This window comes from Pristiophorus japonicus, chromosome 2 (genome assembly GCF_044704955.1).
Source record: "Pristiophorus japonicus isolate sPriJap1 chromosome 2, sPriJap1.hap1, whole genome shotgun sequence".
NCBI lineage: Eukaryota > Metazoa > Chordata > Chondrichthyes > Pristiophoridae > Pristiophorus > Pristiophorus japonicus.
The window spans coordinates 310,062,898-310,592,668 of NC_091978.1; the positions used below are offsets into that span (position 1 = coordinate 310,062,898).

Consider the following 529,771-nt stretch of genomic DNA (forward strand, 5'->3'; position numbering starts at 1 on the left):
ATTTAGCTTTTTTTAGTCCCGAGACCCATCCTTAACCCTTTAATTATAGAAGAGCTCGAAAGCCCCACTTCAAAAGTGGACATGGTCAATGATGTACAGCAGGCCAAATCGCATTTCCCAAGTATTATACAACATGTCTGATAATCAGCTCTACTGAATTCAATGGAGCTGAATATTGTGCGGAGATTATGACAGGCGGCCGATGCATTAGAAACTGTTTTGCATCCTGATGGATGTCCAATTTCACCGCCCAAATATCCTACCAAAAAGAGTGATGAAGCAAAATGTAATGGGAGATAAAATTGCTACTTTACATCAAGTATAAGACTGTGGGTCATGAGAACTTGTGTACAAAAGTCGTGAAGTGTGCAACAATCCTCCAAGGATTTTACCAGCAGTTTACTTCTGAGCAAAGTCTCAGTGTTACGGGTGCAAGTGGAATCCTGAGAAGCTCAGCTCGATGTTCAAGAAACAACTATTTACTCGAGTGCAGTTCATGGATATCAAAATGTTATAATGTAGTCATCTCAATGCTGGGTTTATTTTTCACGTCAAGGATTGGTGCAAGGGGAACGAGATTAGTGGAGTGGGAAAGGGACCAAGGGCAATGCTGCAAGCACATCAAACAGTACAGCGCTGTTTAAGGTTTTATATATTTTAACATATTTTACAAAACCCTTTGATGATGTATAAGGCAGAGGAAAGGAATGGCCGGTGAAGAATCTGGATTCCATTAGTAGCTTTTGGTTTTTTTCCCCCCTGATTTATTTCCAAGAAACGGGTCTACTGCGCATGTAGCAAGTGCACACAGCGCTCCTCCATCTTGAGAAACAGTATCACCCACAAAATACATTTTCACAAAATAATAAGAGCAGCCGAATGTGTGAGTAGTGCGGCGGGTTGTGGGTGCAGGGGGAGGATTGGCGGGCGGTGAGGCTGCGGCTGTCCAGTCCTGTCCGAGGTGCCCGTGCTGCCAAAGCCCAGCGCTGAATCGGGGATGGATCTCACGCACAAGGCACACGCTGGGGCTTTCCACACATCTCTGCAGGGTTAAATTTCGCACCGACATTGACGGTGAGTAGGAACCATCAGAAATGATGTTTAAAAGCACCCCGGACAGTGTGAGGGGAGCCGTGCAGGCAGCCATGGCCCTTGGTGTTGTTTGGTGTTGGGCTGGTCGCGGTCCTCACTCACTCACTCACTCTCTCTCTCCCTCCCGCCCTCTGGCCGGATGCGGCTCGGTGTCCTGGCGCTGTTTTGTTCACGAATCTGTGTGAAAAGGATGCAACGAGCTGCAGCCGCAGTACAGCTGTAATGGGCTTGTTTTGAAGACCTGCTATGTAATATTATTCATGTGTACGTACTCCATAACAAAGAGAAAAAAATCCAATGTGTGAGGCATGCATCGTTCGGATTACTTCATGATTTTTAAGAAACCCGTCGCGTTTATATTTCTTTTAAAATCTTTCGAAATTCGAACAGAAATGTCAGAACAAAGATCTTCAAAAAGCTGGACGGGTTTTTAGTATCTATGAGACGTAACAATACAAACGAGACAGACGGGTTTTAATAGTGAATACGGTCTTGTATTGCAAATCAGATCCAAGAGTGGTTAGAAAGGGGACGGGTGGCAGCAATATAATTTTGCCGTCTGGTGATCAATATGGGCTCTAGAGTTGGGCCATCAATCTGACACACATACACACATGTTTAAATCTGTTTAGTGTTTCTCTATTTTTTCATTTGCAAAATGGAGTTCCTGGAAACGTTTAACATTTGCTGACATTTTTCCTGTTCCAGATTAGCATTGTGCTGGACCAAGCAACTTCAGAATGGAGCTGATCAAGGCATCTCTTCTCCTTGTCATCTTCTGCTTTTCGATTGAACAAGGCTCGTCCAGTGATAAGTTTTCAAAGAAATCAAAGAAGAAGCAGTATCCGTGTCCATCGTATGTTGTCTTTCTTTCATCACATTCTGTATTAAAATTCGCATTTGTGTTTTTTAAGTATCTTTTTCCCAAGTAATGATAGACAGTGGTTTCAGTTCCTTTGAACTCTTTCCAAATACCTTACAGCTTTACCACATAGAGAAGAATATAGACACTGCTGGATTATGACCATTTTAAAGAGCCTCTGTCTTCACAAAAATATACACACAAACCTCTTTATATTTGAGGAGTGAGAACAACCAGAAAAGTTCATAGAATCCGAAAAATTTACGGCACAGAAAGAAGCCATTTGGCCCATAGTGTCTGTGCCGGCTGAAAAAGAGCGATCCAGCCTAATCCCACTGTCCACCTCTAGGTCCGTAGCCTTGTAGCCACAGCAAGTGCATAATCCAACTACTTTTTAAATGTGATGAGGGTTTCTGCCTCTACCACCCTTTCAGGCAGTGAGTTCCAGACCCCCATCACCCCCTGAATGAAAAAGGTTCTCCTCAACTCTCCTCTAATCCTTCTACTAATTACTTTAAGTCTATGCTCCCTGGTTATTGACATCTCTGCTAAGGAAAATAGGTCCTTCCTTTCCACTTTATCTAGGCTTCTTATAATATTATACAACTCAATTAAATCTCCCCTCAGCCTCCTCTGTTCCAAAGAAAATAACCCCAGCCTATCCACTCTTTCCTCTTAGATACAACATCCTCAAATTTCCTCCATACTCAAGTGCAATTACATCTTTCCCGTAATGTGGTGCCCAGAACTGTACGCAGTATTCTGGCTGTGGCCTAGCTAGTGTTTTATACAGTTCTAGCATGTTCTCCCTGCTTTTGTATTCTATGCCTCGGGTACCTAAAGGAAAGCATCCGGTATGCCTTCTTAACCCCCTTATTAACCTGTCCTTCTACCTTCAGGGATCTGTGGACACATACACTCCAAAGTCCCCCTGTACCTTTACACTTTTCAGTATCCGACCATTTATTGTGTATTCCCTTGCCTTTTTAGCATTCCTGAAATACATTAGCTCACACTTCTCTGCATTTGCCCTTTTCTGCCCTCCTGAACAATCCATTGATATCTTCCTGCAGTCTACAGCTTTCTTCCTCACTGCCAACTACAAAGCCAATTTTTGTATCTGCAAACGTTTTAATGTCGCCTACGTTGAAGTCTAAATCATTGATGTATACCATATAAAAAGCAAGGGACCTAGTACCGAGCCCTGCAGAACAACACTGGAAACAGCCTTCCAGTCACAAAAACACCTGTCGACCATCACCCTTTGCTTCCTGCCACTGAGCCAATTTTTAATCCAACTTGCCATTTTCTCTTGGATCCCATGGGCTTTTACTTTTCTGACCAGTCTGACATGTGAGACCTTGCCAAATGCCTTGCTAAAATCCATGTAGAATACATCAAACACACTACCTTCATGGACCCTCCTTGTTACCACCACAAAAAATCAAGTTAGTCAGACATGATCTTCCCTTAACAAATCCATGCCAACTGTCCTTGATTAATCCATGCCTTTCTAAATGACGACTAATACTGTTCCTCAGAATTTTTTCCAGTAATTTACCCACCACTGAGGTTAGGTTGACTGCCCTGTAATTAATCGGTTTATCCCTTTCTCACTTTTTAAACGTTAGCAGTCCTCCAGTCCTCTGGCACCACACCTGTAGCCAGAGAGGAATGGAAACTGATGGTCAGAGCCTCCACTATTTCTTCCCTTGCTTCTCTTAACAGCCTGGGATACATTTCATCTGGGCCTGGTGATTTATCTACTTTCCACAGATGTAAACCCCTTAATATATCTAATATTTCACACTCTTCCTCCTCAACTACAATGTCTGCATCGTCCCTCTCTTTTGCGAAGACAAACGCAGAGTATTCATGAAGAACCATACCCACATCTTCCACCTCCACACATAGGTTTCCTTTTTGGACTCTAGTAGGCCCTATTCTTTCCTTAGTTATTCTCTTTCTTTTTATGTATTTATAAAACATCTTTGGGATTTCCTTGATTTTATTGCCAATATTTTTTCATGTCCTCTCTTTGCTTTCCTAATTTCCTTTTTAATTTCACCCTTGCACTTTCTATACTCCTCTTGGCTTTCTGCAGTATTTAGCTCTTGGTATCTGACAAAAGCTTCCCTTTTTTTCCTTATCCTACCTTTATGCTCATTGACATCCAGGGGGCTCTAGATTTGCGAATCCCACCCGTTTCCTTTGTGGGAACATATTTACTCTGAACCCTCACTATCTCCTCCTTGAATTCCTCCCATTGCGAGACACTGATTTAACTTCAAGTAGCTGTTTTCAGTTAGCGCAGCTCTCCCGCTCTCACTGAGCTCTCGGCCTCTGACGCTCCTTTTATCCCCACTGTGCTATTGGGCCTCCGCCGTTGTGTCATTTTCATCATGATGATGTCATGGAGAAATGCTGTCAGCATGATGTATGTCACTTGTTGTGTACTTGTTTATAAATAGGAGAAAAGATTTTCCAAACTTTCACAAAGCCAGTTTCTCTTTAAAAAGAGATGCGAATGTGGTTGGTAAAAAAGCCCCACAATTGTACCCATGTGAAAGATCACATTTCTTCGGTATCCTCCAGAGGATGATTGAATAAAAATAGAATTTTGTAGCCTGAGGCTACACTAAAATTTTGATCCAATGATGACAAAGGAATGGCGATATATTTCCAAGATAGGATGGTGACTTGGAGGGGAACTTGGAGGTGGTGGTGCTCCCATGCGCCTGCTTCCCTTGTCCGTCTAGGTGGTAGAAGCCACGGGTTTGGGAGGTGATGTCGAGGAAGCCTTGGTGCAGTGCATCTTGTAGATGGTACACACTGTAGCCACGGTGTGGCCGGTGGTGAAGGGAGTGAATATTTGTTTAAGGTGGTGGAAGGGGTACCAAATTAAGCGAGCTGTTTTGTCCTGGATGGTGTCCATCTTCTTGAATGTTGTTGGAGCTGCACTCATCCAAGCAAATGGAGAGTAATCCATCACACTACTAACTTGTGCCTTGTAGATGGTAGAAAAGCTTTGGGGAGTCAGAAGGTGAGACATTCGCCTCAGAATACCCAGCCTCTGACCTGCTCTTGTAACCACAGTATCTACGTGGCTAGTCCAGTGCTTCCTGGAGTCCTCCGAACGGGCGCAGATTGCTAGCGCCTCTCGATCCCCTGCGACTGTTTTCAGGGGGTGGGGGCAAATAAATTTTTAGGCCATGGGCTCTTAACAAGTTTCCATGTGGTAAGTTCCGAATTACGAAGAAACAGAGCAGAGAATAGACACTTCACCCCTAGGGAGGGAGTGCGAATGTGAGGAACAATCTCCTATGCTCTAACTGACCCTTTAGAGCCAGTTATAAACCAACGTTGATAGAAGCCTGGAAGTGGAGATCCAGTCCGTTTTGCTATGATGCACACCTCATGCAGAACTGCAGAAAAGAGATGCAGAGGTATTCATAAATTCCTTTTTATAAAAAAAAATAACAAAGTCTTGAATAATTTGATCATTTTTGTAATGGGCATAAGATATAAGAAAATGGCATTCTGTTAATACAAGTACAGTGGGATATGACTTTTGTAATTTAACAAAAAGCAAAATAGTTCTGAACATCATTTTTCCACTCTAATATTAAATAACTTTTCTCAGTTTAAAATATATGAAAAACAGGCATCTGAGTTCATTTGATATAAAAAACATGGATCTCATCTTGAAACATTGCATTTGGGCCTGGAGCAGTTGCTCTAATACTGTGTTTTCATTATAGCTATGAAGAAAATGTGTTTATTTCCAGGCTAGGTTTCTTGCTGTTTGGACAGGGACAAGTGTGCACCTGTTTTACCTACCAGTAAGTGATTGGTATGCTTATGCACCAATCGTACAATTTTTGCAATGTAGTGTAGAATGTTCGATTGGCTACGCCCGACAATCAGATGTAAAGTAGGTTTAATCAGTTATGATGGCACGGCTTTACTTTGCCTTGGTTCCATGGATGCAGAACAGTATTCGAAATATGTAATCCAGGCTTTATAAATGCACAGCAGTATGTAAGATATTTTACATAATGAAGAAAACTGTACTTTTTTGTATAATCACATTTTAAAATTTGTTATGAGTACTCTTCTCTGCAATGGTGTGATGCAGTAAAAAAATTATTAGTATGAAATTAACAAGTCTTAATTGAGTCTATAGAGGTAATTTTATGAAATGGCAATCCTGGCATGGACTGTCACCCTCTGGGAGCACATACTGGGAGTTTGGCCACTCACTGGCCATTATTTTCAGCCCAGAAGTGTGCAGTAATACATTTTGGAAGGAAGATTGAGAATAGGCAATATGAACGATAGAGTAATTTTTTAAAATGGGCTGCAGGAACAGGGTTATATGTATGTAAATCTTTGAAGATGGCAGGACAAGTTGAGAAGGCTGTTAAAAAGCATGGGATCCTTGATTTTATTAAAAGCAAGGAAGTTATGTTAAACCTTTATAAACACTGGTTAGGCCTCAGCTGGTGTATTGTGTTGAATTCTGGCACCATGCTTTCGGAAGGATGTCAAGGCCTAGAGACGGTGCAGGAGAGGTCTTCTAGAATGATAGCAGGGATGAGGGACTTCAGAATGTGGAGATACTGGCACATCTGGGGTGGTTCTCCTTAGAGCAGAAGAAGGTTAAGAGGAGATTTGATACAGATGTTCAAAATCATGAAGAGTTTTGATTATAGTTACTGTTTCTGTCATGTATTCAACCAGCATTGTAACCCATGTATAATCTGACCTAAGTTGTACACTGTGAGAACAATGACCACTAGGTGGGAGACACTCCTAACCTGGACCTTCAGGTATAAAAGGGGAAGCTCCACCCACCTAGATCACTTAAGTGCGAAGGAATAAAGGAAAAGTCACAGACTGACCTTCTCTCAAGCATGGGCCTCGTGTGCATTTCTACTGTATAGTAAGGACATATCAATGGCGACGAGAAACTGGGATTTAAACCATGCGAGCATGGCCACTAGCAGAACAGACGAGAGGTACTATGTTAAGGAATGGTTGTGACAGAGATTCAACATTTTTAAAGCAGCACACAGTTCTCCAGGCAGACATGGGCAATCGGGCATGCCCCAACATGTAGTCGAACCCAGAGGGGGAGTTCGACAGAGACAATGGCAAGTTAAACGGCGATTCACGCCATTGCAAGGGACAATGCGGCAATTAATGGGGCCATCAACACCTGTTAATGGCGCATTCAAGGACAGTCACAGGGGCAGTCAGGGACGATCGACTGGCAAGGGACCTTTTGTTTCCAACAACAGCTTATGTTGGACGTGTGGAGGCACACGCTCAGCCAGAGTTTGCAGAGATGAGCAAAATACCTGCAGAAATTGCAGAAATGAACGCTGGGGGAAATCGCTGGAAGCTGAAGTTCAGCGAGTTCATGTGGAGCACGTATACAGTTCATACACCAGGACGCCATCGATAATGATGAAAGTGCTCCTCAATGGCATCCCAGTATCAATGGAGCTAGACACGGAGGCCAGCCAGTCCCTGATGGGTATCAAACAGTTCGAAAAGTTGTGGGCGTCCAAGGCCAGGAGGCCAAAATTATCGCCGATTGACGCACAGCTACGGACTTACACAAAGCAGATCATTCCGGTGCTAGGCAGCGCCACGGTAGTCGTGACCCACAAAGATTCGGAGAACAGGTTGCCACTCTGGATTGTCCCAGGGGATGGTCCAGCACTACTGGGGAGGAGTTGGCTGGCTGTCATGAACTGGAAAAGGGGCAATGTCAATGCAATTTCCTTTGTGGAACGAGTATCATGCTCACAGATCTGGACAAATTTGACTCATTATTTCAACCCGGCATCGGCACTTTCATGGGGGCCAAGGTAGTGATTCACATAAACCCGGACGCCAGGCCAGTACACCACAAGGCCAGAGCGGTGCCGTACGTGATGCGGGAAAAGATAGAAGGCGAATTGAACCGCCTGCTGAGGGAAGGCATCATCTCGCCAGTCGAATTCAGTGACTGGGCGTGCCCGATCGTGCCGGTGCTCAAGGCGGATGGGTCAGTCAGGATATGTGGTGATTACAAGGCCACCATCAATCGGGTGTCACTCCAAGACCAGTACCCGCTACCGAGAGCGGAGGACCTCTTTGCGACGCTATCCGGTGGCAAACGTTTTTCAAAATTGGACCTGACCTCAGCTTACATGACCCAGGAGCTGGCGAGTGAGTTGAAGAAGCTGACCACCATCACGACACACAAGGGGTTGTTTGAGTACAACAGATGTCCATTCGGGATTCGCTCGGCCGCCGTGATCTTCCAACAAAATATGGAAAGCCTCCTCAAGTCGATTCCAGGGACGGTGATTTTTCAGGACGACATCCTCATCATGGGTTACGATACTGAAGAACACCTCCACAACCTGGAGGAGGTGCTACGCAGACTGGACCGGGTAGGGCTGCGACTGAAAAAGGCGAAGTGCATCTTCCTAGCTCCAGATGTAGAATTCCTGGGGTTGAGGGTAGCAGCAGATGGGATCAGCCTTACTGCATCCAAGACGGAAGCACCCAGACCCCGTAACACGACGGAGCTGCCTTCGTTCCTGGGGCTCCTGAACTATTTTCGTAACTTTCTTCCCAAATTGAGCACGCTGCTAGAGCCGCTACACGTGCTCCTATGCAAAGGTCGCAAATGGGTCTGGGGGGACAGCCAGGAAAGGGCTTTTAATAGAGCACGCAATTTGTTATGTTCCAACACTCTGTTAACACTATACGACCCATGTAAGAAACTTGTGTTTACGTGCGATGCGTCGTCCTATGGTGTTGGGTGTGTGTTGCAGCATGTCAATGTCGAGGGTTAGTTACAGCCGGTAGCTTATGCCTGCACGAATCTGTCCCAGGCACAAAGGGGTTACGGAATGGTAGAAAAGGAGGCGCTTGCATGTGTATATGCTGTAAAGAAAATGCACCAGTACCTGTTTGGCAGGAAATTTGAGCTGGAGACAGATCACAAACCCATTTTGGCTGACAACAAGGCCATAAATGCAAACGCATCGGCCCGCATACAGAGGTGGGCACTCATGTTAGCCACCTACGACTATACAATTCGGCACAGACCGGGCACCGAAAACTGCGCCGATGCACTCAGCAGGCTCCCACTCGCCACCACTGAGGGGGCTACCGAGCATGCTGCTGAGATGGTCATGGCTGTTGAAGCTTTCGGAAGCGAAGGCTCACCCGTGACAGCCCGTCACTGGACAAAGAGACCCGCTATTGTCTCTAGTCAAGAAATGTGTCCTGAATGGGTACTGGGCAGCCACGTACAGTGCATGCCCTGAGAAATTTAAACCATTTCACAGGCGCAGGGATGAACTCTCGATTCAGGCCGATTGCCTACTGTGGGGAAACCGCGTAGTCATGCCCCAGATGGGCAGAGAGGTGTTCATCAGAGAACTCCACAATGAGCACCCGGGCATTGTCACGATGAAGGCAATTGCCAGGTCACACGTTTGGTGGCCAGGGATAGACGCAGATCTGGAACTTTGTGTTCGCAGGTGCAACACGTGTGCCCAGCTGGGCAATGCACCCAGGGAAGCCCCCCTTAGCCCCTGGCCATGGCCTGCCAAGCCTTGGTCACGCATCCATTTGGACTACGCAGGTCCTTTCATGGGAAAAATGTTTTTGGTTGTAGTAGACGCCTACTCCAAATGGATCGAGTGTGACATTTTAAATTAAAGCACATCCTCTGCCACGGTAGAAAGTCTATGGGCACTGTTCGCCGCCCACGGTCTACTGGAAGTCTTGGTCAGCGACAATGGCCCGTGCTTCACAAGCACTGAATTCCAGGACTTCATGCCAGGCAATGGAATTAACTATGTCAGAACGGCACCGTTCAAGCCGGCCTCAAACGGCCAGGCAGAACGAGAAGTGCAGATAATCAAACAGGGTATGCTCAGAATCCAAGTGGGTTCCCTACAAAGCCGCTTATCACGCTTCCTGTTGGCCTACAGATCCCGACCACACTCGCTCACCCGCAGAGCTGCTAATGAAAAGGACGCTCAAAACCCGGCTATCCCTTATCCACCCCACCATGAAAGAAATTGTCGAGAGCAGGCGCCAGCCACAATATGACTACCATGACAGGAATGCGAGGGCGCGATGTATTGATGTAAATTATCCTGTTTTTGTCCTCAACAACACTGCAGGGCCCAAATGACCCGCAGGCACTGTGATTGCCAAAGAGGGAAATAGGATTCTGGTAGTTAAACTTACCAATGGCCAAATCTGCCGCAAACACGTGGATCAAACAAAAGGAGGTTCAGCAACCCCATAGAAGAAGCAGAGGAAGAACACTATGTAGCGTTCACTCCACCACAGGTGACCGCACACCGGAACCAAAGGGAGGAGAGCCCAATCACTGTGGGCAGTTTGGATAGGCCTGAGGCACCGCAAACAGCAGACACTCAGGCCAGCGCCCAACAACTGGAGCCCCAACTCAGGCGCTTTACAAGAGAGCGTAAACCGCCAGAGAGACTCAACCTGTGATCCCATTAAGACTTTGCGGGGGAGGTGATGTCATGTATTCAACCAGCATTGTAACCCATGTATAATCTGACCTAAGTTGTACACTGTGAGAACAATGACCACTAGGTGGGAGACACTCCTAACTTGGACCTTCAGGTATAAAAGGGGAAGCTCCACCCACCTAGATCACTAAGGAATAAAGGACAGGTCACAGACTGACCTCTCAAGCATGGGCCTCGTGTGCATTTATACTGTATAGTAAGGACTTATCCGTTTCCAGTGGCAGAAGGGTCATTAACCAGTGGACACAGATTTAAGGTGATTGGCAAAAGAACCAGAAATGACTTGAAGAATTTTTTTTTACACAGCCAGTTGTTGTGATCTGGAATACACTGCCTGAAAAGGGGGGTGGGAGGAGCAGATTCATTAATAACATTCAGAAGAGAGTTGGAAAAGTACTTAAAGGGGAAAAAATTACATGGGTTTTGGGAAAGAGTCGGGGAGTGAGATTAATTGGATAGCTTTACCGAAGAGCTGACACAGGCACAATGGGTCGAATTTGTCTTCTGTGCTCTATCATTTTATGATTCTATGATTTTCCATCCGAAGGACAGAAATTCATGGGCACCTGAATTCCTAATATGTACTCGTGATCGGTGAAGTTCCCTGCTGGGAGAGCAATTTCAAAAAATTACTCCTTAATGGTTTGACGAAATGTTTTTCACAAAGCAGAAGGTGAGTAATAAATTTTAAACAAAAAGTTTTGACTGCAGCACCGATTAACACCTTTTAAGAACGAGCTGGATTTTGCTTCTGGATAAATATCTGATGAACAGGATTGATACTAATAAGGATAAGTAGAATTGGAAATAATTAAATACTTAGCAAACTTATTATCCTGAGCTTGCTAGATATGGATGTGCACCAGGGAAAGCAACTCGCAACCGTGGATAATGTGGGATGCAAGATGAGATAGCTATTCTAGAGTTATACATAGTTTAATTTTGGGGGTACAAGATGACATTTGTATAAACTTCCTTCTAAGATTAATGAGTTGGTAGAGTTTGTGATCGAACAGATTGTACATCATCTGAAGAAAGATAGCCTTGATTGCTTGAAAGACCTTTCTTGTTTCATGCTTCTTATTCAAGTGATGTGAAGCTAAAAATGTTGCAACCTCAAAAAACAATGGCACATCAGTTACAGGTTTTCTTTTATTGTATGTTGTGTGATCTATAACCCATGCCCAAGTTAGTAATAACAATCAGTTATATATCATTGAATTGACAATTAGCAAGACATCATTCTCTGAAGCAGCTGTTTTATTTGCCCCATATTTTGTAGTATCAGAAGTAGTTTTCCATACGTTAACTGTACAAGAATGTACAAGATCAAAGAGTGTAGAATGCACCAACTATTGCACCAACTAATAAAGAACTAAAAGATTGAGTGCGTTTACTCACTAAGTAGTTAGAACATAAGAAATAGGTGCAGGAATAGGCTATTTGGCCCCTTGAGCCTGCTCCGCCATTCAGTATCATGGCTGATCTGATCTTGGCCTCAAATCCACTTTTCTGCCCGCTCTTCATAACCCTTGACTCCCTTATAGTTCAAAAATCTGTCTATCTCCACCTTAAATATATTCAATGACCTAGCCTCCACAGCTCTATGGGGTCGAGAATTGCAAAGATCCAAGACCCTCCTGAGAGTAGAAATTCCTCCTCATCTTCATTTTAAATGGGCGACCCCTTATTCTGAAACCATGCCCCCTAGTTCTAGATTCTCCTAGGAGGGGAAACATCCTCTCTGCATCTACCCTGTCAAGCCCCCTCAGATTCATATGTTTCAATAAGATCACCTCTCATTCTTCTAAACGCCAATGACTATAGGCCCAACCTGCTCAACTTTTCTTCATAAGGCAACCCCTTCATCTCGGGAATCAACCTTCTCTGAACTGCCTCCAATGCAAGTATATCCCTTCTTAAATAAAAAGACCAAAACTGTATGCACCAACACCCTGGTAGCAAGTCTTACATAATTTTATACTCCACCCCCCCTTGCAATAAAAGCCAACATTCCATTTGTCGTCCTAATTACTTGCTGTACCTGCATGCTAACTTTTCGTGTTTCACGTACAAGGACCCCCAGATCCCTCTGTACTGCAGCATTTTGTAGTCTCTCCATTTAAATAATAATGAGCTTTTTTATTCTTCCTATCAAAGTGGATAACCACGTTATACTACATCTGCCAAATTTTTGTCCACTCCCTTAACCTATCTATATCCCTTCGCAGATTCTTTGTCTCCTCCTCACAACTTGCTTTCCCACCTATCTTTAAAATCATCAGCAAATTTGGCTACAGTACAGTCGGTCCCTTCATCCAAATCATTAATATGGATTATAAATAATTGAAGCCCCAGCACTGATCCCTGTGCTCCCTGCTAGTTACCGTTTGCTAACCTGAAAATGACCCATTTATCATGACTTTGTTTTCTGTTAGCCAATCCTCTATCCATGCTAATATATTGCCCCCAACCCCATGGGCTCTTGTCTTGTGCAGTAACCTTTTATTTGGCACCTTATCGAATGCCTTCTGGAAATCCAAATACACTACATCTACTGGTTCCCCTTTATCCACCCTGCTTGTTACATCCTCAAAAAACTCTAGCAAAACTCTAGCAAACACGATTTCCCTTTCATAAAACCATGCTGACTCTGTTTGATTGTATCATGATTTTCTAAATGTCCTGCTATTACTTTTTTAATATTGGACTGCAGCATTTTCCCAATGACAGATGTTAGGCTAACTGGTCTATAATTTCCTGCCTTCTGTCTCCCTCCTTTCTTGAATAGGGGCGTTAGATTTGCAGTTTTCCAATCTGTTGGGACTTCTCCAGAAAACAGGAAATTTTGGTAGATTACAACCATTACCTCTGCAGCCACTTGTTTTAAGACCCGAGGATGCATGCCATGAGGTCCAGGGGACTTGTCCACCTTTAGGGCCCAAATTTCCCCAGCCGCCTAGAGTGGTGTAGTTAAGGGTGGGACGCTGAGGTTTTGGGGCAAAAAAAGTGGCAAAAATGTACCTCGTAAATTTGGTCGCTCCCTCGTCCTCTGGATCCATTGGCGTGGCGCTGCAGAGCCGGAGGGGGGGAGGGAGCTTAAGCGTGGCCAGCAGGGGTGTGGGGCTTGGGGCCTGGGGCCAGCGACTTGGGGGATGCATGTCCGTTTCAGCGTGCGCACATGCGCAGTGCAACAGGAAGCTTGGCAATCGGCCAATTAAAGGGAGAGCGTCCTCATTGGTAATGGAGCATATCTAAAGGTAAGGATTAAATATTGATTTTTGTGTGGCTGAGGGAATGGAAAGGAGTGCTGGATAGCTGGAAGAAAGGTGAGAAGTGTGATCTTTGAACATTACCTGAGTGTGAGTCCAATAGATGAATGGTGCAAGAGTGTGCAAGACGAACAAAGAATTTCCTCCATGAGGAAGTGGAGAAACTAGTGACTGTAATTGAGGAGAAATGGCTGGATCTGGATATCAGCAAGAGTGGTCCATCAAAAGTTTCACCCAACGAAATGAGAAGAAGATGGAACCTCGTTGCCAAAGAATACTCCGCAGGGATCAATACTGCAAGTTCTAGAAGCCAGTGCAAGAAGAACTGGCAGGACGTTGGTCAAGTAGTGAGTGTAAGCAATATATGTATCTTTAAATTGAATTGCAATTGAAAATGTGACCATCCGTATGTGTCCCACCCATCAGAAGCGCAACATGTATAAAAATTAATATTTTCATCTTTGCAGAAGAAATTGGCCCACAACAAAAGGGAAAGACTTAGAACAGGAGGAGGTCCGCCAAATCTGCACCACTGTCACCCCTTGCTGAGTTGCACCAGTAGAAAAAGAATCAGCTCTGCACAAGCTGGACCCACATGCGAGGGTGAGGGTGAGTCATTAAAATGCATAGTCGCCCTTCAAATCAACCTGCTGACTGGCCTGCTACGCGTCAGACTACTCAAGCCAACCATCCTGCTCCCTCCTGTGCTGCTAACCATTTGACTGTTCTGTTGTATTTTGCAGAAGAAGAAGAAGACACTCCAACATCCTGAAGATCCACCAGAGGATCCTGATGTGTGCGCTCCAGATCAAGGCGGGTGGGGGGAGGTGGGGTCCATGGAAATGTGTGCACGGGAGAATGCTGACCGCGATATGGATCAGGCCATAGTATAGGGCATCACACTGCCTGAAATCTCCATGAGCTCCTCGGCAACATTCCATGGGTTCACACCTTCCGAGGTCGCGGGTCCCAGTGGCAGTCATGAAATGCAACTTGGGACACCCAGTCCTTCACCATCCCAGCATGCGCCTCACACTGGAGGGGTGCCACTAGGCAGACCCACGGCGAGGGGAAGGAGAAGTCGACTAGTCTCTCCTGAGATGCAGAGGTTAATCAGGTTATATCATTGGGTGAGGAGAGCAATGCCCTCACAAGATCACTTGTGGTGGCCGTCAGTGGGGTGCGTGATGGGGTAGCGACACTGTCGGGTGAAATCTCAGCACTGAGACAGGAAGTGAGGGCGGACATTTCAGAGGGTGTGCAAACGATGGCAGATGCCATGAGGGAGCTAGCTTCTGCAATAAGGGCACAAAGTCCAGATACTCAAATGCCACTCCCAGTTCAATCCACGCACCAGCCACTGGTGAGACCTAAGCTGGACCCCCCCCCCCCACCACCATCACCGACCCTATGAGGAAGTGCACTTTCTCCGAGATGCGGGTGAAGGATAGGTGAAGAATTTCTTTGCTGTTGTTGTTGTCGTTGAAGTGCACTGTAAAATATCCAATAAAAAATATTTTGCATTAAAACTGAATCATGCTCCATTAGGACCACGCAACATTTAGGGACAACTATAAAAAGTAAAAATCCCTCACTCCTACAGTCGTGCATACCTGCCACCCCGAGCCCTGGTGGAAGGGCTAGCCGGTGCGTTCTGCAGTTGGCAAGGTAGGACTGCTCTATTTTCTGTAGCTGATTTATCTTTAATTTATTTTTGATGATGTTGTGCAGCTGTTGTGCTGAAGATGTTGTAATGTTGTGCTGATGTCGTGAAAGTCTTTAGTGCTTTAGCATTCTCTAACTCACCTTCCGCCGCGCCCCCCATCTCTGGCTACCTGCGCTGATTTCTTAAATGTAGGTAAGGTTTTTCTGTGCCTACAAAAGTGGCCACATACACTGGCTTAAGTTAGTTTGGAGTAATTTTCAGCTGGCCAAATTTGCTTCTATGGCCAGAAGAGGCGTAAGTGGCTTGTCACGCCCCCTTTTGGAGAAAACAAACTAAACTAGAAAAAAACCGAACTAACTGACTTACACTGGAGCAAGTTAAATGGGGAAATTTGCGATTTTTAAGTTACTCCAAAAAAAGCTACTTCCTCCAAAAAAAACAGGGCAGCTCTTGGGGAAATTTGAGCCCTATCTCCCGTTAGTTTGCCAAGTACTTTTTCTCTAGTGCTTGTGATTGTTTTAAGTTCCTCCCTCCTGAAAGACTCTTGATTATCGATTATAATTGGGATGCTTTTAGTGTCTTCTACCATGAAGACGGATACACAATATTTATTCAAAGTCTCTGCCATTTCCCTGTTTCCCATTATTAATTCCCCAGTCACATCCTCTAAGGGACCACCGTTTACTTTAGCTACTCTCTTCCATTTTATATGTGGCAAGGAGGTCCAAGATGATTGGAGACCAGGCACTTATGCTTAACATCCATAAGACAAAGGTCCTCCACCAGCCTGTCCTCGCCGCACAGCACTGCTCCCTAGTCATCAAGATTCACGACGTGGCCCTTGACAATGTGGAACATTTCCCATATCTCGGGAGCCTCTTATCAACAAAGGCAGACATTGATGTGGAGATTCAACATCGCCTCCAGTGCGCCAGCGCAGCCTTTGTCCGCCTGAAGAAAAGAGTGTTCGAAGACCAGGCCCTCAAACCTACCACCAACCTCATGGTCTACAGGGCTGTAGTAATACCCAACTTCCTGTATGGCTCAGAGACATGGATGATGTACAGTAGACATGTACTTGACTCCGCAAGATCCTACAAATCCCCTGGGAGGACAGACGCACCAACATTAGTGTCCTCGACCAGGCCAACATCCCCAGCATTGAAGCACTGATCACACATGATCAGCTCCGCTGGGCAGGCCACATTGTCCGCATGCCAGACACGAGACTCCCAAAGCAAGCGCTCTACTCGGAACTCCTTCATGGCAAACGAGCCAAAGGTGGACTTTGGAAACATTACAAGGACACCCTCAAAGCCTCCCTGATAAAGTGCAACATTCCCACCTACACCTGGGAGTCCCTGGCCAAAGTGGAGGAAGTGCATCCGGGAGGGCGCTGAGCGCCTTGAGTCTCATCGCCAAGTGCATGCAGAAAACAAGTGCAGGCAGCGGAAAGAACGTGTGGCAAACCTGTTCCACCATCCCTTACCCTTAATGACTGTCTGTCCCACCAGTGGCAGGTACTGTGGCTCTTGTATTGGACTGTTCAGCCACCTCAGGACTCATTCTAAGAGTGGAAGCAAGTCTTCCTCGATTCCGAGGGACTGCCTATGATGATAAATCCCCAGGGCCTGATGGACTGCATCCCAGAGTACTTAAGGAGGTGGCCTTGGAAATAGCGGATGCATTGACAGTCATTTTCCAACATTCCATTGACTCTGGATCAGTTCCTATCGAGTGGAGGGTAGCCAATGTAACCCCACTTTTTAAAAAAGGAGGGAGAGAGAAAGCAGGGAATTATAGACCGGTCAGCCTGACCTCAGTAGTGGGTAAAATGATGGAATCAATTATTAAGGATGTCATAGCAGCGCATTTGGAAAATGGTGACATGATAGGTCCAAGTCAGCATGGATTTGTGAAAGGGAGATCATGCTTGACAAATCTTCTGGAATTTTTTGAGGATGTTTCAAGTAAAGTGGACAAAGGAGAACCAGTTGATGTGGTATATTTGGACTTTCAGAAAGCTTTCGACAAGGTCCCACACAGGAGATTAATGTGCAAAGTTAAAGCACATGGGATTGGGGGTAGTGTGCTGACGTGGATTGAGAACTGGTTGTCAGACAGGAAGCAAAGAGTAGGAGTAAATGGGTACTTTTCAGAATGGCAGGCAGTGACTAGTGGGGTACCGCAAGGTTCTGTGCTGGGGCCCCAGCTGTTTACATTGTACATTAATGATTTAGACGAGGGGATTAAATGTAGTATCTCCAAATTTGCGGATGACACTAAGTTGGGTGGCAGTGTGAGCTGCGAGGAGGATGCTCTGAGGCTGCAGAGTGACTTGGATAGGTTAGGTGAGTGGGCAAATGCGTGGCAGATGAAGTATAATGTGGATAAATGTGAGGTTATCCACTTTGGTCGTAAAAACAGAGAGACAGACTATTATCTGAATGGTGACAGATTAGGAAGGGGGAAGGTGCAGCGAGATCTGGGTGTCATGGTACATCAGTCATTGAAGGTTGGCATGCAGGTACAGCAGGCGGTTAAGAAAGCAAATGGCATGTTGGCCTTCATAGCGAGGGGATTTGAGTACAGGGGCAGGGAGGTATTGCTACAGTTGTATAGGGCCTTGGTGAGGCCACACCTGGAGTATTGTGTACAGTTTTGGTCTCCTAACTTGAGGAAGGACGTTCTTGCTATTGAGGGAGTGCAGCGAAGATTCACCAGACTGATTCCCGGGATGGTGGGACTGACCTATCAAGAAAGACTGGATCAACTGGGCTTGTATTCACTGGAGTTCAGAAGAGTGAGAGGGGACCTCATAGAAACGTTTAAAATTCTGACGGGTTTGGACAGGTTGGATGCAGGAAGAATGTTCCCAATGTTGGGGAAGTCCAGAACCAAGTGTCACAGTCTAAGGATAAGGAGTAAGCCATTTAGGACCGAGATGAGGAGAAACTTCTTCACCCAGAGAGTGGTGAACCTGTGGAATTCTCTACCACAGAAAGTAGTTGAGGCCAATTCACTAATATATTCAAAAGGGAGTTAGATGAAGTCCTTACTACTCAGGGGATCAAGGGGTATGGCGAGAAAGCAGGAAGCGGGTACTGAAGTTTCATGTTCAGCCATGAACTCATTGAATGGAGGTGCAGGCTAGAAGGGCTGAATGGCCTGCTCCTGCACCTATTTTCTATGTTTCTATGATGATTTTTAGATACCTGGAGAAGCTCTTACTGTCTGTCTTTATATTTCTTGCTAGTTTACTCTCATAATCTATCTTCTCCCTCTTTATTCTTTTTTTAGTCATCCGTTGCTGGTTTCTAAAAATTTCCCAATCCTCTGACCTACCACTAATCTTGAGAACATTGTATGTCTTTGTTTTCAATTTGATACCATCCTAACTTCCTTAGTTAGCCACAGATGGTTCATCCGTCTCTTAGAATCTTTCTTTCTGAGAATGATGAAATATCTCCTTAAATGTCTGTCACTGCTTATCTACCATCTTACACTTTAATCTATTTTCTCAGTCCACTTTAGCCAACTCTGATTTCATACCTTTACTTAAGTTCAGGACACTAATTTGAGACCCAAGTTTCTCACCCTCAAACTAAATTTGATCCCTCTTCTCAAGAGGATCCTTTGCTGTGAGATAATTAATTAATCCTATCTCATTACACATTACCAGATCTAAAATAGCCTGCTCCCTCGATGGTTCCACAATGTATTGTTCAAAGAAACCATCCCAAATACACTCTATGAACTCTCCTCTAGGCTACGTTTGCCAATTTGAGTTGTCACCATTCTATATGGAGAGTAAAATTGCCCATGATTATTGCTGTAACTTTCTTACAAACCCCCATTATTTCTTGATGTATACTCGGTGTCCTGCAGTTTGCCTACTGTTATGGGACCTATAGGCTACTCCCACCAGCGATCTCGCGACTTCTTTCCTTTATTATTTCTTATCTCCACCCAATCTGATTCTACATCTTGATCTTCTGAGCCAATATCATTTCTCACTACTGCACTGATCTCATCCTTTATTAATGGAGCTACCCCACCTCGTTTTCCTTTCTGCATATCCTTCCGAAATGTCAAATACCCCTAAATATTCAGTTCCCAGCCTTGGTCACTTTGCAACCACATCTCTGTAATGCTATCAGACCGTACTTATTTATTTTTATTTGTGCCGTCAACTCAACTATCTTGTTATGAATGCTGCGTGCTTTCAGATGACGAGCTTTTAAATTTGTCTTTTTACCATTTTTCCCTACTTTGACTCTACTTTCTGGTGCATTCTTACATTTGTTCACTCTGCCCCTTCCTGGTTATCATTACCTCTATTGCTACCCTGCACTATTGCCTTCTCCTTTCTCTTTGACTTTTTAAATTTCCCCTCACCTGAACCCTCGCCCCCACTATTTAGTTTAAAGCCCTTTCTACAGCCCTAGTTATTCGATTCGCCAAGTCACTGGTCAAAGCCTGATTCAAGTGAAGCTCCCTCTTTCCCCAGTACTGGTGCCAGTGCCTCATGAATTGAAACCCATTTCTCACACACCAATTTTTGAGCCACGCATTCATCTCTCTGATCTTATTAACTCTGTGCCAATTTGCTCGTGGCTCAGATATTAATCCAGAGATTATTACCTTTTGGTTCTGCTTTTTAACTTAGCCCCTAGCTGCTCATACTCCCTCAGCAGAACTATCTATGTCGTTGGTACCTATGTAGACCACAACAACTGGATCTTTCTCCTCCCACTCCCAAGTTCCTCTCCAGCCCAGAGGAGATGTCCTTAACGCTGGCACTGGGCAGGCAGCACGGCCTTCGGGAGTCACGCTCTCAGTTGCAGAGAACAGTATCTATCCTCCGAACTATACTGTCCCCTAGCACTACTACATTTACTATATTTCTTTTAACCAATGAAGTGTGACTGCCTCCTGGAACAAAGTGTCGAGGTAACTCTTCCAACGCCGCACCCCCCCCCCCCCGATGTATCGCAGTGTCCGAAGCTTGGACTCCAGCTCGTCAACTCTGAGCTGATGTTCCTTGAGCTGCCAACACTTACTGAAGATGTAGTCGCCATGGATCACACTGGTGTCCACCAGCTCCCATATGCTACAGCTGCTACACATCACCTGCCCTGCCATCTCTATTGTATTTTATTTAACTAATTAGGTTTTCAATTTTTGAAATATCAATTATCTATGTAAAGTTTTTAATCAGTAATCACTGTTCTTAATTTAAACCAATGTACAAGTTTAATTAAAAAAAAAGTTGAGACACGCAGATCAGAAAGATCCAGGCCCCCAAAATTCTGCAGCCCTTCCAGTGCACTCCTGCGGTAATTTCGGAAGAAGTCCGTTGGAATGGCCAGCAATGAGGTTGGCACTAGGAGACGCTGGAGCTTGAGCTTCCGGCTGCCTTGTTGGGAATGGAGCCTACACTCACCCCATCTTAATACAATATAGGCAGAGCCAGGGGGTGGAGAACTCTCTTCGTGAGGAGTTCCCCCTTTCTGGCCCTTAAATTGTCAGCAACCAGGTGTACTAGGCTGGCCAATGACATGTGTGGGGATCACCTGGATGTCCAGGCCAGGATCCTGGCTGTGAAGAAAACTCAGCATTTTTAAACATTTTTTAATTGTGACCCGAGATGCACCTAGTGAACAGACTTTCCCTTGACCCCAGAAAGTCTGCCAAGGTCAGCGGTGGAGGTTCTTGCTGGGCGCATCTCGCCCATTATGCAAGAATGCATCCCATTGAACATATTTGGGCACCAGTACTTATTCTCTGCCTGTGCTAAATCAGCTGATCTGCCCGCAACCAAAAGAATTATGAGCACATAAAGCTAGGCTGATACTCCAGCGCAGTACTGATGGAGTACTGCACTGTTGGGGGTGCCATCTTTTGGATGAGACATTAAACTGAGGCCCCATCTGCCCTCTTAGGTTGACATAAAAGATCCCATGGTACTATTTTGAAGGGGAGTTATCTCTGGTGACCTGGCCAATATTTATTTCTCAATCCACACCACTAAAACATTATCTAGTTGTTATCACTTTGCAGTTTGTGGGAGTTTGCTGTTTGTGGGAGTTTGCTGTTTGTGGTAGCTTGCTGTGCACAAAATGGCTGTGCATTTCCTACATTACAACACTTCAAAAGTATTTCATTGGTTGTAAAGTGTGTTGGGATGTCCTGAGATCTTGAAAGGCGCTATATAAGTGCAAGTCTTTTCTTTGTCTCTCTTTCTTTGGCTCTTTACTTGTGGGTCTGCATAAAATATCATTTGTAGGTCTACTCCAGCAATTCATATCTTCTTTTAAAATCTCAAATTTCATACTCACTCAGTCATCTGTTTTCCAAAAGGAATCAATTTAATTTTCTGAGCCAATCTTTATAGCTCAATGATCTAACATCTGGAATCCTCTTTCATGCCTCTCTTTTGTGCCCTATTTTCTATGGGCACAATGCTTTATGTTTGATCTCAGCAGTGCTCTTTATGGTATTACCTGTAGTATCACTTCTTTGAACAGATAGGAATACATTTTGCAGACCCTTTGACAGTGATTTTCTGTCCATTGAAGTCAATCCAGTAAAAAAGCAGAGTGCTGTGATTTTGCAATTCCCATCGGCTGCATGTGAGGCCCTGCCACCGGCATGGGGTCTCGCAAAACATACCCTAAATTATAGGACACTGATATACAAAACCAACATATTATGAAGCTATGATATCATTGGCACCAGGGGGCCTGATTTAATAATAGCACAGGTTGGGCAAACATACCGGGTACAAATAGATAAGACAAATTGGGAGGAGACATAGTTTTTTATGTGAAAGAGAACTTGAGTATAATGGAGATTGCTGTAAGCTCCAGAACCAGCAGATATGGGCTCAAGCTTAGAAATGGAAAGGTGTATGAACAGTTTTGATTTAACCACTTTATTGCAGAGGATGGTAAGTTTTGAATGGAAGGAGGTAAATAGTGTGGGAAAAAAATGAAGGCAGAATTGGATGGAATTCTGAGGGGGTGGGTGATTGAAAGGTATTGGTTTTGGGACTGGCCAGAGGGACCAGTCTTTTTTGGTCTTGTACTTTTCCTATGTACCACTTTATTTGCTTTTGCAACTGGTGTCTGCAAAAGAGTTGGTGTTCGATCAGCTGAATCATTTTTCTGATTCACTTTATTTAGTATTATGCTATTCATTTTATAATTCCATCTGTTGTCTTTAGGACTAATGTGTTACCTTGCACTTCCAAATGATAATGAACAATAATTCTGTGTGAATTGTCATGCATGTTCCAAAGGAAGATATCTGAACATTAACGAGTCTATCTCCAAGAGGACAAACAACCCCTTGTGTGTCATGATCAAACAAAACATGATCCACATGTTTTATTTGAACATGTGGATTAAACAAAAAGGAGGTTCAGCAACCCCATAGAAGAAGCAGAGGAAGAACACGATGTAGAGTTCACTCCACCACAGGTGACCGAACACAGGAACCAAAGGGAGGAGAGCCCAGTCACTGTGGGCAGTCCGGACAGGCCTGAGGCACCGCAAACAGCAGACACTCAGGCCAGCGCCCAACAACCGGAGCCCCAACTCAGGCGCTCTACAAGGGAGCGTAAACCACCAGAGAGACTCAACCTGTGATCCCAATAAGACTTTGGGGGGAGGGGAGGTGATGTCATGTATTCAACCAGCATTGTAACCCATGTATAATCTGACCTAAGTTGTACACTGTGAGAACACTGACCACTAGGTGGTGAACTTGTGGGAGACACTCCTAACCTAGACCTTCAGATATAAAAGGGGAAGCTCCACCCACTTCCATCACTTGAGTGCTATGAAATAAAGGACAGGTCACAGACTAACCTTCTCTCAAGCATGGGCCTCGTGTGCATTTATACTGTATAGTAAGGACGTATCATGGGCCTTATGCTAAACATCCGTAAGACAAAGGTCCTCCACCAGCCGGTCCTCGCCGCACAGCACTGCACCCCAGTCAACAAGATCCACGGCGCGGCCCTAGACAACGTGTACCATTTCCCATACCTCGGGAGCCACCATTGCGCCAGTGCAGCCTTCGGCCGCTTGAGGAAAAGAGTGTTCGAAGACCAGGCCCTCAAATCTACCACCAAGCTCATGGTTTACAGGGCTGTAGTAATGCACGCCCTCCTGTATGGCTCAGAGGCATGGACAACGTACAGAAGAAGGCACCTCAAGTCGCTGGAGATATATCACCAATGATGTCTCCGCAAGATCCTGCAAATCCCCTGGCTGGACAAGCGTACCAACATCAGTGTCCTCGTCCAGGCTAACATCCCCAGTATTGAAGCGCTAACCACACTCGATCAGCTTCGCTGGGCAGACCATATAGTTCGCATGCCAGACACGAGACACCCAAAGCAAGTGCTCTATGTGGAACTCCTTCACGGCAAACGAGCCAAAGGTGAGCAGCAGAAACGTTACAAGGGCACCCTCAAAGCCTCCCTGATAAAATGCGACATCACCACTGACACCTGGGAGTCCCTGGCCAAAGATCATCCTAAGTGGAGAAAGTGCATCCGGGATTCAGCCTCTGAATGTGCACAGATGTAGGCATCGTCCGCGTACTACAGCTCAAGGACAGAAGTTGGGGTGATCTTGGACCTAGCCTGGAGGCGGCATAGGTTAAACAGCTTCTCACTGGTTCTGTAGTTTAGTTCCACTCCAGCTGGGAGCTTGTTGACTGTGAGGTGGAGCATGGCAGCGAGGAAGATTGTGAAGAGGGTTGGAGCGATGACGCAGCCCTATTTGACCCCGGTCCGGATGTAGATTGGGTCTGTAATGGATCCGTTGGTAAGGATCACAGCCTGCATGTTGTCGTGGAGCAGGCGAAGGATGTTGACAAACTTTTGGGGGCATCCGAAACGGAGGAGGACGCTCCATATACCCTCGCGGTTGACAGTGTCAAAGGCCTTTGTGAGACATTAAACTGAGTTTGCCCCATCTGCCCTCTCAAGTGGATGTAAAAGATCTCATGGCACGACTTCATGAAAGAGTAGGGGAGTTCTCCCTGGTGTCCTGGGCAATATTTATCCCCCAATCAACAACTTGAATTTATATAGCACCTTTACAGTGCTTTACAGTAGCATTATCAAACAACATTTGACTCCAAGCCACATAAGGAGAAATTAGGGCAAATGGCCAAAAACTTGGTCAAAGAGCTAGGTTTTATATGGCGTCTTAAAGGAGTAAAGAGAGATGGAGAGACTGAGAAGTTTAGGAAAGGAATTCCAGAGCTTAGGGCCTTGTCGATTGATGGCACGTCCATCAATGGTCGAGCGATTAAAATCTGAGAAGAGCAAGAGACCAGAATTGGAGGAGCGCAGATACCTCTGAGGGTTGTAGGGCAGAAGATAGTTACAGAATTGAGGGGTGAGCCCATGGAGGGATTTGGAAAAGGATGAGAATTTTAAAATTGAGGTGTTGCTTGATCTCACTCAAACAAATTGGGGCTGAAATTTAGTCCCACCGGAAAGCTGGCGCTCTTACCTTTTTAAAAAAGTTTTCACCGCCGTTTTGGAAGAGGTTCCTTCTTTCGCAAAATTCACCTTTTTGTCTTTTTTTGAATTGGCCAGGAAGTTGGTCATAAAGGGGGTGGAAGTGCAGCGGTGAGAGGCAGGACGGGACAGATTCTCCACCGCTGTCACTCAGCAGCAGAGCAGCGGTGACATCATTGTGCTTCTGCGTGTCACCACGTATCTTGCCTCTGTTAAAGGGGAGAGAATCGGCCATCAGTCGCGATTGGACACTGGACCATCAGGGAGTGTTTTGGTCGGGCCAGCGGCCTGTTGGCGGCCCAGCTGAACCCGGGGGCACAATAGTCTGGCCGACATGGAAGTCAGCCAGCAAAAAAAATAAAATGGCAGCCGTGGCATTGGGCCCTCGCCTTTAATTGCCGCCGCACAGCCAGGGCAGAGAGCGAGCATACAAGGTGCACGGACAGAAAAAGCTGTCGGGGGCACCGCTCGGCGGCAAGAAGATTTTGTTCGCTAAATTTTGCGGGAGGTGTGGGATCCCACGGTGTGCGCACTGATGACGCACACACGGCCGGTCGGCAATGGCGAGGTGGAAGTGGGGACTGCCAGAAAACCCCCCAAGCTGAATTTAGCTTATGGCGGCCATTGGACCAGAAATTGGCAGCCGCTCAACACCGCCGCAAACGGGCAGTATCGGACCTTACTGGGGAGCTAAATTTCAGCTCCCTTATCTGGTCACTATCACATTGCTGTTTGTGGAATCTAGCTGTGTGTAAATTGATGACTGTGTTTTATACATTACAATGGTGACTACACCTCAAAAGTACTTCAATGGCCGCAAAGCGCTTGAGATGTCCTGTGGCTCAGTTGGTTGCACCATCGCCTCTGAGTCAGAAGGTTGTGGGTTCAAGTTCTGCTCCAGAGACTTGGGCACCAAAATCTTGGCTGACATTCCAGTGCAGCACTGTCGGAGGGGCCGTCTTTCAGATGAGACGTTAAACCGAGGCCCCATCTGTCCTCTCAGGTGGATGTAAAAGATTCCATGGCACTATTTCAAAGAAGAGCAGGGGTGTTATCCCCGGTGTCCTGGTAAATATTTATCCCTCAACCTGGTCATTATCACATTGCTGTTTGTGGGAGCTAGCTGTGCGCAAATTGGCTGCCGTGATTTCTACATTACATCAGCGACTACATTTAAAAATGTATTTAATTGGCTGTAAAGAGCTTTGGGATGTTGGGTGGTCATGAAAAATGCCATAAAAATGCAATTCATTCCTTCCTTCCTTTCTCCCCTCCCTCCCTCCCTATTTCAACTTAATCCAGAGGATGCTGGAGTCAATAAGTTGTGGTTTCAATCTAGGGTTTGTGCTCATAAACTAGGCTCTACTAGTGTATAGTATGTGTATTCTGTTGTTGAAGGTGCCATCCTTTGGATGAGATGTTAAGCTGAAGGCCCATCTGATGTACATTAAATATCATATGTTACTATTTAAGGAAGAACCAGGGAGGTATCCTGGTCAATATTCATCTCGGAACCACTACAACCATTATATTGCACACCAAAAAGCAGTTACTTATGCAAAGGACTTTTGACCTATTTCTGTGAAAAGTCATAAGGACCTATACACTTTAAAATCTTAAAAGTACTTTTTAATCAAGGGTTGCTCTTCTGATATACAAGGAAACCATGAAACAGCTCAACTTAAAGATTGAACGTGCTGTTTTATCATAAGAACTTTTCATCGTTTTCTTGGGCTATTCTTTGCATAATTTCTGTTCTCTTAAATTGCACAATGGAGGGATCAGCAGAAGCTCCTGATGGTGAGATATTAAAGCAGTCGCTACAGAGAGCTATATATTTTCTGAGACGATCCCAAAGGAAATGCGACGAGGACATTAGCGACAGGCTACTGGCCTGAGTTCCATCCTCCTGTCTCTGCAATGCCATATTCGTACCAATGATGATGAACATCTTTTCACGGCTTTACATACACAGGATTACATAGGATATATGGTAAAGAAACAGGCCATTCGGCCCAACCGGTCCATGCCGGCGTTTATGCTCCACTCGAACTTCCTCCAGTCTTTCCTCATCTAACTCTATCCACATACCCCTCTATTCCCTTCTCCCTCATATGCTTGTCTAGCCTCCCCTTAAATGCATCTATACCATTTGCTTCAACCACTCCCTGTGGTAGCGAGTTCCACATTCTCACTACTCTTTTTGGGTAAAGAAGTTTCTGCTGAATTCCCTATTGGATGTCTTGATGACTATCTTATATTGATGGCCTCTAGTTATGCTTTTCCCCACAAGTGGAAACATTCTCTGTATCTACTCTATCAAAACCTTTCATAATTTTAAAGACCTCTATTAGGTCACACCTCAGCCTTTTTTAAAGAGAAAAGAGATCCAGCCAGTTCATCCTTTCCATATATATGTATACCCTCGCATTTCTGGTATCATCCTTATAAATCTTCTCTGCGCCCTCTCCAGTGCCTCTATATCCTTTTTATGATATGGCAACCAGAACTGTACATAGTACTGTAAGTGTGGCCGAACCAAGGTTCGATACAGGTTAAGCATAACTTCCCTACTTTTCAATTCTATACCTCCAGAAATAAACCCTAGTGCTTTGTTTGCTTTTTTTATGGCCTTATTAACCTATGTTGCAACTTTTAGCGATTTGAATACTTGTACTCCAAGATCCCTTTGTTCCTCCCACGTAGACTCTCACCCTCCAAGTAATAAGTGACCTCCATATTCTTCCTACCAAAATGTAATACTTTGCATTTATCTGCGTTGAAGTTAATTTGCCAATTATATGCACATTCTGTAAGTTTATTAATGTCCTCCTGTAATTTGTTGCAGGCCTCCTTAGTATTGACTATCGCCCCCAATTTGGTGTCATCTGTAAATTCAAAAATTGTGCTTTTGATTCCAAAGTCTAAATCGTTAATATAAATTGTGAACAACAGTGATCTTGGCACTGATCCTTGTAGAACACCACTGCCCAACTTCTGTCACTGTGAATAGTAGTTACCTTTTACTCCTACTCTCTGCTTTCTGTCTTGAAGCCAGCTAGCTATCCATTGTGCTACTTGTCCCCTGATTCTGCATTCTCTGACCTTGTTCTTCAGTCTATTATGGGGTACCTTATCGAAGGCCTTTTGGAAATCTAGATAAATTACATCTATTGCATTATCATTGTCTATTCTCTCTGTTACCTCTTCAAAACATTCAGTGAGGTTGGTCAAGCAAGGCTTCCACTGATCTGTCTAAGAACAAAACAACATGTAGCCATAAGGTGGATAAAACCCTCCTTTATGATTAGCTATGTTCTTTCATTTAAAATTATATAGCATTGACTAACGACTTTCTTGGATATTAGACTCCATGTCAGACATGGCATGAGTCAGAGCATTATGCAACAATGTTCTTATCACTCTGTATCTGAGGCAACACATTTCCCATCACAGCCTACCACTAATTCAGCATGTTATGTGCAAGAGATGCAGTTATTCATCTCAAAAATACAGATATTTATTGGGAGGTAGATACTTCTGAGCTCATGCCTTCATCCTGAACAGCCTCTCTTCTATCATAGTCTGTTTATGGCCATAACATTTGGTGATGCTGCACAACCATCAGCTTCAAGGTAGGCTTACTACTATCCATACCCCCTCTCTCCCTCACCTGGAGTGTCAAACCTAGGATTTGTGTAGCCCCTTATTAACGTCTCCACACCTCCATTATACAAATGGAGCTTCTGCCTTCCATGTGTGTAGTGAGTGCCCTGCTTATGATTGAATAAGTTGTAGAATTGCAGGGAATTCTATTTCAATGTTGGTGTTTGGTACAGTAGTAATGGTGGTGTGAGTCTCAGGTGTGTGATACAGAGCACTGCAGTCCAGGCAGTGCAAGCTTGTCTGTGGCGAAAGCACAGCGGGTTAAAAATATGGGGATAGCCGCCGCTCTTTTGCCAGTTGCCGGTGGGTCCTGTGGTGGTCTCCCATTTTCCCAGGCAGGGCAACACTGCTGGTAAGATTCATCGCCCTGCAAATTGAAATGAGAGAGATGACGACACGCTGACTTAACGTCACCATGGCGAATCATCGAAATTTACAGCACAGAAGAAGGCCATTGTGTCTGCCGGCCAAAAAAGATATATTCAGCCTAATTTCATCTTCCAGCTCTTGTAGGTTACAGCACTTCAAGTGCATATGCAAATACTTTTTAAATGAGATTAGGGTTTCTGCCTCTACCAGACTTTCAGGTTAGGTGAATGGGCAAATGCATGGCAGATGCAGTATAAGGGGAGTGTTTGCCTGTGCTGTTGGGGAGGGCTTAAACTAATATGGCAGGGGGATGGGAACCTATGCAGGGAGACAGCGGGAAGTAGAATGGGGGCAGAAGCAAAAGATAGAAGAAAAGTAAAAGTGGCGGGCAGGGAAACCCAATGCAAAAATCAAAAAGGGCCACATTACAGCAAAATTGTAAAGGGGCAAAGTGTGTTAAAAAGACAAGCCTGAAGGCTCTGTGCCTCAGTGCGAGGTGTATTCGTAATAAGGTGGACGAATTAACTGGACAGGCAGCAATTAACGAATATGATATAATTGGCATCACGGAGACATGGCTCCAGGGTGACCAAGGCTGGGAACTCAACATCCAGGGGTATTCAACATTTAAGAAGGATGGACGGAAAGGAAAAGGAGGTGGTGTGGCGTTGCTGGTTAAAGAGGAAATTAACGCAATAGTAAGGAAGGACATTAGCTTGGATGATGTGGAATCTGTATGGGTGGAGCTGCAGAATACCAAAGGGCAGAAAACGCTAGTGGGTGTTGTGTACAGACCACCAAACAGTAGTAGTGAGATTGGGGCCAGCATCAAACAAGAAACTAGGGATGCATGCAATAAAGGTACAGCAGTTATCATGGGCGACTTTAATCTACATATAGATTGGGCTAACCAAACTGCTAGCAATACGGTGGAGGAGGATTTCCTGGAGCGTATTGGGGATGACTTTCTAGACCAATATGTCGAGGAACCAACTAGAGGGCTGGCCATCCTAGACTGGGTGATGTGTAATGAGAAAGGACTAATTAGCAATGTTGTAGTGCGAGGCCCCTTGGGAAAGAGTGACCATAATATGGTAGAATTCTTTATTAAGATGGAGAGTGACACAGTTAATTCAGAGACTCGGGTCCTTAACTTAAGGAAAGATAACTTCGATGGTATGAGACGTGAATTGGCTAGAATAGACTGGCGAATGATACTTAAAGCGTTGACGGTGGATAGGCAATGGCAGACATTTAAAGATCACATGGATGAACTTCAACAATTGTGCATCCCTGTCTGGAGTAAAAATAAAACAGGAAGGTGGCTCAACCGTGGCTAACAAGGGAAATTAAGGATAGTGTTAAATCCAAGCAAGAGGCAAATAAATTGGCCAGAAAAAGCAGCAAACCTGAGGACTGGGAGAAATTTAGAATTCAGCAGAGGAGGACAAAGTGTTTAATTAGGAGGGGGGAAATAGAGTATAAGAGGAAGCTTGCTGGGAACATAAAAACTGACTGCAAAAGCTTCTATAGATATGTGAAGAGAAAAAGATTAGTGAAGACAAACATAGGTCTCTTGCAGTCAGATTCAGGTGAATTAATAATGGGGAACAAAGAAATGGCAGACCAATTGAACAAATACTTTGGTTCTGTCTTCACGAAGGAAGACACAAATAATCTTCCGGAAATACTAGGGGACCGAGGGTCTAGTGAGAAGGAGGAATTGAAGGAAATCCTTATTAGGCGGGAAATTGTGTTAGGGAAATTGATGGGATTGAAGGCCAATAAATCCCCAGGGCCTGATAGTCTGCATCCCAGAGTACTTAAGGAAGTTGCCCTAGAAATAGTGGATGGTGATCATTTTCCAACATTCTATTGACTCTGGACCAGTTCCTATGGACTGGAGAGTAGCTAATGTAAAAGCGTTTTTTAAAAAAGGAGGGAGAGAGAAAACAGGTAATTATAGACTGGTTAGCCTGACATCAATAGTGGGGAAAATGTTGGAATGTTGGAATCAATTATTAAAGATGAAATAGCAGCACATTTGGAAAGCAGTGACATGATCGGTCCAAGTCAGCATGGATTTATGAAAGGAAAATCATGCTTGACAAATCTTATAGAATTTTTTGAGGATGTGCTGGGACCACAACTGTTTACAATATACATAGATGACCTGGAAGAGGGGACAGAGTGTAGTGTAACAAAATTTGCAGATGACCCCAAGATTAGTGGGAAAGCGGGTTGTGTAGAGGACACAGAGAGGCTGCAAAGAGATTTGGATAGGTTAAGCGAATGGGCTAAGGTTTGGCAGATGGAATACAATGTCGGAAAGTGTGAGGTCATCCACCTTGGGAAAAAAAACAGTAAATGGGAATATTATTTGAACGGGGAGAAATTACAAATGCTGCGGTGCAGAGGGACCTGGGGGTCCTTGTGCATGAAACTCTTTTGAGTTTACCTGAAAATAACCATAAACATTAAAACCATGCCACCCGCCTGGGTGACACAGCAGACATTTTCAAGGCCCCTTTTTTTTTTTCTTCCTTTTGGTTTGGTTTTTTTTTGGGGCGCTAAAATCAAATTTTTCCAGTGCCCCCTATAAAAGGGGAGGGGGACACTAAAAGCACCGACAATGAAAACAAATTAAACTTTAAAACGTAAAATCAAATTAAAATTTGGTTGCCGGGCGTGATGATGCACTCCAGTCCCTCCGGTGCCCACCTCTCGCGGAAGGCCGCGAGCGTACCGGTGGACACCGCGTGCTCCATCTCCAAGGACACCCTGGACCGGATGTAAGAGCGGAAGAGAGGCAGGCAGTCAGGTTGAACGACCCCCTCGACCGCCCGCTGCCTGGACCGGCTGATGGCACCCTTGGCCGTGCCCAGGAGCAGTCCTACGAGGAGGCCTTCGGACCTACCCGCTCACCTCCGCACAGGGTGCCCAAAGATCAGGAGAGTGGGTCTGAAGTGCAGCCAGAATTTCAGGAGCAGCCCCTTCAAATAATGGAACAGGGGCTGCAACCTCGTGCACTCGATAAAAACATGGAACACGGACTCCTCCAGACCGCAGAAATTGCAGGCGGCCTGGGAGTCCGTGAACCGGCTTAAAAATTTATTGCACGGCACTGCTCCGTGCACCACCCTCCAGGCCAAGTCCCCGATGAATAGTGGGAGGACCCCTGCGTAGAGTGCCCTCCATCGGGGACCCCCGCCTCCTCCGGACGGCAAGATGGTACGCCATGGCGTGTCCGGACGGCCGGCGAGGATGGCAAAGTTGAGAGTGTGCAGGAGCAGCCCGTACAGGAAACCCCTCCGCGCGGAACTGAAAGGCACGGAGGGGATTTCCCCGAGGCGGCTCAAGTTGTGAGGCGCCGGCCCCCGAGGGAGGTTCCGGGGTTTGGCGCCGATGAGGAATTCCGTCCGGACGGGGGTCAGTTCGGACGGGATCTCCCCACGTGCTTGAGCCTCCTCGATGCACCTAACGGAGTCAGGGCCCAGAGCTGTTTTTAGCGACTCGATGGCATCGGCCGCGTGGCGGACGTTGGCGGAGTTTAGGCGCCGCGCCAGCGTGTCTGGCGCCATCCAGCCCGCTCCTCCGCCATCGAGCAGGTCCCTGACCCTGGTTCCTTGTGCATGAATCCCAAAAAAATGTTAGTTTGCAGGTGCAGCAGGTAATCAGGAAGGCAAATGGAATGTTGGCCTTCATTGCGAGAGGGATGGAGTACAAAAGCAGGGAGTTCCTGCTGCAACTGTATAGGGTATTGGTAAGGCCGCACCTGGAGTACTGCGTGCAGTTTTGGTCACCTTAAGGAAGGATATACTGCCTTTGGAGGGGGTACAGAGACGATTCACTAGGCTGATTCCGGAAATGAGGGGGTTACCTTATGATGATAGATTGAGTAGACTGGGTCTTTACTCGTTGGAGTTCAGAAGGATGAGGGGTGATCTTATAGAAACATTTAAAATCATGAAAGGGATAGACAAGATAGAGGCAGAGAGGTTGTTTCCACTGGTGGGGGAGACTAGAACTAGGGGGCACAGCCTCAAAATACGGGGGAGCCAATTTAAAACCGAGTTGAGAAGGAATTTCTTCTCCCAGAGGGTTGTGAATCTGTGGAATTCTCTGCCCAAGGAAGCAGTTGAGGCTAGCTCATCGAATGTATTCAAATCACAGATAGATAGATTTTTAACCAATAAGGGAATTAAGGGTTATGGGGAGCGGGCAGGTAAGTCGAGCTGAGTCCACGGCCAGATCAGCCATGATCTTATTGAATGGCGGAGCAGGCTCGAGGGTCTAGATGGCCTTCTCCTGTTCCTAATTCTTATGTTCTTATGTTATGTTCTTATGTAACTAGTAGAGTGGACAAGGGTGAACCAGTGGATGTGGTGTATTTGGACTTTCAAAAGGCTTTTGACAAGGTCCCACACAAGAGATTGGTGTGCAAAATTAAAGCACATGGTATTGGGGGTAATGTATTGACGTGGATAAAGAATTGGTTGGCAGACAGGAAGCTGAGAGTAGGGATAAACGGGTCCTTCTCAGAATGGCAGGCAGTGACTAGTGGGGTACCGCTGGGCTCAGTGCTGGGACCCCAGCTATTTACAATGTACTTTAATGATTTAGACGAAGGAATTGAATGTAATATCTCCAAATTTGCAGATGACACTAAGCTGTGTGGCGGTGTGAGCTGTGAGGCGGATGCTAAGAGGCTGCAGGGTGATTTGGACAGGTTAGGTGAGTGGGCAAATGCATGGCAGACGCAGTATAATGTGGATAAATGTGAGGTTATTCACCTTGGTGGCAAAAAGACGAAGGCAGAATATTATCTGAATGGCGGCAGATTAGGAAAAGGGGAGGTGCAACGAGACCTGGGTGTCAAGCTACATCAGTCATTGAAAGTTGACATGTAGGTACAGTCGGCGGTGAAGAAGGCAAATGGTATGTTGGCCTTCATAGCTAGGGGATTTGAGTGTAACAACAGCGAGGTCTTACTGCAGTTGTACAGGGCCTTGGTGAGACCATACCTTGAGTATTGTGTGCAGTTTTGATTTCCTAATCTGAGGAAGGACATGCTTGCTATTGAGGGAGTGCAGTGAAGATTCACCAGACTGATTCCCGCGATGGCAGGACTGACCTATGAGGAAAGACTGGATCGACTCGGCTTATATTCCTTGGAATTTAGATCTCATAGAAACGTATAAAATTCTGATGGGACTGGACAGGTTAGATGCAGATAGAATGTTCCCGATGTTGGGGGAAGTCCAGAACCAGGGGTCACAGTCTAAAGATAAGGGGTAAGCCATATAGGACTGAGATGAGGAGAAACTTTTTCACCCAGAGAGTTGTGAACCTGTGGAATTCTCTGCCACAGAAGTTTGTTGAGTCCAGTTCGTTGGACATATTCAAAAGGGAGTTCGATGTGTCCCTTACGGCTAAAGGGATCAGGGTGTATGGAGAGAAGGTAGGGGTGGGGTATTGAGGTTGCATGATCAGCCATGATCATATTGAATGGTGGTGCAGGCTCAAAGGGCCGAATGGCCTGCACCTGCACCTATTTTCTATGTTTCTATGAGTTCCAGACCCCCACCACCCTCTGGGTGAAAAGGTTTTCCTCAACTCCCCTCTAATCCTTCCACCAATTACTTTAAATGTATGACCTTTGGTTATTGACCTCTCTGGTAAGGGAAGTATGTCCTTTCTATCCAGGCCCTTCATAATATTATGCACCTCAATTAAGCCTTCCCTGAGCCTCCTCTGTTCCAAAGAAAACAATCTCAGCCTGTCCAATCTTTCCTCATGCTAAAATTCTCCAGTCCTGGCAACATCCTTGTACATCTCCTCTCTACCCTCTCTAGTGCAATCACATCTTTCCTATAATGTGGTGACCAAAACTGCATGCAGTACTCTAGCTGTGGCCTAACTAGCATTTTAGACAGTTCAAGGATAACCTCCCTGCTCTTATATTCTATCCCTCGGCTAATAAATGAAAGTATCCGGTTTGCCTTCTTAGCACCTTAGCTACCTGTCCTGCTACCTTCAGGGATCTGTGGACATGCACTCCAAGGTCTCTCTCTTCCTCTACATTGCTCAGTATCCTACCATTTATTGTGCACGCTCTTGCCTTGTTAGTCCTCCCCAAGTGCATTACCTCACACTTCTCCGGATTGAATTCCATTTGCTACTTTTCTGCCCACCTGACCAGTCCATTGATATCTTCCTGCAGTCTACATCTTTCTTCATCACTATCAACCACATGCCCATTTTTGTATCTTCTGCAAACTTATTAATCATGCCCCTACATTGATATCTAAATCATTGATGTGTACCACAAAAAGCAAGGGACCTAGGACTGAGTCCTGCAGAACCCGACTGGACTCTTACCCTTTGCTCCTTGCCACAGAGATAATTTTGAATCCAACATGCCATTTTGCCTTGGATCCCGTGGGCTTTAACTTTTCTTACCAGTTTGCCATGTGGGACCTTGTCAAAAGCCTTGCTAAAATCCATGTAGGGTACATCAAATGCACTACCCTCATGAACCCTCCTTGTTACCTCCTCAAAAAAATTCAATCAAGTTAGTCAAACACGGACCTTCCCTTAACAATTCCATGCTAAATTTCCTTGATTAATCCACGCCTTTCTAAATGACAATTAATACTGTCCCTCAGAATTTTTTCCAGTAATTTACCACCATCAAAGTTGGGCTGACTGGCCTATAAGTTACTCAGTCTATCCCTTACTCACTTTTTAAACAATGGTACAACACGAGCAGTCCTCCAGTTCTCCGGCACCACACCTGTAGCCAGAGAGGATTGGAAAATGATGGTCAGAGCCTCCACTATTTCCTCCCTTGCTTCTCTTAACAGCCTGGGATACATTTCATCTGGGCCTGGTGATTTATCTACTTTCAGAGATGCTAAACCCCTTAATACTTGCTCTCTCACTTTGTTTATCCCTTCATTTTCAGCGGCCATTAACCCAAGACTGGCATCAGCAACTCTTGTGGCAGCCATGAATTTTTAGCCCAAAGTTAAAGGGTGATCATGTGATTTGATAACGTGAAGTACGGTTCATAAGTGCCTATTTCAGGGTAGATAATATTCATAAAGTAGTGATTCTGTAACATTAATACATGTCTTATCTAGCAAAATGCATAGGAAAGCATGAAATTGGAGGAAAGACACCTGCAGGGACACTGGCAGATACATCGTGGTCGATTTTAACGTGTGGCATGTTTGTAACAGGTGAGGCAGGAGGGATGCCCACACAGAGTTCAGCGTGCAGCCTGGAACATTGTTAGTCCTGGGTCTCATTTGAATAGTGCAACACTGTGTCCTGCCCAAAACTGGCGGGAATTACATTAGGACTGATGGGGACCTTCGATAGAACCCTCAAAGTTAAATTAAACTACTTTTCTTGGCCTCTTCTGGCCACTCTACTGACTCTTGCCATGATCTGGATGTTTGTACTTGGACCCAGCAGCCCTCCTGATTTCCAAAGTTGAAATTGTGTTGCAGTGCCAATGACATCATCAGGTCGCGTGTAGTAGTAGGCCCACACCCGCGACCCTCCCATGCCTGTTTTCAGCTGTTGCAATGCAGGCGGGGTGAATACATCAGTAGCACAATGCGAACCCCCCATCCACCATGTTAATGACCCCCTTGCTCTTTTCGTGCCAGACAGGCTGGGTTAAAATCTACTTCATCAAATTCAGCTTTGCCATCTCCTCAGATTTTCCAGGCTACACAATTCCGCCACGTCATTTTGTTGTGTCAAGTTTCATTTTCTGTGGCCACCACTCGTGGTCTTATGTGACATTTAGTTGAAAGTAAGCTTGCTTTTTTTGAAGTCAAGGAATTTTGTTTTGACCTCTTGCCACATTTTATGGTTGGTGGACATGGCATTCACCCAACTGGCAACATCTTCCCTGGATTGCTTCTTTGCATGTGGATCTGGGATATATTTTCCAAAGTTGAATGTTGCAGTCCTCCTGGCAAGGACTCTTGCAAAATCAATTGCATACCTGCTTTGGTGAAACAACTTTCTGGTTGATTTTTCAGACATGGTTGGTAAGTTTCTGATGAGCACATGGGTAGTGTTGAAGTTTGCTTCCTGCTTGTTGATGTGTTAAACAAAGATATTAGTTGTAAAAACAGAAATTGCTTCAGATTTCCAGCATCCGCAGTATTTTGCTTTTGTAATGATATTTGTTCATCCTATTAAAGAAAGATTTGCATTTATATAGCGCCTTTCACAACCACCAGACATCTAAAAGCACTTTACAGCCAATGAAGTACTTTTGGAGTGTAGTCACTGTTGTAATGTAGGAAATGTGGAAGCCAATTTATGCACAGCAAGCTCCCACAAACAGCAATGTGATAATGCCAGATAATCTGTTTTTGTTATGTTGATTGAGGGATAAATATTGGCCAGAACACCAGGGATATCTCCCCTGTTCTTCTTCGAAGTAGTGCCTTGGGATCTTTTATGTCCACTTGAGAGAGCAGACAGGGCCTCGGTTTAACATCTCATCTGAAAGACAACACCTCTGACAGTGCAGCACTCCCTCAGCACTGCACTGGAGTGTCAGCCTAGATTTTTGTCCTCAGATTGCTGGAGTGGGACTTGAACCCACAACCTTCTGACTCAGGGGTGAGAGTGCTACCCACTGAGCCACAGTTGACAAATTTAAATCTCTTTACTTAATTCAATGAACAAATGGTGCCATATAGATGCTGGGAGACCTACTATTGCATCCCCACCCCAAACTAAATTGTTCTCGTCTCACCTGTACAGGGAAAGTCATTGGCCACTCCTTCACTGCCTCACCGCTGATTAAAAATGATGGGGCCCAGGAACCTAACTGAAATCCATTCTTTCCACCACTGATCTCACTGTCCCCCAGGGACTGCTAGGAGAAGGGCGGTGGTGGTGCTTGCAGCAGTGGAAAATTTCTGGCTCCCGACCCCAAGTAGCCGACCCCTTCTGATCCGTACCTGTTGGGACGACATCCAGATCAGACTCCATGAAATTTTGTTACTCATTTCTTCAATCTGGCTGCCATTCTTCTAGCCCAGATTTCCTGCTTCCTCCAATGCTGCCTTTGCATCTTTAAGCAGCAGCAGATTTTATATTCTGTTGCTGCTGCACTAGATCTCTGCCTTACCTTCAGCTATTCACCCACACAAGCCAATCATTCAAGGCCTCCTTGACACTTAGCTCCAGCTTCTGCTAGAGTTTTCTACTCCCCACCTAGTATTTCTGTAGAGTCGCAAGATGGATTTACGCAGCTTGCACACCTCTCCACATTCTCATCATCTGATGCTATAGGGCTGAAATTCACGGTCCAGATAAAACCCATTACTGCCGTTTTGCGGCGGCCATGCGGCGGAATCTAATGGCCGCCAATTTCTGGTCGAATGGCTGCCGCAAGCAAAATTAGGAAGGGCTTTTTTCTGGCAGTCCCCACTTCTGCCCTGCCCCGCCGCTACCGAGTGGCCGTAAGTGCATCATCAGTGCGCACACCGCCGGGACCAACCACCTCCGTCCATATTCAGCCCGAAAAATCGAATCCCCGCCGAGTATTGCCCCAGCCAGCTTTTTCTGTCGGTGCGCCTTCTCTTCTCACTGCGAGCCCTGCTGCTCAGCGGCCATTAAAGGCAAGGGCACACTGCTGCGGCCGCCATTTTTTTTTGTCGGCCGACTTTTGTTGGCTGGACTATTGTGCCCCCGGGTTCGACCAGACCACCAACAGGCAGCCTGGCACCCCATCTTGGGTGCCAGCACACTGGCCCGACCCAAACTCTCCCTGGTGGCCCAGTGGCCGATCCTAAATATTTGCCGATTATCTCCCCTTTAAAGCAGGGGAGATACATGGTGACGCAGACGCGCAGTGACGTCACCACTGAAGCGGCGGAGAATCCGTCCCGCCCCCATTTCCGTCCCTCACCAGCATTAATTGCCGCACTTCCGTCCCCGTTATGACCGGCTTCTAGTCCGCTCTGAAAAAAAGGACAATCAGATGAAAATCAATCGAGAGCCTGCCACATCGGACCCGAATGGTAAAAACTTAAAAAAAATGGAATGTGCGCCAGCTTTCTGCCGGGCATGAATTTCGGCACCTATAACACATAGTAGGGTCAGCACCAGAACATCCCGGCGGGCAGATATTCCACACCACATTACTTCCAGTGGCCCAACGGCATTGTGTTTTATGCTATATAATCCGAAATGTAATAGAATGGCCACTTGTTTTTTTTTCCTGCATTTTCACACTCTTTTTCATTGGAGAATAGTGCGAAGTAGTGGGAGTGTTCACAGGCTGATTAACAGTCTGATAGGCCGGGGCATGAATGCCCCATTCATGTCCAGAACTATCTTGATACCAGCCGATCGGGTGGTTCGTCCTATACGATGGGAGGGTTTTATGAACTCCCACTGCCCTTACGAAGAGTGGGGGCGGGTAGCCCTCGCACTCACTGGACATGAGTATCTCGCTGGTTCTCAACCCAGAATTCAAAACTGGACGTACGTTCTGCACTCACTGGGACTGTCTGGTATGAGATTCAAACCTCACAGCTGAGAATGCTAACAAAGGCTCGCTTCCACAAAGGTTACTGATTTAAGGTGATGGAATAATTAATTTAGTTAACTATAATTTCTATTGGAAAATATTAGGTTCTGAGGAAGTTCCTAGTGGCACTTACTGTGCTTCTACTATCTTTGTGAAAGGTCAGTAAGCTTTAAGAACTTAAAGCTGGTTGCTGGATAATGATTAGAAATGTAATAATAGTATGGAATGTAATAATCCAGTGATTGCTGAAAAATGAGGCAGATGCCTCCTGGCAAAAAAAATCAAGTCAGCGGTACACATATGTGATAAAAGGTTGAAAATAAATAATGAATAGCATGACAGGAATCAAGTGACAGTCGCAGCATGGTGGGAAAACAGGACAGGAAGTGCGCACAGACAGCACTTTAATAAATTAAAGATAGTTTTGTTTCCAGCATGTAGAATTTTTGCTCCCATACCCAAATGTTTTATATTTTTGTATTTTAAAACCTTAAAACTGCTGGTAATTGGTAGGAGAGGGGACATTTTATGTAGAATGAGCTCTTCGTATATATCCTAGGGCTTCATTGGAATGATATTAGGGACAATATGCATTTGGCAGTACTTTGAATTTATGATACTTTTAAAGAGGGAAATATGCACAAAATGACTCCTCCCAGCAGTTTTAACACAAGTTCAATAACAAAGGAGGACTGAAAGTCTTAAAAGTACACAGATATATCCCTTTATTTTGCTTAGGCTTATGTGACAATTGAACAACAACAACAACTTGCATTGGTATAACACCTTTAACGTAGTAAAACATCCTGAAGCACTTCACAGGAATGTTATCGGAAAAAATATGACAACGAGCCAAAGAAGGAAACATAGGACTGGTGCAGTGTGGAGAGGTTTAGGGAGGGAATTCCAGAGCTTGGGGCTTATACAGCTGAAGGCACGGCCGCCAATTATGGGGCGAAGGAAGTGGGAGAAGCTCAAGAGGCCAGAGTTGGAGGAACGCAGAGTTGTCGAAGGGTTGTAGGGCTGGAAGAGGTGACAGGGATCGGGAGGAGCGAGAACATGGAAGGATTTGAACACGAGGATGAAAATGTTAAAATCGAGGCATTGCTGGGAGCCAGTGTAGGTCAGTGAGCACAGGAATTTGGTGCAAGTTCGGATAGAAAACATTACCGGTTAAAATGCAATTTTTGATGCGTACGCTCAGTTGCCTTTTTATTGGAAATGGATTAATGCCTCTTTAAAATAGTTGACAATTCCATCTCATTTGAGTTTTATCTCTTTCATTTGTTTATCTCTAAAATTTGCTATTACGTACAGACCAAATATTATAATACCTTAATTAAAATTGTTTATACTATTGTGAACAGATCCCTGGATTGACCCCGATCACATTTATCCAATGAAAATTACGACCACTGATCAATAACAATGCCATTATTCCCAATCATTTAGTTAATTTGTTCTGCAATTAACAATAATTTAATTTATACAGAAAACTTTCATCTTAGTCACTGGTCTCGTGAGGAATTTTATTAAATACCTTCTAAATACACTGATGTATAAGGGTCACATCCCCAAAATATTTCGAGTAGGAAAGATGCATTTGAAGCCCAAGATAGTGGGCAGCAACAATATAGCTCAAATTTTCCAACCAGAGCTCTCTGGGAGGGCAGGTTCACAGAAATACCCCCAAATCGTTGACTATGTTATCATGCATAAATTCTATTGCATCAACTAATTCAAAAAAATGTCTGCCTTCCTTAAACCCTTGTTTACTTGGTACAATTCATTTTCATTGCTGTTTGTATGTTCTTGCTGTGTAGAGAATGGCATTTGTCTACAAAAAACATAATTGATTATATGTGACGTGCTTTGAGATACATGGTAAGATTCCAGACAATTACAAACGTGTTAAAACTGATTGGGGTCAAGTTTCCACTCGTTTACACCAATAATATTAATGCAATTTGGGCAAAATCGGCCGACTTAGTGCAGAAGATCGGGCAATTTTAAACGTAAGTGAGTTATGCCATTAAGCACTTATGTTTGTGTTTTCTGTGATCTTTCAATTCGCTCGGATCAGGCCCGTCCACAAAATTTCCAGGTTGAAATTTTGAGATTCTGATGATTGCACTGATTATAGAAGGATTTTCCATCAGCGCTCATTTTCTTAAGTTCATAAGCACGTATTAAAAGCTTTTACATATCAAAAAATATTTAATTTACTAAGAAACTGACTAGTGTACACCAACAAAAGTATTAAATTGTTCAGTATAACTTTTTTTTTAAAGTAATTTTCAGTGATTTTAAATCAGGTTACTGACAGGTGGAGGACTGGTTATTTTTGGTGATAAACCCATTTTCAGCTGTATTAATGACACTGTGCCAGGTTACCACACTTAAATACACCAAGGAATACTTATTAATGGAAAGGAAATAAAAAAAACAATTACGTTCTATTGCGTTGCCCGTTTGTGCTGGGTCATGGAAGATTTTACATTTGTGATCCTGCAAATGAATTTTTATCAGAAATGTAAACTGTGTAACCTATCTAGTGCAATTTTGAGTGCATAAATTGCGCACAAAGTGGAAACTTTACTCTATTGAATTTGCATCCTTCACAATGAACTCCAATGCTTTTCCTATTTTTGATACGAAGTTGCTTTTCCTAGTAGCATACTTCTGACCTTATTTTTAATATTTTGGAATAAGAGTAGCTATTTTCCTGTAATGTAATACTATAAACCGAGAAATTCTGAAACAAAAATAGTTCAAGTTGAATGTAATTCTGGCGGGGGGTGGGGGCGGAAATTGAATTTGCCAGGCTTCCGCCCTTGTTCCCAACAAATTGTATTCAAAAGAGGGATGCTTGCCCCATTACAATGTGGGAGGATTATAGGGACACTCCGAGGCTACTCTGGGAAAGCCGTCAGAAGCACTCCTATGGGCCGAGTGGGATACACATCTGCTGAGTCGACCATAGGTTTGGCAGGCCAAAATTCCAACCTGTGGTTTTTCTATGGGCACAGAGCCCCATGGAATTTGAACCCTGGTCTATAAATCTGTAGCTAATGAACTGGAAAAGGTTTTAGGCTAAGCCACCACCTCCATCTAATCTCATTTCCTAAGTACTCATAGATATATTTCATTTTGTGCCTTTGACTCAAATATTCCATGGGTTAGACATCGACTATGATCAAGAGGGATGATGGAGCAACCGTTTACCGAATCAGTACTATTCACTAGAATGAATCTAAGAACAGTTAAGTAATGATTCCCGCGCCTAGTTTTCTTCCTCCACTGGGAGGAAACATTAATCTCTGCTCACTGATCCAATTATTTGTTAAAATAATTTGACATTAATTTTCTCTTTGCACTCATGGTCTTTGCAATTCCTAGTTATTAATATAACCCCATTTCATACATTTCCACCCATACTAATTTAGATCTCTCGTGATCCAAATCTAAAATGCCTCTCTTAATAACTTTAGAACCACTCTTACGAGCAATACTACAGCTCCCCCAGTATGTTTTTTTGACCTTTCTATAAAGTCTACTTCATTCAATTCAAAGTTGCTTAATTAAAATGATCTGATAATTCAATTTTGTTTGCACTAAATTCCCTTTGCGTTATTTATGTTGCTTAATAAAAATTATTGGATAATATAATTTTTTTTAATGCAAAAAATGACTGAATTATATGGAGTAGAATATGGCTGGGAATTTCTTCAGAGCTGCTCCTGCTCCACTGCTGTAACTTCGCTGGAAGTGTGGCAAAAACCCTATTGACTCATGTAGTGGCAGAGAGGGAGCAGCTCCAAGGAAATTCCTGACCTGTATATTTTTTGATGATTTTGTTTGGGCGGTGAATTTATACAATTTGTGGGGGCGGGCGAGGAGTTTCCTCAGGGCCCACAGTGAGATAGTTGCATAAATTTCACTCACTGGTCCAAACATACAGTGACCCAGGTCTGCTTTCCAGGGTAGGGGTTCAGTTAATATGCAAGATCAACTCCCAACAGTATCTTCACTCTGTATTGGGATTCCTCTGCTTGGGGGAGTGAACTTTTGCACTGCTGTAGCACAGCAATGTAAAGGGAGGAGCCACAAACTGCTGACAAAAGGGTTCCTACTGCAGAGGAACAGAATTAATCTGAAGCCCTGCTGCAATTAATCTTTGTGGGGAGGGTGGGGGGAATCAGTTGGGGAGCACAAGAGAGAAAAACCTGCTGGCCTCATCATTAGTGCTATCATTGAAGACCTTATAACAGCTCATCCATACAGGCATTGTTTTGGAGCAGTGGAGCCAAGGCAGCGAACAAGGAAAATCCATCTCCAGACAGACTCTTCTTCCCACCACCACTTACGTATAGTAGGGCGGGCAAGCTGTGACAGATGGAGGAAAATCTGAGGTAGCTTTTTGAAGAGGTGGTTCGGAAGCAGGTTTCCCCCATCCCATTTTGTTTCCTTTAATGTTCCGGAATCACCCATAAATGGGTGGAATCTTAGAGGAAAAACAACTCATCAAGAGGAGGAATGTGAGTGTCAGGTAATGGAATACTTATTCCAATTGCCCATCAGTAACAAAATCTTGTGCTCTCACATCACGAACACAAGCCAGAGAGGACATGTTGGACCTTCATCCTGGTATATCACACTCTATATTGTATCAATATGAATTTTTAACTTCTCACGAGCAATTCTTATGGCCCCTTTGAGATTGCCAATTTAGGGGCGCAACTGGTGCTGCACACTCCTGTTATGCACTAAGGGCGCAGAGTGCAGTCCCAACCTGCAATTTCCCATCCGTTAAAGATAATCGATAGATAATCACAAGCTGGGAGTACACAATTTTCTGATGTGTTCCGAATGAGCACTGGGAACGGCGCATCAGAATTTTCGCCCTAGTGTTATGCATGCTGAATTGTTGTCCATGTTATGCTGTAGACGCATTTTCATTAGAAACTAGGTTAAACTTTCCAATATCATTTCATGGAGGGTGCTTGTAGTTTTTAGAAAGTGGGGAATTTCTGCCTAAATTCAAATCTGGATTACAGGATAACTTATTGCATCATGTAGCCTATCCTCTGTACTTTATAAATGTAAAGGGCTTGAAGTTCATATAATCTCTGTCACTCTGTAGCGCCATGAAATGGTAATAAAATGTCGGCAGCCGCTCTTTCACCAGCTGGTGGCAGGTTAACCTGGCGTGCAAGCAGACTGACAGTGGCGATGTTTGCAGCTCTTAAAGGGACATGCACATCATTCAGGTAAGTTTTAATTTAAGGGTTTGGACTGAGTTTTTTTGATATTGAATGCAATTGGTGGCTTGCTTCAATAGATGTGAAAACTTTTTAAAAGTTTGTAGGGAGTGCTGTTGGACACTTGCAAGGGCTTGGATGGTAAATGAAGGCCTTTGAGAAGACAGAACATGCTGCGAATACTCAGCAGGTCATACAACATCCTTGGAGAGAAAAACAGAGTTCACGCCTCAGGTTATTTCCAGCATTTTATGCTGTAATTTCACATTTACAGCACCGACTTGTAGAGAAAGAAAGACTTGCATTTATATGGTGCCTTTTTGACCACCAGATGTCTCAAAGTGTTTTACAGCCAGTGAAGTACTTTTGGAGTGTAGTCACTGTTGTAATGTGGGAAACGTGGCAGCCAATTTGCGCTCAGCAAACTCCAACAAACAGCAATGTGATAATGACCAGATAATCTGTTTTTGTTATGTTGATTGAGGGATAAATATTGGCCAGGACATTGGGGATAACTCCCGACTCCTCTTCGAAATATTGCCATGGGAGCTTTTACGTCCACCTGAGAGCAGATAGGGCCATGGTTTAACATCTCGTCCGAAAGACGGCACCTTCAACAGTGCAGAACTCCCTCAGCACTGCACTGGAGTGTCAGCCTAAATTTTTCTGCTCAAATTCTTGGAGTGGGACTTGAACGCATAACCTTCTGACTCAGAGGTGAGTGTGCTACCCACTGAGCCACAGCTGACACTTGAGGGAAAAGGACGACACAGAAGAGGAGGAAACAGATGAGGAGTAATCAGACGGAAGGATGCAACCCAGACAGCCCCTTTGTGGTTGAGATATCCAGGACGGAATCATCTGCCTGCGGTCCCACTGGCTTGGCAGACTCCATTTCTTGGGTGTGTGAAATGAGGAAGGCATAAAGGTGGAATTGTGCTGGCAGGATGATGGGAAAGCAAGAGGTTCATGTCAGGAGGCTAACGTACAAGGATACCTGCATATTGTATCCTTTCAACCCCGCCACTGGCCAAGGGCTCAGCCATGCCCCTGCCAAGAAATGGCCTGCATGTATCCTCAAATGGCATGAGGTGAGGCTAGGAATGGGAGATGTGCCTCATCATTGGTGCAGATTGTTGGTAGGTGAGTGATTAGGGGTTGTGCTTTGAACAGTGTGTGAGGTTAGTGATGCAGTTGGTAGTAGATAGCTTTTGAAGATGCATTCACTGACCTTGACCAGTGGTCTGAGGTCATGAAGCTTCTTTGAGCACTGAGTGGTGGGGGCGACACTGCTGGCAGTTATGACCTTAGTGATGTACTCTCACATCTTTTTTCCTGGATGGTCTCCTCGTCTCTGTGCTCTTGCAGTGTTAGCATCCTGCACAACGCTGGAGTGCTTCGTGTGAGACCCTCGGTGCAACCTCTCTGACTTGCTGAGTCATTTGTGTTGTGCAGAGGCAGTTTTCCCATTTGTTGAGATTAGAAAGGTAATTCAACTTTGACAGCTGACTTCACATTTGGAACTGTTTTGAAATATTGAATATTTCTTAAAAGGCAGAAAGGGATGAAAAATGTATTGAGTCATTGCATTTTATTTTGATTTGCTTCAGTGTGCATGGCCCCTTTAATTCTTACACCTCTTCATTACCTGCCATTCACTGCGAGTTCCACAGTTTCGCTCACAGAGGCTATGGGATGCTGCAGTGCCGGAACTGGACAGGAACTTTGTTCCTGATCCCTTGCATGGAAGGTGAGCGCTGCGTCACCTATCTCCATGACCCCCAGACCAATTTCACTCGGTTAGCATTGCGGCCGTTAACTGCAGTTTCCTCCTTTAAAGTCAGGCAATATGAAACGTTTCACGTAAATTTATTCTAGGCCTCTATTAGGCCTTAGTATTTTTGATTACTGCAGGAACTGAAGGGCCATATAAACTTCTGAATATGTACTTTTTATGTTTAAGCACTGTTTAAGCAAGAAGCTTCACCTTTGCAACCCTGAAAAGATGTTCATTTAACCTGTTAATTTATATTATTTTCCATTTTCTACTTACATTCTCTGCCAGAAAAAGTGTGAAAAGAAACTGAAATGGCTGGAAATACACAGTAGGTCCGTCAGCATCCGTAAAAAGAACGGAAGGAAAATCTGATGGTTTCTGTCACCAGTGTGTGATCCTTCCTGCAGATGTTCATTTCTGCGCTTCACCCAGGTGTTGCGAGAAGAAGGAGAAACAAAACCAGCTCAGACTCTTCAAATGTGACCCTTGCTTAGAATATACAGCTGCTCGTTTTTTTGAGGGATATTGTTAGTGAATCGCAGGAAAAATTTGGATGGATAGGAGAATATTTGCTTCAGCAATATAATGGTAACTAAGAGGATTAATCCCATCACAGGGTTACCACTGAATTTGATATCAGTGCTATTAAAATAAATACGTTAATTTTCAATTCATAAAAAAAGTTTTCTAGTCTTTTTGCAGTCTGACCTAACTGAGGAAACCTGAGAGAATCATATCGAACAGGAGGAGGCCATTCGGCCAATCGTTTTTATGCTGGCTCTTTGAAAGAGTTATCCAATTAGTCCCACACCCCTGCTTTTTTTCCCATTTCCCTGTAAATTTTCCTTTTCAAGTATTTATCCAATTCCCTTTTGAAAATTACTATTGAATCTGCTTCCACCACTCTTTCAGCTAGTGAATTTCAGATCATAATTTGCGTTTAAAAGAATTCTCATTTCCTCCTCGATTTTTTGCCAATTAACTTAAATCTGTGTCCTCTGATTAATGACCCTTCTGTCACTGGAAACAGTTTCTCCCTATGTATATCAAAACCCCATATTATTTTGAACACCTCTATCAAATCTCCCCTTAACCTTCTCTGCTCTAAGGAGAACAATCTCCGCTTCTCCAGTTCTCCACATCACTGAATTCACTCATCGCTGGTACCATTCCAGTAAATTACCTCTGCACCCTCTCCAGCCTTCACATCCTTCCTGAAGTGTGTGGTACCCAGATTTGGACAAAATAGTTGAGGTCTAACCAGTGATTTATACATGACTTCCTTGCTTATATGCCTCTATTTACAAAGCCAAGGATTCCATATGCTTTTTTAACTTAGTTCTCAACTTATCCACATGGTACCTTCAAAGATTTGTACGTAAACCTTAAAATGTAACCATTTAATTTATATTGCCTCATTTGACATACTACTGTGCAGATAGAATTGTGGGGAGGTGGGGAGGGAGTGGGTGCGCGTCTGAATGGCCAAGAAATTCTTAGAATTTTAAAATTGTGTGTCCTGCCAGGCAGTTGGCCAGATTGAGCGTGAGGAAAGCTGGTGATACAAGACAGCAGCTGGGGACCGCTGGATATGGTCCCCGGCAATCGAGAAGATCGTGGGTGGGTGAGGGATGGGTGGGGGCTTGGAATGCGGTGGTGAGGAGGAAAGGAGAGCAGGAGAGACTGTGGACCAGGGGCAAGATCCCAGGGGGAGATATCAGTCACGGCAGGGGTGGTGGGATTGGATCACTGGGAGAGATTGTGGGTGGGAGAGATTAGAGATCGTGAAGTGGGAGAGTTTACGGGCAGTTAAGAGATTGCGAAGAGGGGTGGTCGGAAGATCATGAGGCTGAGATCACAGGGGGTCGGAAGATCGCAAGGGAAGAGATTGCAGAGGAGGAGCGATCAGATCATGGGGAGGGAGGCAGATTCACGGGAGGTTTGCTTGAGGGGCTGGTGGGGTGGGGGGTGGGGGTGGAAGTAATCCTGCTCCTCTTTGCCCACTAGCATTGCTGGAATGGCACTTGCCTGCTGTATCTAGCAGTTCCTGCCTCCCTTTAGCTGCTGTGATTTCTGCTTCCTTGCTGGAGGTGTGAATTCCAAATCGCTGCCAAATCTGAGGCATGGAGCCTCATTTAAATATTATAATTACCAACCTGCCTCTCGAGCAGGTTCTTGGCTGACCCTGAACCCGCCCTGTTCAAACTGGAAGTAGGTGTGTTTGCGGCGGGTTGGGGTCGTGTTTCCCTTTTTTAACAATTTAGCCCCCGCTCCCTCCCAACACTATCCCGTCCATCCTAGAGGGGTCAAAATGTGAAGAGGAAGTGATGCCAAATGCAATATATTCATTCCCAATTACCAGGTGAGAGAAAATCCCAGTCGCAGCTGTACAATGACTTGCATTTATATAGCACCTTAATGTAGTAAAATGTCCCTCGCCGCTTCACCAGAGCGTTATCAATAACATTTGAGACCTAGTCACATAAGGAGATATTGGGACACATGGCCAAAAGCTTGGTCAAAGAGGAAGGTTTCAGAGAGTGTTTTAAAGGAGAAGAAAAGTAGAGAGGCGGAGAGGTTTAGAGAGGGAATTCCAGACATTTCAGGAAATAAGCAGCATATTGCATGGGTGGAGTGATTAAAATCGGGGATGTGTAAGAGGCCAGAATTGGAGGAGTGCAGAGATCTTGGAGGGTTTGTTGGGCTGGAGGAGGTTACAGAGATGGGGAGGAATGAGGGCATGATGGAGTTGGTGGCGGAGATGTAAGACAATGGCATCGGTCTTCCCAATATTTAGTTGGAGGAAATTTCTTATCCAATACCCTGTACTAGGTAAACGAAATTAGGAATTTGACATCATGTTATTGATCAAATGTTTTCAAAAAGACTCACTGGAGAGGGTACAGAGAAGATTTACAAGGATGATACCAGAAATGCTAGGGTATACATATCAGGAAAGGATGAACAGGCTGGGTCACTTTTCTCGAAAAAAGAAGGCTAAGGAGTGACCTAATAGAGATCTTTAAAATTATGAAAGGTTTTGATAGGGTGGATACAAAGAGAATGTTTTCACTTGTGGGGAAGAGCATAACTAGAGGCCATCAATATAAGAAATCCAGTCGGGAATTCAGAAGAAACTTCTTTACCCAAAGAATGGTGAGAATGTGGAACTCACTGCCACAGGGAGTGGTTGAAGCGAATAGTATAGATGCATTTAAGGGGAGGCTAGACAAGCATATGAGGGGGAAGGGAATAGAGGGTTATACTGATAGAGTTAGATGAAGAAAGACTGGAGGAGACTCGAGTGGAGCATAAACACGGGCATGGACTGGTTGGGCCGAATGGCCTGTTCTGTGCCGTATATCCTATGTAATCCTGTGTAAATTCATCAGTACAATGTTGGAATGGATGTTGACACAGGAGCATCTTAGAACAAACAAATTGATAATCAGATTGACCTGGAATTGAACATTCAAAATGTATTTATTTTTTGTTGCAGTGAACAGTCAGCTGAAGAACTTGGACGAGTACCTGCAAATTCCACCAGCAACATCCTCAATAGGTTACTTGTCTCATATGACCCAAGAATACGACCAAATTTCAAAGGTTTGTGGCACTTCACATGCAAGAATAATACCAGACTTTCTCTCTAAGGCTGTTATAACAAGGATTATATCTTACATAGGGTGTCTTAAGCCATAAGCATGCCATGAAGGGTCATTCCACAGTCCGATTGTTCCAATGGGAGTGCATTTTGGGAAATGCTAAATGTTTATTCCTATCATTTCATCCATTAAAATTAGTGGATGGAAGATCATAGGCTGCCTGCATGTGCTGCTCCATGCTGGGAACACTGCACCATGGGATCACAGTTTGATTATGTCAGATTTATAGTGAGGGATAGCTCTTTATAAGTTTCTGCATTGGAGCCAATGCTTGCTATTGTGAGGATCTTTATTATGAAAGCACGTAATTGACAGTACATTTATTTGCATTCTAAGTATGGCCATGAATAATTTGAGAAGTTGGCATCTGAGAAAACCTTACAATATGTAAATATCTTGCATGCCCTTGAGAAACTGAACACCAAATGGATGTCCATTTTGTTCTGTTGTTATTTCCATGAATGACACCTATCATATAAACCACATATGTTACAATCACAAGGTGCTCTGGCTAGTATCAACAGGAACATACATAACACCACAATTACAATAACATTATTTAGTGCCTATGCATCAACAGCAACAACAAATTGCATTTATATAGCACCTTTAGTGTAGTAAAACATCGCAAGGTGCTTCACAGGAGCGCTATCAAATACATTTTAACACCGAGCCACATAAGGAGATATTATGGCAGGGGACTGTTTGGTCAAAGAGGTAGGTTTTAAGGAATGTCTTAAAGAAGGTAGAGAAGTGGAGAGGTTTAGGGAGGGAATTTCAGTACTTAGGACTTCGGCAGCTGGAGGCACGGCTGTCAGTGGTGGATTATTTAAAATTGGGGATGCACAAGAGGCCAGAATTGGGGGAGCACAGATACCTCGGAGGGTTGTATGGCTGGAGGCGATTACAGAGATGGGGAGGGCGAGGACATGGAGGGATTTGAAAACAAGGATGAGAATTTTAAAATTGAGGCATTGTTTAACCGGGGACCAAAGTAGGTCAGCAACGACATGGGTGATAGACTTGGTGTGAGTTAGGATATGGGCAGCAGAGTTTTGGATGAGTTTAAGTTTATGGGAGGCCAGCCAGAAATGCATTGGACTAGTCAAGTTTAGAGGAAACAAAGGCATGGATGAGAGATTTAGCAGCAGATGAGCTAAGGCGGAGGTGGAAATTGGCAGCCTTAGTGATGGCACAGAAATCTGGTCGGACGCTCATCTCGGGGTCAAATACGACACCAAGGTTGCAAACAGTCTGGTTCAGTCTCAGACAGTTGCCACGGAGAGGGATGGAGTTGGTGGCTAGGGAACGGAGTTTGTGGCAGGGACCAAAGACAATGTCTGATTTTCCCAATATTTAGTTGGTGGAAATCTCTGCTCATCCAGTACTGAATGAGCAGAGATTTGTCTGACAATTTAAAGACAGTGGAGAGGCCGAGAGAGGTTGTGATAAGCTAGAGCTGGGTGTCGTCAATCTACATGTGGAACATGATGTCATGTTTTTGGATGATGTTGCTGAGGGGCCGCATGTAAATGAGAAATAAGAGGGGCCAATGATAGATCCTTGGGGGACACCAGAGATAATGGTGCGGGAGCAGGAAGCAAAGCCATTGCAGGTGATTCTCTGGCTACAAATGGATAGATAAGAATGGAATCCAGCAAATGCAGTCTCACTCAGCTGGATGACGGAGGAGAGGCGTTAGAGAAGGATGGTGTGGTCAAACATGTCAAAGGCTGCAGACAGGCCGAGAAAGGATAGTTTACCAAGGTCACAGTCACATTGGATGTCATTTGTGACTTTAAAAAGAGCCGTTTTGGAGTTCTGGGAAAGGTGGACATGGATTTGGGAGGCGGCAGCACGTTCAAGGACTTTGGAGAGGAAAAGAAGTTTGGGGATGGGGTGGAAGTTTGCAAGGACAGTGAGGTCAAGGGTTGGTTTTTTGAAGATGACGGCAGATTTGAAGGGGTGGGGACAGTTCCTGAGGAGAGAACTGTTTAAAAATATCAGCCAACATGGGGGCTAAGAAGGGAGGTTGGGTGGTCAGCAGTTTAGTGGGAATAGGGTCGGGGAAGTAGAAAGTGGGTCTCATGGAGCTCGGAGAGGCATGAGGGCAGATAGGAGAGAAACTAATGAAAGATGTGAGTTTAGGGCTAGAGCGGGGAGAACCTTGGGGGAAGTTTGGCCCATGGGTGAGGGGAAGGGAGTTAAATGGCAGAGGCAGTTGAATGGATGGTCTCCATCTTGGTGACAAATATTTGAGCTCCTCGCACTTGTTGGAGGTGAGAGTGGAGGTGGCAGCGGAGAGGGTTTTAAGAAGACTGTTTGAAGTAGAGAAACGAAGCTGGGTCATTGCATTCCGGGAGGACCCTGGAATAGTGAGCAGTTTTGGCAGTGGAGAGGAGATGGTGCTTTAAGTTGTCCAGCCAGATCTGGCAATGAAGGGCTAACTAGTTGTTCACCATAACCATTCAAATCTACGTCCCTTGGATGTAAGGGAGCGGAGATGAGAGAGTAATATTTTTAATGGAGACTAGGGCATCAAAGGTGGAGGTAAGGGTGCAGTTGAGCAGATCGATAGCTGCAAAAATGTTGTGGTGAATGGAGGGCCAAAGGCTAGACAGTTGGGAATTTGAAACGGCAGTTGTAAGTGAATTGAGAGAGTGTTTTTTCCAGGGAAGGACACAGAAGGAAATAGGGATGGGAAGGGGGATTTGGGTGGAGATCGACACAAGGAAGTGATCAGAAATGGCTTTATCTGTGATTGACACAATGGGAGTAATGAGACCACGTGAGATGGAAAGGTCAAGGGGGTGGCTGTGAAAATGGGTAGGGGAGTTTATATGGAAGGAGAGATTAGGGAAGATAGGAAGGCAGTGAACTCAGAGGAGAGAGGGCATAATGAGTTGAGATGGAGGTTGAAATCACCGAGGATGACGTCGCTTAGTGCAGAGGCTCAGGGATGAAAACCGTGAAGATATCTCAGTGAGAAATTTTGCGCTGTACTTGGATGGCAGAGAACGAAGAACTTAAATGAGAGTTGAGTGGGGTGGAACAAGGTGAGATGCTCAAAGGAGAAAGTGGTTCCGGAGGAGTAGGGGGACACACCAAGGTGTGATTTTGTGATAAAAGCCACACCACCACCACAGTGTTTGGGTGGGGCAAGTGGTGGAAGGTATAACCAGGTGGGGAGACTTCATTTAAGGGGAAGGTGTAAGCACCACTCAGCCAGGTTTCCATCAAGACCATGATGTCGATGCAATCATCCACAATAAAGTCATGGATGGCAAGGGCCTTGTTCACAAATGGACAGATGGTCTGGATGGAGATGCTTAGAGGGGGCAGTGATAGCTTATCCAGTGACAGAGTCCATAGGAGCATTTGGAGGGGTGAACGGAATAGGAAGGCGGTAGGAAAGATTTGCCCCTGGCAAATGAGCTGGGCAGGAAGGTCGGCGAGAGAGTAGGATGGTTGCTGCTCGTAAGGAGGCAGCAACGAGTGCCTCGATGGGCCCTTCGCAGGATCCCAAGAGAGGCACAGAGGGAAGCTGTAGGCTTATCTAAGAGGGAGTCAAGCCTGCAATGGTAGCAGGAGAGTAGGAAGGTTGAGCAGTGCTGAAGGGTTGGGGTTGGGATTTGGGAGGGCAAAGGCCTGAGGGGAGTGGAGGGGGGGGGTTGTAATGAAAGGAGGCGTTGTGACAGGAGAGAGAGGCCTAGGAGGGGTAAAGAAAAAAGGTGGGAGGTGGGTGAGAGGAGAGAAAAAAGTGGAAATAGAAGTGATGGGCTCAGTGCCGATGTCTGCTGAATTGAAGTTGTTGGGAGCAAACATTTTCAAGATTTTCACTTTCTGTAGAAGATTTCGGAGGTCCTACATTAAAATCATAGGGGCTGAATTTCTGCGGGGTTTCTCCCCATGTTTGCCGTAATATCAGCAAAAGAGCTGCAGAAACCATAGCAAAATGGCATTAAGCCTTTTTACACTATTTTTCTTGGGACTTTGCAGCTCTTCGGCTGAAGTTACAGCGGCCGAGCAGGAAGACGCCCATAATCACAGACATTCAAAATCTTTTTTTTTTACACCTGCTCTATACGTAATTTTATATCAAGCAGACAGTTTAATTTTGTTTGAGAATGGATATACCACATGAATATTGTCAAAATTACAAAATAATAAAAGTAATAGGGAAATCAGGTCAAAGACAAGTGCTTTATTTTGCACTGCATTCGAGTTTATTCAGAACTGTTCACTGGGAAATGAAAAGAGTTGAGGTTTGTTATTCTCGTAAGTGATAGGGCCAAAGAAGAAAAGAAAGAACATTCTCATAAATCAACAGATAGCAACAACTTGCATTTATATAATGCTCCAGACATGCAAAGATATATCTCGGAGTGCTTTACAATAAGGAGGAAAAGGATATAGTGAACACCGAGTATGGGAAATGGAGAGACTAGGGGCCCAAGTTTCCACATGATTTGCGCCTGATTTTTAGGAGCAACTGGTGGAGAACGGACTATCTTAGAAATCGCAATTCTCCACACTTTTTTTTCTGCAGTTCTCGTGAGGTAGAACAGTTCTACTTTAGAACAGAATTTTTTCTTCAAAAGGGGGCGTGTCCGGCCACTGACGCCTGATTTGAAAGTTTCCACAGTGAAAATGTACTCCAAACTAAAGTAGAATGGAGCAAGTGAAGATTTTTGTAGAACTGAAAAAACCTGTTCTACACATTAAAAAATCAGGCGCAGGTTACAAATTAGGCGTCCAGAACGAGGGGGGGGGGGGGAGGGAACTCATTAAATTCGACAATAAATCCTTATTTATACTTCTACAAATATTAGACAAATAAATCCAACCTGAATAAACATTTATAAGCAAAGAAAAGATTAAATAAACCATCTTCATACCTGTGTGAAAGTGCTTCAGCCATCGTGAGAAGGAAACCGCCGTTTGTTGCCGCGCAGAGGAGGGGAGGGAGGGGAAGGAGACAGCGGCTTGTTGCCGCGCAGAGGAGGGGAGGGAGGGGAAGGACACAGCGGCTTGTTGCCGCGCAGAGGAGGGGAGGGAGGGGAAGGAGACAGCGGCTTGTTGCCGCGCAGAGGAGGGGAGGGAGGGGAAGGACACAGCGGCTTGTTGCCGCGCAGAGGAGGGGAGGGAGGGGAAGGAGACAGCGGCTTGTTGCCGTGGAGGGAGGGGAGGGAGGGGAAGGAGACCGCGGCTTGTTGCCGCGCAGAGGAGGGGAGGGAGGGGAAGGAGACAGCGGCTTGTTGCCGCGCAGAGGAGGGGAGGGAGGGGAAGGAGACAGCGGCTTGTTGCCGCGCAGAGGAGGGGAGGGAGGGGAAGGAGACAGCGGCTTGTTGCCGCGCAGAGGAGGGGAGGGAGGGGAAGGAGACAGCGGCTTGTTGCCGCGCAGAGGAGGGGAGGGAGGGGAAGGAGACAGCGGCTTGTTGCCGTGGAGGGAGGGGAGGGAGGGGAAGGAGACAGCGGCTTGTTGCCGTGAGAGAGGGGAGGGAGGGGAAGGAGACAGCGGCTTGTTGCCGTGGAGAGAGGGGAGGGAGGGGAAGGAGACAGCGGCTTGTTGACGTGGAGGGAGAGGAGAGAGGGGAAGGAGACAGCCGTTTGTTGCCGCGGAGGGGAGGGAGGGGAGGGAGGGGAAGGAGACAGTGAGAAGGGAAGCCTCAGTGCTGATGTGCTGATGGCAATGTGATTTTATTAAAAAATGTTCAAAAATTAAACAGCTGCAAAGAACTACAAAAATGGCCGAGTGCCAATGTTTTTTTCACACTGAGCATGCGCGAACGCTCCAACGCGCACGCGCAGCGTTGCCGGCAGGAAAAAAACTAATTTAAATAGTACCCGCCCCCTCCCACTTACAAAATCGGCGCGAGTGTAGGCTCCGTCCCCCTGGGCACCGCGCCAAACAGACAAGGAGCTGCAAAGCGCTCGAGAATAGTGCGTTTTTTTTCTGGTGCCGTTTTAGGCGCGAAAAACGGGCGCCCAGCTCGGAGGGGCTCCCGTTTTTTATCCTGTGGAAACTTGGGCCCTAGGATAGGGAACTGAAGTCAAAGAGGAGCAGTTTAAGGCAATCTTGAAAGCAAGGAGGGTGATGGCAAGACAGAGAACTGGGTTGTGAGTTCTAGAGGACAGAATCATATTGGCTGAATGAATGTTACAAGATCTGAGATTCCTGGAGAGATGTAAGGCAGGAGGAAATCACTAAGGGGAAAGATATGGAGAGAAATTCATGCATTTTACCGCCACTTCGGAGCATCATAAAATGGCGGACGCTGGTGGTGGGTCTTGCCGCCGCCAGATTTCTCTCTCCCTTTGCGCTGCTGGTAACTGGCAGATTCCTGGAAAAAAATGGCAACTGACTAACGTCACCAACGCGAACTTCGACCCTTCGCGTTTAATTCAGCTGACAATGGCGATGTCTGCAGGTCTCAAAGGGACAAATACATCATTCAGGTAAGTTTTAATTTAAGGGTTTGGACTGTGTTTTATTTTATTGAAGTGGTGGCTTGCTCCAATAGATGTGAAAAGTGTTTTAAGTGTGTAGGGAGTGCTGCTGGACACTTGCCAGGGCTCGGATGGTAAATGAATACCTTTGAGAAGACAGAACATGCAGCAAATACTCAGCAAGTTACGAAACATCCGTGGAGAGAAAAACAGAGTTCATGTCTCGGGTCAACTGAGTATTTCCAGCATTTTATGCTGTTGTTTCGCATTCACAGCATTCGCTTACAGTAGGAAGAGGAAGACGCAGAAGAGGAGGGTTAAGAGGAGGAGTCAGACGGAAGTGTGCATTCAGTCAGCTTTTTGGCCAGGATATCTGGAATTGAATCATCTGCCTGTGATCCCACTGGCTGGGTAGACTGCCTCTTGTTGAATCACTTGGCTGGGCAGGCTGCATTTCTTGGTTGTGTGAAATGAGGAAGGCACAAGGGTGGAGTTGTGCTTACGGGATTGCAGGAAAGCAAGAGGTGCATACTTGTATCCTTTCATCCCCGCCACTGGCCATGCACCCTGCCAAGAATGGCCTGCACCGTCTCCTCCAAGGGGATGAGGTGAGGCTTGGAATGAGAAATGTGCCTCGTCATTGGTGCAGATTGTTGGTAGGTGAGTGGGAGTTGTGGATTGTACATTGAGGCTAGTGGTGTAATTGGTAGGAGATGGCTTTTGAAGATGCATTCACTGACCTTGACCAGTGGTCTGAGGTAATGAAGGTTAATTGGGCACTGGAGCCAGGTGGTGGGAGTGACCTGCTGGCAGTGATAGCCTTATTCATGTACCACATTGTTCTTTCTGGAGGACTTCCTAGCCCCTGTGGGTAGAGGACTGCTCTTGCAATGTTGACATCCTACAAAATGCTGGAATGCTGCATGTGAGACCCTCAGTGTCCCTTACCTGGGTTGCTGAACATTTGTGTTAGCGCTGAGGCAGTTTTCCCATTTGTTGAGGTTAGGCAGGTAATTCAGCTTTGACAGCTAAATATTCCCTTTTGGAACAACTTTTAAATATTGAATATTTCTTAAAAGGCAGAAAGGATTGAAAAATGTATTGATTCACCGAATTTTATTTTGTATTGCGTCCCTGTGCATAGTCCCATTAATTTTTAGATCTCTTCATTGCCCACAATTCCCTGCGAGCTCCACAGAGGCTGTGGGAAGCTGCAACATCGGACCTGGACAGAATCTTTGTTCCAGATCCCTCCAGCAATGCCACCAGGACGGCATTACATGGTAGGTGATTGCTGCACCACCTATCTCCAAACCAATTTCACTCGGTTAGCATTGCGGCCATTTCCAGTGGCTGTTGACTGCATTTGTCGGTGACACTGGCAACTTTGCTGGCGAACATGAATTTTTCCACCATTGAAAATAAGGATGAGAGTTTAGAAATCAACTCACTAAGGTACAGGAAGCCGGTTGACCTTCGAGATGAGACGAGGGGTATGTGGAGATTTGATGGCAGTGTGGGACTTACTGCAGGTGAGGAGGCTGGCTGCGGCATTTTGGATGAATTGAAGCTTGTTGATAGATGATGCAGGGAGGCCAGTTTTGAGATACTGAATGGAATGGCCTAGGGTTTTGGCAACAGAAGAGGAGAATACACAAAAAGCAGTAATAAGAGGGAGACTTTTGTGGGACCAGCATAAGACACCATAGATCAGACACCATAGTTTAGAGATAATTGTGAATCTGATCAATCAGGACTTCAAAAACATGCATGTAGCATCAGATGCTTCCGTAAACAGAGAGTGTTATTGCAAGGGATTAATGAGCTTTGCACTGTATTCATACACTCCATTCCAGAAAACTAGCAAAAGCTAACCAACAGCTCCAAAAAAAAAAGCTGGCACAATTTCAGAAAAATTGAAAAGCTGGAAAACAGCTATGACATATAATTAAATTAAAAATGCAGTGCAGCACAAGTTCATCATAATTTAAACTGCAGGTACTACAGGTAGAACGTCCAAAATCCTTAGTACTAAAAACCGGAATTGTCCGAAAAGCGGATATTGTGCAGAATGCAAGAGTCGTTGTCCGAAATTTGAAAATATTTCCCGAAAACCGGACTTTTAAGCTGTACATACCTTTTTCAAACATAATCCAAAAAAATGCCCGTCCCAGCCTGGCCTTGAGGTTGCTGGATTCGGGCCGTCAGATTTAATGCTCTGAAATCCGGAAATACACGCAAGTTGGCTCAAGGGTTTCCGGATTCGGGACGTCGGATTGTCTCCGAAATCCGGAAATACCCGAAAATCATCCACGAAGTTGCCAGATTCGGGTTGTCGGATTTTCTTCTCCGAAATGCCCGAAAGCCGGAATGGCCTCGGTCCCGAGGTTTCCGGTTTCGGGACGTTGTACCTGTATTAAGGAAAATGATGGTACTTATTGCTGGCACTCATCCTGTTGCATTCAATTCAATCTGACACCCTTCCACCCTTTGATCATGCTAACACTCTTTCCCACACTCATTTCATGCTGGCACCCTTCTCCCCATCTCCCAGCTCATACCTGCTACTACTCTGGAAAGGTAGGAATCTATAAACTCATACAGCTATTGTGAGAATTCTCGGTCACAGTGTGCAGCAGAGCTGTATTCCCATCGGCAGCAGGAACATCAGGTAGGAGCCAGAAGCATTGGTGTGGGACGGGGCTGAAAGTGATGGTAGTGCAACGGAGTAAGATCAGTGCTCACCTTCATCTACAAATGCAGATAAGCGGATTCTAATTTCAAAACATTCATTCTTTATGCAAAATGTGGAGGTTTGGGATATATGTAAATTCAACATTGATTGTAGAAACTACAGATTGCAGAACTCATATCCTCTTAAATATTTGTGTTTGTGAGACCATTAATATATTGTTTGAATGTAATAATCTATCTGATCGGCCAGGAAATAAAGCATTAATGTATGTTAGAAGCTAATATTCCTACAACCAGTTTAGCAACTCATATGTGGAATTGCAAGCATTCTTATAGTGCCACCATTGATTAATGTATGCTGATAACTATTTGCCTAATATTTCAAATTAAAATTCCACCTTGCATTTCATTAGGCTAGATTGAAAATTGATCAAGTTACTCAGTAGCTAAGCCTCGTGCCTTAGTCAGCTCTCTGTCCCCTGCTCGACTATAAAACACATCTGACTACTCACTGTAATTTAGTAAAAGTGCTATTAAAACCCAAGATAAAAGAGGCGGTGAAATTCTAGAAGATAAATTAGTTGAAATATCAAATGAATACATTCTAAAATATTCATCAGGATAATGCTGTCTATCCAATTTCAATAATATACCCACATTGAAGTTGGCAGGGAAGAGATATTGATAAGTTAGGAGGAGTTGAGATGAATAGATCCTAAGGCCAGATGGCACATATCCCAGGATGCTAAAGGATTCCTGGGAATTACTATTTTGTGCACTAAATGAAAATTTGAGTTGCTGCAGTTGAATGAGACCAAAAGATGACAAGAGGTACTTGGGGGGAATTGTCATGTATCGCGTAAATCATGGGCAGGGCAAGCACTTTGCCTGCCTGAAGGAATTGATGTGGGGCCCATGCCAATTTTGGGCCTGTGCACTAATTTAAATGGAATCAATTTGCTGCCAGTGCTAATCACGCTTGCCGTGATTGGAAGGATGGGAAATCCAGCAGGGTAGCCGCTAATTGAGGGCAGTCAGAATCCCGTTAAGAGTTCAGAATGTTCTGCAGCTACTACAAGTACTCTGGAAATTGTCTCAAGTATCAAAAAAACTAATGGAGTACAAGAAAAAATTCTCCCCAAACTTTCCAATGTTTTACCTGAGAGCAGCTGAGGATCCCTTTCAATATCACTTGAAATGGCTGCTTCCTGACTTTGTACTGTCTATGGCTTGTAGGTGGGATCAGGAACTGATGGTGGCAACACAGGCAGCGACAAGAATAGCATTGAAGGTCCTGACTGCGTCATCTGACCCTGATTAACATTTGGGCTCAAATTTTTTTTATTTGGGTGGGTCAGGTGCGGGCAGTCGGTATGATGGGTCACAACCCCCTTCTTGCTTCCATCCCGCTGCAGAAATCGACTTTTCATTATTAAGTCAGCCCTGCCCTATTAAATGGAGCGGGTCTGATGATTTCATCAATGATGGCGTTTTCAGCCAGGATATTTAAAGGAGCCATGTCCACATTGCATTTGAAGGAGTGTTGGAAGATCAGGCCCTCAAATCTGGCACCAAACTTATGGTCTACAGGGCTGTAGTGATACCCGCCCTCCTATATGGCTGGAAGACATGGACCATGTACAGTAGACACCTCAAATCGTTAGAGAAATACAACCAGCGATGCCTCTGCAAGATCTTGCAAAACCCCTGGGAGAACAGACGCATCAACATCAGTGTTCTCGATCAGGCCAACATCCTCAGCATTGAAGCACTGACCACACTCGACCAGCTCCATTGGACGGGCCACATTGTTCGCATGCCTGACATGAGAAATCCCAAAGCAAGCGCTCTACTCGGGACTCCTACACGTCAAGCGAGCCCCAGGTAGGCAGAGGAAATATTTCAAGGACACCCTCAAAGCCTTCTTGATAATGTGCAACATCCTCACCGACACCTGGGAGTCCCTGGCCAAAGACCGCCCTAAGTGGAGGAAGAGCATCCGGGAGAGCGCTGAGCACCTCAAGTCTTGTCACCGAGAGCATGTAGAAAACAAGCACAGGCAGCAGAAGGAGCGTTTCTTCCAACGATTGTCTGTCCCACCTGCGACAAGAGACTGTAATTCCCGTATTGGACTGTTCAGTCACCTGAGAACTCACTTTTGGAGTGGAAGCAAGTCTTCTATGATTTCGAGGGACTGCCTATGATGATGATAGCATTTGAATGTTCATCTATGAATGTGCAGTCACTGCACTGGAGGCTTTGATTGCTCCAAACAGTTGGAGACATAACTGCACGGAGGCAGAGGGCTGCACCCAGGTTCTCCAATGACGCCCTTCTACCTGTCCTCCCCATGCCATGGGATCATGTTGGAGGGAGTTCCTACGTTACCCCAGGAATACCACGTTTGTGCACTTAAAAGGTCACAGTAGAGCTCTTGCCAGCTGAGGCTGGCATGTGTATCTTTGAGATCTTTTGAATGGCCCCATAATCTTACCTAAGCTAATGTGATCATAGCTGGAGGTAAAATGGCTCCTTCTTGAGCCCCAAACTGCCATAACTACTTTACTTTCTCAGGCTGGAAAGACTTGGAGGCATTTCAATTACTCCACCTCATAATGCCAGATCAGGCTGGGTGCCACTTCAATGCCTTTGAAGTTGCTGGCAGCCCACATTAACCATACAAATGATCCCATCCCTTAGGACAGGGTGATCAGCCAAGCATATGGGCAGAGTAGGTGGCTCTGATCCATCACTCACCCACTGGCGAAGCTGCCACTAATATGTTTCTGGCCTTAAAAGAATGCTGGGATTATAGAGCCAGAATAGCACTGTACAAATCTCCAGAAGTTGTGCAAAGTTTTGCACTGGTTGCACCACACATGTAACACTATATTCAGTTTGATCACCATCCAGAAAAAAGATATACATGTATTAAAATTGGCACAGAGCAAGACTGATCTCAAGTGTAAAGAGGATTAATTTGAGGGAAGATCAGAGAAGCTTAAGCTTTACAAACCAGAAAGAAGGTGGTTAAGGGGGAACAAATTATATAACATAAATAATAAACCGAGCTTATTGTCATGTATTCAACCAGCATTGTATCCCATGTATCATCTGACCTAAGTTGTACACTGTGAGAACAATGACCACTAGGTGGGAGACACTCCTAACCTGGGCCTTCAGGTACAAAAGGGGAAGCTCCACCCACCTTCATCAATTGGAGTGTTAAGGAATAAAGGACAGGTCACAGACTGACCTCTCAAGCATGGGCCTCGTGTGCATTTATACTGTATAGTAAGGACCTATCAATGGCGACGAGAAACTGGGATTTAAACCACATGAGCATGGCCACTAGCAAAACAGACAAGAGGTACTGTGTTAAGGAATGGTTGGGACAGAGATTCAACATTGTTAAAGCAGCAGACAGTTCTCCAGGCAGACAGGGGCAATCGGGCATGCCCCAACATGTAGTCGAACCCAGAGGGGGAGTTCGACAGAGACAATGGCAAGCTGAATGGCGATTCACGCTATTGCAAGGGACAATGCGGCCAGTAATGGGGCCATCAACACCTGTTAATGGCGCACTTAAGGACAATAACAGGGTTGGTCAGGGACGATCAACTGGCAAGGGACCTTTTGTTTCCAACAACAGCTCATGTTGGAGGCGTGGAGGCACACACTGAGCCGGAGTTTGCAGAGATGAGCAAAATACCTGCAGAAATTGCAGAAATGAACGCTGGGGGAAATCGCTGGAAGCTGAAGTTCAGCGAGTTCATGAGGAGCATGTATACAGTTCATACACCAGGATGCCACCGATAATGATGAAAGTGCTCCTCCATGGTATCCCAGTATCAATGGAGCTAGACACGGCGGCCAGCCAGTCTCTGATGGGTATCAAACAGTTCGAAAAGTTGTGGGCGTCCAAGACCAGGAGGCGAAAATTATCGCCGATTGACGCACAGCTACGGACTTACACAAAGCAGATCATTCTGGTGCTAGGCAGCGCCACGGTAGTCGTGACCCACAAAGATTCGGAGAACAGGTTGCCACTCTGGATTGTCCCAGGGGACGGTCCCACACTACTGGGGAGGAGTTGGCTTGCTGTCATGAACTGGAAATGGGGCGATGTCAATGCAATTTCCTCTGTGGAGCGAGTATCATGCTCACAGATCCTGGACAAATTTAACTCACTATTTCAACCCGGCATCGGCACTTTCATAGAAACATAGAAACATAGAAAATAGGTGCAGGAGCAGGCCATTCAGCCCTTCTAGCCTGCACCGCCATTCATTGAGTTCATGGCTGAACACGAAACTTCAGTACCCCCTTCCTGCTTTCACGCCATACCCCTTGATCCCCCGAGTAGTAAGGACTTCATCTAACTCCTTTTTGAATATATTTAGTGAATTGGCCTCAACTACTTTCTGTGGTAGAGAATTCCACAGGTTCATCACTCTCTGGGTGAAGAAGTTTCTCCTCATCTCGGTCCTAAATGGCTTACCCCTTATCCTTAGACTGTGACCCCTGGTTCTGGACTTCCCCAGCATTGGGAACATTCTTCCTGCATCCAACCTGTCCAAACCCGTCAGAATTTTAAACGTTTCTATGAGGTCCCCTCTCACTCTTCTGAACTCCAGTGAATACAAGCCCAGTTGATCCAGTCTCTCTTGATAGGTCAGTCCCACCATCCCGGGAATCAGTCTGGTGAATCTTCGCTGCACTCCCTCAATAGCAAGAATGTCCTTCCTCAAGTTAGGAGAACAAAACTGTACACAATACTCATGGGGCCAAGGTAGTGATTCACATAAACCTTATGCCTCCAGGAGTCTGTCCCAGGCAGAAAGGGGTTACGGGATGGTAGAAAAGGAGGCGCTCGCATGTGTATATGTTGTAAAGAAAATGCACCAGTACCTGTTTGGCAGGAAATTTGAGCTGGAGACAGATCACAAACCCCTAACTTCCCTTTTGGCCGACAACAAGGCCATAAATGCAAACGCATTGGCCCGCATACAGAGGTGGGCACTCACGTTAGCCGCCTATGACTATACAATTCGGCACAGACCGGGCACCGAAAACTGCGCCGATGCACTCAGCAGACTCCCACTAGTCACCACTGAAGGGGCTACCGAGCATGCTGCTGAGATGGTCATGGCTGTTGAAGCTTTCAGAAGCGAAGGCTCACCCGTGACAGCCCGTCCGATTAAAGTCTGGACAAATAGAGACCCGCTATTGTCTCTAGTCAAGAAATGTGTCCTGAATGGGGACAGGGCAGCCACGTACAGGGCATGCCCTGAGGAATTTAAACCATTTCACAGGCGCGGGGATGAATTCTCGATTCAGGCCGAATGCCTACTGTGGGGAAACCACATAGTCATGCCCCAGATGGGCATAGAGGTGTTCATCAGAGAACTCCACAATGAGCACCCGGGCATTGTCATGATGAAGGCAATTGCCAGGTCACACGTTTAGTGGCCAGGGATAGACGCAGATCTGGAACTTTGTGTTTGCAGGTGCATCACGTGTGCCCAGCTGGGCAATGTGCCCAGGGAAGCCCCCCTTAGCCCCTGGCCATGGCCCGCCAAGCCTTGGTCACGCATCCATGTGGACTACGTAGATCCTATCATGGGAAAAATGTTTTTGGTTGTCGTAGACACCTACTCCAAATGGATAGAGTGTGACATTTTAAATTAAAGCACATCCTCTGCCACGGTAGAAAGTCTACGGGCAATGTTCGCCGCCCACAGTCTACCGGACGTCTTGGACAGCGACAATGGCCCGTGCTTCACGAGCACTGAATTCCAGGACTTCATGGCAGCCAATGGAATTAACCATGTCAGAACAGCACCGTTCAAGCCGGCCTAAAACGGCCAGGCAGAACGAGCAGTGCAGATAATCAAACAGGGGATGCTCAGAATCCAAGTGGCTTCCCTACAAAGACGCTTATCACGCCTCCTGTTGGCTTATAGATCCCGACCACACTCGCTCACAGGTGTTCCACCCGCAGAACTGCTAATGAAAAGGACGCTCAAAACCCGGTTATCCCTTATACACCCCACCATGAAAGAAATTGTCGAGAGCAGGCGCCAGCCACAATATGACTACCATGACAGGAATGTGAGGGCACGATGTATTGATATAAATGATCCTGTTTTTGTCCTCAACTACGCTGCAGGGCCCAAATTGCTTGCAGGCACTGTGATTGCCAAAGAGGGAAATAGGATTCTGTTAGTTAAACTTACCAATGGACAAATCTGCCGCAAACACGTGGATCAAACAAAAAGGAGATTCAGCAACCCCATAGAAGAAGCAGAGGAAGAACACGATGTAGAGTTCACTCCACCACAGGTGACCGAACACCGGAACCAAAGGGAGGAGAGCCCAATCACTGTGGGCAGTCTGGATAGGCCTGAGGCACCGCAAGCAGCAGACACTCAAGCCAGCGCCCAACAACCGGAGCCCCAACTCGGGCGCTCTACAAGGGAGCGTAAACCACCAGAGAGACTCAACTTGTGATCCCAATAAGACTTTTGGAGGGGAGGTGATGTCATGTATTCAACCAGCATTGTAACCCATGTATAATCTGACCTAAGTTGTACACTGTGAGAACAATGACCACTAGGTGGCAGACACTCCTAACCTGGACCTTCAGGTACAAAAGGGGAAGGTCCACCCACCTTCATCACTTGGAGTGCTGAGGAATAAAGGACAGGTCACAGACTGACCTTCTCTCAAGCATGGGCTTCGTGTGCATTTATACTGTATATAAGAACCTATCACTTATTAGTTCACATTAAGCCAAGAATGCAGGATCATAGCATACAAGTGAAAATTTAACAGAAGGTAAATTTAAAAGTTATCAGGAATAAATTATTTACTCAAAAAATGATACCTGTTTGGAATAATCAGCCAAGCAAAAACATTGAGGTTGTTCAAAATACAGTTGAATGCTTTGGCAGGAGAGTTGGGGTGCAAGAAGAGTAAACATCAGAGTGCTAAATGTTCTTTTCTTTTCTCTAACTATCTTGTGTTCTTGTAAATGTAATATTTATTCTGTGAGATTAACAATTCTTCTGGTTTTTTTCTAGGTATTCCAGTTGACGTACAAATAAATATTTTCATTAACAGCTTTGGCTCAATACACGAAACAACTATGGTAAGCTCACTTTTTATTAACTTAAGAATAGAGACCTGCTTGTTGAAAATTGAACATCCTATTTAAATAGTGTGTAAAAAAAATTAAAGCACAAATTATTTCAATTTCTGAAAAGACATGTAATAAGCAGAGAGGTAAAAGGAAATGCTATAGATGATTGTATTGGTGTTGCAGGAATAATGGGGCCACATTTCCTGGAGAGGTTTTTGGGGGAGTGAATCTGGGACAGGGTGGAACATCACTCCTTCAAAGGTAGGTGTTCAGCTGTAAATGGAGGGAGAGGAGGCCTTTGCTGGGTACCCTCTCTCTCCATCAGAAGACTTTGAGCCCTTTACCATCACCACCATAGGCCTATTGCAACCTTTAATTAGGCAGTCCCAGGGATCAATGTTAACAGGGGCAAATGGGATGGGAACATAAATCAATCCCTCCCTCCTGACCTCACTGGCATTTACATGGTACATGCAGTGGGCACGGAAGAAGTGCTCAATGCGGGTGAAAATCCAGGTCAGCGCAGGGAGGTGTTGGTCGGTACCACCGCTGCATTTTCCTGCCATTTCTGCCGCAATCTCGCCCAATTCTGGGCAGGATCATGGAGGAAAATCCAGCCCCCAGTATCCTCATAAGACTGGTAAAGTGTATAGCAGTTTGCAACATTTTCCTGTAGACCTTTCACCACATAACCACTCTGACGTACACCAGAGCACACCTTAAAAAGAGAGGAGCAGGTGAACCTGAGAGGAATGAAAGAAAGAAGTAACTTGTATTTATATAGCACCTTTCACAACCTGAGGACAATCAAATGCACTTTACAGCCAATGAAATATTTTTGAAGTGTTGTCACTGTTGTAATGTAGGAAACGCAGCAGCCAATTTGTGTACAGCAAGGTCACACAAATAGGAATGAGATGAAGGCCAAATAATTTGTTTTAGTGATGTTAGCTGAGGAATAAATATTGGCTGGGACACTGGGGAGAACTCCCATGCCCTTCTTCAAAATAGTGCCATGGGATCTTTTCCATCCACCTGAAAGGGCAGACAGGGCCTCGGTTTAATGTCTCATCCAAAAGATGGCACTTCCAACAGTGCATTACTCCCTAAGTACTGCACTGGAGTGTCGGCCGAGATTTTGTGCTCAAGTCTCTGAAGTGGGGCTTGAACTAACATAGAAACTTAGAAAATAGGTGCAGGAGTAGGCCATTCGGCCCTTCAAGCCTGCATCACCATTCAATATCATGGCTGATCATTCACCTCAGTACCCCTTTCCTGCTTTCTCTCCATACCCCTTGATTCCTTTAGCCGTAAGGGCCATATCTAACTCCCTCTTGAATATATCCAATGAACTGGCATCAACAACTCTGCGGTAGAGAAATCCACGGGTTAACAACTTTGAGTGAAGAAGTTTCTCCTCAACTCAGTCCTAAATGGCTTACCCCTTATCCTTAGACTGTGTCCCCTGGTTCTGGACTTCCCCAACATTGGGAACATTCTTCCTGCATCGAACCTGTCCAGTCCCGTCAGAATTTTTTATGTTTCTGAGATCCCCTCTCATCCTTTTAAACTCCAGTGAATAAAGGCCGAGTCGATCCAGTCTCTCCTCATGTCAGTCCTGCCATCCCGGGAATCAGTCTGGTGAACCTTGGCTGCACTCCCTCAATAGCAAGAACGTCCTTCCTCAGATTAGGAGACCAAAATTGAACACAATATTCCAGGTGAGGCCTCAGCAAGACCCTGTACAACTGCAGTAAGACTTCCCTGCTCCTATACTCAATCCCCTAGCTATGAAGACCAACATACCATTTGCCTTCTTCACCCCCTGCTGTACCTGCATGCCAACTTTCAATGACTGATATACCATGACACCCAGTTCTCGTTGCACCTCCCCTTTTCCTAATCTGTCGCCATTCAGATAATATTCTGCCTTCGTGTTTTTACCACCAAAGTGGATAACCTCACATTTATCCACATTATACTGCATCTGCCATGCATTTGCCCACTCACCTAAGCTGTCCAATTCACCCTGCAGCCTCTTAGCGTCCTCCTCACAGCTCACACCGCCAACCAGCTTAGTGTCATCTGCAAACTTGGAGATATTACACTCAATTCCTTCATCTAAATCATTAATGTATATTGTAAATAGTTTGGGTCCCAGCACTGAGCCCTGTGGCACCCCACTAGTCATTGCCTGCCATTCTGAAAAGGACCCATTTATCCTAACTCTCTGCTTCCTGTCTGCCAACCAGTTTTCTATCCATGTCAGTACATTACCCCCAATACCATGTGCTTTAATTTTGCACGCTAATCTCTTGTGTGGGACCTTGTCAAAAGCCTTTTGAAAGTCCAAATACACCACATCCACTAGTTCTCCCTTGTCCACTCTACTAGTTATATCCTCAAAAAATTCCAGAAGGTTTGTCAAGCATGATTTCCTTTTCATAAATCCATCCTGTCACTGCTTTCCATATGTGCTGCTATTTCATCTTTAATAATTGATACCAACATTTTCCCCACTACTGATGTCAGGCTAACTGGTTTCTAATTACCTGTTTGCTCTCTCCCTCCTTTTTTAAAAAGTGGTGTTACATTAGCTACCCGCCAGTCCATAGGAACTGATCCCAAGTTGATAGACTGTTGGAAAATGATCACCAATGCATCCACTATTTCTAGGGTCACTTCCTTAAGTACTCTGGGATGCAGACTATCAGGCCCCGGGGATTTATCGGCCTTCAATCCCATCAATTTCCTAACACAATTTCCTGCCTAATAAGTATTTCCTTCAGTTCCTCCTTCTCACTAGACCCTCGGTCCCAAGTATTTCCGGAAGGTTATTTGTGTCTTCCTTCGTGAAGACAGAACCAAAGTATTTATTCAACTGGCCTGCCATTTCTTTGTTCCCCATTATTAATTCACCTGAATCTGACTTCAAGGGACCTATGTTTGTCTTTAGTAATCTTTTTCTCTTCACATATCTATAGAAGCTTTTACAGTCAGTTTTTATGTTCCCAGCAAGCTTCCTCTCACACTCTCTTTTCTCCCTCCTATTTAAACCCTTTGTCCTCCTCTACTGAATTCTAAATTTCTCCCAGTCCTCAGGTTTGCTGCTTTTTCTGGCCAATTTATTTGCCTCTTCCTTGGATTTAACACGATCCTTAATTTCCCTTGTTAGCCACGGTTGAGCCACCTTCCCCATTTTATTTTTACTCAAGACAGGGATGTACAATTGTTGCAGTTCATCCATGTGACCTTTAAATGTTTGCCATTGCCTATTCACTGTCAACACTTTAAGTACCATTCGCCAGTCTATTTTAGCCAATTCATGTCTCATACTATCGAAGTTACCTTTCATTAAGTTAAGGACCCTAGTCTCTGAATTAACTGTGTCACTCTCCATCTTAATAAAGAATTCTACGGTATTATGGCCACTCTTCCCTAAGGGGCCTTGCACTACAAGATTGCTAACATCACCCAGTCTAGGTTGACCAGCCCTCTAGTTGGTTCCTCGACATACTGGTCTAGAAAACCATCCCTAATACACTCCAGGAAATCCTCCTCCACCATATTTCTACCAGTTTGGTTAGCCCAATCTATATGTAGATTAAAGTCGCCCATGATAACCGCTGTATCTTTATTGCATGCATCCCTAATTTCTTGTTTGATGCTGTCCACAACCTCACTACTACTGTTCGGTGGTCTGTACACAACTCCCACTAACGTTTTCTTCCCTTTGGTATTCCGCAGCTCCACCCATACAGATTCCACATCATCCAAGCTAATGTCCTTCCTTACTATTGTGTTAATTTCCTCTTTAAACAGCAACGACACCCCATCTCCTTTTCCTTTCCGTCTATCCTTCTTGAATGTTGAATACCCCCGGATGTTGAGTTCCCAGCCTTGGTCACCCTGGAGCCACGTCTCCGTGATGCCAATTATATAATATTCGTTAATAGCTACCTGCGCCGTTAATTTGGCCACCTTATTACAAAAACTCATCGCATTGAGGTGCAGAGCCTTCAGGCTCGTCTTTCTCACACACTTTGCCCCTTTAGAATTTTTCTGTAATGTGGCCCTTTTTGATTTTTGCCTTGGGTTTCCCTGCCCTCCACTTTTACTTTTCTTCTTTCTATCTTTTGCTTCTGCCCCCATTCTACTTCCCTCTGTCTCCCTGCATAGGTTCCCATCCCCCTGCCATATTAATTTAACCCCTCCCCAACAGCATTAGCAAACACTCCCCCTAGGACATTAGTTCCGATCCTGCCCAGGTGCAGACCATCCGGTTTGTAATGGTCCACCTCCCCCAGAACCGGTTCCAATGTCCCAGGAATTTGAATCACTCCCTGCTGCACCACTCCTCAAGCCACGTATTCTTCTGCACTTTCCTGCAATTCCTACTCTGACTAGCACGTGGCACTGGTAGCAATTCTGACATTACTACCTTTTGAGGTCCTACTTTTTAATTTAACTCCTAGCTCCCTAAATTCAGCTTGTCGGACCTCATCCCGTTTTGTACATATATGCATCACAAGAACTGGCTGTTCACCCTCCCCCTCCAAAATGTCCTGCAGCCTCTCCGAGACATCCTTGACCCTTGCACCAGGGAGGCAACATACCATCCCGGAGTCTCAATTGTGGCTGCAGAAACGTCTATCTATTCCCCTTAAATAGAATCCCCTACCACTATAGCTCTCCCACTCTTTTTCCTGCCTTCCTGTGCAGCAGAACCACCCACGGTAACATGAACTTGGCTGCTGCTGCCCTCCTCTGATGAGTCATCCCCTACAACATTACCCAAAACGGTGTATCTGTTTTGGAGGAGGATGACCGTAGGGAACCCCTGTACTACCTTTCTTCCACTGCTCTTCCTGCTGGTCACCCATTCCCTATCTGTCTGTGTAACCTTTACCTGCAGTATGACCAACTCACTAAACGTGCTATTCACGGCATCCTCAGCATCGCGGATGCTCCAGAGTGAATCCATCCGCAGCTCCAGTGCCACAGTGCGGTCTGTCAGGAGCTGCAGCAGGATACACTTCCTGCACATGTAGTCGTCAGGGACACTTCTGACACCCAATTGGATTATATCCCCATTGACTACAGGTGTCATAAAAACAGTGATATAATGCAATGGCACTCACAAATGCTGTATGGTAGGCCCTGTGCATTACTCTTCAGATACCTTCCCATCCCTGAGTTGCCACCAGCAACAAAACACACTGTTCCTCAGAGCGTCCCTGGTGGGTTATGTTGGTAGCGGGTCCTGACTCCGTTGCTGGCTCCATCCCACCCTGTGAAATGAATTTGTCTTGATATGGCTTGTTCAGCCCACACAGCATGTTTGCTGGCCAATTAGAGGAAGTGGGTCGAGTGACGTCATTTGATGATGCGTCATCAGCCAATTTCCAAAAAGGGACCATGTCCAAATTTATTTTGGCAGTTGTGTTGTCAGTGTTCTCCAGCATTGAGGTGCTGCAAACATTGACAAGCACTGCACAGAGATGCAGTGCTGCGACAGGCTCTCGCATTACTCGCTCCATCTGCTCATGGAGGGAGCCATAGCACACAGGGAGGACCTCTTCCCTTCCAATTGGTGGAAGAGACCTCCCCAGAATATCAACGCAGCCTGGTTGCACATTGCAGAGGAGGGCACGTTGGTCAGGAGGGCCTGGGTGCAGTGCCACAAATGTTTCAATTGTCTCAGTAGATCAGAAAATGCTAGTACAAAGGCACACTCAACCCCATCCTGCTGTGCCTCTCATCACATTCCCATCATTTTGCCTTCCCTACTCTACTGCACAACCTCACTCACACCAAATTACCCTGCACCTTCATCCATCTCTCTCTATCTACATTTTCACATCCCCATCTAACTAGCTACCCCACACACTCATCCTAGTACAATCGTACCAACTAACAACATACAAGGGTAGCCACTGTTCGTGTAAAGTTTCTGTTAATGTGCTGTCAAACATTGAAACCTTTATTTTCAACACTTGGGGCTGGATTTTCGACTTGTTTGCACCTTCTGTTAGCGCCCCAGAGGGTTTCTAGGCGTTATGGTGGGTGTTCAGCTTCTACTGCCTGGACAGCAAATTCGGCTCATGGTTTACGGCGGCGCAAAAAGTTACTGCTCTGCCCTCTAGTTTCACTGAGATCATGACGTCAATAATTGTGCAACGTTCCACTACCACCCGGATGCAAATTTAGGCCCTAATGGCTCATTAAACACCCGAGCCAAAAAATGTCTGAAAAAACAGGCGTTGCCAGGGTGCAGCAGGCGGTATTGGCAGCATATTTAAATAGAGGGATGAGGATCCTACATTGCAGGTCACATTGACTGCAACAGCTGGACACAGCACGCTGCGTGAAGCTCCGACTTGAAAGCGGCAGTTTTATCTGCCATTACAGTGTCCTTACAACGTCCATGATAAAATTTAATCTGGGCATTACTAGTTTGCCAGCATATCATGCTGCATGCTATTGCCAGGCGGCATCAAGCTAGAAGAAGGGCTCTTGGCCATGTCGGCCCATGGATAAGGGGAGGCCGAAGATGTCTGGGGAGGAGTGCTTACCCCCACGGATTTACAGATACATACCGCCAGCTCTCTGAGGAGCAGTGTGTGAGAAGGCTGCATTTCCGAAAGGAAGCGCTGACAGAGATATGCCATCTCCTACAGACAGACCTACAGCCTACCAGCAACAATTGGACTGTGCTACCCATTGCAGTGAGGGTGACCGTGGCGTTGGCCTTCTATGTCTCCGGCTCCTTCCAGGTTACAGCAGGGGACAAAGGCAGTATCTTTCAATATGCTATACATCGCTGCATTTGGCACGTTACAAAGGCTCTGGACTTCATAAAGTTCCCAATGAGCAGGGACATCCAGAGTGAGCGGGCATTTGGCAGGCTTCCCAAGGGTTCACTGAGCCATTGAATTCACACATTGGCCTTGTGAGCACCATTCCACAACGCATGGGTATTCAGAAACCGAACGTGATACCACTCCCTAAATGTCCAGCTAGTGTGTAACCACACTCAGCACATTCTCTCAGTGAATGCCCACTATCCAGGGAGCTCATGTGATGCTTTCATCTTGCATGAGAGCAGTGTCTCACGGATGTTTCAGTGACAAAGGGAAGGGCACAGCTAGCTGCTCGGGGACAAAGGATACGCCTAGCTACCTGGCTTAGGACCCTCCTCCACAACCACACCACAGAAGCCGAGGTGCGCTACAATGAGAGCCATGCAGCCACCCGCAACATCATCGAACAGACAATTGGGGTGCTCAAACAGCGCTTCCGATGCCTGGACCGCTCTGGAGGCAGTCTTCAATACTCCCCTCAACAGGTCTCTGAATTCATTGTCATGTGCTGTGTGCTGCATGCTGCACAAATTGGCCATCGTGAGTGGTTAGGCATTGCCGGTGGGGATTGCAGGCCCATCTCAGGAGGAGGAGGAGGATGATGAAGAGGAGCTTGGTGAGGTCCCGATTGCACAACCACCCCATCCATGGGGGAGGCCGCATCCAGATGCTGCCAAACCAAGAGCCACATGTCGCTAGCTCATAATGGACCGCTTTGCTTGAATGGAGGAAGCTGGGGGATGCAGCTAAAACTGGCCACGCTCTGTGCAACCATAAAGGCACATTTCCGGTGAACTTTGGAAGGATACACACGACACCAATGGCAAACGGTCAAAGTGAAAATTGACTCCCACAAAGTAACAAACAGTTCTCTTTCCTCCGCCCCCTCCCCCGCCAGCACAATGAAACAGTTCAATAAACAGCCTTCTGCTGCAAGGCACTCAAGAACAATGCATCTGATTACTTCAACTGAACTATTTATAAGCATCATCACAATACATGAGGGCATCTACACAATGTTCTCAGACCCCTTAAAGGGACTTGCCCTGAGTTTTACTACCCCTTCCCTTCATCCCCCTCCCACGCCTGCTGCTCCTCCTCAATGAGGCCTCAGTGGCTGCAGCAAGGTTGCTTGAGGGCTATTGTATTGGTGGGCCAGACAGTGCAGACAGCCTAGGATGATGATCTGGGCCTGGAATGCCCGGCTACGGACTGCAGGGCCTCAACATCGGCGGAAGCAGTCTCTGATGGCGCAGGTGTGGAACGCAGAAGGTGCATGGTGGGAGAGTCAGTGGTGCGAACCGGAATGCTGTCATCCTGAGGAAGGACAGCATCTTTCATTTCTTGGGAACCAATGACATTCAGATGGGGCTGGGCCTCAGCATCGAGAGCCCAATGTGTCACCACAACTTGCTGGCCTGCTTCGGCACCATCACTTCCCCTTTGGACAGTGGGGAAGACAGTGATCCTCCCTGGACATTGCAGCAATTCCAGGTCTATGTCTGCCTGCTCTTCAGCAGGACTACTATGCCAACTCACCCTCCAGGGAGCTGGCCTCTGAGCTTCCCCTCCAGCTCGGCTTTGCAGTAGGCCATTGGTGCCAGGAGCCTCAGAGTCCTCAAACCCCAGGAAATCACCTTCGTCTCCAGATGTTGTGTCTGTGAGACTGTAAATTTCAGGCAGCACATTTTCATCATCTCCCTCATCGTCTTCCCCCCCCTCATGGCCAGATGTAGATGTCTCATGGGAAGGCTGGCGTGCTCGTGGCTGGTCATCTGTAAACAGAAAGCAACAGACGTGTGGTTAGCAGCAGGGGAGGGGGACAGGGTGATACCAGAAAGGTGGCATTGGACATTTATATGTAAAGGGGCTAGGCCACTTCATATTAGGAGTCAAGGAAGTCAAATCAGTCGCAAGTTCTATTTACATACCCTCACTACCCGAAGGGGGCTCGGCATTGCCCCCGGCCACTGCACGAACTGGGGTGCCTATGAGGGCCGAGACACTCTGCTCCACCTCGGTGAGCTCCAGAACTCCGGCTGTCCGCCTCCTGTTCGTCGTTGTTCCCATCTGTTATGGGAGAGCTTGGCCTGCAATAAGAGCAAGAAGAAGGGTTCAATAAGGGTCCAATAAGGGTACCTCCTGTTGTGTCACATGTGCCTTCCATAGTTCAATAGCTGGAACTTTGTGGATGTGCAAATGTCTTCAGTTCAATCCATGTGGCTGGTGAATAAGGTTTTTCAAAGATTGGGAGGAGGTGAGAGGCAGGTAGCATAGCGGCTCAGAGTGATGTTTGGAAAACACATATCAACAGTGGGAGTCCATGGAGTGTGAGGAGGGTTGACAATGATTAAGGACCAAGAGGCAATAGCTGAAGAAGTGAGCCTCCAGCTTTCTGCTGCATTCTACAGCCCACACTAGAGCCTGCAACACATTGAGAAGGAGGCAGCTCCGTCAAAGACTTAGCAGTGTGTGAGACATTGATCTTGCAAGCATGGCAGACCGACATAAATGTGAAGGGTACTCACCCTGACTAACCTTATGAGGTCGTTAAATTTCTTACGGCATTGTGTACCAGTTCTGGCCACTGTGTCTGCCGCTGACACCTTCTGTGCAATCTTCCTCCAGATTATGCTGGGCAACAGCCTCTCTCCCCCAGCCAGATGGAGTGCAGACCACCTCCTTTCAGTGGCCAGCACTAAGGCCTCAGCAGCCGCTGGAGAGAATCGTCTGGCATGCTGCCTGCCCTCTTGCTGCGCCATCTCTCACGCTGTGTCTGAAGTGGACCGGGTTTTCTGTGCATGCGCGCAGGAAAGCCCCGTGGCCTAAAGTTCCGCCTGCACCTAGGAAAATTGAAAGGCCTCTGCGCATGCGTGAAATGTCGAACTTTTTTAACGCTGTGATTTTCGACTGGGGTGCAAAGACTTCCTTGTGCAATGTGCGATTTTGCACCCCGATCATGGAACCTTATTTTTGGGCAAAATTTGCAGATGTGGGCACAAACTTTTTCCAGGCGGTATCAGGACTGCCCCGAAATCACACATGTTGAAAATCTTGCCCCATGAGTTCTTGGACAGACCTGTGTGAACCTTTAGAAGTGGCTTAGTGAGTTGCAGTGAATGGTGAGATGTAATGGTACCCCCGGCAATGCTCATGAGTGTGAAAGGAATGGCTTGGGCATTGTAGGGATGCTTTACAGTGCCGGTGTGGAATGGTGCATCATGTGGCAGCCAGGGTGTACAGTGTCAAGTGAAGTAAATCTGGCCATGGTGAGGCCATCTCTGGCCTCCCGGGCAGCAACAGGTGCTGATGCCCTGTGTGCTGTGCAGCATCACGTGATTGCGGAGAAGGTTGATGTTGTTGTTGGTGCTGCTAGTGTTGCGGCTGATCGTGGTGGGATTCTGAGGACCAAGGTGAGACAGTATAGACGGCACCCATGCTGATGGAATAGCTGGCAGGTGAAGTAGAGATGACGAGCAATCTGTCAATGGTGAGAGAGGTAATGAAGTCAGACTGGATGGAGACTTGTGTAAAGACTTGCAGCATGCTTAATCTGTTGCGGATATGCAGCTTATAGATAAGGGAAGATATCTCTGTCAGATGGGAACTTTTACTTTACATTTGAAACTGTCAACTCATCAGCTGATTCGATGGCCACTGAACTCTTGCTTCAGCTGGACAGATGTGGCCCACGACCAGCATGGACCCCATGGGCAAGCTGTCAAATGCAAAAGGTGAGCTTAAAAACATTTTTAATTGGCTCTAAACAACCCACTAATTGTCTGAATTGGGTTGCCCGCCACGGTCTGACGGGTCTGCTCAGCGCTGACAGACCCGTCATCGGGAAAGGCGCTTGGGAACGAGTTGACAGCGGGTTCCAGACCCACTGTCAAAAGTATCAAATTTCCCACCCGACCTGCCACCAATCCCGCCTGCTGATCTGCCGGAAACCTGATTCAAAAGTGTTGAATACTTTGCTTTACCAGTGCATATAAGCAGACCAACACTCATAAGGACAGAAAGTGTGAGGTTCCACTTACACTATAGACCTTTACTGGACGTGACGTGAGGCACAGAAACGGAAATCTGTCTCATCTATTAAAACACTGAGGTCGCAGCAGATCGTACAATTTCAAGCAGCAATGATTTAAAAGCTGTGCAGTTCATTCCTCTTAGCTGTGTATCTAATTTTTCACACTTTTATCCTTATTCAGATTATATGTATTAGAGGGGGTAATTTTACGTGTCCAGTCAGCTGACGGAAACTCTACCTACTGGCAGTGGAAGGTGGAAATTTAGGCGTGCACTAACTGATTTCTGACCATCGGAAAATCGTGGGCTATGTGCACCCAAATTTCTGATTTGTATTGCTGGTAGGCGAGACTTCTTGCCAACAGTGTAAACACGTAAAATTACACTAGGAGTTCAGTAGAAAATGAACTCCAATGTTTATTTCTTTACTAAAAAAATGTTATAAGTATATAAAAAAAGAATTGAAAGAAAATCATAATGAAATATCCTGTTTATGACAAGTTAGCACAAGTGTTGTCTAGTGCCTTAAAAGATACATAATTTTAATGTTTTAAGTTACTTCTCAACTGTATCAGAACTAACTTTATTGATTTCTGCAAGTTCTATACTGCAGCATAGCTCTGAAAAACACTAATATACAGTAACATAATGGGCTCAATTTTCCCCAATGCCCTTTTTTGGTGTACTTGAAGAGTTATGCCCCTTTTTTTTGGGGCCCAACTACGCCAAAAAAAAATCCTGTGTGAATTGTTGATTTTGGCTCCAAGCAGCCTGTCCTTTAGCTTTGGGGGTGGAGCCTAAGATCTGCGCCAAAAAGATTGGGTTGCCAGGGTAACGAGGGACACACGAAGGTTTGAGTCTGGAAAGTGAAACATACAGGACATTCTGGCCTGTTCACAGCAACCAACACAAGCACCTTGCACATTGCAGCAGCTTACCAGCATGAAATTATTGAAGAGTTTATGCCAAAAATCTATCCCCCCCCACCCCTCCCTCCTCCCACAGTGCTGCTACTAACCCTGGCCGAAAGGCCTCCCTCTCCCTTTCTCCAGAAGCCGGTGCCGCTCCTAACCCTGGCCGAAAGGACTCCCTCCCTTGCTGGTGCTGGGTGCCGCTCATAACCCTGGCCAAAAGGCCTCCCTCCCGGTGCCTGGTGCCGCTCATAGCCTTGGCCAAAAAGGCCCCCCTCCCTGCCGGTGCAGCTCCTAACCCTTGTTGAAAGGCCTCCCTCCCTCCCCCACTCCCTCCCTCCCTTGCCGCTGCTGCAGTCCCGACTGTGGAACTGGATCTTCTTTGCTGATTCTCTTATCTGCGCTGATTTTATTAATTGTCCAGAAGGTTTTTCCACCTTAAGAAAAATTGGAGTTGGCCAGAATTGGCGCGGGTGGCAGGCTATGAGGTAAAAAAATCGTAGGCTAAAAGAAATCCTACCTAAGTGAATTACGCTGGTGCAGAAACTTTGGGGAAACTTGGAGATTATAATTTACTACAAAAAAAAGAGTGCATGCCAAAATAACGGTGCAGATAATAGGGAAAAATTGAGTCTATAGAGCTGATCTCCCGTCTTCCACTACATTTCGGTAGCAGCCTTTTCGTTCTTTGAAGATAAGAATGAAGGAGTTGTAGTTAGTAAGTAACCGAGATGCTTGAATATTCTATAATCTAATATACTCATATCATGTACAGTTAATTTGACAAATTCTGTCCTCGATACACAATAGTTGGCAAACTCCAGCCTTAACACAATTGACTATTTGTGAAATTTATGACACGTGGGAATGCTGACATTGCTGAAACCCTGACGGAAATACAAGAATGCATGAAAAAGGAACAAGAAAAGAGCATTCAGCCCATCTAGGCTATCGACTTAGATCCTTCTACAGAGCCTGCTCAAACCATATTGATAATCTTCTTGCCTTGATGCCCAGAATTCCTGCAGTCATTGTTGAATCTGAAATCTGTCCATGTTCCTTTTTTGAGTTTTTCAATTGAGCTCTCATTCACTGCCCATGAAGGGAGTCTATTCCATAAGTTAACAAGAACAGAAAACACTAGAAACACTCAACAGGAGAGTCAACATCTGTTGAGAAAACACAAATCAATGTTTTGGGTCCATCCTCAGAACTGGAAGATGTTGAACAGCATTTAAAGGAACAGAGCAAGGGAAAGGAAGAGGACAAAAAGCACACAATGATCACACACCTAGGGAAAGAAATAGAATGACCTGTAAAGTGCTTAGGAGGGGAACAGAGATGGTTAAATTACAGAAGTGATAGACACATGGATTTTAGCAAGGCTTTTGACCAAGGTCACATATGGCAGACTGGTCAGAAAACTAAAAGCCCATAGGATCCAAGGGAAAGTGGCAAGTTGGATCCAGAATTAGCTCAGTGACAGGAAGCAAAGGATAATGGTTGACAGGTGTTTTTGTGACTGGATGGCTGTTTCCAGTGGGGTTCTGTAGGGCTTGGTACTCGATCCCTTGCTTTTTGTGGTATATATCAAAGATTTATGGGTTGAAATTCGGTACCACTGTTTTTGAGGCGGTGTCACCACCTGAGCATTGATTTTAGCACCAGGCGTTAGGCGCACCCTCCAAGTCCTAAGTTCAGTTTTTACGCCCAAAGATGAGAGAGCAATGCTTAAGAAGTGGCGTTGCACATTCATCCTTGGGCAGGAGCTCAAGAGGCCTACTGAATTTCCCGACGGGAGGCTGACGCCATGCAAGAAAATAATGGGAATAAAAAAAGAACTAAAACTCTCCAATCCACACACACACTGCCCCACTCTTAAAACTAACGAAAACATGCATAAATAAATAAACTTACCTTCCTTTCTGGGTGATATCGCCTGAGATCCACTCTTTTACGACAATTGTTTCCTGCCTGTTTGTACGACAGCTTACAAAGCAAATGTCGTGACCGAGGTGTCAAAGAGGCGTTGTACACTGAATGACGTCACCACGCGGGTAACATTAGCCGGCACAGCCTTGCCTTTTGGCGCCTCTACCAAAGAGCTGACTGAATTTAGGTCGAGGCGTTGACGCCGCATACCAACGATGGTAGGCATTTGGCACCTGTTAGCTGCCTCTCGCGTGCAATAACAGGCAACGTCCATAACCAAATTTCGACCCCTTAGATTTCAATGTAGGAGACATGAAAAATTGGTTGATAGTGAGGACGAAAACTATAAACTGCAGGAAGATATCAATGGACTGATCAGGTGGGCTGAAAAGTGACAAATAGAATTCACTCTGGAGAAGTGTGAGGTAATGCATTTGGAGAGGGCTAACAAGGCAAGGGAATACACAATACATGATAGGATACTGAGAAGTGTAGAGGAACAGAGGTATCTTGGAGTAAATGTCCACAGATCCCTGAAGGTAGCAGAACAGGTAGATAAGATGGCTAAGAAGGCAGACAGGATACATTCCTTTATTAGCCGAGGCATAGAATATAAGAGCTGGGTGGTTGAATACTGTGTACAGTTTTGGTCACCACATTACAGGAAAGATGTGATTTTATGAGGGAGGGTACAGAGGAGATTTATGAGAACACTGCCAGGACTGGAGAATTTTAGCTATGAGGAAAGATTGGATAGCTGGGGTTATTTTCTTTGGAACAGAGGAGGCTGAAGTGAGACTTATTTGAGGTGTACAACATTAGAGTGGATAGGAACCACCTATTTCCTTTAGCAGAGAAGTCAATAACCAAGGGTCATAGATTTAAAGTAATTGGTAGGATTAGAGGGAAGTTGAGGAGAACTTTTTTTACCCAGAGGGTAATGGGAGTCCGTAACTCACTGCCTGAAAGGGTGGTAGAGGCAGAAACTCTCATCACATTTTAAAAGGTACTTTAAGTGCTGTAACCTACAAGGCTACGGACCAAAAACTAGAAAGCGGGATTAGGCTGGACAGCGCTTTTTTGGCCGGCACGGACACGATGGGCCAAATGGCCTCCTGTGCCATAAATTTCTATTATTCTATGATTTTATTCTATGCAGCAAAAGGAGACATATTGAGGGAATCAAAGAAATAAAAGACACAATAGTTAAAGGGAGATAGATAGTGCGATGTGTGTGTTTTTTTTCTCTACCCCCTATTCTCTGTTCTGGTCCTTTTTAAATGCTGTCCAGTTCTGAGGAAGTGTTCAACACTCAAAACATTGACTTGTGCTCTTTCAATGATACTGCCTGTCCTGCTGATTACCTCCAGCATTTTCTGCTTTTCTTTCAGATTTCTAGTACCTGTATCTGTAGCATTTTACCTTTTGTTGATATGTTGACAACTTTGATTGTTAAGTCATGAGAATGAGTATTCAGTTATATTTATTATCCAGATTGACCATTTAGACACGCTGAATGTTGGCTTTTCAAAATAAACCTAAATACTGAATTCGAATTAATCAAATTCACATGAAAGCACAGATTAGAAACAATATAATGTGCATGACGGACATGGGAGTAAGAAGGTCAATTTACGGGGCTGATTTCCCTGACCCTTTTCCCCAGTGACTGCTTATTCCTCTGATGCAAAGGTCAGGAAAAACGAGTAGAAAACTGTTACGTCGATCTCAATCATTTTATTTTGTCCCTGGATTTCTACAGCTTTCCCTGGAGAGTAGTGCCATGTATGTATGCTTGGGGTTACTAGCCACCAGATGGCACCACTGTTGGAGGTCATTGGGCTGTACGCACGTGTGTGGCGCCCAGGTAGAAAAGGCAAGCCATCATGTAATGTAATCACTTTGGGTCCTGATAAAGCAGGGCCAGGTTTGCACCTGTGTTAGTTTACAGTATTCAGTCTATCGATTTATTACATAGAAACATAGAAAATAGGTGCAGGAGTAGGGCATCCGGCCCTTCGAGTTCAATAAGATCATGGCTGATCATTCCTTCAGTACCCCGTTCCTGCTTTCTCTCCATACCCCTTGATCCCTTTAGCCGCAAGGGCCATATCTAATTCCCTCTTGAATATATCCAATGAACTGGCATCAACAACTCTCTGCGGTAGGGAATTCCATAGGTTAACAACTCTCTGAGTGAAGAAGTTTCTCCTCATCTCAGTCCTAACTGGCTTACTCCTTATCCTAAGACTATATCCCCTGGTCCTGGACTTCCCCAACATCGGGAACATTCTTCCCGCATCTAACCTGTCCAGTCCCGTCAGAATTTTATATGTTTCTATGAGATCCCCTCTCATCCGTCTAAACTCCAGTGAATACAGGCCCAGTCGATCCAGTCTCTCCTCATATGTCAGTCTTGCCATCCCAGGAATCAGTCTGGTGAACCTTCGCTGCATACACAACATTTGGTGACAAGGTAACTTAAGAACCTTTGCATGCAAAAATGAGCACAATTGGAATTCTGGAGAGATTTGTGGAGGGAGAGGACTGGGCAGATTTTATAGCACGCCTCGACCAGTACTTCGTGGCCAACAAAATGGAGGAAGCCACTGACTCAGTTAGGCGCAGGGCGATTTTCCTCACGGTTTGCGGTCCGAAAATCTATGGATTCATAAAGAATATTCTCTCGCCTGCAAGTCCAATGGACAAGGACTATGAGGAATTGTGTGCTCTGGTACATGACCATCTCAAACCAGAAGAAGGCATCATCATCTCACAATATCAATTATACACGCATGCACGTTCGTTCTGAGGGCCAGGATGTGTCGAAATTCGATGCCGACCTAAGACGTCTAGCTGGACCGGGTAAGTTCGAAAACACATTGGAAAACATGCTGCGGGACTTCTATGTAATCGGCATCAACCACTTGGTGATCCTGCGTAAGCTACTGGCGGCGAAGACGCTGGATTTGAGCAAGGCCATCACGCTTGCCCAGGCATGCATGACGACGGGCAAAAACTTAAAGCAGATATCATCGAAAAATCGGAACTCGGCAAGTACTGTAAACAAGATTGTATCGTCGTTTGGCAGAGCTGCCTATGGCAGGGCCTACTTGACTGCGTATGCGAAACCTGTGGCTGCCCAAAGTCCGCTGACGGGAATGAATCCGATTTCACTGTGTTGGCATTGTGGGGGCAATCATAGGCCTCATCAGTGTCGGTTTAAACAGTACATTTGTAAAGCCTGTTCAAGACTGGGGTATCTCCAGCGCAGGTGTCTGCAACTGAGCAAGCGTGCTGCGACACACCACGTGGAGGATGATGACCGGTATAGCATGGATCCGGATATGCAATCCGAGATACCAGAGGAGGAAGTGTGTGGACTCTATTCGTTCCTAACAAAGAGACAACCGATAATGATTAATGTGAAATTTTAATGGTGTGCCGGTACCGATGGAATTGGACACGAGTGCGAGTCAGGTGAAGGGTCCACAGCCAGATAGGGAATGGAAGGCCAGCAGGAAGAGCACTGCAAGGAAGGTGGTGCAGGGGTCCCCTGCGGTCACCCCCCTGCAAAACAGATACACCACTTTGAGTACTGTTTAGGGGGATGACTCATCAGGGGAGGGCAGCAGCAGCCAAATTCATGGCACCGTGGCTGGCTCTGCTGCACAGGAGGGCAGGAAAAAGAGTGGGAGAACGATAGTGATAGGGGATTCAATTTTAAGGGGAATAGATAGGCGTTTCTGTGGCCGCAACCGAGACTCCAGGATGGTATGTTGCCTCCCTGGTGCAAGGGTCAAGGATGTCCCGGAGCGGGTGCAGGACATTCTGGATGGGGAGGGTGAACAGCCAGTTGTCGTGGTGCACATTGGTACCAATGATATAGGTAAAAAAAGGGATGAGTTCCTACGAGAAGAATTTAAGGAGCTAGGAGCTAAATTAAAAAGTAGGACCTCAAAAGTAGTAATCTCGGGATTGCTACCAGTGCTAGTCAGAGTAGGAATCGCAGGATAGCTCAGATGAATACGTGGCTTGAGCAGTGGTGCAGCAGGGAGGGATTCAAATTCCTGGGGCATTGGAACCGGTTCTGGGGGAGGTGGGACCAGTACAAACCGGATGGTCTGCACCTGGGCAGGACCGGAACCAATGCCCGAGGGGGAGTGTTTGCTAGTGCTGTTGGGGAGGAGTTAAGCTAATATGGCAGGTGGATGAGAACCTATGCAGGTAGACAGAGGGAAACAAAATGGAGACAGAAGCAAAAGACAGAAAGGAGATGAGTAAAAGTGGAGGGCAGATAAACCCAAGGCAAAAAAAAAAGGGCCACTGTACAGCAAACTTCTAAAGGGTCAAAGTGTAATAAAAAGGCAAGCATGAAAGCTTGATGCCTCAATACGAGGAGTATTCGGAACCCAGGAGAGGTCTCTGAGCTAGTTAGAGTGGGTGAGAGCTCAGATGAACAGGACCCCAAGAAAGAATGCAAAAGGCAGGAGGCAACAGAGCAGAGTAGCACTGGGGTAAGTGTAAACCATAAGGTGATAGGAAGGGACAATATGTATGAATATAAAGGGGCTGCAGGAGGGGTCAAAACTAAAAATCATGGTTTAAAAACTAGTATTAAAACACTCTACCTAAACTCACGCAGCATTCGAAATAAAGTAATTGAGTTGACAGCACAAATCATTACAAATGGGTATGATTTGGTGGCCATTACAGAAACGTGGTTGCAGGGTGGCCAAGACTGGGAATTAAACACACAGGGGTATCTGACAATTTGCAAAGATAGACAAGAAGGGAAAGGAGGTGGTGTAGCTCTGTAAATAAAGGATGATATCAGGGCAGTTGTGAGAGATGATATTGGCTCTAATGAACAAAATGTTGAATCATTGTGGGTGGAGATTAGAGATAGTAAGGGGAAAAAGTTACTGGTGGGCGTAGTTTATAGGCCCCCAAACAATAACTTCACGGTGGGGCGGACAATAATCAAGGGAATAATGGAGGCATGTGAAAAAGGAACGGCAGTAATCATGGGGGATTTTAACCTACATATCGATTGGTCAAATCAAATCGCACGGGGTAGCCTTGAGGAGGAATTAATAGAATGCATATGGTATTGTTTCTTAGAACAGTATGTTACAGAACCTACAAGGGAGCAAGCTATCTTGGATCTGGTCCTGTGTAATGAGACAGGAATAATAAACGATCTCCTAGTAAAAGATCCTCTTGGAATGAGTGATCACAGTATGGTTGAATTTGTAACACAGATTGAGGGTGAGGAAGTAGTGTCTCAAATGAGCGTATTATGCTTAAACAAAGGGGACTACAGTGGGATGAGGGCAAAGTTGGCTAAAGTAGACTGGAAACACAGACTAAACGGTGGCACAATTGAGGAACAGTGGAGGACTTTTAAGGAGCTCTTTCATAGTGTTCAACAAAAATATATTCCAGTGAAAAAGAAGGGCGTTAAGAGAAGGGATAATCAGCCGTGGATAACCAAGGAAATAAAGGAGAGTATCAAATCAAAGACCAATTAAGGTGGCCAAGATTAGTGGGAAACTAGAATATTGGGAAAATTTTAAATGACAGCAAAGAATGACTAAGAAAGCAATAAAGAAAGGAAAGAAAGAATACGAAAGTAAACTTGCGCAAAACATAAAAACAGATAGTAAAAGCTTTTACCGATCTATAAAACGGAAAAGAGTGACTAAAGTAAATGTTGGTCTCTTAGAGTATGAGAAGGGGGATTTAATAATGGGAAATGTGGAAATGGCTGAGACCTTAAACAATTATTTTGCTTCGGTCTTCACAGTGGAAGACACAAAAACCATGCCAAAAATTGCTGGTCACGGGAATGTGGGAAGGGAGGACCTTGAGATGATCAGTATCACTAGGGGGGTAGTGCTGGACAGGCTAATGGGACTCAAGGTAGACAAGTCCCCTGGTCCTGATGAAATGCATTCCAGGGTATTAAAAGAGATGGCAGAAGTTATAGCAGATGCATTCGTTATAATCTACCAAAATTCTCTGGACTCTGGGGAGGTACCAGCAGAAAGCAGCTAATGTAACACCTCTGTTTAAAAAAGGGGGCCGACAAAAGGCAGGTAACTATAGGCCAGTTAGTTTAACATCTGTAGTGGGGAAAATGCTTGACGCTATCATTAAGGAAGAGATAGCGGGACATCTAGATAGGAATAGTGCAATCAAGCAGGCGCAACATGGATTCATGAATGGGAAATCATGTTCAACTAATTTACTGGAATTCTTTGAGGACATAACGAGCATGGTGGATAGAGGTGTACCGATGGATGTGGTGTATTTAGATTTCCAAAAGGCATTCGATAAGGTGCCACACAAAAGGTTACTGCAGAAGATAAAGGTACGCGGAGTCGGGGGAAATGTATTAGCATGGATCAAGAATTGGCTGGCTAACAGAAAGCAGAGAGTCAGGATAAATGGGTCCTTTTCGGGTTGGAAATCGGTGGTTAGTGGTGTGCCACAGGGATCGGTGCTGGGACCACAACTGTTTACAATATGCATAGATGACCTGGAAGAGGGGACAGAGTGTAGTGTAACAAAATTTTCAGATGACACAAAGATTAGTGGGAAAGCGGGTTGTGTAGAGGACACAGAGAGGCTGCAAAGAGATTTAGATAGGTGAAGCGAATGGGCTAAGATTTGGCAGATGGAATCCAATGTCGGAAAATGTGTGGTCATCCACCTTGGAAAAAAAAACAGTAAAAGGGAATATTATTTGAATGGGGAGAAATTACAACATGCTGCGGTGCAGAGGGACCTGGGGGTCCTTGTGCATGAAACTCTTTTGAGTTTATCTGCGAAAACATAAAACATTAAAGAGTGCCACCCGACCTGGGTGACACTCCAGACATTTACAAGGCCCTTTTTTTCCCCCCTTTTTTCTTTTTTTGTTTTTTTTTTGGGCACTAAAATCACAATTTTTCCCCAGTGCCCCCTATAAAAGGGAAGGGGACACTAAAAGCACCGGCAATTAAAACAAATTAACTTTAAAACGTAAAATCAAATTAAAATTTGGTTGCCGGGCGTGATGATGCACTCCAGTCCCTCCGGTGCCCACCTCTCGCGGAAGGCCGCGAGCGTACCGGTGGACACCGCGTGCTCCATCTCCAAGGACACCCTGGACCGGATGTAAGAGCGGAAGAGAGGCAGGCAGTCAGGTTGAACGACCCCCTCGACCGCCCGCTGCCTGGACCGGCTGATGGCACCCTTGGCCGTGCCCAGGAGCAGTCCTACGAGGAGGCCTTCGGACCTACCCGCTCCCCTCCGCACAGGGTGCCCAAAGATCAGGAGAGTGGGACTGAAGTGCAGCCAGAATTTCAGGAGCAGCCCCTTCAAATAATGGAACAGGGGCTGCAACCTTGTGCACTCAATAAAAACATGGAACACGGACTCCTCCAGACCGCAGAAATTGCAGGCGGCCTGGGAGTCCGTGAACCGGCTTAAAAATTTGTTGCACGGCACTGCTCCGTGCACCACCCTCCAGGCCAAGTCCCCGATGAATAGTGGGAGGACCCCTGCGTAGAGTGCCCTCCATCGGGGACCCCCGCCTCCTCCGGACGGCAAGATGGTACGCCATGGCGTGTCCGGACGGCCGGCGAGGATGGCAAAGTTGAGGGTGTGCAGGAGCAGCCCGTACAGGAAACCCCTCCGCGCGGAACTGAAAGGCACGGAGGGGATTTCCCCGAGGCGGCTCAAGTTGTGAGGCGCCGGTCCCCGAGGGAGGTTCCGGGGTTTGGCGCCGATGAGGAATTCCGTCCGGACGGGGGTCAGTTCGGACGGGATCTCCCCACGTGCTTGAGCCTCCTCGATACACCTAACGGAGTCAGGGCCCAGAGCTGTTTTTAGCGACTCGATGGCATCGGCCGCGCGGCGGACGTTGGCAGAATTTAGGCGCCGCGCCAGCGTGACTGGCGCCATCCAGCCCGCTCCTCCGCCATCGAGCAGGTCCCTGACCCTGGTCACCTCACCAGCCACAGCCCTCTCTTCCGACCGCCACATGAAGCCTCGGCCGTGGAGGTACGGATTCCCGAGCAGCGGTTCCTGCAGGACGGCCGCCACTCCAGCCGGCGGAGAGCTGCGCTTGGTGGAGACTTTGTTCCAGACCCTGATGAGTTCCCTGTAAAAGACAGGCAGCTCCCGGAGGGCGGTCCTGGCACCCCCCAAGTTCACAAACAGGAGCTGCGTGTCATAATTGAGGTCGAGCTGCTGGCGGAAGAAATACCTCGCCAGAGCACACCACCTAGGAGGGGGCTCGACGTAAAGGTATCTCTGCAGGGTCTGAAGACGGAAAGTCGCGAGCTGGGCGCTGACGCACACCAACGACTGACCGCCCTCCTCAAGCGGGAGACTCAAGACCGCGACAGAGACCCAGTGCTTCCTGTTGTTCCAGAAGAAGTCCACCAGCTTCTTCTGTATCTTGGCGACAAACGCAGGGGGAGGGGTCAAAGTGACCAGCCGGTACCACAGCATTGCGGCCACCAGCTGGTTTATGACTAGCGCTCGACCCCTGTAGGACAGCACTCGGAGCAGTCCTGTCCAGCGCCCTAGGCGAGCGGCGACCTTGGCCTCCAGCTCCTGCCAGTTCGCCGGCCAGGCTTCCTCGTCGGGGCTAAGGTAGACTCCCAGATAGAGGAGATGGGTCGTGCTCCAGGCAAAGGGCCTGAGCTCCTCCGGCAGGGAGTCCACCCGCCACTGACCCACCAGGAGTCCGGAACATTTCTCCCAGTTGATCCTGGCGGAGGACGCGGCCGAGTAAATCTCCTGGCACTCACGCATCCTCCGCAGGTCAGCGGGATCCTCTACCGCGAGGAGCACGTCATCGGCGTAAGCCGAGAGGACGACCTCCACGCCCGGCCCTTGCAGAGCCAGTCCCGTCAACCTCGTCCGCAAGAGGCGCAGGAAAGGCTCCACGCAAACGGCGTATAACTGGCCGGACATGGGGCATCCCTGGCGCACCCCTCTCCTAAAGCGAAGGGGCGCCGTCAAGGACCCGTTAACCTTAATCAGACACTCCGCGGCGGCGTACAAAAGTCGGATCCGGGCGACGAAATGCGTCCCGAACCCGAAAACGCGCAGAGTTCCGAGCAGATAGTCGTGATCCACCCTGTCGAACGCCTTCTCTTGGTCGAGGGATAGGAAGGCGACCGACAGACCAGCCTCCTGGGAGCAATGGATGAGGTCCCGGACCAGATGGATGTTGTCGTGGATCGTCCGGCCCGGGACCGTGTATGACTGGTCGGGGTGAATCATGTGGTCCAGCACGGCACCAAGGCGAGCAGACATCGCCCTGGCGAAGATTTTGTAGTCCGTGCTGAGGAGGGAGACCGGGCGCCAGTTCTTAAGGAGGCGGAGATCGCCCTTCTTAGGCAGCAGGACGATGACTGCCCTGCGCCAAGAGAGGGGCATCTCCCCGGTCGCCAGACTTTCCCCCAGGACCCGCGCGTAGTCGCTCCCCAGGACGTCCCAGAACGCTCTGTGGAACTCCACGGTCAGCCCGTCCAGCCCCGGGGATTTTCCCCTCGAGAGCCGGGCGAGGGCACCGGTCAGCTCCGCCAGGCTTAGCGGAGCTTCCAGATTTTCGGCGCCCTCCGGGCTGACCTTCGGCAGGTCCTCCCACAAAACTCTACGCGCTTCCTCGCTGGACGGATCCGGAGAGAACAGAGCCCCGTAATATTCACGGACCCTGTTGTTGACGCCCTCCGGATCCGAGACGAGAGAGCCGTCGTCGGCCAGCAGCGTCAAGAGCTGCTTACGGACACTCTGCCTTTTTTCCAGCGAGTAGAAGAAGGGGGAGCCGCGGTCCAGATCCCGCAGGAACCGGATCCGCGACCTCACGAACGCGCCTCGGGACCCGACGAGCTGCAGGTCCTTCAGCGCGGCCTTCTTCGCTTCGTACACCGTCCGCAGGGCCGGGTCCTGGACGACTTGACCGAGACGGGCTTCCAGGTCGAGCACCTCTTTTTCTAGGCGCCCGACTCTGGCCGCCCGCCTCTTGGTCGACCCCCTCGCGTACTCTTGACAGAAGACGCGGACGTGAGCCTTGCCCACGTCCCACCATAGCCTCAAGGAGGGGAAGCCCCCCTGCTTCCTTCTCCAGTCGGACCAGAATCGACGGAACGAGTCCTGGAACCGCACGTCCTCCAGCAGCCGGTTGTTAAAGTGCCAGTACGCGGACCCCGTCCTCGCGCGGAGCGAAGCGAGCTCCGCCCACACCAGGTGGTGGTCCGAACACGGCACCGGCCGCATGGAGGCCGCCGGGACGCAGGAAACGTACGCCCGAGACACGTAAAGGCGGTCGACTCTAGACCATCCAACTCCAGGCCTCACCCAAGTAAAGGCGCTGGAGTCGGGGTGGAGATTTCGCCAGACGTCCACCAAGTCGAAGGACCCGACCAGGTCCCTCAACTTCTCCATCGCCGTCATGCACTGCGGGGCACCGGAGCGGTCCCTCGCCTCGAGGGTGCAGTTAAAATCCCCCCCGAGGACAATGCAGTCGCCGACGTCGACGGAGCCAAGAAGAGCGGACACCTCTTCAAAGAAGCGCGTTTGCTGCGGGCCGGGATGAGGGGCGTACACGTTCACGAGATGGAGCGGCACGTCCCCCAGGCGAACCGTTACGTGCAGCAAGCGGCCTGGCACGGGCTCCTCGACCCCCAAGATCTCCGGCTGAAAATGCGGGCCCAGCAAGATGGCCACCCCACTAGAAATGGCGGTGAGGTGGCTCATGCGGACCTCTCCTTGCCATTCCAGGAGCCACGTGGCTTCGTCTCCCGGAACGGTGTGGGTTTCTTGCAGGAAGCACACCGCATATTTCCCCTCCCGCAGGAGCGAAAAATTGTCAAATCTACGGCGTGCCCCTCTGCCGCCGTTGATGTTGAGGCTGGCTATGGTTATCTTCATGACAAAAGCATAGTGCAACCTCTACCTTAACCTATTGTGGGGGAGGGAGCGGAGTCTTTTGTTGAACTCTGCTCCCTCCGCAGCCCAGCGAGGAGTCCCTCGAGCTCGCGCAGCTCAAGGTGCTGCTCCTTTGTCAAGGGCCCGCCCGCGGCCAAGGTTTTAACGGCGGCGCGGACGGACCCCTTGATCAGCTCCGGCTCGGACCATTTTTCCAGGGCCAGTCGGGCTTGGTCGCGGCGACCCCGGCTCTGGGCCAAAAAGTCCCGGAGTTCCTTTGCAGGAACGAGGAGGGCCTCAGCGGCGGCCGCGAGCAGATCCACCGCCTCCCTGGCGGTGGTCTCTAGGTCTTCACCCGCGTCCCCCACCGAGTCCCCGTCCTCCTCCGGGAGGTGGCCGCCAGCAGCCGGCCCATCGACCGCACAAGGTACGGCAAATGAACCGGCCGCTCCAACCGGCCCTGGCACTGCCCCGATCCCACCCCCAGGATCGTCGGCAGAGGAGTCCCCACTGGGCTCTTTTAAAAATGGTGCTGGGTCGGGAAATGACAGCGGAAGGGGTTCCCCCTCCGCCCCAGGAACCGGAGAACAAGGAGAGACCCGGCCATAGGAAATCCCCAGGCCCTCCAAGTGCTCCAGCTCCAAAGTAAGGGGCGAGGGTGGGTGTTCCTCCCCCTCCCCGCTGCCACCCCCCGGCCCAGCATCTACAGTGTCATAATTATTTGTTTCATTCTCTGCCGGGTCGAGCAAATCCCGGGGGAAGTTGGGTAATAGCTGGGCGGGCTCAGGTTCGGCCTTTTCGGCCTCGCCCGCCTCAGTCCCCGGGACGCCCGGCCCGGCGGCTACGCATTCCTCCGCGGTCCCCACGCCCCCCACGACAGGCAGATCTTCCACTCCATCCCCGGGAGGCAGAGGCTGGGCAGCCTCAACTGTCTTACCCTCCCCGGGGAAAGACTCCTCGCGCCTGCAGCGCAATTTGGGGGCGCTGGTGGGGGACGCGGGACACGCGGCGGGCACCGCCTCCTCCGCGGAGGGATGTTGTTCCCCCTCCGCCTCATTGGGGCGGTGCCTCTTTTTGTTCCTGGGGGCGCGCGGAGTCAGGGAGACCTCCATGTCTGCCGAGGCCTCCCGCTCCGCCCCCCCCTTTTCCTTTTCTTGCCCGCGCCTGGGCCCCTCTGTGGTGGTATTCAAGGGCCCGGGCACGGGCTCGGGGCACCCCGCGCTCGCCGGTGACTGGGTTGGGCTGAGCGCGGTGGTCAGACTTTCCGGCGCACCGAGGGGACCCGCCTCGAGATGTTTCGCCTTCTTCCGCGCCTTCTTTCCGGTCGAACGCTCTCCCTCCCCCCCGCCGGAGGCCCTGAAAACAAAGGCCTCCGACGATGCCCGCGCACCCATGGCTCCCGGCACGCGGACGCAACTAGGGGGAGGGGTGGCGGCGGTGCCAGCCTTGGCCGCCTTCGGTGGTTTGGCGGCCTTGGAGGCGGGGCAGTTCTTACGAACATGCCCCACCTCCCTACAGGCATGGCACCGCACGCCGTCCGACGTCCAGAAGACGCGGTAGGCAGTCCCCTCGTGCACCACATTAAAGTTCCCCTCCGTCGTCTCCTCCCGCGCCAGCCGGACAAAGAGCTGGCGGCGGAAGGAGAACACGTGGCGCAGGCTGTTCTCCCTGAGGCCGAGCGGTATGGGGTTGATCCCCGACCTTACCTCCCCCAGTTGGTGTAGGTGAGGGAGGAGGAGCTCAGCGGGAACAAAGGGCGGGACGTTTGAAATGATGACCCTCTGCGCGGTGGCCTCGAGAGGGTCCACCGGCAGGAACGTCCCGCCCACCGTGAGCCCCTTTTCAAGGGCCAGGGACACCGCCCGCTCCGACCCCAGGAAGAACACGGCCTTCCCAGACATCTTGGAGGCTGCGACAATGGCCGAGGGGCCGACTACCCCAGCCATCGCCCGCACGCACTCCTCGATGCTCATTGTGGGGTGAGTGTAGCTCTTGACCCCGTGTTTTTTTGTTATTAGTCTGAAAGGTGGCAGGGCAGCGGGTGGCGCAGGAGGTGCCGTGGATGTGGACACCGCCTGCGCATACGACCTTGCTGGCCCTGCCACCGGCGTGGATGGGGTCGCCATCACGGGGTCCCTTTAAGGGCTACACCCACCCCAAAGTCACAGGCCTTAATGGTCTTTAATGGCCTCGTATGTTAACTGAGCAGAGGAGCCCTTAACGAGGCACCTCTCCCCTCGTTGACAATTGGGGAGAGGCCTTGCTCCCTCTGCTCAGTTGTCTTAATTGGTTTTTTTTTGCAAATTTGGAAGGAAGAGGCCTCAGAGAGAGAGGGGAGAAACAGAGTAGCAGAGAAAGAGAGAGGGGGGTGGGAAGGGGGGGGGGGACTGCGAGGGCAGGTCTCCCCTCGCAGCTGTGGGTGGGTGCACTCCCCAGATGGCAAAAACACAAAAGTCCTTGGGGTGGTCTTCAGGTGGGGGGAGAAGATGTCTTCACCTGGGGTAGCTGGAGCCACCAGGCACACACTACCAACGATCCTTAATTGGGTGATTTAAGAAAACAATCTTCAGCCTGGTAGCTCCAGCTATCCCAGGCTAGGCAATTGGGGGTTCCAATTGTGGGGGGGGCCCAGTTGTAAGCACGGCCCCCACACACACTACCACACACACACACACCCCCCGCGATGTTCCGGCCCTCAGTGGTCTTCTTTCCTCCCCCCACCGATACAACAAAGTCTGTTTGGGGAAATGCACCCACACCCACCTGTAGAATGTAGAGTCTCCCTCCTTCCACACTGACTGGATGTTGTTGGTCTTTTCCCCCTCTCTCCAACTCCTTGCAGAATGGTAATAAAGATGTTCAAAGTTTTCTGCTTTTTCCTCCTCTCCCTCTGGGTAAAGTTGAAGGTAAAGCCCCTTCCTTCCTTCTTTTCCTGGGCTGGTCTCAGGGCTCTCCAGGCAGGAGCTCAAGTTGATAGCAGCTCCACTCACTGCTCACAGTTCCTACTGAGCAGGACACGCCTCCACAGCTCTCCAATTGGTCCTTGTGCTTGAAACTCTTTTGAGTTTATCTGTGAAAACATAAAACATTAAACGGTGCCACCCGACCTGGGTGACACTCCAGACATTTACAAGGCCCATTTTTTTTTTTTCCCCCTTTTTTGTTTTTTTGTTTTTTTTGTGTTTTTTCTTTTTTTTTTGTTTTTTTTTTTTTTGTTTTTTTTTTGGGCACTAAAATCACAATTTTTCCCCAGTGCCCCCTATAAAAGGGAAGGGGACACTAAAAGCACCGGCAATTAAAACAAATTAACTTTAAAACGTAAAATCAAATTAAAATTTGGTTGCCGGGCGTGATGATGCACTCCAGTCCCTCCGGTGCCCACCTCTCGCGGAAGGCCGCGAGCGTACCGGTGGACACCGCGTGCTCCATCTCCAAGGACACCCTGGACCGGATGTAAGAGCGGAAGAGAGGCAGGCAGTCAGGTTGAACGACCCCCTCGACCGCCCGCTGCCTGGACCGGCTGATGGCACCCTTGGCCGTGCCCAGGAGCAGTCCTACGAGGAGGCCTTCGGACCTACCCGCTCCCCTCCGCACAGGGTGCCCAAAGATCAGGAGAGTGGGACTGAAGTGCAGCCAGAATTTCAGGAGCAGCCCCTTCAAATAATGGAACAGGGGCTGCAACCTTGTGCACTCAATAAAAACATGGAACACGGACTCCTCCAGACCGCAGAAATTGCAGGCGGCCTGGGAGTCCGTGAACCGGCTTAAAAATTTGTTGCACGGCACTGCTCCGTGCACCACCCTCCAGGCCAAGTCCCCGATGAATAGTGGGAGGACCCCTGCGTAGAGTGCCCTCCATCGGGGACCCCCGCCTCCTCCGGACGGCAAGATGGTACGCCATGGCGTGTCCGGACGGCCGGCGAGGATGGCAAAGTTGAGGGTGTGCAGGAGCAGCCCGTACAGGAAACCCCTCCGCGCGGAACTGAAAGGCACGGAGGGGATTTCCCCGAGGCGGCTCAAGTTGTGAGGCGCCGGTCCCCGAGGGAGGTTCCGGGGTTTGGCGCCGATGAGGAATTCCGTCCGGACGGGGGTCAGTTCGGACGGGATCTCCCCACGTGCTTGAGCCTCCTCGATACACCTAACGGAGTCAGGGCCCAGAGCTGTTTTTAGCGACTCGATGGCATCGGCCGCGCGGCGGACGTTGGCAGAATTTAGGCGCCGCGCCAGCGTGACTGGCGCCATCCAGCCCGCTCCTCCGCCATCGAGCAGGTCCCTGACCCTGGTCACCTCACCAGCCACAGCCCTCTCTTCCGACCGCCACATGAAGCCTCGGCCGTGGAGGTACGGATTCCCGAGCAGCGGTTCCTGCAGGACGGCCGCCACTCCAGCCGGCGGAGAGCTGCGCTTGGTGGAGACTTTGTTCCAGACCCTGATGAGTTCCCTGTAAAAGACAGGCAGCTCCCGGAGGGCGGTCCTGGCACCCCCCAAGTTCACAAACAGGAGCTGCGTGTCATAATTGAGGTCGAGCTGCTGGCGGAAGAAATACCTCGCCAGAGCACACCACCTAGGAGGGGGCTCGACGTAAAGGTATCTCTGCAGGGTCTGAAGACGGAAAGTCGCGAGCTGGGCGCTGACGCACACCAACGACTGACCGCCCTCCTCAAGCGGGAGACTCAAGACCGCGACAGAGACCCAGTGCTTCCTGTTGTTCCAGAAGAAGTCCACCAGCTTCTTCTGTATCTTGGCGACAAACGCAGGGGGAGGGGTCAAAGTGACCAGCCGGTACCACAGCATTGCGGCCACCAGCTGGTTTATGACTAGCGCTCGACCCCTGTAGGACAGCACTCGGAGCAGTCCTGTCCAGCGCCCTAGGCGAGCGGCGACCTTGGCCTCCAGCTCCTGCCAGTTCGCCGGCCAGGCTTCCTCGTCGGGGCTAAGGTAGACTCCCAGATAGAGGAGATGGGTCGTGCTCCAGGCAAAGGGCCTGAGCTCCTCCGGCAGGGAGTCCACCCGCCACTGACCCACCAGGAGTCCGGAACATTTCTCCCAGTTGATCCTGGCGGAGGACGCGGCCGAGTAAATCTCCTGGCACTCACGCATCCTCCGCAGGTCAGCGGGATCCTCTACCGCGAGGAGCACGTCATCGGCGTAAGCCGAGAGGACGACCTCCACGCCCGGCCCTTGCAGAGCCAGTCCCGTCAACCTCGTCCGCAAGAGGCGCAGGAAAGGCTCCACGCAAACGGCGTATAACTGGCCGGACATGGGGCATCCCTGGCGCACCCCTCTCCTAAAGCGAAGGGGCGCCGTCAAGGACCCGTTAACCTTAATCAGACACTCCGCGGCGGCGTACAAAAGTCGGATCCGGGCGACGAAATGCGTCCCGAACCCGAAAACGCGCAGAGTTCCGAGCAGATAGTCGTGATCCACCCTGTCGAACGCCTTCTCTTGGTCGAGGGATAGGAAGGCGACCGACAGACCAGCCTCCTGGGAGCAATGGATGAGGTCCCGGACCAGATGGATGTTGTCGTGGATCGTCCGGCCCGGGACCGTGTATGACTGGTCGGGGTGAATCATGTGGTCCAGCACGGCACCAAGGCGAGCAGACATCGCCCTGGCGAAGATTTTGTAGTCCGTGCTGAGGAGGGAGACCGGGCGCCAGTTCTTAAGGAGGCGGAGATCGCCCTTCTTAGGCAGCAGGACGATGACTGCCCTGCGCCAAGAGAGGGGCATCTCCCCGGTCGCCAGACTTTCCCCCAGGACCCGCGCGTAGTCGCTCCCCAGGACGTCCCAGAACGCTCTGTGGAACTCCACGGTCAGCCCGTCCAGCCCCGGGGATTTTCCCCTCGAGAGCCGGGCGAGGGCACCGGTCAGCTCCGCCAGGCTTAGCGGAGCTTCCAGATTTTCGGCGCCCTCCGGGCTGACCTTCGGCAGGTCCTCCCACAAAACTCTACGCGCTTCCTCGCTGGACGGATCCGGAGAGAACAGAGCCCCGTAATATTCACGGACCCTGTTGTTGACGCCCTCCGGATCCGAGACGAGAGAGCCGTCGTCGGCCAGCAGCGTCAAGAGCTGCTTACGGACACTCTGCCTTTTTTCCAGCGAGTAGAAGAAGGGGGAGCCGCGGTCCAGATCCCGCAGGAACCGGATCCGCGACCTCACGAACGCGCCTCGGGACCCGACGAGCTGCAGGTCCTTCAGCGCGGCCTTCTTCGCTTCGTACACCGTCCGCAGGGCCGGGTCCTGGACGACTTGACCGAGACGGGCTTCCAGGTCGAGCACCTCTTTTTCTAGGCGCCCGACTCTGGCCGCCCGCCTCTTGGTCGACCCCCTCGCGTACTCTTGACAGAAGACGCGGACGTGAGCCTTGCCCACGTCCCACCATAGCCTCAAGGAGGGGAAGCCCCCCTGCTTCCTTCTCCAGTCGGACCAGAATCGACGGAACGAGTCCTGGAACCGCACGTCCTCCAGCAGCCGGTTGTTAAAGTGCCAGTACGCGGACCCCGTCCTCGCGCGGAGCGAAGCGAGCTCCGCCCACACCAGGTGGTGGTCCGAACACGGCACCGGCCGCATGGAGGCCGCCGGGACGCAGGAAACGTACGCCCGAGACACGTAAAGGCGGTCGACTCTAGACCATCCAACTCCAGGCCTCACCCAAGTAAAGGCGCTGGAGTCGGGGTGGAGATTTCGCCAGACGTCCACCAAGTCGAAGGACCCGACCAGGTCCCTCAACTTCTCCATCGCCGTCATGCACTGCGGGGCACCGGAGCGGTCCCTCGCCTCGAGGGTGCAGTTAAAATCCCCCCCGAGGACAATGCAGTCGCCGACGTCGACGGAGCCAAGAAGAGCGGACACCTCTTCAAAGAAGCGCGTTTGCTGCGGGCCGGGATGAGGGGCGTACACGTTCACGAGATGGAGCGGCACGTCCCCCAGGCGAACCGTTACGTGCAGCAAGCGGCCTGGCACGGGCTCCTCGACCCCCAAGATCTCCGGCTGAAAATGCGGGCCCAGCAAGATGGCCACCCCACTAGAAATGGCGGTGAGGTGGCTCATGCGGACCTCTCCTTGCCATTCCAGGAGCCACGTGGCTTCGTCTCCCGGAACGGTGTGGGTTTCTTGCAGGAAGCACACCGCATATTTCCCCTCCCGCAGGAGCGAAAAATTGTCAAATCTACGGCGTGCCCCTCTGCCGCCGTTGATGTTGAGGCTGGCTATGGTTATCTTCATGACAAAAGCATAGTGCAACCTCTACCTTAACCTATTGTGGGGGAGGGAGCGGAGTCTTTTGTTGAACTCTGCTCCCTCCGCAGCCCAGCGAGGAGTCCCTCGAGCTCGCGCAGCTCAAGGTGCTGCTCCTTTGTCAAGGGCCCGCCCGCGGCCAAGGTTTTAACGGCGGCGCGGACGGACCCCTTGATCAGCTCCGGCTCGGACCATTTTTCCAGGGCCAGTCGGGCTTGGTCGCGGCGACCCCGGCTCTGGGCCAAAAAGTCCCGGAGTTCCTTTGCAGGAACGAGGAGGGCCTCAGCGGCGGCCGCGAGCAGATCCACCGCCTCCCTGGCGGTGGTCTCTAGGTCTTCACCCGCGTCCCCCACCGAGTCCCCGTCCTCCTCCGGGAGGTGGCCGCCAGCAGCCGGCCCATCGACCGCACAAGGTACGGCAAATGAACCGGCCGCTCCAACCGGCCCTGGCACTGCCCCGATCCCACCCCCAGGATCGTCGGCAGAGGAGTCCCCACTGGGCTCTTTTAAAAATGGTGCTGGGTCGGGAAATGACAGCGGAAGGGGTTCCCCCTCCGCCCCAGGAACCGGAGAACAAGGAGAGACCCGGCCATAGGAAATCCCCAGGCCCTCCAAGTGCTCCAGCTCCAAAGTAAGGGGCGAGGGTGGGTGTTCCTCCCCCTCCCCGCTGCCACCCCCCGGCCCAGCATCTACAGTGTCATAATTATTTGTTTCATTCTCTGCCGGGTCGAGCAAATCCCGGGGGAAGTTGGGTAATAGCTGGGCGGGCTCAGGTTCGGCCTTTTCGGCCTCGCCCGCCTCAGTCCCCGGGACGCCCGGCCCGGCGGCTACGCATTCCTCCGCGGTCCCCACGCCCCCCACGACAGGCAGATCTTCCACTCCATCCCCGGGAGGCAGAGGCTGGGCAGCCTCAACTGTCTTACCCTCCCCGGGGAAAGACTCCTCGCGCCTGCAGCGCAATTTGGGGGCGCTGGTGGGGGACGCGGGACACGCGGCGGGCACCGCCTCCTCCGCGGAGGGATGTTGTTCCCCTTCCGCCTCATTGGGGCGGTGCCTCTTTTTGTTCCTGGGGGCGCGCGGAGTCAGGGAGACCTCCATGTCTGCCGAGGCCTCCCGCTCCGCCCCCCCCTTTTCCTTTTCTTGCCCGCGCCTGGGCCCCTCTGTGGTGGTATTCAAGGGCCCGGGCACGGGCTCGGGGCACCCCGCGCTCGCCGGTGACTGGGTTGGGCTGAGCGCGGTGGTCAGACTTTCCGGCGCACCGAGGGGACCCGCCTCGAGATGTTTCGCCTTCTTCCGCGCCTTCTTTCCGGTCGAACGCTCTCCCTCCCCCCCGCCGGAGGCCCTGAAAACAAAGGCCTCCGACGATGCCCGCGCACCCATGGCTCCCGGCACGCGGACGCAACTAGGGGGAGGGGTGGCGGCGGTGCCAGCCTTGGCCGCCTTCGGTGGTTTGGCGGCCTTGGAGGCGGGGCAGTTCTTACGAACATGCCCCACCTCCCTACAGGCATGGCACCGCACGCCGTCCGACGTCCAGAAGACGCGGTAGGCAGTCCCCTCGTGCACCACATTAAAGTTCCCCTCCGTCGTCTCCTCCCGCGCCAGCCGGACAAAGAGCTGGCGGCGGAAGGAGAACACGTGGCGCAGGCTGTTCTCCCTGAGGCCGAGCGGTATGGGGTTGATCCCCGACCTTACCTCCCCCAGTTGGTGTAGGTGAGGGAGGAGGAGCTCAGCGGGAACAAAGGGCGGGACGTTTGAAATGATGACCCTCTGCGCGGTGGCCTCGAGAGGGTCCACCGGCAGGAACGTCCCGCCCACCGTGAGCCCCTTTTCAAGGGCCAGGGACACCGCCCGCTCCGACCCCAGGAAGAACACGGCCTTCCCAGACATCTTGGAGGCTGCGACAATGGCCGAGGGGCCGACTACCCCAGCCATCGCCCGCACGCACTCCTCGATGCTCATTGTGGGGTGAGTGTAGCTCTTGACCCCGTGTTTTTTTGTTATTAGTCTGAAAGGTGGCAGGGCAGCGGGTGGCGCAGGAGGTGCCGTGGATGTGGACACCGCCTGCGCATACGACCTTGCTGGCCCTGCCACCGGCGTGGATGGGGTCGCCATCACGGGGTCCCTTTAAGGGCTACACCCACCCCAAAGTCACAGGCCTTAATGGTCTTTAATGGCCTCGTATGTTAACTGAGCAGAGGAGCCCTTAACGAGGCACCTCTCCCCTCGTTGACAATTGGGGAGAGGCCTTGCTCCCTCTGCTCAGTTGTCTTAATTGGTTTTTTTTTGCAAATTTGGAAGGAAGAGGCCTCAGAGAGAGAGGGGAGAAACAGAGTAGCAGAGAAAGAGAGAGGGGGGTGGGAAGGGGGGGGGGGACTGCGAGGGCAGGTCTCCCCTCGCAGCTGTGGGTGGGTGCACTCCCCAGATGGCAAAAACACAAAAGTCCTTGGGGTGGTCTTCAGGTGGGGGGAGAAGATGTCTTCACCTGGGGTAGCTGGAGCCACCAGGCACACACTACCAACGATCCTTAATTGGGTGATTTAAGAAAACAATCTTCAGCCTGGTAGCTCCAGCTATCCCAGGCTAGGCAATTGGGGGTTCCAATTGTGGGGGGGGCCCAGTTGTAAGCACGGCCCCCACACACACTACCACACACACACACACCCCCCGCGATGTTCCGGCCCTCAGTGGTCTTCTTTCCTCCCCCCACCGATACAACAAAGTCTGTTTGGGGAAATGCACCCACACCCACCTGTAGAATGTAGAGTCTCCCTCCTTCCACACTGACTGGATGTTGTTGGTCTTTTCCCCCTCTCTCCAACTCCTTGCAGAATGGTAATAAAGATGTTCAAAGTTTTCTGCTTTTTCCTCCTCTCCCTCTGGGTAAAGTTGAAGGTAAAGCCCCTTCCTTCCTTCTTTTCCTGGGCTGGTCTCAGGGCTCTCCAGGCAGGAGCTCAAGTTGATAGCAGCTCCACTCACTGCTCACAGTTCCTACTGAGCAGGACACGCCTCCACAGCTCTCCAATTGGTCCTTGTGCTTGAATGACAGAAGGATAGTTTACAGGTGAAGCAAGTGATCAGGAAGGCGAATGGAATGTTGGCCTTCATTGTGAGAGGGATGGAGTATAAAAGCAGGGAGGTCCTGCTGAAACTGTACAGGGTATTGGTGAGGCCGCACCTGGAGTACTGCGTGCAGTTTTGGTCACCTTACTTCAGGAAGGATATACTAGCTTTGGAGGGGGTATGGAGATGATTCACTAGGCTGATTCTGGAGATGAGGGGGTTACCTTATGATGATAGATTGAGTAGACTGGGTCTTTACTCGTTGGAGTTCGGAAGGATGAAGGGTGATCTTATAGAAACATTTAAAATCATGAAAGGGATAGACAAGATAGAGGCAGAGAGGTTGTTTCCACTGGTAGGGGAGACTAGAACTAGGGGGCACAGCCTCAAAATATGGGGGAGCCAATTTAAAATCGAGTTGAGAAGGAATTTCTTCTCCCAGAGGGTTGTGAATCTGTGGAATTCTCTGCCCAAGGAAGCAGTTGAGGCGAGCTCATTGAATGTATTCAAATCACAGATAGATAGATATTTAACCAATAAGGGAATTAAGGGTTATGGGGAGCGGGCGGGTAAGTGGAGCTGAGTCCACGGCCAGACCAGCCATGATCTTGTTGAATGGCGGAGCAGGCTCGAGGGGCTAGATGGCCTACTCCTGTTCCTAATTCTTATGTTCTTATGTAATAATGAGCCAGAGGACTTTCGACAAGCTGTGGGATACTAAAGCTGTGAGGCCTAAGCTGAGTCCAGTCAATGCCAAGTTGTGTACGTACACTAAAGAGCTCATAATGGTGATTGGCAGTGCAGTAGTCATGGTGTCGTATGATGGTGCGGTTAATGATTTACCGTTATGGATTGTTCCAGGCAGGAATTGGCTAGAAAAACTCAAATGGAATTGGAACGATATCAAAGTTTTGTCGTCGGAGGATGATACTCCATGTGCTCAAGTGCTGAGCAAGTTCCCTTCGCTGTTTGAACCAGGCATCGGCAGTTTCACAGGAGCCAAGGTGCAGATCCACGTGGATTCGGATGTAAGACCCGTCCATCATAAAGCTCGGGTGGTTCCGTACATGATGAGGGAGAAGGTCGAAATCGAACTGGACTCCAGCGTGAAGGGGTCATATCACCAGTCGAATTTAACGAATGGGCCAACCCCATTGTTCCTGTGTTGAAGAGTGATGGCAATGTCAGGATTTGTGGAGACTACAAGGTTCCAATCAACGGAGTTTCGAAACAGGATCAATACCCGTTACTGAAGGCTGATGACCTGTTTGCAACGCTAGCTGGGGGGAAGTCATTCACTAAACTGGATCTGACACAGGATCTGGTCGAGATGTCGAAGAAACTTGCATGTATCAACACTCATAAAGGACTGTTTATCTACAACAGGTGTCCTTTCGGAATTCGCTCGGCTGCAGCCATATTTCAGAGCAACATGGAGAGTCCCTAGAACCGTTGTGTTCCAAGATGACGTCCTGGTCACAGGTCGTGACACCGCCAAACATCTGAACAACCTGGAAGAGATGAAGAGATTGTACATCGTCTGGACAAAGTGGGACTCAGACTGAAACATTCGAAGTGCGTCTTCATGGCACCGGAAGTCGAATTCCTGAGGAGGAAAATTGCTGCTGACGGCATCAGACCTATGGACTCGAAAACCAAGGCTATTAAAAATGTACCCACGCCTCAGAATGAGACGGAGCTTCGTTCGTTCCTTGGTCTACTCAACTACTTCGGCAATTTCCTATCGAGATTGAGCACTTCATTAGAGCCACTGCACATGCTGCTAAGAAAAGGCGACAATTGGGTTTGGGGTGTGTCTCAAGATAGAGCTTTTGAGAAAGCTACTAATCTGCTTTGCGCTGATAACCTACTGATATATTATGATCCGTGTAAGCGTCAAGTATTGGCCTGTGATGCTTTGTCATATGGAGTTGGTTGCGTGCTCCAACAAGTGAACTTCAACCTGTTGCGTATGCTTCTAAAGGTTTGACAAAGGCCTACAGCATGGTAGAAAAAGAAGCATTAGTCTGTGTGTATGGGGTTAAAAAGATGCATCAGTATCTGTTTGGTCTTCGGTGTGAACTGGAAACAGATCACAAGCCACTCATTTCATTGTTTTCGGAAAATAAAGGTATCAATGCATCGTCCCACATCCAGAGGTGGGCACTGACATTATCTGCCTATGATTATTGTCATTCGCCATAGACCTGGCACCGAGAATTGTGCCAATGCACTGAGCCGTCTGCCGTTGCCCACACCGGAGGTGGAGATGCCACAACCTGCAGACCTACTGTTAGTCATGGATGCTTTTGAAAGTGAAGGAACCCCTGTCACAGCCCAACAAGTTAAGACCTGGACCAGCCAGGACCAGATATAATCGGTTGTGAAATGTTGTGTCCTTGGTGATGATTGGTTTGCCATACCCAATCAAATGGGTGATGAGACCAAACCTTACATCCGTCGCAAAGATGAACTATCCATTCAGTCAGATTGTTTACTGTGGGGTAATCATGTTGTTATGCCTAAGAAAGGCAGAGAGAAATTTGTACATGATCTACATAGCACTCATCCTAGTATTGTCATGATGAAAGCCATTGCCAGGTCTTGTGTATGGTGACCTGGAATTTACTCTGATCTGGAATCATGTGTGCATCAGTGCAACACTTGCATGCAGCTAAGTAAAGTCGTTGATTCTGTGGTCGTTCCCAACTAAACCATGGTCCAGGGTCCACATCGACTTTGCAGGTCCCTTCCTGGAAAAGATGTTTGTATTTGTGGTGGATGCATATTCCAAGTGGATAGAGTGTATAATCATGTCATCCAGTACATCCACAGCTACCATTGAGAACCTTCGTGTTATGTTTGTCACTCGTGGTCTGCCCGACATCATTGTAAGCAACAATGGATCTTGCTTCATTAGCCTGGAGTTTCAAGAGTTCATGAAACTCAATGGTATCAAACATGTGAGGTCAGCACCATTCAAACTCACATCTAATGGTCAAGCAGAGTGTGCTGTCAAAACCATCAAGCAGAGTATGAAACGTGTAACTTAAGGTTCACTGCAGACTTGCTTGTCATGCATATTGCTTAGTTACAGGACAAGACCCCATATGCTTACCGTGGTCTTCCTTGCTGAACTGTTGATGAAGAGAGGTCTCAAGACCAAGCGCTCTCTTGTCCACCCTGAATTGAACGATCATGTTGAATACAGACATCAAAGTCAGCAGTGGTATCACGATCGCGCTGCTGTGTCACGCGACATTTCTGTTCATGATCCTGTGTAAGTACTAAATTATGGTCAAGTCCCAAGTGGATTGCCGGTACTGTTGCAGCCAAGGAGGGTAACGGAGTGTTTATCGTCAAGCTCAAGAATGGGCAAACATGCAGGAAACATGTTGATCAGATAAAGCTGCAGCACACTGATGAACCGGAACAGTCTGAGGTATACACAGTTAGTGACCAACCAACCTACCCTCGGTCATCAGAGGACTCCGCTGTCATCAATGAATATGGACTTTCAATCCATGACATGGTCATTGCCACTCCCATCAGATCGGCTACCCAGCCCCCAGTCATAACAGACTCGGAACGCTGGCCCAAGGCTGGAGTTGAATTGAGACGATCAACTCTGGAGCGGAAAGCCCCGCACTGTCTCAATTTGTAAAAGGACTGATACTAATATCTGAAAAGGGGATATTGTCATGTATGTATGATTGGGATTACTAGCCACCAGGTGGCGCCACTGTCGGAGGTCATTTGGCTCTACGCACGTGTGCGCGGCCAGGTATAAAAAGCAAGCTATCATGTAATGTAATCCTTTTCGGCCCTAATAAAGCAGAGCCAGGTTTGTACCTGTGTTAGTTTACAGTATTCAGTCTATTGAGTTATTACATACACAACAAATAGAGCTATGCCTTCACCTGCAAAAGGCTCAACAATATCTTGATAATGAGGCAGGAGGAGGTATTTCCAGCCTCCGTCCTCTTTTTGTGATAGTAATGGCCATGGGACTCTCAGAGCAGAGTCGTCCTGGCATTGGGCTTGTGTCTGCAACCCCCTTCAGATAAGAGGGTCTGAGGGGCATGGTGGAAAGTTGAGGAGGATCCTAAAAGGTAAGATTTTAAATAAATTCTACTTACCAAGTAGATTTTTGCGGCTCTCCCAAGAAAAGTCAGAAGGCATTATGGCCAGCATTCAGGAGTGGCTCGAAGGAATGCCCTTGAGCCATGCGAATGACTGGAAATTCTGGCACATCTGTTCTTGGACAGGTGTAGCTCATTTTGGGCACGCTCTGATTGTCCAGCACTGTGACCGAGAAGGCCCAAGAAAATCAGCTCCATAATTGTCAAGAATGAAAGCTCAAAACTATAAATCATTTGCTTTAGTTCTAGTCACAAGAGAAGTGATGCCAAACAAATATTTGTGTTCTGTTTGATTGTGAACATTTACATTTCTGTAACACGATTAAATGAACAAACATAGAAACATAGAAATCTACAGCACAGAAGGAAGCCATTTCGGCCCATCGTGTCCATGCCGGCCGACAAAGAGCCGCACAGCCCTTGGTCAGCAGCCCTAAAGGTTACATATAAACCTATGAACAATGACGGAAAGGCAAATAGCACCCAGCCTAACCAGTCCGCCTCACACAACTGCGACACCCCTTATACTGAAACATTCTACACTCCACCCCAACTGAAGCCATGTGATCTCCTGGGAGGGGCAAAAACCAGATCAAAAACCCAGGCCAATTTAGGGAGAAAAAATCTGGGAATATTCCTCTCTGACCCATCCAGGCGATCGAAACTAGTCCAGGAGATCACCCTGGTCTTATTCGATTCCCTACAAGCCCTGATAAAAGGGCGCGGAGTTTGGGAGGAGGAGCAGCAGTTCGGGAGATCGAGGCTGAAGGTAAAACAAAGAAGTAAAAAGAAATCGAAGTGTGACGTCACAGCCAAGCTGGTAAGTGATTGGCTGGTGGATTGGTGAGTATTTAATCTTTTTTTCTTCTTTTTATTTCCTTATCAGTAGGTAACCTTTGACATTGTTGCCAAATTAAGTTAATCTAAGGGTTAAGTCATGGCAGGAGAGACCTGATCTGTTTCTGCTCCTCCTGTGCTATGTGGGAGGCCAGGGACACTGGGAGCGTGTCCCTGACCTCCCATATAGCACAGGAGGAGCAGAATGTGCATCCAGCTGCAGCTCCTGACAGACCGCATTGCAGTACTGGAGCTGCGCATGGATTCACTCTGGAACATCCGCGATGCTTGAGGATGTCGTGAATAGCACGTTTAGTGAGTTGGTCACATCGCAAGTAAAGGTTACTCAGGCAGATAGGGAATAGGTGACCATCAGGCAGAGCAGTAGAAGGAATGTAGTGCAGGGTCATCCGCCTCTAACACCGATACACCACCTTGGGGGCTGTTGGGGGGGATGACTCATCAGGGGAGGGCAGCAGCAGCCAAGTTCATGGCACCATGCACAGGAGGGCAGGACAAAGAGTGGGAGAGCTATAGTTGTAGGGGATTCTATTGTAAGGGGAATAGATAGGCGTTTCTGCGGCCGCAATCGAGACTCCAGGATGGTATGTTGCCTCCCTGGTGCAAGGATCAAGGATGTCTCGGAGTGACTGCAGCGCATTCTGGATGAGGAGGGTGAACAGCCAGTTGTCGTGGTGCATATAGGTACCAATGATATAGGTAAAAAGCGGGATGAGGTCCTACAAGCTGAATTTAGGGAGCCAGGAGTTAAATTAAAAAACAGGACGCAAAGGTAGTAATCTCAGGATTGCCACCAGTGCCACGTGCTAGTCAGAGTAGAAATAGTAGGATAGCTACGATGAATACGTGGCTTGAAGAGTGGTGCACGAGGGAGGGATTCAAATTCCTGGGACATTGGAACCGATTCTAGGGTAGGTGGGACCAGTACAAACCGGACGGTCTGCACCTGAGCAGGATCGGAACCAATGTCCGAGGGGGAGTGTTTGCTAGTGCTGTTGGGGAGGGGTTATACTATTATAGCAGGGGATGGGAACCTATGCAGGGAGACAGAGGGAAGTAGAATGGGGGCAGAAGCAAAAGATAGAAAGAAGAAAAGTAGAATCCCAAGGCAAAAATCAAAAAGGGCCACATTACAGCAAAATTCTAAAGGAACAGAGTGTGTTAAAAAGACAAGCCTGAAGGCTCTGTGCCTCAATGCGAGGAGTATTCGTAATAAGGTGGACGAATTAATTGCGCAGGCAACTATTAACGAATATGGTATAATTGGGATTACGGAGAATTGGCTCCAGGGTGACCAAGGCTGGGAACTCAACATCCAGAGGTATTCAGCATTCAGAAAGGATAGACAGAAAGGAAAAGGAGGTGGGGTAGTGTTGATGGTTAAAGAGAAAATTAACGCAATAGTAAGGAAGGACATTAGCTTGGATGATGTAGAATCTGTATGGGTAGAGCTGCGGAATACCAAAGGGCAGAAAATGCTAGCGGGAGTTGCGTACAGACCACCAAACAGTAGTAGTGAGGTTGGGGACAGCATCAAACAAGAAATCAGGGATGCATGCAGTCATGGGCGACTTTAATCTACATATAGATTGGGCTAACCAAACTGGTAGCAATACGGTGGAGGAGGATTTCCTGGAGTGTATTAAGGATTTCTAGACCAATATGTCGAGGAACCAACTAGAGGGCTGGCCATCCTAGAGTGGGTGATGTGTAATGAGAAATAACTAAATAGCAGTTTTGTTGTGCGAGGCCCCTTGGGGAAGAATAACCATAATATGGTAGAATTCTTTATTAAGATAAAGAGTGACGCAGTTAATTCAGAGACTCAGGTCCTGAAGTTAAGGAAAGATATCTTCGATGGTATGAGATGTGAATTGGCTAGAATAGACTGGCAAATGATATTTAAAGGGTTGACGGTGGATAGGCAATGGCAAATATTTAAAGATCACATGGATGAACTTCAACAATTGTACATCCCTGTCTGGAGTAAAAATAAAACAGGAAGGTGGCTCAACCGTGGCTAACAAGGGAAATTAAGGATAGTGTTAAACCCAAGGAAGAGGCATATAAATTGGCCAGAAAAAGCAGCAAACCTGAGGACTGGGAGAAATTTAGAATTCAGCAGAGGAGGACAAAGGTTTCAATTAGGAGGGGAAAAATAGAGTATGCGAGGAAGCTTGCTGGGAACATAAAAACTGACTGCAAAAGCTTCTCTAGATATGTGAAGAGAAAAACATTCGTCAAGACAAACATAGATCCCTTGCAGTCAGAATCATTGAATTTATAATAGGAAACAAAGAAATGGCAGACCAATTGAACAACTACTTTGGTTCTGTCTTCACGAAGGAAGACACAAATAACCTTCCGGATATATTAGGGGACCGAGGGACTAGCGAGAAGGAGGAACTGAAGGAAATCCTTATTAGTCAGGAAATTGTGTTAGGGAAATTGATGGGATTGAAGGCTGATCAATCCCCAGGGCCTGATAATCTGCATCCCAGAGTACTTAAGGAAGGGGCCCTAGAAATAGTGGATGCATTGGTGATCATTTTCCAACAGTCTATCGACTCTGGATCAGTTCCTATGGACTGGAGGGTAGCTAATGTAACACCACTTTTTAAAAAAGGAGGGAGAGAGAAAGCGGGGAATTATCGACTGGTTAGCCTGACATCGGTAGTGGGGAAAATGTTGGAATCAATTATTAAAGATGAAATAGCAGCGCATTTGGAAAGCAGTGACAGGATCAATCCAAATCAGCATTGATTTATGAAAGGGAAACCATGCTTGACAAATCTTCTAGAATGTTTTGAGGATGTAACTAGTAGAGTGGACAAGGGAGAACCAGTGGATGTGGTGTATGTGGTTCACCAAACTGATTCCCGGGATGGCAGGACTGACATATGAGGAGAGACTGGATTGACAGGGCCTGTATTCACTGGAGTTTAGAAGAATGAGAGGGGAATTTTATGAAAAATATAAAATTCTGACAGTTACTGGACATGTTAGATGCAGGAAGAATGTTCCTAATGTTGGTGAAGTCCAGAACCAGAGGTCATAGTCTAAGGATAAGGGATAAGCCATTTAGGACCGAGATGAGGAGAAACGTATTCACTCAGAGAGTTGTTAACCTGTGGAATTCTCTACCTCAGAGTTGTTGATGCCAGTTCGTTAGATATATTCAAGAGGGAGTTAGATGTGGCCCTTACGGCTAAAGGGATCAAGGGGTATGGAGAGAAAGCAGGAAAGGGGTACTGAGGTGAATGATCAACCATGATCTTATTGAAGGATGGTGCAGGCTCGAAGGGCCGAATGGCCTGCTCCTGCACCTATTTTCTATGTTTCTATGTTTGCCATTATATCTGTGCCATCCAACAAAATGTCATCCAGTCTAATTCCAATTACCAGCTCTAGGTCCGTAACCTTGCACGTTACGGCACTTTAAGTGTTCATCCAACCATCTCTTAAAAATGGTGAGGGTTTTTGCATCCACCACTCTTCCAGGCAGCGAGTTCCAGATACCCACAACCCTCTGCATAAAGAAGCCCTCCCCCTCAAATCCCCTCTAAACCTTCCACTACCCAACTTAACACTATGCCCCCTTGTAATAGACCGTTCCACCAATGGAAATAGGCCCTTACCATCCACTATGTCCAGGCCCCTCAATATTTTGTACACCTCAGTATGTTCTCCTCTCCACCTCCTCTGTTCCAATGAGAACAAACCCAGCCTATCCAATCCGTCCTCATAACTAAGATTCTCCATTCCAGGCAGCATCCTAGTAAATCTCTGCACCCTCTCGAGTGCAATCACGTTCTTCCTATAATACAGCGAGCAAAACTGCATGCAGTACTCCAGCTGTGGCCTTACCAAAGTATTATACACTTTAAGCATAACCTCCCTGCCTCGGCAAATAAAGGAAAGCATTCCGTAGGCCGCTTTAACTACCTTATCCACCTGGCCTGCAACTTTCAGGAATCTGTAGACAAGCACTCCAAGGTCCCAAACGGCAGTAGGCTTTTGTAATTTAAAATACATGTATCTGTAGATTAGATTTTATCGCTGTTCTGTGCTAGGCTGTTCTGCGATTGGCTCTTGTGAATAGCTTTGATAAATAAGGAATATATTTTGAAAAGGTGAGATTCGAGGTCATTGATTTACTACTTGTGAGTATGAACTTTAATCTATACTTAATTGGACATTAGCCTAATTTTATATGCTTAACAAAATAATTTGCCAAAAAATAAATGAGGGGTTTAGGTTTTTAAAATCTACACACTACAGTAAAATACCTCCTGAAAAGCAATAAATTTAAATGAAATGAGCTGAACATTTATTTTACAAATTTTTTTGAGAATAAGTATTGACTGATTTATGAAGCCAGTGACCTACAACAGTCCCACTTGAAATCAGTTCTAATCCCATTTTAACCAGCATTTAATGTGACTGGGCAGATTTTCCCATTTTTTTGCTGGACTGTTCAGTTGTGTTTTGCAGAGCAAAGTATCCATCTCGGGAAGGAAGAAATATTTCAATGGAGCAAACACATCTGAAGAATATTTGTCAGTAGCCGTGATAAAATATACCCTTTAGATTACAGCAGGGAGCAGTGGTGATAATGAAAATAAGAATACTGCTGCAGAGTGCTAGTTGAAGCATGTAATGTGGTGCAACATTTTGGGGATGATCAAACTTGCATTTGAACTTAACTGAAACATCGTGCAGCCAATTGTTTAAGATTTCTTGATCTTCAGTTTCACAATGGCCCTTTTGGCCTGTATGCAGAATATCTGAATCGAGTCATGCTGTGATAAAATTATGGTATGAGTGGGGACAGGGGCTTACATGTCTCCTATAGTTACCCTCCTGGGTAACTATTTAACAAACTAATTAACCATTTAACGAAGAACCAATTCTGCTCAGTTTGATTTAGTTTTGGTGTCATGAATCATGAGAGAAAATTCAGAAATTACAATTTGGGGCCATAAATTAATTCACGATATGTAGCCAGATAACAGCATAGTTATGGTGAAATGTCCAATTCAGAGCTGCCATTTGGGGAAGAATCTATGGCTTGGAAATTGGTTTGTGCTGGCTGCGGGTACAAACTGGGCTCAGGGAACATTCCCTGCGCCAGAACAGGTAGGCCCCAGGCCCACCTGATAATGGGCCTCGGGCCGCGTTTACATCAGACTAGTGAGCTGCAGATGCTTGCTGGACACCCCAGGCACCTCGCCGGTGAAGAAATTTCAATTTCGGACCGCTGCGTCTAGGTCTTGGGATGGGGGGGGCGGTGCGGGTGGGTAGCGATTGTTGGGGAGGGATGCGACAAGGGATGGAAGTGATTGGGAGAGGGAAGGAGGCAGCAATCAGGAATTAGTTGCTGCCTCCTTCTGAGAGGGAGTATGGCAATTATCAGGAAAGAGTAAGGGCAGCAATCAGGAGAGAGAAAAGGAGGCAATCCGAAGGCAGCTGCCCATGGTTTTAGTGTGGAGCCAGAAGGATCAAATGTCTGTCTGATCTACTGAAATTTAGCCTTTTAATAAATATTTACATAGTAAAACAACAACAGGAGACAGTTATGTTTCTTGAACTGTATAATTTTCAACAAATGGATAGAGAATGCACAGTCAGCTGAAACTGATAGTCACTTTGACTAAAGAAGAGACATGGAGGTTAATTTCCAACCCCAAAGATGGTAGTATGATGAAAATAACAGTGCAGCATTTACTCCCCTGTTTCCACTGACGTTCGTTTCTCCGCCATTTTGGTTGGGGTCTTGAAATGGGTACCCCAGGCACCTGCGGGAAATGGGTAGGGGCCTTATTAGCTCATGCAAATCATGATCCTATAATGTCAATAGGACCCAGATGCAATTTTGAAGTACTAATGGGAGAAATGTGTGCTACGAATGTTCTGCCCATAGGTACCTGGCATTCAGTGGCTTAACCAGTGGTCATTCAAGGCACCACTGCAGGCTGCTCAAAAGAAGTCTAAAAACAGGTTTGTAAACTTTTTGTGTGTGATTTAGATGACCATTAAATTTTCTCCTGGCCGAACAAAAATCAACCCCTGTGATGCCTGGTTCTACATGGTCCTTCCCTGGGACCGCGTCTCCCCCGCCACCCCCCCCCCCCGACTTATCTGGACAAGCTGGGCTCCACAGTAGACCTGCCAGATGGTTGGCTCCCTCTGATTAGCGAAGCATTCCAAATATGTAAGCATACGAACATACGAATTTGATGGGCAGGAAAAGATCAGTTGGTCCATTCAGCCTGCGTCACACGCATGATGGCTGGAGTATCATGACTAGGCACATCCCTCCACGGCATGTAATCTGGGGCACAGTCAAAAAAAAAAGGAAAAAACCCAGGGCCAATAATATATACTCTGGAAAATTATTAGCAAACCCTTTAGGCGATTGAAAGCAGTTCAGGCAATCACATAGAGCAAATGTTATTTATAAAGCCAGCAGGGTTGATTTTCCCCGGATACTTTAGGTGCTAAAGAGCCTCCGAGGTGGCCAAGATGGGGTCATGAGCTGCCTTTAGCACAAGTCACCACCTTGGTAAAGGAGTTGAAGCATGTGCTAGGAATGGTCGTCCGAGGATCGTCAAGGCTCTGATTGACAATTAAGTTGCCTGCTCACACTCATTAAAGAGGTTGCATGCTATTTTGCTGGCTAGTGCTTCAATTAATGACCTCTCCTAATATCAACCAACTGAACAGTAAAGAAGTAATTGCTGAGGATTTCTAGCGTTACTTAAAGCCATACCCAGCTTTCACTGTTCACTGACCAGACTGCGTTTGAAGAAGACTTCTGAGACACATCGGGAGACTTTCTGGGATATTTGGTCAAGACTTCACTAACACACTGTCAACATTTTCCCCACAAATTCTCTGACGACTTCCCTAAAAAGCATGAGGGCTGTGCTACTTTACTTTATTGGAGACCTTATAGGAGTCACCAGGCGAAAAGGAGTGGTTATGGGAGTTCTTGGGGGTCTCCCTTGATCTGGGATGGGAGGAGGAGACAAGGTCAGGCGGAGCATCACCAGCTTCTGTAGGAGAGAGAGAGGGAGACAGGGCGAGGTGAGCTCCAGATTCATTCTGACTTGTTGCATGCTCTACAATTTGCCGATCATGAGAGACCAGCCGTTACCACCAGCAATTGTACTAAAGGGACACGCAGGAGCCACAAGAGGGTTCCAGGTAGAAGGCCTGCATCTGGGAGGGATGTTTGCCATCATCTATTTGAAGACTGCTTTTGAGAGACGTGCTCCACCATCAAGCTCTGGAGCACTGTTGCCACATGATGTACCTTCCACGACTGGGGATCCATCAAGAAGTCCACCATCTGCGCTCAATCCTTTCAACGCCCTTCCCCATGAAAAGCACAAAAAATTCCACCAATTCCAACACTACACAATGACCATATTCACTATTTATTTAGAACATACGCAAACAATGAAACCATGACAACCAACATCACTTATAAATATATTGCTATTCACCCTGGTGCTTACCCTTAGTGGCTATCATTTAAGTGCTCTTGCCGACTCTGGTGCTTCTATGGTGTTCCCAGTGGCAGCAGCACACGAGGTCGATGGCTGCTGAGCTACTGAAGAAGGCAGTTCTGATGTCCTCTTGGGATGCCCGCGAGAGGTTGTGTTCCGTGATGTCTCCGCCTCAGGTGGCACCATCTCAGAATGGGCTTCAGCTGTCTGGGCCACCTGGCTGACGGGCAAGGGCACTGGTGGAGTGCGAAGGAAGGAGCAGGAATGCTGCAATCCAGAGAGAGGCCAGTAGGTTCCTGCTCCATGATTCCCACGCCACGATTTCAAGGTGTCTGTTCAGCCAGCCTAGTGATCTACTGGAGAACAGGTCTGTGGGCAGATGAGATACTCTGCAAGCCCCTTTCTACAGAGGAGCCCACAACCACCATGGCAGCTGCTTGAGCTTCCATTGCAGCACTTTGCCGTTCCATGTCAGCAGCATTGACTGCAGTGGAAACGGCGACCTCAGTCATCAGATGTTGCATGATGTTGGGCTCTGCAAGTCGCTGGATGGAATTGGCCAGCCTCTCCACGCTGGAGAGGATGAGTTGCAGGCTCTGTGTCAAGCCACGGGCCAGGCTGGAAGTGGACTCCTCCATTCCCCTAGCTGCAACCTGTAAGCATTCAGGCAGACTCTCTAATGCACCAGGCTTTTGGTTTGTTAAACCCATCATCTTTTGAACATCTCAGCGAGTCCGGCAGCATCTGTGGAGAGAAAACCAGATTTAACGTTTCGGGTCGACCCGCTGGGATTTCCAGCATTTTCTGTTTTTATTTCATATTCCAGCATCCGCAGTATTTTGCTTTTGTATCTTTCTTTTGAAGGTTGGCTCTGTAAAGTTCTCATTTGACTCCTGTACAGCACAACAGGTATCCGACCTTGCCTCTCTGGCACCTGTGCTGTCCTTTCCACCCAACATGGCTGCTTCCATCCCACTGTGAGGATCTGTGTTCTAACCTAGCCTCCAAGTTACATATGGGGCCTGAAATTCTGCTAAAGGTCTTCCCGTGGGCAAACTAAAGAAAAAAGATTAAAAAACTATGCACTTACCTGTTGCTGCTGCGCCCGCTCGAACTTCCAAGCCTGAGGCCTTCAATCCTATGCATTGGAGCGCATGCACGTTGGGACGTGCGCAGGGCTGGAGCTGTAGTCACATGGCTCTGGGCAGCCAATCAAGGTAAAGTATTTTGTCATTCATAATAATGGGAACTCCGTAAGTTGGAGTTCCCATTATTATGAATGAGAACCACCTGCCCCCCCTCCACCCAAACACACAAAAAATCAATAAAAAATAGAAAAATACACAACATATTTAAAAACCATTTAAATTAAAGTTCTTATAAAAAAAGAATATTTTCCTGACTTTTTTTAAACATGCCTTAAAATAATCTTACAGTAGTGGGGGAGGGTTTTTAACAATAAAGTATGTTTTCATATGTGTTTATTTAATTTTAATGTGTTCATGTATTTTTAAACACCTGTGCCTGTAAAAGTAGGCTGTACGCCTGCTTTTTCAGGCGTAGGATTTTTGAGGACATTTGTAAATATCGTAAATCTTGCCCTGCAAGTGTCCTTGCTCACGATCTGAGGATGATCTGTCAAGCCAGAAACTTGACAGATCGGAAAAGCCGGTTTTCAGCGCATGCGCATTGCGCGCTGAAACCCGGCTTTTCCGATGCCTTCCTCGGTCCGTAGGAACTTCGTACGGACCCGAGACATCGAAATTTCAGGGCCAAGGTGTCGGTCTCTGAACTGGTGCCTGCGAGAGTGGTGGCGATTCATGCAGTGCCTTCTTCCTCACTCTCTTCCTCTGCGTGGGTGGGGGGTGGGGGGGTGGGGGGGGATGAAGTGGCTCTTGCTCATCTTCCACTTCCTCCTGGTTGTGAGGTGGATCTTGCTCCTAGGAGCCTGCAATGATAAAGGTGTTAGGGTGCAGCGTGTGTGACCACTATAGGAGGATGTATTTGATGAGACCATATGGAGCTGTGAGTGAGGATAGATTTTGGGGGGGGCGGTTAGGGATCAGGAATAGTTGTGGATATGTAAGGAAATTGGAGTTTCCTGTCGGCGATCTGCCCCCTACTCTGCCTGTGGCCACAGTGTCTACCGCTCCCCTCCCGATCACCGCTAGCACTGTCACCTCCAGGGGAGTGAAGATATGCTTCCTCTCCCCTGGTAAGGTCCTGTTGCACCTGTTATGTGCTATCTTGTCCTGGAAGACAAAGAGTGGTGATTGTGAATGAGTGTATTGACATGTGTGTGTGTGTGTGTGTGAGATGCCTCATATGGTTGAAGAGCTATGAGATGTGTGAGGTTTGAGTAGTGCCTGTGAAGGATGAAATAGTTTTGGTTGTGTTAATGTCAGTGTAAAGTTAGACGGTGGATGCAGTGTGTTGAGGTTGTGATGCTGGTGGTGGTGCAGGTATTGAGCATAATGTTGTCAGATGGGATCTTACGTTGACTACTTGTGTCAAGTCATTAAATATCACACTGGAGACACGTCCTGGGGGCAGGGCTCGTGGCTGTTACTGCCTGGGCGATCTCTTCCCACATCTGCCGCATTAGCTGCCTCTGTGGCTTCCTTTCTCCCTGCGGATAAAGGACATCCCTCCTCTGGACCTCCTTAACCAGGACCTCTACAGCCATTTGTGCATGCTCTCCCTCAGTCCTTGAGCCATCCTGAAACATTCTGTTGTGTGTCAGGCAGTGCACACCACAATTCAGTGGAAGTGGTTGCGTGGAGGCTACATGTACTGCTCCAGGAAAATTGCTTATAATCACCTTCACCTAGGTGGGCTGCATCCAATGACTAAAGAGCCACACTTACCCCTTACAATTTGGTGGGGGGTCCCCTGCACCCATTAAACCCAATGGTGTAAATCCAATATTCCATGCCGGCGCACTGCTCACTGGGGCTGTCTGGAGTGCCGACAAGAACACAACCGCTTTGTCTCAGAGGCGGGAATACTTCCACTGAGCTAGTGGTCACTCCATCTGGACGGGAGTATCCTACTGGATGTCAACTCAGTATTTGGAGACCATGGTGTGGATTTCTCCCCAGCATGATATCAGTGTGGCTGGTGGACACGCCTGCTGACTATCCTGTAGTTCTGGTTAATTTTGATTACCGGGATTTACTTGCTTTTGGCCAAAGGGCTACGGACCGAAACCGAGCATGCCAGAGCAACCCACCAACTCCCGGCTGCTGTAAAATTGTGTGGCCTGGTTGTCCTCCAGGCTGGAGGGGGGAGTGGGTGGCGATCTCTGGGTGGGGGAACCAGAGCAGTAGTAGCCTAGGCTAGATTTGGGGGCCGGGAGGAAAACTCCTGCACAAAATGAAGAGGTTCTCGCCCTTCGACCATATCGCCACCATCTACTGATCAGAGTTTGCACAACCCACCGTTTGATTATGGGGACCCACTCAAAACAGGCTCAGTGAACATTGCTGCAATCATAATGGTAGCAGCAGGTCATTGTCCCCCATTTACAGAGCATTAGTGCTCCATTTCTAAGATGCAGAAGGGGAAAAAATTCAACCTCATATTCCAGTCTCCATTTACCTGGGCTGTTTGGAGCGGGGCTCGAACCCTTCTCACTCAGAGGCAGGAATGGTACCACTAAATCCAAGGCTCACTTCATAAAATAATCATTGAGCAGGACTTTTATATTAAGAGCATTCAGTTTACACAGATTAACATTGAATGTCAACAGAATTCAGTGCTAGACATTTGTCATTCTGATGCAGCCAGTGGATACCATTCATCTGTAAGATTATCATCAAAATGGATGCAAGTATAAATCTCTAGAAATAAAAACAGTTAACATTTCTGATTAGTACCAATGAGAGCTCCTACATTAACCTATCCTTCTCTTTCAGATGCTGATAAATCTGCTGTGTATTTCCAGTATTTTGGTTTTATTTGATTTAGAGCTTCACAGCTTTTCTTTTTAAATTCTCTATAATTAATTGTTAAATTTTTCTCTCAAAACTAACCTGACTTTCAACTTCTGTTTTGATAGGACTATAGGGTCAATATTTTCCTCAGACAAAAATGGAACGATCCTCGACTCAAACTGCCAACTGATTTTAAAGCCTCAGATGCGCTGACTGTGGACCCATCACTGTTTAACTGCTTATGGAAACCGGATTTATTTTTTGCAAATGAAAAGAATGCAAATTTCCACGATGTAACGCAAGAGAACATCCTGATCTTCATATTCCGGAACGGCGATGTGCTGCTCAGCATGAGGTGAGATTAAAAACTTAGGACTACTCAAGAAGACACTGAATACATTTGCTAAAAGCTCTGTTTTTATAACAATCAAAAGTGGGTAATGTTTTCCCTTCTCTTTCATATTTCAGGTTGTCAATAACTCTTTCATGCCCACTTGATTTGATTCTGTTTCCCATGGACACGCAACGTTGCAAGATTCAACTCGAAAGCTGTATGTTTCATGAATATTTACACGAAGATAGATGCATAGACAGATAGGTGTTGTTGAGATTGTTAATTTACAAGCAGTTGCTGTTTGTACAAAGTTTAGCTGAATTACTTATTTGATACAACACTTTTTTTTTTAATACTTTTCGTGGCTCAGGGAAGGGGAAATTTCAGCCAGGAGGGACAATTTTCACTCTCAGCATGGGCAGTAAACTGGCAACCATGGATTGGTCGCCTTCAATGGAACTGAAAATTGGTCTGGGCATAAAAGTGGTGGAGGATCTGCTTGTGCCGAAAACTGAAAATTACCCCAGAGTTCCTGATTCTGATCAGTTTAGTGATCCCTGCTGGAAAAGATGCATATGTGAATGTCAGATGAGGTCCGAATTAGGCTTAGCACTGGTTATCCTGCCAGAAGGCACCATTTAGACACATGTAAAGAATGATCACTGGGACAAGATAGCGGAGAGCTCCAAGCACCCTTGGAATTGTATCCCAGCAAGCTTTACTTCCTTCGAAAAAGGGAAATTTGGGAGAATTTTTTTTGTTGAGAATCTCAACTAGAACATAAGAACATAATGTAGCAATAGGAGCAGGTGTAGGTCATTCGGCCCCTTGAAGCCTACTCCACCATTCAATAAGACCATGGCTGATCTTCTACCTCAATTCCACCTTCCCACACTATTCCCATATCCCTTGATTCCATGATTTTCTGAAAATCTATTGAACTCTATCTTGAATATATTCAACAAGTGAGCATCCACAGCCCTCTGGGGTAGAGAATTCCAAAGATTCACAAATCTTTGCATGAAGAAATTTCTTCTCATCTCAGTCCTAAATGGCTGACCCCTTATTCTGAGACTGTGACCCCTAGTTCTAGGCTCCCCAGCCAGGGGAAACATCCTCCCTGCATCTGCCCTGTAAGAATTTGATATGTAAAAACCGATAGCAAGAGTTTCTATAGGTATATAAAAAAGAAAAGAGTGGCTAGAGTAAATGTTGGTCCCTTAGAGGACGAGACTGGGGAATTAGTAATGGGGAACATGGAGATGGCAGAAACTCTGAACAAATATTTTGTATCAATATTTATGGTAGAGGACACTAATAATATTCCAACAGTGGATAGTCAAGGGGCTATGGGGGGGAGGAACTTAACACAATCACAATCACGAAGGAAGTGATACTCAGTAAGATAATGGGATTAAAGGCAGATAAATCCCCTGGACCTGATGGCTTGCATCCTCGGGTCTTAAGAGAAGTAGCGGCAGGAATAGTGGATGCATTGGTTGTAATTTACCAAAATTCCCTGGATTCTGGGGTGGTCCCAGCAGATTGGAAAACTGCAAATGTAACGCCCCTATTTAAAAAAGGAGGCTGATTAAAAAGCAGGAAACTATAGACCAGTTAGCCTAACATCTATGGTTGGGAAAATGTTGGAGTCCATTATTAAAGAAGCAGTAGCAGGACATTTGGAAAAGCAAAATTCATTCAGGCAGAGTCGGCATGGATTTATGAAGGGGAAGCCATGTTTGACAAATTTGTTAGAATTCTTTGAGGATGCAACAAACAGGGTGGATAAAGGGGAACCAGTGGATGTGGTGTATTTGGACTTCCAGAAGGCATTTGACAAGGTGCCACATAAAAGGTTATTGCACAAGATAAAAGTTCACAGTATTGGGGGTAATATATTAGCATGGATAGCTAATGAACAGAAAACAGAGAGTAGGGATAAATGGTTCATTCTCGGGTTGGCAATCCGTAACCAGTGGGGTGCCACAGGGATCAGTGCTGGGACCCCAACTATTTACAATCTATATTAACGACTTGGAGGAAAGGACTGAGTGTAACATAGCCAAATTTGCCGATGATACAAAGATGGGAGGAAAAGGAGTGTGTGAAGAGAACACACACAATCTGCAAAAGGACAGACCGGCTCAGAGTGGGCAAAAATTTGACAGATGGAGTATAATGTTGGAAAGTGTGAGGTAATGCACTTTGGCAGAAAAAAATCAAAGTGCAAGTTATTATTTAAAAGTAGAAAGATTGCAAAGTGCTGCAGTACAGCGGGACCTGGGGGTCCTGGTGCATGAAACATAAAAGGTTAGTATGCAGGTACAGCAAGTGATGAGGAAGGCCAATAGAATCTTGGCCTTTATTGCAAAGGGGATGGAATAGAAAAGCAGGGAAGTCTTGCTACAGTTGTACAGGGTATTGGTGAGGCCACACCTGGAATACTGCGTGCAGTTTTGGTTTCCATATTTACGAAAGGATATACTTGCTTTGGAGGCAGTTCAGAGAAAGTTCACAAGGTTGATTCCAGAAATGAGGGGTTGACTGATAAGGAAAGGTTGTGTAGGTTGGGCCTCTACTCGTTGGAATTCAGAAGAATGAGAGGTGATCTTATCGAAATGTATAAGATTATGAGGGGGCTTGACAAGGTGGATGCAGAGAGGATGCTTCCACTGATAGGGGTGACTAGAACTAGAGGGCATAATCTTAGAATAAGGGGCCGCCCATTTAAAACTGAGATGAGGAGAAATTTCTTCTCTGAGAGTTGTGGATCTGTGGAATTCGCTGCCTCTGAGAGCTGTGGAAGCAGGGACATTGAATAAATTTAAGACAGAAATAGACAGTTTCTTAAACGATAAGGGAATAAGGGGTTATGGAGAGTGGGCAGGGAAGTGGACCTGAGTCCATGATCGGATCAGCCATGATCGTATTAAATGGTGGAGCAAGCTTGAGGGACCGTATGGCCTACTCCTGCTCCTATTTCTTATGTTCTTATGAGTTCACCTCAAATTCTTCTAAATTCTAGGGAATATAGGCCTCGTCTTCTCAATCTCTCCACATAGAACAATCACCCCCATCCCAGATCAGTCTGGTGAATCTTCTAAGGCAAGTGTATCCTTCATTAGGTAAGGAGACCAAGACTGTACAGAGTACTTCAGGTGTAATCTCAACAAGGCCCTATATGATTGCAGTAAGCCTTCTTTATTCTTATACTCCAATCCTTTTGTAATAAAGGCTAACATACCATTTGCTTTCCTTATTGCTTGCTCTACCTGCAGGTTAACTTTCAGTGATTCGTGTACAAGGAGACCCACGTCTCTGAATACTAACATTTCCCAGTTTCTCACCATTAAAAAATATTCTGCATTTCCATTTTTCCAAGAGTGGATAATTCCAAATTTCTCCACATTATAGCCCATCTGCTATGTTCTTTCCCACTCGCTTAACCTGTCTATATCCTTTTGCAGTTTCTGTGCATCATCTTCACAACTGACTTTCCCACCGAGCTTTATATCGTCAGCAAACCTGGATACATTTTACTCAGTCCTCATCTAAGTCATTGATATAAATTCTAAATAGCTGAGGCCCAAGCACAGTTACAGCCTGCCAATGACTGGTTTTCCCTACTCTCTGTTTATTAAGCAATCCTCTGTCCATGCTAATATATTACCCCTAACCCCATGAGCCCTTACATAAGAACATAAGACATAGGAGCAGGAATAGGCCATTTAGCCCCCTGAGCCTGCTCCGCCATTCAATAAGATCATGGCTGATCTGATCCTGATCTCAACATCACTTCCCCGCCCGTTCCCCATAACCCTTGACTCCCTTTTCATTCAAAAATCTGTCTAGCTCCACCCTAAATATATTCAAAGACCCAGCCTGCACAGCTCTCTGGGATAGAGAATTCCACAGATTAACAACCCTCAGAGAAGAAATTCCTCCTCATTTCTGTTTTAAATAGACGACCCCTTATTTTGAAATTGTGCCCCTAGTTCTAGATTCCCCCATGAGGGAAAGCATCCTCTCTGCATCTACTCTGTCAAGCTCCCTCAGAATCTTGCGTAGCAACCTTTTATGTGGCACCTTATTGAATGCCTTTTGGAAATCCAAATATACTATATCCACTGGTTCCCCTTTAGCTTCTCTGCTAGTTACATCCTAAAAAACCCTAATAAATCTGTTAAACACAATTTCCCTTTCCTAAAATTATGACTTTTTAAGTGCCCTTTTCTGCAGCCAACTCTTTTTGAACCCTAGGATGTAGGTCATCAGGTCCAGGGGAATTGCTGGCTTTTAGTCCCATTATTTTCTCCAGTACTTTTTCTCTACTGATATTAATTACTTTAAGTTCCTCATTCTTACTAGCCCCTTGGTTCCACACTATTTTTGGTATGCTTTTTGTGTCTTCTGTGAAGCCGGGGTGAAGTATTTGTTTAATGTTTCTGCCACTCCCTTATCCCCATCATACTTTCTCTGTCCCAGCCTGTAAGGGACCCACATTTACTTTCGCTAATCTCTTCCTTTTTACATACCTATAGAAGCTTTTACACTCTGTGTTTATGTCTCTTGGTAGTTTACTCTCATTCTATTTACTCTCTCTTGATCAATTTCTTGGTTCCTCCTTTGCTGAATTCTAAATTCCTCCCAGTCCTCAGGTTTATTACTCTTTTTGGCAACATTATAAACCTCCTCCCTTAACTTCTCTTGTTAGACATGGTCGGACTATTTTTCCTCTGATTGTTTTTATTCCTTAAGAGAATGTATATTCGTTGTGAATTATGAATTGTTTATTTAAATGTTTGCCATTGCTTAAACACCATCATATCTGATAATCTAGTTTCCCAACATATCTTAGCCAACTCACCTCTCATACCGACCAAGTTTGCTTTATTCAGATTTAAGACCCTATTTTCAGACTTAGCTAAATCACTCTCAAACTCAATATAAAAATCAATCATATTATGATCACTGCACTCCAGAGGCTCCTTTACTACAAGGTAATTAATTAACCTTAATACAAAAGCAAAATACTGCGGATGCTGCGAATCTGAAATGAAAAATGCAGGATATACTCAGCAGGTTGGGCAGCATTTGAGGAGAGCGAAACAGAGTTAACATTTCAGGTCGATCACCTTTTGTCAGATCTGAAATTATTGTCTCATTGCACAATACTAGTTCTAAAATAGCATGTTCCCTAGTTGGTTCCTCAACATACGATCTAGAAAACTGCCTTCAATGCATTCCATGAACTTTTCCTCTGTTCTATTATTGCAAATTTGTTGTATCCTTGTTACATGCACTTCTAATTTCCTGATTTTAAACTGTGCCCAATACTACAACTTCTGTTAGGGGGCCTATAAACTACTATCACCAGCCTTTTCTGCCCCATGTTGTTTCTTGGCTCCACCCAGCGTGATTAGCAACTTGCTTTATCTCATTCTTTATCATCAGGGCTTTCCAACCCCTCCTTTTTCATTCTTAAAAGTCAAATATTCTGGAATATTTAGTTCCCAACCTTGGTCACTCTTAAACCACTTCTCCATAATGGCTATTAAATTAAATGCATTTACTTCTATCTGTGCTATTAAGTAATTATTTTGTTGTGAATGCTTTGTGCATTCAGAAATAGTGCCATTGGGCTGGACTTTTGGCTTGTTGCCAGCTCTGTTTTCACCTCGGAGAGGCGGCAATGGCGGTAAGCTCTTCCGGGCAGGCAGCCAGCTTCCAGTGCCCTGCCAGGATTTTCATGGCTGGTTTTGGCAGGGCGTGGAGCATTGCCGCCCGGAAGAGGCGAGCTCCTGTGCAACCCCACTGGTTGCGACACCGGCTCGATTTTAGCTCTCGCCCGATCTGTAGAGCGCCGTGCTGGGACCGCCTGTGAAAGCGGGCGATATGAGCTGCAGCAGCTGCAAAGCTGTCAGTAATGGCGACCTCAGGTAAATGTGATTGTTGTTTTACATTTTTTTGCAATTTATGTTGTGGTGGTGTGAGTTATTTATTGGAAATGTTTTTGGTGTTTTTTTATTTATTTTTTTCTCCCCAGGCCTCTCTTAGAATGCTCAGAGGCCAGCTGTTTAGTTCGCGATTTTTGCATGCTCAGCCGGCCTAGTGCCCAAAGAGAGGTGTGCAACGCCTCCCTTAGTGCACCGACCCACACTCAGGGCTGCCGAATTTTGCTGACTGAGGCGCAAACTGTTCCCGGGAGCAAACTTTAACCCCCCTGCCCCCATTACCGCCCCGAAATGAGCAAAGTCGAAAATCCAGCCCATAACCTTTTGACTCTTTTTCTGTTTTTCCATGCTGTTACGTTAGTCATTCTTGCCCTATTACGTTTGTTAAGCTCTCTGTCCCTTTCTGACCCACTCTGCTTATTTTTACCCAAATCACTGCTCTGCTCTATAGCCTTGACAATTCTCTTGCTGCTTTTGAATTTACTCTTTCCTGAATCCTCCCCCACCCGCTTCATTAGTTTAAAGCACTATCTACCACACTAGTTATTCGATTCACCAGGACACTGATTCCAGCCTAGTTCCTCTTTCCCCAGTACTGGTGCCAGTTACGAACAGGGCACTTAGCAAAGCATACTATGATTAGGCAGAGTCAACATGCAGTTTCTGTTAACTGTTGACAACAGTTCATTTTACAGTTTTTAAAGTTTTAAGTTAAATTCAAAACATTAAACTAAATTTCAGTTTTTACACCTAGTACTCACTCAGCACTTACCAGAGATTTCCACTCTCTCCAAATTCCCAACTTTCCAACTTTTACACTTTGGTTAAGTGCACTCCATTTGTCCTCTCTGTGTAGACCATTCTGTAGATAAAAAAATATTTTTTTGATGGAGCTCTGACTATTAATTCAATTAGAAATTACTGATGGTTACTTTAACAGATGAACACAATGTGTTACTTTTATGGAGGCGTTAACCTATTCAAAATAAACTAATTGTAAAAATAGTAGACAAAGGAATCTCGTGAGAATAAGAACATAAGAAATAGAAGCATGAGTAGGCCATACGCCCCTCGAGCCTGCTCCGCCATTTAATACGCTCATGGCTGATCCAGTCATAGACTCAGGTCCACTACCCTGCCTGCTCTCCATAACCCATTAATCCTTTATCGGTTAAGAAACTGTCTATCTCTGTCTTAAATTTATTCAATGTCCCGACTTCCACAGCTCTCTGAGGCAGCGAATTCCACAGATTTACAACCCTCTGAGGGAAGAAATTCCTCCTCATCTCCGTTTTAATTAGGCGGCCCCTTATTCTACCTTGTCTAAGATTATGCCCCCTCGTTCTAGTCTTCCCTGTCAGTGGAAACATCCTCTCTGCATCCACCTTGTCAAGCCCCTCATAATCTTATACATTTTGATAAGATCACCTCTCATTCTTCTGAATTCCAATGAGTAGAGGCCCAACCTACACAACCCCTCATTTCTAGAATCAACCTAGTGAACCTTCTCTGAACTGCCTCCAAAGCAAGTATATCCTTTTGTAAATATGGAAACCAAAACTGTATGCAGTATTCCAGGTGTGGCCTCACCAATACCTTGTATAACTGTAGCAAGACTTCCCTGCTTTTATACTCTATCCCCTTTGCAATAAAGGCCAAGATTCTATTGGCCTTCCTCATCACTTGCTGTACCTGCATACTAACCTTTTCTGTTTCATGCACAAGTACCCCCAGGTCCCGCTGTACTGCAACACTTTGCAATCTTTCTCCATTTAAATAATAACTTGTTCTTTGATTTTTTTTCTGCCAAAGTGCATGGCTCACACTTTCCAACACTATACTCCATCTGCCAAATTTTTGCTCACTCACTTAGCCTGTCTATGTCCTTTTGAAGATTTTTTGTGTCCTCCTCACACATTGCTTTTCCTCTCATCTTTGTATCGTCAGCAAACTTGGCTACGTTACGCTCGGTCCTTTCTTCCAAGTCGTTAATATAGATTGTAAATAGTTGGGGTCCCAGCACTGATCCCTGCGGCACCCCACTAGTTACTGATTGCCAACCTGAGAATGAACCATTTATCCCGACTCTCTGTTTTCTGTTAGTTAGCCAATCCTCTATCCATGCTAATATATTAACCCAACCCCGTGAACTTTTATCTTGTGCAGTAACCTTTTATGTGGCACCTTGTCAAATGCCTTCTGGAAGTCCAAATACACCACATCCACTGGTTCCCCTTTATCCACCCTATTTGTTACATCCTCAAAGAATTCCAGCAAATTTGTCAAATGTGACTTCCCCTTCATAAATCTAATTATTATCAGTGACATTAACTTTTAGCCCATAGCACCCAAACTAGTAATGGAATTAACTTGGTTAGCAGTATATTTTTTTTCTGATTATTACTCTAAAAAGTGACTTATGATATTAGATGTCAATGAAACACTTAGAAAATGGAGGCAAACAGTTTGCCACTTGGTATGAGAAGATATTTGAACAGATTTAATATTAACTCAGAGTAATAAAGAGAGATCTTTTGGGCCTGCGCGCACCGAATATCAGAAAATCAAATGGATGGGAATGCAGGTTTGTAAAAGAACCTGCCCTATTTATGGAGGATAATTGATGGGTTCCTTTATTGTTTGCATTCTGATTTGATGAATCTTCAAATATCACAGGCCCAGGAAAATCTCCCCAGTGCTGTTTTATATATAGACCAAAGATTCAACACTTTGAAGTAACAGAGGTTTTAGTATTTGCACAACATTGCGATTGACTAGTAAATGCATTGATTGCTGTAATTTGCTGGGTTTGTTCAGTAAATTAGTAGGCTCACTGAGACAGAATCATAGAATTGAAGAGCATGGCAATTGGTATATAATGAGGAGAAATGTTAAGTTGTCCACTTTGGTCAGAAAAATAGAAAAGCAGAGTATTTTTTAAACGGTGAGAGATTGGGAAATGTTGGTTTTCAGAGGGACCTGGGTGTCCTTGTACATGAATGATTGAAAGTTAACATGCAGCAGCAGCAAGCAATTAAGAAAGCAAATAGTATGTTGACCTTCAGTACAAGAGGATTTGAGTATGAGTAAAGGGGTTCGAAATTGCCCCCCGACTGAAAGGGCGGTGCACCCACCACTTTTTAAGATTTTTCACCGCCCCAATCCATGGGGCATAGAGTGAGAGAAATTGACCTCTTTACATTTTTCTTCTCTCCCAGGCGATATCGGCATGGAGTGGTGCGGACTTCGGTCAGTGTAATCAGCGCCGAGCTGATGATGTCAGCGCTGATGCATAGCAACATCCCTCCCCTTCAGTTAAAGGGGAGGCTGCTGCGAACTCTGCAGCCACATTAGTGGCACCCACTGGGCCACCGTGGAGGGTTTCGGCCGGACCAGTGGTCCGGCACCCAAGAGAGGGTTCTGGGCTGCCTATTGGCGGCCCAGCCGAATCTGTGGCTGCCATTGTTGGGCTTGCCTCTAGTCGGCCAGCAATTAAAATAAAATGGCGGCCCCAGCAATGCGCCCTCTCCTTTAAAGGCGGACACGCCGCCAGCCACATGTAGCTTCCCATTGTGGAAAGCTGTCAAGGGCACCATGCGGCGGCTGATCCGCTCCCGCGGGACAATTTCCCACAGGACAATTTCCCATGGGGCAATTTCCCACACGGAACTGAAAGGGGGTCACCAAGGGGCGATGGGGCTGGAACACCAGTGGGGCGGGAATGTGCACCGCCCCTAAAATAAATGAGGGCAATATCGCAATTGCAGTGCTGTTTGAGCGGGGAGTGCTTTCCGTGAGATGGTGACGGCTCATAAAAAAAGGCAATTTCGGCTCTAAGATGGTCTTACTGCACTTATATCATCATCATAGGCAGTCCCTCGGAATCGAGGAAGACTTACTTCCATTCTTAACATGAGTTCTTAGGTGACCTTACAGTCCAATACAAGAACCATAGTCTCTGTCACAGGTGGGACAAATAGTCATTGAGGGAAGGGGTGGGTGGGACAGGTTTGCCGCATGCTCTTTCTGCTGTCTGTGCTTGATTTCAGCATGCTCTCAGCGACGAGACTCGAGGAGCTCAGCGCCTGCCCGGATGCACTTCCTCCACTTAGGGCGTTCTTTGGCCAGGGACACCCAGGTGTCAGTGGGGATGTTGTACTTTATCAGGGAAGCTTTGAGGGTTTTCTTGTAATGTTTCCACTGCCCACCTTTGGCTCGTTTGCCATGAAGGAGTTCCGAGTAGAATGCTTGCTTTGGGAGTCTCATGTCTGGCATGCAAACAATGTGGCCTGCCCAGCGGAGCTGATCGAGTGTGGTCAGTGCTTCAATGCTGGGGATGTTGGCCTGGATGAGGACGCTAACATTGGTACGTCTGTTCTCCCAGGGGATTTGTAGGATCTTGCGGAGACATCGTTGGTAGTATTTCTCCAGCGACTTGAGATGTCTGCTGTACATGGTCCATGTTTCTGAGCCATACAGGCGGGCTGGTATTACTACAGCCCTATAGACCATGAGCTTGGTGACAGTTTTGAGGGCGTGATCTTCAAATACCCTTTTCGTCAGGCGGCCGAAGGCTGCACTGGCGCACTGGAGGCGTTATTGGACCTCGTCGTCAATGCCTGCTCTTGTTGATAGAAGGCTCCCGAGAGAAGGGAAGTGGTCCACGGTGTCCAGGGCCGCGCCGTGGATCTTGATGACTTGGTGGCAGTGCTGTGCGGCGAGGACAGGCTGGTGGAGGACCTTTGTCTTACTGATGTTTAGCGTCAGGCCCATGCTTTTGTACGCCTCAGTAAATACGCCGACTACACAATTCTATTGGGCCCTGATGAGACCACACCTGGAGTATTGCATACAGTTTTGGTCTCCTTCCCTAAGGAAGGATATAGTTGCTGTTATATATGTGGACTTGTATTTACTCTGTACAGTCACCAGAGGGCTCATCCCCTGAAGTCCCACGGGATCCCACAATCCCTTGGGAGCACAGGTATTTAAGGCGGCATCACAAGTTGGAGAGGCACTCTGGAGACCTACAATAAAAGACTAAGGTCACACTTTACTTTGAGCTCACCGTGTTCAGTCTGACTCTTTCTCCATACACAACAACTAGCGACAGGATACAGATAGCAAACGTAAATATGCAGAGAACAGTGGGCATCCTGCAGAAATTTTCAGAAGGAGATGATTGGGAAACTTTTGTGGAGCGACTCGACCAATACTTTGTGGCCAACGAATGAGATGGGGAAGAGAGCACTGCCAAATGAAGGGCGATCCTCCTCACCGTGTGTGGGGCACCAATGTATGGCCTCGTGAAGAATCTGCTCACTCCAGCGAAACACACAGAGAAATCCTACGATGATTTGTGCGTACTGGTCCAAGAGCATTTGAACATGAAGGAATGCGTTCTGCTGGCGAGGTATCGGTTCTACACCTACAAAAGGTCTGAAGTCCAGGAAGTGGCGAGTTATGTTGTCGAGCTAAGACGCCTTGTATGACATTGCGAATTTGAAGGACATTTGGAGCACATGCTCAGAGACATTTTCGTACTTGGCATTGGCCACGAAACCATATTTCGCAAACTTTTGACTGTAGAAACCCCAACCTTGAGTAAGGCCATAGCGATAGCCCAGGCCTTCATTGCCTCCAGTGACAATACGAAGCAAATCTCTCAGCACACAAGTGCTGCTTCAAGTACTATGAACAAAGTTATGTTGCTTTCGAATCGTAACATATAGGGCAGGTCACACATACCTGCAGTTGCACGTCCGCCGATGTCTGAGTCCACCATCAAGGGTGATGAATGCAAGGCCATTAACACCTTGCTGGCGCTGCGGCAGTGATCATCATTTCCATTCATGCCGATTCAAAGAGTACATTTGCAAGGGCCGTGGAACAATGGGACACCTCCAATGAGTGTGCAGGTGAGCTGCAAAGTCTGTTAAACCTGCAAACCACTATGTTGCAGAGAAGGACAGATCCACGGAGGATCACAACAAACCAGAGACTCAGATTGAGGAGGCAGAGGTACATGGGATGCACACATTCACCATGAATTGTCCCCCAATAATGCTGAATGCTGAACTAAATGGACTCCCGGTGTCAATGGAGCTGGACACGGGTGCGAGCCAGTCCATCAATGCAAAAAGACTTTCGAAAGGTTGTGGTGCAACAAGGCCTCAAGGCCAATCTTAACTCCAGTTCGCATGAAACTAAGAACTTAAACAAAAGAACTGATTCCTGTAATCGGCAGTACTACTGTAAAGGTCTCCTACAATAGAGTGGTGCACAAACTGCCACTCTGGGTGGTACCGCGCGATGGTCCCACACTGCTCGGCAGGAGCTGGCTGGGAAAGATACGCTGAAACTGGGACAACGTCCGAGCGCTATCGCCTGCTAACAATACTTTGTGTGCTCAGGTCTTAAACAAATTTCCTTCGCTGTTTGAACCAGGCATCGGGAAATTCCAAGGAGCAAAAGTGCAGATCCACCTAATTCCGGGGGTGCGACCCATCCATCACAAGGCGAGAGCAGTACCGTACATGATGAGAGAAAGGCTAGAGATCGAGCTAGACCGGCTGCAAAGAGAGGGCATCATTTCACCGATCGAGTTCAGCGAGTGTGCCAGTCCTATTGTCCCAGTCCTCAAGGGAGACGGCACCGTCAGAATCTGTGGCGATTGCAAAGTAACTATCAATCGTTTCTCCCTGCAGGACCAATACCCACGACCTCTTTGCAATGCTGGTGGGAGGAAAGACGTTCACGAAGCTGGATCTGACTTCAGCCTACATGACGCAGGAACTGGAGGAAGCAACGAAGGCCCTCGCCTGCATCAACACACAAAAAGGTCTTTTTGTTTATAACAGATGCCCGTTTGAATCTGATCAGCGGCGGCGATATTCCGGAGAAACATGGAAAGTTTACTGAAGTCAGTCCCGCGCACCGTGGTCTTCCAGGATGACATCTTGGTCACAGGTCGGAACACAGTCGAGCACCTGCAGAGTTGGAGGAGGTTCTTAGTCGACTCAACCGCGTGGGGCTCAGGTTAAAACGCTTGGAAGTGCGTTTTCCTGGCGCCTAAATTGGAGTTCTTGGGAAGGAGGATTGCTGCAGACGACATCAGGCCCACCAAGGCGAAGATAGAGGCAATCGAGAACGCATCGAGGCCACAGAACGTGACGGAGCTGCGGTCGTTTCTGGGACTCTTAAACTATTTGGTAACTTCTTACCAGGTCTCAGCACCCTGCTAGAAACACTACATGTCTAACTACGAAAAGGGGGTGAATGGGTTTGGGGCAAAAGCCAAGAAAATGCCTTTGTAAAAGTGAGAAAATTGTTATGATCAAACAAATTGCTTGTGTTGCATGATCCATGTAAGCATTTGGTACTAGCATGTGATGCATCGTTATATGGTGTCGGGTGTGTATTGCAACAAGCTAATGATTTCGGGAAACTGCAACCGGTTGCTTATGCATCCAGGAGTCTGTCTAAGGCTGAGAGAGCCTACAGCATGATTGAGGAAGAAGCGTTAGCGTGTGTCTATGGGGTAAAGAAAATGCATCATTACCTGTTTGGGCTAAAATTCGAATTGGAAACTGACCATAAGCCACTTATATCCCTGTTTTCCGAGAGTAAAGGGATAAATACCAAAGCATCGGCCTGTATCCAGAGATGGGTGCTCACGTTGTTCGCATACAACTAGGCCATCCGCCACAGGCCAGGTACAGAAAACTGTGCCGGTGCTCTCAGTAGACTGCCATTGTCCACCATGGACCATGGGGGTGGAACTGGCACAGCCCGCAGATCTAGCCGTGGTTATGGAAGCATTTGAGAGTGAGCAATCACCCGTCACTGCCTGGCAGATCAAAACCTGGACAAGCCAGGACCCCTTATTATCTCTAGTCAAAAGCTGTGTGCTTCACGGGAGCTGGTCCAGTGTCCCAGTGGAAATGCAGGAAGAGATAAAGCCGTTCCAGCGGCGCAAAGATGAAATGTCTATAAAGGCAGACTGCCTTCTGTGGGGCAATCGAGTAGTGGTCCCCAAGAAGGGCAGAGACACCTTCGCCAATGACCTCCACAGTACCCACCCAGGCATCGTAATGATGAAAGCGATAGCCAGATCCCACGTGTGGTGGCCCGGTATTGATGCGGACTTAGAATCCTACGTTCACACATGCAATACATGCTCGCAATTAAGCAATGTACCCAGGGAGGCGCCACTAAGTTTATGGTCTTGGCCCTCCAAACTGTGGTCTAGGGTACACGTTGACTATGCAGGCCCGTTCTTGGGTAAAATGTTCCTTGTGCTTGTAGACACGTACTCCAAGTGGATTGAATGTGAGATAATGTCGGCTAGCACGTCCGCTGCCACTACTGAAAGTCTGTGGCCCATTTTTGCCACACACGGCTTACCCGATGTCCTGGTGAGCGACAACGGGCCATGTTTTACCAGTGCTGAGTACAAAGAATTCATGACAGTAACGGGATCAAACTTGTCACATCTGGCCCATTTAAACCAGCGTCCAATGGTCAGGCAGAGAGAGCAGTGCAAACCATCAAGCAAGGCTTGAAGAGGGTAACTGAAGGCTCACTGCAGACTCGCCTATCCCGAGTTCTACTTAGCTACCGCATAAGACCCCACTCACTCACTGGGATCCCACCTGCTGAACTGCTCATGAAAAGAGCACTAAAGACAAGGCTCTCGTTAGTTCACCCTGATCTACATGAACAGGTAGAGAGCAGGCGGCTTCAACAAAGTGCTTACCATGATAGCACAAATGTGTCATGCGAGATTGAAATCAATGATCCTGTGTTTGTATTAAATTATGGACAACGTCCCAAGTGGCTTCCGGCACTGTCGTGGCCAAAGAGGGGAGCAGGGTGTTTTGGGCCAAACTTTCAAATGGACTCATTCACCGGAAACACTTGGACCAAATCAAACTCAGATTCATGGACTATCCTGAGCAACCCACCTTGGACCCTAACTTTTTTGATCCCACAACATACACACCAGTGGCAACCGGCACCACGGTTGACCACGAAGCAGAACCCATCATCCACAGCAACCCTGCAGGGCCCAACACACCAGGTAGCCCAGCAAGGCCAGCTGCACAGCAGTCCAGCGAGGACCCAACAAGTGATTCAACAACACCAGCTTTCACACCAAGATGATCAACATTGTAAATAGTTACACAATTGACTTTGAGGGGGGAGTGATGTTATATATGTGGGCTTGTATTTACTCTGTGCAGCCACCAGAGAGCTCATCCCCTGAAGTCCCAAGGATCCCATAATCCCTTGGGAGCACAGGTACTTAAGGAGGCCTCACAGGTTTGAGTGGCACTCTGGAGACCTGTAATAAAAGTCTAAGATCACACTTTACTTTGAGCTCAGTGTTCAGTCTGACTCTTTCTCCATACACAACAGTTGCCATAGAGAGAGTGCAACAAATGTTCACCAGACTGATTGCTGGGATGGGCGGGGGGACGGGGGATTGTTCTATGAAGAAAGATTGAGTAGACTAGGCCTATATTCTCTAGAGTTTAGAAGAATAAGGTGATCTAATTGAAACATACAAAATTCTTACAGGGCTTGACAAGGTAGATGCAGGGAGGCTGTTTCCTCTGGCTGGGGAGTCTAGAACCAGGGCTCACAGTCTCAGAATAAGTGGTCGGCCATTTAGGACTGAGATGAGGAGAAATTTCTGCAGCCAGAGGGTGGTGAATCTTTGGAATTCTCTACCCCAGAGGGCTATGGATGCTCAGTCATTGAGTATATTCAAAACTGAGATCGACAGATTTTTGGATATTATGGGAATCTTGGGATATGGGCATTGTGCAGGAAAGTGGAGTTGAGGTAGAAGATTAGCCATGATCTTATTGAATGGCAGAGCAGGCTCGAGGGGCCGAATGGCCTATACCTGCTCCAATTTCTTATGTTCTTATGAATGGTTACACCACAGACGGAGACCATTTGGCTTGTCAATTCTGTGCCGGCTCTCTGCAAGAGCATTCATCTAGTCCTGCTCCCCGCCCTTTCACTCTATTCCTGCAAATTCTTTCCCCTCAAGTATTTGTCTAATTCCCATTGAAAGCCATTATTGAATCTGCTTCCATCACACTCTCAGGCAGTGCATTCCTGATCCTATCCACTCGCTGCCTAAAAACATTTTTCCTCATGTCACCTGTGGTTCTTCTGCCAATCATCTTTAATCTGTGTCCTCTGGTTCTCGAGCTTTCCGCCAATGGGAACAGTTTATCTACTCTGTCTCGATCTCTCATGATTTTGAACACCTCTATCAAATCTCCTCTCAACCTTCTCTGTTCTAAGGAGACAAACCCCAGCTTCTCCAGTCCATCCACGTAACTGAAGTCCCTCATCCCTGGAACCATTCTTGTAAATCTTTTCTGCACCCTCTCTAAGGCCTTCACATCCTTCCTAATGTGTGGTGCCCAGAATGGGACACAATACTCTAGTTGAGGTCAAACAAGCATTTTATAAAGGTTCATCATAACTTTCTTGCTTTTGTGCTCTGTACCTTTATTTTTGAAGCTCAGGATACCGTATACTTTTTTAACCACTTTCTCAACCTTCCTTGCCACCTTCAATGATTTGTGCACATATAGCATGAATAGTCTCTCTATTCATGCACCCTCTTTAGAATTGTACTCTTTAGTTTATATTTGAAAAAAAATCAGGAAATACTGAAAATACAAAGCAGATCTGTCAGCGTTGTTAAAGAGAAAATATAGATTAGTATTTGGATGCCGACCCTTTGTCAGAACTCAGTTTACTAGCCTTTTGTGTATTTTCTACATTAACTGGCTTCAGTAAACAATAATACCTTTAGCAGGCAGGGAACGAAAATGGGGTGAGAAGCTGTTTTGTTAGCTGCCCACCACTTGATACCAATGGAAGTCATGTTAGACATTTAATACGTTCAACCAACTCTGGGCCAACATCTTACAATTTATTTTTCATCATTTGTGTTCTGGGAAAAGCTGGGTGTCAGCAACATCTGTGTTGCACGTGTCCAGTGTTTCTATGACCATTTGCGGGGCGGCGTGAGGGTCCAATTTAAATGAGTGGTTTGTCAGTGCAGTTGATTTCAGAGTGATCTATTAACATTAGGGAAAGTCCAAATTTAGAAAATTGACATTTTTGATGCGTTCAGCCAGCAAGTGTTGCAGCAATTTCCCTTGCCCCATTTGGCTCGGGTGGTGTAGAGGTGCTGTAAAAGGCCCTGGTTCCCACCCTGATTATGTTATGTAATCAACTTGACTTCAGGAAATGGGCTAGGATCAGGGTTGCAGGCAAGGGGTGAGCAGGAGTCCCATCCTTCCCTTGCGCCCAACAAGAAAATCAGGGCTACTGGTTTTGCGTCAGATTTCCAGTATTTGCATCGATTTCTTTAATTGTGTGTACCAGTATTTTCTTTCCTTTACAGTTGGTTATACCACAGATGACCTTCGATTCATCTGGCAGTCTAAAAACCCTGTTCAGATGGAGAAAATTTCATTACCACAATTTGATGTTAAAGAGGAGGATACTGAGTATGGAAACTGCACAAAGTATTATAAGGGCACTGGTGAGGATTTTTCGTATTAATCTTACAAATTTGTTTTGGTACAACATTTTGATGGCAAAGGCTTTGGACAGAGACTACATTGCAAGTGTCTCAGTTTGGATGCTCCATTTGGTTTCAACATATAAGATATGGATTGTTCCCAAATCAGAGCAGCTGCAGTTAAAATCCAAACATTAGAATAAACATACTATCAGTTTAAAGTTTGTTGGGACTGTTTTTTTAAAAAAAATACAAAGGTTTGTTTTTTGTTCAAATTCCAGCCGGGTTTGATGCTCAGTCCTGTTCAGAAATTCCAAATATATACATAAAGACCTCAAACACCATGAAATCATCCAGTGAAACCTGTTTGCGTCCTATTCCTTTGACTGCTAATTTACTTGAGACATTAAAGTAAACAGGTTAATGACGCCATTAAAATAATAGCCAAAGGAATTATATAAAAATATGCTGAGCACTTGCATGATAATATGTGCACAGCATAATTTCAAAGCTGCAGTATTTTTAAAAGGAGAGATCCTTTTTCCGAACTAAACTGTCTTGTCATGAGATGAAATTAATTTCCATTTTATTCTCAGTAAGACGTACAATGATCCTTCAAATGTATTCTCATGTTTTGTCACCTGCAGTATCTTCCCTACAGTGTGCCCTGTCCAGTTTTACAATCCAAATAGGTTTATGTAAGTAACCAGGGATCTTCTGGAGCATCCTATATATGCATTAATGACCTAAGCATATCTCCAGCCACTAATGCTTTGAATCCCCAGAAACCATCAAAGTAGATAGTGTAGATCATTGACAAATTAGGGGAACTGTTCACTGAAGTCTATAATGTTCTGCATAAATTCACATTGTGTTCTTATTTAATTTTACAAAATGTTACTTTTCACCTGACTGCCTTTTTTTCCAAAGAAGGACAGAAACATTGGCCAGATTTTGCTGTCTAGCAAAATGACGGCGCTCACCGCTGACAAAGAAAGTTGCCCACATATATCTACCAATCTCTGTGGCGTAAATTTCACTTTTCCCGACGTTAATTTCATTCTTCTACCTCAACTCCACCTTCCCGCATTATCCCCCTATCGCTTGAATCCATTAATATCTGAAAATCTATTGATCTCTATCTTGCATATACTCAACAACTGAGCATTCTCAGCCCTCTGGAGTAGAGAATTCCAAAGACTCATAAATCTTTTGAGTGAAGAAATGTTGTCTCATCTCAGTCCTAAATGGCTGACCCCTTATTCTCAGCGGAGTGATTATCTGCACGAACATTAGTGTGTCCTTCTGCACATGCGCGCCGTGGATTCCGCCCTTTTTTGCGCAAGCCCGCTCAATCCCGCTGCGCATGCTCAGTACGATATATGAGGAAGCCAGAGTTGGGGCTGAACCATGAATCACGTAGAACTGCAGCTACTGCTGGAGCTTTTGGGTTATCTCCAGGACCCTTGCCAAGAATATCACTGTGATTATCTACTCAAATATTCGCGACCTTCTGAGAGAGAGCGGAAATTGGAGGTGGGAGAGAGGGCGGGGGAGGGGTTAGAGGGGGAGGGTTAGCGGGGGGGAGAGAGAGAGAATGAGAGAGAGACTGGGGGGGAGAGAGAGAGAGACTGGGCGAGAGAGAGACTGGGCGAGAAAGAGAAAGAGACTGGGGGTGGGGGAGAGAGAGACTGGGCGAGAGAGAGCAAGGGAAACTGCATGAGAGAGACTGGGCGAGAGAGAGAGAGCAAGAGAAACTGTGGGGGGAGAGAGAGACTGGGGGGTGGTGGAGAGAGAGAGAGACTGGGGGATGGGGGGAGAGAGAGAGAGAGAGAGACTGGGGGGTAGAGACTTGGCGAGAGAGAGAGAGAGAGAGAGAGACTGGGCAAGAGAGAGAGCAAGAGAAACTGGGGGGGGCGGGGGGAGAGACTGGGGGTTGGGGAGAGGAGAAAGAGAGAGAGACAGAGAGACCAGGGGAGAGAGACCAGGGGAGAGCCAGAGAGACTGGAGGGGAGAGAGAGCCAGAGAGACTGCGGGCGGAGGAGAGAGACTTGGGGGGTGGGGGGAAAGAGAGAGAGACTGGGAAAGGAGAGCGAAGGCCTGGGGAGAGAGGGAGAGAGTTGGGGAAGAGGGAGACTCTGTAGAGAAAGAGAGAGACTGGGGGAGAGAGAGAGGGGATGGGGAAGAGGGGAAAGAGAGAGAGGGAACTCAGAGATGAGGTCAGGAACTCGGTGGAGGGGGGGGGGGGGAAGAGCACGGAGAGCATAGTGGGGACTGGGAAAGAATGTAATCCAGGTCTGAAATGGGGGGTTGAGAGCGAGAACGTGATCACGTTCTTCCAACCCCACCCTATTTACACCAGCACCACGTTTTCCCTCTCCTCCCGCTTGATTTCTTGGAAAGCACAGTACGGGTGTGCCAAGTGACATCATTAGACTGGACGAAATCCGGAAGTCATGACACTGTTACTATTCACTTCATACCCAATAAACCTGTTAGCAATCTGTGACCCCCACACAATGCCCCATCTATGGCAGGGGTAGGGGGGGTGTTACTTCAGGAACTTGTTGGGAGAAGTTCATGAATTCATGGGGTGGGGGGGAATTTGGGCCGGGGGAAAAGGTCAGGAACTCGAGCAGGGGGAAACAAACTTGGGTGGGGGTCGAGATCAGGTACTTAGGCAGGGGAAGGAGGTCAGAAACTTGGGCAGTGGAGGATATGGGCAGGAACTTGTTTGGCGGGGGAGGGTTGGACGAAGGTCTTAACCCATGAGCTCTGTTCTGTCCAGAGTCAGCAGTCAGAATGGCTCAAATTACACTTTGCAAAGTCACTGATTACGTTGGCAGGACGGTTCTAATTACTGCTGGGTGTGTCTTATCCTCCAAGGGGACGAATCAGCAATCAGGTCTTGTAATCAAGGGGGTGAGACTGAGACATATTTCTTGCTAGCTTACTCATATTCTATTTCCCTTTTTATCAACCTTTTAGTCAATTCTTTAATTAGCCATGGATGGCTCACTTTTTTTGTGGCTCACTTTATTTCTCAATCGAATGTATATTCGTTGATAATTTTGAAATATTTCTTTAAATGTTTTCAGCTGCTGATCTACCATCATATCTTTTAATCTAATTTCCTAATCTGCATTAGCCAACTTGCCCCTCATACCAATATAGTTGGCTTTATTTAAGTTTATTCTCGTTTACGACTCTCAAACTCAATGTGAAATTTTATGATGATATAATCATTCTTCCCCAGAGGATCCTTTACTATGAGATTATTAATTAACCCTGTCTCATTACACAATACAAGATCTAAGATAGCCCGTCCTCTGGTTGGTTCCATGACTTATTGCTCCAGGAATTTATCGTGAATGCATTCTATGAACTTGTCCTCCAGACTACCTTTGTCAATTTGATTTGCCCAGTCTATATGAAGATTAAAGTCCCCCATGATTATTGTATTATCTTTGTTGCAAACTCCTATTTTTTGTTGATTAATACTCTGTCCAACAGTATAGCTACTGTTTGGAGGCCTATAAACTACTCCCACCAATGTTTTCTGCCCCTTGTTTTTCTTATCTCTGCAGATACTGATTCTACTTCCTGATCTTCTGAGTCAAGATCCTTTCTCACTACTGTCCTTTTGTCATCCTTTATTATCATGGCTATCCCCACTACCCCTGCTTCTTTTCCATTTTACCTGTTTTTTTAAAACATCAATTATCTAGAATATTTAGTTCCCAACCTTTGTCACCTTGCAACTACGTCACTGTAATGACTATTAGATCAAAGCCATTTATCTCTGTGCCACTAATTCATCTATCTTTTTACGAATACTTCATGCATTCAGATAAAGAGCCTTCAATTTGAACTTTTTAACCATTATTCCTTGCTTTCACCTTATTTGCTGATGCCCTTTCACCGTTAAACTCCCTGTCCCTTCCTGTCACAGAATCATAGAATCATAGAAATTTACAGCATAGAAGGAGGCCATTTTGGTCCATCGTGTCCGCGGCAGCCGACCAAGAGCTATCCGGCCTAATCCCACTTTCCAGCTCTTGGTCCATAGCCCTGTAGGTTATGGCACTTTAAGTGCACATCCAAGTATTTTTTAAATGTGGTGAGTCGTTCTGCCTCTACCACACTTTTAGGCAGTGAGTTCCAGACCCCCACCACTCTCTGGGTAAAGACATTTCCCCTCATAACTCCTCTATACCTCCCCCCAATTACTTTAAACCTATGCCCGCTGGTTGTTGATCCCGCTGCCAAAGGAAACAGGTCCTTCCTATCCACTCTATCCAGGCCCCTCATAATTTTATACACCTCAATCAGGTCTCCCCTTGGCCTCCTCTGTTCTAAAGAAAACAGACCCAGCATCTCTAATCTTTCCTCATAGCCAAAATTCTTCAGTCCAGGCAACATTCTTGTAATTCTCCTCTGCACCCTTTCTCGTGCAATCACATATTTCCTGTAATGTGGTGACCAGAACTGCACACAGTACTCCAGCTGCGGCCTAACCAGTGTTTTATACAGTTCAAGCATAACATCCTTGCTCTTGTATTCCATGCCTCGACTAATAAAGGCAAGTATTCCACATGCCTTCTAACCACCTTTACTACCTGGCCTGCTACCTTCAGAGATCTATGGACCTGCCCTCCAAGGTCCCTTTGTTCCTCTACACTTTTCAGTGTCGTACCATTTCATGTATATTCCCTTGCATTGTTAGACCTCCCCAAATGCATTATCTCACACTTATCTGGATTGAATTCCATTTGCCACTGTTTTGCCCACCTGACCAGTACATTGATATCTTCCTGCAGTCCGCAGCTTTCTTCTTCTTCATTATCAACCACAAAGCCTATTGTAGTGTAATCTGCAAACTTATTAATCATAGCCCCAACATTCAAGTCCAAGTCATTGATATATACCACAAAAAGCAAGTGACCCAGCTCTGAGCCCTGCCGAACCCCATTGGATACAACCTTCCATCAACCATTCACACTCTGCTTATTTTTACCCAAGCCACTACACTGCTCCTTTGCCTTGACTTTTCTCTTTAGGTTTCTGAATTTCCCCTCATCTGAGCCTCCCCCCCCCCCCGCCCCCCACCTTTTTAGTTTAAAGCCTTATCTACAGCCCTTGTTATTTAATTCACCAGGACGCTGGTCCCAACCCGATTTAAGTGGAGACCATCCCAATGAAACAGCTTCTTCTTTCCCGAGTACTGGTGCCAGTGCCCCATGAATTGAAACCCCTTCCTCCCACACCACTCTTTGAGCCATGCATTTAACTCTCTGATCTGCTTGTCCCTATGCCAATTTGCATGTGGCGCAGGTAACAAACCAAAGATTATTACCTTTGAAGTCCTATTTTTTAATTTGGACCCTAGCTCCTCAAACTCTCTCATCAGAACGTCATTTCTACTTCTACCTATGTCATTGATTCTTACGTGGACCACAACTGGATCCTCCCCCTTCCACTCCAAATTCTTCTCCAGCCTTGAGGACATATCCTGAACCCTGGCACTGGGCAGGAAACGCAGCCTTCAGAACTCCCAGTTGCTGCTGCAGAGAATGGTATCCCCCTCATTATATTGTCCCCTACCACTGCAATCTTCCTTTTCACTCCTCACATTTCAATGGCCTCCTGTACCACGGCGCCATAGTCAGTTTTCTCATCCACCCTGCAGACTTTGATTTTATCCACACAGGCAGCAAGAATCTCATCACACCTGTTGGATAAGGCCAAAGGCTGCGGTTCCTCCAGCACTGCACCTGGGGTCCCCTTACTTGCCTGAGTTTCAGTCACACCCTCCTCTCACTGACCACTAACCAGATCTGTATCACTACCTAACCCAAGAGGTGTGACTGTCTCCTGAATCAATGTGTCCAGATAACTTATCCCCCTCACTGATTCATTTCCTTTCAAGGCCGAAGTATCCAAATTTTTCTAGCCTATTTTCATAACTCCGTTTTTTCATGCTGGGAGGTCTATTTTAACCCCCAGTGGGTTTTGAGGCAGACGGAGGGTGGGCTGGGTAAAAACACACTGCTTGGCCTAAGTTTGAGGCTCCGGGTATTTTAGCTCCCAGGCCTCATCTACGTGGCTGCCTGCCCGAGTAAGTGGGAGCTGGCCAGGAGATAAACAGTTTAGTTGTAGCTCCAAATTTTTTTTATTCATTCACCTTATGTGGATGTCGCTGGCAAGGCCAGCATTTATTGCCCATCCCTAATTGCCCTTGAGAAGATGGTGGTAAGCCATCTTCTTGAACTGCTGCAATCTGTGTGGTGAAGGTACTCCAAAAATGCCAAATCCAGTGCCTAGGTCGATTCCAGGTAGTCCATCCAGTTTTATTCTTACTGTTTTTCATAGCGGTTTTGATATAATTGAGTGACTTGCAAGGTCATTTCAGAAGGCAGTTAAGAATCAACCACATCGTTGTGGGTCTGGAGTCACATATAGGCCAGACCAGGTATGGATGGCAAATTTCCTTCCCTGAAAGAACATTAATGAACCAGGAGGATTTTTATAACAATCCGGTAGTTTCATCGGTCACCATTACTGATACTAGTTTTTATTCCAGATTTATTCAATTAATTAAATTAATTTGTATTCCACAGTTGTCATGGTGGGATTTGAACTCCTGTCACCAGATTATTAGTCCAGGCCTCTGGATTACTGGTCCAGTAACATAACCATGAGAGGAGCATGGATATAGAATATTTTCCATGTGATTCCATAACTAAATGAATCAGCAAGTAGATTAAGTACAAAGATTGCTTGCACACTGCTTCTACATTATGAAGCAATGTTTTAAAAAATACCGGGGTAGATTTTCAATTTTTCACCCGGATGTAAAACTGGCATTGTTGTTGACTGCCATTATACAACAGAAACATTCCAATTTTTGTTTCTATTAATTTCAGTGGAAATTACAATTGGGTGGTTTCAATAATGGAAGAATGATCCACAATGCCATTTATACATCAGAGCAGCAGGTTGAAAATCTATCCCATTGTATTTTACACACAAGACAGTTGTCTTTCTCCTCAGAACATTGAAATGGTTGTCAATCATGAAATCAAACTAGCTAAGACTTTTTTGATCACTGCTAGATTAATCTAATCCTCTAAACTTTGTAATATTCCAATCGCTTGCTTATACCCTTTTGTTTTGGGAAAAAACACATTTGAGCCAATAAGTCACCTTTATGCCCGATGAGGTTTCTTTTGACAAGAATAAACAATTGGGGAGTTATTTTGGCCAAAGGATGTAAGCAGGTGCTAAATGGGTGCTATGCTAATAAGCTGTTTGAAAGTCTGGATTTAGTGCACAATTAGGGTCCTTATTGCTGAACACCATAATTTGAACTTGCCCGGAGATGCTAAACCAGAAATCTGCAGTTTTAGCATTCAAGTGCTGATGAGACACAATTTCATGGAACAGTATAGGTGGGCTCCTCGCATCCACTCCAACTGAAGGTGTGGTACATACCGGCTGGCACATAACGGCACCTTGCAGGATGGCTCAGGGACTGAAGGAGCGGGCGCACAGGTTCTCCAAAGCAGCATTGGTGGTCCTGGTAGAGGAGGAATGTCCTTTACCCGCAGGGGGACAGGACACAACCTCGTCCTCATCGGCCTCCTGTCCCTCTCTCCTGCAGGAGCTGGTGTTCCTCTACCTAGCCTCATCTCCTCCAATTCCTCAAGACCAAGGGGGACCCCGAGCAAAATGCCCATGACCAAGCACTCCCTTTCTCCTGGTGACTCCTAAAAGGTGTCCAATAAGGTGGAGTAGCTCATAACTTACCATTTTTAGGTGAAATGCTCAGAGAATTTGCGTAAAGACGTTGCCTGAGTGTTAGTGAAGTCTTGACAAAGTGTCCCAGAAAGTCTCCCGGTACGTTTTAAGGGTCTTCTTCACAGCTCCAGCAGCAAGTGAACATTTAATGGTGAGTATCCCTTTAAATAGCGCTTGAAATCCACATCAATGCCTTGTTTACTCCCAAATTGCTGGTCGCTGTTAGGAGAGGGCATTAGGACGACGCTAGCCGCCAAAATGCCATGGAGCCTCCTTAATGAATGCTAGCAGGCATTTTAAGTGGCAATCAGCCCCTTAACGAGCCTCCGGGTGGCCGCTTCTAGCGCATGGTTTATATCCTGCGCTAAATACAGGCTAAAGAGGTGTTCCAGCTCAGGGCACCACCTTGGCTATATTGGAGGCTCTTTAGTGCATGAACGAGCTGCTGAAAATCACTCCCTTCAGGTTCTGAAACTTGCTTTTGCATTCTTACATTAACTTCCATTTCCTGTCCTTTCTTGTTACCAGTGGAGAACATCAGATTTGTTATTAGAAGTCAAGTATCTAAGCAAAATAATTTACTCGGTCAAAGAAATGATAGTAAATTCATTTTGGTCAGTTTTTGGGCCTGAAATAGGTGGCACACTGGGAGTATGAGCCAAAAACCCGAGACTCACCTGAAATTGGGCATTGGGCCTCATCAGCATATTACCAGTTCTACGAACATGAAATTGGGTTAACTGCCTCCCCGGCAGCAGCCGTCTGGTAGGTTCAGTATGAGAGAATGTAGGAGAATGGGAGGGTGGAGTTGAGTGGTTATAGGCTGGCAGCAGCCTTAAGGATTGCTGTGGAGTTGGAAGACACTTCTGCTTCCCCACCGGCTTCACTTAAAGTCAGGTTTTTAAAAAATGATTTGCCTTGAGGCCGCATGAAGAACTAAAAAAGTAAGCACAACACTCAATGGCTGCTCCGCTCCGTGCCAATCAATTTAAATGAAAGGTTCTTAACAGACATTAGGTACCTCATTAATATCTTGAGTGGACCTAATTCCCATTGAAGGCCGCTGCCAGGACGCCTGAAAATCGTCTGAGGCCTATATGGCGTTGGGCATATTTCAGCTGTTCATGGGACACAGGCCCAGCGAAATGGGTCATTTTTGCCTGTTTTCTGCAAACTGAGAGCCAATTTGTATCCTATGGTATTTTATCATTGCAACTAAATTTAAGCTTTCCTAACTATTGGTGGATAATTTTAACTAATTAATTTAACTGTTGGAAATGAAGTATAGTACTGTTTTCATGTTACACTAAACCACAGTTTTATATAATCACCATATTTTTGAAGAATGTAACTAACTTTGGGATTATTTGTATATGAAAGACCCTGACCAGCTTGTTACAAAAATGTTGAAACTATAAAGGCAGGATTCCCATTCAATTGAATTATCCTTTCTGCTTTGAAAATGGATTGTCTTAGTATGCTAATTGCAAAATGTATTGTAGAAAATGGATTTATTAATTTACTTTGTTTTTGTTAAAGGATATTACACCTGTGTGGAAGTGATATTTACATTAAGAAGACAAGTTGGATATTACATGATGGGTGTTTATGCCCCAACTCTTCTAATCGTTGTCCTTTCATGGCTGTCCTTTTGGATAAACCCTGATGCAAGTGCCGCAAGAGTACCTTTAGGTAAACTGAGTTCGCACTGACACTCCTACAAAGGATCACCTCCTCCACTGTTACTTCGGAAAGTAATTCCACATTTCCACAAAAGTTACTGACTGATGTGCCATTGTATATCTGATCGCATAGCAAATTTCCTGAGTGTCGTTTTGATAAATTAGAGGTTTCAAAGAAGTAAAGTAAGGATAATGTAAAATTACTATTTTAAATGTTTGCTATTTAAAAAAAAAACAAATATCCTATTGTATAAGCATTGCAAATTCAAACTCAGTTGGAAATAAGCATGATTGAGGATCTGCACCTTAAATGCTAACAATAGGGTGCCCATCATTCTCCTTCTATGGGGTTTCATTAATTGCATTGAGATATCTCCTGTACTGTTTGAAATGGACAATGATTCTTGGAGAAGATTAGAATATAAAGGTAGTGGCATTAATATTAGCAGAAACTGTACTTGAATACGTAGAAAGGACTCTCCCTCTTCCATAATGGCTATTTTAAAGGCCCATCTTGTGATCTTGCCCGACCTATATGTAATTTCCAGGTAAAATACAGGCATTTATTGATTATTACTTAAAAAAAGAATTCAAGAAAACAGAGAATCCACATATTCTTACCATGTAATGGCATAATGAAGTTTTTACTTATTTCCCACTGTTTTCATCCTTTTGTTCTGTAAAAAGTAAAAAAAAACAAATAGGAAGGCAAAGAGAAACTACGAAATTAAATTAACAAGACAAAAATAGTATTCTGCAGACACATAAATAACAAAAGAAACATCAGGATAGGAATAGGGCCACTAAGAAAGACATATAATTACTTTCCCTCAGTATTTACCATGGAGACTAATATGGTGGACATGGCATTAGAAGAAAACATCAAAAAAGATATAATAACATATAAGATAGAAAAAGAGAAGATAATTGATAAACTAATCAAACTTAGAGATTATAAAACTTTTTTTTTATTCGTTCATGGGATGTGGGCATCGCTGGCAAGGCCAGCATTTATTGCTCATCCCTAATTTTCCTCGAGAAGGTGGTTATGAGTCTCCTTCTTGAACTGTTGCAGTCCGTGTGGTGAAGGTACTGCCGCATGCTGGTAGAGAGGGAGTTCTGGGATTTTGACCCAGTGACCATGATGAGATATTATAGATTATGGGCTAGACTCTCCCTAAAGCCCCCCACTGCCGGATTGCCACCCAAAAAGACCGCTAAGATTCTTCAAATAACACTGGCGAAAAATTACATAAAGGGAAAAATACCGCCCAGCGAGAAGTTGGATCTTACACGTAGTTTCTTGGTGGTTAAACGCGAAACTTGGCAAAATGGGCAGTTCTTACCAGAATGGACGGTAAGTACTCAAAATGTAGACCGAGGCTGCGGTTGGACCTTGGGAGGGGGGAAAACTCTCAATATTTTTTCACTGAAACAAAAAATAAAAATTTAGAAAACATTCTCAAACCCTTTTTAACTTAATCGTCGTGAAAGATTTAAAATAATTATAATTATAAAAAAACCTTTAACTTACCTTTCTTTGCAGTTTTTCGTAGGCATTTTTTTCGATCTTACATATGGGTCACCTTTGAGGCAAAACTTGGACTGTGGCGGTTTTCTTGGCAGTGCACACAGATGCACGTGGGCGGTCTACTCCCCAGCGGCATTTTGAAAATGTCGGCGAAACTCTTTAAAAAATGAAGAGGAAACTTGCCTGGTGGATTTCTGCCGAAAAAGAGCTGTGCCGCCGAGAAAACTGCAGAAAATGAAGAGGAAAGTCTAGCCCATAATCACTAGAAAAGAGAATAGTGCGAGCGGACAGCGAATGTGATTCCTATATCTAAAAAGGGAGATAGAACAAGTGCAAAAAACAATAGATCATTGGTGATAGGAAAGATAATGAAATCTTTATTCAAAAGATGCAATAGAAAATATCTGGAAACTGAAAATATAATAGAGTAGTCAGCATGGGTTTCAGAAGGGGACATCAAACTTGACCAAACTTAGTGAATACTTTGAGGAAGTAACAAAGGGTAGTTGAGGGTAATGCTGCAGATGTAATATATTTGGATTTCCAGAGGCCTTTGATAACGTACTGCATAGGAAGTTCATGACTAAGGTCAGAACATGTGGAGTCAGAGGACAAGTGGCAGAATGAATAGCAAGCTGGTTACAAAACAGCGGGCAGAGAGCAGAGAAGTTACTCAGACTGGCAACGGGTGGGAAGTGGTGTTCCACAAGGTTCAGTGCAGGAACCACTGTGTTCACCATTTACATGAACGATTTGGACTCTGGAATCGGAAGTACAATTTCAAAATTTGTGGGTGACACCAAATTGGTGGTGTAATTAATTGAGGAAGACTGCAACAAAATACAGGAAGACATTAATAAACTTATAGGGCCCAAGTTTCTACATGTGCCTAGAACGGCGCAGTCCTGACCTGGACGCCCGTTTTTCGCGCCACAAAGTGCGCCTAAAAAAATCCTCGGTATTCTCCACCTACTTGCAGGTCCTCTGGCTCTCGGCGCAGTCAGCACGAGCTGTGGGGGGGCGGAGCCAGGTCCCTGCGCTGAAAACAGTGCCGGGACCTCTGCACATGCGCGCTACAGTGGGCACGCAAGTGCAGTAGCTCCAGGCGCCGAACTGTGTGGGAGGGGCCCGAAGCCCCTAGCCCTGGCTGAATGGCCTCACTGGGGCTGCGTGAATAAGGCTCCTCCCACGGCCAGCTCCTACTCCCCCCCCCCGACCAGACCCGACACCCGCTCCCCCCCACCCCCCCGCCTCCGGACCAGACCCGACACCCGCTCCCCCCCCCCTGCCTCCGGACCAGACCCGACACCCGCTCCCCGCCCCCGCCCCCGCCCTGCCTCCGGACCAGACCACCCGCTCCCCGCCCCCGCCCCCGCCCTGCCTCCGGACCAGACCCGACACCCGCTCCCCCCACTGCCTCCGGACCAGACCCGACACCCGCTCCCCCCCCCTGCCTCCGGACCAGACCTGACACCCGCTCCCCCCCCCCCCGCCTCCGGACCAGACCCGACACCCGCTCCCCGCCCCCCCCGCCTCCGGACCAGACCCGACACCCGCTCCCCCCCCTGCCTCCGGACCAGACCCGACACCCGCTCCCCCCCCCCCGCCTCCGGACCAGACCCGACACCCGCTCCCCCCCCCCGACTCCGGACCAGACCCGACACCCGCTCCCCGCCCCCGCCCCCCCCCCGCCTCCGGACCAGACCCGACACCCGCTCCCCCCGCCCCTGCCTCCGGACCAGACCCGACACCCGCTCCCCCCCCCCGCCTCCGGACCAGACCCGACACCCGCTCCCCCCCCCCTGCCTCCGGACCAGACCCAACACCCGCTCCCCCCCCCCTGCCTCCGGACCAGACCCAACACCCGCTCCCCCCCCCCTGCCTCCGGACCAGACTCGACACCCGCTCCCCCCCCCCTGCCTCCGGACCAGACCCGACACCCGCTCCCCCCCCCCCCGCCTCCGGACCAGACCCGACACCCGCTCCCCCCCCCCCGCCTCCGGACCAGACCCGACACCCGCTCCCCCCCCCCTGCCTCCGGACCAGACCCAACACCCGCTCCCCGCCCCCCCCCCCCCTGCCTCCGGACCAGACCCGACACCCGCTCCCCCCCCCCTGCCTCCGGACCAGACCCAACACCCGCTCCCCCCCCCCCGCCTCCGGACCAGACCAGACACCCGCTCCCCGCCACCCCCCCCGCCTCCGGACCAGACCCGACACCCGCTCCCCGCCCCCCCCCCGCCTCCGGACCAGACCCGACACCCGCGCGCCCCCTCCCCCCCCCCCCCCCCCCCCCGACTGACCCGACCCGACCCACGCTCCCGCCCCCTGACCTGACCCCCCCCCCCCCCCCACTGGACCCGACCCGACTCACGCTCCCGGACTGGATGCGACCTGACCTCCCCCCCCCCCTCTCTCTCTCTCTCCCTCTCTCTCTCCCCCCCTCTCTCTCTCCCCCCCTCTCTCTCCCTTCCTCTCTCTCCCTTCCCCCCCCCCCACCCCCCCGACCCCCGACCCGACACGACCCAACCCAACCCAACGCCACCTACCTGTAAATCTGGTGCTGGGGACGGGCCGGCAGCTTTCGGTCCCGAAAGGCCTGCCTGAAGCACTTTCACACAGGTAGGAAGATGGTTTATTTAATCTTTTCTTTGCTTATAAATGTTTATTCAGGTTGGATTTATTTGTATAATAATTGTATAAGTATAAATAAGGATTTATTATAGAATTTAATGACTTCCCCTCCCCCCCCCCCCCACCTCGTTCTGGACGCCTAATTTGTAACCTGCGCCTGATTTTTTAATGTGTAGAACAGGTTTTTTCAGTTCTACAAAAATCTTCACTTGCTCCATTCTACTTTAGTTTGGAGTACGTTTTCACTGTGGAAACTTTCAAATCAGGCGTCAGTGGCCGGACACGCCCCCTTTTGAAGAAAAAATTCTGTTCCAAAGTAGAACTGTTCTACCTGACTAGAACTGCAGAAAAAAAAATGTGGAGAATTGCGATTTCTAAGATAGTCCGTTCTCCACCAGTTGCTCCTAAAAATCAGGCGCAAATCATGTGGAAACTTGGGCCCATAGAATGGGAATGTAATTAGCAAATGAACTTCAATATAGATAAGTGTGAAGTGGTACACTTTGTAAAAAGCATAAGGAGGCCACATACTCGTTGGAAAATAAGTATCTAAATGGGGTAGAGGAACTGAGGGATCTGGGGGTACAGATACACAAATTGCTAAAAGTAGCAACTCAGGCTAATAAAGCCGAAAAAAAGCAGACAAAGCACGAGAGTTATATAAGAACAAAGGAAATAGGAGCAAGAGTAGGCTTTATGCTCCCTTTATGCTCCACCATTCAATAAGATTGTGGCTTTCTACTCCGCTTTCCCACCCTATCCCTTGATTCCTTTAATGTCCAAATATCTATTGATCTGAGTCTTGAATATTCTCAACGACTGAGTATCCACAGCCCTCTGGGGTAGAGAATTCCAAAGATTCACAATGAGTGAAGAAATTTATCCTCATCTCAACCCCCTCAGGGGGAATAGTCTAAAAATTAGAGCTAGCCCTTTGGAAACATTTCTACCACAAAGACCGTGATTTCGCCGACTGAGGCAGGCTCGGTGCGGCCGAGGTAGGTAGCGGTTTGTGATATAAAAACAGAAAATGCTGGAAATCTCAGTGGGTCAGGTAGCATCTGGAGAGAGAAAGCAAAGTTAATGTTTCAGGTCGCCCACCCTTAGTCAGAACTGGAGAGTGTTTGGAAGCACTGAAAGGGGGAGGGGAAGAAAGAACAAAAGGGAAGGTCTGTGGTAGGTGGAAGGCAGTAGATTTCTTAAATTGGTTAACTCACTATGGACCAATATTTTTACCTAGAATTCTGCTGGTCTATGTTGCCGAATACCACATGCAGTAACTGCATTTATCCACATAGTAAATAACAAATCACAAAAATTCATAAATTTTACAAAGTACAGTGTTTTTCATGATTCTTGCTTTAATGACATCTGTAGTGGATAAAAATTGAAATCAACAATAAATGCTGAGGTTCACAAATACAATGTTATCTAAAAACAAGTGAATCTGTGTAAACACTTTCTTTTAATGCATTTGAAGGGCCAATTTTGCACAACTGACTTTTTTTAGTTTATTGCACTTAAGTTATAATTTTTCCACTTTGTTTTTTAACATTCCTCCCCTCTCAACAGCTTGCTTTGTCAAATGTCCTCCTCCAGTTGTGAAATAGAAAGGAGGAAGGAACTTGCATCTAGATAGTTTCGTTCACATCCTGAGAATGTCCCAAGCGCTTCATCGTCATTGAATTATTTTAAAAGTGTAGTCACTGTTGTTTTGTTGGAGGCCCTGAGCTGCATGAGAACACCAGCGGCAGGTCGGGGTCATAAAAGGGGCAGCGTGGAGGCCTCTGAAGCGGCATGGAGGCATACTGCTTCAGGGAGCAGCGCAAGCTGTGCAGGAGGGCGACGGCAGTGAAGAGTGACGTCATCAAGGTCCAGATCGATGATTGGAGCGTGGGCAGACACAGCAGGAGTGGCAAGGTTGGGACGAAGGAGCAGCAAGACAAGGTAGAGGGACGTGATCGGGGCCCAGGAGAGACGTGAGTTCGGGGCCCGGGGCAGCACGGGCCAGCCCACACTGCGATATGTGTGCGCACTAGGTCCATGCAGCAGAGCAGGTCTCCAGTCGTCTTGAATAACCCCTGCCACTGGACAAGACCTAGCTCTGTCAAGCCTGTAAGGTGGCTGGCGTGCAACAGCCACCACATGTTAAAAAAATCCATGCACAGGCATCTTCCACCCTTTAGGATGCAGTTCGGGACCTGGAATATTAGGTCATTCATTGAAACACCTGTGAACTCATCCTTTTTTGGTGTGAAAGCAAGTCATCCTCGTTTCGAGGGACTGCCTATGATGATGATGATTATGTTGGAAAGGAGGATGGTTTGGACCTCAGATGTTTCCATTTTCACTGTCTACTCATCCACGATTGGCCGGGATGAGATGCACTTCCATCTGGTATAGCTACTAATTTTTCTTACCCCGAGGTGAACTGTATCATTGTTTTTCTAATGGCTTGATAAAGAATTGCTAAACTTAACTATTGAAGCTGATGAGTTCAAGCATCAATGCTAGCATTCAACCCTAAACCATCTGGTTCATTAATGTTACTTTTCTAAAGATATGTATGAAATATATAAAAGTTTACATAGAAATGAATGAAGTTACATCTACGAAATCAGCCATAGGTTTATTAATTTCACTGTGTAGTATTTTATTGATTTATTTCATATCTTTAAAAGTTAACACTAATAACTTCCCCTTCCATATATCATAGAATAGAATCAAAGAACACTCTCATTTTTACTTTAGCTGACTTATTCCAAAATTAATTCATAAGCAGAAAGGACAGAATGGCCAGTAACCCATCATCACTCGCCTGTAATAGAGTTCATTTAACATTTCTCAACAGCAACTTGCATTTATATAGTGCCTCTAACATAGTAAAACATCCCAAGGTGCTAAAGACAGCTAAATTGTATGTAACTTACATAAATGGCAAATACATCATTTACAGACCAGGATATATAGGTCTAAGTGATAGCTTAACCAAAAATGCAGTGTCTCCACCTAATTTTAGCAGGCAGTCCCAACTTGATCTCACCTTTGCTGGCAGCTCTGAACTAAACTGCCACTTTCTGGTAGCCCCGACCCAATTTTTGTCAACAATCCCAATCTGACCCAAGTCTCACTGATAAAACATATATTGAAAAGAATTAAGTTGCTGCATTATTGCTGGTGAATGATGATTGGTCATTGGCCATTCTGTCTTTCCTGCTTATGAATTAATTTTGGAATAAGCCAGCTGAAGTAAAAATTAGTGTCCACCATTTTGATTCATGTCCACTAAACATGATTAAAAATAATTAATTGTTTTTGAGTATTAGAAAGAAATATTCCCATTTATGAATTTTGTACATGGCATTCTATTATTATCAAATAAGACATCTGAAATTTTGCAGGGGTTCTACTGGTCTTCAGACATAACTTCGCTGGGAGACCGCTGAACCCCCAGAGAAATGGAGCAGACCATTAAAAGTGGCCATTTATGCATTTTGCTAATGGTTGTGTTAGTCTCCCACCAGTAGGAGACTGAAAGTACCCCAGAGAATTTCAGGGCCAAGATATTTAGGACAATGTTTTTCTCTTTGGGTTAACTTGTACAAAAAAATAGATGTGAGTAAAGAGGAGAACAAAACCAGAAGAAAGCAACAATGGACATTTCCATCTTCACTGCCTGGCCGGTAATCTGGTGGCGCGCATCACCTGCCCTGTCTTGAAACGATCTGATTTTCATTCCCTTTGTCTGTTTTTACCACTAAAATATATACATGAAAATTAGCCCCAAAATGTTGCTGCTTGAGGTCTATTACAGTCCTGTTACTGGCCAGCAAGAGAAACTTGTGCAGAATTGCACAGAGTGGAATAAAAGCAAAACTTCAATTTGTTACTGTCAGACCTGTAAGTAATCTGTACAAAGAAATAGGATGATTTCAAAGTTTCAACAGGCAAAAGAATAGTACAAAAGTCTTTCAACCCACAACAGAGTGCAGCAGCAATGCCGGGAACATAAAGGACATCAGAATTATATAATTCCGTTTGGCTCCAACTGGAACTGTGGGGCCTGTGATAATATTTTAAAGGGTACAGGAAAAGGGCATGTCAAAATATCGATGTGGATAGCTGTTTCAGAGGCCCCAATATTTACTGGGAGGCAGGGAGTGTGCCGGGCAGCCCGAGAGTGGGTGAGAAATTGGGTAATATTTGAATAATTTCGGGCAGGCTTCTGCGTGACAGCCGGCCAGATTAACTGCCTGGGCCATGATCGGGGGAAGCAGGGGATCAGGGTGGCAATCAGGGCTAGAGAGGCCGAAACCTTCCTTGTGACGCCTGGGAGGAGCACTCCTGCACCTCCTGGCCCACGGAGTTCTTAAAAAAGCTGAACTTAATTAGCATAGTATTTACATTTCAATACATCTATGTAAGCAAGTATTTAAAAATATTCCTGTTTGTTTCTCACAGGCATCTTCTCAGTGCTCAACTTGTCATCTGAGTGCATGGTGCTTGCTGCAGAACTGCCTAAAGTCTCCTATGTGAAAGCCTTGGATATCTGGTTGATTGCTTGCCTCCTCTTTGGGTTTGCATCACTTGTACAATATGCTGTTGTGCAGATTATGTTGAACAGCCCACAGAAAATTGAAGCTGAAAGGGCTCGAATCCAAATAAAAATGAAGGCCAAGGAGCAGGCCATTGCAGCTGAAGGGAAAGCATGTGGAAGCTGGATCAAACCATCCTCTAAGAATACTGTTAATGGAACAGGCACCCCTGTTCATATTAGCACTTTACAGGTAAGAAACTATCTGACTTGCTTTTAAGTGTAGTCCGTTTACACTTCCTCACATTTTATGATTTCCACCATATTTTGTCTTAAGCATTATGCAAGAGGGGATTGCGATGTCGTCATTATTATAGCTGGATTTAAACATTTCTATGTGGGGGGCCCACTGCAAATATTTATATGATTCTGGGAACTCTGCGAGCTTCTGAAAGATAGCTGTAGCAACCCAAAGCAAAACAGTGCTATAATATGATTATTATATTGATGTACATCAGAAACAATGTGCCAACATGCTAATAAATACAGAAAACATAAAGCATACACAATTCTCAGGACATGGGTTGTATTGTCCGGCCTGAGGTAGTTAGAAAGCTGATAACCTTGTTAATCCCGCTGTGCTTCATAGACCTCTGTTTGAAAATTGATGCGGAGTATCTCTTAAATTCATGCTTTCAGCAAGGAGCTTGACCTGTCAGAATCACATATTTGAAATTCAGATTCACACTTAAGTTCCAGTATGTACTCCCAGTGAGTGAGGCTCCCTGGAAGCAGAAAGGTGGAAAATTACTCTGATGGTTTAAAAGTAGCTGAACAACCCAATAGTCAAGGCTTGAAATTATGATTGATTAAAACCAATGGCTGGAAACCAAGCATGCTGCAAATTGGGCAGATTGACCTCTGCAAATTTCTCTCATTAATCCCGTCAAATGTGACTCGAGAGTCTTGTGGTCTTGGGGCTGTAAGAGCACAAGGACATAAGAAATAGGAGCCGGGGTAGGCCATTTGGCCCCAAGAGCATGCTCCGTCATTCAGTAAGATCATGGCTGAACTTTGACATCAGTGAGCTGCGGGAGTTCGTGGTCGGAGGCGGGAGTTCGGGAGGCAAGCGGCCTACAAGAGGCCCGTCAGTGAGCAGCGGGAGTTCGTGGTCGGAGGCGGGAGTTCGGGAGGCGAGCGGCCTACAAGAGGCCAGCCGGTGCAGCTGCAGCAGGGAGGCAAAAAAGAAGTAGAAAGAAATCGAAAGGTGACGTCACAGCCAAGGAGGTAAGTGATTGGTAAGTAGTTTTTCTTTTTCTTTTTATCAGTAAGTAACCTTTAGCATTGTTGTTGCCAAATTAAGTTAATCTAAGGGTTAAGCCATGGCAGGAGAGCTTGGACGCGTGTTATGCTCCTCCTGTACTATGTGGGAAGTCAGGGACGCTTCCGGTGTCCCTGACGACTACATGTGCGGGAAGTGCATCCACGTGCAGCTCCTGACGGACCGCATTGCGGCACTGGAGCTGCGGGTGGATGAACTCTGGAGCATACACGCTGCTGAGAATGACGTGAATAGCATGTTTAGTGAGTTGGTCTTACCGCAGGTAAAGGGTACAAGCCAGATAGGGGATGGGTGACCAACAGGAAGAGCAGTGCAAGGAAGGTGCAGGGGTCCCCTGCGGTTATCCCCCTGCAAAACAGATACACTGCTTTGGATACTGTTGGGGAGGATGACTCATCAGGGGAGGGCAGCAGCAGCCAAGTTCATGGCACCGTGGGTGGCTCTGCTGCACAGGAGGGCAGGAAAAAGAGTGGGAGAGCTATAGTGATAGGGGATTCAATTTTAAGGGGAATAGATAGGCGTTTCTGTGGCCGCAACCGAGGCTCCAGGATGGTATGTTGCCTCCCTAGTGCAAGGGTAAAGGATGTCTCAGAGCAGGTGCAGGACATTTTGAAAAGGGAGGGTGAACAGCCAGTTGTCATGGTGCATATAGGTACCAAAGATATAGGTAAAAAACGGGATGAGGTCCTGCAAGACGAATTTAGGGAGCTAGGAACTAAATTAAAAAGAAGGACCTCAAAAGTAATCTCAAGATTGCTACCAATGCCACGAGCTAGTCAGAGTAGGAATCACAGGCTAGCTCAGATGAATACATGGCTTGAGGATTGGAGCAGAGGGGAGGGATTCAAATTCCTGGGATATTGGAACCGGTTCTGGGGGAGGTGGGACCAGTACAAATCGGACAGTCTTCACCTGGGCAGGACCGAAACCAATGACCTAGGGGGAGTGTTTGCTAGTGCTGTTGGGAGGAGTTAAACTAATATGGCAGGGGGATGGGAACCTATGCAGGGAGACAGAGGGAAGTAGAATGGGGGCAGAAGCAAAAGATAGAAAGAAGAAAAGTAAAAGTGGAGGGCAGGGAAACCCAAGGCAAAAAACACAAAGGGCCACATTACAGCAAAATTCTAAAGGGGCAAAGTGTGTTAGAAAGACGAGCCTGAAGGCTCTATGCCTCAATGCGAGGAGTATTCGGAATAAGGTGTATGAATTAACTGCGCAGATAGCAGTTAATGGATATGATGTAATTGGCATCACGGAGATATGGCTCCAGGGTGACCAAGGCTGGGAACTCAATATCCAGGGGTATTCAACATTTAGGAAGGATAACCAGAAAGGAAAAGGAGGTGGGGTGGCGTTGCTGGTTAAAGAGGAAATTAATGCAATAGTAAGAAAGGACATTAGCTTGGATGATGTAGAATCGGTATAGGTGGAGCTACAGAATACCAAGGGGCAGAAAACGCTAGTGGGAGTTGTGTACAGACCACCAAACAGTAGTAGTAAGGTTGGGGACAGCATCAAACAAGAAATTAGGAATGCATGCAATAAAGATACAGCAGTTATCATGGGTGATTTTAATCTACATATTGATTGGGCTAACCAAACTGGTAGCATTGTGGTGGAGGAGGTGTGTTAGGGATGGTTTTCTCGACCAATATGTCGAGGAACCAACTAGGGAGCTGGCCATCCTAGACTGGGTGATGTGTAATGAGAAAGGACTAATTAGCAATCTTGTTGTGCGAGACCCCTTGGGGAAGAGTGACCATAACATGGTAGAATTCTTTATTAAGATGGAGAGTGACACAGTTAATTCAGAAACAAGGGTCCTGAACTTAAGGAAAGATAACTTCGATGGTTTGAGATGTGAATTGTCTAGGATCGACTGGCAAATGATATTTAAAGGGTTGACGGTGGATAGGTAGTGGCAAACATTTAAAGATCACATGGATGAACTTCAGCAATTGAACATCCCTGTCTGGAGTAAAAATAAAACTGGGAAGGTGGCTCAACCGTGGCTAACAAGGGAAATTAAGGATAGTATTAAATCCAAGGAAGAGGCCGATAAATTGGCCAGAAAAAGCAGCAAACCTGAGGACTGGGAGAACTGGGACCGTCTATCGACTCTGGATCAGTTCCTATGGACTGGAGGGTAGCTAATGTAACACCACTTTTTAAAAAAGGAGGGAGAGAGAAAGCAGCTAATTATAGACTGGTTAGCCTGACATCAGTAGTGGGGAAAATGTTGGAATCAATTATTAAGGATGAAATAGCAGCGCATTTGGAAAGCAGTGACAGGATCGGTCCAAATCAGCATGGATTTATGAAGGGGAAATCATGCTTGACAAATCTTCTGGAGTTTTTTGATGATGTAACTAGTAGAGTGGACAAGGGAGAACCAGTGGATGTGGTGTATTTGGACTTTGAAAAGGCTTTTGACAAAGTCCCACATAACAGATTTGTTGTGTATCTGTAAACCATGCACTCCCATGTTCTGCCACCAGGGAGCTCATCCCCTGAAGTCCCAAGGGATCCCAGCATCCCTTGGGAGCACTGTATATAAGCCGCCCCTAAGGCCTGTTCCTCACTCTGGAGTGTCTTATTGAAGACTGAGGTCACTGTTACTTTAACCTCCCTATGTGCAGCCTCATCTGTGTTAGGAACACAATAAGATTGTAAAATCAAAGCACATGTTATTGGGGGTAATATACTGATGTGGATAGAAAACTGGTCGGCAGACAGGAAGCAGAGAGTCGGGATAAACGCGTCCTTTTCAGAATGGCAGGCAGTGACTCGTGGAGTGCCGCAGGGTTCAGTGCTGGGACCCCAGCTCTTTACAATATACATCAATGATTTAGATGAAGGAATTGAGTGTAATATCTCCAAGTTTGCAGATGACACTAAACTGGGTGGCAGTGTGAGCCGTGAGGGGGACGCTAAGAGGCTGCAGGGTGACTTGGACAGGTTAGCTGAGTGGGCAAATGCATAGCAAATGCAGTATAATGTGGATAAATGTGAGGTTATCCACTTTGGGGGCAAAAACGCGAAGACAGAATATTATCTGAATGGCGGCAGATTAGGATAAGGGGAGGTGCAATGAGATCTGGGTGTCGCGGTTCATCAGTCATTGAAAGTCGGCATACAGGTACAGCAGACGGTGAAGAAGGCAAATGGTATGTTGACCTTCATAGCTAGGGGATTTGAGTATAGGAGCAGGGAGGTCTTACTGCAGTTATACAGGGCTTTGGTGAGGCCTCACCTGGAATATTGTGTTCAGTTTTGGTCTCCTAAGCTGAGGAAGGACGTTGTTGCTATTGAGGGAGTGCAGCGAAGGTTCACCAGACTGATTCCCGGGAGGCTGGACTGACATATGAGAAGAGACAGGATCAACTGGGCCTTTATACACTGGAGTTTAGAAGGATGAGAAACATACAAGATTCTGATGGGACGGGACAGGTTAGATGCAGGTAGAATGTTCCCGATGTTGGGCAAGTCCAGAACCAAGGGACACAGTCTTAGGATAAGGGGTAGGCCATTTAGGACTGAGATGAGGAGAAACTTCTTCACTCAGAGAGTTGTTAACCTGTGGAATTCCCTGCAGCAGAGAGTTGTTGATGCCAGTTCATTGGATATATTCAAGAAGGAGTTAGATATGGCCCTTACGGCTAAGGAGATCAAGGGATATGGAGAGAAAGCAGGAAAGGGGTACTGAGGGAATGATCAGCCATGATCTTATTGAACGGTGGTGCAGGCTCGAAGGACCGAATGGCCTACTCCTGCACCTATTTATTTTCTATGTTTCTAACTCCACTTTCCCGTCCTATCTCCATATCCCTGTATTCCCTTAGCACCCAAAAATCTATCGATCTCAGTCTTGAATATACTCAAAAACTGAGCATCCATAGCCGTCTGGGTAGAGAATTCCAAAGATTCACAACTCTCTGAGTGAAGAAATTTCACCTCATCTCAGTCCAAAAATGCCGATCCTTTATCCTGAGACTATGCGCCCTAGTTCTAGACTTTCCAGGCAGGGGAAACAGCTTCTCAGCATCTACTCTGTCATGCCTGCTAAGAATGTTATACATTTCAATGAGATCACTCCTCATTCTTCTAAACTCCACAGAAAATAGGCCTATTTTATTCAATCTCTCCTCATAGGACAGCCCTCTTATCCCAGAAATCAATCTAGTGAACCTTCGTTCCACCCCCTCTAAGGCAAGTATATCCTTCCTTAGATAAGGAGACCAAAACTGTTTCACCAAAACCCTACTTTACTCTTATGCTGCAACCCCCTTGCAATAAAGGCTAACATACCATTTGCCTTCCTCATTGCTTGCTGTACCTGCATGTTAACTTTCTGTGATTCGTGTACATGGGCACCCCAATCCCTCTGAATCCCAACATTTAATAGTAGTCTTGCGCTTAAAAAAAAAAGTTCTGCTTTTCCATTCTTTCTTTCAAAGTGAATAATTTCACACTTCCCCACATTATACTCCAACTGTCACCTTCTTGCCCAATCACTTAACTGGTCTATATCTCTTTGCAACCTCTTTATGAACTCTTTACAGCTTAATTTCCCACCTAGTTTTGTATTGTCAGAAAACTTGGATATATTATACTCGGTCCCCTCATCTAAAACATTGATGGAGATTGCAAATAGCTTCAGCCCAAGCACTCCCCAAATTATAGCCTGCCAACCTGAAAAATAAACAGTTTATTCCTACTGTGTTTTCTGTCCATTAACCAATCCTCAATACTTTCTAATATATTACCCCCAATCCTATGAGTCCTAATCTTCTGTAGCAATCTATTTTGTGGCACCTTATCGAATGCCTTCTGAAAATCCAAATATACTACATTCACCGGTTACACCCTCAAAAATCTCTAATAGATTTGTCAAACACCATTTCACTTTCATAAATCTGTGTTAACTTTACTTAATCATTGTAATGTTCCAAGTGCCCTGTTACCACTTCCTTAATAATAGATTCTAGCATTTTCCCTATTTCTGGCGTCAGGCTAACTGGCCTTTATTTCCCCGATTTCTCACTCCCTCCTTTCTTGAACAGTGGAGTTACATTTACTACCTTCCAAACCACAGGGACTGTTCTAGAGACTAGGGCCCCAAGTTTCGATATGATTTGCTCCTGATTTTTAGGAGCAACTGGTGTAGAACGGAGTATCTTAGAAATCGGAATTCTCGACATTTAGTTTGCTCCAGTTCTAGTCAGTTAGAACAATTTCACTTTGGAACATAATTTTTTTTTCAAAAGGGGGCGTGTCCGGCCACTTACGCCTGTTTTCAAAGTTTCGTCAGTGAAAACTTACTCCAAACTAACTTAGAATGGAGTAAGTGAAGATTTTTGTATGCTCGAAAAAACCTTGTCTACACTTTAGAAAATCAGGCGTAGGTTACAAATTAGGCGTAGGGAATGAGGTGGGGGGGGGGGAAGGGGGGAAGGGAAGTCATTAAATTCTACAATCAATCCTTAGTTATACTTATACAAATATTATACAAATAAATCCAACCTGAATAAAAATTTATAAGCAAAGAAAAGATTAAATAAACCATGTTCCTACCTGTGTGAAAGTGCTTCAGGCAGGCCTTTCATGTTGGAGACAGGCAGGGGTGTGGCGTCAGTGTCTCGACGGCAGCGGCAGCAAGCTTCGAGCTGAGCTGCAGTGCTTGAGGCAGGCCTTCATTCTCTTCGTGGCTGGCCGCGAAGAAGCAGCACCGGACGGAACCGAGGCCATTCGGCCATGAGATATCAGCGGCATCAGTGGCTGGCCGGCAGCCGAAGAATCAGCAGCGGACCGACATGAGGTCATTCGGCCATAGGATATCAGCGGCGTCAGTGGCTGGCCGGCAGCCGAAGAATCAACACCTGACACACGCAGCTCTTTATGGTGCTTGAGGCCATTCGGCCACGCTTTAGGGCCGGCGTCAGTGGCTCGACGGCAGCCGAAGATACAGCAGCAGCCTTCGAGCTGTGAGGGGGACTGAGGCCATTTGGACAGGGAGAGGCAGCCACATCGACAGTTTTATATTTAAATTTGCAGAATGGGTGCTGCATTGTCAACACCACGTTATTATGCAATGGTTTGCCATCAATTCACTGCATAGGAGAGAATTGATTAGAGCTCACTGCACCAGGAACGTCGTAGCCCGTAGGTTGATGGGCAGGAGACCTTACCCACGTCGACAATATCGAACCAGGCGCTCGTACCCGGACATGAGCGAGGCTGATTGTGTGAAAAGGCTGCGTTTTCGCAGAGAAGTTGTCACTGAGATCTGTGATATGGTGAGAGCAGATTTGCAGCCCAGAAGCAGAAGGACAACTGCCTTGTCTGTTGAAGTGAAGGTAACAGCTGCACTTTCTTTCTATGCCTCGGGATCGTTTCAGGCTACAACTGGAGATGTGTGTGCCATCACTCAACGTGCAATACATGCCTGTGTTTACCAGATCTCGGCTGCACTTTATGCGCGAAGGAATGACTTCATCAATTTCCCAATGACCGCACAAGCGATCCATGAGAGGGCTGTGGGTTTCTTCAGGATTGCCGGCTTCCTAAAGGTACAGGGCTGCATTGATTGTACCCACATAGCCTTGCAAGCACCTGTGGAGGAATCTGAGCAGTACTGAAATAGGAAAGGTTTCCACTCCATCAATGTGCAGCTCGTGTGTGACGACAAGCAACGCATCATGTCAGTCGATGCGAGATACCCTGGCAGCACCCACGATGCGTTCATCCTACGCGACAGCGTTCTATCTGACATGTTTGAGCAGCAGCCAGAAGGGCAGAGCTGGCTACTGGGAGACAAAGGGTACGGCCTGACCACCTGGCTCATGACGCCCATACGCGTGACACGGACAGAAGCTGACTGTCAAAACAACATGGCGCACATTGCGACGCGCAGCATCATTGAGAGGACCATTGGCATATTGAAACAGCGATTCCGATGCCTGGACCATTCCGGAGGACAGTTGCTATACTCTCCTCAGATTGTCGGTCACTTCACTGTTGTGTGCTGCATGCTTCATAATTTAGCCATCATGAGGCAGCAGGAGCTGGTAGTGGAACCCGAAGACCTACGTGAGGGTCCAGTGCATGATGATAGTAATACGGAAGACCAGGATGTGGATGATAACGACAATCAGGAAAGCATGCAAGTGCCTGATGCCGAAGCACGAGTCGGAGGAGGGCCATCCATCGTGCCCCTTTAACGATTGCTCGAGACTTGCGCCAGCAGCTCATCCGTGAACGCTTCAACTACTGATGTTTGAGAGCTCTGCGACCACTTTTGCATATGGACATGTTTATTCTTTGCAGTTGTTCCTACGTTGTGTTGTGTTAATGGAACATGAAACAGTTTTAATGAAAAAATACTTTATTGAAAAGTTAACGTCACTCTAATAAAATATTTGTTGTATCAAACTATACTTTTTAATATGACTCTTGAAGATCACTTAAAAACTTTAAGATCACTTATAAACTTGTAAAGTTACAAAAGTTACAAAACACTTTCTATGTGAAACATTTTACACTCTAAGATCACTTGCACTTCAAGATCACTTTTTAGATGCAAAATTAAATAAGATACAAAAAAATGTGAGAGCATTTACACTTTAAGATCACTTGAAAACCCTGAGATCACTTATATGTTGTAAAGTTACAAAACTTACAAAACAGTTTCATTGTGAAAAATCTTACACTCTGAAGAACACTTAAACTTCAGGATCACTTTTTAGGTGCAAAATTAAATAAGATACAAAAAAATGTGAGAGCATTTACACTATAAGATCACTTAAAAACCATAAGATCCCTTATAAGTTGTAAAGTTACAAAACTTACAAAACAATTTCAATTTGAAAAACGCTACTACAGCTACATCAAGAACAAGAACAAAATCAGCAAAGAAAGGCTGCAACCATGTCTCATCCATATCTCAGTGAATGTTCACTTCCTCATGGGGTGTCATTTGATTGGCTGGGCTGTGTGCCCATATTGCAGCAGCTACCTCAACCAGGCCCTCCCTGACGGCCTGTGCCGTCGATTGCACTCCCTCGGACATTCCCTACCTAAGTTCCCGTGTCATTACTGCTATTTCTCCCGTCAGGACCGTCAACTCTTCACCTACTGCACTGACGCCACCGATGAATGATCGGGTAAGCTCATTGGTCTCCATACCCAATGCCACAACCCGAGTCGCATCTGTTGCACGCTGCATCTCAGGAGAGCATGTCTCCAATCTCCTTCTCCTCTGCCTGGGTCTGCCTCGCGGCACCACTACACTGGGAGGCGCGGGCACGGACGGTGGGACGCTCTGTGTTCCAGACAGCAGTACTAGAGAGAGAGGCTCGGGCTGGGACGGTGGGGTGCTCGGTGTTCCAGACGACAGCACTCGAATGCGAGCCGTGGGCTGGGATGTTGGAAGAATTGGTGTAAACTGCTCCATGATATCAGCAGCAACCCGAATCGTCGGAATCAAAACCATAGTAGGTGGAAGCAGAACCTATGCGAGAGGGAGGCGCAGGCTGGGACGGTAGTGCACTGACTGTAGAATGCTGCATTACACCAGCAGCACCACTGGGACCCGCAACATCGGAAGCGAAACCATGGAAGGTAGAACCAAGACCTATGCTAGGGGTTGAAACTCTGATGCCCCTTGATGGGGGCTCATAAACATTAAATTGGAAGCTCTCCCCTGAAGACGTTTCACTCATCACTGCCATCATCCAGTCTGGATTGTCCGCAGCTGGTTGTACTGGTTCTTGTTCTGTACCCTCAGGATCCTCAGGGTTGGCAGCAGCAGCATCGTCATCATCGTCATCATCATCATGTTCTGCAAAATACATCAGAACAGTCAAATGTTTAACAGCAAGGGAGGGGGCCGGATGGGTGGCATGAGTACTCTCACACATAGCAGGCCAGGCAGCAGGTTGATTCAGGACTTACCCTCTTCCTCGCGTGCGGGCCCAGCTTGTGCTGTACCGATTGCTTTTCTCCATGTACGACTCATCATAGCAGCTACCCTTTGTTCCAAGGGTGTCAGTGGATGCAGATTGGGCATGCCTCCTCCTGTCTGACTTGCCTCCCTTTTGTTGTGGGCCAATTTCTTCTGCAAAGAGTAAAATATAACTTTTTACAGAGTGTGTCAGTCTACAAGGTGGGACATACAGATAGTCAGGTTACAATTACGATTAAATTAAAAATGGGAAATATTACTTACACTAACTACTTGACCAAGGTCGTGCCATTTCTTTTTACACTGACTTCCAGATCTCCTGGTATACACCACGGCGCAGTAATCTTCTGCAACTTGGTTCCAGCGTTTCTTAATTTCTTTTGGTGGCACTTTTATGCGACCTCTGTTGCTGGTATCTAGCTCCTGCCATCTCTGCTCAATTACGTTGACTAATATCTCCACTTCCTCATGCAAGAAATTATTTGTTCTTGGTGGACGTTGATCCATTGCAAAGTTGAATTGGCACTCTTATTTCTCCAAACACACAGTCCTTAATTTGCATGCACCAATGCAGCACCGGTTCTGCAAGTTTAGCAGTGAAAAGCTGAACTCACTGATTTCAGCAGGTGATTTATTCAGCAGTACTGCTAAAAGCACTTCCTCACACACAGAAATATCAAAAAAAATTAAACTACAAACCTTTGCAGGGGTCCAAGAAACAAATCTTCACCTTTTCTGTAGTCCTTTTAAAAATGGCCGAGTGCCAATGTTTGTGTGAGACTGCGCGTGCGCGCACGCTGCAATGCGCATGCGCAGGGTTGCCGGCACCACGAAGGCTAATTTAAATTGTACCCGCCCCCTTCCAATTAGAAAATCAGCGCGAGTGTTAGGCTCCGCCCCCTGCTGCGAAGAGTGCGCCGCGCCAAGCAGACATCGAGCTCCAAGGAGCTCGAGAATATCGGACTTTTTTTTAAGCGCAATTTTCGGCGCGAAAAACAGGCGCCCAGCTCGGAGGTGCGCCGTTTTTGCCGCGGGACAAAACTTGGGGCCTAGAATTCTGGAAGATCAGAAACAATGCATCCACTATCTCTGCAACCTCCTCTTTTACAATCCTAGGATTTAGGCCTTCAGGTCCAGGGGATTTGTTGACTTTTAGTTCCATTAATTTGTCCAGTGCTTTCTCTTTACTAATATTAATTACTTTAAGTTTCTCAATCACATTAGATCCTTGGTTCCCTACAATTTCCGATATGTTCTTTGTGTCTTCTACTGTGAAGACAGACACACTATATTTGTTTAACTTCTTTGCCATTTCTATATTCCGCCTCTCAAGGACCTACGTTTACTTTCGCCAATCTCTTTTTTACATAGTTGTAAAAGCTCTTACAGTCTGTTTTTATATTTCTTGCTAGTTTATTCTCATATTCTACTTACTCCCTCTTTATCACTTTCTTGGTCATTCTTTGAGTTTTAAAACCCTCCCAATCCTCAGGCTTACTACTCTTTTTGGCAACATTGTAAGCCCGGGACCGAGGCCATTCCGGTTTTTGGGTTTTTCCGGATTTCGGAACAGAAACCCGACGTTCCGAATCCGGAAATCCCTGGGCCGAGTTTTGGGTATTTCCGGATTTCAGATTCAGGGACAGCGGCTGCAGGGGTGATTCAAAAGAAATGTTTTTATTATGCTTAACCTTGTTTTGGATTACGATTGCTCTGTACGGGCACCTGGTGTGATCCGGCAGGACTGACATCAGATCAGACACGTGCGGGCTAAAAATTCGTCAACCTTGCGCCCCTTTTTTGCGATATTTTGCCGTTTTTGGCGAAAAACAGCGAACCGGGAATATCGGAGAAGTCTTGCGCCGGCGGTTTATAAGTACCACTGGGGAGCGGACCGCCGCCGTGCAAGACTCAAAATAGCGCTTTCGCCAAAAATTTGGCTCACAGCGCACCCGTAGTTAGGACGAAAAAAAACCCCGGGAAAAATTTGCGTTGCAGCCCTTGAAACAGCAGTAGGTATGAAGACCTGTAGAAAAGGTAAGTTAAAGTTTTTATTTTTAATTCTTTTGCAGCGATTCAATAGTTAAATGTCTTGTGAATGTTTTGTGATTTTTAAATTTTTTTATTTTTGAATTTTTTTTGGCGGGGGGATTATTTACAGAATACTGATCAATATACCAAATATAATTTCTGAAATTTTAGTACTTTCATTTTATGCCGTTTATATCACTGATGTGAAAAAAATCTCCAATTTTCGAAACAGATTTCCGGATTCCGGACGTCGACTCGTGCGATCTGCATTCCGGTTTTTGGAACTCTGGATTTCGGACGCTCTACCTGTACTATCCTTAACTTCTCTAGTTAGCCACAGTTGTACAACTTTACCAGTGGAGTTTTATTCCTCAACGGAATGTATATTCATTGAGAATTACATAGGATATACCACACATAAACAGGCCAGTTGGCCCAACCATGCTGGCGTTATGCTCCACTCGAGCCTCCTCCCGTCTTTCTTCATTTAAATCTATCAGCATAACTCTCTATTCTCTTCTCCCTCATATGCTTCTCTAGCCTCCCCTTAAATGCATCTATACTATTTGCTTCCACATTCTCACCACTCTTTGGTTAAAGAAGTTTCTTCTGAATTCCTTCCCTATTGGATTTCGTCGCCTCAAGGCTGGATCCAAGCTCGTCCCATCCTATGTCATCGAACTACAGTACGCGGACAACGCTTGCGTCTGCGCACATTCAGAGCCTGAACGCTAAGCCATCGTCAGCATCTTCACTGAGGGCGTACGAAAGCATGGGCCTTACACTAAACATCTGTAAGACAAAGGTCCTCCACCAACCTGGTGACTATCTTATATTGACGGCCTCTAGTTATGCTCTTCCACACAAGTGAAAACATTCTCTCTGTATCCACTCTATCAAAACCTTTCATAATTTTAAAGACCTCTACTAGGTCACCCCTCAACCTTTTTTCAAGAGAAAAGAGACCCAGCCTGTTCATCTTTCCTGATATGTATACCTTTGCATTTATGGTATCATCCTTGTAAATCTTCTCTGCACCGTCTCCAGTGCCTCTATATCCTTTTTATAATATGGTGACCAAAACTGTATGCAGTACTATAAGTAGTAGTCTAGCCAAGGTTCGATACAGGTTTAACATAACTTTCTTACTTTTCAATTCTATACCTCTAGAAATAAACCCATATGCTTGGTTTGCTTTTTTTATGGCCTTGTTGACCTGTGTTGCAACTTTTAGTGATTTGTTTATTTGTATTGTGAGATTCTTTTGTTCCTCTACACCACCCAGACTCGCACCCTCCAATTAATAAGTGACCTCTCTATTCTTCCTACCAAAATGTAATACTGTACATCACATTTATCTGTGTTGAACTTTATTTAGAAGTATATGCCGATCCTGCAAGTTCATTAATGTCCTCCTGTAATTTCTTGCAGTCTTCCTCAGTTTTGACTCGACCCCAATTTGGTGTCATCCGCAAATTTAGAAATTGTGTTTTTGATTCCAAAGTCTAAATCGTTAATATAAATTGTGAACAGCAGTGGTCCCAGCATTGATCCTTGTGAAACACCACTGCCACTGTGAATAGCTACCTTTTATCCTACTCTGCTTTCTGTCTTGAAGCCAGCTAGCTATCCATTCTGCTACTTGTCCCCTGAGTCCGCATTCTCTGACCTAGTTCATCAGTCTATTAAGGGGTACTTTATCGAAGGTCTTTTGAAAATCTAGATAAATTACATCTGCTGCATTATCATTGTCTACTCTTTCTGCTACCTCTTCAAAAAATTCAATAAGGTTGGTCAAGCAAGACTTTCCCTTTTGAAATCCATGCTGACTGTTAATTATTATATTTTTGGTATCTAGGTGTTCTTCAATTTTCTCGTTTGGTAGGAATTGCATTATTTTTCCTATCACCAATATTAAGCTGACTGGTCTATAATTCCCCCTTCTTAAATATAGGTATTACTTCAGCAATCCTCTGGTAATTATGAATTGTTGACCGATAATTTGGCTGATATCTATAATACAGCACTACTGCTTGATACTCTTCAATGCATTAAATAGAATTTTCATTTGATTAACACTTTACCACATATGTTGAGTTATTTTGAAGTACCAACACTATTGTTTTGTAGAAAACTGTGATAACCATTTTGCACAGATAAATTGCAATGAGATGAATGCCTAGTAATTTTTTTTTGATAATGTTGGTTGAGGGAAGAGTGTTGGCCAGGTCACCTCCCTGCTTTGCTTTAAGTAGTACCATTGGACCTTGGCTTACTGTCTCATCCAACAATGCAGCACTCTCTTAACATGGCACTGGAGTGTCAGCCTAAATTATGTCCTGGAGTTCAGATTGAATCCACGGCCTTCTGACTCTGAAGTGAAAGTGCCACCAACTGAGCCCAGCTGACACTTGTTACAATTAATGTCCTCAATTTTAAGCTCCACCCCCATGTCCAATGGGCAGCAAGGAGTCAGGCAACGGATTAAAATGCTAAAAATTGAGAGCCTGCCTCCACCCCTGCTACCACAATATTTATGGTGGAATCTCAGGTCCTGGAAGAGGCTCCCACTAAAAGCAGGCAGAGCCTTCAAAGATTCAAAAGTCACGGCCCCTGATGACATCGGTGCCATGACTTAAAGTTAATGGCTTTAATCCTCGCAAGGAGAGTCCTGTGGGTAGCAGCAACAAGGTAGGAGGAGCTGATTGGCTGAAGAGGCACAGGTAAATTTGTAAACTGTGCCTTTCTTTGAACTCGTAGCCCAGGAGGAGATGAGTGCTGCCTGTTAACCCCTCAGAGTTCTTGGGCCTTCCCAGACCCAGAATTCCCCACAATCATCGAGGAATCCACAGCACGGCTTCCCTATGATCCTTGGGGATTCCCCAGCACCTGCCTGTCCTGATTGATCACTGGAAAAAAAACAGCCACCCCATTGATCAGTGGAACAAAAACCCTACCTCTCCCTCCCACTGCGATTTTAAGGAATTCCCTTTAGCCACTGACCGTGCAAGTGTTCCTATGGGAACCGTCAATGATCAAATTAAACACCCGCTGGCCAGGTGTCGGTCGGCACTCTGGAAATAATTACTCAAATGAGACCCTGCCGATCATCTCCACATCCCTGACCTTGCCAGGTTGATTGCCCGCTACTGGGCTTCCCCCACACCCTGCCCGTTCTCCTCTAAAAATTGAGGCCAATGTTTCTGCTAAACAAAATCATTTTTATCAGAAAATCATGAAGCTGACATTTTGCTTGCAGCAATTCACTTGGAATTTCCACGGGGGTTTTCTGCCGGGAAATTAGCAGATTCCCCAGAGAAATGGCCGAAAGATCGAGAAATGGTAATGTTCTCCAAGAGGCCTACTTGCCTTCGCTGAAGTTACAGCAGGAGATTGGGAGAACCCTTTGGAAATTCAGAGCCATTATTTTTTGGCATAAAGGTAGTTTATACATAGAAACATAGAAAATAGGTGCAGGAGTAGGCCATTCGGCCCTTCGAGCCTGCGCCACCATTCAATAAGATCATGGCTAAAAATTTATTATTTTTATGCAAGGAGTTAAACCCACTGATAAGCAACGGTAAGGACAACCCATAGAAAGGCGTGTTGCTCTTGGGGTAATAAGATTTAGCTCTTTTGAAAGATAAACGGTATCTTACATAATTCTTAATTGACTCTTTGTCAGTAGTTAACGGGGCCGAAATTCAAGGTCCAGGTAAGGCCCGTTACCACCGGTTTGCGGCGGCCATGTGGCGGAATCGAGTGGCTGCCGCGTTGCAGTCGATTGGCCGCCACGATCCAAATTCACTTCTGCCCTGCTGCTGCTGACCGCTCCAAGCATGTCATCAAAGAGCGCACGCCGATCTCCTGCACCCCCAACCCACTCCGCGAGAAATTTACCCCCAAAAATCCACGATCTGCCGCATGGTGCCTCCGACAGTTTTTTCTGTCGGTGCACCTTGTTTTTTGTGCGTGAGCCACGGCAGCAGGGCAGCCCATCAAGGGGAGGACGCACTACTGCAGCTGCCATGTTTTTTTCTTTGCCAGCAGACTTCCCGATCGGCCAGACAATTATGGCCCCGGGTTCAGCCGGGCCACCAGCAGGCAGCCGAGCACCCCCTCTTGGGCGCCAGGCCACTGGCCCAGCCGAAACTCTCCCTGGTGGCCCAGTGGCCGAACCTAAAAAATTGCTGCTTTTCTCCCCTTCAAATGAGGAGAGAGATGTGGTGACGCACTGAGTGACAGCGGCGGAGACTCCGTTCCGCCCCCACTTGCCCCTCACCAGCACTGACTGCCGCACTTCCGTCCCCGTTATGATCAGCTTCCGGTCCGCTCCAAAAAAATTGCCAAAGAGGTGAAAATGGATCAAGAATCTGCCTCGTCGGACCCGACGGTTAAAAACATCTAGAAAAAGGTAGGTGCGCCAGCTGTCTGGTGGGCTGAATTTCAGCCACAATGTCTTTTTAATTAGATATTTCCAAATCGTTCCAGTAACTGCATCTTATTTTCTGCTCATTGTCAGGAAGGGCACCTGAATAGACATTTTTTTTGAAGATAACAGATACTGGCAAATGCGTTATTTTCTCAACACTGCATTTCAAGGAAGGAATGATTGATTAGTTCTTTACCAACCGATATCTTTGAATTGGCCATGGCTGTAGAGGTCATAAAATGGTATTTTGATTCAATAGAACCGAGCAAATCTAATATAGAGCAGGCCCTAGATATACCTCCTCTATTTTAACTAATATGTTGAAGAATTACTGCAGTCTAGTGAGAAGATTTAGAACCAGTTCTTAATGGCCCAGTGGCATTATTTCATGAAGTTCCTGATTGTCTATGAGAGAACACCACCGCAGGTGGAGAGTATAAAGAACTGGAGTGCCGGGCCTTGGAACATCGTGGCCCCCCGACCTGCGAGAGAACACCGCGGCTAGTCGGGAAGTATAAGAGCTTGGAGCATGCCACTGCAGCTTCCAGCACGAGCCGCTCCAAGTGTGCGACGGCTTCGAGGCGACGTCATCAGGACCCAGGTCGTCGTTTGGAGTGTGGGCAGGAGCATCGGCTGGGCCCTGGTAAAGCAGAGGAGCGGGAAGGTCGTGGCGGACTTGTGACGAGTGATCGGGGTGGAGGAGTGATAAGGGATCGTGGCTGAGATTTGGTGGGTGATCGTGATGGAGATTCGGCGAATGTTTGGTGTGGAAGTGCGGCGGGAGATTGTGGCAGAGGTGCAGCGAGTGCTTTTGTGGCGGAGAAGCAGTGAGGGATCGTGGCAGAGGTGCGGCGAATGTTGTTGCGGAGGAGCAGTGAATGAGGGTACGGGGCCCAGAAGACCCGAGGGCCCAGGGGCAGCACGGGCCTGCCCACACTGTGATGTGTGTGTGCACTAGGTCCGTGCAGCAGAGCAGGTCTCCAGGTTAACCCTTGCCACTGGATAAAGGCCTAGCTCTTGTTGAGCCCGTGTGGTGGCTGATGTGCAACCGTCACCACATGTTTAAAAATCCACGCACAGGCGTCTTCCACCCCCTCAATTGGGGGTTCAGGACTGGAACATCAGCTCCTTCATTAAAACATCTGTGAACTCTTGTGGAAGCAAGTCATCCTCATTCGTGGGACCGCCGATGATGATGATAATTGTCTATGGAAACCCATTAGTCTTTATTGCCGCATTTGCTTTTTGGACCTTCTGAATATGTCTAAATGCTCCTCCTTAAGGAGAAACTTATCTCGTAAAATCATAAAAACAAAATGTTGATTTAAATCTAACCAATTCTGTAACAATCACACATTTAATACTTCCAAAATGTATCTAAAAGTAATGCATTCAGTAGTCAGACAAGCTGTGAACTTGCCCTCAGCCAGAGTTTTTACGTTCTTATTTAGATTATACTAATTGAATTAAATTAAATTGTATTACATTATTTGCTTCAGATGTTTGTGTTTTCATTTAGTTAGAGGTCATGTATTTCATGTCACATGATGTTTTAGAGTAAGTGTAAGTTTCACTTTAAAAAAATCATATAATAAGGCATTATTATAACAAATCCAAATGTGCTTTAGATGATTCAATTAAATATTTATTTTTTCTTCAGGCAAGATCATTTCAGGATATCACTGGTAAAAGCATTTCCATGTTTCGTATCACTCATTAATGTTTTTGCTTATCTATTATGGAAGCTCACAGTAATTCCTAGGAAAAGCTTGTAGAGAATATAAATAATCAATTCCAAGACTATTAACAGTAAAAACTCTTTACTTTGTTCAAACTCTTACCTCTTGGCCTCGTGCCTATTTTCACTACAATGGGCCCATTTTAACTTATTTCATTGTTCTCTTATGCATGAAGTTCCAAGTGCCTGTTATATTCAGTCTTGTTAAAGGAATGTTATTCTTGTACATGCTGTACTTCGCCCATTTTTTTCTGTGTACATTTTACAGAGGACTTGCATATTCTGATCTCTGATCCTGCTAAAGTAGATTGAATCTGATACAGAGGCATCTATTGTATTATAAAGAGATCCTTCAGCACCCTGCAGTCTGTTTGGAAAGAAGTTTTATGCAGCCATCTGTTATCATTAATGTATGAGCATCTGTAACCAATAGAAACATTTTGCTTTGATGTTTTGATGATATCATCAAATGAGTGTACTAAAGTTCCCTTTTAAAGGGAGTGTTCAGACTACTGAAGTTAGTGTTTGATGAAGATAGCCTGTAGTAACAGAGTAGTCTGGTTCTTAGCAGAATGTTGAATTATGATGCTATCCAACGATAGGTGTATCATTTGACTGTTTCAATGTGACTTCTTCCTTGTGAAAATTATATCATTCTATCTTTATTGAGATGTAAAGAATTTTGTTTTATATAATCATAAATATGGTCTTGAGGAGTGCTGTTTTATATCTAGTGATCGTTGCTGCATTAAAATTATTTTGTTTGTTCTGGCACCGGCTGCCCACTGTTGCAGCACATTTTCTCCATCATTGCTCACCAGACCACAACACTTGCTAGTTTTATGTACCTCTTACACAGGCCCCCTGAAGTGGCACAGTTGCTAATATCTGACCTCCTATCACAGTCTTACAGTTTCAACCATGCAATAAAATCTCAAAAATGACACTGTCCCAGCCCCTATATTATGTTCCCAGCTAATGCTGAATCTGCAGCTTTGTATTCATTGCACAAGCACACAAAGTTCACAGATCTAAAATATAATTGTAAAGGTTAAAAGAGAAGATTATATAAAGAAGTAGTAATTAGGTGATTCTAAGTTTGGGTTTTAAAAGGCTGAAGATTGTAGGGGAATAGGAGACTGAAGGTGGTCAGGAGTTTCTCTGAGAAAGAATGAGTTAGAATAGGAGACAATCCATTTGTGGAGGGGAGTCTCGCTGAACTGCAGTACAGATGGAAGAATCGAGCACGGAGATCTGTATATCGAGAGTATCATTTGGAGGAAATGCATCTCAGGAATGAGCAGGCACACAGTCTGTGATTTTCAGACCATTGAAATTAATTATTAATGAGCAGAAAATTTGAGTGAGGCACACTGATCTCTGCTCAGTCCTCATTCCCATAGCCTAAGAGCAGAGTTTCGGGCCGGCATTTTGTTCACCTCGGCGCATCCGGGACAGGCAATGTTGGTGCTGGGTTGTGGCTCCGCTGCTGGCTCCATCCCGCCGCCTAAAATTAATTTACGTTGATGGGGCTTGTTAAGCCCACCCAGCGCATTTCCCGGGCCAATTAGAAGAAGCGGGTTTGGTGATGTCATTTATGACGCGCCATCAGCCGGTTTCCTGAAAGGAACCATGGCCAACTTTCTTTTGACATTTGTGCTGTCAGTGTTCTACAGCATTGAGGTGCTGCAAACATTGACAATGACTGCATAGATGCAGAGGGCTGCACACAGGTTCTCCCATGACTCCCTCCACCTCCATATACTTATGGAGGGAGTCAGAGCACGCAGGGAGGTCGTCTTCCCTTCCAGTGGGTGGAAGAGATCTCCCCAGGAGACCAACACAGACAGGTTGAACATTGCTCAGGAAGACGAAAGCAGGGATGTCGTCAGGAGGACCTCATTGCAGTGGAGCAAACTATTCAATGATCTCATTCGATCAGGAAATGTTAGTACAAAGCCACACTCAACCTCATCCTACTCCTGCACATTTTTACTCACACCAACTTAACTTGCACATCAACCCATCCCTTTCTAGCTACATTATTACATCCCCATCTCACAAGCCACCCCTCACACATCCTCATCCTCATGCAGTCATTCAAAGTAACAACACACAAGGGTAGACACTTGGGTGTTTTATCTAATGCTTATGTAAAGTTTCTATTAATGTGCTGTCAAACATTGAAATCTTTATTTTCATCACTTTCTGTTTTTGGACAGATTTGTGTGCACCTTTGGAAGTGGCTTCGTGAGTTTCAGTGAATGGTGAGATATAACGGCATACCCTGCAATGGCGATGAGTGTGAAAGGAATGGCTTGGATATTGTAGGGATGCTTTATAATATTGGTGTGGGGTGGTGCCACCTGGCACATCATGTGATAGCCAGGGTGTACAGCATCAAGTGAAGTAAATCTGGCCATGATGAGGCCATCCCTGGCCTCCCAGGCAGCAATGTGCTCTGATGCTGATGTCCTGGTTCCTGTGCAGCATCAGATGATTCTGGAGAAAGTTGATACTGCTGGTGTTGGTGCTCATCGTGGTCCAATTCTGAGGACCAAGGTGAGACAGTATAAATGGCACCTATGCTGATGGAATAGATGACAGAAGCGATCTGTCAATGGTGAGAAAGGTAATGAAGTGAGACTGAATGGAGACTTGTGTAAAGACTTTCAGCATGCTGACTCTGTTGTGTAAATGCAGTGAAGAAGAGTTTGTGGCTGAGGTGGGAGCTTTTATTGTGCATTTGAAGCTGTCAAGTAATCAGCTGGAGCAATGGCCACTGAACTCCTGCCTCAGGTTGACATACGGTCACTGAACAGCGTCGCTCCCACGGCCATGAATTTAAAGTTAAAAAGTAAGGTAAGTCAGCCTGCTAAGGGTCTGGCAAGTATATTATAATTAGTTTAATTGGGTCGCTCACCGCTGCTTGTCGGGTCTGCTCAGCCAATGACAGACCCGACATTGGGAAAGGCATGTTGCGGCATGCGGGTTCCTATATAAAAAAAATATATATACTTTCCCTTACTACCTGCCCGCTGACACCCTGGAAAATTCCAGCCTCTGAAAAAGTATCCAAGCATAAGGAGTGTCGATTTTAATATTGTGAAGTTTTAGGAAGCAGTGAGAATACAAAATGATGTATTTAGAGTTCAGAAAAGCAATGATTATAGCAGTATTCATTAAAATAAATAGGAATAAAAGAAGGTTGTGACATAGAGGTTGGAGTCGAGAAATACTTTAAGTGCCTGCAACATCCAATGACAGTGTTCCTTGCCTTAATCACTGTAGTTGGTTCATATTGTTTCAGTCATTTCTTCTGATCCCCAGCAAAAATAAAGGTCTTTGAAGGTTCTCCATCATGATCACATTGTATATGATTCCTGTTCATATAATATAATAACAAAAGTCCCCATTTTAAGAAATTGAAAATGATGTAAACCAACAATACTAGTCCAGAATGCTTTGTTAAAAATGTAGGTTCTCACAAGTCAGACTTCAGGAGAAATGTTATTAAAGCACTGAATCCTTTCTTTCTCCTGTATTTGACGAACATTTTAGGCTTAATGCCGGATGCTCACTCTTGGTTATCATTTCATATAATGGCAATAAATTATAGTTTTAGAAAAGTGTATTACTAGCCTGAAAATCTAAGATGTTAAATCTCTACTTCTGTCTATGGTCTGCACAATTTTGGGGCTGTAATTGGATTGGGGATTGACAGTAGATTGGGTCGTGAGTCTTTTTGCCAATTCGACGCAGACTGATTTTCCACTGTCATTTCCAGCAACAGTGGAAGTGCCCAGCACCGATCTGCAAGAAAGCAGATCTAATGGTTCCAATGAGATCAGCAAAAGCCTGTATGATGCTTGTTTGTGACTGGTCACTAAGCCTATTCAAACCAAAAAAGATTTCTCCAGTCAGGTACCTGTGGCAGCAATCTGAGCATCTATGCAGAAAACAAAGACTGCCCTTAGAGCATCTGCCATGAAAGCCTCCAATGAATATGTCCCTGGAGTTGCAACATGCTCAGTGGTAGACTGTAATCCTCTAGTGTGCTGCTCATGTAGCTAGTGGACTTCTCCAGCTGAACTGCCAACTGCAGCATACTGTCCCAGACAACACCCGATGCTTGCAGCAACATTTGATGCTCTGAAAGCATAATTTTTTTTAAATGCAAGACCCTTGAGATGCTCATTCCAAGACTTATTAGCTGCGATCTAAGGTCTCCTCCACTCCAGCTAGTAATGTCTTTCTCCTCCTGCGTCACTACCAGTTCTTGCTCAATCATGCCCTGGATGTTGCCCAGTGCACTCGCCTGTTCCTCCCCTCGGGTGGCTATCGCTCAGCTGGTGCTGAGGAGTCATAGGCTGGATTTTCATGGGGAAGACGGATAATGGGTGGGGGAGCTCCAATGCGGGCAGGAAACCAGGAGAACTAGTTTCCCGCAGGCCCTGCCGACTTTAATGGCAGGGCTTGATTTGCATTTGAAGTCTCTGTTTCCCATCCACAGCCAGCCAGATGGAGAGGCTGGCTCACAGCGGGCGGGTAGGCCTGCGGCACTAGGCCACACACAGGAGGGAAGGATCGGGGGTGGGGGCAGGGAAGAGAAGAGAAGATCAGGACCAGCCATCGTGGCCGGCCTTCGGATCATCGGTGGGGTTAGAGGGGTGTCCAGGAAGGCGATCAAAGACCTCGTGAGGGGGTCTCTAATTGCGGAGGATGTGCTAGGCAGGGACCCTGGATCCAGAAGGTAGGTGTAAAGGCACTTATCTCCTGGATGCAGCAGTCGTCGCCTTGCTGTAACTGCTGGGTTTTACAACGTGTGTAAAATCCGACAAGCTAGCTAAAGCCACAATGTAGGCTAAATAAGAGGCTTCTAGCCTCAATCATAATATTTAAATTGTCGTCTTGCCTCCTGGCAGCAGATTGGTTGCCCACCTCCCCCCCGATCCACCTCTGTTAAAATCAGAAGTGGGCGGGTTGAAGGTGGGTTCGGGTTGAGATTCCGATTTTTAACAATTTAACTACCTCTGCGATCCAAACCCACTTGTTTTTTAGGCTAAAATCCCCCCCAGTAGAATGAGTGAGGGTGTGCTGCATTGTTGAATAATGGGGGACCTCTGTCTTCCTGTTACTGCAGCACATCTAGAGGATCTGGGGGAAGAGGGAGGTTGGAATGGTCTTGAGTGCAGAGCTCACAAGTCAGTTTCAGTAGCAGTAACATGATTGTCATTGACTACTAATCAAGAATACAATAGAAGTAGAATGTCCTGATGAATTCTCAGCTGACACTTCCCTTCCTGCTTCCCCATCTCCAACACCCTCGATGGCCTTGCTTCCAAGTATCTGTAAAAGCTTCTTCCTCATCAGCGGTTGAAGTCTCCTGTTTGGGAGTCCACTGTTAATCTCTCTTGACCGTTGAATGTCTTCTCCTTTAATGCAAAAAATTAGAACTACCTTTGGATATGATGAGATGCAATGAAAGTGAGCTATCAGTATGCAGCTGTTCTTAACATTCTGGTGAAGCTTTTCCACATCCATGTCAACAAATTTTGGACTCCGTAACCTGCCGCAAACCTTTAAGACATTGTGGGGGGAAAATTGGGCTCAGTGTCCGTTTTTTGGGTGCTACGAGCCCCATTAAGTTACAAAATGGTGTCCACGGCACTCACGCACACTTCTGATGCGAAGTGCGGCGGACACCATATTGCTAAAGGGGTTATCATTTCTCTTGTAGTTGCCGCGCGGTGAAGATCATGTCCGTTGTACCCCTCAGTGGACGGAATCCGCATTGTGACTGGGAGGATTCTTGCGATGACTTTCCCAGTGGCCAACAGCAGAGAGATTCCTCTATAGTTGCCGCAGTTGGACTTCTCCCCATTTTTGAAGATGGTCACGGAATGCAGGGAACAGCACCAACCTGTTAACCTGTCCTTCTTTGACTTCCACAAAGGTCTTTGACACTGTCAACCGTCAACCGTGAGGGACTATGGAGCATCCTCCTCCATTTCGACTGCCCCCAAAAGTTTGTCACCATCCCCCGCCTGCTCCATGATGACATGCAAGCCATGAACCTGAATAACGGATCCACCACAGACCCAATTCATTTCCGGACCGGGGTCAAGCAGGGCTGCGTCATCGCACCAACACTCTTTTCGATATTCCTTGGGCTGCAGTGCTCCATCTCACTATCAACAAGGTCCCCGCTGGAGTGGAATTAAACGATAGAACCAATGGAAACCTGTTCAACCGACGTCGCCTCCAGGCTAGATCCAAGGTCGTCCCATCCTTGGTCATCGAACTACAGTACAGGGATGAAGCTTGTGTTTGCGCACACTGAGGCCAAACTCCAAGCCATCGTCAACTCTTTCACCGAGGCATACAAAAGCACGGGCCTTACGCTAAACATCTGTAAGACAAAGGTCCTCCACCAACCTGACCCCGCCACACAGCATTGTCCCCCAGTCATCAAATTCCACGGCTCGATCTTGGACAACATGGACCATTTTCCATACCTCAGGAGCCTACTATCAGCAAGGGCAGGCATCAATGATGAGGTCCAACACTGCCTCCAGTGTTCCAGCGCAGCCTTTGGTCACCTGAGGAAGACAGTGTTTCAAGACCAGGACCTCAAATCTGGCACCGAGTTTATGTTCTACAGGGCAGTTGTGATACCTGCACTCCTATATGGCTCAGAGATGTGGACTATATACAGCAGATACCTCAAAGCACTGAAGAAGTAACACCAGCGCTGCCTCCGCAAGATCCTGCAAATCCATTGGGAGGATAGACACATCAATGTCGGTGTTCTCACTCAAGCCAACATCCCCAGCATCGAAGCACTGACCACACTCGACCAGCTTCGTTGGGCGGGCCACATCGTCCGCATGCCTGACACGAGACTCCCTAAGCAAGTGCTCTACTCAGAACTCCTACACAGCAAGCGAGCCCCAAGTGGGCAGAGGTAATGCTTCAAGGGCACCCTCAAAGTCTCCTTGTTAAAGTGTAACATCCCCACAGGCACCTGGGAATCCCTGGCCCAAGACCACCCAAAGTGTAGGAAGAGCATCCGGGAGGGTGCTGAGCACCTCGAGTCTCAGCGCCGAGAGCATGCAGAAACCAAGCGCAGAAAGCGGAATGAGCGTGCGGCAAACCAGGCTCCCCTCCCTCCCTTTCCTTCAACCACTGTCTGCCCCACCTGTGACAGAGATTGTAATTCCCGCATTGGACTGTACAGCCTCCTGAGAACTCAGTTTTAGAGTGGAAGCCAGTCTTCCTCGATTTCGAGGGACTGCCTATGATGATGATGAAAGGGGTTGGCATACATGCACCTAATGTCCACCGGCAATATGCAGAGCAGGCAGCTCATGACGTCAGTTACCGTGCAACGCTGATTGTAACTGCACTTTCCAGCTTATGCCCCCCTCTTAATCTCATGCAGCTGAACATGACATTAAGCAGCATGAAGGACCCCCAGGGGGCACGATTTAATGTTGTTTATTGTTTACTCCAAAAGAGTTGAAGGACCCCCACCAGTGCTATTTAAAGAGATCATCAACTACTTACAGGTTAGTTGCTGGTTTATATGTTCAGGCTGTTGCTGCAATTCTACACATTTTGGGAGCTTCCTATAGTTGTTTAAAGTTTTAATAGTTCTACAGGGAGTGGTCGGGCAGGTGCTGAAGTACTTTAGTGCTTACTTCAAGGCTTCTGCACAAACCAGTTGCTTCCACACATAGGTGGATGAGTAAGCCTTTCTCTTGGCATTGAGCATTACTGGGAGAATGAACAGAGGCCATGCAGAGCAGGACAAGCTGCTGGAAGAGAGGAGGAGGAGGCAGAGGATAAAGGGCTCTTAAAAGGAGGCCTTCTCCACAGAGGGTATTTAAGGAACAATTCTTGAATTTGAACTTCAATGATGATCAATGTTTGAGTCATCTGCGCTTCATTAAGGAGGTCATCACTGAAATCTGACAACTGCTGCAGCCACCACTCCAACCTGAGAGAAAGGTTAGGATCGTCTTGCCAGCGCCTGGGAATTAACTTTTATGTGTCAGGCTCCTTCCAGGCTGCTGCTGGGGATATTAGCAACATCTCCCAGTTTGCAGTGCACTGCTGCATAAGAGAGGTCACTGAGGCTCACTATGCAAAGAGAGTCAGCTTTAACACATTCTCTCTTACCAGCAAGAAGCAGGCGGAGTGAGCACTGGGGTTTGCAAGGATTGCAGGCTTTCCCAAGGTGCAGAGTGCCATTCACTGCATGCACTTCATGTGAACTCTGCCATGTACCTGAACCTAAAGGGATTCCACTCCCTCAACGTGCAGCTGGTGTACGACCAAAGGCAGGGCATCATGCAGGTTAATGCCCAGTACCGTGGCATAGTTCACAAAATGTTCATTCTGTATTTCAACCATCATGGCAAATCAAGTGGTGGCTACTGGAGAAAACAGCTATTCGCTGACGATATGGCTCATGACTCCGGTCCGCAACCCACATAAACACGTGTGCAGCTGGCACACAACGAGAGCCATGCTGCCACAAGAAATCTGAAAAAGCAGATCATTGCTATCCTGAACCAACAATTCCTTTGCCTGGACTGGTCTGGAGGAGCACTGCAGTACTCGGCAGTGAGGATCTCAAGATTTGTGGTAGTTTGCTGCATGCTGCACAACCTTGTCACCATGAGGAAACAACCCTTGCAACCATCTATCAGGTGAGAAGCTAAGGAAGAAGTGGAAAGATGACTGCAATCTAGGCAGCCCCTTTCTGCCCGTGCTGTACATGAACAAAAAATGAGCGATACCAGTTGCCTCAACCCATTCACCAACAGTCCCACACTCCTTACCTTTTCTCCGTCACTGACCATCACATTGTCCTCTTGCCCATAATGCAAAAATGAAAGCCAACACGAAATAAATGTTGCAATCAAAATTTATAAATTAAATAATGCCATATTTCAGACAAAAATTAATCGCCCTTGTGCATTCCCTTATTGCCTATCTTCCATGTGCCTTTGCCTATCCTAGTGCTCCTACGAGGTGCTACTCCAGTGGCTGCAGCATGGCTGATGGAATGCTGCTGGCTTTTAGCAGAAGAGACTGCAAATGGTCTTGGAGGATGACGTCGAGCAACTCTGGGCCTAGTAGTCCCAGCTTCAGACTGCAGCATCCCAACATCGACAGGCTGGTACAAAAACAGCAGACTGGGCTGGTTGACTGGCACACAACAGCAAGGGCAATGGCGATGTGGCAGAGGTGCGTGAGGAATACTGTCGTCCTGAGAGAGGACAGCAAGTTTGCTTCATGGAGCCACTGCCAATTTTCTGGAGCGGTGCCTCAACAATCCCAAGTAATCTGAACTCCTGTATGACTGGTAAACTATCCCTTCTCATCCTTCTCGACCTGTTTGCAGCCTTTGACACTGTTGATCACTCCATCCTCCTCCTTCTCCTCTGTTGTCCAGCTGGGTGGGCCTGCCCTCGCCTGGTTCCATTCCTATCTATCCAGTCATAGCTAGAAAATCACGTATAGTGGCTTCTCTTCCTGCAATCACACTGTTACCTCTGTAGTCCCCCAAGGATCTATTTTTAGTCCCCTCCTATTTCTAGTCCCCTCCTATTTCTCATTTACATGCTGCCCTTTGGCAACATCATCAGAAAATTTAACGTCAGGTTCCACATGTATGCTGAGCAGATTGGAGAAGAGATTGCTGGGGTGTCCTTGAAGCCCCTTTGAACACTGGTCTGCAGAGCCATGATGGCAGGAGTTTGAACTTCCGCTGCAGTACTCAGACGTTGGGTGGCTGCTGCTTGTGCTGCAATGGAAGTGGCCATCAGACACTGCACCATGGTTGGCTCCACAAGTGTGTTGCTGGAGGTGGCCACCTGTTCCATGCTGGAAAGGATGGGCTCCAAGCTCTGCGCAAACAGGAAAGGATGGGCTCCAAGCTCTGCACAAACACTTGTGCCAAGTTGGTGCTGGACTCCTCCATGCTCCTTGGCATTGAATGCAGGCTTTCTGGCAGGCTTCCCAATACACCAATTATTAGGGTGTGTACACCCATCAGCTTTCTTCTGTAGCCTGGCCTATCAAAATCCTCACCTGAGTCCTCTGCAGCAGGACTAGTGTGCCACCTAGTCCTCCGGCAAAGTGGCACCTGTGCTCTCCTTTCCTCTCACCCTGCCGGGTATCTCACCACATGCAGATCCTGCCTCAATACTATTCTCTAAATTACGCCTAGTGTCTATATCTGCACTGTCTTCCTGCTGTTCTACTGCTGCCTGGGTATATTGCAGTTCTTGGGTCTCGGAAATGAAAAAGGTACAAGGGTATTGTGGTAAGGGGCGAGGAGAAAGTAAAAGTGCATTCTTACACCATCTGCAGCATGTACGTCAGAAGAAATTGAGGGATGAGGGAGAAGTAGGATCTGGGAAGGAGAATTAGGTTGGAGGATACTGTTATCTTCAATGGCTGACCCCTTATCCTGAGACTATGTCCCCTAGTTCTAGAGTTTCCAGCTGGAGGAAACAACTTCTCAGCATCTACCCTATTAATCCCTGTCAGAATCTTGTATGTTTCAATGAAATCAACTCTCATTCTTCTAAACTCTATCGAGAGTATAAGCCCAATCTACTCAATCTTTCCTCATAGGCCAACCTTCTCATCTCAGGAATCAATCTAGTGAACCTTTGTTCTACCGCCTCTAAGGCAAGTATATCTTTCCTCAGATAAGGAGACCAAAACTGTGTACAGTACTCCAGGTGTGGTCTCACCAAAGCCCTGTACAATTGTAGCAAGACTTCCTGGGGCCAAAATTCAGCCACGCAATAAAGCCTGTTGCCGCCAGAAAGCGGCGGCCGTACGGTGGTGTCAAATGGCTGCTGATTTTTGGTTGAATAGCCGCCGCTCGTGAAATTCTTCTCAGTTTTTCTGGTGGTCCCCACCTCCGCTCCGCTACTGCCGAACCTTCCTAAGTGTGTCATCAAAGCATGCACTGTCGATCTCCCACCCCGCAAGCAAAATTCACGTTAAAAATATCTTATGCTGGCCACGCGGTGCCCCCGACAGTTTTTCTGTTGGTGTACTGTATTTGCAGTGTGTGCAAAATGGTGGTGCCGCGGCCATTAAAGGGGAGGGCGCACTGCCACGGCCGGCATCTTATATCTTTTGCCAGCCGACTGTCAAATCCGCCTGACAATTATGCCCCCAAGTTCGGTTGGGCCGCCAACAGGCAGCCTGGCACCCCCTCTTGAAACCCTCCCTGGTGGCCCATTGGACCTAACTAAAATAATTGCAGAGCTCGCAGCGGCTCTCCCCTTTAAGTGAAGGGGAGAGACGTGGTGAGGCGCCAGAGTGATGACATCATCAGCGCTATGCTGATGACTGACAATGGCGGACACTCCGCCCGCCCCAACCTCCACCCCTCTTATGACCGATCTTCTGCTCTCTGCCCCCATTATGACCGACTTCTGCTCCACTCGAAAAAAGACAAAGAGCTGAATTTGGTGCAAGAGGCCATCGCATCCACCGCGACAATGAAAACACAGGAAAAATGGTAGCTGTAATTTGTTTCCGGCAGAGGTGAATTTCCCCTTATTCTTGTTTTCCAATCCCCTTGCAATAAAGGCCAACATGCCATTTGCCTTCCTAATTGCTTGCTGTACCTGCATGCTAACTTTCTGTGATTCCTGTACAAGGACACCTTAATATCTCTGAACACCAACATTTAATAGTTTCTCACCATTTAAAAAATATTGGGGCCAAAATTGATGGCAGCAAAGATCTGCCGGCCTTCCTCTCCGGGTTGCACCCAGTGCCAGTTTGCACTTGGGCTGGAGGGGAGAACCGCCGGGAACCGCCCGCTGACATCGGCGGACGGCCAAGTGATGCAAGTGACCTCCCACATGCCGAGATACCAGATTGGTGCGTGCGGGAATCGTCACCAGCAGGGGGAAGGACCTACGCGAGGAGGCTGGTCTAATCCCCAAGGTAAGTTTTTTTTAAAATTTATAAACTGAAAAAATAGGTTAGTGGACTTTTTAATTTTTTTTTCACACGACTTACCTTAATGGGTTCCCCTGAAGGCCTTCTGGGTAATTTTTGTTTTCCAATCATTTTTATAGAAATTATGCAGATTGTGACATCAGTGAGTGTGCAACACTCACTTGATGCCCAATCTGCAATTTTCAAGTTCCTCACTCCACTTACCAGCTGTCTTAATTGTGACCAGCTGAGCAAGTGTTGACAAGCAGGAAAGAGGCTCCAGCTGCATTATTTAAAGGGATCATCAGCAACAACTTGCAGCTGACATTTTTCTTCAGTTTACTGGATGTGTGGAGCTTTCAGCAGCTTTATAAACTTATTTTAAGGTCCTATGGTAATAGGGAGTGTTGCTGCAAGTGGTGCATACCTTAATTTTTATTTAAAAGCTTCTGCTCACAACACTTCTGCACAGCCATGGCAGCTCTACAGGCAATACCTCTTTCACTGGTGTATCTTAGGGAGAGGGAGCGGAGGCAGTGAAGAAGCGGTAAAGATATTTGAAGAGGGAGAAGGAACAGGGCCAGGAGTGCTCTCAACATGAGGCCTTATCCATCTAGGGTCTTCAGACTGCACTTCTCTTGTATCCATTTTAGCGAGGAGCAGTGCATTAGGAGGCTCCATTTCAGCAAGGAGGTGATCACAGAACTCTGCCACCTCCTGTAGCCAGAGCAGGGCAACCACGGCTCTCCCAGTGGCCCTCAATTCCTTTGCCAGCGGATCCTTCCAATATGCAGGAGACGACATAGCTAACATCTCCCAGTTTGCCGTCCATTGCTGCATCTAGGAGGTCACTGAGGCTCTACACCAAGAGAATGGGCTATATTTTTGACTGAGCTGAGAGAAGCAGGACAAGCATGCATGTGGCTTTGCCAGGATAGCGGGATAGTTAGAACATAAGGAATAGGAGCTGGAGTAGGCCATTTGGTCTTCAAGCCTGCTCTGCCATTCAACAAGACCATGGCTAATCTTCTCCCTCAACTCCAACCTACCATATTATCCCCATATCCCTTAATTCCCTTACTTCCCAAAAATGTAATCGACCTCTGTCTTGAATATACTCAACAATGGAGCATCCACGGCTCTCTGGGGTAGACAATCCCAAATATTCACAGTGAAATATTTGAGTGAAGAAACTTCTCCTCATCTCAGTCCTAAATGTCCATCCCCATATTAAGACTGACCCCGTGTTCTAAATTCCCGAGCCAGGGGAAACATTTTCTCAGCATTAACCCTGTCAAGCCCCTTAAGAATTTTATATGCTTCAATTAGATCACCTTTCAATTTTCTAAACTCTAGGAATATAGGGCCCTATTTTCACCATCATTCTGCGCTGTTTTTTTGGTGTCTGCTGTTTTTTTTGGAGCAAACTAAAATCTGCAAGTTTCGCCAAGATTTCTGTGCCATCGTAAACTACTTCCGGTCGATTTTTTTAGTTCCCAATTTTTTGACGTCACTGGGTGTGCCAGCTGCCGGCAGCACCATTTCTGGCCATTTAAGTGAGTTTGGCCAACTAGGATTTTTTCAAAAACAGCACAGTGCACCGTTCTTAAAAAACCTTACTGTGACTAAAGAAAATTGGCACAGAAGATAGAGTTCCACGGCTGGGACAGCGGGGGGCCCTTTTGGCCCGGGATAGGAGCGGCACCGGAGGTGAGGGGCCATTCGGCCCGTGATAGCAGTGGCACCGGGTGGGGGGCCATTCGGCCCAGGATAGGAGCGGCACTGTGGGCGAGAGGCCATTCGGCCCGGGATAGCAGTGGCACCGGGTGGGGGGCCATTCGGCCCAGGATAGGAGCGGCACTGTGGGCGAGAGGCCATTCGGCCCGGGATAGCAGTGGCACGGGGGCAGGGGGCCATTCGGCCCAGGATAGGAGCGGCACTGTGGGCGAGAGGCCATTCGGCCCGGGATAGCAGTGGCACGGGGGCAGGGGGCCATTCGGCCCAGGATAGGAGCGGCACTGTGGGCGAGAGGCTATTCGGCCCGGGATAGCAATGGCACCGGGTGGGGGGCCATTCGGCCCAGGATAGGAGCGGCATCCGGGCTCGACAATTGCTTATGTCTTACTGCATCTTGTATGTTTCACTTTGCAGCCTCAGCCCCTCAGTGTGCCCTTTGTTACCCTGGCAACCTCAGTTTTTAGGCGCAGGCCTTAAGCTCCATCCACGGAGCTTAAGGACAAGCTGCGTCGCTCCAAAATAAAAGTTTATTATGGCAAAATTTTCACATTCTTTTTGGTGCAGTCGGCCACTTAAAAAATAAAACGTACCTCTACAACTGTGGCAAAAATCGGTAATGTAGAAAATTGACTCCATAGGCCTAGTCTACTCAGTCACTGCTCTTGGGGAAATCCCTCATCCCAGAAATAAGTCTCGTGAACCTTTGTTGCACTCCCTCCAAGCAAATATGTCTTTACTTTAAGTAGACCAGAACTGTAAACAGTACTCCAGGTGTCGCCTCTCTTATGCCCTGTATAATTGTAATAAGACTTCTTTACTCTTGTACTCTAATCCCTTTGTAACAAAAGCTAACATGTAGTTTGCTTTATTAATTGCTTGCTATACCTGCATGTTAACTTTCCCAGTCTCTCACCATCCAACAAATATTTGACATGTTTGTTTTTCCTACCAAAGTGGATGGGCTAAAAATTGCATCTTGTCCTGTTTGGGTATCACCGGGCAGTAAAGATTTGATTGTGCTGGGAGGTTCTGACTTCGCACTCCAAGAGGGCAGTGAATAATACTAGATCCAAAATAGCCTGTTCCCTAGTTGGTTCCTCAACATACTGACATACTGATCTAGAAAACTATCTTGTATAAATTCCATTAACTCGTCTGCCACATTATTACTGGGAACTTTGGTTTGCCCAGCCTATATGTAGATTAAAGTCCCCCATGATTACTGTAGTATCCTTGTTACATGCACCTCTAATTTCTAATGTAGATCCTTTACAGTAAGAAACGGGAGAATTTATAATGGGGAACAAGGAAATGGCAGAACAATTAAATAAATACTTCGGTTCTGTCTTCATGGAAGAGGACACAAATAACATCCCAGAAATGCTAGGGACCCAAGGGTCGAATGAGCAAGAGGAATTAAAGGAAATGATTATTAGTAAGAAAATAGTGCTGGAGAAACTAATGGCACTGAAAGCCGATAAATCCCCAGGGCTTGATAATCTGCATTCCAGAGTACTAAAAGAGGTAGCCATGGAAATAGTGAATGCATTGGTTGTCATGTTCCAAAAGTCTACAGATTATGGAACAGTTTCTGCAGATTGGAGGTGGCAAATGTAACCCCACTATTTAAAAAAGGAGGGAGAGAGAAAACAGGGAACTACAGACCAGTTAGCCTGACATCAGTAGTAGGGAAAATGTTAGAGTCTATTATAAAGGATGTGATAACAGGACACACAGATAATATCAATGGGATTAGACAAAGTCAACATGGATTTATGAAAGGAAAATCATGTTTGACAAACCTAGTAAGAGTTTTTTTGAGGATGTAACTGATAGAATAGATAAGGGAGAACTAGTGGATGTAGTAGGTTGGGCTTATACTCATTGGACTTCAGAAGAATGTGAGGTGATCTTGTTGAAACATATAAGAATATGAGGGGGCTCGACAAGGTAGATGCAGAGAGGATGTTTCCACTCATGGGGGAATCTAGAATTGGGGGGAATAGTTTCAGAATAAGGGGTCTCCCATTTAAAACTGAGATGAGGAATTTCTTCTCTGAGGGTGGTAAATCTGGAATTTTGTATCCCAGAGAGCTGTGAAGGCTGGATCATTGAATATATTTAAGATGGACATGGACAGGTTTTTGAGCAATAAGGGTTATGGGGAGTGGGCAGGGAAGTGGAGCTGAGCCGATGATCAGATCAGCCATGATCTTATTGAATGGCGGAGCAAGCTCGAGAGGCCAAATGGCCTACTCCTGCTCCTATTTCTTATGTTCTTTTGTTCTTGTTTTGTGGAATGAATTATTTTAATTGGAAATTCTGTTAGCCTTTTCAAAAAAACTTGAATTAGTGTCAGTCTATTGATGATAAAGCTTCGTCCAAATATGACTTACAGTGCCAGTTTAAGATGATATTTTAAACTGGCACTGTGAGTTAAGTTAATTGTGTAAGCCTCAGTAATTAGCTTGATTTAAGTTTTTAGTTTATCAGTGTAAACATTTACTGCGACATAAATCTACATAGAAGAAATGAAGTGGCATTAATGATTCTAAAGATAGCATTAACTCTATACCAACAATTAGCACATGGTAGTACCTCAGCATAAAAGTTACCAACAGTGCAAAATTGTCCCTAAAACGTCAGGACATACAGCAATTCTCCTTGCTATCTTGGTCTAGCATCAGTTAATGGAACACAGGGAAAAACTCTCCAATTCTTAGATAATTGCATTCATCAATCATTAAATTGGCCACGTGGTTTAACAAGGCTCAAAGCTGTAATTAGCTAGAACATTTAAATGCATAACTAAAGCTACTTTTTATTAGTATAGCTATTAATATTCTTTGCAACCGCATTGCAGTTGCTTTAACACACAGTAAATTGTTACTTAATATATATTTTATATTCAAATGATGCTTGATCATATAAAATGTCCATTAAATATGATGGTTAATTATTGAGCGATGAGATTGGACATTAATTTCTTATAAACTGTTTCAGATAATTACAATAATTTTTGTAGTTAGTTTGTAATGACTAGAAACCTCTTGGGGAAGATTTTGTCAGTGCATTATGGCAGTTTTTCATCTGTTGGGAGCTGTTACTGGGAATTCAGGTGCATGTTTCTGCATATCCTATATAACTGTGATCATGGTAAACTATCCTTCCTCATCCTTCTTGACCTGTCTGCAGCCTTTGACATGGTTGATCGCGGGGTGAGGGGGGAAAAATGGGGGATCGCAGGGGTGGGGGTTGGGGATCGCAGGGGGGAGCGGAGGATTGGGGGGGAGGCAGAAAATTGTGGCCGGCCTCATCATTCTTTGGGAGGTGGGGGGGGGGGGTGGCGGCCTGGGAATACAATCTGAGCCTTTGTGAGGGGGGTCTTCGATCGCGAGGGGTGGTTATGGTCGGGACCCTTGATCCAGGAGGCAGGTATAAATCCACTTACCTCCTGGATACAGCAGTCCCCGTCTCTGTTTAAATGCTGGGTTTCACGAATTGTGTGAAACCCGTCTACAGGCAGTTAAAAACAAAGTAGAGGGAAAAATAGAGGTTTCCAGTCTCATTACAATATTTAAATTACGATAACATCCCCTGGGAGTGGGTTCGGCGTTCGGCATCCGCACCACCCCACCCGCCTCTGGGAAAACTGGAAGTGGGCGGGTTGGAGGTAGGATCAGGTTGGGATTCACATTTTTTAACAATTTAACGACCCCCAGGCTCCAAATCCACCCGTTTGTTTATGGGAAAATTCCGGCCATTGTTTTTGATCCTCTGTTCTCCAGCCACTAACTCCATCCCTCTCTCTGACCATTGACTGAGGCTGAACCAGACTGTTTTAAACCTTCCTACATTACAACAGTGTCTGCACTTCAAAAAAACTTCATTGGCTGTAAAGCGTTTTGGGACATCCGGTGGTTGTGAAAGGCAGTATATAAATGCAAGTCTTTGTTGTTTGCAAATCAGGGATGCATAAGAGACGAGAAGTTATTTAAATTTTGCCAATTGTTGGTGCTGATAATCCTTGTATGAGAGCATCTTTATATACCTATCTGTTGATGGACTTGTTTTAATTAAACATAATTGAACTCTAGCATGCAATTTAGTGAACTTACACCAAAAGAAACCAATTGGGAACATTAATGGATCTCTTATATGATATATGCATGCAACAATAACTGCTTGGACATTATAATATTAAATGTTGTATTAGTAAACTCCACAGAAGAATTTTTTTTTTAAAGAATGTTAACCAATTGTCTTTGCTCACCCTGGTAAATCTCTGATGACCTGCTTGGTAAATTTCTAGTTTCTTCAGTTTTTCTATGGAGGAAAGATTCTTAAACTCAATCGGGCTGCGCCGAATACTAGCTATGCCTGAGATTAATGCTTGCAGCGTTTCTAGGGACCCATTCCCTAATTAATTATTCCCACTTGTGTGTATTTTCCAACATTTTGATGTAGACATTCTAATATTTGTGAACAGTTTTTGTGTGTGTGTGTACTTCATATGACTTAACTCAGTATTGAGAGCGTCGTAAAAATGAATCGTGTATCCATAATCTATTCTTCGAAGTTGTTCCTTGCTGATCTTTTGCTCCAGGTTATATATATTTTTCTCCCATATGTATATAATTTGCTTTAGTTATCAATGACTGACTTCCCTTTCTCCTCGCCACCCAAACCAAAGCAAAATTGAGCAATGTTATTTCATAATTACCTTAATATGCAGAATTGCCCTTTTTATATACTCTAATTGTCTGGCAATCAACTTTAATAAGTGGATACATTCTTTTTAAATCCTCATAGGAGGATATCAGACACTACTGAGGCTTTTCAATCCAGTTTCTTCGCTCTTTCTCTCCATCACTCCCACCCACCCACCCTTGCCACCCTGCATTTAACGATCAAATTCAGTCGTTTATAGACATAAGTTCCTTCTTGATATCACAATGCATGAAGCATTGTACATTGTTAATCAGACAGGAAGGGGGCAAACATGTGTCAAGTAACAGGAAGCAATGCATCATTAGGGTGAATGGGAGCAATCGATCAAGATTTAGGAAGCTTTTTCATGCTGTTCGCTGCACCCCAATGTTTGAGGGTCATTGCTAGAGTAATGCCTGTTTATAGTACTAAAAAGGAATCACTTAAAGTTCTTTTTAACCAGAATGATTCAACTTGTTGTGCTTTAGGCATTTTGAATCATTATTTCCACTTCATGATGATAAGGGATGAAAGTTTGCGATCTAGGGGATGAAAGTTTGGGTTCTACTATTTTTATCCCCAAGATATATTTCCTGTCAAGAGTCTCTCAACCAGACATGAATGTTGAATTGGCCAGTAATCTTGGTATTGTACTGTTCAAGCTTCTATTAGGGGTTTTTGAAGAGATAACAGAGAGAGTTGGCAATGGTAATGCAGTAGATATAATTTATCTAGATTTTCAAAAGGCCTTCGATAATGTACGCCATAATAGACTTATGAACAAGATCAGAGAATGCGGAGTCAGGGGACAAGTAGCAGAATGGATAGCTAGCTGGCTTGAAGACAGAAAGCAGAGTAGGGGTAAATGGTAGCTATTCACAGTGGTAGAAGGTGGGTAGTGGTGTTCCACAAGGATCAGTGCAGCGACCACTGTTGTTCAAAATTTATATTAATGATTTAGACTTTGGAATCAAAAACACAGTTTCTAAATTTGCGGATGACACTAAATTGGGGGCAATAGTCAATACTGAGGAGGACTGCAACAAATTACAGGAGGACATTAATAAACCTGCAGAATGGCATATAATTGGCAAATGAAATTCAACACTGATAAATGTGAGGTATTACGTTTTGATAGGAAGATTAGGGAGGCCACTTATTACTTGGACGGTACGAGTCTAAGTTGGAACAAAGGGATCGTTAAATACAAATCACTAAAAGTTGCGACACAGGTTAACAAGGCCATAAAAAAGCAAACCAACACTAGGGTTTATTTCTAGAGGTATAGAATTGAAAATTAGGGAAGCTATGATAAACCTGTATCGAACAGGTGGGGAGTTTGACTGGGGCGGTACACCTGTCACACTGTAACGCAGGTGTCCTAAGACGAGCTCAGGGAGGACAGAAACCTCCTATGGAGCAGAAGGGCAAAAGCTCGCTTGATCTTGATTTTCAGTATAGTTCTGGTCACCATATTATAAAAAGGATATAGAGGCACTGGAAAGGGTACAGAGAAGATTTACAAGAATGATACCAGAAATACGAGGGTATACATATCAGGAAAGGATGTTCAGGCTGGGACTCTTTTCTTTTGAAAAAAGAAGGCTAAAGGGTGACCTAATAGAGGTCTTTAAAATTATGAAAGACTTTGATAGAGTGGATACAGAGAGAATGTTTCCACTTGTGGGGAAGAGCATAACTAGAGGCCATCAATATAAGATAGTCACCAAGAAATCCAATAGGGAATTCAGAAGAAACGTCTTTACCCAGAGAGTGGTGAGAATGTGGAACTCGCTACCACAGGAAGTGGTTGGTAGCGAATAGTATAGCTGCATTTAAGGGGAGGCTAGATAAGCATATGAGGGAGAAGGGAACAGAGGGTTATGCTGATAAATTTAGATGAGAAAAGATACGAAGCGACTCGAGTGGAGCATAAACGCTAGCATAGACTGGTTGGGCTGAATGGTCTGTTTCTGTGCCATATATCCTATGTAATCCTATGTCAAGAATTGGAGGAGCGCAGGGATCGAGGAGGGTTGTGGCTGGAGAAGATTACAGAGATTGGGAAGGGTGAGGCTATGAAGGAATTTGAAAACAAGGATGAGAATTTTAAAATTGAAGTGTTTCGGGAAATGCAGTCAAAATAGGTCAGTGAGCAGAGGGGTGATCTCCGCAAGTCGGGGCTATAAAAAGAACAGGAGCATGTCACTGCAGCTTCCAGCGTGAGCTGATACAAATGTCTGCCCACAGGAAGCCTCCGACAGCAATTTTCGGGGCAATAAATACTGAACAGCATTATGACATTTTACAATAATATATTTTGGGGTCTGTTAACACTGGTCAGGAAAGCAAACTTCAAACAGTACCATGGGTGAGAGTTTAATAAAGAAGAGCTTTGTAACACGTTGCTGAAAATTTTTATTGCAACATATGGTGTATAGTTTTAAAATGTGATGATAAAATAAAGCCCATATCTACATCAATTATTTTGACAACTAAACACACTCCACATGAAATGCCTGCCCTCCTATGCTTTCTCATTCATTCTGAATAAGTAAGGCCCACAGATGCACATGGTAAGTAAGTTGTTTGTAATCTTTTCAATTACATTTTGTGATAAAGGCCCCAAGTTTCCACATGATTTGCTCCTGATTTTTAGGAGCAACTGGTGTAGAACGGAGTATCTTAGAAATCGGAATTCTCGTCATTTAGTTTGCTCCAGTTCTAGTCAGTTAGAACAGTTTCACTTTGGAACAGAATTTATTTTTCAAAAGGCGGCGTGTCCGGCCACTTACGCCTGATTTCAAAGTTTTGTGAGTGAAAACTTACTCCAAACTAACTTAGAATGGAGTAAGTGAAGATTTTTGTACACTCGAAAAAACCTTGTCTACACTTTAGAAAATCAGGCATAGGTTACAAATTAGACGTAGGGAACGAGGTGGGGGAGGGGGGGGGAAGGGAAGTCATTAAATTCTACAATCAATCCTTAGTTATACTTATACAAATATTATACAAATAAATCCAACCTGAATAAAAATTTATAAGCAAAGAAAAGATTAAATAAACCATGTTCCTACCTGTGTGAAAGTGCTTCAGGCAGGCCTTTCATGTTGGAGACAGGCAGGGGTGTGGCGTCAGTGTCTCGACGGCAGCGGCAGCAAGCTTCGAGCTGAGCTGCAGTGCTTGAGGCAGGCCTTCATTCTCTTCGTGGCTGGCCGCGAAGAAGCAGCACCGGACGGACCCGAGGCCATTCGGCCATGAGATATCAGCGGCGTCAGTGGCTGGCTGGCAGCCAAAGAATCAGCAGCGGACCGACGTGAGGCCATTCGGCCATAGGATATCAGCGGCATCAGTGGCTGGCCGGCAGCCGAAGAATCAACACCTGACACACGCAGCTCTTTATGGTGCTTGAGGCCATTCGGCCACGCTTTAGGGGCGGCGTCAGTGGCTCGACGGCAGCCGAAGATACAGCAGCAGCCTTCGACCTGTGAGGGGGACTGAGGCCATTTGGACAGGGAGAGGCAGCCACATAGACAGTTTTATATTTAAATTTGCAGAATGGGTGCTGCATTGTCAACACCACGTATTATGCAATGGTTTGCCATCTTTGTTCTTGGTGGACGTTGATCCATTGCAAAGTTGAATTGGCACTCTTATTTCTCCAAACACACAGTCCTTAATTTGCATGCACCAATGCAGCACCGGTTCTGCAAGTTTAGCAGTGAAAAGCTGAACTCACTGATTTCAGCAGGTGATTTATTCAGCAGTGCTGCTAAAATCACTCCCTCACACACAGAAATATCAAAAAAAATTAAATTACAAGCCTTTGCAGGGGTCCAAGAAACAAATCTTCACTTTTTCTGCAGTATTTTTAAAAATGGCCGAGTGCCAATGTTTGTGTGAGACTGCACGTGCGCGCATGCTCTAACGCGCACGCGCAGGGTTGCCAGCACCACGAAGGCTAATTTAAATTGTACCCGCCCCCTGCTACTTAGAAAATCAGCGCGAGTGTTAGGCTCCGCCCCCTGCTGCGAAGAGCGCGCCGCGCCAAGCAGACATAATATCGGACTTTTTTTTAGGCTCAGTTTTCGGCGCGAAAAACAGGCGCCCAGCTCGGAGGTGCGCCGTTTTTGCCGCGGGACGAAACTTGGGGCCAATATGTTGTATTGTACGGCTCAGCTTTCAAGTGCAGGGTTAATGCTAACTTCAATAGATTTAACCAGATTTTCCACAAACATGTCCATTTGACTTCTAATTTACTGCTTTAGAAAATATTTAGTTAATATTATTTATCTATTAGGTATGTTTTTTTTGAATGATTTGTAGTTTTTTTATAAAAAGAGGTCATGAAATCGTTTGGTCATTGCAGTGAACTCCTGCCATAAATTTGGACGGGACCTAGATATACCGGTTCTTGGCCTTAAGGATAGCTTTGTGGGAGCACAGCCCTATAATGTAACTGTTGTAAGGAGGGGTAGAGCTGAGGCAGAGCTCCCTCGGGTTGATTTTTGTCTTCAAGGTCTGTGCAGTCTCTTCAGGATAGTGCCAATGGGAACATTATTGTCCACCTGAATAGGCAGATGAAGACTGGGTTTAACATCTCTTTTAAAGGACAGAGCTTCCAACATTGCACCATCTCTTCAGTATTGCGCTTGAGTATTAACTCAAGATTATGTGCTCATGTCCTAGAATGGGGCTTCAATCTGCATCCTTCTGAATTAGAAGTGAAAGTGCCGAGTTGAATTTAGGTGAACTTAGCTTTCATACAAGTTATTGAGGAGAAAAGTAATATTGGCGTGGAGGAGAAAACCTTGTGAGAGTTGCATTTAAGACCGAACGCAATAGTGCCAAGACTATCAAGCTACAGATGAAGATTCCGTGAAAGGTGTTTTAGTAGCTTATGGTGAAGTTGAAAGAGATGTGGGGTTTTGGCAGATTCAGTGCTCAACGTGTCTAATCACTAAGGTAAAACAGAATGTTTGCCGAGAAGCAAAATCCTGCGAATGTTGGAAAACAAAAACAGAAAACACTGGAAACTCTCAGCAGATCATGCTTTTCTCACGAACTCATTTAGAAAGCATTAAGAATAGCACTGGTACAGTCCCAGGAGCCAAGAAACCATAGTATCTTTGCTGTACATAAGTACATAAGAAAATAAGAACATAAGAATCAATAACAGGAGTAGACCATATGGCCCCTCGATCCTTCGCCGTCATTCAATAAGATCATGGCTGATCTTTGACTTCGTCCAGTTTTCCCATATCTTTAATTCCTCTGGAATCTCAAAATCCATCTTTCTCAGCCTTGAATATACTCAATGGGGTCGATTTTGATGGCCTTACCGCCCACTGCCGCTGACATTCCTCTGCTCGAACCGCCCAGTACCACTCACTTTCGACGTGGGCGGGAGGGGAGAGCCGCCGGGATCCGCCCGCCAATGTCAGCGGACGGTCGATGCACATAAGTAGACTCCCACCCACCGAGATGCCAGATTGGTGTAGGCTGGAGTCGACGGCAGGATGGCAGTGGACCACTGCGTGAAGGCTGGTCTGTCCTGAATGGTGTCAAGATCCTGTAAAAAAAAAAGTAAATGGAATGTTTTTAAATTATTTCTTTACAGGTACTTACCTGGATGGGGTCCCCTCAAAGTCCTTAGATGTTTTTTTTTGGTGATGATTTTTATTTTTACCTCTTTGACCCTCCGTGGGCCTGACTCCATCCTCGGCGGCACTTGGGCGGCAAACGCCTCTGCCGCCGAGAATGAGACCTCCAGCCCGCTGCCGTCCAGATTGGCGGTGGACATCGTTGATTTGCTGCCCGCCAACCTTCGAGGAACCTTGGCGATAAAAACCCCGCCGATTGGCACTTGGGCCGGCGGAGGCCTTGACCAAATTCGGCCTCAATGACTGAGCATCCACAGCACTTTGGGCCAGAGAATTCCAAAGATTCACAACAAGTGAAGAAATTCCTCCTCATCTCAGCCTAAAAAGGTCGGCCCCTTATCCTGAGACTATACTCCTTAGTTCTAGACTCTCCAGTCAGAGGAAACAATCTCTCAGCATCTACCCTGTCAATCCCCCTCAGAATCTTACATGTTTCAATGACAGCATCTCTCATTCTTCTCAACTCCAGAGAGTAAAGGCCGAACCTACTAACAATCTTTTCTCATAGGACAAACCTTTCATCGTAGAGATCAATCTAGTGAACCTTCATTGCACTGCCTCTAAAACATATCTTTCCTTAAATAAGGAGACCAAAACTGTGCACAGTACTCCAGGTGTGGTCTCAGCAGAGCCCTTTACAAATGTAGCAAGACTTCATTACTCTTGTACTCCAACTCTCTAATAATAAAGGCCAAAATGCCATTTGCTTTGCTAATTGTTTGCTGTACCTGCATGCTAACTTTGAGTTTGTGGTACTAGGACACCCAAATCTCTCCGAACACCAATATTTAATGGATTCTCACGATTTAAAAATATTATTTTTTTCCATTCTTCTGACCAAAGTGAATAACCTCACATTGCCCCACATTTAACTCCATCTGCCGCCTTATTGCCCACTCACTTAACATAGAAACATAGAAAATAGGTGCAGGAGCAGGCCATTTGGCCCTTCAAGCCTGCACCGTCATTCAATATGATCATGGCTGATCATGCAACCACATGCAACCTTCTCTTCATACCCCCTGATCCCTTTAGCCGTAAGGGCCACATCTAACTCCCTTCTGAATATGTCCAACGAACTGGACTCAACAACTTTCTGTGGCAGAGAATTCCACAGGTTCACAACTCTCTGGGTGAAAAAGTTTCTCCTCATCTCGGTACTATATGGCTTACCCCTTATCTTTAGACTGTGACCCCTGGTTCTGGACTTCCCCAACATCGGGAACATTCTTCTTGCATCTAATCTGTCCAGTCCTGTCATAATTTTATAAGTTTCTATGAGATCCCCTCTCATTCTTCTAAATTCCAGTGAGTATACGCAGAGTCGATCCAGTCTTTCCTCATATGTCAGTCCTGCCATCCCGGGAATCAGTCTGGTGAATCTTTGCTGCACTCCCTCAATAGCAAGCACGTCCTTCCTCAGATTAGGAGACCAAAACTGCACACAATACTCAAGGTGTGGTCTCACCAAGGCCCTGTACAACTGCAGTAGGACCTCCCTGCTCCTATACTCAAATCCCCTCACTATGAAGACCAGCATGCCATTTGCTTTCTTTACTGCCTCCTGTACCTGCATGCCTACCTTCAATGACTGATGTACCATGACACCCAGGTCTTGTTGCACCTCCCCTTTTACTAATCTGTCACCATTCAGATAATAATCTGCCTTCCTGTTTTTGCCACCAAAGCGGATAACCTCATATTTATCCACATTATACTGCATCTGCCATGCATTTGCCCATTCACCTAACTTGTCCAAGTTCCCCTGCAGCCTCTTAGCATCCTCCTCGCAGCTCACACCGCCACCCAGCTTAGTGTCATCTGCAAACTTGGAGATATTACATTCAATTCCTTTGTCTAAATCATTAATGTGTATTGTAAATAGCTGGGGTCCCAGCACCGAACTCTGCAGCACCCCACTAGTCACTGCCTGCCATTCCGAAAAGGACCCATTTATTCCCACTCTTTGCTTCCTGTCTGCCAACCAGTTCTCTATCCACGTCAAAACATTACCCCCAATATTATGTGCCTTAATTTTGCACACTAATCTCTTGTGTGGGATCTTGTCAGAAGCCTTCTGAAAGTCCAAATACACCACATCCACTGGTTCTCCCTTATCCACTCTACTAGTTACATCCTCAAAAAACTCTAGATTTGTCAAGCATAATTTTCCTTTCAAAAATCCATACTGACTTGGACCGATCCTGTCACTGCTTTCCAAATGCGCTGCTATTACATCTTTAATAATTGATTCCAGCATTTTCCCCACCACCGATGTCAAGCTAACCGGTCTATAATTCCCTGTTTTCTATCTCCCTCCTTTTTTAAAAAAGTGGGGTTACATTAGCTACCCTCCAATCCATAGGAACTTAACCTATCTATATCCCTTTGCAGGCTCTTTGCGTCTTCCTCATATCTTTCTTTACTGCCTAGCTTTGTACCATCAGCAAACTTGGATACATTGCACTTGGTCCTTTCATCTAAGTTAATATAGATTGTAAATAGCGGAGGCCCAAGCACTGAATCTTGTGGTACCCCGCTAGTTACAGCTTGCCATTCTGAAAATTACCCGTTTATCCCTACTCTCTGTTTTCTAGTCTGTTAACTAGTCCTCTCCATGCTAATACATTAACCCCAACTCCATGAGCCCTTACCTTGCTTAATAACCTTTTATGTGGCACCTTATCGAATGCCTTTTGGAAATCCAAACATGCAACATCCACTGGTTCCCCATTATCTACCCTGCTAGCTACATCCTCAAAAAACTCTAATTAAATTTGTCAAACATGATTTCCCTTTCATGAAATGATGTTGACTCTGCCTAATCATTTTATTATTTTCTAAGCATCCTGTTAGCACTTCCATAATAATGGATTCCAGCATTTTCCCAACGACTGATATCAGACTAATTGGCCTGTATTTCCCAGTTTTCTCTCTCCATCCTTTCTTGAATAGCAAGGTTATATTTCCAACCTTCCAATCGCCAGGAGCGTCTTAAAGGAGGAGAGGTGGAGCAGTTTAGGAAGGGAGTTTGGATCTTCCAAAATTCCCTAGATTAAATTCCTAAATCTAGGGATATTTTGGAAGATCCAAATCAATGCATCCACTTTCTTTGCAGGCACCTCTTTTAGAACCCGAGGATGTAGGATTTGTCGGCATTTAGTCCCATTAGCTTCATAAGTACTTTTTCTCTACTGATATTAATAACCAAAAAAACTGTAAATTAAATACAACATTTTCGAGCAACATTAACAAATTAAACAAAAATGTTATCCCGGTTGTGACAATGCACTCCAGTACCTCTGGTGCCACTGGTCGCGGAAGTCCTCGAGTGTGCAGGTGACACTATGTGCTCCATCTCCAAGGACACCCGGGGACAAAAGTTAGCCGCGGAAGAGAGGCAGGCAGTTGGGCTGAATGACCCCCTCGACCACCCGCTGCCTGGACCTGTTGATGGCCACCTTGGCCAGGCTTAGGAGTTGTCCTACAAGGAGGTCCCCCAATCTAACCGATTTCCCCCCCCCCCCCCGCTCCTGCACCGGGTGACCGAAGATCAGGAGCATGGGACTGAAATGCAGTCAAAAATCGATGAGCCCCTTCAAGTAGTGGAAGAGAGGTTGCAACCTCAAGTTGCAAGTGTTGCCTTAACTCCTGCTCACAGTAATTAACACCTATTCAAATCAAACACGTACAGCTGATTGACCGTTAACTGCAGGCAGTTTCATTAATTACAGATTTTAAAGTTCGAAGTTAAGTTCAAAGTGTTACCAGCAGTGATGTCTCCGCAAGATCCTGCAAATCCCTTGGGAGGACAGACGCATAAACATTAGCGTCCTTGTCCAGGCCAACATCCCCAGCATTGAAGCACTGACCACACTTGATCAGCTCCGCTGGGCAGGCCACATAATCTGCATGCCAGACACGAGACTCCCAAAGCAAGTGCTCTACTCGGAACTCGTACACGGCAAACGAGCCAAAGGTGGGCAGAGGAAACGTTACAAGGACACCCTCAAAGTCTCCCTGATAAAGTGCGACATACCCACTGACATCTGGACGTCCTTGGCCATAGACCGCCCAAAGTGGAGGAAGTGCATTCGGGAGGGCGCTGAGCTTCTCGAGTATCATCGCCGAGAGCATGCAGAAATCAAGCGCAGGCAGCGGAAGGAGCGTGCGGCAAACCAGGCTCCCTGCCCACTCTTTCCCTCAATGACTATCTGTCCGACCTGTGACAGAGACTGTGGTTCTTGTATTGGACTGTACAGCCACCTAAGAACTCATGCTAAGAGTGGAATCACATCTTCCTCGATTCCGAGGGACTACCTATGATGATGATGACACTAAATTTAACTTTTTACAGCTAATACTTACCTAGAACTTACCAGAGACTTCCACTCTCGCCAAATTCACAAGTTTTAACACTCTGGTTAAGTGCACTCTCTAAGACACTCTGGGGTTGAAATTGCCCCTTTTTGCGGCGACCTGCCAGTAGCGCCCCGGGCCACTGCGCAACCTGTGGTGACATCATCGCCATGCGCGGTGACTCCTTAGCACCGCATACCAACCCCTTTCCGCCTTGTGGCGGACATTGCCCTGCCATGAGCGGTGTCAGCGCCAGACTCGCGGGTTGTGAACCGTGCTGACATCCGCTCGCGAGACGGATGTTAAAGGGGAGATTGGGTGCACCCCATGCCACCATTTTGGCAGTTTTGCCAACTCACCGGTCGGCCCGACTGTTTCGGCCCTTGCGTGGTCCGGGCCGCCATCGCATGGCCCGGCACTTGATTTTGGGTGCCGGGCTGCAGCCTAGGCACCACACTGCCCTGATGGCCATCAGAGACTGCAGAGTGCGCAGCAACCCTCCTCTTTAAATGAAGGAGAGCGGCATTGAACCCATGTAGCGTTGCCGATCGTACCACCGCATCACCCTGGGAACCGCGATTTTGCGGCCGGGGTGGGACAGGAAGTACCATCCCAATCTGGTTACCGCCCCCAATCGGGGCGCTGGGAAATTTCTCCCCCTCTGTGCTAACCACTTTCTGGCCACTGTAGTTGAGGATTCATAATTTGGCTCATTTTCCAGTAGCTCAGGGATTTCCTCGACTCTCTCCCACCACATGGAATGGATTTATAGGGAGGCTGGTGGAGGCAAAAATCCTGGAATCGTTTTAAGAAACAGATGAGTGCTGTGAAGGGAAGGATATTTCTGCATGGATGAACTACAATGAGCTGAATGGCTTCCTTCATCTGTTACTTAGCATGAATTCATCAAAGATGTGAGCCCCAATTTTAACTCCGAGTGATTCTTGACCTGATAGTTAGAGACATGAATTAGAAACTCATCTGTTGCTCCGGAAATGAGGCACAGGCTATTAAAATTTTGGGCCTCATTTAAACCTTGCTGCCTGAATTCTCACCCAGAATGGGAATCGGTGGAAAATCGCACGCTCCAGAGACTGCCTACCGACATAACATAAGAAAGTCGAAAAAATCTTTCTGATTGGACTTCTTCTGGCCCAGGCTCTTTTTCCTGATGTCTTCATCTAGTGGAAAGCCACAGTGGGTTCCTTGCTCAGGGCACCAATTAAAATTGCAGTTGGGTCCTGAAATGTCATTCCCGCTGGTCTGCTCAGTAAAGCAGATTAAAATTTGCAACGATGGGTTACTGATGGCTTTCTGAGGGGTCTTTAACCAAGCTTTTGGTCATCTGCTGTAATTTCTTCTTATTTGACTCTGTATCACATGTATCTGTTTTGTCTTATCATTGTTAAGCTCATAATAAAGGATACAACTGAGTACTGTATGCGATGAGTAAGTGTGACCTTAGCTCATTTAATTAAACTCCAGAGTGCTGGTACAGCGTGGGAGGCCTGCTTATATACAGTGCTCCCAAGGGATGCTGGGATCCCTTGGGACTCCAATGGGTAGGCCCTCTGGTGATGGTGTGATGCAGGTTGCCAACATCACTCCCTCCCAAAGTCAATAGTACACTTATTTACAGGGTGAGATGATCTGGGGCTTTTCGCTCCCTTGTCGATCGTCTCGGTACAAATGCAGGTGTGGATGAGTTGGTTGGTTCCTCGCTGGGCTGCTAAGCAGCTGGCCTTGCCGGGCTGCTGGGGTTGGTGAGTTGGGCTTCGTGATCACCCGCGATGTCATTTGCCACTTGCGTGTGTGTTGGAGGATCGAAGTTGGTGGTGTCCTCTTCGGGTTACTCGTGGCTGTTTGTGAACCGCAATTTGGTTTGGTCCAAATGCTTTCTGCACAATAGTCCATTGGCCAATTTGACCTGAAGCACCCTACTCCTTTCTTTGGCTATGACCGTGCCAGCAAGCCATTTGGAACCATGTCTATAGTTGAGTACAAATACAGGGTCATTGACTTCAATATCGCGTGACAAGTTTGCGCAATCATGGTACATGCTTTGTTGATGCCGCCTGCCCTCGACGTGATCATGGAGATCAGGGTGGACAAGAGAGAGCCTTGTTTTGAGAACCCTTTTCATGAGCAGCTCGGCTGAAGAAAGCCTGGTGAGCGAATGGGGTCTGGTGCGGTAGCTGAGCAGGATTCTGGACAGTCGGGTCTGCAGGGAGCCTTCCGACACATGTTTCAAGCTTTGCTTGATGGTTTGAACTGCCCGTTCTGTCTGGCAGTTGGATGTGGGCTTAAACGGGGCAGATGTGATGTGTTTGATCCCATTGCGGGTCATGAATTCCTTGAATACAGCACTGGTGAAACACGGCCCATTATCGCTGACAAGGACATCCAGTAGGCCGTGTGTGGCAAACATGGCTCGTAAGCTTTCGACGGTGGCGGTGGACGAGCTTACAGACATTATTACACATTCAATCCATTTTGAATAAGCATCCACAACAACCAAGAACATTTTGCCTAGAAATGGGCCCGCAAAGTCAACGTGGATCCTAGGCCACGGTTTGGAGGGCCATGACCACAAACTTAGCGGTGCCTCTCTGCGTGCATTGCTCAGTTGAGAGCAAGTGTTGCATTGGCGCATGCATGACTCTACATCTGAGTTGATGCCGAGCATTACACATGGGATCTGGCTATGGCTTTCATCATTACTATGCCTGGGTGGGTACTGTGTAGGTCGCGTATGAACATTTCCCTGCCTTTCTTAGGCAAGACCACGCGATTACTCCACAAAAGACAGTTCGCCTATAAGGAAATTTCGACTTTGCATCTCTGGAATGGCTTGATCTCTTCCTGCATCTCTGCTGGGACACTGGACCAACTCCCATGGAGGACACAGTTTTTCACAAGGGACAGTAAAGGATCCTGGCTGGCTCAGGTCCTGATCTGGCGGGCGTAACAGTTGACTTTTCATTTTCAAATGCATCCATCACCAAGAGCAAGTCTGCAGGCTGTACCATTTCCCCCCCGGTGGTGGTAGCCGACTGTGAGCATCAGCGCAGTTCTCTGTGGCGGATTACATAGTTGTATGCCGACAGCATGAGTGCCCATCATTGGATGCGGGCAGAGGCATTGGTATTAATCCCTTTGCTCTCTGAGAATAGCGATATGAGCGGCTTATAGTCAGTTTCTAGCTCAAACTTAAGACCAAACAGATACTGGTGCATTTTTTTCACCCCGTAAACGTACGTCAGAGCTTTTACAATCATGCTCTAAGCCCTTTCGGCCTTGGATAGACTCCTGGATGCATAGGCGACCGGTTGCAATGTTCCCGATTCGTTAACTTGTTGTAACACACACCCGACCCCGTATGACGACGCATCGCAAGCTAGCACTAATCATTTACATGGATTGTACAGAACAAGCAGTTTGTTGGATCATAACAGATTTCTGGCTTTCTCAAAAGCAGCCTCTTATAATTTTCCCCCATACCCAGTCATCTCCCTTGCGCAGTATCACATGTCGGGGTTCTAGCAAGGTTCTTAACCCGGGTAGGAAATTACTGAAATAGTTGAGGAGTTCCAGGAACGACCGCAGCTCCGTCATGTTCTGTGGTCTCGGCGCGTTCTTGATGTCCTCCCTCTTGGTGTCAGTGGGTCTGATGCCGTCTGCTGCGATTCTTCTTTCTAAGAACTCGACCTCTGGCACCAGGAAAACCCACTTCGAGAGTTTCAACCTGAGTCCCACATGATCTAGCCGACTTAGAGCCTCTTCCAGATTTTTCAAGTGTTCGATGGTGTCCCGACCTGTGACCAGTATTTCGTCCTGGAAAACCACAATGCGTGGAATCGACTTTAGCAGGCTCTCCATGTTCCGTTGGAAAATTGCCGCGGCCGAACGAATCCCAACGGGCATCTGTTATAGATGAACAGACCTTTGTGCGTGTTGATGCAGGTGAGGTCTTTCAAAGATTCCTCCAGCTCCTGCGTCATGTCGGCCGAGGCCAGGTCCAACTTGGTGAACGTATTTCCTCCAACCAGGGTCGCAAATAGGTCGTCTGCCTTGGGTAGCAGGTATCGGTCCTGTAGCGAAAAACGGTTAATCATTACTTTATAGTCCCCACAAATTCTGACTGTGCCGTCGCCTTTGAGAACCGGAACAATCGGACTAGCCCACTTGTTGAACTTCACCAGCGCGATGATGCCTTCTCGCTGCAATCTGTCCAGCTCAATTTCCACTTTCTCTCGCATCACATATGGTACCGCCCGTGGCTTATGGTGGATGGGCCGTGTACTGGGAACCAACTGGATCTGCACCTTCGCCCCCGAGAAACTTCCAATGTCTGGCTCAAACAACGACGGGAATCTGCTCAGAACCTGGGCACATGAGGCGTCATCGATGGACGAAAGCGCTCGGATGTCGTCCCAGTTCCAGCGTATTTTCCCCAGCCAGCTTCTGCCGAACAGTGTGGGGCCATCCTCTGGCACAATCCATCGTTCGTGCACTGCTCCATCGTAGGAGACTTTTACGTCTGCGCTGCCAATAACAGGGATCAGCTCTTTGGTGTAAGTTCTTAGCTTGGTGTGAATGGGGCTAAGCTTGGACCTGTGTGCCTTGTTGCACCACAGCCTGTCAAAACCTTTTTGTTCATTATCGACTGACTTGCACCCGTGTCCAGATCCATGGATACTGGAATTCCTTTCAGTTTAACTTTTAACATGATCGGTTGGCATTTCATGGTGAAGGTGTGTACCCCGTACACTTCTGCCTCCTCGGTTCGAATCCCTAGTTCAGCCTGATCCACCATGGATCGATCTTCCTCTGCAACGTGGTGGTTTGCAGCTCGTCTGCACATTCGCTGGAGGTGTCCCATTGTTCTACAGCCTTTGCACGCATAGTGTTTGAAGCGGCATTGATGGGCCTGATGATCACCTCCGCAGCGCCAACAAGGTGTTAACTGCCTCGCACTAACGATTGATGACGGACTCTGGGTCATCTGAGGTCGTGCAGCTGCCGGCATGTACGTTCTGCCATATACATTCCTGTTTGAAAAAGACGTTACTTTGTGTACAGTACTAACCAAAACCTCTTTTTATGCTGTGAAATTTGTTTGGAGTTATCGCTGGTGGACATAAATGCCTGGGCTATCGTTATGGCTTTGCTCAGATTCGATATTTTTAACAGCCAATAGTTTGCGAAGGATAACCTCATGGTCAGTGCCAAGCACAAAGAAATCTCTTAGCATTTGCTCAAGGAATCCATCGAATTCGCAATGTCCTGCAAAGCGCCTTAGTTCGGCGACGTAGCTCGCCACTTCATGGCCTTCCGACCATTGACATCTGTAGAACCGATACCTCACCATCAAAGCGCTTTCCTTCGGTAAGAGGTGCTCCCGGACCAGCGTACACAATTCTTCATTGGATTTGGTTGTTGGTTTCACCGGAGCTAGGAGATTCTTCATGAGGCCATAGATTGTTGCCCCACAGAAGGTAAGGAGGATCGCCCTTCATTTGGCAGCGTTCTCTTCCCCTTCCAGCTCATTGGCAATTGAAGAATTGGTCGAGTCGCTCCACGAAGGCCTCCCAATCGTCCCCTTCTGAGAATTTCTCCAGGATATCAACAGTTCTTTGCATTTTCGCGTGGTTGTTCGTTACCTCGTCGCCAATTATTATGCTATTAATAAAGGATACAACTGAGTACTGTATGCAATGAGTACGTGTGACCTTAGCTCCTTTAATTAAACTCAAGAGTGCTGGTCCAGGGTGGGAGGCCTGCTTATATGCAGTGCTCCCAAGGGATGTTGGGATCCTTTGGGACTCCAACAGGTAGGCCCTCTGGTGGTGGTGTGATGCAGGTTGCCAAGGGTTACATAAGTAACAATCAGCATCATAGGCAGTCCCTTGAACGAGAATGACTTGCTTCCACGGCAAAAGTGACGAGTTCACAGATGTTTCAATGAAGGGCACGATATTGCAGTCCTGAACTCCGATCAAAGGGGTGGAAGATGCCTGTGCGGGATTTTTTTAACGTGTGATGACCATTGCACATCAGCCACCACATGGGCTTGACAGAGCTAGGCCTTTATCCAGTGGCAAGGGTTAACCAGGACGACTGGAGATCTGCTCTGTTGCACGGACCTACTGCGCACACATATCGCAGCGTGGGCTGGCCCGTGCTGACCCTGGGCCCTCGGCTCTTCTGGGCCCCGTATCCTCATTCATCGCACCTCCGCCACAATCTCTCACCATTCCTCCACCACAAAGCATTTGGCGAACCTCCGCCATGATCACCCACCGAATCTCAGCCATGATCCCTCATCGCTCCTCCACCACGATGACTCACCACACTTCCGCCACGACCTTCCCACTCCTCTGCTGCACCTGGGCCCCGCCGATACTCCTGCACACGCTCCAAACGGCAACCTGGGTCCTGATGACGCCACCTGGTCGCCCACCTTGAAATCGTCGCACACTTGAAGCAGCTCGTGCTGGAAGTTGTAGTGGTATGCTGCTCCAGCTCTCTTTATAGCCCGACCTGCGGAGGTGTTCTCTCACAGGTCGGGTGGGGTGGGGCCATGATGTTCCAAGCCCGCTACTCCAGCTCTTTTATGGCCCAAACTGCGGAGGTGTTCTCTCGCAGGTCAGGGTGCCACGATGCACCTTAGGACATTTTATTACGTTAAATGTGCTATATAAATAAAAGTTGTTGTTGATTGCGACCTGAATGAAGTTCATGAATGTAGAATGGAATTTGTAGCAAAAGAGTGTTGGTAGATTCAATGATAAGGGGAGATCATTGAAAAGAAGTGGAAGAAAGTTGGGGAAATCCCTGAGCTACTGGGAATTGATCCAACACTATGAGCCATAAATTACAGCACAGATTGACTGGTTTCCTGGTTTTCAGAGCTCTATCATGCTTTTTTTTAATGTTGCTAACTTGGATGTATATGCGAGAAGCCCAGGGTGAATCTCGTGCCAATTTTCCATCTTTGGGAAAACACCTAGTGAAGTACCTCATTTGTAATTAAAAATCTGTTTACAAAATTGCATTTTCAGAAATTACACATTTCAAAGGTGCATATGCCCACAATTTTGTGATTGAATAAAAACAGGAAAATCCATTTCTTCTAAGAGGAATTTCACCTTCACTGTTCTTCAATTGACACCACCGCCTGACAGCACAGATGGGATCAGGAATCATGGGCTAGAAATTCGCCAGCCTGTCGATATTTGTTTTTTAATGTCATTTTTGTGAAAAAATAATAAAAATACCGCCATTTTTTAACGGGGTAAATTTGGCCCAAAAATACGCCTGTCGAGATAAATCGGGGTTGCTGGAAGATTCACGTTGAAAACTGCTGTCCTCGCTGACTTTACCGCGAGGCCGATATCGCCAGAAAACACACACAAAAATTTGCAAAAATATAAAAATAAAAAATCAGAAAACATTAACAATACCCTTAAGTAATCAATCGCTGACATTTTTTTTTTTAAACTTCAACTTACCTTTTTTGTAGCTCTTCCTACTTACCGGCGTTTCTGAAGCTGCAAAGCCTGCTTTTCTCATGCGTTGTTTTTTCATCTGAGTACCGTTTCACCGAATGGCCAAATTTAAGCCGTTCTATTATTTACGTATGGCGATCCGCTTTTTGGCGAAATTTCGAAACCGCCATTCTTAACCTTTGGCCAATTTTGTTAGGCTTCTTTTATCAACAAAAAATACTTTTAACACAAAAAGAATTGCATAAAAACGTGCCTTCGCTGGCTAATTTCTAGCTCCATATCTGTGGGGAATCATTGCCACAGACTTGCATTCTACTACACTATTGTACAATGCAATGGAACAGCAAAGTAGCATGTCACTATGATGGCCATACTATAATTTTCAAGTTGGTATATTACTTTGTGGGGAAAAGTGAAAAGTACATAAAAACACAAGAAATAGGAGCAAGAGTAGACCATTTGGCCCTTCAAGTCTGCTCCACCTTTCAGTAATATCGTGGCTTATCTTCTACCGCAACTGCATTTTCCCCCCGCCCCCCACACCCTATCTCCATATCCCTTGATTCACTTAGTATCCAAAAATCTATTGATCTCAGTCTCAGTCTCGAATATATTCAACGACTGAGCCCTCTAAGGTAGAGAATTCCAAAGATGTATAACCATCTAAGTGAAGAAATTTCACCTCATTTCAGTCTGAAATGGCCAACCCCTTATCCTGAGACTGTGACCCCTAGATCTAGACTCTCCAACCAGAGGAAACATCCTCCCAGCAGTTACCCTGTCAAGCCTCTTAAATATTTTATATGTTTCAATGAGATCATCTCTCATTCTTCTAAACTCGAGGGAATATAAGCAGAGTCTACTCAATCTCTCCTCATAGGACAATCCCCACATCCCAGGAATCAGTCTAGTGAACCTTCATTACACTTCCTCTAAGACAAGAATATCCTTCCATAAGTAAGGAGGCCAGAATTGTGCACAGTATTCCAGGTGTGATCTCACCAAGGCCCTATATAATTCCAGTAAGACTTCTTTACTCTTATACGTAATAAAGGCTAACATACCATTTGCTTTCTATTGCTATACCTACATGTTAACTTTCTGTGATTTGTATACAAGAATACCCAGGTCCCTCTAAATACCAACATTTCCCAGTCTATCATCCTTTAAAAAATACTCTGCTTTTCTATTTTCCTACCAAACTGTATAACTTCATACTTCTCCACCTTAGATTCCATCTGCCATCTTGCCCACTCACTTAACTTGTCTATATCCCTTTGCAACCTCTTTGCATTCTTCTCACAGCTTACTTCCCCACCTAGCTTTGTACTATCAGCAAACATGGGTACATTACAATTAGTCCCCTCATTTAAATCATTGATAGAGATTGTAAATAGCTGAGGCCCAAGCACTAATCTTTGTTGTACCCCATTATTTACATTTATTCCTTCTCTATTTTTCCATTAACCAATCTTCAATCAATGCTAATATATTACCACCAGTCATCTGAACCCTAGTTTAGTGGCACCTTATCAGATGCTTTCTGAAAATCCAAATACACTACATCCACTGGATTCCGCATTTCTCTACCCTGCTAGTTACAACCTCAAAAAACCTGTAACAAATTTGTTCAACATGATGGGGCTGAAATTGCCCCTTTTTTTAAGAGCTGTTACTGCCTCAAAGAGCAGAAAGCACTCACCGCTCAGTCGGCGGGAGTTGTCTACATCTTAAAGCGGGGGTGCACTGCCGCGGCCGCCATTTTATTTTAATTGTCCGAGGTCGGCTGGACAGTGGTGGCCACGGGTTCAGCCAGTCCGTCAATAGGCAGCCCGGCATTCCCTCTTGGGTACCAGGTCGCTGGCCTGGCCGAAACCCTCCCAGTGGGTGCCACTAACATGGCTGCAGAATTCGCAGTGGCCCTCCCCTTTAACTGAAAAGGAGAGATGTTGTGATGCGTGAGCGCGGCGCTGATTACACCGCCCAATTTTCACCCCGCTCCCGACCCACTACCGCCCTTCAGCCACCCCAAACACCATCTGGAGGGAAACAAACGTTCAAAGAGCTAAATTTCAATCTTCTCTCCACCCCAATCCAAAAATGTTTCAAAACGGTAGGTGCGCCCCCTCTCAGTCAGGGGCAATTTCAGCTCCGATTTCTCTGGGCAGAGTCAACACAGATTTATGACAATCATATTATGATTTTCTAAGTGCCCTGTTATCCCTAATAATAGATTGTAGCATTTTCCCTACAACTGATTTCAGGCTAATTGGCTTATCATTCCCTGTTTCCTCTCTCCCTTTTTTGAGTAGTGGGGTTACGGTTGCTACCTTTCCACAGGGACCATTCTAAAATCTAAGAAATTTTGGAAGATCAAAACTAATGCACCCACTATCTCTGTAGCCACCTCTTTTAAAACCCTAGGACGTAAGCCATCCCGCATAAACCTGCTATTCAAAAAAGGAGGGTAGAGGAAACATCACCCCACAAACCTCCAGGGGAATTTCCTCGGAGACCCCTCCCCCGGATGAAAATACCATTAGTGCCCCTTGGGGGCGCTATTGGGGCTATTAAAATGGGGCAATTTTGGCCCCTAGGGCTTTCACATGTGGAAAAGGTAAATCAGAAATAAATATGACCAAACCTTTTAAAAATATAATTTTAGTTAAAGTTTTTATTAAAAATTGTAATTTTTATTAAAATCGAGAAATTTGACACTCCACAAAAATAAAATTATTTGTTCAGGGCCATACATTTGTTTAGCAGTCAATACGCTATTAAACCCCCAATTATACCTAATCCAACAAGTTTAACTTTTAATGGGGTATTAAACAGCGATATTACTACGGAAAAGCCTACATTTTCTTTAGTTTCACTGATTTCCCTGATCACACTGATTGCCAGCTATGGGGTGGGGGGAAGATGGGGGCAAGGAATCCACCGGGCAAACCGTGTCGGAGCAGTGAATGACTGACTGCAGCTTCTGGATTTCCGCATTGGGATGCGCATGCTCTAAGACCTGAAGTTGCAGTCAATTTCAAAGGGTTAATAATAACTAACGGTGTTTGTTTGATGCTTAAGTTCTGGGCCATCAATTAAAGTTCCTCATTCTGACTGAATCCCTGGTTCCCCACTATTTCCGGAATGTTTTTTGTGTCGTCTGCCATGAAGTCAGATACATGACTACATAGAATAGGAATTTTTGCAGCTCAAGTTGGCATACAGGTGAAATACTTGACATGCAGTTTCATCCACAGAACTGACTGCAATGTTTTTACAGTGTAGATATAATCTGAGTCCAGCATATAGGGAATTCTGAGGTGCGCAGTGCATGATTTCCGATAAACATTGTCGATTGGCAAGACTCCTTCCCGTTAGCAGAAAGTCAGAAAATTGATCCTCACATTTTCTATTTCGAATGTACCTGAGCATCTTCCTCCTCAACAGTACCAATAACTTTGGGGGAGAAATTGGGCTCTGTCGTGCCCATTTTTTAGGCGCTACACGGCCTCCTAACACTTGAAAATGATGTCCATTGTGCACGTGCACACTTCCGATGGGAAATGCGCCGGATGCCATCTTGGTAAAGTGGTTTGTGCGCAACCAACAACTGCCAGCAGCATGCAGAGCAGGCAGATTATGACGTCAATCAGTGCACAATGCTGATTTGCCATTTTCAGATGCCAAGCTGCAGCCTACGCCGTGTCTTAACCTCGCAAAGCTGAACATGACGTTAAATGGCAGGGAGGATGTCCAACCACCATCAGAGGGGAGGAAGCCATGGGCTGGGACTTTCAGGCTGGGAGCTTCTTCAACCCCGGCTTAGTAACACAGTGGTGGGCCACAATGCTGAATGAGAGCCTGCTGATCAGCATATGTGGGACCCACCTGGGAGTGCAGGCATCGGTCATGACCTGAATCCATTTCTTGATCCCTTTAAAAATGGGATATATAGGCACACAAGGGAGAGGAGCGATGCCTGGCACCTCATCACTGCCACCCCACAGAGCAGGCACCCAGCGTTACATTTTCCAATGGCTCTACTGTAGCTGGTGCCTGAAATGTACCCCTTGTGGCATGGGCATCAGCATTATTTTAATAGAGTGCCCTCCCCCGATCCTATATATTTTGGCGGGGTCACCGCTGAAGGTCACAGGCAGTGTATCATGGCACTTACATTGAAGGTTGTACTCATGGGTTTTATAGCCCAGTATGTCTAATTTTAACTCAAAGGAATGTGCATTGTATTTTATTTTGGATCATTTAAAGTGCATGCAGGTATATTTCAAATCTGAACCCTAACCCCCAACCTGTCTCCAACCCATCTACTTCCGGGTTTCATGGAGGCGGGACAAGGGGCGGGCAGCTAATCTGCTCCCAGGGTGGTCATTTCAATATTTATTCAGGCTGGCAGCCACTGATTTAACTTGATATGCAGGTTTTACAGTGGACAGCTGGGTTTCCCAGGCCTCTGAGGACATGGCAGCTGAAGTGAGGCGAGGGTAGTTTTAGAGAGAAGGTAAGTGCCTTCACAGCTCTGCTTTTGGGCCAGGGTGAATAAGAATGCTTCCCCCCCGGCCCCCAAAGCTCCTACCCATCAGACTTCTCAGCCATACAAAAATACACCACCTCCCGCCAGGATCGGACCTCCCCCCCCGGGATCAGAAACCCACCTGGTCCTGTTAAACAAGCTGACTTCCGCGAGTAGCCTGTCAGAGCCAAAAGACAGACTCCAAAACACGCCCCCCGCCCCCCCCTCCCCCTCCCCCAACATAATCCGCTTTTGTTAATATCCAGGCCTTATCTTGTTGAGCCGCTCCTGCCTCCCATTCATTGCCAGATTTTCCAGCCCCTGGGAAACCCGCACAGCAACTGTGCATTTTAAATCAGTCTCCCAATTGCACTGTGGGAGCCTGATTTACATATATTTAATGAAGTGTTCTGCCTCTCCATGGCTGGACACTCAGTTACTCCGATATCCATTCTCTTTTTAAAAAAAGGTGATGGACGCATGTTGGGGCGCAGTCCCCCTATTTAAGTCTTTTAACTCCCTTACCCCGACCCACTCTTGCCCATCATTGATGTGGGGGAGGTTAACATCAAAGCCAATGAGTGGGTTATCCTGATTGCAAATGACGAGACAGTGTGCAGAATAAGGACATTTTAGACGAGTTTTCATGAAAATAATATCCACTCTGTTGTCTTTATTATCGACTATGATAGTGTCAAGACTTCTACTGATGGAAAGATAAGGTATCCAAGCAAAGTTTATCTGCAAAAATTGGCAGTAACTCATGCTTGCCACTTGCAGATAACTTGTTTATCTTCTATTCATAGGCGGGACAGAATAGAAAATGGCACTGAGTCCAGACCCTTGGGATAAATCTAAGTTTCCAGTTATTTTACTAAAGGTACTCACTCATTACACGGTTTACAAAGTGTAAATTTTAATTTCTAGGCAAAAAGCCAAGTGCGAGAAGCAACAGAGGTGGTTAGTGCAAGGCAGCCCAAAAAAAATTTTTAAACTTACCAACTCATAATAACACCAAAAGGTGGTGTAGAATGTACAAAAATGTTCTATCCCCTGGCAGGGAGACATGCTTGCCAGCTCCCAATACGCCGCGGGTCAGGAAACCCAAGATAAATATTCATTTATTCCCACATGTATTGTATTGTATTGGTTTGTATTGATGCCCCAGGACACAGTGGGGCCAATAATCAGGGGTCTTTCATGTGCACTGCCGCCTTTGGTCCAGTGGGAATGTGGCAAAAGTGGGAATTAGGCTGGACATAGATACGCTGGGCCCAAGACAGCCGCCGCCAGTTTCCACGGGGCCTCATTTGCGGCAGATACTTCATCTTCCCAACCAGAGACTCTGGCATCAGTGGAGTGTGCCTCGGGGAGGGGACTCCCGGGCCAGGTGTTTCCTTGTCGCTGGCCTGGCAAACTATTGACGGTCTGATATGACACATACCAGCCTACCAACTGGCAGATGTGGGGCTCCACATGGAAATCCAGGCCTGACACTTAGTCCAGACCTCTGAAGAATTTTTTAAATGTTAATGTTTTTTTCCCCCCTTTATAAAGGGGGCCAATGGAGCACAAAGGGGCGATTTCCAGGGGGCACTCTTACTCTCGAAACAGCCATCTATCACAGCATTTTGTAGCCTCTCCTGTCTGGCAGCACCTGTGATGTGCCCCCAGTAACATGGTGCTCGCCCAGCATATTTAAATGAGATGACTTCATTCTGATTCAACATATTTTGACAGGGTTGATACCAGAGCTCACAGGCTGGTGCATCCCAGCACTTACATCAGGCTGTCAAGCAAGCAGATTTTCATCCCCAGTGCCCTGAATATATTGATTTTACTTACTCATTTCCTATGGTGTGAGTGTGGCTGAAGACCAACAGCCTTAAAAATAGAGCTTCTTTTTGTAATCAAATATATTTATTATTAGAATATGGCAAATTATTGCAATCACTGAACTCAATGGCCTAGAAATTAGATGGTTTATCACAACCCATAAATTTGGCAAAAAAATGGTGGCTGCTGCTCTGCCGTCAGCTGGCGGCGGGTCCCGCGGCGGCCGCCATTTTAGGGTGGCCGGCAGTGCTGCCAATAGTTGTGATCGCAAAAATCATTGAAATGAAGCAGGTCATGACGTCAGTGAATGCACAATTGACGCCCGATCTGCTAGTTTGGACTTCACCGCTCCATGCTTTAACTATAACGAGCTGAGCAAGTGAAGAAGGCTCCAGCAGCGGCATTTAAGGGGATCATCATCAATCACTTGCACGTGACATGTTTCTGCAGTTTGCTGGCTCTGTGCAACTTTCTGCAACGACACCAGCTTTATAAACCTCTTTCAAGATTCTATGGTAACAGGACATTTTGTTGCAAGTAGAGAATGCCTTTATTATTATTTAAAGGCTTCTGCTCACAACATTTTGCTCACATTCATGGGGGGCTGTGCTGGCAGTGCTCGAGGATCTTCGGCAGAGGGAGCGGGGGCAGCGAAGAAGGCGAGAATATGCGCACAGAGGAAGAAGGAAGGTCAGGAGGCTCTCAACATAAGGACTTACCCACCTCGGGTCTTCCGAGAGCACTTCTCGTATCCATTTAAGCGAGGAGGCTCCGTTTCACCAAGGAGGTGGTCACAGAACTCTGCCATTTCCTGCAACCAGACCTGCAGCCTGAGAGCAGGGCAACCACGGCTCTTGTAATGGGAGTCAAGGTCACCGTGACATCTCAGTTTCTTCACCAGTGGATCCTTCCAGTCTGCAACAGCAGACATAGCTAACATTTCCCAGTTTGCCGTCCATCGCTGCATCCGGGAGGTCATTGAAGCTCTCTACACTGGGAGAAGGGACTACGTTGTCATCTCTCTGGGCATAGAGAAGCAGGACAAGCGTGCATGTGGCTTTGCCAGGACCTCAGGCTTCCCCATGGTGCAGGGTGCCATCGACTGCACACACTTGGCTATGCGGATGCCGTATAACATTCCTGTGATCTTCCGTAACCGCAAATGCTACCACTCACTTAATGTGCAGTTGATGTGCGACCAAGCCCAGAGATTCCTGATGGTCAATGCCTGCTCTCCTGGCAGCAGTCATAGAACCTTCATCCTGCATCAGTCCGGTGTGCCAGGAATCTTTCTGTCACCACAGCAAACTTGAGGATGGCTGCTCAGAGATGAGGGCAGTCCACTCTCCACCTGGCTCATGACACCCCTCCGTAACCACAACACTCGTGCTCAGCACTCATATAATGAGAACCAAGGTTCCATTAAGAACATCATCAAGCAGACTATTGGGATACTGAAGCAATGGTTCCGCAGTCTTTATCACTCGGGAAGAACCCTCAAGTAAATGTGGAATGGGTATTCCAAGAAAGAAGAGGACAAGTTGCAAGACAAAGAGGATGAGGAGGGAGGGAGGAGGCAGGCAGCCAATCCCCCTTCCAGACGGGCTGTCCGTGAACGGCTCATCAGACCCCTGATTCCAATGAATGAAACCCTAGGTCCCCGTTGCTCACCGCATCCCCAACCACATCCGCATCATGCCAATCCTCTATCATGGAATTTCACCCGCCCTCCAGAGCACAAAGCTGAAATGAGAGACACCACAAAAGTTTCCAAACGAAATGAATAAATTTATCAAAAATCGCAACACAGATCGACAGCAAAAATGTGAACTAATGACTCCTGCTTTAGTGCCTATCATTTGTGTGCCGTTTCCTACTCCAGTGCTCCTATGAAGTGCTCCCCCAGCGGCTGCGGCATGGCTGGTGGAAGGCTCCTGGGTTTGTGCGCGGGTGACTACAAATGGCCTTGGAGAATGACCTCGAGCAGCTGTGGCCTGGCTGTGGACTGCACTACCGTGGCATGGGCGGCAGCAGTCTGGGTTGGCTGGCTGACGGGCAGCGACAAGGACAATGGTGGAGTGGCAGTGGTGGGAACAGGAATGCTGTTATCCTGAGAGAGGACAGCAGAGCACTGACCCACTGCCACTCCACCGCGGCTGCGCCTCAGCATCCCTAGCAATCTGTTGGAGCACAGATTGCTGGGCTGCTGTGACACCTTGCAAGCCCTGGTTGACAGTGGCAAACTCAGCCACGATGGCAGCAATCTGAGCTTGGGTGGCATCAAGCTGAGACTGCATGAGAGCATGTAAATCCTGGGCTCCAAGCTCTGCATGAAGTCCCATGCAATGTTGGAGATGGACTCCTCCATGCTCCTTAACATTGTCACAATGCTCTCTAGCAGGCTTGCCATTGCACTTATCAATTCGGGGTGCATGCCCATCACCCTTCTGAAGGCTGCCCCATCGAGGTCCTCATCTAAATCCTGTGCATCAGAACTCACCCGGGGAGCTGACCCCCAAGCTACTCTTTCCCCCTGGCATTGGTGCAGCCCACTTGTGCCCGGTGCCTCACCCTGTGCAGATCCCGCATCTACACTAGCCTCTAAAGTACACGTAGTACCAGTTTCTGAGCGAGTGTCTGCGAGTGACAAGTGCAGTGATGCAGTGTCTTCTTCCTCTTCTCCTCCCTTGCTCTCTTGCATCACTTTGCTTCTTGTTGATTATCTGAAAGCTGAAAGGCACAAGAATTGGGTTATGGTGAAGGCAGGGGGTGGTATGCGGGGGTGGGGGCTATGGGGCAAATAGCCATGCATACAGCATCAGCATCTTGGAAGTGAGAAGGGATTGTGGGCTGAGCGGGAAGTGGGAAGTAACAAGAAAGATTAGCATGACCATACCGTTGAAGTCCCCAAGTGGTTCAACCTTGCCCGTTGCCACGGCATCTACGATGTGCCACCCAGTGATCTGCAGAACTCTTTCCTCAAGCTGGCTGAGGACCTGCATGCCAGCCTGCGCCCCCCCCCCACCCCCGTCTCCTCCACCCACCCATCACTGCCTGTCAGCTACTGCGCCCTCCAGTTGTGAGCCACCTTGGCCTGCAAGAGAAAGTGTGTGTGAAAGAGAAGTGTGTGAGTGATTGTGGTGCAAAGTGTTTAGGTGATGTGCCTGCTATGGTTGAATAGCTGACATTGTGCGTGAGATGTGGTTTGAGTGTTGCATTTCCCATACCTCGGCAGCCTCTTATCAACAAAAGCAGACATTGATGAAGAGATTCAACACCGCCTCCATTGCGCCAATGCAGCCTTCGGCCGCCTGAGGAAAAGAGTATTCGAAGACCAGGCCCTCAAACCTACCACCAACCTCATGGTCTAGAGGGCTGTAGTAATACCCGCCCTCCTGTATGGCTCAGAGGCATGGACTATGTACAGCAGACACCTCAAGTCGCTGGAGATATATCACCAACGATGTCTCCGCAAGATGCTACAAATTCCCTGGGAGGACAGGTGCACCAACATCAGCGTTCTCGTCCAGGCTAACATCCCCAGCATTGAAGCACTGACCACACTCGATCAGCTCCGCTGGGCAGGCCACATAGTTTGCATGCCAGACACGAGACTCCCAAACCAAGTGCTCTATGCGGAGCTCCTTCACGGCAAACGAGCCAAAGGTGGGCAACGGAAACATTATAAGGACACCCTCAAAGCCTCCCTGATAAAGTGCGACATCCCCACTGACACTTGGGAGTCCCTGGCTAAAGACCGCCCTAAGTGGAGAAAGTGCATCCGGGAGGGCGCTGAGCACTTCAAGTCTCAACGCCAAGAGCGTGCAGAAATCAAGCACAGGCAGCGGAAACAGCGTGCGGCAAACCACTCCCACCGACCCCTTCCCTCAACGACTCTGTGGCCTGGCTGTGGACTGCACTACCGTGGCATGGGCAGCAGCAGTCTGGGTTGGCTGGCTGATGGGCAGCAGCAAGGGCAATGGTGGAGTGGCAGTGGTGGGAACAGAAATGCTGTTATCCTGAAAGAGGACAGAGTCTGTGGCTCTTGTATTGGACTGTTCAGTCATCAAAGAACTCACTTCAGGAGTGGAAGCAAGTCTTCCTTGATTCCGAGGGACTGCCGATGATGATGATGATGATGAATGTTGCAGCAGTGGTAAGGTTGTGAGGGTGAAGTGAAGCCATGATTGTGAGGTCGGAGTGGTGATAGAGATTGTTGGTAGTGAATGCTGGGGGTGTGGTATATTGAGCAGTGTGTGAGGCTTGTGGTGCAGATGGTTGGATATGGCATTTGCAGAAGCCTTCACTCACCTTGACTACCCGTGTGAGGTCATTAAACTTCTTTCAGCACTGCATGGCCAACCTTGGCATCACAATGTTCGCCGTCACATGTGTGGCTGCCTCTTGCCACAAAATCGTTCGGGAAGTATAAGGTGAGGGCTTCCTGCCAGTTTGGGGGAGGAGTACAGCCCATCTCCTCTCCATGGCCACAGCCAGTGCCTCGAGAGCTGCGTCTGGAAACTTCCTGGCTCTCTCCCAATTAGGACGCTCTGCTATTGCTTTGGAGCTCCTATGCTTTCTTCTTCTTTCGCTTCTTGTTGTTGTGGCAGCTACAATTTGAACTGCCTTGACAATGAGGTGTTATAGCCTCAATGCACCTCCCCTTTAAGTAGTGGAAAAAACCTGTGATACACATGACTGGGAATTAAACTGGCCTGAATATTGGTCCACTTGTTGAGCATTAAGCTAATAAGCAGCAGTTTTAGCGCTGAAATCACGATTATAATCGTGTTAATGAGGAGTGAACACGAATTTTGCATGCTACCTAGACCATTTTGAGGTGACGCAGCTTTCCATTGTTCGGCCTTACCACTGCCCGTTTCATGGCTCTATCCAATTTCTAGGCCTATTGATGCAATAACATGAAAGTAGCTGGATTCTAAATACTTTACTACTGCTTGTGAATAAAGCTGATTTCAACCTCCTGTCAACCTCAGCTTCAAGATTGAGGCTCATGCGGTTGCGGGTAATATATTAGTATGGATAGAGGATTAGTTAACGGACAGAATACAGAGAGTGGGAATAAATGGTTCATTTTCGGGATAACAGGGTGTAACAGTGGGGTACCGCAAGGATCAGTGCTTGGGCCTAAACTATTTACAATCTATATCAATGACTTAGATGAAGGCGCCGAGTGTAATATATCTCAGTTTGCTGACGAAACAAAGCTGGGAAAGTAGGCTGCTATGAGGATGCAAAAAGGCTGAAAATGGATATAGACCGATTAAGTGATTAGGCAAGAAGGTGGCGGATGGCATATACTGTGGGAAAGTGTGAAATTATCCATTTTGGCAGGAACAATGGAAAAGTAGAATATATTTTAAAGATGGGAGACAAGTAAATGTTGTTATTTAAAAGGAGTTGGGTGTCCTTGTACACATCATAGAAAGTTAACATGCAGGTACAGTAAACGATTAAGAAGGCAAATGGTATATTAATTTTAATACAAGAGGGTTGGAGTACAAGAGTAAGGAAGTCTTGCTACAATTGTACAGGGTTTTGGTGAGACCACACCTGGAGTACTGTGCAGTCTTCGTCTCCTTATCTAAGGAAGGATATACTTGCCTTAGAGGGGGTGGAACGAAGGTTCACTAGATTGATTCCTGGGATGAGAGGGCTGTCCTATGAGGTGAGATTGAGTAGAATGGGGCTCATTGAAACGTATAAAGTTCTTAGAGGGCTTGACAGGGTAAATGCTGAAATGCTATTTCCTCTAGTTGGAAAGTCGAGATCAAGGTGTCATAGGCTCAGGATAAGGGGTTGGCCATTTAGGACTGAGATAAGAAGAAATTTCTTCACTCAGAGGGTTGAGAAGCTTTGGCATTCTCTACCCTAGATGCTCAGTCGATGAGTATATTCAAGGCTGAGATTGATAGACTTTTGGGAACTAAGAGAATCAAAGGATATGGAGATAGAGCAGGAAAGTGGAGTTGGTGTAGAAGACCAATCATGACCTTATTGAATGGCTCGAGGGTCTGGATGGCCTACTCCTGCTCCTAATTCTTATGTTCTTATGTCATAACATGGTCACATTACTTTGCAAAATGCAAAAACAACTGCATAAAAGGCTTTATGGTTTAATTAGATTAATCATAAACAAAGCAAATAAATTGAACTCAAAACAATTGGCACTACATAGGAGCAACAATACTATGGAGAAAGAGAGGAGAGGCAGCAAGGATAAATATGGTTATCTGTCAGAAAAGTTAATTGAAAGTGAAATATTGCAAATTTGGCTTATAGGCAACCAGTGGGTCAAAAGAATCCTGAATGTATACACTATAGTTGTGCTGATTTTGTATGGACCATGACCATATTAAAATGGTTTTATTGGACATGCTTAAAGATGTTTTTACAATTACATTTGATTTATTAAAATCATGATCAAAAGAGGAAAAACATTTTTGAGAAAGTAAAGAAATGTGTTAAATGATATTGTGCCTCACATTTTTCTGGAAATCCTAATTTCCATTGAAATCCATTGTAACCTCATTTGCTCTATTTCAAATAAATCATTTTATAATATTTTAGAATTGATCTAAATATATATTTACAATCTTCACAGTTCCGTTTACATTATGAAGAGCTCAGAAAATGACAGCAAACAAAAAATGTTTGTGACATTTTTGTAGTGTTTCATAATTTTTAGAAACTTACCTTTATAAGGCAATCATTATAGTGTTTGGATAAATAGTGTTGAGTCTTAGTTCAATATTTATGCCGCCAGTCAGAAGTGCTGATCAAAAAAATTCATAATAAATATTAAATAAACAGTAACTATTGTTTTCTAGCATATCGTTCCACATAAACACCGATGGGTGAGCATTAGTGACATCCAGTAAGACCACCCAGGAGTCATTTATTGTTAGCGAGTCTGTAATTTTTTTGTTATCTTAGAAATATGACAGCAACCCATTTCAGTCACCACTGGTCTCTCAGCCAACCTGCACAGAACCATGAAATTAAAGCATTCATTTCTGGTCTATCAGCAACTGAAGTTAGAAAAAAATAGATGATACTTTGGGTGTAGACCCTTTGTCCGAACTGGAAACTTGGAAGATAAGCAAGACAGTTCCTAGTATTAAATTAAACAAGGGGGAGAGAAGGCTGAAGCACATCACATGCAAGTGGAGAGTTAGGAATGCTGACTCCTGTCAGAGAGAGGCAGATTTAATAGTCTGGAAACAGATTTTTTTGAAAATAAACAGGAAAAACTGCAAATACTGAAAGTACTTAGTGGATCAGTCAGCATCCATATATAGCAACGGCAGATTATGAGGTTTTGGATAGGTACCCTTCACCAGATACAAGTTTGAGGAGGGAAGGATTGGAAGGCCTCGGGAGGAGGGCCAGGGAGATTGGGGGGAGGGGGGAGAACGGAAGGGTGGCCGTCGGGGGGGAGATCGGAAGCGTTGGGGGACTTGTCTGATCGTGAGGGGTCAGTAAAGCATTTAAACTGGATGCAGTAGGTAAGTGAAAAAGCAATGCTTGTTTCCCTTAAGTCAACGGGTTTCCTGAGGCCCAGGAAACCTGGTCAGCCAGGGTTAAATTTAAAATGATGGTTAGTTCTGAGGCAGGCAGCCTCATTACAATATTTAAATGAACAACCCGCCTCCTGTGAGCGGATTGGTTGTCCCCCATTAAAACGGAATGGGCGGGTCGGGAATCATGTTTCCGATTTTTTTTTAACTGCCACCTGACCCACCCATTTATGCAGGTTAAAATTTCCCCTTTGTATTTATGTCGTACCATTTTCTGGCCACAGGATGGGCCATAGTGACTTACAGCCAATGAAGTACTTTTGAAGTAAAAACAAAAAATGCTGGAAATGCTGGATGATGGTGCAAAGCAAAAGGGGGTGGTAATGGAACAATAAAAGAAGATTTGAAGTGTAGTCACTTATTTATTAGACTATTCTCATACAGCTACTCCTCAAGTTTTCCCCTGATTACAAACAAAGGTTACGAACAATGAAGGACAGGTAAAGACCATCTGGTCCATTGAGCCTGTCCCACACAATTGTGACACCTTGTGTATCACAACATATACACTCCACCCCACCCCAAACCATGTGATCATCTGGGAGAAGCAAAAAAAACAAATAAAAAAAAACAAGCCAATTTAGGGAAACAATCTGGGAAATTCCTCTCTGACCCATCTACACGATCGAAGCTAGTCCAGGAGATCACTGTGGCCATTAAATTCCCTGCAGCACGTACTTAATTCATTAGTTAAGAGTTAATCTCCGCCACAGCCAGAAACAAATCCAACTTTTGCTTGAAGGAGTTCAGTGAATCTGCATCCACCACGAGAGGACAGCTTGTTCCAGAGATCTACTACTCTCTGCGAAAAGGACCACCTCCTGACATCGAACCTAGATCTAGCCTGATACAACTTAAATTTGTGTCCCTTGGTCCTGCCTAACCTATTTAGTTGAAATAAACGGTCACCTGGAACACTGTCTATTCCATTTATTATCTTATAAAGCTCAATAAGGTGGATGAATTAACTGCGCAGGCAGCTATTAACGATTATGATATAATTGGGATTACGGAGACATGACTCCAGGGTGACCAAGGCTGGGAACTCAACATCCAGGGGTATTCAACATTGAGGAAGGAGAGACAGAAAGGAAAAGGAGGTGGGGTAGCGTTGCTGGTTAAAGAGGAAATTATTGCAATAGTAAGAAAGGACATTAGCTTGGATGATATGGAATCTGTATGGGTAGAGCTGCGGAATACCAAAGGGCAGAAAACGCTAGTGGGAGTTGTGTACAAACCACCAAACAGTAGTGGTGAGGTTCGGGATGGCATCAAACAGGAAATTAGGGATGCGTGCAATAAAGGTACATTAGATATCATGGGCGACTTTAATCTACATATAGATTGGGCTAACCAAGCTAGTAGCAATGCATTGGAGGAGGATTTCCTGGAGTGTATTCGGGATGGCTTTCTAGACCAATATGTCGAGGAACCAAATAGAGAGCTGGCCATCCTAGACTGGGTGTTGTGTAATGAGAGAGGATAATTAGCAATCTTGTTGTGCGAGGCCCCTGGGGAAGAGTGACTATAAAATGGTAGAATTCTTTATTAAGATGAAGAGTTACAGTGTTAATTCAGAGACTAGGGTCCTGAACTTAAGGAAAGGTAACTTCGATGGTATGAGACGTGAATTGGCTAGGATAGATGGGAAAATGATACTTAAAGGGTTGACAGTGGATAGGCAAGGGCAGACATTTATAGATTAGAAACATAGAAAATAGGTGCAGGAGTAGGCCATTCGGCCCTTCGAGCCTGAACCACCATTCAATAAGATCATGGCTGATCATTCCCTCAGTACCCTTTTCCTGCTTTCTCTCCATACCCCTTGATCCCCTTAGCCGTAAGGGCCATATCTAACTCCCTCTTGAATATATCCAATGAACTGGCATCAACAACTCTCTGCGGCAGGGAATTCCACAGGTTAACAGCTCTCTGAATGAAGAGAATTGTTCTTACATGGATGAACTTCAACAATTGTACATCCCGGTCTGGAGTAAAAATAATACAGGGAAGGTAGCTCAACCGTGGATAATAAGGGAAATTAAGGATAGTGTTAAATCCAAGGAAGAGGCATATAAATTGGCCAGAAAAAGCAGCAAACCTGAGGATTTATGAAAGGGAAATCATGCTTGACAAATCTAGAATTTTTTGAGGATGTAACAACTAGAGTGGACAAGGGAGAACCAGTGGATGTGGTGTATTTGGACTTTCAGAAGGCTTTTGACAAGGTCCCACACAAGAGATTAGTGTGCAAAATTAAAGCACATGGTATTGGGGGTAATGTACTGACGTGGATAGAGAACTGGTTGGCAGACAGGAAGCAGAGTCGGAATAAATGGATCCTTTTCAGAATGGCAGGCAGTGACCAGTGGGGTGCCGCAGTGTTCAGTGCTGGGACCCCAGCTATTTACAATATGCATCAATGATTTAGATGAAGAAATTGAATGTAATATCTCCAAGTTTGCAGATGACACTAAGCTGGGTGGCGGTGTGAGCTGTGAGGAAGATGCTAAGAGGCTGCCGGGAGACTTGGGCAGGTTACGTGAGTGGGCAAATGCATGGCGGATGCAGTATAATGTGGATAAATGTGAGGTTATCCACTTTGGTGCCAAAAACAGGAAGACAGAATATTATCTAAATGGTGCTGGATTAGGAAAAGGGGAGGTGCAACGAGACCTGGGTGTCATGGTACATCAGTCATTGAAGTTTGGAATGCAGGCACAGCAGGCGGTGAAGAAGGCAAATGGCATGTTGGCCTTCATAGCTAGAGGATTTGAGTATAGGAGCAGGGAGGTCTTGCTGCAGTTGTACAGAGCCTTGGTGAGGCCACACCTTGAATATTGTGTTCAGTTTTGGTCTCCTAATCTGAGGAAGGACGTTCTTGCTATTGAGGGAGTACAGCGAAGGTTCACCAGATTGATTCCTGGGATGGCAGGACTGACATATGAGGAGAGACTGGATCAACTGGGCTTGTATCCACTGGAGTTGAGAAGGAAAGGATGAGAGGGGATCTCATAGAAACATATAAAGTTCTGACGGGATTGGACAGGTTAGAGGCAGGAAGAATGTTCCCGTTGCTGGGGAGTTCCAGAACCAGGGGTCACAGTCTAAGAATAAGAGGTAAGCCATTTAGGACCGAGATGAGGAGAAATTTCTTCACTCAGAGAGTGGTTAACCTGTGGAATTCTCTACCGCAGAAAGTTGTTGAGGCCAGTTCGTTAGATATATTCAAAAGGGAGTTAGATATGGCCCTTACGGCCAAAGGGATCAAGGGGTATGGAGAAAAAGCAGGAAAGGGGTACTGAGGTTGAATGATGAGCCATGATCTTATTGAATGACGGTGCAGGCATGAAGGGCTGAATGGCCTGCTCCTGCACCTAATTTCTATGTTTCTATGTTTCTATGTTTCAATCATATCCCCCTTGAGTCTACTTTGCTCTAAGGTAAAGAGTCCCAACTCTTTTCACCTATCTTGATAACTAAAATGCTTTAGACTTGGAATTAGTCTCATGGCCCCCTTCTTTCCAGAGCCTCAATATCACCCACTATGTGAGGAGATCAAAACTGGGCATAATATTCCAAGTGCGGCCTGACTAAAGTCTTGTACAAGGTCAAAACAGTATGCCTCATCTAAGACTCAATTGTCCGATGGATACACCCCAATACCCTATTTGCTCAAACTATCGCTGCACAGCATTGCTTGTGCACCTTTAAGGATGTATGCACTAGAATGCCCAAATCTCTTTCTATCTCCACCATCTTTAATACCTTTCCCTGGAGGGTGTACGAATGTTGAGCATTTGCCCTGCCCACATGCATAATACTGCACTTATCCAAGTTATACATCATTTTCCAGTCATGAGCCCAGTCTCCCAACACATTAAGATCTACCTGAATTAGACGAGCTTCTTTGACAGTTCTAGCACTCGCACAGATCTTGGTATCATTTGCAAATTGTGCCGCCAAACTCTGAATCCAGATCATTAATAAAAATAGTAAAAAGGAATCGCCCCAACACTGATCTCTGCGGGACACCACTGGTGACCGGTTTCCAAACAGATCCAAATCCATCTATAACTACTCTTTGCCTGCGTCCTGCCAGCCAATTCTGTATCCAGCTCAGTATATTTCCACTAATACTTGAGGCACCAATCTTATAGAGAAGGCTCTTAGGCAGTACCTTTACAAAAGCTTTTTGGAAATCTAAGTAGACAATGTCTACTGGGCTTCTCTCATCCACCAACTTTGTAACTTCTTCAAAAAATACAATTAGATTTGTGAGACATGACCTCTTTTTTATGAAGCTGTGTTGGGTATCCCAAATGTATCCCACCCCATCCAAATATTCGTATATTGCATCCTTTGTGATTCTTTCAAGCACCTTCCCTATTACTGATGTTAAACTGATGGGCCTATAGTTACCCGGGTCTGCCTTGTCATCTTTATTAAAAATGGGGACTACTTTAGCCTCCTTCCAATCTGCAGGAACAATTCCAGAGTGCAGTGAGCTATTAAACATACAGGCCAGGGGCTCGCACAGCACATGTGCCATTTCCCAGAGGACCCTGGAGTGCATATCGTCAGGCCCTGCTGTTCTATGTATAATTGATTCTATTGTTTTACCAGATATCGATGATAGATTAATGGGTCTGTAGTTCTTCAAATTAAATTTTCCAACTTTCATTTTTAGCGCTTCATTAATCTCATCCTGAATCACTTTTAATACTCTCGGATAAATAGCAACCATCCCTGATGATTTATTCGTATTGAGCCCTTGTTGCCTGTTTAGAACCTGCATCTTGTCAAATTTCTGAAGTCTAGTGTTTCTATATAGTTTCAATCATCCTACTTAGATTCTGTCACCATCTAGATTAGCTATGGGGCAATGTGATTGATCTCTACATCTCTAGGGTATGAAGGGGCGAATCAGGCAGGACATCTGCTATCCAGTAACCAATGGTGAAAAAGTGTGCGTGAATTTTGGGTTCAACTGTGATACCACACAGTTGAAGAGTCTGCCAGTGGACATCAGATTCACACATCTGAAGGGTGGCCAGTGCCAGTGGAATTATGCCCCATCACGAGTTGACTCCGAGAGAAGAGATAATGTGAAAAGAAAATAGTAAATGCAAAAAAAATGTTGAATTCAAAAAATCAGATTGGGAAATGTTTCCCTTAGAGAAAAATGATAGCATCAGCCTCAAGGGTGCTGAATCTATTCAATGTGCTGGTGTTTAGATAGAATCTGCATTTCTTGCTGCTGATTAAAGTTGTGAAATGGAGGTACTGTCAATGATGGAAAATGAACACCAGCATTACTAGATCACAAAACCAAAATACTGCAGACTTTTGAAATCTGAAATAAAAACAAAATGCTGGAAATACTCAGCAGGTCAGGCAGCATCTGTGGAGAGAGAAACAGAGTTAATGTTTCACATCAATGACCTTTCATCAGACCATCTGATAATATTTCTTGAAACTAATGTATTCTTTAATCTACCTCTCACTAGAGGAAGTTTTCCTGGTTCTGCAACCAGCTGCACTAGATCAGCTTGCTGAATATTGCAAAATGAACAAGTCAGAGTATATACCTGCAGAGTGATCGCCCAATTTATGTCTATTAACTTAAGTTATTGAGTTAGCTCCGTGGCCAATATTTATCCTTCAATAAACAGATTATCTGGTCATTATCACATTGCTGTTTGTGGGAGCTTGCTGTGTGCAAATTGGCTGCCGCGTTTCCTGCATTACAACAGTGACTACACTCCAAAATTACTTCATTGGCTGTAAAGGGGTGAGCCATCCAGTGATTGTGAAAGGTGCTATGTAAATGCAAGTCTTTCTTTCTAAGTGGAAGAAAGATTGGGTGGTTCCTTTGCAGGAATACACTCTGACACACCCGATACTTTGAGATCTGTTACATTATAGCAATCCGGTGTACAGAATCAGAAACATTTACCCTATGGCTTCTCGAGAGAGCCAGACCTATTGCACTAGCTATTGTGCAAGTTGTGTAACGATGAACAAGAGATGGAAGAAAATAGAATAAGAAAAGTAGAGTAATAATGAAGTATGAATATAGAAGAGGAATTGTAAAGCAAGAGTTGAAGCGAGAAACACAAATGACTTGATTGCATACACATGAGACTGCGGAGGCAACAATAGGCTTCATGACTCCCTGCTGAATCAGCATTTACTGTACTGGGCAGCACTCTATTGCTTCTTACCTTCTTTATAATACACTTTGGGTGCTGGGACTGGGGCCAGATCAGTGCCGTGCCACAATTTTCATCTTATCAGCCCCAATAAGGCAGCATAAGGGGTTGGTGGCAACCTGACCTTAACTTCAGTGACATCAGCAATAAAGCTCCCCTAGAGAATATCTTCTAATGGCTTTTCTTTCTTCAGCTAGAGTGTAACCATAGCTGGCAAAATGCCCTGCCTTTATTTGATTTTTCTAAAAATAGCATGCTGCCACTTCTACAGACAATCTTTTTTTCTCCTGATTAAAAAGAGCTCAATAAAAGAGTCCAGTAATTTCTTCATTTTGATTAAGCATGTGTGGAATTCTGAAACCTCTCCACCCTCGCTCTCATAGCATTAGTCAGTATAATTGGACAGTTGCTCCACATACGACTATACAATTGCCATTAATAATATAATGGCCCATTTATGGGGTACGATAGTGTAGCGGTTATGTTTAGCAACCTGGACTAATAATCTAGAGAATGTGAATTCAAGTCCGACCATGGCAGTTTGAGAATTTAAATCCAGTTTAAAAATAATCTGGAAATGAAAAGTCATGTTCCTTCATATTCACTACGAATACAAAAACAAGGAAGTCATGCTAAACCTTTACAACTCACTGGTTAGGCCTCAACTGGTGTATTGTGTACAATTCTGGGCATCACTTTAGGAAGGATGTCAAGGCCTTGGAAAGGATACAGAAGAGATTTACTGGGATAACACCAGGAATGAGGGACATCATTTATGTGGAGAGATTGGAGAAGCTGGGATTGTTCTCCTTAGAGCAGAGAAGGTTAAGGGAAGAGCTAATAGAGGTATTCAAAATGATGAGGGGCTTCGACATAGCAAGTAGGAAGAAACTGTTTCCTCTGGCAAGTGAGTTGGTAACCAGAGGTTATAGATTCAAAATCATTGGCAAAAGAACAAGAGGGGAAATGAGGAAAAAATTATTTCTGACAGAAGGTTGTTAAGATCTGAGATACGAAATTCAGTGCCGCTGGAAAGCTGGTGCTCCCTTTGTGGCCATTAGCGCCAAAATTAGACCATCCATATTCAAGCTCCAAAAGTGAACAAGTGGGTTCCAACGCTAATGAACCCTTCCAAAGTGGATTTTTCAGCAGTGTGCTGTCTTAATTTGAGTGTTATCACCACTGGGAAATTCAGCATGCAGGGAAGGGTTTCTAATGAACCAGTTGCTCAAGGCCAGGGTTTGCAGCAAGGCCCCGAAGGTGGAAGGATGGTTGGTTTAAGAATTGCAAGGAGAGCTAACAGGTTCACTGATATGGAGCTGGAGACACTGATGGACGGTATGGAGGACAGAAGAAGAATACTGTTTCCTGACATGGGGAGACCTGGCAGACAAGGCAGTACACAATGCATGGAGGGAGATTGCAGGGGAGGTGTCAGGTACCTCCATATGTGTGAGGACGCATCCTCCCAGGAGGGTGCTGTCCATCTGCACCCGGCTCTTCCAGGGTGGCGATGGGTCGACGCTTCCTAGCTCTGGTGCAACAGCCTCTTCCTCCTCCTCCTGCACCTGCTCCTCCTCCTCAGGTGGTAGTGCTGGCTCGACATCTAGCGGCTGTCCCCTCATGATGGCCTGGTTGTGCAGCATGCAGCAGACCATGACGATGATGGAGACCCATTGAGAGTACTGCAAGGTGCCACCAGAGTGGTCCAGGCATCGGAATCTCTGCTTAAGGATGCCTATGCATGCTCGATGATGCACCTGGTGTCACAATGAGCATCATTGCATGCATGCTCTGGCGCTGTCCTGGGGTTCCGCAGAGGAGTTAGCAGCAAAGTGTGCAGGGGATATCCCTTGTCCCCAAGCAGCCAACCGCAATCCTGATTCAGGCCAGTGAAGATGGCGAGCGCACTGGTCTGGTGCAGAATGAATGAATCATGGCTGCTGCCTTCCTTGCCCGCTGCCTGTCTGCACAGTGCTGATGGCGATGCCTTCTCCTGCGTGCCGTCCTGCTTCTGAGCAGGTGTACCAGATGTTTCCCTCCCAACACTCCTCCCATCCTCAGGGTGAATCCTGACAAGCAGGTCTCTGCAGCCCATAGGACTCCATTAAAGAGTCAGACCTGAAAGTTGTATAAGAGCATGTGCAAACCTCTGAGCAGCACTCAGGAGGATGAATGGCGCCAAAACAATTAATAAACTATTAAAAGATAAATACAGTGGATACTGTAATCTTAACTAAAAATACTAAAACTAATAAAACTATTTCTCTGCGAAAGGGCCCCGATCGCGGCAACACTCCAGCGGTGTCCCGTTCGAGCACCGACTCGGATACCTCGTGGGGGCACTGCTGGGAAAAGGCTGACCTTTCTGCAATTGAAATCCCTGTCCTTGCCACTTTCCAGTGGCCTGCACGCTGCAGAGCTCACCGCTGGAATGTCACCTTTACAGCGGCTTCACCGCGCCGTTTCCGGCGGAAGTGCACACCGCTCAAATCCCCCCCTGAGCTGAATATGGCTGCGGCGGCCGATCGATTTTATCATTAGCCCGCCCAAGCTCCACGGTAGCCATTCCTTCAGGGATGGTAAATTTCGGCCTCCTGGTATTTACTTGAAAAAGTGCTGGAATCAGATTCCATAGGAACTTTCAAAAGGCAATTTGACAAGTATTTGAAGAGAACTATTTGCAAGGTTATGGGGAAAAAGCTGGGATGTCGGTCTAAATTGGACAGCCCTTTCAAAGAGGTAGTGCAGGCACTCTGGGCTGAATGGTCCTCTTCTGTGCTGTAAGATTTTATGAATGCTTGCTGACTTCCTTAATGGCTCCCTTTGCCGAGCAACATTCTAATTACCCACAGGAGATGTCTCTAGGTCAGCCAGTCTTACACCAGGTGACAGAAGATCTATTTTACCATGCAAACACCTACAATGTTCTGTTATCCCCTCTCTGATGACTTCAACTTATTAGTGAACTGCATGGTTTTAATTTGAAAACAATATGTGAAATAAATGAAGTCAACATAATGTGCTTCAGCCTTGCGGTAAGTGAGCTAATGTGACACAGTGTCCTTGCAACTTTCAATTTCACGTGGTTCAGAGGGCTCTGTATCTGTGTCAAGAATGTCTTGTGCTGCACTCGTTGCATGGGTTTCCTGCTTTCAGGGGTAACACCTGTCACTTATGCAGACACCTAGGATTGTCCCTGATTGGAGAGCCAACGCCCACCCTGTTCTAGTGCTGCTGCATGTACACCACTGCTGTATGCCAAGTTCTCACATCGGCCACTGACCTCTGAAAACACAGACTGCTGGCCTTCTATGGGCTAGAACCTCCACTTTTGTGCTTATCGTCCAAAAATGGGCGTTAAAAAAGGGTTTTCTGATTGCCGGCTTCGCGCCCATTCCCAAAACACCTAGTTTCCATTTTTGAAAATGGCTATTATCGCGAGTGATATCAAATGACCTTCTGCCGTAAAGTGTGGCCGTCCTTAGCAACAGCATGGCAACACTCGATTCCCGCGATTCAGGAGGTCAAGGGTCATCATGACATGCGCAGCAGAGGAGACAGAGAGAGAGGGATCTCAGAAGCACTGAAAGCGTGTGTGGCTGTGGTGTGTGCTTGTCTGGCTGTTGTGGGAGGCATGACGGAAATTCACCAGTCGCAAAAAGTCTACTAAGCACCAAGAACATAGTTGGCACCGAGTATTCGTCCAACAAGATATAACATGGAAGGGTTGGAGGAGGCCCTGGAGCTGGTAACCAGGAACACTGGTGGTAGAGGGCTCCCAGTGGTCGTGGAGCGCCGCACTGCACCCCAAGGTGACGCACCCCCATTGCCAATGACATGAGAGCCAGCAGCAACATCTTCTGGCTCGGAGCACGTTCCCACATCGGGACCGTCCACTCCCGTATCCGTCCAAGCAGCGGTTCGGCTATCACCCCTCCCGCCGCCCCCCCCCCCCCCCCCCCCCGAATGAAGCATCGCCTGAGGACCTCCTCGGACAGGTGGCTTGGAGTTAGCAGGGGAAGGGGAAGGAGGAGAGGTGGGGGGGAGGGTTGGTTTGTACAGAAATACTGATGATTTCAGACTAATGTTCGGTTTAAATGTTTTTTATCTAACAAAACCTAGTAGCACATTGGCTCTGTTGGCTATACCATTACACGCTGGTGAATCCTTAACATCAAAGAGTATAATCACACTTAACTTCAATCAACTTAAACTTTAACTGTCACCATTGATGTATGACCTGCACACACAGCCTTGTGTCAGCCTTGTAAATAACACCAACATTCTTTCAGGCAAAGCGCTCATTGATGAGCTCCTGACTTAAGGCTCTTGCAGCTATCATGCCACCATGGGCCTGTTCATGCGGTCTACAGGGGGGGAGCGGGGGTATGGTTTCAGCGTCAGCCTGATTGTCTGGGCCGAGTCAGCGTCCGCCTCCTCGTCCACCTCTTCCTCTCTCTGGTGAGGTGGACTGTCAGACTCAAAAGGCAATTCTTATCCCCTCCTGATAGCCAAGTTATGCAGCATGGAGCACACCACCACAAATTGAGCTACCTGCTCAGGGTGGTATTGGAGCGCGCCTCCTGAGTGGTCCAGTCATCTAAAGTGCTGCTTCAGCACTCCAATGGTTTTCTCCACGATATTGCAAGTTGCTCTGTGGTTCTTGTTGTATCACCTCTCGGCCTCGGTGTGGGTATCACGCAGGGGGGGTCATCAGTCAGGTGGCGAGGTCATATCCCTTGCCACCAAGCATCCAGCATTGACTTTGCGGCTCATTGTTAAACAAATGAAATACAGTGTTCTCACGCAGGAAGTGAGCATCATGGATACTGCCCGGAAATTGATCATTCACTGCCAGTATAATTTGCTGGTGGTCGACAACGAGTTGGACATTCAGGGAGTGGAATCCTTTGCGGTTCCTGAAAACCTCAGCACCCTGAAAAGGTGCCCGCATCGCGATCTGCATACAATCTATTGCTGCCTGCACCTTGGGGAAGTTTGCAATTCTGGAGAATCCTAGAGCCCTCTCACTCTGTGGCTCCCTGGTCATAGGGAAGCTGATCCAGTCCCTCCTGCGCCCGTACAGGGCTTCAGTGACCTGTCTAAAGCAGCGATGTGTGGCATGCTGAGAAAGTCCGCAAATGTCGCCAGCTGTGGCCTGAAAAGAACCCGATGTGTAGAACGACAGTGCCTCGGTGACTTTGACCTCGACGGACAGTGCAGTACTGATGGTGCTGGCAAGCTGCAAATCTGCCCTTATCAGCTGGCATACCTCAGTGATAACCTCTTTGTGGAAGCGCAGTCTCTGAAGGCAGGTGGTGTAAGGCAAGTCAAGGTAAGAATGCTTCTCCTTGTACTTGCGGGGGGGGGGGGGGTGTAACGTCTGGTCCACCTTGTTGTGTATATGTAAAGCATGCACTCTCATGTTCCGCCACCAGGGAGCTCATCCCCTGAAGTCCCAAGGGACCCCAGCATCCCTTGGGAGCACTGTATATAAGCTGGCCCCTAGGGCCTGTTCCTCAGTCTGGAGTGTCTTATTAAAGACTGAGGTCACTGTTACTTTAACCTCCCTGTGTGCAGCCTCATCTGTGTTAGGAACACAATAACTGGCGACGAGAATATGAATCCAACGCAAAGATGCAGCAAACTGTGGGCATCCTGGAGAAGTTCTCGGAGGGTGAGGACTGGGAAGTCTATGTCGAACGGCTCGACCAGTACTTTGTAGCCAATGAGCTGGACGGAGAAGGAAGCGCTGCAAAAAAGAGAGCGATCCTCCTCACAGTCTGCAGGGCACCGACCTACAGCCTCATGAAGAATCTTCTGGCTCCGGCGAAACCCACAGATAAGTCATATGAGGAGCTGTGTACACCTGAGGGAAGGCGTACTGATGTCAAGGTATCAGTGCTACACGTGCCAGCGAACTGAAGGTCAGGAAGTGACGAGCTACGTCGCCGAGCTAAGGCGACTTGCAGGACAATGTGAGTTTGATGGCTACATGGAGCAAATGCTCAGAGACTTTTTTGTACTGGGCATTGGCCACGAGACCATCCTACGAAAACTTTTGCCTCTAGAGACACCGACCCTCAGTAAGGCCATTGCGATAGCACAGACATTTATGTCCACCAGTGATAATACCAAACAAATCTCTCAGCACACAAGTGCTAGCAATGATCATAAATTAACTGGAATTGTGTTTGCGGGCAAAAATGTACAGGGCAGAACCCACGAGTCTGCAACTGCCAGCAGGCCTCAGGTGACCCAGATGACTCAGAGTACCCAACAAAGGATGAATGCAAGGCAATTCACACCTTGTTAGCATTGTGGAGGCTTCCATTCAGCCTATTCATGCTGCTTCAAAGGGTATGTTTGCAAGAGCTGTGGAATAATGGGGCACCTCCAATGAGCTTGCAAACGAGCTGCAAGCTCTGCAAAACCTGCTAACCACCACTTGGCAGAGGAAGATCGGTCCATGGTGGATCAAAGCAATTTCGAGCCTCAGAAAGAGGAGGCAGATGTTGGAAGTACACGGGGTGCACACATTTTTGACGAAATGTCCACCCATAATGCTAAGCGTAAAATTGAATGGCTTACCCGTAGCCATGGAACTGGACACTGGCACTAGCCAATCCATCATGAGTAAAAAGATGTTTGAGAGACTGTGGTGCAACAAGGCATTCAGACCAGCGCTGAGCCCCATCCACACAAAACTGAGAACGTACATCAAAGAGCTTATCACTGTCCTGGACAGTGCCATAGTCAAGGTTACCTACGAGGGCACGGTACACGAACTGCCACTCTGGATTGTCCCGGGCGATGGCCCACCACTGCTTGGAAGGAGCTGGCTGGGCAAAATCCGCTGTAACTGGGATGACATCCGAGCGCTATCACATGTCGATGAGGCCTCATGTACCCAGGTTCCTAACAAATTTCCTTCCCTTTTTGAACCAGGCCTTGGAAACTTTTCCGGGACAAAGGTGCGGATCCACTTGGTCCCAGAGGCACGACCCATTCACCACAAGGCGCAAGTGGCACCTCACATGATGAGGGAGAGAGTGGAAATCGAGCTGGACAGGCTGCAACGCGAGGGCATCATCTCCCCAGTGGAATTCAGCGAGTGGGCCAGCCCGATTGTTCCAGTACTCAAAAGTGATGGCACGGTCAGGATTTGCGGCGATTATAAAGTAACTATTAATCGTTTCTCGCTACAGGACCAATACCCGCTACCTAAGGCAGACGACCTATTTGCGACGCTGGCAGGAGGCAAGACGTTCACCAAGCTCGGCCTGACTTCGGCCTACATGACGCAGGAGCTGGAGGAGTCTTCGAAGGGCCTTACCTGCATCAACACGCACAAGGGACTGTTCATCTACAACAGATGCCCATTTGGAATTCATTCGGCTGCAGCGATCTTCCAGAGAAACATGGAGAGCCTACTCAAGTCGGTTCCATACACGGTGGTCTTTCAGGATGACATATTGGTCACGGGTCGGGATACCGTTGAGCACCTACAAAACCTGGAGGAGGTCCTCCAGTGACTGGATCGCGTAGGGCTGCGGCTGAAGAGGTCGAAATGCGTCTTCATAGCAACAGAAGTAGAGTTTTTGGGGAGAAAGATCGCGGCGGACGGCATTTGGCCCACAGACGCCAAGACAGAGGTTATCAGGAATGCGCCCAGGCCACAGAACGTCATGGAGCTGCGGTCGTTCCTGGGACTCCTCAACTATTGTGGTAACTTCCTACCGGGGTTAAGCACCCTTTTAGAGCCCCTACATGTGTTATTGCGCAAAGGTGAGAACTGGGTATGGGGAAAAAAACAAGTAATTGCTTTTGAGAAAGCCAGAAGCATTTTATGCTCCATCAAGCTGCTTGTATTGTATAACCCGTGTAAAAGACTTGTGCTAGCATGTGACGCGTCGTCATACGGAGTCGGGTGTGTATTACAACAAGCTAACGTTGCGGGGAAGTTGCAACCTGTCGCCTATGCTTCCAGGAGCTTGTCTAAGGCCAAGAGGGCTTACAGCATGATTGAGAAAGCGGCATTAGCGTGTGTGTTCGGGGTGAAGAAAATGCATCAATACCTGTTGGGCCTTAAATTTGAGCTGGAAACCGATCACAAGCCCCTCACATCCCTGTTCGCTGAAAACAAGGGGATCAATACTAATGCCTCAGCCCGCATACAAAGTTGGCACTCGCGCTATCAGCGTATAACTATACCATCCGCCACAGGCCGGGCACCGAGAACTGTGCGGATGCTCTCAGTCGGCTACCATTGCCCACCGCTGGTGTGGAAATGGTGCACCCGGCAAACGTGTTGATGGTGGCGCAGCCCGCAGACTTGTTGATGGTCATGGAAGCTTTTGAAAATGATAAATGTCACGGCCCACCAGATTAGGACTTGGACCAGCCAAGATCCTCTGCTGTCCCTAGTAAAAAACTGTGTACTGGCTGGGAGCTGGGCCAGCATCCCCGTTGAAATGCAAGAGCCAATCAAGCCGATCTAGCGGCGAAAGGACGAGCTGTCCATTCAGGCAGACTGCCTGTTGTGGGGTAACCGCGTAGTGCTACCAAAAAAGGGCGGGGAGACATTCATCTCGGATCTCCACAGCACACACCCGGGTATAGTAATGAGGAAGGCAAGAGCCAGATCCCACGTGTGGTGGCCCGGTATCGACTCTGACTTAGAGTCCTGTGTACGGCAATGCAGCGTGTGTGCTCAGTTGAGCAATGCACCCAGAGAGGCACTACTAAGTTTGTGGTCCTGGCCCTCCAGACCATGGTCAAGGAGCCATGTCGACTATGCGGGCCCGTTTCTCAGTAAAATGTTTCTGGTGGTGATGGATGCTTTTTCAAAATGGATTGAATGTGAAATAATGTTGGGAAGCACCGCCACCGCCACCATTGAAAGCCTGAGGGCCATGTTTGCCACCCACGGTCTGCTTAACATACTGGTCAGTGACAACGGGCCATGTTTCACCAGTGCCGAATTTAAAGAACTCATGACCCGCAATGGGATCAAACATGTCACCTCGGCCACATTTAAACCAGCCTCCAATGGGCTGGCAGAGCGGGCAGTACAAACTATCAAACAGAGCCTTAAACGAGTCACAGAAGGCTCACTCCAAACCCGCCTGTCTCGAGTACTGCTCAGCTACCGCACGAGACCCCACTCACTCACAGGGGTGCCCCCAGCTGAGCTACTCATGAAAAGGACAGTTAAAACCAGACTTTCGCTGGTTCACCCCAACCTGCATGATCAGGTAGAGAGCAGGCGGCAGCAACAAAATGTAAACGATGGTCACGCCACTGTGTCACGGGAAATTGATCTGAATGACCCTGTGTATGTGCTAATCTATGGACATGGTCCCAAGTGGATCGTGCTAGCTAAAGGAGGGAATAGGGTGTATGTAGTCAAACTAGACAATGGACAAATTTGCAGAAAGCACCTGGACCAAACGAGGCTGAGGTTCACAGATTGCCCTGAACAACACCAACTTTTTCGAGCCCACAACACACACCCAAAGGATCAACGACACCGTGCCGGACCAGGAAATCGAACCCATCACACCCAACAGCCCAGCAAGGCCAGGCTCACCTAGCAGCCCTGCAGGTCCAACAACACTCCAGCCCAGCGAGGGCACAGCCAATACACCAGAACAGACATTTGTACCGAGGCGGTCCACCAGGGAAAGAAAGGCTCCCGACCGCCTCACCTTGTGAATAGTTTTCACTTTGACTTTGGAATGATGTTGTGTATATGTAAAGCATGCACTCCCATATTCCGCCACCAGGGAGCTCATCCCCTGAAGTCCTAAGGGATCCCAGCATCCCTTGGGAGTACTGTATATAAGCCGGCTCCTACGGCCTGTTCCTCACTCTGGAGTGTCTTATTAAAGACTGAGGTCACTGTTACTTTAACCTCCCTGTGTACAGCCTCATCTGTGTTCGGCACTCCTCATCTGTCTATCACTTCTCACATTGGGCACATAATGCAGGGAGCGTTTCTTTGGCGATGTCGAGTCTGCTGCATGTATTTGGTCACCAAGAGAAAGGACAGGCCCCATTGCGGTAGTTCTCTGTTTTCCACCGATTGGTCACAAACAAGGAATATCCCGACGAAGACACCTCTTCAATTCCAATCGGTCATAGTTTGGTTAAAGATATTTTTACAGATGTTCATATTAACTACAACGACCTGCAGAGTTGAAGCACAGCAGCCTTTTAAAGGACGTGACATGTGATCTAGAACATGGCGTCCATAATGCTGTGATTCGTTCCAGTTAGTACCACTTTTTCTGGGCGTTTTTTTGGCCGAACGATATTGTGGGCGATATGTGTGCGAGGTGGCGAATTTGACGATGGGCGATCTCCATGGCCGCTAGTTTGGGTAAGTATGCTCTTTACGACAAAAAACATTGGGCAGGCTTTAATATTGAATCTCGGCGTTAATTCTGTGTGGAAAGCAATGCTGGGCGATATTATGGGCGTTGAATTCGCCCATCCTGCTGATTCCGCCCAAATAAAGTGGGTGTGTGGTAATAGTTTTTCTTGCCGTTAAGCACATGGGCAAAGTAACACTCGGTGATAAGTTTCCGAAAAATGCCCGCCAATTTCCATTTTGTGCCAAAATGGGCGCTATCTGGGTGTTATATATCATTTCAGCACTAAAGTGGCCGTTAAGCATGCAAAAAAAGTGAAGGTTCTATCCCCATGAGTTCTCAGAATGTTTGGATTCTTTAACTGTTATAATTTATTAGATTTTGAGGAGTAATCTGATAAAATTGTGCTCCAGGCACAACCCTTTGCCAGCAGAGAGCACAATTTTGAAAATTACTCCTTTAGACTTTAAAATGTTAAAAGTATCAGTGTGGACAATCATGATATCAGTTTATTCTGAGACCGAATTTCCTGTCCACCCCAATGGCAGCGGATCTTTGGCAGCATGTGGTTTCTGCCCAACCCTTGCCTGTGTCCAAGATCCAAACCATTTCTTGAGGTCAAAAGCATACAAGGTGCCAGGATATGTATGGCACTACTGGCGCTTGTACCCTAGACAATGAGGGGGGGACGTAAATCACTACAGCATCTTACTTGTAAGCAGGTCCGAGGTCTTGGTTGAGCATTCAGAAAATGTGACCCAATTTGAAATATGCTAATTTCCCAATGGAATCGATTGCTGTGCAACCTGTTGTGTTGGAACAACTAGTCATTTAAACATTAAGCAGCCCTCTGAGGACATCTGCAACCCGGACACCAGGCTGCACTACATTGATTCCAGCGCAACTAGAGCACATCCGTCATTATTTAGGCGGACATATTGGTCCCAATATTTGTGGGGATGGGGCAGGTGGGGGGGGGGGGGAAATCATACCAGCCAGGAAACCCAGAAATGTGGGTAATGCGGAGATCATGCCGAATTTAATGGCAGGACCTCATTTGAATATTTTTTCTCCATTTGCCACATTGAGGGGCTGACCAGCTGCTGGGGAGTGGAGAGTTAGGAGGGCTGGACGGAGATTGCTGGGTGGAGTGGTTGCAGCAATCACAGGTCAGTGTGAAGAGATATTTGGTAGAGGGGAGATTGTGGGGTGGGAGGGGGGGTGGTTTGAACACATTATATGTTGGGGGGATATCATGGGTCAGGGGAGGAGAACCCAGGGCAGGGGGGAGCGGAGAGATATTGAACAGAACGTGGGTCTGGGAGAAGATCGTGGGTTGGCGTAGGGCAGGGGCGGGGGTCGATTGCGGTTTGTGGGGCTTCGAACCCGGGGAGGCAGAGGCCGATCATCGGGAGGGAAACCAGTTTGGTTGAAGAGCCAGGAGAAAGCACTGCTGCTCCTCCTGGCCCACAAGCAGTGCTGGAGAGGTATTTACCTGCTGGATCTAGCATTTCTCGCCTCCCTTCAGTTGCTGAGTTTCCTGAGCCCCCGGAAACCCAGCCCGCAACAGTTAAATCTGAAAGTGTGTTAAAATTTTAAGCGCGTAGCCTTATTAGCATATTTAAATGAATGACACACATCTCGAAAGTAGACTAGTCACCCATTCCCAACCCACTTCTGTTAAAACCAGAAGTGGGCATGGCGGGTTGGGGTTGGGTTTCAGATGTACACATTTTTAACACCCCTCCGGACCTTCTCCCGCCCATCTGGTGATAAATGCCACTGGAGGTGGGAAATTGGCAGCACTGCACCTATCCAATTTTCCTTTGCCATCCGCCAATATTACTCTGGTTGATCTGTAAAACCAATGAGGAAATTTAGGCACTGCTATCTTCAACTGTTTACGCCCAAGTGCATGTAAAATATCTCGATAGTGGTTAGTGAGGTAAAAATTATGGCCCGAGCCAGGAGCCTGACCATATCCTCCAGCTTTGCTGTACCCCATGCTCTTTTAAGACTTTTATTGCCTATGGTGTCCACTATTGAAAGACTAAAGACTGTATTCTGTAGACATCACTATCATCCGCTGCCCCTTGTGTCTGCACTGATTGAAAGTGTCTTATGGACTGACAGTTTAAACTAACAGTGCAAACCCACTGCATAGTCTCACTAACATCAAGAATGGTACAGTCTAACATGCAATACTTGCTAACTGCAGTTCTATGATATTGCTACCTAAATGTATGTTGACCGTTCTGGTTCTGTTTACATAACGCTAGAAAACAGGGTGCTAATTTTTGAAATCTTGAAAAATTACCAGTGTGCGCTAATGATTCTGAGCTTTCATTACATTGGCTGTTAGCGCTCCAGGAAAGAGTGGAGCACTAAATCAAGCACTCATGACCTCAGTAGGGCGCTACAGGGCTCTATCAGCAGAGCAATAATGAATTTCAGGTGTAATGCAATGGGGAATGATCCTTTGCACTGACGCTTTCTAGTTCTTAAAGGGGAGGTTCCATCATTCTGCAGATCCTCATTATTAACATTGCTGGCTGTGAAGGCGAACTGCAACCAACTCAATTCCCTGATCATAATGGCTGATCCCACTTCCAGGGAGAGAGGTCGCCATTTCAACGACCAGGCATTGGATGCATTGGTCGTGGGAGTGGAAAAAAGGAGAGCAGTGCTGATCCCGGGCACTGGAAGGAGGCCATTGGCCCACGTCTTCAGGGCAATGTGGAGGGAAGTGGCCCAGGAGGTCTCGGCCATTATTGTGGTCGTACGCAGCCTGACACAGTGCCGGAAGAAATTCAACGACCTCACTCGGATAGTCAGGGTGAGTACATGCTTCAACAGGTCCTATATACCAGCATGTGAACCTCAGTCTGTACACACTACACAAACCACTAACCCCCCACCACTCATCCACGAAGCATCTCCACCTACCAAAACTCACATCCACACCTCACGCCTTGCCTACAATTACAGTTATTCAACTATGCCGCACACATCTCCCAAACACATAGCTGCACTTCCACTCACATATATTCGTTTCTCTTGCAGTCCAAGATGACCAACAATAGGAGGGAGCAGCAGAGAACAGGCGGAGGTGATGCGCTGCTCCAGCAGCTTACAGACCTTGAGGAGCGAGTGCTGCGACTCATTGGGCACTAGCTGGTGCATGCCGTGGCCGTCGCCATTGGCAACATGGACCCCCTTGGAAGCAACAACGATATTTTCATTCCTTCTCCTTCTCTCATTCCACTTCCCCCTAACACCATAAGCCTTTCTCACTTTGCAGCTCCTGATACTGTCTGCATTCCTTGCTCCATTCCTGGCCCCGTGCCCTCAATGCAAGTCTTGTGCCTTTATGCTTTCATATAATCAGCAACCAGATGTCCAGCCTGCCCCTGAGCATCCCACAGAGTGAGGCAGGAGAAGGGGAGGAGCAAAGCACCCTGTCACTGCATCTCTCACCCACAGGCACCACCTCAGATACTGGTATTATGCAATCTTTAGAGGCAGGTTTAGTGGAGGGATCCGCACTGGATGATGCACTGAGGATGAGTGGGCTGCAACATAGCTAGAGGGAAAGGGCAGCTCGAGAGCCAGCTCCCCAGAGGGCGAGGTCGTGTGGGAGTTTTGCTGCAAAGGACTCAGATGAGGACTTCGATGGGAAGGCATCCACAAGAAGGGTGATGGCCATGCATTCGGAGATGATAGGTGTAATTGCAAGGGTACCCGAGCACCTCTCGGCAATGATAAGGAGCATGGAGGAGTCCTCCTCCAACATTGCATAGAGCTCTATGGACAACACGGAGCCCATCATTTCCACTCTGCAAAGGATGGTGGACTCCCAGAGAGACTGTAGGGACCCAAATCTCATGATGCGCATCATGGGTGATGTGGCAGCTTCCATTGCAGCACAGGGAGAAGCTGCGCAATGTCTTAGTGCTGTAGTGCAGACAATGGTTGGTGGCATCGAGTCTCCGACTGCTCTCATGCAGTCTCAGCTGGATGCCACACAAGCATTGACTGCTGCCATCGTCGCTGGGTCCACCACAGTCCACCAGGGATCTCCTGTTGTCACAGCAGGCCACCAATCTGTGGTCCAGCACATCAACTGCACATTAAGTGAGTGGTAACCTTTGCGGTTACAGAAGATCTCAGGATTGTTATGCGGTGCCTGCAAAGCGGTGCAGTCAATGGCACCTTGTGGCATGGGGAAGCTCACTATCCTGGTAAAGCCACATGCATGCTCGTGCTGCTTCTCTCTGGTGATAGGGAAGGAAATCTAGTCTCTTATCCTTCTGTAGAGATTATCTGTGACCTGGCGGATGCAGCAATACACTGCGAACTGCAATATGTTAGATTTGTTGCAGTCTGGAAGGATCTACTGGGGTAGAAATGTAGGGTGACTGCGACCTTGACTGCCACTGAGAGCCGTGGTCACCCTGGTCTGAGGCTGGAGGTCTGGTTGCAGTAGGTGGCAGAGTTCTTTGACCACATCCTTGGTGAAGCGGAGCCATCTACGACACTGTTGCACAATGAAATTGATGTATGACAATTGCTGCTGGAATACCCTGGGAGGGTAAGGTCTCCTGTTGAGAGCCCTGTTGGATCTCCTCCCTCTGGCCACATTTTGCAATCTATCTCTCTGCCTCCAATGCTGCCGATGTTGATGCTGGAGGGTGTGGTCCAGTGACAGTACAGCCCCCATTAATGTGTGGAAATGTTGCACTTTTAAATCTCTCCTGAATGATACTGAATAATTTTTATGAGGCAGAAGACTCCTGAAAGTGAAAAACGCTGAAATTGCTCAAAACGGCTATTTGCCTATCTCAAACTGACAAGGCAGCATTCTTTGCCAACTACAAATAAACTGGATGTAGATTCCTTTAAATACAGCTCCTCCTGCCATTGTTGATGACAGGTGCTCAGTCAGGGGGCGAGAGGGAATTTCTGATCTGGGGTAATAATGGGATGCTGCGCACCGGATGATATCATGCTCAAGGGGGCGCTAGAGACCAAGGTAGTAAGTCTTAGCACCAGTGCAAAACCGCCAGGAAAATATGTTGTTGAATTCACCACTCACGGTCGGGAACCCATTTGCTCCATGTTTCCGTTACCCGCAGGAGCTAACGAGAGGCGCAAACCAGGCCAACTTCTCCCCCTATATTGTTTTCACCTAAAACCTCCTATATATTTCTATATATGGGCTTTCATGATACTTCACATAAAAGCTCTTTTTTAAATTCAATGTTTCATTTTGAGCACATTGCTTGCTAAATTTTTGATAACTGCTTTTCTGAAGCTGTTTAGTCATATCGTTTTGCTTTTTGCAACTTTCTATCCTCTCCAATTATATGAAGAAGGGTGGGAAAAGAACATCAGCCCCATCATTGCACACCCTAACCATTAGATGGTATAACCTCATGCATTGCCAGCCACAACTACTAATAATACTAACTACTGGGGAGGCATACAAAACACATTTTAAAAAAACTGCAATCAAGTTCTGGAAAATGTATCCCAGATTCTATATGGCAATGAAACAAGCTCAAGGAGACCATGGTTACCCATTGCACATCACTAGGCACACATGTGAATCCCTCCCATCCCCAAAGGGGATGAGGAGAAATTCTTTCTCTCAGAGGGTTATGAATCTTTGGAATTCTCCACCCCAGAGACCTTTTAGGCGGCGATAGACAATTTTTGAATTTTTAAATGGTTATAGTATACTTATAATGATCTCATCTCCTAGAAACTTGAGTATGACAACCCTCTGAGAAAAGGAATACTTCCTAGCATCTAACCTGACTCTGCCTACATGTTGTATAGTAATGCCTTCTAGTCCTCCCATCTCTATCCCCCTGAACCTCTGTTTCTCCAAAGTGTATGATCATATCTTTCTCAGGACATTTTGATAATTAAGAGATCTAAGTTTAAGTATCATTCTTGATGGTCTCCTGTAGGTCCCTTCTGTAGAGCCTCAAGAGCACCTGTCCTAATACTTAACATTAACATTCATTGTACCTTGTGTTTTTCTTAAACTCAGAGAGATTTTTGTGCACTTCCTGCTATGTGTGATGGTTGCACAACGCCATCTCTAATTTCTTTCCTTTACTTGGCCAACCCTCCAGTCATTTGGGGAGGGAGTGTATACGTTTGCATCCTGAAAAGGGTATTTTGCAATTTCTTCATGCCATGCATCAGAATCTGCTGGATCTCATTACAAACGTGTGCTTTTGTTAGTATCCTGTGCTCCATTACCATGCAATATTACACCCCCTGTAGCTGGATTAATGAAAAATGCATGCTTTATATCATTAAGTTGCTCAAAAGTGTTACTACAGGCACATTCTGATTGGTTCTTTAATATCAATGTTGCATAATACACATTGTTCAAAATGGTGCATTCCTATAGTTTATTACAATGACAATGTTTTTTAAATACACTGCTTAACGCATTTTGCATCTCAAAAGAAGAATTGTACCTCCAAGGAGCCCAAATAATATACATCATGTATTGTTAGTTATCTCTTTACAATTAAAGTAATTACAGTTACTTTTGTCAAGGCACTGGGCCTAGATTTGTGGCTGCTGTCTTGCAATTTGTTTTAAATGCTAAGCCTGAAAGTACTGTCTTGTCCTTGAAACAAAATGTTTAGGAAAGGTTAAAGCTGTCAGAGTGTCCCATGCAGTTTATGCAGAAATCATTTCAATTATTCTTTACTTTCCTAACATCCGAGCCGAGATTGGTCAGCTATATTCTACTAACCTGTGGCGCCACGTGTTGGTATAGCAATGTACTGCACCACTGCTCATACAGACTAGGGCAATTTAAATAAAACATTTCCTTTGTAAATTGTATAGTTATCCTGTGATATTAACAATTATGATTATGATAATGATGATTACAATGATACTAAGCATCAACAATTATATTCTGTGTTTTGCTAGGTTGCGGAGACAAGGTGCAAAAAGGTTTGTACTTCTAAATCTGACCTGAGATCCAATGACTTCAGCATCGTTGGAAGCTTGCCACGTGACTTTGAATTGTCTAACTATGATTGCTATGGAAAACCCATAGAAGTTAATAATGGTCTTGGGAAGCTCCAGTTAAAAAATAGTAAGAAGCCTCCACCTGCAAAACCTATCATCCCAACTGAAGCGAAGCGGATTGACCTCTATGCAAGAGCATTGTTTCCATTCTGTTTCCTCTTCTTCAATGTGATATACTGGGCTTCTTATCTATGATCATTTCACCACTAGTTTCCATTGTATGAGATATGTCAGATATCATTGGACCCTCTCCCCGTATCTCCTAAGCATAATTTTTCATTATAAATGCTCTGTGATTGAAAATTGATTAGCAAATTGATTACCAGATGCATTTATGTCAAATTTGAATTAAAGCATGAAATTACAATGCGTACACTATAACCGAACAACGTCGTATATAGCTGTACAGCACCCAGGCTGCTTTGGAGTTCATGAAGGTTAAACTACATTACAATCTTTCTACTACTCTAAGAATAACATATATATGGAGTTGTGATGGGTCATTTAAAATGTGCTGCATTCTTTCTGATACTGATACTTATGTATGCATGTTTAATGTTACTGAGATACAAGTTAAGTATGATTATGTGTGTACTTATTTAAAAAATTCTATATCTTCCAAATAGTAAAGAGTAGACACTTTGATAGTTTTGTTTTAACTTAAAATTGTATTTTTCAGAACTAAGTACCTCAGTATTTTATTGATCAAATGTGAGTTGTAGTTCATACCACTGTCATTTTTTAGTGCAAACTATTCCTGACAATGTCAAATTTTGATATAAGGTTTAAATTGCCAAATTAATTTATTTAAGTGACTGCATTATTGAGATGTTCTAGTGTCAAAATATATATAAAAATTGTATATCTGTATTAATTTTTGCTTCAATATTGGATCACATAAATGGGCATATGTCAGTTGTGTGGATGTTCACCAATATCTGTTCTGAAATCAAACACATACAATTGGGATGGTAATAATAAATTAATTATGTCCCCAAAGTGAAGACTAAGGGGAAGCAAATGAATGTCTCCAGCACTTAATCTTAAATTGTGTTTTTAATGCTTTTATTTCATACATCTAGACAAGATATATTAGCTATTGTATATTGTATGTGCATCTCATTACAGGTTCTGTTAGTTTTGATGACTGAGGATGTATTTGTGGTGCACTGTTCAGACCATACACATACTTGTAATGCACAATGCTGCAGGTGGTCTATAAGATATAATAACACAAGAACCTATGCTGAAATATAATTACTTTGTGTAATAAACATTTTCTGTTCCTTAAACCGACTAAATATTTTGCACTGAATTCCTTGGCATGATACCTTTAAGGAATTAAAATTATAGTTGTATGTGCCTACTTTTCCAAAAAAATAAGATAACAATTCCCCAGCAAAGCTCCACAAAGCTTTTATCCTCTGATGTCCTCTGCAGAAGCAAACAATGGATTATGATAAATGGATCTTTATCTTCTTATAGCAATGCCTACAGAAGAGTTTCTCAGATGCTTGCCCACTCTTTATCTTCATCAATGGAAAATGCCATAAAAAGTGATGTTCTTTTCAGTGAATATACCACCTTTAATGGAGTGTTTGATATGTCAAAGACAAGCAATCACTAGATCTGTTCGGGCAGATATGGATAGCATTGAATAACGAGCGGACCTATTGTGTGTTATCTATGGCATTTAGAGAACAGAAGTCAACGACTCATGAAAGCTTATACATGATATTTTATGCACACTTTCCTGTACAATGAGACCAAGCTTTCTTCAGTTACAAACTCCAAGATTATTAGTTTGCTAACCACATCTGAGCTAGGTTGTGGCCAACAGACAGTGACGATAGTTGGAAAGCTGGTAGTATAACAGCAATCTTCAAAAAGTTTTGTCCCCTACCTGTCACAGAGTGCAATGCCAGTATTCATTAAAGCCTGTATCCACACAGTGCTGCAATACTATAGCCCTCTGGGCCAGTTTTCGTTAGGTGAGTAGCGGTGTGATTTAGAAACTCATTCACTGCTCCAGAATGAGGCCCCGGTAGTTTTAACTCCCGGGTCTTTTTTAAGTCCCACTGGCCGATGTTCCACCCGAATCCGGCAAGTCCGTAAGAGTCTGCAATCTGTTGTTCACAGCAAGCATGTTCTCATTTGACTGGAGCATTTGCTGCTCCATATAGGTGGCCATCCTTTTCATGGAGCAGCACATCATCGCCATCTCCTGCGACCTGGTGCTACTCATGTTAGAGATGGACTCCGCCATTCTCTGTATAATAGCGCACATCAAGGCTGGAAAAGCTGCCTGAGCCTTGTGCATTATTTGCTGCTCCTCCAAGATCAACGTCTTTATCGACGGTCCCCAAGGTTCAGCATCTGTATCCAGTTGAGCAGAGCTTGGAGTGTCTTGCACCCTCCGGTGAGAACTCTCCACTGCTGTTCCTGTCTCCACAATCTGCTCTTGCTCACTTGTGATGTGTGAGACAACAGGTGATGACACTACTCTCTCTCGCACAGGATCCACTGAGGTACGCATATCTACATAGGTGTTATGTGCGCATGGATTTGCTGATGGTGCACCCTCAGAAAGTGGAGCTTCCTCTGAGGAGGTTTATTTCTCCTCTGGCTGGACAGTGGGGGGGAGGGGCACTTGATGGACCTGTGGGAGAGTAAAGACATGATAATTATGTGTAATGTCACTATTATGCACATGATGATATTTCACTGGCTGCTGACATCAGTTACCATGAGTGACGGTTGTATGCCATGTGGAATATTTAATTCTGTCACCAGGTTGCTGGGAGATCCCCCTCTCTCCGTCTCCCACCACCAGCAGCTCTGCCACTCCACTTATTTTGAGCACATTCTCCTCTGCTGGTGTCAAATTAGTGCATATTGGAGGGCTACCTCTGGTTCCTTCTCTTTCTCCCCTGTTCTGTGCTTTCTTCTCCTGCAAGACGGGAAAGAAGAGAACTTTGAGTGAGAGTGATGGAATGATTGTAAGGGATGGATGGGCTACATCTGTAGAGGAAGGAGTGGCATGGCATTGCCAAATGGCCTCCTTCTGTGGCGTTAATTTCTAGGATTACATTAGGCTGAGGGTGCGTGTCAATACTGGTTAGTCAGATGGGGATGTGAGTAGGTGCATATACAGGTGCACCTGCAAGGTAGGTTGGTGTGAGGAGTGATGTGCAGGAGTAGGCTTGGGAAGGCAGAGTGATGGGGTTGGGGTGACACGCAAATCAGGATGTAGTTGATTGTGGCATTGTACTCACCTTTCTTGGCCTCATAAGATCATTAAATCTCTTGGAGCACTGTATCCAGGAGTGGTTCACTACACCTCTGCTGCTGACTTCGATCTCCAGCCATGCCCTCTTGGTTTCACTGAATAAGAACATAAGAAATAAGAGCAGGAGTAGGCCATTTGACCCCCTCGAACCCGCTCCACCATTCAATAAGATCATGGCTGATCTGATCTTGGCCTCAACTCCACTTCCCTGCCTGCTCCCCCAAAACCCCTGACTCACTTATCATTCAAAAATGTGTCTATTTCCACCTTAAATATATTCAATGACCCAGCCTCCACAACTCTCTGGGGTAGAGAATTACAAATATTCACGACCCTCTGAGAGCAGAAATTCCCCCTCATTTCCATTTTAAATGGGCAACCCCTTATTCTGAAGCTAGGCCCCCTAGTTCTAGATTCCCCCACAAGGGGAAACATCCTCTCTGCATCTACCCTGTCAAGCCCTTCAGAATCTTACAAGTTTCAATAAGATCATCACTCATTCTTCTAAACTCCAATGAATATAGGCCCAACCTGTTCAGCCTTTCTTCATAAGTCATACCCTTCATCTCAGGAATCAACCTCGTGAACCTTCTCTGAACTGCCTCCAATGCAATATATCCTTCCTTAAATAAGGAGACCAAAACTGTAAGGAGTACTCCAGTACAGTTGTAGCAGGACTTCCCTACTTTTATACTCCACCCCCTTGCAATAAAGGCCAAAATTCCATTTGCCTTCCTAATTACTTGCGGTACCTTTTTGTGTTGCATGTACAAGGACCCCCAGATCCCTCTGTACCTCAGCATTTTGTAATTTTTCCCTATTTAAATAATAATTTATTTTTTTATTTTTATTTTTCCTACCAAAGTGGATAACCTCACATTGTCTCACATTATACTCCATCTGCCAAATTTTTGCCCACTCACTTAGCCTATCTATATCCCTTTGCAGATTTGTTGCGTCCTCCACACAACTTGCTTTCCCACCTAACTTTGTATCATCAGCAAATTTGGCGACATTACACTCGGTTCCTTCATCCAAATCATTAATGTAGATTGTAAATATTTGAGGCCCCAGGACTGATGCCTGTGGCCCCCACTAGTTACAGTTTGCCAACCTGAAAATTACCCATTTATTCCGACTCCATGTTCTGTTAGCTAACCAATCCTCTCTCCATGCTAATATATTACCCCCAACCCCGTGAACTCTTGTGCAGTAACCTTTTATATGGCACCTTATTGAATGCCTTCGGGAAATCCAAATACACGACATCTACTGGTTCCCTTTTATCCACCCTGCTTGTTACATCCTCAAAGAACTCCAGCAAATTTATCAAACATGACTTCTCTTTCATAAAATCATACTGACTCTGCTTGACTGTATTATGATTTTCTAAATGTCCTGCTACTACTGCCTTAATAATGGACTCTAGCATTTTTCCAATGACAGATGTTAGGCTATCTGGTCTAGTTTCCTGCTTTCTGTCTCCCTCCTTTCTTAAATAAGGGCATTACATTTGCAACTTTCGGATCGCTGGGTCCTCTCCAGAATCCACAGAATTTTGGTATATTACAACTAATCCATCCACTATCTCTGCAGCCACTTCTTTTAAGACCCTAGGATGCAGGCCATCAAGTTCAGGGGACTTGTCCATCTTTAGTCCCCTGTATTTTTGCCTCGTATTTTTTTCTCTAGTGATAATGATTGTTTTAACTTCCCCCCTCCCACTATCCCCTAGATTATCATTTATTGGGATGCTTTTAGTGTCATCTACTGTGAAGACCGATACAAAATATTTGTTCAAAGTCTCTGCCATTTCCCTGTTTCCCATTATTAGTTCCCCAGTCTCATCCTCTAAGGGACCACCGTTTACTTTAGCTACTCTCTGCCTTTCTATATACCTGTAGAAGCTCTTCCTGTCTGTTTTTATATTTCTTGCTAGTTTACTCTCAAACTATTTTCTCTCGCTTTATTATTTTTTTAGTCGTCCTTTGTTGGTTTCTAAAAATTTCTAATCCTCTGGCCTGCCACTCTTCCTCGCAACATTGTATGCCTTTACTTTCAATTTGATACCATCCTTTGCTTCCTTAGTTAGCCACAGATAGTCTCTTTCTGCCATTACCAGGGAATAGGACCTCCCTCTGTGCTCTGACTTCCAGGACTTCCAGGGAGGCGTCCGAGAGCCTGGGCACACTTTTCTGGCGCTGTGACTCCATCCTTCCCTGCTCTTCGATAGATAAGAATAACCACCTCTCTCAACCACCTATAAGCCTCCTCCAGCAACCTTCAACTGTGATGTATGCAAGGCTCCATTAAATATCTGAGCTGAAAATGAGTCATCGGTGATGTCATCAGACCCACTTCAGTTAATTGGCCGGAAAACCCGCATGACTCGTTCCATGATCTAATTCAGTTAAACGCACAGTGTAGAATGCACTGTTGAAAACCTTGTGATGGGAACCTGCTACGCGGCCTACACGCACCCGCCCCATCTCCATGGTAAAAATTACAGCCATTGTGTCCAATTCTGGGCACCACACTTTAGGAAGCATGCCAAGGGCTTGTAGAGGGTGCAGAGGAATTTTACTAGAATATTACCAGGGATGAAGAACTTTAGTTATGTGTAGAGACTAGAGAAGCTGGGAATCTTAAAGCAGAGAAGGTTAAGGGGAGATTTAATAAAAGCATTCAAAATCATGACAGGTTTTGATAGAGTAAATAAGGAGAAACTGTTTCCAGTGGCAGAAGGGTCAGTAACAAGAGGACACAGATTTAAGGTAATTCGCAAAAGAACCAGAGGCAAAAGGAGGAGAAAGGTTTTTACGCAGTTATGATCTGGAATGCACTGCCTAGAAGGGTGGAGGAACCAGATTCAATAATAACTTTCAAAAGGGAAATGGATAAATATTTGAAGGGGAGAATGTACAGGGCAACGGGGAAAGAGCAGGGGAGTGGGACTAATTTGATAGCTCTTTCAAGTAGCCAGCACAGACAAGTTGGGCCGAATGGCTTCCTTCTGTGCTGTGTCATTCAATGATTCTATGTTAGCAAAAAATATAAGCTTTTACTCATTACCATGGTTATCCAATCTATTTTTCTTTACAGGTATTAGTTGTTTTAAAAAAATTGAAAATCACTCCGATTCTGACCTTTTTGCAAAGCATTTCTTTTTGGTCTATCGGAATTGAAAAATGTGATTCGTCTATGGAGTGAAGAAAAGTACAATGGCCATTGACTTGCCATTCCCGATCTTCCACTATGCTCGCTGCGGTGTATTCTAATTTTTTTTTTTCAGCAAATTGTGGTGTGAATTCACCACTGAAGAATCGGGGAATACAACTGTCTCACTTATGGCTTCCGTTGTTGATGCTGCCATTACACAAAATTCCGGGCCATTGTTTACTAGGACAACCTGCACCTCTTCAAATAGTGATAGGGGATCTTTAAAACCAAGGACATCAATATACCGTATTATCGAAAGGTCAACCCCTCTAACAATGCTGCACTGTCGCAGTAATGCACTGAAGAGGCAGTACATGGTTAAGTCCAATAGTGGAATTGAAGAGATAAGAGTGCTGACCAAGCTGGCTTTTTATGTTATTTGCTATATTTTTGGACTAGAATACTAAAGTGCGATGCTAAAAGCTCTTGCCTGTCTGTTCAATACAATCTGCAAAATTAATATTTAAGGATCTGAATGTGAAATTTCTTAAGGAAGTAAATTTTCTTCTGAAATAATACAGTATGGAGAAATTAGAATCTTAACAGTATTTATATAGATATTTCACTAGTTAACAAAGTTTTACTTAACTATGACTTATCTTTGGTAGTAATTGTCACTGGAGTGAAGATCAAGTTTGCAAAAATATATTTATGACAGAGGTGATAAGCTAAAATGTAAAAGGATGTGTTCTGCCACTGACTTCTTCATATTACACCCAAAATGATGATACTAGAATTAGCAGATTATTGTGGTAAGAAGTGTGGTCCCAATTAGGCAGTTGCATATTAATAATAATGATTGTACCATTTGTTATTAAATTCAACTGGTAACAAACTAGAAAATATATTGTTGCTTAAAAACGTGTCAATGCTCATAATTCATCTTAACTACATGTGTCTGTTAATCGTATAAATACTTCCAGGTCAGAGCAAATAATCAGAGAACTCTCTGTACTTGACTATGGATATAAAGTTACATTAATATTGATATATTGCCATCCTCAACAGACAATAAACTTTTAATAACAATAACATTTGTATCAACTATAAAGTCCAATAGTTCCAGTATTAAAAGTTCACACAAAATCACTGATCGATAAAATCCTTAATGCATGGTATTTGCACAATCCTACCACTTCTTCTTGTTTGGGACATTAATACATGGTTTTCAAACCAATCTACCACCTCTCTGTGTTAAGCTTCCAATGGCATTACTGTGAATGTTCCATTCCATTAGAGGTACCAGTGGCTTGAAACTGCTTGCATATATCACACCTACTTATGGATGCCTTATATCCGTATTCATTAGAGATCAGTAAATCATTTTTCTAGCTCTCCAAAGACAATCTTGGATTCTGACACTGCTTCAGTGACCTGTGCCCTTTTCTCATACAGAATAGTATAATTGCTCAATATGTATTTAATATCTGTTTTGCCTGTATTCAGTGTTCATTTCTGACACTTCTCTTCGGTCAAATCATCCTTTATTAATTGTCATTCTCAACAATGCAGATCTTCATCTACTCCAGTAGTTTGGTTAATTTTTGTCAGTGCACCCTCAGATAAGGGTAAATATTGCCGCATATCGATGATTCTGTTTGCGGATGTTGGCAATTGACAGAACTGGCTCATCAAACTTCTGATCATGTGAGCTAGAAATGCTCTAGTCAGCATGCCAGCAAAAAGGCATCTCACATCCACCTTCACAGAATCTGTGGCCCAAGTATTTAAGTTTTCGTTCCTTAAATTTTATTTTATCCTTATTTGGGCGAATACATTTTTGTTGGCATTGTTTCAGCAGGGCTTCCAGTTTCCGATTGTGATCCTATTTTTCTATACTGTAGATTAAAATGTTATCTGCCACAAGTGCCACCTTCCAGATTTTTAAGTGCCTCATGAAATCATCTCTGAAATTTCTCAAGACCTGAAGAGATTCTGAAAGGCATGCACAACCATCTATATCTGCCAAATGGTGCTAAAAAGGGAGACAGCTGACTCAGTTCTTCATATAAAACAACATGCTAAAACCCATTGTTTGCAGCCATAGTAGTGAATAGTTTCACCGTTGCTAGTTCAGGCAGAACACCATCTATGGTTTCAAATGGGCAGTGACTACACTTGAGGGCTTTCTTAAATGGCTTTGCATCAATAAATAATATAAAAATTATTTATTCTCAAGATGTGGGAGACGTTAGCAAGGTTGCATTTATTGCCCATTCATAATTGTCCTGAAAAGGTGGTCATGGGTCTTCTTACACAAGAACATAAGAAATAGGAGCAGGAGTTGGCCATACGGCCCCTCGAGCCTGCCCTGCCATTCAATAAGATCATGGCTGATCTGATCAAGGACTCAGCTCCACTTCCCTGCCCACTCCCCATAACCCCTTATCCCCTTCTTGAACCTTTGCAGTCCTTATGGTGATGATGTTTCCTCAATGGTGTTAGAATTCCAGGATTTGACCCAGCGATGCTGAAGGAATGGTGTTATATGTCCAAGTAACGATGGTGGGTGATTGGAGGGAAACTTGGAGGTGATAATGCTCCGCAGCATTGCTGTTTTTGTCCTCCTCGGCGGTACAGGTCGCAGGATAGAGAGGTGCTATCGAAGTAACCTTGGTGAGTTGCTGTATTCCTCCCTGTAGATCGTACATACCTTTAATTACCACCACCGTTGAAGAGTTCCATTCAGTTGAGACTCTAACCCATGCCAGAAATTTCTTATCAACATACTCATTAATATGCTCCTTGACAAGTTAAGTTACAACTAGAGATAGATTCCTAACTGATAATCATGTAGGTGGGTCCTGGGGGTCAATTTGAAGATGCAGAATGTTAACTTTCCCTCTCCCTTAGCGACTATATGTTGTTTATTGAGTTCTGATGAATTCTCAATCATCACTAAATTCTCATGATTCATGGTTGAAGGTTGCACATGATGAATTACTTTAGCGCCTAGAACAGATGTAAATCCACTTGGCACCACTTGAAACTCAATGCTATACTACTGTTTTTTTTTCTTGGGGGTTTCAGCACCAACTCTTCTTTCCCCACAGGTATAATTTCTAGTCAATGGTGTCAAAAGTCAAAATTTCCTGTGGGGGAGTATGCCATTGCTGGCTGAGTTCTTTTACAATTAATTAGAAAAGCCACTGTTAGTGTGAATGTTTTCTTAGAAGAATCACTCAACACTCAGAGTCGGTTCCAATGCCAATGCGGCCTTTATTTTCGCATGCGGGGAGGACGCCTCAGGACTGGATCCAGGCACTTCTCTCCGACGAACAAAAAAACTCATTGATATTTATATGTTTTACAATAGTTCTTTACAGTTACTCAGCCCACTTTGGCTGGACACAATCCAATCATAATGATTATAGATTACATATAGGTTTCTTTAACCCAATAGAATTCCCCTGATACCTCAGGGGCGGTATGTTCGTTTTTTGTCAGCTCGGGCTGATTAATGACCTCGTTATGTGAGGCAGGTTCTCCCCTTATCTCTGTCCCTCGGGGTTCGGCTGTGTGAAGTCACTGATTATACCAGTGTACTATAATGGTTCATTATAATTATCTTGTATCCAAGGCATTCCTGGTAGTGGGCCTCACCGGGTCATTGCTCGGTCATTGCTCGGTCAGCCCCAGTTCATTACTTGACTAACGGGGTTCCCATCATGTTTGGGCAGCCATTTTATATGTGGCCACTTTAAACTTATATGAGTTTAGATATATTCAGCAGGTGCCTAATGCCTAGTGTTTTGATATATTCAGCAGGTGCCTAATGCCTACAACAATTCCCCCCTTTCGGTAAAGGGACTCGTCCTAGTCCCCCTTTAACCGACCGCCCTACTTTTATTAGATTTTGTGCACGGCCCGGTACTCCCTGCCTCAACGTGCTGGCCAGTCACGCGGTTTCAGGAGGCCCAGTTGCTTAAATCAAATTAACAAAGGCCAAATCCTCCTGCCCCTTTATTAGATGGGCTTGTTTAGTATTTGGGGACCGGTCATGGGTACCTCTTCATCATGCTTGGTGCCTGCATGTCTGGCAGGCCATTATGCCCCAAGTTATTGCTAAGATCAATTGTATCCCGACCAGTATGTCTGAAATTATTCGAATCCAAGGATGGATGTTCACATTTATTCCCCAGTCCCAGACCTTTCTCCACCAACTCTGACTTTGTAAGTCTACATCGATATCTTCTTCCAGTACTTTGATTTTAGTTTACAGTTGGTGGTAGAGCTTTATGGATTGACCCACCGTGAGCCTCAATTCTTGTAATACTTCGGTTAGATGTGGGATAGGGACCTGCTCTGGCTCGTCATAATCCTGCAAATGATCGTAGAGCTGATTGGTTACATCAATAACTTCGGGCTTCCGGCGCCTAACCTGGGTGATATGCGCTTGCCCGATCGTGACAGGTCGTAGCGGCGCAAAGCAAAAGTTCGGCTGTGGAATCGGGCACTGCAGGTCATTATACCGGTATGAATGCTCTGTGGTAGAGACGCAGTATCTTCCCTTCCCTCCGTAGCCTGCCCTCGCGAAGTGCCTGTGTGCGGACACTATTTCTAGTACACACCCGTCAGTTCGGTTAAACCCGCACTCATCTAGCTCACCTCGGCCTACCAGGTGAGGGCATACTGTGATCTCCCCCCTTTGCTTGCATTCTGTTAGGGAAATTCCGGTAAGTATGTTGTTTTGACGAACGGCGGAGGTGGTGGTCAGATAGTAACGGATGGAGACATTTTCCCATATTACTCCGATAGTCTCTAGTTGGTACAGGGGGAACAGCCCTGAGTCCGGCATGGCTATAGGGATCATCAGGACTATCCCTATCCCAGTATTCCTACCCATCTGGCAATCTGGAATTGCTGGGTATACTCGGGTCAGTCCAATCAGAGTACAAATATCCAGTGTCCCCCTCTGGTTAGCCAACTGAGCCAAATGTGAACTGTCTATCCAATCAGGTACTTCCCCGCGTTGGATCTGGTCGAGATTGTGGCGGATCTGTCCCACCATCCACAGACCATAAGCATGACAGAGTTGCCCCTGTCTTTGCTTTCCTGTATCTTCTTTTTCTCGATCAATGAGGTGATTGATGGTTTTGGCGTGAGCTTCCAGGACTGAGATGCCATCCAACTGGATTTCGGCACCCTCCTTTCCTAGGTTGGCTTGGTCTTCCTGGTTTTGCTCCACCCTCTCTAATAACTCCTTCATCACCCCTCTAAGCTGTTCCACCCTCTCATTTAACCCTTGTATATCTATCGAGTTTACTACGGAGGTCCCTGTATTGAAACCGGTAGCAACATCATTAACTATTCCCCTCTTTATCCTGGGGGCTGACCCCTGTCCTCGGAATCTACTGGCACCCATTGCATCGGCAGCCTGCTGCATTACAACTTTACTTAATACATTGTACATTTTCCTTGACTGTTCTGTACAGTATTCCGGCATCTGGATGCCTGAAATATTGATCAGGACAGGCACAATTTCATGTTTAACATCATCATACAATAATTCCCCTTCGTTGTACATTACAATTCCATTTTCTGGTCCCTTAGTAGTTATGGGACAAGGCAGTTCCTCGGGCAATGTAGTGGTTCTTATGGGGCGCGGTGTCTGAGGGGGTGAGAAGCATACATACAATGATATTGCAGCCGCCCCCACCTCCTCGTAGTACCCACACAGCCCCACTCCCTTTTTGCGGATGACTGATTGCTGGGACTGTCCCGGAGGCGTGCAAATTATGCCGAAAGTACATTCATCGGGCCCTTTGACATCCCTCCGTTTAATGCAGCTGCTCCTTATACCCGTGGAGCACTGTACACATACCCGGTTCTTATTAGGATTCACTTGTAACCATGCATTAAAATAAGTCCTGTCCTTGCTCCAGTCCTTGGCTGCTGGGATGCACATTCCATCCGTTAAATTAAACAAGACTCCATAGTTCATGTAGTTGTTTATTTCCTGAGTGCGCTGCAATCCGTTGGTATCATCCAGTGTTTGCGTGGGTCTTGAGGTTCCCAGTATCATGAGTCCCCAGAGTCGGAGTCACCACTGCGGTCCCATCTTGGTGAGTGTTTTATCTGAAAATTTTAAACAGATAGCCTGATCGTCACCAGGTGTTAGGTTCTGGTCTACTTGTGTCGCTGTCACTCTGTGGAATCGGAGGTAAGGATTAGGTTAACCATATTCTTTATAGTCGTACCATCTCTATCACTTCATGTCCCTGTCTGGGCTGCCGTCGGTTTTGTATTTGAGCCTGCTGTGCTCGAGCCTGCACGATGACCCATCTAAATATTATCCAAACTCCAATCAACACCAATGCCACCATTATTCCTCCAAACATCGCTGTCTGCTTTACCGTTAAGTTGGGTTTGTGGACTACACCTACCCACCGTGGGGTACATTGGCTCTATTGCCATAGGTGATGGTGCTATGGCTGCGCACTACACTATCCGTCTCGTCCCGTTTTTTAAAACATCTCTTCCAGCCTGTTTATCTTAGCTTTTAACTCTTGACCAGCTAGTTCCGTTTTATTTTTATTCTGAATATCCCACCATTTCCTCTGTCTGTCAGGTGAGTCTTCTTTATTTTATTAAGAAATCCAAATTAATAATGTCCAGTATAAAACAGCTGTCAATGGAAAGGGTTAACTCCTTTAGAGGTTTGTAAGAAAGACTGATGTCATTACGTGACTTCACGTAATCATCTGAAAAATTCTTTTTTTTAAAGTCTTTGTGCCTTCAAAACTTGCTTAGAAATTAGGAATCCGTTAAACAGCATAAATCATTAGTAAAGTGGTCATAATAAAAATCTTCTCATCGGGAAAGGCAGCATTTTAGATTAAACTCCAATTTTTTCTTAACTTCTAATTCAAGTACTTGCCAAAGAATTTTTTTTAAAATTGATTTAAAACGAGACCACACATTTTTAAGAGCTATTTTGTTTACTGAAATTCAATTTTTTTTTTTTTTTTAATTTCTCTCTCAGCACAAAATCTAAACTTCTGTGCCAGTTCCATTTTTTCTTTCTGTGCTGAGTTAGCATAGCTTAGATCTTTTCTTCTCGTTATTTTCATACATTCCAACATTTCATTTTTTTTTTATGGTCCCGTTCACTGGGCAAATCTTGTGTTTTATTTCTCTCTCAGCACAAAATCTAAACATCCGTGCCAGTTCCATTTTCTATAAGAATTTTAAAATTCAGTAAGATTCTCTAATTCCCAGTTTTTTCTTTCTGTGCTGAGTTTGCATAGCTTAGAGCTTTTCTCCTCGTTATCTTCAAAACCCTCCTTTCTTCAAATTAGGTTTTGTATTTTACATGGAGGGCTCGTGACTCCATAAATTTGTTCATTTAAAATCATTTGTTTACTTTCAAAGTGGCGTCTTTATCTTTTTCTTTTTTCCATAACTGAAATGGGGTCCAGCAATTAGGCTTTGAGGGCTGCTTTTCATTATCTCAAAATGATCCAGTTTCAAAGTCGTTAAAATGTCTCTTCTAAACTGCTAAAGCTTGCTGTTTTTAATATTTTTCAAAAGTCCCTTTTACACCTTCGCAGATAGCTCGCCACTCGCCCAGGAGTTTGACCTGATCCCTGAAGGTATTTCTAGATTGCTCCAAACCTTTTAGTTTTATATCTCCTTTCTTTCTTTAAGAGATCAGATTTAATTTAATAATTTTTTTTTTGAATCCACCTCAGTATTTTGCTGTGCCTTCTCTGAATATCTCAAAATCCCAATTCAAACTTTGTAATTTCAATCTTTATGTAAAACTTTTTTTTTGAGCTAGAAGCTTTTTTTAAAAGGCATTCTTTGTCTCATTCCAAGACTAAATTTATGTCTTTCAACCCAATGTAATCAATCATTGCATGTTTTCTTTCGACAAGTAAGTGAGCGTGTCAAATAAATTCTTTTTTTTTAAACCACCGGGACCATGTATTTTTTATCTTTTGCTCAACAAACCTATCCTTTGTACATTTCCTAGCTCCGTAACGTATCATCCGAATAAATTCACACCTGCGTTTCTAACTTAAAATGTCTTAAAACTTCCCACATACAGGACAACACTACAAAGGGTTAAAAAAAACTTTCACTCTGTTTAGAAAAGTGGGTGGAGCTAAAATAAACAAACACTTGCATTCCTCTTCCAACCAGGCTTTCGGAAACATGAAAACATAAAAAAATTAATTCCGCAGTCAAAAAATCACACAAGGTCTCTCAACGACAGACATTCACAAAAGTCTCTCTTCATTCAACAAAGCTTATTAATTTTTTTTTTGGCCGGCTCTATTCTTGGATCCATACTTCACTTAAGATAATCACTATCAGGTTTTTTTATTTCTTACATATTGATTTACTTCCTCTGTTAGTTTTATGTGGGCTTGCAGTATCAAGACCACAGCCTTTTCATTTTTATTCGCTGGCAGGTCCTGAGGATCCCACCCTGCTCTAATCATTTTCTCGATTAGTTTCTTTTGTTTTTCTGCCAGGTGACGGGTACGGGACTCTTCTGGTCCCCACTCGAGGTTACTTGCTTTCGTGGCCATTCCTGGGTAGGACTAGAACCATTAGGAATCTACTCTCAGAGGTCCGCTTTCTACCGAGCGTAACTTGTAGTAGACCATCTCCTGGCTACTGTCAGGTTACAAGTTCTGCTGTTACACAAACTTATACAATTCTTAAAACGCGTTTAAGCAATTCCCGCAGTGCTCTACGTATCCTTAACGACTACCTATCACCACTCTGCCTGTTGGTCCGACCCTGTTCACAGGTTTGGATTCCATTAGCCGCTGTACACCACTTGGTTCTACCCCGGGGTATATTTCAAATCACACTACTGGGTCCAGAAGATGTCTTTCGGTATCACGATCCCACGGTCCAAGTGTGTTCCCGGCACCTACTTAGTTCCTGGCTGTCACGTGGGACTAAAGTCCTCTTAATTCAGGCTCAGGCTAGGTGTTTGAGATATTGGACCGTCTCCTCGTGTCGATCAACCAGCATCCACCTTCCGCAGCCGTTATAAAATTTTGTTTAAGGTATACTCATCCGGTTTCTCCAAGAGCGTCAGCGACCCTGAAATCCTGTTCGTGACGCCACTGTTAGTGTGAATGTTTTCTCAGAAGAATCACTCAACACTCAGAGTTGGTTCCAACGCCAATGTGGCCTTTATTTTCTCATGCGGGGAGGAAGCCTCAGGACTGGATCCAGGCACTTCTCTCCGACGAACAAAGAAACTCATTGATATTTATATGTTTTACAATAGTTCTTTACAGTTACTCAGCCCACTTCGGCTGGACACAATCCAATCATAACGATTATAGATTACATATAGGTTTCTTTAACCCAATAAAATTCCCCTGATACCTCAGGGGCTGTATGTTCGTTTTTTGTCAGCTCGGGCTGATTAATGACCTCGTTATGTGAGGCAGGTTCTCCCCTTATCTCTGTTCCTCGGGGTTCGGCTGTGTGAAGTCACTGATTATACCAGTGTACTATAATGGTTCGTTATAATTATCTTGTATCCAAGGCATTCCTGGTAGTGGGCCTCACCGGGTCATTGCTCGGTCATTGCTCGGTCAGCCCCAATTCATTACTTGACTAACGGGGTTCCCATCATGTTTGGGCAGCCATTTTATATGTGGCCACTTTAAACTTATATGAGTTTAGATATATTCAGCAGGTGCCTAATGCCTAGTGTTTTGATATATTCAGCAGGTGCCTAATGCCTACAACAGCCACCAATTTTCAAACTAGAATCTTTCTCTCCTCTGCCCTAAGAGTATGTTGCATGGCCTCGCTCCACCCTATCTCTGTAATCTCCTCCAGCCCCACAACCCCTTGAGATGTCTGTGCTTCTCTAATTCTGCCCTCTTGAGCATCCCTGATTATAATTGCTCAACCATTGGTGACCATGCCTTCTGTTGCCTATGCCCCAAGCTCTGGAACTCCCTGCCTAAACTGCTCTGCCTCTCTTTCCTCCTTCAAGACGCTCCTTAAAACATACCTCTTTTACCAAGCTTTTGGTCACCTGTGCTAATTTCTACTTATGTGGCTCGGTGTCAAATTTTTTATCACATAATACTCCTGTAAAGCGCCTTGGAACATTTCGCTACATTAAAGGCGCTATATAAATACAAGTTGTTGTCTTACTTCTAACTATCTTTGGATTTATGAGCTACACCTACACCACTTCTTAAACCTTTGGTAATACTTCCAAATCTTCCACTCATTCATCTCAGTAATACCTGGTCTGACCTGGGTAAATTAAGACTCATTTTTCTAAGTGGCTTGTGTACAATGAGAATGGTCCTTAGAGTTCTCTTTAATAGTCTGAACAAGGCTTTACTAAGCCATATTTTAGTAGTTGGAATTATCAGCAAATTGCCAAATTAGAATGAGTAACCTGCAAGTGCTTTGCCCACCCCACCTTTATGATTTCACCACCTTATAGGGGTATGTAGAGAGGAATTTCAGCTACAGTTTGTCTTTCATAGCTCTGACATCCTTATTACAGGTTGAACCTCCCTTATCCGGAACCTACGGGACCTGGCCTGTTCTGGATAAGGGATTTTCCCGAACGAGGTACAGGTACTGAGCAAGGGGATATCGGGGCTGGCTGGCTTGGGGCTAGGAGTGCAGCAGAGAGATCATGGTGACGGGGGGGTTCAGTGGATCGCGGGGTGAGGCCAGCGATTGCGGGAGTCGGCAGCGAGGAAGGGCTTCAATTTGTTCATGTCGGAATTCTGCGCATGTGCCACCCGGTGGCCGGGAATGGTTCTGGATGAGGGATGGTTCCGGATAATGGAGTTCTGGATAAGGGACATTCAACCTGTATTTTTATGTGCTTGAGATGGAATTCCCAAATTACCAAGATTACTTACTCGCGCACATTGCGTGACCAAGAACTGAAGGGTCATTTTCCAAGTGCACACTCCCAATGGGAGCCTCACCGATCGGAAACACATATCAGAAACCATTCATTTAAATGGTTAGGAAGTCATGTGTAACACAAACTTTAAATTCTATTAAGCATTCCAAGCAGAATTTTTTTCCTGCTAGAATGACCTATTTTCTTACTCAGCAAGTAGCCAGAAAAGAGCATACATTTATTTATTCTATCAGGCAGTAATTTTCTAGACATTAGCTGAGTCTGATATCCCTATTCAGCGATATATTACTTATTATAAAAATAGATTTATAGCAGTTCCAAATCATCCATTCATTCAGCTCAGTAACACCAGGTCTGACCAGGTAAAAGAAGACTCACTTATTGATTTGACTGTGCACAGTAAGAATGGTCTCATCTGTGCTATCATTATTTTTGAATTTGCAGTGGATATCTAGAAATTAAGAAATTTTAAATTAAAAATCTGGCTTCAATAACTAAGGCATATTGGGGGAGAAGTTGGCTAACCCCCGGAAACGGGCAAGGGGATAGTGGTACACAATTCATTGCGTTGCAGGCAGGATGTCAAATTGGTGCTGGCTGATCTTTTATGATTGCTGTGTGCAGTCAGCACTCCCTGTGCTTTTCATTGGCTGCAACAGGGCGCCCAATATCGTGAGTGGCTATGTTACTTAAAGACAGCCTACATATCTTACAGAGGAGATGTATTGTTGCTGCAAGAAGCGGTGGGATTTTTTTTTAAAGTCAAATTGGGCTGTGATACTTTGAGCAATGTCTGAACATGCGAGAGAGAGAGCACCAAGGTTTTCAGATAATGCACTTGAGGTCATGGTAGAAGAGGTTGAAAGAAGCAATCATGTCCTGTATCCACAGGGTTGCAGGCTGCCCTCCAAACAAATGCTCAAGAGGCAGTGAGGAAAAGTAGCGATGAGGTCAATGTCAAGAATAATGCCCCAAGAACATGGATGCCTTGCAGGAAGAAGTTTAACGATATCACACGAGCTATCAAGGAGAGTGAGTTCATCTTCAAATGGCATATCCTAATAAATGTATCACTAGGACCACTGTTCAATACTCTACACCAACATCGCCCACCTATCAACAATCTCTGTCAATCAGTACTGAACCCTAATCTGTGCTTTACCCTCACACACTTAGCATTGTTGCAAGCCACACAGCCACAACTCACAGCTCACACACATGCTATTCAAACGTGACAGCCACATCACCGAACCATAGTGCAGGATGCTCACTAACACACTTCCCTCTTTCTTGCAGGAGAAGGTGGTGCATAATAGTAGGCAGCTAGAAAGAACTGAAGGAGGACAAGCACGTCTGCATATTTTAATCCCTTTATGGGAAGGGGCACCACTGAGGGCATAGCTACTGGCGAGGCTGGAGGGATCAAAAATAAGGGTATCTGCATACCTAATCCTCATTCTCTCATCCTAATTCTTCCTCATCCCACAATCACCTGATTCAAAAGCTGCAGATGGTGTAAGTATGCACCTCTTCCATCACCATAACCCAACACTTGTCCATTTTTCAATTCACATACCCAAGAACTGGAACCTTCCCAGTCAGTGGAGGAAGAGGAAGAAGACAGCGAAGATAGAGACACCATCACTCGATCTTACAGTTGAAGCCACCAACTCAGCATCTGATATTGTGTGTATTTTAGAGGCTAGGATAGTGGATGGATCTGCACATGGTAAGACACTTGGCACAAGTGGGCAAGAGCCAGAGCGGGGGGGAAAGAATAGCGCAAGTGGCAGATCGCCAGAGGGCGATGATGCAGACTATTTCTGTTGCAGAGAAGTCAGATGAGGGATTTGATGGGCCAGGCTACATAAGCAGGCTGATGGCTGTTCATAAACAAATGATTGGTGCACTAGAAAGCCTGCCAGAAAGATTGCGCTCAAAATCAAGGAGCATGAAGGAGTCCAGCACAAACTTGGCACAGGGCTTTGTGCAGCACATCCATTCCAACATGGAACAGGTGGTCAACTTTGTTTTTCTTTGTTATTCATTCATGGGATGTGGGTGTCGTTGGCAAGGCCATCATGTATTGCCCATTCCTAATTGACCTTAAGAAGGTGGTGGTGAGCCGTCTACTTGAATGGTTGCAGTCCATGTGTTGAAGGTACTCCCAGAGTACTGTTAGGTAGGGAGTTCCAGGATTTTGACCCAGCGACTATTAAGGAACACCAATATATTTCCAAGCCAGGATGGTGTGTGACTAGGAGAGGGACTTGGAGGTGATGGTGCTCCCATGTGCCTACTGCCCTTGTCCTTCTCGGTGGTAGAGGTCGCGGGTTTGGGAGGTGTTGCTGAAGAAGCCTTGGTGAGTTGCTTCAGAGCATCTTGTAGCTGGTACACACTGCAGCCATGGTGCACCAGTGGTGGAGGGAGTGAATGTTTAAGGTGGCGGATGGGATGCCAATCAAGCGGGCTGCTTTGTCCTGGATGGTGTCGAGCTTCTTGGGTGTTGTCAGAGCTGCACTCATCCAGGCATGTGGACAATATTCCATCACACTCCTGACTTGTGCCTTGTGCGAAGGGTTTGGGAAGTCAGGAGGTGATACACTCGCCGCAGAATACCCAGCCTCTGACCTTCTCTGGTAACAGTATTTGTGTGGCTGGCCCAGTTAAGTTTATGGTCAAAAGTGACCACCAGGATATTGTTGGTGGGAGATTCGATGATGGTAATGTCAAGGGGCAATGGGTAGACTCTTGTTGGAGATGGTCATTGTCTGGCACTTGTGCGGCACGATTGTTACTTGCCACTTATCAGCCCAAGCCGGAATGTACTCCAGGTCTTGCTGCATTCGGGCATGGACTGCTCCATTATCTGAGGAGTTGCGGATGGAATGCATTCATGGCTGAACATGCAACTTCAGTACCCCATTCCTGCTTTCTCGCCATACCCCTTGATCCCCCTAGTAGTAAGGACTACATCTAACTCCTTTTTGAATATATTTAGTGAATTGGCCTCAACAACTTCCTGTGGTAGAGAATGCCACAGGTTCACCACTCTCTGATTGAAGAGGTTTCTCCTCATCTCGGTCCTAAGTGGCTTACCCCTTATCCTTAGACTGTGACCCCTGGTTCTGGACCTCCCCAACATTGGGAACATTCTTCCTGCATCGAACCTGTCTAAACCCATCAGAATTTTAAATGTTTCTGTAAGATCCCCTCTCATTCTTCTGAACTCCAGTGAATACAAGCCCAGTTGATCCAGTCTTTCTTGATATGTCAGTCCCGCCATCCCGGGAATCAGTCTGGTGAACCTTCGCTGCACTCCCTCAATAGCAAGAATGTCCTTCCTCAAGTTAGGAGACCAAAACTGGACACAATACTCCAGGTGTGGCCTCACCAAGGCCCTGTACAACTGTAACAACACCTCCCTGCCCCTGTACTCAAATCCCCTCGCTATGAAGGCCAATATGCCATTTGCTTTCTTAACCGCCTGCTGTACCTGCATGCCAACCTTCAATGACTGATGTACCATGACACCCAGGTCTCGTTGCACCTCCCCTTTTCCTAATCTGTCACCATTCAGATAATAGTCTGTCTCTCTGTTTTTACCACTAAAGTGGATAACCTCACATTTATCCACATTATACTTCATCTACCATGCATTTGCCCACTCACCTAACCTATCCAAGTCACTCTGCAGCCTCATAGCATCCTCCTCGCAGCTCACACTGCCACCCAACTTAGTGTCATCCGCAAATTTGGAGATACTACATTTAATCCCCTCGTCTAAATCATTAATGTACAATGTAAACAGCTGGGGCCCCAGCACAGAACCTTGCGGTACCCTACTAGCCACTGCCTAGTACCCATTTACTTCTACTCTTTGCTTCCTGTCTGCCAACCAGTTCTCAATCCACGTCAGCACACTACCCCCAATCCCATGTGCGTTAACTTTGCACATTAATCTCTTGTGTGGGACCTTGTCGAAAGCCTTCTGAAAGTCCAAATACACCACATCAACTGGTTCTCCCTTGTCCATTCTACTGGAAACATCCTCAAAAAATTCCAAAAGATTTGTCAAGCATGATTTCCCTTTCACAAATCCATGCTGACTTGGACCTATCATGTCACCTCTTTCCAAATGCGCTGCACTGACATCCTTAATAATTGACTCCATCATTTTACCCACTACTGAGGTCAGGCTGACCGATCTATAATTCCCTTTCTCTCTCCCTCCTTTTTTAAAAAGTGGGGTTACATTGGCTACCCTCCACTCCATAGGAACTGATCCAGAGTCTATGGAATGCTGGAAAATGAATGTCAATGCATCCGCTATTTCCAAGGCCACCTCCTTAAGTACTCTGGGATGCAGTCCATCAGGCCCTGGGGATTTATCGGCCTTCAATCCCATCAATTTCCCCAACACAATTTCCCGACTAATAAGGATTTCCCTCAGTTCCTCCTTCTTACTGGACCCTCTGACCCCTTTTATATCCGGAAGGTTGTTTGTGTCCTCCTTAGTGCATACCGAACCAAAGTACTTGTTCAATTGGTCTGCCATTTCTTTGTTCACCGTTATGACTTCCCCTGATTCTGACTGCAGGGGACCTACGTTTGTCTTTATTAACCTTTTTCTCTTTACATATCTATAGAAACTTCTGCAGTCCGTCAGAATGTTCCCTGCAAGCTTCCTCTCGTACTCTATTTTCCCTGCCCTAATCAAATCCTTTGTCCTCCTCTGCTGAGTTCTAAATGTTTCCCAGTCCCCGGGTTCGCTGCTATTTCTGGCCAATTTGTATGCCACTTCCTTGGCTTTAATACTATCCCTGATTTCCCTTGATAACCACGGTTGAGCCACCTTCCCTTTTTTATTTTTACACCAGACAGGGATGTACAATTGTTGTAGTTCCTCCATGCGGTCTCTAAACGTCTGCCATTGCCCATCCACTGTCAACCCCTTAAGTATCATTCGCCAATCTATGAAACAGCTGAATATGGTTGGGCCTAAGACACTGCCCTAAAGAACTCCTTAAGCGATGTCCTGGGGCTGCGATGATTGACCTCCAACAACCAGAACCATCTTCCTTTGTGTTAAGTATGACTCCAGCCAGTGGAAAGTTTTCACCCTGATTCCCATTGATTTCAATTTTACGCGAGCTTCTAAATGCCACACTTGGTAAAATATTGCCTTGATGTCAAAGGTAGTCACTCTAACGTCACCTCTGGAATTCAGCTCTTTTGTCCATGTTAGGACCAAGGCTGTAATGAGGTCTGACAGAACCCAAACTGAGCATCGGTGAGCTGGTTATTGGTGAGTAAGTACCGCTTGATAGAGCTGCTGATGACACCATCTGTCACTTTGCTGATGATTGAGAGTAGGCTGATGTGGCGGTAATTGGCCGGATTGAATTTGTCCTGATTTTTGTGGATAGCACGTACATTGACAATTTTCCTCATTGTCAGGTAGATGCCAGTAATGGAACATTTGGCTGGAGGTGCAGCTAGTTTTGGAGCACAAGCCTTCAGCACTCCAGCCGGATACGGTAACATATTGGTTATGTTACTGGATTAGTAATCCAGAGGTTTAGATTAATGATCCAGAGATGTAAGTTCAAATCCCACCATGGAAGATGGGGAATTTAAATGCAATAAATTCTGGAATTTAAAAAATCTAGTATCAGTAATGCTGACCATGAAACTACCGGATTGTCGTAAAAACGCACTTGGTTCACTAATGCCCTACAACAATGTGGTTGACTCTAATCTGCTCACCACCACCTTCTTGAGGGCAATTAGGGATTGACAATAAATGCTGGCCTTGCCAGAGATGCCCACTTCCCATGAAGGAATTAAAAAAAATGTTTTTGGGGCCCATAGCCTTTGCTGTATCCAGTGTGCTCAGCCGTTTCTTGATATCACGTGGAGTGAATCGGAGTGGCTGAAGACTGGCTTCTGTGATGGTGGGGACCTCAGGACGATGCCAATATGGATCCTCCACTTCACACTTCTGGCTGAAGGTGGTTGTAAATGCTTCAATTTTGTCTTTTGCTCCTTTATCAGTACAACTGTGAAACTCAACATGCTGCAATGTTGGCTGCCAATGTCACAGCTTCCAATGCAGCACAAACAGCTTCCGTCAAAGGTCTGAGTGCTGCAGTGGGAGCTCAGACTGCTATCATCATGGCTCTGGATACTACTGTTCAAAGGAGCTTCGAGGGAAGCACAGCAATCCATCAATCTGCTCTCCAATAGATCAGTAAGATTGCAGAGGCGCCATCCTGGGATAGTGGTTCTGGCTCCATGGAGCACGAACCTGCTGTCCTCTCTCTGGATAACAGCATTCCTCCTCCCACCTCTGCCACACTGTCAGTCCCCATGCTGTTGCCTGTCAGCCAGCCAGTCCAGACTGGTGCAGCCCAGGCCCAGATGTTGCAGTCTGAAGTTGGCCTTCTTGGGCCAGAGCTGTTTGAGGTTGCCCTCCGAGGCCATCTCCAGTCTCCTCAATTGGTTAGCAGCCTTCTCTCACCCACACTGCAGCCACTGGAGAAACGCCTCGTAACAGTACTAGGATAGGTAAAGGCGCATGGAAGACAGCACTAAGGGAATGCAGAATGTGATTAGTTTATTTTTGTATGCATTATGTCATGATTAAGTTCATAAAAATGGATTAGAATCTGGTGGTTTTAATTTTTGTGTTGTCGGACAATGTAATTGTTATGTATGTAACCCTTGGCAACCTGTATATACTACCACCAGAGGGCCTACCTGTTGGAGTCCCAAGGGATCCCAGCATCCCTTGGGAGCACTGTATATAAGTAGGCCTCCCATGCTGTACCAGCACTCTGGAGTTTAATTAAAGGAGCTAAGGTCACATTTATTCATTGCATACAGTACTCAGTTGTATCACTTTATTATGAGCGTAACAATTGGCGACAAGATAACAAACAACCATGCGAAAATGCAAAGAACTGTTGGTATCCTGGAGAAATCCTCTGAAAGGGACGATTGGGAGGCCTTTATGGAGTGACTCGACCAATATTCATGGTCAACGAGCTGGAAGAGGACGAGAACGCTGCCAAACGAAGGGCGATCCTCCTTACTGTTTGTGGGGCAACAACCTATGGCCTCATGAAGAATCTTCTAACTCCGGTGAAACCAACAACCAAATCCTATGAAGAACTATGTATGTTGGTCCAGGAGCACCTAACTCCGAAGGAAAGTGTTTTGATGATAATGTATTGGTTCTACACATGTCAACGGTCTGAAGGCCAGGAAGTGGCGAGCTACGTCGCCGAACTAAGGAGCGTTGCAGGACATTGCGAATTCGATGGATTCCTTGAGCAAATGCTAAGAGACTTTTTTTGCTTGGCATTGGCCATGAATTTAAACTTTGTAAACGATTGACTGTTGAAACACCAAATCTGAGCAAAGCCATAACGATAGCCCAGGCATTTATGTCCACCAATGATAACACCAAACAAATTTCGCAGCATAAAGTGGTTTCGGCAAGTACTGTACACAAAGTAACGTCGTTTTCAGGCAGGAACGCATATGGCAGAACGTACACGCCGGCAGCTGCACGACCTCAGATGACCCAGGGTCCGCCATCAATCGTTAATGCGAGGCAGTTAACACCTTGTTGGCAGTTTGGAGGTGATCATCGAGCCCCATCAATGCCACTTCAAACACTATGCATGCAAAGGCTGTGGAACAATGGGACACCTCCAGCGAATGTGCAGACAAGCTGCAAACCCTGCAAACCACCACGTTGCAGAGGAAGAACGATCCATGGCAGATCAAACTGAACCAGAGACTCGAACCGAGGAGGCAGAAGTGTACGGGGTACACACCTTCACCACAAAATGTCCACCGATCATGTTAAAAGTTGAACTGAATGGAATTCCAGTATCCATGGAACTGGACATGGGTGTGAGTCAGTCTATCATGAGCAAAAAGGCCTTTGACAGGCACACAGGCCCAAGCTTCGCCCCATTCACACCAAGCTAAGAACTTACACCAAAGAGCTGATCCCTGTTATTGGCAGCACAGTCATAGCCAAAGAAGGGAGTCGGGTGTTTCAGGTCAAACTGGCCAATGGACTAATGTGCAGAAAGCATTTGGACCAAACCAAATTGCGATTCACAAACAGCCACCAACTTCGATCCTCCGACGCACAAACAAATGGCAACCAACATCACGCTTGACTACGAAGTTAGACTCACCATCCCCAGCAGCCTGAAAAGGCCAGGTGCCCAGCAGCCCAGTGAAGAACCAATCAACTCACCCACACCTGCATTTGTACCGAGACGATCGACAAGGGAGTGAAAAGCCCCAGATCGTCTCACCCTGTAAATAAGTGTACTATTGTCTTTGGGAGGGAGTGATGTTATGTATATAAACCTTGGCAACATGTATCATACCACCACCAGAGGGCCTACCTATTGGAGTCCCAAGGGATTCCAGCATCCCTTGGGAGCACTGTATATAAGCAGACCTTGCATGCTGTACCAGCACTCTGGAGTTTAATTAAAGGAACTAAGGTCACACTTATTCATTGCATACAGTACTCAGTTGTATCACTTTATTATGAGCGTAACAGTGATGGTCAGTGGTTGAGGAAAGGTAAGGATTGAGGCACTGTTGGTGAGTGGGGAGCTGTTCTTGGGGTTACTGGTATCGCTCATGTATTATTTGATCATGTTGAGCCTGGGCAGAAAGATTAGCCATGATCCTATTGACTGGCGGAGCAGGCTCGAGTGGCCAAATGGCCTACACCTGCTCCTATTTCTTATGTTCTTATACATTGCACCCTCCCTTTCTCTTCCTGTTTCTCCACTTCCTGTTGCACTTCCTCCTCCTCCTCGTTCTCCTGCTTCTCAGTTTCTCGCCTGATAGGTGGTGGCAAGAACTGTTCTCTCATAATGGACAGGTTGTGCAGTGTGCAGCATATTGCTACAATCTTGATACCTGCTCATCTGAGTACTGTAGATCTCCTCCAGAGTGGTCCAGGCAGCGGGACCATTGCTTGAGGATGCCAATGGTGTGCTCTATAATGTTCCTTATGTTAGCATGTCTCTCAATGTCATCTTGGTGTTCATGTGTGCATAGGCTCCAGACCGGAGTCATGGGCTATATCATGAGTGGGTAACTCTATGTTGCCGAGTAGCCAGCCTTTGACTTGCCGTGGTGGGTCAAATACAGGTGGCAGAGGACTGCAGTAGAATAAAGGAATCATGACGACTGCCAAGATAATGGACATTAAGCTGCATGATGTGCTGCCTATGCTCACAACCCAGCTGCACATTGAGGGAGTGGAATACCTTTTGGTTCAAAAAATGTCCGAGTTAACATGAGACACACATAAGGCAATGTGCGTGCAGTCAGAGGCACCCTGCACTATGGGTAAGTCTGCAATCCGTGCAAATTCTCGTGCTCAGTTGTCTCTGACAACAGGGAATGAGATGAAGCTGCCTCTCTGTGTATAGAGAGCCCCTGTGACCTCCTTTATGCAGCAGTCTACAGCAAACTGTGAGATGTTGCTTATATCTCCAGCAAGAGCCTTAAAGGAACCAGACACGTATATAAATTAAGTTGAGAGCCACAGTCAATGCTGTCCTCGCCCGACTTTGAGGTTGTAGGTGTGGCTGCAGCAGCTGGCAGATTTCATTATGACCTCTTTTGTGAAGTGATGATTTCTCAAGTTTTGATTGTCACTGAAGTTAAAGTAAGAGAAATACTCTCTAAAGCAATTCAGTCATCATCATAGAAGGTCCCTTGAACGAGGATGACTTGCTTCCACATGAGTTCACAGATGTTTCAGTGAAGGACTCAATGTTCCAGTTCTGAACTCCAATTGAAGGGGTGGAAGATGCCTGAACGTGGATTTTTTTAACGTGTGGTGACCGATGCACATCAGCCACCACACGGGCTTGACAGAGCTAGGCCTTTATCCAGTGGCAAGAATTAAACAGGACGACTGGAGACCTGCTCTGCTGCATGGACCTAGTGCACACACATATGCAGTGTGGGTTGTGCTGTGCTGTCCCTGGGCTCTCGGCTCTTCTGGGCCCCGTACCCTCATTTGTCGCACCTCCGCCACGAACTCTGACCAGATCTCCGCCATGATCACCCACCGAATCTCAGCCATGGCCCCTCATCACTCCTCCGCCTCAATCACTCGCCGCACTCCCCCACATCCTTCCCACTCCTCTGCTTTACCAGGGCCCTGTCAATGCTCCTGCCCATGCTCCAAACAGTGACCTGGGTCCTGATGATGTCACCCAATCACCCACCTCGAAGTCGTCGCACACTTGGAGCAGCTCGCGCTGGATGTTGTAGTCGTATGCCGTTCCAGCTCTTATACTTCCCAACCTGCGGAGGTGTTCTCTCAGGTCGGCGGGCCACGAAGCTCCAGGGCTTGCATTTCAGTGACCTCTTGCTGAGAGCCCTTTTCCCCTTCCTGCTCCTCCCTCTTCTAGCAGCTTGTCCTGCTCTGTGTGCCTTTCTTCATTCTCCCAGTTATGCTCAATTCCCAGAGGAAGTCCTACTAGGCCATCACATCTGGAAGCAACTGGTTTCTTGCCAGAAGAAATAATCCAGCAACTAGGTGATGACCCCATTAAATAGCGCTGGTGAGGTATCTCAGCACAAACAGGCCTTTCCATTAATCTACACTTTTAACAGTTATACATATACATAATCAATTTTAATCATTAATAAACACTTTTATTCTTACAAACTCCCCACCTTGAGTGGAAATATCCTTATTGACCCCTCATATATCATAAGCATTGAGGGGGAGAGGAAGAAAAGTGTGTGGCCTGTCTTGGTCCCCATCTCGTAAGGTGTAGGGGATTTAATAATAGTCCGATAACATCTCCAGCGGAGACTCTCCCCTTTCCATATCTTCAGTGCACCATCGCTTCTCGAAGCACATTGATGATTGATGATGTTCATATGTCATGCTTTGATAGGCCTTTGATACTGTCAACAGAACAGCACTGTGGTCAATCTTGATGAAACTTGGATGCCCAAGGAAGTTTGTCCACATCATTGAGCTGTTTCATGACAACATGACAGGTGAAGTGTACAACCACGGCCCCCATTTACCATCTCAAATGGAGTGAAACAAGGTTGTGTACTCGCTCCAGTTCTGTTCAACCTATTCTTTACCTGCGTCTTGAACTATGTCATAAAAGACTTGGAGTTTGGGGTCTACCTGAAATATCGATTAGATGGTTCACTGTTCGACCTCCGCCGCCTTGCTGCAAAGACCAAAGTATGGAAACGACTCATCCTAGAGGCACTCTTTGCTGACGACTGCACCCTTATGGTACACAAGGAGAGTGACCTACAATTCATACTCAGCAAATTTGCTGAGGCAACAGAATTGTTTGGTCTAACCATCAGCCTTAGTAAAACCGAGGTTCTCTATCAGCCTGCCCCTGGCACCATAGCACCTGATCCCACAGACTTCATCGGCAGTATACAAGTAAAGTCAGTGGACAGTTTCAAGTACCTTGGCAGCACCATATCAAGTGATGGGTCCTTGGACAAGGAGATTGATGCAAGGATCTGTAAAGCCAACCAGGCACTTTGCCGCTTGCGCACTAAGGTGTTGAGTCACCACCACATCCGACTGTCAACTAAACTGTTGGTGTATAGAGCAGTCGTTCTCTCATCTCTCCTTTATGGATGTGAGACCTGGACACCCTACAGGCGTCACATCAAAAAGTTGGAAGCTTTCCATATGCGCAGTCTCAGATCTATACTCCACATACGCTGGCAAGACCGGGTGTCAAACTTTGAGGTTCTGGAGAGAGCACAATCAACTAGCATTGAGGTGATGATCATGCGAGCCCAGTTCCGGTGGGCTGGACATGTTATGGATGGATGAGTCAAGGATCCCTCGTCAGCTTCTTCACGGCGAGCTCTGTGAAGGTCGAAGACACCAGGGATGCCCCCCCAAGACTACAAAGATTGCATCAAGGCTAACCTCCAGTACTGTGGCATCCGACCAAAGGACCTGAGAATACAGCAGCTCATAAAATCCAGTGGCGAACCCTCACGAAATATGTCATGCTGCAGCTCCCGCTTCTTCATCTTCCCTCGGCTTCAGTCGTGGCCAGTGTCGTCCTGACAATCGTGAGGATTTGTAACATGGTCTGTGGGAAATAAGATCAGTGCAGTATTTACTCTTTGGCAGTTTTTAACTGATTAATGTGAAACCACTTCTTGTACTTAACACCCTTTTCCCCCAATAGCTGAATCAAATAAACCGCGGGGGTTCAATCGGTCTATAATCTTACGCGGTCCCCACCACCTGGGCTCAAAGGCAGCTTCTTTTTCCCATAATTTGGAATCATTACTGAATTTCCCACCTGGTATACAAAGGGACGTACTTTCTTGTCAAAGTACTTTTTAATTTGTCTTTTTGACTTCCCCAATTTGGTGGCCACAAATCGATTGATCTGATCGGTGTGATCTGCCACTTGTTACTACATGTTTTCATTGTCAGGGGACACATCCCTGTTAGTGTTAGCTGGCCTGGTGTTCTCATGGGCCTTCCTGTCATGGCCTGATATGGGGAGACCCCTGTTGTTCTATGAGGTGTGGACCTCATTGCCATTAAGCACATTGGCAGCATGTCAGCCCATTGAGTGGGGTGGTCAGCGCACAATTTTTTTAACATTAACTTGAGGGTCCTGTTCCCCCTTTTGACCCCTCTGGACGACTGGAGGTGGTGAGCAATATGTAATTTGTGTTTTATCCCCAACATTTCCTGCAGGTGGGTAAAAATTTTACTGATAAAGTGTGAACCTTGATCGATCTGGAGGTGAGTCCATGGCCCTTGAGGTGGGGATGCGCTTTGAAGTAAGGCTCGGTTAGTGCATGCGGGAGGATTGTGTTGCAGGAACGGTAGGTATCGTGCCACGTATTGGTCGATTGTTTCCCTCATGGAAGGCCACCAAGCTGTGGATGCTACCTTGTAGAAGGTTACCAGGGCCGAATAGTGCCCTGCTGTGGAGTGGGAGTGAAAGGGGGAGAGCAGTTCCTGACCCACCTCTGGTGGAACGCACATCACCGGGCAGGCGTTTGGCTTTCTTTTGAACATCAGCAGCTACTCATCTGAGTCAGGGGCAGTGGCTAGTATGGTATTGGGAGCCCAGGCTGTCGGTTGAGGAAGGGGTCTGCCTTCCCCGTGCCAGGCGATTACAACACCATATGACCAGTATTGCTGCTGCAGGGATTTTAAATCAAGGTGATCTGTTGGGGAGGCCTTGCTAACAGCATTGCAGGGCTCAACAATTATATCCTCTATCTCCCCATCAATTGCAGCATCCTTGGCTGCTCTGTCTGCTCTGGAATTTCCCTCACTATGTGGATCCCCTTTTCTATGGGCTGCTATCTTTCCTATGAAGCAGGGCTAGGATCGCTATTTAAGTTATGACCAGAGCAGGTGTAACCACGGCCCATGGACCAGGGCCTTACCGTCTATCGTACAATAGTCATTTTTGTGGTATAGGAGCAAGGAGAGCATGATGTTTATAGCATAGGCACTATCGGACTAAATATTCACGGGTCTATGAGGTTTCCTTTACAGCAGTTAAAAGTGTGGCGATTTCTGCATATTGTGAAGGCTGTCTGGTGCATCTTCGCTGGATGGTTCTTTCTGGCAATACCACAGCATATCCGGTGTGAGGGGATCCTTCAATGTGATATAGACCTCGGGGCACTCTGTATGGGCTCTTTCTGCACAGGATGGGTCTCAAAGTTAATCAGGGTAATGGCCATTCATGCGGGTCCCCCTCATAGATCAGAAATTGTGGCAGCAAAGTGGTGGGTTTGGAAATGGCATCAATGTCTCTTTCCATAAATTCCAATAACCATTTGCTGAGGCGCTGAGGGAAAACTAGCGAATCTCCAGGTTTCATCAGTAGTTTCAGAGGTGTGTGTCCACTGTGCTGGTTTGTAGCCTGTAACCCAGTAATAAAGGTAAAGTGATGTACCGACCAGAATACGGCCAGTAGGTGGCGCTCGCATGCGGTATACGTCTTTTCTGCCCCCTGCAGGATTTGAGACGCATATGCAATGGGCTGTAATCGATCAGCTCATATTTGGCAGAGACTGCAGTGAGGCTTTGCTCTGCGGCCCCGACCTCCAAATGGAAGGGCTGCATGGGGTCAGGAGGGATCAGACATGCGGCCTGTATCACTGCAGTTTTTAATTTAACCACAGACTGGGTGTGGGTCTCAGTCCATGCCGGCCATATGTCATCACTCTGCAGTTTTATTAAATCATACAGGGCTTTGCACACTTTGCAAAGCCTGGGATAAAGTTCCTTTGGTATCCCACTAAACCCAAGAATGATCGTAGGGCTGTTTTTGAAGTGGGTAATGGCAGTTGCTGTATTATCTCCACCTTGTGAGAGTCGGGGGACAATCCTTCTAGAGAAATGGACACTCCTAGAAAGGTGACCCGTTCTTTTACTAATTGAGCCTCACGGGGATTCACCTTTAGTCTCGCCTGAGCCAACAATGTCAAAAGGGACAGATGCTCCTTCATGATGTCGGTTGCCAGCAGTAGGTCGTCTACATAATGTAGCAAGCAGGTAGGGTGTGAAAAATCTATTAAAATTGCAGCCATTCTTTTGTGGAATATCGAGGGGGCATTGTGGAACCCCTGAGGCAAGCATGTCCAGGTGTAGCTCTGGTCCTCATGTGAATGCAAATTTGTACTGGTCTTCCCCTTTAACAGGGATGCTCCAGAATCCATTGGCGATGTCGAGGGTTGAGAGTTACTTGGAACCAGCAGGAATTTGAGATAATATGGTAGGAGTTTCTCTTACTACCAGTGAGCAGGCTGGTGTTACAGAATTTAACTTTCTGTAATCAATAGTCAGTCGGCAGTTAAAAATCTATCAGGCTTTTTAACCAGCCATGTGTGTGAATTGGTCGTGAAAGTGCCTATCCTAAGAACACCCTACTCGACTAGGGCTTTTATGGTGTCTCGGATGTAAGGGTGACTCTCCCTTGGGATGGGGTACTGTTTAGTGAATGAGTGGGGGGTTTCTCAGTAGATTCCTCGCCTGTCATTTTTCCACACTCATGCTTGCACGTGGCAAACACCGCTAGGTGTTCCCGAATTAATTTCGCTACAGCTTCATTTTCGCTCCCTGGAGTGTCATACTCAGATAGCTTTTTAATAGCAAAAACTGAGTGAGCATCTGAAATTTCTATCACTCCTGCCTTATCTCCCAATCCCATCCAAACACAGTCCTGATTATAATCTATCACCGCGCCATACTGATCCAACACATCAGTCCCTAAAATTCCCCTTCCATCGGGGGTGGTCATCAGCATAGGTGCTGGGACCTTACAGGTGCGGCCTCCCAACTGAAGTTCAGTGCCTTCCCTGGATACGCGATGGTTGTATCACCGTTAAACCCTTTAAGGGTCATACAACCCTTGACCGCTGCCGCATGGCGTTCAGGGTATGGGGTGTAGATGATGGTAACGGCTGAGCCAATATCGATTAACTTAATCTGCTTCCTGCCCCCTTTTAAGACAACAAGGACTACTGGTCTCCCGCTACCATCACGTTGGAACCCCACTTCCGACCAATCTCTGGAGGCCAAACCTTGTCATAGGGTCCTGAAATGAGTCTCTCTAATGAGTGTGCATTGTCAATTATATGCACCGGTAAATGATTTTGCATCCTCCCCATGGCAATTTGGGTTCGTATAAGGGTTATCAATTTATCCAATCTTTCATCTATCCCAGAGGGCTTGGATTCATCCCTCGGGAGGTATCTATGCATTGCATCATGGTTTGGTGCTAGTCTGGGTCTGCTGCAGTCTTTTGCTAGGTGGCCTACCTTCTTACAATTAAAGCACTGTCCCTTAAAGGGGTAGTTTCGAGATCCCTCCACCATTGACACTGGTTTATTTGCAGTTGGTGGTGACTTCCCCTTTAACTGGTCTTTTACCATCTCCCAGGCTATTTGAGCGCTGGTCTCTATATCTGTCCACTGATTGGTGGGCCTCATGGCTATTCCCACGGTGGTTTTAACTAAAGGGTGGAGTTGGGTCAGGAACGTCAATTTAAATTGTTCCTGATTCTTTCCTACTGTAGCATTTGCGGGTGCCTGGTTCTGTGTACGTTGATAGATATCGTACAGGTGATTACTGAAGCTCTAGGGGTCTCTTCTGGACACTGCTTGATCTGATTAAGCAGAGCCACTAAGTTCAAGCTTCGGATCCCTAAATGGTTTAGGATCTCGGTCATGAGTGCATCTGCTGCTGCGGCAGGCTGGAGGACTGCTTCTGGCAGATTATCTTTTAGGAAAGTGGAACGGGCCAAGAGGAGGACTTGTGTTAAGTCTCTCTCTTCTAACTCGGGGTGACCCCTCCTGAAATTTGCCCACCTCCTATTAACTTCCAGTGGGTCATCCCCATCATTAGTGGGCCCCAACTCGTGGATACACGCCGTGGCGTCAGCACCAGATATGGGCCGTGAGTCGGTATGGTTACTGGTGATGTGGCCGTACGCATTACGTCGTGAAGAATTGGTTATTACGGCTACGATTGGCTCTTGTGTCTCCAAGATATCCCATTCTACACCACTCTCCTGGGGATTATACTGACTTCCTTGCTCTTCCCAATCTGTTTCCCCCTTTTCCCCTTCTGCTGTCTGTGTTATGGCTCCCTATGTTACTGCGGATACCAGGGCCTGCTGCTCCCCTAACTTACTTTTTAGCCTCACTATTTCTAGTTGGCACTGGGAGTGGACTGCTTCCCTATGTGGCCTCTTAATGACTTCCCTTAATGCAGCTCCAGCATTTCTATCTCTTGCTGGAGCCTCAAGTTTTCCAATTTATATATTTTTAACTCTAATTTGTTTTCATTTGCTTCAACAACGGCTGCGGTGGCATTTAAGTTTGAACGGCTTTGTTGCTGTAGCAGTGAAGCTGCCTGTTTGTCTCCTCTTTCTAATTGCTTAATACCGTGGTTTAATTGGCCAATTTCTTGTCTTAAATGCTGTATTTTTCCCTCTTTTAACTGCTTCACAAGATGGAGACCTTCTTCCTTTTGTCATTTTATACCTTCAATCTCTCTTTCTTTTAACTGAATCTCTTTTACTTGCAATTCTTTCAAATCTTGTATCACTTTGGCGTCTAGCCTCATTAATTCCTCATCTCTCCTGGCTCAAAAAAAAGCGCGAAACGCCACGAGTCTATTTGCCCGGTTTGATCTCAGCTCTCCCCTATATACCCTCTCCTGGATAATTCTCACCATCTCCCCAAATGAGGCAGGTCCTCCCTCGTGCTGTGCCTGTGCCCTTAACTCTTCTGCGCCTTGTATCGGGAGCTTTTTGGACAACCTCTGATAAACTAGCTCAACATTACTTTTTAGTGTTGGCTTTCTGTCCATGACTGATCCCTTCATCCTGTGTCTTTTGAATATAACTACTGGTGGGTCCCCACTTAAACAGTTCCAACCCACCTTAAACAGTACAACTATCAAGACAACTGCTCCCCTAAGACGCAACTCCCGATCCATTTAATTGTTTCAATTATAATCGCAACACAGGTTAGAATCACAACTCACGAGATTTCCAATTGTTCAAAATAATCATCAAAAAAGCTGTCTTGCCAGGTGCCCGCATTCTCCACCAATTTTGTAGGATTTCTGAATCTCTCTGGGCTTACATTTGACAGTGAGACGATTCTTTCAGAACAATTGGCACAGTTTATTAAAAAAACACACATGCATTTAACAGCAATCGTCAAATATCCTATAGATCTACCTTCGTTACAACAGAGATACAATGAGGTTATAATAAAAAGCGATATATGTTACGCCCTTTTTGCTGGCTGATTTGAACACATGCCATGTTGATTTGGCTGGTCTTCAACAGGAGGTCTTTTACCATGTGTCCAGCAGAGAGAGAAGAGAGAGAAAAGATTCTGGCTTGCGTTTTTTATATTCCCCAAAGCCATTGTCCTCAGAAAAGCCCCACGATTGGACCCTGGCTCTAGGGTAGTTCCCCATTGGCTCTCCTCACACATGTGGCTGTCTGGCCTGGTTCAGCTATCTCTTGATTAGACTAACTGCCTTTCCAATACACAAAACCCATGCTGCAGCTCTGGCGGCTTTCATTTTATTTCTACACTTTAATCTACATTTTTAACAGTTATACAAACAAAATCAATTTTAATCATTAATAAACACTTTTATTCTTACATCAACTATGTGATGTTAAAACAGGGCATAGGCTAGAGCATGGCATTCGAAAATGGCAATGCTAGCAGCTAATCAGTGTTGTAAACTGATTAACGTCATCATCTGCCAGCTCTGCATGCTGCTAGTGGTCATTATTTGCGTGCATGCAAACCCCTTTACCAACTTGATGTCCAGCCCACTTCCCGTTGGAAATGTGCAAGTGCATCGCGAACATCATTTTCGAGCCAAGCTGCACACCAAGGTGCAAAGGGACGGGAATTAAAAAAAAAAATTTGTTCTGGAATGTGGGCATCACTGGCAAAGCCAGCATTTATTGCCCATCCCTAATTTCCCTCGAGAAGGTGGTGGTGAGCCACTTTCTTGAACTGCTGCAATCCTTGTGGTGAAGGTACTCCCACAGTGCTGTTAGGATGGTACTTCCAGGATTTTGACACAGCAACGATGAATGAACGCGATATATTTCCAAGAAAGGATGGTGTGTGACTTGGAGGGAAACTTGCAGGTGATGGTGATCCCATGCGCCTGCTGCCCTTGTCCTCCCAGCTGGTAGCAGCCATGAGTTTGGGAGGTGCTGTCGAAGAAGCCGTGGCGAGTTGCTCTTTTAGATGATACACACTGCAACCACAGTATGCCAGTGCTGGAGAGAGTGAATGTTGAAGGTGGTGGATGGGATGCCAATAAAGCTGGCTGCTTTGTTCTGGATGGTGCTGAGCATCTTGAGTGTTGTTGGAACTGTACTCATCCAGGCAAGTGGAGAATAATCCATCACACTCCTGACTTGTGCCTTGTAGATGGTGGAAAGTATTTGGGGAGTCAGGAGGAGAGACACTTGCTGCAGAATACCCAGCCTCTGACTTGCTCTTGTTGTCACAGTATTTATGTGGCTGGTCCAGTTAAGTTTCTGGTCAATGGTGACCCCCAGGATGTTGATGGTGGAGGATTCAGTGATGCTAATATCATTGAATATCAAGGAGATGTGGTTAGACTCTTGCTTGTTGGAGATGGTCATTGCCTGGCACTTGTTTGGCACGAATGTTACTTGCCACTTATCAGTCCAAGCCTGAATGTTGTCCAGGTCTTGCTGCATGCAGCATGGACTGCTTCATTTTCGGAGGAGTTGCAAATGGAACTGAACACTGTGCAGTCATCAGTGAACATCCCCACGTCTGACTTTATGATGGAGGGAAGGTCATTGATGAAGTGGTTGAAGATGGTTGGGCATCTCTGGCATGTTATCAGCTCTTAAAAACATCAATCTTGCCAGCCAGAAAAATACCTTATTGTCATTTTGCTCTGGAACCTAAGAACATAAGAAAAACGGGCAGGAGTGGGCCATTTGGTCCTTCAAGCCTGTTCCACCTTTCAATAAAAACATGGCTGATCTTCTACCTCAACTCCACCATCCCACACTATCTCCATATCCCTTGATTCACAGTATCCAAAAATCAATTGATCTCTGTCTTGAATATAATCAAGAGCAAAGCATCTTCAGCCTGTGGGTTAGAGAATTCTAAAGATTCACAACCTTCTGAGAAGAAATTTCTCCTCATCTCAGTCCTAAATGGCTGACCCTTTATTCTGGGACTATGACAACTAGTTCTAGACTTTCCATTCAAGGGAAACAGCCTCCCAGCATTTATCCTGTCTAGCCCTCTAAGAATTTTATACGTTTCAATGAGATCACCTCTCATTCTTCTAAACTCCAGAGAACATATGCTCATTCTACTCAATCTCTCCTCAAAGGACAATCCACCCCCATCCCAGGAATCCATCGTGTATCTTTCCTTAGGTAAGGTGACCAAAACTGTGCACAATACTCCAGGTATGGTTAAACCAAGGCCCTATATAATTGCAGTAAAACATTTTCACTCTTATACTACATTTCTTTTGTAATAAAGGCTAACATACCATTTGCTTTCTGAATTGGTTGCTGTACCTGCATGTTAACATTCTGTGATTCGTGTACTGTACAAGCATAATCTGGTCCCTCTGAATACCAATATTTCCCAATTTCTCACCATTTAAATAATATTCTGTTTTTCTATTTTTCCTACCAATGTAGATAACTTCATGTTTCTCCACATTATATTCCATCTGTCAATGTTCTTGTCCACTCACTTGTCTATATCCCTTTGCAGCCTCTTTGCATCTTCCTCACAACTTACTTTTCCACCTAGCTTTGTATCATGAGCAAACTTGGATACATTACGCTTGGACCCCTCATCTAAGCCATTGATATAGATTGTAAGAAGCTGAGGCCCATGCACTGATCCTTGCAGTACTGCACTAATTGCAGCCTATCGACCAGAAAATGAGCCGTTTATACCGACTCTATTTTCTGTCCGTTAACCAATCCTCAATCCAAGATATATTACCCTCAATCTCATGAGTCCTAATTTTATGTAACAACCTCTTGTGTGGCACCTTATCAAATGTTTTTTTGAAAATCCAAATACATTACATCCATATTTCATATTTCATATTTACAAAAGGCTATACTTGCTTTGGAAGCAGTTCAGAGAAGGTTCACTCGGTTGATTCCGGAGATGAGGGGGCTGACTTATGAGGAAAGGTTGAGTATGTTGGGCCTCTACTCATTGGAATTCAGAAGAATGAGAGGTGATTTTATCGAAACGTATAAGATTATGAGGGGGCTTGACAAGGTGGATGCAGAGAGGATGTTTCCACTGATGGGGGAGACTAGCACGAGAGGGCATGATCTTAGAATAAGGGGCCACCCATTTAAAACTGAGAGGAGGAGAAATTTCTTTTCTTAGAGGGTTGTAAATCTGTGGCATTCGCTGCCTCAGAGAGCTGTGGAAGCTGGGCCATTGAATAAATTTAAGACAGAAATAGACAGTTTCTTAAACAATAAGGGATCCGGGGTTATGGGGAGCAGGCAGGGAAGTGGAGCTGAGTCCATGATCAGGTCAACCATGACCTTATTGAATGGCGGAGCAGGCTCGAGGGACCGTATGGCCTACTCCTGTTCCTATTTCTTACGTTCTTATTAATCTATGTTGGCTCTGCCCAATCATATTATTATTTTCTAAGTGCCCTGCTACCACATCCCTAATAATAGATTCTAGCATTTTCCCTACTACTGATGTCAGGCTAATTGGTCTAGAGTTTCCTGTTTTCGCTCCCTCTCCTTTCATGAATAGCGTGGTTACATTTTCTACCCGAGAATTTAGGGAATTCTGGAATACCAAAACCAATGTTTACACTATCGCTGTAGCCACCACTTTTAAAACCCTAGGATGTGGCCATCAGGTCCAGGGGATTTGTTGGCTTTTTGTTCCATTAATTTCTCCAATACTATTTCTTTACTTATACTACTTTCTTTAAGTTCCTCATTCTCACTAGATCCTTGGTTCCCCATTATTTCCTGAATGTTATTTTGTGTCTTTTTCCGTAAAGACAGATACAAAGCATTTGTTTTGTGTTTTTGCCATTTCCTTATTCCCCATTATAATTTCATCTGTCTCTGCCTGTAAGGTACCCACATTTAATTTTTGCTAATCTCTTCCTTCTTACATACATATAGAAGCTTTTACAATCTGTTTTAATGTCAATTGCTCCTTTACTCTCATATTCTATTTTCTTTCTCTTGACCAATTTCTTGGTTCTCCTTTGCTGAATTCTAAAAGTCTCCTAATCTTCAGGCTATTACTCTTTTTGGCAACATTATAAGCCACTTCATTTAATCTAATTCTACTTTTAACTTCTCTTGTTAGCTGCGGTTGGACCATTGTTCCAGTGAGGTTTTTGGGGAATGTATGTTTAGTTGTGAATTATGAATTATTTCCTTAAATATATATGCCATTACTTATCTACCATAATATCTTTCAATCTAGTTTCTCAAGCTACCTGAGCCAACTTGCTCTCATACCTACCAAGTTTGTTTTGTTCAGATTTAAGACCCTAGATTCGAACTTAACTAAATCACTCTCAAATTTAACTTAAAATTCTACCATATTATTATCACTACTCCCTAGAGGCTCCTTTACTACAAAGTTTTTAATTAACTGGTCTCAATACTAGATCTAAAATAGCTTGTTCCCTGGTTGGTTCCACGACATACTGATCTAGAAAACTATCTTGAATACATTCTATGATGTATCGCCCTCTGCACTATTAATGCAAATTCAGTTTGCCCAGTCTACATGAAATTTAAACTAAGGTAGAAGCCCACAGAACTTAGGGCAAATTATAAACCTGGTTAGGAAACTGGCTAAGCGACAGGAGACAGGCAGTAGGGATAATGGCTAGGTATTCAAATCGGCAGGATGTGACGAGTGGTGTCCTGCAGGGATCTGTGTTGGGCCTCAACCATTCACGGTATTTATGGCATCGAAAATCATAGATCATTGGAGGCAGTGTAGATGAAAGCATAAAATTACAAAGGGATATCGTCAGATTAAGTGAATGGGCAAAACTTTGACAAATGGATTTCGGTGTAAGCAAATATGAGGTCATCCACTTTGGACCTAAAAAGGATAGAACAGGGTACTTTCTAAATGGGGAAAAGCTAAAAACAACGGAGGTCCAAAGAGACTTGGGGTCCAGGTACATAGATCATTAAAATCTCAAACAGGTGCAGAAAATAATTAAAAAGGCTAATGGAATGCTGGCCTTTATAGCTAGAGGACTAGAATACAAGGGGTTAGTAGTTATGTTGCAGCTATACAAAACCCTGGTTCGCCTGCACCTGGAGTACTGAGAGCAGTTCTGGGCACTGTACCTTGGGAAGGACATATTGGCATTGGAGGGAGTGCAGTGTAGGTTTATCAGAATGATACCTGGATTTCAAGGGTTAAATTACGAGGAGCAATTACACAAATTAGGGTTATATTCCCCAGAATTTAAAAGGTTAAGGGGTGATCTGATCGAAGTTTTCAGGATATTGAGGGGAACCGATAGGGTAGATAGAGAGAAACTATTTCCGCTGTTTGGGGATTATAGGACGAGGGGGCATAGTCTAAAAATTAGGAATGAAATTAGGAAGCATTTCTTCACACAAAGGCCAGAATTTTATCAGCACTGAGAGGGCGGGATTGGAGGCGGGTCTGGTGTCAAAATAGAAATGATTGACAGCACTGGGAGCCCGCTGTCAACCCGACCTCCACACTAGTCTCCCATGTGTTGGTTCGGTCAGCGGTGAACAGACCCGATACCAAGTGGCGGGGAGGCAATTTACATCATTAAGAGGTAGTTAAAAGCCAATTAAAAACCATTTTCCCTCTACATACCATTTTTCCAGCTTTTGGACGAAGTTCACGGCACTTGGGGATCACGTCAGTTAAGTAGGTTGGGTGTTCAATGAGTATCCATTCTTCTGAATAGTTGACAGCTGCAAATGTGGTATAACAGCGACCATTTCACAGTTCTGCACTTTCCAATTTGTGTAGGGTGGAAGTATTTGGAGAAAACTCTCTATCCACTGTCAGCTCCTTGGAACAACATCTCTCACCATTAACAGATCGCTTCTGTCATCTCAACTTCAGCTGCCATCTATTCCATCAGCATCGGTGCCCTTGAAAAAATCTCACCTTGGCCCTCAAAATCCCACTACAATCAGCCCAAATAGCCAACATCACCAGGCACACCAGCAGCAACACCAGCCTTCTCCACAATCACCTGATGCTGCACAGGACACAAGGCATCAGCACCTGGTCACATTGCTAACCAGGAGACTAGGCATGGCCTCACCATGGCCATATTTACTTCAGTTGATGCTGTACACCCTGACTGCCACATGAGGTGCCAGGTTGGCACCATCCCACACCAGCATCACTGCAATGCCCAAGCCATTCATTTCACACTCATCACCATTGCGTGGGATATGTCTCACCATTCACTGCAACTCACTAAGCCACTTCTAAAGGTGTTGGGGTAGAAGGAAGATTTCTCTTCCTCAAGGTGGACTCCCTGATAGAAACATAGAAAATAGGTGCAGGAGTAGGTCATTCGGCCCTTCGAGCCTGCACCACCATTCAATAAGATCATGGCTGATCATTCACCTCAGTACCCCTTTCCTGCTTTCTCTCCATATCCCTTGATCCCTTTAGCTGTAAGGGACATATCTAACTCCCTCTTGAATATATTCAACAAACTGGCATCAACAACTCTCTGCGGTAGGGAATGCCACAGGTTAACAACTCTGAGTGAAGAAGTTTCTCCTCATCTCAGTCCTAAATGGCTTACCCCTTGTCCTTAGATGGTGTCCTCTGGTTCTGGACTTCCCCAACATCAGGAACATTCTTCCTGCATCTAACCTGTCCAGTCCCGTCAGAATTTTATATGTTTCTATGAGATCCTCTCTCATCCTTCTAAACTCCAGTGAATACAGGCCCAGTCGATCCAGTCTCTCCTCATATGAGTGTCCTGCCATCCCGGGAATCAGTCTGGTGAACCTTCGCTGCACTCCCTCAATAGCAAGAACGTCCTTCCTCAGAATAGGAGATCAAAACTGAACACAATATTCCAGGTGAGGTCTCGATATAAGGAATCGACGCCTGCCCGTATTGTTGGGGTAAAAGGAAGACTTCTCGTCCTCAAGGTGGACTCCCTGATATAAGGATTCGACACCCGCCCTCTATCTAGCGACCACAGAATCACTCAGATGAAAACTTCGGTTCAACCGGTTTTTATTCAAGCATGCAGGGGAAATGTTCAGATGAACACTTCCCAGAACAACAGTTTGTAATGACAGTTATAAATATTCTGAGGTATGCAAAGCCATAGATTTGTCGACTGCTATCAGCGAAGTTATATTTATTTGTTGACTCTTATCAGACGAGCTCTGAGTGGTTCTTCCCTACCTGTCCATCTCTCATCACATGTCACCCTTCTTGAATGCGTTATTCAATGGTGTCACTTTGTCTCAGTTTCTCATGACGTGTGAAGTAACCTTGCTTCCCAGGGTTTGCTATCTTGTTCCCAAACACCTACTTTCTTATCCTGTTCCCAAGAGAACTTCAGTCATAATGTCCTAGCTTCTCATGAGATTCAGATGCCGTTTACAATCTATGTTCCAGACTATTAACTCTCCACTGCCCTTGGTGGATGTACTTATTCAGAATTTAAATCTCTATTAAAGATAACACAACGGATGGTTGATTACCCATCAGGCTTCGCTGTTCCCCTCTTCTTAACCCAATGTAAGTGAGTGTATGAGTGTGCTTTACATACATAAACGGGTCAATATTACAATCCATACCGCAAGACAGAAGAACTCCTGATTCCTCAGAATCTCCTAATACTGATAAGCCCTCTTAATCTGGACCATTTTACATGTTAGATCAATTCACGACCTTCAGTATCTCCATTCGTGACCATCGGTCTATCTCCATGTCTCCACTCCAGTGACCGTGTTTTATCCACTTACAAAAGGTGTCCAAGAAGGCAAAACATAAACATTGGTGAAAACACCACATGCCTACCCTTGTGTGTTGCTAGTTGGTATGCTTGCACTAGGATGAAGGTGAGTGTGAGGGATGGCTAGTTAGATGGGGAAGTGATAATGTAGACAGAGGGAGGGATGGATGGAGGTGCAAGGTAAGTTGGTGTGAGTAAGGATGTGTAGGGTAGGGAAGGCAGAATAATTGGATGTGATGAGTGGCACAGCAAGATGAGGTTGAGTTAAGCTTTGCAGTAACGTTTCGTGATCTACTGAGATCATTGAAAGCTTTGTGCCACTGCAGCCTGGACTACCTGATGACATCCGTACTTGTACCTTCCTGTGCAATATGCAACCAAGCTGTGTTGGTCTCTTGGGGAGGTATGTTCCGCCCATTGGAAGGGCAGAGAACCACCCTGCATGCTGTGACTCCCTCCATGAGCAAATGGAGGGAGTCATGGGAGAGCCTGGGTGCAGCTGTGCAGCATTGCGCAGTGCTTCACAGTGTTTGCAGCACCTCAATGCTGTAGAACATGGACAGCACAACTGTCAAATTTAATGTGGACATAGTCCCATTAAGGAAACCGGCTAATGATGCGTCATCAAATGACTTCATCAGACCCACTTCCTCTTAATTGGCCGGGAATCTTGCTAGGCTGGCTGAACAAGCCCCATCAAGGTAAAATCACTTGGAGAGAGCTGGCTGCAGCCAGGAGCATGCCAACACCTTGCTCCAGACCTCGGTCGCCTCAGACTCACCTCGGTCGGTGAAATAGCAGCCAGAGGGTGGCAGAAGTTTGGAACTCTCTTCCGCAAATGACAATTCATCGAGTCATAATGGCAGAAGAGTCCATGCCGGCTCTCTGTAGAGCAATCCAGTCAGTCCTGTTCACCCTGGAATTGATGCTAGATCAATTGTTAATTTTAAATCTGAGATTGATAGCTTTTTGATAACCAAAGTTATTAAGGGATATAGACTAAAGGCAGGTATGTGGAGTTAAGTTGCAGATCAGCCAGGATTTCATTTAATGGAGGAAAAGGATCGAGGGGCTTAATGGCCTACATGGTATGCACTTTGATGAAGCCGCCTGCTTTCTACCTGTTCATGTGATCAGGGTTATCTAACGAGAGCCTTGTCTTAAGTGCTCTTTTCATGAGCAGTTCAGCAGGTGGGATCCCAGTGAGTGAGTGGGGTCTCGTGCGGTAGCTAAGCAGGACTCGGGATAGGCGAGTCTGCAGTGAGCCTTCAGTTACCCTCTTCAAGGCTTGCTTGATGGTTTGCACTGCTCTCTCTGCCTGACCATTGGACGCTGGTTTAAACGGCGCACATGTGACATGTTTGATCCCGTTACGGGTCATGAATTCTTTGAACTCAGCACTGTTAAAACATGGCCCGTTGTCACTCACCAGGACATTGGGTAAGCCGTGACTGGCAAACATGGCCCGCAGGCTTTCAGTAGTGGCAGCGGACGTGCTAGCCGACATCATCTCACATTCAATCCACTTGAAGTACGTGTCTACAACCACAAGGAACATTTTACCCAAGAACGGGCCTGCATAGTCAATGTGTACCCTAGACCACGGTTTGAAGGGCCAAGATCATAAACTTAGCGGCGGCTCCCTGGGTACGTTGCTTAACTGCGAGCATGTATTGCATCTGTGAACTCAGGACTCTAAGTCAGCATCGATACTGAGCCACCACACGTGGGATCTGACGATCGCTTTCCTCATTACAATGCCTTAGTGGGTACTGTGGAGGTCAGTGATGAAGGTGTCTCTGCCCTTCTTGTGGAGCACTACTCGATTGCCCCACAGAAGGTAGTCTGCCTGTATAGACATTTCAGCTTTGCACTGCTGGAATGGCTTTATCTCTTCCTGCATTTCCACTGGGACACTGGACCAGCTCCCGTGAAGCGCACAGCTTTTGACTAGAGATAATAAGAGGTCCTGGCTTGTCCAAGTTTTGATCTGCTGGGCAGTGACGGCTGATTGCTCACTCTCAAATGCTTCCATAACGATGGCTAGATCTGTGGGCTGCGCCATTTCCACCCATGTGATGGGCAATGGCAGCCTACTGAGAGCATCGGCGCAGTTTTCTGTGCCTGGCCTGTGGCGGATGGCATATTTGTATGCGGACAACGTGAGCGCCCATCTCTGGATGCGGGCCGATGCGTTGGTATTTATCCCTTTACTCTCGGAAAACAGGGATAAGTGGCTTATGGTCAATTTACAATTTGAATTTTAACCCAAACAGGTATTGATGGATTTTCTTTACCCCATAGACACAAGCTAATGCTTCTTTCTCAATCGTGCTGTAGGCTCTCTCAGCCTTAGACAGACTTCTGGATGCATAAGCAGCCGGTTGCAGTTTCCCGAAATCATTAGCTTGCTGCAATACACACTCAACACCATATGACAACGCATCACATGCTAGTACCAAACGGTTCAATGGATCATACACCACAAGCAATTTGTTTGTGCATAACAATTTTCTAGCTTTTACAAAGGCATTTTCTTGGCTTTTGCCCCAAACTCATTCATTCCCTTTTCGTAGTAAGACATGCAGTGGTTTTAACAGTGTGTTGAGACCCGGTAGGTAGTTGAGGAGTCCCAGAAATGACCGCAGTTCCGTCACGTTTTGTGGCCTTGGTGCGTTCTCGATTGCCTCAGTCTTCGCGTTGGTGGGCCTGATGCCGTCCGCCGCAATCCTCCTTCGCAGGATCTCCACTTCAGATGCTAGGAAAACGCACTTCGAGGGTTTTAACCTGAGCCCCATGCGGTTGAGTCAACTAAGAATCTCCTGCAGGTTCTGCATATGCTCGACTGTGTTCCGACCTGTTACTAAGATGTCGTCCTGGAAGACCATGGTGTGCGGGACTGACTTCAGTAAGCTTTCCATGTTTCTCTGGAATATCACCGCCGCTGATCGGATTCCAAATGGGCATTTGTTATAAACAAAAAGACCTTTATGAGTGTTGATGCAGATGAGGGCTTTCGATGATTCCTCCAGTTCCTGCGTCATGTAGGCTGAAGTCAGATTCAGCTTCGTGAACGTCTTTCCTGCCGCCAGCATTGGAAAAAGGTCATCGGTCTTTGGTAGTGGGTATTGGTCCTGCAAGGAGAAATGATTGATAGTTACTTTGCAATCGCCACAGATTCTGACGGTGCCATCTCCCTTGAGGACTGGGATGATAGGACTGGTCCATTCTTGAACTCGATCGGGGAAATGATGCCCTCTCTTTGCAGGCGGTCTAGCTCGATCTCTATCCTTTCTCTAATCATGTACGGCACTGCTCTTGCCTCGTGATTGATGGGTTGCGCCCCCGGAATTAGGTGGATCTGCATTTTTGCTCCTTGGAACGTCCCGATGCCTGGTTTGAACAGCGAAGGAAATTTGTTTAAGACCTGGGCACATGAAGTATTGTCAGCGGGCGATAGGGCTCGGACGTCATCCCAATTCCAGCGTATCTTTCCCTGCTCTTGCCGAGCAGCGTGGGACCATCGCCCGGTACCACCCAGAGTGGTAGCTTGTGCACTGCTTGTCATAGGAGACCTTTACGGTAGCACTGCCGATTACAGGAATCAGTTCTTTAGTGTAAGTTCTTAGTTTCGTGCGAACTGGAGTTAAGACTGGCCTTGAGGCCTTGTTGCACCACAACCTTTCGAAAGTCTTTTTGCCCATGATGGACTGGCTTGCGCCCGTGTCCAGCTCCATTGACACCGGGAGTCCATTTAGTTCAGCATTATCGGGGGACAATTTGTGGTGAATATGTGTACCCCATGTACCTCTGATTTCTCGATCTGAGGCTCTGGTTCATCGTGATCCTTCGTGGATCTGTCCTCCTCTGCAACCTGGTGGTTTGCAGGTTTAACAGGCTTTGCAGCTCGCCTGCACACTTGTTGGAGGTATCCCATTGTTCCACAGCCCTTGCAAACGTACTCTTTGAATCGGCATGAATGGAAACGATGATCACCCTCCCAGCGCCAACAAGGTGTTAATGGCCTTGCATTCATCACCCTTCATGGTGGACTCAGACATCTGCGGACGTGCAGGTATGTGTGACCTGCTCTTAACGTTGCGATTCAAAAACAACATCACTTTGTTCATAGTACTTGTAGCAGCACTTGTGTGCTAAGAGATTTGCTTCATATTGTCACTGGTGGCAATGAATGCCTGGGCTGTCGCTATGGCCTTACTCAAGGTTGTGGTCTCTACAGTCAAAAGTTTGCGAAGTATGGTTTCGTGGCCAATGCCAAGTATGAAAAAGTCTCTGAGCATGTGCTCCAAATGTCCTTCAAATTTGCAATGTCCTGCAAGGCGTCTGAGCTTGGTGACATACTTCGCTACTTCCTGACCTTCAGACCTTTTGTAAGTGTAGAACCGGTACCTCGCCATCAGAACGCTTTCCTTCGGGTTCAAATGCTCTCGGACCAGTGTGCACAAATCGTCATATGATTTCTCCGTGGGTATCGCTGGAGTGAGCAGATTCTTCATGAGGCCATACGTTGGTGCCCCACAGACGGCGAGGAGGATCGCCCTTGTTTGGCAGCGCTCTCTTCCCCATCTAGCTCATTGGCCACGAAGTATTGGTTGAGTCGCTCCCCAAAAGTTTCCCAATCATCTCCCTCCGAGAATTTCTCCAGGATGCCCACTGTTCTCTGTATCTTTGGGTTCGCTATCGGTATCTCGTTGCCAGTTGTTGTGTATGGAGAAAGAGTCAGACTGAACATTGTGAGCTCAAAGTAAAGTGTGACCTTAGTCTTTTATTGCAGGTTTCCAGAGTGTACAGAGTAAATACAAGTTTACATATATAACAGAAACCAAAACTGCATGCAGTATTCCAGGTGTGGTCTCAAAAATACCCAGTATAGCTGTATCAAGACTTCCCTGCTTTTATACTCCATCACTTTTGTAATAAAGGCGAAGATTCCATTGGTCTTCCTGTTCACTTGCTGTACCTACATACTATCCTTTTGTGTTTCATGCACAAGTACCCCCAGGTCCGGCTGTACTGCCGCACTTTGCAATCTTTCTCCATTTAAAGAGTAACTTGCTCTTTTAATTTTACTGCCAAAGTGCATGACCTCACACTTTCCAACATTATACTCCATCTGCCAAATTTTTGCCCACTCACTTAGTCTGTCTATGTCCTTTTGTAGCTTTTTTGTGTCCTCCTCACACATTGTTTTTCCTCCCATCTTTGTATCGTCAGCAAACTTGGCTACGTTACACTCAGTCCCTTCTTCCAAGTCGTTAACTGTGTTGCACTCCATTGGCCACCATGAGCCAATTTCAGCCTGGGGATTTTTCAGCCTGTCTCCACTTCCGCCCTGCTGCTGCCGACCGCTGCAAGCGCATCATGAAAGTGCGCACTGCCGATCTCCAGCACATCCAGTACACCTGCCCCAAAATTACCTGGAAAAATATTTGCTCCACCGAGCGTTGCCCCCGACAGCTTTTTCTGTCGGTGTACCTTGTTCTGTGTCTGTGAGCCACGGCAGCGTGGCGGCCCTGCAACGGGAAGGCGCACTGCTGCGGTGTTTTTATTTTTGCCGGCCGACTTCCCGCTCGCCTGGCCGAAATCCTCCCTCGTGGCTCAGTGACAGAACTTACAGAATCGCCAATTCTTTCCCCTTCAAATGAGGGGAGAGACGTGGTGACGCAGCGGAGGCTCCGTGCCGCCACAACTTCTGCCCCTCACCAGGACTTACTGCCATACTTCCGCCCCCATTATGACCGACTTCAGTCCGACGCGCAATAAAGTTCAAAGTGGAGAAAATCGATCGGAAGGCCACCTCATTGCAACCAGCGGTAAAAGCAGGTTAAAAAATCATAGATGCGCCAGCTCTCTGGCGTGCCTGAATTTCGATCCCCCTGTCTTGCTATTGTCCTTATTGTATCATTTATTATCAGGGCTACCCAGCTACCACCCCTTTTCCATTCTGCCTAACTATCTAAAATTCAAGTATCCCAGAATATTTAGTTCCCAGGTTTGTGTTTGAATCTGGCTTACAGCGATAGGACACTTGTTCTGTGCTTCCTCCATGAAGCAGGTTTGGGAATTATAAAGGCAGGTCTTATTGAGCATGTGCCCTTAACATAAAGCTACCAACAATTCAGAATCATTGAAGAATATGGTGGTAATTTTCTGCACCAAGGTGCGTCTTTCAGCAGTATATTGTTGAGGTAAAGCATTAATTAGCATTAATAGTATAAACTGTTGAATGAAATTTAATGTACCCTGGAGCATTTTATTCATTATATACTTTTCCATTTATTTTGAAAATATAATACAAACTCAACAATCTTCTGCATATACTCCATTCTTTTGTTTCATTCCCATTATCTTCTTTTTCCTCCAAGATCTGCTTTTGTTATTTTATTTTAATAACATTTGATGCAAATGGCTAAAGCATTGCTCAAACGATTTATTGTTTTCTTAATATTCTGATTGTATTATGGAGCATCTACATGTTCTCCATTGCAAGAGTAGACAGTGTTTGGAAGCTACAGTAATACCATGTGTTTCAAGCCACTCACAAATTACAGGCAAGAGAAATCACAACATTTTGTGCATTGTGCCAACTATGTGAGCTTGATAAGGTGGCCAAATTTAAGACTGGAATTTTGTTTAACTGGGTGGATCAGGTGCGGACGGTCACTGTGGCAGTGGAGACTCCTCGCCGGAGGAGCTCTGCTCAGGGGCAGGCAACGCTGAGCTTGGGGGCCATCCAGAAAGAGGATGTTCCTGGAGGTGCAGTAAAAAGTGTAGGAGGCTTTGACAGGTTTTGCGACCGTGATGTCTGGAAATCATCTCCAACATGAGCATCACTATGTAGCAGGCAATGGCAACTATAGGCTCTTCCATGGATAGGATAGCCACCCTACATGGAGCAGCTAATGTGCCACTCACAGGAGCATGTGCTATCTATGGAGAATAGATGGATTTGTATGGAGAATAGATGGCTATGGAGATTTGATGGCAGAGGCTCATTGAGCTCTATAATATAATTCCACATAGTGGACTACTGCTCCACATAGCAGACTACTGCTCCACCTAGTGGATACTGTGGTAATGCAGACATTGCTGTAAATGCAATAAAGACATCTATCAGGTGACAAGTCACCTGATAAGTTCCTGTGTTGAAGCCATCTTGTGACGTCTGTGTGTTGTGATGTCATACAGAATATATCACATTGGCGAAGAAGGATAGAATTTCTGGATACCCTAGCTGAAATTTTTGTTGGTGTATAATTCCAGCCAAACAATAGAGACTAGAGTGGTCCTTTGTTTGCAGAACAGCTAAAAATCCAAGGTAAATTACAAGCACATTTGGCTGAACTGTCAGAGTCCAGATGGCCGCGCCTATGGGAATAATATGGCGCTTGGGTGAGTTTCAACGTGACCAAAAGACATTCGGAACGCATGTGGAGTGGCTAGAAATGTTTTTTTTACCGTGAATAGTATCAGCAAAGTCCCCGATGATGAAAACTGTAACTGCGTGGTGTTAGAAAGAAAACAGGCTATTTTCCTGACTGAAGAAGGCACCGAGGTGTATGAAACCCTGAAAAATGTGCTTGTTCCTGTCATGCCAAAAGACGCATCACTTATGGAAATTCTAAGCAAGTTAGAACTGCACTACAGTCCTGAGACGCTGGAAATTGCTCAAAGTTATCATTTTAGAACACGGGATCAGTTAATTGATGAACATATCAGTGAGTGCGTTGTAGCATTAAAGAACTATCTATTCACTGTCATTTCAAAACCGAGCATTGAGTAACCACTTTGTTTGTGGGATGATAAATGAAGCGATCAGAAGAAAGTTGTTGACAACTCGTAACGACTTTTGATTTCGCTTGTCAGACAGCTATGACGATGAACATGGCCAACCAATATTCCCAAGAATTTGGTACCATTTCCAGTCATCAGAAAACTGAGGTGAATTGCCTGCAGGTTAAAAGTAAAAGGTAGTTGGGCCCCAAGGTCTCAGCAACTGGCCACGGTAACAATACATTGAAATCATGCTATAGGTGCCTGGGCCAACACATTGCTCAAAGTTGTCTATATGTGAAGGCAGAGTGTAGTATCTCCAAATTTGCGGATGGCACTAAGTTGGGTGGCAGTGTGAGCTGCGAGGAGGATGCTATGAGGCTGCAGAGTGACTTGGATAGGTTAGATAAGTGGACAAATGCGTGGCAGATGAAGTATAATGTGGATAAATGTGAGGTTATCCACTTTGGTTGTAAAAACAGAGAGACAGACTATTACCTGAATGGTGACAGATTAGGAAAAGGGGAGGTGCAACGAGACCTGGGTGTCATGGCACATCAGTCATTGAAGGTTGGCATGCAGGTACAGCAGGCTGTTAAGAAGGCAAGTGGCATGTTGGTCTTCATAGCGAGGGGATTTGAGTACAGGGGCAGGGAGGTGTTACTACAGTTGTACAGGGCCTTGGTGAGGCCACACCTGGAGTATTGTGTACAGTTTTGGTCTCCTAACTTGAGGAAGGACATTCTTGCTATTGAGGGAGTGCAGCGAAGGTTCACCAGACTGATTCCCGGGATGGCGGAACTGACATATCAAGAAAGACTGGATCAACTGCGCTTGTATTCACTGGAGTTCAGAAGTGTTATGTAATGATGTGTGTATCGTCCCAGTACCTTAAATGTATTGTAAGTACTATGCCACACCACAGAGGGCGCTGCGGTGGGAAACCCTGGTAGTACCTGTAACAAGGGCTATATAAGGCTGACCACCACACCTGGGAGGCACTCTGGAGCTGGACAATAAAGGACGAAGGTCACAGCAGTTAGACTTACACCAGACCGTGTGGAGTCAGTGATTTGTGTGCTACATACATCACATTGGCAACGAGGAAGCGGACGAACTCCATGCAACCATGGCTACTCTGGGCTGGCTAAAGGATTTTACCGTGGGCAATGATTGGGAGGCCTTTACGGAAAGGCTCGAGTACTACTTCACAGCAAACGACCTGACGGAGGACACGAATGCAATGAGAGAGAAGCATAAGGCGATATTGCTCTCCAGTTGTGGAGATGAGGTCTCGTCAGGGATTTGCTGGCACCTGGGAGCGCCAGGGACAAGTCATACGAGGAGCGGACTGAACTCATTCGTGACCAGTTGAAACCGAAGGAGAGCATCCTCACGGCCAGATACAAATTTTACCATCACTGCAGACCTGAGGGCCAGGATGTCACCAAATATGCTGCAGACCTCAGGAGACTCGCGGCGCCGTGTGATTTTGGGGCACACCTTGACGAGGCTTTGCGGGACGTTTTCGTTATGGGGATTGGCCACGAGGGCCTCCTTCACAAGCTGCTGGCCACGGAACCCACAGTCACCCTGACAAAGGCCATCGCCATCAGCCGGGCATATATGACCTCGACTTGCAGCACCAAACAAATGATCCACAAAGTCTCGAACCCGGCAGGCACTGTCCACAGGATAGCGCCCACCACGGACAAAACTGCAGAACGTGGCTCTGCCCGGGGCAGAGAGCACGGACCTCGGGATCCTGGAGCTCAGAGTCCGCCGAGGGGGGCCAATCAAGCAGCACCATGCTGGCGTTGTGGAGGAAGCCATGGGCCTCACCGGTGCAGGTTTGCGGAGTATACGTGCAATACCTGCCACGTTAAAGGCCACCTTCAGCGTATGTGTAAAAGAAATCAGACTCACCATGTGGCTGAGGAGATGGGGATGATCCACTGTTCAGCGAGGAGCAGGTAGAAGATGATGAGGTGCTTGGACTGTATACGTGCACCGACGATTCGCCCCCAGTGATAAGTGAAGTAAAAATCAACGGAGTCCCAGTGAGTATGAAAGTGGACACGGGCTCGGGTCCGTCGTTGATGAGTCAGAGAACTTTTGATAAACTGTGGATTAACCCAGCTGCACGACCCAAGCTGGTCCCGGTCACGGCGAAGCTGCGTACCTGCACCAGGGAACTAATACCTGTTCTCGGCAGAGCGATGGTGCAGGTATCCCATGGGGACGAGACGCACGCTTTACCTTTGTGGGTCGTTGCAGGCGATGGGCCGACACTCCTCGGCCGGAGGTGGATGGGGAAGGTCCGTGGGAGCTGGGAAGACTTCAGCACTCCACAGGCTGCTGCTCCCCGGGGTGCTGCCGTGCCCCGGGTCCCCAGAGAGCAGCGCCGACCGAGCTGGAGCTGCAGCCTCAATCCACCCACAGGCAAGTCCCAGGCCCGGACCTCACACAGAGACCCTGCAGCCCCAGCCCCCACAGGCAAGCAGCCCTGCACAGAGGGGCCAAGTGGGGGGGGGTGTGAGCCGGCGGGGCGCTGCGGGCGGGGGGCTGAGGGATCCAGGGGCCAGCGTTTCGGAAGGGCCCCGCAGAGGAAGAGGCCGTTGGGCGGGCCCCGCCGAGGAGCTGGTAGTGTCGGGCGGCGGCAGCAGCTGGGGGTCGGCGGCCATGGCAGCCGCAGGGGAGGCCGCTACGGAGGCCACGGGGGACGCGGCAAGTGCGGCCGCTGGAGAGGCCACGGCGGCCGCAGGAGAGGCGGCAAGTCAGGTGGCAGCGGAGGGGAGCGGAGGCTGCGACGGCGGAGGGCATTCGGAGCGGCGGAGAAGAAGATGGCGGCGGCATCATGTCGGAGCTGCAGAGCATCAAAGATGGCGGCGCCCAAGAAGAAGCCTCGTGGAATCCTCCTGCATCAAAGATGCGCCTTAAAGAGGAAATGCACCCGGGAGTCTTAAAAGGGCCTTACAAAGAGGTGGTCCCCACAAAGGACTTCTGTTTGGCAGAGCGAGTCTAAAATGAGCTATGTTAATGTGAGATAGTGAATTTATAATAAGAATTACTTTTTTTATGCTGAACGGCCACTGTATTTGTGTAAAATAATGGATGAAGCACAATTAATGATAACGGCTAACAAGGAAATCAAGGTTCCGCTACCAGTCAATAACCAGTTAATGTACCAGATAATATGTACCATACTAAAGCACTGTCTATGTCCACCTGCCTTCCGTTGGACAAGTGTGATGTTCTGTAATGATGTGTGTATCGTTGTCCTGCGTCCAGGTGGGGGGGGGGGAGGGGGGTGGGGGGTGGGGTGATGTTATGTAATGATGTGTGTATCGTCCCAGTACCTTAAATGTATTGTAAGTACTATGTCACACCACAGAGGGCGCTGCGGTGGGAAACCCTGGTAGTACCTGTAACAAGGACTATATAAGGATGACCACTACACCTGGGAGGCACTCTGGAGCTGAACAATAAAGGACGAAGGTCACAGCAGTTAGACTTACACCAGACCGTGTGGAGTCAGTGATTTGTGTGCTACATACACCACAAGAAGAATGAGAGGGGATCTCATAGAAACGTTTAAAATTCTGATGGGTTTAGACAGGTTAGATGCAGGAAGAATGTTCCCAATGTTGGGGAAGTCCAGAACCAGGGGTCACAGTCTAAGGATAAGGGGTAAGCCATTTAGGACCGAGATGAGGAGAAACTTCTTCACCCAGAGAGTGGTGAACCTATGGAATTCTCTACTACAGAAAGTTGTTGAGGCCAATTCACTAAATATATTCAAAAATGAGTTAGATGTAGTCCTTACTACTAGGGGGATCAAGGGGTATGGCGCGAAAGCAGGAATGGGGTACTGAAGTTGCATGTTCAGCCATGAACTCATTGAATGGCGGTGCAGGCTCGAAGGGCCGAATGGCCTACTCCTGCACCTATTTTCTATGTTTCTATGTTTCTTCTGCAGCAAAACTGGGCATCTTGCGAAGGCATGCCAACTGAATAGTAAACCAACTTTCAAGGCTATCAGTCGAAATCCCCAGAGACTACATAGCATGGAAGAAAAGCAACAGGATGAAGAGACACACGTCATCAGGAGCACAAGGGTATCTAACTGCAATTCAAAAAGTATCATCCAAGTAGATGTTGCAGGAACCAGGATACCCATAGAAATCGACACTAGTGTATCCGTGAGCGTAGTACCGGAATCGCTATATCTCAACTAATTGTGTGATTTCCCATTGGAGAAATCCAAGGTAGAGCTGCGAGACTACTCAGGAGAGCAAATTTCTGTGGTAAGTCGTATCACTGTACCGATGAAATCCAAGGATCAATTTCAGAGCTTGAATCTCTTAGTGGTGGCAGGGGACAAGCTTGCCTTACTAGGAAGAAATTGGTTGGAATCACTGAAGCTGGATTGGAGTGAGATTTTTTGTGTTGAAATGAGATTTGCATCGAAGGATGATGTCATCAAGAAGTATCCAAAGGTTTTCTGTGAAACAGGTATTTTGTTCCAAGGCTTCAAGGCGAGTGTCAGAGTACAGAAGGACACTGGACCAGTTTACTGCAAGACATGTCCCATACCATATGTACTTAAGGAGAGAGTTGAGCTGGAATTTAAAAGACTAGAGACTGAGAACATTATCCCTAAGATAGATCTATGTAATTGGGCTACACCCATTGTTGTTGTACAAGTCCAATGGTAAGGTAAGGTTGTGTGGTGATTATAAGGTAACCGTAAACCAGGTTCGAGAGGTTTACCACCAACCATGTCTCCGCAAGATCCTACAAATCCCCTGGGAGGACAGATGCACCAACATTAGCGTCCTCGACCAGGCCAACATTCCTAGCATTGAAGCACTGACCACACTTGATCAGCTCCGCTGGGCAGGCCACAATGTTCGCATGCCTGACACAAGACTCCCAAAGCAAGCGCTCTATTCGGAACTCCTTCACGGCAAATGAGCCAAAGATAGGCAGAGGAAACGTTACAAGGACACCCTCAAAGCCTCCCTGATGAAGTGCAACATCCCCACTGACACCTGGGAGTCCCTGGCCAAAGATCGCCCTAAATGGAGAAAGTGTGAGTTATTTCAAAACTCAGTGGACTATTTGGGACACAGAGTAGACAAAGATGGTTTACATCCAACCAATGGAAAGCTAGATGCAATCAGAAATACACCCACTCCCAAGAATGTCACTGAACTGCGATCATTTTTGGATCTTTTGAACTATATGGGAAGTTCCTACCAAATTTAGCTACAGTGTTACATCCACTGAATGAGCTGTTGAAAAAACAGGTCCATTGGAAGTGGTCAGAAGAATGTGATGCAGCATTCAAGGAGTGTAAAAGCCAATTGGTAGAGAGCACCATGTTAGTTCACTATGACGTATCTAAAGAGAATCATGATAGAGGTAGAGTATGAGAGAAGTGTGAAATTAAATCAGAAGGCGAGAGTGAAGAACCATCACCATAACTGGTTACGGTAGTTACCAGGAAGAGTGCTGAAGATATGTGGTCCTCGCACATGTTTAGTCAAGATGTTTGATCATGGACAGGTTAGGTTTGTTCACATTGATCATACTTTACCTACAGATGTGGAAGGAGTTGAATGTTGGAATGATTCGATTATTACTGACTCATCAAATAGTCTTATTACAAGTACAGTACCAGTAGCATATCCTAAATCAAATGTACTAGAAACAAGTCCAAGAGAAAGTCAGAATTTATGTCTGGCTCCGAGTTAGGCAGACAAACAGTCTGAAGTTGTAGAGAGTTCAAATGTAAATCAAGGGCATCCCTTGGAGAAAATCTTTCCTCAGGATCAGCCTAGAATGAGTAAGTTCGATAACATATTTGGAAGGTATCCTCTTCGAAACAGATGGTTAAGTTTGATTTGTAAATATGGCAAAATAAGTCCATATCTTTTGTTATGTATAGCCAAATTACTTCTTCATTAAGGAGGGAGAAGTGTAACATAGTTCCACCTAGTGGACTACTGCTCCATCTCATGGACTACTGTGGTAATGCAGCCATTGCTGTAAATGCAATAAAGACATCAGGTGACAGGTCACCTCACAAGTTCCTGTGTTGAAGCCTTCTTGTGAAGTCTGTGTGTGTTGCAATGTCGTATAGAATATATCACAACCTCCTCTATAGGAGGGATGTCAATGTGGACGTGGTTCCACATGGCCCCACTGATGTGCAACAAGATGCTCTCCAGCTCCTTGTGAGCAGGAATGTGTGGGTAGCCCATGAGATGGTTGATAGTGAGAGGGGTCATTGAAATGTGGGCATCTCTCAAAGTGCTTACATTTCTCCCCATTGCCATACCCTCAGTTAGAGCCCCAGATGCCTCCCCAGACAGCGATGGCTGAGTCTGCCCCTGTACAGTCGCAGGCAGTGCCGACTGTGACGGGCCCATCACAGGCCCTAAAACCTAGAGGACATCCGCCAAGAGTGTCTAAGCAATTGTAGCAAGGAAGTAAGCAGGCTGCCTCTACCTCTGCTGAAGCCACAGGGGTGGCACCTCATAGAAGCATGCGTAAGAGAAAGATGACACACAAAAATGATGCACAAGTGTAGCCACTTGGGTGTTTTATTCAATGTTTCTGTAAAAGTTTTCGTTAGTGTGATATCACATGTAAAAATCTTTATTTTCCCCACTTTCCGGTCTTGGATAAATTTGTATACACCTTTCGAAGAGGCTTAGTGAGTTGGAGTGAATAGTGAGACATAACGGTACCTCCAGCAATGGTGGCCAGTGTGAAAGGAATGGCTTGGTTATTGTAGGGATCCTTTATGGTGTTACTGTGAGGTGTTGCCAACCTAGTAAGATTGTCCATCAGATTATCTACTTTAAGGTAAGGACACACTATTCAGATTTCTTTAGCTGTTTATGGAGCTGAAATGCAATGGAGGTTTTGCCAGTTTCCTGCCAAAGTTATGCTGGGAGACCAGTGGAATCCAAGATATGTTTGTGGAAGAAGCCAATATCCCACAGAAAGTTCTATGTCCCAGATGAATGGATGTCAACATCCTTATCTTCAAGTCACTCCATAGGCTCACTCCACCCTATCTGAGTGATCTTCTTACTGGTACTCACCACTCCTTTTACAAATATTTGCTCTTGGGCTCCTTCACTCCACCATTGGAGGTCAGTCACTCAGTCACCACTCTGCCCTTTGGAATTCTCTCCAAAAATGTATTTGCTTTACTGTCTCCCTCCTATCTTCAAAAACCTTCAAAAGACCTCTCTCTTTGATCATGCCTTTAGTCATCCACTCTTAAAATGTTCTCCTTTTCCTGTTCAATTTTGACCTTCTTACCTTGTGAAGGCTCAGAGTGGCACTATATATAGTTATTGTTTCCCTAATCATCCTTCTTAATTAATGTCTTAATTCAACTTAGTGCATAGTTGGTTTATATGTACATATTTTTAAAGAAAGAATGGTTATGTAAACAACAATTATATAGTGCTAGATAACTATATATATATAGAATGTGAAAAGGAGTATTATAATATTCCAACTCAGTAAAGCACTGGGACTTTGACTCTAACTTTGTTCTATCTGTATTGCCTTTCCAATTTTGCTTCCTCCCCTTTAGTTTCTGTTGTCCACCCATGACGTCTCGTTCTATTTTAGGAAAGAAAGCATCTTGCAATAGGAAGTACGTTTTGACTCTTCCAAAGGTTCTGATAACAGATCCAAGTTAAATCTGTTAAAACTGGATGGAGCTGGGTCCTCGATGTCTCACAGAATTCTTCACGATAACACTTAATTCCATCAGAGTTTGGCGCTTTGGGAATCAGTGTTTGTTTGTTATTTTATGTAAGTTATTTTAGTGCTCAATACTTTTTCTGGAAGATTCAGTTGAGCCAATTTCCTTTGTTACTTTCCCCTACTTTTTTTTAAACAGTTAAGTAATCGTTTTGCTGCAGCTATTCCACAATTATTTGTTTGGGGATTTCACCTGAAAGTATTATACTTTCATTCCTTTTGTCTCATATATCTGTCAGGTTGCAAAGGATTAACTACAAATGAGATCATTTTTGTCACATTTTATACTGTGGCAGAATTTATGTTGTGACAGGATGAGAAAGGTCATAACATGTGAGTGGCAAAAGTAAAAGTGAATTATAAATGCTTTCTTCATGAGGGGAATAAATTGGGTATATTATACCTGTTGTTTTTATTCTGTGGCAAGGTCTGTGCTGGAATATTTTTAAAAATAGGATTTGTCTTTATGGGGAAATATTTACTCTGTGTACTGTCCTGCACTGCACCTCAGGAAGGATATATTGGCCTTGGAAGGGGTGCAGTGCTGTTTCAACAGAATGATACTAGGTCTAAAAAGGTTAAATTATGAGGACAGGTTGGAAAGACAAGGCTTGTATTCCCTCGAGTACAGAAGATTAAGGGGTAATATGATTGAGGTGTCTAAGATGATTAAAGGCTTTGATATGATAGATAGAGAAAAACAATTTCCTCTGATGGGAGAAGTTCAGACAAGGGGCATATCCTTAAAATTAGAGCTAGGCCGTTCAGGGATGCTGTCAGGAAGCAATTCTTTACATAAGTAGTGGAAATCTGGAACTATCTGCCCTAAAAAGCTGCTGAGGCTAATTAATTGAAAAATTCAAGACTGAGCTTGATAGATTTTTGTTAGGCAAGGGTATTAAAGGATATGGAACCAATATAAGTATAAATGAATAAATATAAAGCAAGTAAATTGAGTTAAGATACAGATCAGGCATAATTTAATTGAATAGCGGAATAGGCTCGAGGGGCTGAATGGCCTACTCCTGTTCCTATGTTTCAATTTTCACATATGAAAAAATAACAGTGATAATTTTCCAATACAACATTGGGTATATCTTCCTCCTTTAAAAATAATGATTAAAGGTCACCTATTACGCTGCCCTCTATCTCGCAACATCAGACCGCAAGTTTCCGCAGCCTCACTGACATCAGGTAGATGCATATTCCTTCGCGGGTTGGAGGTGTACTCTGGAAGTATGCCTCTAACCGCAATTTTTGGTCCAATATGCCAATCTTTCCTGAAACTCGCGGATTGCATCCTCTTAGTCAGGTTTTCACTACTACCACAGCACTGAAACAGCCCTTATTAGTCACAAATTGCATTCTTTGTGACTGTGACCATGTTGCAAAATCCATTCTCATCCTTCTCGGCCTGTCTGCAGCCTTTGACAAGGTTGACCATCTATCTCCCAAGGCTTATCCTCCGTTGTCCAGCTGAGCAGGACTGCCCTCTCCTGGTTGCACTGTTATCTATCCGGTTATAGCCAGAGAATCTCCTGCAATGGTTTCTCTTCCTGCTCCTGCAGAGTTACCTCTGGTATTCTCCAAGGGTCTATCCTTGGCATCTATTTTTCCATCTACATGCTGCCACTCGGCAACATCATTCAAAAACACAATTTCAAGTTCCACATGTAAACTGATGACACCCAACTCTCCCTCACCATCACCTTTCTCAACCCTCCACTGCCTCTAATTTGTCACACTGCTTGTCCAATATCTGGTATTAGATGAGCAGAAATTTCCTCCAATTAAATATTAGGAAAACTGAAGCCATCGTCTTTATCCCCGCCACAACATCCATTCCCTAGCCACCGATTCTATACCCCTTCATGGCCACTGTCTGAGGCTGAACCAGACCATTCACATCCTTGGTGTCCTATTTAGCTCGGAGCTAAGCTTCCGACCCATCTCCATCAACAAGTTTGCCTACTTCCGCCTCGGTAACATCACCCGGCTCTGACCCTGCCTCAACTCATTTGCTGTTGAAACACTCATCCATACCTTAGTTACCTGTTGACTGGTATGTGGGCCTTTATTACAAGAGGATTTGAGTATAAGAATAAAGATGTCTTACTGCAATTATATAGGGCCCTGGTGAGACCACACCTGGAGTAGTGTGTAGTTTTGGTCTCCTTACCTAAGGAAGGATAGACTTGCCATACAGGGAGTGCAACGAAGGTTCACCAGACTGGTTCCTGGGATAGAGGGAATTGTCCCATGAGGAGAGATTGAGGTGACTAGGCCTATATTCTCTAGAGTTTAGAAGAATGCGAGGTGATCTCATTGAAACATACAAAATTCTTACAGGGCTTGACAGGGTAGATGCAGGGGAGGATGTTTCCCCTGGCTGGGGAGGCTAGAACCAGGAGTCACAGTCTCAGAATAAGGGGTCAGCCATTTAGAACTGAGATGAGGAGAAATTTCTTCACTCGGTGTGTGGTGAATCTTAGGCATTCTCTACCCGAGAGGGCTGTGGATGCTCAGTTGTTGAGTATATTCAAGACAGAGATTGATAGATTTTTGGATATTAAGGGAATCAAGGGATATGTGAATCACGCAGGAAAGTGGAGTTGAGGTAGAAGATCAGCCATGATCTTATTCAATGGCGGAGCAGACTTGAGGGGCCAAATGGCCTACACCTGCTCCTGTTGCTTATGTTCTTATGACTCTACTATTCCACTGCTCTCCTAGCCAGCCTTCCACCTTGCACCCTCCATAAACTTGAGCTCATCCAAAACTCTGCTGCCCGTACCCTAATTTGCACCAAGTCCCATTCACCCTTCACCCCTGTGCTCATTGTCCTGCATTGGCTCCTGGTCTGGCAATGCCTTAAATTTAAAATTTTTTATTATTGATTTCTTGCCCTTCTGAGATCTTTGTACTTCTCCAATTCTGGCCTCTTACACATCCCAGATTTTCATTGCTGCACCATTGGCGGTCATGCCTTTAGCTGCCTAGGCATTACGCTCTGGAATACCTTCCCTACAGCTCTCTACCGCTCCACCTCTCTTTCCTCCTTTAAGACTCTCCTTAACACCTACCTCTTTGACCAAGCTTTTGGTCACCTGTCCTAATATCTCCTTATGTAGATCGATTTCAAATTTTGTTTAATTATGTGCCTATGAAGCACCTTGGGACATTTTACTATAATAAAGATGCTATGTAAAAGCAAGTGTTATGTATTGATGTGTGTATCGTCCTGGTACCTTAAATGTATAATAAGCACAATGTTACACCACAGAGGGCGCTGTGGTGGGAGACCTGATAGTACCTGCAAGAGGCAGTATAAAAGGCTGACCACCACACCTGAGAGTCACTCTGGAGCTGTTCAATAAAGGACGAAGGTCCCAGCAGTTAGATTAACACCAGACCGTGTGGAGTTAGTGATTTGTGTGCTACATACACCACATTGGCGACAAGGAAGCAGACGAACTCCACGCAACCATGGCTACTCTGGGCTCGCTAAAGGATTTTACCATGGGCAATGATTGGGAGGCCTTTACGGAAAGGCTCGAGTACTACTTCACAGCAAACGACCTGATGGAGGACACAGACGCACTGAGAGATAAGCGTAAGGCGATATTGCTTTCCAGTTGTGGAGATGAGGTTTACTGTCTCATCGGGGATTTGCTGGCACCCGAGGGCGCCAGGGACAAGTCATATGAGGAGTTGATCGCACTCATTCATGACCAGTTGAAACCGAAGGAGAGCATCCTCACGGCTAGATACAAATTTTACCATCACTGCAAACCTGAGGGCCAGGATGTCACCAAATACGCTGCGGACCTCAGGAGACTCACGGCGCTGTGTGATTTTGGTGCACACCTTAACGAGGCGTTGCGGGACGTTTTTGTTATGGGGATTGGCCACGAGGACCTCCTTCACAAGCTGCTAGCCATGGAATCCACAGTCACCCTGACAAAGGCCATTACCATCAGCCGGGCATGTATGACCTCGACTTGCAGCATCAAACAAATGATCCACACAGTCTCGAACCCGGCAAGCACTGTCCACAGGATAGCGCCTGCCATGGACAAAACTGCAGAACGTGGCTCTGCCCAGGGCAGAGAGCACGGACCTCGGGGTCCTGGAACTCAGAGTCTGCTGAGGGGGGGCCAATCAAGCAGCACCATGCTGGCGCTGCGGAGGAAGCCATGGGCCTCACCGGTGCAGGTTTGCGGAGTACACGTGCAATACCTGCCACCTGAAAGGCCACCTTCAGCGCATGTGTAAAAGAAAATCGGACTCACCATGTGGCTGAGGAGCTGGGGGATGATCCACTGTTCAGTGAGGAGCAGACAGAAGAAGATGAGGTGTTGGGACTGTATACGTGCACCGACGATTCGCCCCCAGCGATAATGGAAGTAAAAATCAACGGAGTCCCTGGGAGTATGGCAGTGGACACAGGCTCGGGTCCGTCGTTAATGAGTCAGAGAACTTTTGATAAACTGTGGATTAACCCAGCTGCACGACCCAAGCTGGTCCCGGTCACGGCGAAGCTGCGTACCTACACCAGGGAACTGATACCTGTTCTTGGCAGAGCGGAGGTGCAGGTATCCCATGAGGACGAGACGCATGGTTTACCTTTGTGGGTCGTTGCAGGCGATGGGCTGACGCTCTTCGGCTGGAGGTGGATGGGGAAGGTCCGTGGGAGCTGGGAAGACTTCACCACTCCACAGGCTGCTGCTCCCCGGGGTGCTGCCGTGCCCCGGGTTCCCAGAGAGCAGCGCTGACCGAGCTGGAGCTGCAGCCTCAATCTACCCGCAGGCAAGCAGAGCAAGCCCCAGCCCCGGACCTCAAGCCACAGAGATCCTGCAGCCTTAGCCCCCACAGGCAAGCAGCCCTGCAGAGGTGGGCCTAGTGGGGGAGGGGTGAGCCGGCGGGGCGCTGCGGGCGGGATGCGAGGGATCCAGGATGGCCGGCGGATCGGAGGGGCCCACGCAGAGGGAGAGTCGGGCGGCGGCAGCAGCTGGATGTCGGCGGCCACGACGGCCGCAGGGAGGGCCGCTACGGAGGCCGCAGGGGAGGCGGCAAGCGCGGCGGCTGGAGAGGCCACGACGGTCACAGGGGAGGCAGCTACGGTGGCCGCTGGAGAAGCGATGACGACGGCCGCAGGAGAGGTGGCAAGTCAGGTGGCAGCGGAGGGGAGCGGAGGCTGCGGCGGCGGAGGGCATCCGGAGCGGCGGGGAGCAAGATGGCGGCAGCCTCGTGTCCAGAGCAGCAGAGCATCAAAGATGGTGGCGCCCAAGGAGAAGCCTCGTGGAATCCTGCTGCATCAAAGATGGCGCCTTAAAAAGGAAATGCACCCGGGTGTCTTTAAAGGGCCTTACCATGTGGTGGTCCCCACAAAGTGACTTCTGTAAGGCAAGAGCGAGTCTACAATGAGCTATGTTAATGTGAGATGACGGATTTATAATAAGAATGAATATTTTAATGCTGAATGGTCACTGTGTTTGTGTAAAATAATGGATATGAAGTACAATTAATGATAAGAGCTAATAAGGAAATCAGGGATCCGTTACCAGTTTAATAACTATTTAATGTAACTGCTCAGTGTACCCGCAACCCGTTGACGCAACATCTGTACCAGATAACATGTACCATACAAACGCACTGTCTACGCATTCCTGCCTTCCGTTGGACAAACAAGGTCAAGATCCCCGGCAATGGCTTCGGGACTGGGGCGGGGCGGGGGTGGGGGTGTGGAGGTGGTATGAGATGTTATGTATCGATGTGTGTATTGTCCTGCGTCCTGGGGCGGGGGGAAGTGAGATGTTATGTATTGATGTGTGTATCGTCCTGGCACCTTAAATGTATAATAAGCACAATGGTACACCACAGAGGGCGCTGTGGTGGGAGACCTGAAAGTACCTGCAAGAGGCAGTATAAAAGGCTGACCACCACACCTGAGAGGCACTCTGGTGCTGTTCAATAAAGAACGAAGGTCACAGCAGTTAGATTAACACCAGACCGTGTGGAGTCAGTGATTTGTGTGCTACATACACCACAGCAAGTAAATGTTGTTTTTATTGAGATAAGGGCCTCCTGAAAAGAAAGGACTCTGCCTCCCACCTGCACTCATGTCAGCCTGAAATATCTGGTCTTCTGATCGTTGTTTATTATCTTCTACTTTCTTCTGCTGCTGGTCTCAGACTTCCTCCAGCCTCCAACACACCTCCATTGTAAACCCTCTGTGAATGCGTGGCCATATTGTCCAACATACAGCTCACTGAAACAATTTTGCCAATTTTCAGAAAGTAATGTGGTGAGGAAACTTCTTTGCTATCCAAGTATATAAATGTTACTTTGGCACTCCAGAAGCTTGCTCTGTGCTCTGTGCTGTCACTGAGCTCCTGTATGGAGCCATCTTTTATATAACTTTTGCTTTCAAATAGCTCCATCAAATTTGATTCCCACTGTATAAATACATCATACATAGTCCCTGTTAGTACTGATGGCCATGATTAAGAGATGATCACAAGCAATTTTCTAATTGAGGGATTGGATTGCTTTCCTGGTCATGTATGACTCTGTTTTATGAGTAGCCATTTATATGACAATGCACAAATAATCAATAATCTCTGCCATTTGGCAAGCTGGACCAATTTGTCTTTGTTCCTGCTCCTGGTGGTTCATACTGAATTATATGTTAAGTCTTATGAAAGAGGGCTTCCACCACATCACAAATCGAGCAATTCTCTGCATTATGACTGATTCCAGCCAAGTCTCTTGTGGCACCTCATCATCATCATAAGCGGTCCTTCGGAATTGAGGAAGACTTGCTTCCACTCCTAAAGTGAGTTCTTTGGTGGCTGAACAGTCCAATACGAGAGCCACAGACCCTGTTACAGGTGGGACAGACATTCGTCAAGGGCAGGGGTGGGTGGGACTGGTTTGTCGCGCGCTCCTTCCGCTGCCTGCGATTTACCTCTTCACGCTCTCAGCGTTGAGATTCGAAGAGCTCAAAGCCCTCCCGGATGCACTTTCTCCACCTAGGGCAGTCTTCGGCCAGGGTCTCCCAGGTGTCAGTGGTGATGTCGCACTTTACCAGGGAGGCTTTGAGGGTATCCTTGTAACGTTTCCACTGCCCACCTTTGGCTCATTTGCCATGAAGGAGCTCCACATAGAGCATTTGCTTAGGGAGTTTTGTGTCTGACATGTGAACTGTTATGTCTTGAATAAAGTGTCAAACTAGATACTGCAAGCTCAAAGTAAGATTGTGGGATCCCTTGGAACTCCAGGGGATAAGCCCTCTGGTGGTTAGGCATGGTATTTACAGGTTTACATACATAACACGAACTATGTGACCTGCCCAGCAAAGCTGATCGAGTGTGGTCAGTGCTTCAATACTGGGGATGTTAGCCTGGACGAGGACACTGATGTTGGTGTGCCTGTCCTCCCAGGGGATTGTGCCACTGGCACCTAGAAAGTGCCAGTGACATAGAAATTGAAAACAGTTGCAACCTCAACATTCATCAGCAATGCTGAAGTTACTGAACGCACTTGTGTAATAGCTCACACTAGGTGACACAACTCAGTGACAACTTTTTTGTTCAGCTTAAGCCTTGTCCAACACGCTCCCTAGTCAGTACCAGTTTAGTTACGCCTTGCATGTCACCTGGGAGTAGCTGGTTGGTATAGTGATCAGCTGTCTATTGTCCTCAACATTTCCTGGTTGCGATTTACTCCATCTGCTTGCCTGCAATATCATAGCTCACAATGACACTATATTCATTGCGGTAAATGTTATGATTCAGTGCTCCAAGGTAGAGCTTTGCATGATGAAAATGCATATCAGGATTTTGAATACAAAAGCAGGTGCTTCCGATTCATGGCCCGCACAATATTCCAGCCAATATTTTCACCCTGGATGGTGATATAGCTCAACACTGCATGCACTACCTGCAAGATCTAGGGATAGATGCACAGGAAGATGGCTCATCATAGGTAAGCCTGTCCAACAGTTTTATTTAATAGGTTCAAATATGCATGGCACAAAGTGTTATTGGGCAATACATTGTACATTTATTGCTGGCCCATGCTAAGACCTCACAGCTATTTTGTTGTTGACCATGCATATCCATAGGCCACATGGCAAGCTGCAACATCGAAATGAAAACCTTGACACATTCTTCAAAGAGCTTCAGACATAATAGCACTGTAACAGAACTCAGCTGCATGAAGCTTGGTCACTTACCAACACCTAAGGTAAGCTGCAACTGCAGCATGTCTGTTGCTGTGCATTTTCTTCAATTTAAAGAATGTCAAGATCATTTCTCTTCTTACATGACAAATCTGCATCTAATTCAAGGCAACAGACCTAAACTGAATGAGGACTCAGAAATTATTAGCCAGTGACTCCTTTGGAAGATGCCATTTTAAACAACCTTGATTATAAAAGTAAGTTGGGGTAAGAGACTATGGAGCTGGAGGTTTCTTCCAACCATAGGCTAGTACTATCCAATTCTTATGCCTTGCTCCCTTCTCACCACCCCCCCCCCTCCTAGCCTCCCCACAAGGCATACACACAATCATACAAACAACATGCAGATATTGTCTTGAAATGCAAAGTTTGTTGGAAAGTGCCTCTTTGTAACATTTATACTTTGCTGTCATTGTAGGCTTGGAATAGCAGCATGTGAGTTATAATAAAACATCTCACTAGCGGGGGAAATACAATCCTAGCCACACAAATATTGCACATGTGCTAAATACATGCTTCAGGGCCAATGCTCCAGGCAATCTTGAGATCGTGCTCGTGTTTTTTCTGATATGCACTCCCGGTAAGTGGGTGGATGGGTGGGTGGATGGGTGGAACGATGTGATATTAAATGTTTTCATTAGTATCACAAATTGCATCCTTTGTGACTGTGACAAAGGCACACTATCCCTCCTTGTCCTTCTTGACTTGTCTGCCGCCTTTGACATGGTTGACCACTCTATCCTTCTGTAACACCGCTCCACCATCGTCCAGCTGGGTAGGACTGCACTTGCCTGGTTCCATTCTTATCAATCTAATTGTAGCCAGAAAATGACCTGCAACAACAACTCTTCCCACCCCCACATCATTACCTCTGGTGTCCCCCAAGGATCTATCCTTGGCCCCCTCCTATTTCTCATCTACATGTTGTCCCTTGGTGACATCATCCAAAAACACAGCGTCAGTTTCCACATGTACGCTGATGACACCCAGCTCTACCTCACTACCACTTCTCCTGACCCCTCCACCGTCTCTAAATTGACAGACTGCTTGTCCGACATCCAGTTCTGGATGAGCAAAAATTTTCTCCAATTAAATATTGGGAAGATGGAAGCCATTGTTTTTGTCCCCACCACAAACTCCGTTCCCCAGCCACTGACTCCATCCCTCTCCCCAATATTTGTCTGAGGCTGAGCCTCTCTACTCACTGACCTACTTTGGCTCCCGGTTAAGCAACGCCTCGATTTCAAAATTCTCATCCTGGTTTTCAAATCCCTCCATAGCCTCACTCTATCTTCATAATAATCTTCAGCGCCCCCCCTGCCCGCCCGCCTGCTCTCAGAGTTATCTGTGCTCCTCTAATTCTGCCCTTGTGAGCATCACTGATTATAATCGCTCAACCCATTGGTGGCCGTGTCTTCAGCTGCCTAGGCCCTAAGCTCTAGCATTCCCTCCCTAAACCTCTCCGCCTTGCTACCTCTCTTTCCTCCTTTAAGACGCTACTTAAAACCTACCTCTTTCACCAAGCTTTTGTCACCTGTCCTAATTTCTTCTCATGTAGCTCGGTATCAAATTTTTTGTCTTATAATACTCCTGCGAAGTGCCTTGGGACATTTTACTACGTTAAAGGAGCTATATAAAATACAAGTTGTTGTTGTGAGATAAAATATTCGAGTGCATTGCAAAATTTATCACAACTTTATCACATAATTCTCAGTCTGAACTACGATTTCACCTTTAGAGAAGAGAAGCAAACGCAAATAAAAATATAGCATTCAACAATGGAGCACTAAAAGAATTCCCCTCCTGGTGTTACAGTGAAAGTAACTCATAATCTTATCATATCTACATCTGCTTTCCTATAACAGGATACACGTTGAAATTCAAGGACAAAAAAACCATGCACGGTAAAAATAAAAAATAAACCACAATTTATAAGTTTCACTTTTTCTGCCGTTTCCTCCTTTCTACTCTGAATTCCGGTCCCTGCTGCTTACCTTAACACATGAATCTTCTGACTTCAATCTCCCAAAGCTAAAAATATGTCTCCCTCAAATCACTGAATTATATTGCTATCACTAACCTTGCAGAATTTTGCAACTTCTTGTCAAACAAAATTGAATCTAACAACTCTAATTTCTCCCTTGCTGATTTCACCATTCTTTGCAATTCAATGTTTACTATCAGCAGTAACTGCTTCTCTTCTATTGATCATGCCTGCACTAACACCCTGTCTCTTTGATATCCTGTTTGACTTCAAAGAACCAGTCAGGTTTTTTTTCCAGTTTAGTAATTCGACTAATTTCCTGCTACTTTTCCTCACTTCTAATACTAACGCGAACAGAGGATCTCTTTCTTCACCTCTGGGCTCCTCTGATCAATGCCTCGTTATGTCATGCTGCAAGAGATAATACTGTGTAAACAAGGCTCATCTTCTTTGGCACACTGGGCCTCAAATTCCTGTCAATGAAAAATAGATGAATCCCTTTGTTATTCAGTAATTAATAATCAGGCAACAAATTGTGAGAATGTATAGCTTTGACATGTGTAATTTCTGAGGATATAATTTCATGAGTGTGTTGCAGAAGAATATTCTCACATTTTTTGTTAAAAGAGGGATTTTATCACTGTATAATCAAGCAAGTGGGTACCTGTCCCCTGGTCCTGCTGCTTCTTTAACTCTCCTGATTCTCCTGTCTGTGAAAGGACACAAATTGATATCTTCACACTGATATGGAAGATTTTATACCTCATACAGTGAAATGAGCTGAGTTAACTCATGAGTGAGTCATCAAAATGGGCACCTTGGTGCACAAGAAGCTACTTAAGCTGTAAAATGCTGACTGGACGAGGAGCTGGCAGAGCACGTTTGTGCTGAGAGAAGGAGGTTGACCTGAGCAGGAATTTGGAGTGGTGGTTGAGTTTTAAGTGGTGACCAGATGATAATTATATTGATTGGCTGTTTGTTAAATGAAGTAAGATGACTGTAAAGTTAATTACATTTGCTCCATTGTGTTAGTTGAATTGAGGTTGCAACTAAGAGCTGAGTGAATTCCTCAGTGAGGCAGTTTGTGAGTCATCAGAATACACCCACTAAATATAAAATGAGATCATTTCATAGAATCATAGAAACTTACAGCACCTGGGCAGTACTACAACCTGCCTGATATTCATTCCAATGAAATCAATGAAAAGGACGTCAATGGAACGGAATTTAATGGAAAGGAATATTGGGTGGGGTGTATAATGGCTGGCTGATCCATTACGGCTAGCTTTCTCCCCTGCCGAAGTTGAAAGTGACTCCATTAGTATAGTTGACTGAAGGACAAGTCCACTGAGTGAGTTTGTGCTGAGAGAAAGCCTGGCCTGAATCAGAGTTTGGTGCTGAAAATTAGAGCATGAGAAAGTTAGTTCTAGTGTTAGTACATTTGAGTAACAAAGCATTGTAAAATCAGGAGCTAGATCAGTATGTTGTGGGATATCCTGAATTTGCAAAGTATTTAGGAGGAGCACACAAGCATGAAGTATCAAAGAATTGTGCTCCCTTGAGCTTGAAGACTAGCTGGTTAAACTGCAACATATGTGAAGTGAAAAGATAAACTCTAGAAAGTAGTCAGCTTCATTGTTTAAGAGGAATAGTTATTAAAAATCTCAACTACACTTTCCACCTGCTGAAATTAATTTGTTTTAAAGCTCTAAAATGTCATCTTTGAACTCATCTAAAAGTAGACATCAATTCTTCATCAACCCTTCAAATCAGCCATCTTGAAGTTAAAAATCTCAATAGTACTCTCCTTTTCAATTGCAAATCTTATTTTAATTCTACCATATTATAGCACATTCTTAGCAAGCTGTTCTCGGACTATATCCAGCATTTCTTGGAACATTTGCTGCATTGGATTTGAATTGGGGCAGTGGCTGAGAGCTGAATGAATACTCAGAGTGCCTTTTCAGAGTCTTTCAACGGAATTCTTTTAATGATATTTTATGCGAGTGGACACTGCTGTACCCACAGAGATCTATCACTGCTGTGATATAGTGATATGGTTGTGTTGTATGAACTAAGGATAAGAAGGTCTCACAGGACCTACATCCTGAAATAAATCTTTAGTATCACAGGTGTTTATTTTAAGACATTACCTGCCTTACTCCCAGGAATGAGTTAACCATTATAAATAACAACTGCATATCCTTTTCATTGGCTGTAATGCACATTGGGACATCTCTCTCTCTCCTTTGCAAACTTGCACAGATACAGCAGGACCAACTTTACGAAAACCTGCTTTCGGCAAACAACCTCACTAGCAGGTAGCACATATTGGAAACATGGGCACATACCCATTATTTTCTGCCCATTTAGTCAATTGGCTCCAATATCTCAAAGCCAAAATAATTCCTGATGCAATTAACATGCCAGTGATACCCCTCTTGGAGGGTGACTGGGTTTTCATCAATACCACCAGGTGCCCTTAGCCAGCATTGTATTTTGGATCTATCGTCTGGCTCTAAGACAAAGTGATCTTTTCATACTGCAGCTAATACAGTTACATTTGGACATCAGAATGTTTTGGCCTCATTAATAATTCAGTTTTTTGTGGCAGTTTTGGTAGCCATGGGAGTCAGTGCTGGGACATTGGGCATTAGCAGCAATAGAAGGGCTGCATGCTGCCCTCAAAGCAGAGGCAGTTTTACTTGGCAGAAAAACAGCATAGACTACAATGGCCTCATTAGCACACTGTTCTCATCAACATGGGAGCCATGCAGGAAGATTGGCCCTATGTGAAGGACAGGATGACCAGGAAAGATAAAGCAACATTAGTATTGCTGGACTCCCCTAAAGTGCACATTCGGGATGGAATTTTCTGGTGTCCATGCGGGCGCGATCACAGGCCAGGCAGGTGGGAAATTTGAAATAAGTTGGAGCGGATCAGGAACCCGTCGTCATTCCGCCCCCACGTGCCTTTCCCTTGGGTGTGTTTGCGGGTGCGGCAACCACCTGACCGGCAGAGGCAGGAGATCTAATTCAAATCATTATCATCTTGTTGTTAGACCCTTAAGCACCTTTTTCAGCCTACCTTTCAAATTTCCCTGGCTGCCCATGGGATTCATGCAGCTCGGGAACCACGTCTGTCAACCTGAGGCGGGAGTTGAGTGGCCATTGCTCCAGCTAATTAGTTGACAGCATGAAATGTACAATAAAAGCTTCCACCTCACAGCTGGTCACTTTCCCCAGGCAGAAGCTGTTGCTGTTTGCATTCCCAGCAAAGATTTAGCTTTCTACAGGTTGCAAAAGTCACCATCCAGTCTCACCTCATTGGAAGAACCTATCACACCACTGACATTGCTTCTGTCATCTCGACTTGACCTACCATCTATTCCATCAACATGGGTGCCGTTTATACTATCTCACCTTGGTCCTCAGAATCAGTCCATGATGAGCCGCAATACCAGCAGCATAGTGGTTATTTTACTTGACTAATAATCCAGAGGCCTGGACTACCACTTTTACGATCTGGAGACATGAGTTCAAATCCCACCATAGCAGCTGAGAATTTAAATTCATCTAATTAAATATATCTGGAATAAAAATGTAGTATCAGTAATGGTGACCATGAATCTACCGGATTGTCATAAAAACCCATCTGGTTCACTAATGTCCTTTAGAGAAAAAAATTTGACGCCCTTAGCTGGTCTGACCTACATGTAACTCCAGAGCCACAGCAATGTGGCTGACTCTTAACTGCTACAAAGCACCACACAGACTGCAGCAGTTCAACTATTTTAGTTGTGCACTTTAAACAAATGTCCCCTGCAAGGAGGGTCACACACCAAAATACATTTTTTCCCCTTTTTCTTTGGGGGGTGGGGTTTTAGGGCATTAAAAAGAGAAATTATACAAGTGCCCCCTGGCTAAAAAAAGGGGGTGGGGTCACTAAAACCGACACATTAAACAAATTAAACTTTAAACTTAAATTATCAAATTAAAATGTGGTTGCCGGGGGTGATGATGCACTCCAGTCCCTCCGGCGCCCACTTCTCGCAGAAGGCAGCAAGCGTACCGGTGAACACCACGTGCTCCATATCCAGGCTTGGATGTAACCGCGGAAGAGAGGCAGGCAGTCGGGCTGAATGACCTCCTCGACCGCCCGCTGCCTGGACCGGCTGATGGCCCCCTTGGCCATGCCCTGGAGCAGTCCTGCGACGAGGCCTTCCGACCGGCTCGCTCCCCTCAGGGTGCCCAAAGATCAAGAGTGTGGGACTGAAGTGCAGCCAGAATTTGAGGGGCAGCCCCTTCAAATAATGAAATAGGGGCTGCAACCGCGCACATTCGATAAAAACATGGAACACGGACTCTTCCAGACCGCAGAAATTGCAGGTGGCCTGGGAGCCTGTGAACCGACTTAAAAACTTATTGCACGGGATTGCTCTGTGCAACACCCTCCAGGCCAAATCCCAAATAAATAGAGGGAGGACTCCCGCGTAGAATGCACTCCATTGGGGACCCCCGCCTCCTCCGGACGGCAAGGTGGTGCGCCATGGCGTGTCCGAAAAGCAGACGAGGATGGCAAAGTGGAGAGTATGCAAGAGCAGCCCGTATAGGAAGCCCCTCCACGCAGAACTGAAAGGCATGGAGTGGATTTCCCCGAGGAGGCTCAAGTTGTGAGGCGCCGGCTACCCTGCAGCGGTTCAAGAAGGCGGCTCATCACCACCTACACAAGGGCAATTAGGGATGGCTAATAATTGTTGGCCTTATCAGCAATGCCCACATCCCAGAAATTATTAAATATTTTTTTAAAACAGGCACACCTTGGCTGGGCAAAATCCGCTGGAACTGGGATGACATCCGAGCACTATCACATGTCGATGAGGCCTCATGTACCCAGATTCTTAACAAATTTCCTTACCTTTTTGAGCCAGGCATTGGAAACTTTTCCGGGGTGAAGGTGCGGATCCACTTGGTCCCAGAGGCACGACCCATTCACCACAAAGCACGAGCGGTACCTCACATGATGAGGGAGAGATTGGAAATCAAGCTGGAAGGCTGCAACGCGAGGGCATCATCTCCCCAGTGGAATTCAGCAAGTGGGCCAGCCCGATTGTTCCAGTACTCAAAAATGATGGCACGGTCAGGATAACTATTAATCGTTTCTCGCTGCAGGACCAATACCCGCTACCTAAGGCAGACGAACTATTTGCGATGCTGGCAGGAGGCAAGATGTTCACCAAGCTCGACTTGACTTCGGCCTACATGACGCAGGAGCTGAAGGAGTCATGGAAGGGCCTCACCTGCATCAACACGCACAAGGGACTGTTCATCTACAACAAATGCCCGTTTGGAATTCGATCAGCTGCAGTGATCTTCCAGAGAAACATGGAGAGCCTACTCAAGTTGGTACCACACATGGTGGTTTTTCAGGACGACATATTGGTCAGGGGTCGGGGCACCGTTGAGCACCGACAAAACCTGGAGGAGGTCCTCCAGAGACTGGATCGCGTCGGACTGCGGCTGAAGAGGTCGAAATGCATCTTCATGGCAACAGAAGTGGAGTTTTTGCAGAGAAAGATCACGGCGAATGCATTTGGCCCACAGTCGCCAAGACAGAAGCTATCAGGAATGCGCCCAGGCCACAGAACGTCATGGAGCTGTAGTCGTTCCTGGGACTCCTCAACTATTTTGGTAACTTCCTACCCGGGTTAAGCACCCTCTTAGAGCCCCTACATGTGTTATTGCGTAAAGGTGAGAACTGGGTATGGGGAAAAAAAACAAGTAATTGCTTTTGAGAAAGCCAGAAACATTTTATGCTCCAACAAGCTTCTTGTATTGTATAACCCGTGTAAAGACATGTGCTAGCATGTGATGCATCGTCGTACGGAGTCAGGTGTGTATTACAACAAGCTAACGTTGCGGGGAAGTTGCAACCTGTCGCCTATGCCTCCAGGAGCTTGTCTAAGGCCGAGAGGATGATTGAGAAAGAGGCATTAGCGTGTGTGTTCGTGGTGGTGAAAATGCATCAGTACCTGTTTGGCCTCAAATTTGAGCTGGAAACCGATCACAAGCCCCTCATATACCTGTTCGCTGAAAACAAGGGGATAAATACTAATGCCTCAGCCTGCATACAAAGGTGGGCACTCGCGCTATCAGCGTATAACTATACCATCCGCCATGGGCCAGGCACCGAGAACTGTGTGGATGCTCTCAGTCGGCTACTATTGCCCACCACGCGGCCTGCAAACTTGTTGATGGTGGCGCAGACCGCAGACTTGTTGATGGTCATGGAAGCATTTGAAAATGATAAATCACCTGTCGCGGCCTGCCAGATTAGGACTTGGACCAGCCAAGATCCTCTGCTGTCCCTAGTAAAAAACTGTATACCTCATGGGAGCTGGGCCAGCATCCCCGTTGAAATGCAAGAGCTAATCAAGCCGTTTCAGCAGCGAAAGAATGAGCTGTCCATTCAGGCAGACTGCCTATTGTGGGGTAATCGCGTAGTGCTACCAAAAAAGGGCAGGGAGACGTTCATCTCGGATCTCCACAGCACACACCCGGGTATAGGAATGATGAAAGCGATAGCCAGATTCCACATGTGGTGGCCCAGTATTGACATTGACTTTGAGTCCTGTGTACGGCAATACATCATGTGTGCTCAGTTGAGCAACGCGCCCAGAGAGGCACTACCAAGTTTGTGGTCCTGGCCCTCCAGACCATGGTCGAGGATCCATGTTGACTATGTGGGCCCGTTTCTCGGTAAAATGTTACTGGTGTTGTTGGATGCATTTTCAAAATGGATTGAATGTGAAATAATGTCGGGAAGCACCGTCCCCGCCACCATTGAAAGCCTGAGGGCCATGTTAGCCACCCACGGCCTGCCTGACATACTGGTCAGTGACACCGGGCCATGTTTCACCAGTGCCGAATTTAAAGAATTCATGACTCGCAATGGGATCAAACATGTCATCTCGGCCCCATTTAAACCAGCCTCCAATGGGCAGGCAGAGCGGGCAGTATAAACAATCAAACAGAGCCTTAAAAGAGTCACAGAAGGCTCATTCCAAACCCGCCTGTCCCGAGTACTGCTCAGCTACCACACGAGACCCCAGTCGCTCACAGGGGTGCCCCCGGCTGAGCTACTCATGAAAAAGACATTGAAAACCAGACTCTCGCTGGTTCACCCCAACCTGCATGATCAGGTAGAGAGCAGGCGGCAGCAACAAAATTTAAACGATGGCCGCGCCACTGTGTCACGGAAAATTGATCTGAATGACACTGTGTATGTGCTAAACTATGTACATGGTCCCAAGTGGATCGCGGGCACAGTGATAGCTAAAGAAGGGAGTAGGGTGTTTGTCGTCAAACTAGACAATGGACAAATTTGCAGAAAGCACCTGGACCAAACGAGGCTGCGGTTCACAGACTGCCCTGAACAACCCACAGCAGACACCACATTTTTTGAGCCCACAACACACACCCAAAGGATCAACAACACCACCACGGACCAGGAAATCGAACCCATCACGCCCAACAGCCCAGCAAGGCCAGGCTCACCCAGCAGCCCTGCAGGGCCAACAACACTCCAGCCCAGCGAGGGCACAGCCAACACACCAGAACAGACATTTGTACCGAGGCGATCCACCAGGGAAAGAAAGGCTCCCGACCGCTTCACCTTGTAAATAGTTTTCTCTTTCACTTTGGCGGGGGGAGTATCTGTAAAACATGCACACTCATGTTCTGCCACCAGGGAGCGTATCCCCTGAAGTCCCAAGGGTTCCCAGCATCCCTTGTGAGCACTGTATATAAGCCGGCCCCTAAAGCCTGTTCCTCACTCTGGAGTGTCTTAATAAAGACTGAGGTCACTGTTACTTTAACCTCCCTGTGTGCAGTCTCATCTGAGTTAGGAACACAATAAAATCCATGTTGACTATTCATTATTATATTTTTTGTTTTGAGATGTTCTATTTTCCAGGCTATAAGTGGGCGCCCTGCATTTGGAGTGTGGCTCAGTTGCTGTAGATACATTTTGGGCAGCATCCGTAATCAGAATTAAACTTAGCCTAGCATATGCTACAAGTGTATCATGCACATTGGGCTCCTGGGGCCCAATTTTGGCCATGACTTGCATCACTTTTTTTGGAGTAAGTTGTTTTTTCTGGTGTAAGTTAAAAAATGCCATTTTCTCCAAAAAAATTGCTCCAGAGTAAGTCAGTTAGGTACAATTTTATTTAGTTTAGTTTTTTTTTCAAAAGGGGGCGTTCCCAGACACTTATGTCAGTTTTGGCCTTTATGCTACTTTGGCCAGCTAAAACTTAATCCAAATTGACTTAGGTCAGCGTATGTGGCCAGCTCTGAAAAACCTTGCGGACAGTTAAGAAATCGGCGCAGGTTAGTACATTTAAAACACCAAGACTTACAAAACACTAAACAAAGCACAAAAGTAAGCATTCAATAACAAATAAAAAATAGAAGGAAGCTGAGGACCTGCACCAAGGCTTACAAAGCACTAAACAAACCACAAAAAGTAATAAGCAATCAATCAATAACAAATAAAAAATAGAAGTCCTACCTTTATGCCAGAAACAAGTTTTTTTTTAAAGTTCCCCCCAACCCCCCCCATCAAAACACTCTTTCTCCCCCCCCACAAAACACTCTTTCTCCCCCCCCGAAAACACTCTTTCTCCCCCCCCACAAAACACTCTTTCTCCCCCCCGCCAAAACACTCTTTCTCCCCTCCCGTGCCCCCCAAAAACACTTTTTCTCCCCCCTAAAACACTCTTTCTCCACCCCCCCAAAACACTCTTTCTCCCCCCCGCCAAAACACTCTTTCTCCCCTCCCGCGCCCCCCAAAAACACTTTTTCTCCCCCCCTAAAACACTCTTTCTCCCCCCCTCCGCCCCCCAAAATCACTTTTTCTCCTCTCCCCAAAACACTCTTTCTTCCCCCCCACCAAAACACTCTTTCTCCCTCCCCCAGACTCTCCTCCTTCCTCCCCCCAACCCCAATCAAAACTCTCAAGCACAACCATCAATGAATGAAAAATAAAACTGAAGTCCTACCTCGGCCCGGGAACTCAGCGGGCCGGTCGGCCAGTGCGGGAGGCCACTCGGCTGGGGATAGGGGCTGCGAGCATTGGGTCCTGCTCACAGCCCGCAGGACACGCTGCGAGGGCAAGAGCATGCGCGCAGACTTCACTGCGCATGCGCGCAGGTGCCGGCACTGTTTTCGGTGCTGACCTGTTGCTCCACCCCCCACTTCACAATGCCTGCCACACTGGGACTCCGAGGACTCGGAAGAGCAGCCAGGATGGGGTGACTTTTTTCCGGCGCCGTTTCCAGCGCGCAAAATCGGTGCAAAAAAAGGGGTTGGAAAAATTGAATCCCTAATAACCAATTAATTCTGGAAGTCCAATAATAGACAACCAGTGATTGACATGCATTCACACCTTTGGGAGCCTGCCATTGCATTATTGACCTATATTTATCTTAGGTGTTCTTTTTTTAAGTGGATTTTTCCATTCTCTTGTTCACTAGTGAGCCATGAACATTGTGGACATTCTTCTGCTGCCCCAAAACTTTAACTTTGAAGTTAGGCCCACTGGCCTTCATAAACATACATGACCTCTGATTGTGACCTGCATCTAGCTTGTCTGCAACTTGTCACTGATTTCTCTACTGTGTCATCAACCACTGGAAGTGTTATATTCACCAATTCTCTTGCACTGGCAACTTACTCACTCTAAGAAGTATAAATAGCTCTGTCTGTGTGCTGGTTTAATTATGATGGATAGGATGCATGCATTCTGGTGCAGTGTTTGATACACTAGTCATTTATATTGCAGGCAGTTCAGTTTACTTACGAAAAGAAAAATGGTATATTAGCGTGCGACCAAATTTTCAATCCACAAAATAAAAATACTGTTTGTGTGCAGGTACTGAAAGGCAGATGATATACATAAGGTAAAAATCATGGATAATCATGTTTTCCAGCTATTATCTATCTAATCGTAGCCAGAGAATCACCTACAACTGCTCCTAGCAACCAATGAATTATGGAAGTTAAATAATAGACAGCTAGTGACTGACATGCATTGGCACCTTTGGGAAAATACCATTGCATTATTGGCACATATGTATTTCGGGTGTTTTTTTTGAACAAATTCTCATCCTTGTTTTCAAATTTCTCCATGACCTCGCTCCTCCCTAATCTCTCTAATCTCCTTCAGCCCCACAAAACCCTAAGATATCTGTGCTCCTCTAATTCTGTTCTCTTGAGCATCCCTGATTATAATCGCTCAAGCATTGGTGGCCGTGCATTCAGCTGCCTCGGCCCTAAGCCCTGGAATTCCCTGCCTAAACTTTTCCGCCTCTCTATCTCTCTTTCCTCTTTTAAACTGCTCCTTAAAACCTACCTCTTTGAACAAGCTTTTGGTCACCTGCCCTAATTTCTCCTTATGTGGCTCGGTGTAAGAAATGTTGTCTCATAATACTCCTATTAAGTGCCTTGGGACATTTTACTAAATTAAAGGTGCTATATAAATGCTTGTTGTTGTTATCATTTTAGTGAATGTTCATCTAAACTGTGGAAGACAACATCATATTGCAAGGAAGACACTCGATTGAGTTGTAGATAAATTCCTATTGGTCTTCATCACTCTTCCAGACTCTGAAGGCCAAGCAGTTGGGCTTCAGCTTTTTTCAGTTTTTACTGAGTAATTTTAGTTTATGTGCCCCTCGCTGTTGGTCTCCCTGCTAGAAAGTTATTAAATGGCATTATATATGAAAATGGTAAGTATTAAGGACACACTGGTTTGGGGTTAAGTAGTGGGTTGGAATATCATTCTTTCTCCTTTGGGAACTGAATCAAAATCTTACTAAGATTGATTGAATAAAAGTCTCCTTTCTATGATGACTAAATTCCTAGGCCTCAAAATTGCTTAGTCTGGGAGGATGCCATGGCAACGTAAATTGGGTAGATGAGCTGGAATTTAGGGCAGGACTCAGTTCCACTGGGTCTCTCCTCTCTTTTTCTCCATCGCAAATTTCCAGCAGAAGTGAGTGAGGCCATTTCTAGCAACCAACCATCCCCTCCATACAAAGATCTTTAGAAGGGAGAGGGGGATTGGCATAATTATGTCACATCATAAATGCTGCTAATTCTGCCTCACTTGCCTCTAATGCCAGTATGATGCAGAGGCTAATAATTTGATATTTAAGAAAGCCTAATGCAATTAAAGCAGAAATGAGTGTGTGTCCAATCCTGATAGAAGTGGGCAGCCCCTGACAGAGCAGCAAGCTGCCTTTGACAAAATCCTGCTCCTCCCCACCCCCTGTAATGCCCAAGAAACACCACAAACAGTGCAGATGCCTGCCCTCTCTAAGCAAATGACTCTGATCTTGGGACTGAAATGGGATCAGGGTTTGAACAGACTAGCTGTACTCTTGGCAACGGAGGAGAGCCAGCAGAATTCTGGGGCTTAACTAGTTCGTCATTATTACTACCTCAAAGGTAGTAATCTCTGGATTACTCCCGGTGCCACAAACTAGTGAATAATATAAAAATAGGAGGATAGAGCAGATGAATGCGTGGCTGGAAAGATGGTGCAGGAGGGAGCTCTTTAGTTTCTTGGGGCATTGGGACTGGTTCTGGGGGAGGTGGGATCTGTACAGGCCAGACTGATTGCACCTCAACAGAGCTGGGACCAATGTCCTCATGGGGCAGTTTGCTAGTGCTGTTCGGGAGGGTTTAAATTTGCATGGCAGGGGAGTGGGCACCACGATGTAACATTAGAAAGGAGAAACAAAATGCACAAAGAATTGGGAGAGAGAGACAGCACTAGAGTAGGAAATAGTACAGTATTAGGTGGGGTTAGACTAAAAGAGAATAAAAGAAGATCTTAGATAGGTTTACAGTGCATGTGTGCGAATGCACGAAGTGTGGTAAATAAGGTTGGTGAGCTGCAGGCGCAAATAGACCCATGGGAATATGACGTCGAAGCGATAACGGAGACGTGGCAGAAAAAAGAGCTGGATTGGGTACTAAATATTCCTGGATATAAGGTGTTCAAGAAAGATAGGGAAGGAAAGAAAGGGGGTGAATGGTAGTATTGAATAAGGAGAATGTTACAGTGCTGGAGAGAGAGGATGTCCTACAGTTAAGAAGTAATAGAGGAGCCATTACACTACTGGTTGTATTCTACAGGCCGCCAACTAGTGGAAAGGTTTAAAGGAGCGCATTTGCAGGGAAATTAGAGAGAGGTGCAAAAACTATAGAGTAGTGATAATGGGGAACTTCAACTATCCTAGTATAGACTGGGATAGTAATAGTGTAAAGGACAGAGAGGGGGAAGAATTTCTGAAATGTGTTCAGGAGAACTTTCTTGATTTCTTGATGTTTCTGGGCCAATGAGGAAGGAGTCATTGCTGGATCTGGTTCTGGGGAATGAGGTGGGTCAAGTAGGGCAAGTGTCAGTCAGGAAACATTTAGGGAACAGTGATCATAGTATCATAAGGTTTAGATTAGCTATGGAAAATGACAGGGAGCAATCTAGATCAAAAATACTTAATTGGAGGAAGGCCAATTTCAGTGGGTTGAGAATGGATCTGGCCCAGGTAAATTGGAATCAAAGATTGCCAGGCAAAACTGCAATAGAACAATTGGCTGCTTTTAAAGAGGAGATGGTTCGGGTACAGTCGATGTACATCTCCACGAGGGGGAAAGGTAGGGCAGCCAAAGCCAGAACTCCCTGGATGACGAAAGAGATAGCGAGTAAGATGAAGCAGAAAAAGAGGGCATATGACAGGTGTCAAGTTGAGAATACAAGTGAGAACCAGGTTGAATATAGAAAGTTCAGAGGGGAAGTGAAAAAGGAAATAAGAGGGGCAAAGAGAGAGTACAAGAATAGATTGGAAGCTAACATAAAAGGGAATCCAAAAGTCTTCTATAGGCATATAAGTAGTAATCGGGTAGTAAGAGGAGGGGTGGCCTGATTAGGGACCAAAATGGAGTTCTACACATGGAGGCAGAGGGCATGGCTTAGGTACTAACTAAATGATTATTTTGTATCTGTCTTTACCAAGGAAGAAGATGCTGCTAAAATCATAGTGAAAGAGGAGGCAGTTGAGATACTGGATCAGTTAAAAATTGATAACGAGAAGGTAATAGAAAGGCTTGCTGTACTTAGAGTAGATAAGTCACCAGGACCGGACGGGATGCAGCACAGATGTTGAGGGAAGTAAGAGTGGAAATTGCAGAGGTACTAGCCATAATCTTCCAATCCTTAGATACAGGAGTGGTGCCAGAGGCCTAGAGAATTGCAAATATTAGACCCTTGTTCAAAAAAGGGTGTAAGGATAAACCCAGCAACTACAGGCCAGTCAATGTAACCTCGGTAAGCTTTTTGAAATGATAATCTGGGACAAAATTAACAGTCACTAGGACAAGTATGGATTAATTAAGGAAAACCAGCACAGATTTGTTAAAGGCAAATCATGTTTAACCAACTTGATTGAGTTTTTTGATGAGGTAACATAGAGGGCTCATGAAGGCAATGTAGTTGATATGGTGTACATGGACTTCCAAAAGGCGTTTGATAAAGTGCCATATAATAGGCTTGCCAGCAAAGTTGGAGCCCATGGAATAAAAAGACAGTGACAGCATGGATACAAAATTGGCTAAGTGACAGGAAACACTTGTTTATCGGACTGGAGGAAGGTACACAGGGGTCAGTGCTAGGACGACTGCTTTTCTTGATATATATTAGACTTGGGTATACATGGCACAATTTCAAAATTTACAGATGACACAAAACTCAGAAGTATAGTGAACAGTGAGGAGGATGGTGATATACTTCAAGAAGGCATAATCAGGCTGGTGCAATGGGCAGCACGTGGCAGAAGAAATTTAACGCAGAAAAGTGCAAAGTGATACATTTTGATATGAAGAATGAGGAGAAGCAATATAAACTAGTGAGTCCAATCCTAAATGGGGTGCATGAGCAGAGAGACCTGCAGGTGTATGTGCACAAATTGTTGAAGGTGGCAGGGCAGGTTGAGAAAGCAGCTAAAAATAGTATATGGGATCCTGGGCTTCATAAATAGAGGCATAGAGTACAAAAGCAAGGATGTTATGATGAACCTTTATAAAACACTGCTTTGGCTTCAACTGGAATATTGTGTCCAAATCTGGACACTGCACTTTAGGAAGGATGTAACGGCCTTAGAGAGGATGCAGAAAGTATTTACAAGCATGATTCCAGGGATGAATGGTTCCGAGTTACCTGGCTTGACTTGAGAAGCTGGTGTTGTTCTCGTTAGAGCAGAGAAGGTTGAGAGGAGATTTGATAGAGGTATTCAAAATCATAAGGGGTCTAGACAGAGTCGATAGAGAGATACTTTTCCTATTGGCGAAAGGGTCGAGAACCAGAAGACACAGATTTGAGGTGTTTGGCAGAAGAACCATGAGGGAAAACTTTTTTTATGCAGCGAGTGGTTTGGATCTGGAATGCATTACCTGAAAGGGTGGTGGAGGCAGATACAATCATGGCTTTTGAAAGAGAATTGGAGAAGTACCTGAAGGAAAAAAAATCGCAGTGCTACGGGGAAAGGGCGGGGGAGTGGGACTAGTTGAAGTGCTCCTGCGGAGAGTCGGCACGGACTCGATGGGCTGAATGGCCTCCTTCTGTGATGCAACCATTCTTTGATTCTATGATTCTATGAATCATTTTTTAGTATAGAAATCATCATACATCAGTGAACAACACTCTAGTTATCATATTGATAGCTCTGGTTCATGAAAAATTGAGCCCAATCCAATTTTTTTAAGCTTCATGAATGTGAGTTAAACATAAGCTGGAGTATTGCCTCGGTGCAATAAGTACGGTCTGCAATGATTTCAATGCTATAATCTCATTTGGAGATTTAGATGAACCATTTAGTTTCACTCTTGTCTTTCATCATGTGAACTTCTTGATCAAATTACTGCCTTTATAATCAGTGCCAAATATCAATTTTCTCTCATTTACCGTCTTTCTTTGCGCTGAGCATGTACAATCTAAGAAATTGCAGAGTAAATCATACAATAGTTTATTTGTGTGGCACTGATAATTCTTCAGCCATCCACTGAGAAGAACACCAAAATTGTTTCCTCGGGTGAATAAGATAATACATCTTTTAGAAACTTCAAAAATAATAAAAAGCAAATAATTGATTAACACAAAATCTTAGCTATCAGTTTTTATGCCGAGTATACTAATGATTGCGAACACATTTCAATAACTGAGATTACCATGACGTGTCGATATATTTCCATATGGCGCTGATATTTTGGAATATTTAATATATCTTTGAATTTTGCGGTGATATTAATTATTTTTTAATTAACTAGGACTTTACAAAACGTATTTAGCTGGGACTAACACTGGGCGTTACCTGGCCCTTCGATTCTAATTCAACCATTTACACTTAATTATTCCCCCCATTTCATCGGCACCGCGGCACTTGGACCTTTTACAGAAGTAAACCTGGACAAGGCACAGCTCATCTCCTCCTGCCGAGCCCACTCCAGGTTTTACATTTTACCGTGACACCGTTAAGATTATAAGATGCACTGCACCTGCAAAGTGAAATATACTGTATTTGTGTTTAAGAAGCAGTCCATTGGCTAAAGTATTAATATCAATCTAGCCAGGCTAGTTACTCCTATCAGTCAATGAATTGATTACAAGTCACCGAAATAAGAGATAAGCAGGTATTGTCTTAGTCTATCAATTCGTTGGCCAGTCAAAAGATGGGAGCTGTTTTTGAACATTTGTTTCCATTGGAGCCCGTTTTCTCTTGCTCCACGCAACAGTCTTTTATTTAAAAAGAAAACGTCTTTCCATGATCACATATTGATTATGTTTAGCTTTATTTCATAATCAAAGTAGTCACTGCGCTTGGAGGAAAAGAGTGCGTTCAATCACATTGTTGTATTTGCTGTAGGAATTGGATGTTTTAAATTACACTTATATAATTCGGTGGGGCCCGCAAATAATTATAATCGCTGCTTGAGTTAACACGTGAGAAAGGAGGAAGGCGTGTTGCCTGCGTCACTTTTGTTGACACATTAGCCTGTATAACCCCAAAATAATTGTTTCTAATCTCGCTGACACAGCACCTTAAAATGTAACAAGACGTGTTAGTCATTTTTCTGGGTACCATTGTGCATAAGTCACAGCCTTTATGCCGCGCCCTTCTCTCTTTATCTGACTTTAACTTGAGTTGGTACCACACTTATCATTGAACCGAAATAAGCAGAGATGTTGAATGATGAAAAACCGTGAAATGCTTGGTCAGTTAATGTACCTCCTTTCGTCCAAATATGCATGTTTTACAATATCTACATCATAGGGATATTAATAAGCAAGAGTCAACACCGAATAGGTGGTTGATAATGTGTTCATAATGTAGCAAACACTAGATTAAATCAACTGTAGTAACGTTGTTGGATTAATGATCCGGCAAAAAGCAACATTCCTATTAGTTTAAGCTTTATATGTCGCAATTACTAGGAGTATGAGTGTGAAAAATCCTATTATTAACACAAACATTGATTGTTTAGTGCGACAGACAACTAATTCATCGTGCACATACGTTAAAATATAACATTCACATTGATTGTCAGAATATTAAACACGGTGTTATCCTATGTGATCTAAATTATGTTATTAATTAGGATAAGTATGCTGAGAAACACGTCGAAAGGTTAGGCAACAATGGCAAGATTATAATCAGATGTATTATTGTCTTAAAAAGTGATGTTCTGCTCATATGGAAATTAAGAACAACTGTGATGCTGATGTTTAATAAATGGATTGAAATTCTTGTTTTTGTGCGATTGCAATCTTATAATTATTGTTTCACGTTAGCATTAATGTATGAAGTATTAATAGTGCCATATTAATAACACACATGCGTGGTTAATATGAGCTTACTATGGATTTATAAAATCTGGAGATTATGAATATGTTAAGGTTAATAAATCGAGCGTTGCTAGTATGCCAATCTTGATAATGCCATTGTTAACAGCAGAATGAATAGTATGGACATCTAATGAACGTGTTTTCCCTTTTCACTTTAACTGACACCACTCTTTGTAATTTGAAGTAAGTCATTCTAATAGTGGTGTTAATATATAGACCCTAAGTGACAAGATGAAAATGAATAGGACAAGCAAAAGCATTGTGAAAAACATGGACGCCTAATGAATCCGAGTGAAGGCCTCCCTGGATTGGTCGGGAGGAATGTGCATGTGTTCGGTCACTGGTCGGTTATGTTCGTGTGTTCGGATTTATTAAGAATCAAGACATGTCTGTGGCAGCGTGGCTGTACTGAGGGGTGATGCTGGGTAAAGCGCAGTGCTAAAACTGCTTTTCACATCTTCCTACTGCTCCTGCTGCTTTTCCAACCCAGAAAGACCGCGTTCGTCAACGAGGTGTTCATTGTTTTCTCGCTCTCTTTCTCTCCCCTTTCTTGAAACTGCGTTATGCAAAGGATCTGAGCCTTACAACAAATCCTGAAAGGGAAGGATTATATCGCGGTTGCAGTATTTTGTCGGAAATGCAAAAGATTATGCAGCATATATCTGTCTTTCTGCTTTCTTGGTTTTGCGGACTGGCGTTTGGTGCCTCTTCTCCCACCAGCGTACAAATAGGTGAGTTACTCTCAAATAAAATAACTGTAATTACCAAATCATCTTCATTCTTCATTTTCTGTACCCCATTGTCTGCAATACTCTAATTCTATCGATCGCACTTGCCTTTTTGCATTCTCTGCCATAAAACGTTAGATTGAGAATGAGTGGCTGTCATAGAATTTTAGAAAACTATTGATTTCTCATGGAGATTCTTAATCTCATATTTTAGCATCCGTGATTTCCATTTATATAACTTTTGATGACCTTCATAATCTTATTTTGACCATAAACCATAAATACATCGCTGCACGTATAAGTTTCCTTTGATGAATTCTGAATAAAGCGTAGGACAGGTAAAACTAGTTATTTTTTTCCCTCTATTACAGGGGGGTTATTCCCAAGAGGGGCAGATCAGGAATACAGCGCGTTTCGTTTAGGAATTTTTCAGCATAATTCACATGAATTGAGGCTGACGCCCCACGTTGACAATTTGGAGGTAGCAAACAGCTTCGCCATAACCAATGCGTGTAAGTATTCTTTCTGACTGAGGCGGGTAGTGTTCGATCTGTTGGAATGCTTGGGTCCCTTAGCATGAGCGGCAGGGACAGCTAACCTAGCGTTTATTTTAATATTGATCTGCTTGAACTTGAGGACTGGCTGGATGCGATGCTGTATTTCTCTGTGCTAGGCTGCTTTACAGTGTATGTCTGGGAAAGTAAAGTGTCGTACTCCTCAAAGGTCGATTTCAAAAAAATCATGTATGTCCATTCCAATGGTTGGGTGCAAGCGCGTGGTGTCTGTGTGATGAACTGTCTTTCCCCCAGGCACCCTTCATATTTGATAACACGACCATTACAAATGGCAATTGGTTCGCTGTCTGGAAGACAAGATCTCCAGTATTGTATTATATATAGGACGAGTCACACTCCCAATAACTAACCAGCGACAGAGTCAGCAAGTGGACCATTAGGTCTCGTCCCAGAATTAATTATCAGGACAGACATGACACCGGTTATTGCTTATACCACTGTCACTATCACAAAACCGAATGTTAAAGTCATTATAATTTATAGTTACTTTCTGATGTCACGCTGAGAGGTCACATCACAAAGTGAGCGATATACTGCTGACGTCACACCACTGCAGTGGTATAACAAGCATTGAGCCCACCGAGTCAGTGCAGAATACATACATGAGACAAAAGCAGCATTAGTCGAGGAATATGGATAAATTAAATATAGATACCGACCTGCACCCTGGATAAAACTGGTTTACAACTGGATCTCTGTAACATGCTAGTGCTTATTATTATTTTCACTAGAATAGGAAGAGTTAGCTGTATCCTCCCGAGTAAAAACAGATAATATTCAACCGCACAATTGATTTAATAAGAGGCCATATGTTTTATACGTTGCTGAAAATGGTGGTGATGGGAGGGAGGCGAGTAAATTTCACTGCACCAGATTATCACACAGCATTATAGAAAGAGCTACATGAGCATCTCTCCGAGTCACTGAGGAGAAGCTTGCAACGCCGGGGAAGGGTATCTTTGTCCAGCTCTGCTGTACTATACAAACCAATAATGTACCTGTGCTCATGTCTTGTGAACCTTAAGTCACGTCTCATATGTGCATTTTAACTTGCTTTGTGTTGAGTTTGTTAGCTTTTCGGCGTAGCTTTGTGTGCAATTACTTAAATGGATGCTGGCTGCCGAGGGGACTGGCTGGATGCGATGTTGTATCTCTGTGCGAGGCTGCAGGAACTAAACTGACTTCACTTACATATATTTAAGAAGTAACAAACAACATATCTAAAGTCCAAAGCTAAAACCAAAGTTCGGAAAAGACGTCCGGATCTGAACTTAATGGGATTTCAAGGGGACGCTACGATTTTTAATTGACCCACCTTTCTCCAGAAGGCGTGTTTCTGATTATATAATTGTACCAATTTTTAGAAATGTGTTCCTGAAATTGACGATCAGTTGTCAATGTTTATGTGTCAATGAATTACTGCTGTGTTTTTTGAATTGCCACCCACTTCGTGTGAATGGGGAGAAATCGTTCTAACAACTTTTGTGCCAGTTACAAATAAGAACATCTTGATTCGCGGAGATGCAGTGGAAATTAAATTATAAGACAGCCACGCGTCCTCACTTGAAACAAATGAGACCATTTCACTCTTACCAGGATAATATTAAGGTATGCGGGCGGAGGCGTGAGACAATTTCACACAGTGCTGGAATAAAATATTTCCATGGATCTCCACGCTCCTTCTGTCATTTCAAATGACACGGTGGATGTATGTTGGAGGGGATTATGAATATTAATGCGACACATTTAGTTCTCTGTGCAGTACACCAAGTTCCTTTTTACTGTTGTAAAAATGTTAATTGGGCAAAGTACCCGATGCACGTCACGGTAATCTGAGGGTTTGGATGGAGATGGGGACTGAAATCATCAGATTCGCTACAAAGCCTCTCACCGACCCTATTCTTCAGACATATTTTGGTCCATGGGCTTCATCACAAGGAGACGATTACATGAGTTCCAGCTATCTTTACAGATGTTTAGATCCATCTATTTATAAATCAGAGGAGGACGCTGATTAATGACATAGTGTCTGAACGTGTAAGTTAAAGGACCGCTTGCAATACAATCTTCACAGGTCACGTTTGAGCCAAGTGCAGATTGTCTGTCATCTGGTCCAGTGCTTCAGTGTTCATGAGATCCGATGAACAAAAAGAAAATCCTCCGTGTGTGTGAGCTGTCAGGAGTCCACTTTCATAAAATGGCTGGTCTCCGGTGTGTGAATGTGTCAGCTCGGCACAAACTAACATTCAATTCAACGTATCAGATTGCAAAATAGACAGTCCCTTGCAATCACAGATTTGAAAAATAAACTCGCTGTCTTTAAGGGAATCTGAATGCAATGTATCATTGACATTAAGTTGTCATCCTAAGACATTTCCATTAAGTAGTTGTGCTCGGAATCTTAACAGTGCAAGATTCATTTGATCTTAGATACCGCGGAGGCACCAATTCCCGCATTGTCGCTCCGTCCGAACAGTTGCAGAGGACGCAGTCTGCTCACGTACCGCCAGGGGGCAGACTGGTGTCAGAAGAAAATTACACCGAATTTTACAGAAACAGACCATTCGGCCCATCAGATCCGTGCCAGTGTTTATAATCCACACCAGCCTCCTCACACCTTACTTCATTTCACCCCAGCAACAGATCAAAAACTCTCGGAACTTTCAAACTGCAGGAGGGTATTCCTCATATCAAATTCGGCATCGGCTTGTTAAACGTGGAACTTTATATCTTTGTCACAAAGGCAACTTTTTAGCTAGATTTTTAAACGGTACTTTGAATGATTAGATCCGGGATGCAGAGCATTTTAAAAATCTGTCCACACACTGCACTGTCTGAATGGCGAGGTCCTCCCTCGCTATTCTCATGATCAAAATGCTGCGATTGCATGCCGATTTCGCGCCTACAAAATTCTAAATACTAACACAATCTTCAGCAAAACGCGGTTATTAATAACCAATTGCTAATGGATGTAATGTATAAATGCTAAACTTTGTTGGATTGCCCCGACAAACTTTCTTTCACGTTTTCCTATCTGATCGCCATAATCTTATCAGTAAATCATGTCAATTATTACAGGGAATTATTTTGATTCTAAAGTTGCTTACAAGTCCCCATTAGATACGTCAAAACATGAATGTAGTGCGGATTACAGCGAGTGTGTGAATCTTGAGTAAAATGACAAGCGTTCAGCAAATGTTAACCTCCACAGCAGCTTCGGAGTCAAGAAGCAGAACTGAACTAACAGTAATATCATTACTAGGAGAGTTGGGCAGATCTAACATCGCATTGAGTCCGTGGGGACAATTTTTACCTGCAAAAAAACAGGGGATACTAAAAATCGGAATCCCGACCTGACCCCACCTCCAACCCGCCCACTTCTGGTTTCAAAGGAGGCGGGATGGGGGCCAGCAGCCAAACCCCTCCCAGAATTTCAATATTACATTCTTTAACTACCATTTTGTTTTTAACTCTATCTGGTCGGGTTTTACACATTTCTTAAAACTCGGCACTTACAGCAAGGCGAGGATTGCTGCATCCAGGAGGTAAGTGCCTCGACATTTACTTCCTGGATCCAGGGTTCCTGCCTAGACCACCCCCTGCAATCGGTGACCTACCCCACGAGGCCTCCGATGGGCTTCCCGGACCCCCCCCCCCCCACACACACATACTGGGTCCCCAGAAGCTGGCACCGACCCCCACCCAATCCCACCTCTGTGCGGCCTAGTGCCGCAGGCGTACCTGTCCGCAGCCAGCTAGCCTCTCCATCTGGCTGGCTGCGGGCAGGATACAGAGGCTACAAATGCAAATCAGGCCCTGTAGTTAAAGTTGATATGGCCTGCTGCAAGCCCATTATCCCACCCCCTCTCCGCCATGCCCCCATGAAAATCGAGACAATTGATCCAGTCCTGCCCTCACCAAACACTCACACACACACACTTCCAGTAGGGGTTGTTGGATAGCACAGGAACACAGGCTGGTTTATTTATCCCCAACCTTGGGATGCAGAGGCCACTTGCAGCATCCTTACCACCATCTCAACTAGATCAGCTCATCATGGATCTGTGATTGAACGAGGGACCTCCCTGGTCCGTGTGACTTAGCTATAGCTGCATAAACTCATTGATCCATCAGGACAGCCTTAACTGCTCTTTATTAATGCTGTACAAGCAAAGCCACAGAATGACAACAAAATGGTAATATGAGGTCATTCTTGAGAACAGTGTACAACAATCATCTCATTAGTCATTGTCAGGCTGCAATTTTATTATGGTCAGTTTGTGGGAAAATCATGGAATAGTCATGGTAAATATATAAAGTCGGGAAAATTATAGTAAAAACCATGAACAGTCACAGCCAATTTTAATTATATCTGAAAGTGGTGCGAGGAGAATCAAGCCACCTACAGAACTCGGAGAGAGTATTCAATGGAGTGTATGAACTTCCTGCATCTGTGAAGAACCAATTGTTTATCTAATATTTTTCTCACCAAGTTTGTCGTTTCTTCCTCTTTGCTCCCCTCCTCCAGCAGCCAGGCTATATTAATGTTCCAATCCAAACAAAATGATTGCCCCTGCTGGCGGCCTTCCTTGTGGGAAGGGAGCAGTCTGTTGGCAGACAGGAGGATAGGAGGAGTGCTAGCATGGTCATTCTCAGCAGCACCGCGTGAGCCTGTTTTGGCTGAGCTGAGATTCAGCAGTATTGTGGATTGAGGTAGGTCATGATTGGAGTGGGGAGACGTACTGCTGGACGAGGGAGAAGTGTATTATCCACATATTCACCCTGCCAGAGAACCAACAGCATTATGGGGTGAATTTCCACAAGGGCTCTCCCGCTTGTCTGGTGTAATTTCGATAGAAGAGCCGCAAAAATCCTGGAAATATAGCGATGAGTAGGAGAATCCCTGTGACCCAACAGGATTAAGCAGAGGAATAGCGAAGGTCGCTCAAGGCATAGTCAAAGAAGGAAGTTTTAAGTGGTTTTTGAAGGTGGGGAGTGTTATATATGTGGACTTGTATTTACTCTGTACAGCCACCAGAGGGCTCATCCCCTGGAGTCCCAAAGGATCCCATAATCCCTTGGGAGCACAGGTATTTAAGGAAGCTTCACAGGTTGGAGTGGCACTCTGGAGTGCCGCAATAAAAGACTAAGGTCACACTTTACTTTGAGCTCACAGTGTTCAGTCTGACTCTTTCTCCATACACAACAACTGGCGATGAGATACAGATAGCGATGCAGAGAACAGTGAGCATCCTGGAGAAATTCTCGGAGGGAGATGATTGGGAAACTTTTGTGGAGCGACTCGACCAATACTTCGTGGCCAACGAGCTAGATGGGGAAGAGAGCGCTGCCAAACGAAGGGCAATCCTCCTCACCATCTGTGGGGCACCAACGTATGGCCTCATGAAGAACCTGCTCACTCCAGCAAAACCCACGGAGAAATCATACGACGATTTGTGCACACTGGTCCGAGAGCATTTGAACCCGAAGAAAAGCGTTTTGATGGCGAGGTACCAGTTCTACACCTACAAAAGGTCTGAAGGCCAGGAAGTGGCGAGTTATGTTGCTGAACTAAAACGTCTTGCAGGACATTGCGAATTTGAAGGATATTTGAAGTATATGCTCAGAGACTTTTTCATACTTGGCATTGGCCACGAAACCATACTTCGCAAACATTTGACTGTAGAGACCCCAACCTTGAGTAAGGCCACAGCGATAGCCCAGGCGTTCATTGCCACCAGTGACAATATGAAGCAAATTTCTCAGCACCCAATTGCTGCTACAAGTACTGTGAACAAAGTGATGTTGTTTTCGAATCGTAATGTACAGGGCAGGTCACACGTACCTGCAGCAGCATGTCAGCAGATGAATCAGAGTCCACCATCAAGGGTGATGAATGCAAGGCCATTAACACCTTGTTGGCGCTGTGGGGGGTGATCATCGCTTCCATTCATGCCAATTCAAAGAGTATGTTTGCAAGGGCTGTTGAACAATGGGACACCTCCAACGAGTGTGCAGGTGAGCTGCAAAGCCTGTTAAACCTGCAAACCACCATGTTGCAGAGGAGGACAGATCCATGGAGGATCACGATGAACCAGAGCCTCAGATAGAGGAGACAGAGGTACATGGGGTGCACACATTCACCACAAATTGTCTCCCAATACTGCTGAATGTTGAACTAAATGGACTCCCGGTGTCAAGGGAGCTGGACAACGGTGCGAGCCAGTCCATCATGGGCAAAAAGACTTTCGAAAGGTTGTGGTGCAACAAGGCCTCAAGGCCAGTCTTAACTCCAGTTCGCACAAAACTAAGAAATTATACTAAAGAACTGATTCCTGTAATCAGCAGAGCTACCATAAAGGTCTCCTATGATGGAGTGGTGCACAAGCTACTACTCTAGGTGGTACCAGGTGATGGGCCCATGCTGCTCGGCAGGACCTGGCGGGGAAAGATACGCTGCAACTGGGACAACGTCCGAGCGCTATCGCCAGCTGACGACACTTCGTGTGCCCGGGTCTTAAATTTCCTTCGCTGTTCGAACCAGGCATCGGGAATTTCCAAGGAGCAAAAGTGCAGATCCACCTAATTCCGGAGGTGCGACCCATCCATCACAAGACGAGAGCAGTACTGTACATGATGAGAGAAAGGATAGAGATTGAGCTAGACCAGATGCAAAGAGAGGGCATCATTTCACCGATCGAGTTCAGCGAGTGGGCCAGTCCTATTGCCCCAGTCCTCAAGGGAGACGGCACCGTCAGAATCTGTGGCGATTACAAAGTAACAATCAATCGTTTCTCCCTGCAGCACCAATACCCACTACCAAAGGCCGACGACCACTTTGCAACGCTGGCGGGAGGAAAGACGTTCACGAAGCTGGATCTGACTTCAGCCTACATGACACAGGAACTGGAGGAATCATCGACGACCTTCACCTGCATCAACACGCACAAAGGTCACAGATGCCCATTTGGAATCCGAGCAGTGGCGGCGATATTCCAGAGAAACATGGAAAGTTTACTGAAGTCAGTCCCGCACACCGTGGTCTTCCAGGACGACATCTTGGTCACAGGTTGGAATACAGTCGAGCACCTGCAGAACCTGGAGGAGGTTCTTAGTTGACTCAACCACGTGAGGCTCATGTTGAAACGCTCGTGGCGCCTGAAGTGGAGTTCTTGGGAAGGAGAATTGCAGCGGACGGCATCAGGCTCACTAACGCGAAGACAGAGGCAATTGAGAACGCACCAAAGCCACAGAACGTGACGGAGCTGCGGTCGTTTCTGAGACTCTTGAACTAATTTTGTAACTTCTTACCGGTCTCAGCACACTGCTAGAACTACTACATGTCTTACTATGAAAAAGGGTTTGGGTCAAAAGCCAAGAAAATGCCTTTGTAAAAGCGAGAAAATTGTTATGCTGAAACAAATTGCTTGTGTTGTATGATCCATGTAAGCGTTTGGTACTAGCATGTGATGCGTCGTCATATGGCGTCGGATGTGTATTGCAACAAGCTAATGATTTCGGGAAACTGCAACCGGTTGCTTATGTATCCAGGAGTCTGTCCAAGGCTGAGAGAGCCTACAGCACGATTGAAAAAGAAGCGTTAGCGTGTGTCTATGGGGAAAAGAAAATGCATCAATTCCTGTTTGGGCTAAAATTCGAATTGGAAACTGACTATAAGCCACTTATATCCCTGTTTTCCGAGAGTAAAGGGATAAATACCAATGCATCGGCCCGCATCCAGAGATGGGCGCTCACGTTGTCCGCATACAACTATGCCATCCGCCACAGGCCAGGCACAGAAAACTGCGCCGTTGCTCTCAGTAGGCTGCCATTGCCCACTATGGAAGCATTTGAGAGTGAACAATCACCCGTCACTACCCGGAAGATCAAAACCTGAACAAGCCAGGACCCTTTATTATCTCTAGTCAAAAGCTGTGTGCTTCAAGGGAGCTGGTCCAGTGTCCCAGTGGAAATGCAGGAAGAGAAAGCCATTCCAGCAGCGCAAAGATGACATGTCTATACCGGCAGACTGCCTTTGTGGGGCAATCGAATAGTGGTCCCCAAGAATTGCAGAGACACCTTCATCAATGACCTCCACAATACCTACCCAGGCATCGTAATGATGAAAGCAATAGCCAGATCCCACGCGTCGTGGCCCGGTATCGATGTGAACTTGGACTCCTGCATTCACAGATGTAATACATGCCCGCTGTTAAGCAATGTACCCAGGGATGTGTCGCTAAGTTTATTGTCTTGGCCCTCCAAACCGTGGTCTAGGGTACACGTCGACTATGCAGGCCCGTTCTTGGATAAAATGTTCCTTGTGGTTGTAGACGTGGACTCCAAGTGGATTGAATGTGAGATAATGTCGGCTAACATGTCCGCTGCCACTACTGAAAGCCTGTGGGCCATGTTTGCCACTCACGGCTTACCCGATGTCCTGGTGAGCGACAACGGGTCATGTTTTACCAGTGCTGAGTTCAAAGAATTCATGACCCATAACGGGATCCCCGTTTAAACCAGCGTCCAATGGTCAGGCAGAGAGAGCAGTGCAAACCATCAAGCAAGGCTTGAAGAGGGTAACTGAAGACTCACTGCAGACTCGCCTATCCCGAGTCCTGCTTAGCTACCGCACGAGACCCCACTCACTCACTGGGATCCCACCTGCTGAACTTCTCATGAAAAGAGCACTTAAGACAACACTCGTTAGTTCACCCTGATCTACATGAACAGGTAGAGAGCAGGCAGCATGATGTGCATACCATGATAGCGCAAATATGTCATGCGAGATTGAAATCAATTATCCTGTTTTTGTATTAAATTATGGACAAGGTCCCAAGTGGCTTCCCGGCACTGTCGTGGCCAAAGAGGGGAGCAGGGTGTTTTGAGTCAAACTTTCAAATGGACTCATTCACCGGAAATACTTGGACCAAATCAAACTCAGATTCACGGACTACCCTGAGCAACCCATCTTGGACCCGACCTTTTTTGATCCGCCAACATACACACCAGTGGCAACCGGCACCATGTTTGACCACGAAGCAAAACCCATCATCCACAGCAGCCCTGCAGGGCCCAACACATCAGGCAGCCCAGCAAGGCCAGCTGCACAGCAGCCCAGCGAGGGCCCAACAAATGATTCAACAATACCAACTTTCACACTGAGACGATCAACCAGGGCAAGAAGGGCCCCAGATCGACTCACATTGTAAATAGTTACACTATTGACTTTACGGGGGGAGTGTTGTTTTATATGTGGACTTGTATTTATTCTATATAGCCATCAGAGGGCTCATCCCCTGGAGTCCCAAGGGATCCCATAATCCCTTGGGAGCACAGGTATTTAAGGAGGATTCACAGATTGGAGTGGCAGTGGAGACCTGCAACAAAAGACTAAGGTCACACTTTACTTTGAACTCATAGTGTTCAGTCTGACTCTTTCTCCATACACAACAGGGAAAGATGCAAGATAGCAGAGGAAACTTCCAGTAGAGTGTGTTTGTGTGAGGCGGAGGGGTGGGGGGGGGGCACAAGATAGAGGAAGGCTCTGCTGCTGATTGTAGAGTGTAAGGATTGGGTATGTACAACAAAGGGCAGAGCATGCAAACTGGATTGGAGCAGATTGCAGAGGTATGGAGGGCCAATGCTGTAGAGGTATTTGTAGATGTGAACGGCAATTTTGAAGTTGACGCACTCGGGTTGACAGGTGAGTCTTTGGCTGGAACTTTCCCATTGCCGAGTGTACGGGTTTGGGGTGGGTCAGCAGTTAAAAACATGGAAATTAACAGCTCGTCAGGAACCCGCCGTCACCTTCCGCCTTTAACTTGGGCTGTTTTGAGGCATGCCACGGACCCGCTCGGAAGTGGCGGGCGACCGCATTGAGGTAGTTAACTGCTCGTTTACAGTCCCTTAACTGAATTTTTAACCAGGTTTTGGCTTTAATCTGTTGCACACAGTATTCATGCACCTCGGGAACCTCGCCTGTAAAGGGAAGGCGAAAGCTCAATGGCCATTGTGTGAGTTCTTTAAGTGACAGCTTGAAAAGGCACACCAATTCTTACAGCTTACACCTGCTTCGTTGCTTAAGGAAAGGCTCTGGCTGACACCATTTTGTGCAGAGATTTAGCTGCCAGGAGTTTGCAGGTCATTTCTACAATCTTGGAAGCCACTCGCACCACATTGCTAGTAGCTATCACAACACTGAAGGATTGCGCCTCTGATCTCCACTTTACCTGGCATCAATTAGATCAGCATGGATGCCGCTTATACCTTGGACCTCAGAATTGGACTAAGATGAACCTCAGTACCACCAACACCAGTCACACTAGCAGCAGCAGCAGCCTTCTCCTTACCAACCTCATGCTCCACAGGCGAGAGGGGATAAAGCACAGGGTTGCAACTCGCCAGAGGCGATACCTCCAACACAGGGTGTACGGCAGAAGATGAGCTTCTTCAACATGACTGAGCAGCAGTGCTTCAGGAGGCTCAGGCTATCATGCCAGGTCATCGTAGACATTTATAGCTTGCTGGAACGAACTGCTGCCCAGAGGTCCTGATGGACGTGTCTTACCAGTGGCTGTCAAAGTCACCAAGGCCTCAACTTCTTCGCCTCAGGCTCCATCCAGGATCTGCAGCAGACATTTGCGGGATAGGCCGTCAACAGATGCATCACACTGGTCACCGATGTTTCATAAGTCAGCCAATTATGTAAACTTTGCCACAGATGAAGCCAATGTTACTGAGCGGGCGCTCGGCTTTGCAGCTCTGGCTGGCTTCCCACAGGCACAGGGCGTCATTGACTGCACACATGTGGCCATCAACGCACCCTAGATCACCCAGGAGTGTTTGTGAATCGCAAGGGCTTCCACTCCCTCAAAGTGCAGCTCGTATGCAACCATTAAAAGATCATCATGCATGTGTGCACCAAATTCCCTGGCAGTTGTCATGACTCATTCATAAAACAGTCCTACAATAACCAAGCCATTCCTTTCACCAAAACTTCCATTGCTCGAGGTTAAGTAATGTCTCACCATCACTCCAAGTAAAAAAGCCACTTCCTAGGTAGCAGGCAGAAATGGACAAGACTGCAAAGTTGTGCAAAGAAATAAATGGATGTGCATCATTAATATAACTGAAACTTAACACGAATATTTTTTCATACACCCACATGCATACACTTGTGTATCTAGGATTGTGTCTTTTTTTCATTTACTCTTGCTTCTTTGGAGCCTGTGAGGGCCCCGCCAAATACTGCTCCTCCTGTTGTTCACAGCAAGTATGTTTTCGTTGGATTGGCGCATTTGCTGCTCCATGTAAGTAGCCATCCTTTCCATGGAACAGCACATCGTCGCCATCGCCTGCGAAATGGTGGTGCTCATGTTGAAGATGGACTCCTCCATTTTCTGTACAGTTACACACATCGCAGCTGCTAAAGCTGCCAGAGCCTCGCGCGTTGCTGCTCCTCCAAGATCACCCTTTTTCTCAATGGCCCCTGAGGTTCAGCGTCTGCATGCAACTCAGCAAAGCTTGGAGCGTCCAGCGCCCTCTGGCAAGGACACTCCACTGCTGCCCCTGTCTCCACCATCTGCTCTTACTCACTTGTGATGTGTGAGACACTAGATGACAACACTATTCTCTCTCACACAGGATCCACTGAGGTGTGTGTATTTACACAGGTGCTGTGTGCGCTTGGGTCTGCTGATGGTGCATTCTCAGAGAGTGGCGGCTCCTCTGAGGAGTCATCTTCCTCCTGCGACTAGATAGTGGGATGGGAGGGTGGCACTTGATGGGCCTGTGGGAGAGTAAAGAGATGAATTAGAATTCTTATGATAAGAATATGTAACATTACCATTATGCACATGATGACATTTCACTGGCTGCTGACATCAGTCCCCATATGAGTGACTGCTGTATGCCATGTGGCTGTATAAGATGTAATTCTGTCACCAGGTTGTGGGATGTTCCCCTCTCTCCATCTCCCAGCGCCAGCAGCTCTGCAACTCCAGAGATTTCTCGTTAGAGTTTAATTTGTGAATATATGGAGGGCCACCTCCAGTTCACTGCCTCTCCGTTTTCTTGTGGGTTCTCTTCCCCTGCAGGGAGGCAAAGAAGAGAACTTTTAGTGAGAGCGATGGAATGAGTGTAAGGAATCTGTAGAGGGTGACTATAAGGGAGTGACGTGACATTGCCTAATGGTCTCCTTCTGTGGTGTTACTTGCTATGATTGGGATGAGGGTGAGTGTGAGGGGTGGTTTTGTTAGATGGGGATGCGAGTAGGTGCATAGTGAGGGATGGGTGTACCTTGCAAGGTAGGTTGGTGTGAGGAATAGGCTTAGAAAGGCAGAGAGATGGGGTTGGGGTGACAGGCACATCAGCATGTAGGTGAATGTGGCATTGCACTCAGCCTTCCTGACCTCATGAGATCATTGAATATTTTGTGACACTGGATCCACGTTCTCCTCACCATATCCCTGCTGCTGACTTCCTCCGCGATCATTAGCCATGCCCTCTTTGTGTCTTTTGCTGGTCTTTTTTGGCCATCCACAGAGAAGAGGAACTCCCTGTGTGCTCTTACTTCCTGGACCAGCACAGAAATCTCGGTCTTATGCAGCAATGTGTAGTTCTTCAAAGCACCTTTATCCCTCCTACAGCAACCTTCAAATGAGATGTGTGAAAGGCTGCTTTAAATATCCACGCTGGAAACAAGTCATCGGTGACGTCATCAGACCCACTTCATTTAATTGGTTGGGAAAGCCACATAACTCTTTCAATTGGTGCACTTGAGATAAACGTGCAGTGCAGAATGCGCTGTTGAAATCTTTGGGATGGTGACCTGCTACGCAGCCCAGACACACCTACTCCAATGTTCAGGTAAAGATTTCAGCCTTTGTGTGGGATAGGATGTGGGTGGTGGAGTTCTAGATGAATTGTAGGCTGGAGCTGGGAGGGCAACATGGAGGGCAATGAAAAAGTTGAGTGTGAAGGTAACTGTTTACTCCAACAGGAGTGAGTCAAAGGCAGTAATCTCATATGATATATATCATGACAGAGCAGCTAGGGTGGTTTGTAACTGTCATCTGAGCACTGAGATAAGATCACTGCCTTCGAATCGGTCCTAGACATCTAATATTTTTTATGCTATGCACATTGTTCAATTGGTGGACAACTTTATTCTGATTTTTGTTTCTTTTTACAAGTATCAGCTATCAAAGATTCCCCATTCTCTTAGTACATGACAATCTCCTCCTTTAGGATTAACAGTTGTGGTACAACCACTGCAAGATTCTTGATCAATAATGTGAAGTTATTTAACTGAAAGCATAACATATAACACACTCAGTAATTCATATAAATTTCAGAAATGTACTGAATTTATACCTGTCCAAAACCTTTTTGGGGGTCACTAAATGCTCAAGTCATTTGATGCTGACCTAAAATGTTCTGTCTCTTCTCTAATTGACGACATCATATTTTTCTTTTTAGTTGTTATGTGTAACAACCATGAAAAGGTTCCTGAAGTGAGATGCATCAGATATCATCATAGGCAGCCCCGCGGAATCGACGAAGACTTGCTTCCACTCTTAAAATGAGTTCTTAGGTGGCTGTACAGTCCAATAAGAGAACCACAGTCTCTGTCACAGGTGGGACAGATAGTCATTGAGGGAAGGGATGGGTGGGACTGGTTTGCCGCACGCCCTTTCCGCTGCCTGCGCTTGATTTCTGCACGCTCTCGGCGACGAGACTCGAGATGCCCAGCGCCCTCCCGGATGCACTTCCTCCTCTTAGGGCGGTGTTTCGCCAGGGACTCCCAGGTGTCAGTGGGGATGTTGCACTTTATCAGGGAGGCTTTGAGGGTGTCCTTGTAATGTTTCCGCTGCCCACCTTTGGCTCGTTTGCCGTGAAGGAGTTCCAGTAGAGCGCTTGCTTTAGGAGTCTCGTGTCTGGCATGCGAACTATGTGGCCTGCCCAACAGAGCTGATCAAGTGTGGTCAGTGCTTCAATGCTGGGGATGTTAGCCTGGTCGAGGATTCTAATGTTGGTGCGTCTGTCCTCTCAGGGGATTTGTAGGATCTTGCGGAGACATGGTTGGTGGTATTTCTCCAGCGACTTGAGGTGTCTACTGTACATGGTCCATGTCTCTGAGCCATACAGGAGGGCGGGTATTACTACAGTCGTGGTAATAGACATGGTAACAACCATTTCTGCCCCACTATCTTATTGATTGAAACGTACTTGGTAGCCAAGTGATAAAGATCTCTGAACCTTTGTCTTTGGATGTGTCCACAAATCAAGGAGAGGCAGTCCCACATAATCTTATCCAGTCTGTTAGGAAAAGGACAAATAATTAAAAGTAGGTTCCAAATGATTTGGGAGATGACAAGACATAAATACAGCATTTAGAAACCCTAAGACTGCCATTACACTGTAAATACAGGCCTCATATTGGTATCTGTATACTGCAAAGGACAGCTAGCAGAATTGAGTTATACTGCTAACTGCCCATTGCTGCTGGTAGCATTGAGCTCAGCAACAAAGGATGGACCCGTAGAACTGCATTCCCTCAGCTAATTTTTATGCACAAATAACAATTTCAAAACGTCCAACTGGCCACAGGATGGGAGAGTGGAGAGCACCAGTTCAAACTGTCACAGAAGCATCCAGTCGTGCCCTGGTAACTGCCCCCAAAGGAAGTAGAGTGTGGGAAATTGCACTCCGCTTCCATTGAGGGGTGGTAAGGCCAATTCTGCGGCGGGAGCAGGACTTCCACGCTGGGGGCTAAAATTCCCTGTCCCAGAAGGTTACCGCCCCCAAGATGGGAGCCTGTGCGGGGAGGCAGAGGGAAGTTGAGGGGAGACGGGGGCGTGGGATGGAGGAGAGAGTGGTGGAGGTGGGGGCGGAGAAACCCAGGGTGGGGGACAAGAGGGGCCACATTACAGCGAAGGTCTTGTGGGGGGGGGGCGAAGTGTGTTGGAGGGTCGGGCCTGGGGGCTCTGTGCCTCGGTGCGGGGAGTGTTCAGAGTGGAGTGGACTGCGCAGATGGTGGTTGGTGGATGTGATGTGATTGGCGTCGCGGGGGCGTGGCTCCGGGGTGGCCGGGGCTGGGGGCTCGACATCCGGGGGTGTTCGGCATTTGGGAAGGATTCTGACGGGACGGGGCGAGTTGGGTGCGGGGGGAGTGTTCCCGGTGTTGGGTGAGTCCGGAGCCGGGGGGGTGGCATGCTCTTGGGATGGGGGGTGGGCTGCTTGGGGCTGGGATTGGGAAAGACTTCTTCACTCGGGGAGTTGTTGGCCTGTGGAGTTCCCTGCCACGGAGAGTTGTTGATGCCAGTTCATTGGATGTGTTCGGGAGGGAGTTGGATGTGGTCCTTGCGGCTGGGGGGGTCGGGGGGTGTGGAGGGGGCGTGGGGGGCAGGTGCTGGAGTGGGTGATCAGTCATGATCTTGTTGAATGGAGGTGCAGGCTTGAAGGGCCGAATGGCCTACTCCTGCACCTATTTTCTATGTTTCTATGCCACCTGAGCACTTTTAAAAAGGGGCTTTGGTTAGTCAACACCAGTATGAGGTAGCCTACTAGAGGTGGTCACTCAACTGTTGCCTGTGCTCAGGAGTCAGATCACTGATTTGAGTTATATTAAGACATTGATGTGCATCCAAAATCATTTCATATCAATGTAAAAAAGTTGTTATCTATTTTAGAATTACGGGCATGATTTGATTGCTGTCATTTGCTGATAGTCATTCATTCTAGAAGATGGTTGATTTATCGTGAATACAAACTAACCAGTTATAATTTCCATATACTTATGAATTTTTCCTAATATCATTCAGTATAAAAATTCAGTGAAAGTATTGGCAACCCAAATGATAATGGAGCTTCACTATAATAATCTTGGATATTATCCAATCTATAATACAAGATTAAATTGTATGAGCTATTGCTCTCAATGTGGAACCTTATTTGAAGAGTCAGTCAAGAAAGTCAGCATGTCCAATTAACAGCCTGCCCAGTTTTCTGTTTATTGATAACATTTACCCCGTAGAATCATTGTGGATAGCTCTTTCTCTCTCTAAGAGGACATACAAAGCACCTCTTTAAAATATGCTCCTCACTCTGACACACATTTTGTTGCTCAAGAACTAATGTTATGGAGCAGGTATATTTTATTTAAAACCTAGCCCTGTCTCCTGTGTAAAATTAATTTGGGGACTCTTACCACAGTTCCTGGTCGGACGTATCATATGGCACAAATCTACCCCTTATATAGTAGTAAATCAGTAAACTCACCGAGAGAGACCACAAGACATGTAGAGGGTGAATTTCCTTGGGGGTTTCTCTTGATCATCTCCCGGAGAGCTGTGGACACCCTGGTAAAACAGCGTAAAGGCTGCTTACGCCATTTATATGGGATTTTGTGGTTCCTCTGCCGAAGTTACAGTGAATGAGTGGCAGAAACCTGTGGAAATTCACTCCCTTCGTGTGAGAAATGGAAAATGTCACACTAGTTCACTCGAGGGTGTCGTTTGGAGGTTGAGGCTGAGGCATACTATCAGGTCAGATTAGAAAGAGCCTTACACTTTTATCTAATCATACCATACTGGCGTGGGAGTGCTTGGCACTGGCACTTAGTGCTAGAATGAGAAAGTATTCCACTTTCCAGATCCCTACTATCATATATTCAGCCAAACACAAAATTCACAATAGAAAAGTGAATAAAAACAATAAAAATGCTTGTGTCAAGAATCAACATATTGAGGGTTGAGCACTAACCAGATCATAGCTCATTGTCTATTTCTTAAGTTAACATGAAACTGTGACTGTGGCAACCTCCTTAAAGGTTACATAAAAGCATTACAGCAATATTTTATCGTTAATACAGTTCTTTTTTTTGAATTACTTTCCTCTTCAAGTTCCCTTAAAAACACGAGAGGTAAATGTCCACTGGTGTTCTTCCGATCACCATACCTTTTATGTAAGTGCCATGGGAACCCTGTAAAAATGGCTAAACAGTATTTACAGGATTTCTGATGTTCTTCCACAAAGTTACGGGGAATGAGCGGAAGCAATCCTGCAAAAATTCACCCCATAGTTTAGCAATTCCCAAGATGGTCATTAATTATGGTTGCGCTAAATTTTCCTGTCTCTGTATCAGCTTGGCTCGTGCACGCTCGTCTCTGAATGGGAAAGTTACAGGTTGAAACCTCACTCCAAGACTTGAGCTCATAATCTAGTGCATTCTCGAAGAAGTGCTGTATTGTCAGAGGTCCCATCCTTTGGATGAGATGTGAAACTGAGACCAAGTCTGGCTGTTTTGGTAGTTTAGCTAGACACTATTATGAGAAGAAGGGCAGGAGTCTCCAAAAGTCCTTGTCAACATTCCTTCCTCAACCAACAGTCCTCAAAAAAATCTAGCCATTCATTTCATTGCTGTTTGCTGGATCTTGCTGTATGCAAAATATTGTTTTACTTACCAACACATCAATCACTGCACGTCAAACTAATTCATTGTATGTGAAGCAATTTACAACATTTTTGAGAGTGGTCAGAAGCTACTGCATAAATGTTTTCTGCTGCAATGATTTCAGTTGATCCATAGAAAGCTAACACTTAAACAGGGTTAACTCCTCTGTGGACTGCTTCCAGTTCTTGCATACAATTATTATGATAAGTATTTTTCTTATGTCTTCTTTTGTGAATAATTTTATTTATAAATAAATATGAGCAGTAGTTTAGTCTGTACAAGGTGGTCTAGCATTGTGAATATTTTCTACATTTGAAAGTGACAGGTGATATAGTGGGCAAATTTTGTTTGATAATGGTCCTGTGAAGAACCTTGGGATGTTTAACTGTGTTAAAGACACTATATTAATGCAAGTTGCGGTTGCTGAATATATTCTCCAGTAGCATCTTACCATGATTGGGGTTTTAGTCTCATTAGCAGAAATTAAACGATGCAGGTTTTACTTCATTAGAGACACAGTCTGCTTAACAAAAACTGTTTTGGAAATTTACATAAGAGAAAGATGCTGTAAACGTTCCAGCCACGACATGAATATCTACAGCTGATTAGTCAGAGATAGCAGATTCCCCATCATCAGTTACAGCAATAGAAAATTTGTGCTTAATCATTTTCTGCATTTGAAAGTGACAGGTGAAATAGTGGGCACATTTTGTTTGATAACGGTCCTCTGAAGAACCTTAGGACATTTTACTGTGTTAAAGGTGCTATATAAATGCAAGTTGCTGTTGCTGTATATATTCTCCAGTAGCATCTTACCATGATAGGGGTTTTAGACACACTAAATATCTTCCTCATATTTGACCAGAGCCTGTCCATCTGAAGGGTAAGTGCAGCCTTCGGCCGCCTGAGGAAAAGAGTGTTTGAAGGCAAGGCCCTCAAATCTACCACCAAGCTCATGGTCTACAGGGCTATAGTAATACCCGCCCTCCTGTATGGCTCAGAGGCATGGACGATGTACAGAAGTCACCTCTAGTCGCTGGAGATATATCACCAACAATGTCTCCGCAAGATCCTGCAAATCCCCTGGGCGGACAGGCGCACCAACATCAGTGTTCTTGACCAGGCCAACATCCCCAGCATTGAAGCACTGACCACACTTGATCAGCTTCGCTGGGCAGGCCACATAGTTCGTATGCCAGACACGAGATTCCCAAAGCAAGTGCTTTATGCAGAGCTCCTTCATGGCAAACGAGCTAAAGGTGGGCAGCGGAAACGTTACAAGGACACGCTCAAAGCCTGCCTGATAAAATGCGACATCATCACTGGGAATCCCTGGTCAAACACCGCCCTAAGTGGAGAAAGTGCATCTGGGAGGGCGTTGAGCACTTCGAGTCTCAACGGCGAGAACATGAAGAGGTCAAGTGCAGGCAGTGGAAGGAGCACGCGGCAAACCAGTCCCACCCACCCCTTCCCTCGGCGACTGTCTGCCCCACCTATGACAGAGTCTGTGGCTCTCGTATTGAACTATTCAGCCACCAAAGAACTCATTTCAGGAGTGGAAGCAAGTCTTCCTCGATTCCGAGGGACTGCCTTTGATGATGATAATGATGAAGTGGGACCTTTGCAAAATGCATTGGTATGTCTGTTTTTTGAGTAGCACAAACATATGATTGGATTCTGTTGAAAATGGGGTTCTTTATTTTAGTGCAAGTGAGAGGCAACCAAAGACCTGACCTCAATGACCATGCAGTGGTAAGATTTTTTTCTAAAGAATCTTCTCTGTATCGACAATAGCAAAACCAACCAAAAGAGAAAGTCAGGTGGACATTTGAGAGCCCCATTTTCCTTATTCCTAAAATCAGAAACACTTAACTTAGGCCATGACATTGACTGGCCTGCAAAAACTGCAAAATGTAGCTTGTGGGCTCTTAATTCAAAACCACAGAGGAGTCATTTATTTATCTGATGAGCTGACATTAGGTCATCACAATAAGCAAGTGAATCTCGATCTATTTACCCCATTTAAATCAAGCCTACACTCTGTTAACGTGGGTTATATGGTTTCTGATGAATTTTAAGACATAGAGAAGTACCTTTTTTCAATTTAGCAAAGCAGGGGAGAATAACTTAGTTTTAGCTGTATAATAAATAAGAATACATCCTAATTATCCTAAAAATAAATATTTGTCTTAAAAAGAGAGTAGAAATGTTTTAATGGACTTTCTACCTTTGAATTGCTTCAGGTAAAACCTTTTATACTTCTGCCTCTTCAGCCAAAGCCTCTCTTTCTCTCCATCATAAAAGCCACTCACCCAACCAGCAGTCAGGAACTTTTTGACTTGAGCTTCTCCTAGCTTTTGTCAATTCCACTTCACAGACAAAAAGAGATGCTTCTCAAAAGGCGTCAAATCAGATGCTGTTAGTCCTTCCCTTTCCCAGTATGGAATGGCTTGTGGCACTCCATCTGTTAGCTCCACTGGGGGGTCGATTATATTATTGTATTGAAGCAGTTCTTGAGCGACAGATGGCCCTAGGATTCAAACTCATGACGTTCTAGCTGGCGGTCAAAAAATTTACATTTTATGTAAAATTAAATTAAATTAAACTGGATTAGTTTTTGCAGCAATAATTTTTTTCAGTACCCCTGTATCACTTAAAATATTGTCCTGAATTTCCTTACACTTTCTGCCAATTTTGAGGAAACGTCACATTTAAGTTAATGCAATGCAATACAATGCAACTATCCTGGGATTAAATTGCGGTGAAGCAATTTCATGGCCAGTGTGTTACCCACAAACAATGCAAAAAAATGTATAATGTGAAAATGCTTTTTTGTACTCTTATACGACTTTTTTGTTTAGAACACCACAAAAGGCATTCAATACTTCTGTAGAGTAATGGATGGATAGGAGCAACTTCTCTAGGTTACAACACAATGGAGAGGTTCAAATGTTACTGCAATTTGCATAAAGAATGAGGGGATGAAGTTCCGCAGGAATTCTCCTGCTTGTTCAGTACAACTTTGTGGAAGAGCCACAAAAAACCCAGAAAAATGGCCCAGAATTTGCTGGTGCGGGACATCTCGCATTGTACCCCATTAATTAATCTTTCCCACACCTCACAGTTCAAACATTTTTGTGCTTCAAATTGCTGGAAACGTGAGCCGATAACGGCATGGTGAGATCAACGGGGCACCTGGGACCTTGCCAACAGTGTTTCTCCTTAATCAATTAGATTTAAGGATTGAGAAATAAACTGAGGAACAACGAAGAAAGAAATGGGGCGAGTTAGACTTAAATCTGATACAGAAAGAGAAATAAAATGAGGGAAAGAAAGATTGAAGTAAGACAGAGAAGAAAAAGAGACAGAAAGTACAGTATGAGAAAAAAAAAGTTTTAAATTAAAAACATTTCTAACAACAATTTACTATCTATAGTAATGAGACTTCACAGTTTCAGTTGTTCCCTTTCTGGGCCGGAGAGGTTGATTGGCATTACACGAACATAAATCTTGTCATTAATAGGATACTTATGCTAACGGGGAGGCTGAGGGTAAGCTGCAGATTTTGAGACTAAAGGCGGAGCAATTTGTGGCAACGAGGTATCTCTTCCTCACCACAAATTGCTGGATGAATTACACAGTAATAACGGTGATGGCGATTAAACTTGCTGTTATTTTGCCAGCAACTTCTGGCCCAATGTCATAGAAACATAGAAACATAGAAAATAGGTGCAGGATTAGGTCATTTGGCCCTTCAAGCCTGCCGACCATTCAATATGATCATGGCTGATCATGCAACTTCAGTACCCCATTCCTGCTTTCTCTCCATACCCCTTGATCCCTTTAGCCATAAGGGTCATATCTAACTCCCTTTTGAATATATCTAACGAGCTGGTCTCAACAACTTTCTGTGGTAGAGAATTCCATAGGTTCACAATTCTCTGAGTGAAGAAGTTTCTCCTCATCTCGGCTTACCCCTTATCCTTAGATTGTGACCCCTGGTTCTGGACTTCCCCAACATTGGGAACATTTTTCCTACATCTAACCTGTGCAATCCGTCAGAATTTTATATGTTTCTATGAGATCCCCTCTCATTCTTCTAAATTCCAGTGAATATAAGCATAGTTGATCCAGTCTTTCTTCATATGTCAGTCCTGCCATCCCAGGAATCAGTCTAGTGAACCTTCGCTGCACTCCCTCAATAGCAAAAATGTCCTTCCTCAGATTAGGAGACTAAAACTGTACACAATATTCAAGGTGGGACCTCACCAAGGCCCTGTACAACTGCAGTAAGACCTCCCTGCTCCTATACTCAAATCCTCTCGCTATGAAGGCCAACATGCCATTTGCTTTCTTCACCGCCTGCTGTACCTGCATGCCAACTTTCAATGACTGATGTACCATGACACCCAAGTCTCATTGCACCTCCCCTTTTCCTAATCTGTCACCATTCAGGTAATATTCTGCTTTCCTGTTTTTGCCACCAAAGTGGATAACCTCACATTGATCTACGTTATACTGCATCTGCCATGCATTTGCTCACTCACCTAACCTATCCACGTCACCCTGCAGCCTCTTAGCATCCTCCTCACAGCTCACACTGCCACCCAGCTTAGTGTCATCTGCAAACTTGGAGATATTACATTCAATTCCTTCGTCTAAATTATTAATGTATATTGAAATAGCTGGAGTCCCAGCACTGAATCTTGCGGTACCCCATTAGTCACTGCCTGCCATTCTGAAAAGGACCCGTTTATTCCTACTCTTTGCTTCCTGTTTGCCAACCAGTTCTCTATCCACGTCAATATATTACCTCCAATACCATGTGCTTTAATTTTGCACACTAATCTCTTGTGTGGGACCTTGTCAAAAGCCTTTTGAAAGTCCAAATACACCACATCCACTGGTTCTCCTTTATCCACTCTACTAGTTACATCCTGAAAATGTTTTTAGAATATTTGTCAAGCATAATTTCCCTTTCATAAATCCATGCTGACTTGGACCGATCCTGTCACTGCTTTCCAAATGCGCTGCTATTACGTCGTAAATGGAGTATACGCTATTTGTCCAGGGTTTACATGGATTTTCTGCTGAAGTTACAGTGGGCGAGCAGGAGGAACCACTCATGGAAATTTAATCCAGTTGTTATATCTGACCATTGTTTTACACACTTTCATCTATATGTTGACACTATTTAATGGAGCGGTTATTACTGTTAAAGAATAACTATAGTCAAATATTTTCAGTTGTTTATCAGTTGGAAAAATATCACTTTTCTCATATTTGCTGGTTTTGAAAAAATGTATAAACTTAAATGTACAAGAAACTGAATTAGAAATAAAAAAATAATTTTGTCAGATTGCATTAGATTTCTGTAGAGTGCTGTCGATTAACCTATGTTCTGAGCTTTTGTGACATGAGTGAATTCATATTATTCACTGACTAATAAATTGTTTTTTACCAAGATTTTTTTTTGCTGTGAGATATTGGGTAACTCATTACTTTGTAGAGTTGGTGCCTGCTTTGGAGCACCCAAGTGGATATAAAACTGTCACATTTATCAGCATCTCGATTGAGTGAAATTCATCAGCACTAGTTTAAGTGTAAGCCGTAAATAACAGATGCATAAGCTTACTGTACAGAGAAATGGAAATGAGCTAACTCAATGAAGAGTAACGTCTGCCATTGCTGGTGGAAAAGATCCTGAGCTAATGATAGCTTTTGTAGCTTCTCTAATTCAGCAGATGTGCTACATTTCTGCTGCGTTTTCAATATGTGATATGTGGACAGGTAATCACTTCATTCTATTTATATAACAATAATGAGACAACGAACAATACTGACATCTTATCTTCTCTTCCTAAAGCACTCTTGCATTTGTAATGAACCTGACATTAAGATTCCAGAGGTAATAAGATCTATCTGTTTCCAATGGCAGCAATTAAGCTGTTTTCGCAAATAAGTCTTATACAACCTTCCTTGAACACACTGGCCCGGATTTTACGGGGCTGCGTATGCCATGGTAAGTGCCCCGCAAGTTCTGGGTTTCCGCATGCAAAGGGCATGCGCGAAAACACGGAGCTTGCGATCTGTCAAGGTTTGCCTTGACAGTTTGTACGCATCCGCTACAAAATCACTTTTGCTGGCGCAGGGTTGGGCTATTTGCCCAACTACTGCCCAGCGAATACCCTAAAACCCTTATGCCTGGTAAAAGCAGGTGTAAGGCCGCCTTTTCCCAGTGTAAGGGTTAAAGTAAATGTTGAAATAACATTTTAAAAGTGATTTAAACATTTAAAATTAGTTTAGGTCAATTTTGTCCTGGTTAAAAATGCTGAAATTTATTTTTTTTAAATTACAATTTTATTTTAAATGTTTAATTAAATGGTGTTTTAATTAATTTTGCACCTGTGATCATTTATTTTTATTTCAGTGTTGTGAAATTGTATTTATCAGGTGATTTCTATTGTGCTTATGAGTATTCTTTACCTAAATGGAATCCTAATAAACACAATAGGAATCTCCCTTTTGTGATTGGTTGGCCTGGCCCACGTGATCTCAGAGACACTTGTGAACTACCTGCGACCCTGGGAAGTGTGGGTTTTTACATAGCCATACGCTTCCAGGCCCAGGAAGCAAGAGCCCGAAGCTCCGGAAACAGCAGATAAGTACACACTTTTCCTGCACATCAGAGGTGTACGCGGACGGCAAGCCTCCGACTGCAATTTCCAGGCCACTGTTTACTAGGAGTGAACAATCAAAAGCATGTTTATCTCAATATTCTAGGCTTATTTTAACATTTACAATCACATTTGTGACCACATTGATGAATATCACAAAATTCAAACTTAAGTTGACTCAGTGAATTATGTAAACGAAGCAATGAATGCTTTATTGATGACTGTGATACAATATGCACATAGCGACTCCAAAATTGGCAGTGACCGCATCCAAGGGCAGTACCAGGAAGCGGCTGCCTGGGAACTGCCAAAGTTCCTGGGGTCAGGGAGTGGTTCCTCTATTGACCCTTGAATGATGGGTACACAGGCTACTACGGGTGCATCTGAGATGTGGTTTGTGGTGGAGCTGGTTCTCCCATCCCATGATCTAGAAAGACTATTCCATGTCCCCTTTGTAAAGGAGCCAATAATAAGGTTTTTTTACTTGCAAGTCTTCAGGTGTCCAACTATAACCAAGGCCTTAACCCCCAGGACTGCTTTCACTGAGCATATCAGTTGCCAAGGATTTCTGAGTCCCTGCAAGGCCAGGGATGCAGGAAGTCCTGGCATTGCCAGTCCCCACGCTCCTGGCTTGGTCCCTTCCTATGCTGTTGGCATTATTAGCAGATGGCAGAGGTTCAGGCCCTTAAAAGGCCCCACAGAATCCCCAACATATGATTGAGAATGAGCATTTTTTTTAAATTATTCGTTCATAGAATGTGGGCATCGCTGGCAAGGCCAGCATTTATTGGGGATCCCCTAGAGAATTGCCCTAGAGAAGGTGGTGGTGACTTTCTTCTTGAACCGTTGAAGTCCGTGTGGTGAAGGTACTCCCACAGTGCTCTTAGGGAGGGAGTTCCAGAATTTTGACTCAGCAATGATGAAGGAACGTCGATATACTTCCAAGTCAGGATGGTGCGTAACTTGGAGGCGAACTCGGTGATGATGTTCCCATGCACCTGTTACCCTTGTCTTTCTAGGTGGTAGAGGTTGAGGGTTTGGGAGGTGCTGCCGAAGAAGCTATGGCAAGTTGTAGCAGTGCATCTTGTAGATGGTACACACTGCAGCCATGTAGCACCAGTGGTGGAGGGAGTGAATGTTTAAGGTGGTAAGTGGGGTGCCAATCAAGTGGGCTGCTTTGTCCTGGATGGTGTCAAGCTTCTTGAGTGTTGTTGGAGCTGCACTCATCCAGGCAAGTAGAGAGTATTCCATCACAGTCCTGACTTGTGCTTTGTAGATGGTGGAAAGGCTTTGGGCAGTCAGGAGGTGAGATGCTCGACACAGAATACCCAGCCTCTGACCTGCTTTTGTAGTCACATTATTTATGTGGCTGGTCCAATTAAGTTCCTGGTCAATGGTGACACCCAGGATGTTGATGGTGGGAGATTCGGTGATGGTATTGCTGTTGAAGGGTGGTGGTTAGATTTTAGCTTGTTGGAGATAGTTATTGCCTGGCACTTATGTCGCATGAATGTTACTTGCCACTTATCAGCCCAAGCCTGAATGTTGTCAAGGTCTTGCTACATGCGAGCACGGACTGCTTAATTAAATGAGGAGTTGTGAATGGAACTGAACACTGTGCAATCATCAATGAACATCCCTACTTCTGACCTTTATGATGGTGGGAAGGTCATTGATGGAACAGTTGAAGATGGTTAAGCCTAGGACACCAACCTGAGGAACTCCTGAAGCGATGTCCTGGGGCTGTTTTCATTGGCCTCCAACAACCACCTTCCTTTGTGCGAGATATTATTCCAGCCACTGGAGACTTTTTCTCCTGATTCTCATTGACTTATGTTTTGCAAGGCTCCTTGATGCCACACTCAGTCAAATGCTGCCTTGATGTCAAGGGCAGTCACTCTCCCCTCACCTTTGGAATTCAGTGCTTTTGTCTATGTTTGGACCAAGGTCTGGAGCCGAGTGGTCCTGGCAGAATCCAAACTGAGCTTCGGTGAGCAGTTTATTGGTGAGTAAGTGCTTCTTGATGGCACTGTTGTCAACACCTTTCATCATTTTGCTGATGATTGAGAGTAGGCTGACAGGGTGGTAATTGGCCGGTTTGGATTTGTCCTGCTTTTTGTGGACAGGACATACCTGGGCAATTTTCCACATTGTTGCATAGATGCCTGTGTTGTACTGGAACTGCTTGGCTATAGGCACGACTAGTTCTTCAGCACGACAGCCAAGATGTTGTCGTAGCCCATAGCCTTTGCTGTATCCAATGCACTCGGCCGTTTCTTGATATCTCGTGGAGTGAATCGAATTGGCAGAAGACTGGTTTCTGTGATGGTGGGGACCTCAGGAGAATGCCGAAATGGATCATCCACTCGGCACTTCTGGCTGAAGGTGGTTGAAAATGCTTCAGCCTTGTTTTTTGCAGCATATGCTGGTCTCCGCCATCATTGAGGATGGGGATATTCATGGCGCCTCCTACTCCTGTTAGTTGTTTTATGATCCACCACCATTTACGACTGGATGTGGCAGGACTGCGGTGCTTTTATCTGATCCGTTGATTCTGGGATCACTTAGCCCTATATATAGCATGCTGCTTCCGCTGTTTGACATGCATGTAGTCCTATGTTGCAGCTTCCTCAGGTTGACACCTAATTTTTAGGTACACCTTGTGCTGCTCCTAGCATGCTCTTCTACACTCCTTATTGAACCAGGATTAGTCCCCTGGCTTGTTGGTAATGGTGGAGTGAGGAATATGCCGGGCCATGAGGTTACAGATTGTGGGGAATACAATTCTTCTGCTGATGGCCCACAGCACCTCATTGATGCCCAGTTTTGAACTGCTAGATCTGTTCTGAATCTATCCCATTTAGCACGGTGATAGTGCTACACAACACGATGAAGGGTGTCCTCAGTGTGAAGACGGGACTTTTCCTCTACAAGGACTTTGTGGTGGTCACTGCTAACAGTACTGTCATGGACAGATGCATCTGTGATAGGTAGATAAGTGAGGATGAGTTCAAATGTGTTTTTCCCTCATGTATAATCTCTCACCACCTGCCGCAAGCCCAGTCTGGCAGCTATGTCCTTCATCTCGGTCAGTAGTGGTTCTACTGAGCCACTCTTGGTGATGGACATTGACGTCGTCCACCCAGAGTGTACTGGTTTCTGTCAGAATGTAGCGTACGGCGAGCAATAACTCTGATTCTCCAGCTAGCTTCAACACTACACCAAAAAATATGGCTAAAGGTCAGAGCTTCAGAATCCAAATCCTTTAATAAATGCAGTGTAAAACTGTTGGTAAAGAATAAAGACAGATCTCGAATTCTTGTAATACAACAGTAACAATCGAATAAAAAACAGCAATAAAGAGAAGTTACTTATCTCTTGCTGTACATCAAAGATAAAATACAATAATTCCAGAACGATTGGATAAGGAGAAGTTACTTACATAACTGTACTACGAAGGTTCGCAACTACAGAAGATTCATTTCTAATTAATAAAAGTTAAAGATATTTCTAGCTAAAATGGATGCTGGCACCATGCTTCTCTTTGTTTCTGTTTCTGCCTGTCTGTGTCCAATCAGAAAATGCCACCTAATGGCGGGAAAAGTCAAGACAGCTTACAGTGGCCACAAGCTGTCAAAAAGCTCCAACAGTTACACAGAATACATTCTGTGCCCTCAGCCTAATTTATTGCTCTTCTAACACAATCCAACGAGGGATCTTAACTGAGTGTTGGGGTCGGATGGACATGGCCTTTAGTGGCTGAAGGATAGTATGATTGATGGAGCCATGGACTTTCTCATTTGCCCCACTTGGGTAAACCTGTCTGGAGACTGTCCAACTTAGGTCTGTACATTGTGCCCACTGTGTTCCTCTCGGCCCGTTGTGAGACTCCCTGATCTTGAGGAGCTCAGGGCAATTTCTCCCAATGAGGAGGATGATGGTGACATCCTTTCTTGGTTTGGGTATCTTTTTTGCCTCTGACCTGAGGTGGGGAAATTCTTGCAGAAATCAGGATGTGGGATCTCGCTTCTGTCTCCGGGGATGTGGACATTCTCGAGGATGGTAGGCAGCTGTTCTGTCTTTCCATCTGCCGCTTCTACGATTTGGCCGTGATCCTGCCTCCCCCGCAGGTGGCAAGCTCATACGGGAAGGCTGGATCTGGGAGGTCTAATGCATTAAAGATTTCGGTGTCTCTGAAACAGGCATTAGCTTGGTCGTCCAGCACCGTACAGCCAAAGATACGTTTCGAGGGATGATCCCCGTGGTAGATTCGACATAGAACGATCTTACAACAAGATCATGCGGAAGGGCAAGCCAGGTATCCGGTGCACTTTACGTTGGCCTGTATGGCCTTTGGCTTGTCTGCTGGCCTCTCGTGGTGGGTCTCCCTGCCGTGGGTTTCCAGCCATTCTGTCTCAGCGTGAATGAAGGAGGCATGTTCTGTGCCTTGGCATTTCTTGCAATAGACCTTGGTCTGGCAGTCTTGCATTCTGTGGTGGGCTTTCAGCTGAAAGCGATGCAATCCGAGAGATGATGACCTCACCCATCATGGTAGAGACACATCTCTGAAGCTAGCAGCATGGGCACCAACTTCGTAGGTGTACATGTTGCCAAGACACGAAGGGAAGAGCTTGGGCTTCTGATTCTCCCTGTCCTCTCTGAGGTTGGCTGACGTACCTGGCTTAATGTGCAAAGATTGCTGTCGCTGTGCTGTCTGACTTCTTTTTTCAGAAATTTAGCCAGCACGGCGCGGGAGTTTTTCGAGCATCGGATGAAGATAGTGCGGGTAGTTAAGCGACTCCAAGTCAGGCAAGTCGTCCATCTGTGCTACGATGTCTGTGCACATTTCAACAAATTCGAGAAATTTGTGGTCTTCGTCTGCCTGAACTTCGGAAAGCTGTCAAAGCTTTTGAAGGGTGGATGTTGTAATCCTCGTCATGTTACCAAAACTCTCTTCTAGTCCCTTCCACACTTCTTGATAGGCCATTTCAGAGTCCAGTGCCGGAACCTGTCTACCAATTCCTTGACCTTCCCCTTTGTGAACTTGGCAAGAAAGGTAAGCTTCTGCGTGGCTGGTTTGGCCGCCTTGTGTACCATGGGTTCAAATCCATAGCGCCATGGCTGAAACATGATAGGGTCCCCATCATAGACATCGGGCTCGTGTACAGGCTGATGCTGACGAGCGAGAGTGTCAGAAATGTCCTTTGTCAGGTTGAGGAATGGATCCCTCCTGTTGGTTCCCAGTTCGAAAAGATGGGAGCTCGAGTAATTCGGTGCTATGCCGCTGGCTGGTGGGACAGCTCTTCATTCTGTCCCAGATCACTGAAAGATTGGGGCCGTTGTCCGAAGCCGAAATGCAGGGGCAGACTTAACTGACCTGTCTGCGAGGTGCCAAAATTGCGAGGCATGGTCGTTTGCGGTCTGTTCAGGTGAGGTTCGGGTCCAAGGCCTCCGCGTCTCTTGCTCGGCTCGCTCCATCTCCTCTACCCTTGCTTGCTGTACGGCGGCGGTTTATCTGGCTTGAAGTATCTGGAGGTCCGCGTCGGCCTTCGCTTCTACCTCTTTCAATTCAGCCATTTGTCTCACTATGACCTCCTGAAAGTCTGTGTTTTTGGCGGCAGTAGCGGCGTCGGTTTGAGCATTGGTCAAGGTAGTCCAACTTGAGAACGGTATTCTTGAGCTCCTTGTCGAGTGTCCTGACCATCTGCTGATGCTTGACCGTGATTCTAGGGCCACGGGGTGGAGCCGCTCCATCATGTGGGCGATGGCGCTGTTCGCGAGGTGACAGTTCTCTAAGAAGATTGATTCAGTTTGTTGAGCTCCCATTTTATCTTGTACGTTGAGGTCGCAGATGCAGACCATAGCTCCTTGTATATCTGGAGTGCCAAGCAAGCCTTGGCCATGGCTGTTTGAAGAGTGTTCTCATCGTCTGGGGCATCTTGAAGTTCTTCAAGAATTAGTTCGGTTCTCTGCCAGTCTGTAATTTCTTTTTTCTTGCTTCTCATCATCATCATCATCATACGCAGTCCCTCAAACGAGGATGACTTGCTTCCACATGGGTTCACAGATGTTTCAATGAGGGACCCGATATTCCAGTCCTGAACTCCAACTGAAGAGGTGGAAGATGTCTGTACATGGATTTTTTTAACATGTGGTGACGGTTGCACATCAGCCACCACACAGGCTTGACAGAGCTAGGTCTTTATCCAGTGGCAAGGATTAACCAGGATGACTGGAGACCTGCTCTGCTACGCGGACCTAGTGGGCACACATATTGTAGTGTGGGCAGGCCCGTGCTGCCCCTGGACCCTCGGCTTTTCTGGGCCCCGTACCCGGTTTATTTAATCAGTTAGTTAAATAAAGGTAGAATTACAAAGCTTTTATGTTATTGCTGAGGGCTTTTAGGGTAGGGTACCTCTCTCTCTCTGATTGACTCAGAGGGTCTGACTCAGTGGTAGATCTCCTTGAGCTCTGAATGTCGAGTTTCCTCGTTGAGGGAATTTGGGCTATCGGGAATGCCTGACATGATGATCTTCTGCCAAGTGACTTGGGTGATTACTCAGGGTATTTCTTAAGTCATGTTTCACAGTTATTTTCACTGTACTGGTTTCTGTCAGAGTGTAGCATACAGTGAGCGATAACTCTGATTCTCCAGCTAGCTTCAACACTACACCAAGAAATATGACTAGGGGTCAGAGCTTCAGAATCCAAATCCTTTAATAAATGCAGTGTAAAACTGTTGGTAAAGAATAAAGACAGATCTCGAATTCTTGTAATACAACAGTAACAATCAAATAAAAAACAATAATAAAGAGAAGTTACTTATCTCTTACTGTACATTAAAGATAAAATACAATAATTCCAGAACGATTGGATAAGGAGAAGTTACTTACATAACTGTACTAGGAAGGTTCGCAACTACAGTCACTGTTTAATATTTTCTTCAGCTGAATCCCCAGCTTTCTGGCAGTGGGCTAGGACACTTTTTAAAATGTTCTTTTTCTTTTGTCAACCAACCAAACAACATTGACTGAAAATGTTTTAATCAGCTGTGACTTTAGCTTCCTGGTCAAGGCATGCCAGAGAGTTTGGAGGCGGCAGACTAAAGCATCAGGCAGGTGCACAGCAATGGAAACATGGGAAGAGGTCAAGGACAGAGAGAGAGAGGCAAGGGCAGAGAGATAGCGGAACAGATCAGGTTACAGAGAGATAGTGAGAAGAAATTTGGGGCAATAAGAGAGATCAGGTGAGAGAGAAAGAAATGAGGAGAGTGATAAACACTGGCCAGAGGAAGAGAATGAAAGACACATAAAGATCAGGGGGCAGATTTCTCATCATATGGGAGGTCTACTAGTAATACATTAACTCATGTATGTAGCATACAGTTTCTGTAGCAGTTTCCTGTCACATTTTTTCTATCAAGCTTTTCTGTTACAATATTTCCATCATACCTGTCACGTCAGTATATAACACCTGCCTGTCAAGATTAAACTTCCTGGGGCAGATTTTCCTGGTCTCACTCTGCCAAGAGCACCAATATTCCTTGTCTTGGACCATTAATATGTCTTGGGTGATGCACCTCAATGTAGCCCCAAGCATAGTGCTACCAGAAAGGAGTGGAGATTTGAGCACAAATGCAGGCATCTCAGGCCTGTATATTGTGGCTCTGAGATCAGGGCATTCTAACAGTTAATGGAGATCAACAGCCAGGAAATCTCAATTGTATTCAAACATCCTGGGGAAGTTATCCTAAGACGCAGCAAGCACACTTATCTACCCCTCTTTGGTGTGCTCCTAGGATCCCTGCAGATCACCCAGTGATAGTGTGACAAGCCATAAAACTAGGTTTCACTATGTTCCCTTGGACTGTGACACCCTGTAAGCAATGTCAAAGAAAAACAAGGTGGGAATGGGGGTGTGTGGGCAGGAATGGCACCCTTCTTATTTGCAAACTCCGTAAGGCAGCCCTTGAAATCTCAGGCAATGTAAAGTTTAAACCAGCGCCCAATAGTCAAGCAGAGCGAGCAGTGCAAACAATCAAGCAGAGCTTGAAGAGAGTAACTGAAGGCTCACTGCAGACTTGCCTATCCCGAGTCCTGCTTAGTTACCGCACAAGACCCCACTCAATCACTGAGTTTCCCCCCGCTGGACTGCTCATGAAAAGGGCACTTAAGACAAGGCTCTCGTTAGTCCACCCTGATCTACACGAACAGGTAGAGAGCAGGTGGCTTCAACAGAATACATATCATGATCACGCAAATGTGTCACTCGAAATCGAGATTAATGATCCTATATTTGAGTTGAACTATGAACAAGGTCCCAAGTGGCTTCCCGGTGCTGCCGTGGCCAAAGAGGGGAGTAGGGTGTTTCAGGTCAAACTTTCAAATGGACTCACCTGCAGGAAACACTTGGACCAAACCAAACTCAGATTCACGGACTATCCAGAACAACCCACAATAGACTCTACCTTCTTCGACCCTCCAATACATACACAAGTGGCAACCGATCCAGCGGTTGACCACGAAGCAGAACCCATCACCCACAACAGCCCAGCAGGACTCACCACGCCCAGCAGCCAGCAAGACCAGCTGAGTAGCAGCCCAGCGAGGGCCCAACAAATGACTCCCGATCAACCAGAGAAAGGAAGGCCCCAGATCGACTCACATTGTAAATAGTTACACTATTGACTTTGGGAGGGGGGGGGAGTGTTGTTATATATGTAAACCTGTAAATATCATGTTTAACCACCAGAGGGCTCATCCCCTGGAGTCCCAAGGGATCCCACAATCCCTTGGGAGCACCTGTACATAAGGAGGCCTCACAGGCTGGAGAGGCACTCTGAGATCTGTAATAAAGGACTACGGTCACACCTTACTTTGAGCTTACAGTATTTGGTCAGATTTTTATTCAAGACATAACAAAACCTACCTCTTTGACCAACCTGCCCTAATTTCTCCTTATGCGGCTTGACGTAAAATGTTTTATCTCATAATACTTCCGTGAAGCGCCTTGGGACGTTATATAAATACAAGTTGTTGTTGTTGTTATTATAAGCAATGTATTTATAAGCAATGTCTTCAGGACCTCCCAAAATGTTTCAGAACCAATTATTTTTGTAATTCAGTCTTTTCAGCCTGTTAGTACACATAAAAGTCTCACATGCAGCAATGAGCTGAGGGTGGAATATTGACTAGGACACCAGGCAAACTCCCTGCTCTTTCAATGGCGTCACAGCACTTTTTACATCAAACAACGTAGCAAACCCACAGTGATGCTGCTTATATTTTGTGGTGCAGCCCTTGACTGGTGTTTCAGCTTATCTGGCTCAGAGGTGATTAAGAATAAGTAAGGAATGGAGGTAAAGGATTTAATTTTATTTTTATTTAGGAATGATTAAGTGTGCATATATTATTAATGTTATTATAGCACAGTTGTAGTAATAATGCTACTGTCAACATTTCAGTGGAATTGTTAATTCAATACTTCACAATGTGTTGGGTGAAAAATTGGGCAATAAAAAGACTAGTCCAAAAAGGCAAAAATGAAAAAATGTATAAATATAAAATGAACGTGTTTCTGTGGGTCAGTAAACTGGTAGATAATTCTAAAATGATTTGCCCTCTTGAGAATGACTTAAGATTTGTGTGATAAACAATAGGTTTGAAAAAGCTTCAAATAAAGAGAAATCTGCAAACAGATGCCGGAAATATAAGTGTCACCTGATTGTGTTATTGGAGCTACTTCTGCATGTTTATTTTGGACTGTTCCAGGAAACACAAAAGTCCCGAGTGTAACCACCACCAGCCACCAACCCCTCTCACCCCCCCTCCCCTCCCTCCCAACCACCATCCCGCGCCACCCCACCAACATTGCATTTGGGTTAAGATCAGGTTTTGGAAGCTACCGCAATAGTCCCGAACCATTTATGCTGACTGCCGTTTTAACTGGGGATTTTTCTTTTTGCTTCAGGACAGGAGCCCACCCGAGGCGAACAGAAAACTAATTACAGTTGCACAGTCACACTCTGCTGACGTCATTTGAACATGCGCCCTATTTCAAATATAGAGTGGCGCAGGCCTGACCAGACCTGGGTATGTCAGTAAAACCGGGCGGCAGGCATCATCATGGTATTGTTGCAAGGGGAGGGGCATAATGCATTTTAAATTTCAATTACTTATATGCTTATCATCACACTATATAAATTAACACAAGGCCATGCTCACTATGAATTGACAGATATTTTGTTTTATACAGGAGCGTTATGCCAGGTAATGCACAATGTATTATTCTGCTGCTAAGGCCATTAGGTCCAATTGCATTAAATAGGTACACCTTGGGATCAATGAAAAGGTAATTCCTCTTGGATATATTTTCAGGCCAATCACTGGTTCCGTGGGTCAGTATAAAAATGCAAGAAATGACTGCCTTTCTTATTTTAAAAGATTGTTTTGCATCTCTAAGAAAGTAAAGCATGACAGACTCAAAACACATATATAGATATTTGTGGTTTTGATTTTCCACACTACTCTCATAAGCCTCAACTCCCTACATCTCAAAGTGTTTTCACTAGCCCTGATAATGATAAAAATCATAGTGTGCCTGAGAAACAAACAGAGAGCCCATTCCCAGATTGTTGTCAGCTATTGGTTCTATCCCATGCTTTAAGCATCCTCATCTTTGGAAAAAGGCAGAATAACACTCCCTAAGATCTGATTTATTATTAAACAATAATTGAAAAAGGAATAGTAGCAGTAACACAACATATATTTTTACAGTAGTTGTTAAGCTTAGCTAGCTCCTCATTGTGCTCATTATATGCTAATAAACTATACTGTAATTCATTTTCATTTGTAGTGGTTCTTTCATTTCTTTTCTGACCAACTACAGAAGTTATCTAGACTTTGAAAGCTTCAATTAGATGCAATGATTTGAAAAACACTGGGTAATAAATGCATTCCAACCGGTGATCTCGGGAATCTTAATAGCAAGTTGAAAAGGTTCTGGCAATCAACTACACATTTGTATATGTGTTATACCATGGCAGAATTAAAGAAAATAACACCAAGCTAAATCTTACTTTCAGGTAAATTTTCCTCTTCATCATGTGAAGAGGAAAATCTAGTCCTTCATTTTTGCCAGGAGTGCCACCGATCTTAGAGACAAAAATCAGGAGCTGGAATAGCTCAGAGCTGGAGTCAGGGAGGAATGAAAAGAGGTAAGAATAACAAATAGATATAGAAAACGGGGCTGATTTTCCAGCCCTGGGATTGCCCATTTCCCCATGTGCAAAGGTCAAAGAAATGGAATAGAGACTTGTTTTGATCCCATTCCGGGTCATGAACTCTTTGAACTCGGCACTGGTGAAGCACGGCCCATTGTCACTCACAAGGACATCGGGCAGGACGTGCGTGTAAAACATGGCCCGCAGGCTTTCAGTGGTAGCAGCGGACGTGCTTGCTGACATTATCACACATTCAATCCATTTGGAGTACGCATCACCAACCACTAGGAACATTTTTCCCAAGAATGGGCCTGCATAGTCGACATGGACCCTGGGCCATGGTTTGGAGGGCCAGGACTATAAACTTAGTGGCGCCTCCCTGGGTGCATTGCTTAACTGTGAACATGTATTACATTTGTGCACGCAGGACTCTTAAGTCTGCATCGATACCGGGCCACCACACGTGGGATCTGGCTATTGCTTTCATCATTACGATGCCTGGGTGGATGCTGTGGAGATCACTAATGAAGATGTCCCTGCCCTTTTTTGGCACCACTACCCGATTGCCCCATAGGAGACAGTCTGCCTGTATAGATATTTCATCCCTGCGTTGCTGGTATGGCTTTAATTCTTCCTGCATCTCTAACAGGACACTAGACCAACTCCCAAGCACACAGTTATTTTACTAAAGACAGTAAGGGGTCCTGGATCGTCCAGGTTCTAATCTGTCGGGCGGTAACAGGTGATTGCTCACTCTTGAATGCTTCCATTATCATAACTAAATCTGTGGGCTGTGCCATCTCCACCCCTGTGGTGGGCAATGGCAGCCTACTGAGAGCATAGGCACAGTTTTCTGTGCCTGCCCTGTGGCGGATGACGTAGTTGTATGTGGACAACGTGAGCACCCATCTCTGGATGCGGGCCGATGCATTCCTATTTAATCCCTTACTTTCAGAAAAGAGGGATATAAGTGGCTTATGGTCAGTTTCTAATTCAAATTTGAGCCCAAACAAATATTGATGTATTTTCTTTACCCCATGAACACATGCTAACGCTTCTTTTTCGATCATGCTGTAGGCCCTCTCAGCCTTAGACAGACTTCTGGATGCATAAGCAACTGGTTGCAATTTCCCAGATTCATTAGCTTGTTGCAATACACACCCGACACCGTATGATGACGCATCACATGCTAATATCAAACGCTTACATGGATCATACAACACAAGCAATTTGTTTGAGCATAACAGTTTCCCAGCTTTCTTAAAGGCATTTTCTTGGCTTTTATCCCATACCCATTCATCTCTTTTATGCAGTAAAGAGTGCAGTGGTTCTAATAGTGTGCTAAGATCCGGTAAGAAGTTACCAAAATAGTCCGAGAAACGACCGCAGTTCCGTCACGTTCTGTGGTCTCGGTGTGTTCATGATTGCCTCTGTCTTCGAATCGGTGGGCCTGATGCCGTCCGCTGCGATTCTTCTCCCCAGGAACTTCAGTTCAGGCGCCAGGAAAAAGCACTTCGAGTGTTTTAACCTGAGCCCCACACGATTAAGCCGACTAAGAACCTCCTCCAGGTTCTGCAGGTGCTCGACGGTGTCCCAACCTGCATGTTGTCCTGGAAGACCACGGTGCACGGGACCAACTTCAGCAAGCTTTCCATGTTCCTCTGGAATATCGTCGTGGCTGATCGAATCCCAAACGGGCATCTGTTGTAAATTAAGAGAACTTTCTGCATGTTGATGCCGGTGTGAGGCCCTTCGATGATTCCTCCAGCTCCTGCGTCATGGAGGCTGAGGTCAAGTCCAGCTTTGTGAACGTTTTTTCCTCCCGCCAGCGTCGCAAATAGGTCGTCTTTCTTTGGTAGTGGGTATTGATCCTGCAGGGAGAAATGATTTATAGTACTTTATAATCACCACAGATTCTGATGGTGCCATCTTCCTTGAGGATCTGCCCTTTTGCTCCTTGGAACTTCCCGATGCCTGGTTCGAACAGTGAGGGGAACTTGTTTAGGACCTGGGCACATGAAGTGCCGTCGACGGATGATAGCGCTCGGACGTCGTTCCGGTTCCAGCGTATCTTTTCCTGCCAGCTCCTGACGAACAGCATGGGGCCATCGCCCGGTACCACCCAGAGTGGTAAATTGTGCACCGTTCCATCGTAGGAGACCCTTACGGTAGCACTGCCGATTATGGGAATCAGTTCCTTTGTGTACTTTCTCAGTTTAGTACGAATGGGAGTCAGGACTGGCCTTGAGGCCTTGCTGCACCACAATTTATCAAAAGTATTTTTGCTCATTATGGACTGGCTCGTGCTTGTGTCCAGCTCCATTGACACCGGGAGTCCATTTAATTCAACCTTCAGCATTATCGGGGAACACTTTGTGGTAAATGTGTGCACCCCATATACCTCTGCCTCCTAAGTCTGAGGCTCTGGTTCATCGTGATCCACCATGGCTCTGTTCCCCCCCTACAATATGGTGGTTTGCAGGATTAGCAGTGTTTGCAGCTCCTCTGCACATACGTTGGAGGTGTCTCATTGTTCCACAGCCCTTGCAAATGTATCCTTTGAAGCGGCATGAATGGAAACGATGATCACCTCTGCAGCACCAACAAGGTCTTAATGGCTTTGCATTCGGTGGACTCTGAGACATCTGCGGACGTGTAGCTGCAGGCATGTGAGGCCTGCCCTGTATGTTACGATTTGAAAGCAACATTACTTTGTTCACAGTACTTGCAGCAGCACTCGTGTGCTGAGAGATTTGTTTGGTATTGTCACTGGTGGTGATGAACACCTGGGCTATCGCTATGGCTTTACTCAAGGTTGGGGTCTCTACATTCAAAAGTTTGTGAAGTATTACTTCAATGCCAATGCCAATGTCAAGTACAAAGAAGTCCCTGAGCATGTGCTCCAAGTGTCCTTCAAATTCGCAATGTCCTGCAAGGCATGTTAGCTCGGCGATGTAGCTCGCCACTACCTGGCCTTCAAACCTCTTGCACGTGTAGAACCGGTACCTCACCATCAGAACGCTTTCCTTTAGATGCTCCTGGACCAGTGCGCACAACTCATCGTATGCCTTGTCTGTGGGTTTCGCTGGAGCGAGCAGGTTTTTCATGACGCCATATGTTGGTGCCCCACAAACGGTGAGGAGGATCGCCCTTTGTTTGGCAGCGTTCGCTTCTCCTTCCAGCTCGTTGGCTACGAAGTATTGGTCGAGTCGCTCCATGAAGGTTTCCCAATCATCTACCTCCGAAAATTTCTCCAGGATGCTCACAGTTTTCTGCATTGTTGTGGTGGGGTTCGTCATCTGTATCTCGTCACCAGCTGTTATGTCTTGAATAAAGAATCTGACCAGAAACTGTAAGCTCAAAGTAAGGTGTGACCGTAGTCCTTTATTACAGGTCTCCAGAGTGCCTCTCCAGCCTGTGAGGTCTCCTTATGTGCAGGTGCTCCCAAGGGATTGTGGGATCCCTTGGGACTCCAGGGGATGAGCCCTCTGGTGGTTAAACATGATATTTACAGGTTTACTTTTATAACAGGTAGTAAGGGGCATCTTGTAGGAGGAAAAAGAGGTAGAGATGCGGAGAGGTTTAGGCAGGGAATTCCAAAGATTGGGGCCGAGGCAATAGAAGGCACGGCCAGCAATGGTTGAGTGATTATAATCAGGGATGCTCAAGAGGGCAGAATTAGAGCAGCGCAGACATTTCGGGGGTTGTGGGTTTGGAGGAGAGTACCAAGATAGTAATACTTTATTTTATTATATTATTTCTCTACACTATGCGTTTTATTGTTTATTAAAGAAGGGGATCATTTTTACTTCGGCGCAGGTTGAAAACTGGATGTTGTGGATCAGCTACCTGTTATATACCCCAGCTTTTTTCTCTTTCCTATAAAGTCAATGGAAATGAAAATGGGGCAAGGTGTATAGCAGATGGCTCATCCGCAATCGCAGGTTGTCCGCCCGTTCCCAAACTGAAAATTATCCCCATTATGTCTTAATTAATATTGTGCCTTTATTTTATTAATTGACCTATTTTCCTCAACCTCGTTTGACCCATGGCAGAACAGTGATATACATTTTAATTGGAGCTTGCAGAATTCCTAATCAGATGAGAAGCTTTCCTGGCAAATTAGTTGTGCATTCCTGACTTTCACATGGAGGAATGGAGACTTGTGGGACTGGTACCGCGACTGTCCTTGAGAATGAGTCAACGGAGAGGAGGGAAGAAAAATGAGACGAGGTGGATTTTATTTTTTAAGATTAAATTTTCTATTCTGTAGCAGGAGGGGTGGGTGGCGTGTGGATCATATGACTGGCAACTCTGAAAGTATCACTGGCCTCTTCCACTTTGCTGCTAATCTGCAGTGTGGTCCAATGGCCTTGCAGTGCCTTGTGAGCAACAGTTCAGTGAGTCTTTGTTGCCATAGCCAGGGCATTTCCTACATTACAACAGTGACAACACTTCAAAGGTACTTTATTGGCTGGAAAGTGCTTTGGGACATCCTGAGGTGATGAAAGGTGCGATATAAATAAAAGTTTTTCTTTCAAGTCTTTCTTTATAACTGAAATCTGTCTCTGACAGGCTGAAAGCTGTTTCTAAAGTACATTTTTGTGCTCAACTTGGCAGATATTTAAACTTTGATTTGATTATATTATTACAGTAACAATTAAACTTCTTTTTAGAAAGCACCAAATATCTGATTAGGTACCTCGCTGGTGCCCTGGGTAAGAAGATCCACTGCGTCATTATTGTTTTCAATAATGCAAAAAATAATGGCCCATCTGCAATTGTAATCTGGGATAGATACAGGTAAGGAGTTACGAGCCAGTTAATCCTTGTGTGTTCTGGCACTGTCATAAACCACAAGATTGAAGGCTGCATCTCAGTGACAGCCATATTCTGTTCTTGATATTATTTTGAATGATCAAGGCAAATTTTTGATGTTTCTATTATTAAATGGTGAATACGTCAGCACATTCGAGGCAGCATGACAATAGTGATTTTAGTAAACATGACAGTGATGTGGGTCCTGAAGGTACAGGTTATATGACTGATGAACTGGTGGCTGTCTTTAAAAAAAAAATCTAGTAACTGACTATTACAAAAGTATAATCCTACATTCTGTGTACAGTATTTTGATACCTTTATTCTGCTGAGCACCAAATTAGATAAGGGAAAATTTTAGTAATACATATTTTTCAATGGCATTATGTTTCAACTTGCTGTACATATATATTAGTTTGTATATTTTTTATAGTAAACTCACCCTTTCTCCTCTAATATGTCCAGTTTCAGTAACTAATGAATATCTACCGATCAGGCACTCAGCCCGATACAATTTCGCTTCTTAGAACACAATTTACATTTAAAAACAGTAGTGTGGCCTTTTCGAAGGATTCACTAATGGCCATAGTGTGTGGTCGTGACAATCCTTTTCTAGAGTGGGAGTCTCTGAGCTGATTAAGGCTTTCACTTTTGTACTTTAATCATCTCCTTGTCACCTATTCCAGCATCACTCTGTCGTGATTGCACTCTCTATACATCAATTGCCAGCAGTTATATCCCAGCAACATATTCATTAGGAGCAGCATTTCTTCTTCATTGGATTTTTGTAATGAGGCTCTCTAAGGGTCAGGTATCAAAATTTGCTTCCAATTTGTTGTAAAATTGTAGCTGGAAGTACTGTTGAGTTTGTAGGACTGGGTATATGAATCTCTATAAAAACCTGGGGCTGGACCTTTTGAAACTCTTTTGGAGTTTACCTGAAAAACATAAACATTAATCCGTGCCCCCGGCCTGGATGACACACCAGACATTTACAAGGCCCTTTTTTTCCTTTTTTTGGTTTTTTTTTGTGTTTTTCTTTTTTTTTTGGTTTTTTTTTGGGCACTAATATCACATTTTTTTTCCTTCCAGTGCCCCCAATAAAAGGGGAGGGGGACACTAAAAGCACCGGCAATTAAAACAAATTAAACTTTAAAACGTAAAATCAAATTAAAATTTGGTTGCCGGGCGTGATGATGCACTCCAGTCCCTCCGGTGCCCACCTCTCGCGGAAGGCCGCGAGCGTACCCTGGACCTTTTGAAACTCTTTTTGGGAGTAAACAAAAAACATTAAACCGTGCCCCCCCGATCTGGGGGAAACACCAAACATTTACAGGCCCTTTTATTTTTTTGTGGTATTTTTGGGGGGGGTTTTTTGGGCACAAAAACATATTTTTTCTCCAAATGCCCCCTATAAAAGGGGAAGGGGACACTAAAAGCACCGGCAATTAAAACAAATTAAACTTTAAAACGTAAAATCAAATTAAAATTTGGTTGCCGGGCGTGATGATGCACTCCAGTCCCTCCGGTGCCCACCTCTCGCGCGGAAGGCCGCGAGCGTACCCTGGACGTTTTGAAAATCTTGAAAATTTAGCTCCAGGTGTCAATGATTTTCAGATTCCAGTAAATTGGCTGTTGGCGCTCCAGGAAAGAAGTGGAGTGTTAAATCAAGCGCTAATGACCTCAGTAGGGCGCTACAGGGGCGCTATCAGAGAGCGATAATGAATTTCAGGTGCAATACAATCAGTAACAATCATTTGCATTGGTTCCTTCCAGCTATTAAAGAGGAGGTAGCATCATTGTGCAGATCCTCATTATCAGCATTGCTGGCTGTGAAGGCAACCTGTAACCAACTCAATCCCTTGATCGTAATGGCTGATTCCACTCTCAGAGAGAGAGCTTGTCATTTCACGGACATGGCATTGGAGGCATTGGTGACAAGAGTGGAGCGAAGGAGGGCAGTGCTGCTCTTGGCCACTGGAAGGAGGCTAATATGTCAGATCTTCAGGGCAATGTGGAGGGAAGTGGTCCAGGAGGTCTCGGCCAGTAGTGTGATCATACGCAGCAGACATAGTGCCGGAAGATATTCAACAACCTCGCTCGGTGGTCAAGGTGAGTACTTGCTTCAAGAGGTCATTCATATCAGTCTTTGAACTTCAGTCTGTACACACTACACAAAGCACCACACCCCCACCATTCACCCACCAAACATCTCCACCTACTCAAACTTACATCCACCTCTCATGCCTTGCCTACAATTACAGTTATTCAACTATGGCACGCATAACTCGCAAACACCTCGCTGGACTCTGACTCACACGCATTCATTTCTCTTGCACGCCAAGATGGCCCACAACAGGAGGGAGCAGAAGAGAACAGGCGGGGATGAAGCACAGTTCCAGCAACTCTCAGACCAGGAGGAGCGAGTGCTGCCATTCATTGGGCAGCAGGTGGTGGGCGCTGTGGCTGTCGGCGACATCGACCCTGCTGGGGGCAACAATGGTATTTTCATCCCCTCTCCTTCCCTCACACCACAATCCTTTCTCACTTTCCAGCTCCTGATAATGCCTGCATTCCTTGCTCCTTTCCTGCCCCCTACCCTCACTTTAACATGTGTCTTTATGCTTTCAGATAATTAGCAACCAGATGAGCCCCCACTGAGAGTGAGGAAGGAGAAGAGCAGGAGTAGCAAAGCACCATATTACTCACCCGCAGCACCACTTCAGATACTGGCACTATGCGATTGTTAGAGGCAAGTTTAGTAGAGGGTTCTGCACTGGATGATGCACTGGGGACGAGCAGGCTGAAGCATGGCCAGTGGGAAAAAGTAGCTCAGGAGCCAGCTCCCCAGAGGGCGGGTTCGCGTGTGAGTTCTACTGCACCAAACTCACTGATGGAGCGGCATTCACAAGAATGGTCACGGACATGCACTCCGAGATGATTGGTACAATGGCAGGGGGCATGGAGAAGTCCGCATTCAACATTGGCACAGAGTTTTACGCACACCATGGAGTTCATAATTTCCACTCTGCAAAGAATGGTGGACTCCCATAGAGACCGTGCAGATCCAGATCATGACGTATGTCATGGGTGATGTGGCAGTACAGGCGGAAGCTGTGATGCAGACAATAGTTAGTGGCATCGAATCTCATGCAGTCTCAGCTTGGATGCCAAGCAAGCTCTGACTGCTGCCATTGTCGCTGGGTCCAGCACAGTCCACCGGGGAGCTCACGGTGGCACAGCAGGCCACCAATCGGTGCTCTAGCAGATTGGTAGGGATCCAGTGCTGCACCGTGGGAGTGGCAGTGGGTCAGAGGAGCAGGAACCTGCTGTCCTCTCTCAGGATGACAGCATTCCTGATCTCACCACTGTCATTCCACTATCTAGCCATCCCAGACTGCCGCCATCCATCCTGAGGTGGCGCAATACACAACTGGGCCTTCCTGGTCCAGAGCCATTGGAAGGCACCCTGCAGGGCCATCTCTAGTCCCTGGCACCGACACTCAGCAGCCTTCCGCCAGTCCTGCTGCAGCCACTGGGGAGAAATTACATAGGAGCAGTAGAGTAGGAAAATGCACTGTAAAGAGGGGAAGTAAGGATTTGCACAAGGATGATTAGTTAATATTGTTGTTATATATAGTTACTGAATTTGGATAAATCTATTATTGGAATGTTGCAGATTTGGTGCTGTGTCTCATTTCAGCTTTGGAGTATAGTATGGAATGAGAAATTGATGGAATGATGGGGATGTGCTGAGCAACCAGGAAGTGGCCTCGAATTTATTGGAACTCAATTCTGATGAGGCAGTCACGGACCGCCCTGCCACAAGGCCGATTGAGTGGCATCCTCCTCCGTCACTGGTTCCTGTCATGTATCTTACATTATTATATATAACTGTATGCTAACATGCTATACATGACTGTAATAAGATATAACCTGTAACCACCAGCATACCTTACCACCAGGGGTGCACTTGCAAGAGACAGGTATATAAGGACAGGTCGCAGGCAAGTGCAGCATTCCAGAGCTGTGAAATAAAGGTACAGGTCCAGAGTGACCTTGACTTCACTACATGCCTCATGTGAATCTGTACTGAGGGGACAGGACTTTACAGTGGCGATGGGTTACGGGATTACAGAATCCACAGAATGGCGAACAACGGATCAGATGAAAAGTACAATGCGGGAGACAATTGGGAGGACTTTATAGAAAGGCTCCAGCAAAGCTTTGTAACCAAAGACTGGTTAGGCGACGATAAGGCAGACAAGAGAAGAGCCCATCTCTTGACCAGTTGTGGCTCGAAAACATACGCTTTAATGAAGGATCTGTTGGCACCCGAGAAACCAGCAAGCAAGTCGTTTGAAGAATTGGGCACACTGGTAAGAGACCACCTGAAGCCAGCGAGCAGCCTACACATGGCCAGACACAGGTTCTACAACTACAGACGCTGTGCGGGCCAGAGAATACCCAACTTCGTGGTGGAACTTCGGAGGTTGGCTAGTTTATGTGAGTTCTCCGATGAACTGAGGAGAGAAATGCTGAGAGACTTTTTCATTGAAGGAATAGGCCACGCAGGCATATTCCGAAAGCTCATAGAGACCAAGAACCTGACCTTAGAGGCAGCAGCACTGGTTGTACAGACATTCTTGGTGGGGGAAGAATAAACGAGGTTGACTTACAATGCAGGTACAACAACTAACGAAATAATGGAACAAGTAGTTCACAGCATGAAACAAGCTGCTATCCCCACACACAGACAAAACCGGGAGAACAGGCTCTCGACAGCAGGCAGAAGCCATCAAGGGCTACAGGAACGGCCGTTCACACCTCATCAACCCACAATGCGAGCAATCAACTACAAACTGAGAGAAGCTCAAGAGAGATCAGCTAGACGCAGCTCATTCTTTGGGAACTCTTTGAACAATGGAACAGGTCTATGCTGGAGGTGTGGGGGTGGGCACTCGTCAAGGGGATGTTGATTTCAGTAAGCTGTTTGCAGAAATTGTGAACATACAGGGCATTTGGCCCGCATGTGCAAAAAAACGGCAGCTCGGCTGGTATACGAATCGGATGGGATGGAAAGCGAACCAGAAGATGGTGGGGACAGTACCCGGGACACCGGTGTACAGCGGGTCAACACGATCAATGGCCGCTGCTCCTACAACAGGAAGCCTCCTATAATGATGAGGGTCCTACTCAACGGGATATCGGTCAACATGGAGCTGGATACGGGAGTGAGTCAATCTCTCATGGGCGCTCAACAATTTGAACAACTGTGGCAGCATAAAAGAGACAGACAAAAACTCACAAGGGTCGACACCACACTAAGAACCTATACCAAAGAAATCATACCAGTCCTCGGCAGCGCCATGCTCTCTGTCACACACAAAGGGACAGTGAACCGACTTCCCCTGTGGATTGTCCCCGGAGACCCCCCAGAACTGCTAGGGAGAAGCTGGCTGGCAAAACTAAACTGGAAATGGGATGATGTCCATGTCATGTCATTAGAGGAACGGACCTCCTGCTCAACAGTTATAAAGCGATTTGAACATCTCTTTCAGCCAGGTGTGGGCACTTTCAAAGGGGCCAAAGTCAAAATCTACATCACACAGGATGCTAGACCAGTCCATCACAAGGCCAGAGCTGTACCCTATGTGATGAGGGAAAAGATTGAAACATAGAAACAGGCCCTTCTAGCCTGCACCGCCATTCAATGAGATCATGGCTGAACATGCAACTTCAGTACCCCATTCCTGCTTTCTCGCCATACCCCTTGATCCCCCGGGTAGTAAGGACTTCATCTAACTCCTTTTTGAATATATTTAGTGAATTGGCCTCAACAACTTTCTGTGGTAGAGAATTCCACAGGTTCACCACTCTCTGGGTGAAGAAGTTTCTCTCCATCTCGGTCCTAAATGGCTTACCCCTTATCCTTAGACTGTGACCCCTGGTTCTGGACTTCCCCAACATTGGGAACATTCTTCCTGCATCTAACCTGTCTAAACCCGTCAGAATTTTAAACGTTTCTATGAGGTCCCCTCTCATTCTTCTGAACTCCAGTGAATACAAGCCCAGTTGATCCAGTCTTTCTTGATAGGTCAGTCCCGCCATCCCAGGAATCAGTCTGGTGAACCTTCGCTGCACTCCCTCAATAGCAAGAATGTCCTTCCTCAAGTTAGGAGGCCAAAACTGTACACAATACTCCAGGTGTGGCCTCACCAAGGCCCTGTACAACTGTAGCAATACCTTCCTGCCCCTGTACTGAGCACGAACGAGACAGGTTTCTGCGGGAAGGCATTATATCACCTGTGGAATTTAGCAACTGGGCAAGTCCCATCGTCCCAGTCATGAAACCTGATGGATCCGTACGAATCTGTGGGGACTACAAATCTACCATAAACAGAGTCTCCCTACAGGACCTGTACCCACTGCCCAGACTTATTTGCCACATTAGCTGGAGGTTAACTTTTCTCAAAATTAGACCGCACATCTGCGTATATGACGCAAGAATTGACCGAGGAATCCAAGCCACTCACCACCATCAACACACATCGCGGCCTTTTCATGTACAATCGATGCCCATTCAGCATCAGGTTGGCAGCTGCCATATTCCAGCGCAACATGGAGTGTCTGCTCAAGTCCATCCCGGGGACGGTTGTATTTCACGACGACATACTTATCATGGGCAGGGACACCGACTCCCATCTCCTTAATTTGGAGGAAGTACTAAAGCGGTTGGATCGGGTAGGCCTACGAGTCAAGAAATCCAAGTGCCTGATTCTCGCACCCGAGGTTGAATTTTTGGGCAGAAGGATTGCCGCTGATGGAATGCGCCCAACAGAGTCCAAAACAGAAGCAATTCGCCTGGCACCCAGGCCCTGGAATGTCTCAAAATTGCGCGCCTTTCTCGGGCTACTTGGGAACTTTATGCAGAACTTAAGCACGCTGCTGGAGCCTCTCCACGTGCTACTCAGGAAGGGGTGCGATTGGTTTTGGGGGGACGCCCAGGAACGCGCCTTAAATAAGGCACGCAACATTCTATGTTCCAACAGTGTTTTGATTTTCTTTGACCCAGGTAAAAAGCTAGTTCTCACATGCGATGCGTCAGCGTATGGGGTCGGGTGCGTTTTGCAACATGCCAACAGTGCGGGCAAATTACAACCCATAGCTTATGCCTCCAGGTCACTTTTGCAGGCGGAGCGCGGGTACGAAATGGTAGAGAAGGAGGCGCGCGCGTGCGTGTATGGTGTCAAAAAGATGCACCAATACCTTTTCGGGGCCAAGTTCGCGTTAGAAACCGACCACAAGCCCCTCACGTCCCTCCTATCTGAGAGCAAGGCAATAAACGCTAACGCCTCGGCGCGAATTCAACGGTGGGCACTCATGCTGGCGTCCTACGACTACACAATAAGGCACAGACCAGGCACAGACAACTGTGCCAACACGCTCAGCAGGCTACCCCTGGCGACCATGGAAGGGTCTGACGAACAAGACTGTGAGATAGTCATGGCAATCAATGCCTTTGAGTCCACAGGTTCGCCCATGACGGCTCGCCAAATCAGAGCCCGGACAGCCAGCAACCCCACGTTATCCTTAGTAAAAAGATGTGTCCTAACCGGTGACTGGGCAGAGACTCACGATGCCTGCCCTGAGGAATTAAAACCCTTTCACAGGCGCATGCATGAGCTATCACTACGACTGCCTGATGTGGGGCAGCCAAGTCGTCATGCCTCTGCGAGGCAGAGAGGCATTTGTCCGGGAGCTCCACTGCGAGCACCCGGGGATCGTTCTCATGAAGGCCATAGCCAGATCCCACGTCTGGTGGCCTGGTATTGACGCGGACTTGGAGCTCTGCGTCCGAAGGTGCACCATTTGTGCCCAACTCAGCAATGCTCCCAGGGAGGCTCCACTGAGCCCCTGGCCTATCAAACCGTGGTCGCGGGTGCACGTAGTCTATGCGGGCCCATTCATGGGCAAAATGTTCCTCGTGGTTGTGGATGCATTTTCAAAGTGGATCGAATGCTCCATTTTAAACTCGAGCACAACCTCCACCACTGTGGAGAGCCGCGCAACCATGTTTGCAAAGCACGGAATCCCTGACACATTGGTCAGTGACAATGGTCCATGCTTCACCAGCGCAGAATTCCAAGACTTTATAATTGACCACGGCATAAATCACGTCACGACGGCACCGTTCAAGCCGGCCTCCAACGGTCAGGCGGAGAGAGCAGTGCAAATCATTAAACAAAGCATGCTTAAAATCCAAGGTCCCACGCTGCAGGGTCGCCTGTCGTGACTGCTGCTGGCATACAGATCTCGTCCGCACTCACTGACTGGGATCCCCCCACGCGCAACTGTTGATGAAAAGGACTTTAAAAACAAGGCTCTCATTAATCTTCCCAGACATGCACGAAATCGTTGAGGCAAAGCGCCATAAGCTGACTGAGTACCACGACAGAAATTCGAGGGGGAGATGGAATGAGATAGGGGATAAGTGTTTGTACTAAACTATGGCAGGGGTCCCAAATGGCTTCCAGGGACAGTAACGGGCAAGGAAGGAAACAGGCTACTGGTAGTACAAGTGGACAATGGCAAAACCTGCCGGAGGCATGTCGACCAAGTCAAAAGCAGATTTACCAACAACACTGCGGAACCAGAGGCAGTCTACAATGTGGAACTCGCACCACACCTGGTGGACAGACAGAGGGAACAACCTGAGGAAAGGGCAATCCCAACAGACAGCCCAGGCGAGTCAACAACAATCACACCAATCGAAACAGACAGCCCAGGCGAGATACCAGCAACCACACCCAAAGAAAAACAGACACCAAGGCAAACAACTGAACCACAACTCAGATGCTCCACGCGAGAGCATAGACCACCTGAGAGACTGAACCTATAAAGACAATAAGACCTTGGGGGAGGGTGATGTCATGTATCTTACATTATTATATATAACTGTATCCTAACATGCTATACATGACTGTAGTAAGATATGACCTGTAACCACCAGCATACCTTACCACCAGGGGTGCACTTGCAAGAGACAGGTATATAAGGACAGGTCTCAGGCAAGTGCAGCACTCCAGAGCTGCGAAATAAAGGTGCAGGTCCAGAGTGACCTTGACTTCACTACATGCCTCGTGTGAATCTGTACTGAGGCGACAGGACTTTACAGTTCCTGCTTCTGTTCCTCCTCCTCCTCCTCCTCCTCATCCTCATCCTCCTTGTCTCCCTCTTCCTCCTTCTGAGGTGATGCGGCTATGCCTGGTGGCAATGGCTGTGCCCTCATGATGGCCAAGTTCCAGCAGTCAACTATGAAAAGGAACACCTGGAGGGCACCTCCTGAGCAGTCGAGGCAGCAGAACCATTGCTTGAGCACTCCGATGGTTGGCTCAATGATGTTCCTGGTTGCAGCATGGCTCTCATTATATGAGTGCTGGGCATGAGTGTTGGGGTCGCGGGCGGGAGTCATGAACCAGGTGGAGACCTAATAAATAGGTAGGTAGGACCTGGGGGCACAAATTTAAGTTGCATAAGGCTAGATCTAGGTTAGATGTCAGGAGGTGGTTCTTTTAACAGAGAAGAATAAACCTCTGGAACAAGCTGACCTCCTATGTGGTGGATGTCGACTCACTGAATTCCTTCAAACAAAAGCTGGATTTATTTCTGGCTGCAGTGGAGATTACCTCTTACAGAAGGTAGGTACTGCAGGGAATTTAATGGCCAGAATGACCTCCTGGACTAGTTTTGATCGCCTGATGGGTCAGAGAGGATTTTCCCAGATTTTTTCCCCAATTTTTACGTCATTGTTCATAAGCTTATATGTAACCTTTAGGGCTGCTGACTAAGGGCCGTGCGGCTCTGTGTCGGCCGGCGCGGACACGATGGACCAAAATGGCCTCCTTCTGCGCTGTGAATTTCTATGTTTCTAGCCCTTATCTCCCAGCAGCTAGCCGCAAGCTAGATGTGGTGGCTGGAACCGGTCTGGCGCAGGATCAAGGCATCATGGCTGCTGCCAGGATAGCGGGCATTGACAGTGAGGATTTGCTGTGTGTAGTCACACACCAAAAAGAAAAAGAATGTCTGTCATTTATGTAGCACCTTTCATGACTACCGGACGTCTCAAAGCTTTTTACAGCTAATGAAGTACTTTTGGATTGTAGTTACTGTTGTAATGTGGGAAACGCGGCAGCCAATTTGCGAACAAGCAAGCTACCACAATGTGATAATGACTAGATATTCTTTTTTTTGTTATGTTGATTGAGGGATAAATATTGGCCAGGTCACTGGGGATAACTCCCTTGCTCTTCTTTGAAATAGTGCCATGGGATCTTTTACGTCCACTTAAGACAGCAGACTTGAGATACCAACAGCACATTAGGTGAGTGGTAGCCTTTGCTGTCCTGGCAAAGCCAAATGCACACTCATGCTGTTTCTCTCTGGTGATGGGGAAGGAAAGGTTATCCCATCTCCTTCTTGGAGAACATCTGCGACCTCACGGATGCAGCAATGGACAGCGAACTGCGATATGTTAGATATGTCTCCTGTTTCAGACTGAAAGGGTCTGCTGGCGTAGAAATTGAGGGCGACAGTGACCTTGGCTGCCACTGAGAGAGCCGTTCTCACCCTGGTATCAGGCTTGAGATTTGGTTGCCAGAGGTGGCAGAGCTCTGTGACCACATCCTTGGTGAAGTGAAGCCTTCTAAGACATTGTTCCTCAGTGAGATTGATATAGAAGAAGTGCTCCTGGAATGCCCTGGGAGGATAAGGCCTCCTGCTGAGAGCCCTGTTGGCCCTCCTCTCTCTGGCCACATTTTGCAATCTTTCTCTCTGCTGCTGCTGCCTCCGACGTTGATGCTGGAGGGTGAGGTCCAGTGCCAGTACAGCCCCCCATTAAAGTATGGAAATGTTGCACTTTGAAATCTAACCTAAATGAAAGTAATTTATTTTTCTGAGGCAGTAGACTCCTTAAAGTGATAAAAATGCCGAAAACGCTCAAAACGCCTGTTTGCCTATGCTAAACTGATTCTTTGCCGATTTAAAAATAAATCGGATGTTGACGCCTTTAAATACCGCTCCTCCACTGGTCATCCAACGTCATACCGCCTCCTGTACCTGCTGTTGCTGATGGCAGGTACTCAGGAAGGGGGGGAGAGGGAATTTCTGATCCGGGGCGCTAAAGGGGCACAGCGCACAGGATGACATCATGGTTAGCGGGGGCCGAGGTGATAAGTCTGAGCTGGATCACAAAAGCGGCAGGGAATTTTGTGGGCGTCGCTCAATTCACGGCGCCATGTCGCAAACCCATTTGTGTCCCATTATCGCCCCCCGGAGGCGCTAATGGGGGATGCCAAGGAGGCAAATTTCTCTCCCCTGGGGTTTTTGGTCATAGAATTGCACACAACTCAAATGCTCCTCTTACCCTGTGATGCCCACTGCTAGTTCTGAGAGAGGAGGAAGACACAAGCTTCCTCTAGAAAATTATGAATTATTACATCAAAAATATTGCATTTTAGTTCATGTTAACCCACTTTTTCAGTTGATCCACCAGTAAAATGATGGTCAAGACATTTATATCAAATTTATGTATTTTTTTGCACTGAATAAATTAATAAGTTTGCTTGCATGGCTTTGGTGGAAATGCAGTTCACAGATTAAAGGTAGTGAATCACATATTTACAATATAACAAGAGACAGTATTGAAGGACCAATAGTTATTGCAGATAAATGCATTACCGGGTGAAATGGTGTTAGCATTTAAAGTTACGGGGAATCCTGGGATGCAGTTTTCCTGACACACACATATCAGGAAAATTTGATGCTTGTGATTTTTCCATTCATTCATCTCTCATGGTAGGCTGTTAACCAGCAAAACATTCTTTTAACAATGCATACTTGGAAAATTGGTCCTATGTCTGGTCACTCATTCATTTGCTGTGTACAAATTAGCTGTCATAAGGGTCTGTATAAAAATAATGATTGGACTGAGAAGTTATCCATTGGTAAAAAGTTCTTTGGGGCATCTATATAAATGTAAGTCCTTGTCTTTTTCTAAATCTTTCTAAATGATTGACAAGCCATTTCCCAAATACCTTACTCTGGTTTACATTTGAAATCTGGACTGAGAGACAAGAGGTTGGAATTGGCTCAATAAAAACCACTCCACTTAAATTCATTCTTGCACAGCCCTTTCCCTTCTTGAAGGAGATGAGAAGGTAAATGCACTCATTGAGGCTGATTCTTTTTCCAATCAAACTTCTCATTTTGAGATTGAATAGAGAGAAACCTGATTGACAGCAGGTTAGACCAATACTGAGCCAAGATGCTTTTGGCATTGCATGGAAAAAGGGTAACAACAGATCTGAGGAGAACGCAGCATAAATCAAAGTCTGAGTACTTTTTTCTTCATCTGTCTTGTTAGATATTTCCCATCAAGGTGTAATGTTCCTTCCGTGCAGTTTTTGGTTTGCTGGATGGCGGATAGTGTGGACGAGAGGCCCGGTCTACTCTGAGGGCTGGGTCTGTTTAACATTGGGGCTGATGGCTCCAGGCTGTCGCAATAGCAATTAGTCCAACCGACAGTGGCCGAGGTTATTGTAGCACCTGGTGGAGCCTAATTTAAATACATCAATTCGGTGAGTGCTTGCTTCAGATGACCTCCCGGGTCACATATTCTGAGGACTGATGGACATAGCAATGGCAGGAATGAGATGGTAGTTCCTCCCCGTGATGTTTGTGTCGCTTCTGCCGTGTTTCTGCTAGGTGGGTGGCCTCAGAATCTCCCCCAAGTGTCAAAAGTGCAGCCTCTCTGACCGCTGGCAGGTTAGGTGAGGCACAACCCTGTGAATGGACTCGAGTGCACTAACCGGTCAAATGGTGATTGTGGGAAAAGTCCGAGCAGGCTAGAGCACTGCTTTTAATAGTGGTTATTAGGGGGAGAAATTGCCCCGCGCCCCATTTGGAGTTAGTAACCTTCCGGGGCCGGAAGATTTATCACCATTCCCAGAAGTTCCGCCCCCGGTACGGAATTCGGTCCTTCTGCTTCTTAATAGAGGCGGAGCATTATCAGAGGTGCTCCACATCCGTTGTGGGGCGCTCCTGGGGCGGTAGCGCGCTGAGTCCAGCGGAACGCTCCGATGCTCCATGTAGCACTGACAGAGCCATGATCTTATTGATTGGTGGAGCAGGCTCGAGGGGCTGTATGGCCTACTCCTGCTCCTATTTTTTATGTTCTTAAAAACATCAGTGAGATAATGTCCATTTCATTTGTTTCAGTGGCTGAGGAAGGGATGTTGTCCAGGGCACTGAGAGGACTCGCTTCTCTTCTTCAAATAATGCCTAGGAATATTTCATACCAACTTGAACTTACAGGTGGGACCTTGGTTTAACAGCTCATTGGAAAGCTGCCACCCTCAACAAAGTGCGACCACTGATCCAAGCTGACATTCCAAAGTCAACAATTCTGCTATGTAAAGATAACCCATACCATTCTTGATATATTTTCTCACCACATTTTAAATTTATCCACTAGGCAGCATCCGTTGGCTATGAGTGCGTTGATTAACTCGTTCAATGGCCTCCAATATTTTGTAAAGCTCTGCATGATGCAATGGAGAGTGTGCTTGCTTATTTTCTCAAATTCCCCAGTTTCACTTGTTGCTTATTCCTGGTAGCTTTCATTAAGTTTGGAAATGTTAATTTGTGGGGAACAATGGGCACAAGCCTGCACCGTACCATTGCGTGGCACAATGCGCTGGTGCAGTCAATGCCCTGGTACTCCAATGTGCTGTATTACTGAAATGACTAATGTGACTGTGAGATCAATTGCTGCTGAGAGCAACTTTGGTTAAGAGGAAAAAAATATGAAAAAGCTGACATGTATTTAGTAGAAATTGATTGGGGGTTATTTTTGCCAAATGTGAAAACAGCGGTAAATGGATGCAGTGCTAATAAGACCAGCCTGTTTGGTCGTAATTGCTGATTACCATAGTTTTAACTTGCCTGGAGATGCTAAACCAGAAACCTGCAGGTTTAGCATTCAAGTGTTGATTAGATGCATTTTTGTGGTGCAGTACATGTGGGCTCCATGCACCCACTTCCACTGAAGCTGGCACACAGCGGCACCTTGCAGGATGGCTCAGGGACTGAGGGAGAGGGGGCACAGTTTCTTGGTGCAGCACTGGAGATCCTGGTGGAGGAGGTCCAGAGGAGAAGGGATGTCCTCTACCTGCAGGGAGGAAGGAAGCCACCTTGCCCTCCTCGCCCTCTTGTCTCTCTCTCTCTCCCCGCAGCAGCTGGTGTTGCTCTGCCTGGCCTCATGTCCTCTTCCTAATCCTCATCCAGACCAAGGAGGACCCCTAGCAAAATGTTTATGATCAAGCACTGCCTTTCTCCAGATGACTCCTTTAAAGTGTTCAGTAAGGTGTAAGATGGAGCAGCACAGCACTTGCACTTTTTAGGTGAAGTCCTCAGAGATTTTCCAGAATAAATGTTGCTTGAGTGCTCCTGAAGTCTTGCCAAAGTGACCCAGAAAGTATGATGTATTTCAGAGGTCCTCTTCACAGCTCCAGCAGCAGTGAACATTTAAAGGTGAGTATCCCTTTAAGTAGCGCTTGAAATCGATATCAACGCCATGTTTACTCCCAAACAGCTGGTTGCTGTTCAGAGAGTGTTAGTTGAAGCGCTAGTCACCAAAATGCCATGCAGCCTCTTTTTAATGAGTGCCAGAAGGCAATTTAAGTGTCAATCAGCTGTTTAACGAGCCTCCGGGCAGCCGTTCCTAGCATAGGCTTCAACTCCTTTACGAAGATGTCGTCTTGCGCTAAATGTGAAGTAAACTAATGTTTCAGCTCAAGACCCCATCTTGGCCACCTCGGAGGATCATTAGAGCCTGAACGTACTGTCGAATATTGCCCCCCTTGCATTTTACTTCTCCATTTTCATTCATAGTATTGAGTTACCAGTTTTAATAGCAACATGATGGGTTGCTTAAAGGTCAGCTGTAAGAATGGATTTTTCTTTTCACTAAATAACATAGTAATTTATTTCCTGTTATGCAGAGAAATATATGTTGAGAAGCAGATACACTGGCAGTGCCAGTCGATTAGCTGCACATTGTGGCGATTGGTCATTGTTCTGACAGTGGTATTCTGTGCATATCAAGCTGTGCATTGAATTTAATTTGGGAACGTTAAATGATTTGAGGGATTATTTTGGGTGGTCTCTTTTCCATTTTTGCCTTAAATTATTCAGGGTGAAGATAATCAGATTCATAACAGGTAGAATTTTGCATTGATGTCCTAGATGTCGAACTAAACAAATATTAGTTGGTTCACGCTCATTAATAAAAACACATGATTTTCATGTATGTAACCTTTATGTAACAACGCTGCAATACTGTATATACGTAAGAAATGCACACCTTGACCACAGGGGGTGAACTTGTGGGAGACACTCCTCACCTGGTCATCCAGGTATATAAAGGGAGGTCCCACGCAGGGTCATTACTTCTTGGTCCTGTGAATAAAGGTTCAGGTCATGGAGTGACCTTGTCCATAGAATATGCCTCGTGTGGATTTGTCGTATTGTGTAAGGACTTTACAATGATGGATCAGACAAATCTAAGAGAAATGACACTTCGATGAGATGAAATAAAAACTGAAAATAGGTCAAGTAAAGAATCAAAAGATGGGTCTAGAGGAGGATTAAATGGAAATATCAGAATCAGCAACAACAGCTGTCTTCCGAAAAAATGAGGGCAGAGGTTATGGGCTGAAATTGTTGAACTCACTGTCGAGTCCAGAAGGCTGTAAAGTGCCTAAGAGAAAGATGAGGTGCTGTTCCTCGAGCTTACATTGAGCTTCACTGGAACAGTGTAGGAGGCCGAGGACAGAGAGATCAGAGTGGGAGTGATCTGGAGTATTGAAATGACTGGCGACCGGAAGCTTGGGGTCATGCTTACGGACTAAATGTAATGTGCTCTGCAAAGCGATCACTCAATCTGCATTTGGTCTCATAATGAACAGCCAATACAGTATATTAAATTGAAAGAAGTGCAAGTAAGTCGCTGTTTTACCTGGAAGGAGTGTTGGGGCCCAGGAAGGTAGGAAGGGAGGAGATAAAAGGGCAGGAGTTGCATCTCCTGCTCTTGCACAGAAAGGTGCTGTGGGAAGGGGAGTGGGTACTGGGGGTGATTGAGGAGTGGACCAAGGTGTCACAGAGAAAGCAGTCCCTTCAGAATACTGAGGGAAGGGGAAGGATGTGTTTGGTGGTGGGATCACACTGGAGGTAGTGGAAATAGCGGAGGAGGACCCATTGAATGTGTAGGCTGGTGGGGTGAAAGGTGGGGATAAGAGGTTCATGGTTCTGAGAGGGAGGAGAAGGGGTGAGAGCAGAAATGCGGAAAATGGGATGGACACGGTCAAGGGCCCTGTCAACCATGGTGGAGGGGAATCCTTGGTTGAGGAAAAAGAAAGACATATTGGAAGCACCGGTATGGCATTGTCGGAACAGAGGAGATCGAGAAACTGAGAGAATGGAATAGAGTCCTTCCAGGAAACGGGGTGGGAGGAAGTGCAATCAAGGCATCTGTAGGAATCAGTTGGCTTATAATGAATATTGGTTGATAACCTATCCCCAGAAATGGAGACAGAGAAGTTGAAGAAGGGCAGGGAAGAGTCAGAGATGGACCATTTGAAGGTGAGGGAGGGGTGGATATTGGAAGCAAAGTTGATGAAAATTTCCAGTTCAGGGCGAGAGCAGGAAACAGCACTGGTACCATCATCAATGTCCTGGAAGAAAAGGTGAGGGAGGGGATCTGAGTAAGACTGGAACAAAGAATGCTCCACATATCCCACAAAAAGGCAGGCATAGCTTGCTCCAATATGGGTCCCCATAGCAGCACCTTTTATTTGAAGTAAGTGAGTCGAGTCAAAGGAGAAGTTGTTCAATGTGAGAACAAGTTCAGCCAGGCGGAGGAGGGTGGTGGTGGATGGGGATTGGTTGGGCCTCTGCTCGAGGAAGAAGTGGGGGGCCCTCAGGCTATCTTGGTGGAGAATGGAGTTTTAGAGGGATCGGACACCCATAGTGAAAAGCAGATGGTTAGAGCCAGGAAACTGGAAACTTTTAAAATGGCAGAGGGTGTTGGAGGAGTCATGAATGTAGGCAGGAAGAGACTGAACAAGGGGAGAAAGAATAGAGTTGAGATAGGAAGGAATCAGTTCCGTGAGGCAATAACAGCCTGAAATAATTTGTCTACCAGGGCAGTCATGTTTGTGAATCTTTGGAAGGAGGTAGACCCTGGTCCACTCCTCTATCATTTCAGCACCCACTCCCCTTCCCATGGCACCTTCCCATGCAAGCACAGGAGACGCAATTCTGTCCCCATTTTTTCAGACGGCAGCTGTTGCTGATGATTCTGCCATTCCCATTTACACTTCTTCTCGACCCATCTTTCATTCCATTACTTGTCCCATTACCATCTCCTTTTGCCTTGCACCATCATCCCTTTTGTCATTTAATCACTCCTGCCTGCCACCCTATCACAGACCTTCCCTTTTGTTCTTTCCTCCCCTCGCCCTTTCCCTGCCCCTGCACTTGCTTGAAATTTGTTACATCTCTAACCTTTTCCAGTTCTGACGGAAGGTCATCGACCTGAAGCGTTAACTCTGTTTCTCTCTCCACAGATGCTGTCTGACCTGCTGAGTATTTTCAGCATTTTCTGTCTTAATTCAAATTTCCACATCCGTAATATTTTGCTTTGGTGAAATGATGTAATAGTGCAGGTACACCAGTGCAAGATGCCACAGATTGGTAGGATGAAGGGTCACATCCGTGTGATTTCTACTTTATAAAGCTGTTGGTTCTTCAGATCGACAATGAGCGCATAATTTTAGTTGGGCTGTCAGGAGAGCTGCTGAGTGAAGATTATATTTCTCCTTAAGTTGGGAAACTTGATGGTGAATCAGTACTCTCGGTTGTTGTATCTCCTGTTAACCAATATTCTGTCTTTTAGCCAATTTGGTATCCATGTAGCCACTGCTCCTTTTATTCCCTGTGCTTCAATTTTGCTAACAAGTCTATTTTTTGGCACTTTATCAATCACCTTTTAAAATCTGTGCACATAACGTCAACTGCACTACCTTCATTAACTCTCTACGTCATCTAAGAATTCAATCATGTTTGTCAGACATGATTTGCCTTTAACAAATCCACGCTGGCTGTCATTTATTAACTGATGTTTTTCCAAGTGACAATTAATCTCTTGTAGTTTCACCATCACCGACTGACTGGCCTGTAGTTTATCGCTCTCTCCTTTTTTGAACATGGATGTAACAATTGCAGCCCTCCAGTGCTTTGGCACCATTCCCATATCCAAAGAGGATTGAAAGATATTGGCCAGAGCCTCTGTTATTTCCACCCGAGAATGCATTCCATCCGAAACGGGTGCCTTTTTTACTTTGTGTGCTGCCAATCCTTTAAGTATCTCCTCTTTAACATCGGAGGGGGGTGTTGGCAATCAGGAGGGGTCTCGGCAATCGGGAGGAGGGAGAGAAGATCGGCGGGGGGAGGGTTGCAGGATCGGCATGGTATTGGAAGGCGATTGGGAGGGTGGTCAGGGATCTGGCAGGTCGGGGATCTGCAGACGATGGGGGTGGAAAGGGATCGCGCGGAGGGTGGGTGAGGAGGGGATCATTGGGGAGGGGGTGGGGGCGTGCCAGGGATCGTGGGGGGAGGCGGCGAAGGATCAAATGTCAAATTTAAAAAAAAATCTTACTTTGCCTTTGTTTCTTTTTTTGTCTCTCTTTCTCTCTCTTTATTTCTTTGTGTACCTGATTTGACTCTAAATCACCCTCCTTCTCCGCCGTTCCTCTGTTTCTCAATCCTTAATTTTCATTGGTTAAAGATCTATACTGTTGGTCCCGCCATTCACTAAGGTCCCAGATGCCTCATTGCCCACACCACACCGTTATCAGCTCGCACTTCCAGAAAGTTATGGTGCAAAAATAGTTGAGCTGAAGGTTGCAGTAAAAAGCCCTGCGAGATGTCCCTCTCCAGCAAGATTTGTTCCAATTAGCATAAGCAGACATACTCATTTGGATCTTGTATTGCATCTGGGCTTATTGATCTAATTATTGTACAAATTACAAAAAGCCAAACTTTATCAGACCTTAAAAAGTCTTTTTCACATTAACCCAGAATTTGCTGCCAAAATAATGGCAAGTTCATGGCATATGCCGTTATTAATGCATTAAAAAAAACAATTTATGGCAAAGAGAGATGCGACATGTGTTGTGAATCACCACAAATTGCTGGACCAGTTGCACTCGGACAAACAGGATCTCGCCATCAACCTCCCCATAAGTGTCAAGGAATTGCTGCAATTACGCTGTAAAAACAAATTAAGATCGGCATAGAAAGTTAGAGCTGCTATTTCATGATTTATGTTTCCAGTGGCCTTCCTCTTTGAAACTAGTTACCAATTAATGCTGATTGTTCTGCACATGCCACATAAAGCACACAACCAGGATGCAAGTTAAACTCGGGAAATTATAAAGGAGGATGCAAAGAGACTTCAAGGGGATATAGACAGGCTAAATGAGTGGGCAAGAACATGGCAAGTGGAATATAATGTGGAGAAATGTGAAGGTATCTTCATTGGTCGGAAAAATAGAAAAGCAGAGTAATTTTTAAATGGTGAGAGATTAGGAACTGTTGGTGTTCAGAAGGACCTGGGTGTCCTTGTACACGAATCACTGAAAGTTAACATGCAGGTATAGCAAGCAATTAAGAAAGCAAATGGTATGTTGGCCTTTATTGCAAGAGGATTTGAGTATAAGAGTAAAGACGTCACTGTAATTATATCGGGCCCTGGTGAGACCGCACCTGGGAGTATTGTGTACCATTTTTGGTCTCCTTACCTAAGGAAGGATATACTTGTCATTGAGGGAGTGCAACGAAGGTTCACCAGACTGAGTCATGGGATGGGGGGGATTGTCCTATGAGGAGAGATTGAATAGACTAGGCCTATATTCTCTAGAGTTTAGAAGAATGCGAGGTGATCTCATTGAAACATACAAAATTCTTACAGGGCTTGACAAGGTAGATGCAGGGAAGATGTTTCCTCTGCTTGAGGATTCTAGAACCAGGAGTCACAGTCTCAGAATAAGGTGTTAGCCATTTAGGACTGAGACGAGGAGAATCTTCTTCACTCAGAGAGTGGTGAATCTCTGGTATTCTCTACCCCAGAATGCTGTGGCGGCTCAGTTGTTGAGTATATTCAAGACAGAGATCGACAGAGGATATGGGGATAGAGCAGGAAAGTGGAGTTGAGGTAGAAGATCAGCCATGATCTCATTGAATGGCGGAGCAGGCTCGAGGGGCCAAATGGCCTAATCCTGTTCCTAATTCTTATGTACTTATAAAGGAAGATCATCAAATCTGATTTGTTGTGAATTGCTGTAAAATATATAGCTTTCATGTGTAGGCAGCAGCTGCCTTTGGTTCCTGAATTTCATGAATTAAAAACAATCTTAACCCTGGGCAGGAGGTTGTCTTATTCATATGTTTATGTGTCATGTTCCATGGGCAAAAGCATCATAACTGGGAGATATTTTAATAAACTTTATTTAAATAATCAGATGTCCAAGATGCCACTTCAGAACTGTGCTAAACATTCAAATGCTTAAAGTTAATTGATTGAGGGGATAAACTATTGATCATTTAGCAAGGTCCCAGATGTCCTATTGACCTCTCTGAATTAGCTGCTGAATTAAGATTTTATCTTTTATAACATTCAAGTGCACTGTTAATTTTGAAAAGTGTCAACATACGAGCTACAATTGGGTAATTTACCATCATTCTGACTGACAAAATGTTTCTCCAAATCATCCAAAGGAAAATTGCATCATTTATAATTGATGCTGGTTAAAATCAGCAAAATAGTGTTATTACTTAAGGTTGTTTACTTTATGGAAAAAGAAAGAAAATATTCCCCAATGCATTTTACAAAATGTATCTTGTATAATCTGGGCTAATTTGCACTTGTGTCCAACTGTTTGTCTAAAGTGATCTGCTGCCACTTTCTGCCAGTCTAAGGGGTTCGATATTCGGTTACTGACGCCTGCTGATAATGCTGTTGTTAGGTGTTAACTGGGAGTTAGGCAGTTGGGAGTGGCGCTGGGTGCTGTTCATGTCTGACGCGAAAATCGGTGATCATTTTTTAAGGCCATTAAGATGTTATGTCCCTCTGGCAAACGCCATGGAAATCATGATGTCAGTACATGTGCAACGCATCCTTGGTGCCTCTATCACGATATTTAGTTTGTACGGCTGCCCGTACAGCCTGAGAAAAGTGATGGTTAAACAGCAGAACTCGGGCAGAATTGGCCAGAGAGCAAGGTAAGTTTTCTTTCTTTCTTTATTTCTTCATTTTTTATTAGTTCTAACTGTGGGGAAGTTTGTTTGTTGGTCAGAGAAATTTGAAGTATTTTTTCTTTCTTCCCTTTTCTTCCCGTTTTCCAGCAAGCATGGCGACAGCCTCCTGATGTGACTTTCAGAAGGCCTCTTGAGCTCCTGTCCTAGGATGAGTGTGCAACATCACTTTTTAGTGCTGCTCTCTCATCTTTTGGCAGTTGGAGCCTGCATCTAATACCTGGCGGTAAAATCAGCACTCAGGCGGTGTCACCGCCTCAAAAACGGCGGTACCGAAATTCTACTCTTAAGAGCTCAAAGAATGACTGTATCAGCTCAAAGTGATACTTGTTGTGATGACAGATTCTGACCATGATTTAACAGGTTACAAACTCTAAGCTTTCCTGTTTCAAGACCCTGTCAGTAAACTGCAATATAACTCCATAAGTCCTTGAGGTGTCTGTAAAGTCCTTACTCTACAGCATGAAACCACATGAGGCACATTCTGGGGACAAGGTTACTCTGTGACCTTAACTCTTTATTCACAGGACTCCAAAGCCGATGACCCTGCGTGGGACCTCCCTTTTTATACCTGTGTGATCAGGTAAGGAGTGTCTCCCACAAGTTCACCCCTTGTGGTCAAGGTGTGCATCTAGGTTGAGTGTATACAGTAATACAGTGGTGTTACATTGTGGTTACATAAGTGACATCACCTCCCCCCCCCCCGGCCCCCTCAAAGTCTTATTGAGATCATAGGTTTAGTCTTTCAGGTGGTCTACGCTCCCTCGTGGAGCGCCGCAGTTGGGGCTCTGGTTGTTGGACACTGACGTGCGTGTCTGTCACCTGTGGTGATTCTGGCCTGTCTGGGCTGCCCGCAGGGACTGTGCATTCTTCTGATTGCTCTTGTTGCTCGTTCACTGGTGGTGTTGTGAGCTCCATCTCATGGTCTTTTTCAGGTTCCTCCATGTCTATGCTGAACCTTTTTTTTACTTGGTCCAGATGCTTACGGCATATCTGACCATTGTTGAGTTTTACCACGATGACCTGATTCCCCTCTTTGTCAATTACAGTGCCCTCAAGCTATTTGGGCCCCATGCCGTGATTGAGGATGAATACAGGATCATTTATTTCCAAACATCTCCCCCTCGAACTATGGTCATGGTACTAGTTTTGTGACTTGCGCTTGCCCTCAACTATGTCGGTCAGGATTGGGTGAATGAAGGACAACCGAGTTTAGAGTGTCCGTTTCATTAGTAGCTCTGCGGGCGGGACCCCCGTGAGCAAGTGCGGTCGGGATCTATAGGCCAGCAGGAGACGCGATAGGCGGCATTGTAGGGAGGGTCCTTAAATCCTGAGCATACCTTGCTTAATGATTTGGACCGTACGTTCCACCTGGCCATTGGAGGCCGGCTTGAACGGCGCAGTCCTGACGTGGTTGATGCCATTGCCCGACACAAACTCTCGGAATTCGTAGCTTGTGAAACATGGGCCATTATCACTAACCAGGATGTCCGGCAAACCATGGGTTGCAAAGATCTCACGTAGGCTTTCCACGGTGGTGGATGACGTGCATGAATTCAGAATGATGTACTCGATCCATTTCGCATCTACCACAATAAGGAACATCTTGCCCATCAACGGGCCCGTGTAGTAAACATGAATGCGTGAGCATGGCCTGGTGGGCCGGGGCCATGGGCTGAGCGGGTCCTCTCTGCGTGCACCTGCGAACACAGTGTTCCAGGTCTGATTAAATTCCAGGCCACCAAACGTGTGACCGGGCAATGGCCTTCATCAGCACAATGCCTGGGTGCTCGCTGTGGAGTTCCCTGATGAATGCCTCCCTGCCCTTCTGGGGCATAACTGCCTGGCTGCCCCATAGTAGGCAGTCGGCTTGGATGGAGAGCTCATCCATCCGCCTGTGGAATGGTCTGACCTCAGGGCATGCTTCGTGTGCGGGCGCCCAATCCCCAGTCAGGACACATTTCTGAATCAGGGATAGGAGGGGATCTCAGTTTGTCCAGATTTTGATCTGGCGGACTGTGATGGCGGAGCCTGCGCTGTCAAAGGCATCGACAGTCATGACCATCTCGGCGCTTTGCTCCGCTGCCCCGTTAGTGGTGGCCAGTGGAAGCCTGCTGAGCGCGTCAGCACAATTTTCAGTGCTGGGCTGGTGCCGGATGGAGTAGTCATCAGCAGCCAATGTGAGAGCCCATCTCTGTATGCGAGCTGATGCGTTGGCATTGATAGCCTTGCTGTCTGACAACAGGGATGTTAATTGCTTGTGGTCCGTCTCTAATTCAAACTTCCTACCAAAGAGGTACTGATGCATTTTTTTTACACCATAGACACATGCAAGCGCTTCCTTCTCGACCATCCCATATCCCTGTTCTGCTTGAGAGAGTGACCTGGAGGCATAAGCCACAGGTTGTCGTTGACCCTCAGCATTGCACTGCTACAACACGCACCCAACCCCATAGGACGATGCATCACATGTCAGAACCAATTTTTTATAGGGGTCATACAGGGTCAACAACTTGTTTGAACAAAGTAGGTTTCGTGCCCGATCAAAAGCCCGTTCCTGACAGTCCCCCAAAACCAATTGCAACCCTTACGCAGGAGCACATGTAGCGGCTCCAACAACGTGCTCAAGTTCGGCAGAAAGTTCCCGAAATAGTTTAACAGTCCCAGGAATTAACGCAACTCCGACATGTTGCAGGGCCTGGGTGCTCGTTGAATCGCCTCTGTTTTGGATTCGGTGGGCTGAATTCCATCTGCAGCAACCCTCCTGCCCAGAAACTCAACCTCGGGAGCTAAGAACACACATTTAGACTTCTTAAGTCGGGGGCCTACCCGTTCCAATCGGCGTAGCACCTCCTCCAGGTTGTGGAGATGTTCCTCGGTGTCTCAACCTGTGATGAGGATGTCATCCTGGAATACGATCGTTCCAGGAATGGATTTAAGCAGGCTTTCCATGTTTCGTTGAAAAATCGTGGCCGGTGATCGAATGCCAAACTGACACTTGTTGTAAACGAACAGTCCCTTGTGCGTGGTGATGGTGGTCAGTAGTTTAGATTCGTTGGCCAGTTCCTGGGTCATATAGGCTGAAGTGAGGTCTAATTTGGTGAACAGCTTGCCGCCTGCCAGCGTGGCGAAGAGGTCCTCCTCTCTTGGGAGCGGGTGTTGATCTTGTAGGGACACCCGATTGATGGTGGCCTTGTAGTCACCACAGATCCTGACAGAGCCATCCGCTTTTAGGACGGGAATGATGGGGCTCGCCCAGTCACTGAATTCAACAGGCGAGATGATGCCCTCTCTCAACAGTCCGTCCAATTCGCTCTCGATCTTTTCCCGCATCACATCTGGCTTTGTGGTGCACTGGCCTGGCGTCCAGGGTGATGTATATCACTACTTTAATGCCTTTGAAAGTCCCGATGCCAGGTTGGAATAGTGAATCGAATTGTTGTAGGACTTGTGAGCACGAACTTCTCTCCACAGATGACATTGCGTGAACATCCCCCCATTTCCACTTCATCTCGGCTAACCAGCTCCTCCCCAACAGTGCGGGCCCATTGCCCGGGACAATCCAGAGTGGCAGCCGATTCACTAACCCATTGTGTGTGACAGCCAACATTGCACTGCCTAGCACTGGAATTATTTCTTCAGTGTAAGTCCGTAATTGTGTCTCAATATGTGCTAATTTGGGTCTACTGGCTTTAAGTGGCTATAGCTTCTCAAATTGCTGAATGCCCATGAGTGACTGGCTGGCGCCAGTGTCTAGCTCCATGCGTATTGGGATACCATTTAATAAAACCCTCATCATCATTGGTGGCATTCTGGTGTATGAACTGTGAATATTCGCCACATGGACCCGCTGAACCTCGGCATCCATCGATTTGCCCCAAAAGTCATCCTGCCTCAAAGAACCCTCTTCTGGTCCATCCGCCTCATACATTAGTCTGGTAGCAGACTTCCTGCACATTCGAGCTAAGTGGCCACTGAGATTGCAGTTCCTGCAGACAAACTGTTGAAATCCGCAAGATCTAGCTGAGTGTTTTCCCCCACACCTCCAGCATGAGTTAAAGTTTCCATCGTTGGGAACAAAGAGACTATGGCCAGGCATTCCGCGCTGACTGTCCCTTTGACTGCTCTTAAGTACCCTATTAGTGGGTGTCACTGGCCCCATCCCGGGCCGCATTGTCCACTGTGATGGCGTGAATGTCCGTTCAGCCTGCCATTGCCTCTGTTGAAGTCCTACTCTGGGGTCTATTGCTGCCTGGGGAATGTCGGACTGCCCCTGCCTGCCTGCGGGGCTCTGAGTCGCATTGATGATGTTGACTCCCTGATCCATTGCCGCGTTAAAGGCAGAATTGCGCGCGTATATTATTTTCGTCTCTTCCTCCCCCGCCATGAAACTGTTTAAGCCATCAACGCCGTCGCTTCCAAGGTCAAATCCTTGGTCTCAATTAATTTACGTAAAATTCCCGCATGACCGATGCCCTCGAGAAAGAAGTCCCTTAGCTTCTCCCCCCTGCAGGCGTCTGTGAACTTACAGAGGCTGGGCAAACACCGGAGGTCCGCTACGAAGTCCGGTATGCTCTGTCCTTCACGACGTCGCTGGGTGTAGAATCTGTGTCGGGCCATATGTATGCTACTCGCCGGTTTGAGGTGCTCCCCGATCAATTTGCTAAGTTCTTCAAAGGTTTTGTCCGCCGGCTTTTCGGGTGCTAGTAAGTCCTTCATGAGCGCGTAAGTCTTTGGTCCGCAGCTGGTCAAAAGATGAGCCCTTCGCTTGTCGGCCGCTGCATCCCCCAGCCATGCTTTCATAACGAAGCTTTGCTGAAGCCTCTTGACAAAATCGTCCCAGTCTTCCCCAACACAGTACCGGTCTTCTGTGCTACCGGTGGCCATTCTCGTGGGCTGTGAATTCCCGTTTCTCGTCGCCAGTGTAAAGTCCTTACTCTACAGCATGAAACCACACGAGGCACATTCTGGGGACAAGGCCACTCTGTGACCTTAACTCTTTATTCACAGGACTCCAAAGCCGATGACCCTGCGTGGGACCACCCTTTTTATACCTGTGTGATCAGGTAAGGAGTGTCTCCCACAAGTTCACCCCTTGTGGTCAAGGTATACATCTAGGTTGAGAGTATACAGTAATACAGTGGTACATTGTAGTTACATACATGACAGTGTCCTGGGTGAAGTTTTCAGAAAGGTTAGACAAAGCTGATCAAGGCAAATGGGAGTGGACACAACTTCAAAATCAGGAAATTAGGAGTAAGCAGGAAAGTCTGGCATATCTCTTTTTACAAAAATAACAAACTATTGGAATTGGATAGCAAGGGAATTTATTGACCCGAACAGTTAGAAGATTTTTAGAAAGCAGAGTAGAGGGATATGGTGAAAAGTTGCGGGAGAAATTGGGTGCATTTGCACCTCCTGTTAGTGCCCCGGGTGGAGTGCAAATGAGTTTGTGACCAGGCGCAGCACTGCTAATGACTCCCGCTAATTTTGGCAGGAGTTTAGCGGTGGTGCTATGACGTTGTGCCCTGATCTCCTGTGTCCGGAGATAATGGCATCATTGCTGTGTGCAACGCCCCATTAGTGCCCCGGCGCCTAAATTGGGTTCCGCCCTCTGAAGCAGCGTGGTGCGATAACAACGATTGCTTCAGGGTACGCGTAGCCAGAGGCCAGCCACTACTGGGTCGAAATTTAAAGGGGAGGAGGCCGGCTGCTGTGAAAAAAATGTGCCGTTTTAGTTGCCGCTCCGGTCGCAGATTGTTGGCGGGTTTGGTGCTGCAATCGCTCAGCCCGGCACTCTACCCTGGCCGATCGCGCGGCACCCCCGCTCTCCAGTGATTCAGGTAGGTGGCTTCTTCTTTGGCAGAGTATGCAGCTGGGGCCCTTTCCTTTAATTGAGGCAAGAGCCCCTCATATGCAGCAGCACTACGCAGTCCAGTGTGTAGCGCTGCTGAGGTATGTGCCCCATTACCACCCCAGGAAGGAAATGGAGCTCCACTAACTTCCCGGGGAGGTAACCTGAATTTAGCGAGTGAGGTGGGACTTCTGTGCCTGCTGCAAAATGTTCTGCCTCCCTGATGTTACTTCCATCAAAAGGGCCGATACCCAATTTCTAGGCCATTGTATTCAAATCAATCGAAAAGGCTTTGTTGAGCCATTGATAGCCTTATCCTGTTCTTAAAAATTCTTAAGCTAGAAATTATTGTTTGCAGAAGAATACGTAATACTTTTGTATGATATTCTTCTAACTGTAATTTCAGCAAAGATGCCAAACCATTTATTCTGAACAAGGTAGCACCTTCATTATAATAACATCCAGAGGAACTCTGTATGAATACATTAGGGGAGATTTTCATCAGAGCGCAATAATTAAATATCAAAATTTGGATGGTTGAGAGCACATGCCTGTATTTTAAATGAAGGAAAGTTAGGTGGGTTTCTTCACAGATGTGCGTCTGACACACCCGATTTCTTGATATTTGACAGATGATCTGAAGTGCCAGGTATAGGTCCAGGAAAATGTCTGTTAAGTGTGCAGAAGCTACTGGGCTGGAATTTGCTGTAGAAATAATGATAAGGTTAACAGCGCTCAACGTTACTTCTGTGGAAATAGGACAGCAACGTCCAGTGTGCTGAAACCTGAAAATCCAGAAGTTCCTGACAGAGATGCCCTGATCTTCTAAAAGCTGTGCCATACTAGTAACTTGTGATCTGACTCACCATTCAAATACCCTTTTAATGCCAAGGTAAGTCTTAATTATTGCCAAACAACCTCTGTGGTACTGAAAATTAGCTTTTACATGTGTGGAGTCTCATTCCTTCAGATTTGAATTATTGTTGGAGATTTAAAAAAATAAAATATTTGTTTACATTTTCTTTCTATTTCTTTTTCTCTCTCCTTCCCATCTTTCTTTCCCTGTCTTTATTTCACTTTTGGTACCGGATTTGACATTGAATTAAATATTCTAACTGCAACTTTCTGGTTTAGACTTTGTGCTGCTCATTAATGATTCTTCAGCCTGATTGGTTAAGGAGATAGACAATTGCTTGCCCTGTTCACACAGTTCCCAGATGCTCTATCGACGGCGTTGCACTTTTTGGCTCTCTAATTTACAGTAAGTTCCAGTTCAAAATTCCATTGAAAGTCGATGGGCAAGTGCAAGTGTAATGAACAGCTGGCTCTGTTCGTTCCCCACTGAGAACAAAATCCGGTCCAATATTGTCAGACTAATTTCTGTCTCTTATGTTTATTTCCACTTGAATGATGTGCTCTAGGTAACAATAACTAAGAGAGAGTGTTTACAAGTTTGCAAATTGATCAAGAGATCCTGATGCTATTATAAGCCATTAATACTGTCCCCTTAAGGTTGTATAATATAAAACAGATTATAGTATTCATGTAAGGGTCCAAGCTTTTGAACAGTGTGCCTTTCTATTCGTTTCTCGTCTTTCTGTCCCTGAAAGTTTTGAATCCTTGCTGTTTGCCAGGTCTAAAATACCCTTGTTTCTGTCTGAACCTTCACAGTGAGTGTACCAAGCAATTTTTCATGGGTGACATCACATCTGAGCTTTAGTGAGTTTGAATGTTATGTTTGTCTGGACAGTTTTCCCCACTACTGCTGTCATTATTGCTGCTGAATTTAGTCATGCAGCTTCCCAGACGGGATGTATTTAAAAACTAGGCATGCATTTGCCAGATTAGGATTACTACATTTCACTTTTGGGATGGCTGGCATCAGAAATGCAAAATTAAATATAACTGCAATGTAGAGGTGGTCTTCCAAGATCAGGGCTAATATACAATGTTAGAGTAGAGAAAGCTTTACTTTGCATAGAACCCATGCTAACCTGAGAATGCTCGATGCCGACATTGTACGCCTGAAATATAACAGTGTTCCATTCCCAGCAGCAATGTCCTTCCCCTTAATAAGCACAACATTCATTAAAATGTATTCTTGCATGCATTGTGATCCTATTATTGAACTGCACTAACCTTCCATTTTACTATGTATTCAGATTATCCCCTGGTAATTCTAGCTGTGTCTTGAACGTTTTTGACCTGGTTCTTGTCTTATGAAATCAGTCACATATAATTCACACCAAGAACTAAACAAATTTATAATTTAGAAATGATCACCACACTATTTATCAGATAAAATTAACATAAATTTGACCTGATAAATAGTGTGGTGACCAAGCCCAGTTTTCATATAATTTTCAAAATTGGTGCATCATTTTAAAATTTACTCCAATGACAGATAGCACAATACAAACTGATTTTTTAATCATATTTATTAATGAGGAGAAACACCTACAACTAAAACTGTAATGGATTTGAAAAAAATCTTTCCATAGAAAAATTTCATTTTTCATCTAAACAACTTCCTCTTGCAGCACATTTCTGGTCACAGCAAAAACCTGTGCTTTACAAAAATAATTGATTTAGGTTAATTGACTGGGCTCATTAATCAGTACAATATGTAAATGATCCAATGACTGCCACTTACATTATCCTTCATGTTTGCTATGCGGGAGGAAAAAAAATAGCTGTAAACATTGTGCATGGAGATATGCTTAATTTCATGATATTCCTCTCTGCCATTTTAATATAGCTGATATATTTAAAAAGTGTTGAGCAATCACCTGCTAATGTCACTAATAGTAGCAATGACTTGCATTTATATAGCATCTATAACATAGTAAAATTTCCCAAGGTGATTCACAGGAGCACTATCAAACAAAATTTGACACTGAGTCACATGAGGAGGTATTAGGTCAGCAAAGAGGTGGTTTTAAGGAGCATCTGAAAGGAGGAGCAAGGTGGAGAGGTTTAGGAAGGAATTTCCAGAGCTTAGGGTCTAGGCAGCTAAAGGCATGGCCACCAGTGGTGGAGTGATTAGAATTGGGAATGCGCAAAAGACCAGAATTGGAGGAACGTAGAGATCTCAGAGGGTTGTAAGACTGGAGGAGGTTCCAGAGATAGGGAGAGGTGAGGCTATGGAGAGCTTTAACAACAAGGATGAGAATTTTAAAATCGAAGCTCAGTCAGGTGCCAATGTAGGCCAGCGAGCAGTGGGGTGATGTGAACGGGACGGTGCAAATTAGGATATCAGCAGCAGAGTTTTGGATGAGCTTAAGTTTACATAGGGTGAAATATGGGCAGTTGGCCAGGAGAGCTTTGGAGTAGTCAAGTCTGGAGGTAACAAAGGTATGGATGAGGATTTCAGCAGTAGGTGAGCTGAGGCAGTGGTGGGGACGGGCAAAGTTATGGAGGTGGAAGTAGGCGATCTTGATAATGAAGCGGATATGTGGTCGGAAGCTTATCTCTAGGTCAGTTATGATATTAAGTTTGCAAATGGTCTGGTTCAGCCTTAGACAGTGACCAGGAAAGGGATGGTTTCGGTGGCCGGGGAATGGAACTTGTGGTGGGACCGAAGACAATGGCTTTGTTCTTCCCAATATTTAGTTGGAGGAAATCTCTGCTCATTGTGTACAGGATGTCGGACAAGAAATGTGACAAATCATAGATGGTGGAGGGTTTGAGAAAGAGATGGTGGTGAGGTAGAACTTGGTCACCCACATATATATGGAACCAGACATTATATTTTTGGATGATATCGCCGAGGGGAAGCATGTAGATGAGAAATAGGATGGGGCCAAGGAGAGATCCTTGGGAACTCGAGAGGTAATAGTGCGGGAGTGAAAAGAGAATCCATTGTACGTGATTCATTGGTTACGACTGGATAGATAAGAATGGAATCAGGCGAGGGCAGTCCCACCCAGCAGGACAACAGAGGAGAGGCGTTGGAAGAGGATGATGTGGTCAACCATGTCAAAGGCTGCAAACAGGATGAGAAAGATGAGGATGGATAGTGCAACATGATCACAGTCACATCGGATGTCACTTATGACATTGATGAGGACTGTTTCAGTAGTGGCAGGGTGGAAACCTGATTGGAGGGATTCAAACATGGAGTTATGGGAAAGATGGGCATGGATTTGGCGGTGGGGGTGGGGGCGGGGGGGTGGTCGTGGCGATAAAACGTTCAAGGACTTTGGAGAGGAAAAGAAGGTTGGAGATGGGCCGGTAGTTTTGGAAGGACAGAACATAAAAGCATAACATAAGAAATAGGAGCAGGATTAAGCCATTTGGCCCTTCGAGCATACTCTGCCATTCGATAATATCGTGGCTGATCCACTGCCTCAACTCCACTTTCCTGCACTAACCCCATATCCCTTGAATCCTATATTATTCAAAATCTATCGATTTTTGTCTTGAATATACTCAACGACTGAGCCTCCACAGCCATGTAGGGTAGAGAATTCCAAAGATTCCCACCCTCTGAGTGAAGAAATTTCTCCTCATCTCAGTTCTAATTGGTCAACTCTTATCCTGTAACAGTGGCCCCTGGTTCTAGACTCACCAGCCAAGGGAAACATCCTCCCTCCATCTACCCTGTCAAGCCCTATAAGAACTTTGTATGTTTCAATGAGATCACCTCTTGTTCTTCTAAACTCTAGTGAATATAGGCCTTGTTTACTCAATCTTTCCTCATAGAACAATCCCCCAACCCAGGAATCAGTCTGGTGAACCTTCATTGCATGCCATCTATGTCAAGTATATCCTTCCTTAGGTAAGGAAACCAAAACTGTACACAATACTCCAGGTCTGGTCTTACCAAGTCCCTATATAATTGCAGTAAGACATCTTTACTCTTATACTCAAATCCTCTTGTAATAAAGATCAACATACCATTTGCTTTCTTAATTGCTTGCTGTATCTGCATGTTTACTTTCAGTGATTTGTGTACAAGGACACCCAGGTCCCTCTGAACACCAACATTTCCCAATCTCTCACCATTTAAAAAATAGTCTGCTTTTCCGACCAAAGTGCATAACTTCACATTTTTCCACATTATATTCCATTTGCCATGTTCTTGCCCACTCACTTAGCCTGTCTATATCCCCTTGAAGCCTCTTTGCATCCTCCTCACAACTTACATTCTCACCTAGCTTTATATCATCAGCAAAGTTGGATAATAACATTTGGTCCCCTCATCCATATCTATTTTTCTCTGATGTCACTTTACCCACTGATGCCCTATTACGTTTGTTACTTTCTCTGTTCCTTCCTAACCCACTCTGCTTATCTTTACCCCAAACTCTCCTCTGCTCTACATCCTTGACATTTCTCTTGCTGCTTTTAAATTTACACCTTCTTGAATCCTCGCACAACCCCTCCCCTCCCTCAATCCCTCCCTCCCTCCTTCAACCCCTCCCTCCATTAGTTTAAAGCCCTGTCTAGTGCTCTACTTATTCTCCAGGACACTGGTTCCTGGCCAGTTTAAGTGGAGCTCGACCCAACGGAACAGCTCCCTCTTTCCCCAGTACTGGTGCCAGTGCCCACGAAGCAAAACCCCTTCCTCCCATGCCACTCTTTGAGCCACGCATTTATCCTTCTAATCTGCTTAACCATATGCCAATTGGTGTGTAGCTGAGGTAACAATCCAGAAATTATTACCTTTGAGGTTCTGCTTTTTAATTTAGACCCCAACTTTCATCAGCACCTCAATCCTAGTTTTACCTATGTCGTTGGTTCCTACGTGGATCACGACAACTGGATCATCCCCTTCTCACTCTAAGTTCTTCTCCAACCGTGAGGAGATGTCTTTAACCCTGGCTCCGGGCAGGCAACATAACTTTCGGAACTCCCACTCACAGCTGCAGAGAAGAATATACTGACTATACTGTCCCAGACCACAACTACATTCCCTTTCACTCCCCCAACTTGAATTACCTCCTGCACCATGGTACCATGGTCAACTTGCTCATCCATCCTGCAGGTTTTTCCCTCATCCATACAAGCAGCAAGAACCTCATACCAGTTGGATAAGGACAAATGTTGAGGCTCCTCCAGCACTACACCGGGGACCCCTTATTTGCCTGAGTTGCAGTCACACCCTCCTGTTCCTGACCACTAACTAGACCTGTACCACTACCTAACCTAAGGGATGTGATTGCTTCCTGGATCAAAGTGTCAGGTAACTCTCCCCCTCCCTGATGCCCCACAACGTTTGCACCTCAGACTCCAGCTCAACAACTCTGAGCTGAAGTTCCTCAAGATGCAGGAACCTATTGCAAATGTGATTGTCCGGGATCATAATGCTCGCCACAAGCTCTTGCATGCTGCAGTTGTGGCAACACCACCTGCACTGCCATCCCTATATGCCCTTGTTCTATTTAATTAAATTTAATTATATTTGTATTGAAGTAAGTTAGTTTACAGTTTATTTTCTTTACTACTGAATTGATCTAGATTAAGTTTATGGGTAATGGAATTAAATATCTACCTGTAACACAAAGCATTGCAAGTAGTGTGGGCAAAAAGCATCAACTCCTTCCCCCTCTTTTTCAAATTTCCAAATAAAACACTCTGTTTAATGCCATCCTGTGCAGACCACTCTGTGTTCTGCAGACCTGTTTACTTTTATACTATAGGAGCCTCACCCAAGTTACAATTGATGACTCGGCTTCCTTGCCCCTGGTGATTAGCAGCTATTCAAGACAAACACTTACAGTTGACTGACAGTTAACTGCCACTGGCAGGCAGCTTCTGTTAACTACAGTTTTTTAAGTTCTAGCTTTAAATCAAAATGTTAAACTAAATTTCACTATTTACATCTTTTACTTACCCAATATTTACCAGAAATTCCCACTCCTTCCAAATTCCAATATAAAACACTCTGTTTAAGTGCACTCCATTCAATGCTGCTCTGTGCAGAAAGGTCAAGGGTGAGTTTTTTGATGAGAGAGGTGATGGCGGTAGATTTAAAGGTGAGGGGAACAGTACCTAAGGAGAGGGAATTGTTAACAATATCAGCTAACATGAGAGCCAGGAAGGATGGTCAGCAGTTTAGTGGAAATAGAGTTGAGGGAGCAGGAGATGTGGGTTTCATGGAAGAGATGCGCTCGGAGAGGGCATAAGGGAAGATCGGAGAGAAACTGGAGAAAGATGTGAGTTGAGGGCTGGGGCTGGGGGGAAACCTTAGAGTTGCTGCAGTAAGTGTTAAAAGTTTTTTTAAGTGTGTAGGTACTGCTGCTGGATGCTTGAAAGGCCTCGGATGGTAAAGAAAGGTCTCTGAGAAGACAGAAAATTCTGCAAATAGTCAGCAGGTCACACAACATCCATGGAGAGAGAAACAGAGTTCACATCTCACGTCAAATGCTGCCTAACCTGCTCAGTATTTCCAGAATTATATGCTATCATTTCAGATGTAGAGTATCCGCTCACAGAGGGAAGAGGAGAAAGCAGAAGAGAAGAAATCAGAAGGAAGGATGCAACCCAGACAGATCCTTTCTGGTTGCGATATCAGGATGGAATCATCTGCCTGTGGTGCCGGTGATGACAACCCCAATTCCCCTTTCAACATTAGTCCCACACCTTTCCTTCCCTCTGTTACTGACCATCACAGCATCCTCATGGCGCTGATGCTGAAATAAAAGCCACCACAAGCCAAACCTTCCAATCTAACCTTATATATCTATCCATCCAATATGACATCAAGAAATCAGCTCATCACCCTTACGTATTCCCTTAGTAACTGCCTTGTATGTGCCACAGTAATAGCGGCAACTCTCGTGACAGCCATGAATTTTTAGTTCTCAATGTCTTGCAAACAGTCCTTCCAAAGTATGGCTCACCCATAATACAATAATGTTAAGTCAAGTCAATGTTATAATTAAAAATTGAAGGTCTGATAAAGAATCACTTTGTCAAAGAAGCAAAGGAACATAGGAACAGGATTAAACCATTTCACCCATTGAGTCTGTTTCACCATTTAATTAGATCATGGCTGATCTTTACCTTAACTCAATCTACCCACCTTGGTTCTGTATCCCTTAATACCCTTGCCTAACAAGATCTATCAATCTCAGTTTTGAAATTTTCAGCTGACCCCTACGCTCAATAGCATTTTGGGGGAGAAAGTCCCAGAAAGAATAATGATGTGAAGCCAAGCAATTTTTGTGGAAGCTATTAATTGCTGCAGGATTTAATTGAATTTTTACCATTTTGTAAATTGTAATACTTTAAGTCAGTGAGCTTTCTTGATTGAATTAATAAGCATGGGTTATTAATGTTCTATTTTTAGTTGGACTTTATGATTTGAACCAGAGGATATTGACTGTTTACATTTTGTGCATAATTAAGATTTTTACAAAATATTTTGATATTTCCTATGCCACATGCCTTTCTTGCTGAGGAGATGGACTAAAAACCTATAACTTGGAATGTTGCTCAAAAATTGGCAGCTGAGATATGCATGATGGTGTCCACAGTGATTCCCTCTGATCTATTTTCTGCCCTCCTATTCAGTAAAAAGCATCTGGCTTCTGCTCAGGGCCTCCCAGTTTCACCATGGCTCAGATCAGGAACTCAAAACGTTGAGAATTGTTGGTGTGAACACATGTCCTTCCACAAATAACCTGAAGACACAAATAACCTTCCGGAAATACTAGGGGACCGAGGGTCTAGCGAGAAGGAGGAACTGAAGGAAATCCTTATTAGTCGGGAAATTGATGGGACTGAAGGCTGATAAATGCCCAGGGCCTGATAGTCTGCATCCCAGAGTACTTAAGGAAGTGGCCCTAGAAATAGTGGATGCATTGGTGGTCATTTTCCAACATTCTATAGACTCTGGATCAGTTCCTATAGATTGGAGGGTAGCTAATGTAACCCTACTTTTTAAAAAAGGAGGGAGAGAGAAAACATAGAATTATCGACTGGTTAGCCTGACATCGGTAGAGGGGAAAATGTTGGAATCAATTATTAAAGATGTAATTTGGAAAGCATTTGGAAAGCAGTGACAGGATCGGTCCATAAGAACATAAGAACATAAGAATTAGGAACAGGAGTAGGCCATCTAGCCCCTCGAGCCTGCTCCGCCATTCAACAAGATCATGGATGATCTGGCCGTGGACTCAGCTCCACTTACCCGCCCGCTCCCCGTAACCCTTAATTCCCTTATTGGTTAAAAATCTATCTGTCTGTGATTTGAATACATTCAATGAACTAGCCTCAACTGCCTTGGGCAGAGAATTCCACAGATTCACAACCCTCTGGGAGAAGAAATTCCTTCTCAACTCGGTTTTAAATTGGCTCCCCCGTATTTTGAGGCTGTGCCCCCTAGTTCTAGTCTCCCCGACCAGTGGAAACAACCTCTCTGCCTCTATCTTGTCTATCCCTTTCATTATTTTAAATGTTTCTATAAGATCACCCCTCATCCTTCTGAACTCCAACGAGTAAAGACCCAGTCTACTCAATCTATCATCATAAGGTAACCCCCTCATTTCCGGAATCAGCCTAGTGAATTGTCTCTGTACCCCCTCCAATGCTAGTATATCCTTCCTTAAGTAAGGTGACCAAAACTGCACGCAGTACTCCAGGTGCGGCCTTACCAATACCCTGTACAGTTGCAGCAGGACCTCCCTGCTTTTGTACTCCATCCCTCTCGCAATGAAGGCCAACATTCCTGATTACCTGCTGCACCTGCAAACTAACTTTTTGGGATTCATGCACAAGGACCCCCAGGTCCCTCTGCACCGAAGCATGTTGTAATTTCTCCCCATTCAAATAATATTCCCTTTTACTGTTTTTTTTTCCAAGGTGGATGACCTCACACTTTCCGACATTGTATTCCATCTGCCAAACCTTAGCCCATTCGCTTAACCTATCTAAATCTCTTTGCAGCCTCTCTGTGTCCTCTACACAACCCGCTTTCCCACGAATCTTTGTGTCATCTGCAAATTTTGTTGCACTACACTCTGTCCCCTCTTCCAGGTCATCTATGTATATTGTAAACAATTATGGTCCCAGCACCGATCCCTGTGGCACACCACTAACCACCGATTTCCAACCCAAAAAGGACCCATTTATCCCGACTCTCTGCTTTCTGTTAGCCAGCCAATTCTCGATCCATGCTAATACATTTCCCTGACTCCGCGTACCTTTATCTTCTGCAGTAACCTTTTGTGTAGCACCTTATCGAATGCCTTTTGGAAATCTAAATACACCACATCCATCGGTATACCTCTATCCACCATGCTTGTTATATCCTCAAAGAATTCCAGTAAATTAGTTAAACACGATTTCCCCTTCTTGAATCCATGTTGCGTCTGCTTGATTGCACTATTCCTATCTAGCTGTCCCGCTATTTCTTCCTTAATGATAGCTTCAAGCATTTTCCCCGCTAGATGTTAAACTAACTGGCCTATAGTCACCTGCCTTTTGTCTGACCCCTTTTTTAAACAGAGGCGTTACATTAGCTGCTTTCCAATCCACTGGTACCTCCCCAGAGTCCAGAGAATTTTAGTAGATTATAACGAATGCATCTGCTATAACTTCCACCATCTCTTTTAATACCCTGGGATGCATTTCATCAGGACCAGGGGACTTGTCTACATTGAGTCCCATTAGCCTGTCCAGCACTACCCCCCTAGTGATAGTGATTATCTCAATGTCCTCCCTTCCCTCATTCCCGTGACCAGCAATTTTTAGCATGGTTTTTGTGTCTTCCACTGTGAAGACCGAAGCAAAATAATTGTTTAAGGTCTCAGCCATTTCCACATTTCCCATTATTAAATCCCCCTTCTCATCTTCTAAGGGACCAACATTTACTTTAGTCACTCTTTTCCGTTTTATATATCGGTAAAAGCTTTTACTTTGTTTTGCGCAAGTTTACTTTCGTAATCTATCTTTCCTTTCTTTATTGCTTTCTTAGTCATTCTTTGCTGTCGTTTAAAATTTTCCCAATATTCTAGTTTTCTAGTTTCCCACTAACCTTGGCCACCTTATACGCATTGGTTTTTAATTTGATACTCTCCTTTATTTACTTGCTAATCCACGGCTGGTTATCCCTTCTCTTCCCGCCCTTCTTTTTCACTGGAATATATTTTTGTTGAGCACTATGAAGGAGCTCCTTAAAAGTCCTCCACTGTTCCTCAATTGTACCACCGTTTAGTCTGTGTTCCCAGTCAACTTTAACCAACTCTGCCCGCAACCCACTGTAGTCCCCTTTGTTTAAGCATAGTACGCTCATTTGAGACACTACTTCCTCACCCTCAATCTGTATTACAAATTCAACCATACTGTGATCACTCATTCCGAGAGGATCTTTTACGAGGAGACCGTTTATTATTCCTGTCTCATTACACAGGACCAGATCTAAGATAGCTTGTTCCCTTGTAGGTTCTGCAACATACTGTTCTAAGAAACAATCCCGTATGCATTCTATGAATTCCTCCTCAAGGCTACCCTGTGCGATTTGATTTGACCAATCGATATGTAGGTTAAAATCCCCCATGATTAATGCCATTCCTTTTTCACATGCCTCCATTACTCCCTTGATTATTGCCCGCCCCACCATGAAGTTATTATTTGGGGGCTTATAAACTACGCTTACCAGTGACATAAATCCAAGTCAGCATGGATTTATGAAAGGGAAATCATGCTTGACAAATCTTCTGGAATTTTTTGAGGATGTAACTAGTCGAGTGGACAAGGGAGAACCAGTGGATGTGGTGTATTTGGACTTTCAAAAGGCTTTTGACAAGGTCCCACACAAGTGTGCAAAATTAAAGCACATGGTATTGGGGATAATGTATTGACGTGGATAGAGAAGTGGTTGGCAGACAGGAAGCAAAGAGTTGGAATAAACAGGTCCCTTTCAGAATGGCAGGCAGTGACTAGTAGGGTACTTCAGCGCTCGAACCCCAGTTATTTACAATATACATTAATGATTTAGACAAAGGAATTGAATGTAATATCTCCAAGTTTGCAGAAGACACTAAGCTGGGTGGCAGTGTGAGCTGTGAGGAGGATGTTAAGAGGCTGCACAATGACTTGGACAGGTTAGGTGAGTGGGCGAATGAATGGCAGATGCATTATAATGTAAATAAATGTGAGGTTATCCACTTTGGTGGCAAAAACAGGAAAGCAGAATATTATCTGAATGGTGACAGATTAGGAAAAGGGGAGGTGTAACGAGACCTGGGTGTCATGGTACATCAGTCATTGAAAGTTGGCATGCAGGTACAGCAGGCAGTGAAGAAGGCAAATTGCATGTTGGCCTTCATAGGGAGAGGATTTGAGTATAGGAGCAGGGAGGCCTTACTGCAGTTGTACAGTGCCTTGGTGAGGCCACACCTGGAATATTGTGTGCAGTTTTGGTCTCCTAATCTGAGGAAGGACATTCTTGCTATTGAGGGAATGCAATGAAGGTTCACCAGACTGATTCCCGGGATGGCAGGACTGACATATGAAGAAAGACTGGATCGACTAGGCTTATATTCACTGGAATTTAGAAGAATGAGAGGGGATCTCATAGATACATATGAAATTATGACAGGATTGGACAGATTAGATGCAGGAAGAATGTTCCCGATATTGCGGAAGTCCAGAACCAGGGGTCACAGTCCAAGTATAAGGGGTAAGCCATTTAGGACCGAGATGAGGAGAAACTTCTTCACTCAGAGAATTGTGAACCTGTGGAATTCTCTACCACAGAAAGTTGTTGAGGCCAGTTCGTTAGATATATTCAAAAGGGAGTTAGATATGGCCCTTACAGCTAAACGGATCAAGAGGTATGGAGAGAAAGCAAGGAATGGGGTACTGAAGTTGCAAAAATGTTCAGCCATGATCATATTGAATGGTGGTGCAGGCTTGAGGGGCCGAATGGCCTATTCCTGCACCTATTTTCTATGTTTCCATGTTTCTATTCCATTGCTCCAACATGCTTCATTGCCTAACCAGAAAAGTTTCTTTTGAATAGTAACTATATTCTCCTCTACTTACACTAGCATGTAAAAATGAATGTGTTGCCTTGCTTTTCATAGACATTTGGCCCTTAAATGACGGTGTTAGTTCATTATTCTGCTAAAATAGTGGGATTAGGAATTTTGGGTAAGCACATTTGTGTCCATACCGCTGGCTATATGTTTGAAGTGTTCTATACCCACAGTCCACCCTGATGGTGAGGGTCTTTACGATCCAATTCATCACAATGCTTAATGATTTATGTAAATATAATAGACTTTCAATAAATTAATTGAACAGGTACACTGTGCATTTCTGCACAATCACTACTTTGTACAAACAAAAATATTAGAAATAATGCAAGTCAGGGGTGATAATAAGAACATAAGAACATAAGAAATAGGAGCAGGAGTAGGCCATATGGCCCCTCGAGCCTGCTGCGCCATTTAATACGATCATGGCTGTTATATTACCCCCAACCCCGTGAACTTTTTTCTTGTGCAGTAACCTTTTATGTGGCACCTTGTCAAATGCCTTCTGGAAGTCCAAATACACCACATCCACTGGTTCCTCTTTATCCACCCTGTTCGTTACATTCTCAAAGACTTCTAGCAAATTTGTCAAACATGACTTCCTTTTCATAAATCCATGCTGACTCTGCCTGACCAAATTTTGCTTCTCCAAATGTCCTGCTACTGCTTCTTTAAAAATGGACTCCAACATCTTCCCAACCACAGATGTTAGGCTAACTGCTCTATAGTTTCCTGCTTTTTGTCTGCCTCCGTTTTTAAATATTGGCGTTACATTTGCATGATGGCCATTTACTTGATCCAAACTTATCCCTCCATAAGAACATAAGAAGTAGGAGCAGGAGTAGGCCATACAGCCCCTCGAGTCAGCTCTGCCTTTCTATACGATCTTGGCTGATTCGACCATGGATTCAAGTCCACTTTCCTGCCCGCTCCCCATAACCCCTTACTATCTTATCGGTTAAGAAAATGTCTATCTCTGTCTTAAATTTATTCAATGTCCTAGCTTCCACAGCTCTCTGAGGCAGCAAATTCCACAGATCCACAACCCTCTGAGAAAATAAATTTCTTCTCATCTCAGTTTTAAATAGGTGGCCCCTTATTCTACGATTATGCCCCCTAGTTCTAGTCTCCCCTATCAGTGGAAACATCCTCTCTGCATCCACCTTGTCAATCCCCCTCAGAATCTTATAAGTTTCGATAAGGTCACCTCTCAATCTTCTGAATTCCAATGAGTAGAGGCCCAACGTACTCAACCTTTCCTCATATCAACTCCCTCATCTCCAGAATCAGCCTTGAACCTTCTCTGAACTGCCTCCAAAGCAAGTATATCCTTTTGTAAATACGGAAACCAAAACTGCACGCAGTATTCCAGGTGTGGCCTCACCAATATCCTATATAACTGTAGCAAGACTTCCCTGCTTTTATACTCCATCCCCTTTGTAATAAAGGCCAATGGAATCTGCCACATTTTTGCACACTCACTCAGCCTGTCTATTTCCTTTTGCAAATTTTTTGTGTCCTCCTCACACATTGCTTTTCCTCCCATCTTTGTATCGTCAGCAAACTTGGCTATGTTACACTCGGTCCCTTCTTCCAAGTCGTTAATATAGATTGTAAATAGTTGGGGTCCCAGCACTGATCCCTGCTGCACCCCACTAGTTATTGATTGCCAACCCGAGAATGAACCATTTATCCCGACTCTCTTTTCTGTTCGTTAGCCAATTCTCTATCCATGCTAATATATTACCCCAACCCCGTGAACCTTTATCTTGTGCAGTAAACTTTTATGGGGCACCTTGTCAAATGCCTTCTGGAAGTCTAAATATACCACATCCACTGGTTCCCCTTTATCCACCCTCTTCTTTACACCCAGTTCATTAACTCTTCTATCATGGGATTTAATTGTACTTTAAATGACCTCCTTATGTTTATTGGGGAGAATTTAAGGCCAAAAAGTGGGTTGGTTGGGGGTCAGGTGGAGGTTAAAGTGTTAAAAATCCGAATCTGACCCCTCACCGACCTCCAACCCGCTTACTTGATGTTTTAATGGAAGCGGGAGGTGGGTTGGCACTTTAAATATGATAATGAGGTTTGCAACCTTGGATTTAATCTGTAAACCCCCTTTCCAACCCCGCCCCCCCCCCCAGTGTCAGGGAGTTCCCCCCGCCTCTCCGCAACCTGGGATTGGAACTTCCCCCCACCCCCACCCACCCCAGGATTGGACACCTCACTGGGTTCCAGAATTGGATCCTCCAGGATTAGATACCCCCTCCCCAGATTGGGGCTCACATCTACCTGAGTTTACAGCCCCGAGACAAATCTTACTGAACCCTTTGTACTTCAACTCAACCTTATTTGAAGTATGGTGAGCAAAACAGTAATCTTGGATCACACCAAGTCATTAAAGCCATGGTATTAATTCTGCTGTTCGAGCTATAGAACCAAGTATCCTATTAGTTTTAATATATCTTGGCCCAGTTGCATTCTGGTGGTTAGGCAGGATTACAACCACTGGTGCCTTTTAGCACAAGGCAGTGGTACTGTGGCACTAAAGGTGAGGTCAGTGGGAGGACACCTCATTTGCATAGGGTGAGCTAGTTCATATGCCACAATGAGCGCATCTTGGGCAGTCACCTGTCCCATGCAACTGGAAAATCCATGCACATCCAGAAATTCTGTGTACCTGTCTTTTTTTTATTGGAGATGACAGGATGGAAGGAAAGTTTCTGAGGACAAAGGTTCACCAAGAAACCCCCATAATATGTCAGAGAATAGGTATACATTAGAGCAAAGGCTGGTATTAAACACACATGGACTCCTCAAGCAGGATATCCTTATTAGGCAGGAAATTGTGTTAGGGAAATTGATGGGATTGAAGGCCAATAAATCCCCCGGGGCCTGATAGTCTGCATCCCAGAGTACTTAAGGAAGTGGCCCTAGAAATAGTGGATGCATTGGTGATAATTTTCCAACGGTCTATCGACTCTGGATCAGTTCCTATGGACTGGAGGGTAGCTAATGTAACACCACTTTTTAAAAAGGGAGGGAGGGAGAAAGCGGGTAATTATAGACCGTTTAGCCTGACATCAGTAGTGGGGAAAATGTTGGAATCAATTATTAAGGATAAAATAGCAGCGCATTTGGAAAGCAGTGACAGGATCGGTCCAAGTCAGCATGGATTTATGAAGGGGAAATCATGCTTGAAAAATCTTCTGGAATTTTTTGAGGATGTAACTAGTACAGTGGACAATGGAGAACCAGTGGATGTTGTGTATTTGGACTTTCAAAAGGCTTTTGACAAAGTCCCACACAAGAGATTGTTATGCAAAATCAAAGCACATGGTATTGGGGGTAATATACTGACGTGGATAGAGAACTGGTTGGCAGACAGGAAGCAAAGAGTCGGGATAAACGGGTCCTTTTCAGAATGGCGGGCAGTGATTAGTGGAGTGCCGCAGGGTTCAATGCTGGGACCCCAGCTCTTTACAATATACATCAATGATTTGGATGAAGGAATTGAGTGTAATATCTCCAAGTTTGCAGATGACAATAAATTGGGTGGTGTTGTGAGCTGTGAGGGGGATGCTAAGAGTCGGCAGGGTGACTTGGACAGGTTAGGTGAGTGGGCAAATGCATGGCAGACACAGTATAATGTGGATAAATGTGAGGTTATCCACTTTGGGGGCAAAAACGCGAAGACAGAATATTATCTGAATGGCAGCAGATTAGGAAAAGGGGAGGTGCAACGAGACCTGGATATCATGGTTCATCAGTCATTGAAAGTTAGCATACAGGTACAGCAGGCAGTGAAGAAGGCAAATGGTATGTTGGCCTTCATAGCTAGGGGATTTGAGTATAGAAGCAGGGAGGTCTTACTGCAATTGTACAGGGCCTTGGTGAGGCCTCACCTCGAATATTGTGTTCAGTTTTGGTCATCTAATCTGAGGAAGGATGTTCTTGCCATTGAGGGAGTGCAGCGAAGGTTCACCAGATTGATTCCCAGGATGGCAGGACTGACCTATGAGGAGAGACTGGATCAATTGGGCCTTTATACATTGGAGTTTAGAAGGATGAGAGGGGATCTCATAGAAACATATAAGATTCTGACGGGACGGGACAGGTTAGATATGAGTAGAATGTTCCCGATGTTGGGGAAGTCCAGAACCAGGGGACACAGTCTTAGGATAAGGGGTAGGCCATTTAGGACTGAGCTGAGGAGAAACTTCTTCATTTAGAGAGTTGTTAACCTGTGGGAATTCCCTGCCGCAGAGAGTTGTTGATGCCAATTCATTGGATATATTCAAGAGGGAGTTAGATGTGGCCCTTACGGCTAAGGGGATCAAGGGGTATGGAGGGAAAGCAGGAAAGGAGTACTGAGGGAATGATCAGTCATGATCTTATTGAATGGTGGTGCAAGCTCGAACGGCCGAATGGCCTACTCCTGCACCTATTTTCTATGTTTCTATGTTTCTATGTTTACTTCCTATTATATTGATTGATCAGGAATATGCCCCAGATTGAGTCTGAAAGATCATGGTAGCATACTCTGTATGCTGTGTAACATTGTGAAGATGGGGAGGCATCATAACGGCAGCAAAACTCAGATGAGGAGGTTTGTGAATCAGCCAAGAGCAATTTGCTATACAGTATAACAAAACTAAAAAGCAACGTGATACAGCTGCCATTAATGGAAAGAAACTATTTTCTTTTCCCGTTATCTTAGCTATCCAGATAGGCTTATAAAGCAGAGACTATGGGGGAGAAATTGGCATAATTTGTGTCTCCTGTTAGCGCCCCCAGGGGTGCTAACGGGGTGCAAATGATTTTGCGACCGGGTGCAGCGCCGCTCCGAATAAATTCAGCGGGTGTTTAGCGACGGAACTATGTCATTGCGTCCCGATCACCTGCATCCAGAGATCGTGACGTGATCACCGTGTGCAGTGCCCTGTTAGTGTCCCGGACACTAAATTGGCTATCACCTCCTGAAACTATGCCAGGTAGTGAAAGAGACAGTTTGAGGGGATATGTACCGGCCGGCCGGCCACTAGCAAGGTGAAATTTAAAGGCTCTTGAAAAAATCTCCACTTTTATTTTCTGTACTGGTGTCGATTTGGACATGGGATCCATGCCGCGATGCCTGGCCCCAGTGGTCCAGGTAGGACGTTTTATTATGCAGAGTATGCAGCTTGGACCCTTCTCTTTAATTCAGGGAAGAGCCCCTCATACAAGGCAGCATTAAGCGGCCCAGTGCATAATGCTGCTCAGTCATGCGTCCCGCTCCCGAGCCGCGTGCCCCACTACCGCCTCTTTCGGGGGTGGTAACCGCAATTTTTCATGAGAAGCGTGACTTCTGCTCCTGAATTTCTAGGCCTGTATACTTGAGAGTTAAACAGGCCCCAATATTAATTGGGAGACATGCTGAGAACGGGGTGTTCGATATCGCATGGGAAACCCGGAAGTATGTTCAGTGCGCCTGTCTGGCTTTTTAATTCGTCCACCTCATTATAATTTATTTCCGGTTTCCTGTCCAATCACTGGCAGCGAGCCTGATGAGGACCCAGATGAGATCTCAACTCCAGTATTTAAAGGGCCAATCTAATGATGCAATTTGGAGGAGTTTGGAGTAGGAAACAAGAGAAGAGGAAATTAAAGAATGTAGTCGAGACATTCTAAGGCTGCACCCTGGTTCACTGATGCCTCTCCATGTCCTGCTGAGGGCTGTGAGGATCTGGAGGGAGACACTATTCCCCAGAAATGAGAGGAAGGAACCTGCTGCTGAGACCAAGAAGACGTGTTTGGAGGTTGCTGAGAAGGTCAGCAGCTGGCGTGTGGTGCTACACTCCTGGATTCAGTTCAGGAAGCAGTTTAATGACCTAATCAGGTCAGATAAGGTGAGTACAGTTGCACATTCATCTACATCCTGCTGTGCACATCACCCCAACCCCTCACTCTGCTTTCTCAAGCCTACTCCATCACGTCACTCCTCACACTACTAACCTTGCAGATGCAACCATTCTTCTCTGTCTATAAACTTCCTCACATCACCATCTATCCATCCACCACTGTCACTCATCTTCATCATGCAGCCTCTCCCTGATAGTTACCCTCACCAAATGCACTCCATCCGTATGATCATCTTTGTAATGATAACCTGCAACATTCTTACCTTGCCAATAATCATTCATATCTTTTATCTCTGACGGGGCCTTCACGTGTGCAGCAGGAATTGTTGGAGGTCATGGATAATGATTCCTCAGAGGAGCTAAATCCTTCTGAGGGGGCACTCCATCGCAGGACTCATGCAGACAATGCACCAACTAAGATATTTGCACTTTGGTGGGACCAGTAAGAGAGAAAGTTTGGTTTTCACCTGGTGCCTGACATTTTACAAGTGAGCAAAAGCAGATGGTGGTGGCAGGGACAGCAGTGGAGAGTCCATGTTAGAGGGCGCAGACCTCTCCAAACTCTGTTCAGCTGGACACAGATGCTGTATCCCGGGGGCCATCAATGAAAATAAGAATCATTGAGCAGCAGCAGATAAGGTGCTGACAGACCTTCCACGTAAGCTGACGATGATTACAGAGAGAATGGATGCGTCTGCCTCAAGCATGAGTGGGTTGATATCACACGCCATTGAGATGATGTGTTCTTCCATGGATAGAGTGGCCAGCACTGTTTAACATAAAACATTCCAATCAAATGAGTCCAGGAATGCCTTGACTACAGTTTTTGCAAGATCTGGATGCAAACATGTCTGTCACTTTAAATAGGATGACAGGTACTTTAGCCTGTCCCCACAGTAGAGTGGGGAATTGCTATTAGCGCCCCCTTTTCATAGAATAATAATCATGGGGGATATCAACTACCCCAATGTTAATTGGACAGAAGAGTTAAGTAAAGGGCATAAGAGAATAGAGTTCCTACAATGTGTACAGGACTCCTTTCTGACCCATCAATGGAGGATTCGCTATTAGATCTAGTAATGGGGCATGAACCAGAACAGATTAGGGAAGTAAAAGTAGGAGAACATCTATACATTAGTGACCAAAATATAATACACTTTAAGATGATAATTGAGAAGGATATAAGTATGATGAAAACCAGGGTAATAGATTGAAAAGCTGATTTTGGGGGACTGAGAATAGAAATTGGGAAAATAAAATGGGCAACAATATTGGCAAACAACATTGTAGAGCAGCAATAGGAAACATTTAAAATGGTGTTCAACAGAGTGCTGGAACAATATATTCCACTAAAAGTAAAGAACAAATTAAACACTAATGAGACTCCATGAATGAATAAAGCCAGAAGTGAACAATTGAGAATAAGCAAAGGGGCATACATCAATTACATGGACAGAAGGGGGTTGCATGATAAAGGAGAATATGAAGAGATTAGGAAAGAAGTAAACAAAAAACTTAGGAAGGCAAAGAGGAACCATGAAATTAAATTATCAAAGAACATAAATTCAGGGATAGACAGTATAATGCCACAGGTTACGATAGAGAGATGGCACAAATATTAAATCATTATTTTGCTTCTGTATTTAACTGGGAGATAGAAGAGGGGGATATGACATTGGATGATGAGATTAGTAATGAGATAATGAGATAAGTGCATTTGAAATAAAAGAAGGGATATATTAAATAAACTAATGAAACTCAAAGAGGATAAAACCCCTGGTCCCGATGGATTGCATCCATGCCTTTCAAAAGAATCTAGGGAAGAGACTACACATATCAAATAATTAATTACAAAAAGGTGTAGTGTCAGAGGACTGGCGGATAGCTAACATAATACCTATCTTTAAGAAAGGGGATAGAACATATCCAGGGAATTATAGACCAGTCAGCTTAACATTGGTGAACATAGGAAAGATAATGGATTCCCTACTAACGGATAAAATAGATGAACATCCAGAAACCAAATATGTAGTAATGGTGCAGAAATTAACGCTGGGCGATATGGGTGTTGATGGGATACTTCCCATTCCGATGATTCCGCCCCCAAAAAGTGGGTGGGCGGTAATATTTTTTCCCACCCAGTTTTTTACCATCAGCAAACTTGGCTACATTACACTCGGCCCCTTCATCCAAATCATTAATATAGATTGTAAATAGTTGAGGCCCCAGCACCGATCCCTGTGGCACCCCACTAGTTACTGTTTACCAACTGGAATATGACCCGTTTATACCGACTCTCTGTTTTCTATTAGTTAGCCGATTCTCAATCCATGCTAATATATTACCCCCAACCCCGAGAACTTTTATCTTGTGCAGTAACATTTTACGTGGCACCTTATCGAATGCGTTCTGGAAATCCAAATACACCACATCCACTGATCCACCCTGCTCGTGACATCATCGAAGAACTCCAAAAAATGTGTCAAACATGATTTCAATTTCAGAAAACCATGCTGACTCTGCTTGATTGAATTATGCTTTTCCAAATGTCCTGCTATTGCTTCCTTAATAATGGACTCCAGCATTTTCTCAACGACAAATGTTTGACTAACTGGTCTATAGTTTTCTGCTTTCTGTCTGCCTCCTTTTTTAAATAGGTTATTACATTTGCAGTTTTCTAATCCGCTGGGACCTCCCCAGAATCCAGGGAATTTTGGTAGATTATAATCAATGCATCCACTATCTCTGCAGCCACTTCTTTTAGGGCCCTAGGATGCAAGCCATCAGGTCCAGGGGACTTGTCTGCTTTTAGTCCCATTATTTTACTAAATACTATTTAGTGATAGTATTAAGTCCCTCCCTCCCTATAGCACCTTGATTATCCCCTATTGGGATGTTTTTAGTGTCTTCTACTGTGAAGACCAATGCAAAATATTTGTTCAAAGTGTCTACCGTTTCCCTGTTCCCCATTATTAATTCCCCAGTCTCATCCTCTTGGGGACCAACATTTACTTTAGCCACTCTTTTCCTTTTTATTTACCTGTAGAAACTCTTACTATCTGTTTTTATATTTTGTGCTAGTTTACTTTCATCATCGATCTTCCCTCTCTTTATTAGTTTTTTTAGTCGTTCTTTGCTGGCTTTTCAAAGTTTTCCAATCCTCTGGCCTCCCACTTGTCTTAGCCACATTGTATGCACTTGTTTTCAATTTGATACCATCCCTTATTTCCTTAGTTAGCCACGGATGGTTATCCCTTCTCTTACTGCTTTTCCTTCTCATTGGGATATATTTTTGTTGCGAGTTATGAAATATCTCCTTAAATGTTTGCCACTGCTCATCAACCATCCCACTCTTTAATTTATTTTCCCAGTCCGCTTTAGCCAACTCTGCCTTCATACCTTCGTAGTCTCCTCTATTTAAGTTTAGGACACTGGTTAGAGATCCAACTTTCTCATCCTCCAACTGAATTTGAAATTCAACCATGTTATGGTCACTCATTCCTAGAGTATCCTTTACTAGGAGATAATTTATGAATCCTGTCTCATTACACAGTACCAGATCTAAGATAGCCTGCTTGCTGGTTGGTCCTGCAACATACTGTTCAAGGAAACTATCCCGGATACACTCTATGAACTCTTCCTCAAGGCTATCCTGGACAATTTGCATTGTCCAATCAATGTGAAGGTTAAAATCGCCCATGATTATTGCCCTTCCTTTTTTACAAGCCTTCATTATTTCTTGATTTATACTCCGTCCAACAGTGTAGCTACTGTTAGGGGGCCTATAGACTACACCCACCAGCGACGTTTTCCCCTTATTATTCCTTTTCTCCACCCAAAATGATTTAACACCTTGATCTTCTGAGCCAATATTGTTTCTCACTAACGCACTTATGTCATCCTTTATGAACAGAGCTACTCCACCTCCTTTTCCTTTCTGTCTGTCCTTCCAAATTGTCAAATACCCCTGAATATTTAGTTCCCAGCCTTGGTCGCCTTGCAACCGCGTCTCTGTAACGGCTAACAGATCAAACCCATTTGTATCAACTTGTGCCGTCAACTCATCTATTTTGTTACAAATGCTGCATGCATTCAGATAAAGAGCTTTTAAATTAGTTTTTTTTTACCATTTTTCCTGCTTTGACCCCACTTTCTGATTCACTTTTATGTTTATACATTCTGTCCTTTCTTGTCACGCTCTGGTTTTCATTTCCCCCAGTGCTACCCTGCTTTATTGCCTTCTCCTTATTCTTTGACTTTTTAAATTTTTGCTCAGCTGAACCCTCCCCCCCCCCATCTATTCAGTTTAAAGCCCTCTCTACAGCCCTAGTTATTCAATTCGCCAGGACACTAGTCCCAGCACGATCTAAGTGGAGTCCGTCACAACGGAACAGCTCCCTCTTACTCCAGTACTGGTGCCATTGCCCCACGAACCAAAACCCATTTCACCCACACCAGTCTTTGAGCCACTTGTTTAACACTCTGATCTTATTTACCCCATGCAAAGTTGTTCGTGGCTCAGGTAGTAATCCAGAGATTCATCATCATAGGCAGTCCCTCGGAATCGAGGAGGACTTGCTTCTACTCCCAAAATGAGTTCTTTGATGGCTGAACAGTCTGAAATGAGAGCCACAGACCCTGTTACAGGTGGGACAGCCATTTATCGAAGGAAGGGATCGGTCGGGCTGGTTTGCCACGCGCTCCTTCCGCTGCCTGCGCTTGGCCTCTTCATGCTCTTTGCGTTGAGACTCAAAGAGCTCAACGCCCTCCCAGGTGTACTTTCTCCACATCAGGCAGTCTTCGGCCAGGGTCTCCCAGGTGTCAGTGGTGATGTCGCACTTTACCAGTGAGGCTTTGAGGGTGTCCTTATAACGTTTCCGCTGTCCTCCTTTGGCTCGTTTACCATGAAGGAGCTCCGCATAAAGCATTTGCTTAGGGAGCTCGTATCTGGCATGCGTACTATGTGGCCTGCCCAGCGAAGCTGATTGAGTGTGGTCAGTGCTGCAATACTGGGGATGTTAGACTGGTCGAGGACACTGATGTTGGTGCGCCTCTCCTCCCAGGGGATTTGCAGGATCTTGCGGAGACATTGTTGGTGATATATCTCCAGCAACTTGAGGTGCCTTCTATACATGGTCCATGCCTCAGATCCATACAGGAGGGCGGGTATTACTACAGCCCTGTAGACCATGAGCTTGGTGGTAGAGTTGAGGGCCTGGTCTTCAAACACTCTTTTCTTCAGACGGCCGAAGGCTGCACTAGTGCACTGGAGGCAATGCTGAATCTCCACATCAATGTCTGCCTTTGTTGATAAGAGGCTCCTCAGATATGGGAAATGGTCCACGTTGTCCAGGGCTGCGCCGTGGATCTTGATGATTGGAGGGCAGTGCTGTGCGGCAATGACAGGCTGGTGAAGGACCTTTGTCTTACGGATGTTAAGTGTAAAGCCCATGCTTTCGTACGCCTCAGTGAATACATTGACTATATCCTGGAGTTCAACCTCAGAATGTGCGCAGATGCAGGCGTCGTCTGGGTACTGCAGCTCAACGACAGAGGTTGGGGTGATCTTCGACCTGGCCTGGAGGCGGCGTAGGTTAAACAGCTTCCCACTGGTTCTGTAGTTTAGTTCCACTCCAGTGAGGAGCTTGTTGATTGTGAGGTGGAGCATGGCGGCGAGGAAAATTGAGAAGAGGGTTGGAGCGATGATGCAGCCCGTTTGACCCCGGTCCGGACGTGGAATGGGTCTGTAATGGATCCGTTGGTAAGGATCATGGCCTGCATGTCATCTTGAAGGAGGCGAAGGATGTTGACAAACTTTTGGGGGCATCCGAAACGGAGGAGGACACTCCATAGACCCTCACAGTTGACAGTTTCAAAGGCCTTTGTAAAAGGCCATGTATAAGGGTTGGCACTGCATTTTTCCTGCAGTTGTCGCGTTGTAAAGATCATGTCTGTTGTGCCCTGTAGGGGACGAAATCCGCATTGTGATTCCGGGAGAAGCTCCTCGGCCACAGGGAGAAGATGATTGAGGAAAACCTGAACGACAACTTTCCCAGTGGCTGATAGCAGGGAGATTCCCCTGTAGTTGGCGCAGTCGGACTTGTCCCCTTTTTAAAAAATGGTCACAATCACTGCATCTCTCAGATCTCCCGGCATGCTCTCCTCCCTCCAGATGAGAGAGATGAGGTAATGATCCGTGCCAACAGCGCCTCTCCGCCATATTTTAGTGCCTCAGCAGGGATTCCATCTGCACCCGTAGCCTTGTTATTCTTGAGCTGTTTTATGGCTTTGCCTACCTCATGCAACATTGGAGTTTCACTGAGTTGGTGGCGGGTCGCATGCTGCGGGATGGAGTCGAGAACACTCGAGTCAAAGGCAGAGTCTCGATTGAGGGGATCTTCGAAGTGCTTCTTCCATCGGGCCCTGATAGCCTCGGTGTCCTTGATGAGTGTTTCCCCGTTCTTGGCCAGGAATGGGGTGCGGCCTTGGGAGTTTGGACCATAGATGGCCTTGACTGCAATGAAGAATCCTCGCATATCGTGGCTGTCAGCCAGTTGTTGTATCTCCTGTGCTTTCTCCATCCACCACCTGTTCTTTAGGTCCCGGGTTTTTTGTTGGACCTGAGCCTTGAGCCGTCTGTAATGTTGTTTTGCAGCTCCCGAGTTGGGTTGTTGCTTGAGGCTCAGAAATGCTTTGCGCTGGCGATCTATTAGTTCTTCGATCTCCTGATCATTTTCATCAAACCAGTCCTGATGTTTTCTGGTTGAGTGACCAAGTGTCTCTTCACAGGCACTGGTTATAGAGGCCTGGTGGGCAGACCAAGCGCTATGGGCATTCAGCATCTTAGGGTCATCAAGGCACGCCAGATTGGCTGTGAGGTGCTGGTTGTATATGACTCTCTTAGCTGGGTCTCTAAGTGCCCCGGCATTAACTTTTTTGTGGAAAAGCTTCTGCTGTCCCCTCTGCTTTGGGGCAATGTTAATGTTGATGATGGATCGGATTAGGCGGTGGTCCGTCCAGCAGTCGTCAGCTCCTGTCATGACGCGGGTGATGTACACATCCTTGCGATCCCTGGCTCGGACGAAGACATAGTCAAGCAGGTGCCAGTGTTTGGAGCAAGGGTGTTGCCACGATGCCTTGTATTTGTCCCTCTTGGGGAACAGGGTGTTGGTGAAGAGGAGTTCATGTTCTAGACATTTTGTCAGGAGTAGGGTACCACTGGAGTTGGCTTTCCCTACCCCCTCTCTGCCAATCACGCCCCTCAGAGGGCTGTGTCTTTGCTGACCCTGGCATTAAAATCACCCAGGAGGATCAATTTGTTGCCCGTGGGAATGCGGGACAAGGATGTCTCGAGGTTGGAATAAAAACCCTCTTTAGCCTCATCTGTTACATCGAGGGTAGGGGCGTATGCACTGATGGTTGTGGTGCATTGGTTCCGAGATAGGATAATACGAAGAGTCATGAGGCGTTCGTTGACCACACAGGGGGATTCTTTGAGGCGGTCGACCAGCTCATTCTTGACGGCAAAGCCGACTCCATGAAAGCGGCGTTCTGCCTCTGGTTTCCCTTTCCAGAAGAAGGTGTAACCTCCACCATGTTTCTTCAACTGGCCTTCCCCTGCCCGCCGGGTCTCACTTAGTGCGGCGATGTCAATGTCAAAACGTCTGAGTTCCTGGGCAACTATGGCGGTGCAGCATTCCGACCTGTTGCTGTTGGGATTGTCCATGAGGGTCCTGACGTTCCAGGTCCTGAACTTCATACTGATGAAGTGGAAATTGCCTGTGCACACCGGCAACCACACGGGCTTAGCTGAACAAGGTCTTGGTCCAGTGGCAAAGGGGTCCAAGACAACTGGAGACCAGGCACAGCTCTATAAGCCTAATTGCCTACGGCGAAGTGTTGGCCGCAAGCTCGGCGCTGAGTAGCGCCATTGATGGTAGATGGCCCGAGGCTAGGTTGGGGGGCAGGCATTAGGAAGGTGACTTCAATGCCATCAATCCAGAGATTATTACCTTTGTGGTTATGCTTTTTAATTTCGCTCCTAGCTGCTCATACTCCCTCATCAGAACCTCTTTCTTTATCCTACCTATATCGTTGGTACCTACATGGACCATGACAACTGGATCTTTCCCCTCCCACTCCTAGTTCCTCTTGACAAGCCCAGAGGAAATGTCTTTAACCCTGACACCGAGCAGGCAGCACAGCCTTGACACCGAGCAGGCAGCACAGCCTTCGGGACTCATGCTCTCGGCTGCAGAGAACCTTATTTATCCCCTTAAATATACTGTCCCCTATCACTACAACGTTTCTTTTTACTCCCCCACTTGAATGGCCCCTGTACCATGGTGCTGTGGTCAGTTTGCACATCCTCCCTGTCGAGTGTTTTACTTGTTGTTATTTTCTACATCAGAAACGCCTCTACCCACTTCAAATGGCTATCAATCACAATGAATAATTGTTGACCCTCTAGCTGAGCAAAATCAAAGCCCATCTCTGCATTTGGGCTGCAGGTAAGGTTGGAACTGGGAACTTTGGATGGAGGATTGCTATCAGAAGCTTATGGTCCATAATGATGGTAAACTTATGACCATACAAGTTTTTATGGAACTTCTTGACCCCAAATATTATTGTCAAAGTTTCCCTTTCGATTTGTGGATAATTACGCTCACTGGCAGAGACTGAGTGAAGCAAAAGCAATTGGTCTCTCCTCCCCACTATCTAGTACATGAGAGATCACAGCCCCAACACCATATGGAGAGGCATCACATGCTAGCTTGATCTACTTAGATAAGTCATAGTGAACTAACATGGTGCTCTCTACCAACTGACCTTTACACTCCTTGACTGCTGCGTTGCATTCTTCTGACCACTTCCAATGGATCTGTTTCTGCAACAGCTCATTCAGTGGATGTAACACTGTAGCCAAATTTAGTATGAATTCTCATAATCGTTCAAAAGATCCACATTTCTAATTGTGCCCAGCTTTCCATTGGTTGGATGTCAACCATCTTTGGCCAATCTGTGCCACTGAGTTTTGAAATAATTCACACTTGTGGGAAGTCATTTATACTCTGTGCTTCTCTAACCATTTGAGCACTTCATTTAATACATTATTATGGATTTTCCTGTTTGGTGCTGAAATGAATATGTCATCTAAATATCATACCATCCCTTCAATGCTTTGCAAAATCTGGCTCATCACCCCTTGGAATATGGCGAGGGCGGAAGACACTCCAAATGGTAACCTGTTAAATTGATAGCGGCCTAGATGAGTATTTATTGTCAAGTATGACTTGGACTCATCTAGTTCAAGTTGTAAGTAGGCATTTGTGAGATCTAACTTTGAGATGATCTGGCCACCTATCAGCATTGTGAACAAATCTTCTACATTTGGCAATATATTGGGAAGATTACCCTCTAGAATTTGGTTTACGGTTACTTTATAATCATCACACAACCTTACCTTGCCATCTGACTTAGGTACAACAACAATGGGTGTAGCCCAATTACTTAGAGATCTACCTTCGAGATAATATTCTCAGTTTCTAGTCTTTTGAGTTCTTACTCAACTTTGTCCTTGAGTGCGTATTGTACAGGACGTGGCTTGCAGTAAACTGGTCTAGCATCTTTCTGTACTCTAACACTTGCCTTGAAGCCTTGGATTGGACTGCCTGTTTCACGGAACTCCTTTGGATATTGCTTGATGACATCATTCTTCGATGCAAATCTCATTACAACACAAAAAAATCTCATTACAAACCAGCTTCAGTGATCCCAACCAATGTCTGCAAGGCAGACTCGTTTCCTGACACTACTAAGAGAGGCAAGCTCTGAAACTGATCCTCGTATCTCACCAGTATGGTGATACGTCCTACCACAGGGATTTTCTCTCCTGAGTAGCCTCGCAGCTCTACCTTCGATTTCTCTATTGGAAAATCATGCAACTTGTCGGGATATAGCGATTCTGGTAGTACTGATGCACCTGTGTCAATTTCCATAGGTATCCTGATTCCTGAATCGTCTACTTGGATGATGATAACATCGCGAATCAGTGTTAGTTACCCTCGTGCTCCTGATGACGTGTATCTCCAGAACCTCCTCGTCCTGTTGCTTTTCTTCAATGCTATGTAGTCTCTGGCAATTTCTACTTGTAGCATTGAATATCGGTTTACTCTTCAGTCGGCATGCATTTGCAAGATGCCCAGTTTTCTTGCAAAAGAAACACCCTGGCTTCACATATGGACAGCTTGGAGCAATGTGTTGTCCCAGGCACCGATAGCACGACTTCAATGTGCTGTTGCCTTGGCCAGTTGCTGAGGCCTTGGGGCCCAACTGCCGATTCACCTCGGTTGGCTGATGACTGGAAAGGCACGAAATTCTCCGGAGTATTGATCGGCCATATCCATTGACACAGCAATCTGACAAGCTAAATCAAAAGTCAAATTAGGTGTTATCAACAACTTTCTTCTGATTGCTTCATTTTTCATCCCACAAACAAAGCGGTCACACAATGCTCGGTCCTGAATGTTTCCAAAATGACAGAGAATGGATAGCTTTTTTAATGCGGCAATGTACTCACTAATACTCTCGTCGGTTACTTGATCTCATATTCTGAAACGATAACTTACAGCAATTTCCAGGGGCTCAGGACTGTAGTGCTGTTCTAACTTAGTAAAAATCTGAATCAGTGGCGTGTCCTTTGGCTTGACAGGAACAAACACATTTTTCAGGGTTTCATACACCTCAGGGCCTGGTTCAGTCAAGAAAATAGCGCGTTTTCTTTCCAAGACCACCCAGTTATGGTTTTCATCATTGGGGACTTCGACGGTACTATTCGTGGTGAAAAACATTTCTAGCCGCTCCAAAGACACTCCTAAATTTCTTTTGGTTACGATGGAACTCACCCAAGCACCCTATTATTCCCATAGGCACAGCCATCTGGACTCTTCAGTTTATTCAAGTGTGTTTGTAACTTACCTTGGATTTTTAGCTGTTCTACAAAACAAAGTAGCTCTCAAAATCACTCTGTTGTTTGGCTGCCTCCTCCACCAACAAAAATTTCAGCTTGGGAATCCGATTATCCTATCCTACGTCGCCAATGTAATATCTTCTTATGACATCATTAAAGCACACATATTTAAGATGGCTTCAATCTGGAACTTGCTTTATTGTATAAACATCAGTGGCTGCATTACCACAGTAGTCCACTAGGTTGGGCAGTAGTCCACTAGGTGGAACAGTATATTACAACAGCTAGCTGGCTTCAAGACAGAAAGCAGAGAGTAGGGGCAAAGGGTAGCTATTCACAGTGGCAGAAGTTGGGCAGTGGTGTTCCACAAGGATCAGTGCCGAGATCACTGTTGTTCACAATTTATATTAACGATTTAGACTTTGGAATCAAAAACACAATTTCTTAATTTGCAGATGATACCAAATTGAGGGGATTGTCAATACTGAGGAGGACTGCAACAAATTACAGGAGGACATTAATAAACTTGCAGAATAGGCATATAATTGGTAAATGAATTTCAACACAGATAAATGTGAGGTATTACATTTTGGCAGGAAGAATAGGGAGGTCATTACTTGGAAGGTGCGAGTCTGGAAGGGGTACAGGAACAAAGGGATTTGAAGTACAAATACACAAGTCACTAAAGTTGCAACACGGGTTAGCAAGTCCATAAAAAAATGCAAACCAACACTAGGGTTTATTTCTAGAGGTATAGAATTGAAAACTAAGGAAGTTATGCGAAACCCGTATCAAACTTTGGTTGCACCACTGCGTACAGTTCTGGTCGCCATATTATTAAAAGTATATCGAGGCACTGGAGAGGGTACAGAGAAGATTTACAAAAATGATACCAGAAATGCGAGGGTATACATATCAGGAAAGGATGAACAGGCTGGGTCTCTTTTCTCTTGAAAAAATAAGGCTGAGGGGTGACCTAATAGAGGTCTTTAAAATTATGAAAGATTTCGATAGAATGGATACAGAGAGAATGTTTCCACTTGTGGGGAAGAGCAGAACAAGAGGCGTGAATTGGCTGAGATGGATTGGCGAATGATACTTAAGGGGTTGACTGTGGATGGGCAATGGCAGACATTTAGAGACCGCATGGATGAACTACAACAATTGTACATTCCTGTCTGGCATAGAAATAAAAAAGGGAAGGTGGCTCAACCGTGGCTATCAAGGGAAATCAGGGATAGTATTAAAGCCAAGGAAGTGGCATACAAATTGGCCAGAAATAGCAGCGAACCTGGGGACTGGGAGAAATTTAGAACTCAGCAGAGGAGGACAAAGGGTTTGATTAGGGCAGGGAAAATGGAGTATGAGAAGAAACTTGCAGGGAACATTAAGACGGATTGCAAAAGTTTCTATAGATATGTAAAGAGAAAAAGGTTAGTAAAGACAAACGTAGGTCCCCTGCAGTCAGAATCAGGGGAAGTCATAACGGGGAACAAAGAAATGGCGGACCAATTGAACAAGTACTTTGGTTCGGTATTCACGAAGGAGGACACGAACAACCTTCCGGTTATAAAAGGGGTCGGGGGGTCTAGTAAGGAGGAGGAACTGAGGGAAATCCTTATTAGCCGGGAAATTGTGTTGGGGAAATTGATGGGATTGAAGGCCGATAAATCCCCAGGGCCTGATGGACTGCATCCCAGAGTACTTAAGGAGGTGGCCTTGGAAATAGTGGATGCGTTGACAGTCATTTTCCAACATTCCATTGACTCTGGATCAGTTCCTATGGAGTGGAGGGTAGCCAATGTAACCCCACTTTTTAAAAAAGGAGGGAGAGAGAAAACAGGGAATTATAGACCGGTCAGCCTGACATCGGTAGTGGGTAAAATGATGGAATCAATTATTAAGGATGTCATAGCAGTGCATTTGGAAAGAGGTGACATGATAGGTCCAAGTCAGCATGGATTTGTGAAAGGGAAATCATGCTTGACAAATCTTCTGGAATTTTTTGAGGATGTTTCCAGTAGAGTGGATAAGGGAGAACCAGTTGATGTGGTATATTTGGACTTTCAGAAGGCGTTCGACAAGGTCCCACACAAGAGATTGATGTGCAAAGTTAGAGCACATGGGATTGGGGGTAGTGTACTGACATGGATTGAGAACTGGTTGTCAGACAGGAAGCAAAGAGTAGGAGTAAATGGGTACTTTTCAGAATGGCAGGCAGTGACTAGTGGGGTACCGCAGGGTTCTGTGCTGGGGCCCCAGCTGTTTACACTGTACATTAATGATTTAGATGAGGGGATTGAGTGTAGTATCTCCAAGTTTGCGGATGACACTAAGTTGGGTGGCAGTGTGAGCTGCGAGGAGGATGCTGTGAGGCTGCAGAGCGACTTGGATAGGTTAGGTGAATGGGCAAATGCATGGCAGATGAAGTATAATGTGGATAAATGTGAGGTTATCCACTTTGGTGGTAAAAACAGAGAGACAGACTATTATCTGAATGGTGACAGATTAGGAAAAGGGGAGGTGCAAAGAGACCTGGGTGTCATGGTACATCAGTCATTGAAGGTTGGCATGCAGGTGCAGCAGGCGGTTAAGAAAGCAAATGGCATGTTGGCCTTCATAGCAAGGGGATTTGAGTACAGGGGCAGGGAGGTGTTGCTACAGTTGTACAGGGCATTGGTGAGGCCACACCTGGAGTATTGTGTACAGTTTTGGTCTCCTAACCTGAGGAAGGACATTCTTGCTATTGAGGGAGTGCAGCGAAGGTTCACCAGACTGATTCCCGGGATGGCGGGACTGACCTATCAAGAAAGACTGGATCAACTGGGCTTGTATTCACTGGAGTTCAGAAGAATGAGAGGGGACCTCATAGAAACATATAAAATTCTGACGGGGTTAGACAGGTTAGATGCAGGAAGAATGTTCCCAATGTTGGGGAAGTCCAGAACCAGGGGTCACAGTCTAAGGATAAGGGGTAAGCCATTTAGGACCGAGATGCGGAGGAACTTCTTCACCCAGAGAGTGGTGAACCTGTGGAATTCTCTACCACAGAAAGTTGTTGAGGCCAATTCACTAAATATATTCAAAAAGGAGTTAGATGAGGTCCTTACTGCTAGGGGGATCAAGGGGTATGGCGAGAAAGCAGGAATGGGGTACTGAAGTTGAATGTTCAGCCATGAACTCATTGAATGGCGGTGCAGGCTAGAAGGGCCGAATGGCCTACTCCTGCACCTATTTTCTATGTTTCTATGTTTCTATCAATATAAGATAATCACCAAGAAATCCAATAGGGATTTCAGAAGAAGCTTCTTTATCCAAAGAGTGGTGAGAATGTGGAACTCGCTACCACAGAGAGTGGTTGAAGCGAATATTATAGATGCGTTTAAGGAAGGCTACACAAGGATCTGAGGGAGAAGGGAATAGAAGGTTATGCTGATAGATTTAAATGATGAAAGACAGGAGGAGGCGTGGGTAGTGTATAAACTCCGACATGGACTGGTTGGGCCAAATGGCCTGTTTCTGTGACGTATATCCTATATAATCCTATGTAATCCTATGACTGAAGGTTACCTCCATATCTGTCTAGGCACCTAAAGTGCATTTCCGGCTTGTTCAATCACACATCTGGTGTCATATTGTATTCATTGTAGCGCTTTTGGACTTCATTGTTCAAGTTTGTGACGGATGTCATCAGCCAAGTTTGAAGTGGGTATCCTTTGTCTCCTAGCAATCACCCCTCAAGTGTGCAGGCAGGTCCGAAGAAGTTATGGAGCTTGGATGCCGCAGAACAAAAGCTCCCATGGAATCTTGCGCACTGCTGCAGAAATATCAATTTGTGGTTGCGCATCAGCTGCACATTGATGGAGTGGAAGCCCTTGTGGGTGATCTGCAGGTGCCCTGATTGCCAGCTGTGTGTAGTCGATGACACCCTACACCTGTCTGCGCACATACAGAGGCTGAACTCCAGGACATAGTCGACATATTTACTGAGGCGTACGAAAGCATGGACCTTACGCTAAACATCCGTAAGACAAAGGTCCTCCACCAGCTTGTCCTCACAGCACTCCAGCCCCCCACCCCCCCACCCCCTACCCACCCCAGTCATCAAGCTCCATGGCGTGGCCCTGGACACCATGGACCACTTCCTTTATCTCGGGAGCCTCCTATCAACAAGAGCAGGCATTGATGACGAGATCCAACACCGCCTCCAGTGCGCCAGTGCAGCCTTCGGCAGCCTGAGACCAGGCCCTCAAAACTGCCACCAAGCTCATGGTCTACAGGGCTGTAGCAATACCTGCCCTCCTGTATGGCTCAGAGACATGGACTATGTATAGCAGACACCTCAAGTTGCTGGAGATATATCACCAACGATGTCTCCGCAAGATCCTACAAATTCCCTGGGAGGACAGGTGCACCAACATCAGTGTCCTCATCCAGGCTAACATCCCCAGCATTGAAGCACTGACCACACTCAATCAGCTCCGCTGGGCGGACCGCATAGTTCGCATGCCAGACATGAGACTCCCAAAGCAAGTGCTCGACACGGAGCTCCTTCACAGCAAATGAGCCAAAGGTGGACAGAAGAAACACTACAAGGACACCCTCAAAGCTTTCCTGATAAAGTGCGACATCCTCACTGACACCTGGGAGTCCCTGGCCCAAGACCGCCCTAAGTGGAGGAAGTGCATCCGAGAGGGCACTGAGAAACTCGAGTCTCATCGCCAAGAGGATGCAGAAATCAAGTGCAGGCAGCGGAAAGTTCCGAGGGACTGCCTATGATGATGATATGACACCTGTGGGAAGCCAGTCAGAATTACAAACCTGTTCATTCCGACTGCCGTCAACGCTGGCAAACTTCACATAATTGCTGGCCCTGGCAAACAAGCCATCAGTCACCTGTCTTATGCATTTGCGGGCTGACCGGGAGACCCTTGTTATATCTCTGACAAAGCCCTGGGAGGGTCAGAGGCAAAAATTTGAGGGCATTGGTGACTTTAACAGACACTGGTGTAGGCATGGCCACCAGGTCCAGCAGAGAGCAGATCTTCTAGGAGGCTGCAGCCTTTTGCCATCACCTGATGTGACCACCTGAGCCTCCTGAAACTCTGCTGTTCAGAAATGTCAAGGAAACTCAGCCTTTGCCCCTCTGCACCCCTCTGCTGCTGCCTCCTCTGATGCTCCCTAGTGCTGGTGCTGCTGATGTTCATGTTGCTGCTCACCTGAGGTCCAATCTAAGGCGACCAAAGCGCCGACCCCCAACCTGATGTGATAGAACATACCTCCAAAATGTAGAAAGTAAGCTCTCAGCAAAAGTACTGAGCATTCTTGCATTCTTTCCCACTAGCACTCAGTATTTATTGCTATATTTCCATGAGATGGAGTGACCCACTCAATTGCTGCTGTGTACTCATCTTGCTTTCACTGGTGAGTTTCAGGAAGCCCAGGAAACATGTGCAACCGATGTTAAAGTCAAAAGACTGTGTAAATATCAACATAATTAAGAGATTAGCATATGTTAATCTCGTGAGGGAGTTGCGCACTTGCAACCTAACACGCTGGAGTGAAATATAGAAGTTGGTTGGTTGGAGCCGACTTCCCGACATGCCGTCAATTTCACCAGTTTTAACCCCCCCCACCCCCTTCGCACCCAAACACTCACGCTCCTCCATGTTAAAATTCCCCCCCCATCCTCCATGTTAAAATTTCCCCCACAGACTTGGACGATTTGATCGATATCTTTAAAATAGTGAAGGGACTAGATTGTATCCACGTTGATAAAATATTTCAATTAAATAGGTTGGGAAGGACCAGGGGTCATGGTGTGCAAGGGTAGAATTAGGTTAGATGCTAAACAGTTCTTTTTCCCAGAAAATAATAGACTTATGAAACAAGTTGCTGTCTTGAATGATGAGTGCTGATTTGCTATATACCTTTAAGGGAGAGCTGGGCCTGTTCATGGCTGGGGTGGAGATCATGTCATACAAGAGGTAGGTACCAAGTAACATATGTCATGGTTATGTGATCTTCTGCACTAGTTCTGATCGCCTTGGGGAGGGGGCGGAGGGGTTGTGGATCGAAGAGGAACTATCCAGATTTTTCTTACCTAATTATTATTGGATTTTTATCTTTTTTTTGCCCCTCCCAGGAAAATACATGGACCTGGGTGAGAGGGGAATGTCTTTATTATGAAGCATTTGGCATTATGACTGTATGGGGCAGGCTGGATGGACTAGCCAATCTTTTCCTGCTGGCATTTTCTTATGTTTGTGCAATACTTTCCACATTGAATCATAGACTCATAGAAAAGTACAGCATAGAAGGAGGCAATTCGGCCCATCGAGTCTGTGCCGGCTCTTTTGAAGAGCAATCCAGTTAGTCCCACTCCCACATTTTTTCTTCAAATCCCTGCAATATTTTCTCCTTCAAGTATTTAATCAATTCTTTCAAAACATATCTTTCAAAATATCCTATTATCTGACTTGGGTTCCGCTTTCTGCTCGTATTCAGAATTACATGCTATGCTTCTAGAAGTATATTTTTGTATGGTTCCTGATGTCTACAATTATTCATTCCTAAGTCTGCACTGTTTCATCATATGCCTGGCCTCAAGCCTGCTTGCTCAGTTAAAATGCAAACAAAGGGGGTAATTTTAACTTTTGGTGCTGGTGTAAAATGTGTGATATTGGATTGGCTGCCTGTTACACACCCTACCGGATTTTCCTTTCCATTGACTTCAAGTTAAAATGATCCCAAATGGCGGAATTTTTGGTGCAGTGGGTTCTGGACACAACAGAGTGTGATGCACTAATTGTGATTCCTTGAAATGTGACAGATATACTGCTTTTATAATATTATTGGCGTATTTCCTGTGGAGCATTACTCGCGATGAGTCAGAAGTTATATTGTTCCACTTGGGGAGTTGCTGGAGTATGCAAGTACAGCAGAAGTACATGTTCTAAGTGAAAGAGTTTGCAAATAATCTTGTAATGGCTCTGCCCAGTTACTGGGTAGTGTTTTTTGATTGCTTCCTGTAAAATTTACACAATAACAGCATAAATGTCTGTGAATAATCAATGAATTCTCAGTATAAACAAAAGGCAAGTGCTGTAACAATTTCAGAGCAAATTTTCATCTTGCACACGCACAGTGTGGGGCCTCATGAACTAGAAATACATATCAGGGAATGTGTGTGCAGCCCATGATCTTATCCATTAAAATTAGTGTGAGCAAATTGCTGTCGGCTGTACGTGTGTGGTTTTCAGCTATGTGCTCCTGGTGGACAAATGCTGGGAGCTTGTAATTGGAAAAAATATCCTTTTAACTCTCTGTAATTCTCTGTTTTTCCTTATCTCTCTCCCTTCTGTCTCTCTATGCTTGTCTTAGTGTCTATACGTCCTTCTCTCACAGGCTTCTCTTGGTTTTCCTCTGATGTGAAAGTAATCACTTGTTTCCAGTCAAAAGTTTCCTGAAACAAGTTCTAAATTCATCCTACAGTTTATTTTGAATCATTTGGTAAAATAAGCTCATAATTACTATTAAAACCCGAGGAAAGACACACTTCGATGTATTGCACAAATACTGCCTGTCCTGCTGAGTATTTCCCGTATTCTCTGTTTTATTATTATGCAGATGATTTAATTGAATAACATTGATTCATGTTGAGAGGTTCTCCACATATATACATGTACTGTGAGCTCATTGAAGAATATGAGCTCAACCATTTGTCAAAAAAGCTTTAAATAAAAACATTAAAAACACAAGATATGATTTTATAAACAAGTATTTAATGTATTATATTACAAGGCTTTTTCTTCAACATTTTTCCCCTGAATCTTTTCTGTGATAGTGGTAATACTGATTTCAAGAAGCATTGCTTATATGCTTCCTTTATATATGTTGTTCTATTTGGTTCTCACTACTTGAAGATCTGTGGTTTAGAGGAACATCGGAACAGGAGTAGGCCATTCAGCCCCTCGAGCCTGTTCTGCCATTCGATGAGATCATGGCTGATTACTCCATAATCACCTTGGCCTGATATCTCTTAATACATTTGGTTAACAAAGATACATCAATCTCAGATTTAAAATTAACAATTGGCTGAGCATCAATTGTCATTTGCAGAAGGGAGTTTTAAACTTCTACCACCCTTTGTGTGTAGAAGTGTTTGTTAACTTCACTCCTGAAAGGCCTTTTTTGACTAGTCCTAGACTCCCCAACCTGCGGAAATAGTTGCCTCTCAGTTCCCTTTAATATCTTGAAAACTTCGATCAAATCACCTTCCAAATTCCAGGGAATGCAACTGTAATTTGTGTAATCTCTCCTCATAATTTAATCCTTGAAGTTCGGGTATCATTCTGGTAAACCTATGCAACACTCCCTTCAAGGCCAATATATCCTTCCTAAGGTGTGGTTAACAGAACTGTTCACAGTACTCCAGGTGTGGTCTAACCAGGGCTTTGTATAGCTGTAGCATAACTTCTACCTCCTTATGTTCTAGTCCTCTAGATATAAAGGTCAACATTCCAATAGACTTTTTGATTATTTTTCTGTACCTGTTCATGATATTTTAATGAGCTATGTACATGGACCTCCAAATCTCTTTGGACATCCACTTTTTCTAGATTTTTACCATTTAGAAAGTGCTCCATTCCATCCTTTTTAGGTCCAAAGATGATCCTCACATTTGCCCACATTGAAATTCATTTCTCACAGTTTTGCCCATTCGCTTAATCTATTAATATCTCTTTGTAATTGGATGCTTCCAGCTACACCTTAGGAAGGATATATCTACAATGCGCCTATCTTTGTGTCATTGGCAAATTTAGATATGTAGATTTCTATCCCATCATCTAAGTCATTAATAACTATCCTCTCCCATGTCTAAAGTGATTAGTTAGAAGAACAACAGATCTTTGAAAAAGGATTCTATTTTTATCAATGAAGGACTTTTTAATAGAGGATGTTTATCACATTTAGGAGCTCCTTTAAACTGTGAAAACTGCACATGCCAGTCCAAGAAACATATGAAAAAGTTGCATTTAATCATAATTTTTGTCAATTAACTCAGAAACTACTGGTTAGAGATTCTGCAATGTAAATGTCAAATTTGGTTAACAGAATAGAAATTGTCATGCCTTCATTTGATGTTCCAGAAACTTCTGGATGTCTGTTTATCATAAGGTGCTACATTATTTTTCTATATTATCAAATAATTTGCCGATGAACATCGGCTGATTAAAAGCAGAAAATATTCAAATTAACTGTAAAAATAGAAGAATCGTATAGCTAATAATGTTATGCAAATAAATGTGTTTGTATATTGACATGAGACATAACTTCAAAGTGCTTTATTTTGAGTAACTTTTTTATGTGAAATGCTAAGGTAACCAAGGGCCATTAAATGATACATCGGTTTGTGATTAGGCGGAGGACAGGAGATGATTAAATGATAGAAGTGATAATTGTGCAAGAAAAAAGGAGGCAATAACGAGAGAACTTGGAGTAATAAGGTCAGAAATGGGGACATTCGCTGATGATTGCACAGTGTCCTGTGCCTTTCACAATTCCTCAGATAATGAAGCAGTCCGTGCCCACATGCAGCAAGACTTGGACAACATTCAGGCTTGGGCTGATAAGTGGCAAGTAACATTCACATCAATCAAGTGCCAGGCAATGTCTATCTCCAACAAGAGAGTCTAACCACTTCCCCATGGCATTCAGTGACATTACCATTGTCGAATCCCTCACCATCAATATCCTGGGGGTCACCATTGAATAGAAACTTAACTGGACTAGCAACATAAATACTGTACTCAAGAGGGGATGCCTGGGTGTCTGTTGGCGGCCCAGCGGAACCTTGGCCTCCTGAGTCAGCCAACAATGAAAAGAAAATGGCGGTTGCGGCGGTTGCTCTCCTCTTTAAGGATGCAATTTCCGCCGTGGAGTGGAAAAGGGGTCACCACCTGGCGGTAAGGGGTCAGCGCGCAGCCAATGAGGGGTCGAAGCGCCAGGCAGGGCGGAAAGTCGGGGCACACCATAAACCAGTTTCTGCCACCCCCGGCCCTGGGGAAATTTGAATAGGTCGCTACCTCAGCCTGTCCCTGGTCGGTAAGGCCTTACTACCTTGTTACTAGAGGCGGTAATTGGACTTAAAAAAAGGCTTTTTTTAGCTTGCGTTGCGCTTCATTGGATCAGTGTAGCAGGCCAAGGACAGAAGTCAGACTGGGCGTGGGATGGAGAGTTAAAGTGGCAAGCAAATATCAAGGTTGCATTTGCAGACAGTACAGACGTGTTCAGTAATGTGATCACCCATTTTGAGTTTGGTCTCCCTGGCCTAGAAGAGACTGCACCGTAAGCAATAAATACAGAATACTAAGTTGGAAGAAATACAAGTAAATCAGCCTCACCCAGGAGCAGTGTTTAGGGCTTGAACAATGTGTTGAAGGATGTGAATGGGCTGGTGTTGCATTGCCTGCGTTTGCATGGGAAGATGCTGGGGGTGTCGAGGTTAGGAGAGTAAGAGGGGTGATGGGGAGTGCACCAGGGTGTCATGGATAGAACGGTCCCTTTGAAATGCTGAAAGGGGAGTGGAGATGGTGGAAATGGTGGAGGATGACCTGTTGAATGAGGAGGATGGTGAGATGAAAGATGAGGACAAGGGGGACCCTTTCATGGTTCTGGGAAAGATAACATGTAAATTCCTTAAAGCCATATCGACAATTGGAAAGTTGGACTCCAGAAATGTGATTCATTGGTCCTTATTTTGATAATAAGCCTTATTGATGACCTTGTAGAAGATAACTAAATATTTTATTGATAATCACATATGAATTATGACGTTGCCTGGCAAATTTAGGAGCTCAGATTTTTGCAGGATTATGTCCTAATTGTTTTGATGTTAATTCACAAATAGCAAATGAAATGATTATAGCTGCTTTAGTTTATAATAAATGAGAATACATTGTGCTAAGAATGAAACCACAGATTCTGTAAAAGTCTGGCATTTGGACAAATACCCTTTGAGGATCATTTTTATTCTGATTGTGTTCAATGTAATTTCATTCTCATTGAAGAATATTCTTCCTTTCGGGTTATGAAAGTGTTTAATAGCAACAATCACTTTGTTGAGTATGCATAATTTTAAAATTCATTTTGATGTTTTTTCTCTCACAGTCTGTTCCCAGTTTTCAAGAGGAGTCTACGCCATTTTTGGATTTTACGACAAGAAGTCTGTAAATACACTGACATCATTCTGTGGAACGCTGCATGTTTCTTTTATCACCCCAAGTTTTCCTGCAGATGGTTTACACCAATTTGTCATACAGATGAGGCCAGATCTGAAGGGTGCTCTTCTTAGTTTGATCGAATATTATCAATGGGACAAGTTTGCTTATCTATACGACAGTGACAGAGGTACACAGATTTTTTTTGTCTATTTGTTACTGTAGCTTCCTTTGTTTTACTTTCATTTTAATGCAATGGTTATGCAGTTAAAAATAGTGAAACAATTACACACTAAGGGTGAGCATCGAGTCTGAAGTGAGTTAAGGGCTGAACAATGCAGATTTTAAGATTAGACAGATATTCTGAAATTTCATTCAGTTTTCTTTAAGGATCAGGCCAAACAAAAAGAAAATTCAGTACCTTCCCTGAAGAGAAGAGGAAGTGTGGTAAAGGAGAACGATTGTGGTCGGTTATAAAATAAACAGGCTTGATGGTTGGGTAGCCTTTATTTGTTTCATGCGTTCATCTGATTCCTGGTCATCCAAGAGAAAGGAGGTGGGGGTAGCACAGAGAAGGTGGCCTCATGGTGGTTCTTAATCCTTCTCCTTGGTCCGATCTCCCCGGAATTGTTTTGGCTGCCAGAGGTGCTCACCTGAAACAGGCATCAGGCCCTTTGAATATGCTAATAGGACCTACTGCCTATTTTAGGATGCTGCTCGCAAATTTGGTAGAAACTGAATGAAAGGTAAGCATTTTTTTATACTTACCATAATGTAGAGGCAGGAGAAGCAGAAGTGTTTCTCGTGGCTTCCCAATAGTAGTGCAGGCCACAGTTAGCCTAGGATGGCAGCCCCCTCCTCTCCAGTATACCTCCCTTCCCCTCGCCCCCAGGACCTACCTGTGGGCCGGTTTGAAGTTCAAGCTGGTGCATTATGTGAAATCCCTGATTGGCATCCGTGGCTTGATGATTTAATGGAAATAAGTCCCGAGGTCCAATTTAGAGCGTGCCTTGGACAGAGATCTTGTGAAAAAAGAAAACTTTCAATCATGTCGAACATGGCCTTCATGTAATCATGATCATAAATTAACACCTGTGGCCGAGAAATTAGTTTTGCCTTCATTGTCTACTGAATTTGGTAGAAAGGTCCTAAAACTGGCGTTAAGTCCTGATTACCATATTCAAGGAGCCTAACGTCTGCTTTAGGCGGGCACACTGGACACTCAAAACTGCCAACTTTCTATTAGGCAGCTGGCACACTTGCAGGGGTGGGCAGGGGGGGAGGGGTGAAAATTGGGCCCGGGATACCACCATCCAAACATCATCTCCCGAGCAATTGTTTAGCACCCAGAAATCTAGCATGACATGGGTCAAATTCTACCCCTGTATTTGTACTTCATAGTGAATCATCCTTTTATTTCCTTTTCACTCTTCCACCTCCTTCCTCACATCCTTCCATAACTGAGCAGCTATACAGTATAACACTGGCAGGAAGGAATAGTGATGTCGATTTCTTTACAGCTTCCACTGTCAAAGCTGTTCTGTAAATCAAATGTCAGCGAATGCTCCTCTGTGGGAGGGGGTGCAACTATTGCGTCAGTTTAATGATACATCATACCAAGTAGGCCATCTCATTGCTTATATTCTTCACATTGATTTTGGGGGTAGTATGGTAGTGGTGGGTCGGGACCTCTGCCTGCTGCTGTAACACTGCTGTGACCACAACCCATTTTCCTGCATTGGGGCTTATTTAACATGCAGGCAGGGTTTATCAGACAATTCCTGTTATGACGGAGCTTGCTGCTGCTAACCTGAAACATTCTTTAGCAGCTGAAGATCTAAAGGGAGTGGAACAACCTGAAAGAGGAACAAATAATTTTTTTTAAGTTTTGGCAGAACCAAGGCCTAAAAAGGCTAGTAGTTAGAGCTGTTATGGAGGGAGAGAGAGAGAGAGAGAGAGAGAGGAATCCACTACTGGCCCTCTCTCTCCATGCAATGACTTGAGGAGGGTTTGCGGGAGGGGCTTTCTATCACAACCCCAGGGACTACTGTCACCTTTCTCCTGCTGGAGGCAGCAGCGGTAAGCAGGGAAATGGGGCAGCTTACTAGACCCCCCTACCAGCCCCCACCCCCCACCACTACCATACTACCCCCAAAATCAATGTGAAGAATATAAGCAATGAGATGGCCTACTTGGTATGATGTATCATTACACTGACGCAATAGTTGCACCCCCTCCCACAGAGGAGCATTCGCTGACATTTGATTTACAGAACAGCTTTGACAGTGGAAGCTGTAAAGAAATCGACATCACTATTCCTTCCTGCCAGTGTTATACTGTATAGCTGCTCAGTTATGGAAGGATGTGAGGAAGGAGGTGGAAGAGTGGAGGACACTCTTAGAGTTGGACTCCACTGGCAAATGTCAGTGATTGGGACCAACACTGTGATATTTAAAAAAAGATAAATTATTTAATTTTACAAAGCTTCATAAGAAATCTATCAAATTGTCTGTATAATTGACATATGAATGTTTTATGGTCATGTAAAACATAACAATTTGAAAGAGCCTCTAAAATGTTTTTGCTGGACCAAGTCAATAGAATACATGTCAGAATTCATTTAATTAAGATATTATTTCAAAAAGAATATATGGGTGATTTATTATGAAATAGTTCCATTTTTACTGGTTTGCTTCGGGCCGTGAATTTAATATGGTGAATGTGTTCTGTCATTTATTTCCCCCAGGATTGTCGGTGTTACAAGCAGTCCTGGATGCTGCTGCCGAAAACAAATGGCAAGTCACAGCAATCAATGTGGGAAATATTAAAGATGAGAGGAAAGATGAAGCCTACCGCTCGCTTTTTCAGGATCTGGAAAATAAAAAGGAAAGACAAGTGATTCTTGACTGCGAGCGCGACAAAGTTAATGACATCATGGAACAGGTACTATTTGTATTTTTTTTATAAATAGAGAGGCTGTGCCAAGAATTATACTTTTATTTTTCAATTAAATCATCTAGCTGGAACTCACAGCATGCAAAGTTCCATACTGGTAGTGCTATATTAAAATCTATTATTGTAACCACAGTATGTATTAAATTGTGAAGTAAACAACGGCCTAAAAATTGCTTGTTCAGTGGTAATAATTAGAACACCATAGGTATCCTGTCTGATTGAATAATTCGTAATCAAGGTAGTTTTATTATTAAAAAAGCGGGGCTTTCATCGATCTATCATGTCCTATGACATCGCATGAACTTGCATGATATAGCTCTCTCTTATTACCTGTTGTATGTGTATATGTTTCCATGCATAATGATTGGAAGCAGACCTGTTAAGAGGAAAGATAAAAAATGTTACTTTGAACCAAACGTTTGATTGTTATTTGATGCTTTATGCAAGTGGAGTTCAGATCTGTCAATTTTAATATTTTAAGTTATAGAAAACACCTGAAGACTCAAAAGCTTACTGATGCTGAATATAAAAAATATTATTTCCCCATCTTCAGGTTTGTCTATGCAATACACCACTCCTTAGCTGAGTGGATGATCACTTGACCTACTGACAGGCAAATAACAGTCAGTTCCACTTTTGATATCACTGCGATGCCATGCAATGCCAGGGTGACTGGATGTCCAATTTTACATTCCTTCCCAGGGGGAAGTATCTCATCATCATAGACAGTGCCTTGAAATTGAGGAAGATTTGCTTCCACTCCTAAAGTGAGTCCTTTAGTGGCTGAACAGTCCAATATGAGAGCCACAGACCTTGTCACAGGTGGGACAGACATTCGTCGGGGGAGTGGGGGGGGCGGGGGGCGGAGGGACTGATTTGCCGCAGGCTTCTTCCGCTGCCTGCGCCTGACCTCTTCACACTCGTGACGTTGAAATACGAAGAGCCCAACGCCATCCCGGATGCACTTTCTCCACCTCGGGCAGTCTTCGGCCAGGGACTCCCAGGTTCAGTGATGATGTTGCACTTTACCAGGGAGGCTTTGAGCGTGTCCTTGTAACGTTTTCGCTGCCCACCTTTGGCTCGTTTGCCATGAAGAAGCTCCGCATAGTGCTTAGGGAGTCTCATGTCTGGCAGGCGAACTATGTGGCCTGCCCAGCGAAGTTGATTGAATGTGGTCAGTGCTTCAATGCTGGGGATGTTAGCTGGGTGAGGACACTGATGTTGGTGCGCCTGTCTTCCCAGGGGATTTGCAGGATCTTGCGGAGACATCGTTGGTGATATATCTCCAGTGACTTGAGGTGTCTTTGTACATCGTCCATGCCTCTGATCCATACAGAAAGGCAAGCATTACTACAGCCCTGTCGACCATGAGCTTGGTGGTAGATTTGAGTCGAACACTCTTTTCCTCAGGCCGCCAAAGGCTGAACTGGCACACTGGAGGCGATGTTGAATCTCTGCATCAATGTCTGCCTTTGTTGATAAGAGGCTCCCGAGGTATGGGAAATGGTCCACGGTATCGAGGGCCGCGCCGTGAATCTTGATGACTGGGGGGGCAGTGCTGTGCAGTGAGGACAGACTGGTGGAGGACCTTTGCCTTATGGATGTTAAGCGTAACGCCCGTGCTTTCATATGCCTCGGTGAATACACCGACTATATCCTGGAGTTCAGCCTCAGAATGTGCGCAGACGCAGGTGTTGTCCGCAAACTGCAGCTCAACGACAGATATTGGGGTGATCTTGGACCTGGCCTGGAGGCGGCATTGGTTAAACAGCTTCCCATTGGTTCTGTAGTTTAGTTCCATTCCAGCGGGGAACTTGTTGACTGTGAGGTGGAGCATGGCAGCGAGGAAGTTTGAGAAGAGAGTTGGAGCGATGACGCAGCCCTCTTTGACCCCGGTCCGGATGTGGATTGGGTCTGTAATGGAACTGCTGGTAAGGATCATGGCCTGTTTGTTGTCGTGGAGCAGGCAAAGAATGTTGACAAACTTTTTGGGGCATCCAAAATAGAGGAGGACGCTCCATAAGCCCTCATGGTTGACAGTGTCAAAGGCCTTTGTAAGATTGTCAAAGGCCTTTGTAAGATCAAAAAAGGCCATATATAAGGGCTGGCGCTGCTCCCTGCATTTTTCCTGCAGCTGTCTCTCTGCAAAGATCATGTCCATTGTGCCCCGTAGGGGATGAAATCCACACTGTGATTCCGGGAGGGGGAAGTATCTAGTTTCAATTCAAACAATGGCTTGATAAAACTGTCAAGATTGGAAACTCACACAAAATGCAAATTGCTGCAGCATAGCACATTGGAGTATCATTGGGTTTCTCACTGCAACAGTTCAGAATATGGATATTTTTGGATTCCAACAGCATCCTGTGATCATTCATCTTATCTAAAATTATAATCAGAGTTCTCCTTGAGCTGCTGTTTAATTTGATTACACTTAGTAAGCTTCTGAAAATTGTGCACATGATTTATTAGTATATTAGTAACATCAATATTTGTCATTTCAGAAGTTGTCACTAATCCCAAGTGAGCACTGTTTTATTTGGGCTGAGTTGCTGGAGTTACATTTTGATCTGAGACTTGTGTAAGACTTTCTCTTCAGACTATGGATATATTATCCTGTCGAAAACACCCAGTACAAAAAGTGGTGCCCACGGAAGATATTCTGGGTAACTTCAATGGAAAGAAAAATCAGGAGAGATGTATAAAGAGTGGCCGATCTGATACCTATATCCAATATACAATCTTGACTGTTTTCTCAGGAGGTTTGTTGAATGGTAGCTTTCCGCCCATGCCCCCTCTGTATTTACAGCTAAGTCATTTTGTATGAACGCCAAAAAATACTGTTAAACAGAGAGGCTTGGCTAACAATATAAATTTCTTCTATCCTTTCATGGAATGCCACTAGCATTTTCCTTTACACATTTTTTGGTTGCTCTGCCATATCGACTGTTCTACATAAGCACATAAGAAATAGGAACAGGAGTCGGCCATACGGCCCCTTGAGCCTGCTCTGCCATTCAATAAGATCATGGCTGATCTGATCATGGACATAACTCCACTTCCCCGCCCGCTCCCCATAACCCCTTATTGTTTAAGAAATTGTTTATTTCTGTCTTAAATTTATTCAATGTCCCAGCTTTCACAGCTCTCTGAGGCAGCGAATTCCATAGATTTACAACCCTCTGAGAGAAGACATTTCTCCTCATCGCTGTTTTAAATGGGCCTCCCCTTATTCTAAGATCATGCCCTCTAGTTCTAGTCACCCCCATCAGTGGAAACATCCTCTCTGCATCCACTTTGTCAAGCCTCCTCATAATCTTATACGTTTCGATAAGATCACCTCTCATTCTTCTGAAATCTGATGAGTAGAGGCCCAACCTACTCAACCTTTTCTCATTAGTCAACCCCCTCATCCCCGGAATCAACCAAGTGAACCTTCTCTGAACTGCCTCCAAAGCAAGTATATCCTTTCGTAAATATGAAAATCAAATCTGCACGCAGTATTCCAGATGTGGCCTCACCAATACCTTATATAGCTGCAGCAAGACTTCCCTGCTTTTATACTCCATCCCCTTTGCAATAAAGGCCAAGATTCTATTGGCCTTTCTGATCACTTGCTGTACCTGCATATTATCCTTTAGTGTTTCATGCACAAGTACTCCCAGGTCCCGCTGTACCACGGCACTTTGCAACCTTTCTCCATTTAAATAATAACTTGCTCTTTGATTTTTTCTGCCAAAGTGCATGACCTCACACTTTCCAACGTCATACTCCATCTGCCAAATTTTTGCCCACTCACTTCGCCTGTCTATGTCCTTTTGCAGAGTTTTTGTGTCCTCCTCACACATTGCTTTTCCTCCCATCTTTGTATCATCAGCAAACTTGGCTACGTTACACTCAGTCCCTTCTTCCAAGTCGTTAATATAGATTGTAAATAGTTGGGGTCCCAGCACTGGTCTCTGCGGCATCCCACTAGTTGCCAACCAGAGAATGAACCATTTATCCCGACTCTCTGTTCTCTGTTAGTTAGCCAATCCTCTATCCATGCTAATATATTAACCCCAACCCCGTGAACTTTTATCTTGTGCAGTAACCTTTTATGTGGCACCTTGTCAAATGCCTTCTGGAAGTCCAAATGCACCACATTCACTGGTTCCCCTTTATCCACCCTGTTTGTTACATCCTCAAAGAACTCTAGCAAATGTATCAAACATGACTTCCCCTTCATAAATCCATGCTAACTCTGTCTGACCTAATTTTGCTTTTCCAAATGTCCTACTACTGCTTCATTAATAATGGACTCCAACATTTTCCCACCCACAGATGTTAAGTTCTCTTTCTCTTCTTCTTGATATCCAGCTGAGGGAGATCAACATTTCATTATGGAGTGGGGGTTTTCTATTTGATCTCATATCGCATATTCACTAGGACTAAGAAGCATGAATATCCCCAAGTAAAAGCAAAGAAGAAGCCATTCGACTTTAATTTGTTGATGCCGATAAATGGAAGGCGAGAACCCTGGAATTATTTAATAAACAATTGAATTCTACAATGGGGGATTTTGGAATGTTCCTCATTTGTAATTATCTTATAGTATCAGAAAACAGACACCATGAAGGGCTCTTCGTTAAAAGATGTGGAAAAGGAAAAAGATTTGGTGTGACAATTGACCTTTCACTGAAAGTGTCCAGTCAATATGGAGGAGTTATCAACAAGATTGACCAAGTACTACAATGCATCTCAAGGGGATTGGAAATAATTAATTCTAAACCTGTACATATCATTATTGAGGCTACATTTAGAATTTTTGAACATCCTACCATTGAATGGATATTTATGCTGTCAAGAAATTCAGAGAAATTTTGACCTTGGAATTTTGAATTCAATCAAATCGAAGGTCGGATGGGTGTATAATGTGTGGCTGACCTGGTACTGCCTCTTATACGCACTCGCCAAAATTGAAAGTTCAGGCGGAAATGTGTTATCCAGATATGTTTGTATCCAGTAATTCATTTATGAATGCACTCCAAGCAGTGCATAAGCAATAACTCCTTTCCTGAGGACAATTAATCAAAGTCCAAGTACTAGTTCCTGGAGACATTTTGTAATCATAAGCAGACATTGTACCAGTCTTGTACAGTATAAACCTCAGCCAATTGGCAAGGGTAACTTTAGAACTTACATAAGTTTGTAACAACATCATATATGCCAACTAGAAAACTAGCAATAGCTGACCAACAGTTTCACAAAAGCTGACACAGCCCCTGAAAAGCTGACAGCTCAAAAACAGCTCTGTGTATAGGACTCATGACACGTGAAGGTGATGTGCTACATTGAAGATGTAGTGGATCATGGGCAGGCTATAGCTTAAACTACAGGTGTACCCAACACTTGTTCACTTTTATTGTAAGGGAAAATCACCAAAGTACACAAAAGCCCAGTTTTCAGCAGTGGTGAATTTAGAAAGTACTGAAGGTGATTCCTACATTACAACAGTGACTACACTTCAAAAGTACTTCATTGGCTGCAAAGTGCTTTGAGACATCCGGTGGTCGTGAAAGGCGCTATATAAATCCAAGTCTTTCTTTTCTTTTATGTGTATGCTGAAGGTGTAAGATGTATTTTCTAAGAGAGATCTGGGGGCCAAAATTGCCGCTTTCTATAAGGCCTCTGACCACCTGAAAGTGGCGGCCACAGGTTGGAGCGGAATGGACGTTGAGTCGCGGTGGACTGGCCGACATTCGTGGCATTGCTGTCATGAGTTTTTTCGGCAGTGTAGATATCCGCCCTGCTCCTCTCACTTCAGCCCCGCTTCTGCAGGTGTGTCGCTAACAACATCATCATATTGCGCATCTCCTCGTACCCGCCCCAGAAGCAAAATTCAGCTCAAATCGTTTTAAGGCCGCCTGTCAGTGCCAACGGCAGGTTTTTGGGTTGGTACACAGTGCTTGCTCAAGATTGCCAGCGGCATTTAAAGGTGTGGTGTGTCTAGCAGCATTCTTGTCGGCGAGTTGTTTTCTGAATTTTTCAAACATTGCGCGTTGAATTGTTGACAGCAGGATTGAGTTATAGTGGGCCAGGATCTTCAATCTCAACAAGAGAGCCTTGATTCCGGAGGCTCGCCTTGCGGAGGAGAGCTAAATGGGGTCAGTGCTGGCAGCGGAATGCCTCTTGCACATTATGCGCGGCAGGGAAGCACGCAGGAGAAGGCGGCGCTGGCTCCAACCGCTACAGAGGTAGCGGGCAAGGGACGCAGCAAACATGGCTGAGGAACATGCAGAAGGCCATGGAGATGGCGACAGACCTCAACCCAGAGAGGTGCACCAGGAAGAACCTCAGGAAGGGCCTGCTGTCAGGAGGAGGGTCAGGTACGCAGATCCCCTGCACCAGATAGTGGGTGAGATGGACTGGAGGCAGTATGCACAGGAAGCAGATGCTTGCCAGCAGCAGGCTGCAGAGGAACAGGACCAACCTGAGCAGAAGGGCGAAGGCAATGAGGCAGCTGTCAGAGGAAGATTCCAACATCGACGTGGGGGCAGAAGGCCCTATCGTCAAAGGGTCTACAGTCAGCAGTTCTCATCCATGGACCTGACGGATGACCAGTGTCTCCGGAGACTGCAATTCCGCAAGGACATTGTGAGGGAGCTGTGCAATCTCCTGCAGCCAGACTTGCAGCCTCAAACAAGGTTGAGGACAGCTCTGGCCGTTGCATCCAAGGTCACCATCGCCCTCAATTTCTATGCGACTGGATCTTTTCCAGCTGCAACAGCAGACATCTGTTCACCGTGCGTAGCTCCATTCGTCAGGTGACAGATGCACTCTATAAGAGGAGGAGGGACTACATATTCTTCCTCATGAGCAGGGAGAAGCAGTTCGAGTGGCGGCAGACTGGATTCGTGAGGATTGCGGGCTTTCCCAGGGTTTAGGGCTTCATAGGCCGCACCCACGTCGCATTGAGGGTGCCACAGGACAATCCCGAGATCTTCTGTAATCGCTAAGGATTCTACTCTCTGTGTCCAGCTGGTATATGACCACAACTGCAAAATCATGGCAGTTGATGCCCGGTGCAGACCCCTCTGCAAACACTAACTGTCCCGACCACATACCCCCAGTATCTGAGCTGCCGCGGTGCGAGTGTAGGAAGCAGTGATGCAGTGCTGGCACCACAGTCCCCCTCTTCCTCGCCCTCATCGGACATGCCGGCAATTTCTGCAATGGACTCAAGGGTCTCGTCCTGACGTTGGCTCCCATTTGCCTCAAGGGTGTCCTCCTGACGCTGGTTCCCATTCGCCTCAAGGTTGTTGTCATGTATCTCACATTACTGTATATAACTGTATCTTACCATGCTATACATGACTGTAACTGGATATGACCTGTAACAATAAGCATACCTTACCACCAGGGGTGCACTTACAGGAGACACTCCATACCTGTCCCACTGAGGTATATAAAGAGAAGTCTCAGGCAAGTGCAGCAATGCACAGCTGGAATTAAAGGTGCAGGTCCTGAGTGACCTTGACTCAGCATGTGTCTCGTGTAAGTCAGTACATTAGAGTCAGGACTTAACAGTGGCGACGAGTTACGGGATCACAGATTCCACAGAATGGCTACCAACAGCTCAGATGAGAAATACAATGCTGGAGACAATTGGGATGACTTTATAGAAAGGCTTCTGCAAAGCTTTGTGACCAAAGACTGGCTGGGCGACGATGAGGCAGACAAGAGAAGAGCCCACCTCTTGACCAGCTGTGGCTTGAAAACATACGCTTTAATGAAAGACCTGCTGGCACCCGAGAAACCAGCAAGCAAGTCGTTTGAGGAGTTGAGCACACTGGTGAGAGACCACCTGAAGCCAGCAAGCAGCCGACACATGGCCAGACACAGGTTCTACAACTACAGATGCTGTGTGGGCCAAAGCATACCCGACTTCGTGGCAGAACTTTGGACGCTGGCTAGTTCATGTGAGTTCCCCGATGAACTAAGGAGAGAAGTACTGAGAGACTTTTTTATTGAAGGAATAGGCCACGCAGGCATATTCCGAAAGCTTATAGAGACTAAGAACTTGACTCTAAAGGCAGCAGCACTGGTCGCACAGACGTTCTTGGCAGGCGAAGAAGAAACGAGGCTGATCTGTACTTTGGGTACGACAACCAACGAGGCATCGGAACAAGGGATTCACATTGTGAAACAAACCACTAGCCCCCACACACAGACAAAGGCAGGAGAGCAGGCCTTCAACAGCAGACAGTGGCGCCAGAAGCCATCAAAATCAAGGGCCATATGAACGGCCGATTACACCTCATCAACCTACAATGCGAGCAATCAACAACAGATTGAGAGAAGCTCAAGGGAGATCAGCCAGACGCAGCTCATCCTTCGGAAACAATGGAAACGGTCTGTGTTGGAGATGTGGGGGAAGGCACTCAACCAGGGTGTGTCGATTTCAGCATGCCATTTGCAGAAACTGCAACTACACAGGGCATCTGGCTCGCATGTGCAGATAAACAGCAGCTCGGCTGGTATATGAATCGGAAGGGTCGGAAAGTGGACCAGAAGACGGTTGGAACAGTGCACGGGATGCCGAGGTACAGCGGGTTAACACGATCAATGTCCACTGTTCTTACACCAAGACGCTTCCAATTATGATGAGGGTTCTACTCAACGGGATACCCGTCAACATGGAACTGGACACGGGGGCCAGTCAATCCCTCATGAGTGTTCAACAATTTGAAAAGCTATGGCCGCACAAAAGCAACAGACCAAAACTCACAAAGATCGACACCAAACTAAGGACCTATACTAAAGAAATTGTCCCAGTCCTTGGCAGCGCCATGCTCTCAGTCACACACAAAGGGATGGTGCACCGACTTTCCCTGTGGATTGTCCCCGTAGATCTCCCAGCCCTGTTGGGGAGAAGATGGCTAGCAGAACTTAATTGGAAATGGGATGATGTTCACGCCATGTCGTCAGAGGAACGGACCTCCTGCTCAACAGTTCTAAGCTGTTTTGAACATCTCTTTCAGCCAGGTGTGGGCACCTACAAAGGGGCTAAAGTTAGAATCTACATTACACAGAATGCCAGACCGGTCCATCACAAGGCTAGAGCTGTGCCTTATGTGATGAGGGAAAAGATTGAAAACGAACTGGACCAGCTTCTGCGGGAAGGCATAATTTCTCCCGTGGAATTCAGTGAGTGGGCAAGCCCCATCATCCCCGTCATGAAGCCTGATGGATCCGTGCGAATCTGTGGGGATTACAAGTCTACCATAAACAGAGTCTCCCTATAGGACCAATACCTGCTGCCCAGAGCGGAGGACCTATTTGCCTCGTTGGCTGGAGAAAAACTTTTTTCGAAACTTGACCTCAGATCTGCGTATATGATGCAAGAACTGACCGAAGAGTCTAAGCTACTCACCACCATCAATACACATCGAGGCCTTTTTGTGTACACTTGATGCCCATTCGACATCAGGTCGGCAACTGCTATATTCCAGCGCAACATGGAGAGTCTGCTCAAGTCCATCCCGGGGATGGTTGTGTTTTAAGATGACATACTCATCACGGGCAGGGACACCGATTCTCATCTCCGCTATCTTGAGGAAGTACTAAGTCGATTGGATCGGGGAGGCCGAAGAGTTAAGAAATCCAAGTGTCTGTTTCTCGTCCCTGAGGTTGAATTTTTGGGCAGAAGGATTGCCGCTGATGGAATCCGCCCAACCGAATCCAAAACCGAAGCGATTCGCCTGGTACCCAGGCCCCGGAATGTCTCGGAAATGCAAGCCTTTCTCGGGCTACTCAATTACTTTGGGAACTTTATACAGAACTTGAGCATGCTGCTGGAGCATCTCATGTGCTACTCAGAAAGGGGTGCGATTGGTTTTGGGGGGACGCCCAAGAACGCGCCTTCAATAAGGCACGCAACCTTCTATGTTCCAAGAGTGTTTTAGCTTTTTTTGACCTATGTAAAAAGCTAGTCCTTACGTGTGATGCGTCAGCGTACGAGGTCGGGTGTGTTTTACAGCACGTCAATGATGCGGGTAAATTGCAGTCCGTTGCTTATGCCTCCAGGTCACTTTCGCAGGCGGAGCGCGGGTATGGTATGGTTGAGAAGGAGGCGCTCGTGTGCGTGTACGGTGTCAAAAAGATGCACCAATACCTTCTTAGGGCCAAGTTTGCATTAGAAACCGACCACAAGCCCCTCACATCCCTACTATCTGAGTGCAAGGCAATCAACGCCTCGGCGCGCATTCAGCGGTTGACACTCATGCTGGCGGCTTACGACTACACGATAAGACACAGACCAGGCACAGACAACTGTGCCGACGCGCTTAGCAGGCTACCCATGGCGAACACAGAAGGGTCCGACGAACAGGACTGTGAGATGGTCATGGTGATCAATGCCTTTGAATCCACTGGTTCGCCCATGATGGCTCACCAAATCAGAGCCTGGACGACCAGCGACCGCATGTTATCTCTAGTTAAAAGATGCGTTTTAACCGGTGACTGGGCAGAGGCTTACGATGCCAACCCCGAGGAGGTCAAACCCTTCCATAGGCACATGCATGAACTCTCACTACAGGCAGACTGCCCGATGTGGGGCAGCCGAGTAGTTATGTCCTTACGAGGCAGGGAGGCGATTGTCCAGGAGCTCCATCGCGAGCACCCGGGGATCGTCCTTATGAAGGCCATAGCCAGATTTCAGCCTGGTGGCCTGGCATTGACGCGGACTTGGAGCTCTGCGTCCATCGGTGCACCATTTGTGCCCAACTCAGTAATGCCCCCAGGGAGGCCCCCCGAAGCCCCTGGCCCACCAAACCGTGGTCGCGGGTGCATGTAGACTATGTGGGCCCATTCATGGGCAAAATGTTCCTCGTAGTCGTTGATGCATTTTCAAAATGGATCGAGTGCACCATTTTAAACTCGAGCACCACTTCCACCACTGTGGAGAGCCTTAGAACCATGTTTGCAACGCACGGCATTCCTGACATATAGGTCAGTGACAATGGTTCGTGCTTCACCAGCGCAGAATTTCATGATTTTATAGTTGACCACGGTATAAATCACATTAAGACGGCACCTTTCAAGCCGGCCTCCAATGGCCAGGCGGAGCGAGCAGTGCAGACCATTAAACAAGGCATGCTCAGAATCCAAGGTCCCACGCTGCAGAGCCGCGTGCTGGCATATAGATCTCGTCCACATTCGTTAACTGGGGTTCCCCCCGTGCAACTATTGATGAAACGAACCTTAAAGACCAGGCTCTTGTTAATCCTCCCAGACATGCATGAAATTGTTGAGGCTAAGCGTCGAAAGCTAACTGAGTACCATGACCAAAATTCAAGGGGGATGTAGAATGAGATAGGGGACAAAGTGTTTGTGCTAAACTATGGTCGGGGTCCCAAATGGCTTGCAGGGACAGTAACAGACAAAGAGGGAAACAGGCTACTGGTTGTACAAATGGACAATGGCCAAACCTGCCGGAGGCATGTAGACCAAGTAAAAAGTAGATTCACTGATAACACTGAAGAACCAGAGGCAGACTACAATGTGGAACTCACACCACACCTGTTGGACAGACAGGTGGAACAACCTGAGGAAAGGGCAGTCTCAACAGACAGCCCAGGCAAGATACCAGCAATCACACCGAATGAAAAACAGGCACCAAGGCAAACAACTGAACCACAACTAAGACGCTCCACGCGAGAGCGCAGACCTCCTGAGAGACTGAATCTATAAAGGCAATAAGACCTTGGGGGATGGTGATGTCATGTATCTCACATTACTGTATATAACTGTATCTTACCATGCTATACATGACTGTAACTGGATATGACCTGCAACAGTAAGCATACCTTACCACCAGGGGTGCACTTGCAGGAGACACTCCATTCCTGTCCCACTGAGGTATATAAAGCGAGGTCTCAGGCAAGTGCAGCACTGCAGAGCTGGAATTAAAGGTGCAGGTCCTGAGTGACCGTGACTTCAGCATGTGTCTCGTGTAAGTCAGTACATTCGAGTCAGGACTTAACAGTTGTCCTCCTGACGCTGGCTCCCATTCGCCTCAAGAATGTCCTCCTAACTCTGGCTCGCAGTCACCTCAAGGGTGTCCTCCTGACTCTGACTCGCAGTCATCTCAAGGGTGTCCTCCTGACGATGGCTCCCATTCGCCTCAAGGGTGTCCGCCTGACTCTGCCTCGCAATCGCCTCAAGGATCTTGGTCTCGCTCTGGCTCACACTCGGACTCCCATTTGGATTCATAAATGGCACATGAGGTCTCATCAGATTGATGTAGGGCAACTTTCACACAATCATAAGCAATTGCCTGGTAGGTGCTTGGACTTTCAGGGAGAGATGACATTAAAGGAAGGCCTTCACTTACCGATGCTGCCCCCAGCGGGATCCACATGATCGGCCGCCACAGGGAAGGCAACATGTGGGCCCACTAGCTGCTGCACACTTTTTTCAATATCAGTCAGCTGCTGGATATCGGCCACGGCTCCATCAGTCCTCTGTTTCTCCAAACGGTTATGAGATACCTTGGCCTGCAAAGCAAGGGTTGCTGTGTAGCAGCGTCATGAGGCCTCGGCAATGAGTGCAAGTGTGGGTCCATTACATGCAGGTGTAGCTGACATGAAAGGGAGCCTCCATTGCAAGAACGCACACATTTATATATGCCTCACCAATCAAATGATGCTTCAGTGATTACATAGTGAAGATGGGAAATAAGAGGTGAAGGAGAGGCTCGCAGATGGAAGGTGAGGAGTAAAGGAAACATGTACTCACTTTCATCAGCTGAATGATGTCGTTCAGCTTTTTGCAGCATTAGGTGGTGGTGTGGACATAAATGGAGGTCCCCGACACCTCCATAGCGATGTCTCTCCAGGCATTCACAAACATGGTACGAGTCGGTTTGCCTGTGTCGGGATACAGAATGCGCCTCCTTCCCTCCACAGCTTGGACCAGGGTCTCAAGTTTCACATCAGAAAAGCGGCTGGCCCTCCTTAGACCTCTGGCATTAGCCATTCCTTCGCAAGCAACAGAGACAAAGTCAGTGCTCAGCTGAAAACCTTGCCCTTTAAGAAGGCCAGGGAGCAGCTGCCTCATTATGAGCAAATTGGCAACAGCTGAATTTCGCGGCCCAATCGGCCACTCTGTACCCGCACCACTGCAAACAGCCCATTCCCGCCACCAATACCGCTCTTTTTTTCAGCAAAAATGCTGTATTTCACTCTAATGGCCGCCGCATCCATTGCAAAGGTAATACATTCCAAAATGCAGTAGGTATGCCTCGTTTCGGGCTGTGGGCAATTTCGGCCCCCTGGTGTTGTGCCTCCCAGAAGATTTCGATTTTTACATTTTATATTCTGCATTTTGGAGCCTGCTATATTTCTGTCTTTAAAACCAAAAACAGTTTCTCCTGGAAGGATTAGAGATATTCTAAATATGCAATTAAATGTAATTTTATGGACTTCAGAATTTACAACATAAAAATTACAACATGGAAACAGACTGTTTGGGTCAACCAGTCTGTCACGGTCTTTATACCACACTCATGAATAAATGGGTTAACACCATCCCTTTAAAATAACAGTAACATTCATCTGCTATTTTCACCAATAGTCCTTTCTGGCCTATTTTGCTTTTATGAACCTGTCAACAAGGTCATCCTCTTTTATTGGGAACAAAAATCACTAAATGCTGTCATCACTTAAAAAATAACTGAAGTGAACAAAGATGTGCTTTCTGGGAACCAACTGAAGAACATAAGAACATAAGAATTAGGAACAGGAGTAGGCCATCTAGCCCCTCGAGCCTGCTCCGCCACTTAACAAGATCATGGCTAATCTGGCCGTGGACTCAACTCCACTTACCCGCCCGCCCCCCATAACCCTTAATTCCCTTATTGGTTAAAATACAGGGAGTTGAATTTTGTGCGCTTAGGTGCATCTGACTGCCTCCATTTGGAGGTGGGTTCAATTATACTCATTGATTATTAATGTCGCCTCTCCTGATTCAGTGTCATCTCTCGTATGATTCTACTTAAGAATATAAGAACATAAGAAATAGGAGCAGGTATAGGCCATTTGGCCCCTCGAGCCTGCTCCGCCATTTAATAAGATCATGGCTGATCTGATCATGGACTCAGCTCCGCTTCCCTGCCGATCCCTATAATCCTTTATTCCCTTCTCACTCAAAAATCTGTCTATCTCCGCTTAAATATATTCAATGACCCAGCAGCCACAGCTCTCTGGGGCAGAGAATTCCACAGATTTACAACCCTCTGAGAGAATAAATTCCTCCCCATCTCAGTTTTAAATGGGCGGCCCCTTATTCTGAGACTATGCCCACTAGTTTTAGTTTCCCCTATGAATGGAAACATCCTCTCTGCATCCACCTTGTCAAGCCCCCTCAGTATCTTATATATTTCGATAAGATCACCTCTCATTCTTCTGAATTCCAATGAGTATAGACTCAATCGACTCAACCTATCTTCATAAGTCAACCCCCTCATCTCCGGAATCAACCTTATGAACCTTCTCTGTACAGCAAGTGTACAATGCAAGTATATCCTTCCTTAAATATGGAGACCAAAACTGTATGCAGTACTCTCGGTGTGGCCTCACCAATACTCTGTACAGTTGTAGCAGGACATTCTATGTCATCATGGATGTTAACTGCTCCATTATAAGTGGAATAAGTTCTTTCTCTAATCATTGTAATACAAGGTCCTCATCCATTTATGTTTAAACAAACTGAAAACAGCTAAGTTACAGAATACAAATGGGCACTGCGACTCACCCACTGACAAGCCATTGGTCTGCATCACCCCCTATCATAACTGTATTAAAATCTTAAATACAGGAATCTCAGTGTAACGTATTTAATTATTATTTCTAAACACTGGTAAGTGCACCAGTACTGTGACAGAAATATTCAATATAGTCAGGTCATAATTCACATCAGGGAACATCCTCCTTATCTTAAAAAAGCAGCTGCAATCAGTCTTGAGGATAAAAAAAACCTTCGTACAAGACTGCAGCTGACATGCTCCAGAAAAATGACCTCTGGCAATATTAGCAGATTAATGGTTACTGTATTTGTATGACATCCCTCTGCTCCCTTATTTAACAGAGCATTAGTCTTTATATATTAAATGGAAATGACACAGGAATGGCATGTGAACATATAGAATAATCATATTTTTGTTCAGTTAATATATGCAGTACTACTTAACAAAGTGTATAAGCCTGAGATGAATAGCAGATACACATTTGGTTATGCAGTTTTTGTCACAGAAGATTAATATTTCATGAGTAGGTGAAAGAGGTTTTACTTATGAGTGGAGTAAATTCATATGTCCCACTGTTGGATGTTCTTTTTAAACCACAGGTAAATACCAAGGCACTAATTTAGCACTTATTTCAAAGTTAAGTGCTGAAACATTGGGATATATAATCCAGCTGGTAAAACACTTACAATACTTATAGGATAATCCTCAGTGCTCTTTTTAATGCTGGTGTTTTTCATGTTCCTCCTGACGTTACAAAAATCTTCTGACTCATTGGTGACACATTCTCACCCCCACCCTACTTGTTGGCTGACTCCATGCAAAAGCTGTACAATTTACCGCTATCCATGAGTTGCAGTGGACTGCCAGTTTGGTGCCTGCAGCTTGCTGCTAATATTCAAATCTGGCCCGAACATGAAAATGGTATGTGTCATTGGTTGGGCACCGCGGGTGCAATGCCGCCTTCGTGCCTGGTCTGGGTGATAGTTCAGAATCCATCTCCACGTATTCTAGTTACATGAGCTTGCTGACCAGTAGGACGTGAAAATCCTTTTCAACTAGATTGTCTTTGCTTTAACCATGACATTCATTGAATTTTATTGGGTGCAGTGGTACAAATCATATTGGCCTTGTGCAAATAAAGCATTGTCCTAAAATAAAAGCAAAAAATGTTGGGAGTACTCAGCAAGTCAGGCAGAGGGATCTAGGGGTTCTTGTGCATGAAACGCAAAAAGTTAGCATGCAGGTACAGCAAGTAATTAGGAAGGCAAATGGAATGTTGGCCTTTATTGCAAAGGGGATGGATGATAAAAGTAGGGAAGTCCTGCTCCAACTGTACAGGGCGTTGATAAGACCACACCTGGAGTACTGTGTACAGTTTTGGTCTCTTTATTTAAGGAAGGATACATTTGTATTGGAGGCAGTTCACAGAAGGTTCACGAGGTTGATTCCTGAGATGAAGTGGCTGTCATATGAAGAAAGGTTAAGCAGGTTGGGCCTATACTCCTTGGAGTTTAGAAGAATGAGAGGTGATCTATTGAAACATATAAGATTCTGAGGGGGCTTGACAGGGTAGATGCAGAAAGGATGTTTCCCCTCATGGGGGTATCTAGAACTGGGGGACATATTTTCAGAATAAAGGGTCGCCCATTTAAAACAGAAATGAGGAGGAATTTCTTCTCTCAGAATCTTCGGAATTCTCTACCCCAGAGAGCTGTGGAGGCTGAGTCTTTGAATATATTTAAGCTGGAGACAGACAGATTTTTGAATGATAAGGGAGTCGAGGGTTATGGGGAACGGGCGGGGAAGTGGAATTAGGCCAGGATCAGATCAGCCATGATCTTATTGAATGGTGGAGCAGACTCGAGGGGCCAAATAACCTACTCCTGCTCCTATTTCTTATGTTCTTATGTTCATTTGTGGAGAGAGAAATAGAAGCCTTGATCTTGACCGTGGGGGGTGGGGGAGGGTGGAGATAGGGTGGAGATGGGGTGGTGTTGTGAGTGGGGTGCAGGTGGGGTGTGGTGTTTTGTTTGGGAAACACTGAAGTCCACAGCATACGTCTCTTTTTTTCAAGCAGGTTCCCCGCCCGGAAGCCAGCCTGATTGACAGGTCTGGCTTCCCGTTGGGCAGGGAATGCTCCGGAGGAGACCACAGGCTAGGAGCAGATAGCTAGACTGCAGCTGGATTAATGGTAGCATAGAGCGAGTCTGGATCTTGCGGGGGAGATGGTTGCCGATCCTTTGGGAGGGGAATCCAATACCAGTGGTATCTGATTGCGGGGGGGCAAGGAAGGTGGTCACCGATCTGGGAGTTCGGATTATGGAGAGAGATTCGATCATGGGGCGGGGAAGGCTTTGGATTTGGGTGAGGAGGTCCGATGGTGGGCAGGGAAGAATGTAAGCTTGATAGGCTGGCAGGAAGCACTCCTGCTCCTTTTGGCCCTCAAGCAGTGCTGTAAAGGCACTTACCTTTTCCATGCAGCAGTTCTTACTTCCCTTTAGCTGTCGGGTTGTTCGGGGCCTGGGATAAAACTGGAAGACATGTTAAATATGAGGTAGATAACCTAATTTAATTTAAATGGCCAACCTGCCTCCTGGGAGCGAGTTGGTTGCCCGCCCTCCGTCCCACCTCTATTAAAACTAGAAGTGGTTGGGTTGGAGGCGAGGTTGAGATTAAAAACATTTTAACATCCCACCTGACCCAAACCCACCTGTTTTTTTGTGGTTAATATTACTCCCAGAGTTTTCAGTCCGTCATCTTTCATCAGTATTTTTCTAACAAGGGTGGTAGAAAAATATCTGTATTTCTGTAGTTAGAAAAAAACACGATTTTGTGTCCATACACTGATCAGTCCATCCATTCAAGGTGTTTTCATACACACTTCAGGACTGAGTCCTTTTGAGTCTCATCTGCAATCTCAGTTGCATTCATGGGAAAATCTTTGCCAACTGCACCGAGCGTGAAAATCCGACCTTCACATCCAACACACAAGTCCTCATATGGCAAGCTGGACAAGGCATCTGCGATTGCGTTTTGCTTTGAAGTGCGATATTCAATTGTGTAGTCATATTGTGACAATACTGCCCAATGTTGCATTCTTGATGCGGCCATTGCAGAGCTATCAGATTTGGGCCCCAATGTTGGCCCAGAAATCCCGGTTTCTCCTTCCCACGGGCGTTCGAATAGATTTTAGAAAAAAGATGCCCACCGACCTGAAGCTGCTGCGGCCATGCGAGATCCCGGAACTGACGCCTCTCCTGACCGCGCGTCGCAGCGCGTGCATGTCAGGACGTGCGCAGGCCTGGAGCTGGAGTCACATGGCTGTGGGCAGCCAATCAGGTGCAGTATATTCTCATTCATAGTGATAGGAATTTCAGACTTACGAAACTCATGGTATTGGGAGTAATGTATTGATGTGGATAGAGAACTGGTTGTCAGACAGGAAGCAGAGAGTTGGAATAAACAGGTCCTTTTCAGAATGGCAGGCAGTGACCAGTGGGGTGCCGCAGGGTTCAATGCTGGGATCCCAGCTATTTACAATATACATTAATGATTTAGATGAAGGAATTGAATGTAATATCTCCAAGTTTGCAGATGACATTAAGCTGGGTGGCGGTGTGAGCTGTGAAGAGGATGCTAAGAGACTGCAGGGTGACTTGGACAGGTTAGGTGAGTGGGCAAATGCATGGCAGATGCAGTATAATGTGGATAAATGTGAGTTATCCACTTTGGTGGCAAAAACAGGAAGACAGAATATTATCTGAATGGTGACAGATTAGGAAAAGGGGAGGTGCAACGAGACCCGGGTGTCAAGGTACATCAGTCACTGAAGTTTGGCATGCAGGTACAGCTGGCGGTGAAGAAGGCAAATGGCATGTTGGTTTTCATAGCTAGAGGATTTGAGTATAGGAGCAGGGAGGTCTTACTGTAGTTGTGCAGAGCTTTGATGAGGCCACACGTGGAATATTGTGTTCAGTTTTGGTCTCCTAATCTGAGGAAGGACGTTTTTGCTAATGAGGGAGTGCAGCGAAGGTTCACCAGATTGATTCTCGGGATGGCAGGACTGACATATGAGGAGAGACTGGATCAACTGGGCTTGTATCCACTGGAGTTTAGAAGAATGAGAGGGGATCTCATAGAAACATATAAAATTCTGACGGGATTGGACAGGTTAGAGGCAGGAAGAATGTTTCCGTTACTGGGGATTTCCAGAACCAGTGGTCACAGTCTAAGAATAAGGGTTAAGTCCCTCATTTAGGACCGAGATGAGGAGAAACTTCTTCACTCAGAGAGTGGTTAACCTGTGGAATTCTCTACTGCAGAAGGTTGTTGAGGCTAGTTCTTTGGATATATTCAAAAGGGAGTTAGATATGGCCCTTACGGCCAAAGAGATCAAGGGGTGTGGAGAGAAAGCAAGAAAGGGGTACTGAGGTTGAATGATCAGCCATGATCTTGTTGAATGGCGGTGCAGGCTCGAAGGGTCGAATGGCCTGCTCCTGCACCTAATATCTATGTTTCTATGTTTCTATCCAAGCATCAACCTTTTCCTTCACTAGTTCTAAGCTATTTGCATCAACATTCAGACAAAGGTACACAACCTCGGGCTGCACTAAAGTACATTTACTCCTTTTCAATTTGATATTGTGGGCATTCAACCTTTGAAGCATTATATCTAAAACTTATTGATTTTCGTCCTTGCTGCTTGTTGTGATCAGCAATTGGGAACTCCCTGCAAAATCTTATCTATCGTAGCCTGGAAGATTTTGGTTGAGGACTTTGCAGCATATGGCAACTTGATGTATGAGTACAGACCCTTTTGTGTGTTGATGCTGAGATACTGTTGACTCACTGTCAACATTCATCCAAGTATAAGCGTGCAACCGGTCAATTTGGAGAAAACCTTTGACCGAGAGAGTGCTGCATACAAATCTTGTGATGTCGGTATTGGGTACTGCTCATCGTCAACTGCTTGGCTGATAGTACAGTTTTACCTTCCAGTCCAGCACCCTCGGGACCTGACCAGTGCTGGAACAGAGAATTTCCCGAACCACGGGTGGTCTTGCTTACCGATATCGGTGAACAGCCTGCTTCTGGCAGCCTGTGAGCTGCTCCCTCAGCACCCATGCACGCATTCACTAACTGATAGTCGCTTCCAGCCAATTGCCAAACACACTGATGGCAGCCATTGCAGCTGATGAAAAGTTAAAAATAAAACCTCTATTTCCTCAGGCCCAACTAATGCCGAACCACAGATGTTTCCGGATGAGAGAGTCCCGGACTGGAGAGGTACAACCTGTAACTTTGTAGTCACCGCACAAGCATGCAACTTTGTCTGCTTTGGGTGCTATCACAATCGGGGTAGCCCATTCACTTTTGTCAGTTTTTACTCGCCCTCCGTTTTCTCTGAGCTTTGCTAGTTCTTCCTCCACCTGACTTTTCAACAGATGGGGTACCGACCTTGCCTTACAATAGACAGACTTTGCATTGGATTTGATGCGGATATGTGCGTCATATTCAGTGATGCCCTAATAACTGTTTGTAAACATGCTTTCATATTGTTCAGTATTATGTCGACTCGCTTCTTTGAAGCATCTACACTGAAGATGTTTTTCCAGTCTAGTTTTAACTTTCACAAACAGTTTTTGCCCATGAGAGTTGGCCTGTTGTAGCTTACTACAATAATAGGCAGCTTTACTGACTGACCATTGTGTTGAACTGTACATTCCATTTGTCCACATGTCTCTAGGATTTTTCTGGCATAGATTTTAACTCTATGGTACTCTTTGTAAGTGGTATTTGATTAAACTTACTCTCATATGTGTCCTTATTCATGATAGAGCAGTCGCCGCTGTGTCGATATACATATCAATATATTGCTCATTGATCAAAAGTTTTGTACAGAAGTCTTTGTCACGACTGCTAGCGTGTCGCTCGTGGCATAGATACTGTAGCTGCCTAGTTCGTCAACATCAGATGAGTTCACTTCAATATTGTGAACTCCTCCCTTTTGTTGACGCTGCTTTGCATTGCCACTAGAATGGTTCTTACTTCCTCCTTTAGATCTAACTCTGTAAGTTGTTGAAATATGGCCTAGTTTCTGGCAGTGAAAACACTTTGCATTTCTATATTGGCAGGATTGTAGTGAGTGATATCCATTGCAGTAACAACAATTCACAGATTTGCTCTCACCACCATGCTTTTGAATCGGACTCACAGCTTGAGGTTTGGCAGTGGCTTTGTGACTGTAGATGATATGTCCTTATTATACAGTATAAATGCAACGAGGCCCATGCTTGAGAGAAGGTCAGTCTGTGACCTGTCCTTTATTCCCTAGTGATGAAGGTGGGTGGAGCTTCCCCTTTTATACCTGAAGGTCCAGGTTAGGAGTGTCTCCCACCTAGTGGTCATTGTTCTCAGTGTACAACTTAGGTCAGATTATACATGGGTTACAATGCTGGTTGACATCACCTCCCCCACAAAGTCTTATTGGGATCACAGGTTGAGTCTCTCTGGTGGTTTACGCTCTCTTGTAGAGCGCCTGAGTTGGGGCTCCAGTTGTTGGGCGCTGGCTTGAGTGTCTGCTGTTTGCGGTGCCTCAGGCCTATCCAGACTGCCCACAGTGATTGGGCTCTCCTCCCTTTGGTTCCGGTGTGCGGTCACCTGTAGTGGAGTGAACTCGACATCGTGTTCTTCCTCTGCTTCTTCTATGGGGTTGCTGAACCTCCTTTTTGTTTGATCCACGTGTTTGCGGCAGATTTGTCCATTGGCAAGTTTAACTACCAGAATCCTATTTCCCTCTTTGGCAATCACAGTGCCTGCGAGCCATTTGGGCCCTGCAGCGTAGTTGAGGACAAAAACAGAATCATTTACATCAATACATCGCGCCCTCGCATTCCTGTCATGGTAGTCATATTGTGGCTGGCGCCTGCTCTTGACAATTTCTTTCGTGGTGGGGTGTATAAGGGATAACTGGATTTTGAGCGTCCTTTTCATTAGCAGCTCTGCGGGTGGAACTTCTGTGAGCGAGTGTGGTCGGGATCTGTAGGCCAACAGGAGGCGTGATAAGCGCCGTTGTAGGGAAACACCTTGGATTCTGAGCATCCCCTGTTTGATTATCTGCACTGCTCGTTCTGCCTGGCCGTTTGAGGCCGGCTTGAACGGTGCCGTTCTGACATGGTTAATTCCATTGCCTGCCATGAAGTCCTGGAATTTAGTGCTTGTGAAGCACGGGCCATTGTCGCTGACCAAGACGTCCAGTAGACCGTGGGCGGCGAACATTGCCCGTAGACTTTCTACCATGGCAGAGGATGTGCTTGAATTTAAAATATCACACTCGATCAATTTGGAGTAGGCGTCTACTATAATCAAAAACATTTTTCCCATGAAAGGACCTGCGTAGTCCACATGGATGCGTGACCAAGGCTTGGCGGGCCATGGCCAGGGGCTAAGGGGGGCTTCCCTGGGCGCATTGCCCAGCTGGGCACACGTGTTGCACCTGCGAACACAAAGTTCCAGATCTGCGTCTATCCCTGGCCACCAAACGTGTGACCTGGCAATTGCCTTTTTCATTACAATGCCCGGGTGCTCATTGTGGAGTTCTCTGATGAACATCTCTCTGCCCATCTGGGGCATGACTATGCAGTTTCCCGACAGTAGGCAATCGGCCTGAATTGAGAGTTAATCCCTGCGCCTGTGAAATGGTTTAATCTCCTCAGGGCATGCCCTGTACGTGGCTGCCCAGTCCCCATTCAGGACACATTTCTTGACTAGAGACAATAGCGGGTCTCTATTTGTCCAGACTTTAATCTGACAGGCTGTCACGGGTAAGCCTTCACTTCCAAAAGCTTCAACAGCCATGACCATCTCAGCAGCATGCTCAGTAGCCCCCTCAGTGGTGGCTAGTGGGAGCCTGCTGAGTGCATCGGCGCAGTTTTCAGTGCCCGGTCTATGCCAAATTGTATAGTCATAGGCGGCTAACGTGAGTGCCCACTTCTGTATGAGGGCGTTACGTTTGCATTTATGGCCTTGTTGTCGGCCAAAAGGAACGTTAGGAGTTTGTGATCTGTCTCCAGCTCAAATTTCCTGCCAAACAAGTACTGGTGCATTTTCTTTACCGCATATACACATGCGAGCGCCTCCTTTTCTACCATCCCGTGACCCCTTTCTGCCTGGGACAGACTTCTGGAGGCATAAGCTTCCGGCTGTAACTGACCCTTGACATTGACATGCTACAACACACACCCGACACTATAGGACGACACATCGCACGTTAACACAAGTTTCTTACATGGGTCGTATAGTGTTAAGAGTGTTGGAATATAACAAATTGCGTGCTCTATTAAAAGCCCTTTTCTGGCTGTCCTCCCAGACCCATTCGCGACCTTTGCGTAGGAGCACATGTAGCAGCTCTAGCAGCGTGCTCAATTTGGGAAGAAAGTTACCTATATAGTTCAGGAGCCCCAGGAACGAACGCAGCTCCATCGTGTTACGGGGTCTGGGTGCTCTCTGGATCGCTTCTGTCTTGGACGCAGTAGGGCTGATCCCGTCTGCTGCTACCCTCATCCCCAGGACTTCTACCTCTGGAGCTAGGAAGATGCACTTCGCCTTTTTCAGTCGCAGCCCTACCCGGTCCAGTCTGCATAGCACCTCCTCCAGGTTGTGGAGGTGTTCTTCAGTATCGTAATCCGTGATGAGGATGTCGTCCTGAAAAAACACCGTCCCTGGAATCGACTTGAGGAGGCTTTCCATATTTCGTTGGAAAATCGCGGCGGCCGAGCGAATCCCGAATGGACATCTGTTGTACTCAAACAACCCCTTGTGTGTCGTGATGGTGGTCAGCTTCTTCGACTCACTCGCCAGCTCCTGGGTCATGTAAGCTGAGGTCAGGTCCAATTTTGAAAAAAGTTTGCCACCGGATAGCGTCGCAAAGAGGTCCTCCACTCTCGGTAGCGGGTACTGGTCTTGGAGTGACACTCGATTGATGGTGGCCTTGTAATCACCACATATCCTGAACGACCCATCCGCCTTAAGCACTGGCATGATCGGGCTCACCCAGTCACTGAATTCGACTAGCGAGATGATGCCTTCCCTCAGCAGGCGGTCCAATTCGCCTTCTATCTTTTCCCGCATCATATACGGCACCGCTCTGGCCTTGTGGTGTACTGGCCTGGCGTCCGGGTTTTTGTGAATCACTACCTTGGCCCCATGAAAGTGCTGATGCCGGGTTGAAATAATGAGTCAAATTTGTCCAGGATCTGTGAGCATGATACTCGCTCCACACAGGAAATTGCATTGACATCGCCCCATTTCCAGTTCATGACAGCAAGCCAACTCCTCCCCAGTAGTACGGGACCATCCCCTGGGACAATCCAGAGTGGCAACCTGTTCTCCGAATCTTTGTGGGTCACGACTACCGTGGCGCTGCCTAGCACCAGAATGATCTGCTTTGTGTAAGTCCGTAGCTGTGTGTCAATCGGCGATAATTTTGGCCTCCTGGCCTTGGACGCCCACAACTTTTCGAAGGGTTTGATACCCATCAGGGACTGGCTGGCCCCCGTATCTAGCTCCATTGATACTGGGATGCCATTGAGGAGCACTTTCATCATTATTGGTGGCGTCCTGGTGTATGAACTGTATATGTGCTCCACATGAACTCGCTGAACTTCAGCTTCCAGCGATTTCCCCCAGTGTCCATTTCTGCAATTTCTGCAGGTATTTTGCTCATCTCTGCAAACTCCGGCTGAATGTGTTCCTCCACGCCTCCAACATGAGCTGCTGTTGGAAACAAAAGGTCCCTTGCCAGTCGATCGTCCCTGACTGCCCCTGTGACTGTCCTTGAGTGCGCCATTAACAGGTGTTGATGGCCCCATTACTAGCCGCATTGTCCCTTGCAATGGCGTGAATCGCCGTTCAACTTGCCGTTGCCTCTGTCGAACTCCCCCTCTGGGTTCGACTACATGGTGGGGCATGCCCGACTGCCTTTGTCTGCCTGGAGAACTGTGTGCTGCTTCAACAATGTTGAATCTCTGTCCCAACCATTCCTTAACACAGTACCTCTTGTCTGTTCTGCTAATGGCCATGCTCGCGTGGTTTAAATCCCAGTTTCTCATCGCCATTGATATGTTCTTACAGTATAAATGCACACGAGGCCCATGCTTGAGAGAAGGTCAGTCTGTGACCTGTCCTTTATTCCTTAACACTCAAGTAATGAAGGTGGGTGGAGCTTCCCCTTTTATACCTGAAGGTCCAGGTTAGGAGTGTTTCCCACCTAGTGGTCAATGTTCTCACAGTATACAACTTAGGTCAGATTATATATGGTTACAATGCTAGTTGAATACATGACAGTAGACCTCAGCTGAATTAGTCACTTGAGTTGGACAGAGCTTCCTAGCACTCTTAGACACCATCTCCATAGATAGGGCAATTCTGCATGCTATGTAAAACGTTAGGTTCGGAGTGTTCATTAACTTGGACTGTGTGCGCTCAGCCACCAGTCCACACACAAACTTATCTCGCAATGCATGATCCAAAAATATGTTGAAGTTACAATGCATAAACAGGTTCTTAAGAACTACAATGTACTCACTGATGGTTTCACTTTGTTTTTGGTTTCTGGTACCAAACTTGTCACTCTCTGCTATTTCTAATGGCTTTGGGTCAAAATGGTCCTCAAGTTTCTCGACAATATCTTCAAACAACGCATCCTTTCCTTTCCTTGTCAATGTTCGGTAGACACCTGGCCCAATGTCCGTTAGAAAAATTGTTTTTTTCCGTTTACGAATTACTTTATTTTGCACTTGAACATTCTCATCTGCACCTTTGGTCTCAATAATGTTATTGGCCTTAAAATACATCTCCATCTGCTCAGTGTAATAACTGAATGGTTCAGGAGCTTGGTCATAAATGCTGAGCTTCCAACGAAATCCCAGGCGTGACCATGATTGTCCCCATCCTGTTGAACAGTGATTCAGCATGTGAGAATTAACGCCACTGTTGCTGTGCATACATACAGGCAAAGGTGAAGCACAGACGATTCAGCATGAACATTAATGGTAAAACATCGCAAAAATTCAGTTTAGGTGTCACAAATTCACTTTAAATGTCCACTTGAAGGTTGAACATTGTGTCCTTCCATGATGAAAATGTCTTTCGGATCCCATCCTTGTTGCCAAAATGTGATATACTTGGATAAAACAAATGAAGGACAGAGACATGAAGAGTTGCTAGTCCATGCGCTTGCTTTATTAGGCCAGAGTGAACTGAGCATGCTCATCCCAAACCATGTGATTAAAACATTACAAAAACACCATTTCCTTTCTCCCATGAAATGAGAAGTAATTCTCTGAGTTCGTGTGGCTGTTGCAGAGTCTCACCCACTGGCTGCACATATCGGAAAATCACTGGCGGCTGGCCATGACTTTTCATCCATTAAAATGAATGGATGGAAAATTATAAGAAGCGTGTGAGATTTCCCGATACATGTAGCTGTTGGGTGAGACTCCGGAAGACAGCATCAATTCAGACAATTGGCCCAAACAAGTTTCTAACTAATTTCCCAGGAAGCGCTGTTCTCATTTAGGGAATGTGCATAGCAGACAGGATCAGGTTGGACCTGATGCTTCAAGTGCTGAACTGTAGAATTCTGTTTTTTGTAGATAAAATCCCTGCTCACAATTATATATACTTTTTCAGATTATACCAACAAAATTATAATTTTTTGTGTGTGAGCAAATTTTTTTTCTTAGAAAATCAAAATGAAGGGGTTTTATTTTGATACTTATATATATGACTGGTAATGTATGTCCCTGTCTGGAGATACAAGTGAGGATTCCCTCTTGGCTGGTTTCCTTCCTAAAGGAACAATTTTACCAAAGCCCGTGTATCAAGCATTCGTACCATACCATGTCAGCTGCTGCCAGCTATTGCTCAGATCTTCTCTACTCCTCCAGCTCTGTGATATTTAACTGGAAACTTCCCTCCTGACTTCAGTTGAAGCTTCTACGGCTCACTTAAAACTGGAGGCAGCCCAGCAGGATGGATACAAGAGAAAGGCAATTTAAAATCAATGGTGGCAGCCAGGAGGGAAGAGTTGACGTTTAAGAGTGGAACAATAGCAGATAGGAAAATGTATTTGTATGTTAGTCAATGTGTATGTGAGAATGTTGGTGGATAGAGGTCTGTAGTATCAAACTAAGGGCGAGAAATTGAATAGATTAGCACCACCTGTTAGCGCTGGTGAAGGGCGCTACTGGGGCGTTAAAGGCTTATCGCCCGGGCGCAACGATATTAATGGCGCTCACCAACTTGAATAGTGTTTTAGCGGCAGCACAAAAACTTAGCGCCAGGGAATGCTGCGCCACTGAGACCGTGACGTCAATGAGTGTGCAACGCCCCGCCAGTGCCCCGATCACAATATCGATTATTTTTGCGTCATTTACCACTTGGCGCTAATTATGCCAGCAAAACCAAGTGCTCACAAATGGTATTGGGGCTACAGCGGCAATATATAAGGCAATGAGCAACCTGGTCATTGGGAGGTCAAATTGATTGCTACCTTCCCAGAGATCATTTTGAATGTTTTCAGATTGTGAACATAGTTGCTTTGTTTCTGGTGTTACAGTTTGTTCATTCGCATTTCTCACAACCTTTGGACCTGCTGCTTTCACTCAGTCATGGGGACTATCCTGGCAATGCACCTTGGCATCCGGCATTTACTTTTAAGGCAGCGGCTCCAGAGACATATCATGCCAAATGGGCCCGGAGGCAGGGGGAGGGCCTACAGACATCGCAACAGGAGGCAAGGCCTTACCACCCCAGGGTTTTCCAGGAGCAGTTCTCATACATTCACCTGTCAGAAGAGCAATGCCTTTGAAGGCTACGCTTCAGCAAGGAGATGTTCAGAGAGTTGTGCCACTTGCTGCAGCAAGACCTTGAGCCTCATATCAGGTCGACCACTTCGCTATCTGTGGCAATCAAGATCACAATAACTCTCAATGTCTACACTGGCAGCTCCTTCAAGGCTACAGCAGAGGATGTAGCAAACATTTCACAGTTTGCAGTGCATTGCTGAATGTAACAGACGCTCTGTACAGCAGGGGAAGGGAGCACATCTCATGGAGCATGTCCAGGGAGAAGCAGCAGGAACGCATCTGTGGATTTGCAAGGATGGTGGGTTTCCCCATGGTTCAGGCCACCATTGACTGCACCCACGTAGCATTGTGGGCATAAGAACATAAGAACATAAGAACATAAGAACATAAGAATTAGGAACAGGAGTAGGCCTTCTAGCCCCTCGAGCCTGCTCCGCCATTCAACAAGATCATGGCTGATCTGGCCGTGGACTCAGCTCCACTTACCCGCCCGCTCCCCATAACCCTTAATTCCCTTATTGGTTAAAAATCTATCTATCTGTGATTTGCATGTTATCACAATACAGAGGGGTTCCGTAACCGCAAAGGCTACCACTCTCTGAGTTGATGTGTGACCACAGGCAGCTCACCCTCGCCGTCAGTGCCCGCTATCCAGGCAGAACCCACGATTCATTCATCCTGCAACAGACCACTCTCCCAGGACACTTCCAAACAGCACATGGAGCTCGCGGATGGCTGCTCGGGGACAAGGGTTATGCACTCACCACCTGGTTGATGACACCCCTCCGCAACCCCAATACTCGTGCTCAGCACGCATATAATGAAAGCCATGCCACCACTTCATCGAACAGACTATTGAGGTGCTCAAATAATGGTTCTGATGCTTTGACCTCTCTGGTGGAGCCCTGCAGTACTCCCCTGATTGAGTCTCCCTTTTCGTTGATGTGTGCTGCATGCTGCACAACTTGGCCATTGAGAGGGCCCAGGAATTGCTACCAGAGAATGCAGGTCCACCTCAGGAGGAGGTGAAGGAGAAGGAGGAGGATCAGCAGCAACGGAGGAGGGAGCGTGCTGATGTTGCTTCTGCAAGGGCAGTGCATCAACGCCACATTATGTAGTGTTTCCACTAAAGCACATATCACATGGAGATTGTGTTGCACAGCGCAGTGCCTATAACCCTGCACATGACAAATGAAAAACAGGACCAAATATGAACTTTAAAATGACCCATTTATTACAGCCCCCAATATCACCCATAAGTACCCACAACCAACAACAACAATAAATTTGCTCAAACAACCGTTTGCTAATCAAAAATAATATAGCAGAAGCAGCATCAAAATTATATTTACAAAGTAATCATCAAGCCATCTCAACAAAAGTGGGTTACTTCCCTTTTCTGGCAATGTTTAACTCCCGGTCCCTTCTGCCCCCCTCCCCACCCTACTGCTCCTCCTTAATGGGGCCCCAATGCCTGCAGCAAGGCTGGTAGCAGGCTGCTCACTCTGCAACACAGAGACTGCAGATGGTCTTGCAGGACGCCCTCGACTAGCTCTGGGCCTGGAAGGCCCTGCTGCAGACTGCACCATCTCAGGCAGTCTCGGATGGCTGGGGTGCAGACAGCAGCAAGTGCAATGGCGAAGTGGCAGTCGTGGGAGCCGGAATGCTGTCATCCTGAGAGAGGATAGCACCTTCCATTTCAACCGACACACTGTCACTCCTCTGGGGCAGTAGCTCAGCATCCAGAACAATCTGCTGGAGAACAGATTGTTGACCTGTTGCGGCACCATGAGATTCCCGTTGGACTGCAGGGAACCCAGAAATGATGGCAGCAGTCAGTGCTTGCATGGCATCAATCTGAATCTGCATGAGAGCAGACTGAGATTGGATGCCACCAACCACTGACTCCATTACAACAGTAAGCTGTTGCGTGGCTTCTGCCTGTGCTGAAATAGCTGCTGCCACCACACGCGGCATGATATCTGGGTCCCCACCATCTCTCTGAGTCTACCATCCTTTGCAAACTGCCAAGGATGGGCTCGAAGGTGTGATGGGAGACATGCGCAATGCTGCAGGCGGACTCCTCCAAACTCCTAGCAAGTGTATCCATGCTCTCGGGCACCTTTGCCATTGCACCCAAAAGCTCGCTGTACGTCGCCATTGACCGTCTGGCCAAAGCTTCCACATCAAGTTACTTATCTGAGTCCTGCTGAGCGGAACTCGTGCACAAACACATCCTCCGGGGAGATGGCTCCCGAGCTTCCCTTTCCCCATGACGTTGCTGCATGCCGTTGGGTCCCGGAGCATCACCCTCATTAAAGCCCAGGAACATTGCCTCCTCCATCGACATCGTCTCCCAGAGTCGGGGGAAGCTTGCTGAGGAGACTGTGCCTGAGCTGGGTCTCCTGTCCTTTGTCCTCGTCTCCCTCGACATTGTCACTGGGAGGCTGCTGCTGTGTTGGCTCATCATCTGAAAGCATAAAGGCACAAGAGTGTGGTTAAGTTCAGGGCAGGGGAGCAGGAAGGGAGCAAGGAATGGAAACACTACATTTTAATGCAAAATAGAAAAGGCTTGTGGTTTATGAGGGAAGAGACATGAGGGAAGAGGGAGAGGTGAGGAACATGGACTGTCCCCATGAGGGTCGGCGTGGCCGTGTGCTGCAGCTCCGATGACTTGTGAGCCGATGATCTCCTGCACTCTTTGTTCCAGATCAGTGAAAGGCCTCAGGTGTGCCTCACCACCTTCTGTCCTTTCTTTCTCCCATCGATGATGCACCAGTTTGGCCTGCAAGAGAGAAAAAAAAGCCTTTAAGTGACTGTGCTGCAATGTGGTTGTCACATGTGCATACCGTAATTGAATAGCTGTTAATGTATACAAGTGTTGAGATGTGGATGTGAATTTAGTAGGTGGACACATTTTGAGTGTGAGTGCTGGGATGTGGCACTTTCTAGAGTGAATACAAATAATTGTCTTGACATTGTGGCATGCAGTGGTTGTGGAAGAATGTACTCACCCTGACCACTCGAGTGACATTGCATCGCTGTCCTATCTACCACGCTCCTGGCAGACACATGTTGCACTACCTTCCTCCATAGGCGCCTGTCGGTGGCTGGCATTGGCCTCCTGCCACTCTCAGGAAACATGGAGGCCCGTTGCCTTGCCACTGCCTCCACAAGAGCATGTCTGATGAATTTGGACATAAGCACAGCTGAAATTGATTAGCGCTAAGAGTAGTGCTGCGCTTGGCGATACTATCACTCTGAGAGAAGTGTGTAATCCTTGATTTAGTGCTGCTATCCCCTCTTAGAGCAGTAAAAATCAATTTCCCGATCACTGGTGCTAATTATCGTCCGACGTTAAAATTAACGCCCAGGCAATGTTAGCACCTCAAAATGGTTGATTATCAATTTTCCCCCCTAAGTATTTTACAAGAGTCAAGGATTTTTCAGGGGTGTCAATTGATCTGTGGTGTCCTTATACATGAATATATGTGGTATCTTCAATTAGAGAAAGTTCCCAATTGATATAAATGAAATGCATTACACTCAGAAATACATTACACATTCACATTACAAGATTGGAATATCTACTTACCATTTTGCAAGCATCCTTCTATCTTTTTTTGTGCAAAAATAAAAGGAAACAGCTACTGAAATTGCATTAGTGTCTCCTTCCTCATTAGAATATCAATTTAGCTCTGCACATCACTAGATAGAAAGATCTGGATGTAAATCAGGTACAGCTGCACTTGACTTCAATAGCTGACTTAGTGACTGCTAAGAAATGGGAATATTGGACCTTCTGCTTCAATGATCCAAGGAAGTGAGAAATTAAATTTTCTCTCGATAGTACTTTATCAGATCAGATTAAATTAATATGAAGCTGGAGGAACATTTTGGCACAGCACCAAGAGGATAAAACTATAGTTTTATTCAGATACTATAGTTCATTGAGTCGGTAGTTCAGCCTTATTAGTCAGACAAGGACGGAAAACCTGCATCCTTCCAAATAATGACCAGACTTCATTATGTTAAAGAATAATGCCATAATTATATGTAAGCATAAGCTGAATAGTCACCATTAATGTTTGTGCATCCAACTGAACAAAGTTATAGGTGTTAGAAATCATATGGGACATATCAGGATGATGTGATTAATCTTCCTTTTCTAATGCTGAACTTGAAGTTGGTAGCTATTTAGTATTTCATAATAAATCCAGTCTGGCAACTTGTTATCTATTTTGACTTTTATGTTGGAAAGGACAGTATTGGGTATGATTTAAGTTTAATGTATGCTTCTTGTAATTTGCTCTTCAATAGCACATGTTTCAAGAGACAAACTAATTTCTCAATTTCTTTACCACAGGTCATAACTATTGGGAAGCATGTTAAAGGATATCATTACATCTTTGCTAACCTGGTAGGTAATCTACAACATGTATTGGAATCCTACTATATGCAATAGCCTTGGGACCGGGAAATTAAAGTTGCCCATATAAGGTTTGTACTTAATAGAATTGGCTCTACCAGCATTGAATGTGGCAGATGCATATTGAAACTTGGTAAAGAGCTTTGGTTTGTAGTTTTAATCAGTTCCCCCCGTTAATTAAAATGAATAATCCATTGATTAAAACTAAACAGCAAAAATCCCAGTAAGGGCAAAAGGATTACTTGTAAAACTGAAGAAAATTTAAAGAGTTCTTTCTTTCTATTCATATCAAGCTGCTCGCCAGAAGGAATATATGTCCATGTTAGACTCAGTTAACTCATTCATTGTGCGCTGTTATTGTGATGACCATTTGTGGAGCCCACTTACATGTGTACATTTGCAATAAGAATGCCTCCTGGAGTTCTTCTGATACTAGAGAAGCATTCCAGTGGCAATAATTCCCAATCTGTACTGAATTAGTAATTCTCAGACCAAAGAGAAATGGCTGTTTGAATGGCCTCAAAATCTGCAGATTGTAAAAGATCATCTTCATTAAACTTTGATGTAAATAACATTATCAAATAAACAATGTTTAATTTATTGAACAATGCCTTGAAACAAAAGGTACTAGCAGGCTAAATCTTTGAATGTCATAATCCTAGAGAACATCTTAGTTCAGCAAATGTAATAAGTTAAAATAAATAGCTCAATAATTTGGTGATGTCTTCAGAACATGCAGTACTGTTTTTTTCTGGAAGTTCTTGAAAAATTAGGTATATCCTTTTAAGCCATGAAAGGGACTATCATTAAATTGAATTAAAATGCATAAATGAGGTTTGTGTTATAACTGCTTTATGATGTGGTTCAGAAAAAAATATTGTTGATTGATTGGATAAAGTGTTCAGAGTTTGTCCATGATAATCGGTTTCAAATTCAATGCTTATCAAGAATGTATTGCACAGAACAATCGCAAGGTCTAGTAACAAGACAAGGATACAAAAATAGTGGGGCTGAAACTCCATGGCTCTTTCAGTGCACTCCTACTGTAAGCCTGCTGGGAGTGTGCAGGAAGGGCCGAAAAATAATCCGAGACCTGAATATGTTGGATCCTGGCTTGCTGTCGAGATACCACAGAATCTTGTAAAGTACGAGCCTCTGTTTATCCCTTAGTTCGTGATATAGGAGGAGGGAGGGCAGAGGGTGGGAGTCCTAACAATGGTAGTTCCCACATCCTAGCCTCCCATCAGCTATGCCAGTCATTGGTGGTGGTACACCTGGTGAACCTGGTATACACAGTCTGACAAATGGTGCATGTAGGCTCCACCTGGGCTGCAGGCTCAAATCTTGGCCTGGATCTCCATAGATTTCAAAGCAGGTAATTCTTTTAAAATATTTTTAATTGGCTCCTTTTAGATAGGGGAGTGAAGGGGAGTTCATTAACCCCTCCCCCGATACCCTCTCCCACCAGACACAGCAAAGTACAGCACTGATTGTGACTTGTTTGGTGGGCAGGCAACCAAGATGAAGCCCTAATGATGCGGGCACTCACTATTTGCATTCAAAGTAGGGAGACCTTCCTTTGACCCCAGGATCAGTGATGGCGGTTCCTGGTAGGTGCATTGAGATACTTATGTGGGTATGTACCCCTTCTCACCCCACCTCGTGGACTTTTGACCCCAGTGTGTTTTGATATCTGACTTCTTATTAATAAATGTTACTAAAGAAGCAGTTTCCCTGAGTTCTCAACTAACTAGTAACATAAGCCTAAATTTTCTGAGTAGACGGCAGCTAATAGCAACCACTCTGACTGTTGGCACATATCAGAAAATTACGGGCATCGCTGGCGTATACTCAGAAAATGACCTCCATAGTTTCCACTGTGATTGTTTTGCATTTCTTAGACTTCTGTTATAGTACCACTTAAACATAGATGTGAAAAGTTTCTGAAGCGCGCTGATGCCAATCAGCAGTATAACTTGGAAATCAGAAGGCTTTCTATCTCCTAAGTGCACTGAAACGACAAAGTTTTTGAACCCCTTCTAGTTAAAAGTCTTACTCCACTTCCGCTTCATACCTGATGTTGTACTGTGTACATTTTCTGAGCTTGTGCTTCCAGTACAGACCTTCATCCAGTGCCAATTGAACTCAGGCACAAAGAACAACATATTTTCTTGGCTGGTCACTTGATTTTCCAGGCTGACATGAAGCAACTTATTGCAAAGGCGATGGAGTATAAAAGTAGGGAAGTCTTGTTACAGCTATACAAGGTATTGGTGAGGCCATACCTGGAATACTGCGTGCAGTTTTGGTTTCCATATTTACGAAAGGATATACTTGGAGGCAGTTCAGAGAAGGTTCACTAGGTTGATTCCGGGGATTAGGGAGTTGACTTATGAGGAAAGGTTGAGTAGGTTGGGCCTCTACTCATTGGAATTCAGAAGAATGAGAGGTGATCATATTGAAATGTATAAGATTATGAGGGGGCTTGACAAGATGGATGCAGAGCGGATGTTTCTACTGAAGACTAAAACTAGAGGGCTGAGCTTAGAATAAGGCGCCGCCCATTTCAAACAGAGATGAGGAGAAATTTCTTCTCTCAGCGGGTTGTAAATCTGTGGAATTTGCTGCCTCAGAGAGCTGTGGAAGCTGGGACATTGAATAAATTTAAGTCAGAAATAGACAGTTTCTTAAACGATAAGGAGATAAGAGGTTATGGAGAGCGGGCAGGGAAGTGGAGCTGAGTCCATGATCAGGTCAGCCGTGATCTTATTGAATGGCGGAGCAGGCTCGAGGACTTTATGGCCTACTCCTGTTCCTAATTCTTACGTTCTTATGCTGTAAAAGTGCCTGGGTGGACCATTGCATTTCCTGGCGACTTTTAAAAATAATTATGGAATGTTTTTAATGTTAGAAAAAGAATATATGGCAGTCTGCGCTTTCCTGAAAGGAATCACCAGGGAGCAGCAGTTTACATGCTCATCTAAACTTGAAAACTCCTTTGTTGCTGAGCTCAGCATGACCTCCAATGTGATCATTCGTAACCAGGGTTTGAATCCCACCCAAACTGATCAGATCAAAGTCTCTTCGGTAGATTTGGGCCTATACTCTCAGCGGTTTAGAAGAATGAGAGGTGATCTCATTGAAGCATATAAGATTCTGAGGGGATTGACAGGATAGATGCTGAGAGGTTGTTTTCCCTAGCTGGAGAGTCTAGAACTAGAGGGCATAGTCTCAGGATAAGGGATCGGTCATTAAAGACTGAGATGAAGAGGAATTTCTTCACTCAAAAGGTTGTGAATTTCTACCCCCAGAGGGCTGTGGATGCTGAATCGTTGAGTATATTCAAAGCTGAGATAGATAGATTTTTGGACTCTTGGAGATTCAAGGGATAAGGGGATCGGTGGGAAAGTGGAGTTGAGGTCAAAGATCAGTCATGATGCTATTGAATGGCAGAGCAGGCTTGAAGGGCCGTATGGCTCCTAATCCTTATATTCTCTGACTAATAAAATGTTTCTAGGTGAAATTAGTTTGAAAACTCTAAATGCCAGTTAAGTGGCCCACTGCAAAAACCTTCTCACAACTCCACAGAAATTGTTAGCTTCATTACACAGGTATAATAAAGTTGACTGATGGGTGGAAAAATTCATAGTACAGTAGAGGATACTCATGATATATAGTGTTGGGACAGGTTAGTAAGCCACCTGATAGGCACAGTGGGACCCATGTCTGCTCAGGGCAGGAGTAGATTCTGTACGAGGCCTAAAGAAGGCCCCAAATTGACAGAGAGAAAGGGAATGAATCCCAATGAGCTTGATTACTTTTAAAATTTCACCGATTGCTTTCTAGGAGCTTACATAAAAAATTGCCAGCCTTCTTTCTTCAGGTTTTCTTTTTTCAGTCCATCTGGGCCTCAGAGTCAATACTTGTGCTAAGTGGCGACCACCAGTCAGCTCTGTTGCACTTATGGTGGTGGAGTGGGGATTCAGAAATTTCACCTCTTGGTGTATTATTCTGTTTTTTTTTCGAGCTGATAACTTAATTAACCATTTACATTTTTAAACAAAATAATGGGCCTAAAATTCCGACCTCGCCAGATCCATATGAAGTGCACAAGTACCCGGCGAGGCCTTGCAAAAGCCAGTTTTTGGGGTGCGATGCGCGTGCGCCGAAAACCGGCTTTTCCAATCTGTCAAGATTTCTCTTGACAGATCTTTCACATCCCCGGGAGAAGGACATTCGCGTGGCAGAGATTGGGCTATTTGCCCATCCCTTGCCCAGTGAATGTCCTTCAAACTTTTACACTTGGTAAAAGCAGGTGCATAACCTACCTTTACCAGCATAAGAGTTTTAAAACATATAAAAATTACATTTAAATACACATTTTTACAGCAAAAACCCTGTCTATTAAGGTAAGTTTATTTTTAACACTATTAAAACACATTAAAAAAAATTCCCCCCAAATTGTTTTTTTCTAAAACATTTAATTACATTTAATTTCAATTAATTTTAAATATATGAGTTGTTTTATTTATTTATTATGCTGTGTTTGGGTGTTTTAGGAGGTTTTCTCATTGATATTAATGGGAAGTCGAACAAATGGAGTTCCCATTATTATCAATGAGAATACTGCATCGTGATTGGTGGTCCAGGCCCATGTGACTCCAGCTTCTCCGTATGTACCTCGATGGCAGGGCTCCATGCGTTGCGCAGTGACTCTAGGCCTCCGACCGGGATCCTACATTTCTCCAAGACCAACAGGTAGATTCGTAGATTTTTTCGGGTCAGAGGCATTTGTACGAAGGAAGCCTCTGACCTCAATTTTAGGCCCAAAAAACTTATTTGTCTCCTTTAGTCTGTTACAGAATAGTTAAGATTTCAAGTTTAGTTATGTACTGCACAAAAAAGAGTCATTGCTCATCTTTGTGGTAGCACATCTATGTTTTGATGAAGGTTCAAGGAATGTTTTGATTAAGGATCAGATATCAACCAGAAGTTTGACCAAACAATTATTTGTTTGCCCAAAATTCTGTTTAGACCCTGGGCTCTTCTCTGGCATAATTGCTGGACAGGGGCCAGAAAATGGGTGGGACCCAGTTTTGCCAGGATCATGGAGAAGAGATCAGGAAATTTCAGTTGGGGATGAAAGGGTGGCTGTTCTATCTGCTACCCCCATGTCATGGTGTGTGTCTGGTGGAATTACCAGGCTACGCTGAGAATGACCCTAATGAAGCCTCAGTAGAACTCGTGCCAGCTAAGATTTGGTATGAGTCCTGTTGATGTCTCTTGAAAGGCCCCAAATATTGATCAAGCAAAGATAATCAAACCTAGAAGTGACTGACTACCTTTGAAAATTGAAATAAAAACAGAAACTGCGAGAAATAGTCAGCAGGTCAGGCAGCATCTGTTTTTATTTCAGATTTCCAGCATCCACGGTATTTTGCTTTTGTAGCTTTGAAAATTGCTCTGCTACCTCAATTGGGAGCCGAAGATAGAGAGAAATGACCTGGCCGTGGGTTGTTCACAGGCCATTTGTTTCACCCTCAGACCAGCTGCTTGGAGCTGCTCTGATTTTATGGGGCGCTGCTAATATACCCTTGCAGTAACTGATGGCCCACCCTGTCCATGCAAATGTTCCTGTCCATGCAGAAGGCCCTCTCTCTGGGATTTGAGTCAGGGTCTGGGTCTGTCCACTTAGGCAGATTTAGGGTCTGTAGTAGCACTTTCCCAGTAGCAGAGTGACTCAACCACAATTTTGAGGTCTTTATCAATAAATCAGAAGGGAGAAAATGTAAGGTTCTGCTGTCAACATACAGCCTAACTAGACACAAGTACAGGGTACAGAATCAGGGCCACAATTTGTATTTCAGAGCTACATTTGTATCTAACAAGGCTGTGTACCAGCATTGGAACCAATGTTCCCTCTAATTTTGTTTTGTACTGAGCGGGCCATGAACTCGTTTGAGCGCAACCTTTTCGTCCGTGGGCAAATTTTACAACAACAACTTTTGCAACAGCAACTTTTACAACAACAAACGCAAACATATAGTATTGCCACCCCGCTGTCTCAAATCATGAGACAATCAGACAAGTTTCTATACAGGGTTAACATAACTTTTGAATTCTATTCCTCTAGAAATTAACTCCAGTATTTTATTTGCACTTTTGTGGCTTTTTAAACCTGCGTTGCTACTTTTAATGATTGTGAAGCTACACCCCGATATCCCATTGTATATCTACCCCATTTTGATTCTTATTTTCCAAGGAGTAGGTAGCCTCCTTATCCCTCCTATCAAAATGCACCACCTCACACTTATCTATATTCAAATTCATTTGTCATTTACGTGCCCACTCTGCAAGTTTGTTTATGATAGAATTAATTAAAAGCTTTTAGTTCATTGTACAAACTCCCTTCCCCAGTCTCTCTCTCTCCCCCAGTCCCTCTACCAGTCTTCCTCTCTCCCTCCCCAATTTCTCTCTCTTCCCCAGTCTCTTTCTCTCCCTCCCCAGTTTCTCTCTCAGTCTCTCTCCCTTCCTGTCTCTCGCTCTCCCCCAGTTTCTCTTCCAGTCTGTCTCTCTCTTCTTCCCCCAGTCGCTCCCTTTCCCTCCCCAGTCTCTCCCCCTCTCCCTCCCCAGTCTCTCTCCCTCTCCCTCCCCCAGTCTCTCTCTCCCTCCCGTAGTCTCTCTCTCCCTCCCCCAGTTTTTCTCTCTCCCTCCCCTCGGTCTCTCTCTTCCCAATCTCTCTCTCTCTCTCTTTCTCGCTCTCCCCTTTCGATCCTCTCTTTTTCCCCCAGCCATTCTCCCATGGAGCTGAAGAAAATATGTCCGGGCTGCAAGGCCGCAACTGCTGGGTGATGCGCATGCATATGTCCGGCTCCGGGATCCCGCGCGTGTGTGCAGAAGGCCGCAAACATGGTTTTGTGGATAATGACATGGTTCGCACTCTGTACCTCGGGGCTCAGGATCAGGCCTGCAGCAGGGTCCAGCATGCAAGTGCCAAAATGGGTCTAGCGCGCTGGCGCTGAAAACCCGCTCTTGCGGGCCGAAAGTACGAGCCTGAGGGGCGCGATTGAAAAGAGCCAGCGGGACCGCGCAGCCTGCAACACCTGATGCACGGCTGCCTCGATGGAGCTGCGCAGCCGCACACCCATGCAGCTTAGGGGGAACAGTGTTTGGAACCTCACTTTTTCTCACCTATGTTGCCAACTTAAGAGATCTGAATTTTCTACCCATTGACTATGAATGGGTAAGACTTAGGATGCCTCAATGCTCAAATAACAATTTCACTACTTGGTAACAAACTTGGGAGTTAGAGAGAGAACGTGAATAGTTGAAAATCTGGAATAAAAGAGAGACAGTCTTTCAAACTCCAGTCTAATTATACTCCCCACCACTTTGAAATATTCCACTTCTCACAGTCTTAGCTGTTACTTTTTTTCTCAGCCCTTTGACGAGTGAACTGCAGCTGCACATTCAAACCCACCTGCAGCCTGATCCTCAGTAGCCCATAGTGTAGTGACAGATGCTCACTATTGTATCTGTCACCCCAATGTAACGTAAGATGGGAATATCCAGGTTAAAGATGCAGTGGAACAACTGTGAGCAAATGTTTTAGAAAGTACAAGTGTGCTGGAATATTTAACTGTCATTTAAAAATACAAAATAAAAGTATGGCCTACTGCTTTAAATTGTGGAAATGCTAATGGTTACCTAATTAAAGCCAATCAGTTAAATGCTTTCAAGACATCTATTATATATGTATTTCGTATTTCAAATTGACAAAAATGTGACTGCCCAAATACTGTATGACAATGGATGAAAGATTGAAATTGTGAAGGCCAATTGTGCTATGATCAAAACACTAGTAACATAAGTTAATGTCCTATCCAAGTCTTGAAATATCTGTGATTGTTCGTCAAAAAAAAACTATTTAAAAATCGCAGCTAGACTGGAAAAGAATTAGGACAGTTGTACAAAAATAAATTAAACATTGAATGATCTTGATCCAGTGTTATGGTCCATTGAATTACATGGTGTTGCACTTTGTTACAGAGGCAAAAAAGAGAAAGCCAGTCATTAACCTGGAGACTGAAATTTGCAAACAGCGAACAGCTATACTCTGATTTTCCTCAGAGGTTTATAGCAGTTATAATTATCTGGATTTGCCTATTTAGACCACTTTCCGATAGGGAACCCTTGAGCAGTTGCCTGAAAGGTCAGCAGCTAACCATCACAACCAGGTTGCAGACCCCAGTCTAGCCTTCAGCAATACCTTGTAAGATCTGTGCATCTAAAGTCATTTGTCTGTAAGATTCATAAAAATGTTGCCTATACATTTTTCATGGTGAATATTTTACAGTCAATCCAAGGCACTTTATGGCTGTTCATATAATAATTAATTAATTACAAAATTCATTATCATTGTGTCATCTGACAATTAATAGAATTTGGGTGGGATCGATTGCAATAGAAACTCACTCACTTTCAAAATTAACAGAAAATCCAAGTGTTTCCATTGCTACAAACATTATCTTAATTTTTGAAATCATTCATTTCCAACAGTATAACAATGAGTAATTTTTGTTGGGAAGAAAGGTGATGCTGCGGATTAGCAATAATAACATCAACAATGACATGCTTTATTATCTGCTGCAGGGATTTACAGATGGAGACTTATCAAAAATTCAATATGGTGGAGCAAATGTGTCTGGATTTCAAATTGTTGATTATGATGATCCAGTTGTTATGAAGTTCATGCAGCGATGGTTAGCATTGGATGAGAAGGAATATCCAGGGGGGAAAACAAGCAAAATTAAGGTAGGTTTACCATCAGTGTTATTTTTTACAACAAATTCACAAAAATGTGACTGCCGAAATACTGTACGGTGACAATGGGTGAAAAGTTGAGTTTATGAAAGCCAACTATAATCAGAATACTAATTTCAAAGAAAGAGCATAGGAGTCCTGGCCAATATTTATCCCTCAACCAGCATCACTAAAACAGATTATCTTGTCATTATTACCTTGCTGTGCATAAATTGGTTGTCACATTTCCTACATTATAACAATGACTGCATATCAAAATACTTAAATGGTTCTAAAGCACTTTGGGGTGCGTAGGGTTCATGATTGTACTCTATAAATGCAAGTTTTTCTTTCATTAATTGGATTAGTGAGGATCCAGTGCATGTCCCATCTAAGTCATGAAATGCCTCTGTGATTGTCGGGAGTAACATAAGATTACATAGGATATACGGCACAGAAACAGGCTCAACCAGTCTATGCTGGCGTTTATGCTCCACTTGAGCCTCCTCCCATCTTTCCTTATCTAAATCTAACAGCAAATAAAACCTTTTTATTTTTATTGTTGGAAAACAATTACCCTGTACTGCTTTAAAATTCTTAGCTAGAGTGCCAAAATAATTAGGAGAGCTAAAGAAGAAGAATTAAGCATTCAATAAGCTAATTTTCTAGTTATTATGAACATTATTTCACTGTAGCTATGAATAAATTAGGGCACATGTCTTTTGTAAATATAGTATATCCTTAAATCTATATAGTGGTAGAAGATTTCTTTTGTTTGCACTATATTACTGACCTAGCAAGGGAAGATTTGTTATCGAGTGCAATGGCTAATATTTTTAAAGAAAAGAATTAGTGATCAGAGCAATCCTTACTATGTTTATGATGTCTCGAACATTTTGTGACCATTAACGACTAATCAGAAATTGCTGGCATCTAACTGCTAATCATATTCTAGGAAGATCAATGAAAATTGGGAAATATCTTATACTGAATTAACAAATAACATTTCTACTTTCAACCATGGTGAAATCAAAACAAAAAAATTGAATGTCCATGCTTGTACCCTGGATGTGCCACTCTTTTTCCATGGGCGGTACTAAATTAATATGTCTGACTGAATATTAACTGCTAATCTCAATATGCTAACATGGTCCATTAACCTTCAATCAGAATTAGTGGTTGACTTATTTGTCTTAAAAAGAAACAGGGCTCGATTTTAACTCCCGGGCTCAAATGCAGCAGAGTGAGCCATGTGCCCGTCCGAGGGCAGCAGCAGGCAGGCTCGACCAAAACGGTCAGAAAGTGGCTGCTCAGCCATTAAAATCGAGCAACAGGACAATGTCGCCCAGGTCCCGCAGGAGCAGTTAAGTATTCCAAGAGGGGAGTCCCGGTTGGTAGGGGAGTGGGGGTGGTGAAGCCCAGGGCAGGGAAGGCTCCATGTTTCCTTGTGAGGCTCAGAGCTGTACTCCTGCTGCTCCTGGCCCACAAGGAGACTAAAAAACTTTTAAAAACTTCTCTTAATGTTCCCACTCGGGAACCCATCACTACTCCTCGTTCAGGCCTCAGGTTAAAGTAGTTGATCGGGCCCCGATGATGTCATCAGAGTTAAAATCAGTCCTGAGGAACCTGTTGTAATTCTGACCTTTTCAATGGACTGTTGCTCCTGATTTTCCGGAGCAGTTTTAAAAATAATCAGCAGTATTTATGTGTAAGTTGCAATGACCATACAAATCAAATGTTCATTGTGACAGGTAATGTGCAGGATTTACAGCCAAAGCTGCAGTGCATAGCAGGTCCTATAATAAGGCAGTGTCTTACATTACAATGTATTATTATCCTGCACCCTAATTTTATGTATTGTTTACATACGAACAAAGATATTTGTTAAACTATCTAAATAGTCAGGAAAATTACACATATACTCACAGATATTACACGCAAATTTGCAAATCTGAACTGATGTTAGTTATACATTGCTGGGCATTTTTATGTGTAAAACATTATATAGGCTGAGGAGAATGGAAGGCACTAGTTCAGTAGAAAACAGCAAGCAGCAAATCTGGAGCTGCAAATCATTCACAAACCTTTGGATCAAAGCAAGTGTATTCATTTGAAAGTGGACAATGGTTTTTTAATATAAATTCCCCTTTCTGCCTAAAATGAGTTTATTCTGTCGTGTAACTGACAGTCTAACAATCACGATTCACGGTATCAGCTAAATCAGTTATCTGTGTGCAGTGCCAGGAAAAGGCTTTTTTTTCTTATTGCAATGTGATGCTGATACAGCACAATAACGTCAGAGCAGTTCGATGTTTTTGATTTTGAAGCTGCAGCTGTTTGCTAAAGTAGCCACTCTTCCACTAAAATAGGGCATTTTCTAATATTGTTTGCAGCAATGTAATTCCCCTCTTCCCAAGGATTATGTTGTCATTTATTGCACTCCTACATGTAAGAAAGTGACAGTTTGAGAAATGTTTCACTATTTCAAATCCATTTACCGGCCTTTGCTCCATATCAGGATATCAAAATCCAACAAAGGGAATTTAACAACCTAGCTCCCTCCCCCTACATTGACGAAAAGCATGTATTTCATCAACACAATCGATGCAAAAGTGATTCTTGGAGGAATTCTATGAAACAAGTTGTTCCTAACACATCTACCGCCTCTGTGAGTAACCAGTGGCATGAATCATGCAAGACATCGAAACCCTCAGAGGTATCTGCATCCAAAACATATTCCCAATATTTTACCTTTTCCTTTGAAAATTACAAAAGTGCTGAAATCATGATAAGAACATAAGAAATAGGAGCAGAAGTAGGCCATACGACCCCTCGAGCCTACTCCGTCATTTAAAATAATCATGGCTGATCCGATCATGGACTCAGGTCCACTTCCCTGCCCGCTTCCCATAACCCCTTATTCCCTTATCGGTTAAGAAACTGTCTATTTCTGTCCTAAATTTATTCAATGACCCAGCTTCCACAGCTCTCTGAGGAAGCGAATCCACAGATTAACAACCTTCTGAGAGAAGAAATTCCTCCTCATCTCAGTTTTAAATGGGCGGCCCCTTATTCTAAGATTATGCCCCCTAGTTCTAGTCTTCCCTATTAGTGAAAACATCCTCTCTGCATCCACCTTGTCAAGCTCCTTCATAATCTTATGCGTTTCGATAAGATCACCTCTCATTCTTCTGAATTCCAATAAATAGAGGCCCAACCTTCTCAATCTTTCCTCATAAGTCAAACCCTCATCTCCGGAATCAACCTAGTGAACCTTCTCTGAACTGCCTCCAAATATCCTTTCGTAAATTTGGAAACCAAAACTGTATGCAGTATTCCAGGTGTGGCCTCACCAATACCCTGTATAACTGTAGCAAGACTTCCCTGCTTTTATATTCCATCCCTTTTGCAATAAAGGCCAAGATTTCATTGGCTTTCCTGATCACTTGCTGTACCTGCATACTAACCTTTTGTGTTTTATGCACCAGGACCCCCAGGTCCCACTGTATTGCAGCACTATGCAATTTTTCTCCATTTATAATAACTTGCTCTTCGATTTTTTCTGCCAAAGTGCATAACCTCACACTTTCCAACATTATACTCCGTCTGCCAAATTTTTGCCCACTCAGTTAGCCTGTCTATGTCCTTTTGCAGGTTTTTTGTGTCCTCCTCATACATTGCTTTTCCTCCCATCTTTTATCGTCGGCAAACTTGGCTACATTACACTTGCTCCCTTCATCCAAATTGTTAATATAGATTGTAAATAGTTCAGGTCCCAGCATTGATTCCTACGGCACCCCATTAGTTACTGATTGCCAACTTGAGAATGAACCATTTATCCGGACTCTCTGTTTTTTGTTAGTTAGCCAGTTCTCTTATGTGGCACCTTGTCAAATGCTTTCTGGAAGTCCAAATACACCATATCTACTGGTTCCCCCTTATCCACCCTGTTCGTTACATCCTCAAAGAATTCCAGCAAATTTGTCAAACATGACATCCCCTTCATAAATCCACGCTGACTCTGCCTGACCGAATTATGCTTTTCCAAATGTCCTGCTACTGCTTCTTTAATAATGGACTCCAACATTTTCCCAACCACAGATGTTATCTAACCAGTCTATAGTTTCTTGCTTTTTGTCTGCCCCCACGAATTGAGCTATCTGCTCAGGATGGTATTGGAGCTCGCCTCCTGAGTGGTCCAGGCATCTAAAGTGCTGCTTTAGCACTCCAATGGTTTTCTCGATGATATTGCGAATGGATCTGTGGCTCTCGTTGTACCGCTTCTCGGCTTTGGTGTGGGTGTCACACAGGGGGGGTCATCAACCAGGTGGCGAGGCCATATTCCTTGTCACCAAGCATCCAGCATTGACCTTGTGGCTGATTGGTAAACATGTCAGATACAGTGTTCTCATGCAGGATGCGAGCATCATGGATGCTGCCAGGAAATTTAGCATTCACTGCCATAATAATTTGCTGGTGGTCGACAACGAGTTGCACATTCAGGGATTGGAATCCCTCGCGGTTCCTAAAAACCTCTGCATCTTGAAAAGGTGCCCACATTGTGAGGTGCATACAGTCTATTGCTCCTTGCACCTTGGGGAAGTTAGCAATTTGGTAGAATCCTAAAGTCCTCTCAGTCTGAGCCTCTCTGGTCATAGGGAAGCTGATAAAGTCCATCCTGCGTGCATACAGGGCTTCAGTGACCTGTCTAATGCAGCAATGTGTGGCATGCTGAGATATTCCGCAAATATCACCAGCTGAGGCCTGAAAGGAACCCGATGCGTAGAACGAAAGTGCCGTGGTCACCTTGACCTCAACGGACAGTGCGGTCTTGATGGTGCTGGCAGGTTGCAGATCTGCCCTGATGAGCTGGCATATTTCACTGATAACCTCTTTGTGGAAGCGCAGTCTCCGAAGGCAGGTGGTGTCGCACAAGTTGAGGTAAGACTGCTTCTCCCTATAAGTGCAGGGGTGTAACGTCTGGTTCTCCTCATCAGTCTGGCATGTCTTATATTGAGCACAAGATGCTGTCGAATGTACCTTCTGCCATCTTGAGTCTGCAGCATGTGCGTAGTCATCAAGAGAGGCTAAGAAATGACAGGCCCCATTCCAATAGCTATCTGTATTACATCGATTGTTCACAAACAATGAATGTCCCCAGTAAGACGCCTAAAGTAAATTCCAATCATCCACAGTATGATAAGATGTTTGTTCAGATGTTTACATCACCTCAAAACACCTCCAGAGTACATCCAAACTCACCCGAAGTTAAAGCAGAGCAGCCTTTTAAATGATGCGACCAGAGAAAATGGCGTCCATACCGCTGTGAGTAGTTCCGGTCAGTTCAACTTTTTCACAGCGGTTTTCTCGGCGAGCGATATTGTCGGCGAGATGTGTGCGAGGTGCTGAAAGTAGGGATGGGCAAATTTCTGGACATTGGTTTCGGCAAATATGATCTTTACGACAAAAAACAGTGGCCGGGCAGTATTATTAAATTACGTGCCGAAAGTAACGCTCGGTGATATTATGGGCATTGGTGTCGCCCATTCTGATCTTTCCGCCCCAAAAAAGTGGGCGGGCGGTATTTTTTATCGGCGTTATGTACATGCCGAAAGTAACGCTCGGCGATAAGTGACCGAGAAATGGCCGTTACTTTCCATTTTGTGCCTAAATGGACGATATATGAGCGTTACACCTCATTTCAGCATTAAAATGGACGTTAAGTAGGCGGTATGAATGCAAAAATAATGGGAAATCTAGCCCTATATTTTTATATCTGCTTCCAATTAAAGCAGTATTATTCTTTTTGGGGAAATCTACTGTACCCATACCTATTTAGAAGGTACATCAACAAAAGAAAATTCTGCATTGTTCTTTGGCTTGTTGTAGCCCTGCATCACTACAGAGCAGCTGGAAGGATAGACCTAGAAGTGATTCTAAGCATCTGTTGCTGCATGAAAGGTAGCCTTGGAAATGTGGTCAGGCAGAAGGGAGCAGAATTAACGGCATTGATTTGCTGTACCCTGGAAAGTTCTGAAATTCATTTATACAATATAACCCTGAAATTGTGAGGCTATGCCCTGGGTGGGGAGTCTAAATCAGTGGGAGCGCAAATCAGAATGAGAAGTGGAGTGATGTAATTTTGGAGCTTAATATCAAAAAAAAATATGAAATAGGAGCAGGAGTAGGCCATTCAGTTCCTCCAGGTCTAACCAGGGTTTTGTATAGCTGCAGTATAACTTCTACCCCCTTGTATTCTAGTCCTCTAGATCTAAAGACCAGCCTTCCATTAGCCTTTTCAAATATATTCTGTACCTGTTCATGACATTTTAATGATCTATGTACCTGGGCCCCCAAGTCTCTTTGGACCTTCACCATTTAGAACATACCCTGTCTATCCTTTATAGGTCCACAGTGGATGACCTCTCATTTGCCTACATTAAAATCCATTTGATACAGTTTTGCTCATTTGCTTAATCTATCAATATCCTTTAGTAATGTTATACTTTCATCTACACTACCTACAATACTGCCTATTTTTGTGTTATCGGCAAATTTGGATATTTAACTTTCTATGCTATCATCTAAGGCGTTAATAAATACTGTGAATAGTCGAGGCCCCAATACAAATCCTTGTGGAACACCACTAGTTATATCCTGCCAATTTGAGTACCTACCCATTATCCCTACTCTCTGTCTCCTGCCATTCAGCCAATTTTCTAACCAGGTCACTAATTTACATAGGATTACGTAAGATATACGGCACAGAAACAGGCCATTTGGCCCAACTAGTCCATACTGGTGTTTATGCTCCACTTGAGTCTCCTCCCGTCTTTCCTCCGCTAACTCTATCGGCATAACCCTCGATTGCCTTCCCCCTCATATCCTTATCTAGCCTCCCCTTAAATGCATTTATACTATTTGCCTCAACTGCTCCCTGTGCAGCGAGTTCCACATTCTCACCACCCTCTGGGTAAAGAGGATTCTTCTGAATTGCACACTTGATTTGTTGGTGATTATCTTATATTGATGGCCTCTAGTTATTCTCTTTCCCATATGTGGAAACACTCTCTCTGTATCTACTCTATCAAACCTTTTATAATTTTAAAGACCTCTATTAAGTCACCGTTCAGCCTTTTTTCAAGTGAAACGAGACCCAGTCTGTTCATTCTTTCCTAATAGGTATACCCTCACATTTCTGGTATCATCCTTGTAAATCTTTCTTCAACCTCTCCAGTGCCTCTATATCCTTTCGATAATATGGCAACCAGAATTGTACGCAGTACTCCAGGTGTGGTCTAACCAAGGTTCAATACAAGTTTAGCATAACTTCACTACTTTTTAATTCTATCCTTTTAGAAATAAGCTCCAATGCTTGGTTTGCTTTTTTATGGCCAGTGTCGCTACTTTATACTCCTGTGTTCATATATCCCACCCAGACTCACCCCCTCCAAGTAATAAGTGACCTCCCTATTCATCCTCCTAAAATGCAATACCTCACATTTATCTGTGTTGAAATTAATTTGACAATTATATGCCCATTGTGTCATTCGCAAATTTAGAAATAGTTTGATTCCAAAGTCTAAATCGTTAATATAAATTATGAACAACAGTGGCCCCAGCACTGATCCATGTGGAACACTACTACCCATCTTCTGCCATTGTGAATAGGTACCCTTGACCCCTACTCTGCTTTCTGGCTTGAAGCCAGCTAGCTATCGAGTCTGCCACTTGTCCCCTGACTCTGCATTCTCTTTTCATTCGTCTATTATGTGGTGCCTTATCGAAGGCCCTTTGAAAATTCCATCTGCTGCATTACCCTGTTTACTCTCTCTGTTACCTCTTCAAATAATTCAATGAGGTTGGTCAAGCAAGATTTCCCTTTTGAAATCCATGCTGACTATTCATTATTATATTTTTGGCTTCTAGATGTTCTGTTTTCTCCTTTAGTAGTGATTCCATTATTTTTCCTATCACCGATGTTAAGCTGACTGATCTATAGCCCTCCTGTATGGCTCAGAGATGTGGACCATATACAGTAGACATCTCAAATCACTGGAGAAATACCACCAAAGATGTTTCCGCAAGATCCTGCAAATTCCCTGGGAGGACAGACGCACCAACATTAGTGTCCTCGATCAGGCCAACATCCCCAGCATCGAAGCACTGACCATACTCGGCCAGATCCATTGGGCGGGCCACATTGTTTGCATGCCTGACACAAGACTCCCAAAGCAAGTGCTCCACTCAGAACTCCTACACAGCAAACGAGCCCCAGGTGGGCAGAGGAAACATTTCAAGGATACCCTTAAAGCCTCCTTGATGAAATTCAACATCCCCACCAACACCTAGGAGTCCCTGGCCAAAGACTGCCCTAAGTGGAGGAAGAGCATCCGAGAGGGTGCTGAGCATCTCGAGTCTCGTTGCCGAGAGCATGCAGAAAGCAAGCGCAGGCAGTGGAAGGAGCGTGCGGCAAACCAGACTCCCCAACCACCCTTTCCTTCAACGACTGTCTGTCCCATCTGTGACAGAGACTGTAATTCTCATATTGGACTGTTCAGTCACCTAAGAACTCACTTTTAGAGTGGAAGTGTCTTCCTCGATTTTGAGGGACTGCCTATGATGATGATGATGATGATGATAGTTCCTGGGACAAGTTCTATCTCCATTCTTAAATATAGGTATTGTGTTAGCTATCCACCAATCATCTGGCACTACACCTTTTTAGTGAATTATTAAAGATGTGTAGTAATGCCTTTGCTATCTCTTCCCTAGATTCTTTTAAAATGCGCAGATGTAATCCATATGACCAGGTTTTTTCCCTCTTTGAGTTTGATTAGTTTATTTAATATATCTCCTCTTCTTTTTATTTTAAATGCATTCATTTAATTACTAATATCATGATCCAATGTCATGTTCACCTGTTCTATCTCCCTGATAAATACTGAAGCAAAGTAATTATTTAATATTTCTGCCATCTCTCTATTGTTGCCTGTGGTATTATCTTGTCCATCCCTTAGAAGCCCTATTCCCATCATGACCTTCCTTTTATATTTATGTGTGCCTATAATTAATTTTACTATTTTGTTTTATGTTCCTTGATAATTTAATTTTGTTGTTTCTCTTTGCCTTCATAATTGTTTTTTTGAGTTCTCTCCTAATCTCTTTGTATTCTCCTTTATCATGCTCTCATCTGTTGTCCATGTAATTAATGTATACATCTTTCCTTACCCTCAAATTTTCCCTTACGGCTTTATTCATCCATGGTGTCCCTTTAGTGCTTATTTTGTTTTATTTAGTGGAATATATTTTTCCTGGACTCTGTTCTACCCCATTTTAAATGTTTCCCATTGCTGTTCTACATCATTGTTTGCAATATTGTTGTCCATTTTATTTTCCCAAGTTCTATTCTCAGCCCCATAAAATCAGCTTTTCTCCAATCTATTACCCGAGTCTTCATCATACTTATATCCTTCTCAATTATTATCTTCAAGCACATTGCCTAGATGTCCCTCTACTTTTACTTCTCTTATCTGCACTGGTTCATTCCCCATTACTAGATCCAATAGTGAATCCTCCTTTGTTGGGCTTTTTACATATTGGGTTAGAAAGGAGTCCTGTACACATTGTATACTTTAATTGCCTCTTCTGTCCAATTAATATCAGAGTAGTTGAAATCCCCCATGATTATTATTCTATGTGTTTTACTCATTTCCCTAATTTGCTTGCATACATCTTCCTCCAACTCCCTTCCATATTTGGTGTTCTGTAGACTACCCCTATTAGTGTGATTGATACTTTTTTGTTTTTTTATCTCTATCCACATGGATTATGTTTCTGTCTTGCTGATAGCTGCATCACTTTTTTCTACACCATTATATTATCCCTATAAAGTGCTGTGGAAGCAGCATGCTATAAACAGAGCTAAGCGATCCCACAATCAATGGATCAGATCCAAGCTCTGCAGTCCTGCCACATCCAGTTGTGAATGGTGGTTGTTAAATATCGAATAACTCCACGAGGCTAAGTACGGTGAGCTAGTTCAGGCATGACCTTACTCCAGTTTATTTATTCTCAAAGTGAGGATTCAACATGGCTGCCAACATTATATACACGGCTTGCACATGTCTGCCAGTGACCATTAGGACTCTGGCAGTCGCGCCCTCCGGTGGCAGGTAAAACCCAATTAACATGCATAACATTATTCCCCCCAAATCCTTGATACAAGTTGTATTTACAAGTTGAGACGGTCCGGGGCCTTCCGCTCCCTGGTTGATCTTCTCAGTTCGAACCCAAGCTTGGGTGAGTTAGTAGGACCATTGCTGCATTGCGGAGCAGTCGGTCTGACAGGACTGTCGGGGTTGGACGGTTCGTCTTCGTGAATGACACAAGGGTCAACTGATGGTTGGATGTGTGTTGGTTGGTCGATGATGATGTCATCTTCAATTTGTTCTAGGTTGTTTGTGAATCGCAGTTTGGTTTGGTCGATGTGCCTCTTGCACATTTCGCCATTTAACATTTTGACTACAAACACCCTGTTCCCCTCCTTGGCCAAAACCGTGCCAGCAACCCACTTTAGAGCATGACCATAATTCAGGACAAACACAGGGTCATGAACAGCAGTGTCACATGATACGGCTGCATGATCGTGGTACCATTGCTGCCATTGCCTTCTGGTTTCGACATGATCATTGTGATCCGAGCGTACAAGGGAGAGCCTGGTTTTGAGGCTTTCTTCATTAACAGCTCGGCAGAAGGGACCCCGGTGAGCGAGTGGGGTCTCATCCGGTAACTGAGCAGAATGCGGGACAAGCGGGTCTATAGGGAGCCGTGAGTCACGTGTTTTAGGCTCTGCTTAATGGTTTGGACAGCCCGCTCCACTTGACTGTTAGACGCGGGTTTGAAAGGGGCAGACCTGACATGCTTGATGCCATTATGGGTCATAAACTCATGGAACTCCGAACTGGTGAAACACGGTCCGTTGTCGCTGACTAGGACGTCGGGCAGACCATGGGTGGCGAACGTGGCACAGAGGCTTTCAATAGTGGCTGTGGACATGCTGGATGACATGATTACGCATTCAATGCATTTGGAGTAAGCGTCCACTACGGCAGCAATGCGTTACTCAGTTGCATGCAAGTGTTGCACTGATCACGCATGACTTCAAGTCCAAGTCAATGCCGGGCCACCAAACGTGAGAGCTGGCAATGGCCTTCATCATGACAATGCCTGGGTGAGTACTGTGTAAATCTTGCACAAAAGTTTCCCTGCCTTTTTTTGGCATAACAACACGATTGCCCCATAACAGACAATCAGACTGAATAGACAATTCATCTTTGCAGCGGCTAAAAGGCTTAATTTCATCCTGCATTTCCCTGGAAATGGCAGACGAATATCCAATTAGGACACACCTTTTTACGCTTGACAGTACAGGATCCATGAGGATGTCATCTTGGAACACGACGGTTCTCGGGACGGACTTCAGCAAACTCTCCATGTTTCTCTGAAATATGGCTGCCGCCGAGCGAATTCCGAAAGAGCACCTGTGCTATATAAACAGTCCTTTGTGCGTGTTGATGTACGTCAGTTTTTTCAAAGATTCGACCGGCTCCTGTGTCATGTAAGTGGAGGTCAGTTCAAATTTGGTGAACGACTTCCCCCCCGCTAGCGTTGCAAACAGGTCGTCAGCTTTGGGTAATGGGTACTGATCCTGTATCGAGATTCGGTTGATTGTTACCTTGTCGTCGCCGCAGATATTGACCATGCCATCACTTTTCAACACCGGGACAATTGGACTGGCCTATTCGCTGAACTCGACTGGTGATATGATTCCTTCCCGTTGAAGTCTGTCCAGTTTGATCTCGACCTTCTCTCTCATCATGTACAGAACCGCCCGAGCCTTGTGATGGATGGGTCTTGCATCCGGGCCGAGGTGGATCTACACCTTAGTTCCCGTGAAGTTGCCAATACCTGGTTCGAATAACGAGAGAAACTTGCTCAGTACTTGAGCACACGAAGCGTCATCCACTGATAAGACTTTAATATCATTCCAGTTCCATTTAATTTTCTCAAGCCAACTCCTGCCGAACAGCGTTGGGCCATTGCCTGGAATGATCCACAACGATAAATCATGCACAGCTCCATCGTACGATATGATTACTGCTGTGCTGCCAATGACTGGTAGGAGCTCTTTGGTGTAAATACACAGCTTCGCATTGATTGGGCTCAGTTTGGGTCTTTTTGCCTTAGTGTCCCACAGCTTTTCGAAAGCCCTCTGGTTCATTATTGACTGACTCACATCTGTGTCTAATTCCATGGATACTGGAACCCCATTTAATTTAACTTCCAGCATTATCGGAGAACTTTTGGTAAAAGAATGTATCCCATACACTTCTTCACCCTGTACCTTGGGCTGAGTTGCCTGTGCCACTTGATCCACGCTGAATCGATCATCCTCAGCCACATAGTGTGTCGCAGCACGCTTGCTCAGTTGCAGACACATTCGCTGAAGCTGTCCCATTGTTGCACAGCCTTTGCACATGTATTGCTTGAATCAGCATTGATGGGCCTGATGATAGCCCCCGCAGCGCCAACAAGGCGAGATTTGATTCACCCCCGATGGCAGACTTTGAGCAGTTACAGGTCATACGAATGCGGACGAGTAGGCCCTGCCATGTGCAGCTCTGCCTGCGAACAATATTATTTTATGCACAGTACTTGCCGATGAGTTTCGATGCTGGGAAGATATCTATTTCGAGTTTTCATCCATGGACATGCATGCCTAGGCGATCGTGATGGCCCTGCTCAGGTCCAGAGATTCAGCAGCCAGCAGCTTTCGAAGGTTAACCTCGTGGCCAATGCCAAGCACAAAAATGTCCCGCAGCATTTCCTCCAATGCAACCCCAAATTGCAAGGCTCAGCGAGACATCTCGGGTTGGCGACAAATTCTGCCACGTCCTGGCCCTCGGAGCAATTGTGCATATAGAAACGATACCTCACCATGATGATGCTTTCCTTCAGTTTAAAGTGGTTCTGAACCAGCGTACACAATTCATCGTAAGTCTTATCCATTGATCGAGTCGGTGAGAGTAGATTCTTGATAAGGCCATAAATTTTTGACCCACAAATGGTGAGGAGAACCACCCTGCGCTTAATTGCGTTATCGGCTCCTTCCAATCCGTTGGCTACGAAGTACTGGTCGAGGCGATCAGTGAAATCCTCCCAGTCTTCCCCTTCCACGAATCTCTCCAAAATTCCAACAGACATGGTTGCGTGAAAGTTCGTATTTTTAAATTGTCGCCAATTGTTAAGTATTGAATAACTCCACAAGGCTACGTACGGTGAGCTACGTACTCCAGTTTATTTATTCTCAAATTGAGGATTCAACATGGCTGCCAACATTATATACACGGCTTGCACGTGTCTGCCACTGACCATTAGGACTCCGACAGTCGCGCCCTCCGGTGGCAGGTAAAACCAAGTTAACATATATAACAGTGGTGGACAATTAAACAACTAATGGGAGGAGGAGGCTACATGACTCATCATCATAGGCAGTCCCTCGGAATCGAGAAAGAATTGCTTCCACTCTTAGAATGAGTCCTTAGGTGGCTGCATAGTCCAATACGAGAGCCACAGTCCCTGCCACAGTTGGGACAGACAATTGGTGAGGGTAAGGAAGGGGGGGACAGGTTTGTCGCGCATTCCTTCCACTGCCTGCTCTTGTTTCTGCATGCACTCGGCGATGAGACTCAAGGCTCCCGGATGCACTTCCTCCACTCAGGGCGGTCTTTGGCCAAGGACTCCCAGGTGTCGGTGGGGATGCCGCACTTTATCAGGGAGGCTTTGAGGGTGTCCTTGTAACGGTTCCTCTGTCCACCCTTGGCTCATTTGCCATGAAGGAGTTCCGAGTAGAGCACTTGCTTTGGGAGTCTCGTGTCTGGCATGCAGACAATGTGGCCTGCCCAGCGGAGCTGATCAAGTGTGGTCAGTGCTTCAATGCTGGGGATGTTGGCCTGGCCGAGGACACTAATGTTGGTGCATAGAAACATAGAAACATAGAAAATAGGTGCAGGAGTAGGCCATTCGGCCCTTCTAGCCTGCACCGCCATTCAATGAGTTCATGGCTGAACATGCAACTTCAGTACCCCATTCCTGCTTTCTCACCATACCCCTTGATTCCCCTAGTAGTAAGGACTTCATCTAACTCCTTTTTGAATATATTTAGTGAATTGGCCTCAACAACTTTCTGTGGTAGAGAATTCCACAGGTTCACCACTCTCTGGGTGAAGAAATTCCTCCTCATCTCGGTCCTAAATGGCTTCCCCCTTATCCTTAGACTGTGTCCCCTGGTTCTGGACTTCCCCAACATTGGGAACATTCTTCCTGCATCTAACCTGTCTAACCCCGTCAGAATTTTAAATGTTTCTATGAGGTCCCCTCTCATTCTTCTGAACTCCAGTGAATATAAGCCCAGTTGATCCAGTCTTTCTTGATAGGTCAGTCCCGCCATCCCGGGAATCAGTCTGGTGAACCTTTGCTGCACTCCCTCAATAGCAAGAATGTCCTTCCTCAGGTTAGGAGACCAAAACTGTACACAATACTCCAGGTGTGGCCTCACCAAGGCCCTGTACAATTGTAGCAACACCTCCCTGGCCTTGTGCGTCTGTCCTCCCAGGAGATTTGTAGGATCTTGCGGAGGCATCGTTGATGATATTTCTCCAGCGACTTGAGGTGTCTACTGTACATGGTCCATGCCTCTGAGCCATACAGGAGGGCGGGTATTACTACAGCCCTGTCGACCATGAGCTTGGTGGTAGATTTGAGGGGGTGGTCTTCAAACATTCTTTTCCTCAGGCAGCTGAAAGCTGCGCTGACACATTGGAGGCGGTATTGACTCTCCTCATCAATGTCTGCTTTTGTTGATAAGAGGCTCCCGAGGTATGGGAAATAGTCCACGTTGTCCAGGGCCGCGCCGTGGATCTTGATTACTGTGGGGCAGTGCAATGTGGCGAGGACAGACTGGTGGAGGACTTTTGTCTTACGGATGTTTAGCGTAAGGCTTTGCTTTTGTATGCCTCAGTAGATACGTCGACTATATCTTGGAGTTCAGCCTCTGAATGTGCGCAGACGCAGGCGTGGTCCATGTACTGTAGGTTGACGACAGAGGTTGGGTGGTCTTGCACCTGGCCTGGAGGCGGCGAAGGTTAAACAGCTTTCCATTGGTTCTGTAGTTTAGTTCCTCTCCAGTGGGGAGCTTGTTGACTGTGAGGTGGAGCATGGCAGCGAGGAAGATTGAGAAGGGAGTGATGACACAGCCCTGTTTGACCTCGGTCCGGACGTGGATTGGGTCTGTAATGGATCCGTTGTTAAGGATTACGGCCTGCATGTCATTGTGGAGCAGGCGAAGGATGTTGATGAACTTTTGTGGACATCCGAAACGGAGGAGGACGCTCCATAGACCCTCGCGGTTGACAGTATCAAAGGCCTTTGTAAGGTCGAAGAAGGCCATGTATAAGGGCTAGCGCTGCTCCCTGCATTTTTCCTGCAGCTGCCGCACTGAAACGATTATGTCCATTGTGCCCCGTAGGGGACGAAATCTGCACTGTGACTCCGGGAGGAGCTCCTCGGCAACAGGGAGAAGACGGTTGAGGAGGATTCTAGCTACAACTTTCCAGTGGCTGATACCAGGGAGATTCCTCTCTAGTTGCCGCAGTCGGACTTGACCCCTTTTTTAAAGATGGTCACAATCACTGCATCTCTGAGATCTCCCGGCATGCTCTCCTCCCTCCAGATGAGAGAGATGAGAGCATGTATTCGCGCCAACAGCGCCTCTCCGCCATACATTCGCTCCATGAATAGCCCCATCCTCAATGATGGCGGAGCCCAGCACGAAAGTGCAAAAGACAAGGTTGAAGCATTTGCAACCATCTTCAGCCAGAAGTGCTGAGTGGATGATTTATATCGGCCTCCTCCTGAGTGTCCCTCCATCACAGAAGCTAGTCTTCAGCCAATTCGATTCACTCCACGTGATATCAAGAAATGGCTGAGCGCACTGGATACAGCAAAGGCTATGGGCCCCGACAACATCCCGGTTATCATGCTGAAGAATTGCGCTCCAGAACTAGCCACACCTCTGGCGAAGCTTGTCCAGTACAGCTACAACACTGGCATTTACCCGACAATGTGGAAAACTACCCAGATATGTTCTGTCCGCACAAAGCAGGACAAATCCAATTCAGCCAATTACCACCCCATCAGTCTACTCTCATTCATCAGCAAAGTGATGGAAGGTGACGTCAACAGTGTTATTAAGCGGCACTTACTCACCAATAACCTACTCACCAGTGCTCAATTCGGGTTCTGCCAGGACCACTCGTCTCCAGGTCTCGTTACAGTCTTGGTCCAAACATGGACAAAAGAGCTTATTCCAGAGGTGAGGTGAGAGTGACTGCCCTTGACATCAAGGCAATATTTGACCGAGTGGGGCATCAAATTGAAGGCAATGGGAATCAGAGGGTAAACTCTGCACTGGCAGGAGTCATACCTAGCACAAAGGAAGGTGCTTGTGGTTGTTGGAAGTCAATCATCTCAGCCCCAGGACATTGCTGCAGGAGTTCCTCACCTTCTTTAGCTACTTCATCAATGACCTTACCGCCATCATAAGGTCTGAAGCGGATTTGTCTGCTCCACTCCCACTCTGACATCTCCATCTTCGGCTTCCTACACTGTTCCAATGAAGCTCAACGCAAGTTCGAGGAACAGCATCTTATCTGTCGTTTGGGCACTTTACAGCCTTCTGGACGCAACATCGATTTCAACATTTTCAGACCATAACCTCTGCCCATATTTTGCTCCCTTTCCTCCAATTTTTATTACCCCACCTCCACCCCCCCCCCACCCCGCCGCCTCCACTGATCTTGTGTATTTTTTTTCTCTCTGTTTCTCATAGCAGCTGCTAATTATTCCGCCATTCACACCCTATCTAGACTCACCTTTTTCTAACTTCTGCCATTGCCATCTCAAGTCGACACATCATTTCTTTTGTCTCTCAAATCTCTCCTATCTTCCAAAGTTCTCTCGATTCAGGAACCGTTCCTTTAGATTGGAAAATTATGTATGTCACTCTCCTGTCTTCAACCCTATCACAGACTTTCCCTTTTGTTCTTTCCTCCCCTTCCCCTTTCAGTGGTCCTTAAGAATCTGTTCATTTCGAACATTCGCCAGTTATGATGAAGGGTCACAGATCCGAACCATTAACTCTGTTTCTCTCCACAGATGCTGCCTGACCCGCTGAAATTTCCAGCATTTTCTGTTTTTATTGTTCCCGATTAGCCCCTTTTTCCTAAAGACATGACCTACATTTCACAAATCCATGCTGGATTTCTCTGATCAACTGAAAATTTTTGAGGTGTTCAGTCACCCTATCCTTAATTATAGACTCTAGTAATTTCCCAACAATAGATGTTAGGCTAACTTTCTATAATTCCCTGGTTTCCCTCTCGCGCCATTCTTAAATAGCAGAGTGACATGCATAATTTTCCACTCTAAAGGAATGGTTCCTGAATCGAGAGAACTTTGGAAGGTTATAGTAAGGGCATCTAAAATATGCTCACCTACTTCCTTTAAAACCCTGGGATGGAAACCATCTGGAGCTGGAGATGTGTCACTCTTTAGTGCCATTAATTTCTTCATTGTTATTTTACTTACGTTAATTTTTTTGCGTCCCTGTCTCTGAATCAATATTAGTTTGCTTGGAATTTCCGGCATGCTATCCTCTTCCTCTACTTTAAATATTGAGGCAAATTAATTATTCAACATGTCCGCCATTTCCTTATTATTGACAATATCACCGCTTATAGTTATTAAGGGGCCAACATTGCTCCTGACTAATCTCTTTTTCAGAATATAATTCGAAAACATCTTTGTGTCCCTTGCAAGTTTCTGTTCACACTTCCTTTTTGTAGCTCTTACTAGCTGTTTTGTCACTCTTTGCTGTTCTTTGTGTCTTTTCCATTCACCAGGATCTGTGCTATCTTTTGCATTTTTGTATTCCGTTTTTTTTTAGTTTTATGCTGTCCCTTACCTCTTTAGTCATTCATGGCTTTTTTTGGCAAGTAGATCTCCTGCTCCTCAGGGGTACAAACTGGCTCTGTATCACATTAAACTCTTTTTTGAACGTCTCTCACTGATCTTCTGTCATTTTACCCATTAACAGATTTGCCCAGTTTACAACGACAACAGCAACACTTGTATTTATATAGCGCCTTTAACGTAGTGAAATGTCCCAAGGCGCTTCACAGGAGTATTATAAAATTTAAAAAATTGACACCAAGCCGCATAAGGAGGTATTAGCGCAGGTGACCACAAGCTTAGTCAAAGAGGCAGTTTTTAAGGAGCGTCTAGAAGGAGGAAAGAGAAGTAGAGAGGTGGGGAGGTTTAGGCAGGGAGTTCCAAAGCTTGGGGTCTAAGGCAACAGAAGGCACGGCCACCAATGGTTGAGCGATTACAATCAGAGATGCTCAGGAGTGCAGAATTAAACGAGCGCAGACATCGTGGGGGGTTGTGGGGCTGGAGGAGATTACAGAGATAGGAGGGGCGAGGCCATGGAGGGATTTGAAAATAAGGATGAGAATTTAGAAATCGAGGCGTTGTTTAACAGGAAGCCAATGTAGGTCAGCGAGCACAGGGCTGAGCCCCCTCCCCCAGTTATTAGTTTAAAGTCCTTGTGACTTTATCCTTTCTGCTAGGACCCTGGTCCCATCAGGTGCAGCCCATCCTCATGGTACAGTTCCTTCCTGTCTCAATACTGGTCCCAGTGCCTCATGAAATGGAATCCCTTTTACCCATACCATTTCTTTAGCCACATGTTCACTTCCCTAATCAGCATATCCCTACACCAATTTGTACATGACTCAGGTAATAATCCAGAGGTTATAACCCTTGAGCTCCTGTTCTTTACTTTAGCTCCTAGTTCCTGGTACTCCCCAAACAAGACGTCATGCTTGCTCTTTCCTGTGCTGTTGGTCGTGACATGGATCACAACAACTGGATCCTCCCCCTCCCTTTCCTATATTAGTTTGCCATCCCTCAGGTTTCACGCCAGGTAAGTGTATCGGGTTCTCATTGATTCTCCATTGCTTTGGTTAGTTGACAGCTGCAGAAGTGACATAAAAGCTACCGTTTCACAGCTGTTCACTTTCCAATGTCAGAAGCCTTCAGGATTGGTAGAAACCTTTGAACTGTATGCAGTTTGGAAGTGTTTACAGTGAACTCTCTATTGAATGTCACCTCCTGGGAGCAATCTCTCTCACCATTGACCTGTCATCTATTCCAGCAGCATCGGTGCCCGTGATCCTCAGAATTCCACCACAATCAGCCCTTTTCCAGAGGGATTAACTCCCAGTCATTTTCCCTTTCATCCACCTCAGTTCTCACTGCTTCCCAGGACTGCCATGTAGAATTTGGTCCCTGGTGGTGGTAGTGGTCTCACAATCAGGGAATGGAAGGAGAGTTCCCAGTTAAGGCCTTTTTTCCCTCCATTTGGGCCTCAAAACAGTCACCTATGCAGGCCTTGGTCTTTGCCAAGACTTAAAAGGCTGCAGTGGCCTTGAGTTTTCTTCTGCACTTTTAAATGTCTGGATGTGTCTTCTAATGCTGCAGCAGCAGTCCTGTTGCATGACCACCAGGATTATGCAGCCAGGCACTGATGACCCCCCGCTTGGTGGCGGGAATCACACTGTGTGCTTGTCTTGCATGAATACTAATTCCTAACCCAGGAAAATGGGTTGAGGTTGGGATGGAGTTCGAGGGGCAGACAGAAGTCTCACTCTGTCCCAAAAAGGAGAATCTTACCCAATAAGTCTGTCAAGAATGGATTGTGATGTCAGCTACCTCTATAAAGGTTTTGAAATTTCCATCTAAAGATCCTTTGCATGCTTTTTTGTATGATAATCATACAAATACAGTGCACACATAATCATCATCATCATAGGCAGTCCCTCGGAATCGAGGAAGACTTGCTTCCACTCTTAATATGAGTTCTTAGGTGGTTGTACAATCCAATATGAGAACCACAGTCTCTGTCACAGGTGGGGCAGATAGTCGTTGAGGGAAGGGGTGGGTGAGACTGATTTGTCGCACGCTCTTTCCGCTGCCTGCGCTTGGTTTCTGCACGCTCTCGCTGACGAGACTTGAGGTGCTTAGCGCCCTCTCGGATGCGCTTTCTCCACTTAGGGCGGTCTTTGGCTAAGGTCTCCCAGGTGTCAGTGGGGCTGGTGCACTTTATCAGCGAGGCTTTGAGGGTGTCCTTGTAACGTTTTCGCTGCCCACCTTTGGCTCGTTTGTGTGAAGGAGATCCGAGTAAAGCTTGCTTTGGGAGTCTCGTGTCTGGCATGCGAACTATGTGGCCTGCCCAGCGGAGCTGATCCAGTGTGGTCAGTGCTTCGATGCTGGGGATGTTGGCCTGGTCGAGGATGCTAATGTTGGTGCGTCTGTCCTCCCAGGGGATTTGTAGGATTTTGCAGATACATCGTTGGTGGTATTTCTCCAGTGCCTTGAGGTGTCAACTGTATATGGTCCATGTTTCTGAGTCATACAGGAAGGTGGGAATTACTACAGCCCTGTAGACCATGAGCTTGATGGCAGTTTTGAGGGCCTGGTCTTCAAACATTCTTTTCCTCAGCCGGCACACTGGAGGTGGTGTTGGATCTCGTCTTCAACAGATCCATCACAGACCCTATCCACGTCCGGACCAGGGTCAAACAGGGCTGCGTCATCGCCTCAACCCTCTTCTCAATCTTCCTCGCTGCCATGCTCCAGCTCACAGTCGACAAGCTCCCCGCTTGAGTGGAACTAAACTAAAGAACCAGTGGGAACTTGTTCAACCTTTGCCGGCTCCATACCAGGTCCAAGACCACCCCAACCTCTGTCGTCGAGCTATAGTACGCGGACGATGCCTGCGTCTGCGCACATACAGAGGCTGAACTCCAGGACATAGTTGAAGTAGTTACTGTCCTTGCCGCACAGCACTGTCCCCCAGTCATCAAGATCCACGGCGCGGCCCTGGACAACATGGACCACTTCCCCTATCTCGGGAACCTCCTATCAACAAGAGCAGGCATTGCCAATGAGATCCAACCCCGCCTCCAATGAGCCAGTGCAGCCATTGGCCACCTGAAGAATAGAGTGTTTGAAGACTAGACCCTCAAAACTGCCACCAAGCTCATGGTCTACAGGGCTGTAGTAATTCCCGCCCTCCTGTATGGCTCAGAAGCATGGACCATGTACAGTAGACACCTCAAGTCGCTGGAGAAATACTACCAACGATATCTCCACAAGATCCTACAAATCCCCTGGGAGGACAGACGCACCAACATTAGCGTCCTCAACCAGACCAACATCCCCAGCATTGAAGCACTGACCACACTTGATCATCTCCATTGGGCAGGCCACATAGTTCGCATGCCAGACACGAAACTCCCAAAGCAAGCACTCTACTCTGAACTCCTTCGCGGCAAATGAGCCAAAGGTGGGCAATGGAAACATTACAAGGACACCCTCAAAGCCGCCCTGATAAAGTGCACAGATAAATGTAGTATACAGCAGCATTCTCTTACAATATTGATACTTAATCACAAACCATGCAGGATATTTTTGCTTGTGATTCATAGCTACTTTGGAAAAGCTCTGGTTAGGATATACTGAAGATATTTGGCCTGTATCAAATGATCATGTTCAATTTTAAAGCAATTATTTAAATAATTGTTGAACTATTGAAAATAGCACTATTTGCTTCTTAGTACACATCACTTACTCTACAATGTCAACATTCTGTCAAATCTGTGAGGCATCCAGGTTACAAAAACACTGGGGCTTGAAAGCTGGATTGACCTTAATGCTTCAGAATCAGAAATGAGAACAGAACCTCATTGTAATACTGGTCTCAAACTTGTCTTAATCAGTCATACTACATAATCTCTGAGGAACAATTTTAAAATAATGATTTCTCCTGGTTAAAAAGCATATCCTTTACTTTAAAAAAAAAACTAAAATAACAGTTTGCCATCTTTCGGATGCTCTCTCAGGTGGAAGCAAAATATTCCGCGGCACTATTTTGATATTTATCTCTCAATCAACATAACGAAACAAAACAGATTATCTGGTCATTATCACATTGCTGTTTGCAGGAGCTTGCTGTGTGCATATTGGCTGCCGTGTTTCCCACATTACAACTGTGACTATACTCTAAAAGTACTTCATTGAGACGTCGGGTGGTCGTGAAAAGGGCTATAACAATGCATGTCTTCTTTCTTTCTTTCATGAGTGAATTATTTTATTCTGATTAAATGTTGACCATAAAAGGTGAAGGTATTTGCAGGGATGAGTGTTTGACTGAATTGACTGTCTGAATTATAGATTTTTGGACTAAGGGAGCCAAGGGATATGGGGATAATGCAAATCGGTGGAGTTGAAATAGAAGATCAGCTCAAAGCACCTTATGGCCTATTCCTACTCCTATTTCTTATGTCCTTATGTTCTTACAATCTATATTAATGACTTGGAAGAAGGGACTGAGTATAACGTAGCCAAGTTTGCTGACGATACAAAGATAGGAGAAAAAACAATATGTGAAGAGGACACAAGAAATCTGCAAAAGGCCATAGACAGGCTAAGTGAGTGGACAAAATTTGGCAGATGGAGTATAATGTTGGAAATTGTGAGGTCATGCATTTTGGCAGAAAAAAATCAAAGAGCAAGTTATTTAAATGGAGAAAGATTGCAAAGTGCTGCAGTACAGCGGGACCTGGGGGTACTTGTGTATGAAACACAAAAGGATAGTATGCAGGTACAGCAAGTGATCAGGAAGGCCAATGGTATCTTGGCCTTTATTGCAAAGGGGATGGAGTATAAAAGCAGGGAAGTCTTGCTGCAACTATACAAGGTATTGGTGAGGCCACACCTGGAATACTGTGTGCAGTTTTGGTTTCCATATTTATGAAAGGTATACTTGCTTTGGAGGCAGTTCAGAGAAGTTTCACTAGCTTGATTCCAGGGATGAGGGGTTGACTTATGAGGAACAGTTGAGTAGGTTGGGCCTCTACTCATTGGAATTCAGAAGAATGAGAGGTGATCTTATCGAAACGTATAAGATTATGAGGGGGCTTGACAAGATGGATGCAGAGAGAATGTTTCCACTGATGGGGGACATTAGAACTTGAGGGTATGATCTTAGAATAAGGGGTCACCCATTTAAAACAGAGATGAGGAGGAATTTCTTCTCTCCGAGGGTTGTAGATCTGTGGAATTTGCTGCCTCAGAGAGCTGTGGAAGCTGGGACATTGAATAAATTTAAGACAGAAATAGATAGTTTCTTGAGTGATAAGTGGATGAGGGGTTATGGGGAGTGGGCGGGAAAGTGGAGCTGAGTCCGTGATCCGATCAGCCATGATCTTATTGAATGGCGGAGCAGGTTCAAGGGGTCGTATGGCCTACTCCTGTTCCTATTTCTTATATTCTTATTTTCTTATGGAGTATAAAAGCAGGGAAGTCTTACTACAGCTATATAAGGTATTGGTGAGGCCACACCTGGAATACTGTGTACAGTTTTGGTTTCTATATTTACGAAAGAATATACTTGCTTTGGAGGCAGTTCAGAGAAGGTTCATGAGGTTGATTCCGGGGATGAGAGGATTGACTTCTGAGGAAAGGTTGAGTAGGTTGGGCCTCTACTCATTGGAATTCAGAAGAATGAGAGGAAGGACATTAGCTTGGATGATTGGAATCGGTATAGGTGGTGCTGCGGAATACCAAAGGACAGAAAACGCTAGTGGGAGTTGTGTAGAGACCATCAAATAGTAATAGTGAGGTTGGGGACAGCATCAAACAAGAAATTAGGGATGCATGCAATACAGGTACAGCAGTTATCATGGGCGACTTTAATCTATATATAGATTTGGCTAACCAAACTGGTAGCAATACGGTGGAGGAGGATTTCATGGAGTATATTAAGGATGGTTTACTCGACCAATATGTCGAGGAACCAACTAGAGGGATGGCCATCCTAGACTGGATGATGTGTAATGAGAAAGGACTAATTAGCAATCTCGTTGTGCGAGGCCCCTTAGGGAAGAGTGACCATAATATGGTAGAATTTTTTATTAAGATGGAGAGTACACAGTTAATTCAGAGACAAGGATCCTGAACTTAAGGAAAGGTAACTTCGATGGTATGAGACGTGAATTGGCTAGAATAGACTGGCAAATGATACTTAAAGGGTTGACGGTGGATAGGCAATATAAAACATTTAAAGATCACATGGATGAACTTCAACAATTGTACATCCCTGTCTGGAGTAAAAATAAAACGGGGAAGGTGGCTCAACTGTGGCTAATAAGGGAAATTAAGGATAGTGTTAAATTCAAGAAAGAGGCATATAAATTGGCCAGAAAAAGCAGCAAACATGAGGACTGGGAGAAATTTAGAATTCAGCAGAGGAGGAAAAAGGGTTTAATTAGGAGGGGGGAAATAGAGTATGAGAGGAAGCTTGCCGGGAACATAAGAACTGACTGCAAAAGCTTCTATAGATATGTGAAGAGAAAAAGATTAATGAAGACAAATGTAGGTCCCTTGCAGTCAGATTCAGGTGAATTTATAATAGGGAACAAAGAAATGGCAGACCAGTTGAACAAATACTTTGGTTCTGTCTTCACGAAGGAAGACACAAATAATCTTCCGGAAATACTAGGGGACCGAGGGTCTAGTGAGAAGGAGGAACTAAAGGAAATCCTTATTAGGCGAGAAATTGTGTTCGGGAAATTGATGGAATTGAAGGCCGATAAATCCCCAGGGCCTGATAGTCTGCATCCCAGAGTACATAAGAAAGTGGCCCTGGAAATAGTGGATGCATTGGTGATCATTTTCCAACAGTCTATCCACTTTGGATCAGTTTCTATGGACTGGAGGGTAGCTAATGTAACACCACTTTTTAAAAAAGGAGGGAGAGAGAAAACGGGTAATTATAGACTGGTTAGCCTGACATCAGTAGTGGGGAAAATGTTGGAATCAATTATTAAAGATGAAATAGCAGTGCATTAGGAAAGCAGTAACAGGAACGGTCCAAGTCAGCATGGATTTATGAAAGGGAATACATGCTTGAAAATTCTTCTAGAATTTTTTGAAGATGTAACTAGTTGAGTGGACAAGGGAGAACCAGTGGATGTGGTGTATTTGGACTTTCAAAAGGCTTTTGACAAGGTCCCACACACGAGATCGGTGTGCAGAATTAAGCACATGGTACTGGGGGTAATGTAGTGAATGGATAGAGAACTGGTTGGCAGACAGGAAGCAGAGAGTTGGGATAAATGGGTCCTTTTCAGAATGGCAGGCAGTGACTAGTGAGGTGCCGCAGGGCTCAGTGCTGGGACCCCAACTATTTACAATATACATTAATGATTTAGATGAAGGAATTGAGAGTAATATCTCCAAGTTTGCAGATGACACTAAACTGGGTGGCGGTGTGAACTGTGAGGAGGACGCTAAGAGGCTGCAGGGTGACTTGGACAGGTTAGGTGAGTGGGCAAATGCATGGCAGATGCAGTATAATGTGGATAAATGTGAGGTTATCCACTTTCGGGGCAAAAACATGCAGGCAGAATATTATCTGAATGGCGGCAGGAAAAGGGGAGGTGCAATGAGACCTGGGTGTCATGGCACATCATTCATTGAAAGTTGGCATGCAGGTATAGCAGGCGGTGAAGAAGGCAAATCGTATGTTAGCCTTCATAGCTAGGGGATTTGAGTATCGGAGCAGGGAGGTCTTACTGCAGTTGTTCAGGGCCTTGGTGAGGCCTAATATTGTGTTCAGTTATGGCCTCCTAATCTGGGGAAGGATGTTCTTGCTATTGAGGGAGTGCAGCGAAGGTTCACCAGACTGATTCCCGGGATGGCAGGATTGACATATGAGGAGAGATTGGATCTTCTGGGCCTGTATTCACTGGAGTTTAGAAGGATGACAGGGGATCTCATAGAAACATATAAAATTCTGACAGGACTGGACAGATTAGATGTAGGAAGACTGTTCCCGATGTTGGGGAAGTCCAGAATCAGGGGACACAGCCTAAGGATAAGGGGTAAGCCATTTAGGACTAAGATGAGGAGAAACTTCTTCATTCAGAGAGTTGTTAACCTGTGGAATTCCCTACTGCAGAGAGTTGTTGACGCCAGTTCATTGGATATATTCAAGAGGGAGTTAGATATGGTCCTTACGGCTAAAGGGATCAAGGGGAAGGGGGATGGAGACAAAGCAGGAAAGGGGTACTGAGGTGAATGATCAGCCATGATCTTATTGAATGGTGGTGCAGGCTCGAAGGGCCGAATGGTCTACTCCTGCACCTATTTTCTATATTTTTATGTTTCTATGATCTTATCAAAACGGGTAAGATTATGAGGGGGCTTGACAAGCTGGATGCAGAGAGGATGTTTCCACTGATGGGGGAGACTAAAACTAGAGGACATTATCTTAGAATAAGGGGCCGCCCATTTAAAACAGGGATGAGGAGAAATTTCTTCTCTCAGAGGGTTGTAAATCTGTGAAATTCGCTGCCTCAGAGAGCTGTGGAAGCTGGAATATTGAATAAATTTAAGACCGAAATAGACAATTTCTTAAACGATAAGGGGATAAGGGGTTATCGAACCGGGCGGGGAAGTGGAGCTGAGTCCATGATCAGATCAGCCATGATCTTATTGAATGGTGGAGCAGGCTCGAGGGGCCGTATGCCCTACTCCTGTTCCTATTTCTTATGTTCTTATGCTCTTATGTAATGAACTGAAAAAGGGTGTTCCAGATTTGAGTACCTAAATTGGTGCAATTCAAATCACGTTGGATTGATATTTTTACAATACATGTGCAAAGACAGGCAAATGTCTGCCTCTGTGTGTACAGTGGGGTTTTCAGGTTCCTACCATTAGTTTTCCAGTAGACTCCTCGGAGTCCATTTTCATGTGGAGCATAGATCAAGTTGATGGTAGGCGTAACTTTCCCTCTATCCTCCAAATGATATCGGCGAAAGCCCAGGTCAGTTTACTTGGTCAAACCTCATTTGCATTGACTAGGAGAGCTGGCAGTGCTAATTGTGCTGCTTATAGACAGCTCACTGTTTGGGAAGGTGGAAAATCCAGCGGGATAGTCGATCATCATGGGCCTCCAACAATAGCTTAAAGGGAAAGGATGGAAGTGACGGAGTGAAACGGAGCAGTGGCTTTTAGCAACTGGGAGCTATGTCAGTAATGAAGTGAAATAATGGAAGCCTTTAAGGTGCTACACACAGGAGACTGCAAGGTAATGCTGTCCCTGTTTTCAGCTTTTCTTGAATGAAACTAAGGATTCTTTTAAAAGCAACTGGAAATGGCAGCAATGGCTGCCTCAAGGAACTTGTGGTAACAACACGGGATGAGATAAAAATGGTGTCTGCGTCTTACTTGTGTTCTTTGATGCAAATTTGCATACATTCATAATGTCCCCATCCATTTCTGTCTGGAGCTCTAATTGTTTAAATCTTTTGAAAATCGGAACGAGCTCGAACTATAAATCAGCAAGACATGTCTTTCCAATTTTTGTCCCGCTACCACCCCATTTCTAGGCATAAACAGTTGGCAGCAAGACATTATAATTGATGTTATACCTGGGGTCAGGGCACTAAATGTGGGTTCGTAATTTGATTTATTAGAAATCTTATAGTGAAACGGAGAGATGGACAGAAGCTTGATTCCTTGTTGTCTAGATCTAACATTTGATCCTTAGTGGACTAATTGGAGGAAAGAATTTCTTGATAGTTTAGTGATTAGGGTAAAAATAATCTTTGACATTATTTTAGTGGTGTTTATTTATATATCAGGGGTGGAAATCACATTCCTCTGAATAAGTGAAACGACTTTCATCGAATCATTGGTTTTCAATAAATATTTCTTTGGCTTTTGGACTTTGATGAACTGGGGATAGATTTGGTCTGCACCTATTCTTGGGCTGCAGAAAAAGTGTGCGCCTGGAGACGGAGGCCCGAGTATTTTCAGGAATTGGTCCTTGAGGCTCATCTACATACTCGGGGTGTGCTGCTGTGGCACTTTCACAGGCGGCTCACCCAACGAGATAAACCAATTTTCAGCTACCTGCCCCGCTGGCATTGGCCTTCAGGTAAGTCTGGGGAGGGGTTTTAGAGAGGGATATGAGGGGGGCGGGGGGGGACGGTGGGGGTTGGGCTGGGGAGGTGTAGGGCGTTTGCAAAGCCTGTAGAGCTGGGGGAGCACTTCTGCTCCTCCTTGCTACAAAGGAACACTTTAAATAAATGCTTTTAAAAACATACCTTTCATTTGTGGCTGCAGGGGCCACTGAAAGAATTCTGAGTAGGGCAGGCCCGACTCCTTTCTCGCCCATTCCAGACGAATTTCAGCAAGGGGTCCTTCAAAAGGCATTAGGCCTCTAATTAACATATGCAAGGCTCTAGCGCCTGTTTTAGACATTGCCAGGGTGCCTAAAAAATGGGCTCCACAAATTTAGCAATGTGCCCAATGCCCACGCAGATTGGGCGCAGGCTGTCCCACAGCTAGGCCGTGATTTCGCTACCCATGGCGAGTTGGGTGCAGGCAGCAGTGGTGGCGTATGGGAAAACCGCTCCCGACTTCATCACGTCCTCTGTACCCAATCTTCCGTTGATGGGGCTTGTTAGACCCGCCCTGCAAGGTTCCTGGCTAATTAACAAGAAGCCGGTCTGATGACGCATCATCAGCCGATTTCCTTACAGGGACCATGCAAACATTGCTTTTGACAGTTCTTCTCTCAGTGTTCTGCAGCATTGAGCTGCTGCAAACACTGACAATGACTGCACAGAGGTGCACTGCTGCACCCAGGCTCTCCCATCACTCCCTCCAGATGTTTCTGGAGGGATTCACAGCATGCAGGGAGGTCCTCTTCCCTTCCAATGGGCGGAAGAGACCTCCCCAGGACACCAACACATCCTGGTTGCACATTGCACAGGAGGGCACAAGCAGGATGTTATCAGGAGGACCTGGCTGCAGTGGCACAAACCTTTTAATGATCTCAGTAGATCACGAAAGGTTAATGTATAGCCACTCGCAACCTCATCCTGCTATGCCACTCATCACATCCCCATCACCCTGCCTTCCCTACCCTACTCCTGGTCATTCTTACTCACACCAACTTACCCTGCATCTCCACTCATCCCCTTCTCTCTATCTACATTATCACTTCTCGATCTCACTAGCCACCCTCATGTTCACCCTCATCCTTGTCTAATCGTACCAACTAACAACACACAAGTGTAGGCACTTGGGTCCTTTAGCCAATGTTCATGCATAGTTAATGTTGATGTGTTGTCAAACATTGAAATCTTTACTTTCAGCACTTTGCGTTCTTGGACAGATTTGTGAGCACCTTTGGAAGTGGCTCAGTGAGTTGGAGTGAATGGGGAGACAATGGTGATGAATGTGAAAGGAATGACTTAGGCATTGCAGGGATGCTTTATGGAGCAGGTGTGGAGTGGTGCCAACCTGGTGCATCATGTAGTAGTCAGGGTATACAGCGTCAAGTGAAGTAAATGTGTCTATGGTGAGGCCATCCCCGGCCTCCTGGGCAGCAATGTGGTCAGGTGCTGATGTCCTGTGACCTGTGTAGCATCAGTTGATTGCGGAGAAGGTTGGTGTTGTTGATGGTGATACTGGTGTGTTTAGTGATGTTGGTGTTGGGGTTGACCATGGTCGGATTCTGAGGACCAAGGTGAGATTGTTTTCAAGAGCACCGATGCTGCTGGAATAGATGGCAGGTGAAGTTGGGATGACAGAAGCACCCTGTCAATAGTGAGAAAGATTGCTCCAAGGAGGCGACAGTGAATAAAGAATTCATTGCTAACACTTCTAAACTGCATACAGGGCAAAAGTTTCTTCCAAATCATGAAGGCTTCAGCTTCTGACATTGAAAAGTGAACAGCTGCGAAATGGTAGTTTTTATACCACTTCTACAGCTGTCAACTAGCCAAAGTAATAGAGAGTCACTGAAAACCTGACTCCACTTACCTGCAGTGTTCTCTGAGGGACGGCAAACCCGTCAAAAGATTGGTAAAATTGTAACTGCCTGCTTTTAATCCTCTTAAGTATTATTCAACTACCTCTTAAATATCTTAATTAACTGGCTTGCCGCTTGCTGTCAGGTCTGCAGTCCTGACAGGTCAGAAACTGACACGGAGGCGTGTTTAGAGCGGCATCCCGACCCGCTCAATCGCAGACATTTTGACAGCGGGCCCACTTCCTAACCCGCACTCGCAGGGCTGGGAAAAGTCCGACACTTGTGCTTGTACTTTGCGCAATCCATGATGTCTGCTTTTAAAGTTGAAACTTTGTGACCTAAAGAGGATATAGGGAGATTAATACAGAGCAAGATTTATGTCTTCTCTGCTTTGTGTCCTGGCCAACAGTTATCCCTCAACCAACACCACCAAACCAGAATAATTGATCAGTTATCTCAATGGTGTTTGTGGGACCTTGTTATGTGCAAATTGGCTTTCAGAATTGTCTACAAAACAGCAGTGTCTACTCCTCAGTGGGCATTTCATGGGCTATAAAGCACTTTTGGACATCAGGAGGTCATGAAAGGCACAATATAAATGTAAGTTCTTTCTTTATTTGTCCGTTAATTCGTTTGTTCATTTTTCAGTATACTTCTGCTCTGACTTATGATGCTGTTCAAGTGATGACTGAAGCATTCCGCTATCTACGCAAACAGCGAATTGACATCTCTAGGAGAGGTAGTACTGGAGATTGTCTTGCTAACCCCGCTGTACCCTGGGGGCAGGGGATCGAAATAGAAAGGGCATTAAAACTGGTAAGTACCTCTTGGTTTATAAGTAACAAATTTTTACAAAATGCAAATTATACCATAAAGTGTACTGAACCTGGACCACAATCCTCCTGAATTGACATTTCTTTGACAATAGTTTGCATATTGTGCATGTTAATGGACTTTAGTTAATATCTTCTGATATTGGCCTCTGCTTTGTGTTCAGAACTAATTCTGCAATTACTGGAAAGGATGTTCTTCTGCTGCTTATCATAAGTTAGTGTATTATTTTTTAAATTTATTCTTGGGATGTGGCTATTGCTGGCAAGACCAGCATTTATTGCCCGTCCTTATTTTCCCTTGAGAAGGTGGTGGTGGTGGACCTTATTCTTGAATCGCTGCAGTCCTAGATACTTCCACAATGCTACTATCTGCATAGATTAGATATAGTGAGATTACATTTACTTACTGGCTGAGAATCTTAGAAACTGTTTGTGACATGGTAAAAGAGTCACACTAATTGGCTGGTTATTTTACTCTGTGATCCTCAGATGCAAAAATCTGTATTTACTGAATTAGATGTACTCTGGATAAGTTTCCTTCATTGTAGACTTTAATCCATAAATAGTTTGACTACTACTGAAGCCCCCATACTCATGCACTCTTTGGGCTCAAAATTGTCCAGGAGTTGTTCTGCTTTTTTTGGAGCAACTTGATTTTTCTGGACTATCTTAAAAATCCCCATTTTACACATTCAATTTGCACCAGTGTAAGTGAGTTAGTTAGGATTTTTTTAGTTTAGTTGAGTTTTTTTCAAAAGGAGGCATTACCAGCCACCTACGCCCATTTTGGCCATTTAGGCCACTTTGGACAGCTAATACTTACTCCAAACTAACTCAGCATATGTAGCCACTTGTGGCCGCACAGAAAACCCTTGCGGAGAGTTAAGAAATCAGCGCAGGAAGGGACATCGGAGGCCAGTAGAACTTAATGACTTGACTAAAGAATGTGAATAGGCTCAAACAGCTATACAGGACATCATATGACAAACTTCGCAAAGTTAATTTACTATACAGCAGAAGCATTCATGGAAGCTTAAACTACAAAAATAAAAGAAGTAAAGAGACAAAACATATTTACATAATTTAAAAAAAAAATCCAAATAAAAAATAGAAGTACCTCCTGCTCGTAATTCTTATGGTCTTATGTTCTCCCAGCCGCCGAAGCTCACCCAACATCAGCCCACCCCTTACAAACAACCCTACCTCCCAGGGTCGAGGATCAGACCCTCCAGGATCAGAACAGCGCCTGGGGTCAGAGATCAGACCGCCCACGGGATCGGAACCCCCTAACCCCATGGGGTCAGTGATCGAACAAACCCTGCGGTTCAGAATTCCCCTCCCTCCAGATCAAAACTCCCCCCCGGGATCAAAACTCCCCCCCCCCCGATCAAAACTCCCCCCCCCTCCCCTCTCCCCCCATCTCCGCTGCCCCGGCTTGAGCCCCACACCAACCTGCTTGCTTTGGCCTTCTAGTGCGGGAAGGCAGTGGGCCAGCCTGTGCGGGAGACCACTTGGCCTGGGATAGGGATGGGATGCATCGGGTCCCACCCTGCAGCACGCACACAGAGGCTGGGGGCAGGAGCTACTGCGCATGCGCGTACAGTCCAATGCACATGTGGAGAGCTGGCAGCACTGTTTCTGACGCAGGGTCCGAGCTCTGCCCCCCAATCGACTGGCCACACCACGCTAAGCCCCGGGAGAGGCAACATTGCAGCCAGAATCGGGGGAGATTTTTCGCCGCCGTCTTCAGCCCACAAAGTCGCCGCATTTCTGGTGAGTGCGCTGAAAAAAGGGGTGGGCCAATTTTGAGCCATTTGTCACTAGGCTAACAGTGTTGATGGAGGCAGTCAAAATGTATGATGATGATGATGACTGCTGCGGTCAAAAGCTTTTTAGTTTCTGGTCTGTGTAGCTTTTCCCAGAAGAGATTTTTGTCATTGTCAGATGCATTTCTCATGTTGGGTGTTAAGTAATTGAAGCTCAATTAACTGCAAATAGTGCTGTCTGTTCCCTGTGTGTCAGCACCAACATCATAAAATGATCCAATTTCTTTAAAAAAATTGAAATCCAAGTAATAATTAGATTGCCAAAAAGTACTCCTCTTGGATAACAATCCAGCTTTGTCTTGATAATTGAATCCTGCAGAGCGCTTTTATTGACAGTGCAATCAGCTGTTAAAATGTGACACACATAACGTTAAATGGTGTCATATAAAAAGGTTAAAGTAATTTTTTTTTCATCCTCTTTTCCTAATCTAGGTCCGTATCGATGGTTTAACTGGAAATATTCAATTTGATCAATTTGGAAGAAGAGTCAATTATACAGTTAATATCATGGAACTGAAAAATAGTGGTCCTCGGAAGGTAATATAATCAATCTTTACAACATCAAATTGTTTCAGATTTATTCTTTGAATAACAATAAATACTGTATTGGTAACTTGTTTACATCTTGAAACAGGCTTATCCCCTCCCAGTAGGGATCTTTAAATGCCAGCTAAAAATAAAACCATGCTTAGTTGTCTCTTCTAATTGTAGATACTTTTTGTGAGTGACTTGATATGTCATTATTGGACACATTTACAGAAGTCATAAAACGGGGGCTGTTTTATGGCTGGTTTCAGCTGTGGCTAGCAACTCTTGACAGGAAGAGGATGTATGATGTAAACAGTGCACAATACTAAACATCTCTAACAATTGTATTGTGAAACTGGCAGATTGGATACTGGAATGAAGTTGACAAGATGGTTGTCACAGCAACAGATTTTCTTGGTGGGAATGAGACTTCAGGAATGGAGAATAAGACCGTTGTAGTAACAAGTATTATGGTATGTTGTTGACCACATATTGCAAAGAATTCCCAATATTGATTAAAGGAGCAATCTTAGTGTACAGACATTAAAAAGAGTAGCTAGAATTTTCTAGCAATATTAATTAATCCATCATTTTTTACTTTCTTGTGTGTTACTTTTGTAAATTTTAACCATTTTAAAGTTTTTTCTCATTAGAAAATGTTTTCTTCTGCTATGATTGTATCAATCATGGTCTATTACAACTTTGAACTTAAAGCTGCCTTTGGGCATGTTTTCTGCTTTTGGTTCTGGAAGTGTCAATTTCCCTGTTTTGGGGTTTATTAATATTAATATTCTACATTGTGAAACCATTTTGGCATTCGTGTTCCACATCTGGCAATCCCAATTTATGTAAATACTGGTTTCACACTTCAGAATACAGCACCTCAAGAGAAGAAAGTGTCTCATACCGCCAGTGGTGCTACTTCTTCACTTCCATAATATAAATTAAAATCGGACAGTTTCTATAAAGGGCAGCAGATTTCTTTACCAGTTTTATGCCCGAGCAGCAAGTTGAAATTCTACTTTAATCATTCTAACATGGGTGAGAAGCAAAAGGCAAAAGTAGAGAATTGAATTTACCAAATGGAAAATAACATCAACGAGTATTAAGGGGCTTCAAACAGCCTTTAATTGGCATGAGTAAAGCAGTGCAATTAACATAATGAGGGGTGCGATCCAACTGAATTTCTCCCCCATAGTACTTCCCCAAACACTAAAGATAAATATATTAATGTAAATTTCAAAATAAACATCAAGGACATTTCTCTTGATAAAACAACTAGCATTTAAAAAATTATGTAAATTTCTAATATATAATGGTCACTAACTAATATAAATAAATATTACTTTTTTTTGTTTAACGCAAACCTTTATAACTTGGAAATCCATTAATTTTCATGGGGCTGTTTGGTGAGACAGCTATTAAGGTGGTAATCCATGGAAAAGTAAAGGATGGATTCATATGCACATTTTTTCGCACACCTGGCTTGCATCATTAGCTATGTCATTAGGATGAGACATCCAGTGGAGTTCATGCATTCCTGCACAGCATTGCGAGGAAAAATCAGGCTGTTGTGTACCAACTGTCTGCCAGATCAAGAACAGCTGAGGCAAAGAATGTTGTTCAGAGAATGCTGTATGACGTTGAATTGACCTTAAAAGATTGTGTGTAATGACACAAGCTTTCTGTCATAGGAATCACCCTACGTTATGCTGAAGAAAAATTATGAGCAATTTGAAGGAAATGACCAGTATGAAGGCTATTGTGTAGATCTAGCTGCGGAAATAGCCAAACATTGTGGCTTTAAATACAAACTTTCCATAGTGCCTGATGGGAAGTACGGCGCTAGGGACGGGGAAACAAAAGTTTGGAATGGAATGGTGGGAGAACTGGTGTACGGGGTAAGATAACAAAATATTATGTAAGTTTATTACAGTTCATTCAATGATTAAAGTGATGTGCCTTTAATACACAACAGATGATTGCCAGGAAGAGAATAAGGTTATGATGCTGATTTTGCCACATGGGCAATGTGTCTATTGTCAGAACCAATGGAAATGTAACTGTTTTAATTCTGTCTCGACTATATATAAGTAAGATACTCTGTTCTGTTATTTCCAGAAATGAAGGGATCAAGGAAATCATGTGATGATGATGGATAATTACATTTCCTAAAGTAACAAGATACATTTAATGAAAGATGAATGTAAACTATTTTCACATTACAGGTTTGGTAGCACAAATGCAAACCTTTGAATAAAAATTTGCTATTGATCTCCAATTGAATAATATTTGTTGAATAACATTTGCTTTTGTTATGTTGGATCAAACAGGTTTTTGTATGGTATCATGATAAACAAACGTAGCACCCTCCATATGCAAAAGCTTCCACATCATTAAGATCAACTCATTTTCATGTTTAAATTATTAGATGAAGTATAAATGGAATATGTAGTGAGGTGCAATCAGGCACTGAGTTTATCATCTTTGTGATGTAGAATAACATGAGACAGGTCTGATTTTATTGTATTTTAATTTAAATAAATGACAGCCCTACATGTTATCTAATATTAACATGGAACAACTACCCTTAGCTATGTACCAATAATTGAACACAATTATATTTAAAATAACAACGGGAAATTTATAGCAGCATCTATAAAGAGAGAAGATAGGTTAATGTCTCGGCAGCGAACCTTCATCAGAACTTAATTATATTAACACAATGAAAAAAGGCAAGGCTGATAAATGCCAATAGTTGAAAAATCACTTTCACTTGGCAAAAAAGTGTATTGCTGATCTATTACTATCTTGCTCATTAATAAAGATATTAAATGAAGCTTTTGTCCCTACCTGTCTTTTTGTTGTTGCAGAAAGCGGATATTGCGGTAGCTCCACTGACAATAACATTGGTAAGAGAAGAGGTGATCGACTTTTCAAAGCCCTTCATGAGCCTCGGGATATCCATCATGATAAAGAAGCCCCAGAAGTCGAAGCCAGGAGTATTCTCCTTTCTAGATCCATTAGCCTATGAAATCTGGATGTGCATTGTCTTCGCTTACATCGGGGTCAGCGTAGTTTTATTCCTGGTCAGCAGATTTAGTCCATATGAGTGGCACACCGAGGAATATGAAGATGGACGGGAAACACAAAGTAACGACCAAACTAATGAATTTGGGATATTTAATAGTCTCTGGTTTTCTCTGGGTGCCTTTATGCAGCAAGGATGCGATATTTCGCCAAGGTTGGTCACGCAAGCATTTTAGCTTTGTGCATTTTTGGTCCCTATCTGATGCCATGGTGCATATATACTCACATTTAAACAAGAACTTTTCCCTTTAAAAAAAAGGAAAACAAATTACAAAAAAACTGATTTGAACTTCTTGATCCTTAAAAGGGAAAATTGAATTTTAAAAAGTTTTATTCAGATCAAAGAATTACACGAATGATGGCTTATAATATCATTCATGTATTTCTGCAGTGAACTTATATACACCATGCCACCGAGACCATAAAATGCATAAGGTTACAGTCATTACATAGTCCTCTTGGAGGGGTACCGTGTTTTTGCTGCATATTCCCATTTTACGGTCCACGATTCACGTGTATATAACAGAGACAAGTGTGAGGAATGGTGACGAATGGTAAGAATCTACAGCCTAGTTAGGTCATCAATCATCCCATCATTCAATGTTTTCTTATTCACACTAACCCGCTTCTGGTAACCTCAAGAAAAATATGAATATCTCGTGTAATAGTGTACATTAGTAGACCCCTGGCTATTTACACTCTTCAGTGAGACAGCTGAGATCTTTTAATGAGGAAGAATCTATAATGCTAAGTGTTAAATGTGCTCGAGTAAATCATCTGAAAGAAGTGTAGAGAGAAGACAGGAGTGTCTTTATTTTTCTATTTATGTTTCTTTTAATATACATATATATTTTTATTTATCTTAGTAATTATGATGGGTCAAAATTCTTCAACTGTAAATTGATCCTGTGATACTGTTAGTCACTGCATAAAGTTAAGGGTTTAGAGAAATCCGTTGCATTTGAATGGCTATCAGTCATGATATTTTCTCTAAAGATCTGGTAGTTTGATAAATTTACATAATAATTGTGATATGCATGCCTTGCTTATAAAATAATTAAACATAGTTAATTTTGTTTGTAAAGCAATAGGAATAAGATTTAGAAAGTTTATTCTCCCAGATTTGTAGGCAAGTACAGTGCTGCAGTGTTACCCTGGCAGTATGTGACTCAACTAAATCTTAGGTACGTGGAGCACTTCTTCACCTATATGTATTACAAATGTGCATAGTGTTCTACACCATCAATTCCAGGAGAGGTAGTCATCTTAGTAGTTGTTGAGAAAACAATAGTATTTCTCCCCACCCCCTTGCTCAATTAAACCAGTATTTTCAATCATTTTGAATATCCAAAAAAAATGACTGAGGAATAATTACTCCCAAGCGAGTGAGTAGTTTTGCAGTTTATTAACAGCCTATTAGTCACACTTAACCATCTTAACAGGCGACGGGTAAATAATCACTGTAATTAACCATTGTTCATAAGCTCATAATTAGACTGGCACGCTAGCTGCTTAATTCATTTTACCACCGGTCCAGACATTATATGCTTGATGCTTTCTATTTTCATAGTCCAGGTTTTAAGCAGATAATCAGTCTTCTATTTCTGATTCTGTAGCTGAAGAAGTTGTTCTGTGCATAATCTTATAGTTGTCATTCTCCATAATGTAAAGCTGGTAGACTTGGTATATTGAAGGTTTAGAATATGTGAGTGAGAGGGTAGCTGGGTGACCTGCTTCCAGTATCTGCATATTCTGCTATTGGGAATTGCACAATCACAGCTAGTGATGACTCTTACTGCAGTCTTCCCTCTCTCTTAATGAGGAGGTGCATGGCTTCCTAACAGTGCCACACCTGCACCATGATGTGACTAAGACCAGGAACTTAACCAAGTGGGAGAAACAAACCTGTGTCCACCATTGTGTTGCAGGCAGAATATTCTGTAGCACATATGAGTTTAGGTTAGAAAGTGAAAGGTAATGCTGCAGTTGAGAATTGCTAAATAGTTCACATTCTCCATAATGTAAAGCATGTCAAAGGTTTAGAATATGTGAGTGAGAGGGTGACCTGCTTCCAGCATCTGCATATTCTGCTATTCGTTAGTGCAGAATCACAGTTGGTGATGACTCTTACTGCAGTCTTCCCATCCTCTTAATGAGGATGTGGAAGAATGAAAACTATTAAAACACTCTTACTGTTTTCATTAAAAATTAAATGAACCGTATTTAATTTATATCTGTACCTTTTCCCTCTAATAGGTTATGACAGGTGAGGAAACTTTGACTTCTGATAATTTCTTGAAACCTGGTGTGCTATGTTAGGGTTCATACATCCTCATTATTGAAACTATGTGCATCTGTATATATTCCACAAAAAATATATTGTTTTGTTGCTAGGATTATATGTCTTTTTATTTTAATATAGTTTAGTACTTTTGGTAAAATTTGGAAAAACAAACCCATAAAATGACTCGCAGGTTTTAAAAAAGCATTATAAAACAGAAGTTAAAACACTATTATGAACTGTTTAAAGAGCATTGCAGAAGAGATTTATTTGATGGTTCAGTATTAAATGCACCTGGTGTTGTTTCCTGAGCCACATATTCCAAGTCCTATACTGGGTCCATGCTGAATTAAATGATCTCACCAGGGGCAAGTGTCCTTGGGCCACGGAAAGGAAAAATCCAGCCACTCCTATTGATATACTGTGATCCTTGTTATGGACACCAAGGGGGAAGAATGACTCTGTTTGCTTCATCTCATTACTTTGTATATTCTTTAAAAAAAAGAACATTTTTGCTACATATTGCAACCACAGGAATTCTTCCTCTTAGTTAAGTACAGGAACAGCCCAATTAGGATGCCCTCATGGTTAAATTGCCTGCCAACACTGACTGTTTGGGTTCACAAATGAAATCTGGTCATTTTGCAGGGCACTACAGTGGCTGTTACTTGTGAACCAGCACTTTAAAAAACAATCTATTAAAACTCAGAGATGAGAGCTGGTGTATGATTACCAAGCACTAATCTTTGCTATGATTTGTTTTACATTTGACTTACTGGACTGAAATATGTATGTGAATTTACAAGTTGATAGTTAACGTGATTGATCAGTAGCCCATCTGTCTCTTTTGCTATCAGAAGAGAGAGGAGCACTGAGTATTCTGTGAGTAGGTCTGTGATTAGTAAAGTAATGAATTTGGTATTCAGAGATGTGCTCAGGGACACATGAGTTCAGAGTGACCCTTACAGTTTTGCTTAATGAGGATGTATTCAAAGACTTCAGCTGAAACTAAAAAAGACTCCAAAAAAGGTTTGCATTGTTATTAGGGTATTTGTCAGAAGTAACATTTGTGGGAATTGACTTAGATTTTTCCTTTATTTAATTTCAAGAAATTTAACTTATTTTCTTACATTTTAGAGCAGGACAAGAGAAAAAAAATGCAAATATCGACTTGCTGCAAATAAAGCCTCGGATTTCTGAGTTTTTTTGCTTTCACACAACTTGCGTGTTTACAACAATTTTGTTTCCCATGCTCGCTGGCAGCTCATGAGACATGTTTCTTTTATTAAGCACCTGGTTTTGATAAATTATATAATGGCTTTTAAAAATAATTCACCATGGTCACAGCTCACTGCAAAAATTGCTCGTTGGATGTTGAGCATTCACATTTGTATGTACTAAACTTCCAGCATAGTGCGTAGCTTCTCACATCTGTGTATAACACTGTTTGTAGACGTCATTGAATGTTTTAAATGTCTTTTTCAGATTAAGTGAAACTAATCATTCAAGCATTTGGCGCAGTTTTTGTGTAAGACCGTACTATGTGCATTTGCAGTATAAATATCGCAAATCTGCCTCCATTTTGTATGCCATGCAAATAACTCATGTAAACTAGCATGGAGGGCTACTAATCTTATTTTATTTTCATCTGGCATATTCTCATATTCCCAGCGCTTTTTACTGCAGGGACGCACTTTTTACGGTTTATTAGGCCCAAATGATACAATTTCTTGTAAAATAACTGTAGAGCTGTGGAGTACAGTTTTGACAGCACTAAAATCATTCAGTCTTCACATCATTCTTTGGACATAAAAGCTGTGAAATTTTTTTTAACCTGTCTCTGAAATGGCCATAATATGCATTTAATGTGCTTCCCTGTATTTAAATGCCATGCACAATAACACGTGATTGATTACTCTGTCCCAATGAAGGCATTCATTTCATTTTACAAATCCATTTCACACTTGTTATTAGATCCCTGTCGGGGCGAATTGTTGGAGGTGTGTGGTGGTTCTTTACCTTGATCATAATATCATCATACACGGCTAACTTAGCTGCTTTCCTGACGGTCGAACGAATGGTGTCTCCCATTGAAAGTGCAGAGGATCTTGCTAAGCAAACAGATATTGCATATGGAACTTTGGATGCTGGATCCACTAAAGAATTCTTTAGGGTAAGATAGGGTGCTTTTATCTGTGTATCTTGCTTCAGATGTGGGAGAGTTATTATGGCTATGATTAAGCTGAGAAAGTGTCAACGTTTCAAACATAACATGTTCATGCAAAGGCTTTGATTTCACAATTTCGGATCCAAGAGTTTCTATTTATATTTTGTTATAACGGTTAATGGGGATCAAAACAAATTTTTATTCCACTGAACAGGGGAGCTTCTTTCGAGGTGTTCTGGTCAACATTTATCCCTCAACTATATTACTAAAAAACAGATTATCAGGTCATTATCACACTGTTGTTTGTGAGACCTTGTTGTGCACAAATTGGCTGCATTACCTACTATACAACAGTGACTAAACTTCAAAAGTATTTCATTGGCTGTAAAGTGCTTTGGGACATCCTAAGGTCATAAAAATGGCAGGTGAAGGAAATGGAAAGGTCATACTAGTGCAGTTGCAAATCTGGCATGCTATTTGGGTAGAGAAAAGGGAGCTTTATTCTGTATCTATAACACTCTTGTTTCAGTGGTGGGTGCACGCACCAATACTGAAATGGTAATATATTTCTGAGCACTGACACCCTCATTTTGATGAATGGAAAAATAGAAAAGGAGCAAAATATCACTGTGCCATTCAAGAATACATCTGAACCCTCAGAATACAGGAAAAAAACAATCAGAACAATGATAGAATGGAACAGTACCAGAGGAAAGATTCAAATATTCTGAAAGCAAATGTTTAACAATTGAAATGTTTGCTCCCTCAATGTATAATCCAAGCAGCTGTGTCAAAGGACTTGAGTAATACAACAAATCAGCTTCAAAACCTCTTGTCTGATTTCTTCATAATATTGAGATTTATAAATAACATCCAATTTGAGAAGAGTTTACAAACTTTAGATATTACAATCTACAGCTAATAAGCAAGAAATAAATGTAGGTTTGCATGAAATATACAGTACATTGAGGCAATACTGTATGAATGGAAATTATCAGAGTATTGCAATTGGATACCTTCTCAATGAGTGAGATAAGCAGACAAGTTGATCGTATTGTAGAAGGGAGTTTACTAATTGAACCACACACTTATATAAATTGAAATTGTTATAGTTTTTTTACTATCTATCGGTCTGTCTGTTTAGTACATTCCAAATGTCACAATCAAAAGTTTTGCTTTGAATGGGTAATTTTAACTTAACCAATGCGGTGGGAAACTGACAGGATTGGTCGGATGTCCGTTTTACACCACACCCGATTTTTGCTTTCTATTGACTTTAATGGAAAGTCAAATTGGGCAGAGTGTAAAATGAATGTGCACTTGCAGCTACCATGCATGATTGGGCTGGCACAGACAGTGACAGTAATGATCAGCTGTGCCTGAAACTTGGGAGCATCTCCTTGCGGGCATACTGCAAAACTGACCTAGGGTGATGGTACTCTGGAGTGTCATGGAAGGCAACTTTCCTTGCAATCCTCTCCTGCAGGTCTACATCCACTCACAACCATGAAATGGGAATTGTCACATAACCCTGAAAACTTTGCAAGGGATAATATTCAAGGCTGTTAGAACCTTTGCCTGGCCTTTTATAACATTCCCCTTTAACTGTTCCTATCTCTTTAAATTTGACTTGCATGCAGTTTTCCTACCCCACCTCTCAGCTGCCCCTCGATCTGTCCAAATCTGATATCTGAAATTAATGAACTGACAAAAAAATTGTGTGTAAGCAGCCCACATCAATTGGCCCTGCTTAAAACCCACCAATAGTCATATTGGCAATAATAATGCCAAAAGGGGAAATATAGGCTTATATGTCTACATCTTTCATGAGGTTCTAATGCTAATGCACAGAAAGTAGTGTCTGACAGTTTGGTGATTTGTTTCTTAATGATTTACATTTATTTTCATGCAAGTGCTCTTCCAATCCATTTAACTTTCATGATGAAAGATTTCCATTTCCTTAGTGATTTAGGGGACTAGCCTTAGTGACCATATCACGTATCCATTTGGTATTAATGTGGGGATTTACATCAGAGACAAACTTCGGCAGGTAATAGAGGATTTTATCGTCAAATTCTCTTGCACTGTTTTTCTATTCCCTCAGATTTATAATGCAATAGCCGATCCTGTAGATCTAAATCCAAATTTAAAATTTTATTCTAAAGCTCACAGAAAGAAACATAGAAAAAAATAAACTTACAGCGCAGAAGGAGGCCATCTTGGCCCATTATGTCCACGCCGGCCGACAAAGAGCCGCACGGCCCTTGGTCAGCAGCCCTAAAGATTACATATAAACCTATAAACAATGATGGAAAGGCAAAGAGCACCCAGCCCAGCCAGTCCGCCTCACACAACTGCGACACCCCTTATACTGAAACATTCTACACTCCACCCCAACCAGAGCCATGTGATATCTTGGGAGCGGTAAAAACCAGATAAAAAACCCAATTTAGGGAGAAAAAAATCTGGGAAAATTCCTCTCCGACCCATCCAGGCGATCAAAACTAGTCCAGATGATCATCCTGACCGCATTTGATTCCCTGCAGTACTTATCATTATATCTGTGCTGTCCAACTGCCTGTGCAGTCTAATCCCAATTACCAGCTCTAGGTCCGTAACCCTGCAGGTTACGGCACTTTAAGTGCCCATCCAACCATCTTTTAAAAGTGGTGAGGATTTCTGCATCTACCACTCTTCCAGGCAGCGAGCTCCAGATCCTCACAACCCTCTGCGTAAAGAAGCCCCCCCTCAAATCACCTCTAAACCTTCCACCAACCATCTTAAAACTATGCCTCCTCATAATAGACCCCTCCACCAATGAAAATAGACCCTTACTATCTACTATGCCATCCCCAGCCTTTTGCACTTCTACATGATGTGACTACAATTTAGGCTGGCAGTCTGAGAGGATTTACAAATTTACATTTCAAAAGTAATTTTCTATATTTGGGTGAACAAAAATAACTTTATTCTTGGATAAATATATTTTATTATTTACCCATTGTAATTTATCTCTTTAGCTCTTTCATACTGTATGACTATCTTTTCCTTTGCAATATTATATAGTTACAGCCTGCTTCCCTCACATTCCGATATATGGGATTTGAGATATGCCCTTCAGCATGCCTTGTGCTTCTGACTGACTGACTTTGATTTGCTGCTCTCCCTCCCACCCCTTTTGTGTGATCTGTTGTTTCGATAAATTCATCTTATGATATCTTTCCTTTCTCTATTTCCTCCTCAATGTATCAGTATATTTTCCCTCTACAATCCCATGTGACTACAGCTCCCAGCTCTCACTTCTTTCTATAAGCCCCTCAGTATCCTGCA

General features: G+C 45.4%; 2 protein-coding genes across 6 annotated transcripts in view; both read left to right on the forward strand.

Annotated features, from left to right (window-relative positions):
• Nucleotides 1–759: 759 nt before the first annotated feature.
• Nucleotides 760–247,404, forward strand: glrbb (glycine receptor, beta b). Of its 2 annotated transcripts, none has more exons than XM_070865245.1 (10): nt 760–1,074; nt 1,801–1,948; nt 50,164–50,270; nt 66,559–66,626; nt 118,157–118,386; nt 118,500–118,582; nt 135,763–135,903; nt 145,222–145,374; nt 153,991–154,316; nt 246,059–247,404. In XM_070865245.1, the coding sequence occupies exons 2-10, from the start codon at nt 1,833–1,835 to the stop codon at nt 246,353–246,355; spliced, it is 1,521 nt and encodes a 506-aa protein (XP_070721346.1). In that variant the 5' UTR covers nt 760–1,074; nt 1,801–1,832; the 3' UTR covers nt 246,356–247,404. The 2 variants fall into 2 exon arrangements, with proteins under 2 accessions (XP_070721346.1, XP_070721347.1); XM_070865246.1 differs by lacking the exon at nt 760–1,074 and adding an exon at nt 1,229–1,356.
• Nucleotides 247,405–332,588: 85,184 nt separating this feature from the next.
• Nucleotides 332,589–529,771, forward strand: part of gria2b (glutamate receptor, ionotropic, AMPA 2b) — a 202,732-nt gene continuing 5,549 nt past the window's right edge. For all 4 annotated transcript variants that reach the window (XM_070865247.1, XM_070865248.1, XM_070865249.1 and 1 more), the window contains exons 1-12: nt 332,589–332,682; nt 333,051–333,191; nt 441,751–441,990; nt 444,547–444,743; nt 476,779–476,832; nt 485,494–485,655; nt 516,365–516,532; nt 518,808–518,912; nt 519,266–519,376; nt 520,598–520,804; nt 521,777–522,147; nt 526,249–526,447. In XM_070865247.1, the coding sequence (XP_070721348.1) occupies nt 332,589–332,682; nt 333,051–333,191; nt 441,751–441,990; nt 444,547–444,743; nt 476,779–476,832; nt 485,494–485,655; nt 516,365–516,532; nt 518,808–518,912; nt 519,266–519,376; nt 520,598–520,804; nt 521,777–522,147; nt 526,249–526,447 (2,049 nt within the window). The remainder of the gene's footprint in view (nt 332,683–333,050; nt 333,192–441,750; nt 441,991–444,546; nt 444,744–476,778; nt 476,833–485,493; nt 485,656–516,364; nt 516,533–518,807; nt 518,913–519,265; nt 519,377–520,597; nt 520,805–521,776; nt 522,148–526,248; nt 526,448–529,771) is intronic.

Bases quoted from the DNA above. Each gene is read 5' to 3' on its own strand.
- glrbb (XM_070865245.1), top strand. From the start codon at position 1,833: ATGGAGCTGATCAAGGCATCTCTTCTCCTTGTCATCTTCTGCTTTTCG. The intron at 66,627-118,156 runs GTAAGCTCACTT...CTGTTTTGATAG, and splicing joins CAATACACGAAACAACTATG to GACTATAGGGTCAATATTTT. The intron at 118,387-118,499 runs GTGAGATTAAAA...TTCATATTTCAG, and splicing joins GATGTGCTGCTCAGCATGAG to GTTGTCAATAACTCTTTCAT.